Source organism: Podarcis cretensis (assembly GCF_951804945.1).
Source record: "Podarcis cretensis genome assembly, chromosome: 4".
Taxonomy (NCBI): Eukaryota; Metazoa; Chordata; class Lepidosauria; order Squamata; family Lacertidae; genus Podarcis; species Podarcis cretensis.
The window spans coordinates 48,389,453-48,903,378 of record NC_137173.1 but is presented as its reverse complement, the minus strand read 5'-3'; the positions used below and the strand labels follow the sequence as shown (position 1 = coordinate 48,903,378).

Sequence of the window (513,926 nt, the reverse complement as noted above, 5' to 3'; positions counted from 1 at the left end):
CAGCTCCTTTCGAGGTTTCCCTGCATCGTCGGCTGAAGATGGGGACAAGGTCACGTCTCCAGGTCTGGCTGGGGGTGGAGGGGGTCCTGGGGGGGAGGTGGATGTCAGGGAACTGACATCAAAGGGAGAAACGGAGGCAGGGCACCCGAGCGATGCCGGGGAGGGAACCAGCAGAGGGGAAGGATTTCAGCGTGACACCAATAGAGAGGAGAGGGAGATAGAATCATAGAATCATAGAGTTGGAAGAGACCACAAGGGCCATCGAGTCCAACCCCCTGCCAAGCAGGAAACACCATCAGAGCACTCCTGACATATGGTTGTCAAGCCTCTGCTTAAAGACCTCCAAAGAAGGAGACTCCACCACACTCCTTGGCAGCAAATTCCACTGTCGAACAGCTCTTACTGTCAGGAAGTTCTTCCTAATGTTTAGGTGGAATCTTTTTTCTTGTAGTTTGGATCCATTGCTCCGTGTCCGCTTCTCTGGAGCAGCAGAAAACAACCTTTCTCCCTCCTCTATGTGACATCCTTTTATATATTTGAACATGGCTATCATAACACCCCTTAACCTCCTCTTCTCCAGGCTAAACATGCCCAGCTCCCTTAGCCGTTCTTCATAAGGCATCGTTTCCAGGCCTTTGACCATTTTGGTTGCCCTCCTCTGGACATGTTCCAGTTTGTCAGTGTCCTTCTTGAACTGTGGTGCCCAGAACTGGACACAGTACTCCAGGTGAGGTCTGACCAGAGCAGAATACAGTGGCACTATTACTTCCCTTGATCTAGATGCAATACTCCTATTGATGCAGATGCAGATGGAGGAGGCGGTGTCAGGGCTCCAAGACCCTTCAAGCGAAACTAGCGGAGAGAGTGCTGGCACACCCCTGCCTTCCCCTTACTTGCGCAGACGCGTTCCATGCAGAGAACATAGGAGGAGACTTGGGGTCAAACAGCTTTTATGCTGAAAGAGATTCAAGAAACGCCCATTGACGGATTCTGCAACTGACTAACAGGTCACGGAGGGCGAGCTCTAACCCTGAACATGGTTGAGCAAACAAACTGACTAAACTGAAGGCAATTTACGCACAAGTAACCCCTTACAACCATCACAGGCAGCAAGCAACAAACATTGAACAATGCTTTTGTAAAACTACTCCAATTCTACCAACCTAAGCAAGAAGCTGTACTGTATAGTATGTCCTAAATTCCCACAACGTTTTTTGTACTTCTAATGTAAAAACCCATTCTCATAACCACACCAAAGGCATATCAGATGCTACAGGGTTGTTTGGAAAATCTACAAAATGATAATATATGTCGAAGGATATTTGCTCCAAGCCTTTCACATTTGCTTTGTCCCTGTGATGCTTCAATGAGAAAATGAAAAAAAGTGGCTCAGGGCTACTCAATTCCCACAATTCCAAGAAAAACACAGAAAGAATATGAATGCACATGATCGTGGGCCTTGAAGCTGAAATCAAAGCTCTTACAAATCTAAATAAGCATGACTAGTGGAAGAGTTTATTTGGAAAGAGTGTTCAAGACATTCATCGTCAGAAAGCTCTTTGTGAAGAAATAAATGAATGACTCTTCCAAACCAATTCAATTTGCACATTATTTTGAATATTGATTCATTACCAGGCACAATAAAAGCAATGTCTATTAAAATAACCATATATTTAAGAAATTCAGTCAGAATCCTTGGTTTTAAAATGTTCATCATGAGCAATAGGCCTCAATCAGAGTATACTGTTTTACTGTATTGGGGCTGAAATATATATATATATATATATATGTATATATATAAAATTGTCCGTAGCACCTTAGGGACAAACTAAGTTTGTTCTTGGTATAAGCTTCCGTGTGCATGCACACCTCTTCAGATACCCTTCTTTAGATACCCTTCTTCAGATTCAGATTCTTCTGTGTTGGGACTGTCATAGCATTGGTGGATTATGACAGCCAGCAAACATGCTAATTCCTGTGTGTAAGAATGCTATCTGTGGATGAGTTTCTAGGGTCAGAAGTCAGGCCCCACCTAGTTTCAAAACCATTTTCACAAAATAAAAATGTGAAATAGAACAGTTACAATGATTTGAAAAACACAATAAAAACCAATTACACCGAGTTCCGCAATTACTAATTAAAACACAAGGATTAGTGAATGTATAATAGCTGAATATAATGAGTTGAGAAAGCAAGCATACATCAACCCAGTATCCCCTAGGGAGGAACTAAATAAAAATCCAAAGTGCAATTGAATAAAACAAGCAGCTCTTTAACTCAAATAGCCTGCAGGGACTATTTGCATTCGAGTCAACATGGATGCCAGCTCAATTGTTTTAAGTAGTCACAGAGATGCTGAGCAATAAGGATTCCTTCTTAAATATTCAGATTGGTTTATTTAAGGAATGTCCTTCTTTGAAGGTCCCGTTTTCTTGCATTGAATCTAAAACGGGTTTTAAAGAGCACAACACAATTTGAAAGTTTACCAGGGGTGGCTAACCTTTTTTATGCCCATGGGCAGATTTGAATTTTTGAGCACCATCCTCTCTGGTCACTTCTGTCCTCCATCACTAGGTCAGCCCCCTATGCAAATGCACAATTACCGGTATACTGTACTTTGCTTTTCCAGGCAATCTTGATATAAGTCCACTCCAGAAGAACTACGGTAATCTGAGCCTTAGAAAGCAAAGAGGTGAAAAATGAAGTGGGAAAAGGTATCAGTCTTCCCATTTCCTGCTTCAGCTCTATGTGCTTCTCAAGGGAGAGGAAGATAATGACCTTCACCATCTTATGCTTAGGGGGCAGTGAGTGGGTGGGGGGCTCAGGAGCTTTGTAGGAACCAGGCAAAAACCTCAAGAGTAGACTCTCCAAGTGTCCCTATTTTCCAGGTAGGTCCCTGATTTAGAGAAGCCATCCTGGTTTCTGATTTGATCCTGGAATGTCCCACTTTTCCAAAGGATGTCCCTTTTTGCATTGGAGAAATGTTGGAGAGTATGGTAAGATGTCCCTATTTTCAAGGAGAAATGTTGGAGGGTATGGAGTTATTCAACCCCTCCAAGCCATCTGAAGGCAATCCTGTATAGGGAAGTTTTTTTTAAAAAAAGTTTAATGTTTTCTTATGTTTTTATATATGTTTGAAGCTGCTAAGAGTGGCTGGGGCAACCCAATAAGATGTGTGAGGTATAAATAGTAAAATTATCATTATGGAATGGGACTTCCTATTTGCTTTGCAGAAATGTTGGAGGGTATGAAAGAGCACCACATTAGGGAACTCTGGCTTATGCAAATATTTTGCTTTGGGAACAATGGAAGAGACCATTCTGCAAAGTAGAATAGGTGAAGAAGAATATACTTCCCTTAGCAGTTACTTCCAAAGATGTCCTGGTTCCCACATTGAGTATGTCTACTATAAAGAACTTATCAGTTTAACTGCAAGGGCTTCTTAAATGCCTCCTAGGAAATATAGAATGGTATGAGTACTAAGAGCACCCAGTTAAGGGTTCTCAGCCCCTATTACAGAATTGCCACCTTTAGACTCACCAAGCCCTGCCTTGTTGTAAGGAGTCATTGACCACCCCCTTCACCCACTCAGCCACACCCCCACTGGCCCTTTTGATGAGCCAGGAAGGACAAGGATCTAGCACACGTGGTAGCTCTCACATTACCAAGGATCTTATGCACATCTTCAGACTGTACAAATTGAAAAGTATCCATTAAACATGGACAAGCAGAGGCCAAAGTTACATCCACCAGATTTATATCAACTACAGTATCCAAATCAGAATGGAGCCAAGCAATTGTTTACCCTTTGCCTCTCACTAGAGCATGTATATGTTCCCTGTCAGGTCCAGCATCAAACCTCTTCAGAACTGACTTTGCCCTTTTCTTCCCTATTCTTCTAGTGCTGTCACCATGGACCCTTCCGTTTATAGTGCTATAGGTGCTATTTTCAATGATGTTTTTGTAAAATGAAAACCTATAATGAAATTATAGAGGACTATCCACATAACAAGTCACATGTTACTGTTTTTTAGAGAGTGTTTGCACTTTTTCCCATCATGCCAATGACATGAAGTGTTCAGATTGAGAAAAGTTATGTGCCTATAGTCCCACCCCTTCCATTCTGTTATTCCACCAACCAGTAAATATTGGATTTTTGAGTATGCACAAAGGTTACTTAGAGCCCTTGCACACATTAAAAAATAAAATAAAATACAGTACCTGGTACAGTGGTACCTCTGGTTACGAACTTAATTCGTTTCAGAGGTCCATTCTTAACATGAAACTGTTCTTAACCTGAAGCACCACTTTAGCTAATGGGGCCTCCCGCTGCCGCCACGCCGCCACCACGCAATTTCTGTTCTCATCCTGAGGTAACATTCTTAACTCAAGGTACTACTTCCAGGTTAGCGGAGTCTGTAACCTGAAGTGTTTGTAACCTGAGGTGTTTGTAACCTGAGGTGTTTGTAACCCACCACTGTATTCTGGAACTCTGACCCTGTTTTGTTCCATCTACAGCAGCCTTCTCCAACCCAGTCCAATACAGATGTTTTGGACTCCCAACTTCCATCACACTCAGCCAACACATCTTATGGGAGCCCAAAACATCTGGATGGTGCTAGGTAAAGGAAGGGAAATCTAGTGTTATGATCACACACACAACATACGTTCTTAAAATACATCATTTGTATCAAAGATGGGCATTGATGGATCTCATCACCACTACCATTTCCCGCAAAAAAATAATGAAATTAGTCTAGTCAATTAGCTAGCCAAACAATAGATGAAAAAGAACCCAGGAAGAATGAAAGCAAAGGGACAAAGGATTTATTACAGACTCTAAAAGGAAGGTGGAGGATTACTTCTGTGTAGCTGTACTTCTTATTCCACCAGGAAACCTAAATCCAAAGAAAACATACCATAAAAGAGAAACCTGATGCTGCCAAATGATTTGCAGTTTCACTTGTGTGTGTGGTTTGGTCAAAGGACAAACAATTAGTAAAATGAACTTTGTCCGTGACGTATTTGTCATACACATCTCACATACTAAATAACTGGAATTAGGCAAGTCATCAAGGCAGAATACTGGAGAGATTCTGAAGAGAGTCCCAACACTGTTGCTAGAACAAGGCATCAGTTGTGTGCCGCTTTTCAGTCATTTCCCAAACTGTTCTTGACGAGTATCGCCACACGCTTTCAGAAAGAACCTTCAGAGGAATTCCGGGAGAGCTCCATAAATGGCATGCGATAAAGCTGATCAAGCCAAAAAAAGAGAACAGACACCTACGCCATTGCCTTCCAAAATACTACTATCTAGCGAAACTCTGCCTCATACTGAAATTCAGAATGCTAAAGACGTGTTTGCATAATATGCTTATAGTGACACTGAAAATAGGATTTGATACGCACTCTGATTTATACTATAAATTCCCCCCAATCGTTACTAAAGTGTTCTGGAAACACTGGTAGTTATAATTGCTTAATTCTATTAACATAATCATTTACCTGGTTAATCAAGATAATCATTTGCCTGGGCTGTGTACACAGTCCTGTTTTTCTCTGCACCCACAGTGTTCCCAACACTGGTTTGGGAAGCAGTGTACACACGAGGTCGGCCACACAATCCATATCTATTCTGTGGGGTTCTTTATGAAATACTGTATTTTGACTCATTTCACTCCAAAGCAGGTTCGATCTGAACTGAGAAAAAGAATGACCTAGCTGCATTTTATGTTGCTCATGTGTATGCAGCCCCAGTTAATCATAGAGTGGGAAGGAGTCCAAAGTTAACTAAATCCAGTAGCATTAATGCAACATCCACAGACAACCTGGCATAACCATCAAGTAGAAAGAGTATACACTGGATTCAGCTATCAGGACAACAAATGCCATGGTTTTCTCACATTTTAATTTTTTTTTTTTTTTTTTTTGACATTTTGTGTGTGTGATGTAAGCAGAGGCGGAGCTAGCTGCTCCAGCACCTGGAGCGGCGCACATGCTGTGCATCCGGGGGCAGGGCTAGCCACCCACAGGGGCAGGGCGAACGTCACGGGGGGGGCGGGCGGGGGGGCGATGTCACCCCCCTCAGGGATGACACTGGGGCCGGCGCACCTACCGCACCCCCCTTCCTCCACCAATGGATGTAAGCCATTTTGAACTCTTGGAAAGGCAGATGAGGGAAGAGTGGAATCACAGCAGCAGGCCAACCCCAGTCTATGCGCATTCAGTCGATCCTAATTTGAACATGTGAAAAGGGAAACATCATTGGAGGGACTCCAAAATTATAAAAATCCATAAAGAATGCAAATGAATAGGATAAATGAATACATTTGTGGGGGTTGCTACTGTAAGAAACTAAAACACTGAAACTAAAACACTGAAACTCGAAAGTGCTAAAAGAACTGCTGCTTGACAGGCGGTTTGTGGTTAAAGGATAAACCCTTATCAAAATGAACTTTGACATGCTCAATTCACACACTGTTCAGAAGCAGAACTGTACCATGAACTCTGTTACAAGTTGCAGGAACAGGGAGCTGCAGAGAGTAATTACACAACTGTAATCGACAGAGGGGTTTTTTAAAAAAAAAGTACTGAAAAAAAGGAATCACTACTGTCTCTGATACTGACTATTGTTCACAGCTTCTGTTTTTGGAGTGGGGACGCCAAAGGTGATTTTATTTATTCCTTCATCTCCTTCCTTACCTATACTGGAGAATTTGAGGCTGCTGCCTGGGGAGAGGGAGAGAGGTTTTGTTTGTTGGTAGTCAAGTACCGCCCCCTCCGGGGGGGCATATCTACTATGAAACTAATGAAGCTTGAGATTAAAAATTGGGTCTAGTAGACCCAATTTGAGTTGCACGATTGAAATTGATCAATTTTTTGTTGTATAGATTTCAACAATACCATAGTTTGAGACTCAGTGGCACAGATGTTGTAAAGGTGTGGTGATCTGTCATGGAACAATTCCATTGAAGAAGATAACAGTGGTTACCCAGAACTCATTGCTGGTTGCGAAAGGGGCCCCATAACAGTTCAATCTTCAGGCCCCCAAAAATGTAGGTCCGCCAGTAGTTCCCCCTATGAATAATTCGACCTTGTTTGGATGATTTCGTTACTAGCCCCCGCCCCTACAAAATATGAATGACATTTTATTTGGCCACTTTTGGACATAAATTAAAAATATTTCTGTTCTGCCAGATGATATGTTTTCCAGTTATATGTTTTCTTGTACCTGCTGGTGTAATGTTTCTGGGACAGCTTTTGGTATTTGCTACTACATCACTCTTTTCCATTAAAATATTCAAAGTATCTAACAAATAATAAATACTAAAATTGCAAAACAAAAATATTTTTAAATGATTAAAAGAAACAAAATGCAGGCAAGTAGTAGTGCTAGAAGCACATTGCAGAAGTTACATAGTATTGCCTGCTGAATTAGACGTTCTATAGCTTGGAAATGCTGACCGCATCCCATTTCTGCTTATCCATTCAATTACAGGAAGCCCCCACTGACTACGGTACTTCTGTCCTTGTACCATTCAGCTTTTTTTGGCAGACAACAGGATTGTTAAAAGATGAAAAACTGATAACTTTTTGTTTACAGCCAATAGTTGATGTGGATTTTTGGTCAAAGCTCTATCTAAAATAATTGAGTATATTCATTACACCCCACAATACTTATTGTCTTTTTGACATTTTTTTCACATTCAAACATTTGCTACTTTTGATTAGCTGGCCTAAAAACATTGACTTAAATAGAGAGATGGATACGATCAAAACAAGTGAAAGCACAAAAGCTAGATCTCTTTTCCCAAAATTACATTACTAAACTTAACTCATTTTGCTGCCATGAACTATCTGTGTAATACTGAGCATATTAAGAAGTCTCAAGTCATTTCCTAAATTGATGCTTAAAACTAATAACAGCTTTCGGGGGTGTTGCCAGGATGTGTGTCTTTAAACAGAGATTTGCATAAGTTCTAGCAGGTATGTAAACATCAAAGAGATTGAAAGGTAAGAAAAGGTGTTGCTTGTTTGTGACAGCTTAAAGCATACTTTTAACATACCTTGGGAGATGCATTACAATTACAGTATAGCAAGTTTCCCAATTACCAATTTTGCTCAGACAATTACAGTGAGTATAATTTAACATGAGGTAGTTATCTTCGGAAGAATCTAAATTAATGATGAGAGGCATGGCCCCACTGCAATTTGGAACTGAGTGAGATTTATGAATGAAAATTTGGGACCAAATAGGTCTCCTATATTCCAAGCTTTCAAATCATTGCCATTTTTTTTAACACATACATGCTTCTGAAGTGCACCTGGGGAACTTTCATTTATTTATTTTTTGGTGCAACATTCCTTTTCTGTCCATGTGCCCACAGGATCATTTATCACAATGCATCATTCTCTGACTGACCATTTTTTAATCTGTTTTGCTTACAAACTGATTAGATAGGCTTGGGATAACCAAAGGATGAAAGTTAGCAACCTCTGAGTATGCACAAATATAGTGTATACTGCCCAGGATTGGATGCTTAGTCATGCCAACCATGCAGGTGCAAAAATAGGTTTGTATACTTATCATACACAAATTACAGAGACAGAACATCACATTCTTTTTTATAATTTTTATCATTTGATTTTTTAAAAATATAAACATACATTTAAAAAAAAACACAATTCAAAATCCAAATTTCGATATTACCGTATTTTTCGCTCCATAAGACACAGGGGGAGGCAGGCAGGAAAAGCCCCCAAGAGCCACACACAAGCTCCGCGCGGCTTTTCCCCAGGAGGGAGAAGGGACTGACGCGGCCAGTCAGTCCCTTCTCCCTCCTTGTAGAAAAGCCTGCAGGAGCCGCACGCTCCTTAAAGGGTGTGCGGCTCCTGTGGGCTTTAGCGGGAGGTAGGGGTATTGCCATAGCCGCGTGCAGCTTCTTTAGCCATGCGAAACCTTTCCAGTCGGGAGAGGCTGCACACAGCTATAGCAGAAGCCAAGACAGCAAGCGGGATGGATCCCGCTCACTGTCTTGGCTTCTTTGCTCTTTGGGGCTGGGGGGGGGGATAAGATTTTTTTTTCTTGATTTCCCCCTCTAAAAACTAGGTGTGCCTTATGGTCCGATGCGCCTTATGGAGCGAAAAATACTACTCTGAATTTCCTGACTTCCCCCCATCCCTTCCATGGGTCCAAATAATAATATTTGCAACTGTATATCAATACTTGTCCAAATTTTTGTCCTTCCAACTTATCCAAACTTTCCATTACCTTACAAGTGTGGTTAAAATCCTGCCAATGTTTTAACCTGCTTACCATGGTCTCTTAAATTAATCATAAACTTTCCCCATTCTTTTTAAAAGTTCTTGTCTTCTTGATTTCTGAGCTTCCCAATTACAGTGGTGCCCCGCAAGACGAACGCCTCGCAAGACGAAAAACCCGCTAGACGAAAGGGTTTTCCGTTTTTGGAGGCACTTCGCTAAACGAATTTCTCTATGGGGTTGCTTCGCAAGACGAAAAAATTTTGCGAGTTCCCGCTTTCCCCCCGCTTTTTTCCGCCCTTTCCCTAAGCGCTAAGCCGCTTATCAGCTGTTCCGCTGATAAGCCGCTTCTCAGCTGATCGCTAAAAGCCGCTAGACCGCTAATAGCGCTAATCCGCTAAGCTGTCAATGGGCTTGCTTCACAAGACGAAAAAACCGCTAGACGAAGAAAATCGTGGAACGGATTAATTTCGTCTTGCGAGGCACCACTGTAGTTTTGCCATTTCAGCATAGTCCATCAACTTGGTTTGCCATTCTTCTCTAGTCAGGGTTGTTTCTTCCTTCCATCTCTGGGCTAATAGCATCTGTGCGGCTGTTGTCGCGTACATAAATAGTCTTTTCTGTAATTCCTAGTAAAAAGGATTCTGGTGTTTTTTTTTTAACAAAAGTTACTTTAAACATTTCCCCCCCCCCAATTCATTATATATCATCTCCCAGAATATTTTTAATACTTTACACATTCACCACATATGATAAAAGGTACCTTCTTTTTTTCTTTACATTTCCAGCAGGTATTTAAACTCGTTGTGTACATTTTTGCTAACTGAACTGGAGTCAAATACCGCCGGTACATTATTTTCATATAATTTTCTTTCAGTGTACAACATGCCGTAAATTTCAGATGTTTTCCATAACTTCTCCCAGTCTATCATTTGTATATGACAGCACATCACATTCAGGGCATGTGGGAATTATAAAATTCATATGGTTCTAGCAGCACCACTGGTGTAAACATACATACAAACAGGAGCCAGTCATCTCTGGAAAGTTCATTCACTGTGTTATTGTCACACATACAATCTTCTCTTGAATACTGAATGCCAGGGGATCGTGTGGCACCATGTTTTTATATAAATACATAGAGTTGTAGTCAATGCTGCGCATGCGCCAAGTTCCACTCATGTAACAGAACTTTCCCTTCCTCTCCTCTCCCTGGATGCCCTCCAAATCTGCTCTGGAGTCTGCCAACCCTCTGGAGCAGATTTAAGGAGGAAAGGAGTGGGAAGTTCTGTTGCGCACTCACAAATCTATTCCACAAGCAGAATGGCAGAATTAGAAACAACCCTTAATTATACAGAAGATGTTTGTATAATCATATGAACATAAACAAACCGACAAGCAATTGGCACACAACTCACCAGAAGCATCGGAAGGCCCAAACCAATGAGATGATCAGCATGTGCTGCAGAGGTAGGCAGGGGCCAACCCAAGGCATTTTGTGGCCTGAAATGAAGGAGAAGATAGTCCTCCTTTCATATTCAGAAACTAACTGGACTGGCAGCTGAATCATACTTCAAAACTGGTGACAGGACAGTATCCTGCATTGCACCTAAGGTCAACAGTTTTAGGAGACAAATGGCAGTCCACATAGAGCACACTGCTCTGTCCTCCAACACTTTGCTGCTGCTCCTCAGCATCCACTGAGGCAGAGGCCTCACTGTAATAGGAAAGCCATCCCCTGAAGGTAGTTATAGGTGTCATTCAAAGAGCAACAGTGGAAGGAAGCCAGGTTCATTTTATGAAGATCAAAAGGATCATGTTGGCACCTTTTTTTAAAAAAGTATATCTCTATACACTTTAAATTACGGCTTCAAGAAGCAACACAGTTATACATGTTGCAGGCATCTTTCTCCAACATTTCCTCCAGGATATTGTCATTTGTAGAGTTAGGAAAACATGGACAAATGACAACAAAAGATCGCACGCATTATCACTGTAAACAAAAAGAAAGCCTGTTTTACACATCGTCAAGGCTCAGCACCGAGGAACACACTGGGATGCGTTAGTCCGAGTAAGAACTTGTTAGGAAAGGTCCCAGTCCATAAGGAAGCCATTTATTGCCCCTACATAGAAACGTAGAAAGCAACCTTATACTGTCAGACAATTTGCCTATCTAGTTCAGCACTGATTGGAAGTAGGCTGTGTCCAGGGTTTCTTTTAACTTTGCCTGGAAGCATGCGCTGTACCATTGAGCTACAACCCATCCCCTTCCTGTTCTTGAGGGGCCAGTGGTCTGCCTGGATGGGCAGGGCCAGTCCAGAGGCCAATAATCCTTCACTTCCAGAAAAATGTTCCATGTTCATCCCATGAGGCAGCCTTACATGAAACCAAAGGGAGTGTAATTCTAGTCATGGCAATTCATTTTGCTTATATCCTTTGTCTCTCCCTCTGATATTTCTCCCACTTAGGTTGTGAATCTGACTATACGAATCAGCTTTCATGTTCTTTATGTTACTCTGTAATAAACCCTGTGCACTGATGATTCTATGGTAATAAGGCGTTTTACCCCTCCCTTGCACTGGTTTTAAATATATCCTTGCTCAGGAATGTGAATGTTAAGCAACTCTTTATGGATTTGCATATGCTAACTTTAGGGATTTAAGGTGTGTTAAGACATGCCTCAGACATCAGTGTCAGCTAGCTGATGGAAGCCCTTACGTATGTTTTCATTTGTTTACTGACCTGGATGATGGAGATCTGACAGCTGGCTTATTGCTGACAACACAGTAATTCATTCTCTACTTTGAGAGGTTTCCAGCACTGCTGCTTGTCTATTCTGAATTAATCTCCCTTAATGAAGCTTATATTTTCTTTCTAATTTGCCCCTGGCAAATTAGTCTTTGTTTCATAAGCCTAGTAAAATGTGAAGTTCTTTGTGAGTATCATATATATTAATTCAGTTCTGTAGAACAGACAAACGGGTGATGATTAATGTTTTGTTTTTGGTTCAGGGTCATTGTGGCTTTTCATGAAATCCATTCTATTGCTACAAGTACTTCTTCTCCATATGGATCAAGATCAGATGTCAAATGGCTCCTTATTGAACCACATGGCTTATCACATAGAAGTGCTGACTATGACAGAAGTGTACCAGGGCGGAAAATATAGTATGATGGTTTATTTAAAATTATACCATGTTTTTCCTGAAAATAATTATTGTTTTCTGCCCCCACTGCAGAGAAAAAAGCCTTGGGGTTATTCTGAGTATTTATGTACAGCTCTGATGAGTCATAACCATAAGATTAGAAATTATTATGCAAAGTATTCTTGAATCAGCCACAACTCTTCAAAAATAATAATTATGACATTAAGAATCAAGCTAGCAGAAAATAGCAGAGAGTTATCTGAAATAATGTTAGATTAGTTCTAAAGAGGTACCTTTCTTTGTACAATTCCAAAGAAGTCATCTTATGGAACTTTAAAAACAGCTTTATTGTGAGAGAAGCTTTCATGGACAAGATGCATGAGGTGATAGACTCAGTTTGCAGATACATATATCTGCAAACACAGCTGTCTGGGTACAAATGAAAACATTGTGAACAGTGAGGTTAATAGCCCATGAACTGCAAACAATACTCTGATATTTTTTTATGAACAACTCAATGTCCTAAGAAAACCAAATTTGTGTGAGCTGAAAAAAGAAATAGTTTTGTCTTCTTCTAAATCCATGTACTGGGAATGATGCCAGATACTTTTCTTGGAACAAGGATTTTTCTCAGACAGAGCTTTGAAATCAGTTGGTGTGATGAGGCAGCACTGCTCACTTGACTGTCGTTGTGTTGCTGCTGCTTACCAGATGATGAAGAAGAAGGGGTGAGGTAGCACAAGTTTGGCATGGTGCCATTGCACTTGCAGTTGGGAGGACTGGATTGACTTACCAGTATATTTGCCCTGCTCCAGTCTCAGCACTGCTTCACCCATCCCCCTCTACCTCCTGATAAGCAGTAGTAACACGATCAGCTGGAGGTCCGGTGAGGAGCAGCACCCTACCATGCTGCCTGCTTCTGTTGGGAAGTGAGGTCTTCATCCTGTGCAATTTATTGACGTGGTTTCCACATAACAATAGACCATGCTTTAAAACAAATGATAGTTATGCTAGCTGACTTCATACTCTATATTGTTTGAAGTTGGTTTCTTTAGTAATAAAAAATAAATGCTTTGTTCTAAACCAGGTTACCTGGTTCATATGTAATACTAAGCCAATATTCATTAAAAGTGAAACTAAACTCAGCAGGAATCCTCCCAGCTGTGTGAAAGGAGAAGAGGGAAGGAGGGGACATGACAGACAGAGGCTTCTCTTGAGCTTCTGGAAGCTCACCATTATATCTCCAAACCATTGCTTAATGTTACATGTGAATGCAATCACTGGCTGTTGAAGTTGTAATGATGAATTGATATTAATTTGTCTCAAGTTGCACAAACCTGTGTACTTAACTCTGTCAGCCACAGATCCATTCTTTACCATCACTCACTTTATGTATTTATTTGTTTATTGTCCAGCTTTTTTTCTGATTGGGACTCAAGATGCCTTACAAATAAGGTATTCACCTGTCGAGGGAGGGACAACAAGGTGGGACCCAGTCTCGCTTCTCTAGGGAGCGAGTTTCGAAGTCTGGGAGCAGCCACTGAGAAGGCCCTCTCCCATGTCCCTACCAAGTGTGCCAGTGAGGCTGGCAGAACCTAGAGAAGGACCTTCCCCAAATATCTCAAAGTCTAAGCAGGTTCATATGAGGGAATACGGCCCTTCAGATAACTTGACCTGAGCCAAAATGAATGCAGATTGTTATAAGGTGTGTGATATTTGTTGTATATGTTGCTGTTTCTTCAGCTTGTTAATCACCTTGCATATAGTAATATAGAAAGGCGGTATACAAATTAAAAGTGAAATGAAAAATTGAACGGAAATTTATAGGTCATAACCAGCACTTTGAATTGCACTAGTAGCCATTCACATGGCTATCAATTGAATCCAAAAAGAAAATAAAGTGGTTTTTAAAGAGGGGGAGAAAAGCTTACTTAAAACCAATGCCAGAATTTTCAAACTCAGAAAGACACATCTTAATTTAAAGTGATGCAGTTTAAATGCCTAATTAATGTCTAATAATTGCTGCTGCTAAGGAAATGACAGTTGCCAAATTCAACAGTGATCACACTTACTAAGCAATTGGATTTTTTCTGAAATACGAATAATAATAATAATAATAATAATAATTTATAATTTGTACCCCTCCCATCTGGCTGGGTTTCCCCAGCCACTCTGGGCGGCTTCCAACAAAGATTAAAAATACATTAAAATGTCACACATTAAAAACTTCCCTAAACAGGGCTGCCTTTAGATGTCTTCTAAATGTCAGGTAGTTGTTTATCTCTTTGACATCTGATGGGAGAGCGTTCCACAGGGTGGGCACCACTACCGAGAAGGCCTTCTGCATGGTTCCCTGTAGCTTTGCTTCTCGCAGTGAGGGAACCGCCAGAAGGCTCTCGGCGCTGGACCTCAGTGTCCAGGCAGAACAATGGGGTGGAGACTGATATTGCATATTATGTATACTGTTAGGAAGGATGGATAATTCACGGTATTTCTGCATCAGAATAGTGAGAGAAGGAAACAGTGGTAGCAGAGCTGGGTGCATTGAGCTGAAGGGTCACCAAGCTGTTTATTGAGTGTACTGCTAGCAGTGAGACAGATGGAAAAAGCAGCAAGTTCACCACCCTGCAAAATTCTACGGTTTCTTTCATCTGCACAAACTAATTTCAATGAGGTCCAAAGTAATTACAGTGGTACCTCGGGTTAAGTACTTAATTCGTTCCGGAGTTCTGTTCTTAACCTGAAACTGTTCTTAACCTGAAGCACCACTTTAGCTAATGGGGCCTCCTGCTGCTGCTGCGCCGCTGGAGCACGATTTCTGTTCTCATCCTGAAGCAAAGTTCTTAACCTGAAGCACTATTTCTGGGTTAGTGGAGTGTATAACCTGAAGCGTATGTAACCTGAGGTACCACTGTAAAGCTAGAATGTTTCAGATAAGTGTAGAATTCTGTAACTTCAAAGCTCTATAGTTTCAGTCAACCTACTATTTCATATCTGTATCAAGACAACAAATGGGGTGGGATTTTCCATTCTCTGTGGAGAGACTGAAATGGTGTATAGTGTGTTGAATGGATTCTTTACATTTAATCATGCACCACAGCAGTGGAAAATCACTGCTTGCAGCTGGATAATGGTGAAGGGGGGCATTGAGAGCTGATTTGTGTTTTTCATTATTATTTCAAAGGGTTGGCTGTTATTATAAAGGGCTCTCTTGAAGACTAACAGATTTATTGTGCCCTTCCCCTTTTGGACTACAGTCCACCATTAGCTACATGAAGTGTAATTTTCCATTGGTTGATATTTAGATCTACATGGTTAGCGAGAACAGGATTTTACACAGTGGTGCAAAACAGCATGTGGTGAATTTCTGGATATAAAGGAAACTTCAGTGACAGGACCAATGTATACAATTAGCAGAATCAGGAACGAGCTTTTACGACATGGTATTACATTAGGCTCTAAATAGGGGAAAGGATTTTACAGATCTGAATTTCTGGTTGATACCTCCCAGAACAGGCAAGCCTTCTACAATTATTTCTGCACACCTGAGCTGTAGTTTGTTGGCTCCCATCCAGTCTATCTCTCATTCTTTGGACTTACATGGGTTCACCAGAATCTAATGAAAAAGAGAAGTGATCGGAATATACCTGGCCATGGGACAAATATGTAGCTATATCTTGGGAATGGGAAAGCAAGGCAATAGATGGGAACAGAAGTTTGAGATATATAGTGCCATCAGGGGAGACACACGTAAGCAAAATCATTTTTGCTATTGGAACAACTACTGACACTAGTCAGATGGTTCTAAACAGTATTGAATAACCTACTTTGTGCTTCCTGTTAGTGGGTATCAGGTTGGTGACCACAAACCAGGTTTTCTACTAACAAAACCTGGAGACAGTGTTTTATTTAATATAAAATCTTTCAGATGTACCATAGTTGCCTTGGTATTTCCTTTTTAATGCTCAGATACAGTGGGTTTTACAATCTAATACAACCAGGGAACAGATCATTGAAGCATATGCAAAAAGTAACATCCAGTCGAGGGGTATTAAGCATTAATCTCCAGCATAAGCAGTTTCTGAGCAATAGGGTCAAATCTGTCTCTCAGTAAATTTGGAGGAGGACTTCTGAAATCAATAATGTCAATTCAGTTTGTGTGCAGTATCTCTGATTGAAGGTGCGCAGCCATTATTTGTAAATGATTTGGAAGATTCCCTTAGGAAGCATATTGATTTAACAATAATTGAACCCATTTTCTACATGGGCACTGTTGGTGAAATATGGCAGCCAGGAAGTAAACCCCACTGTATTTAATGGAACTTGTTTGTGCAAAGGTCTGACTTGAAGAGATCGAGATTCTGACTGTTAATAACAGTGGTTTTGACATCTACAGTGGTACCTCGGGATGCAAACAGGATCCGTTCTGGAGCCCCATTCACATCCTGAACAGAATGTAAGATGCGACAGCGCATCTGTGTGTGGGCAGGTCATGTTTCGCTGCTTCCACGCATGCGTGTGACGTTATTTTGACCGTCTGCGCATGTGTGAGCAGCGAAACCAGGAAGTAACACGCTCCATTACTTCCAGGTCGTTGCGGAGCGCAACCCGAAAGCACTCAACCTGAAGCATATTTATCCCGATGTATGACTGTATAATGAAACCAGCTTACTAGCAGAGAGCTGAAAAAGGATACTGTAATGGAAGCTGGGAAATTATCCTTCTGGGAAGAGGTTGGAGACCATCTTGGCTATGAGTCCTGAGAGAACTCCTTCCTGTCTTGCACGCCTTTTTCCATCTGGCTGAAGGATGGGGCCCTGACTGACTCCAGCTTCAAAATATTAGGTTGAGGTATTGTTGGCGGGTTAACTGTTTTTCATTTGTGTGAATTGTTGTTGTTTTTACTGAGGAAGGAGAGATTTGTCTGGGAGGAGAGAAGCTGGGGATAATAGGGCATGCAATTGCAATAGTTCAAAGTAAGGAGAGGTATGGTGTGACAGGTGGGGCAGGCCAGGTAAGAGACATACAGCACAGGCAGGCAGTGACTGCTGTGTGCCAGCTCCTCCTCCAACCTGGGGAATTGTGGTTGTCCTATCAGGCAACCCTCAGGTCTGTGGTTGTTGCTGCTGAATGATAGATCAGCTCTGAATAAGACATTGCTCATCTGATTGTGTATGAGGAGGCCAATCTGGTCTGCTTCTCTGAGACCTGGGTGCATGAGCTGGGTGGAATTGGTCTCACCTAGCTGTGCCCACCTGGTACTTGGTGCAGATCAGGGCAGAAGGTTAGGGATTCTGCTGGTTCACCACTTGCCTTGCTACCTACGTGAGCTGACAGAGCTGGTCTTGGAGGCTATGTTGAGGACTCCCAGACTCCTGGTTTTGCGAGACATCAACATCCATGCTTTGAGGTGGACACAGGACTTCATGGCTGTCATTATGACATGGGGCTGTCCCAACATGTCAATGGTCCAACATATGTGGCAGGCCACATTCTGGACCATGTTTTCTTGACTGGGCAGGAAGAGGATCTGGAAGCAGAGGACGTTGACATCAATCCCTTGTTATGGTCAGATCACTTCTTGTTGAGATGTAGGCTTTCAGCACCTTTCAGCTTCCATCTGTGGCTCCTAGAAGCTATCAGCTTGTGACAGGAACCACACCTCAGGAATGGCTTCATCTGGCCAGCTAAACAAGGTGAGGGTAGCCCATGGGTCTCAAACCCTCAGTGAGTTAAGGACTTCCCATGCATGTGAAGATAGGCTCTGGCAGATTGAGCGGACGAGACCAATAGTGGGTCCAACAGTTAAGAATGTGGTTCCTTCACATGCTGTAGAGGGAGGTAAGGGGCTTGTCAACCTGGGAAGGTAGCCCATCTGGAAGGAAAACTCTGATCCTAAGCCTCTGCTGCCTTGTGGGACATCTTTGGGAGAAGAAAAGCCTAAGAAGTAAAACCAACAATAATCCAGACTGGAGTCCCTAAAACGGATGGATGGTGCTTCATTTGCCAGCAATTTCTGCAGTCAAGCTGGTGCCAAACGTATTGCTCTGCTTTCCTTTCAACCACATCAGTGAGACGGGGGTGGGGGGTGGAGGTCTTGTCTGGCAGCCCAGGATCTCCATACACATTGCTTTGATTTGCTCCCCAGGGAGGTCACTTCAATGCTGCTTACCCAGCAGTTTGACTTCACCCTCCACTCCATTGTCTCTCGAGACAGACAGATGCCAACAATCCAATGTGGCACAAATCACAATGTTTTTAATGTTTGGTATAATGCACAGTACACTGTTGACACCCAATAAATATTAATTATAACACATGTGTACTCTATTATTCTATGTGGACCAGCTGGAAAATATTTGCCTTCATTTTCATGGCTTAAAAGAAGCAATACAATAAAAGAGGGAGAGTGGAGGCATGTTATCTTTCTCTTAGAGCTTTGTAGAGGATTAAAATGCACGACTGCTGAAATTTTAGAACATACGGCCTGCATGGATTATCCTAGTAATCCAGCCTGCTTGGAAACTAATACACAGAATAAATCTAGAGAAGTAATCAGAAAAGGAACAATGGCCTTGCATGCTTCGTTATTTATCATTCATGATAAGCCAATCAGTGGAATTTGCTTTTATTTAAGTAACTGCATTCCTCAACATAATCTGTATTAATAAACCTTGGAAGCACAGTAGCTCAGTGGAAGAGTACTTGCATTCCGTGTGGAAGATCCCAAGTTCATTTGACTCCTGTCTGAATCCCTGAATATCTCCCACCAGTTAAGTGTAAATGACTGGATAGACCAGTGCTCTGACTAGGTATATGGCTGCCTCAGAATGAAGGGAACTTTTTAAAAGTATGGTAACGAAGATATTGCCTTGGGGACATCTTTAACTGTAGCCATAATAGAGCAAACAGTGGCTTCCTCTGAAACAGCTAGAAGAGTATTCTACATCTGGGAAATGACATGTAGTCATCCAGTAATTATCAGTTAGAGAATTGTGTGTTTTAATTTGGCTACTGATTTAGAATTTGGATCTTTTGATTCTCTGGTAATGGAGACTTTAGCATGCCATCAAGTCCTGCTCATAGGTTGATTTGCTCATGCCATGGGTTGCAAATAAAAATGCTCCCATAGTGATAAGTCTCTACATCACAATAGTAACATATTCATAGGTACAGTAACTGTGCAGGTTAACTGCTATGTTGCATCTCTGTCAGGAGTGCTGGCATGCAATGTGACTACTTTGTGCTTCTGTATGTTACCATTACAACCTGGAGTTTTCAAAATCATGTTTCAGTGTGGTGAAGGTACGAATCAGTGACACATTATTACATTTGGACATTTGAATATCATTAACATTTATTTCATGGAAATGGAGTGATATGTGTTTGAGTATCATTGGTCTCCTTATCTCAGGCCAGCCGGTGATAGGAATGATTGGAATTTTCATCCTGTGTTGTGCTCCTGTTTTATTATTTCATTTGTTTTGCAATATTTCCCTCTTTTTAATCTTTCTTAAGCCACTCTAAGAATGCTGATCGACCATTGAAGGGCAGGATTTTAATGTTAGAAATAAAGGAATAAGTGCAAAATGTCTGAATTCCGTCAATTTGCAAATTAGCTCATTTGCTTAAGGCATCCTTATTGTGTGACTTTTTAATAGCAGAGTCCCCCCCCCCCAACGGAAACATGAGATAATATGTCACATCAGCTATTATTGTCTAGTCTCGTTCACTCCCTGCACACAGTAGCAGCATTTAGGAATTACGGTAGGAGGTAGCTGCTTGCAGTCTCCATACCAGTCAGAGCATTTATGTGCAATAGAAAATGCCAAATGGTGTGGCAATAAGATGCCTAATGCCATTAGCTTTAGCGAGCCAGTGAAGCTGCAGTGTTATCTGCTGGCGTGTTCTCAATGCAGCCAACTATGTCTATCTGCCTGAATGCTTCTCCAATAATGCCCATGGGTACTGATGGAGATGAGCAATTAAGATTGACAGATGGTCCAAAGAGATGTCATCCGGTGCATCATTTTTCTGCCAGCAGACATCCTGGTTCATCTTTCATGAGATGTTTTTTAGATGGACTGGGAAATGACTTCTAGGGCAAGATCCTAATGTGTACTGAGTAGACCCCACTGATTCCATCAGCTAGAAAGAAAGCCTGGGACTTACATGTGCTGAATAATAACCTACATATGGCCCTTGCCTCTGTAATGATGGCAACCAACTTGGATGACTGGAGGACTGGACAAATTCATGGAGGATGTCAAAGGCTACTAGCCATGATGACTGTGCTCTGCCTCTATGGTCAGAGGCAGTAATGCTTCTGAGTACCAGTTGCTGGAAGCTACTGGAGAATAGAGGATCCTGTGCTCACGTCATGCTTGCCAGTTTCCACAAGCTTTCAGTTGGTCATTGAGAGAATAGCATGCTGGACTAGATGATTCATTGGCCTGATCAAGCAGGTTCTTCTTAAATAAATATGTAGGTAATTTTCTGCAGCTATTGCTATCTTGATATCAAAGAACAAGAGATTCAAAATATGTATGGTAACATCTTTAACCACATCAAAATTTGTTAGTGTAGGACAGAGCTTTCCAAACTTTTCATGTTGGTGACACATTTTTTAGACATGCATCATTTTGTGATACAGTAATTCAGTTTTACTAGTAAACCGGTGGTTAAACTAACCTCTTTCCAGCCCGGGTGGGAGCGTGGGGAGCATTCACACAACGCATCTACACACTGCAACCAACACACTAACTTGTCACAACACACAGTTTGGAAAGCTCTGGTGTAGGAGGTTAAACTTCATGCAGCATATCCATGATGGCTTCTTTTACTTCTTTTTGCTTTCTTTTTTTATTGAATGATTGAAATGCAGCAACAGGCATTTGCCTTTTTCATTTTCCTCAGATCAGTATCAGCAGGAAAGGGCTCCCAGCTAGACAATTTTCAGTTCCCAAATATCCCAGCTCAGTGGCTATATGCTTTGTGGGGGCAGGGGAAAGTTAGCTCTCAAGCATCTGCGGCTCATTTGCCTTTTGCAGATCAGTTCCCTATTAACTATGTGCCTAGCAAAATCCAAGTTCTTTCCTTGGCTGCAGCCTTGGATTGCCAGACCAGGCCATTTTTGCAAGTTGACGAGAAATGGGGTGGTGGTGAGGAATGGCTAGGCAACAAGTGCGGGGGAGAAGAGAAAGGAACTTATTGGTAGAAAGAAGTATCCTTATTATGTTTTGAAGTTAGATTCTTCTTCACTCTTAGGAACCACAGTGTATTGGACTTCTTGGCTTGCCATACCAGGAACTGGCCTAGTCAGCTGTCACACACCATGTTTTTAGTTTCAGTTTTGCATTGCAAGCAGCAACCTGCTGCATAGCTTTCCACTTCATAATTGGTTTAGCATTAAAGTTGTGTTTCATGGCGTATCCACTACACATTTAAAGCACATCTGCCCGTAAGGATCCTGGGAACTGTGGTTAACAAAACAACAACAACAACAACAACATTTATATGTCAACCATCTGACTCTTGGTGGCTGTAAACAAAATATGAAAACACAACAAACTTCAAACATTAAAAACCTTCCTGTACAGGGCTGCCTTTGGATGTCTTTAAAAAGTCAGATAGATGATTATTTCCTTGACATCCTGTAGCACCCTGCTTGTGGTTAACGCTTAGCTGGAATGAAATATTCAACGCAGCAATAGAGAAATTAAAATAATAATTTATTTGTCAGACAAATAAATATGAGGCACAGTGGTATATGGTTACCAAGCTCTGTCCTGGCCTCCTGCCATTCTGGCCAGCACTTATATTTCCTTAATCCAGCCCCCTTGCTCCTCCTGTGGCTGCCTCTGTCCAATCAGCCTGGTTGAAATTCCTATTGGCTGTTTGCTAGAACCAATCACAAAAGATACACCCATTTCCTCTTGTCCTTTTATGGGAAACAAAAAGATATATATTCTTCTATCTATAAATGACAAATAAGTAGTAATATATCTTACATGTGTCTCAACAAGGAACCTTAATTACCAGCTCACCTCGCCCTATTGCCCTCCAAAACAAATGGTTTAATCTCAAATTTTTATCTTAAACAGATGTCAAGGATCTTGAGTTCACATCATCATTGAAAGATCTCCTTCTCTTGAAGGTCTTTAAACAGATAACCATATTTGTGCTCTAATGGTGTTTCCTGCTTGGCAGGGGGGCTGGGCTGGTGGCTGATGGCCCCTGTGATCTCTTCCAACTATATGAAATAAGAATCTAGCATAAGGATTTAACATTTCTTAGCTTCTAATTCCTTTGCATAATTACATTTAAGCCAATATATTTAATACATAACATAGATAGCTTTTTAGAAGAATAAACCTTTTCAAAGTAAAAAAGGAAGGAACATTTTACAGCCTCAAAATAAGATAGAAAGAAAACCTCTCTTCTCCAGCCAAGCCAGTTGCCTTTTTCACTGCTCTTGACCTTTCAACCTTAGGAAAATATGGCTCAAGTTTAATGGGAGGCACATGGTTTTATTTTACTATTTATCAACTCTTAATTATGTTTATCTCTGCTTTTTTATCTTCTGTAATATGTAGGGTCAGTATAACCTTGGCTGTCAGCCTGTAATTCCCTTTGACTTTGAGAATTGTTTTCTGCTATAAATCAGGGGGGCCCCTTGTCCAGGAGAATAAACATTTTGCCAAGGTTCTTAGGCAGCTGGTCTTCTGCCTGGCATGAACATTTGAAAATCTTTAAGCTCATTTTAAAATACAGGCCCTGATCAAGCCTTAATAAAAATGCAGGCTATGATTAGATGCCTCAATCCGATGGAAGTGTGTTCTACAAGGCGGGTGTGACAACCAAGAAGGCTTTCTGCCTGGTTCCCTGGCAGCTGCAGTTCTCAGCACTCTTAACATGCTACAGTTCTCAGGATGCTTTGCATTCTCTCTCTCTCCCCACCCTCTCTTCCCACTCCCTTTCTCTCTCTCTCAGTACATGCACTTCAGATGTATTGGTTATACAGTACACCATGTCTGTAGCCTGTTTCCCACCACCTCAATCTCCAAGCAGTGCAAGATTCCAGGAGTTCAAGGTACTTACCCAGGCTCTGTGTTTTCTTTTGGAATGAGGCATAGCGGAGACTGTGCTGTCTTTATGATATATGGTTTATTTACACATATATACAACCTGAGCCTATGATGGAGGAGTCACAGCATTAACCTCCCAAGAAGGTCTTGCTTCTTCCGTAGCTGCAGCCTTGGATTCAAACAGAAATCAAGCATTGTTCTCTCTCCCTCTCTCCAGCTTGCTGCTTTGCTTCTACAGTCATACCTCGTGTTGCGTCCACTTCAGGTTACATCTTTTCAAGTTGCGTCCAGTGGCAACTAGGAAGTACCGGAATGGTTACTTCCAGGTTTTGATGCTCGCGCATGCGCAGAAGCACTAAATTGTGTCACGTGTGTATGCAGACGCAGCGCTTCTGGATGTGAATGCTTCGAGTTGCGGGCGTACCTCCAGGATGGATTACGTCCGCAACTCAAGGTTCCACTGTAGTTCACATCACTGTCCTCTCTGCTCTCAACTCTGGTTTTGACTTTCTAACTTCCCATGAGTTGGGGAAAGGGGTCTCGCCCATTTGCCATCTCGCACAGAGCTCCTTCTTTGGTCCCCTGAATTACCCATCACCTTACCAGGAAGCAATTTTGGCTATTCCTGGAATTAGAAGTGAGGTGTAGGCCTCGGCATATAGCCTATTCCCCGCCAAACTCATAACGCTACTTTTCAGGAACAACAAACGTGAGTCGTTGGCTTCCAACTCCATTGCAAAACACCTTTGCCAGCTTATACACTTTACAAAGTACACTAGACTTTCAGGTAGCTTTCACATACAAAGGGGCAAAGTGTTTCTTTCTACAGCTGATTGTTAAGGGACCAGCTACTATCTCCACTGTGCATGACACCATGCTCAACAAAGAAGAGATTTTTGTCCACCATTACGGCCATGACAAGTTTATGAGTGGATAAACATATATGTACATTCACACAGCAGAGAACAAATCGTTATGATGGAGCAGCGTTGCCCTTGAATGCTAACAATGAGACATGACCAGTGCAGTGATTGGCTCTTGCATCCATCCTTGGTGCATTTAAGAGGACACATCTGTAGACCAGCACTGTTGATGTAGCTATTTTTATATGTTTGTATGTTGTTATGCAGCTGTTATCATACCCTTAAATAGAAATAGCCAGATAAAAAGCTGAGTGCTAGAGGCATTTAATGTGAAACAAAGGCACAAGGACGTATTAATGCTGATTGCTGTAGCAAATTACCATCAATTGTATTTATTCTCATGCCTTTATTTCGATTTTCATTTGTGAACACATTCTAACAATAATGTTTAGGATAGTATTGCCACCTACTGGCTATATTTTATAAGGCAAAGATATCAATAGCATGTTGCCTGTGATCAAATTATTCAGAATTATTGGCTGAAAATTGTGCAAGGGATTTCAAAGCATACCTAAGACACACGATTGCAGATGGCAAAGGACGACAAATAGAGTGGTTGTGTGCTTGGGGTGGTTTCTGCCAAATCTCTCGTTTTCCAGAGATTGATCCCAAAGATTGGTTTTCCAAAGCTTGGTCCCCAAAAGAGCAAAAAGTCGTGGCACGTACTCTGCAAATGAAGCACGCACAAACTGGCCTGGTTCACACATCACATTATTAAATCATAGATAAGATAAACTCCTCTATTGTCATGCTACTAAGAAAAAAAACTATGGTCTGATTTGTCATGTTGTACAGACCCAGTTTCATAGTATGTTTCTCTACAAGCAACCAGGGTTTGTTGTTCACTTTGTATTCATGGTTTGTTTGGAGTTCAGATGACGTGACTACAGCTTTGTTTCCCAGCAATCTGGCAGGAGTGAATGAGGGGCAACACCCCCCCCCCAAATTATTTAAGCAGCAGTGAATTTTACTATGGAATAATAAGATATTAAAAACCAGGTCAGTAAACATAGTGTTTATAGGTAACATCTTCAGGAGGGACAAATTGCTGTATTTTCTGCATTGTATATAGGGTGATCCTAGAAGACTATTCAGAAACTGCAGCAGGAACAGGTTGGAGTAGGTTACTAGGTGATGACTGAATGAGGGACCTGAAGGCATCTCAAAAGGGATATCTGTTTTTCCAGTGCTTTTGAAGAGCTGATGTAGAGAGGTGCTTCTTTTTCATTCTTAAAATCTTATCCATTTTGCATGCCAAGCTATCTGCTGCAACACAACTGACAGGGAGCTAAAAATTGAAGGAAGGCAAGCATTGGGACGAGAGCTCCCCACTTTCAGAAGCCAAGCCAGTCAGGTTTGGAAGCACGCACGCTGTGTAGTAACTATCCAGGATTTTGATCTCTGTGCTTTTCCCACTCTGTTCATTTTTTCGCTGACATCTACCTTTACACCCATAGTTTCAGGGAGATGAATCACCTGACACCAGGATGACTGAAACCTCAAATGACAAGCTGAAGTGGGGGTCAGGAGGGGGAAAATGCTGCTTGTCTGAAGTGTCTGTGAGGCATTTCTGAGAAGTGGGAGCTGATCTGCATAGTGATTCCTCCCCTACAGCCACTACACGCCATGGGAAGACACTTCATGGACAGTCACATTTAAGCAGAGGCTTCTATTCAGCAAGCAGAACAAAGGAAGAGAGAAGGGCCCCTGCCACAAAGCCTGTAGCGTCACTGATAAAGCGCTTCATGAATGCTGTATTCAAGTATCTTACATTCACGCAGCTCAGGACATCTCTATCAGCCTCCTGGCATCAGCTGCCTACCAAAAATATATTCGTAAGCAGCACAAAATGTATCATTTGTTTTACAAGAACTGTCAGTTTTTGCACCTGCAAAGAACAAGGTGTTCAGAGGCCTAAAAATAAATATTTCAGAGCCCTTTCTACCCTAGAAAAATGAGTATGCCTCTACAGCAATTGTCAGTTTCTGGCACCTGTAAAGAATACTATTTTAGATAATAAATAAATAAATCACACTTTAAGTCAGACCCTTTCCTATCCTAGAAAAACAAGCATGCCGATTCTAACAACAGGCGTGAGATAACAGCAATTTGAAACACACCTTTTTATATCTCTCCTTCCTTTTCACCTATGTATATTGATAATGGTGAACCCATGACCCTCTGGATATTGTTGGACTGTAGCTCTCATCATTCCTGAATACCTGTCATACTAGTTGGGTCCAATGACAGTTGGTGTCCAACACTTTTTGGAGGGCCATTACTGTCAGGAGGTTCTACACATGAGTAGGCGTCCAGCAGAGACACATGCCTGACTGGCATGTTCTCTCCCTCCTAGTCGGTCATTCGGGAGCTTTAAAGGCTTTCTCCAGCCTGAACTTCACAGCGACTGATACCAAGAGGCACCAGCACACTTCAGGATCAGCAGAGTAGAGGCAGTCAGCGTAACAGACTCAATAATAATAATAATAATAATAATAATAATAATAATAATTATTTATTATTTATACCCCGCCCATCTGGCTGGGCCTCCCCTGCCACTCTGGGCGGCTTCCATAGAAACCAAAAATACAGTAAAATATCACACGTTAAAAACTTCCCTGAACAGGGCTGCCTTAAGATGTCTTCTGAATGTCAGGTAGTTATTTATCGCTTTGACATCTGATGGAAGGGCGTTCCATAGGGCGGGCGCCACTACCGAGAAGGCCCTCTGCCTGGTTCCCTGTAGCTTTGCTTCTCGCAATGAGGGAACCGCCGGGCAGAACGATGGGGGTGGAGACGCTCCTTCAGGTATACTGGACCGAGGCCATTTAGGGCTTCAAAGGTCAGCACCAACATTTTGAATTGTGCTTGGAAACATACTGGGAGCCAATGTAGGTCTTTCAAGACCGGTGTTATATGGTCTCGGCGGCCGCCCCCAGTCACCAGTCTAGCTGCCGCATTCTGGATTAGTTGTAGTTTCCGAGTCACCTTCAAAGGTAGCCCCACGTAGAGTGCATTGCAGTAGTCCAAGTGGGAGATAACCAGAGCATGCACCACTCTGGCGAGACAGTCCGCAGGCAGATAGGGTCTCAGCCTACGTACCAGATGGAGCTGGTAAACAGCTGCCCTGGACACAGATTTGACCTGTGCCTCCATGGACAGCTGTGAGTCCAAAATGAGGACTCCTGCGCACCTGGTCCTTCAGGGGCACAGTTACCCCATTCAGGACCAGGGAATCCTCCACACCTGCCTGCCTCCTGTCCCCCCAAAACAGTACTTCTGTCTTGTCAGGATTCAACCTCAATCTGTTAGCCGCCATCCATCCTCCAACCGCCTCCAGACACTCACACAGGACCTTCACCGCCTTCACTGGTTCTGATTTAAAAGAAAGGTAGAGCTGGGTATCATCCGCATACTGATGAACACCCAGCCCAAACCTCCTGATGATCTCTCCCAGCGGCTGCATGTAAACGTTGAAAAGCATGGGGGAGAGGACAGAACCCTGAGGCACCCCACAAGTGAGAGCCCAGGGGTCTGAACACTCATCCCCCACCACCACTTTCTGAACACGGCCCAGGAGGAAGGAGCGGAACCACTGTAGGACAGTGCCCCCAGCTCCCAGCCCCTCAAGACGGTCCAGAAGGATGTTATGGTCGATGGTATCAAACGCCGCTGAGAGATCCAGCAGAACTAGGAAACAGCTCTCACCTTTGTCCCTAGGCCGCCAGAGATCATCAACCAGTGCGACCAAGGCAGTTTCAGTCCCATGATGAGGCCTGAATCCAGACTGGAAGGGATCCAAATGGTCCGCTTCTTCCAGGCGTGCCTGGAGTTGTTCGGCAACCGCTTGCTCTATCACCTTGCCCAAGAATGGAAGATTTGAGACTGGGCGATAGTTGGCCATTGTGGCCGCATCTAAAGATGTTTTTTTAAGAAGCGGTTTAATAACCGCCTCTTTCAGTGGGTCTGGGAAGGCTCCCTCACGGAGGGAAGCATTTACCACCCCACGAAGCCCATCGCCCAGTCCTTCCCGGCTAGCTTTTATAAGCAAGGATGGGCAAGGATCCAGGAGACAGGTGGTTGGTTTCACTCGTCCAAGCAGCCTGTCCACATCCTCGGAGGTAACAGATTGGAATTGATCCCACTCAACTTGACTAGACAGAACTCTAGCACTCTCCCGCCCCGGCCCTGCTCCTACGGTGGAGTCTACTTCTTCCCGAATCTGAGCGATTTTATCTGCAAAAAATTTTGCAAAATCATTGCAGGAGAACATGTGGCCCGTACTGGGCCCCGATGTTGCAGGTGGTTCCGCTAAATTGTGAACCACCTGAAAAAGTCTCCTGCTGCTGTTTTCTGCAGATGCAATAGAGGCGGTGAAGAAATTCTTCTTCGCCGTCGCTATCGCCACTTGGTAGGCTCGACGTTGAGCTCTAACCTGTGTCCAGTCAGATTCGGAATGGGTTATCCGCCACCGGCGCTCTAGCCGTCTCAATGATTGTTTCATTGCCCTCAGATCCGTGGAAAACCACGGGGCTGTCCGGGCTCCATGCAATCGGAGAGGGCGCTTCGGAGCCAAACAGTCAATAGCCCTGGTTAACTCCATATTCCAATAGCGCAGCATTTTGGCTAAACTACTTTATTTACATATAATACACTGGGAGCATTCTAACTCAGCTCCTTCCTCATCAGCATCAAACAGGAAAGAGAAATGACAAAGGACAAAATTCCTACATTATGGAAACACAGTGATACAAACATCCTGTATCCGTCACTTCCCACAATGTGGAATGAAAACATACACCGTCATGTGATATAAACAATCCCATGACTGCAGCACGGGGAATGAAACCTAATAATTTCTCTCTCTCTCTCTCTCTCTCTCTCTCTCTCTCCCTCTCCTCCCCACGCACCCATCCTGTTAAAGTGGAGTGCCTCCCACTTTACGCAATTTCACTTATGCCTATGGGGCCCCCAGCACGCAATCCCCATCTAAGTGCAGGGATGCCCGTACACCAGCCACTTCTAGGAACTCTTTAAAAAGAGGCCATTTCTTCTGGAAACAGAATTGTACACATGAATATACCTGGAAAATGCATCAATGAGAACGATGAAGTACTTATTTCCACCCAAAGAGGGCGCTAGTGGTCCAACCAAATCAGCATGAATAATTTGGTATGGTTCTGTAGCTTGCCTACTAGACACCTTACCTTTCGCAGCCATTTTCACCTTGTTTGCTGCGCACGCCTTGCACTTCATGTGGTACCTGCAGGGTTTAATAGTCATACCTTCAACCAAGGCAGGCATTTTAGATACTGCCTCAAAACCCAAATGACCAAATTTTCGATGAAAATCATGAATACATTCTGCATGCAAACTTTCGTTAGAACCTGCAATGCAACAAGTGTCATCCTGCACAACATCATCATAATACAAAACATACAAACGATCAACATATTCAGCATACAATACATAATCATTTTTCTTTGTGATGATGCACCTTTTGTTCTTAAAGGAAACGTCAATGTTCCGCTCATTCAGCTGTCCGACGCTGAGCAAATTATGTTTGGCATCTGGCACATAAAGTACATTCTGTATCGATAAGTCCAAACTGTGAAGAACAACAGTTCCGTAGCCTTCACTGGGAACTGTGTGGTCATCCGCCTGGTGAATCGCACCTTCCTGCGGTGTAAAAGACACGAACAGTCGCTTATCGTTGCACATGTGATGGGTTGCCGCTGAATCAACAACGAAGAAAGATCTAGACGTCTTCTGGACCTCTGCAACTTTTGGAGTGAAGCGTGAGACCATTGCTTTGTGCTGCGTTGTCCTGAACACCGGACCTTTGCCTTTGCTCTGGCCTTTTCCACGCGATGAGCTTTCGCTGCGCTGCTCTGTCTTGGCCCTGGGATATTTGCATTCCCTCTTCATATGGCCTAGACGTCCACACGAGTAGCATTTCACTGCCTTCAAAGCTTTGGCGCCATCTGGTGGTTCCACTGCACTATGGGATGACGTCTGTGAAGACTCCCCCTTACCCATGCAGCCAGCACCCCGGCGATCTGCTTCATTTTGAATCACGGCAGTAACATAATCCACTGTCAGCTGAGCGGTAGGCTGTACAGCAATCTGAGTCGCAACAGACTCCCAACCTGAACCCAAAGATTGTAGTATCATGAAGGAATACACAGCCTCTGGAAAGTTGAGTCCTCTCTGTTGCAGCTCATGTCTCAGATTCTGCATCTCCATCAGATGTGTACGCACATCTCCACCTTCAGCAAGAGCCATATTATGCAGCTTGTTAAAATAAAACATAGTAGATCCAGCTTCTGTCCTCAAGTGTGCCTCCCTCAAAGCGTCCCAAATTTCTCTGGCTGAGGTCTTATCACGCAATAGACAGAGCTCTTCTGGGGATACTATCAATGTAAGAGTTCCCCTTGCTTTGGAATCCTTAGCTTTCCATGCATCTGTAACTGGAGCTGGGGGGGTGTCTGTAATAACTTCAAACAGACCCTCTTTCCGCAGAATAGCCTCTGCATAGATAACCCAGTCCGTATAATTTTTCTTATTGAGCTTGGGAACCCCACAAGCATCCTGAAGGGCCATCATGACTCTGGCATTAGCCTTCTGCGTCATCTCTGCTGCTTTAAACAAGCTGCTTTATACAAGCTGCGTCTCTGCTGCTTCAAGCCTCATTCCAAAGGCAAGTTCAAAACAGCTTTCTCTCTGCTGCCTTTTAATAGTGCTGCGTCACTATTCTCTGCAGCTGCTTTAGCCCAAAAGCACATTCTAAAAGTTACTTTCGATTTCCCCAGCATAGGCATAGCCGCTGCCTGTTCCCGGCAAACGGACATAAAAGTTCAAAGTCCAGCCATAAAGCCATTAATTAGAAGCTGGCAGGCTGCCCGGAGCAGTAGCACATACCTCATCAATCATCTTGACGCGCAGATACCGTCCGATCCGACCCTTTGCATTCCGATCCTTTTGCCGGCATCAGATGACCGCGTCTTCTGGGCCATAACCTAAATGTTGATTTGTAGCATCCAAGTGCACAGCGGAATGATGAGGAATACGTGCCAACATGCTCTATATTGCTTTATTTACATTTCAAAGCTGGTAGATTACAGAAAACCATCTTGTCTCTGCCGGAGCAGAAAAAAAAGCATCCTCTCTCCTCTGAAGCACAGAGAGAATCACACTGAACTGCAAAGAACAGTGAAAAACAGGAAACCAGTGTACGTCACATCCAGTCTCCTTTTCCCGTGGGAAACACAACAGTAATGCTGTCTGTGGAATGTAAACATTGTCTTGTGACAAGCCTTTCGCTGCACAGTGAAGAGAGCAGAAACCAACAGTTAGATCCCCAAACTAAGAATTTGTCAAGAATGCATAACTTGCTGTTGAAATGGAACACTCAGGATGAAATGGTTAAATCTGTTATGATCAAATGGGCACAAGATCTGGGACATAACATTATGATGGCTGACTGGGAACAGTTATGGACCACAGGTATGAAGTTTACGGCATGTAATGCCTTAAGAGAGAATATTATGAAAATGATATACAGGTGGTACATGACACCAGTCAAGCTTGCAAAAAATTATCATTTGCCCGATAATAAATGTTGGAAATGTAAAGAGGTTGAAGGTACATTCTTTCACCTTTGGTGGACATGCCCAAAGATTAAGACCTTCTGGGAGATGATCTAAAATGAAATGAAAAAGGTATTTAAATATACCTTCCAGAAGAAACCAGAGGCCTTTCTCTTGGGCATGGTCGGCCAATTGGTGCGAAAGGAGGATAGAACTTTTTTTATGTACGCCACAACAGCAGCAAGAATACTCATCGCAAAGTATTGGAAGACACAAGATCTACCCACCCGGGAAGAATGGCAGATGAAGGTGATGGAGTACATGGAACTGGCTGAGATGACTGGCAGAATCTGGGACCAAGGAGAAGAGTTGGTGGAAGAAGATTGGAAAAAATTCAAAGTTTATCTTCAAAAATATTGTAAAATTAAGGATTGCTAGAAAGATGTTGGGAAAAGAAAATTATGTGGTTTTAGTAGAAATGACATAAAGGATTAAGTTAAAATGAGTTGGTGAAAGAGAGAATGTAAAATTATAGTATATTAAGACAAATTATTAAGATAAAAATAAGGTTGGAAGGATTTGCTGAAATAACAAATTGAATTAGAATACAAAAATGGGAGGCGTGAGGAGGTCAAGGAAATAAGTGAATGTAAGTAAATGATGTACAGATTTGACTTGTTTTTTATCTTTTTTCTTCTGTTTTCTGGTTTTTGATGATGTTTTTTCTTTTTATATATGTATTGTTTTTTCGTTTTTTCTTTGATTGTTATTATTTTCTCTTTTTTTCTGTAATCTTTAAAATCTTAATAAAAAAAATTATTTTTTTTTTAAAAAAGAGGCCATTTCTAGACAACCTCTTCATGAATTTGCTTGCAGGAAGGTTATATGACATCATTTAAAGTGATTATATTTTTGTTTTGTGATTTTAATTGACATGAAACACCAAGTGCATTAGAAAAGCAGAGTATAAATTATTTTAAAAAATTTGAACATGTGTCTGTGTTGTTGTATGTACAACAATCTGATATTGTGTTTCATTTCTGTTGTGCATCTTACATCTTTACAAAAAAAAAAAAAAACACCATTCCCTTTCAGTAGAAAATGAAACTTCTGTGTTTGATAAGCTAGACAAGATCCCTCTAGTGGCAGAAAATGAAATATCAAGAGAAAAGTTCACCAAATGTTGGTCCATTTCACAAATACTATGAATCTATTAATTTTAAACCAGATAATTCTACTACAATGCAAATGTTACAGGAGAAATTTGGATTAAGAATGTAATATAACTGCAAACCCACAAGGAACAACTTACACCCATGCATTTCAATGCTTTCATATTCCTATAGAAAAGAGAATAAAACAGTATTTTAAGACACTGCCCTTCAGCCCTGGCAAAGTGTGACTCAAACTTCTTTTACAGGTGCTTCCTATGGAAAGATGGACACAGTATGTATGTGTGTACAAAGTACAGGGCTCTATGGATATCTATACAAAAAGTGTCCTATTAGATAATGGTTTGTGTATACTGGGGATTATGTAATATTTTGATGCACAGTATCAAAATAAGTATAGCTTTATGATTACAAACCACATAATTGCTAGGAATGGTTTAGAAAGTTTCCAGATATAGTTCTTCATATATGTAAAACTTAGGATGCACATTAAGTAATCATTTTAGATATAGCTATATAATCTGCTAATCAGATAGTTTCTCTCAGAGTTTTCTTTGTTCTGTGGGTTTGTGATTCAAAGTCTGCCAAACAAATGGAATCAATTAACAACTTGGTTATTTGGCAACTTGGTCCTTTTGTTAAAATCAGAGACTCTGTCAGTATAATACATCTGTTTACATCCCACACAGAGCAGGCTTAGAAGTAAGTCCCAGTGAGGCTTGTTTCAGGAAAATGTGTATAGGATTGCAGCCTCAAAGTCTCTTCCATGTTCATTAGCTTTATGATATCAACCACATTGACGACATTATAAATAACAACATGAAACCCACAGTACAAAGCATTTACATATGTTGAGCTACAATACAGATATTCACTAATGCTGCCATGGTACCGAAGGTTCAAAATGTGCTTATATGACTGCTAGCCTGGGCTTTGATATCATTTTCAGAAGTCCTCTCATAGGCCACCTTCAAAATGAATCAGAGAGACAACCATTAGAAATGCGTTTTTTTATGGTGCCTTTGTATCTGTGGAATAGATGTGTAGCTACATCTGAATCGGCTTTTCACTGAGTGTCAAAAACCTACATTTTTAGCTTCTTTTAGTTAAGGAGTTAACTAAATTTATTTAAATTCAGCCAAGCTGAATTTCTGGGTTTTAATACTTTCCATTTGTCTTAAATGGTTTGAACTAGTTTTATTCAAGTGTGGCTGGATCATGAAATGATTTGTTGCTGCTACTTTCAGTGACTTTATTTTAATAAAGTAGGAGATTATAATGTCATATTTTATCTTGTATATAAAAGCTGGGGTTTTTGGGGGGCGGGGGAGAGATTACCTTAAAAGGTGGCAAATAAATATTTTAAATGAATAAGTTTGTGTTTTTAAGAACACTGCCTTATGTATCCAGCTGGCATTAAGACTGGCCAGGACAATGGGCGAGGTCAACAACAGAGCAGTGGGGTAACTCTTAAATCAGGAAGATTTCCGCACTGATTTCCATCAGGGCTTTGAGGTCCCAGTGTTAATAACAGAAAGCTGATTAACTTTAATGAGGTGGATGTGTACATCCCTTCCCATGCAACCACTGCATGTCTTTCTCAAGAAAAGATACCCTACTGGGATGAATGGCGTTATCCCTTTCACAAGCTGCAGGTGTAAGGCTTGGGCTGCATTGCCTGAGATTGTTTTAACTCCTCCTGGTCTACAGTAAATCTTACAATACAAGGGCCTAAATATTTCATAGGGTGAGAGAGAGGACTGTCTTCTGTCCAGGAAAAGAAAGGAATAAAATATACTGTACACAGAGCTGCTTTACATGAGTATAGAAACTTGGATTCTCAAAGAAAAAAGGCTCAGAAGAGATTTCTGTCCCCTCCCAGCTAGAGCTTTTGTGACACATTGTCCCTAACAAATAAAAGAATTTTGCTGAAATGATCTACCTTGCTGTTTCCCTTTCCTTTGAAGAATCCTAGGCTACAATAGACAACCCATCAGGAATAATTAGATTATACGGCAGCATCCATGGAAACAATATAGCTTTTTTTGGGGGGGGGAGGAACCCAACAGGCCCTAGATCCACCTAAGGTTGCTAAATCTTTAATATACGTTAACCAAAGATTTTATGGTGAGTAAGTAGAATTCAAAATTCCTGGCCAATGCTTTGAAAAAGATACAGGATTTAGAGATTTTTTTAAAAATAAAAAATAAAACTGGATCAATAAACATAGGATCAAAAAGAGGTTACAAAAGCTTTCTTTGCCTATTACTTCAGGGCTTCTGGCCTGGATGGGTTTGGTTGCTCATTCTGCAATAAATAAAATAAAAAAAAGACTTACCCCAGGCCATACTACATACTACAACTACATACTACAACATATTACAACAAGGAGGCAGAATCTTCCAAACATGGTGCATCTCTCGTATCATTGACCCACTTGCCTAGTGGTTTTCATGATGATTTACCAAAACCCAAGATAAAATACAAGTGAATGGTCTACTTGTTCTGCCTGCAGAATAAGGCAGACTAAGGCATGGAACAATCAGACTTTTGAACTGTGCAACTTGTAGCTTGATCTAAGTTTAGGCCATGTGTTGATTTTTGGAATAAAACCTTTAGGAATAACCACACAAAGAGTCCAAGAGGTATGTCCATGAGCGGAAGCCATGGCAGGGGATCTGCTGGAATGGAAGTCAGGCGATGGGATGGGGAGATTGCTTAGGTTTATTTTTTCTCTTTTATAGGTTTCTTTTCTGATCCTAACAACAATAATAGTTGTAGCATTTAGGAATTATGGTAGGAGATAGCTGCTTGCAGTCTCCATACCAGTCAGAGCATTTATGTGCAATAGAAAATGCCAAATGGTGTGGCAATAACATGCCTAATGTTGTTAGCTTTAGCGAGCCAGTGAAGCTACAGTTTTATCTACTGGCAAGTTCTGAATTCAGCCAACTATATCTGCCTGAATGCTCATCCAATAACGCCCATGGGTACTGATGAAGATAAGCATTTAAGATTGGCAGATGGTCCAAAGAGATGCTCAGCGCATTGTTTTTCTGCCAGCAGACCTCCTAGTTCATTCTTCATTTCTGATGCACATGAAATATTTTACACAGGCTGGGAAATGACTTCTAAGATGAAATCCTAATGGGTACTAAGTAGACCCTACTGATTTCATGAACTAGAAAGAGAAAGTGGGAATTACAGATGCTGGGTATTAATCTGCATTTGTCCCGTCTCCAAACCTGGCCTATCGCACACTCTCCAACATTTCTCCAATGAAAATAGGGACATCCCACTCCATAATGATAATTTTACTATTTATACACCACACATCTTACTGGGTTGCCCCAGCCACTCTGGGCAGCTTCCAACATATATAAAAACATAATCGAACATTTAAAAGACTTCCCTCTACAGGATTGCTTTCAGATGGCTCGGGGGTCGGATAACTCCATACCGTCCAACATTTCACCAGGAAAAGTGGGACATTCCAGGGTCAAATCAGAAACCAGGACGGCTTCTCCAAATCAGGGACGTTCCTTGAAAATAGGGATACTTGGAGGGTCTGCTATGCTCTTCAGTATATTCCTAGTCTATTTACACATAGGTTGAATAGGCCATGAGAATATGCAAGTGGCAGAGAGCTAAAAAGACAAGCATTGGGACTAGAGTTCCCCATTCTTAAGAGCTGAGCCTGTCAAATATCCCTTTCCCTTTGAAGCACACAGGCTGTGCAGTAGCTTTCCAGGATTTTTATCTCTGTGCTTTTCTCCCTCTATTTTTTCCACAGACATCCACCTACATACATCACTCTGTTTCAGGGACATGAATCACCTGACACCAGGCTGAATGAAACCTCAAATGAGAAGCTGAAGTGGGAGGCCAGGAAGGAAAAAAATGCTGCTTGTCTGAAGTGTCTGTGAGGCATTTCTGAGAAGTGGGAGCTGATCTGCATAGTGATTCCTCCCCTGCAGCCACTACACGCCATGAGAAGACACTTCATGGATAGTCACATTTAAGCAAAGGCTTCTATTCAGCAAGCAGAACAAAGGGAGAGAGAAGGGCCCCTGCCATAAAGCTCAGGACGCCTCTGTCAGCCTCCTGGAGTCGGCAATCAACCAATATGTATTTGTAAGCAGCACCAAGTCTACTGTTTGCTTTAAAAAACAACCCCTCACCCTCTTACGCGCGATTTCAGAGGCCTAAAAATAAATGTTTCATAGCTCATTATATCCTAGAAAAATGAGCATGCCTTTCCTAAAACCAGGTAAAGGTAAAGGTAAAGGGACCCCTGACTGTTAAGTCCAGTCGCAGACGACTCTGTGGTTGCGGTGCTCATCTTGTTTTACTGGCCGAGGGAGCCAACGTTTGTCCACAGACAGCTTCCGGGTCATGTGGCCAGCATGACTAAGTCACTTCTGGCGAACCAGAGCAGCACACGGAAATGCCGTTTACCTTCCCGCTGGAGCGGTACCTATTTATCTACTTGCACTTCGTGCTTTCGAACTGCTAGGTTGGCAGGAGCAGGAACCGAGCAACGGGAGCTCACCCCGTTGCAGGGTTTTGAACCGCCACCCTTCTGATTGGCAAGCCCTAGGCTCTGTGGTTTAGACCACAGCGCCAAGTAATAAATGTAAATAAACGGAATATTATTTTTTATCTCTTTGTCTCAACACACACTCCTATGTAGATTAACAATGAGGAGCCTGTGGCCTTCCAGATACTGTTGGACTGCAGCTTTCATCCTTCCTGACCGCTTGTCATGCTAGTTGAGGACCAATGGCAGCCTGAGTCCAACAACATCAGGAGTGGCATCATTTCCCCATTCCCAATGTAGATGAATTGGTAGGTGGACAAGTATGGATTTTTTAAGGGCAGTGCTTTTTTCCTGGAGGTACCCCAGACAATGCAGTACCCACATCCCCCCCCCCACAAAAAATGTTAAAAGTGTGGCACTTACTATAATAACTTCATGGTGAGTACCAGCACATTTTTTTCTATAAAAATAGCACTGTTTAAGGGAATATATATCCTGTTTTTTTATATTGGGAAATCTCTCAGGTTCAGCTGTAGTAGCATTGGAATGTCTCCCTGGTAATATTCTCTAAATAAGCAGCAGTGGCCAGGGGTGAGTGTCAGTGGGAATGGAAGCCAAAACAGGGAATGGAATGCTTGAGTTTGAAAAAGTACATACATGGGTGTGTTTTTTTAAAAAAAACAAAACAAAAAACAGCCTAATGAGGACAGTGTGAGTCAGTTGAAAAATAAGAATGGAAAATTGAGGAAAGGGGAAATGGAATTACCTGCTCCAGTTTCCTGCAGCTTAGTATCTTTTAGGAAGAAGGGATAGCTAAACCTGAAAAGGAGACACTCCTTGTTAAATGGTGGTGAACTATAAAAGTAAAAATTTTACCAACAATGGTTTTGTAGAAATAGAAGCAAAGGTTGTGATTCCCAGACCTATTTTTACCATTCAGTTTGGTTTCCGTAGAAATCTGGTTACCATGTGTATACATACTGAGAAATTCAGACTTCTACGAGCTACCTTTTCCTTTCTCGTATCTAGTTTCTGAAATTGGCATTGGCTAGGAATCGGTGTTAGCCATTGCAGCGTTATCAAGAATGCAACAGGAATTTTGCTCCTAGCCAGGGGTGATAAGGCAGCCATCAAGCACACTATGCTGATTGACACATATCATGCTGATGGACAAATTTGCCCCCAGATGCCAGGTTAAAGTATTTTGTTCTGTATTTTGGTGTTTGTATTGTTTGATAGTGTTTTATTAAATCTTATTGCTGCCCACCCTGAGAGCATCAGATTAAGAGCAGGACATAAATAGCCGAAAGAAATAAATTTTGATCGCTGTAGTGTTAGTTTTATATTGCTGATATTCTTATAGTTTTATATCATGGTTTGAATTTATAGGATGCACTATGTGCATTAGAAAGACAGGGTATACAGTGGTACTTGGGTTCTCGAACTTAATCCATTCCAGGAGGCTGTTCGACTCCCGAAACCATTTGAAAACCAAGGCGTGACTTCCGATTGGCTGCAGGAGCTTCCTGCACTCAAGTGGAAGCTGCAGAAGCTGCAGAAGCCACGTCAGAAGTTTGGCTTCCAAAAAACGTTTGCAAACCGGAACACTTACTTCCGGATTTACTGCGTTTGGGAGCCAATTTGTTTAGGAGCCAAGCCATTCGAGTACCAAGGTACCACTGTATATTATATAAAACATAAATAATTTAACAGTTGCATGCATCCTTGTATGGAAACGGTTCAATGCTGTGTTTCATTTTTGTTGTGCATGTTATCTCCATTTTTTAAAAAAAGCAAAACCAAAACCCTCATTAGAAAATATAGGTACTTCCACGCTGTAGGTTCTGGTTTTGATAAGCCAGAGGCTAGACAAAGATCCCTCTAGTGGTAGCTACTGAAATATTGAGAAAAAAGTTCACCAAACACTGACCCATTTCACAAATGTATCAAGTCATTAATTTTCTGCTAGATACTATGTGAGTGAAATTGGAATTAATAATTTAATAAAACTGCTGACCCACCTCATAGGGTCTCATATGTGTCAATCACTACTATTTTGAAGAATCTGCTAAAGGTGGGCCATCTCATTTTATAGGTCCTGCCTAGGGGGAGATGGGTGCAGTATCTGTATTGCTTTCCCCTCCATCAACAATCAGAATAATGAGTATGTAACTAGTACAGTGGTACCTCGGGTTACAAACACCTCAGGTTACAAACACTTCGAGTTACAGACTCTGCTAACCCGGAAGTTGTACCTCAGGTTAAGAACTTTACTTCAGAATGAGAACAGAAATTGTGTGGCAGTGGCACGACGGCAGCAGGAGGCCCCATTAGCTAAAGTGGTACCTCAGGTTAAGAACGGTTTCAGGTTAAGAATGGACCTCCGGAAGTAATTAAGTTCATAACCAAAGGTACCACTGTAGTATAACATAACAGCACCTGAAATGATATTATTTTAACAATGTTGGATGGACAGAAGACAGTAGTAATCACCTGCTTAAACACTTTTATACAGATAACACAACAAAGGTGATTTATTGTAAAATTTCTGATGTCTAGAAACAAGTCATTCAAAACCTGTGGGGCATTGCATTAGAAATCATGTTTTATACTATCAGGATGATAACCTTTTACAAGTGAGGAAGAGGGTAAAGGGCTTGATCATTGGACTATAACACACATGCAGATTGGAACAGAGAGATGTGGTTCCTCAGGATTGCAGATCCCATGCAGTGAGGAGTTTTGTGGGTCAACAGCAGCACTGAATTGAGCCTGAAGGCACATTTGGTAGCCAGTGCAATTGATGCACTACTTGCATACATCACAAAATAGGCAGTTGTGTTTTGTACCTCCTGAGGCTTTTGAATCACCACTACATAGAAAGCCTTAAATAACATTCCTTGCAGTAGTGAAGACCAGAGGTTACGTGCATTGGCATGACAAGTATTTCTTGAGCCAGAAATGGATGACTTCTATGAAGCAGGAAATAGGAAATACTTGTAGTTATTTCAGCAGCCAGCTTCTAAAATATCCAAGCTGAGATCAGGCTGAGGAATACCCTGAGGCTCCTAACTTGTTGAGATGGAGATCTCGCCAGTTCATCTCTCACACTGGTAAATTAATTTCTCGCAGGGTCTGAAAAAATATATGATTTGGGCTGGATTCAGCTTTCATCCACACTAATCACAACTTCCAAACAGAGTGTATAATTCATTGCACTTTGCTTCATGAGTTATTTTTTCTTTCCATCCTGTGGGCAGATTATCTAAGTGGCTGAATTCTTCAGTGGCTGTTGCTATCCGGTGCAATTGTAATGAAGGTGAACATTAGATAGTCTTCTACAATCTAGTGTCACAAAAATATATCAAAATACTACCCACGCTAACACTGCAATCCTAAATATGTGTTCTTCTTTGGCGATCACTCGTAGCCAAGTAAGATTGCCTTCCATAAACATGGTTATAACAATGAGTCCATAAGTGATTGTGGAGGCCAAGTATGAACCCACACGTCCTTCCACACTGGGGACATTGGTTCCTACTGTGTCTCATGGTATTTACTCCTGAATAGATGTGTTTAGGATTGCACTGTAAGAAAGCTTCCAGTTATACTGAACCAGACAATCATCTGCCACTTGAGAGTTAAGAGATCCTCTTTGGAAATGCACAGTTTCTGATTCCACCACTCACATCTATTTGGATACATTCCCAGCAGCAGACTTAAAGGAAGTGTTGACTGCAGCAAAATCCAGCAGCAGTAGTTTTGGAGGACCTGATTGTCAGCCCCATCCAGGACTGGTTTTCCTTGTTTTACACTAGGTGCTAGTGTATAGAGTGAAAACCAGATCTGATGCCTGTCCAAAGTCACCACCACTTTAATAAAGGAAGGCAAGAGTTGCCATATAGGAACCTTGCAGAAACTGAAACAAGCGGTCTAATGGGGTCGAGGGGGTGGGTAATGTAAAACTCTCCTATCTGGGTCTCAAAACACATTGGGACTTCCTACTGATCAAAGCAAATCATGGATACAAGCAGCCACTACCCAATTTACCCCATAATAGGAAAGTACTGTATCATGACAGATTCCAGGACAGCCTTCTGGTGTGTGTTTTTAAAAAATGAGAAAACATTGCATGCAACTGTGTATAATATATTGTTTGCCCCATAAAATATAATAGATGGAGTTATTTATCTAGAAAAGAGATAAGTTAGGAGAGATACATTTGCAAATAAGAATGAGCAAGCATACAACAAGCAACATCAAACATCTGATGAGTAGTTTGGCACAAAAGGTGCATTATTAGCTAATGATTTGTATATACTGGGTATTGTCTAAAGGATTACATAATATTTTGATGCATATGACTCAGTAGCAAAATTCCACAGTGTCCAATAACACTTATGCATACACCCTGGTAAGCATATTTAGGATGGCAGCCTTAGGCTTTAATCCTATGTGCCCTTACCCAGGAATAAGGCCCATTGAACTCAGTGGGATTTACTATACTTTTGCAGAGTCATGCACAGGCTTGCACTCTTACGACTCAGCTCTGTATTCGGCCTCAGACTACGGTACTTAAAGTTGTGCATGATTGGCAAGGACTAAAGAGTGTGTATTCCCAAGCATACTGTAGTGCTGCCCACTTCTTATGATGGGATAGCCAATGTGGTTTCCTTCAGAGATTGTGGACTACAACACCCATCATCCCTGACCATTGGGTTTGAGCTGATGGGAATTGTAGGGAGGACACCACTTGGGCCATGTTTGTCCTATGATATCCTGCCTGTTGGCTGCAATAGGGTGTAGGCCAAGCCTAGGATGACTATAAACCAGACCTAGTAATCAGGCCAGATACAAAACAAGAGTTGTGTAGAAGAGTAGATCAGAATGTGTAAAACGTTGTCTTAAAGGTGTGGGACCACCCAGGCCAGTAAGTCTGTTCTTAAAATAAAGTTTGTTGTTGCTGCTACTGTAGTTGTTATAGCTTCTTCCATGGAAGAGGGACAGTACATTTGGCTAATAATGTTTTGGACTTTGTTTGATTTTGTACCTCTTTTGTCAGGGAACTGCCATCGGAGAGTCAGGTGGTGGAAGGGCTCAAGGAGGCTAGGAGACCCTCGGATGCTGAGGAAGGAACCAGCAGGGGGAGAGGGAGAGTTCCTGCAGAAACTCAGTCGGAGGAATGGCTCCAAGATACTTCCAGTGAGAACAGCGGGGAGGTCTCAGGACCTCCGCTGGGGACGCCTACTCCGCGCAGGAAACTGTCACGCAGAGAATCCAGAAGGAGAGTTTCCGTTAAGAAACTCTTATGTTGGCGTAAATTCCAGAAGCGCCCACTGACGGATTCTGCCAGCGATTGAGATAGCCATGCACCCATGGCTCCGCGGACTGGGAGAGTTTAGAAACTGATTGCAAAGCCTTGAGGGCTTAAACGCTTACGCACGAGTAGCCCCTTTATCCCATTACATCTTTCTTTTGAAAAAGCCATTTTATTTACCTGAAATTGATATAGGTTAGTTACCAAGCCCCTTAAGATTGCATTATTCATCATACTGACATATAAGCAAGACTAAATCACAGTTCAGTTAGGGAGAGGATCAAATGAGAAGAATGTACACTTCGTTTTTTATTCAACTGACTGAATAGCATACTTTGGCTGAAATATGTGTGCGTTTCAAAATCTGTGTCAGTTGCACAAAGGAAACTTGTTTCAGATACTGGCACTGTCAGCAAAAGAAAATGATTAGACATAGAACAAGCAATTTCAAACATGCAATGAGTGGTTTGGCACAAAAAGTGTATTATTAGTTAATGGCTCACATATATTTGGCATTGCCTAAAGAATTGCATAATACTTTGATAAAGGTAAAAGGTAAAGGTACCCCTGCCCGTACAGGCCAGTCTTGACAGACTCTGGGGTTGTACGCCCATCTCACTCAAGATGCCAGGGGCCAGCGCTGTCCGGAGACACTTCCGGGTCACGTGGCCAGCATGACAAAGCTGCATCTGGCGAGCCAGAGCCGCACACGGAAACGCCGTTTACCTTCCCGCTGGTAAGCGGTCCCTATTTATCTATTTGCACCCGGAGGTGCTTTCGAACTGCTAGGTTGGCAGGCGCTGGGACCGAGCAGCGGGAGCACACCCCGCCGCAGGGATTCGAACCGCCGACCTTTCGATCGGCAAGTCCTAGGCACTGAGGCTTTAACCCACAGCGCCACCTGCGTCCCTATAATACTTTGATACACATTATCAAAGTAACTATAGCTTTAGCAATAGTTAAAAGAACATGTCACTGCTAGTAACAGTTTGGAAAGTTTCCAGATACTGTTCTTCATATAAAGCTAGGGATGCACATGCAGTAATTATTTTAGCAGTGTCTATGTAATCTGCTAATCAGATAGTTACACATGGAACAAAGTGGTTTCAGAAATCTCTTTGTTTTGTGGGCTGGTGATTCAAAATCTGCCAAACTATTGGAATCAATTAACAACTTAGTTATTTGGCAATTTGGTCCTTTTGTTAAAATCATAGGCTCTTTCAGTGTAATATATCTGTTTAGCTCTACATACTCTGTAATTAGGTTGACTTTATTCAGTGCTTAGACACCACAGATAAATATGGTAAAGTGTAAGCTAATTATCCCGCACACCACAGGCTTATTCTCAGAAGTTCCCTTGAGTTAAGAGGAGCCTGCTCGCAGGAGAACATGTATAGGATTGCAGCCTAAATGTCTCTTATTTAATATGTGTTCATTATCTTTAGGATCTCAACCACATTGACAGCCTCATACATTACATGTGAAAGCCACAATACAAAGCAATACAAAGCATTTACATATAGCCAGCTACAATGCAGATGTTCTCTAATGCTGTCATGGTACCTAAAGTTGTAAAGTGCATGGTACCTAAAGTGCAAGACATATAACCTAGGACTCAAATAGCTAATTTAGACACGTCAGAGGCTTTTGAATGTACCCAGTGTTTTGTTTTGTTTTATTGTTTTGTTTTAGCAAAGTCTCCTACCACATACCACAAAGTGCTTTTGAGGCCTTTCTCAATTTGGAAAGAGGTTTGTCAAATGTCATAGCAGCCAATTGGCCAAGTAACATATGGCCAACATTCTCATGTATCCATGAAACTAGTTGCCCGGCTCCTTGAATCCATTAATAAACAAATGTGTGACAGTGAGGGAGCAAGCCCCCATTTAGTTAGTTAGTGTTCCTAACATTTCATGTATTCATAGAAGGATCTCATAGCTGGAAGGATCACAAAGCATTTGTTTGTTTGCTGCATTCCTCCAAGGATCTCATGGTTTTCTCCCTCCTCATTCAATTTCCACACCAACCCTGTGAGGTAGGTTAAGCTGAGAGGCAGTGACCAGCCTCAGGTTACTCAGTGAGTTTCATGGCTGAGTGGGGATCTGAACCTCTTTCTTACAGGTCCTAGTCCAACACTCTAAGCAGTGTACCAAACTGGCTCTCCAACCTTCTGCCAGTGCTGTAGTGTCCCTGAAAGGAGGCCTTGCAGCCTCTTTCTTATAAATCTCAAACAAAGGAGAGCCCAGCACCTTCGGAAGCATTCTGATCCACTCTGGAACAGCTCATACCTTTCTTCATTTGTTTCCATAGCTAATGCAGCCTGAGGCATATTGGAACTGCTGTAGCATCCTGAGCTGTGCTGTTAACAATGATGGTGGTGGAAGGTGAGAGGGAAGGATGGGCCTGGCCAGCTTCAGGATGGCACACTTAAGAGGCCAGGATTGGACCCAATGCAAGCTAGAAACAGCTGTGAAGCTAGCTCAGGATGCAGCTCAGTCCCTCTCCCTTCCTCCGAACATCTTGCCTAGTAACTTCATAGTAGCTTTGAAGCAGGGATTTCCCAGTTGACAGCTCAGCCACTTAGCTCCTGCATGATACTAGTGGCAGTAAACAGAAAGTTTTGGGTAGCTGGGAGCGGTGAAGCCAATGATATTCAGCAGGATATTAGTTTCCTTCCTACAGCTGTTATTCGCCTATATCAGGCATAGGCAAACTCGGCCCTCCAGATGTTAACAGGCTAATAGGACCAGTGGTCAGGGATGATTGGAATTGTAGTCCCAAAACATCTGGAGGGCCACGTTTGCCTATGCCTGGTCTATATTTACCATGGTTCTACTGTTACCTCAAACGTGTGTTCTCTTGTCGAATCATACATGAACAGAACGCCCTTGACCATTTCTACCCAGCCTGGCATTTTGGGAGACAAAATGCCATTTGTCATACATTCCAGAACAGTTGGAAACATGATGCTGCTGAAAAGTTAGGAAATCCAGATGGCTGATATTAGAAAAGAGCATGGATTCATTGTTGTCCTGCATCACACTCCTTGCAATGTGCGAAAATGTGTGACGATTCCATAATACCCTTAACAACCAGAGTTGCATGTTGCCAGATGTCATTGTTGGCTACACGAAGCATACTGGACACACATGAAGCAGGGAAGAAGAGATATGTATATTTTGTTGTTGCCAGGGGCTGCCTTATGTATCCAGCTGGCATTAAGACTGGCCAGGACAATGGGCGAGGTCAACAACAGAGCAGTGGGGTAACTCTTAGATCAGGAAGATTTCCGCACTGATTTTCATCAGGACTTTGAGGTCCCAGTGTTAATAACAGAAAGCTGATTAACTTTAATGAGGTGGATGTGTACATCCCTTCCCATGCAACCACTGCATGTCTTTCTCAAGAAAAGATACCCTACTGGGATGAATGGCGTTATCCCTTTCACAAGCTGCAGGTGTAAGGCTTGGGCTGCATTGCCCGAGATTGTTTTAACTCCTCCTGGTCTACAGTAAATCTTACAATACAAGGGAATAATTTTTCATAGGGCTCACGCAGAGAGGACTGTCTTCTGTCATCCAGGAAAAGAAAAGAATAAAATATACTGTACACAGAGCTGCTTTACATGAGTATAAAAACTTGGATTCCCAAAGAAAAAAGGCTCAGAAGAGATTTCTGTCCCAGCTAGAGCTTTTGTGACACATTGTCCCTAACAAATAAAAGAATTTTGCTGAAATGATCTACCTTGCTGTTTTCCTTTCCTTTGAAGAATCCTACGCCACAATAGACAACCCATCAGGAATAATTAGATTATACGGCAGCATCCATGGAAACAATATAGCTTTTTTTTGGGGGGGGGAGAACTCATAGAGAAGATCTTAGAAATGACATCTATTATGGATATCTTTGATTATTTCAGAACAGCACAGATCCAAATTATAGGAATAGCAGCAGGCGAAAGTCTGATTGTTCTGTGCTTTGTCCTGCCTTAAAAAGATATAGCAGGCAGGAAGACAAGATCATTCACTCATCTTTTATCTTGAGCTTTGGTAAACCACTGTGAAAACCAAACATGTCCGTGTGTGTGTGTGTGTGTGTGTGTTTAACATACAATCTATAATATGACTACAGCTTTTGCTGTCTTAATATGTGCAAGTCACAAGGAAGACCAGACAACTTCCTTGTGACTTGCACAACTAACTTCCAAAATAATTATGCAGAGGGTGTGACTTCATTTCTACAAGGAAAGCCCCTGGCCAACAACACGAAGACTCCACCTGTCGGTTCTAGTAATATCCAGATTTGGGTCAGAATGGCACCACCTGTTAAATTGTTTGCAGCTATCAGGTCATTTGGTAATACAGTGGTACCTCGGGTTACATACGCTTCAGGTTACAAACTCCACCAACCCAGAAATAGTACCTCGGGTTAAGAACTTTGCTTCAGGATGAGAACAGAAATAGTGCGGTGGAAGTGCAGCAGCAGCAGCAGGCCCCATTAGCTAAAGTGGTACCTCAGGTTAAGAACAGTTTCAGGTTAAGAACGGACCTCCAGAACGAATTAAGTTCTTAACCAGAGGCACCACTGTACTAATACATTCTTTATTTCAGTCCAAAGACCCACAAAAGCATTTTCAAAAGCAAAATAATACAGATATACAGGGACAGGATTCGAATTTTCCAGCTAAGTTTACCAATAGGGGTTTCATTAATTGATCCCTAGCTTGTTTGAACTGCTCACAGAGTAGTAGGATATGCTTCATAGAGTCGACACCCTGAGAGCATAAGCAGAGCCTCTTCTGATAGGGTATGCCAGACAGTCTGCCATTGAGTACTTCTGATGGAAATACATTTAGTCTGGTTTTGTGAATAATGGGTGATAGTTAGGTACAGACCTAGCTGAAAATCATGGCCATAGTGGATTCCAGGTACAAACGGTCCACAGGTTACATAAGATCTAGAGCAAAGATCACTGTATGAAATATCCAATAACCTCTGCCCAAGATGGCACCGAGGGAGCTCCACCCTGACCTCCAGTCTTTTTAGTTTGTTTTATGTTATGTCATTTTTATCTTTTCTAAACTTTTAAAGCTGAAATAATTATCTGGCCTGACACAATCTTTATCGGCTACATATCAGCTATAGTAGCTGTTTTAATCTCCTGCCAACAAACGTTTGGAAGGGCGCTGAGATCTTCCAGCCTCAATGTTCAGCAGCAATTAGTGGCCTCCGCTCCTAATACAAATTAATAATAGATTAATAATAATAATTATTATCCAAGACTATGTTATTGTATATTTAAGATGGGACTAAGGTTTTATGTATATTTAAAATGGGATTATATAGAGCAGGCAGGGAGGCCCTCTGGCCTGCTGGTCTAATTAGGCCCATGAGGCCATTTTGGACAAACCATTCCTACCTGCTCTGTTGCGGGGGGTGGGGCATAAGGGTACCTGCAAAGGCCTATGCATTAATTTTGCAAGCACCAAGGATCAGGTGTGGTTTCAGAGAGCGGTGCATGATGCTTTGCAGACCTGACTATCAGCAGATTGTTGGGACTTCCAAGTGTTGCACATATCACAGGGTCCACAAAATGGTGGACAGCCCCACCCATCTGTCAAACTTGGCCCATGTCGGGTGCATTCAGTTCCCCACCTTTGCTGTAGAAGAAGATGCTTAAGTGATCAAACAACTTATCCAGATTTTGTAGTGCAGTTCTCCAGCCAAGTATCAGCTACTATAGCTGATATGTAGCCGATAAAGATTGTGTCAGCCCAAATAATTATTTTAGCTTTCAAAGCTTTTTCAAAGCTTTAAAAGTTTAGAAAGGCATGCAGAAATTCATATCCTGTGGTAAAGTGTGCACAAATGCACATATTTTTGAAAGCAACATACAAATATGCATTAAATTACTTGAAATGGATTTGCAAAAATATGCATTTTGTGCAAAACTGCATATAAAACTGTATAGTAGGACAAATTTGCACAGAAATGCTGATAAATTTTCATGATGACTTTTTTAAAATAAAAAACACACAAGATGAGGTAGAATGTAGAGAAATGAATTTAAGACTGGAAAAACAAGAAAATGAGAGATACCAAAATTGACACATTCACCCATCCCAGAAGCAATCCTTGCCATCATTTGTTTATTTGTTCATTTTTTAAAAACCCTTTATACTCAGTACAAAAAGAAGTATCTAGAAGGGTTTATATAAAATACAAATGGGTTGGGGGAATCCTATAAATTCATCTAAAAATACAACACCAATAATGCAACTTTCAAAAACCCATCTAAAAACAGAACAAAACTATAAACCATGGATAAAATTGGGCAGTGCACAGTTTTTCAAAATTTGGTCTATAGCTGCTGTTGAATAATGTAACTCTGCCTCATCAACACTTATATCTAGTAATGATCTTCCTTTCTTGAACATATAAAATGCATTATTGGGCAAAGATACTTTCCTGAGGTGCCAATTTGTGCCCTGGTTATACCGATGATACTCAAGCAAATGCCATGTCAAAATCCTGCCTTTTCTAAAATGACAGAAGAGTAGCGCAGCTCTGTCCAATCACCACCCTTCAGTGGCTGCGGCATTGTGCCTAATGGTAGAGCCGGCCCTAGCTCCTGGTTACAAGATGACCTAAGTGTGTTGGAGTCTACAGGAAAATGCCCGGCACAGCCATGCCAACTCCTCTTCACCCTTCACTTCAGCTCATGATGATGCAGACATCTAAATACTGCTGCCATACCCAGCTTTTGTCACATCACTTATTTTTAATGTTTAGGACACAGTGCCAAATGATTATTCTGGTTGAATTTAATATGAGGGCAGCGGCAGCAGCAACATCACACACAACACTATGTGATTTGAGCTGATGAAGCTGGAAGTAAAAATGAGCTGGCCTTTTGCCTGTAGCATGTGCTGGCTTTGTTCTGAGAACAGGTCCATGGTAAGATTTTTGTAGATACTGATGTGGTGGAGCTGCTAATGGTTTCAGTGTGTTAAGAAAGCAATGAAACTGTAAGGATTCCCTGTTAATAGTGTACAGTGGTACCTCTGGTTAAGTACTTAATTCGTTCCGGAGGTCTGTTCTTAACCTGAAACTGTTCTTAACCTGAAGCACCACTTTAGCTAATGGGGCCTCCCACTGCCACCGCGCCACCGGAGCACAATTTCTGTTTTTATCCTGAATCAAAATTCTTAACCTGAAGCATTATTTCTGGATTAGCAGAGTGTGTAACCTGAAAGAAATCATGTGGATTTCAGTTGCGTTCATGTAAAAAGAAATAAAACTAATTCAAATTATTAACAACTGTACAACTATCTAGAAATTCTAAGACAATGGTAGTTGCCTTTGTTTGGATTGCTTTTTCTTTTTAAAAAAGGAAAAATGCACAGCAATACTAGCTGTGTCCACTAAGGTGTGCTAAACCTCCAAATATCACATTCTCTGTCTCTCTCACGCCTCCGCCCTCTCCTTGTTACTAAATGGAGTGGCACTACTTCAGCTTTGCCCACCACTGTGCTTTTGACAGCTAAACATTTTACACAACCGGTTTATACACAACACATTGGTAACGCAAGAATAAAAACATACGGCAAACAGAATATGCTGAAACAAAAATAGATTGGTTTGCTTTGAGATGTGCAGGGGGATTGCTTGAATGGACTTTGTGCCAAGGTGATCAGAAGCTTAAGTTTTGGTTTTACAGATATGATTTAGGTTACAATCCTGTACACACCTAGCTGGGAGCATGTACTGCTGAATTTAACAGAACTTGCTTATGAATAGACGCTGTATAGCTCGCATCATAAACATGTTTTATGCCTATGCAGAGGAGAAGAGCTAATATACTTTGAGAGCGATCACAGAGGAGCAACCGTTTTCATCTGCTGAAGCAAATATGTCAGCATATGAATTTACAGCCACTCATTGTGGCTTTTGTGAGCATGCATCCGATAAAGTTCTTAGGCATAAGATATTACAATACTTATTCGCTTTTTTACTGTGAGAGACCGGAAACAGTGCAACATACTAAAATACTAGAATCCAACAATGGTAATTCGTTGTTTGAAATAGCGGCTTCTGGAAGAAGGGCAGTGCTGCTCTCCATCTTCCAAACACAGCATGTCACTGGCACTTACTGGAAGAAGAGGAGAAGGGCGAAGCAACAGGAGCTTGGCATTGTGCAGTCAAGTTAACTGCAACACCAGTGGATCGGCTCCATTGCGCTGCACAGCACTGAGCTCCCCTGGCATCACCCTGACCCCCCCTCCATTAAGTGCCAGCAGCATGCTGTGTTTGGAAGGCAGGAGGGCAGTGGTGCCCCCCCCCCCCGCCGCCCCACTGGCCACTAATGATTGCTTGTAGTCACATTTCAAAGGCATACTTTCATTTAACAATGTGTACCAATAACTGGGGTGGGTGCTCAGATGCAGGGGCCCCCTAATTCTGCATAACTACACATACCTATAAATCTGTCACTGTCTAACTGCTTTTAGGATCCGCTATATGGCCGTGTGCAATTATTTACTGTTGCCATCGATGTAAGCTCCTTTCCATTCAACATCACTTATAGCTTCCTTGGTTGTCATGATCATTGTAAAGTAAATGTGAGGTTTCAAAGAGAATTCTTCTTTTTTTTAAAAAAAAGGAAAAAAGAAGATGAAAGGGATCTAAATGTTTAACAAGGAAGAGTGGGGCAAACAGCATACTTGAATAGGTTGACTTTCCGCTGAAGTCTAAAAACAGAGAGCCGTTCAGTTTAGGAAGATTTATTTCTGCTGAAAGTGGGGAGCAAAGGCTCTCATTTTCAATTTGTGAATCCAAGCAAAAATTGAAATTTCTGCCACTAGCACAAAGCTTACTTTCCCCTCAGGCTTGTATATCAATTCTACCTCTGAACAGCTTCCAGCCAGATTCAGTGTAGCAAAAGACAAAGGCATCTGTGAAAATGTGGACTGAATTTTAATATGGTAGAATTCCTCCATCCTGTCTATCTGGAACACCAAGGGATGTGCAAAACTGTAGGCAGTGGAAAGCATACAAAACATGATGGTGTATACAGTTTATTATGATGGGCAATCTGAAAGACTCCATTTTGGATTACCAAACTCCAAATAATTATTAGGTATTAACAGAAATGTTACAAAGACATACCAATTATACAAGATTTATTCATATAGAATATTTATTCCAACCAATTCCTAAGGCTCCAGTTGTTCTCTCTTCACATGGGACCAGGCCATGCATGTGAAGCCCACCCCCAACTATTACATCCCCCTGACGTCCTTTATTCTTCATGCATTCCTACACAAGTAGGCTCCCTGCATCAAGACCAGCCCAATACATTTTGCTGCTTGAGGCAACATAGAAAATGCTTCTTCGCCACTGCCTTTTCCTCCTCTGCCACCTGAGGTGACTGGAGGCTGCCCAGGGAACCCCAGCATGCTGAAGGCAGTGAAGGAGAAAAGAGTAGGCCGGAGAGGAGCAGGGGGTGGCATCAGTGGCTCCATTCGTCCTGCAGGCAACAAGTGCAGGAGGCAGCAACAGTGTGTTCCTCAGGGGCCTGGATCTGCCACCTCTTCCAACATAGGATGGTCAGCGTGGAGTGTGCAGGGTTATTGTAAATGGGTGCATCAATTGGGATTGCCCTGAGGACTTGACAAAAGCCTGCTGTTGATAACTCATGATGTTCTGCTGATGTGTCTTCATGGGAGCTCAGAAGGCTAGGTGATGGTCAGAAGAGCTGATCTATCTGAAGTCCCAAGTGGGGAAGAGCGAGGCTTTCTCTGTATTAAAAAACAACAACTGCAGTTTGAGTGAGGCTGATAATGGAATAGCCAGTGACCTGGTTTGCACCTAACATTAAACCAAACCATTACTTAAAATGAGCACGCTGGTTTCTGTAGTCTGTCCACTTTGCTCCTCCTCTGATCTTGCTGCTGCTGTGCTAAGCCATGGTTTGGCTTAGCATGTTGTCTACAAATGTGGGCTTATAGTTTGTCTTACTCCAGAAAAACAATGAACTGTAGCTCATATTTGTTATTGGTTGACATCTTGTGGCTTGTCTGTCTGGAGGAGACAAACCACAACTCATAATTTAGATGGCATACCAAACCATGGCTTAGCACCTGGTAGTGCAGTAACAGTGGGAACAGAGGAGATGCAAAGTGTCTACAATCTTCTCTCTGAGAGCCTGCGTTTGCACTAAGCCCTGTAAACGGCATCCACTATGGCATGCAAACTGTTCCATACAGCTGAGTTTGGTTTCTGTAAGCATCTTGGGATTCTGACTGTCCCTCTGATGAACTGATGTGGGAGCAGCGGACTTTGGCTCTTTGTTAGAGTGTTTAAGTGGTGCCTTCACACATGCTATACCTGTATACTTACAAATGTTACAAAACACCAATAGACCTCCAGTGATTTCCTTCCAAAGGAAACCAAACTCAACTTCATGTTGCACTCTTGGAGCATCTAACTGCTCAGACAAGTGTGTGTGTGTGTAATAGCAACTATCATTCTGCGCACACCCCATCTCTTTTATTCTCTGCTAGGACAACAAGTGTGGTGTAGTGGTTAAGAGCGGTAGTCTCGTAATCTGGGGAACCGGGTTCACGTCTCCGCTCCTCCACATGTAGCTGCTGGGTGACCTTGGGCCAGTCACACTTCTCTGAAGTCTCTCAGCCCCACTCACCTCACAGAGTGTTTGTTGTGGGGGAGGAAGGGAAAGGAGAATGTTAGCCGCTTTGAGACTCCTTAAAGGGAGTGAAAGGTGGGATATCAAATCCAAACTACTACTACTACTCCTCCTCCTCCTCCTCCTCCTCTTCTTCTTCTTCTTCTTCTTCTTCTTCTTCTTCTTCTTCTAAGTCAAGAAAGTTAGTCCTTTAAATATGAGTCAGGGAGAATTTGAAACTATTACCAAATACAATTGTTGGTGGTGTTCAAAAGATGATTACCTAGATAATTAATTTCTGGCTCCCCACCCATCTTCTAGAGCAACAATGTTGTGCCCAAATAATGGTGTAAATGAGTTGACACCAGTGAAGCTGCCCCAGGTTCAAATGTTGACCAGAAACTTTCTGTTTGAGAATTGCATTTTGTAACTGCAGTGCCCTCATTTGTCTTAATAAAAAACATTCCCTCCTAGCTTCCATTTTTAAATGTGTTTCCCCCTTTATGTCACCTTTGATCAATCTAATACTGCCTTAATGTGAATTAATTTGTTTTTCTTGGAGTCACTGCATATTGGGGCTTTACGTTGTCTCCAATTACATTGTGCAATATTGTAGTTGCAATATTTCCTGAGATACTAGCCTTGCTCATAAAGACAATGTTGTTTTGGAAGGTAAAATGTAAAACATGAAGGGAATTAATTTCCCACACTGGCATCCCTAAGTCTACCAGCAGCAACCTAATCCTTTGAAAAGTGCTATGGTAGAGCACTTAATGGCATTTGTTTCAGTGTGGCCTCTGGCCATATACATACTGTGCCAGAAAAGGGAAAAACAAAGGGGAAGAGAAGAGAAGGGCCACAGCTCAGAAGCAGAGCATCTGCTTTACATGCAGAAGGTCAGAGGGTTAGTCCTTGGCCTCTCCGCATAGGGTTGGGAATGTCCCTTGTCTCAAATCCTGAAGAGTGCCTGTGCCAGTGCCAGTCAGGGTGAACAATGCTGAACTAGATGGACCAATCATCTGACTTGGTATATGACAGTGTCATGGACTGGTTGGACACAGAGGAATGGTGGAAGGAACCAGCTGGGGAACGATCAAGAGAAGAACAGACCACAGCCTTGGTGGTAGGGCAGGGAGAAGACTGGGAACAGGAGGTGTCAGAAGCTGAAGGGGTAACAGGGCTCAGTGAGTTGTGAGAGCCTGTGGTGAAGAGATGTCCAGAATCAGAGGGAGAAGATGAATCAGGCGAGTGGGAGGAGGGAGGTCTTGATGCAGACATGCATCAGGCTAGTGAAGAGCCATGGGTGCTTCACCCTCCTGCTATGACAAGCTTCCCTCCCTCTTGACTCCCAGCACCAGGAGAGGCATGAAGTGGGAGGAACAAAGACAGGGAGCACACAGGATAAATCTATGATTGTTTGGAAGAAGCCCGGGACAGGAGGAGACACAGACAGCTGTGGGGAGGCAACTGATTTCATGGAGTAGGACCTACAGGGCAGAGCTGCTGTGTTCATTAGGCCTGAAACTATGCCAAGACTGTGAAAATCATGTTTTGCTAATAAAGAGTTAACTCCAGCTTGAACTGTGTAATTTATTGACTGGCTTGCTCTGTGACAGCAAGCTTCTTACCTTCCTATGAGAAGATGGAGCTATCAATGCATTGGATATTCCAATAATTTTTTTGTTCAAAGATCAGTCCAAGGGGCCTGTTATAATGGCAGATTGGAGTCCATTATTGCATTAACCTTGGTGCTTTAGCCAAGTAGTCTGTTAATTAATGTGTTTTCAGAACCCCCAGATCATTTTTTATGGCAGATCTCCAGACTGTGGTGGGGAAACCTGCTTCTTAGTCACATTACTTCTTTTCTGTGGGACATTATTATTATTATTATTATTATTATTATTATTATTATTATTATCATTATTAATTAAGCTTTTGAAACACTAGCAAGCATGGTCAAAAAGTGGAATAGACAAATCCTTGCCAGAATGGCTGCCAGTTTCATAGGCAAGGCACTAAAGGAATTGGAAGGCAAAGGAAAACAAGCTACTATTCTATAATGAAGCTACTATTCTATAATGAAGCTGCACAATGAACGGAATTCTGGGAGGGAAGGAAGCTAATAGCAATTATTTCCAGATAGATGGCATTCAGCCCCACCTCTGATGCAGCCACAGAAACAGCAACACAGAAACAGCAAGGGCAGGGAACAGGTGACCCTCCAGAGGTTGCTGGACTTCAACTTCCATCATCCCTGACCTTTGGACCAATGGGGACCAGGGCTGGTGGGAGATGAAGTCTGAGAACATTAAAGGGTCCCATGTTGCCCCATCCCTGCTTTACTCACTCTCCTCTTGATGGCTACTTCAAATGTATGATTGGCAATTTCAGCCCTATGAGCAGTGCTCATGTGAACAGACTGATGCCACATCAGGATATGTCTTTATAGTCAAATAAGCCGAGGGTGACTTAGACTGCAAATGCAACGTCTATAGTATCAGAAAACTGGAACCTGGATGAAAACAAGGCTGTGTACATGTTACCAGCACAAAACACAGTTATGTCATTCTTTCTTGCAATTGAGACCAAAGCTGGTGGGGGGGGGTGCATCATAATGCAATATTTCATAAGAAACAACCAAATAATTACAGAATAAGTATAGATTGTGATTAATGCTGTGCACACCCACCCACCCAGAAGTGGAGGGAATACACTGGGTGATGAGTAAACAGGAGTGGGTGCACAGCCAGAATTACATCTGAAACCTTCCCATTATCTGATCTGATTTGTGCAAAGAGGTGAAATCCCCCCAAGGGTTAGTGTGCTAATCATTCTGATATTACTCTTCCTTTCCTTTTTTAGTAGCAATGCAGAAGTGTGAGTAATTCTTCCATGTAAAAGACCTTATAAAACACAACATCAGAGTCTTTTAACGCTCTTGATGAAGTAATTGCTCAGTCTTTATCAGTTCATGTTCCCAGGTTTGGATCAGCAGGATGTAATGTAACCTTCAAAGGAGCCATTTTAATACTGGAATGATGGTGAGGTCTTGCACATATTTCCATAGTTAATACAGAGTTCTGTGCATGCTAATGACCTGACGGACATACTTTGAAATGAAGGGAAGGACATACAATATGTTACCCTGAAATTCACTTCAAATTTTAATTAATCTCATCTAGCAGAAGTAACATGTCAAGATGCACCGTATATTCTTGCATAGACAATACACTGAAATATCACCTGAATTCAATATTTAAAAAATTATAATCTCGGAGGATGGAAAAGCATCTTTCAAGTTGTGGTCCCATCCTGCAAACAAAGAAATGGGGGTTGACTATTGGCTAAATGCACAAAAAAGGCCTTCCTATACCTGTTTTGTCAAAGGACACACAGTAAGCCTGCAACTTACATGGAGGTTATGTTCTGAGGATGAAGCCTAAAGCCAGAGTTGCATATAGTCAAAACCCATTGAGTTCAATGGTGGGTGGAACTGTCAAAGTCATATTTCCAAGAACCCTGCCCCTTTCCCCTCCCATTTGATTTTTAAAAAAATTTTGGCCACCCACATAAAGCTGAATGTGCATAGGTTGCAGGCCTACTGTACTTTCTTGCTGACAGCACAATCCTAACCATGTCTACTGAGATGTAAATGCTATTGAATTCAATGCAGTTTACTCCCAGGCAAGTGGAGTTAGGATTGCAACTTAAAACACTGAACCAAAAACTCAACAAAAGGAAGAAATAAAAATATACAGTCAAGCTTGGAAGACTGCCCTGTAATGAAAAGTGATATCACTGGATACTGGCATAATCATTCATTTCTAAGTGGATAAACCAACTAACCACAATATATTTTGAATAGAATAGATGGTCTAGGCTCTAAGATGAATGATTTTTCAGTACGCCACTTGAAACCAAAGTAGCTTTGTTTTTCCTCTCATTAATCTAGAATAAATAATGGCTATAATAATATTGTGCCTCTTCTGGTCTTAATCTCTGCCAGTTTCTTTATGCAGCATGCATCAGAATGTGTACAACTAAATTTCACACACATACTTAATGATATATAGTAATACTTTGCAAAATGTGCAAAGTGAAATTACTTTCGCTAAAAGGGTAACAGTCAGTGATCAATATCCATGCTGCCTACCTGTTTATTACTCAATTAACCTGCAGCACTATGTGTGGAACTCCACTGAAGCTTTCTTAGTCAGCAGCATTTTGATGCTTTCTTAGTCAGCACTACTTTACTAGGGATTTTTTTTTAATTTTTTTTTTACAAATCACAGATGCTATCTCATGCATTCTTACTAGGGAGTAAAGCTCACCAAAGGAGCAGGACTTAGTTCTAAAGAAACATGCCTAGGAGTGCTGTGTAAGTCTAGTAACACCATACATTGTTGTCAAAATATTTCATTAACAATAAATCCTACGGTTGCTTACTTCAGAATAAGCTCCCATTGAGCAGTGGAACTTATTTCTAAGTCAGCATCAGATTGTGTAAGATCAGGCAACACTTCTACCGCCGTAGGCACGCACAGTCACATAAAAAGTAAATTCCATCTTACTGAAAATAATGGTTAGGAACACAGTTTTGATTTTAGCTCATTTATGTGCATAAGGATGTAAGGTCATGATATTGTTCTCCCCATAAAAACCGAAGCTTTCAATTTAGAACAGCAGATGGTTCTAAAAGCTAGAGCTGGATGTTATACGAGTTCTTCATATATAATAGCACCACCAGTGCTTCTTCCAGAGGCTTCCCTGTTCCCATTGCTGCTGGGGGGTAATAGGGATGGGAGCGATGGAACAGAGCTCGTGCACTCATGCCTACTCCCCGCTTGCATGATAATGAATATCTGAACAGTCTGAGTTATTGTCAAAGATAGGAAGCAATTGTCCTTCCTCATATAGTATGATCCGAGATGTGTCAACTCAAAGAGAGGCCTCATAGTTTTCAATGGCATTCACTGCCTGGTAAGTGGATATAGGATTACAACCCTACTCTTCATTAGTCCCAGTAAAATTATATTGGAGTTAATAAGACTACTCAGGAGTGAATGAAATTTGAAGATAAAGGCATCAGAAGATGAATCATGTTTGCCTATGTCTGATGAAATAGCTTTTAAATGAAGGGCTCCTTTTAATCATTTCCACAGCAATTTCAAATATATTTTCTCAAGTCAATGGTGTAGGAAAGATATGTGCTTTTCTTTTTCTTTTTTGGTAACTGATGGCTTAGAATTGCCCATGTCCTATTTGAAAGCTACAAAGTCGACCAATAATAGGATTGTCATTTGTTTCAGATGTTTAGAGGTTTCATTTGTCTACAGTGGTACCTCAAGTTAAGAACTTAATTCGTTCTGGAGGTCCATTCTTAACCTGAAACTGTTCTTAACCTGAGACACCACTTTAGCTAATGGGGCCTCCCATTGCTGCTGCCACGCAATTTCTGTTCTCATCCTGAAACAAAGTTCTTAACCTGAGGTACTATTTCTGGGTTAACGGAGTCTGTAACCTGAAGCGTCTGTAACCCAAGGTACCACTGTATTTGTTTAGGAGCTGCAGGTGCTCCAGAGACTGAGGAACAGCAGCGCTATTTTTCAGTGTCAGACAAGATCCAGTAATTATAGGCCATCAATACCCAATAGTTTGATAGCCCAACTCATTCTCCCAGTGCAAGAAAAGGACCCACCTCATTGTGATACATAAAGGTGCTAGTTACAGTGATCAGGGGAAGAATTCAGTCTTATAGGAAAAATGAAACTATTTTGTTTACTACCTGTATGGGTTAAAAGGACTTGGAAATCTGACTATATTTTAGATTACTTTAGCCCACTTCCTAGAACACAGATATTTTTTACAAGATCCCCTGTGACTTGTAAGGTAGTTTGAAACATTTTAAATTGTAATGTTCTAGCAATAATTTCCATGTGTACTCTTTATGCTGCCACTGTTCCAGCAGTACCATGGGATGGCTAATCTATGGCATTTATGTTGAATTTCTTTTAACAATACATTGTGTGTTTTTTAAAACAAATGAAATGTCTAGTTTATTAAAACTCACAAATCACACATTCAGTTCATATACATACAAAGTTTTCCAGCTTTGGCTTATAGATGCTACTCAGGGAACTGTGGTTTGTTTACTGTATGGTTTGAGAACAAGCCAGATTCTGAAACCATTGTTTGATGCCGGCTTATTCTCATTAACCATAGTGCAAGCAAACCATGGCTCTCTAAGATTAGACATAATAGGGAGCCATGGTTAATTTGTATTGAAAGTAGATGCTTTCAACGATACTTTCCTGTGGTGTACAAAGGAGGAGTGTATACCTGAGGCTCATGCAGAACTGATCATGTCTCAGGAAAATATGGTTTCCTATTATTTCTGAATTGAATCACCCTTGTAAGAGACTATCCTCATGAAGTCTGATCATGATAAGACCCTAGATTTCATAATGATACAACATAGAAACCTATTATTTCCATTTGCATATTTGATTCTTCAGGTATCACACAAAACTCTCCAGCTTACTTTTCTTTGCAGACTATGTACATGTTCTAAAACGTGCAGCTATTTTTTGCAGCCCTGTTACAAAGGTCAGCTTTCCAATTACTCTTAACTTGCATGAGAAACTTTATAAGAACTTTACCCTCTACAGATTTCTTGACAAGCAACCTGATCCCTCCAAGTGCTTGTATTTGCAGACGTTTAAGTGAGCTGAAATTGTGACCTTTCCCCAACAATCATTCTTGTCACTCTGTTTCATTCAGAGCATTAACCAGATAAAATACATTAACCATTTAAAATATAACATATACATTTTACACTCACTGTACATATACTCCCATACATATCTATTCATAAATAAGTCCTAATGAGTTCAGTACTCCCAGATACAGATTGTAGTTCTTACTTCTGAGTAGATATTTGTTGTATTGCATTAAAGGTAAAGGGACCCCTGACCATTAGGTCCAGTCGCAGACGACTCTGGGGTTGCAGCGCTCATCTCGCTTTATTGGCCGAGGGAGCCAGCGTACAGCTTCCGGGTCATGTGGCCAGCATGACAAAGCCGCTTCTGGCAAACCAGAGCAGCGCACGGAAACGCCGTTTACCTTCCCGCCGGAGCGGTACCTATTTATCTACTTGCATTTGACGTGCTTTTGAACTGCTAGGTTGGCAGGAGCAGGGACCGAGCAATGGGAGCTCACCCTGTCACAGGGATTCGAACCGCCGATCGTTTGATCGGCAAGTCCTAGGCTCTGTGGTTTAACCCACAGTGCCACCCGCGTCCCTTGTATTGCATTAGTAGTGAGTTATTGATTTTAGTGAAAAAGAAATATTTGATCATATGATGACATCCAATTAGCCACATGGCTAATGCAATAAAATGTTTGTAAGTAAGTGAAGACATCCAATGAACATCTTTAATACATTTGGGTTATTTGTTTAAATGAGAATACAGCACATGAAAAGTTAGGAGAATCTGAATTTTGACAAGTATTTAATGCTACTAAAGGACTCTTTAATTAGCATTCTGTGTTACAATATGTATTGTGTTGCTCATCTGCTCATCTTATATAGTGGGTGTGTTGCTTTGTTGTTGTTGTTTAGTCGTGTTCGACTCTTTGTGACTCTATGGACCAGAGCAAACCAGGCACTTCTGTCTTCCACTGCCTCCCACAGGTTGGTCAAACTCATGCTGCTAGCTTCGAGAACACTGTCCAACCATCTCACCCTCTGTCGTCACCTTCTCCTTGTGCCCTCAATCTTTCCCAACATCAATGATAAGATCTCCTGCCAACATTTTCAAATTTTAAGAATAGATACCACAAAGGGATTTGATTGAGACCATAATATTGAGGGAATAGATCATTCCCAGGCTAGAAGCCCCCCTATGCTGCTATTATCCCATTAACACAATCTTTCCCTTGCTCAATGCTTTACTCAAATTGACCTGCTCTAACATTTTTGTTTAAGTACTACATTAAGCATTCATCAAGGTATTAATCCTTTTAAAAGGAACAAAATTGGTATCAGGGTATAGAAGAATTCCTAGGTCCTGTCAAAGGCAGCCAGCCAATTAGGACCAAACAATGATGGCTTTCAGTATGGGTATTTCTCGAATAATCCTCTATTCTCTAAAAATATTTTGAATGTCTTCTACCCTACAGCTCCTGTTGGGTGCAAAATTCTGCCAGCACATAATTCCAGTGCTTAAAAGCTTCTACTGGCTGCCCATATGCTGCTGGTCCAAGGTCAAGTTTCTTGTATTAATTGACAAGGTTTTTACCAACTTGAGTCTAGGATATCGCAAGGACCACCTGATATATTACATCCCTGCCTGACCACTGAGGTCTTTGTGGAAGTCACTGTTCGTAATCACCCTGGCTCAAACAAAAGGCTCATAACCACTAGGATCTGCATGTTCAGCATTGCAAGCCCAATTCTGTAGAACTTCTGGATGAGATCAGACAGGCTGAACTTCAGGCACTTGATTTCAACAGGCATTTAAAGAAAGTTTTTACAGTTAATGTTAAACTAATTCTATCTCTGTTGCTTTTCTTGTACACCTTTTATGGACTACAGTATTAAGCAGCATATAAATTGTTGAAATAATCTGAAGAAGTGTGCATGCACACAAAAGCTTATACCCAGAACAAACTTAGTTGGTCTCTACGGTGCTATTTGACAATTTTTTATTATTATTATTTCGACTGCATCAGACCAACACGGCTACCTACCTGAATTCAAAAAGATAAGTTATGGTATTGTGCTTTGGTTACATTTTCATATGGACAGCAATCAGAGGTGCCATGAGAAAAGGATTCAGGTGCTTCCAAAGGTTTAAGGCACTCACAAAATGCCTTCCATGACCTTCAGTGTCCCAAGGAGAGAGGCAGCCTTTTACAAGCACAGACTGTGCATTCACAAAAGCACAACCCTTTTTAGGTCAGACTTCAGGATGCCCATGCAATGGAATTTACTGTAAACAAGCAAAATGAGGACCACATACTTTAGACCAACGGTATAACCATGCCTAGTGAGTTTTTTGACTCACTGAAAAGGAAACTCCTTTTGAAATAGAAAGCACTTTCAAAGAGTTTGCATGTGATATGGCACAGAGCCTAAAGAAGAAGACTGGATAGTGGTGGAAACTGGGTTTTTAGGGACTAAGAACAAGGAAGAGTTCTCACCTTCCCTGTCGATTGTGCCTGTTTTCACTGGGAGGTCTCCTTTGCAGAACAGCAGATTTAACCCAATGGTTTAATTTAATCCAATCATCAGTTCATTGAAAAAGAAGGTTGTTACCCTATGTTTGGAAGTCTAACTGGGCAAAAGAGAGAACCTTTGATGCTTTAAGATTTTTATTTTTATTTTATTTTTTAAAAAATCTTAGTACCAGATGGAAACAGTTTAAAACAAAAGAACAAAATCTGGTAGGATATTCTTGAATTTTGTTAATTTTAACAGAAGATCACTGTTGCTTTAGTCAACTTTCCAGAAGACTGATTTAAATTACAGGAAGAAAAGGAAGAAAGTAGGGTGGGTGGGGAGAACAAAGTCATGCACTAACTTAATCCATATGAAGTGCAGAACTTGTAGTGACATGAGAATTTTACAATCCTCAGTAGTTGCTGAACCGTTATATCATTTTACAATTATTAATATATGTCTGTGGATTCAATACACACATACAGAAAAAGCAGAGAAAAGCAGTGTTACTTCTTCAGGTCTTTTAAAATGTTAGGCAAATAACATTGGCCATCCTAATTCTAAGCATCTTTGGTATCTTGAAAGTTTCACACATCTCACCAAAATGGTGAGATGTACCGGTACATGCCTGTACAAAAAGTCAGTTATCCCATGAGCCCATGTATCTTTCAAAATAGGAGGAAAAAATGCCAATCACAAACATATATATTGGAAATTCAACAGCAAAGATGTAATGCATTACCACATGATAGCAAAATGGGATAAATCCTTCCCGCTCTAGAAGGTTTTGAAATAACAGTGTCTGAGTCAAATTAATATAGAAACATCAAACCAAATCCCATCCTAGGGTAGCCGTATTATGAAACAGTTCGGCAGTTACATTTTTTTTTTGTTTATTTTGTTTGTTATGTTTAAATCCTGTGCTTCCTATGAAGAGCTCAAAGCAGCTTACTTAGAATTCCCATCTAGTCCCTTCTCAGGGTCAGACCACCTTAGCTTCAACAGCTGAACTAAGTTTGTGCCTTCACATCATTCTCTCTGGACAGTAATTTTAAGGAATTTTGGAAGGGTTGATTCTCAGACCCATTGAACCTCATACATCTCATTTATATTGTAATAATATAACACCAAGAAGATGATCTTCTGGGCTGGAAAGCCAAATCATCTCTCTTAGTTTGCATTGTTTTCAGTTTTTAAAATTCAGATAATTTTGAAAGGAAGTCCTGTTTAATCTATTTTTGCACACAAAAGATAACAAGACACTTTGGTTTGCATTTCTTACATCTGGCCTGGTCAACATGTTTCCAAACAGGCTAGGAGATCCCATTTAATTTAGAACTGGAGATCTCATTACAAATGAACAATGTTCAGATGTAGGTAGACTTTGGCTCAGGCCTGAAACTTTTGACAGGGTAGTGCCAAGGATTATGGCATTTCCAAGACACCAATCTGCCAAGTTGCCCCTCCTAGGTGGCTGCTGGAAGTCCATCTGCCCCACACTTGGCTTCTAGACAGAGATTTCCACCAGTTAGCTTTTATGTGTTGTTGACAGACAGCAGGCCCCTGATTGGCCTGCTTGCATTGGGTATTTGAGCAGGCAGTTCCTGTTCTACAGGCCAGCCTGCCAGGGAGATTCATAATGGCCAGCCAAGTGCTGCCAGGGAGGAGGGACCACCACAACAACTCACCCAGGAAAGCAGGAAAGCTGCCATTGCTGCCTCTACAGCCATGCTGCCCACTGCAGCCAGGGTAGAAGGCAGGAGCAGTGGAACAAAACCCTCCCCTGTGCTCCATCTGCTTGGAGTTGTTGTAGTAATAGGACCTAGAATCTGATGCCTTCAAATGAGCAGCAGTACTGTCTCGGCCCCATCCCAGCCAAGAAGAGGCTGAGAGTAATGAACAAAAACAAAAATGTTGGAAGCACATATGCGAAGATGGGAAAATTACGTGTGAACTATGTAAGAACTGGGCAGTCATTTCTGAAGATCAAAGGTATTTTTCCCATGTAAAATGAATGCTGAAATGTGCAACCAAAACTTAGTTACTTTAGCTCAACCAGGATTTAGAGCAGGCTATGTTTTTGTAATATGGAATATGAAGAGGAAATATCACTCACTCAGAATATTTAGAAGAAGATGGGCTCTGGGTGGCCAGTGGCCACCATATCTGCTAACCTTCCACAACAAATCTCAAAACTCATATGCTCCTATTTTGACTGAAAAGATCAGGCTTTGATAAACTTTTAAAGCAGCTGAGATCCAAGATTAATTACATAAGTTTATTGTCGTTCCCGAATGGAAAAGTAGGAGCATTCAGGAAAGTTTGCCCATGGAATGCATTTATAATCCCACTTCATTTGAATTCATTGTTCAAGAATGAATTCATTTGGGATTCTGGTATGGAACAATGCCTTGGGCCTTCTTTTTCAGTAAATGGAAGAAATACAAGACATTGTGGTGAACAAGAGGTTGTGTTTGATACATAGCCTAGAGGAGTGAAGTATTTTGAAAGTAAACACCAACAGAAGCAGAAACTTCATATACTTTGCTGTCAATATAACTGACTAGATTTAGAATAGAGAGACTAAAAAGAAGCAGCATTAAAAAGAACATATTGTGAATCTTAAAAGGACCCACCTACATTAGGAATGCAAAAATAGTAGTACTATATGAAGCCAGTACTAACGATTTCAGCCAAATGTTCATCTTATTGGTTCCCCCACAGACAAGACATCCTGAGAAACTGTTCAACTATTTTTAATAGGTAATAAATCTAATAAAGAAAATAATAAATAGTCACAATAACAATGGGTTTATGAAAACATACCCCTTCTTTAAATTAACCTATATAATTTAGATTGCAGTGACCCACAAAAGTAAGAATAAAAACACAGGATGCCACTCCCAAAACATACTTAGTTTTTTTGTAAAATTATGCAGATGACTTAAACAAGTGAGCAAGCAACACAAAGCTACAAAACAGATTATTAACAGAGGAGAGAATCATGCCAGAAAGTTCTCAAATTCAAGATGATGATCCTCTATATCATGGCTGGTGAGGGGTGTGGCTAGGGAGGATGTGTGTCCTGGAGAGAGACTTGATTGTTGGAAAGAGAGGCCTGCCCTTGACCCCCAGGCCTGAGGTTCCCCATCCCAGCTCTATATTAAGCTCTGAACTACTGCTGGACAACGTCCAGTTTCTGATCCTTGCTTTACGCATCGGTTGATTTGAGCCAGAAGAAATCCAACCCTCCCTCAGACAAATCACATATTTCCCAATTAGACTCTTCCTTGCGTCAACTCTCCATGCTGATGTCCTTTGGCTTCTTCCAGTTAGAATTTTCAAGCTTGCCATTCACATTTCACCTTGATTTACATATGCAAGAGACTTTACTGGGACTAGGATGAATTTCTCGGCTGTCTTATTCTCAATGCCACCCTCCTGTTTTCATACCAGCTGCTTATAAATGTGACAGGCATTTGCATATCACCATTATTTCTGCTAATTGTCTGATTGCATGTTTCAAATTATCCTTGCTCCAGCCTCCAACTGGGTGATGCATAATGACATTTATTTTGCATCTTATGGAGCATTTTATGAATAAATATTTCAAACTGGGATGCAATTTATAGCTCTGACAAGAGGTCATGAACTCAGAATATTGGTTGGGTGCTTTACAACACTGTCCTATGGATCCCCCCCCTTTTTTTGGATGGGGGGAGTGTTTTTATGATAAACACATTTCTGCCATTAAAAATAAAACAAAAGCAGATTTACAGTGGCATGAAGTTTTATTGAAAAAATGTGGGAACAACAGGTTTTACAACGTGCTTGGTTTGTGGGATAGCACATTCCTGACAGTTATTACAACCTAGCAAAACATTCCAGATCCATAGAGCAGGGTTGTTGCTGTTTTACAATAATGGTTTGGAGCACACTTTGCCATGGCTCCAGTTGCACTCTTTCACCAGTGAGTGCTAGAGGTTGCCACCGTTCTCTTTTTACATATTCACCTCCCAGAAATTCAATGAATGCCAAAGAAGCTGCAGAAGATCTCAATAAAAAGACCAACACTGTTTCAGCAGCTGGTCTGCTAGGCAAGCCAAACACAGAGTCATCAAGCTGTGCTGAGCCATCAGAGCCCTGCCCTAGGAATGCAGGGTTTGAACAGACCACTGGCAGCTTTTGTGGTGCAATGGATCTTTCTTTCTTTCTTTTCGTGTAAACTGCTTAAAATTTTTGTTTTGTTTTTCGAACAAGTGGTTTGTTAAATAAACAAATTAGTCAGAAGGACTTTGCATGCACCTAATTCAATCTTGCAAAAGACGAAAGCAGTTTTCAAAATCAAGTTCGATTTGGTTTTAGGGGTCTAAGCTGAACCGAATTCAATCTTGCAAAAGACAAGTGAAATTAAACCGTTTGCAAAATCAAGTTTGATATGGTTTTAGAAGTTTAAGTTGAAATGTAGCTGATGGTCAAGACTGGATCTTAGGCAGAAATGAGTCAGGAACTAGGAGCCAGGGAGTCATTGCTGGGTGATGAAGCTCAGGAGTCCAAACCAAGGAAGAACTGGCAAGGAAAAACTTGTTGTCTTTCATAGCCCTTCCTCTTCAGAGGAATATTGCATTGCCACAAAGATCTCTAAAGGGCAGCTCTAATACTTAGCTCCACAATCTAGCTTCACACAGAATCGAAGGTTCCCTTTTCTACTTCCAGAAACTCCTGATATTTTTTCAGGCCTGAGTTAGCATAGAAAGGTGGGAATCCCTGTCCAACCGGCTAGCTAACCTTTTGAGCTGTTGCGTGTGTAGGTCCCCAGGCCACCCCTCAAATAATTTCACACATCACACGTAAATTTAGTTTTGGTTTTTGGGCACTATTTTGGCCACAACTTTATTAAAATACAAAATCAGTGAGTGGTTGTTTAGACATTGGTTATGACTATCTGTCCCCCCGCCTGGGACAGAACTGACATACCGAGGTCCGATCGGAAGCCAGTAGAAGGAAAGTCAAAGTCAGGGATCATTTGAGCTAAGCGTCGGACCCACGCCACTCACCCCAGCAGCTCCCCAAAGCTCGCCGGCATCGGTCCCATGACAGGGATTGGACGAAATCGTGGCAAGCCCCAGGATTCCTTTAACGGAATTCCCTTCAGCGCAATAGGAGGGGCAGGGACAGCCTATTCTGACCCCTCCACCACCAGCTTTTTATAACCAATGCCTAACCGCAACCTTACAAGTTGTGACGGATTGCTAAGTAGTAGGCAAAAACCAAATGGCACAGCCAATCAGCCAAATGGCAAAATTCCTACTAGGCCCCTGCACCAAGGCAGACGACCCCATGACAGGCAAAGCAAGGTCAACCGGAAAAGAGGGCGGGCGGGCGGGTGATCCGATGCACTCTGCAAAAGAGAAAGGAAAACCAGAGTGCCCCAATATTTAAAGACTATAGTCCCACCCACCCAATTTGCAACATACAATTTCCCCCAGCAACCCGGTTATCCAATCAAAGCACCAGGCAACAATCATTAACCTGCCTGGCAACATAGGGCTGGCCCGGCAGCCCACACCGCAACACGCACTCTCATGTAATTGGAGAACGCGCTTTGTTGATTATATGAACAACATGCACAGAGTATCTGTGTGTGTGGACAGGACTGCATTAGCAAAGTTCCACTCACACAACAGGACTTCTGGTTCCACTTCTGCCAGGCACATCTCCCAAATCTGTTCCAGAGGATCTCCCAACCACCTGGAGCTTATTTTAAGGGGGCATGGAGGAGGGGGCTAGAGGGGACAGAAGAGGAAGCTCTTTTGCATGCACAGAGGTCTCTCCCACCAGTGGAGCTATAGCATTGGATACAGCCCACAGTTCCTTATCCAACATGGGATATGCACTCAGAAGCCTACTACATAGATGCTCCTAGGTCAATGGGGCAATCAATAGTCTTTTGAAAGTAAGAGAAGCCCTGAGAGGATAGGATCCACCCATTGCAGCATCCCATTTCTCTAAGGGGCCCAACAGATTCCTCCGCCTTGAAGGCATATTAAGATAATATAAGAATTTTTTACTTTACAACATGGTAAGATGAGTAGCCAATGGCAAAGTCAGATATGACAACAGAATCCCGCTGGCTGACCCTATGGAGCAGAAATCTGCAGGCGAAGAAATCTCTGCAGGAAAGACCACAAAGTGATTTAACAGGGAGTTGCCAACAGATCTCTCAGCAGCCTCTTTAGGTTTCCAAACTGGTCTCAGCTGTACACCATTCCAAGTGCTACGGATGCCCATGGGTGAACGAATCCTGGCAAACCCATTCAATAAATTACTTTAAATTAGTCAGTGATTTTTGCTAATGATGGCTTACAGTCCATATGTGATCCTCAAAACCAGAGGAGATAATGTGGTTGAGCAAAAGGACAGTTCCAATCAACTTTGAAAAACTGCAGTATCTCCCCAGCTTTGAGGCCTTTATCTGATCCAAATCATTAATAAAAATAACACAGAAGAAACCAGCCCTTGGCAAATTGTATTGCGTGGCCAGGCAGAGACCCCCTGACCCCAGGCGACCCTCGGGAGGAATAATGACTCATGACAACGTGTTACGGGATTAAAATTGGCCACAATTTATTAAACTTTCAGATGTATGGATACCTTGGCTTAGGCATTGGGTGTTTATCCCTCCCAGCCCCCATCTGGGGATTTGGGGAACACAAGGTTATCCAAACTGCATGGGGATTGGGCTGGCTCTGGAGAACATCTGTTCAAGCAGAGAGCCTGCCCCCCATTTTGCCGCAACGCAGGGGTGAGCACTGACAACCTAACGGTGTATGGCCAGTGACTTCCTTCCAAACAACCCTTTTAATGGGGAACACTGGGGCTGCCTCAGCAGGGGGGCATGGGTCACCGCTTCATGCCCCCCCCCCATTTAGGGAAGGTAGACTAAAGGATTCCGCCCAAGGCCTGAAACTGCCAAAGTTGTGACGTTTTTGCTACATGGAAGACAAAACCTGCCGATGCAGGGAAATTCCTTCCCTGTCCTTCAACAGCAACCATCACTGTCCGTAGCAGCGCCCACATACCTGTAAAGAAGAGGTTAACCTGCAAAAGAAAGGCGTAAACTGAGGGAGGGCAGGGTAGGAGAAGCTCTGGAGCCAACTGAGGACTCCCAGGTAAGTTCCACCCTCTATTGTGTGTGCAGGGCGGTCCTAACCCTAACTGGTCAACTCTCCTGGCAGCACTTCCTCGGCTGGGATTGGCTAACTGCCTGAGGTTAGGCGGGAACCTCCAGGTATCCAGCTTGGGGAGGCAAAGTCAGGCTGAACTGCCAGGGATTGTGTAGGATCAGGTGGTTGTGCACGACTCCGCAAAAAGCACCCCCCATTTGTGGTGGGGAGCGGTCATTAATTGGTAGCAACATCCTTGGTACAAAGACTATGGTCTAGATAAGTTTTATGCTCACAACCTGTGGCCTGTTAAAGCTGCCATACTCCTGTGCACACTTATTCCAGAGTCAACTGACAGGATATCAGGCTCCAAGCTGAACACAATCCACCAACCCCATTTGGTTGCCTCTGAGAAGTTTGATAAGCTTTCCAATTCTGGAATGCAGAATGAGGAAGTGCCATCAAGTATGCAGGAGAGCACATTGCTTTCCAGTGCTCTAATACTAAATATTTAATATATTTTTTTTGCTGAACTACCATTGTGATGTCCTAGGTTTGCTATGCAACAGCAGTTTGATCTGCATCTGTAAGCGAGCAATAATGTTTAACTCCATATTGTAGAGCTGCTTAGGCACAGTGGCACTGGCCAGGTCAGTGTGCTGGTTTTTTCATGGTCGTTATCTGTTTAAACTTCAAGAAGCTCACAATCCTAAATATCCCTACCACAAAATGCAATGTCCTGACATATCATCAGTGCATTCCCCATCAGTATACAAGTGCAGCACATCTCAAGGATCCATAATTGCTACAGTAGGTTTCAGGATGGAGCCATAATCTGCAACAGCAGGTTTTTAGCAATGAGCCATAGCTGTATCTGAACCACACCAAGCCCTATAACCTGTGTTCTGTGTTTCTTTCTAAGTGCTTTCCCCTTATCCCTGCCAAACTCACCCACCCCCAATAGCCATGTATAAATCTGTGTTTCCAAGTAGGTTTGAACCTCAACAATCATCTTGTAGGAAATTAACCATCCATCACACTGCTCAGGTCCTTCTATAATAGCTGCAGCACAAAATAAAAACAGTAAACCCAATTAAATGTGACATCCCATGGTTTAAAGAACCCACAAAACAATTTCCTAGCATTAATAAATCTTGGAACTGTTACAAAGGTCCGTCTTTTTACTAGATTTACAAGACCCACATTACACTCCGTTAAATCTCTTGAAGTCACTTGTATATTTCAGATCATTATAACTTCTATGCAGTACTGCAGTTCTTAAAAACTTCCCTCTTCTAGAAGATTCCACAATAGAGCAGCAACTTGCAACTTCTCTCTCTCTCTCTCTCTCTCTCTCTCTCTTAAAGAACATTCCATAAAAAGTTTAGATAGGCAATGCTTCAAAATATCAAATCAAATCCGTTTATTGTGAGGACCATGCCTGTGCACAAAAATCAACACTAAAATCAGTAGTTAAAAATATTAAAATTCATTACATACTATGCCAACAAAACCTTCTTCCCACAAAGTAGAAAAGGAGGGAAAACAAACAGCGAGTTAAGCAGACGATAAAGGGGTCTTTACATTGTCGTTCATAAATCTTTCCCTGGCTTTCATGGCCTTCATCACAAAGATCGCTACCACATGGGTAATGCGTGGGTTTGCATCAACTAACAAAAATTTTACTCTATCTTCAGGACTGGTTATAGAGATGGGTATAATTTGCAGCAATGCATCTCTAAAGCCCGAGTAAATGGGACAATAGAGAAAATAATGTGTAAGATCCTCTTTAATTTTCATAAAGCAAGGACATAAACGATGTTCAACTGGGGGTTTTGTGTATCTACCGGTCAGATAAGCAGTTGGCAATGTTTGAAACCGTGCCATGGTGAAAGCTCTCCGAAGGGTGGGATCAGTGATCCCCACCAAGTAGTTGGCACAGATTTTGACTGCTTTTACTCGTGGGAACCAGTAGGAAAACCCAGAGTTTTTTATCTTGGTGGGGTCCAAAGAGGCGTCTTTTTCAAAGATCCATTCCCGAACTTTATCAGGGCTCCACAATTTGAGAGTATTAAACTCTGGTAAGTTGTATCTGGATAAAATGTCTAATAGACTTTTATGCCAAGTGGTATTATGTTGTAATGATACAAAGGCTTGTTTAGCCAATAGGGTGTTCAGGGCATCTATAAGGTTGATGAAAAAACGCAAGAATCTTAAATGGGCCCTAGCAGACACAGAAGGTAGTCCTACTTCCACTCTTAGGAGAGCTGCCGGAGTACTCTGAGGGAGGCCTAGAATTCTTCTGAGATAAAAATTTTGGAAGGTTTCAAGCCATTCTAACAGCTTCTGATTCCATCCCCAGAGTTCTACTCCGTATAACATCTGTGGAATCACTTTTCCAATAAAAGTTTTTAGTGCCGGGGTCACCAGTTGCCCACCCCTCGAATAAAAAAAGCTGAGCAGAGCACCAGTTGTTCTACAATAAAACAGCCCACCACTGGGCATTTAGTTTAAGCACCTCAGGAGGAATCACATCTTCACCGGGAGCTTTGCCATTCTTGAGTGTTTTAATTAGCTGTAAACATTCTGATTCGGTAACAGGATCCCAGCCCATTAATAGGTCGTTTTTAATAGAAGGAAACTGGCTTGAAATATTAACTGCTTCAAAATATTAATTCTAAAATGAGCTTTCTTGGGGACTCGGCTACACAGCGGCAAATAAAACGTTTTAAATGTGTTGTAAAGTGCAGTGTACAAATGTGACACTAGATGGTGACCGTGAGCTATGGCAAATTCAATGTATTTTTCAAAATGTTCTTTTAAAAAAGTATTTTCACTGCGGGTTTTTTTTATATGTGTGTAGATTCCACCTGGAACTCCCCAGATGGCACTTCAGTATGCAAAGTTGTGATGTTATAACAGCAGCTTGTCTACCGCTGGATCCTCTTAAGTCTTATAGGATAGGGTGGAGAACCTCAGGCTCAGGCCACACCCCTTGCTCGCCTAGCTACACATCCTGAGTGTTTTTGTCTTGAGCTGTGAATCGTACCTCTTGCTCACCTGGATGGAGTGTGGCATGTAGCAGACCACATCCACTTTTCCCACAACCCCCTACTGGTATGCCCATAGAATTGGGGCAGTGGCAGTTGGGGGAGGGGGCATGGCACAGTAGAGGAGGTGGCCGACGGAGAATCCTGAGGGCCAGATCCAGAGGCCTGGAAGATTGCATTTGGCCCCCAATGCTGAGGTTCTCCCTCCTCCCTGCTGCTGTTGAAGATCTTCTAGGTGACTGCACTAGATATTTTTCTGGGCTTTTTCAGCTCTGTGAAATCCTATTTTCTGTTAGAATGGTTACATTATCACATTTTCATCAGAAACATCTGTGGAAGTCAAATTAAATGTAATATTGTAATGCTACCTGTATTTACAGCGACAAAAGATCCATTCAGCTGCCGGCATCCACAGTTCATGCACAATAGGCTTGTTATTCTGTACAGTACCAAGTCATTTATGGTTTGGTGAAGTTCATCCAAGGGTGACTGTGTCCAAGTAATGTGAGGACATGCAGGAGGAGGCAGATTGTCTTAAATTTTCTAGCTGTGGTAAACAAAGACATCTTTGAAATTTTAAACTTTGTTTATTACAGGTACAGCAAATTTAAAATGAAATTGCATGCTGCATTATGGTGACATAAACCTGATTGAATTCCTCCAGGCACTGAAGCCTTAGCTACCTAATTCTAAGTCACTTATCTTTCATATAACTCAGCTAATCAACGAACATATGTGGCTTCCTTTTGAAATGGTTATTGAGGGCAGAGGGATGAAAAGCTACTGCTGAAGTCACATAAACCACACATGGGGAAATGAAGCCTCTTAGTGAACAGCATTAAAAAAAATATATGAAGGAGCTGGTGCTGTGACTTAAAGATTTGATTTTGTTAAAACTTCAGAAATTAATGAAATATGCCTGCTACCTCTGGAAACGGAGTTCAGTCAACAGTAATGGATTTGTGCAATTAAAAGTAATTCGAGGTTTATGTTGAAATGATGGCAGAAAGGAGTGTTGTCTGCTTATTTTAGCAAGATATATTTGTCATTTCATTGGGCTTTTGGTATAGAGGCAAACTGAAATTTTGTTGTTGATTTCTAAAGTCATATCAAATGAACTAGGGGAACTTTAAACATTTGTGCCCTCTCCTCCACTCCCTTCGCTGTGACTACAGTTCATATCTGGCCTGGGAACAACATACGTGCAATTTAAATGGAAGAAAAAAAGCTTCCATTGTAACAGATGTGAGCTTTCCCCCCAATGAATAGAGCAGACCAGAACTGTAGGGGGAAGTAAACAGTTAAAGTCCCCTTTCCCCACATAATGATACTGATGCTGATCAGGTCTTTAGCACCTGCAATTTACTTTCAAAAAAAAACCCTATTTACTCAGTTACTAATTGCATGAATCATATCATGTCCATTCTGGCTCTTGAGCCTCTCTTCAATAAAACATTAGAAGAGTGCAAGAAACCACCCAGTCAAGCAGTTTCCCAATTTTGTGTACCTCAGTATAGATACAAAGCATATGAAGCACACACAGCCCACAGCCCACTGGTGGTTAGCTCAATAAAACCAAAACCAAAATGTAATTTGGGAAGCAAACAGTGGCACTTGTAAAACAGGCAGCTGAAGCAGGGGCTTTAAAAGAAGCACACAGTGAGAGGTCATTACGTAATACCAGCCTACAGAATTTTGTTCACCCTTGTAGTAAATTGAGTGTTATCGGTTTTGCCCTAATTTCTGCTCCTACTTTGTAGGTGCATAGGCAGATAACACATATGTTGTCAGTAGAGGGTGTGCAGTGACCATCAGACAAAGAAAATGGGCTCATTATGAGCTATAAAATGCCGCTGGCGCTGCGTTTATGTCAACCTTTTTACAAGGCTCCCCTCTAATTAGCCGGTTAGCTCTTCAAGTGAAAAGTAGCATCATCTTCCTTTGTGTTTCTCTAGTGCGGTTGTTCACAAAAAGAGCCAGTACACTTGCAGGCACTGAAGTACTCACAAATGGGTCCTTGAAAGGAATCCTGTACAAGAAAGCTGTTTGTCCCTCTCCCTGCTGAAGGGATGGGCAATCCCACTCCCAGAAGCCAAATATGGAGCTTCAGGCCTCTGTATCTGCCCTCAGAACTTTTCTCAGGTCCTTTTCCAACTCTGCTTCACGCCCTCAGCCAAAAATTGTGGGACAAAAAAAGTCATCACAAAACACAGAACACACCCTCTTTTTTGTGACTGTGTTTTTTGTAATGGCAAGGTTTTTAAAATCATTTTATGCTGTATTTTAAATGGTTGTAACCTAGCCAGGGATCTTAGGGCGAAGGATGGTTAATAAATTAAATTTAAAATATCCTCACCCTTTCTTCCTACCTAGCCCACAACAGGGGTTGCTCCTAAGTTGCTCACTGAGGGAGCACAGTGCCAAGGCAGAAGCACCAGTACCATCTCATACGCCACCAGTTTCGATAGATTGCCATCTGTTTAGGTGAATGAATAGGGCTCTCAAAAAGAGCTGTGCACCCATCCCTGCAGATCATACATTTGCCATTGCTGGTGGTGATAATATCTCACCAATTTTACAGCATGTTTTTATCTTCTCAATGAACCTGGGAGCTCATGACTGGGTACGCATTCAATAAGCTAAGAATTACATTTTTTTTTTTAAATTTTAAAAAGTTTTTATTATCAAAATAATTCAGCATTAATACACACATGTTACAAATATACAAACAAACATACATTTCATACAATCCTTAAAAATATTCATACATACCCACACTCAATCCCAATTAATTACAAAATTAATTTTAATAAATGGAATAAGGGGGAATTTGTACATTCATTTCTGGCCTGATTGTGCCTCCTCTTCATACTGACAAATGAAATAGCTTTTACCTAACAAATGTCCTGCTTGCAAGCTTCCCAAGGGCATTTGGTTGGCCATTGTGTGAAAAGGATGCTGAACTAGATGGGGCTTTTGATGAGATCTAAGCAGGACAATTCTCACATTAAGAACTTATTTCCATATAGCAACTCAAGCCTGGACGTGCTATAAAAGATTTAAACCAGACGTTGGAAACTTGTCCAGATGTTGTTGGGCTCCAGCTACCATACAGCCCAGCCGCACTGGCGGAGGAAGAGGAGTGCGGGGGGAGCACACTGCCCCCGGCAGCACGATCCCCAGGGTGCCATCACGGCTGGGCACCCAGCCCCCACAGGCGCCACGCCCCTGCAAGCAGCATGCCACACCCCTGGGACATGCGCCCACACTTTCGGGATGTACGCCACCCCCACCTCCTTCTGCTCTCTGCCTCCGGTGCCAGAGCATGAAGCTCCGCCGCTGCCGAGCCGGCATGATCAACGGACAGCAGCAACTTCTGAAGGACCTCAGGTCTCCTGCTTTGAGAACAATCTCTCTCGTCTCTCTAAATAAATGTGCCAAGGAAAATGATTCTAGATTTTGAGGGCACAAATATAACCTTTAAAATGTCTGGACGTTAACTGGCAGTATCTTAGAATTTAAAGGGACAACTCAACTCATATGTTGTTTCCAAATCCCATCAATTTCAACAGGAGAGTAGCTCTTTTGCCTATCTATCCAGAAACAGTTCCACTGAGTTCAGCGGGTCTTACTTCCAGGCAAGTGGGTATTACCGGCATGTTACTGCTTTATGAATGAACATTGTGTTTTATGAATGGACTCTGTATTTTGTGAATTACCTAAGAGCCACCAATAGGGAGCTCTAGAATCTGACAGCTAACCAATTGGGTACTACCAAACAGTGACCCCTATTGCTGAAAGCAGGTAACCAGCAGGGAATGCTTCAGCTCAGCCTTTGCCCTGTGGACGGAACACCCCCCTGCTGTGCAGACAGGGGCGCCAACTTATAAAAAATATTGGGGGGGGCGGGGGCCCATACCGACTTATAAAAAATATTGGGGGGGCCCAAGACCTCCAAACCGCTGCTGCTGGGGGAACGAAAGGGGCGAGCCCCGGGCTGCCCCGACCTTAAGTGAACCTGTGAGGGCCCGCCCTTTGCGGCAGCCGATTGGCTGCCGCCGTGGGCGGTGAATATTAATGAGCTAGGGGGAATCCCCGCTTCTCGCGGGGCTGACGCCAGCCCCGCAAGATTGTTGATGTGTCGAGAGCCCGCAACCCCACCCCCTCTCTAGATCGGGAGTGGCTTTGTTTTAACTCATTACTGAATGTATTTTAAAAGGTAACTATCGTCAAACAAGGAAAATAAAAAAAACCAACATAATTTTGTGATTTTACAAAGCATAATATAACTAATAATTTTCTTAAATTATTGGGGGGGCAGAGCCCCCCCAAACGAATTTTTGAGGGGGCTCGGGCCCCCTCAGGCCCCATGGAGTCGGCGCCTATGTGTGCAGATAATGAAGAAAGCTTATAAATTGTATCCCTTCTGGCATCCTGGCCAACTCTATTACGCTGGTGTAAACCCTGTGCACCAGAAGTACAGAATAGCAGCAAATAAAATCCACTCATACAACAGCAGCTGATAAGACTTATCAATCAGCTCTTCCAAAGTCTTCCTAATTTATAAAGCTCCAAAATACAGGCCAAAAGAGAGCAGGTTTGGGAAGAGCAAGGCATATAATGAGCACCACCAGTGAAAAGGCCCAGCTCTGTGTAACTCCTGCCCTGTTATTTGATAGAGTGCCCACTTGCCCTCCTTCTTGACATGGAATGCTCTCTATTGGAGTCTCCAGGTCCAATGCAAAGACCATAAGAAGGGAGAGCAGGGACCTTGAAGATCACAACAGCTGTTAATCAAGCAGGCAAGCACACACACAGGTCACCTTTGTCACAGTCAGGACACCTATGTCCTGGCCAGGCCTGCACCCAATCTTGTTTTTGTGCAGTCTTGTTTGTCCTCAGTAACCAAAATTATGTTATCAACATATACAAGCAGAAAAGTTGTTTTCCTTCATTTGCAAGGAATTGTACAAAACAAAGTGGCACTAATAAAGAAAAGGTCCAGGGTGGCAACAGAAAGCAAACTAAAAATGCATTTGCAGTTCATCAAAACTATCTGGCAATCGGATAAGCAGATAAGCGGCTTAGCGGCTTAGAAAAGGGGGGGGGAGGGAAAAAACCCCGCAGGAACTCGCAAGACATTTTCATCTTGCGAAGCAAGCCCATAGGAGCACCTCCAAAACGGAAAACCTTTTCGTCTAGCGGGTTTTCCGTCTTGCGAGGCATTCGTCTTGCGGGGCACCACTGTACATGTTTATTTAGAACTAAATCTTAACAGTTTTCAGTAGGGCTGACTTTCAGTTTGGTGTGCCTAGTCTGAAACCTTAAAGATGCTTAATTTTTACTGGAATGTGTCCTCAGAAGGAAGGGAAAGGAAGTCTTCCATTGGAAGCAATGATTCCTCCATGATAAGTACCAGAGGCAGAACAAATGCATGCAAACCTATACTGAAAATGAAATGATCTTCATAATTTGTTCATCTCACATCATTTCTGAGTCCATTCATTGGATTACTTTTCAAGAATGAGAGGGCTTTTAAAATTTACTTTGAGTATGCGTCTGACAAGGGTCGCTTCTGATCAGCAATGCAATTTTCACAGTAAGATGATGTCAGCACTGTGACTTCATCGCAGAAGACCATAAAGATGCATAAAGGGAAATGCAATTTTGTAAGTTAAAATCTTTTAAAAAACAAACAAAACAAAACAACCCCCCTGCAAAAAGCGTGGAAACCTATATATCTATATAGGTTTGGTTATGGCTTTTAAATATGGCGAGGCTTCCATGGAAATGGATATGTAACAGACAAGTGTAGAAATGCTTTAAGAAAAAAAATGAGGCAAATAAAGAGTTCCTATGCCTGACAAAAAGAATGAAGTTAAGATGATTCTGACAAATTCATACAAGCCTTAACTTGCCTACATGGCAGGCGGAGACGGACTAACTAATCAGAACAGCATTTCGAATGACCCTCATGTAATAGCTTGCTTAAGGTCTGACCAATAGTGAATTAATATGTAACAAGGGTGACTAAATAGATTATTTAAATGCTTATGTTACTGAAAGAAATTAAGTATTCTGTTCATTTGCGGAACAATTTAATCATACATTTTGAATCTTGTGCTCATTATTTTTGACAGTCTACCTGTAAGACATTTTGGGGTTTCTGGTGTAATTAATTTTCTGGACTCTGCAACATGCATTTTTCTATATGACTGCTAATTAATGTTTTTAGAGTTTAGGGTATTGTAGTGCCCGTTTACTTGGATGTAAGTCCCTCTATGGTGTGGGGCTTATCCCAGGGCAGTGTGCAAAGATAAGAAGCTCAGCACTGTCAGGATTGATCTGATCTGACTAATGTTTGGCTCTGATGCTCTAACATTTTGACTTGGTCAGCAGCATTTTCCATAGGAACTTGGTCAAAGGGAGCTCATAGATCATTTGCTCACGACACAAATGGCCTACGTAGGTTTCTCATACCAAGCCTTTTCCTATAGTAAAATCCTTGAAGTTTCTCCTGAAAGTCCCGCCAATATCAGAAGCCCACTCTGCATGGGGCAGGGCTTTCAATGTGGCTGCCCTGTTCTGTGAAAGAGCATTCCTGTGATATATGAGAGGTGCCCCCATCTGCACTTTCCAAAAACAGCTGAAGTAGCTCTAGCTTTGACAAGCTTTTCCAGCTGGATGAAAAGGTACCTGCCTTAGGTATCCATTCTGTATTAACTTCAGTTGTTGATTTTAAAACCATATTAGCTGTTTTTAGGATATGTCTGTAAATCGCAATGAGACAAATATGCAAAAGGGAATTATTCACCATCACCATCATAATAACGTTGATGGCAAGAAGTAGTGTCCATTCATTTTGGGCAAAATCAGGGTCATGGGAAGCATTTTTGTGTAAGAACCATTTCCCCTTCTACGTTGTTTTCCTGCCAGGAATCAGCTCACTCTGCCCCATTGCTTTTTGTACACAAAGAGGCTATGCTCAGCAATGCTCTCAGGATAATTTTTAAAGCAATAAAAAATAAAATTCAGTAAACTGGATAACAATTAAAATAAAACATAGGCCCGAAAAAGACCCAATATGGAGGCCAAATGGTCAAAATATTGGGAAATACTAGAAAAAGATGGAGACAATTGGAAATTGCAGAGTTTGGAGAAAATGAAGGATAAAGTGCGAGACTGGTTACACTACGCTCAGATTAAAGAAGTCTTTAAAAATGACAAAAAGTTAGGGTTCCAGGTGGAGAAATCGAAGTTGGAAACAGAACTGTTAGAGCCTAAGACTAAGGTACTTTCAAGAATGTATAGCTTGCTGTTAAAATGGAATACACAAGATGAAATGGTTAAATCGGCTATGATAAAGTGGGCACAAGACATTGGGCACAACATTATGTTTGAGGACTGGGAAAGGTTGTGGACCATTGGGTTGAACTTCACTGCATGTAATGCTTTGAAGGAAAATGTAATGAAAATGATATATAGATGGTACATGACCCCAGTTAAACTTGCCAAAATATACCATTTGTCTGATAATAAATGTTGGAAATGTAAAGAAAATGAAGGAACATTCTTCCCCCCCTGGTGGACTTGCCCTAGAGTGAAGGCTTTCTGGGAAATGATATATAATGAGCTGAAAAAGGTATTTAAGTATACCTTCACTAAGAAACCAGAGGCCTTCCTTTTGGGTATTGTCGGCCAGAAGGTGTTAAGGAAGGACCGAACATTTTTTATGTATGCAACAACAGCAGCAAGGATACTTATCGCTAAGCACTGGAAAATCCAAGATCTACCCACACTGGAAGAGTGGCAGATGCAGCTGATAGACTATATGGAACTAGCCGAGATGACCGGCAGAATCTGAGACCTGGGAGAAGAGAAAGTTGAAGAAGACTGGAAGAAATTTAAGATTTATTTAAAAAAGCATTGTAATTTGGTTGAATGTCAAGAAGGATGCTAGATCATAAATAATTGAGCACCACTAAACTAGATGTAATCTGGATGACAAGTGAGATTGAGGAAAAAATATAAACCTTTGGGAGAATTATTAGATTATATTTTAAATGAATGGGATACAAGAATGTAAACAAGATGATAAATTGCGGGTAAGAATTGACAATGATGCAAGTGGGAGCGGGAGACGTGAGGGAGTCCAATGAAGCTAAGAAAATATGTTATGATATATGTTTCATTGTTTTTTATTTCTGCAATTATGTTTAAAAATTTTAATATATATATATATATATATAAAACAATTAAAATAAAACATAAAGCTAAAATTATAATAGAGATCATCTAACATCCATTCCAAGTAGCCTAGAGTAGGAGAAAAGCCTTCTATGTGTAACTGCTAGATCTGCTCTGGTGGGTTCCCCAACCCCACAGAGAACATTTTAGGGGGCATACAAGTGGGTGCAATGGGGAAAAGAGGAAGGAGAAGCCTCGTTGCCTGAGCAGATATGAATCACGCTGAACCACACACACACATTTAGGGCTTCTTAACGCTGAACAGAAATAGTGGGCACAACATAGAATCTCACGACCACAGAACATGCCCACCCTTTGTGCAACCCTTTGTGAAAGGGTGCTGCCATGTTCAAAAGGCTCTAGGTGCGAGGAAATAGAAGAAGAAAAAACACATCCTGGCATCTGAGTCAACAGAGCTAGTGCTCCTCTGCTTGGAGCAAGTTGTGGACAGTTGATAAGTTCAGACAGAGCAGGAATGGGAGGACACACATTCACCATACACCACCAGGGCAGCAGGGCAAGACTAAGAGCAAAATTGCCACACATTCAGAATGAGACAGCTCTATTTGCCTTCAGTTACAATGTCACTGCAGAGTCCTTCCACGGCCCTCACTCTGAATGGCTTGGGAAAGTGTGCAGTACGCAGAAGAAACAACAGCAAACTGAGTAAACAACAGTTAGCAGGAATTTTTCAGATCCATTCCACCAGCACCTCCATGTCCATTTTTGTATTTCACAAAAGAATCAACAAGTCTCTCCTCAACTACTTCTCCAGTCTGAACTCCCTTCCAAAGCTGTAACAGCAAGTGTGCAGTTTGGCATTAATGACATTCATGGAGCATCAAGCATAGGAAGCTGCCTTATATGAGGTCAGACTATATTGAATGGGCAACAGCTCTCCTGGGTCTCTGGCAGAGGTGTTCTTTTTGTCCAAACTGTGGACCAGGAATTTATTCTCACTAATTTTCCATTCTCTGCTACCTTTTCCCAAAGCACTTAGAGAAGCTTGCTTTTGGTTGACAAGATGACTCGACAAGTAGCTCTTTTATAGCCTGAAAGCTGAGGGCAAATTAGATGGATTATATTTGAATCTGGCAAATTATGTGCTATTTGCCTAATAGAGGCCAATTGTGAAAATAAATAAATAAATCATATACATAATTTTGCTGTGCAGAAATTCAACAAGGTTATAATTCTCTGGGGTGTGAGAGAAAATCTGCTCAGCGCATTGGCGTACAAGAGAGTTATTGCAAATGATTCACAGTTTAACATGCCCTCACAAAGTCTCAAGTGTATACTACATATCAAAGATTAAATTACAGCTGGTGAGATTAAAAAAAAAAGATGGGAGATTGTTAAATAATTTGAGGTTATTAATCTGTCAAATCCTTAGCATCAAAGGGAGCAAATTTTAAAACCACAAAGGAAATTAAATATACAAACGCCAACAAATAGTTATGGGGAATAAGAAAACACTGGAAGTAGGTTATTTCCCTCTTTTACATGTGTTTTCTTATTATGGAGTAAAGGCTGAGAGGATTTAGAGTGCAACATTACTGTCTATCACAATGAAAGAAATTGAACTTCAAGTGAAAAATGACAATTTATTTCATTGTCGGGATGAAGAATTATTAATACAGTCACAACTAAAATAAATGGTGTGTGCAATATTTGGACCATTTAATATTTAATGTGTTTTTTCCCCAAGCACTGGTTGCCTTCCTTCAGATCTTTGAGACAGGGTTGACTGAACATTGAAATGCTGAAGTTCAACAAAACCTCTATCTTTATCTAACAAATAAAGGCCATTTTGCTGCTGAACACTTTGGTTGAGCATCAAAAACCACCTTTCAGTTCAGAAGAGGGGGAAAACCTGAAGAACCAGCAAAATAATACCTCAGATAAGGCTGTATCTTCAGAATCTCTTTAGTGCAGGTTTAACTATCTATATGATTTCATTTCATTGCTTTTCATTCTCTTGTGCCTTAAATCTAGGAGAGTTTATTTAGGGCAGAAGACAGGCAGTTAGAATGCATTAGTCTTTGAGCCACCATCTCACTGTTCGTGAAGAAATGCACTATCCGGAGAAGAATTAAGAATCTTGAATTTCTGAATGTGCTTGAAGAGGAAATCTTTTCCCCTCGTGAATTGAATCGCAAAAGCCTCACATGCCAAAGCTAGTTTGGTCATGAAAGAAGCTGTGTAATCAAACACTCCTTCCTATTCCCTAGCAGTGTGAATAGAATAATGAATTATTTCCCATTTTGCTCCCTCCCTTTTCTTGGAAGCTTGGTCAGTTACTTTTCTCTGAATAATTGGTGCCTAAGCCCTAGGCATATCTGTAACTCAAGTGAAACTAGAAACCTTGAGCTTTATTATGGGCATGAAACGTGGGTTCATGGGTGAAACATTTGTACCTCCTATTTTTCAAAATGTTTTTTGACAAGGAAACTCTCTCCAGCTTTTGGGCAGCTTCCCTTGAGAGTAAAGTAGGTTTAGAATATCCAGGAATCAGTGGAGAAGCATGTGGACTAAAGGCCTATAGCTGGAATGGCTGGTAACATTTTGACTTGGCTGCAATTATTAACTTTGGTATTTTCATCACAATAGGACTTGTACGGTACTTATTTAGGAAAGTGTGTCATTACACATGCACAGAGTCTCTTCCACTCTAATAATAATAATAATAATAATAATAATACTTCAATTATGATCAGGGAAAGAGCTGCCATATTAAGAGGTCCCGAGTATCATTTTCAGACAAGCAATTTAGAAATTAAGCCACACCAAATAACATACGTTTTTGAACTCATGTATTGTTAACACCTACACATTTGTTGCCAAAATCTAAACACACAAAAATGTTAAAATGTGAGGATAACTTGCTTCCAGTTGCATGTAGTTTTCCTCATTACAAAAATAAATTTAACTATTATCAATGAATAGTTGATTCTTCCTCTAAATTAAAAGTATTCCAACAATAGAGAAAAATAAAAATTAACGTTTCAACCCATATTTGAAATACATAGCTAAGTTCTGAAAATGTGAAGCTATAATCTCTGTTCATGTGTAAATTTCATCATGACAGACTAATCATTATAAATTTCTGTTATGTCTGAAATTTGGGAGAATATCTTTCAGGTTTGGGGAAGGATGTAGAGTTATGTCCAGATAAGCACAGAGCCTAAACTTTTCATTTTACAAATTCACAAACTCACAGAAGATCAATACAGTGATACCTCAAGTTACAAACACCTCGGGTTACAAACACTTTGGGTTACTGACTCCGCTAACCCGGAAGTAGTACCTCGGGTTAAGAACTTTACCTCAGGATGAGAACAGAAATTGCGCGGCAGCGGCAGCAGGAGGCCCCATTAGCTAAATTGGTACCTCAGGTTAAGAACGGTTTCACGTTAAGAATGGACCTCCGGAATGAATTAAGTTTGTAACCAGAGGTACCACTGTAATAGCAAGAGCATTCTCCGCCATTCTTGGCTTGTTGAAAGCAGTTCTACTCACACTTTCTAGAAATGTTCTGGAAAATACTCTGGAATTGTACATGGTTCAGATCTACCTTAGTTGTCCTGCCTATAGCTCCAACAAAGTTCATGATGCAGAGGACAGAGCGAGGTTGTGAATTTTATTCCCGGGGAAGATTATCTGGAAAACCTCGGGAGAACTTCAGAGATCTAGTGCAGCCTGAGGTTATCCTTGGCCAGTGAGCCTTCTAGTCATTCAGACTTCCATCTTCTATGGCAAGGAAAGACCCTGTTGGTTCTTCTTGACTTCTTGACCTTTGAAAGTGGGGAGTGCTCTTACTTCAGGCCAGTTCCACAGAGTTGTCTAGGATGACATCCTTAATCCCTTAGCATTTGTACTATTGATCCCACAAGATTCCATCTTATTCTCTCATTTAAATATGTAAATGAAGCTGCTGGGTGTGGTCAATCCAAGGCTTTCCAGTGAGATGGCATCAGGACTCTGACAACACTGAGCTTTATTTTTCCATGTCATTTGAGTCTGGAGTGGACGTTCACCTTTTCCAGGTGGGCAGCAGTTGTGGCCCCTCGCATTCCACCGGCATCCCAGCAGACAGCTCTCAAATGCTTGTGGGCTGTTTAGGAATTCCCATGGCTGTGTGATCTCAAGGCAGGACTTCCCACCTGAATGCCACCTTCAAATGGGCCAGTCAGAGGCCTCACCTGGTGGGCAGTACCTTGAGTCTGTAATCGGAGATCAGCAGGATGAGGATAAAAAAACCTGAATTTCAGTCCAGATAATGTGGAGGCACTGTGGACAGATAGTAGAGCGAAGGCATTCAACCTCTACAGAATGGAGTTGTAATTCCCCTGATAGATCAGGTTGGAGGATCTAGCTTTGTCACTAAAGTGCTTTTTATCAGCTTTGGCTGGCTTGCCAGCTGCTGCCTCTGCTGAACAGGGATCATTTGGCCACAGTCATTTATGGGGAAACAGAGGGAAGGCACGTTGATCACCACAAACACAAGAAAGAAAGCAGCTTGCTTTTTCTCAAAAAGTGCCAAATTTTATTGATGTCTGGTGTATTTTGGAAAGGATTCCCCTTCTCTGGGGCTAATAACATTGACATTCGCTCAGGGGCTTATGGAGTTCTCTCTCTTGGTTCTGTGACAGTCATCTATTCCCTGATGATCTCCTGATTGGACTTGCATACAGTGTTATATGTGGGCTTGCTTTTGAAGATGGTTTGGAAGCTTCAGCTAGTACAGAATACATATGCCAGGACTTTTCCTGGAACAGCCCATTTGGGATTATATTGCACCAGCGTTAAAATAGCTTCACTAGCTGCCTGCTTGCTTCTAATCCCAGTCAAAAGTGCTTGCATTGACTTTGAATGCATTAATCAGTGTGGGAGGTAGGTACCTACTGTACCTATACTCTCAGATTATTATCTGAGGAACGTCTCTCTGTTCCTCCTTTGTTAGAAGCGAAGTGAGTGAAAAGGCTGGGGGGGGCCCTTCAAAAGAATATATTCCTCAGGCAGTCTTACCTAGCACTAACATTGCTATCCATTAGGCACCAAGTAATTAATATATATATTCTTATTTTGCTTTATCTTCCCCAATGTTGGGTCTCAAATGTTCTTAGACAATATCCCCAACATCCCCAGCCAGCATAGTGCATGGTCAAGACTGATTGAGGTTGAGTCTCAAGGACAGGGAAGGTTCTTCCTGACTTTTTAAATTTAGGCATTTTTAAATCTGACAGATTGTCTGCTTACCCTGCTGATTTGTTTGTGATCACATAGCTTTGATGTTTTATAAGTGCAACCCCCCCCCCAGAACCAATTCCAGTGGAAGATGGTATATACTAATAGTTTAAGTAAATCAAAACTGTAAATAATATACACGAAACAAAGAACGGCCTCTCAATCATTTTCAGGGATTATGAGACCTCTTCCTGAAGACAGAAGCGAGAACTGATATGCTCAGTGCGTCTGAGGAGGAAATGTAAGCGGACTGATTTAAATTTCAAAGAGCAGGCAATTCTGAGAAAGAGAAAACTCTCCTAGGTACATTGACAGGTGCAGTCTGATTCTCAATGCACCTGTACCACTCAAAATCTCATGTCAGTCTTGCATCCTAATGCAGATGTCCTTCTAGCTTGCCAGTACTGAAAGAGGACTTCCCTGCATTTCCTGTCTGAATAAAAGGTTTTGCACTCATGTGAATACATGTAGGTGCTGGGATGGGGTTACATGACTCTGTCCTTCACTCAACAAATAAAAGGCATGTTGATTTTACAATTTATAATAGTTTTCTTCTTACAATAATGATGCTTTTCTCTCATTTGTTTCTAATGCAGCAAATACATTTGCATGGGAACATCCTGAGACAAATTGCTTTCATTTCTTATGCCCAACCAACAAATTCCTCACATCCATATGACAAGCGTGTTAATAATGGAATTTCAAAGCCTGGTTGTGATGTAAAGGTGTATTGCAGTGAATTAATTGTTGTGAAGAAACTGTCTTCAACTGCCTGAGGCCATATGAAAACACAAGTTCTCTCTGGAAATGTACGAGGACCGGCCCTATCATTAGGCCAAGTGAGACAGGTGGCAGGTGCTATAGAGGAGGAAGAGCAGCAGACCCCTTGTTCTTTCTAAGCCAACTGGCCATTCCCTTCTGGATGACAAAGTTGTAAATATGCTACATGACATGTTTCCCTCCCAAAACTAACCTCCTTCCTCAGTCACAATCCTATCACCATTGTTGAGTTCATATTCAGCTGTCAGTCCAGTTGGCTTCTTGTGTGGAATGAGAAGAGGCGCCATTTTGCCCTTCGCTCCAGGCAGCAAAGTGTCTTGGGCCAGCCTCACCAACTGCTTAGGCATAATAACAAAAGCTACAAACTTACCGGGGACCAACTCCCACTGAACTCAGTGGGTCTTGCTTCTGAGTAGACATGAATAAGCTTGAACTGTGAGCCTAACAGTGTTTGATTTGAATATCATGTCTTCCATAAACTCACTGTGATGCATTAAGCAAGCCGTAAGTTTCAGCAATATGGGTATGATAATACTGGCCTACCTTGCTGGACTGCTGTAAACTCTGATAATAAATACATAATAAATAAAAGAAATATAATAATAACAAGGACCCCAAGCATTTTGAACTGAATTTGAATATATATAAACACTAACAGTTTGTTCCTTTGCAACAACAACAACAATTTTATTGTTTATACCCTGCCCATCTGGCTGGGTTTACCCAGCCACTCTGAGCTGCTTCCAGCAAAATATAAAAAATAATAAAATGTCAAACATTAAAAACTTCCCTGAACAGGCTGCTTTCAGATGTTTTCTAAAAGTTGTGTAATTCTTTACCTCCCTGACATCTGATGGAAGGGCGTTCCACAGGGAGGGTGCTACTGCCGAAAAGGCCCCCTGCATGGTTTCCTGTTACTTTACTTCTCTCAGTGAGGGAACCGCCAGAAAACCCTCAGAAATGGACCTCAGGGCTGAATGATGGAGGTGGAGATGCTCCTTCAGGTATACTGTTTCCTTGGAAGATAGTTCCACTGTGTTTAATGGGGCTTTCACCCCTGGAAGTATGTTAGTATTGCAGCCTAAATGTTGCTATAAGGTGGCGTCACTCATAAAACAAGACCATATTTTAAAAATAGTTACGCTTATGTTGCATCTGTATTCCTCAGCTTATGTATCACACTGAAAAGGGGAAAACATTTCTTTGTGCATCAGAATCAAATTCAGAGATATCCCTCGGGCAAGATAACAAATTACACTTCTTCCTGTGAGGAAAATAACTCCTTTTATTTTTTTTGAAAGCTGTCAAACTAGGACAAGGCTAAAACGGTGAGCACCTCCCCCCGCCCCCATTTATAAACATAAGTGTAGCAATATCAAATAAATAGCATATGGTTATACAGATAACATCTCCAAGCATTTTAATGGTTCATAGCATACATACTATTGATTTGGCAAGTATGCCAGGGTTATTATCTCCAAATCTCAGTAGTTTAGTGCAGAAAAGCTGCAAGCCTAAGTATGCTTGCTTAAAAGTATGCTCTTTTCACTTTCGCAAGACTTATTTCCAATAAAATATGTTTGAACTGCAGTGCACATGCTTAGAGAGAATGGATTTAAATGTAGGGAGAAGAGGCATTGATGCCTCTTTAGACAAGACCAATTCAAACATCTCAGATGGCGTAGACAACACTGGTGTGTTGGAACCTGCCAGGAATCCTTCCCTGTAAAGTACAATGGTGCAGACTAGAGGAGAAGCACTTTCTCATCAGTTCCTGCCCAGAAGCAGAGCAAGGAGATGCCCAAGAACTGCTGTCACTATCCCTGCCTCCTCTCAGAGGGATCCTCAATCACACAAGTGGTCAGGCGGTGAGAGGAGACCCTGTTCTTATTCCAGTTTTCCCATGGGTGCTGTAGTTGTGGATGGGGATGAAGCTGTGGTTGCTACCATGGCTGTAGCTAAGGAGGAAACAGATGGTAGGCCCGAGATGCAGAAAGCCCCAGCAGAAACAGGTGAATAGCAGACACCACCACCGCCATTGCAATGGTGCCAACAACTGTGACTTGTTTCAGTGGCGGTAACAATGTCACTAATGTATTTATTACAGCTGGAGCTTCCCTATGTTGAGCCTACCACCTTTTCTTTCTTCAGGGGTGGTCCTGAAATGTTCTTGTAGCTTATGTTGAAATCCACAATATGTTACAATAATAATAATAATAATAATAATAATAATAAATTTTATTTATATCCCGCCCTCCCCAGCCGAAGCCGGGCTCAGGGCGGCTAACAACATTAAAACAGTGTGACATTATAAAACATTATAAAAATGAATTAAAATCAAAATTGATGGCAACCATAAACTAAAGCTTTGTAAAGATTGCCAGAGGAGGGGGTCAGGCTGCGCCCTGACCAAATGCCAGGTGGAACAGCTCTGTCTTGCAGGCCCTGCGGAAAGATGTCAAGTCCTGCAGGGCCCTTGTCTCTTGTGACAGAGCGTTCCACCAGGTTGGAGCCGCAGCCGAAAAAGCCCTGGCTCTAGTTGAGGCCAGCCTAACCTCTCTGAGGCCTGGGACCCTCAAGGTGTTTTTATTTGAAGATCGTAAGTTCCTCTGTGGGGCATACCAGGAGAGGCGGTCCCGTAGGTACGAGGGCCCTAGGCCGTATAGGGCTTTGAAGGTTAAAACCAGCACCTTAAACCTGATCCTGTACTCCACCGGGAGCCAGTGCAGCTGGTATAGCACCGGATGAATGTGATCTCTAAGCGAGGACCCCGTAAGGAGTCTCGCTGCGGCATTCTGCACCCGCTGGAGTTTCTGGGTCAGTCTCAAGGGCAGCCCCACGTAGAGCGAGTTACAATAATCCAGTCTGGAGGTGACCGTCGCGTGGATCACAGTGGCTAGGTCAGGGCGAGAGAGGTAAGGAGCCAACTGCTTAGCTTGGCGGAGATGAAAAAATGCCGCCTTTGTTGTAGCTGCAATCTGCGCCTCCATGGAGAGGGAGGTATCGAAGATTACACCCAAACTCTTAACGGACGGTGCTGGCACTACTTGCACCCCCGCAAGAGATGGGAGTTGCCCCCTCAGTCCCACGTCGTCCCGTCCCAGCCAGAGGACCTCTGTCTTCGAAGGATTTAACTTCAGCCGGCTCCCACGTAACCATCCAGCCACCGCCTCCAAGCATCTGATCAGTGTGTCTGGGGCCGAGTCCGGGTGGCCGTCCATCAACAAATAGAGTTGGGTGTCATCAGCATACTGATGGCAGCCCAGCCCAAAACTCCGGACAAGCTGGGCGAGGGGGCGCATAAAGATGTTAAAAAGCATCGGGGAGAGTATTGCACCCTGAGGCACACCACACACCAAGGAGTGGCGGGATGACAATTCCCCCCCAAGCGCCACCCTCTGTCCCCGACCAGAGAGAAACGAGCGCAGCCATTGAAGGACTGTGCCCTGGATCCCCACGTCGGCAAGGCGGTGGTCCAGGAGTTCGTGATCGACCATGTCAAAGGCTGCTGACAGGTCTAGAAGAATCAGCAGCCCCGACCCGCCTCGATCCAGCTGCCTGCGGAGATCATCTGTTAGGGCGACCAGAGCCGTCTCGGTCCCATGACCAGCGCGGAAGCCGGACTGGAATGGATCCAGAGCTGATGTTTCATCCAGAAACCTACCAAGCTGTTCAGCAACCGCTCTCTCAATCACCTTACCCAGGAATGGAAGATTCGAAACCGGGCGGTAATTGGATAGATCTAAGGGATCTAATGATGTTTTCTTTAAGAGCGGGCGCACCACTGCCTCCTTCAGTTCCCCTGGGAATGTCCCGGTGCCAAGGGACAGGAGGGCCCGCACCTCTTCTGGACACGCTCTAATCAGCCAGGACGGGCACGGGTCGAGAGGACAGGTGGTGGGCTTTCCAGCTCGGAGGAATCTGTCTACATCAGCTGGGGATATCCAGTCAAAGTGGTCCAATACTGAACCCGAGGACAGTCGAGGGGCCTCCAGTTCCTTTATTGTATCCAAATTGGCAGGGAGGTCATGGCGGAGCAACAAGACCTTCTCCGCAAAAAAGCTCGCAAATGCCTCACAGCTGTGTGTCAAATTGTTATTTAAATTTGGCTGTCCTTCGAGGGACGTTAAAGACCGAATTATACTAAATAATTGTGCCGGGCGAGAGCTAGCGGATGCAATGGAGGCCGAGAAGTAGGACTTTTTAGCGGCCTTCACTGCCATCTCATAGGTTTTCATAAAAACCCTATAAGATGTTCTTGAGGCTCCGTCACGGGCACCCCGCCATACTCGCTCTAGCCGTCTGAGGTCCCGCTTCATTTTCCGGAGCTCCTCGGTAAACCAGGGAGCCCGGTTTCTGCGGGGTCGCAGAGGGCGCTTAGGTGCGATCTCATTGATGGCTGCCAGGAGCTGGGTATTCCAGCCCTCAACAAGCTCAGTCAATGAGTCGCCAGGGGGAGAAAGGTCCCGCAAGGCTTGACGGAATCTATCAGGGTCCATCAGCCTCTGCGGGCGAGCCCAAATTGGCTCGCCACCCAAGCAGGGTGGGGGTGGAACGTCAATCCTGGCTTTCAGAGCATAGTGATCAGACCATGGCACCTTCATCGAAGGAAACATGATCACATCTATACCGACGCCAAAGATCAAATCCAGCGTGTGGCCTGCTTGATGTGTGGGGCCCGAAACAAACTGGGAGAGCCCTAGTGTCGCCATGGAAGACACCAGGTCCAGAGCCTGTGAGGAGGGAGTGGCATCAGCATGGATGTTGAAGTCCCCCAATACCAATAGGTTAGGGAACTCCAAGGCCCAGCCGGCCACCGCCTCCAGCAGGCCTGACAGGGTGGCTGCTGGTGCGCTAGGTGGCCGGTACACCAGCCAGACAGCCAAGCTCACCTCGGAGCCCCACACTAGGCCAACACATTCAATGCCGGGGATCGATGGCGATGGTAGAGCCCTGAAAGAACAATCTTCCCGGATTAATAACGCCACCCCTCCCCCCCAGCCCACAGTCCGCGACTGGTGAAGGACGGAGAAACCCGGGGGCGCCATCTCTCGTAGGGTAACAGTATCCCCTTCGCGCACCCAGGTCTCAGTCACACATGCCAGGTCAACCCCCTGCGAGGTGAAGAAATCTCGCAGGGTGGCGGTTTTGTTGCCTATAGACCTGGCATTGCACAACACCAGTGACGGAGGTGAGTAATCCTTGCTCACCCTACCCTCGTCTCTCGGGATGGGGCGCAGATTGGAAGGGGTACGAGCATATCCGTATCTCGATCCCCTTCGCCTATGACATCTGCCCCCACCGCCATACCTCCCTCGCCCCTCCACAGTAGGAATCCCAAGCCTCATACTTGCCTCCATTTACAGAATATAAAAGCAAACAAAGAAAAACAATTACATAAAAACAAAACCAATCCCCACCCCACTCCCCAACCACCCCACCCCAACCCACAATAAATCAAAACAAAATAAAAGTACATGGATAAAAACCACCGCTTATGGTGGTACAACAAAGCAAGAAAAAATAAAAACAGTTTAAAACATATAAAAACACTTCCAACAACCACTGCAGCAGCACCAGTGTCCCCGAGGCTGCGTCAGTGGTGAGCGTGGGCCCCGCCCCCTGGCCTGGTGGAGAGTGGGCCTGCAGGGAGGAGAGCCCTCCCCACAAACACACGGCAGAGTGGCAGCAGCGATGTTTCGAGGCCTCCGTTCCATGGAGCCTGATATGCTGAGGTGGAGTCTGGGGCCCGCCCCCAGGCCCAAGGTGGAGAATGGGCTTGCAGGGGGAGCGGTCCTCCCCAAGACTCACCGGCAAAGCGGCAGCAGCAGTGTCCCGGGCCTCCTTGGAGTCCTTCACGCTGAGGTGGAGTATGGGCCCGTCCCCAAGCCCAAGATGGAGAATGGGCTAGCAGGGGGAAGAGCCCTCCCCACCAACGCACGGCAAAGCGGCAGCAGCGATGTTCCGAGGCCTCCGTGGAGCCTGATATGCTGAGGTGGAGTCTGGGGCCCGCCCCCAGGCCCAAGGTGGAGAATGGGCTTGCAGGGGGAGCGGTCCTCCCCAAGACTCACCGGCAACGCGGCAGCAGCAGTGTCCCGGGCCTCCTTGGAGTCCTTCACGCTGAGGTGGAGTATGGGCCCGTCCCCAAGCCCAAGATGGAGAATGGGCTAGCAGGGGGAAGAGCCCTCCCCACCAACGCACGGTGAAACAGGAAAGGACTGCTTTTCTCTAGAAGTAAGGTAAAGGTAAAGGTAAAGGTACCCCTGCCCGTACGGGCCAGTCTTGACAGACTCTGGGGTTGTGCGCCCATCTCACTTAAGAGGCCAAGGGCCAGCGCTGTCCGGAGACACTTCCGGGTCACGTGGCCAGCGTGACATCGCTGCTCTGGCGAGCCAGAGCCGCACACGGAAACGCCGTTTACCTTCCCGCTGGTAAGCGGTCCCTATTTATCTACTTGCACCCGGAGGTGCTTTCGAACTGCTAGGTTGGCAGGCGCTGGGACCGAGTAGCGGGAGCGCACCCCGCCGCAGGGATTCGAACCGCCGACCTTTCGATCGGCAAGTCCTAGGCGCTGAGGCTTTAACCCACAGCGCCACCTGCGTCCCATGCTTCTCTAGAAGTACAAAAGTACAAAAGTTTAAAAGTTTATTGGTGCCTGATGCTTTCATTCTTCAAGGGCTGATCTCAGTAACAACTTTGGGACATCTCTGAGTCATCTCTGAAATATATCAAGCATCAGTTAAACCTGCTTTTCTTGCTTGTGATCTTACATCATGCCTGTTTCTGACAACATTAGAACATTAGCAGTGTTGGAGCAATCACACTAGACTTATCACTGTCCCATATATATATATATATATATATATATATATATATATAAAAACAAATCAAATTATAAATCAAATATAACAAAAAATAAGAACACAAGGTGGCTTCACACAACCATGTCACTCATATGAACTGACCCACAGGGGGAAAGCTCGTTACAAATCACTTGGAGCTCTAAATCAAGGATTTCCTTTAGAGGGCCTTTCCAAGTACTAAGTAATATCAATTGACAGCCAATTGCCCTATTTCCCAGCATCTCTTCACTAACAGCTGGAAGCAGGAAGGGTGTGCGTGCCTTCTTCTCAACTGTAAGTCAAGCAAGGAATAATACTCGTCTTCCAGTGTCTAGCTGCCATTATCCTTCACGCATTCAGGCTCAGACCAAGACTTGGTTCTCAGTCATATGATTTGTGTTTTTCATGGCAGGAATAAGACAGAAGCTCATAAGCATTATTTTTTCCCCTCAAGGGAACATTTCCCTTCAGAAAGAACCCATTTGGTTCAAAGTCATGATGTCTTCATCAACCAGTTCAGAGGGAAGATGCTAGTATGGACAAGTTGCTTAAATATCTCCCCTTTCGTCTGTTAAGATGTAACCCGGTATTTTAGAAATGCTTTAAATCTATAGAATAGAAACTTGATTTTTAAAGGGCATGGATTCAAAAGAACACTAACATTTGATGAATTATTTGGTACCGCCCATGCAGAAACACAAAACCAGCTACTTACCTGCTAAAAGAAGTAGGCAAAAGCAAAGGATGAAGAAGATTTTCCCTCCATGGGAAGCCCAGAACTTTCCATAGCTCTTTCCAGGTCCAAACACTGTACAAACCTGTCTATTCAAACCTGCCAGCTGCACTGTAAGTGGTATTCATTTCTTGATGGAGATCCGCCAAGGCAGATGGAGTTAGAAAAGTTTCTTTTATGTAATACATGTTTGGCAAACAACGTTTCTGAACATGTCAGGGCAATTAAAAAGAAGGAAAGTGCAACTGGCAGTACTGATTCGTTACCTAAAATTGGCCAGGATTTTTGGGGGTGGATTGTAGATCCCACGATTAAAGATCATGCTATTGGGGCAGTGTGTCTCTTACTTACAGATGGTGATGACAGCCAGGATAATGGAAAAAGGATGGAGAGTGAAATCATGTGCTTGAGAGTGCTTGAAAATGCAGACTACGGTACTTTGAGATGTGTTTCTCTTACGTTGACTTGCAACTGTTGTGTTCTCAATAACGGGGTGGCGGGCTTATCGCATATAAATCAGAAGCACTCTCTCCAACACTTTTGAAACTATCACAAAATAAAATTCACCCTGGAAGAAAAGAAAGTTATGAGTTGATACTATAAGTGTGCTTTAAATGATGTGGATGTGGTCAAAGGTCCTGCCCATGCCATACATTTAAAACACTCTTTACCACTTTAAAGGGATGTGGATGGCACTGTGGGTTAAACCACAGAGCCTAGGACTTGCCGATCAGAAGGTCGGCGGTTCGAATCCCCGCGACGGGGTGAGCTCCCGTTGCTCCGTCCCTGCTCCTGCCAACCTAGAAGTTTGAAAGCACGTCAAAGTGCAAGTAGATAAATAGGTACCGCTCTGGTGAGATGATAAATGGTATTTCCGTGCGCTGCTCTGGTTCGCCAGAAGCTGCTTAGTCATGCTGGCCACATGACCCGGAAGCTGTACGCTGCCTCCCTCAGCCAATAAAGCGAGATGAGCGCCGCAATACCAGAGTCGGCCACGACTAGACCTAATGGTCAGGGCTCCCTTTACCTTTACCTTACCACTTTAAACAGTCAGGGCTTCCCTCAAATAATCTTGGCACATGTAGTTTGTTAAAGGTGCTGATAGTTATTAAGAGATGCCCTGTTATGCTCACACAGCTACAATTCCCACTCTGGTTCTAAAGGCAGAGAAGGCTCAGGTAATATACTTCATTGCTCATAAGACTTTAAAAGCTTTAAAACAAAAAGTCCAGCAAATTTAAAGTAAGCTTTAAAACAAAAAGTCCAGCAAATTTCCAAAACCTGGTATCTCACACTACCTATTTATTTCATCCTCCTCCTTCTCCTCCTCCTCCTCCTTTGGAGCCATATTTTGCTTCTACAGTGAAAAAGCTCCAAGGTATCAGATCTTTCTCTTGGGTCACTTTGTTCTTGGATTTAATTCTTCATAATCACAGGATCTTTCTGCGGAACTACATTTTTTTTTAAAGAAAAGGAAATAAAATCCCACAAGCTTGTTCTGCTCCAACAGGGTCTTGCAAAGATATTAACTGCTAACTACAGCATTATGAAAGGAAAGATTTAAAAAGAAAAGAAAACAGCAGAAGAGAAAATATGACTTAGACAATTCTTTGGTCTTTAACATACAATTTCTCTCAAAGCTCTCCACCGCAGACACTGACCGTTAAAGAAATAACCTATTGCTACAGAAGCAGAATATTACTGAGCAAGACTTGTGTCTATCACATTAGAAATCTAGGTTGTGGTCTGGTTAGAGAAATGTCAGATCACGGCATGCTGATCCAAGAAATTATATTTTTATTTTACATGGGATAGGCCAGAGCCAAGAAAGGTGAGTGTACATATTTGTGTGTACATTTGCAAATCCGGAGTTGAAGAGGAAGGCAGCAAAGTCTGCTGGTGCCACATATTCACACTGACTTGCAGCGTTGTAATCCCAGCCATAAAATTCTTTCATTTTGACTATTTAATTTTTAAACTGAGGTATCATTTTCCTTCTCAACAGCCTTTGAAGCCTACAGCCTGTGAAAAAACACAACATGGGAATGAGGATCCCTTTCAGCCAAAGACCCACATTCCATTCTGGACTGTAAAAGGCCCCAGAAAAGGTCTGCCAGATGGCACTGTGTCTGCTAGGTTCATTTCCCTATCATTTGCTGTGAGATACATTTTTCTCCACCACCACCCCCCCTGCCCAAAAAGAACCAGCCTAAGATAGACACACCACAAACATTCACACACAGAGCTATGGTTCAGGAGCAGGTCTCCCTAGGGAAAGCCTCCTACTATTATTTAAATCCAGAGGAAAGGAACACCCTGCAATGGGAAAGATATCCAGTCTCAGCCTATTGTTCTGAAAAAGCATCTCGAAAGGTGATTAGACTGACACAAGACAGGTGTAAAAACAAACACCGACCTTCATGACTCTTCTGGAAACCGAAGCTTTTGTTTTAACATAGTTTCCATTCCACCTTTATGATCAGGATATGTCTCCCTTGAGGTAATATGCCACAAATTTTATATATCACTATAAATATAATCCTGGTGTGTCTGTAACCTGAAAAGAGCATCTAATTGATATGGATATGCTGGACTCTGCTCCTAAAAGAGCTAAATATAAAACAAAGGGCAGCCAAGGTCTTATGCCCTCAGTGAAATTAATGGTGGCATCTGAACTAATGCATCAGTGTTAAAATGCAAAGAGAATGCAGCTCCCCTCAGCATGAGAACAAATTAGAGCACCCACTTGTTCACCATAGACATTGCTAAACCAGAGCAAATGGAGCTGATACTTTGATACTTTGATAAATTAAAAGCCATGTCTTTTCATTTTTGCTCTTGCAATATGCTAACTAGATAAAGCAAGCAGAGCCCCTTGCAAACACAGTTACAAGATTTACTGTTTAATATCCAACCAAGCAATGAAAATGACTCTGTTTATGTTAGAGGAGAGAAGCCAAAGAAGCGAGGTCATTACATTGTGTCTGCAGCTTTCACTCCTAATATGTTAGGTGCATTTCTCAGTAACGAGAAAATCAATATTCTTTTTGAGTTGCCGTGGATTCCGGGCTGAGAAGGCTTTTATCCGTTGCATGGAGGTGACTTAGAATGATCATGAGAAATTATGCAATGTTGTTTTTACAAAGCTCATATGTTCCCTTCAATAGTTTCTAATTGCACTGTGGAGTCTTGTCTAGGTTGGTAAAGGAGAAAACATTTCAAAGGGGTTGAGACTTGGAAAGCCGTTTAACTCTTTCCTTTAGGACATGTCTCATGGTCAAACAAGATGAGACACAGGAGACACATGTTAACACTCACCTTTTAAAAAACAAAAAACCCTGAAATTAAGCCATGGGGTGGGGTAGACTACAAATTTGACCAGAGTGGTTTATAACCCTTCCTCTGTAGGCAGTTTTTGCCACAACTACTCTGTGGCAAACTATTCTAAATGTAGTTTCCCTTTGAGAGCCAGTGTGATCTAGTGGTTAAGAGCAGTAGACTCGTAATCTGGTGTACTGGGTTCACATCCCTGCTCCTCCACATGCAGCTGCTGGGTGACCTTGGGCTAGTCACACTTCTTTGAAGTCTCTTAGCCCCACTCACCTCACAGAGTGTTTGTTGTGGGGGAGGAAGGGAAAGGAGAATGTTAGCCGCTTTGAGACTCCTGAAGGGGAGTGATAAAGTGGGATATCAAATCCAAACTCCTCTTCCTCCTCCTCCTCCTCCTCCTCCTCCTCCTCCTCCTTTGGAGGGCAATAATGTCAGTTGTCCATACACTGATGATGCTGTTCATCTATGTTCAGGGAGTGAGCCAGTGGTGAGAAGAGCAACTCGGTTTTATCTCCTTCTGCTTACTCTTCCTTCCCTCCCTCTTTTCTCTAGGCCTCCCCATTTTTCTTTCTTTTTCTCCCCCTTCCATCTCCATCTCTCTCTGAGGTCATGAACCAGATCCAAAGGTGCCATGGACCAGATCTAAGTCCATGGACCAGCAATTCCCCATCACTGCTATGTAGAAGTAAGTCTCATTGAACTCAGTGGGATACAGCTCTGAGTAAACATGCATAGAATTGCACTATAGATAGAATTCGATTTTATTGCATTAGCCATGTGGCCATAGCATAATATACATAGAAATAACAACATGGAATAGGGGTGGGGAGATAAAAGTGGATGTTGTCCTGGGCAAATACTTTAAAAAAAATGGGGATAACAAAAGTAACGGGGGATTTAAAACATCGAGTGACTGAGAATACAAAAACAGATTCGATTGTGCGGCGTATCAATTACATCTGTGGTATTAAAGAAGAAGTTGGTGCCGCTTTCCTCTTCATCACACTAAGCAGGAAATTAGCTGTCATCTCGGTAATCCAACAGTCAGAATCCTGCAGAAGAAGGGACACTATCCAAGGCTGGATTGGGAGATGAAGCTTGTTCACGAGAGGAGTTAAAAACCGAGATCTTTCTTCTGTCCAGTTGGGACAGAAGAGCATTACATGTTCCATAGTCTCCAGAGCCGTGTCATTGCAGGTGCATGTTCTATTTGCGATGGAAACTCTGGAGTAACGACCCGACAGAACCGCTGTAGGAAAACAGTTGAGACGGGCACAGGTAAAGGCCCTTCGCTTAGCCTCCGAAGGAATTGTGAAGCAGTATAGAGGGATCCCTTCAGGGGGTGGAATAGCTAGGGCTAAGCCTGAACACGGCCCTCTTGCATGGGAAGCTGTGTTAGAGAAGTCAAGTTGCTGTAGCTTCTTTTTGATTAGAGGTAGGGCCGCCGGGCTAATATACTCTAAGTTAAAAACAGTTTTGCGGTTCAAATTGAGAAGAGAGCAGAATTTGAGATTAATTGTAGTTTTCCAAGGAGAATTATGAATATCTCTTAAGATCAGATTGGAGAAACCACCTCTCATTCGAGAATCCGATGCTAGTAGGTTGGAGCTATAGGAAATGGCACGACTCCATGCTCGTTTTACAATTGAGGGCTGGGCGAACTCAAGTCGTAGGGCTGCACCTGAGACACATCTCGGGACACTGGAAAGAGATCTCAGAAACATGTGAAGTGGGCGATCCAAGTTACCTGATATTGCTGTAGTCCATACTTCGCAGCCATATAATAATTTAGGGACAACTTTGGCATTAAATATTTGAATTGCTGCTGGAAGGTGTTTGCCGCCCTTCTGATGATAAAATCGGACAATGGCATTAGAGGTCGTGGTTGCAGCAAGAGAGGCAGATTGTAGATGGGTGGTCCAGGAGAGATTATAAGTAAATATTAAGCCTAGATATTTAAAGGCTTTTACCTTTTCTAAGTAGCCACCTGTGATCTTAAGCGGCTCCAGCTTGAGTTTACGGGAACGAGTGAAGTGGAGGACTTTCGATTTTTTATAATTAATATTAAGTGCTTCCGCCTTACAATAGGCGATAAATGCATTAACTGCATTTGCTAGGTCCGCAGCTGTTCTGGATAAGATGACGGCATCATCTGCATAGAAAAGGGAAGCAACGGGGTGGCCTGCTAGGTGAGGAGGATACTTAGTTGCTAGCTTCAAAGGGGAAAGAGCATCATGAAGATAAAGATTAAACAATAAAGGGGCCAAGAGACAACCTTGTCGGACGCCCCTGGCCGTTGGAAATGGAGTGGTAAGGGAGCCATTGGGATCAATTCGAACACGAGCTGTGGTGTTTGAATAAAGGGAAATAATTAGGGAGAGGAGGTGCGGATCAATTCCCAGATGGGCAAGTTTGGACCATAATCTTTGCCTAGGAATGGAATCAAAGGCGGCCTCCAGGTCCATGAAAGCGGCAAACAGGTGGCCTTGCCTTGGTGCAGTGTATTTACTGGCAAGGTGATAAAGAGTTAGACAGTGGTCCATGGTTGATGCTGACTTCCGGAAGCCAATCTGTTCTAGTGGTAGAATGTTTCTCTCATGTACCCATGAAAGGAGTTCTTCCAGTAAAACAGCGGCAAATATTTTCCCCGGAATAGATAGTAAACTGATGGGGCGATAGTTCCTAGGGGTGTTTGGCTGGCCGCCTTTGAAAATTGGAACTATTGTAGCTTCTCTCCAGGAGTCGGGGATGTCTAGGGCGGAAGAGATAGCGGTGAATACAGGAGTCAGCTGTTCACTCCACCAAAGAGGATCAGTCAGGAAAAGGTCCAACGGGACCATGTCTGGGCCGGGGGCCTTATTCCTTCGCATGGACATTATGATGTTGAAAATGCGGGTTGAAGTAAAATTTACTGAGGATGTGGTACTAAGAGAACAGGAACAGAGGTCCAACGGGGATTGAAGGAGATCTGTAAGATGATTTGGAGAAGCGAAACTGGCTGAATAATAGGCGATCCATTCGTCAGCGGAAATCAGGGTAGCGGAATTGAATGGTGCCGAAGGCCTAACTAAGCGCCAGAAGGAGCGGGAGTCATGCCTCTCTACAGCCGAACGAAGAGTGGACCAAGCCTCAAGGATGTGTTGCTGTTTCTTGCAATGAATCATGTTTCTGTATGTCCTTTTAATATCTAGAAGCTCTGCACAGGTTTGGGGGTCGTTGGAAAATTTGATGATTCTGACCATTTTCCTAATTCGCCTTCTTAGGACTTTACATTCCTTGTCAAACCAAGGTGATTCAGAGAAGAGGCGTTGGTGGGTAGGCGAGGTGGTGGTTATGTAAGTTGTTGAAAAAGCATCAATTAATTTCCAGTATTGGTCAGCGGGCAGAATTGAGTCAGAAGGAACTGCAAGCATATGAAATGATTTTTGTATGTCCAGGGCAAGAGAGGAGCTGAGGCTTGTCCATTTCTTTGTTTTGTATACAGGGTAGCTTTGTGCTGTGGAACTATAGTTTGAGGGGACTGAGAATGGCTCTATTAGGTTTAACAATAGAGTCAATGGAAGGTGGTCACCACCAAAATATTCAGCCACTTCCATTTTTGTAGAGATTGAGAATAGCTCCGGCGTCAATAGAATGTAGTCGACAACACTGGTTCCCCGGGAAGAGATGCACGTTAACTGCTGCGAGGACAAGGGAGTAACGTTGCCATTTGCGATGCAAAGATCATTTTCGATGGCCAATTGGGCCATCAGCCTCCCTGACGCATTTGTTATGGGATCAAGAGAGCATCTGTTTCCCCAGGGAGGCTGCAGGGGATTGTCCAGGAGTGCTGCGGAAGATAATATAGCGTCGTCGTTGGGACCTATTCTTGCGTTAAAGTCGCCTAAGAGGATTTGGGGAAGTCCTGGGTTAGTTGTTTGAAGATCATGGAGCCAAGACGAAAGTTCAGACCACCTTTCATTACGGTCGGAATCATTAATTGCTGGAGGCAGATATACTGTAGTTATCAACCATGGGCTTTTGGTCTTTGGAAGGTGGATCTTTATAGTGAGAAAGTAAGGGGAAGATTTAAGTTCCTCGCAGATAGTGAGGGATAAGCTGGTTGAAATAAGACAGGCGAGGCCAACTTGAGGGCGACCCCTTTTAGCTAGTTTGCGAGCACAGGAGCTAAAGGAACAATAATTTGGGAGAGCGATACTTTGTTGGGACCAGGTTTCTTGGAGGCACACAATGTCAAAAGAAGAGATGAAGTTTATTGCCTCAGGATCCCTTTGTTTTGTCGCCCAGCCGTTGACATTCCAGGAGACAATTTTAAGGCTCTGGGGTGGATTGAATGCGTCTTTCAGGGAAATTGCACTATAAATGTTGTTTCTGAGCTTGCTGGAGGCGGGGGCTTCTCCAGATGGCCTGTTTATTGAGCATTCACACTAATTTGCTTGCACAAAACTTATGCAGAAGTTAGCCTTTGTTGAGTCTCTATTGAGCATTCATTCTGGTTTGTTTGTATGGAGTTATGAAACACCAAGCATCCATCTTGATTTGTTTGTGTGGTGTTTATACATCATGCCATAAGCCCATTCATTCATCCCACACTTTTCAGTGCATTTCCTCATCGCTTTCCTAACCACAAAATAATTCGTTCATTTATTTTTAAAAGTGGATTTGTTGTGCTCAGGCAGGTGTAGAGAACAACTGGCCCTCCAGATGTTTAATTGTGCAAACCTAAATTTCTGGTATGTGCTTGAATCCCACAAAATCGTGAGTCTGAAGATGTCTTTGCCGCTCCTAACTGCAGATTATGAGAAGATGAATATGCATAAGCAACAATGTTGGGAAATGCCTCATGACATCATTGCAGGCACATTGCCACCAATTAATGCTTTCACAATGTACCAAATACTTTATACACACATACAAGAAAAAGTCTATCTAGGTAAGGATATGCAGAAAGCTGCTGCATTGTGTGTTGACTTGAACAAAGATAAAAATTTTACACACATACTCTTGGAGATAAGCGAGACTTACTCCTGAGTAAATGTGCACTGAATTAGTCAAAAGCTGAGAAGGTTTTTTCAAATAATAAATTATTTTCATGTAAGATTGCATATCAGCTGGAGACTTTTATATGTTTTGTATTCACCTCATGTCACTTTCAAGACTGTTCAGTGCCAAAAGAAATATTATTAATGCAACTCAGGAAGAGTTCTGCATAGCCAGAGGACACAATGGATACATCTAGCAGCTGATGCATAATCTTGGGAAGGAAAAAAACCAATGATAAAGAAATGAAAGAACCAAAGACTACAGTTAGTGCAGCAAAATTAAATTTATGTACAGTATATTAACGTTGTATTAAATCGGCAAATTAATCTAGAATTATAAACCCTTATAAAGTATTTATAGATTGCATTCATATAGTTAGTTCCCCATTGCTGAAATAGTTAAAACAAAATAAAAAAATTCCTTCCAGTAGCACCTTAAAGACCGACTAAGTTAGTTCTTGGTATGAGCTTTCGTGTGCATGCACACTTCTTCAGATACCTGTGCATGCACACGAAAGCTCATACCAAGAACTAACTTAGTCGGTCTTTAAGGTGCTACTGGAAGGAATTTTTTTATTTTGTTTTGACTATGGCAGACCAACACGGCTACCTATCTGTAACTGAAATAGTTAACTTCACTTTTACATCTACCAGTAAAAAAACCCCTGTAATCTAAAATTTATTTCTGCCATACTTGTAAATAGTTAAGGTGCATTCTTATATACATTCATTAGTGTCAGAAAATTCAATAGGATTTTGTGTAGGATTGTGATGTCAGGCTATAATCCAATAGACCCTTACTACAAAAAAGTTCAATTGAACCGAGTGTAATTTACTAAGGAATGTTAAGGCTGGATTTGCTGGCCCAATGCATTTTGGCACTGAGGTGAACCATAAAATGGCATCCCCTCCCTGTCAAGGAAGAAGGGGTGAGTGAAGAGCTACATCAGGAACAAGAGGGAATAAAGATCTACATTGGGATCTGCTGCCCCTATGGCTTTTGCCACCTGAGGCAGTCACCTAACGTTACCTCATGGATGGGCCAGCCCTGACTAGAGTGGAATTAGGATGGCCAGCAGATGGGAGGCTTTGATGCCCAAGTGGGTTTGGATCCAATGGATGAGTGTTAGTCTTGGACCTTTCAGGTATACCAACCTGGAGCTTGCATAGCAAAAATAGAAAACAAAGGAAAACTGTGGCGGACCTTGGCATCTCAAATTTCAGTGGCACCCTGTCCGACGCAAAAATCCGGAGGCCCCCCCTCACCTCTTGCCTTCCATTTCACATCATTGTTGCAGTACCTACTGGTGCACCAGCAGCTCCATGCCCAGTGCAACTGCATCGGTCATGCTTCCATAGATCCATCTTTTCCCCTTCACCTCCTTCCACCCTGACTAGTGTGAGGCAGCAGAGCTCTGAGTGCATCAATGAATCCTCTGTCAATCCTCCCAGGCCTCATTGAATTCATTGGGATTTTCTTGCAAGTAAATATGTATCAGATAAGGCTACTATACCACTGGTGCTAGAGAAATTCTAAAGTGTTGTGAGATCCTCTTTTGCAGGCGATCTTCTTCTTCTTTCTTCTTTTTCTTCTTCTTCTTCTTCTTTTTCTTCTTCTTCTTCTTCTTCTTCTTCTTCTTCTTCTTCTTCTTCCAGTAGTACCTCGGGTTAAGAACTTAATTCATTCTGGAGGTCCGTTCTTAATCTGAAACTGTTCTTAACTTGAGGTACCACTTTAGCTAATGGGGCCTCCCGCTGCCGCTGCACTATTTCTGTTTTCATCCTGAAGCAAAGTTCTTAACCTGAGGTACTATTTCTGGGTTAGCAGAGTCTGTAACCTGAAGCATCTGTAACCTGAAGTGTCTGTAACCAGAGGTACCACTGTAGAAGACATATTTTGGCACAGCAGCACTATTCCACCTCCCTCCACCTTAGCTGTTCTTTGACAAGGCGTAGGTGCTTCTTAAATCCTACGTGCAGGTTTTGCAGCCAAACTAACTGCAATTATAATAAATAATATATATGCATATTGTTATTGCTTTCACAAGGTTTTACAGCCAACTTGATTGTAAATATAATATACAATGCATGCATAGTCTTCACAAGGGTGTGTGCAGAGAAGGGCTTTCAGTTTGAATATAAAAATGACACATTTAACGTTGAAAGTAGTTCTATGTGGAAAAGCTTCCTGACAATAATTATGCTGCAATGATTGCTTAAAACTACATAAAAGAATTTATTCCTTTTGCCATATGGTTAGCTTCACAAAGGCTTTTTGATGCTTGATGTTAAATGGTATACTTTTTTGTGTATTCATTAACATTTGTACACAGAACACATTTGATTGATTAGTTTAAAATGCAACATCAATCCCTTATTGTGGCTCAGGAAAAAGACTTGTTGGAAGATTAAAGCTTTTTTTGTGTTCACTTCTTTCCTCATCAAGCAACCTCATGCTGCCGGTCAGCTTGTTTTTCCGGCTCTTGAATGAATGAACTAATTTAAGATGTAATTGAACAATCATTTAGGCTGTATCCCAGGCATCCAATTTTAACACTAGGCTGTGTGCTCCATAAACAAAGAAGAACCATATTAAAACACTATTTGCAGTCTGGCTCTCTGGAATTTTTCTGAAATCAACTTAATTTTTTTCAGGGGGGGGAATCACCCAACCATCAATTTTTGTTTATGCATTTTACACCTTACTGCATTTTTTGTAAAGATACCAAATCATCCCTTTCTTCTTTTATAGACTCAACAATATTAAGAACATTTAAATATAAGTCAGTCGAGCATCTTGTCCATTCTCCCATTAACTGGCTAAAAGGAAAAAGTACTTTAAAATGCTTACATTGGGCAGGGGGCCCAAAGAACCTTCCAGTTCTTATCATTCTGTTTAGATGCTATTGGTTGCCAGCTAGGTACTTTTAATGTAGAATTGTAGGTTCAGCTGCATAGACTCCATGTGTGAATTTCCAATTTTCCCATCCAAAAAAACTTCTTTGACTCTCAACCGCCCTTACTCACTGTACAGGGAGTTGCTGAAAGGCTACATCTTCTTTCAGAGATCTTAACATGTACCACACAACTCCTCAACTAGAAATATACTTTGCTCCTTCTTTGCCTCCCAATATTGTTTTTTTTTTCTGATGCCACCACTCCATGGGCTTCTGAGATATTTGTAACTTGAAAGAGAAGCTGCAGTGGCCTATCGGATATATAATGGATGAGGCAGTATCTAATGTAATATAGCATGTTTTGTTGTCGTATATCTGTGTGTGAAAGGGTGGGGGGGGAGAGAATATCAGGAAATGAAAAAAGCATCTCAGTTTTTGGTAAAATTTAAGCACCATCTTGAACATTTTTTCTAAAACAGATTCACTCCCATGTTATCCAAAGGCAATAGTGATTTTCTCAAAATGTTAATAATTCGGAAAACAGTATTTAATGTCAGCGGGCAGAAACTGAACAAAGAAACACCCCCATCTCTTGAATACAATTCTAAAGCACCATATTTGTTAGCCGCTAACATGGATTATAGTGGGACGCAGGTGGCGCTGTGGGTTAAAGCCTCAGCGCCTAGGATTTGCCGATCGAAAGGTCGGCGGTTCGAATCCCTGCGGCGGGGTGTGCTCCCGCTGCTCGGTCCCAGCGCCTGCCAACCTAGCAGTTCGAAAGCACCTCCGGGTGCAAGTAGATAAATAGGGACCGCTTACCAGCGGGAAGGTAAACGGCGTTTCCGTGTGCGGCTCTGGCTCGCCAGAGCAGCGATGTCACGCTGGCCACGTGACCCGGAAGTGTCTCCGGACAGCGCTGGCCCCCGGCCTCTTAAGTGAGATGGGCGCACAACCCCAGAGTCTGTCAAGACTGGCCCGTACGGGCAGGGGTACCTTTACCTTTACCTTTTTAACATGGATTATAAAGGCAATTGAAAAACATTCCTATCCTGCTAATGTTTTTGTACTTGACCTACTTATATTTCACAAGCTCTGGAAAGGGTTTTATTAATGGCTACAAAGTAATACTGAAACTCTTTGTTAAATTTTCCATTCTAGGGGGTTCTGCTTTGTTTTTTATTAATATCTCTTTTTTTGTCTACAAAATACGTTTTATGGCTTTTTGCATCTGTGGAAAACTGACAGAAATTTTTCTTCTGAAAAGTTTTTTTTTAAAAAAAAATGTTAAACATCACGGCAGACCATTAGGAGTGGGGGGAAACCCCAAATAAATTGCAGTTAAGGGAGAAAATTGACACTAACAAATTGTCTGTTTGTGGGTTGCATTTTTGCTGCAGTGCCCTGGTCATGAATCTCAGTTAAGTGAATCCATCTCCAAGGACTAATTATAAGCATCTCCTTAGGGAGAAGTGCAAAAGGCTAAGGAAGAAAAACTGTCTGCAGTAGACATTCAAGGCTGTAATAGTATTCATGGATACAAATAGTTCCCCCATTTTTAAGGAGAATAAAATGGATGTCTCAGCATCTGTGGAGAGCTTCAATAAAATAAAATAGATGATACAAACTTTGCATTTCATCCTCATATTTCCTTTTGGAAATCTGATTATTAACATACAACCAGAATCATGTTGGACCTGTGTACCCCCACCAAAAAAATATTTTGTTGAGCTCCAATTGCCACAAGCCCCAACCAGCATAGTCAATGGTTTGGGATAATGGTACTTGCAGTTCAATAACATCTCGTGGTCCACAGATTCCCCATGGCTCTGTAGGCATGTTAATGATCAGATTTGCAAAAGGAAATGTGAGGGTAAAAATGCAAAATTTGAAACATCTATTCTGATTTCCACTTTGTCCGATATTATTTACATTTCGTTATTAGCAGCTGTGCCTGACCTAAAGAAAAGAATTTACTATTTAAGTTTCATCATGGAGGTGCACTGATGTCATTGCTTTTGGTCCTTGATAGTGATTTTCGTAGCCTTTTCTTTCAAACGTGCCGCAGTTGTTGTGGGAGCTGACTTTGATTAATGTTATACCTGATATCCTTCTGTGTATTATGTTTTCCTTGGCAGGTTTTAGGTTTGAAAACTGGGAGGGGATGGAACTGAAAGGAAATACAGAAAGGGAGGGGGGCATTTTGAAACCCACAAGTCATTTTAGAGATGTAGATATATTTTGCACTTTTCTTATTTAGAAATACACACTCATCCTGAAAAATGAAGGAATATTTTTTTATGTGAGGCCTGTAAAAAACCTCACAATTTTTTATTTAGCTTACCACATTTTTGCACATGGCACCTTTTACAGCTCAACTAGAGCTTTTTTGATGCAAATATGAGGGTGTGGGGGAGAGAGTTTGACTATATACTCTAGTTGATGTCCCTCCCACAAATTAGAATAATTGTTATTTAACATTTTGTTTTATTTTTATTATTTCATTTAAAATTAATTCATCCCAAAGGCTCAGTATACTGTTTCACACCACCCCAGGGGTTGCAGGCATGCTTTAACCCATTGTCTGTGTTTCTTTTCGGACAAATGAGACACAGCGTAGACTGTGGTGTCTTTAGGATATATGGTTTATTTATACACATATATTTACACGCTGAACCTGGATGGAGGGGCTCACAGCATTGCACCCCAAAAGGCCCCTGCTTCTTCCATAGCTTCTTCCTTGCACTCAAATGGACAGCATAGCTCATACCCTGCCTCTGCTCCAGATTACATCCATGCTAACTCCAACCAAACTCCAAACCCTCAGCTTTTATTCGCATAAAGCGCTTTTCGCATAAACCAGGCATAGGCAAACTCTGGCCCTCCAGATGTTTGGGACTACAATTCCCACCATCCCTAGCTAACAGGACCAGTGGTCAGGATTGATGGGATCTGTAGTCCCAAACATCTGGAGGGCCGGAGTTTGCCTATGCCTGATACAGACTGTTGGGAACTGTCATCTAGTGGTGCTATTAATATGCTGCTGACAGGCAGCTCTATCTCTCCATTCCATCTGCATCCGGAGAGGTTGTGAAAGTGTTGGATCACATAAGATGCACTCACTTTGGGCAGGTGTCTCCCGTGTCCAGGGATTAGGTGGACAACCTGTCCTGGCAGGGGTTGCACTCCTGCTGAAGGAACAGGTTTGTAGTCTGGCAGTACTCCTGGATTCCAACTTGCTTCTTCAACTGGCTTCTGTGGCTAGGAATGCTTTTGCCAGCTATGGTCATTCCTGATTGGGATTGGTCTCAGCTGTCCGTTCTCTGATGGCCTCCCATCTGGACTCCTGTAATGTGCTGTATGTGGTCTGGAGGCTGCAGCTAGTGCAAAATGCAGCTATTAGGTTGGAAAGTGGGACAGCCCAATGACACCACTAGTCACTAGTCCTGATATTTCTGCATTTGCTGCCAGTGAGCTACTGGACCAGATTCAGGGTCTTAGTACCGTACTTAAGCTCTAAATGGCTTGGGAACCAAGTACGTAAAAGAGTACCTTCCTCAAGGTCAGCCATCTTGGACCCTGTGTTTGGCAGGTGAGGCCTTGGTGGTAGCTCTACTGCACACTGACTGCTTGGTGTTGACCAATTTGTGGAATTGCCTATTTGTGGAATGCCTTCCATAGTGAGCTGTGTCTGTCTCCCTCATTATTAACTTTCAGGAGAAAGTTAAAAACATTCCTGTTTACCCAAGCATCTGACGGCTAAGAGATGCCATTTTTGAGATAACATGTTTATTTTTTAAATAATGTGTTTAATTTTTTAATAGATTATCTTTAATGTTATTTCATTGCTTTGTCTGCCTTCCTGGGCTCCTTCAGGAGGAAGGGTAGGCTATAAATCAAGCAACAACAACAAATATCACACTCATTAATAATACTTAAATAGCAAACTAAATCGGTCTTGTCCATCATTTTAAAACTGGATGAGGCTGCTGCCCTGGTATGTATCTCCGAGGCCTGGCTAGATGAGAGTAAAGCACCAATTCTGGCCAAACTTGTTCCAGCTGGATTCCGTGTTTTTCTTTCCTAGGATTACTTTAAGCTTCAAAGCATTTTACTGCAGTACATGCTAGATTTTTTTTTTCTCTGCTTAGAAAAAAAAATATTTTGCTACAAGCGCTTTTAAGTAACACCTTGGACTTCTGGAAGGAATGAGGGAAGAGCAGAGAAGTTTGCAAAATTTAGCAACAAAATGACTTTAAATCTAAATGTGTGCCTCTCCCAAATCCACGTGGACAGTCAGAGTAAGACAAAGGTTAGTAATGAGAGGATAATATGCTTCCTCTACTTTTAAAATTAAAAGATGTGAAAAGGGATGAAAATGTTTTTCTTAGGCTCTGTTGGGAGCATTCCATATGCAAACAAAGATTTCCCCTTTTTTTCAAATTCCCTGTTTGTCTGTGGGAAGACATGGGAAGGGCACTAAGCATTGGAACATAAAACCCATCAAAGCTCTACATGTACCTAAATCTTGTGGAAGGGCTCAGTGGAACTCAGTGGAAGAACAGAGGGTCTCAGGTTCAAATCCTGGCATCTCCAGGTAGGGCTGAAAGAGACACTACTGAGGTAGATAGGTCTGATTTGATATATGGCAGATTCCTATTTCCCTAGTATTATTTGAATTATTCAGGTTTCTGGAAACCAAACTGTTGGAGGTAAAGCCAATTACCTCTGAACAGTGGCATTTGGATCCTGTTCCTTGTAATCAGAGACTATCCCTTCTTCTTAAGTATGAGCGATTGTTCCACACGGTCTAATCGCACAAATTATTTCACACAGACACACACACACACACACACACACACAGAGAGAGAGAGAGAGAGAGAGAGAGAGAGAGAGAGAAATGTTTGAGAGAATTGAGCAGCTCTCTGCTTGTCCAGAGGTCCAGATGTCAATACAATAAATTATACAATAAATTCATGTCTTTTTCATGTACAGTGGTACCTTGGTTCTCAAACTTAATCCATTCCGGAAGTCCATTCCAAAGCGTTCCAAAACCAAGGCACGCTTTCCCATAGAAAGTAATGCAAAATGGATTAATCTGTTCCAGACTTTTAAAAGCAATCCCTAAAACAGCAAATTAACATGAATTTTACTATCTAATGAGACCATGGATCCATAAAATGAAAGTAATAAACAATGTACATCAGTCACACAATCAATTAATCAGTAGCTGAACTGGGTTCCACACAGTCACAAAAACAAAACAAAAAAGAGCCACAAAAACAAAAAACTGCAAAATAAATAGCAAAAACAGACAGACCTCAGTATAACACTCGAAATGGAAGTGTGGCACTCAAATCGGAAGTGTGGCACTCAAAACATTCAGCTTCTGAAAAGAAGTTCACAAACCAGAACACTTACTACCGAGTTTGCAGTGTTTGGGTTCCAAGTTGTTTGAGTTCCAAGGCATTTGAGAACCAAGGTACCACTGTAAATAAATAAAAAAGCATGCTTCTGCTTCTCTTGAGACAGGGATAGTACAGACATGAGGATAGATGTACTTTGTTTCTTAAGGCTGTACTCCAGCCCACAGTTTAATGTATCCCATCCCCATTTTAACAAGATTTGCCCAAGTGCCACTGTGGGCAGAAATGCTGCCTAGAAAAATCCAGCAACTAAAAGTAACAATAGAGACTCCATAGGTAGCCAAGGGATAAAATATTTGGGACCGTTTACCATTATTGTGGTTTCCAACTTTGTTCCAAACTATTTCCTGCTGTTTCTGATTTGTTGCACTGCCAGAAATATTTGACCTTAACTGAAGATTAACTGAAGATCAAGTTTATCCAAACCCAAAATTATTTTGTTGCCTGGAGTGAAGAATATGTCTGATTGGTTTAGTATTCTAGGAAATTAATTGAAATATGTAATGCTGTCTGATCCATTTTCAGCATAACCACTCAGATTTAAAGCGCATCACATTTTAACTCACTCTTTTGTGTGTGCAGTTTCAAAACTGGGGTTAACGTCAGTCATTTGTAATAGTGGGAACTTGAATGTGGAAAGTCACCTTGCAGAACATTAAGGAATCACAAGAAAGCAGCCCAAGGCATCCTTTTTGAATCGCTAACCAAGGGCACATGAAGTATCATATTTGAAGCAGCTTTGGCTAAAAAAAATACAACTTTAAATGAAACAATAATCTAGTTATAGATTCTTGGCACATGTACATAGATAATATGCTATGCCTTCTATCTTCTAGAGCAGAGCATTTTTAAGTTGCAACTGCTATTGACTATTCATAATGAATAGAGCAAGGTCAGTGCCTGAGAACAATATTAATAAAAGATTTCCTTGCCACCATACTCTGTTAATTATTGAAGGAAGAAAAGACATTCACAGGGCATTCTTAAAAGAGGTAGTAAAATGTAATGAGAATTGTAGTACATCTCCTCTTTGTCAGGGATCAGAAGTTGGATTCCTCTTCATCAGGTGATGGAGTTGAGGACTCTGAATATGAAGGAGAAGGGCATACAGGACAAACCCCAGAGGCATGACTACCAGAAGTACCAGTGGGGCTAGTCCCCACCCACCAGCCCAATGATGTAGCACTCTGACCTCATTGTAAAAGACCCTCAAAAACCTGAGTCTCCTCTGCTTGGTCAGGTAGGAGACTGCTGGAGAAGGCTGCGCCCCTTGCAGCACAGGTGTACATACCAACAGATTTCATAATTTATATACAACATGGTATAAAATTGGCTTGTACAAAGGGATGTGTCTGTTTCTTCTTTTTTGCAGTAAATGATGGTAAACGAAATAAAGAAATATGGGAAAAAATGGTTATGCACAGAAATCAGCCTAGACCAGTAACATGGTCCAGTAATACATACAAAATGTATAATAAACACTACATAAAGGTTTCAACACACACAGAGAGAGCCATTCCCCCTACAAGTATCACAGGTGTTAATGAATAACAAAATCACTCCTTCAGGTAGATGAAGTATGCAAAGCAAGATATTTTTCAGTGTATCGCATGATACTGATATTGAAGACAGTTCCTTTTTCACAATGTACATTTTAGTCACAGCAAATATGGCAAAGACCCATAACAAATTCTCATGTGAGGGATTAACACATCAAAGTGTCAGTTGTCTAATAGAAGTGGTATTCGGCTAAAAAAAGAGCTTTTCAGGCAATTTTGGAATATTTTATGTGGGGTCACCAGTGTCAATCATTGGCAGGGTTGACCAAGATACAGTCACTGTTGAGAGAGTCATCATGAATCTCTCAGTGCTCCTATCTTCTCTCTCAAGCAAGCTATTATCTTCACACACACACACATTACATTAGCAACAGGAATCTTGATATGATCTACAGACCTGATGATAGCATGCTTGGTTTTTGTCCTATTTTGTTTGTACAGGTGGGTTTTGAGCCTATGTTGTGTTGCCTATATCTGAAAGGTGCCAGGCTTCCTATCTGAATGAAACTTTGCTCTGTAAGACTCTATGCCTAGATTTTAGATGTTTGGCTTCTGACATCAGTTATGCAGTAATAGAGTGTACATCTTGAAGGGTACTCTTTCTTCAGTAATATGTTCTAGTGGAAAATTGAGCTAAAAGTAGATCATTGACCGCCTTTTGCCTAAGGGAAGTAGGAGCAAAATGCAACAGGATAGACATGATTCCAAAGCATTTTGGATCTTGCTGGTCTTTTTTCAGGAAAAAAATACATAAAATAAAGTTTTGACATTTAGATGTGCTGTCTAATTTAAATGTTAAATGTTCCCTGCTCACACACAAAAACAATTCTCACTACAGCCAACCAAAGAAAACCAACCACACCCTAAGCCACACCCAACCTCTCTCACCACCAAGGAAATACAACAAGTGAATAGCAAGAGAACACATATAAGTAACACTGACACAACCCGCCCACCACTAAGTAGAAGAATAGAAGCATAACCACCCAACTCCACCCCACTCACCATTCCCCCCTTTTCCTTTCTTCTTCTTCTTCTTCTTCCTCCTCCTCCTAATTGTTTAAACCAATTCATAAACCAAGAACTCATACGCTGACTACTAATAATGAAACATATGTTGTAGATATTTTTCCACATTTACTATGCCATTTTTGTGATATACAAATGACATGAGAAAACCTGGTATACTTCTTTGTATAACATCATTCTTGTTTATAAAACCCAATAAATAAATAAACAAACAAAAAGAAGGTAGATTGAAAGATAAATAAATAAATAAATGTTAAATGTTTGCATTTCCTTGAAGGACCAGCAAGGCCTGAAATGCATTGGAATGATACATCTTTTGTCTACCGTACTTCATTGCTTTTTGCTCCTATTTCCAGTTCTTCGGAGGTGCCCAATTTTCTTGCATATTGCCCGAGGGCCCATAAAAATCTACAGCTCACTCTGCAAATCCAGATTATAGCTGCACAAGATAGATTTTACTAGGAAACATGCCAAAGAAAGTAGAGCTGACAGATGTTCTGTATGCAGTATGCTGTGATAGGCAGAATGCCTGAGCAGGAATGGGAAGAACATGATACAATCTATATTCATCTATGAAATGAAGTGGGACACAGGGTACTGCAGTTACTGTATTTTTCGCTCTATGAGACGCACCAGACCATAAGACGCACCTAGTTTTTGGAGGAGGAAAACAAGAAAAAAAAACATTCTGAATAAATAAATAAAATCCCTCTTGCTGTTCTGGCTTCTGGGATAGCTCTGCAGCCTGCATTCGCTCCATAAGACGCACACACATTTCCCCTTACTTTTTAGGAGGGAAAAAGTGAGTCTTATAGAGCAAAAAATACGGTACTTTGTGATCTTATGCCAGTCATTATATCTCAGCCTGGCCTACCTCATAAGGTGGTTCTATAGCTAAAATAGAATGGGGAAGCCATGTATGTCCCCTTGAAGTCCTTGGAGGAAGGGCAGGATATCAGTAAGATAAATAAACAAATAGCCCTCTTTTATAATTTAACAAGCCCAATGGAAATTACACTGGTTTTCACACTTGCTGATTTACAATATTCTTAAGCTGTTTTTAAACTAATAAAAAGCATTTCTCCTTGACAAGCATATTGCAAGCCACATTTCCTCACAGAATGATTATTTATATCCAGATTCTAGCCTACTGAAAATAGTGATTTATATTTATAATGGGAAGTAGTCTCACTCTTTTTTGAAGTGACATTAGCAGCCAGGGCTATAACAAAAAGAGGTGCTATCTTAACAAGTGCACATATGAAGCAATAAATAATTTAGCTAGGAAAGAACTAATTTTATGAGGTAGGTGGACAGCTTAACATAAAATACTCAAGACCCCCAAAACAAACAGGAGACCACAGGATACCTTGTAAAAGATCCCTTATGAAGTCATTTATGGATCCTGCTTCCCACACCACCAAAGAGAATGAAACCCCTCATTCATCACTTCAGATCTTTTGATGATCTTGTATATGTCTACTAATAAATACCGTACTTTTCCATGTATAAGACGAGGTTTTTTTTACTGAAAAATAAAAAAATGTTCAAAATCTGGGCTCGTCTTATACACTGATAGTGCAGCTGAGGGAATTTTCTTTAACTGGAATGCACCAAAACAGGTGGCGTCTTATATATGGGGGGGCATGCTATACACGTAAAAAAAATATGGTAAATTGAATTAAGTTCAACAGGACTTACTTCCCTCTTCCCAAGATAAGTTGTTATAGGATTGCAGCCTTAATTATGTAACAGCCAAATGTGCATAATTTGCCTCTAATTTGCTTTATCTTCCTGTCATAACTTGGGATTCAAGGCAGCCTGGAAATTAATCTAGATATCAGGTAAGCATCCAGGTCACATGGCTGTCTGACTTGAAGTGTGTTCTTGGGACTTGAAGGAACCATCCTGCTGAGTGTGGGCAGCAATCTTCAGAGTGAGTTGGCAGTGAGAACCCTACCTAGGTTGAAACAAGTGATAGGGTTCGAGGTGGGTGGTGTTTTCTAAGACCAGAAATAAGGGCATTTGTACGCCCAATACTCTCTATGCAAATGTCATCCCTACTGTTAGCTATTATAACTTGCTGCTGATGTTTAAACATCTTTAGTAAAGTTGTCGTATTTACACCAAATCTGGCAAAACAGATCATAGTCGGACATAGTAAACCTGATGTTTACAAGACATGTGACTACATGTTAGCTGAAACTGGGCACTATAGAAGGACAGGCACTTTGATTCTCACAAATGTAGTGAATGTAAAAAGCGGTATTCTGAACAAGGTGTTACCAACACTGAATAGTTTTGTGCTATAACCTGGAAACCATGTTCCTATTGACAGAACATAAAACAATATTGACCTTTGGAGCTGGTTTGGGGTCAGTTTATTATCCACAATAACTTTTTGATCTTTCTCTTAGCTAGTTATCTCCACTCTATACATTTGATCCTTATGTATGTCATATTAATTTGTTTAATTCTATCCCTTGCTACATGCCAAGGATCTTCCAATGTACTGAGATCATTTTGAATTTCAAGCATATCTTTGACAATCCTCCACAAATTTCTATCACCTAATTTGATCATTGATGACGATACTGAATAGTTCTGGATGCATTACTGGCCACTGCGAAACACCACCAGAACAATATTTTTATTTTTCTGATCGATATTTTCATATTGGACAAAACTGGCCATATCTTAATTTTGAATTATGCTTCCTTGTCAAATAATTCCCCCATTCCCCCTGCCCCCCCCCCCAGATCTTTCCTTACCTTCACTCATGTTGTCATATTTTATTACCATTATGACACCCATGTCTGGGCCATGTACACACTATACCTTTAAAGCACATTCAAAACACATTCTTTTCCTCAAGGGATTCTGGGCACTGTAGTTTATACCACACAGAGTTGGAATTCCCACGAACTGTTATCAGACTGCCATGCCCAGAATTATCTGAGGGAAAGAACTTGCTTTGAATGTGCTTTATAGGTTTGTTTGTTGCATTTCTCTCTCTTTTTCTCCAAGGAGCTCAAGGTGGGGTACATGGTTCCCTCCCTCCTCATTTAATGCCCACAAGAAACCCATGAGGTAGGTTAGGCTGAGAGACAGTGACTGGCTCAAAGTTACCTAGTGAGCTTCATGGCCAAATAGTGTCTCCCAGACACTCTAACCATCTCGCCATGCAACTATTGTCTCCGTCTTCTTGGGGTGAAAAAAAGCTCTGCTAAGTACAGTCTACTTGCTGGGTCATTTTTGGTTGCTTTAAGAGCTTTAGGATAAGAACACCACTGAGAATCAGTACAGAGCTACAGCAAATTTATTTCTACTTCAAACTTTTCACTGAAATTTAATAGAATAATTCCCAAGTCTTGATTAACAGTTTCTCTATTACATATTTTTCCTCATAGTAAAGCCAACAAATAAGTTTTTTGTTGCTGTAAAAATAATATCTGGTGCCCTTGGCCCATCACCCAGTGTAAATAAATAGTCTTAAAAGGATATAGTTCTACACACCATAATTTGTAATTGTCAGATTAGGACCATTTGAGTAGACCATATTTGACAGCCAGGTGCAGCTTGATTTATACGAACAAGTTAAAGAAAGAATGACATTATATATATTACAGGATATCTCCTTTTAATTTGACATTTTTGCCAGCTAAGGTAGTCTGGGGAGGCAGGAACTTCATTGTACTTGTGGTATGATGATATGGGTCTGATAGAACTGAAAAGACAGTGGAAATAATTATTATTATGCTTAAAGCTTTATGTTACAAAGCCCAGGCACACTTATGGGCATGATAAATAGCAATCAACACCTGGTCCAGAAACTGTATGTCTGACACCTTTGGTTTAAAGTTCATCTAACAGTCCTGCATGGGGTGGGGGGGGGTGAATTGTACTTTTTGGAACATAGCTCAATCAAGTTTAAATAAAGTGAAAGTGACAGAAGAAGTAACAGAATGTTTCCCCCCTGATTCTAAGGCTACTAAGTCTATATGCTAGGTTGCATTGCTTTGTTCCATATACACCCAGAGTGGGTAAATATTTTACAGTATTGTTACATTCCCAATGGTTACAATTTGAAATCGGTTACTTTTCAGAATATGTTTGTGATTTAGTTAATAAAAATAAGTTTGGAAAACTCACCATCATTAGTGCTCATAAAAATGTGATTCAGTTGCTCTACCAAGAAATAAGTGGAATATTCATAGCTGTCTCCAAATGGGACATAACAGATCTCACTGTGTGCAGTGTTGCATTTTTTAAAAATAGGGGAAATAATAATAATATATAATAATAATTTATTATCTGTACCCCATCCATCTGACTGGGCTGCCCCAGCCAGAAGAGATAATAGAAGATAATAAGAAGGCTTTATTGGCCTGAATTGCCTTTGGCTTATATAAAAGCTAAGCAGAAATGCTTACAGTTCAGTCTCCAAGCCTGTGCACATCTCTAAAGCTTAACAGAGTGGACTTAGTTTTAAGAAACTGAACTAACACAACCTTAGAACTAAAACTACCAGTGCTCTGGCAGAACCAATCTGTAGAGCAGACAGGGTAACTTCTGTTCCACAGGCCAAATTTGGCCCAGAAGACTGTTTTGCCAAAACCACACCCATCTGCATCACACCTGATGTCACCTGCATCCTTCCAGATGTTGCTTGACTCCAACTCCTGTCACCACCAAACACCATGGCAGTCAGTGGTCAAGGGTGGCAGGAATTGTAGTGCAACAATTTCAGAAAGGCCACAGGTTCACCCTCCCATCCCATGTACAGAAGTAGAAGACCACTGTGGCTAACTATTCCCCGAGCTTCCTGACTACCCCATTACCAAACAAATCACCCAAAGTAAAAACAAAATGATTTATTGACATCTCCAGACCAGAAAAAAATATCGTTTTAGAGCTCTGTAATGGATGGAATAGCATTCACCTTTTTATGACATGCCCATTATCATTTCCTCTGCATCCCTTCTTGAGATAATCTTTCTACTTACTTACTTGAACAGCACACACTGTTCCTTGACCTTGGATTGAGTTACATTTTATGTCGGTAGCTGGGAAATAAAATCACGGGTTAAAGGAGATGAATCAGGTGAACACTTAACTGTCGTGCTGAAACAACTCACAAGATTCTATTCTGAACATTGTTCTGGAGAAGTAACAGCAGAATGTCATGGTACTTTTGTATACAGGCAACTCCCCATTTACTCATGTTAAAGGTATGCATGACAGCACATTGAAACAATGCCACAAACACAAAAGCAAAGGGGCAAAATGGCACCAAAAGAGCACAAAACAGCAAAAATAGTGTCTAGCAATCCCACAAGCCTTTGCACGTGCAATCCCATGAGCCCTTGCACCAACCTTTGTGGCCTGTGGAGAGTTGGAGTTTGTGGTGTTTGCAGACTTTTTCAATGGTGTTCCAAATATATGCAATTTTATTAGAACACATGATGCCTCAGAATGTAACCCCCACATAAATGAGGAGTTGCCTATACTTTTAAGCTTTCCTTTGAAGTGTCACAAACTGTATGGTTTGCATTATGGTGTCCATATGGCCCCACTGTTTACCATCCCTCCCCCCTATATATACTGTGATACTGGAATATAAAATTTTCTTGAACAGTCACAATTTCACAATAAGAAGCAACCTATGAGAAGGCAATATATAAGTGAGAACAGGAGACTTGAATATGTTTATTTTCATATCAGTTCAGATTTATAGGAGATATATGAGAAGAGAAAACAATCAAATACACTGGCGTTCACAATTCCACTTTCAGAAGTAATTTTATTATATAAATTTAAAAAGGAATTGAGATATTTGGGAAGCTGAAGAGAGAATATTATGGCTGTACTGAGTAGTACAGTTTTAAAAATGTGTTTTCAATACTGACTTTGTTTGTTGGAAGTTTCCCTACTCATTGTTTTAGTACAGGGCAATGTTTAGTCAACTGTCTAGTTCAATTGTTTCAGGGCAAGTCCTACCGAAAGTGAAGCAGGCAAAGTGAAGCTGGTTGCTTTAAGAAGAGGAATAGATGGAAATAAATGAAGGCAGTCCTTGAAGAGTCAATGAGAATTTTAAAGTATTGATCCTAGCATTTGTGCACATGTGTGGTGCTGCTTGGTTCAAATGTCTTGGGCCAGCACTGATAAAATTAATAGCTAAGTGATATGCTTATGTAAAAAATAACCATAAAGATTCATGATTATAAATGACCCTTTGTGAAATATTAAATAAAGAGAATTTTGAAATGATACCCTTTATAATGAGGGAAAATAATCAGGGGGTGGGATCTCAATGCCCGAGATCTTTTGGAGGGTATGAGGAACACTCTCCTCTAAAACATTTTGCAGTTGAGCTTTCCACTGGAAAAAAATCTAGAACACTAATCAAGAACCCAACTGGGTTTCATCCCATTAAGTTCTAATTGGAAACTATTTAGAAAGTAGAAATCTGTAAGATTGTCAAGCAGGGATAGAAGTGGTGAAGAAAGTGAAATATTTGGGAATATGGCTAACTCCCAAAAATATTGATTTGTTTCAAAATAATTATATACCGGTGTGGAATGGAATAAAAAAAGACCTGGAGGTGTGGGGAAGGATGAAGTTATCTTTCTGGGGTAGAATTGTTACGATCAAGATGAGTGTGCTTCCAAAGTTGTTATTTTTATTTCAGACTATCCCAATTATTAAGGGGGTAGCGATTTTCAAAGAGTGGCAAAGAATAATTTCAAGATATATCTGGCAGGGCAAGAAGCCGATAATTCAATTTAAGTTATTAACAGATGCGAAAGAAAGAGGAGGCTTCACTCTGCCAGATTTGAAATTATATTATGAAGCATCATGTCTTTGTTGGTTGAAAGAGTGGATAAAATTAGAAAACACAGAACTGTTAGATTTGGAAGGATTTGATAACAGATTTGGATGGCACGCGTATTTATGGTGTGAGAAGAAGAAAAATCATAAAGGTTTTGAGAACCACATCTTCCGGAGATCTTTAATTGAAATATGGGATAGGTACAAAAACCTACTAGAACCAAGAGTTCCACACAGGTTATCCCCGTTAGAGGTTATGAGTGTAAAGAAAATCAATATGAGAGGGAATTTGATTACATATGGTGAGTTGATAGTGAAAGAAGGAGGAAAATGGAAAATGAAACCTTATGAACAAGTAAAAAAGTATGTATATGATTGGTTGCATTACTTTCAAGTAAATGAAATGTTTAAAAAGGATCTTAGAGAAAATGGATATGTTGAAAAAGATTCAAAATTTCAAATAGAAATAATAAATAATGATTGTAAAATTTTATCAAAAATGTATAAAATGTTGTTGGAATGGCATACGAAGGACGAGGAAGTCAAGTCGGTTATGATACATTGGGCTAGAGATTTTGGATATAATATACAACTAGATGATTGGGTAAAAGTATGGAAGGAAAATATAAAATTTACAGCATGTACTGCGTTAAAGGAAAATGTTATGAAGATGATATATAGATGGTATATTACACCGGTCAAACTAGCGAAAATGTATAAAACCTGTAATAAGTGTCGGAAATGTAAACAAAAAGAAGGGACATTTTACCATATGTGGTGGGAATGTAAGAAGGTGAAGGGTTTCTGGGAGATGATATATAATGAACTGAAAACGATGTTGAAATATACATTTGTAAAGAAACCAGAAGCTCTTCTGTTAGGAATAGTAGGAAATGAAATAAATAGAAAGGACTGTAAACTTTTCCAATATGCAGTTACAGCGGCGAGAATATTAATGGCCCAAAGATGGAAACAGGAGGAATTACCGACCCTGGAAGAATGGAGAATGAAAATGATGGATTATGCAGAACTGGACAAATTAACTGGGAAGATTAGATATCAACAAGACCATAAGTTCATCGAGGACTGGGGAAAATTTGTAGAATATCTGAAAAATATATGTGATGAACAAACAATGTTCGTGGGATTTCAAGAAGCTCTGTGAAAGGTTGAGGAGTATTGTAAAAAAGAAAATAAGATTAGGAAGGCATATAAAAAGGCAGTATTAAATTTAGGAAATGCGTAACTAAAATTTAATTACGGATGATTGGCAGATAAGCTGAAGGAACTCCATAATATATAATTTGTGATAAACATTTGAGATGGTATTATATGTATATTGTATTGAAAATTAATAAAAACTTTTATAAAAAAAGAAAGAAAGAAAACTGTAAGATTGGGCAGAAAGCTTCACTGATAAATTATATGGGTGTTCATCAAATGCTTGCTTATAAATTATCCTGAACCTAGCAAATAGAGGAAACACTTCACTTTGCCATCAGATTTATTCCCACAATTTTTAGATTAGAGTGTAGATTCAGTATACCAATCCTAAAATCTTTTGAAATATCCTAAGAAGTATACTTTTGCAAATGGACAAAAGAGGGGAACCCAGGGTTACATGCACCACTGGGGGAGACAGCTGGGGGCAAATATGGACCAGTGTGTGTAGCCTGATGTTATGAATTAGATCAGCCTTCCAGAACCTGGTGCTCTCTCAACACCAACACCAACACCAACAACCCCTGACCATCGTCCATGCTTGCTGAGGCTGATGGAAGCTCTGGGAAAGACTGAATAATATATATGTCTGCCTCCTTCAAAACCACCATATGGATGCAGCGCAAGTTTCATTAAACCTGTTGGCACAAAATATTGGTTGTAACTGAACATAAATGAATAAATATGGCTTGAATCCAAACTTGTACAAAGAGAAGTCTGCTCAGGCGATATGGCTTCCCCACCCACATCTTACTGCAGGCCCACCCACATACATCCCATTCAGTACTGGTCAAGAATATCCCCAAACTTCAAAGGTTGGGAGTTGCTTTTGGATGAGCAGATATTTCAATGGTCTAAAAGGGCAGGAAAGACCCATTGCACAACCAGCCCCATTTTGGAGCCATGAATTTGGAGCCCAAGCATGTAAGTAAAATATATGTGTTATCAATGTAATGAAACACTATGATCACCAGTTATTTTAGATCATCACAACTGAGAGAAAGCTTCTTTAATTAATTTTGGATTAGGTAGGGAAATTTGACCTCACACCCACACTGAACTTGGTTATAGAACAAAAAATAGGGCTTTCCCTCCCCTTTTGGATGTTACATGTGTGAATGTCTGCTTTAAATTAGCCTAGTTTGCAAATTTATCTATGGAATGGCCCATGCAACTTTCAGTTCCTTTTCCAACTACAGTTTTATTCTTTCTAATAAAAAATATGGAATACATAAAACACCAGGGAGCTGGCCACAGCTAAAGTCCTTGTAATTCATTGTCAACCTTTGCTGAATTTGCAAGTTGGCAGCTCAATTGACAGAGGGATGCCAGGTTCTTTGAGCTACTTTTTCCAAATAATGTCTATATTTGCTGTGCTTTCTCCCTCAATTATTGAGGACACAGTGACTTCATACAGTATTTTTATTTCTCTTTGTCTTTCATGTTCATTCTAGCTGTCATGGTTTTAGAAATAATCATTTTGTATGTTAGCTGTCAGTTTTGGAAATAATAATTTTTGTGTATTAAGGACTTGAATTGAAATGAAAATTAGAAACCTCTGACTAAAGAATAATTGTTACACAATGAGCTTCAGTAACCAAGAAGTAATGTCAAGCCTTCAACTATTCCAAAGCTGGTGTTTCTATTTTATTCGTATTATTATTCATTCAAGTATCACTTTCCCCAAAGGGGTGTATAGGGTGTTAGGGGAGGGGTAGTATCTCTGGTGGGGGTTGTGTTGTGCTACTTCTGGGATAGTTTGTCCATCTTTGGTCCCCACCCTACACTCAGCTCTCACCATTGGCTCCTAGAAGCTGTCAGCATGCGACAGCGGCCATACACCAGGAATAGCTTCAACTGGCTAGCTAAACAAGGTGAGGGTAGCCAATGGGTCTCAGACCCTTGATGAGTCAGGGACTTCCCCTGCATGCAAAGACAGGTTCCAGTGGATTGAGCTGATGAGACGAACAGTAGGTCTAATGGTCAAAAAAGAGTTTTCTGCATGTGCTGTAGAGGGGAGTGAGAGGAAGATGGGGCTCATCAACCGAGGAAGGTAGCCCATCTAGGAGAAGAAAAACTCTGGTCCTAACCCCCGCTGCCTTGAGAGAGATATTCAGGAGAAGAAAAGGCTAAGTAGTAAACCCTGCACAAATTCAGAGTGGAGACTTTAAGACAGTTGGATGGCACCTTGTATGCCTCCTTCTGGCAACTCCTGCTGCCAAGCTGTTGCCAAACACATTGCTCTGCTTTCCTTTGGACCACATCAGTGAAGCCGAGAGGGGGATCTTATCATCTGGGGAACCCAAGACCTCCATACACACTGCTCAGAATTGCACTATGGGGTGGTCGCTTCAGTGCTGCTAACAGAACAGTTAGACTTTGCCCCTGGATGCGCACTCCATTGTTTCTCGAGACAGACAGATGCCAACATACTTTCTTGAAAGGATTAAAATATGTTTGCTGTGCAAAAGAAAATGCAGCTTTGAAAAAGCTCTTCTTAAAAACTATACTGACACTACATATGAACAGCCAGAGGAATTATATTCTCAGTTAAATGCCCAACCCAACAGGTTTCTTGCACTTCCTCCAAAACACCTTCAAAGAGGTCTTCTAACGTCTTCAGGCAGCAGGTTCCACAACCGTGGGGCAATTATAGAAGAAGTTTAACTCCCAGCTGTCACGGCCTGTCCTACCATTAGAAAGAGTAAGGTGGCTGATGAGTACAGGGAGATGGAGAAGAATTATGATAGCAACTTCCTCTCCTCACTCATTCTTCCTGAGCCTCCAGGCTGTTCTGTCTTCCTGAGATGGCAGCCCTAGTGGTGGCAATGCTTGCTTATTGATGGTCTGGGGTGGCTGGCTGACTGGTGTATTTACATTGGAAAGTCAGGACATAAATACTCAAATAAAAAATACATACACCACTTCATCACTGTACACAGCTGTTACAAAAACAGAATAAACAGTAATGGCTGCTGATGGGCCTATCGTTTCTGAGTGAGATCATATGGAAAAGACAAACTATAATATCTACATTTCCATTTGTCAGAATCATGTTGTTTTACAAAGGGAAATGTATAAAGAATTGAATGGAAACGTTTTGTCTCAATGAACTGTAATAATAAATATTTGGGCTACATTGTATAAACTTTAGATTCAGATTTCAGTTTAAAACTAGCAATTTCTGTTCTCCTGAAAGAGAAAAAATAAAATACCGTATTGGCACGAATATAAGCCACACCTGAATATAAGGTGCACCTTTAAAATTGGAGGGGGAGAGAGAAAAAATACTCGAATATAAGCCGCTCCATTCCTCGCTGCTCCTGGCTGCATACTGGGCTGGAGCGGTGGAGCCGCACTGCGTTGCCAGCAGCCTTTACTCTTCCTCGCTTCCTGACCTTGGGGGAGAGGACAGGGGACTATGCATGGGGCAGGCTCTGCTTTACTATGCTCCATGCTGTTTGCCCCACGCTCCTGGCTGCATACCATAAGGTCACGAATATAAGCCACAAAGTTAGGCTTATATTCAGGCCACTACGGTAATATCCCTAGCTCACTGCATTTCCACACACCTATATGGTAATCTGACCTAATCAGGGATCACATACTGAATGGGATGCTTTCACAATGCTACACATAGAATTGTAGAGATTGGGGGGGGGGGCACAAGGGTAGTCCAATCCCCTGCAATCTTTTGCCCAATGTGGGGCACAAATCTACAACCTTGAGGGTAAAAGTCTCATGCCGTACTGACTGAGCTATCCCAGCACATCTCATAGCCAATTAGATGTGCTTGCATGATGATGTCAGGAACTGCCCATGAGAGTAATTTAGACAAATCTGTAAATTTGATTTTTTTTTTTTTATGAAGAATGCCAACAAATTGGGGAAGGCATTTTTTAACATTGCTGAAAACATTCACATAAGAATTCTGCTCAGCCTTTATAAACCTTTTGATAGAGTAGAGTATTAGATTGGCTTCTGCTACAGTGACATAGTCAGTGATATGTTCTAGAGTTTAACCATATGGCTAGCCAGCAAAGCAGAACACCCTAGCAATGACCCATTTAATAGGAACCTTTTGAAGCAAAATATTTTCTGGTGCATGAGAGATGAACCTCTATAGGACACCCAAATGTGCAAATCAAAATTTATCCTAATAGTCTGTGATAAATAACTCACAGTAAATTACTATTTATTAAGAAAAATAAATATCAAAGAGTTACATATGACTTCAATATGTAGTTACATAAGTACATATTACAGAGCGGATTTCCCTGAATTTACACAAATACATGCTTACAAAACTGATGTTTCAGAAGATCTCGTCAAACTAGGGCTCAGAAACGGAAGTCTAACATATTCATAGCTGCATTTGAGAGTGGAAACAGCTCACAAACGTTGAGTACACTACCATTTTCAGTTGACTGATGGCCAAATTGATGTTGATCTTTCTTTTTCAGGTTAAACTCATTCATGATTATCCACAGCAGGTGAAAAATGAGTGCTCTTGTAAAGCAGCATGAAGTAGAATCTCAACAGCATACTGAATCAGCTAAAGTCCTTTCAATTACTTGTTGATGAGTTCACTCCTTTGAAAATAAGGCATGTTTCAGAAAGTCTGGTGTGACTTTAGACTCCACAAACAATGAATATGTTCCCTAAAATAAGAAAAACAACATTGCCTCAGCCATCAAGCTAATAGTACTGAAACTAACATTTCATTGCAGGTCAACAAAGATCTCGGACCTATATTGGAAACATTTGAGAACTGAGACCTACTGAGACCTAAGAACATGTGCTCAGAAATGTCCCACTGAGTTCAATGAGACCAATCCCTCCTTTACATCTACCTAATTGCTTGCTGGTGCCTCTGTGGTTGCTTCCATATCACTTCAAGATTATTTAAAAAACAACCCAACCCTTTGGCTATGTGGCTCACTCATTCACAGTGGCGTAGCGTGGGGGTGCAGGGGGGGCTGGCCGCAACATCTGGGGGTTAGGGTTAGGGGGCGCAAATCCATGGGTTAGGGGGGCGCAAATCCACGGGTTATGGGGTGCAAATTACTTGCCTTGCCCCGGGTGCTGACAACCCACGCTACGCCACTGCTCATTCATTTAAAAAATAACTTTCTTTATTTTCTTTTTCTTTTAGAATTCCTAATTAAGACCCAGACATGGGCATAGCCAGGCAGGCAGGGGGGCAGCTACCCGCCTAAATCATGCAAATAAATAAAAACACTTGACAAAAAGTAGACATAATCAGAATATTTTAAATTGAAACGTTCGCTGAGATCATTTGGATGATGTTGTGGTGCATTCTAGAGACACAATTGGCAACACAAGTGAGCAATAGGCATGGCTTCTGTGAACTGACCAATTGCATCATGGGTAGCTCGGTTCTGGAACACCCAGATTCAGCTTATATCCGTATATCATGGATAACATAGTGTCCTTCAGATTTTTCTGGACTCCAGCCACAGCCAGCATAACCAATGGTCTGGGATGGTAGTATTTTAGTCCAGCAATATTTGGAGAACACCATGTTGGCTACCCTTGCTCCAAGTAATCAAAACAAGGCTGTGAACCACAAACTCCAAGAAGGGCTGCCTTTCTCCTGCTGGTGCAACTGTTTTCTTCCTGGTTCAGGCTGAACTGGTAGAATATTCTGAAATGCCTTCTTAGAAAAGCTACAAAGAAAGTTTTAATTTAGTAGGTTTATTTTCAGTGTGTTTAGTAAACCAGGCTAAAGATTTTTGAAACTGCCAAACTTACCTAATACTTACCATATTTGCAATTGACATGCAGTCCTTGGGCCAATTACATTCTCACAACACACTTCCACATGTGCAACAGAACCTCCTCTTCCCCTTCCCCACAGTCCTCATGCACCCTCAAATTTTTTTCAAGATAGTCGAGGAACAAAAATATATAACTTGTCCTTCAGATACATGAAAAGATCAGCAATGCCATATTCAGATACTTTAATAACTCTTAGATGAATACTATTTTTAATTTGACAATACAGCCTAGGACTTGGTCTCTTGTCACTATTATTTGCCCTAATTCCTCAGGTGCTCATCCTGAGGACACTGGACTAGGGCAGACATAGGATTATACCCTACATCTTCTGCTGTCCATACAGATGCAAAGAAGTCATCTAGCTTTTCTGCATTCTCCTTTTCCTCCTTTAACATACCTTTGGCTCCCTTATCCTCCAATCAGCGTCCTAACTGGTTTCCTGCTTCTAAGGTATTTAGATCATTTGTTATTGTTGGTCTTAATGTTTGCAGTGATGCACTCGCTGAATTCTCTCCTGCCCCAATCCTCATTGTTTGCTTGCATTTCTTTTGCCTAAGGTTGTATTCCTTTCTGTTGTTCTCATTTGAAATGCTTCAGTAAGAAATGTGGGAGTGGAAAGAGGGGAAAGGTCTGCGGGAGGAGCTGGGAACAGGAGTCATGGGAGAAGCAAAGTAGCTCCGTAAACCTATGTAAAACAATCCACCACCCACAGGCATTTAAGCTCAATTAAGTTTGTTGATGCTTAATAGAAACTAGCCATCAGTTTTCAACCCTTGCATCCATAAGGTTACAATATTTTCAGAAAGAAGAAAAGAAAAGGCTGAGACTCTGGGCAGCAAAGTCCATGAAAGATATCAGATTTTGTGCATGGCAATCTTGTAGATACAAGAAGATGCATTTGGCTCCAGCTGTAATTAGCGTACAGCACAGTTTGGAGTCAAGCTGTTTTCCCCTAATAGTTGAATCGTGAGTTTACACAGATTGTGAAGCTGCCATTCCTTCTAATAGAGATTTATTTACTGGCATTTAATTCATAAAGAAAATTAATGGTATTCATCAGAGTACTGATATTTTTTAATAAGAAGCATTAGTATGGTTAGCTCTTTCTGGTTCTCATTCCTCTTATGAAAAAAAGGAAAAAGCCCAGAGGGAAAGAGATTTAAGACCTGGGGCAATGGTAGGATTTATCTTTTATCAGAATTTCAGCTCAGGAAGTGTCACCAGCAAAAGGGATTAATATTTAGTTTTTCTGACAGTTTAAAAAAAGAGTGGGGGGGGAGGGAAGATTTGGATAAACTGCAAAGCTGCCGGCAGAGTAGAACATTTGCTCTTGATTTAAGATGGAAAATTCTGTAGACAGGGCTTGTTGTTTTTTGCCAAGCTTCAGCCCTCAAAGCTTTCACCAGTCAAATAACCCTGGAGGGTTAATAGCTGGTAGACGTCCACAGGCAAAAGTAAGAAAAATGAGTTCGTCAAGGAACTGTATCATGCTTCCAACATGTGGCAAAGTAAGTGCCTCTTCACCATCTGTTACTTGTGTGACTATTTTATTATGTAAATGTTCGTACACATTGCCATCTAAACAAAGAGAAATTGCTTCTCCAGCAGTGTGTTGATGCTGCCAGGCATCTTTGTGTGCCATTATATTTCCTCCCCTCCCCCCCCCCCCAAATGTGGCAGACAGAAAATCTTGGCTTCCGTTCATCCAGATTCTTCACACCACAATTAGTGAAAAAGAAACAGAACAAATACTATAAAATTAGAACAAATCTGTTTTTCATTAATATTTCTCAAAAAAAATATTAGTCAGTGAAAAAGGATGTAACACGTGGACCATAGGCACATAGGAAGGTGCCTTTATTCTGAGTCAGAGCATTGGTCCATCTAGTCTAACAATGTACTGTTTATACCAACTGGTAGCAGCTCTCTATATGCTGAAGCTGGGTTTGGGGCAAGTGACTTGGGATGATCCACATGCAGGAGTAGCCCAATTTGTTTCATGTTAGTGTTTGCAGGCACAGCTGGGCAGAGAAACGTTACGTGTGGCAGGAGGGCAGTACACAGAGACAACACTGGCCATTGCTATGGTCATAGCAACTGAAACTAAAATTGCAGCAATGGTCATAAGTGTCACGTACTCCCTCCCTGCTCATAATTTCTGGGAGTAAAGCAACAATGCTTTCAATAAGTTACCCTGAACCAGTGTGTTTGTGTGTGTGTGTGTGTGTGTGTGTGTGTGTGTGTGTGTGTTAGGAAGGCAACCTATTCTTCCCTCGCTGATTCCTTCTTCAGTAACTGTTGACATGTAGATTTTTTCTCAGGTTTCAATTTCTTCCTGCTTTTCGTCCAAGTCAGTTAGTCTTAGACCTTTCATTTGACTCCATGATTCCATGATAGTCACATCTAAGCTTATACTTAGAATGCCTTTGTTTGCCAGGAGCATACACTTTCTCTATTCTTTCAACCAGCAGTCTTACCAGACTATTTTTTTCAGCACACTACAGCCATATATACCCACATTCAACCTTGTTAACATTGTCGTGTGCAGTTGTATACCTGATGATTGCGTGGATAAACAAAGAAAACCACTGATGTTTTACAATTTAGTCATAGGATAGATAGGACAATATGTCTTTATCGGATGAGCTGCTTCTTTTTGAGGCTCAAATAACATGAGGTGTGATTGACTGAGATGTTGTACATAGATGCGTGGTTGCAAGGAAATCCAATTGGTCTTGTTGCACTCCACCCCAACCTCTGAGCAGTGCAAGATTCCACAGTGTCACTTGGGGTCTGTGTTTCCTTTGGAAATGAGGCACAGTGGAGATTGTGGTGCCTTTATGATAGATGGTTTATTTACACATATATACAACCCAAGCCTACAATGGAGGAGCTCACAGTTAACACTCCAAGAGGGTGCTGCTTCTCCCATAACTGTAACCTTGGATTCAAAGTGACCTTAGCCATGGCTCTGACCCTCTCTCCAGCTTGCTGCATTTTACAGACTTTTGCCTTTACAAGGCTGCAACCTCCCCCCCTAGCTCACACCATGCAAAACTCCAATCCCAAACTCAACTCTAAAACTTTACTTCAAAACTCTTCCAAATCAACTCTGGGTTGAGGGAGGGGCACCTCCCATTTGACTTTCTTAATGACCCCTTGCCTTCTCTTTTCTTTCTTAATGGCTCATCTCCCAGGTGATTACCAGGCTGGCCTGACTATTCCAGCAACTGTGCTGGATCCAGGAATTAGAAGGCGGGTCCAAGTATTCAGCCTAACCTCTCAAACTCATAACAGCATGATTCTTTTTTTATTAAAAAAATGGGTTGGGATAGATGACATAAACAGAGAGTCCATGTGAATTGACCAAATCTGAGCATTTTATTGGAACAGATATATAGAGAGTATGTGTTCACCTCCATACTTACAAGAAGGTGTTAGGGTTTCAGCAGACCCATTCCCCTTCCTCTCCTCTCAGTTTTCCATTGTTTACCTCCACTGACCCTTGATTAAGAAACTTGCATGACCTACATATGTAATGCCCAGTCCCTGAGAATCTTATTTTCACTTCCTCACATTGGCGTTCAATGTGAACTTGAAAGTTCCATCTCCAGATAAGGAGGTGAATTGCCCAATAAGGAGGTGTGTGTTTTTTGTTGTTTTTTAAAAAAGAATTTCGCAGAAACGTCCATCAGTGGAACAGAGAATAAGGCAACTTTCACCAATTTCCCCTCCCCTTTGCAGTCCACAGTGTCACCTGCACTGTTCTGAAGGCTCTCTAGAGCAGATTTTGAGGGTGTGCAGAAGGAAGAGGAAAACAGCAAACATGTCGTCCTTCTCCATTCCACTGACAGAAGCCTCTGCTGAACCAAATAACATTCCATCAGCGTGAGGGACACTATTGTCTAATAATCCACCATTGTGTTTAGAGTAAACTCAGCCTTAGAGAGGGAGATTCAGTGTTGGAAGGACTAGAATCATGAAGAATAACAAACTGAAGCAAACAGATATTTCTTTATTTCTGTTTCCTTTTGCTTTTGCCTTGTGACAGAAATTATTAGCGTTTTGGGGGGTGGGGAGGAAGTAAAAGCTCATGTTATATTCAATATTTATTTTTACTCTTGGGCCTTCATGCTGTCCACGATGTCCAAGCTTTGATGGAACTTCAGTGTATGTAATACAAGAGGGTAGACTGCACTCTGTGGAACTGGACTTTTATGTTAGCACACAAGGACTACTGTTTGGAAAGCAAAATATGAGCTGCTTTGTAGTCTAGCGTTCTGATTGTATATTAGCATAAAATTACCAATTTAAATTAAAATGTAATTATCCTAACTGCCAGTAGCGATTAAAATAAATATGAGCTAGACTGTACCCTCTGAAAGCCCACTGGACATACAGCATTGGCCCTTAATCAAAACTTGCCAAGGACACAAAAGCTTTCAGTAATCTATGCCAAGCTATCTTGGTTTTGCCTGAAGCACCCTTCTGGTGGCATTTAAAACACCTGGTGCCCTAAGGAGGAAAAAAAATCCATTATACACTATAATCCCACCCCCTCATTCTCTTTTTCAGCCATCTATGTACCAAGACTGGTGTCTGCATTGCTGACGGCAGAATAATATTATTTTATGCAAAAAGCAACTTGAAAAGTAAATTAATAGTTTTAGCAATTTGTTCAATCCCTGGCACCCAAGTGGTTATCTGCATGAACAGACTTCCTCATTGTGTGTTTTATGTGGCTTAATATAATTAAACTATCATTGCATGCATTGATTTAGCTTAAATCTTAATTTGATAAGTGGGGAACGTGTACATTCTAAGTGTGGGAGATTAATTGATACTTCAAGTGCACTTGGACAGAAGTAATTGAAGTCACTGCCAGACTCAGCCAATTTGCTGATTTAAATGTGGCTACTGATTTCATTCTGTTTGTATGATTCCTTATACTTGGAGATATCAGTTTACCCTGACATAATCATGGCAAAGAATTTAACTTTAAGATAACCAACTACTGCTGCAGCTGCATTGATTAACTTGGTTTCCTATTAATGTGCTAAATTTTGTAGTAGTAGTTGGAACATATTTTGCAGCAAAGCAAGTAATGACTAAATAAACTTTGGCATTAAGACATGCCCTAGCCACTCTTTAATGGGCTCTCCTTTTTATCACTCCATAATTTGCTTTCTCATTGTGTGTGTGTGTGTGTGTGTGTGTGAGAGAGAGAGAGAGAGAGAGAGAGATGCATGTGCAGCAAAGGATGTACTTTTATTCCTGTCTAGCTGTGAAATGAATATGAAAGTAGTATTGTTTGTAAACCACAGTATATAGATGGTGTCAGATTTAAAAAATACAGTTAAATATTTGGATTATGTACATAAAATCACATTCTAGATTAATCCAAAAGTATTCTCTTTCATAGGCTCTATAATCACATTCACTACATTGATTGGAATTGTGTTAAGCCACTGGAAAAGTGTGAGAAAATATTGTCCCCCACCCCTGTCATCACTATTATGTCTGTGAATACATATCAGTAGTTAACTTTGTTAAGAGTAGCTGCCACAGTTTATAAATACATTCCCGGGATGATGAGAAGGCACAAGTATCTGTGTCTTAAGGGTACTTTTGCACATTCTTAGGGCTCATTCACCACTTTCCTCTGTGAAACCTGTGGTTTAGCACTGAATTGGAGAAAAGGGAAATGGGGTTTTCCATGAATGCTTTCTATGCACAGGACAAGCAGAAGTGTGGACCAGCTCTTTGTTGCATAATAATAATAATAATAATAATAATAATAATAATAATAATAAACCTTTATTGTCACTACACCACCTGTGTGCAGTGAAATTAAATGAGCCCCCCTCCCCCTCCCCCACACACATACACTCAATCTTGTTTGCACCCTGTGTGCTTGTCAGAAGCTTCACCTACTTGATCAAAGTTCTGCAGAGCATTGGAGCCCCTGTCTGCCAGAATGGACTCTGAGAGTCCATAGCATTCCTAGTACAATGGGAAATCTGGCTATATTTCATGATCACACCAACTGTTTTAGGCTTGCTTGTTGAAAACCTCACCATCTAAATATTTGATTATGATGACTGATCATTTGCTCTGCAGCTCTATGTCAACTTCAATTAAATAATATATTTCCATTGGATGTGCCCCCCACGCCCGGTACATGTCATATACCACAGATCCTAATAAAAAAAATATATTATTTTGACATTTCATGTATTCATTCGTTTCCTTTTTTTGGATGCTTTAATAAGCATATGGATACAGGATATAAGATGGAGATGGAGAACCTTTTTTGAGCTGAGGGTTATCTCACCCCAGTAGAAAGCTGTTTAGCTATTCACCTCAACACCTGCATAAGCTCTGTCTACAGCCAAGAATTTCAAACTGATAATCTAGTGACAATTCTCTGATTCCCTCCCTACCTTTACTTCTATACTGACTCTTGCCATTCAGTTTGCCTCACTTTGTATAGTTGGTTAACATTGGAGACTGCCACTGGGACTTATAGATATGGGAGGAAATTGTTCCTTAAGCAGTTCTGTCATGAGTTCCTGGGACGAATTTCTGAAAGTGACACAAATGTTTGTTCTACTGAATATCTGGCCCTCCATTTTGAACATGTGACACATAATAACCTCCACAGCTGTGAAACCAGTAGGAATGTTCCTGAAGAAATGTAATCACAAGCAATAAGCAAGCCTGAAAGACAAGAAGCTCGGTATTTTTGACATGTGTTCAAAAGACTTGATGCTTAGCCTAACTTATTTGGTTTGACAATGAGGCTGAATACTTTCTCTATTAGTGGTCTTGTAAAATTTCCAAAGCTTCTGAGTTTATGTGCTCAAAACACTGCACATGTAGACTTCCTCCCCTCACTGATCTGTTGAGGTATTTATTTCTGGCTCCAAGCCCAACCACAGCTACAAAGGGAATATTTGTTTTAAAATAAGGCCTAACATTAAAAAACAGAGTAAAAAATATGATTCAAACTTCTTATTGTTTACCAAAATCACTTGTGTTGCTTCTTTACATCTCTCCCCCCCCCTCTGTATTTTCTCTAGCTTGTATTGTTTCCATTTAACTATACTCTCTTTCATTTTCTTCTCTAATCTGTCTTGATGACAAAAAGGGACACTTCTGAAATTCTGAAATGGTGCAAAACAAGCTTTATCCAGGGATTGCAACTCTTTTCAAGTCTCAGCTGCTCATCACAGGATTAATTCTTCTACAAAAGCAGACCTGCTCACTGGGCATATAATCTCAGAAAAGAAGACATGAATGTATACACCATCCAGGTCTGCTGGTTATTGGATAAGATGACTTGCCTGGGACCAGAGCTGGGTCAGGGCATATTGCTTCAACTTAAGCTGAAAAGTATTCCAGATTCAACATTTGGGGCATGATCATTCCCTGCCTTAAAACATAGGAAGCTGGTGCCTATTGGAACTGTTGGAGCTGATAGAAGGACAGCTAATGGCAGGCTGGGCTAGAGTCACACATTCATAATAAGGCAATTTGCCTGACATGTACATACAAAAGGAAGTTCCTCAGAGTTCAATGAGACTTATGAGATGAGTCAATGAGATTTTGAAAAGGGATACATAAAGTTACGCTACCTCCTGAACTCCATTCACTGTTCCAACCACAGAGTTTGGTCTAAGACAATGGTATAAGAAAAAGAAGAAGAGTTTGGATTTGATATCCCACTTTATCACTACCCTAAGGAGTCTCAAAGTGGCTAACATTCTCCTTTCCCTTCCTCCCCCACAACAAACACTCTGTGAGGTGAATGAGGCTGAGAGACTTCAGAGAAGTGTGACTAGCCCAAGGTCACCCAGCAGCTGCATGTGGAGGAGTGCAGACGTGAACCCGGTCACCAGATTACGAGTCTTAACCACTACACCACACTATAAGATAGTGTAGCCTTTGGAAAAACCTATTTGCTCTTTTCATCCGAGTAAGTAATTTAAGTAAAAGGTGCTTAGTCTAGGTTTTCCCTATCACTGACAGTAGACTTATCGGTCTGAACCACCGATGATCCCATGATCACTGAATCACCTGGATCACCAATTTTTGAAGACTGAAATAATTATTGATCTACGCCATATTTCATTTCCTTTTGGAAATTTTCCCTGGATGTCAATTCTGCCTTTGAAATCCTGGTAATGTCCAAAAAAACCAGGACGTTTGGCAGCCCTATGCTACTGTTCATATTGCCAGAGAATAGGGCATCCTATTGCCAAAATGGCACTGATAACATTAAACAGAAACTTTGTCACAACAGGTTGTTTCACCCTATAGAACTGGGATTTACCCACTTCTGACTGCCATTATTCTATTGTATGAACCTAATTTGATCACATGTAGCTAGGGATTAGGGGACGCGGGTGGCGCTGTGGGTTAAACCACAGAGCCTAGGGCTTGCCGATCAGAAGGTCAGCGGTTCGAATCCCCGCGATGGGGTGAGCTCCCATTGCTCAGTCCCTGCTCCTGCCAACCTAGCAGTTCAAAAGCACATTAAAGTGCAAGTAGATAAATAGGTACCTCTACAGCGGGAAGGTAAACATCATTTCCGTGTGCTGCTCTGGTTCACCAGAAGCAGCTTAGTCATGCTGGCCACATGACCCGGAAGCTGTACGCCAGCTCCCTCAGCCAATAAAGTGAAATGAGTGCCGCAACCCCAGAGTCAGCCACGACTGGACCTAATGGTCAGTGATCCCTTTACTTTATCTAGGGATTAATCTAGTCCCTGTCCATTACACACAAGTAGTCTGCCAAGTCTGTTTGATCCAAAGTCTGCACAATTTTTTAAAAAGAAAAACCATTTTAAAAATCCACAAACTTTTAACAGATCAGCATTGTTTTGGAAGTATTGATGAGGTGGTTTGAGGACTTATTTCTAGCTGCTGGCAGCAGCCTTTTGAAATTTTTTGTACCTCTTGTAAGAAAGGATTAGCTTTCTCCTCAACCCATTCCAGATCCATTTTGAATTAACAATTGTATGTTACAGGGAATGTAGGATATTAATATTGAAAAAACACATTTATAGCACCATGATAAAAATTTGTAAAATGTCATTAAAAACTGTTATACTTCTTTGTTCTCTGGATTGAGTAATAAAATAAACAAACATGAGACATGATTTGGCCAGAATTAAACACTTTTAAGTAACATTGATTTAACTAGGCACTTACTTACTATTTCAGAGAAATCAATAGAACTGAAAAACACTTTGCTTGATTGGATCATGCCCCTTAAAATATTTAAAAGACAGCATTTTAAATAGACATGAAAAGACTGTCAAGGGATTACACTGATTTTAGTTCAGGGGTCAAGAGTCTTTGGCCTTCCAGGTTTTGCTTGACTACCACTCCCATCATCCCTGAGCACTGGCGATGCTGGCTGGGGTTCCATAGCAACATCTGAAGGACCACAGCTTCTGCTTTAGTCAATTTGTTTGTGTGTTCATTAAAAGTTAAATGCATTTACACCTTACGTTGCAGGGGTCATTGAAGAAACTGAAGGAAGGCAGTATCTTTTAATTAATCACATTGTTAACAAGAAAAAGAATGTCAATAGTTGCTTTTTTATCAGTTTAGGCACCTGAAATATGGACAATTTAGTTTTTGAAAGGTGGGTCCAAATAAAAACTGCTGCTTTTCTGATGTTGTTTGTCCTGTGTTGGTTTGCGTTTGCAGAGCAATGTGGCAGCAGTTGGGCTCTAAAGCTGAGCAAGTCCATTTTAGAGCCCAAGACCCCACCTTCCATTGGGAGCCAAGATTCTTTCTTTGGAAAAGGCAGGTGGAGGGACAATTCTGGCTAACAGCTGGCTACAATCTCAAGGAAACATTTTCAGCCAGTCTACACATGAATGCAAGAATGGCTTGAACTGTGCTGTTTCAACCTGTATTCATCCTGGAATTGATAATCAGCTGTGTCAGCCCTAGGAATTGGAACTGAATTCAAGAATCATTGTCCCCTTTGGTCAAAAGAGTTGACAATACTTATTATTTCTATGTATAGGAGAAGGAGGAAGATTGCAGTGTATATACAGGTTTTTTGGCTGCTCTTTTAATTTGCAACAGTAGCTTTCTGACATTTTATAGTTTATCAACCAAATATAAGGACTTGAACTTTCAGAAGGTCAAATCACCGCGGATTTTATCAGAGGTGTTAGGGAATTGGAACAGAGATTAAAAGATTAATAGATTTTATCTTTGCTAAGGAGTCAATTCAAGGACTTCAAATAACACTTCTAGATGGGAAAACTGTGATTTATTTTTCATATTAGGATGTGTCTGAAAGGAAGACATGAAGGATTTTTTTGAACAAGGCATTCATAATTGATCAGACTCAGTTTTAGAAAGATCTTCAAAATAGTTTTCTAAATAACTGAAGATCCAAGTTATATACACATTTGCAAAATGAGCTAAAGCACTTACTCAAACTCAGATATACTCAAAATGTATAATATTATTGATATAGAATATTCCAAAAACTCAAGTTTCCCAATAGAATATTGGGTTTGTGTGAGAGATAGTTTAAGTCTGAAATTTTGGCATGAAACAGCTGACTTTTATTTATTAATTTTATTTTGGTAAGTAGGTATAGTTTTAGGAGATCTACACAGCAGTTCCCATCTTGTTTATCTGGCAGCATCTACAGGGATATATGTCACGTGCTCTTTCAAGCTACAATTCCTTATATTTATTACACCTACACTTACCCAAAAGACTTTTGGGAAACATCTAGCAAAACTGTACTGTATCCCAAAAGCTCAGAGCTGCAAGCTTAATGATAAAACCTGCATAGGGTACATTGTTTGGAAAGTCAGTAAACTATTAAGGACAGCTCAGAGAGTATTAGCTCAGAGAGTAGCAACCAATGGTAAAAACAAACAAACAAACTGAGAATGTTGGAACATGATCAGTGCTGATCAATACGTGAAATGTTTTATGGGTTTGGCTTCATATTATTTGAGATTTAAAGAGAGCTTTGCTGCCATTGCTCTCAGTATTTTGACTGTCAAAAAATAGAGAACTAAATTCAGTTGCTCCTAATCCTGCCAGGTAACCTTTCTGGAATATACGAGTCAATTTATGACTGCCTTTGTATTTATTTCTATATTTCCATGTATTTATTAAATTTATATCTCATCCTTCCTCACAAAGGAGGCCAGGCAACAAACACAACAGAGATAAAACAATTGAAACATATAAAACCATCTAAAATGAAGTACTGTCTTACTGTGACGTCAACGTGCCATTTATTCTTTCATCTTTCCAAGATATTTTAAATTTTGTATTATGTATGCTTCTATAATTGCAAGTCACTTTGAGACATTTTATGTAATAAGTGATGGATAATTGTTGTTGTTGTTGATGACAATGATGATAATAATGATGATAACTTTTGTCTGTGAGGTGTGGATTTGCTCTGTTCTATCCCAAATGGTAGGTGGTTATGAGAGACTCATTGTTTATGCCAGCTAAGACCTATATAAAGCAGAGCAGAGATACTTCAGTTACCTCCTGTTCACAAGACATTGCCAGAAATTCTTAGGGGAGGATAGGTTGCTCAGTACCCATCTCCTATGGATACCCCAATCATAGTGTTCTACCTGGACCTTCAGACAAACTTGTAGCAAAAGGGACATTCTCCTGTTTTCCTGTTTATGACACAATTTCCCTCTTGCACATGCCTGCCGGTATGCCTAGCTGTCCCAAGAGTCATTTCCTCAAGTGTTCATCTTCTTTCTCCTCTAGGTAAATCACAGCCCATGGCTGTTCCTGTTCAGCTGCTTTTAGCTTATTTACATCTTTCTGCAACTGTTGAATGGCTGTAGGAATATTCTTTGTAGTAGAGCTTTCATCAGACTGGTAAGATCGATCCTTCTCCTCTGAAGTGTGTAATTGCACTTGAGTCATAGATTTGTGCCTACTTAGAGAGGCCATATCCTTCACTAATTCCACCTTGCTTGCTTGTGCCATGACTTTATCCAGCGTTTTATGCTTCAACAGTCTCTGCTGCATTTACTGATCACCCTGCAATTGATCCCCCCACAATTGATTGATCACCCTGGGTTGCAAACTGATATATTCCAACATGTCTGGTATATAGGGGGGCATGGTGGTATATGCTCTTAGCCAAGACATTGCAGGCTTTGTGTCAAGGATGTTTCACCTTTCTAGACTGTGATTTGAAAGCTTAGTGAGATACCATTCAGAGGAAGCTGTTAGCTCTAGCACTCTTTGCAAGTCGGTAGCCAATTGGTTGTAATTTTTACTGATTCCGGAACTCAGTCCCTTCTTGGGTTCACAAGCTTTCCCTTGCAACATCCCTTAAAAAGTCACCTTTGCATTAAACTGTGCAGCAATTTGAGATTGTTCGATCCTGTTTTGTCCCTCACCACTGCAGCCTAGTTGGAGATGCTACATGTGAGCAGAAGCTCAACCACCGAGCATTTTTAGATCCTGTTTGCTGCCACCAAATTGTAACAGAAGTATTCTTAATAGGGCTTGGCTAGAATCTTCCACATGAACTCACAGCAAAACAGGACTATTTTATTATTACCATATTTTTCGCTCTATAAGACGCACCAGACCATAAGACGCACCTAGTTTTTGGAGGAGGAAAACAAGAAAAAAAATATTCTGAATCCCAGAAGGCAGAACAGCAAGAGGGATCGCTGCGCAGCGAAAGCAGCGATCCCTCTTGCTGTTCTGGCTTCTGGGATAGCTGTGCAGCCTGCATTCGCTCCATAAGACGCACACACATCTTCCCTTACTTTTTAGGAGGGAAAAAATGAGTCTTATAGAGCAAAAAATACGGTATTTTACAAGCAACATGTGTATCTCACATGCTCAAGACTAAGCTATTCGGAAGAGACCATCTAAGAAACTGATTTAAAAATACCAGTAAAAGTAAAATGTTAAAAGCAAGTGACATAAAATAAAATCAGTAATTTTAAAACAATTTTACTTTTTAAAATCACATGCTAAAATTTCATGGCTGGTTAGACTTTCTGGAAAAGAATTTTAGCAGGCACTGAAAACAATGCAGCAAAGGCACATTAGAAGACCAATTTCTTACAAGTGCAGAATGAAACATTATGTGACACTTGTAAAACTGGTAACTCCACAGATCTAGGTGGTTGATTGGGCAAAGGCAGATCTAGGGGAGCACGTCCGGTTCAGTTGCACCAGGCATGGAGCTCCTAGGATACCGCAACAGGTGTTGCAACTATGTTGTCCAATGGAAGGTGAAAGGGGTGGGGGCATGGAATTTCCACATCACACAGGGTGCGACTGAAATTTGAGGTGCCAAGGTCCACCACTGGATTGGGCACATATGGGGTGTAAACTGGTCCCAAACTATTGAGGACATTATAACAGTAGCAATTGGAATTTGGCCTGGTAAGAAAGCAGCAGATCTCAGAACAGGGGTATTATATGCTGCATTAACTTCAGCTTCCATTCCAAAAGCAAGGGAAGCCCCACACATAACATGTTGCAGTAATCCAATCATAAAATCAGCGATACCCAAACCACCATAGTGAAGCTATCCCAATCCAGGAATAGCTATAGCTGTCATACCAGCCAAAGCTGATAGAAGGTGCTTCTAGCCATTGAGGTCACCTGGCTAAAAGTTGGTCACCAAATCAACAAACTGAGGTCTACTGAAGGGGTAGGTAGACAAATAAATGATGAGGCTTACCAAGGTAACATAAAAACATATTTATTCCTACTCCATCTCTATTTAGCCTTCATTCCTACACACGCCAAGAGTTGGTCCTCTTCTGTTAGAGGTGTGTGGTAGAAGATAATTTCAGATAGGAGTGATTAACAATGATTGATTGGCCCATGCCATTATTGCTTCTTTGATGGGTGCTCTGGGAAGTAATCATGTCATCGGTACTTTCCACATAATATCAACATTTTATATTGCCAGAGTTTCACAGAACACAGAGAAGCATCAAACATGCCAGTCATGTAACTTAAGAAGGCTTTCATGACCAGAAGGGTCAACTGTCTAAAGTTAAAAGGGTTAAACATTATTTTGGACCAACTGTGTACTTAGGACGTGGAAGGGGATACAGCAGGAGGCCGAATGACCTGAATTCTCCTCCAGGGTGTAGGGCTCTACAATTTTACCACAGCAGAACTTCTAGGAGAAAGTAGGTTCAATGGATGAGCCAATCAACACCATTCATGAAACTGGTCTACATATAAGTCCTCCTTTCTCCATTGGGGAAATTTGAGGCCCACAACAACTTTCTGTCTCTCATTTTATGGGACCAACACAGCAGCAACTTTCTGATAAGGTTATCATGCATTCACTCTCTACACTACTGAGAGAAAGCTATAAACACGTGCCCTAGCATGACTGCATAAATGTAGTTACAGATAGGTAGCCGTGTTGGTCTGCCATAGTCAAAACAAAAAAAATTCCTTCCAGTAGCACCTTAAAGACCAACTAAGTCAGCTCTTGGTATGAGCTTTCGTGTGCATGCACACTTCTTCAGATACACTGAAACAGAAGTTTCCAGACCCTTCTATATAGTGAGAAGGTGGGGAGGGGTATTACTCAGAAGGGTGGTGGGAATGGGTGATTGGCAGATAGCTGTGATGAGCCTGTTGACGACTCTTAACGGCTGCATTAGGTCTTACAGGAAAAAGCAAGGGGTGAAAAGGTGAAAAATGGCTTTGTCATGTATAATGAGATAAGAATCCAAGGTCTTTGTTCAGACCAGGTTTCTCCATGGTTTTAAGTTTGGTGATAAGTTGTAATTCAGCAGCTTCTCTTTCCAGTCTATTGCATAAATGTAATTTGTCCAAATTTCTTCCAATATATTTCCTACAACTGTAATCTTCAAAAACAGAAACAACAGATATGTAAGGTTTTCTTACAGGCATACTTTTAAAACTGCCTCAGTAATAATCCCCACATCAACTCAATATAATTATGGTACTATTCATTCATATAAATCATTTGGAGAATTTATTTTTGGTGTGAGATGCATTTATAACCAAATGCCCTATGGAAGACACTGTTTACAAGTGAAATGAATTGCAGATATGTCTGTCATTCAGAAAAAGCATAACAGCAATGTATGGGAATATAAGAAAACATGGTTTTAAATCATGCTTTTATAGACCCACTTTGCCATAATGATCCAAAATTCCATAAGATGACATGAAGACAACAAATTCCGTGAGATGATATGAAGACAACAATCTTGGCAGGAAAATAAGATGTTTCAAAATCATCTTTTTATCTGTCACATTTATTTTCCATTAGCTTCCCTGCCACTTTCAACAAGTCACTATCAATCATTTGTTTGCTAAATGTTTCTGAAAGCTCAGAGAACCATATGAACTGCTACTGCTGTTTGACCTCTCACACTCAAGGTTAATGGAAGTTCCTTGCAGAGTCAGAAAAAAAAGCATGGCTTTAAGCTAAACTAACCTGTCAGGGACAGCCAACCACGAATGGACCCAAAAATATCAGTGCTAGTTAAGGTAATACAAAGCAAACAAATCCACCATTTTAAAGTCCCTACACCTGGATTTTATTCTGCTGGCTTCAGAAGGCTGATCCCCTTTGTTACTAAATCTCACATTTTTGCATGTACTTTCAAGTATCTTTGAAATGACTTATTTTAAGAGGGAATGTAAAATTCTTGCATCAAATGGTTATGGTTTTTGTAATCTAGGCCTGATCTGGGACCTGGAAATCTGAATTTACTTGTTGAAAAAGGAAGCAGTATTGACATATAACACCTAGATCAACAGAATAAGGTTGAATTTTTATTTACTTCCAAATGGAAAGGCATTTTTTTGGGACCAGGCTTGATATTTCACTTCAACTGTGTGGCACATAGACTTTATTAATTAGCACATCACCTTTATTTGCTGCTAACGTATTAGTATGGCAGCACGCAGTACTGGGGGGGGGGATTTTTAATTTATTTTAGCACATTTGTATCCTGCTCATCTTCTATATGGCTTACAAATATGTAAGAACCATATTTATTTTACATCCTGAACAGGGTCTGTATTATCTGCCAGCATGGAAAAAATAATAAATTATTTATTCAGCTCAGAATGATCCCTAAAACATTTGCAACATTGCATTAGAATCTAATCCCACTGCAGTTAGTAGGACAACTAGTTTGCTACCAACCATCTTTTTAATAACATGAAAGTCCACAGAAAGCTGCCTTATATTGTACTGAATCAGACCATTGGTCCGTCTAGCTCAGCTCACGCTAGCTGGCTGCATCTTTCCAGTGCTTCAGATAGGACTTTCCAAACCCTGTCTGGAGGTCTTCTCTATCATTAACATATTATTCAAAACCAGGGGTGGTCTGAGAGACATATCTGCTGCCAGCCATCCCTCCAAAGCCTACATGCCAACAATGAGCATGGCCTATGTCTGTGCACACACCAACACCTACACCCACTTATAGCACCCCTATACAGTGTGCATGCACAAACCACAACACTCACCACACATGCAGGAACATCACTCTCTATCTCCCACTCACTTGTCTCAAGCACCCTTCTTCCTGTGGAAAATTTATATAATTTAGCAGAGTTTAAACGATCCCCTGTTTGAATTTATGCAGCGACAAGCGGGTTGCTAACTCGTTTGAGTCCTGTCAATTACAGTATACCTTCCTGGTTAATAATCCCTTTCTGTCCCTCTTAAAGAAAACACATATGAATCTGAATCATATTAACATAAACTACTTTACTTTCAGATTCATTCAGGTTTACACAGTTGTTCCTGAAGGCAGACTCAGGTTACATAACAGATAAACCATATACTAGATAGTAGTGAATCATGGGAAGACTTCATCTGAGCAGTTACCAGTTAACATTCCTTGCAGCAACCGACCAACCAACCAACTGACTAAACTGCCTGCCACTTAGAGGCAGTTAGTCCTCTCGGAATGTTGGACTTGACTGACAGCTTTATATCCCACACTTCCTTCCTTCCTTCCTTCCTTCCTTCCTTCCTTCCTTCCTTCCTTCCTTCCTTCCTTCTCTCTCTCTCTCTCTCTCTCTCTCTCTCTCTCTCTCACACACACACACACACACACACAAACTCCTGCTCTTGGCTGTTCTTTAACTTTAACCAGATAAGGTTTTGCTAACTGTATTGTATATTCCAACTAGAAGATACCTGTTCCCTTTTCAGTGGGAACTGCTGTTTGCTGCAGTGTTTTGCTCGCCAGCTTTCCCTTTTTCACTTTTGTTGTGGCTGCTTCGTGGAAGAAAGAACAGATTGATCATGGTGCCAAGTGGCAACTGTTTGGCTCCACTTGGGAAGAGCAATGTACATTGGCGCCAAGTTTTGCAATGCATTTGGGAATCTCTTAGCCTGAAAGGCAAAATATAAAATTAAGCCATTCTTAATAGCCATCATTTATCTCGACTGTGTCATAGATCTTTGCCTTCTACTCGAGACAAAGCTCAGACACTGTAGCGGCTGATTATCTTATTGCAGAGTCATAACCACAGACAATATTGATTAAACACTGACTTCAGAAAGAGAAAGCTGGTGTACATTTGGGTGAGAATGGCTGCTTACCGTACCTCCTTGGTGTGCGGTGGTTGCAGCCCGACACGGCACCTCCCTCGCTGCTCGGAAGCAACGCACCATTTTGAGCGCAGCATGTCCCCCTTGGCAGTCGTGGAGGCTCACAGGTTCCCCACTGATTCAAATGAGCCAATCCACAGAGACTTTAGGGGGTCATGGTTTGACGAACTGACCTGAGGGAGGCAGGCTTCATTCAGGTCTGCTTGGCAACTCTAATTTCCAGCCAATCATGTGCAACAGCAGTATCCACCACTATGTCACTTGAGAATAAATGACCCCTCTTCCATCCTTCTTCCATCCATGCAATGCACCCCATCCCTCACTCTGACACTCACGTCACTTATTTAAGATGGGATTCTTTGATTTTTCAGAGTGTTAAGTATAATTGTTTAATCGTGCATTGAAATGGAAAATATCTGTATTGCTAAGGGTTTAACATTGGAAAACTCCATTGGGTTTCACTAAAGCAAAGAAGGGCTCTCTAAGCACCTAAATGGGTTAATAATTAACTGTTGGTGTTCTCTGATTTTTGACGTGGTAAGTAAGGTATTCAGTTGCAAATCACCATTTTGAATGGAGTTGCCTTTGATTTTTTTGTTCCAAGCCATAGTGGTAGATGTGCAAATGAGTATCTCCTGGATAGAAAACAACTTCGGGTTAATGCAGGCTAGGGAGAGAAACAGATCTCCAATTTTAGGTCTGTTTTGAGTCATTTAATATTACTAAGAAGATGAACCCATGCTTTGACAAGCACATGTCTTTTGCAACTATTTGGATGTATCATTACTTGTTTTTGTACCTGTTTTTAAGAAGGTTCTGGTAGTAAAGCTTTGGAATCATATTTATGGGTCTGGACAATTTTTATTCCAACAGAAGTTGGTTTTATATGCATCCTATTGCTTCAAACTGTGTAATATTAATAACTGCAATAGATACATCTTGGATCTCACATTATATTATTTATTTATAGTGCACCATCAGGTTGCATGACACTTTTATGGAGGCAAGAAGGCAAGTCTCAGTCCTGAACAGTTCTCAGTTTGACATTTTCATAATGCAAACAATAGCCACTCACATTAAGTTCAGTCAGTGTGGAAGTCCCAGTCTATATAATTATTTCTATTCAAGTATTCCATGTTAGCAGCTGTGCTGGTGTCTGCTGTTTCAGTTTCTCTTCCCCAACCCTAGCCCAAATATATTTAGCTGGATAGTAGCAGATAAATGTGATGATGAACAAGACTGCATCTCTGCCTATTTTGGTATTCTGTGACATTCTCATCTTAGCAGCCTGTGACTGGCTGTCTCACAATAAGGCGTTGGATGTGTCAGGGAGATGGATTATATCTGCAGTGTCTGAATTTTCACTCTACATGCTTTTGCTTACTTCAGACTGCTAGATTTTGTGTCATCAAATTAGACCCACCGCATTAAAAAAAACACAATATTGATGATGCTAGGTTCCTAATGTTTAATAATACATAAAATAACATTCTAGTACAAGGTGCACACACATTTTCTGACAGGTAGCATATAATAACGTTGATGCTTAAACCTAAAGATCTAATTAAGATGAATTTCTGCTGCTAGTTGTTTGCTATTTTTTTGCAACCATTTAAAGTTGACACCCCCAGACCAGCCAAATACAAAAGAACAAAATATATGGATTAGGGGAGCACTCTGACTAACATCTGCAAGTAAAGATTATTTTGTAAGATCTTTAGTGAAATAGATTCCATAAAGCCTTGAAGAGATTGTTGCTATACTGAATCCAGTTTCTTGTAAATCCCAAGAAAACAATGGGCATGGCTTTCTACAGTTAAAGTACTGCCCACAGTGAAGTGAAGGCAAGCGCCTTTGATTTCAGTAAGACTAACTCTAGACAGGATTATATGCTGCATAGCTATAGGCTACACATAACTGTTTCTCTTTCATTTATTTCAATGCTACTTGAGCCTTGGTTTTTGTTCCATTTATTTCAGTGGTACTTGTCAAAAAGTGTGCAGACATCTACATGCTAAATATGCACTGCCTGATCTGCCTTCAGCATGAGAGTAAAATGCTGCAGGACTGGGAAACATAATGGGAAGCAGACCAAGACTGTGGATCAGCTTAAGTGGCAGCAGAAGAAAATATGTTACAGATGCATCTAAAGCACAGTCCTAAGCCTCAGCTATAAGGCAGTCGTACATGCCTATCCATTTCCGGACTGGACTTGATATTGCTGGCGTACATTGGCTACACATTCAGATATGTATCCAAAAGATGGTGCACTCAGTCGACACAACAGCACTTTCAATGAGGTGGGCAAGTTGGTGAGCATTTGCATTTCTCAATTCAGCATTTCTCAAATGATGGGCTGGAGGCCACCAGTGTCACAGCCCACCTAGTGCCTTCTTCTTTGCCTACCCCACTCCTTGGAGAGCCAGTGTGGTGTAGTGGTTAAGAGCGGTGGACTCATAATCTGGTGAACCGGGTTCGCGTCTCCGCTCCTCCACATGCAGCTGCTGGGTGACCTTGGGCCAGTCACACTTCTTTGAAGTCTCTCAGCCTCACTCACCTCACAGAGTGTTTGTTGTGGGGGAGGAAGGGAAAGGAGAATGTTAGCTGCTTTGAGACTCCTTTGGGTAGTGATAAAGTGGGATATCAAATCCAAACTCTTCTTCTTCTTCTATGGCCTTTGGACTGGACTGAGGCCAGCACTAGGTATTCCCCACATACTAAAGAAAGGTTGGTGGGAGACCAAGAAGTCTGAGAGAGAAAAGAATGAAAGGAGGCACTGGAGGAAATTAGGAAAGGATAATAATAATAATAATAATAATAATAATAATAATAATAATAATAATAGAAGAATATATTGGAATGGCAATAAGAGAGGAAATGTGTTATAGGAGAAAGAAGCAAATCTAACAGGAGCAACAAGGATAAATGAAAGAAACTAAACATTTGGGGCAAATAAGGTTCAGGTTCAGTGTGAAAGGGGAAGAAATTGTGAGCAATGAGTAAAAATACTTCAGAAGGCATAACGAGGGGAAAATATAAGGTAAACTGCCTTCTCCACTTAGAGCCCTTGGATCAGCAAATTCTTCCTTAAAAGCGTAGGCTGTAGCATCTGAGCATATACCTGAGAAGAGACAGAATGACTTGTGAAGCTAAATCAACCCCACATGTTTTGCTAAAGCATGAAAAGAATAGATCTACAGAGATTTATGTCTAAGAAGTTGGTAAATCTGGTACAAAACTTGGCATCATAGGTATTTAACTTCTATTTCAGGAATAAATTCCTTATTCAATGTATATTCATGAGTAAATCCCTTCAAAAATGTGAGTCTTTTTAATCCTGAGTTTAACATCTTGACAGCACCTGATGTTTAGAAAGGGCTGGAACTCCAACCTATGGAAACTATCTCTCAGACAGGACAGCCAATGCACGTTTTCTCAGATTTGTTTAACTCAGTGACAAGGTTCAATAAATATCAAACAGAGCTAAGTCACTTATACTAATTGTTGAAAAAAGCATGGATTCCTGTGTACTTGTATGTATGCAGTGCTTTTTCCCCTTTAAAATGTTTAGGGATACTCTCATTTTGACTCAAGAAAAATCACCCTTTTATAGTTCAGATCAGGGAAAATAAATACAGTAAATGGACAAAAGTACAAAGAACATGCATTACTCATATTGAAATACTGCCTCTCAATGACACCAAACTTTCATCAGTAAAACACCACACATCCACATTCCACACTGCTTTACACATTAAGTGCTTGCTTCCGTCTGAGACTCAGGAAACACCGGAAAAGGAAATGAAGCCACCATCGGAGGCGTTAACAACGAAACTACCCAATCATTGTGCTAGATTCCAACTCCTACTTCACACATTAAACACTTGCTTCCATCTGAAACTCAGGGAACACCATGACAGGGAATGAGGCCGCCATCAGATGTAGCAACAGAACTGACGATTCACCATGTTTCTCCCGTTGGATTATCAAAATGTTTAGGGGGTATGCGTACCCCTGCGTACCCCCAGGAAAAAAGCACTGCATGTATCATTATTACTGCAAATAGAAGTAGAAAACCAATTAATTCCATTGTTCTCAAATTTTCTGATGGTATACTTTTTATACCATAGGCTGGGGCAGGTGGGGCAGCTGCTACCTTAACTCATCCTGGTCCTTCAAAGTGTGCCAGATGGGCCAAAAAGGAAGCAGTGGAAAGCTAAAGATTCCTCCACTGCTTAGCAGCCACCCATGGATGGAAGGAGCCTTTCTGTTCTCAGAAGGCAGAGTCTGGATCCAAACTCCTACCTGATAGTTTTAGCTGGGATCCCAAGGATGAACCTGTGATCTAACACTGAGCTGTGGTGCCTTGTTGCCCTTAATGGTCTGATCTTATAAGGCAGCTTCCATTGCTCATATATCTCCACTGCTCAGTATTAAAGACCATGACTGGGATACAAAAGGTCCCAGGTTTGGTTTATGGCACCTCTTTGTAAAAGGATCAGAAGTATCAGGGCTAGGAAATACTAGAGAGTCACTGCAGGTTGGAGAAGAGAAAACTGAGCAAAGTACACCAGTGATTTGACTCAGCTTCATGTGTTCACATGAAATAAAATCTCCACTCCTACATTTCTAACGTTGATTCCCTGGCAAAGGAGATGCAGGCAGAGAGAAATCCTCTTAAGCTCTGCATTGTCAGAATGGTGATTATAGATATTTCTTCTTGAACATATTCCGAATGTCCTAACAAAACGCATATTGACTTCACATTTCAGAGGACGTCAAAATGTATTGACCCTTGAGGTAAATATTAATCTCCGCTTTGGCACAAATCAATATTTACTACTTGGGTCACTGCATCTGGATGCTCTGCTCAACAGAATTCAATATCTGCTTAATTTGCAACAAAGTTAATTATGCTGTTACAAGGTTTTACATGATGCCAGTACCTGAAAAAGATTTTGAACTTTTATTTCTAAATATGCTTAAGCCGAGAAACCTTGTTTACCAAGGACGCAAATCCCAAGACCATTCATGCTACATTCACATGTACACAGAGGCATGCTGTGTTCCATTCATGCCATTATTGGCCCTCTGCCACTTTTGAACGGCTCCCCCCCCCCAACCTTAAAGCAATTTGTATGTGTATGACAGGGTCTATAATGTATGCATAATATCTTTTGGCCATGCATATGTGACTATTTTGGACTCTAGATCTAGCCTACATATGAGTAATAATAATAATAATGAACCCAATCCAGGGCAAATCAGTAGAAAATTAAGGCTGCATTCTGTGTCTACTTGGGAGTAATTCAATTGAATGCAGTAGGAGTAAACACTTCTGAGTAAACACTCATGGGAAAAGGCTGCATGTCTGTGAAATGAGAGCCAGTCTTACTTACTTTTGTTCCCTGGAATAATTGTCTAGGTCTCATAGTCCAGCCTGCTTCTCCAAATGACCACTCAGAGAAAAGCACATTATGGGCACTGGGGAGAAGCAAACAGGCTCACATCAGTCCCTGGGCTGGCATGGACAGGCTGGAGCACATCAGGGCTGATGCTGGTCTCTGCTTTCTTTTACTTCTGATTATTTCCAATAAATATATATATACGTAGTCAGTGGGATGGCTGGTTGAGCATGCAAATGGTGATGGATGCATGGTTTATTCCTAAGTAAATGAGTTTAGTAGCAGAAGCAAGCTCCATTTTATTCATGTGGTATAGATGTTGTTGTGATTTGAGTTTAAAATAGGTAGATGTACATGCTCAGAATATTGTTATAGTTAAATCAGAATTTAGGGTTGCCATATGTCCTGTTTTTCAAGGACACGTCCTCTTTTTCATGGGTATGTAAAATGAGAACTGTCACAGAGATCCATAGTTAAAAGTACAAGTCGGCAACTGTGCCCTCTTTTTTGCTCTTCAAAATATGGAAACCCCACTTTTTGTGTATGTGTGTGTGGTTTTGCTCTAATAGATCAGGAATGTAGAAACTATGTAAAGCATGGAATGGTGGTGAAACTGTATGCTTCATAACTGATGGGATATACATCGCCATCTAAAGGGAGCCCCATATAGAACCACAAAATCCAGAGCCTAAAATTACCTACCATGCTCTGAAAGAAGTGTGTGCATATCATCTTCCCTTCTATGCTATTGGTAGGGAGGAATCCCACAGCCAGCGCTTTGGTACAGCATTTTCTTGCAGTGTGTATGAGCCACCACACAGAAATCAGAACTGTCAGTTCTGACAACTTTGATCACTTGCTTGGGGGACAGGGGGTTGATTCCAGATACCTATTTGCTACTGTATTCCCTTCCCCCACCATCTCAAACTGACAACAGGGGAAATCCTTGTATGTGTTAAGAGTGTGACCAGTCTACTGTCATCTGGGTGCTGTTTCAAAAATGCAGGCATTCTTTCTTTGAATTGAACATTGTTCCGTATGAGAGAAATTACTTCTGTTGATTATGACTATTTACCATGAATGCAATCAGTGTTTGTAACAGAAACAATTCAATAGTATTAAAACTGCATCTGTAATGACGTTTTCAAGCATTGCCCACGTAATTCTCGACTATGACAAGTTGTCACTCACCTTTTGGATGCTGCAGAACATATTTCCCTTGTTCAACCAGGGAATGAAGTACTCTTATATTTACCATGGTGTTAAACCATGAAATACAAAGAAGCTTGAATCAGTTATCCCCACCCCATTTTTAAATCCATGGTTTATTAGCATTTTCAAATTATTACAATAAAACAATACAATCTCTCAGTATTCCTTGTCCCTAGCTTACCTCTCTCCCCCTGACCTCATGCCCAGAAAAATAGATAGATGATAGATAGATAGATAGATAGATAGATGATAGATGATAGATGATAGATGATAGCTAGATGATAGATAGATAGATAGATGATAGATAGATGATAGATAGTATTTTCATCTCCAATATTTAGTTATTTAGCATGGTAACCAGTGTTCAGATCTGCATCCTCAGATAAGAGTTAGGATAAATGAGTGTCAAAGCTCTGCTGCAGTCCTAGATTAAGTTGGGCAAGTTTCCATCCATGCATTGTGCCTCCTCCTGATTCTAATTGTGGATATTTCTTGCTGAAGAGCTCTTAAAATTCAGCACTCCAAATCTCTTAGAAGCTTTGACTTTTTATGTAGTTTTATAGAGTTGAATATTTTCATGGGCTACTAGTTGCAGCAGGTCTTGAATACAGTTTCTTGTGTTTGGTGTGGCCAATCCAGCGTTGAAGGATTATTCATTTTAAAATCAGAGTTGCATAGGAAACTGTTTATTGCCAAGTTAGATCACTGGTCCATCCAGCTCAGTGCTGTCTTCACCGACTGACAGAGGGTTTCCAGGGTTTTAACCAGAAGGAGGACATTCCCAGTGTTCCCTTGAGATGTTGGGGTTGGGAACTGGAACCTTCTGCATACAAAGCAAGTTCTCTACCACTGAGCTACAGAATGAGCCTATCCCCCAGAACTGGTCATAAAATGGCATACATCTGCTCCTCAGAGCTATAACATGACCAAGGCTCATTCTATTACACAAATTCAAATTCCTGCTGTTCACCAGTCTCTCTCTAGGTCTTTCCATTGTGTATAACCGCAAGTGATCAGAGCTCCCACCATTCTATGATATTTAAATGTGTTGCCTACTAACAATGGAAATCATTTCTATGTGTAAAAGCCAGATAAGTGTAGCTTGAATTAAATCACAGAATATGCTTCTGGTTGAAATTTGGTCTTGCCTTTGGACTTTACGTAGCCAGACCAAACTGCTTAGTGGGAGTATTTGTTTGGGAAAGAGACTCGTAAAGTTGTAGCTCCCTTATTAGTCATAGAAATCGGCACTAAATCTGAAGTTGAGCAAGAGGATCTCCCAAGCAGACAAATTCTGCCTTTGTGTAAATACATGAGTCGAGGGCAAAGACGTCATAAGAGACTTTAGAAAAACATTAAGAAAAATAATCCAAGAGAGCCCTCTTTAAAGTAGGCACCAGCAATTTGGTGATTAAGATAATCCTTAAAAGGGTGCTTTTTATAACTGATAAGTATGAAAAGGAGTTACTGGGAAAGATGCTGGAAAAGGAAGTGTCAGCGTCACTTCTGCATAGCATAGACCAGACCCCAATAAATAGGTTCACCTTTTAAATATATATCTGTATGTGTGTTTATCTAGGTAGCTTTTCTGTATGGGATCATGAAAATAAATGTAAATAGTCATTGGTTTGAAAGCTGATTGCTGAACGGATTATCTGCATGTCAAAGAGGTTTAACAGAGATGTGTGAACTTGAAGTTTTATGAATCTTCCCATAAGACTTTAAAAAATAACTGAGATACTAGAAGTTAAATCTTCCACCATTCCCCCCACCCCAGAAAGAGGCTCTGCACGGACAGCTCTAATACATATGCACTAAGGTGGCCTAATTCCAATAGTGTTAAAATCAGGGATAACAAATGAAAATTGCTGGATCTATTGCTCACCCAGTGATGGTACTGAAATTCCCTCTTTTTAAAATATGCTTTAAAGACCATAGACTTGGAAGGATTTAACAATGCTTTTGGTTGGCATGCATATCTGTGGTATGACAAGGTTAAGATTCACAAGAATTTCAAGAACCATATTGTAAGGAAAGCAGTGTTTAATGTCTGGACAAAATATAAAGACTTATTAGAAAACAAGACCCCAAGGTGGCTTTCACCTATGGAAGCTAAAGCTGTGAAAAGACCCAATATGGAGGTCAAATGGCCGAAATACTGGGAAATATTAGAAAGAGATGGAGACAATTGGAGTTTGCAGAGTTTGGAGAAACTAAAAGACAAAGTGCGAGATTGGTTACATTATGCTCAGATTAAAGAGGCTTTTAAATTGGATAAAAAGTTAGGATTCCAGGTGGAAAAATCGAAACTGGAAACAGAACTGTTAGAACCTAAGACTAAGGTACTTTCAAGAATGTATAACTTGTTGCTGAGGTGGAATACACAGGATGAAACGGTTAAATCAGCTATGATAAAGTGGGCACAGGACATTGGGTATAACATCATGTTTGCTGACTGGGAAAAGTTATGGACCACCGGTATGAAGTTTACGGCATGGAATGCCTTGAAAGAAAACATTATGAAAATGATATACAGGTGGTACATGACCCCAGTCAAGCTAGCAAAAATATATCACCTGTCAGACAATAAGTGTTGGAAATGTAAGGAAACTGAAGGAACGTTCTTTCACCTCTGGTGGACTTGCCCTAGGGTTAAGGCCTTCTGGGAAATGATATATAACGAGTTGAAAAAGGTATTTAAGTATACTTTCCCTAAGAAACCAGAGGCCTTCCTTTTGGGCATTGTTGGCCAGAGGGTGTTAAAGAATGATCGAACATTTTTTATGTATGCAACAACAGCAGCAAGGATACTTGTAGCTAAATATTGGAAAACTCAAGATTTGCCCACGCTGGAAGAATGGCAGATGCAACTGATGGACTACATGGAGCTGGCAGAAATGACTGGCAGAATCCGAGACCTGGGAGAAGAAGCGGTGGAGGAGGATTGGAAGAAATTCAAGGACTATTTACAAAAATACTGTAAACTATATGAGTGTTAAGAAGGATGAGAGATTTGAAAACAACAGGGCACCATAAAGCTAGTTGAAAAGATTATGAGAATGAGTGAATTGTATGAGAATAATAAATTTTGAATAAATATTATGTTAAAATTAGGTATTTAAGATCTAGATAAAATATTCAAAGTTAGGGACAAAATATTGAAAATGTGTATAATAAGAATGGAAATAAGGTGATAAATTGCTGGCTAAAGTTTTATTAATGTGGAATGCAGGAGCGGGAGATGTGAGGAAGTCCAAAAATGAAGAAAAGTTGGTTATTACACGATGCCAAATTTTATGTTTGTTTTTCTTTTCTGTTTGTTTTTTGCTTATGCTGTTTTTTCTTTCTATTGTATTTTTTTTAAAAAAAACTCTTAATAAAAATTTATATATATATATAAAAAAATAAAGACCAGTGAATGTGCAGCATTATTTTACTGTTGTTAAATAAACCTTTGTCACAGATCAGTAAATTTGTAATTGTGTGTACTGGGATCAGACTGGTTTGAGATAGCATAAAACTGATCTCAGCTATCTGAAATACATTTCTGAAGTGTCTCAACCAGTCTAGGAAGAAAATTAAAGGTTTTTTCCCCCCAAAAAAGGTCTAGTATATTTGAGGCTCTGAAGTACTGATGAGTTCAGATGTGAGTGTTTCATCCTGCTTCCAAAGAAAATAATTTAGGGATTCCAAAGCAATAGCCATGCACATATAAGAAGACACAGCACACACCTACTGCAGAACAATAGATTTAGTGACTTGGAGGCTCAGATGTGACACTTGGGGACAGGTAACCGATTCCACAACTATTTAATATATATATAGCAAAATACAGTTTCAGGATGCTGCAAATTGCATGTGGGATGTTTAATCTTTTCCCTGTGGGCCATATTTGCATTCTCACCTACAGAAAAAGAAAAGAGGATTTGTGGAAACAGGAGGAGCACTCTGGAGAAATGTTGAGGTATCAAGACAGTTGTTTCTGGAAATGTATATTATTTAATGTTTGCACGGTTCATTTTCTCCCTCTTTCTTCCTTTTCAAATTTAATGTTAGGGAGAAGAGTACAATGTGAGTTGCACCTAGGGATGAGGAGAAAATTCATTTCTGTCCATATTTAAAGGGAAACCTAGCTAATTTGTACTTTCAAAACAATACATGAAACACAGTCATCCTTCAGAATGCAGTTTTCTGAATTTTGCAATGAAGTTCTCCAGCCAAGTAACGTGTACAAATATGCATGTGCTGTGGTAAAATGTGCCTTAAAATATATTAGTGAAATGAACATACACAAATGTATTATATTAGGCAAAATTGTATACAAACACGGGTAGGAGAAATTTGCACTAAAATGCTTTTTTTTTTTCATTTTTTAAAAATTTCAAACTTATGTGGCAATGTGGAGAACAGCTAGGGGTGGGGAGAGAAATAGAGAGAAACTGAAACTGAGAGATTTGCTCATACCTAGCAAGTTGTATCTGTTAAGTTGGATCTCTTTGAAGAAACCATCAAACATTATGGGAGAAGACATTGTGTTGAGCCTGGATATCTAATGCTATAGCACAGTGGTGGCCAAACTTGGCCCTCCAGCTGTTTTGGGACTACAACTCCCATCATCCCTAGCTAACAGGACCAGTGGTCAGGGATGATGGGAACTGTAGTCCCAAAACAGCTGGAGGGCCACGTTTGGCCACCACTGTGCTATAGCATCTTGTACAGAAGCTTTTCTTTGGCTGTCCTATTCCTCAATCAATTCATAATGAAGATTGATAAGAAGTATAAATAGTTTCTCTCCCTGCCCCTCAAATAATTCCTTACCTCATAAGGAAATCTGAAGAGAAGAAGTAGAAGTCTTGGAACTGTGATTATTAAATTTCTTTTAACAATGCATAGTGTATGAGAGGACTGTCTTTGCTTTCCAACTTTTATTAACATTATAGTGCTGTTATTCCATAGTGTACCAGGCATCAATACAGGCATTTTCAATATATGCCCACCATCCCTGCCTCCTGGGGGAGAGTTCCAGAGTTTGACTATGCACTGTGTGAAGTACTTTCTTTAATCATGCCTCAATCTTCCAACATTCAGTAATCGGATTGCTGCCTTTTGGACCAACTGAAGTTTCAGAGTCATCCCTTAGAGCATTCATGAACCCATCATATTCTATAAGTCTCCAGGGGTAGACTGTTTCAATCCTTGTAGAGTGTAGCTGCTGCATTCAGCCCATACCTCATCAGGGAATGGTCCATACATTCACAACGAGTCCCTCAATCAACAGAGTATTACCAATCTGCTCTGTGGCAATGACCAAGTAGAGGATATGCCTGCCCACATGTGTGTGACTTTGTACTGAGACAGCTCAGTAGTTGTCATGGAGTCCACTGAGTCCGAAACTGGCCTCTCTGAGGCATCCTCAGCATGGATGCTCAAGTTCCTCAACACTGCTGTGAAAGGGTTCTCCAACACCACATGCAAAATTACCTCTGCCAGCTCGGTTAGGAAGCTTGTAGCACAGCAGGGTGGATGGTACACTAGCAACATCCTAGCTGACCTTATATTACTAATGAGTTTATTTTGGAGAGGAGGAAAACCATTTTGAAATAGATTCCACATGTTTTGCAAATGCAAATGCACTGAAGACTGAAAGGCCCCCTTTTAAACTGAGTTGCAAGTTGCCATTTCTGGTTCAATTTATTCGTAAAGAAATTTACCATTTTGAAGGAACCATTTCATATCTGACATACTGACATGAAATAGTAATGTGTAAACTGGGACAGCCTTGATTCAAACCTCACACCCATTAATTCATTGGTTTGTGTTTGACAAAAATCACCATTCCACCAGCCTCAGTGTGTCTTGCTTCCTTAGTCTGCAAAATGAAACCTGAGGATAATAATACTGACTAAACTTACAAGGCTGTGGTAAGGATCATTGAGATAATGTCCTTGAAATATTTTGAATTTTGCTGCAGTGTAGGTGACAACTCTTTATCCAGGTTTATTGTTTGCCAAAACACCACACTAAAACCTTTCACCACTTACCACATGAATCAATCTTCATCCAGTATAAGACGCCATCACCAAATAAATCTATTTCTATCAGGTGTTAATCAGGTGTTTAGGTAAACATTGTGCTAATTGTAAAGACTAGAAACTATAGTGCACTTTCACATTAGTGAAATCAGAAGTAGTGGCATCCTCTACTTCCTTATCTACAGATTTTATTTTCTGGCATTTAATAGGTTGGTTGGTTCTCTTGTCCAAAATCTATTAGTGTAGCAGTGTAGGAAATGAGACAGATATTGGTGCAATGCATTCACCCTTTGGGGAGCAAGGCAACTGGTGGGAAATATTACCATTCAATTTACCACCACTACCATCCAGTGTCAATTGTCAAGTTTTAATTCCACTGTGATCTTTGGCCTTTACTTGTTTCACAGAGCAATGGGTGCCTTATTCACAAATTTCCTTCAATTTGTGAGTCTAAATGCAGGACTTCATCTCCGGTTCCTCCCCCACAACATCCATGGGTTAAGCATTGATATCTGAAGGAAGAAGCAGCTGTACACACCTAGCTGTTCCTCTTGAACTCTACAACTCTATGCATGCATGTGGACTCATCAGATGCCTGCATTTAACACACCAATGTTGGTAAAAGTTGCATGATGTCTGGCATGCTAGTAGAATCATGGTCCACATGTGTCACTCTATATGTGGAGATGAAGAGAGCTGCTGTTTTCTGGAGAATTGGGTTTTAAATATCAATGTGGCTTAATGCAAGAAGTAGCCTTGCTAGGGAGTTGAAGCATTACAATTGTCAGTTTCTTTTCTTTGTAATCAGCCATTACTGTCAGTCAGTACTGTACAAGGTGGGTGAAATCAGAAATACAGAGGAAGGGAAAGGTATTTCCCAGGTGGACCTGAAGTGGAAAACTTGTTCTCAAGCCTCATTAGACACCTGTACTGTGCCTATGTTCCACCCGCCCTGATGCCTTTTTGTTTTGTTGTGAGTTTCATTGCTTCACAGCACAATGAAAGGAAGCAATTGGGAGAACATAACGTAAAAATAAATCCCATTTCCAAGTAAAAGTCATTGAGCTAACTGTGGTCTAAGACTGATAAAATAACTGAAATAAAATGGCTGAACAGTTTTGCTGCTGGGGATGAGATCAGTGGATCCAAGTTCAGCATAGCCCTTGGAAATAACATTTAGGAGTAACAAAGGCAGACTAGAGTAATGTTCCATAAGACTTGGGTGGGTGGGTTTCTAGGTTTCATTACCTGAGATCAGTTGCCAAAAATTAGGAATTATTTAACACAGAACTCTATGGGAAATTTCTTCCCAAGGCAAATCCTGGCATCTTTGGAGCAGAGATTTTCCTTAGGACTTTAGCAGAAGATTAAAGGGTTATCCCACCATGCCTGCTCTGATCCAATTAAATATCAGCTCCCCAACTGATGTAAATACAAGGATGCATTTTTAACATCATAGGTAGTACCTAAGAATCAAATTGGGTTTTTTAAAAAGACCTATCAAACTTACATTACCAGTATATTGTTTTCTGGTTTCTTACTTATCCTTCATAACCATCTTTCCCTCATCCATATTGCAGTACACTTCTAGTGTGAAGAGAGAGATGGAAGTGATGAATGAGACTGTAGTCTTCAAGTAACCCTATGCTCTTATACTGCTGAGAACAATATATTGTGGTAGATGGGTCAGTGACATGAACCAATAAGGATGTTATTGAGTATGGCGGGAAAAGACCACAAAGATTGCACTTACAACAAGAGTTATAAAAAGGCCAGGTGTACAATGGAATTTATCCCTTGTATGTAAAGACCCAGTGGTCAGATGCTTGACTTGACCATTTGTTACATTCAAATTATCTACTAAGTTCAAAGATAAGAAGGTCATTGTGGAACCTTAATTCTCTATGAATATTTCATGGTTATAGCTGCTGCTTCAACTTCAAATCAAAATTATTACCATTATTAAATTAAAAATTATCAGAGTATTAGTGATTTAATACAATCCATATTTCCATTCATAACTTCCAAAGCCTATCCAACTTTTAAAAAAAGAAATCTTCAGAATTACATAGCCATCATAAAGTCTCAAGACAATGGTCACTCAGTTCTCTCACAGCTGTGTTTACATAGGGCTTTGGTGTTCTCTAGTTATTTTATACCGCAACTCTCATCAGCCCGAGCCAGTGGCAAAGGCTGAACCTATCTGTTCTTTTTGGTTGCAAATTCATTCGTAGATGAAGCTCACTTTACTTCAAATGTTCCCAGAATCTACTTAAAGTTGTAAACATTTACTTTTTAAAACATACATTCCAAATTTAATTTTGAATTATCAGCCCTCTGCTTCAGAAACTGGGATCTGACAGGATGGGAGTTTGTTCCCTTTCGTTACTTTGAAATTATCTGTATCTCATTGCCTTTCATGCTGTACTGAGGAGTATCACCATGGCCAGGAATGGTGTTGTGTGCAAAGATGTCCACCAATAGGTGCTTTTATGCTCCATAAAGGAAAACACAAAGTCATAATTGCCTCACACAAATGGAGCCCTCAGAAGGTGTCAAAGCAGATTACAACAGGAGAGGGAGCTCTCACTGCACCTCACAATGACAAAAGTGTAGTAAAACCCTATGGGACTCATGCAAAAGAGGAGCTTTTAGTCAGAAAATGGGGAACACTCATACTCCTGTTTGCTATATTTTGCACTGAGCAAAAACTAGTTAGCTAATTTTGTATTTGTTTTCATGAGTGTTTAAAGGCAAATTTTCACCAATTTTTCAACAGTTGTAAGCTAATATGTTGTTTCAATGCTGTTTGTACCCCTGGCAGCTTATTCTCATTGCTTTCCTTCTATTACCATCAGTATTTGTACTCCTTACCACCCTCACTGCCACTTTATCTGATTGACTGTGTTGGCCTGTATGATTTTGGTGATAATATCATGGACTTCCATAACATAAGATGGGACACCGTCAAAATAATGCAGATGGGGAGATGAGGGGTTTGTAATTGATTAGTCATTAAATTAGTAAAAGTGATTTATGATTTAAACCCAAACCAGGGAGACTTGGGACTAGTCTCTGCTATCAATCAATTTAGTTTACCTAGTTCTGAGGGGCTGACAACCATTTTGGGTGGCCATTTCATCCATCTCATTGTGTAAGGAAAGAGCCTTCAGTAGGATCCAAGCCATCTGCCACATTTCTGCTGCATGCCATTCCCATATAAAGTAGTGGAAAGGTTAAGCTACAACACCAAAGACAGTTATAGTTCCTCTCCCTCAGACATAGATGTGTGGTATTCAACCTTCCATCGTTTAACCAAAGAACACTATAAACATGGGAAGGGCTCATGAGAAAACTCCCACGCCACACAAAATGGCAACATATGACACATATCAACTTATGTAATTTAATTACATTTATATTCTGCCCTCCCTCCAAGGAGATCAAAACAGGACCCATAATTCCACCCCACTTTTATTATCGTAACAACCATGTAAGGTAGGTAGCCTGAGAGACAGAGACTGGCCCAAGATGACCCATTTAACTTCATGGATAATTTTTGATTTAATCTCTTCCCTGTCCTAGTGTGACATACTAATAGCTACATCACACACTGACTTTTTACCTCTAAAGGGAAAATGTGGCATGAACTTATTTGAAGAAATGATATGTACAAGTTTCTAGCTAGGAATATCTAATAATCATCCTTATTTGAACTGTGCAGCTGAAAAGGAATATACTATATGCCTTTAAATGCCTCTGCACTTCACCAATTTGTGTCTCTGTGACCCTCAAGAACTCATGGCAAACATGTTCATGAAGTCACATGTTCATGGATCAGAAATGTGTGCCGTGGACTTTTCTTTCCCTTAAGCCTTTTGTCTCTTTCTAAAATAGTCTGAAATGAAGACATGCTTCCTTCACTGGTTGATGCAGATGCTTCTCATGTCCATTATGATCTCATTTTAGTCACACTTCATCTTTAACTATGAAGAGAGTTTGGATCCTGTCACCACACTGGGAATTTGCTGAAAGAGCCACGCTGCTTCAGAGGCAATACTGGTGAGATGTGTTACTGTCTTTTAGAAATGGCTACTGAAACCAGCATGAAGGGATCTAATTTTTGAAAAAAAAATACTGTAGGAGAAGGATGGTGATTACCATATTGGCCCAAATATAAGCCATACCTGAATATAAGCCGCACATTTAAAATTCAAGGGAAGAGAAGAAGAAAAGGCAATACCTGAATATAAGCCGCTCCGTTAAAATTGGAGAGAAAAAGAAAAGTTGTTTAGGTATTTAGGATTGCAGGTTTCCTTTGTATGTGCTTGGCACGTGTGCAAGACGCCCTGCACAGAAAGCTAGGGGTTTCTCCCGCTCTCTTTCCCTTCCCACGCCCCCCCCCCAGCATAGGCCTAGAAAACCAGGAGCATTCATACCGGCCCAGAGCAAAAGCCACCACCAACCATAGTCCAGGATCTTGGGGGGCAAAGCTCTTGTGCTTCCCTGGAGCGCCACCTGCTACCCATCTTTCAGCCTCTAACCACATTTTCTCACACACTGTGATGCCCACTCCCACCTCACAGTCATTGTTGCGGACCAAGTGGGGCAGAATGCTGGAAAAAAACGCGGCCAAGTCCAGGGAAGCTGTCAGGGCAAAGCAGACTTCAGTGAAGGGCTTCAAAATGTTCCCAGGCTACAGCAGGAGCGTTAACAAGAGTACTTTTGAAAAGTGCCTTGTCGTAGCTGCAACCTGATGCACATTTAGGTTGTGAATATAAGCCACACTTTAACTTTTCAAGGTTGGAATTGGGGGGGGGGAGTGTGGCTTATATTCGGGCTAATACAGTAGTTGTGTACACTTTTAAAACTGTATCTTGCGTAGTCCCTGTAGATGGGAAGCCTCGATGGTGTTTGTACTATTTTAAGTCCTATGCCATATGAGCACTTGCCTGTTACAGGGCTGTGTTAGGGCCAGCTAGCCCTAGTGGGCTCACAACATCAGAGAGCAAATGAAGAATCACAAAAACCTAATTCATTTGCCAGAAAAGATCTCTGTCAGGATGTAGACTTTGTAGCACTTAGAAATTTCCTTGAGCCCCTCATTCTCCAAGTTTTGCCCACAAATTCCTGATGACATCGTAAGCCTAACCACCTGCCTCCAGGATGACTTCCTGTCCCTCTGATAGGCCTTTGCAGTGCAACATGGATGCTTGAGCTGAGATTCCTGCATTGCAGGGGGTTGGGCTAGATGACTCTTGTGGCCCCTAATGTAGTTTTGGTGGAAGATAAACTGCAGCAGAACAGAAATAATGCAGCATGCGATGATAATAGGGCAGAATGGGAAATTATTCCCACTTACATCTCACTGTACTGCCTCCATCACACTATCCTGCAGCAACTCAGCCCCAACATGCCATCTGATGCTACTTAGACCCCACATTTCTAGTAAGGCCGTCAAGATGGTTTACAAGTTGGAGCATTAAAAGATAACAATAAGGTACAAGCTAATAAGCATCCAAAATATGTACAGTCATACCTCGGGTTACAGCCGCTTCAGGTTGCGTTTTCTCGGGTTGCAGACTGCCGAAACCTGGAAGTACCAGAATGAGTTACTTCCACGTTTCGGTAGCTGCGCATATGCAGAAGTGCTAAATCGTGTTTTGCGCATGCGCAGAAGCGCTGAATCACAACCCGCCAGACGAGGGGTTGCGAACGCTGTGGGTTGCGAAGGTGCATCCCACACAGATCACGTTCGCAACCTGAGTGTCCACTGTATCAGAGAAAGCAGATAAAACCCGACTCCAGGAACCAGAGCAGCGAAAGAGAGAGAGATGTCGATATTTACTTACATACAGAAATAGAAGGTATGTTTGTGTGTGTTTATATTTATATGGAACTATATATCAGCGCCTAGGGCTTGCCGATCGAAAGGTCGGCGGTTCGAATCCCTGCGGCGGGGTGTGCTCCCGCTGCTCGGTCCCAGCACCTGCCAACCTAGCAGTTCGAAAGCACCTCCGGGTGCAAGTAGATAAATAGGGACCGCTTACCAGCGGGAAGGTAAACGGCGTTTCCGTGTGCGTCTCTGGCTCGCCAGAGCAGCGATGTCACGCTGGCCACGTGACCCGGAAGTGTCTCCGGACAGCGCTGGCCCCTGGCCTCTTAAGTGAGATGGGCGCACAACCCCAGAGTCTGTCAAGACTGGCCCATACGGGCAGGGGTACCTTTACCTTTTATAAGCTATATACATTTCCCCCAAATTTGTCATAAATTTAATGACTAATATCCTAATATGCATGCTTCCTTTTTAAACAAACTGGGCTTTAAGAGATCATATAGCAGGGGATATTGCTATGCATCTGTGGTGTTTTTAATGCAGAACATTACCTCACCTCCCTCCATTTCCTCTGAAGTCTCGGTAAAAGAGGAAATTAAGGGAGACAAGCTGAACTGTGGTGCTTAGGGAGTCCCTTGATTCGGTCTGTCACAGTTTTAAGCCTGCTTGGGGCCTCAGGGGAGTCTGGCTGCTCCTGCTCCTCCTTTGCCAACCAGACAGTAACGGCCCACTGCTTTTATTCATTACCCTCAATGTAATGCACTAAATTTAACAAGTAACACACTCAGTGGGAATTTATTGGCCTTTTGCAGCATGACTGCAAGGTACGATGTGGATGTGGATTCCAATTACTGCAGATCTCAGCAACAAAGTCCATATAGGATTTTCATTAATCACTGGTGATATTTTGCATGAATCCAGGGAGACAGGGGGTAGGGAACCTCCACAGCAGTCTAAATTTGCTTATTTTAAAACAACAACAAAATAATTCCTGGAAAATTATCACTTTGCACCAAAAGCTGAATGTTCACTAAAAAATATCTATGCTGATTGTAGAAATATTAATAGAAATGTAGCCATAGCAAAGCTATGAACAGGGCAGTGGGAAGCTAATACTGGATTATATGCAAGAGACAGATTGGGTACAATCCGAAACCATGAAAAGCATGAGAATTTCCCATTCACTTCAGCTGTTTGTGAATTGACTTCTAAGACAATGATTGCATCTTATCTTCCTAATAGAAATGTTCTCACTATATGTTTTGTTTTGTTTTGTTTTGTATTGTTTTGGGGTTTACTCTTTATCACCTTGTCATATGGCAGTTTATAACAGGCCAAAAGACATAGAACAAAATATGGCTAAAGTACAGTGGTACCTCTGGTTGCAAACGGGATCCGTTCCGGAGGTCTGTTTGCAACATGAAAAGCCCGCAACCTGAAGCGCCACATCTGTGCAGGTGTGTGGTGCGATTTGGCGTTTGTGCGCATGCGCGAGCGGCAAAACCAGGAAGTAACCCTTTCCGGTACTTCCAGGTTGCCTCAGGATACAACCTGAAAAAACGTATCATGAAGCAAATGTAACATGAGGTATGACTGTATATCCATTAGTAAAACTCACTTGAAAAGATTCGTCATTACCTACCGTATTTAATATATACATTCTGAGTCTGAGTCCAGTACATTCCCTGCTGCTGCTTAAAGGCAAAATGAAACAAAAACCATTTTAACTTGCTTCCAGAACCCACTTAATTTGGGAGCCTGGCTAATCTCAAATGGGAAGGTAATTCAGAGTCTTGGTGCCCCTGCCCAAAAGGCCATCTTCTGTGTTCCAACCAAGCAGACTTTCATTAATGATGGCACAACCAAGAGGGCAATTCACATGAAGGACTATATGGAGAGAGGCCCTCTTTCAGATAGTTGCTACTTGATTTCAGCATCATTTAATTAGGGTTGCCATACACCCAGGATTTCCCAGATATATCCGGAATACTGCAGTCGGCAGCAGTATTCCAGGCAGAAATTGGCAAAATTGGCTAATAATCGCTAATTTCATAAAATTTATATACTACTTGAGCATGAAAAACCCTTCACAGAAATTTACAAAAGACAAAACAGTGAAATCAAGAAAACAAATATATTTTAAAACATACAAATGTTAAAATACTAAAACAGATTAAAATTACCTCAGCTTTTTCAGCATCTGGATAGGCTTGTCTAAACAAGAATGTTTTTAGCAGGCACTGAAAAGAGTGCAATGAAAGCGTCTGCTTGAACCCAATAAGCAGAAAGTTCCAAAGTAGGCACAGCCACCCTAAACAATTGAGTTCTTACAAATGAGAAACCAGGATTATGTGGCACCTATAGTAGTGCCAATTCCACCATTCAAAGTGGTGGAATGGGCACATGTGGAGTAAGACAACCTTGTAGGTAAAGTGGTCTCAAGTTGTTAAGGGCTTTATATTGTATTATTTTAAAAATCAGGTACAGGACACCAAAAATACCTTCCCTTTTTAATAACAACTATTGTTGTGACTAATTCATTTTCCCTTGACGTAGCTCGGACTTGTCCCCCTCAAACAGCTACCTCACATAAGGCGATTACATAGCTCTTCTAGGCTCCCTTTGAAAGTCACACTTCTCAGATGATACATGAGCACTGGTTGGAGAAGGAATTCTCCGTAGGTCCCCCTCAACCTGAAATAAAGAGTATCTGGCCTTGTTGAAAGTGCTTTAGTCCTAAAACACTTTCCTGTGGGAAAATATGGTTTAGCGCTCTCCCTGAACGGGTCGAAGAATATGTTGCCTCAGAGCTGATTTCTCCTGAGTGCTTTACCAAGTGGTTAAGCTAACTAATTGATGGCCTCAGAGCGGAAGCCTCTTTGGGATGTCACAGTTTCATACTATATCTAGCGCTATGTCAAAAGTCTTAGTATTCCCACTCCCACCCTTCCTTCCTTATTTTTTCCTCAGGAGGTACAACAGCATGGCTACCACCATCACTGCTGGCTTTTATAATCAACCTTTTTCTTTTTGAAAATGGAAGACGCATTCAATTTTCTGCTAGATATCTGCAGCCTTCCACATTACACACACACACACACACACACACAGAGAGAGAGAGAGAGAGAGAGAGGGGTCATCTGAACTCTACCACCATCACCCTGTTACTGGTGCTTGAATGTGTCAGCAAACTCCAGTCAAAACTCTTGTGTTTTTAAGTTGCTGAGAAGCAAAATAAAAGTTATTTCAATGGCTCTGAGGGACCTGGACAAATAGTATTCTTCAAGCAGATTATTGTTTTCCCTTTGAATTTATTTGTTCTATCTTCTTATTTATCTACTTCATTTCCAACAACATTGGTTTTGTTTGGGAATATAATATTCCATTGGCAAAATGGAATCTTGAGTATCTCATTACTATATTACAACATGTTAACCACAAATGAAGCAACTCGCAAACAAAAGAGATTATGACTAATCCTTAATTGAAAATGAATGAACAGCACTGGTGCTGGAAAGTAAACCTGTAAATATCCTTTAATATATAATTAGCTTTTAATATATTTTTAAAATTGTAATAAAAAGGAGTAAATTCTTCTTAGTCAAATTTACTGGAGATTATTGTATTCTGAACTGTGCATTAAGATTATTGCAGTTTACAATATTGGGAATAGAAAATACAGTACTGATTTTTCTGTAGTGAACTTTCCAATTCTTTGTTAAGATGCCTTACAACACTTTGTTCTACTGGGGGGCAGGGATGGGTGGGGTTGCATTGTTCTCGCTTTGTTTTTCTATGAATGTAACAGCATCATCTCACACTTAAACCTGTAATCTTGCTTGAAACTCAATAAAAACTACTCTTTCTTTTTAAAAAGAGATGCCTTACAACACGTCCTGTACTGGGACATGAGAGCCTCAAGTTACTATGATAGCTGATGGGCTGTCACACAGAGAATGGAGCAGACTTGTCATTTGTTGCTCCAGAGCTGAGAAAATTGGTATAAATTGTAGAGAAACATATTTCTGCTAAACATTAGGAGAAATGTCCTAATGCTAAGAACAAGTCTTTGATGTGTCAGGGATTGATTGGGGGCGGGGTGAGAGGAGTGAGCAGGGCTCCTGATTCAAGGAGGCACCAAAATCATGATTAATGTATTGTGTTAATTACTAATGACATTAATATTACTAACGATAATAATACACAATTACTTGTGCATGTACGTTATCATTTTGTTCCAGTTGCTGTTAGATTTTTGCATAGTCAAATATGGAGTTGACTTACGGGGCGTGTTTGATGCCATTGGCTCCTGGTGCCAGCAGTCTTAGTTCCTGCTCTGCACTTGGGTACTTGCACTTACCACTAAACTGTGTACACACTTCCGCTGAATGCAAGAGTCAGCAGCGCTGCCAGTGTGCCATTTTAGGTGGGGGGCGGAGAAGGCAATAGTATTTATTTATAGATCTCATGAAGCCTGTGGAGCACCGATATTTCTGGACAATTCACTGGATCCAAACAGTGAGCGACGACTGCTAATAAAAAATCATACAAATCACTGCACTAAAGCAGATAAAGCTAATGGTTTTATTGGGAAAATAGAATTAGAAATAAAGCACAAGAAAGGGTCTAAAATGCACTTCTATTTGAAGTGTGCATGAGAGAGAGAGAGAGAGAGAGAGAGAGAGAGAGAGCAAGCATAGACATATATTGTTTGAACTCTGCAATGATCCGCTGTCTGCTGCCCAGGATATCTGAATGTTTTTCTCCCTTTGCAGTGCTCTTTTGTGAGCATGATGCTGGGCGCTGAGGGGTGATCCTTAGAGATAAGTATGTTTCAAAGGATAGATGGCCTTCACTAGATTGGGATACATATCTTTCAGCTAACTTAATCCACAATATCGCTGTGTGAGGAAAATGATAAGTTGCTATAGATTGCTATAATTGCCAAAGAATGAACGCTACAGAAATTCTTTATTTCTCCCGTACCCAAAACTACACAAATAAAAACTGTTGTTTTGATTTATACAACTATATGTACCAACATTTGCTTTTCTTCTGGAGGCTTGAAAAAAACACAACCAAAAAAGTGGCAGAAAGATTTGCAAATGGAGAACTGGAACAAGAAATCCCACAATTATCTTTCCAGCTTCTCAGTGAAACATGTGCCAAAGCCCTTTAGTACTAGCTGCATAATACAAATCTTTCTCATTTGAAACACTTTCAAGGTTCTTCCAGATGAAGGAATGGCTTGTGTGTCAGGAGTAGTGACACCTACAAGCCACATGAGGGACTTTGCTGAACCCTGGGTTAGTCACTGCTAGCCCAGATGACTCACTGGGGTGGCTTAGCTCAAATGAGTGTGACTATGAAATATTACGCACAAAATCATCCTCAGGGTTCATTTTCCTTCACTCTCACTTCACTAAAAGCTGCTATCTTGGATGTGTCCTTGTTGTTGCTACTTTCAGTTTGTTTGTTTTAGGGCTGAAGGCCAGATGAGCTCCACTCCACCTTCACAGATATTTCTTTCAACCATGGCACTCTCTTGAGCTCTCCCTCTCGCAGGAGGGGGAACTAGCTAACTCTTGCCAGAGGTTACTAAAATTGAACAACATCTATTCTCATGATAGCAAGTGAAGGAAGATCAGTTTGCAAACATGGCTGAAGAAAATAGGGTTGATGATGAGAGTTGCCCTCAGTTCCTGAGGGAAAGCAGAAAGGAAGAAAAATAAAATTAATATTGTCAACTATGGCTGGTTACTCAGCTGCTGTCTATTGGCAGAGTTCCATCATAATCTTGATTCAAGGACAGATGTCTGTTTTGCTCTTCTCATTTTTACCTTATTGACAGGTCTGCAATCATGGAGCTACTGTCTGGTGCCAAAACAGCCTCTCTTTATGTACTCTGCCCTGGGAATACTGCCTTGATTTGTCTCCCTGCAAGATTGGGATTAGTCTAACAAATGAACTGGGAAATGCTCCTGTATGATTAACTAAAATGTGCTGCGCCAGAGAAAGCGGGCTGGTTACGGCCACCACCAGCTGCCAGCAGGCTTAGAGCGGTGCTGAGCCATGGAAGGGTTAAAAGTTTTGTCTGTGACACTGAAATTGAGGCCAGCTGTAGGTCATATTCATGTCCCAGCCACAGGAAAATGAACCTGTGAGACAGAACCTAATTATCTGCTAAACCAAAAGCCAGTCTCAGTTCAATAACTTACGACAGAGCTGGCAGCCAGATATAGGGTTGCCATGACAACGCCAAAGACGAAGGGGGGGCGGAGAACCCTACCGCTGCGGAGAAGGAGGAGGAAAAGGAGACTGTAACCCTAAATGTGCTGTAGCCATTTGATCTCGGGCAAGTGGAAATGTCTAAAGACCCAGATTGTGGAGAGGGTCCATCTGCTTTAATATCCTCTGCTGTGACTGAAATGAAAGAAATTGTAATTGTAATGATCTCAAGGCTAAAATCCAGAAATACGCAGCTAGCTGGGATTTTATTTTATTTTTAAAGTGAACAACATCAGTGACTTTGCCTTCCAACAGATCCTGTAAGATGTATGTGCAAAGGAAGGGTTCAGTTGCATACTAGTCTAAAATGACTTCAGGCCGATTAAGACTTTGGCTCTCCAAAACAGAAGAGCTGCTTGTGAGAAATGAAACTGGAAATCTTCCAGCAGGTATGAAACAGAACCATGAATTAAATGTCTTTAGAGCTACCAGGAATGGTTGCTTACAGAGAGGGCATATATCACAGGACACATAAAGGAAAGGCATATATAAGAAAGTTTTATAAAATAACATTGAATGCATTGAGCATAATAAACTCAGGGACGACGATGATCGACATTTCCATGTTCATTGTTATTTATTAAGCAACTAAAGGAACTCTGGGTGCTGTACAATGTAAAATATAGAAAATCCTGCCTTAGTCTTACATTCTTAAAAAAGTCCAGAAGGGACAGGGAGATTATGCACATCACATGAATGCCACTGGAAATAGCCTCCATTTGTGGACTTGAGGTGTAGGAGCAGCCTTTGTGTTGTTCAAACACCTGGCAAAGGAGTTCCAACAACAGCATCATTGTTAACAGTGCCTTGGAAACTTTATATGCCAGGTATCTGAATGCCTTAGAGTATATGCATTGAAAATGCACCCAATACACATTGGAAGCACACGACTGCCCACAAGAATGATGGGAACTGTAGTTTCTCCCTCACAGGGCTACAAACCCCCAGCACCCTAGTTCCTATGATTCTTTGGGGGAAGCCATGTGCTTTAAATGTGCTTGGGATATATGGTGTGGATCTGCCCTTGGTGACGAACACAGCAGGCATGACACGTACTGTTGTGCTTTGAAGGTTGTCCGAGCAAAGAAGCCATCCCCACCCCTTTCTGTAGCCTCACACGTTATTATACAGGTGCACGGATATGTAGAGAGAAAGCTTATATCATGTCCCTGAGGTCCCACATGCCACCTAGACACATCCCCTGGTGTGTTCACACACATACAGCAAGAACTATGTAGGGAGGGAGTTTCAGATATGAGCCTTGGTCATGGTAACAGGGGTGTTGTTAAAAGATATGGGCACAAATTTGCATAAAAATTACATGGGACCATTTATTTGTATGGGTACAATTTGGGCTTACCTTCAGAGTGAGAAATAGCTCTGGTTTTCAGTGATTGAGCTACATGGCACCAATGGTTTTTTGGGGTCCCTACTCATTACCCACAATCAAGTGAAATGAATGGCTGCTTATCTACCTATCAAAATGAAAGCAATTGCTTCAGTGCAAATCAAGATGGTGAGTGATTAGAGCCTTGCCCTGTCACAACATCCCTAAATGGCAGTAAACTTATAACATGAGAAATTGGTGTGAAGGCCTATATATGAGACACTGGGGTATGGGAGTGGTGTGGGATGTTTGGCCACTTTAGGCAAAATGCATCTGCCCCCTCTCTACAGATCTGGACCCACTCCCTGCCCCCACCATTGCACCCGCCCCTGGCCTCGCCAGCCACCGCAACTGTACCCTCACTCACGGCTGCACCTGCGCTGCCACCACAAGGCAGTGGTGAGGGCGACCATGAGCGGCAAGGGCACTATACTGGCAGGGGAGGTGGTGAAGCCATGGCAGGGTTGGCAGCGGTGCAATGATGGGGGAGTGGAAGGGGAGGTGGTCAAATCGGCCACCCGAGGCAAATTGCGTCCCCTCACTTCATGGAAGCACCAGTCTTGCTGGAGTGAAGTGTTTCATAATATCCAGACATTTCAACCCAAATTCTGAACTTAACATATGGCCCCATGGCATTTAAAAAAGGCAGCTATAGGTACATCACAGTGAAAGTCAGTAATGGCTGAGGCCGGTGGTGGAGCTGGTTGCATGGGTGCCCGGAGCGGCAGCCATACCATGCACCCGTGGGGGGGGATCTGTCATGCGGGGCAATCCTCCATGCGGCCACAATCCTCCGTGTGCGGTTGTGGTGGCGCGAGCCTCCACGCGGCGGTGGCTCACGTCACCGTGCCCGGGGGTGGTGGGGCAAGTCCCCCGTGGTGTGCCTTTTTATCACCCCCCTCAGAGATGGCACCCAGGGTTGCCTGCACCCCCCCCCCCCCGAACCCCCTTCCTATGCCCCGGCTGAGGCCTAGTTGTCATGAGGCATCTAATCATAAGCCTGCATTTTTATTAAAGCTTATATGTTTAATCAGGGCTTGTATTTTAAGAATGAGCTTAAAGATTTTCAAATGTTCATGCCAGGCAGAAGAGCAGCTGCCTAAGAACCTTGGCAAAATGTTTTTCTCCTAGACAAGGGGGCCCCCTGATTTATAGCAGAAAACAATTCTCAAAGTCGTAAAAAGGGAATTACAGGCTGAGAGCCAAGGTTACACTGACCCTACAAATTAAGGGTGGATAAATAGTAAAATGAGCCATATCTTCTTCCTAAGGTTAAAAAGGTCAAGAGCAGTGAAAAGCAACTGGTCTGGCTGGCAGAAAGAGAGCATTTTTGGGAAGTCTTTTCTAAAGCTGTTTCTTTCTTAAACTAAGATCCTTTTAAGATTTCTTTTCCTTTTAAAAGGTTATTTATGTATTAAATATATTAGTTTAAATATAATTATGCAAAGGATTTAAGAAATGCTAGATTCTTATTTCATATAGTTGTAAGAGTTGTAACTATCCTGAAATTAAGTCAGCCACCAGCCCAACCTCCTGCCAGACAGGAGACGCCATCGAGCACTCCTGATATATGGTTGTCAGGCCTTTTGTTTAGAAACCTTCAAACGAAGGAGATCTCTCAATGTTGATGTGAACTCAAAATCCTTGACATATGTTTAAGATAAAAATTCAAGATTAACCATCTGTTTTGGAAGGCAATAGGGCAAGGAGGGCAAGAGGTGAGCTGGTAATTAAGATTCCTTGTTGAGACACATGTAAGATATATTACTACTTATTTGTCATTTATAGATAGAAGAATATATAGCTTTTTGATTCCCATAAAAGGGCAAGAGGAAATGGGTGTATCTTTTGTGATTGGTTCTAGCAAATAGCCAATAGGAATTTCAACCAGGCTGATTGGACAGAGGCAGCCACAGGAGGAGCAAGGGGGCTGGATTAAGGAAATATAAGTGCTGGCCAGAATGGCAAGAGGCCAGGCCAGAGCTTGGTAACCATATACCACTGTGCCTCATATATATTTGTCTGACAAATAAATTATTATTTTAATTTCTCTATTGCTGCGTTGAATATTTCATTCCAGCTAAGCGTTAACCACAAGCAGGGTGCTACAGTCATAAACAGGTGAGGTGATAAACATGTTTCTGAATCATATCACTTCTTGCAGCGGGATGGGATGACATGATTGAACAGCATTACACGTGTGTGCACATGAACACCAAACCAGACACCTCCTTATCATAAACAAGCATATAGGAAGAAGATTGTCTAAGATCATTTCCCCTGATAGCTAAACTATAAGCAGAGCTATTTTTCTGCATTTCCTTGTATAGAGGAGAAGAGAATGAGGCCTTTATGATGATTCCCAGTTGCGGAAAAGGTTTGTTTGCTACTGTTTGGTCAACTTATGTAAAAAGTAGTGGAGATTAAGGAAATGTTTCGGTACAGGGTAAACTTCAGGCTCCTTGTTATTGAAAAGCCTAAGCAGTCATTCGAGTTATCAATCTACCATACAAAGTTGATTTCCTCACACCCAGCCAGCCATGAGTCCAAAGCCTTCTCTTGCCTCAACTCCTTCTGCAACAACACACCCACACACCCCTGCGGTTGATACCAGGAGGGAGTGTGTGCAAGGTTTTCAAAATGCATAATATTCCCCAAATGGTATGTACAATTTCATCATTTTGCTTTCTCTGTTCGTCTCTAGTCTAGTCCAACAGGTGAATGTAAGAAAGGAACATCCTCTGGTGGGCTCATTAGAGGCTCACTGGATTGAGCTCTGTGTCTATTTACTTGATAAAATGAAGTCAGGCCTATAGATGTAAGCACCAAAAAAACCACCTTTGTTTGTGCCTTGACAATGGGAATTCTAGTCATTAATTTCTATAAGAAAAAGAAAATTATTATTTTTCTATGCATCATGTTCTATAAAACTGCAACTGTGATAGAGAAATGGACACCCCTTTATGATGTTGGAATGTATAAAAAAATGTCACGTTTTAGGATATAATTTTGTTTTGGCAAGCCTCTTTTTAAAAAGTAAAAATTATTTTTAAAAGATGACTTTAACTCTGAAATTGCAAAGCTAAAACACAGTAGCAAACCTTTTGGGCATGGTGGTGATGAAGGTGCATGTTGCAGATTCCACACCTATTGTAAAGAATCAAACCTAAGGCTGTATTCAAACTCCTGTTTACTGTGCATTTCCAGTGCTGAGGTTTTACTCTGTATTCACACAGACATATATATCCCTGATCTTTGTTATAAGATAATACTGCTTGATGCAGTTGTTTCTGAAACCAGCTTCACACTGACTGGAATGCTTAATTTGTCTCTGGCCAAGGTGTGAACGCAGGTGGCGCTGTGGGTTAAAGCCTCAGCGCCTAGGGCTTGCCGATCGAAAGGTCGGCGGTTCGAATCCCTGCGGCGGGGTGCGCTCCCGCTGCTCGGTCCCAGCGCCTGCCAACCTAGCAGTTCGAAAGCACCTCCGGGTGCAAGTAGATAAATAGGGACCGCTTAACAGCGGGAAGGTAAACGGCGTTTCCGTGTGCGGCTCTGGCTCTGGCTCTGGCCAGAGCAGTGATGTCACGCTGGCCACGTGACCCGGAAGTGTCTCCGGACAGCGCTGGCCCCTGGCCTCTTAAGTGAGATGGGCGCACAACCCCAGAGTCTGTCAAGACTGGCCTGTACGGGCAGGGGTACCTTTACCTTTACCTTTAAGGTGTGAACACTTTTGCATGGGGTAAAGGCATCTCTGCCTTGTCAGTGTCCCTTGTCATCTACTGCAACTAAGCCTTCAAGGAGAGGCTAAATTACTAAGGATGGAAGGAAGAAGATCCTGGGTCTAGCTTGCAGAAACCAGGCTGTAAGACTTGATAATGGTCAGGTTAGACGCAACAAAATAATAATAATAAAAAATCCTTCCAGTAGCACCTTAGAGACCAACTAAGTTTGGTATTGGTATGAGCTTTCGTGTGCATGCACACTTCTTCAGATAGGTTAGACGCAGTAAGCCTGCCTATTGAAAATCCCATTTCTGTCAATCAAGGTAGGCAGGGTCTGGGAAGACTTTCAGGACAGAATTGTTTATCTTGACACTGATTGGCTGCTGGGTTTGCACCTTCTCTTGTTCTTTTATTCACTCCATCTTCACCACCCATCCTTGGAGTGCTTCTTCTCCCATGTCAGATTTACTTATTCAATGTCAATACAGTTGAATCTGCTATTGACTAATATATTGGGATTTTGTCAGTAAGGTAGCAGAAGGACCTGTGGAGAAATACAAGCACTGGGGAAGGAATGACATGGGATGGCATAGGACTGTAGATGTCACCTAAGGTGGACCTGACTGGCCCAGCACGTGGAACAAATTACATTCCCTCAGGTGTATATCTGGTGAGGGCTAAGTTCTGTCAGGGGAAAATCTCAGTTGGCTGCCCATGCCAGTCTTCCTGGGCACCTCAGTAAGAGGGGCTAGAACTATGCTTCCATGTTGAAATTAAGAGAATTATGCTTTGTCCCTTTGCATTTATTCTACAACAAGGTATGTCATTTCCATATCCACTTGGAATGGATGCATCTCATGTTCCCCTCACACAAACGTACATGCTAGTGGTTATCAAAGGATATGGCACTGTTGGGATTCGCAGGATACTGAATAAGTCTGCAGGCTTCAACAGGATGATGCAATACTCTGTGAAGTGCTGGGTCAGAGTGACTCAGCAGGAGTGTGTGATTAATGTGATTGGCAATCACCTGTTTTAAAAAGGAAAGCCTGTTTAACAGTGGGTGTGGTTGCTGTGGTGGTTGTGCTGTGGTGTGGTGATGCTGTGTGGAGAGTATTCGTTTGCCTTAAGGAGCAGGTACTCTGTTTGGACTGTTTTTGTAAATACCTGTATATAGCTCACATTAAAAAGACTGCACTGGGAAAAACCTGGGACTCTGAGCGTTTCTGCTGAAAGCGCCGCGAGGAATTTCGCGACAGGCACGTCATACTGGTGTGACTGGAGAGGATGGAAAGCTTTGTAGGAAAGTTCAAGGTCAATCAAAGAAACATTTAAGCATGTCACTATAGTATAGTATAATATAGTACAGTATCAACATATATGTGTGTGTGTGTGTATATATATATATATATATATATATATATATATATATATATATATATTTGGGGGGGGGGGGAGGAAAACACAACCAGAAACCATTTGTGTGTGATATACTTACATTTCTTCTTTGCACATGAATGAAATCAGCATCTCAAAAGCATACCCACTTTATCTCCTTTTTGCCACTTCTCAGAATAGGCTGCACAACTTTCATTGAGGTCACACCTTGATATTAAATCCCTAGAGTCAGAGAAAAGCATAATCTTGCCATTCATGAAGGCAGACCACCACTAAAGAGTCCTGTGACGTTTTGGATGCTAATACATTTATTCTGCCAAAATATCCTTGGCTGGTTGTGGTTATAATAAGAACTCATTGTACAGTTTAGTGGGGTAAAGCCCACTGTCAGATGCATGAAATAGAGAGGTAATGGGCACACAAACACACATGTGGAACTGAGGAAGGTGGGGGCTGTTTAATTTTTAAAGAACAGACTGCCAGCCATTGGAATATGATCTGCAATAACTATATAACATTTCTGGCAACTGAGACCTGCCACTTTGTCTTCACCCACGACTATTTCAGATTTGGGGGTAGCTTATATCTACACCCATCTTTTAGCCAGCTTAACTAGGATGTAAACCAAGCTGTTAATTGAGTTCTGACAATTCCTTCATCAATCCTATTACCTCAAGAAAGGTGTCCAATTTTGATTTACAGGTTTGAAATGGCTTGAGTACCGATTACTTAACATTCTCTATTGGGCTGCAATCCTGAACACATTTACCTAAGACTAAATCACCATTAAACACAGTGGGCCCTACATTTAAGTTAATAATTGGATGATTGAGCTGCCAAAGGGTGACCAATCCTACTGAGAGGACCAAAATGCATGACACACACACACACACGGTCATAAAATCATAGAATTATAGAGCTGGAAAATACCTCAAGGGTCAGCTAGTCCAACCCCCTGAAATGCAAGAATCTCACTTAGCAACCAAACCAGACACTGCTTAGCTTTGCAAATGTGCTAGCCATTTCATTGCTGCACTACCAGGAGGGTCAAATTCTTTTAAAAACTCAACATGAACTGTGTCCCTGGTAAACCAGTTGTCTGACCCATTTGTCACAAATATAGAGCACTCTGTGTCACACTATTGTTCAGCCCACTACTCTAGAAATGTCTGCTGTGGCAGTCTGCTATACTGTGGTTTTTGTCCCTGAATGACAAATACATTTTATTCTGGGATAAAAACAATTCTCGTTGGCCACATGAATCACAAAATTAGACCTTACTGGAGGTTTTTGTGGTTTTTTTCAGTCAATGATTTTATCTTCACAGTACAGATTCTTTTAACATTTGCCCCATTAAGTTACTTGTGCTCTGAATGGATATTGTTATGTTCCGTATCCACTGAGTCTTAATACATTTCTCATTATAGAAGTGTTATTATTCTTGATGTCTTTCCTGATCCTCACAGTTTCCTGTCATATTAAATTCAATGTTGCATAGTTGATAAACTGGGATTCAGGAGCCAGGGTTCAATCCCCACTCCTGCCATGAAACTCTCTAGGTGACCTTGGAACAGTTACTGTCTCTTAGCCCAACAACCTACCTTACAAGGTTGCTGTGGAGATGAAATTAGTAAGGGGAACAGAACCTTGTGTGCTGCTTTAAGCTCTTTGGAGGAAATGCAAGCCAAAAGAGTAATACATACATACATACATACATACATACATACATACATACATAGTATCACTAGCAACTGCCATGTTAGAACTGGGACAGATTTACGCTGATGGGATTTCTGCTTTGAAATGCTATCACATTTCATTTATTTATACTGAATCTTGTTAAGGAGAATTCCTCACATGCTTTTTAAGTGGCTGCTGTCCGCCTGGGGCTTGTAACACCAGCTTTAGTCTCCCATCCTGAGGTGCAAAGCTAGAAACGGTAGCCAGAGGCTTGAAAATTCACTTCCTGACTGAGTATCAGTTCTGTTTGTGTAAGAAATTCTGACTCAGACGGCTCTGTAAAGGGCCAAACAAATGGAGGACTCTTTCTGTCTCAGCCCAAACAAAACAAAAGGAACCAATGTCTGTTAATAGGAAGCACAGATTTAGCTAACAGCCATTATTTTAATTCTCCTTTGATAAATATATGCAACAAAGTGTAAAGCAGAAACTATAACTTGTGGCACCTGAAATGTTAACTATCCTGGCAGTGACCCTTCAAAATAGCAGAGATATGTGATCTTATTATAGCACAACCTCTGCAGTTAAACATTTCCTAAAGTAAATATATGAAAGGCCCCTATAAGTTATTTATTTTTATGCTATAGTGACCCATATAACAAGAGACCTGTTATATTTAACATATTCTTTTCTTAGCTCGAAACTCAATGTATGTGCCTGACAGCTTACCCAATCTCACTGCTGATGAATCTCCTCCCTCAACTATAACAAGACTGATAAGTGGCTGCCAGGAAAAGGACCTTCTTATGTGATACCTACCTAGTTGGGTAATCTGTCAGTCAAGTGGATGGGCTCTTGGTAGCTGTGAAGCAGTCACTGAAGATGCCGCTCTACATGCCCTTGCTGTCCAAATGTGGTGGAATAATCAATCATTGTAATAGATCTTGTGATGGGACATTGCAAAGAAGGAGTTTCTAGGGTATGCTGAGTCCAAGCTATTAATAGGTTGAAAATAGCAGGTTAAATTCTGCCCAGGAGGCAACGCAGATGCTACATCTCCAACTTTATGTTCTCCTAGCAATCCGCTAAGAGGTGAGTCATTGCACTTGGCATCATCTGAAGCTTCTTTTTATTTATCTATTTGCTAAGGAGTGAGTCACCATGTTTGGCATCAGTTGAATGGATGAATCTATCAATTTCAGTTTCTCATTTTCCTATCAGGCTCAGTTCACATTCCCACAACAGTTTGCAATTTTAAAAAAAAAGCCTCCACAAAAATTATCAGCATTTTAAAGCACATTCTTCCTAATATAAGCAATTTGCATGCACACCTTCCCTTATTATACACATTTTAGCAAGCAATTTCTCCTAATATAATGCATTTTTGTACACACTTCCTCCTAATACACAATCTTGTGTACATTTTGGGCTGGGTAACTGCATCACAAAATTTGGATACATGAAAATTTCAAAATGTATTTGTGTATTGTTTTATGAAGTTCCTATTACATCGATTCACAGTAAAATGCAAGCCAAACAGAATTTCTTCCCTATCCCTAGCTGAAGCAGCTGTTTGTTTATTTGTAATATCTACTTTCATTTCAATACAGTCATATCTCGGCTCCCGAACGCTTTTGGAGTCAAACGTTTCAGCTCCCGAACGATCAAAAACATGTTCTGGTTTTCAAACATTCAGAAGCCGCATTTTGGAAGTCAAACGTTTTGGAAGTCAAACGGACTTCCGGAACGGATTCTGTTCGACCTCCGAGGTACGACTGTATAGTACAAAGTATATGTCTAGATCTGATTTCATTTTCATCTTGAGTTGAGGGAAGCTACCATGACAATCCTTACAACCTAAACAATGAAGAAGGAAGGCTGTATCTCAAAATTAGGAGTCTACAATCTCCTGCTTCCTACAGGACAACAGCATTATTATTGCCAACTGGTCTTGGACATCTCTGAATAACACCTCTCAGGGCTGACCCAAGACATTTTGCTTTCCCAGTTCCATATAGCTGACAAGATTGGCATCTGAATCTTCCTTCAATACTGGTGATGGGACAGGGCCCTCCACGGCCCTGAGAGAAGCACACTGTCTTAGCAGGTAGAGAGGAGGCTGCTTGGCAAGCACTGCTATTTCCCCCAGCACATTATTGCTGCTCCTTGCTCCCTTCATCCTCCACCTGAGGCAATTTCCTCACTCTGGCTAATGGTAGGGTCAGCCCAGGATTACCTTTAAGGACAAAAGAAGGAAGTGAAGGAAGGAAGGATTTGTTAAAAGCTGTCAATTCTTGAGCTTCAGTAAGGTTTCAAAGGAAAGCATGCTTGGGATAGCCTTCTTCACATGTCTGTGCATTTAGGCTCTGGATGGTGTATAGCTTTCTGGCAGTGTAATATGTATTTAAATAAGTGAAATGCTCCAGAGTGCAACCAATCTTTTCCCGAAATCACAAGATCCTGAAAGAAACAGAAAAAGAACGAGAAAGGGTCTGAAGTAGCATCAGAAGATTTGTGAAATGAAATTGATTTCCATTCCAATCAGGTCTTTTACTCTTCTTGAAAATGTCAAGGTGTCGGCCTTGGCCATTACCAGACTGTGATTTATAGTTGAGACAAAGCAATAATACTCAGGTGACTGTCTGGAGCTGCGCTGCAGTGTCTGGAAAGTCTGCAGATGGCAGCCATCTCTTTTCTTAACCAACTTCAATTGCTTATCTCAGATTTGGGGTGGAGGGCACTTTGTTTTCATCCTTGATAAGAAGATGATGACATGCAGGCCTTGATATTTACTTAGCAACAGAGAAACAAGCACTGGGAGAAAAAGGGTTCGGCACTTCTGAGGGAGATATTTTTTATATGTTGAAAAAACACCCTTACACCAGACTAAGCAGAAAAGCAGTAGCCTTTAAGAATCCTTTTTCACTTGTATTATGCCAGAAATTAGGTTTCAAACATTCTTAGCCTACTGCATAACTGTAACCGAATTAGGCAGAAAAATAAGGATCTAAGTGCATTTGTATCCATTGACTTCAACAAGACTGAATCTGGTTGTATCCACATACTTTTAACTTATATGGCTTATGGGTCCACATTGAATTAAAGATGTTAACATTTATAACTAGTTCAAATAACATGTAACCAAAATCTGAAAGACCTTTTGAGGAAGAATGCAATTCCTGAACAGTCATCAAGTCAGTTGAATAATCTTCAACAAGTCTATCTTGCAGCCTAACCATACAGGGCTGTTGTGAAGATAATATGGGTCAACAATTTAAAATACAATTATAAAAGGACATGGCATGCCCAGGAAACAATTTTGTGATGAGGTAGCAGAGCACTAGAGATATGCTCTCCCCTTCCCACACTGCCCCTTCCTCACAGCAGCTGTTTTGAATTCCCAGTGGAGATCTGGAAGCAGAGTGTGGTATTCAGCTAAGCATTACTCAGAGTACACCCACTAAAATGAACTAAATTCAGATCATTGATTTAAATGGCTCTAACTCTGAGTAAAGCTTAGTTAAATACTACCTAAAAATTAGCTTCTCTTCATGGCTCACTCTCACTGAAGAGAGGTACAATGTAGTTTCTCTCATAATATGGTTGACTTTGGTGAGTTGACTCAGCTTTTGGACACTCTGCTTATGAGTTCTTGTAAATAATAATAATAATAATAATAATCCTGTCCGTGCTGAGCTGTGAAGACTGAGCAAAATAATTTTTCTTCTTCTCTGTATGTTTTAGTCTAGTTTTGTGTTAATATTTTACATCCTTTCATTGTGAATTAGTTGAATTAAGAGTTATTATACGAGAGAAGACAATATGCTTTAACATACTCTGTATTCGTAACTCCAGTACATTATGATTTTAGAGTTTTCCCAGGGATGTTCTCTATAAATCATCGTTCTGTTAATTTGGATTTTTAAAAGAACCAAAAAAAGAATGAAAATTATTAGCTCTTCCACTATATGTTTACATCTATTTAATATGTTCAGAATGGTAACTGATTACTGTTAAATAACTGAAAATGAATCAAAGTATTGTAAAAAGTAACTGAAAGTTTAGGATTTCATTAGTTATAGCAACTGCACAAAATACATTACAATGAATTGATTTGTAGATTTATTTATTTCAGTGGGTTTATATCTCATCTTTACTCTCAAAGGGAACCCAAGGTGGATAGCAAATCTATAATTTAACAATACAAAATACAATAATTACCAAAGGCACCTCTAAAATACCAATAAAAAAGTTGACTGTGAATGACTCTTGAAAGCCAAAGCAAAAATACAATCATCTATGCACGTTTACTAAAGAACAAATCTCAGTGAACTCAATGGGACTTACTTGGTGCACAGGAAACATGCACAGGATTGGGCTGCTAATAAAAAGTTAGCACTGTTTCCGGAGAAAGTTTTAGTTTATGGAGAAGACATATTTTTGTTTTGTTTTGTTTTTACGTGTTTCTTTTTTGTTTCAGGTCTCTTGATTAAAAAAAAAGAAAACACCAGCTAATGTTAATTATGTTGAAATATATGTATTCAGTTGATGCACTACAAATTTTGACATAAGTGCAAACAGAAAGAAAAACGGATAAAAATTACAGCACATATAAGTAAACTGGATATCTTATTCAGTTGAAAAACTGCAGCTGGTGCAGATTTTGGTGGTCAGATTGTTGACTGGGGCAGAACCGTTCAAGCATGGAACACCAATTAAGGAATGATTGCACTGGCTACCGATTCATTTCCAGGCTCAATTAAAAATGCTGGTTTTGTCCTATCAAGCTTTATGCAGCTGAGGACCCCCATACCTCAAAGCCTGCCTCGTCTCACATGAGCCAACCTGGACTCTATGCTTGTAATCTGAGGACCTTCTCTGTGTGTCTGATTCACAGTTCAGAAGGTGGCAGTGGAAGAATGGCATACCCTCAAACTATCTTGATTTTTCTGGGGCCACCATGAAAACCTAGAATCCATCAGTGTTTCTTGTTTTGTCCCATAAAATCACGATTTGAAATCTTTGGCCCCTTTTTCATTCATTGCAATGAAGGCTTCCCACAAACAGGAGGTGCAAGACCTGCCACCACCAATGGGAAAATCCATTGTGGTGTGGACGAGTCATTGTTTTGAGTAGAGAACAAAAGAGGAGAAGCCAGATACAAATAGTTTACTAGTGTAATAAGCTGGTGTTAATATATTGTAGGATTCTATTCTGACTATGCTGGGGGAAATGATCAATTCTCCATTTATATAATATTGTATTAATAAATAATTGCCATCCATTAAGAAACTTTCAAAAGGCAAAAGAGAAAAAAACTAACCAGGAAGGAAGGAACGAAGGAAGGATGGACAAATAATACCATAAAACTGCACCTATGTGCACCTCTCACTAGGATTTCAAATATGAGACACATCTTGCCACAAACTAGTTCCAGAAGTATACAAGCTAGTTACACAAGTGATATGAACATTAACCCAGCTAGTTATGATTCAAATATCTACCATCTAGTTTCTTGAAAAATGCGTTCAGGTAGGTGATATTGTCGATATTTGAAATCCAACCCCTGAACTGACCTTTTAAAGGAAATGCTTCCCTTAAATGAAGTATATTTTCCTTTTATGTCCCTGTTTAAATCCTACTTTAAACTTTCCTCTCATTGTATACTCTAAGCTCCACCAGTGAATTTAAATAGGGTTTCACTATATGTTTTAGTGCATTCAGGATTTCTTTGTTACAGTTCCCACCCTGCTGCATTATGTGAGTGCTGGCACGGAAGTCCAGCAGTCGGTTTGTTTTCTGCCATTAATAAAAGAATCCACTTTCTTCCAGTTCTTTGAAGAAGTTGAAAAGGCTACAAGTGAGGGAGGAGGGGATGGGGAACAGATTGCAGTGTAATCCCCCAACAAAATGCTTGTCTAGATCAGAAACCTCCCTGAAGAAAATTTACGAATGCTAAGCCTACTTTTTCTGTGAGGAAGACTACAGTCAATGTACTTAGACACATACTGGGTTTTGACTAACAGTAGGGATCCCACTAGGCAAATTGAATTAAATAATAATAATAGAACCTCTTTTCCTGTCCACTCTTTGAACCAACACTATCCAATTCTTTCAGCGCCCAGTGTTTGATTAAAGGCACTATTTTGTTATATACTTTGTCAAAGCAATGTATTATGATGGGGAATCTATTAAAGTTACTAAACAAATGAGATTTGCACATTGTTAGTGCTTTTTCATAGTCCAAGCTTATTTTAAAGCAGTTGAACTCTTTCTGAAGAACAGAAGTTTTGTCTCCTGGGCCCATCACTCAGAATACAACAGATGTGAAAGTATAGCACCCAAGAAAACTAGCCCTGAGTCAACAACTTGTACCAAGACACTTGTTCATCGTATTTTAAAGCCAAAACTTGCGGCTTGATGCTGCACTATCATTCTGTGAAAAAACAACAGCAGCATTGTGACAATATTATATTGACACTGTAGGCAGATACAATGATATATTGAATAAGGATGCAAGTTCTGGGGAAGTCAATGCAATTTACTCTCACTTATGTCAATGGGACTAATTTTGATTCAACCAAATTAATTTGTTTTTTAAATTATCTTTAGACTGAGCTGCAAACCTGTTGCTTTCAAATAAATTGTTATAAAACATCACATTTATTACAAGGGGAAGAGGAAAACAAAAGTGATTTATTTCATACACAATAGGATGGATACGCTGTTGAAGCCTGCATTGTGTCCTTATTGACTATTATTAGACTGCAATATTTAATTCCCAACAAGCAGCAACAAAAGCAAGGAAGCCAATTCTTTTTTAAAACAAACAAACAAGCAAGCAAACATTCATTCAAAAGTTCCAATACAGCTTTGTCCAGTTTTAAAGGCTCATGAGATAAGATTCAAAACAAAATCCGCAAGATCGATTCCATAAGTTTTAAACAGGGTATGAGGGTTGAAAGAGAAAGGTGAAATCATCATCTTAATATTTATTTAATTTCACTTCTTTCTATATTCAACCTATTAAGATAAGCAAAAAGTGTCATGCTAATGATGCTGAATGTTAAGCCATGCACTGATTCAGAGCAAGGGAATCATGGCCAATGAAGAAGGCACATCAAGAAAACTGTTATTGAAGAAATGTCTTGATGTACATAGATGATAAATTTAGAATGTTTCAGCAGAGTCTGTCCTAAAAATATACAATGAAAGAAGAAAAAGAATGTTGATAAGACATTGCTTTTGGATCCTCACCTTTACTTATAATTTGCTTCTGGCATTTGGCACATTGAAAGTTGCTTGCCTCTCTTGTCCCAGTGCACTTACTGACTGCAATCATCTGTAAGGGGTTGCAATATGGCAGGGTTAATGTTACAAGCCGTCACGGCACGTTTGTGTTCTCAAATAGGGAATGATGATCTTTGGATGGAGGACACATATGTTACTCTGTTGTCATGGACTGATCATTACTTGGTTAAGGTTGACATTATGGCTGTCTGGGCACAAATGTTGATGGTCTGTCCTCAATGGCTAATGCAACCTGAGGATGTTAAGGGAATTTCTAACAGCTTGGGCCAGTAATCCTCTTGGACCTCACTGCCCACAAAAAGGGGATGAGCTCAAGGCAACCACTCCCAAGTGCCCCAGCTGAGCTGCAGAGATGTCTCAGAGGAACTGAGGGTGATGAAGCAACAGGATGAACCTCTGGTGTACAGGGATCACAAGACTCACAATGAATGTGACCTAACACAGGTAGAAAACACATCTGCAGTCATACTCTGTGCTTGTGATGTTGTTGAAGGAAACTTACTACACCACCACATCTACACAATGTCATTCAGCATAGCTGTTTCATGTGGTGAGAGGTTTCCTGGATGTGAACTCAAGGAAACAGAACCTGGAATCCATGAAGGTTTGTTCTGAAGTGCTGTATCCATTTGCATATAAAAGCACATCCAACCAGGATGCCATAATTAACAAAGTGGCATAAGAGCATAGGAAGAGCCCCACTGTATCAGCCCGAAAGCCCATCTAGTCTAGCATGCTGTTCTCACAGTGGCCAATGAGATGCCTATTACAAGCAGGACATGAGCACATCAGCGCTCTACCCACTTGTGGTCCCCAGTAACTGGTATTCAGAGGCATACTGGAGCTAGTATACAGCTACCATGGCTAGTAACCACATAGTTGTTGAAATAGTTATGGGTAGTTTTAAGACAGGTTTGGCAATCACTGCACCTTATGAAAGTAAACTCCATAATTTAATTCCATAATTTAATTATATGAAGTACTTTAATTGCGTGTTCCAGATCTTCCAACAATCAGTTTCATTGGATGCACCCAGCTTCTGGTATTATGAGACAGGAAGAAAAACTTATTTCTATCCATTTGCTTCATCCCATGCATGATTGTATACACCTCTTTCTTGTACCCCTTAATCACCTTTTTTTTCTAAATGAAAAACCCTCAAGTGTTTTAAGTTTCCACACTAGGAAGCTGTTCCAGTTCCCATGTACGGTAGTTTACTGGCCCTTTTCCAAATGTTTTCCAGCTCTACGATGCCCTTTCTGTAGTACAGCAACCAGAAGCTGAACAGCATTCCAAATGCAGTTGCACTATATATTTGCATAACAGCAATATTATATTGACTGTTTTATTTGTGCTAATGATCCCTAACACGAAATTCAGCTTTTCCACAGCTGATGTACACTGGGTTGACATTTTTATTGAGCTATCCACCATGGCCCCAATATCTTTTTTCTGGTCAGTTATCATTTCTGACCTCATAAGCATATATGCAAAGTCAAGATTTTTTTCTCCCCAATGCATCACTTCACACTTGCTTACACAGAATCATATTTGCCATTTTAATGCCCTTTTTGGAGCTCTTCACAATCCACCTTGAACAATTTGGTTGATCAGCAAATTTGCCCATTTTAGTGTTCACCCCTATTTCTAAACCCCTTATGCGGAAATTTAAATGTTCTTGTTTTTCATTGCTATGTGTTTTAAAAGGCTTCATGGAATGTATATGTTGTTTATATGTTGTGGAGGGTTTTGTTTAAAAGCACAGTACAGAGCCTGTAAATAAATAAATAAAAATTAAACATATACTTAAAACTGTCATACTAAAATAACTAGGACTTAAGAGGTGCTTAATTCTGGTTGGATTATATTTAATACTTGCTTATTCTTACAGTATTTGGCTTTTGCAGTGTCATAATAAGGAACTTTATATGATCCTTTTGTTTTCTAAGTAAAAAGGGAATCAAATAATGACATGCTATTACACTAACAGTGGAATCCTAACCATGTCTACTGAGAAGTGACTCTTAGGGACTTCAGTGGGTCTTACTCAATTGCAGCCTCCAATCCCAACCCCTCTGATTTCAGAGTAAGTCCTACAGAATGCAATAAAACTTACTTCTGAGTGAACATGGTTAGGATTGAGCTGCAAAGTGTTAATGCCTTTGAGTTTAATTAAAAACCTTCAATAAGCTTATCCTAAGCAAGTGCTGTAAATGTATTTTATATTGTAAAATATATGAAACTTGTTATGACTTAAAATGACATTTGGGGAAATGGGTGCATCCATATGACAATTCAAACTTAAACATGATTGTCATGATAATGATAATCCAACTGAACATGACAGACACAAGATCACTTGCTATTCCCCTCATTTTTATTTTTATCGTTTGGACTGATGTTTGTTGGGAAATTGCTAAATAGCATTCAAAACTGACAGTTGATTAGAACACAATCTAGGAGGGAAGAGAAAGTCATGGAAGGGTTAAGAGATGTATGTAAAACAATGGTTTTCCTTTTTAAAATTAAAATGTACAAATAAGCTGGTATCAGGAAGACTAGGTGATCTTTCATTTCCACAGCGCTGAGCACAGCTCACACCAGCAGAAGACAGCCATTAATGTATGCGTCTGGCTCAATCTGGTCTCCCAACTAGGAATTCATCAAATTGTTAATATCACTCCTTTTTTGTATGCATCACACATCATTGTGTCTCTTGATGCTGCAAGAGGTTGCTTTTTTTATAGAGTCACTAGCTGTAGCAGGAGCTGATTATACCATATTGTACTGTACAATATTACACAGATAGAAAAAAGCATTGAAAAAGACACATATACACATAGCTATTCATGTTTACCTATAATTCATTAACAGATTTGCTGCTGATCAGCCAAATCTTTGAATTATCAAAACAAAAACAAAAAAACCTTCATGCTGAACCATATGATGGATTCAGTAAATACATGACAATGTCACATGTTCTTATAGTCTTGAGTTGTATTTTGGTGTGATGGGAAAAGAAGATGTAGGTATCTTTCCATTTTTGACCATGCTGAATGCTGCTGTGTGTTGTATAACCAGTGCTCACCTGAGAGGTTCTGGCAAGCTCTGGCTGAAAAAAAGCTCCTGCTCCTAACAATATCATTCCTGTGGAGATCTAGAAAGATCCTTAGGGGTGGTTTGTATGTTACCTTCCTAATGTAGGATCATGTGTTAGAGTCAACAACCACAAATGTGGAAGGCCCTTCCCCTTAGTCTGGACCCATCTTCCCAATGAGACAAGTGCCACTCACTCATCCTCAGAGCATTTTGTCACATTCCCTTGCCAGAGTTTGTGGGATCACCACACTACCATATCCACACACATGCAAATATATATGGACCTGCTTCTCTATTGGAAAAGAAAGAAAGAAAGAAAGAAAGAAAGAAAGAAAGGGCAACTCCTGTGGGCAATTCCATGTGTGGCCACTGAATACTGTATCCACAGAAAGCAAGTTATTATAAAGTTCTTGTTTTTTTAAATCTGTTGTGAGATGCAGTATCTACTAAGTATCTACTTTGGCTGTTAGAGTTCCAGAGTTCCATCAGCCAGAGTTCCATCCATTTATTACTCAGTGATATAACACATGCTTTGAGTGCAAAAGCTCCAAGATTCATTCCTGGCATCTGCAGCTGAAAGAATCAGTGAGTAAACAATGCTAAAAACCCCCACAAAAAACCCCCACTGCCTGCAATACTGGAGAACTATCCTGGAAGGACAAATATCCTGACACATGCGCCCCCAAATAGCAGCAGTACATAGCACTATATCCAGTTTATTAGGGAATCTCACACATTCATTGACTAGGAGTATGACTACAACCCAGGACACAGGTACTTGGAAGTAGACTCCACTGAACTCAGCAGTGCTTACTTATGACTGCCTAGGTGAGCTTAAACTGCCCAGTGAGCTTAAACAAAGGATTGTCTGAAATGGAAATGTTAGCCTTTAATTAGAAGTGCAAACTTGCAAACATGTGCAAGTGTTTAAACAGCCAGTGTGAACTAGGAACCCTGTCAAAGAAAATATCATAGAATAGAATAGAATAGAATAGAATAGAATAGAATAGAATAGAATAGAATAGAATAGAATAGAATCATAGAGTTGGAAGAGACCACAAGGGCCATCGAGTCCAACCCCCTGCCAAGCAGGAAACAAAAGAAATCAAGAAATCAGAAGTACCCAAACTCTGTTTGATTTATTCCTTCATTCTCCAGGAGCATATGAACATAGGAAATATAGTGTCAGAAAATTGGTCCATCTAGCTTAGTATCATCTACATTGACCAGTAGCAGCTTTGCAGCATTTCAGCCTGGAGTGGATTCTAGCCCTACCTAGAGACTTTAGGAATTGGAACCTGGAGGTTTCTGCATGCAAAGCATATGTTCTATCACTGAACTATAGCCCTTCCCCATGTCTTAACCTCCTCTCTGCTAATCTGTCACAAGAAAACTTGGAAGCCTCATTATCACCTCCTTCACATGCTAGAGGAAGGGAGGTCCTTAAAAGACTCAATAACTTTAGTAAATAATTATAGCTCTTTCTTTGAAAAAAATGTCTGGGATGTCCATTCCTACCACCCACCCACCTCCAATTTCCCCTCTTTTACACCACTGGACATCATATGCTGCGACTTATTTATTCTTATGTAGGAACATAGAAAATTGCCTTACGCCAAGTCAGAACACTGGTTAGCACTGCAATGACTGGCAGCTCTCCACTCTTTTCCAAATCTACCTAGATGCCAGGGGTTGAACCCAAGACCTTTTGCACATACATTTGCTCTCCACAGAACCCCTTCTTAATGAACTTCACTCTTTGGGTCACACTGGAGGACAATTCAGCTATAATTTATTTTGGCCTGAAACAATGGTTATTCTCAATCAACCTATGAGCACCATATTGAATTTATGCTCCTGTATTCCTTCAAAGGTGGGTAGAGCAACTGTTTGTGCAAATGTAACATCAACTGGATTCATGTAGTATTATTATGAATTTTACTGGGCCAAAATCAAACCAGGAGTGGTTGCATGGGAGCAATGATAGATTATAAAGATTTCTGCCCTTCTATTTATCTTATTGTAACTGGAAAATCTTCATTCAAGAGAAAGATATACATTATTTCAGCTTTAATTAGTGTGTGTCAAAATGAGCACCACACATTTATTATGATGAACTGGTTTTGCCTGCAATACTATTTATTTGAAGACATCTTTCTGATTACATACATAGTCCTTTAGTTTAATACTGCTAGATCACAGCTGGATCAAGTATATAAACATGTGATTAAAAAAGAATTTGCGAAAACTTATTGTTGCCAAAAAATGAATGTGCCACGCCTTTGCCAAAAATGTGTTTCCTTGGGGGGGAGTGAACAAGACCCTATTTATTTATAACATTTGGGGCAGTGACTTTTTAAAAAAATGACTATACAATTATTCTGCAGTATAAGAACAATGTATTGTAATAACAGTGTTGATGCTGACAGTACAACAGTTCCTCCCACACACTGGGGGCAGGGGGGTGGGAAATCAGCTGTAGCTGGAATATAATCCAAAATGGGGAATTGTTTGAATGCTTGTGATGTGCAATGCCTTTGTTTCAGACTGCAAAGTTTGAATTTTTCACAGTAGAGGATGGGAAAGATAATACAGGAAATTGAAAAAGCCTCAAGGACTAAATGGAAATGAAAGCTGTATGTGAAGAAATCAATCCCAGTATATTTTAGCTCTTTTCAGTGCTATGCTAACAACTTGTGAAGCACCTATGTCTTTGCAGAACAAAATTGTGTTAACTGGTTTTGAGTAAAATAATCACAAGGGAAAACAATACATTTGATATTAGCTTTATGTTATAGTAAAACTATGGAAGTGCTATGGAATGCTGTGATGCTGGTTACAATTAGGGAAACAGAGAGGAAAGCATTTAAAACATTGGAACAAAATGACAGGACAGGCAAATACCTATCTATACACTTGCATCAAAACTTTATAGGTGGGAGGGGGAAGATACTGGTTTGCTAGGCCTCAGTGTGGAAATGGCAAACGAGTCAAGCACAGTTTCATTATCTAATCACAGGGATGCTTTATTCTCCAGCACTTGAATGAAGGCCCAACATTAATTCAAAACATTAAAGAGTACAGTACAGCTGTTTGAATATAAGAACCTGTAACACAGCACGTTACCATCTCTATTCTGCACAATGCATTTCTCTGTGGGCCAAAACATCACATGCCTCCCCCATCGACAAATATATCTTTTTATGCTGCTATTATCGTGGAAAGTTAATCATTAAAGTCCAAAGTTGCTGGTTCCCCTCCGCCTAGGTCCCAAGAGCCTGACTTGTGATTGTTACTAAAAAACCTCACAAGTTAGGGTCTCAGGGACTAGGAAAAGTCCGATAAGATCCAGTCGAATTCTTCTTCAATTAATCAGATTGGGCTTTGTTGTTGTTTTAGAAAGTATCTCTTTCAGCAAGTGCGGAAGATATAACAAAAAGAGGCACCACTAACACTGACAAAATAGACCTTCAGTTGCATGAGCAAGATATTATTGAGATTTATTTATTTATTTAATAAACCCTCCCATTTATAAAGGCTATCAAAGTTATGCATGCAAAAGAAGTAAGAACAGGAAGCTAAAAACAGGTTACATCTGTTTCAAACAGACTTTTAAACACTCTCCTTCTATTTTCACCAGTGGCTTAGACAAAGATTAAACAGTTCAGCATTATATCTTCACTACCATATTTACAGTGGGCCCTAAAACATTCTGCACCTTAAAGCCATTTTAGACCAAGAATGCCCTTTGTGTATCATTTATGTTTACCCCTTTCTTTCTTTTATTGAATATGTATCTCTCTACTAATATGAAAAAGCACCTGACTTTTGAATGCAGATTTACTTTCCACATCCTAAACTGCAGAACACAATGACTTTGAGCTAACTTGTCATTCTTGGTCCCGAGTCGGTTGAACCACATTTGAACTTTCAAAAAATATTCTTCATACAGTTAGCAGGCGGGAAAGAAGGTATTTTCCCCAATCACTTTTTGCTTTTAAAGTCCAAGACTTTTAATGGCACAACAATGCAGAAAAGATTCACTCTCTCTCCTTCGGCATCTGAGTCTCAATTGTAGAATGGAAAAGAAAATGTCTACTTTTAGGAACAGATCCATGATGTTCGGCAGATGAACCCAGAGCCAAAGAATCAGCAGCCATAAAGATCCTGGCCACTGAGGCAGAGACTGGTGTATATAACTCATTCCTGTCTTTCTTCATGATGCAGCTCAGCTTTAAAGGGAAAAAGAAAGTGGAGAGAGAAAACAACAGTAATCAAAATAATTAGTATCTCAAGTTGCAGAACAAGATGATAAACTACACACAAAAAAATAACTGTAAGAAAATATTTATTAATTGACACCCCCTCCTTCCTAGGTAGTTTCATTATCCCTTGCCCCTCACCCCATTTAACGGAATGTCACTTCTAGATTCAGTACATGTTGGAGTACTTTAAATATTTTGATCGAGGAAAGAATATCATGTCACAATCAAACCCTTTCTTTGTCATTTGCTCTGCAGTAGACTTCGAACTGTTATGCCTCAGGCACGAAAGAGTTAAACAAATCACCAGAAGCCCCGTAATTTTTAGACATTTGGGCAAAAAATTAATTATCATGCTTTTTGTTAGAACTGTAAGATGATTTTCCAAAGCAATTTTTGACCATAGCTTCCAAACCAAGAAATTAGGAAGAAAAATCTAGCCCCTCTGTAAATATGGCATTAACATAATTACACCGCCGCCCCCCCATCACATAGACCCATCCTCCTTAGGGAATACATCTGATGCTCAGTAGATGGAAATCAGTCAGATTTCAGCTGCTCTCCAACGTACCTTTGCTTCTCACTGACTGACTGGGTTTTACCTCCCATGAATATGCGCGTGCGCGGGAGCGCGCACACACACAGACGGACATGCTCACTTACATACACTCAGACAGACATGCACACGCAGCTGCACAGACAAAACACGCGCACACACGCGCGCACACGAAGGCAAGGCGAAACGTCGGGTGCTGACTCAGAGCGGCTGCATGTGGAGGGGGTGGCAGCGGCTGGATTTTTCCCTGCACTCGTCATTTACATTAACTCTCTCTCCAGCATCCGCCCTCTGCCAGACCTGCTGGGCTGCAACATTTGCATGACGCTGTGACTCCAGCCTTGCGGGTCAGATGTTGCAAGAGGAATGAAGGAAGGAGGAGAAGGGGGAAAAAGAAGCAGCAGCAGCAGCAGCCCCAGTACACTCATAAGAAATGCCTTCATTTCTTCTAAACAGGTCCCTCTTCTTATTTTTCCCACCTTTCTACTTCCTCTGTAGCTGTATCTCAGTTGTTTGACATCTTTCCGGAAGAAAATGTCTTGAGCTGCAATAAGCCAGGAGCCTGACGGTCCTCCCCTCCCCTCCCCGTCCTATTCCCACCCCTTTCTCTCCCCCTAATCAATAAGACAGATCTCCAAATGCAGTTGTGGAAACAGACTGTGCACAGACGTTCATCCTCTGTCTTCTGCCTCAGGAAGAGCAGACAAGCTCGGCTCACACACACACACACGTGATGTAAGGAGAAATAATGCCAGAAATTCTTTAACAGACTTAGAATTTATTCTACGCCTTCATTCTCCCCCCGACCCCACCCCCCCGCCTTTCCCCTGTGCTGCATTCATGAGTGGAAACGATTCTTCCAGTGTGCACCTCACCTCTCTCCCAAGCTACAAGGTTGCAACGTTTCATCTCGGTATTTAAAACAAAACGAATGAAAATTAATAATTTTCATCCTAATGAGAATCTCTGCATTAAAAAAAAAATAGAAAAAACGAGTCAGGCTGTCACCTAATAGGAATGGTGATTTATTCCCCGCCCCTCCAAATTACTGCCTGATCCGAGTCACTAATATGATGATAAAGCAGAAAGCTTCTGGGTTTAAAATCTGTAATAGGAAGGGGCAGTTCTAGACTTCAAAAAACAAAGTGACTGAGTGTCTGCCTCTGTGTGTGTATGTGTGAGAGAGGGAGGGAGGGAGAAAGAGAACAAAAGAATAACAGCTATACTGTATTGCACAAAAGCACTACAATGGTGCAGGCTTTTTTTATTCGAGCATTATTTATCATTGTATATCTATCAACATACATATGGAGCTATTTGACCACAGATATTCTGTAAATCTCAGCAAAAGGTTTACTAGCTGAGATGCAGAAAATGTGTGCCATGCTAGTTTCATAATGCAGTTATTTAATGTGCTTTGACTTGCTCTGTCTTAACACTTGGTAAATTTTAAATATGTGTTGTGCACTTAGTTCTGTGAAAAAGGAACACTATGTCAATATGATTTAAAGTACAGAATTCATGTAAGAAACAGAGTACAGTACTCTGTCCCCAAGAGGAAAAAGTCTCTCAGCTTTCAGCAAACAGGCAGATCCCAGCATGCAGTGCCAACTAAAGTAGGGACTGGGCAAGCTAAGTGGACAGGCAGCATGAAGGGCCTCAATCTGCACAACATTCATATTAAAATACGAAAAACTACAACAGAGAAAAGAAGCAAGCGTTAGTATATGACCCCTAAAGAAGATTGTGCATCAGTTAATACCATCAACACTTTTAACCCCCACCCCAAGAAAGATAGTTAAGAAGCAGTTCCCCAGAGTGGCTGCGAAACCCCAGCCAGATGGGTGGGGTAAAACAACAACAACAACAACAACAAAACAACAGACAAAAAGGCAGGCAAGACCACAAAAATTTGCAAGGCATGAAACCACACCAGACATAGCCCAACAAATGAAGGATTGAAATCAGATTTGGAAAACTGATAAAAATGACAGGATTATGGCATTCAATTAACTGGTTTACTTTTTTATTTTTTAAAAACCGACAACACCTACAGTGTGACTATGTACTGCTATCAACTGTCTGCGACCTATACTGACTTCCTAGAGCTGCGCATATATTAGATTGGCCATTGCAAACCTATAGATGTTTACTCAGAATTAAGCCTTAATGTGACAGTGGGGCTTATTCCTAGGCACATTGGTAGGAATAAACCTCACGGAACACAGTGAAACTTCCTTGGAGTAATATGCATCAAATTGAGCTTGTGGGTCTACTTTTGCTAGAATTCATCATCATTCTTTTTTATTTTACTTTTATTACTACTTTCTTTTTTGGTTGCTCCTTCCAGCATCTTTGGTCTGCCCCTTTTCTTACCCTAGTAAACTGCTGTATTGCTGTCAAGGGGTGGCAGGTTACTATGTTTACAAGTGAGTGGTGCGTCCTGCAAACTACAAGATATCTCAACTCATCAGTGGTTTAAAATATTCATCTACAGAGTATTTAGAAGCGCTTGAATAAAAAGCATGAAGCAAACAAGGAAGAAAATGGCTAAACATTTTGTAATTTTATACCTGGGCTGTGACTTGGGAGAATATCCAGGTTCAAGTGCTCAGGACTTCATCTGGGGGCACCTTTAGAGCCAGTGGGGAATGCAGACTAGATTAAATCAATAGCTGGGATGTCGTAATCAATCAGCTCAATTACAGCTGTCACAGACCCAGGTTTAAGGTTTTCCCCGATTCCAGTTTTCTAATAATTAACCCTTGGTCATCCCTAAGTGCTCAGTCACCTTACTTTATAAAGGGGAGCACAAGCAGGCTTTTTTCTTTTTTAAGTTTTGTTAATAATGCTGCCATGAAAGTGTGGTGAACTAGTAATGTTGAGTTAACACACCTTCTTTCCCATACGCCTCTTCATTTATGACTGTGATTAAGCCTGTGGAAAAGCCAGGGTGGATCAAAGAATGTTGCTAACATTAAACAGCAATTTCTTTGAAGATTACAAATGTGAAGGGACTTGCAGAATTAGACTGGAGCCAGTCACTGCTCTCCATTGAACATGTATAAAATAATATTTCCCTCTAACTTTCATCCACTTTGTGCAGGACTTTGACACAAGGACATCCACATGTTCTACCCAAAACTGTTTTACTGAGCAACTTATTTGAAAAATATATTTCCAACCATTGACTATTTGGGGATCTGTTCAGTTCATAAGTCACAGCATCTCTGCTTAAAGACTTTAGTAAATAACAGCAGCATTTGTTTTTCACTGAATATTCCTTTCAGAAGAAAATAAATAAATAAACAAACCCTACAGTTCCCTTTGTACATACATGGCAAGTATATTTTATGTTATGAACCCCTAGGGGGAAAGATGAACATTTAGATATTACAGAAGATTCAGCACATGATGGCCATATTTCGTGATCACATTTAATGTTGTGGGAAGTAATTGTGGGTATTATTATTGGACAGAAACAAAAATAAATTCCTCGCATGCATTTCTACCTTTGCTATATAAATGCTGTCATATTCTTAGTGAGGAAAACAAATCTCAGATGGGATCGTGGTGCATATGCAGTACATTGAACAAATTATTTCTATTAACTCAACTTCCTCCATCATTATGTCTTGTCCTTCACAAGCCTCTTAATTAAACTCCCCTTATACATCCACAAAGCAATGGAACTGATTTTAAGACCATACCTGCACTAGGATGCTGGTACAATGGGTTGGATCCAGACTATATAAGACAATGGGTTAGCTCCAGACTAAGACATGTTTAGTGTGGACACGCTGGAATCAATAGTCAGCCATGACTGACCATATCTAAGCCTGGATTCGGGCCTTTCACATCTAAGCATTGGGCCTATGGGGTAGCAATGGCCAGTGGACACTGAAATGAATAGAAAAATAGCACTGGAAGCCTTCCATTGTATGGTTGTCTCATTGGGTTTCAATGAACTTACCTTCCCCTTGATTGTGGCTAATATCATGAAGGGCTAAGGCCCAGGAAAGTATGGATAGGATTGCAGCCTAACTGAAATAAATTGCACCAAAGTGATAGGATTTAAAGATATACACACACTCTCTCTCTGTCTCTCTGTGTGTATCTATACATACATACATACATACATACATATTCTTAGACATGATGTTCTTGAGCTGTGGCTTATATACAGACAATACTGCCTGAAATAAGCTGCAAACCTATGTACAGTTATTGGGATTAAATTCATGATTTCAATGGCACTTATTTACAAATAAACATGGTTAGGAACATGGCTGGAAAACTGTTTTATTGCTTTATTGACAGCAAATAGGATTACATAAGTGCAAATGTCTGTGGTAATTATTCTATGCCGGGTGTGTGTGTGTGTGGAGTTCATGTAAGGTAATAAGAAAACTGTGTGTTTAGAAAATATTCATTTACCAAGTAGCACATTCAGTTTCGCAGTTACAAATTAGTCTAGATTGACAACATGACTGCTAGCATATGACCACTAGCAAATGAGTTCAATTTCATATCCTTGCTCGCAAGAGATCTACTGAGAGTGGTAGGAGACAGAATGAATCTATGGTCCTGTCCTTTAGAGGTTAAGGGGGGGGGATAGCATTTCAATGAGATGAGTATGAATTTCATAAAGATGATGAAAAACTTAACAGGCACACCATTCAGCTTGTCGAACAGCATGACATATGCAAGCCTCAAAATTGTTCTCATCATCCACAAGGGGACAGCACTGGCTGCCAGACTAGAAACACACAGTTTCCACATGAAGAGGCAAAATGAGAGCAGCCATTGCTGCAGCTACCAAAACAGAGGTGATATTCCATCTCTTCTTTGAAATGGGGGGTCTAGAAAGAAGGAGTGACAAAGACCTCGAGATAGAAGGCTGTCAGGTGCCAGAATACATGAAACGGTGGGATAGGCTTTAAATTTGAAGGTTATGTGCAATTATCTTTTTTCTTTCTTTCCCGGTTTTGAAGAAATAAATACCATAGCAAAGAAAGTAAAGCATGAGAAAGATGCATTATCTTGGAGCTGAAGAGTGGGGGGTTTTTTTAGAAAGGAAATTATAAATGTGAGATCTTTGGCTTTTGAAAATATGTATGCTTTGAAAGACTTTTATAGTAGAAATTATGCAGGGCCAGTACAAATAAACTGATGGCAAGAGACACTGAGTACATATAGTATTTTACTTTTGTAGTCTGCTTTTAAGAAGCTATGTAGAAACAAATATTAATTTAAAAAGACGACTAAGTATCTTACCTTTATGAGGATCAAAAAGAGATTTATAATTTAGAAAGAGTGAGTCACTGAATGTGTATGCATGCTAATTCGTTGCCTAACTGTTCTTAAAATGCATCATTATTCTGCGGAACAAGGTAATACATGCTTTGAAAGAATCACGGCTTGAGATGACTGAGGGGGGAAATTTGTTCAGTTTGACCATGTTGACACTTTTGTCCTACTCCTATTCTTCTCTTGTGTTCTCTGATTTTTCTATCTTTACCGTTGCAGGTTAAACATGCACACAACACACTCAAGTCATATGAAATTGTGGAGATGAAACATAACAGAAAACAATTGTTCAAACAGGTATATCAGTGATCTAACAACTCTGTACATGTGTGGAAGAAAATTCTTCACACAAGAGGAAGCTGTTTTACTACATTTTTCCTTTTGTTTTCTTTCAATTAGCACAGCTCAAATAAATGTAGTCTAAATTACTTTAAACATCACTGTGTTAATTCTTGTTTAATACCAACATATGCAAATTAAAGGATGCATCATTATTTGTGACAATCTTAATCTCCCAACCAACCAAAAGACAACCTTGAATGCTTTTGTTAAACAACATTCTATTGAGGTGAAATGGTGTGCTAGCTTTGAATGTTTTTATGTATTCTCTTTTCACTGTTCAGTACATATATATATTCTTCTTTGATTATTTTAAATCTCATCTGAAAAAATGGCATGATACAGAAACATGATACAATATATCAATAATAAAGAAATTGATTGTTTAATGAGGATGGAAAACACCAGTGTTTACTTTGTACTTGAAATGAATTATTGCTGATCATAATGCTATTGCATAAATTTCAGCAGTAGAATATATTTATAAAATGCCTTATTATTCCTTTGTCTCTTAAACAGCTCTAACTTTCATATACTAAAAATGTCTGCTACAGTATTTTCTGAGAATGTAGTACAGCAAGTTGTCATGCAAAGACGCTTCCTTCTTTTACATGTTTTGTACAAAGGTTTCTCTAACCTTTGTATATTTCTTATTTATTTGTTTTCACTTCCTTACAAAATTCAAAAGCATGAGGTTGTATAGGGACTATTTGGTATTGCTGGTGCTGCAGTGAAGACAGGTATGCTCACAAGAAGCTTACAAAGGAAGGGTGAAAGATTATGGTGTTTCTGTATTCAGAAACATCTGCATGATCCGTCTCCAAAAGCAGCAAAATGCCATCTTATTTGTAAGGGTAGTAGCACAAATATTTTACAAACAATGCTCTGTAAGGGCGGAAATACTCAAGATTGTAATCACAATCTATGGCTTTGTTAGAAGGCTAGTTCCTTTACTAAGACCAAGGGAATGCTTTAAACAGTCATACATAATGTTTTAGATATTAAGTACATGCATAAAATTAATATTTCAAACCTTTCTACACAGTGAAGGTTAAAGCCCATCCTGCATTCTCATGGTTTACTCTCTTTTCCCTTTCAATCAATTCCATTGATTTTAAGGGTCAGAGGCTATACCTTCATTGATCAAAGAAACAGCCTGACACAGCGAAAGAGTCTGCCAATTCCAGACAGATCAATCACACCTTTGTCTGCTTTTGATACATTATGGTTATTTATTCTGCATCTCCATGGTTTTCTGTCACACGGTTCTTAATGCAATAATGCTACTGAGGAAAATAAAAGGGGAAATATTCCATTAACAATATTGTAAGCGCTTTTCTGGTCTTTCTTAGGGTGGTTTACAATGGAACTTGGCCAGCACGCTGGATTTCATTTTTGACTTGGAACAGAGCTCTTGTGCTGGTATTTAACTCTCCTTAACATCAGCATTTTGCAGGAGTCAGTGAAGGATAAAAGATAGCCTTTGGAAAAGAGCTGTGTAAAATGTATTTTGAAAAGTAATTAGGTTCGATAGAATAACAGTTGCAACATACAATTACAATCATTGTTTTCAATATTTATTTGGGCACTTATTTTTGAAATATGACTTATTGGTTAAAATGTAAATCCAATCAACCCCCAGCATCTGACAGTTTTATCGCTGTGAAATGATACTAATTGTCTCCGTGTAATAATTGTTATAAAACAGCACCAAACAGATTATTAGAGGAAACAAAATCTGCTGTATTCCACATCTGTTGCAGTAAGAACTACAAGGCTTCAAATTATGCACACCCTTTTCAGTGCATTTTTTCCACACTCATAATTAAGTTAAATGCATATTTATAGCATTATGAAATGTTTTAATTTGTGAGACAGTACACGTTTAAAGGTAACTGTTTTGGAGGTAGGAAGGGTGTTCCAGGAGGGTAAATAAAGTGGTACCTCGGGTTAAGTACTTAATTCATTCCGGAGGTCCGTTCTTAACCTGAAACTGTTCTTAACCTGAAGCACCACTTTAGCTAATGCCGCCTCCTGCTGCCACCGGAGCACAATTTCTGTTCTTATCCTGAAGCAAAGTTCTTAACCTGAAGCACTATTTCTGGGTTAACGGAGTCTGTAACCTGAAGCGTATGTAACCTGAAGCGTATGTAACCCGAGGTAGCACTGTATACTGGTTTCTCAATATGCTGCTTGGGTAATTAGTTTTCAAAAGAATATAAGCAGTTAGTATAACTGTATATATAATAATGGATGAGATTCTAGTTCAGTAAATGGCATGATGACCCCAAGTTAATCAGAGCCAAGATTTCATAGCCAAATTACAAAGCCGCACCCTATAAAGTTGCCACTGGCTTCAGCCTTCCATTGTAGGCTTTTTTCAGTTAATGGCCTTTACATAGCCATTAACTTGTAATATAACTTGTAATATAAAACATTAACTTGTAATATAAAAACATGACGCTCAACATTATTTCCTGGCACAAGGTGCACATTAGTGAACACACTGGAATGTATCAGGTCTACAGCTGCCACAATACTTGTATATAAAAAAGAACAAATGGAACACAAATCTTGAACATAAAGCCATTAGAAGGGTATCAGTTTGACATAGCTTCTGCCTATAACTCTAGGTATGTCAAAGATGCATTTGGCACACTTAAGAGTTAAACTGGCAGAAATGGTCTCCCACTGATAAACTACAAAGTCCAAAAAGACAGAAAGTCGGCTGACACTCTCAAAGGCAGAAGACCTTTTAAACATTTGCAGGCTGACAACAGTATTCTAAAGCATGCAGTTTCTTGTGAAGAAATAAAACTGAATGTACAACATTTTAGGGAAGTTTTGAATAAGCTTATTTGTCCAGCTTACTTTGCAACGGCTGTGTATAAAACAGCACTATAAACACTTTCATTCCCTACACAAGGGCTAAACAAAGAGTCCTCTTTTAGCCATTTAATCTGGTAATTTATTTTTTCAACCATCACATAAATCGAAACACAGCTGTAACCAATGACTTGCAGATTCACTTCCCTGCCAGCTGGATTTTGTTCTGCTGAAGCAGCAAGATTTTTACATTGTTCACTTCTGTGCATCTGGAGAAATCACTAAGGATCAAAGGTGACTAGAAAAGCTCTTTAAATAAACTCAACCAACAGTGAAGATCAGCTTCAATGCCTGCAGAATCTACATATAATGGCACGAATCATCCCTTGTTTTGTCAAAATCAGAATCTCTCCCTCTGGAAACTGAAATAATGTGAAATATATAGTTATACTTTTAAGAGGGTGAAAATGCAGCTGTCACTTCTAGTTCAAGCTGCTGTTTCCTGAGAGTTTTAGTTTCCTTCACATTCAAGTTTTGCAAATTACGTACTCACAGTTGAGTATTTTCTAAAATATTTTTATCTTGGTAGCAAATCCTTAAAATGAATTCTGGCTACCAATATCAGCATTTCTGGGTTAGAGATAAATTTTATTTTCCCAACTCTTTCATACAGCGGCAGACTAGAGGTGGCCACTTTACTAGGGACTGGGACCCCCAAGCCAAGCCACTATTTGGTGGTGAATTGTGTGAAAGAGGGAGGCACCAATCCATTAACTGCCACAAATGAGGGGCAGCTCAGGGTCAGAGAAGAGGAGAAAATAATTTGGGTATAAACTGAGCTGAAGCCAAATTTGCAAAATACCACAATTTGGCTGTTTCATGTCCTAATTTGAACAAATTGTTTAACTGATCTTTTAGAGTCAACCTGGGAGACCTTTTTTGACTGAAGAGCGGGGTAAAAATCCTTCAGATAAATAATTTGCTTTTTGAAATCAAAATTTGACTACTTGGAGATGAGGCAATGAATGTAATAAAAAAATATTATGGACAGCATTCAGCTAAGTTGTTGTGTGTCAGACATTTTCTTTTCTCCTCTCCCCATGCCCCTACAATCTGCTCTGGAAGGGTGGGGAAACAATAATGTGTTTAGGGGGCACAGAGGAGACGGAGGAAAACAGAGGCATAATGGCCACCTTAAATGTAACCATGTTGCAAGCTGCTTTACATGATTGGCTTGCCCTATGAAATCACTTTCCACATAGTTACCGTATTTTTCGCTCCATAAGATGCACCTGACCATATGACGCACCTAGTTTTTAGAGGAGGAAAACAAGAAAAAAAAATATTTTGAATGAAACAGTGGATGTATGATTTTCGTGGTTCATGCTGTGGCCACAGACATGTGATTTGACGGTGAGTTTGGGGTTGTCCAATGCAAAAATCCTGAGAATCCATGTGGATCCGTGCTTTGTAACAAAAGCGGCCCCACGCAATAGTGTGTGTGTGTGTGTGATTTTTTTGGTGCAGGCTGGTTAGAATGCGCCTTGTAACATAAAATGTGTTAAACCCAATACATAACAGAATGAAAACAACTTTTCTGCTTGTATATGTTGATAATGATGATCTGGCCTGGGCAGGCCGGGTCGTCCTCTTATATACCTGCTGGGATTGACAAGGCATCTGACCCTCACCTGAATCTCATAGTTCTCCTGCAGCTGCCTCTGATTAGTTATCATTAACTCTTGGGGGGGGGGAATTACCATCACACATCATGTGCATGGAAGTTGCTGAACCAATTAACCAACTAGAAGGATTACTGTTAATAGCACCAGTTTTCCTATAACTTGATATTGATGGATAGTTTTGATGAACTGCAAAAGCATTTTTAGTCTGCTTTCTGTTGCCGCCCTGGAAGTTTTCTTTATTAGTGCCACTTTGTTTTGTACGATTCCTTGCAAATGAAGGTGTTAAATGTTTGGAAAAAGTCAGAAGCCCAAGGCAGTGACTGGACAACACAATAATCAACCCGAGCATGAACTGACTGTTGACAGTTGAAAGTGCATGTGCTTACTTGCCATTAGAATGTTAGTCTACCAACGCTTATACGATTGGTTAGAATGCGCCTTGTAACATAAAATGTGTTAAACCCAATACATAACACTCCTCCCCCCAATTTCCTAGGAAAAGGAACAAACATAGTCATCAAGGTGTGCCGGCCTTTTCCGCTCCCACTGGGACCGTCGTGGTTCCTGTGCCCAAGTGGGTGACCCAGGAGGTTCTTCCGGTACCCGGGGACTGAGTGGGGCGGTCAGCGAGGCCGGCTCTGAAAGGGTCACTGGCGATGGAGCCACTGAAGATTCCGGCCTGAAGTTGCCCTGCTGGGCTAACTCAGTCATCAGCAACCCATCTGGTCCCACCCTGCCTGGGCACAGAATCTCCCAAAGTACCCATTTCTCTGTCCTCTGGTTCTGCTTCATGTTCTGTGTCCTGGCTCTGATTTGGTTGAGAAGTCTCTTCCAAACCAGTCCCCCCCTCCAACCCTACCTCATAGGAAACCAGACCTGTACAGCAGGCAATGATACCAGGGACCCAACCCTGTCCAGGCTCATAGTTTCAGACGTAAACAGTGTTCCCCGAGGAGAACCCTCTTGGAGCGCCCCGTTACCACAGTGGATGGCTGTTGCTCAAGAGCCCGGTTGGGGTGCATACGATCAAGGAGGGTAGTGAGCCTCCTCCCCATAAGCAACTCTGCCAGGCTCTGGCTGGTCACTGTGCTTGGGGTGATGTGTTGGGCCAATAAGAACTCTGCTAACTGGATAGTCCTGTCTCCATGCACTATGCACCTAAGCGCATCTTTGGTAGTATGGACCATGCGTTCAGCTTGGCCATTACTGGCCAGGTGAAAAGGAGCAGAACGAATGTGGTGGATTCCATTCTTGGTTACAAATTCTTTGAATTCCACCGAAGTAAAAGCGGTCCCATTATCACTCACCAGTGTGTCTGGCAAGCCGTGTGTCGCAAATAGTTTCCTGAGCGCGTTTATAGTCACTCTAGCAGACACGGTTAAGGTCAGCACCACCTCGAGCCACTTGGACTCAGAATCGACCACTATAAGGAAGTGTTGGCCCTGAAAAGGCCCCACAAAATCCACATGCACCTGGGACCATGGGGACTGTGTGGACTCCCAGGACTGTACTGGTGCCTTGGGTGGATCCATCCGGGAAACCTGGCAGGGCTCACAACATTTCACCCAGCCCTCTATCTCCGCATCTATGACTGACCACCACACATAGCTACGGGCCAATGCCTTCATCCGGACGATCCCTGGGTGAGACACGTGCAGCCCTTCTAAGACTTTTATCCTTAACGGGGGGGGGGGGGGGGTTATGACACGGCTACCGCATAACACGCACCCTCGGGGAGTAGACAGCTCGTCTTTGCGGGCTGTGTAGCATGAAAATTTTGGACCCGGCTTCCCAGTCCGAGACATGGGACAACAGCCTATCCTTCGTGGTTGTGGCGGCAATGTCCTTCACATGCAAGGGCTGGTCCGGTAAGTCTTCCAGCCACAGGATCTGGTGGGAAGGAGCAAGGTCAGGGCCGCTCTCCGACAACAGCAAGCGGCTGAGTGCATCTGCGTGACCCATGGCTTTCCCGGGTCAGTGCTGTAGAGAGTATTGGTAACCGGCCAGGAAAATGGACCAGCACAATACTCGTGGCGAAAGCATCTGGGGTGTCTGGCGGTCTGGTGCAAAGAGTCCCAGGAGTGGCTTGTGGTCAGTAACGATAGTGAAAGGCTGACCATAAAGGAAGGCATGAAACTTTTTGACTTCCTTAACTATTGCCAAACCCTCCTTGTCAATCTGGGAGTAGTTGCACTCCGCCGACGTGAGAGTTTGGGAGAAGTAAGCCACTGGGACTTCCCTCCCATCCAGAAGCTGGTGGTCCAGTACTGCGCCCACTCCATAAGGGGAAGTGTCGCAAGCCAGCACCACTGGGAGCTTTTTATCGAAGTGTATCAACACTGAGTTGGACACAAGCAAGTCTTTGACCCCTCGGAACCATAGTAGGCCTAGAAGGCTAGTGAAGGGCCTTCAGTTATGATGGGGTTCAAATTCTTGGTGTACTTCTTAAACTGGACCTTGAAGGTGCCCATCCCCTTTAGTTGGGTTCTTTTTCTCTGGAAGTCCCGCAGCACTATAGGGGCCCGGTGGAGAGGAGGACCGCCATTAGGGCAAAGCTCTTTCAGAGTCTTAGCAGATATTATGGAGTAGGATGAGCCAGTATCCAACTCCATAGTGCATGGGGTTCCCTCTATCTTGAGTTGTACCCTAAGCTTATTGGACCCCGGGGATGGAAGTTGAAGTACCCTGGCTGGAGAGGTGGACTGTGACTTCTCCTCTATGTAGACCTCGTGACATGTTGCTTGGGTCGTGCTCCGAAGGTCTTGGAGCAGCAGACTCGACCAGCGTGCCCAGTCTTCCCACAGTGGCAACATGTGGTGTCCCTAAACCTGCATGTTCTGCATGTAGAGCATGAGACTCTTAATCTCAGGTCATGGGTTTGAGCCCCACGCTGGGTAAAGATCGCTGCATTGCAGAGAATAGACTAGATAACCCCTGCGGCCCCACCCAACTCTACAATTCTTTGATTCTATCTTAAATTTCACATGATAAATTTATTACAATGCACCATATTTATTTTTACAAAGGAAACCACAAAAAGAAATTAGCAGCTTCTTTGGGATGTAAATAAAAACAAATGGTGAAGGCACACAACCTGTAGTTTAATCCCCTCACCCCACCCCAAATAACGGAATGCTTGATTCCCTCAGAGTGATTTCATGCATACAGTGGTACCTCGAGTTACAAAAGCCTCCGGTTACAAACTCTACTAACCTGGAAGAGTTACCTCGAGTTGAGAACTTTGCCCCAGGATAAGAACGGAAATCGTGTGCCAGCGGCGAGCAGCAACAAGAGGCCCCATTAGTGAAAGCACGCCTCTAGTTAAGAACAGTTTCAGGTTAAGAACGGACCTCCGGAACGAATTAAGTTCCTAACTAGAGGTACCAGTGTATATTGGACTCACTCTAAAAATATAAATGACTAAAATTGGCCAGACAAAACATGCTACAATGTAGTTAAATTGATATATCTGGGTGTGTGTTCGGGCATGTTTATGTGCAGCCACATAAATCCAATTAGCTCTACTGATTTCAACAGAATTAATGCAACTTAAAGCTGATAATAGTAAGTGAACTGCTAAATTCTTAAGATATGGATGGGGAAAATACAGCTTTTAAATGCAATAGAAAATATTTTATGAATAAATGTATGAATGCAATTTATAATGTTTTGTGTTTATACACACACACACACACATAATGTTATGTATATATATATATATATATATATATATATATATATAGCATTCTCGTATATTTGTTTTAGGAAATGACATATACAATAAATTAAACTGTGTGTGTGAAATAGAAGAATATGAAGATTTATTCTAACAATAGGCATTATGCAACAGAGGAATAGTGTTCCTAAACAATTCTTCTGATTATTTTTATTCAGGAGATGGTTGTATTCATTGTTGGAGTTTTCCTCCGAATACTAGTTACAGTATATTTAAAATTGACACACAAAGTTAAATTCAAAGGAAGCAAAATAGGGTAGCTGTGTACCCAATTTTACAGGGGACACCCCTCTGTCTAAAGCAGGGTGGCAAAAGTGTGGCCACCCAGATATTGTTGGACTCCAGTTCCCATCAACATTAAGTCTGACCAATCCAGGGCCTGCATGGTCCCTGATAATCAAACTACTGTCAGCATATAACACATTGTTTGTGTGATTTGCACTGGCTGCCAGTTTGCTAGCAGGACAAGTTCAGTTAGGCCCTACACATCTCATGATCAGGTTACTTGAGAGACCGCCTTATCTCTTATACAACCAGCAGATCGCTGCAATTCCCAAAGATCTCAGAAGCCCACTCTGCAGTCCCGCAGAACAGAGCTTTTAGTGTGGCTGCCACTATTCTGTGGAATAGCATTCCTGTTGAAATACAACAGGCGCCCACTATCTGCAATTTCTAGAAGCGATAAAAGACATTTTTGTTTCTGCAGACTTTCCCAGCTGGATAAATGTGTCTCTACAATGAGTGTCTACTTATTAGGATTTTAGTCTTGTTTAAAATGTTTTTTTGGTTTTTAACTGTTTTTAACTATCTTATGTGTAAATCATCTAGAGATGGCAGTTTAAAAGGCAATTAATAAATTACTTAGTAATAATAATAAAAAGGGGTGATGCCTCCACCTCATCACCCAGTCAGTACCCACCAGCTAACTCTAAGTAACCAAGATGGGCAAGGGCCAAAGAGGCAGGTGGTTAGACACACTTCTCATAGCAGCTTATCCACAACCTCAGGCTGCAATAATTGAAACTGATCCAGTGATAGAACAGACAGTGCTCTGTCAGACCGCTATTTGCAGACACAAGAGTGGTAGAAAAGTCATTTTTCTTCACCACCGTCATTGACAAGTTGTAGGCAAAGTAATGCACCCTCACCTGCGTTGGATCATGTTCAGTACCACAATTTACACTACCTGTGCTCTAGCCATTCACCCCATTTGAAAACATACAGGTCACCAGAGTACCAAGGTGAGCTTTGTCTTCCACAGCAGTGGCGAGGGCACTCAGGAGGGATCATATCAATGACTCTATGCACCTCACAATTCCACAGTGTGATGAAAGCCTTGACAGGAGCTCCAGTCTTATCAGTCAGAGAAGCCCTCAGCAGTCAGTTATCCATCAGATTAAAAAAGTTGCTGTGGGTGGACCATCTACATGGATCCTCCACCGCTGCAGAGTGGAGTACCATATTCAGCCCAAACCTCACCAGGAAACGATTCACAAACTAAATATAATGAGCACTTGTATTAGAGCGCTCTGTAGAGTGATAGCTATAGTCTTGTATATGCTAATCCTTTACGCTTTTTCACTCTTGTCTAATGTTCTTAACCCTTTCTTTAGACTCTCTTAGCTTCTTTTGGATTCTTATAGACTTTTATATATACTTTTTGTTTTAACGCCTTTTAGTTTTTTAAAAAAGTTTTTCGATTTTAAATTATTGTACCCCTCCCCAGCGGCGGAGCAAGTCAATTGGGCGCCTGGGACAGGGTGTGTGCCCTGTGCCCAGGGGTGGAGCCAGCTGCCCACGGGGGGGAGGTGAGCCAGGGCGGGACGCTCCATGGGACCTCTGAGGAGTCTGCCTGTCTCCTCCCACTCAGCTGTCCTACAGCTGATTGGGAGACAGCGGGTGGACAGTTTGGGGCAGCGCGTAGCCTGCGGACACTCAAGCCACCACGTCACATCACTCCCAGGAGAGATGTGTGGCTCGGGCGCGCTGCAGGCCCCATGGCGAGTGCCGCCCGGCATTTTGTCACCCCCTCAGTGGTGAAACCCAGGGTGACCCGCCCCCACCGCCCCCTTCCTCTGCCCCTGCACCTCCCTTCTTATGCTGGTCTACAACCGTAATGAATATTTGTTGTTGTTGACCCACTCATGACAACAGACTCACAGTGGAGAGTATTACCAACCCAAACTAAGGCAAAGACCAGATCGAGCTTATTGATCTGTTGGATCGATAAACTAAGACAGAACCATGGGGATCATGAAGTCCCAAGCCAGCCTTTTTGATGTAGTCCCAGAATGAGTACTGAAGTCCACCAACACCACTGTGAAAAGGTTATCTAGCACCACAACTAGACTACCCTCACCTGCTCATTTAGGAAGACTGTAGTGCAGCCTGGTGGATATGGTATACTAACAACATCCCTATTCTGTCTAAGTGCTGCACCACGCTCTTCCCCCAAAATCCCTTAAAATCAGACATAGTGCTGATTGTGAATGACACATGTTTAATTCTAGGCAGAGCTGGCATTTAACAACAGCCTCCAATCTTTTTTGGATTCCAGAGTGGTGTGCAACAAAATTTTGTATCTTAATAGAAACTGACAATAAAAAAACAGGTAAAAAATTTAAATACAGAACTAGCATTTTCAACAACCTAAAATGCTTCTCTGTGGTGGACCTTATATTCTGAACAGGTCACCACCATATTCTTTCCAGCTGAATACCACTCTTTTATTTTTACCCCAAAGACATGAGAGTGAGGGCAGAAAGAATCACCCTCACTCTGATTTAGCTTCAGACATAATCTCATTGGCTATCTGGTATTACACAGCAAGGGGAGCTTCTGTCCCTTCATGAAAGCTTCAGCTCCCTTTTGAAGCCCATTATGTTCCATTCATAGCATTCAGCTCTGCTTCAAGTTTCACACAATGGCCACTCTATGCTCACCATAAAGAACCTAAATGAATTAAAACTGGAATAAGGTTATACATTTTTTGTAGAACACATCCTGCTATCCAGCTTTACAGGATCCTGATAACATATAAAACTGTACTTGGGAGAGCTAACCACAAGGCACAAGTGATAGTTACCGTATTTTTCGCTCTATAGGACGCACTTTTTCCCCTCCAAAAATGAAGGGGAAATGTGTGTGCGTCCTATGGGGTGAATGCAGGCTTTCGCTGAAGCCTGGAGAGCGAGAGGGGTTGGTGCGCACCGACCCCTCTTGCTCTCCAGGCTTCAGCAAGCTATCTGCAAGCCGTGGGAGCCCGGCGGGAGTTCCCGCCGGGCTCCCAAGGCTTGCGGATAGCAGCCTCCAAACCCGACCTGGTTTGGAGGCTGGCTGTGGGGGAAAGAAGCGCTTCTCCCCACCGCCAGCCCCACAAGCTTGGTGGACAGCGGGGAGGCGGAGTGCCACCTTCCAGCTGTTCCCCGACCTGGATTGGAGGCTGGCGGTGGGGGAAAGCAGCGCTTCTCCCCACCACCAGCCCCACAAGCCCAAGGGACAGTGGGGAGGCGGAGCGCCGCCTTCCCGCTGTTCCCCAACCTGGTCTTTGGGGCTGGCGGTGGGGGAAAGCAGCGCTCTCCGCCCCGCCAGCCCCAAAGAGCAGGTCGAAAGGAACCCAAAGCCTCCAGAGCCCAGCGGGATCTCCCGCTGGGCTCTGGAGGCTTCGGGTGAACGCACCTTGAACACACAGAACGCACCTTGACTTAGAGGGGGAGAACAAGAAAAAAATTTTTTTTCCCTGTTCTCCCCCTCCTATGGTCCGGTGCAAACAATAGAGCGAAAAATACGGTACATCACACTTGGACTTCTGTAGCACACTCTGTATGAGGCTGCTTTCGAAAAGTGCTTAGAAAGTTTAGCTGCTTCAGGAAACTGCAGCCAGATTAATGACCAGGAATATGTGATTCCTCTCTTACAAGAGCTTCAATGGCTACTAGCCTATTTCTGAGAACAGGTCAAAGTTTTCACTATGACTTGGAACAAAGTATATATACATCCCTTCTGTAAGTTTTCTCAAGTTCAGTTATCTCAGGTTTGAAGCTTACTCTGTAAAACTTTCAAACACTTTTTCTAGATATTGGCTTCCAAATGTATCACCCTGCCCCCCCCCCCCCCCCGCCCACCACCAAAAGAAACTTAGCTAAATAATATTTCCCTCCTCCAGGGCCTTAAGATCACCTGTGTTTTTAATGCCAAATCAAATCCCAAGAGTTTTTCTTCAAGAAGGACACATTTATTTATGAATTAGTTGAGAACAGTCTTTCAACATCACTTTTCCAATTCAAGCTTCTAGCTGTATACACTTATATTGTGAGGTTCCTTTGAAATGTCATCATGACTGCCGTTCAGTCCAGCATCACAATATTTTACTATCTATTAGAACCTCTTTCACTTGTAGCTCTACATTTCTTTCACACAGAGATTACAGTGTTTTATCAATGTGTGCTCACTGACAGAACTATATGAAACCTGACAAACTTCTCTGACAATCAAGCTCAAACCACTTAGTCAATATAGTAAAGTTCACAAAGAATATTATGCAAGGAAAAACTTACTCAGATGGACAGCATATAAAAACATCATCATCATCATCATCACCATCATGGGTTTCCATATTACAGAATGGACAATTTGAACACTACATCTTTCCCCTCATTTATGTCCAACTGCATAGTATAGTTTCAGATGAACCCTAAATATTTGTATTCTTCAAATCTCTTTTCAAAATGGCAAAATATTATTGGTTGCATAAAAGGAAAGGATTGACATACTTTTGGGCCAGTGGGCAGAAAGGCATGGATAAGACAGAAGTTAAGTCTGTGTTTTGATACATGGAACCAAAACAGCTCCTCAAGTGACCTTCCAAGATCCCCAGCAAGCTTTAAGTGGTCCATGAATACAGTGTGGGAACTGCTGCAATAGAGAGTTATACAAGAAAGCGAAAGTAAATCTGAAATAATATTGAAGTCATGCAATGGAGAAGCAAGAACTTTCAGAGAGTCCACATGTTACAGCACTGCATGAACACTTCCACAAGATTTAATGGAAGTATCTGTGGGGAATAATGCTACTGGCTGCTTTCCATCCACTCAAAGATATCTGGATCTAATTCGTAGTTTTAGAAGGTTCAGAGGAAATACTAGGACAATTGCAGGAATTAGCAAGCATCACCTTTTATCCTAGTCATCATTGATTTATGGCTGTTCTAAGGTCCAAAAGTGCCACAATGCAAGATTTTTAACTTTAAAGCAATCACTGGGGGCTTTTCCTTGCAGCAGCAGTATCGGGGGTGGGGGCATGTTGGCCTTTTTGGCCTGAACCAAACACTTCTATATGTTTCTTTAGGCCCCCTGCCATTTTAAGCTAATAGCAGCTCTGAGTGGTGGATTAAATCAGGGACACATGTATTGAGCCCAAAGACCTCCTTCTTTGGAGGTCTTTAAGCAGAGGCTTGACAACCATATGTCAGGAGTGCTCTGATGGTGTTTCCTGCTTGGCAGGGGGTTGGACTCGATGGCCCTTGTGGTCTCTTCCAACTCTATGATTCTATGATTCTATGATTCATATAGCTTTTATCTACCAGCTAGGTAAAGGTAAAGGGACCCCTGACCATTAGGTCCAGTCATGACCGACTCTGGGGTTGTGGCGCTCATCTCGCTTTATTGGCCGAGGGAGCCAGCGTACAGCTTCCGGGTCATGTGGCCAGCATGACTAAGCCACTTCTGGCGAACCAGAGCAGCGCACAGAAACGCCGTTTACCTTCCCGCCATACCTATTTCTCTACTTGCACTTTGCTTGCGAACTGCTAGGTTGGCAGGAGCTGGGACCAAGCAATGAGAGCTCACTCCATCGTGGGGATTCAAACCGCCAACCTTCTGATCAGCAAGTCCTAGGTTCTGTGGTGTAACCCACAGCACCATCTGCGTCCCTTATCTACCAGCTAGTTAACAGTAATTAATGCCATTATTCTTCTTGAAAACAAAATCTAGTCCTTTAACTCACTGTCCTACCCTCTAGCTTGTGTTTGCATCTTTCATTTTACTCAGTATTAACACAGCTATATTTATTTCCTTATATGAAAAGACCATTTTTAAAAAAACAAAGACCAGTGGCACTGGTCTGCAAGGAGATTGCAGCTAGCCCTGAGAATCTCCTGGCCCTGCTGGTGGCTCCTTGTTGCTGCTCATTCGCCTGGCTTCTTTGAGCAAGCAGGGACAAGAGAAGAACAAAGTGTCCTCTTGCCTTGTGATTTCCTCTGAGTGACTGTGCACAATGGGTATGAGAATGGGCATCAGAAATAGTGGTAGACATCCCCAAAGTCAGGGAACTCTATACAAGACAACCTGAGGAATTGCAGAAGAGAAAGTCTGAAGAGAAACTCATGGAATCGTGAGCACATGCGTATGAGTGCTTAAGCCTTCCCCAACCTGGTGCCCTCCAGATGTTTTGGACCACAACTGCCATCATCCATGACTTTTGGCCATGCTGACTGGAGCTGGAGTCCAACAACATCTGGAAAGGGCAGGAAGGGACAGACATCTGGAATCTGACCCTGGTTAAGCCAGCTGCACCATAACACTCTTCCTTATCTCTTTTATATTTCAAAATCAATGAACATTACTAGTGATTGTATTGGTTTTTAAAAAGTAAGAATTAAATGATTTTTTTGTTCATGACATTTTTTTAAGTAAGTACTTGATTGCATCCATGTAGAATGGTTTGGGCATAATGAGCTTTTATATATCATACACATAATATGTCAACAACTGCAGGTTACTTTGCCTACCATGTTCTTGCTGTACTTCTTTACAGAAATAGAATCATAGAGTTGGAAGAGACCAGAAGGATCATCTAGTCCAACCCCCTACAATGCAGACATCTTTTTGTCCAACATGGGGCTTCAGCCCACTACCCTGAGATTAAGAGTCTCATGCTCTACTAACTGAGCTATCCGTACAGCAAGTACCTCATTGATAAGTGCTTGTTTTTCCATGTGTTCAATTATTCTTTATTATCAAGAGACAAAGGGTTAGTGAGAAAAGGAGGGTAGAGTGAGATTGCTAGGGCCTGGAGACAGAAGGTCTCTATGGATTACTGAGCAGAAAGGGAGTGGACAGTTCAGGGGTTGGGGACATGAAGACGATGGTTCAAAGAGCCAAAGAATTAGAATTGTGCTGACTGTTTGGGAATAATTACTTGGGAATGATAATGTTGTTGCAGCAATATTGCATGTAACCATGCACTGTCCGAGTCAAAGGATTTAAAGTAGAATTTGTTAATATCAGGGTAAATCTGGACAATGGGTGATTGATGTAAATGGAAAGAGAACAATATGGGAAAGAGAAGGAGGAAGAAAAGTTAATGGAACTTTTGTTTATGAAAAAAACCTGAAATGATTTAGAATTAATTCTATGAAATATAAGCCATATACTGGTAATTTTTTTATTTCACTGAGTTAATGAACATAAATAAAACATACAAAATGCTAAGTTCTAGATTTATTGATGCAGGTAATTCGATGAAAATACACAGGTAGAAGGGAAAAATTATGGTCAAGCCAATTCTGTAAGTAGAATTTATCAATCATGCAGCTGAAAACGGCACATTCCTCACCATAATATACAATCTCTAATGACAGTGTTTGAAAAATGAAATAGCTCTAAACAATGCATATTTCCTTCTAAAAACACACCACACTCAGCTCACAAACTGCCATCACACCAAGTTTGTGCATGGAATCAGGCCGCAAACGCATTGTACATTTAAAGCCTATAATGTCCTTCTAAAGAATTCCGGTAACTGTTGTTTGTTAAAGGTGCTGGGAATTGTAATTCTGTGAGGGGTAAACTATAGTTCCAAAGATTCATTGTCGTGTGCTTTAAGAGTAAGTATGCCATGTCTCAGAATACACAGATCAAGATATCCATTGGTGGGAGCTTTCCCACAATGCTCTGAACTACATGCAGGCATCCTGCACAGTGCTTTGAATGAAGAACCAAGATCTCTGCTCAGGTCTGCTATCTCCTTGTTGATTACTCTCAAATCCAGTTATCTATATGTGAAGTCTCTCTTTCTAGTCAATCCTGTACAGCCAATCCTGGTACCTTGGGTTACATATGCTTCAGGTTACATACGCTTCAGGTTACAGACTCCGCTAACCCAGAAATAGCGCTTCAGGTTAAGAACTTTGCTTCAGGATGAGAACAGAAATCGTGCAGCGGCGCAGTGGCAGCAGGAGGCCCCATTAGCTAAAGTGGTCCTTCAGGTTAAGAACAGTTGAATGATGGAACATTCTGCCATCAACTAAAGTTAAGCATTATGAAGACCTAAGCTCCTTATATTTGTACACAAACTCTCCCTCCCTCCCTCCCTCCTTCCCTTCATTCCTCCTTTCGCTGAAGGTCTTAGGCTAGTTTTTCTTTAGCAAAATGCCCCCCATGAACCACTCACATCCAAACCATGCATTTAAAGTACACTGCTTCTCCAGGGATTCCAGGGAATTGCAGTTTACCCCATAGAGCTACAATTCCCAGTACTGTACCATTAATAAACTAGTTTCCAGTATTTTTTGGAGGGGGGGAGCCATGTGCTTCAGATGTGCAATGTGGATGTGTAAAACTGAAGGAAGTTTTTTTTTTTTTTTAAAAAAAAAAGGTAATAAAATGTACAATGTTGAAATTGGAGATAATTTTAAAAGTAATTGGGATCTGAAATGCGGATTTGCTGTTAAAAATTCCACCAGGCTAGCACAAGCTGCTTGCATGAGCCCAAGAGCTGTTGTCATCCCCCAAGGCCAAATATTAGAAATGTGTAGCCTTGGCATTAATTTGTTTACCTTTCTATTTGCTTCCCACATCATACTGGAGGACAAATACTGCAGTTTTTGCCTTTCTCGCAAGGAAAACATCAAGCCTCTTTTCTGTCTTTGTGGAGTGGTCACCTCTAGTCTCTATTACAAACACCTTTCTTCATTGTATTCCTTACAATGGTTCTCTGAGGCATTCCACTTCAAACTCTTTGTTTTGAAAGTTTTTCACATCTCTGCTCCATCTGTACCACATCTCCCCTTTCAGCCTTTCATACTTTCCCTATTCTACTCCAAAACGATTGCGTTTGGCCGGCTTTTTTGTGAACAGTTCCAGCCCCACCATATACGATTCTCTACTGCTGTCAAAAAGAGAACAGTGCACCTACAGGCTTTAAATAGTAGCAGCAACAACAAAACAACATGTATATTTCGATCACTCTTTGGTGATCCTTTGGATGGCTGCCACGTCGTCTTGTAATTGGCACACAAGCCAAAGACAATCAAAAAGCTGACTGCAGTCAAATATGGCACTTAACCAAATCACTTTCTTGTATAATCAAAGGCAACTGCAAATTGATAATTTTGACCACCCAGGTTGAGCAGGACATAGGCTTTTCTATACTTTAGTTTATAAGAAGGGCTACAGTTGTATTCCCCCCACCAGGCATTCTTTATTTTCTATATTATTCTATAAAATATTTGTTTCTTTTAAAAAAATTGTTGCCTCATTTTCTTCAGAAACCTAATTTGTATTTTAGTTGTAGCTATGGTGACAGAAACAGTAGAAAATATAATAAAAGAAAACATATGCTTCCTCATAAATGAAAATTAAATAATTTGTTATAATATGTAGCTGAAATACAAAGCCGCCCACTACTATAAAACTCCCTGCTAAAAGGAGACTTCTTGGATATAAATATTAAGGAAAGACAGGACTTAATTAAGTTAATTGTATGGGAAAATATAGTATAAAATCATTATATTTTTAGAAAGTGCAACTTATTTATATCACCCCCCCCAAAAAAAACCCCCATAAATTTATAAATCATACTCTCTAACCAAAGGCACCTCAGGCAATACAGTGGTACCTCGGGTTACATACGCTTCAGGTTACATATGCTTCAGGTTACAGACTCTGCTAACCCAGAAATAGTACCTCTGGTTAAGAACTTTGCTTCAGGATGAGAACAGAAATCGTGCGGCGGCGCAGTGGCAGCAGGAGGCCCCATTAGCTAAAGTGGTGCTTCAGGTTAAGAACAGTTTCAGGTTAAGAACGGACCTCTAGAACAAATTAAGTTCTTAACCTGAGGTACCACTGTATAAAGGTTTTGGCAACACTGTACAGTATTATCAATAGAGGATGGATGGGGGAATAACCCTCTCAAATTTTTCTCTGCCACGATGAATGGCTCAAATTTGACAATAAGATGACCACTATCTTACACTGATGGCCTGTTTCATCAATGCTTTGGTCCAAGTCCCAATAAGGTTTATAGGTGTGGGGACAGTGCCTGTGCCTGAGTAATTCTCATTGGTTCAACAAAGTCTCTATGCCCCCAGGTGCACATGCGGGCAATATAACAGGCCATGATGGATAATGGAAGGTTTGTGTGGCCCTCCCAAATCCCAACCCAGACCTTCTCTGTTTGGGGCAAACATGAGTAGCTTGCATTGCACAGAAAGGGAGAGTGGCCTGGACAGACATATGGGAAGCATACACAAACCCCCCACTCCCATCATTGCCTATCATTCCTAGCGCTGGGTAAGGAAGGAGAAACTGTGCTCTGTTGAGTGGGGATGCTTGAGGAATTTGATTTATGTGAACTCCAGTGGGAACTGACTTGAACTGCATCTCTTGGACTAATGTTTGGATCCGAACATAATTATCCATCAGATTTCACACTATTTTACAATACAGTTTTCAGGTCAACATTTAAGAAAGAATATTTTAGGATAAATTACGTTTAGAAATACAGTGGTACCTCTGGTTATGTATTTAATTCGTTCCGGAGGTCCGTTCTTAACCTGAAACTGTTCTTAACCTGAAGCACCACTTTAGCTAATGGGGCCTCCCGCTGCTGCTGTGCTGCCGCCGTGCTGCCGCCGCACAATTTCTATTCTCATCCTGAAGCAAAGTTCTTAACCCGAGGTATATTTCTGGGTTAATGGAGTCAGTAACCTGAAGCGTATGTAACCTGAAGCATATGTAACCCGAGGTACCACTGTATGTACATTGAGATAAAATGTCATTTAGGTATGTATATTGTGATAAAATATGCATGTTTTCAAAATACAGTGAACTATGTGGAACTTACTACAGTTGTCACTCAGCCATAACATGACACCTGTTGACTGAACTTTATTTTTACATGAAGTTTTGTGCTCTTAAAAAAAAAAAGCCAAAGCAGCTTATGATTGAACACATTCACTGTTCAGATATATTTCCTGTCAAACTATATAAAATGAATACTGGCATCCAAAACATCTTAAAATAATCCACTTGGCATTACAATTCTGAGGCAGAATGAGGTGACAAAATATGGATACCACTTTGAATATTCCCACACATCCAAAACTCCCTGTAAACAGAAGAGTGGAGATAATGCGAGTAAGTTAGAGAGAAAGACTGAAGTCTGGCCCTTAGCCTATTCTGCTTGTTTTCTACTACAGGGGCTTTATCACATAAGGGGAAATTGAAAAATGGCATCCCATCGCTGGTGGTTAATACTGGTACAGCCCACTCTACTGTTTCAGCATTCTAACACCTGATACCTCTATGCCACTTACCTTTCCTTTTGCAGAATGTTCTTTGGTGTCATAAAACAAGTCTTGCCTTGCCTTATACTGCAGCAGTTAGAGCTGTTCCATAGATTCTGGCAGTCCTGGGATTGTTTGGCCACAGATAAAAGTATCATCAGATAATAACCTGCCCTTGAAAATACCTTAAATCAGAGATGGGGAATCATTGACCCCCTGGGTGTTATTGGATTTCAACTCTCATCAGCCCCAACCTGCATGATCAAGAGTAATGGATGATGGGAGTTGTAGTCCAGCAACATCTGGAGGACCACATATTCCTTATGCCTGCCCTGCCTTAAACATAAAACTGAAACAGACAATATATCCCCTAGCTTTTAAAGAGGGTGAATTGTGGATATGTGCTAGACTGGACTGCACTCCTTTAAAGATGATACATCATTCTATTGATATAACAAAAGGGGCTGTAAACACACTTACACTGAAACAACAGAGAACCATGCTCAACCGCTGCTTTGCCCCAGCTGCTTTGCACCGTTCCAGTGATTCTATAAAAATGTTTTATGTAGCTATTCCAAAAGTGTTTATGACTAATCTGTGTCACTAGAGCAAGCAGCAAATGGTAACTAAGCCACACTAGCAAAATTGACCCAAGACTTTTAACCAAATAGCAGCATTTATGAATGCAAGGAAAGAGGGAAATTCAAATCAACCTGCATAGACTTGAGTTTTAATGGGAACTAACTCTTGATCAAATAACTCAGTTCACAAGACTGCAGGTATATTGAAAGAAGTGAAGTTTGAACTGGTGAACTAGATGGATCACTTCATTCTATGCTCCTGAATACTTTTAGAAATGCATTTTGGGTTTCTTATTCAAATGCATTTGTAAGTGAGCTTCCAACATAAGATTAGAATATCAGAATTGGGAGATACCTGAAATGTCATCTACTTCAATCTCTTGCTAATGCCAAAACACACTACTATAGCAACCCTGATATGTGACCATCCAAGCACTTATCTAATGAATGAGAACCCCACACCTTCTGGGTAGTCTGTTGCACAGTTGAGCAGCTTATACCATCAGGAAATTCTTTCTAATGTTAGAACAACAGAAAACAGATTTCTTCAAACTTCTAAAATATCTAAATACCATATTGCCGTGTAATCAACATTTCTCCAGGCTAAACATATCCCAACTTCTTCCATTTCCCCTCAATGGCCTTTGTTTCCCAGCTGCTCACGATATTTGTTGCCCTCTTCTGGAGACATTTCAATTTATCAGTATCCTTCTTAAACTGCATCGCCCAGAACATGGTACTTAATTCTTCTATGGTATTAGCTAGCCCATGCTATTTGCTATTATCTTTGAATTTTAGGAACACCCACTCTACCCTTTCATCTAACTCCTTTGTACAGATGTTGAACAATCCTAAGCCGAGGGCAGAACCCCGCAGCACTCCACTTGTCACTTTTCTCCAGGCTATCAATGAGCATGCTGTGTACCGTCTATCAGGCAGCTATAACCCTACCTAACAGTAGCATTGTCTAGCCTACATTTTGCAGCTTGGCAAGAAGAATATCATAGGGGCATGTAAACAGCTTTGCTGAAGCCTTCTTCAAATGAGAACATTGGTCCATGGATTCTAGATTAGCCTATGGGTAAGTGAATGCTGATTTGTATAAATTCACATTGCTTAGTGCTATCACTGTTCACTAGCAAACATGTTTGAGCATGTACAATACAGACAATATTGAGAATATCAAGTTTACAGCAATCCAGGCAGCATCAAAGAGCAACTTCAAACTTTCAAGAAAACACAACAGAGCAGGCTTCCTCAACCTCGGCCCTCCAGATGTTTTGAGACTACAATTCCCATCATCCCTGACCTGCTAGCTAGGCATCATGGGAGTTGTAGGCCAAAACACCTGGAGGGGCGAGGCTGAGGAAGCCTGCAATAGAGTCTTCCTAGGAATGTATGATTTGGGGATGCAGGCAGGGGATCTCATGTCTAATAATTTTTTCTGACCGTTCTGCTTACCTTCCATGGTAGCAAGGCATGGTGGCCCCCTGCTTCCCCAGCTGTTGCTACAGCTGGGTTTGGCAGCAGCAGCCTTTCCTGGTCGCTGGAAATTTTTGAATTTAAATAAAAAAAAATTGTCATGAGTGGTTGTTGATTCACATGGCAGGCTCATGGAGCTTGGGCACGCAAAACATATATTAAAAATAATCTCACACCTGCTTATAGACTTATGTGGCATGTGTCATTGTTGCTAATGTGGAAGAGAATGCACATTCTAGGGACTCATACATATTATAGGGCAATTTAGAAGAAGCCACAGTTAGGTGTTTCCAGACTTGAGTGGTTCATTGCTTTTCTGCTTCAAGCTGCTTCCACACCTATAGCTGAATTGTCAGACCTTCTTTCCCAGCCATGAAAGTGGGATGATTTTTAATCAGGACAATCCTGTAGATCAAATCCTGACCACCCCTCCCCCATGACTGTCTTAAAAAGATGTAAAGAAAGACAATCATACTCAATTGGGAACAGTTTAAGAAAAGGAATCAATTCCTAAAAGAGAAACAGTACAACAGTGTCTGGAAATGGCTAGAACATCATCTATAAGCCATACAGCTATTGCTATTCAGCACAACCTCCACACAAAAAGCTATGGGGCAGCTAAGCTGTAGTATACTGTAAGTGGTATCTTCATCTGTGTAATTGTTCCATGCTTTGTTTTTGTTTTAAGTTGGCTCTTTAAACTCTAAAAAAGAAAGGAAAGGAAAGGGAAAAGATATGGGGAAAAGACCTTTTGCTAATGATGTAATGTAGATGTGAGCAAATCAAAAGTGGCAATTTCACAATAAATTCCATTGTGGAAGCACACCCCTCAGTTCTGAAAAGAACTCAAAACCCATGCATGTGAAAAGCAGGCATGTCAGGAACGAAAATCACTGGCCACTTTTCTCCCTCATGTGCTAGTTTTCCATATGCAGGGAAGTTTTGAGGCACAGAAGCATTCAAGCATCAACACACACACACACCGCCCCCCACACACCTACATTCATGGGAAAACTCTCACCATATAATTCTCTAAATATTTGAAATGGAACTTAGGAAGCATGTGGGGAAAAATGAGAAGAGAATGAGAACGTATTGGGTTGGTGGTTAAATTATGGTTACCAGACGTCCCTATTTCCCGGGGACAGTCCCCAGATTTACAAATCTGTCCCCGGACAAAATCTGTCCCCGGAATGTCCCCGGATTTCATTTAATGTCCCTGGATTTATATTTCAAATGTTGTAGATTTGTTAGTAGGGAATGAATGTTGCATGATTGGTTCAACGGCACAAGACACATAATATGGGAACTTCCGGCGAGGCAAAATGGTGGGCCCCACAGCAGCAAGCAGCTCCTGAAGCCAGCCAGAGTCAACTGCGCTACTAGGCTGGCTTCGGGCTGCTGAGACTGCCACTGCCATTGTCGCGGGGGAACCGGGGATGCCCGATGTGTCAACTGGGGGAACCTCTCTCTCTCACACACACACACCCCACAACCGGGAGTGAATGCACCCAGCCACCCACCCAGCAGTGCTCTGGGGCCAGAAAAAGCCCCGGAGCTGACGCAGGGAGAAGGAGAAGTGGAGAAGGAAAAGGAAGAGAGAGAAAGAGGAAGGAGAAAAAAGAGGGGAGCCCTGACCTTGCTGCGCTGCTGTGGAGAGGTAGGAGAGCACCAGGAGGACAAGGACAAGTGCCTGAGCCCAGGCCCGACCCAAGCCTACTCCATGGCAGCTAGCTCTCCAAGAAGAGCAGGCTGGGGCCCAGAGGAAGGCCACGTGACAGAGGAGACCAGAGAAGGGAAGATATTACTTCTTAATTTTTTTAAAAAAAATAACTTTTTTTCTCTTTTCAAAAAAAAAGTGTCCCCAGATTCTTTGGGGGAAAAATCTGGTAACCTTAGGTTAAATTGAACACAGATTCCACATCCTCTCAGCTGTATGCCAGGCAATGTTGTAAAAAGTAGTGAAAAACTGAGCAGGGAAACGATTAGCAAAGTCTTGAGTCTCTGAAAAAGAAGAGCTTCCCCTACTCTTTAAATGACAGCCAAGTAATCGACAAGGGAACTTTAGTTTAGAAGACACCAGAGCCCTGTGCAGACATTCTAAGTGTGTAGGTAGGTCAGGATTGTGCCCAATGGTCCTGATCCCATGCCATGCCCTACATCCATGCTGATACCCTGCCTGACATATGTGTGTACACTCAAACATGTGGTCCATGCCCAGGGTGTAGATCATGCATTTGGAGCTCATGTATGTACATGCTTAGGCCCCTTTGCAGACAGGTCCTTAAGCATATGATGGTTTGGTGCAGGAAAGAAGTATGGCCAGTGAGCATGATCACACCCACCACCATTTATGCAGCCTGCGCATTTAGAACATCTGCACAGGGACCACATTGTGAAGTGAAGGAACTCAGGAGTATGGACTATTCTTAGCTGATACAATGGGAATGTTGACATTTGTTATCGCATTAGTTGAAGAGACTAGAAAAGGTAAAACAGAAAAGCAACATATTATAGGTTGGATTGGTGAGCCATCTTCTGTTTAATTTTGCCAAAATTCAGCAAGAGAAGAGGTCAAATTAAGTCCAAGATGTCACCTTTTCTATTTTTATATATTTTATATTTGTGCAATATCTTTTTATATTTAGCCCAAACAGGGACTAGCATGAAAAAGCAGCAATATGAAAATATTTTTGAAAATCAGGTAATACATGCTCACTTAAACCAGTGAGGACAAAGGATTACAACATTCAGCATTCAGATCCTCATTCACTCAGTTATTCTGTTCTCCAAGTCCCCAGCAGCTACTTCCACAAAAAGAAGAAGTCTCATATGATGTCATCCATAGCTGGGCTCTGCCAGCTGAGACTCCAGGTGAGGGATTGAATACTTCAGGTTCCCTCAAGAAAACCTGCAATGTCTTGCAAATTCTAAACATTTTAGCCATGCCCCCCTACAGAAGTAGAAAGGATTTAAACTGCAGTTGGAAGTGGTACAATCTAACAACAGATACATCATGTGAGTGATCTTAGCTTGGCTCCAAGACTGTTGACTAGCTAAAGAATAATTTGCAGTGTTCAGGTGTTCTTCCAGCCATGTGGGATCCCCTTGAGCAATACCCAAGTGGTTCAGAGACAATTTAAATTATGCAACTATGTGGGCTGAGGTGCTGAGATCACGTGGCTTCCTCAATGCCAATTTTGTAGGAAAGACAAAGAATAATCACTCCAGCCCATATGCCATAGAACTGGCATTGGGGAACCCATGTGACTGTTACTATAGATCACATAGTTGAGTCATTTAAATAATCTCCCAGCTAGGGGTGGGGAAAAATTTCATTCGGTCCACATTTTTCAGGAACTGACCTAGTTTGCAATTTCAGGGTGAATACATGGATTGGAACTTAATTATCCCTTAGATTTCACGCTTCTCAGAATTTTCTGCCACAGTTCTTGACTTTTAAAATTGTATCAATATGTATAAGAAGATGTGTTTGGAAATGCATACACTGAGATAAACTGCACACCCACACCCAGACACATATACACCTATAGATAAAATACACATTTAATTAATTCCTTGCACTGTTGCTTTTTTTAACACACACACCCATATTAATATAAATAAACATATACAAAATAAATGTAGAGCAGCAATGGCTGATCTGTCCATTCCTACTCCCATCCATGTGGAAAAAAGGTTATGACACATCTGTGAGAATATCTAAAGGGCGCCTGTAACACTAATTCATCAGAGAAGCTGTAACTTGTATAAGCAGACATACACATGATCTAGTCTCATATTAAATCATTATTTTTTGTTAAGTATTGCTCTAGAGTTAGTTACATCAAATTTAAACTATTTCAGATAAGTCTTAAGAGGAATAAATGGCAGAGATAAATATTTGTCGGTTTCTGTATGTAGCGATTAAGTCAGCTTTTCCAGCTTTGCTGCTGATATAATTAAAGTAGCCATCATTCTTTCTCAAATATCTGTGATGTGCAGTCACAGTCCATTAGGAGAACATGTTAGCATAGTTCCTAATACGCTGTAAATGAAATAACCATGTAATAAGGAGTATGTGAGCATCAATAAAGCTTCAGAGTGATTACTCCATATACATTTACTACACAGAGTTCACTTTATTAGATTAAAAAGATGATGAATTCCTCGATGGTTCAAGTGTGCTCCAAGGAAAGCTAGAAGGTTGTACAGTTAACTCCCAGGGTGTAACTCTAAACCATACAACCTACTACCTCAACCCGGATGCACACAGCTTCCAATGCCTTCTTCTGATCTTCTGCATCTCTTTCAAATATGGCAGACACTTACCATTAATCAGTTTCCATCATGTTTAATATGAACATGGAAGGATCACTGAGGAGTTTGCTTCTGTCCTGTTGATATTGTGTGTGCTTCCACAGAATAAGCAACCCTCTTTCAAATCATGAGATCATACTGAACATCCATGTGAGTTTCCCCTAGTACACACATATCAAGCAAATGCATTTAAACTGTTTCACCCTGTAAGTAATGTTTTTGATGCCATTCACGTTACAGAGAAAAGTGGTGCTTGCCACAAGTATCCCATGGTGAACACCATTATAGTGAGGGTACATAATAGCTAAACCATACCACACCGTTAGAGCATGTTTGGCATGCAGAAGATTCCAGATGCTATTCCTGGTATTTCCTTGTGCTTTTTTTAAAAGGAATAAGTAGCATGTCTATTAGCCAATTACTTCCATCAGTATTTGTTTACGTGTGAGCAAACAATTCAAACTTTGTGGTTCTCACACTTTACTGGGAACACACACAGAGATATGCTGTGAACATCTCTTTACTATATTGTGCAAAACGACCATTATTTTCTGAGTTTATAAATCCTACTGGGGTTTAAGCACTTGGAAGTATTTGCAGGATTGAGGCCAACTGCCACAACCTGGAGCCCTGTACACACATGGTTTCTTGTTACCAGCTATGGCAGGGATGCCCAAATTTTTTTCAAAGAGGGCCAGATTTGATAAAATGAACATGTGTGAGGGCCGACCAAAGTTGTTGAGCTTTTTTACAATTTTACCCCAAAGTTGCTGAGCTGTTTTTAGGATTTTATCCCAGGACATATACTGCCATGGGGGCTGGATTAAACGGACTTTGGACATGCCTGAGCTATGGAATAGTCAATCCAATATTCCTGGGCAACTTCAACTTCCGTAGGTGACAGTCAGAAAGCCAAATGGTCTTTTGAGTTCTCCATTGGCAGATCACAGCCACTGCTTTTAATCATTGCCCATTTTCCATACTCTTTTCTGGAAATGTATTGTGAATTTAAATGTATTCTGCTTTGAAGAGATAAAAACACAAAACAGAAAAATAGTAAGATAGAACATTTCTCCCTCATATGTTCAATGATGACAGTGCTAAAACCAAAATATAAATTTGAAAAAAGGAACATCCATTCTCTTTGACAACAGTTGCTCAAAAATCAGTCTTTTTTTACCCAAGTTGTGACTTGCTATATATATATTTGGGTCAGATCACCAGACTGACACAGACCCATAGAAGCGAGCTTGTGCAGTACACTTCACCACAAGATCGGATCTACGGGTTTATGCCAACTGGCATCATCTTTCAGATTAAGCAGTGTGGGAGCAAGTTAGAACAAATCATTGCTAAGCATTTATGTTGACAAACAACAACTTCCAAATGCACATTAAGGGAAAGATAAGAAACAGTTTGAATGTTCAAAAACTACGCAAAACAGATACAAAGTTATATGGTAGCAAATTCAAGTGGGTTTTGAGCTATCAAAATAACAGCACCTCAAATTTCGTAAACCAAATAGGGGGAGGGAAACTATGCAGATTTAATATGATTCCTGATGAACGAACGATATGTTACAAACAATGAAAATCCAGCTACTGAATCTGAAAAGACATCATGTCCAAGAATCAAAACATATCTGCTCCAAGTGAAAGTACCAGCATACTGCAAACTTTGTATTATTTGTGTTACGGTAGAGTATATTTACTCAAAATTTCATAAATGTTTACCCGAACAAAAATGACAAATGTAAAAAATTCTCCTCTTGTGGCTGTTAATAAATTATCCTAGTTTTTATTGAATCAAGTTATGAGGCCTTCTGCCGCATCTGGAAGCAGCCTTTCTGAAGTATCAACAGGTTCTCTGACAATCGAATCCTATCCATGTCTACTTTGAAGTAAGTTTCACTGAATTAATGGGGTTCAATCCTTGGTAAATAGATTACATCCTGAAGGAATTATCCTCCAAGTGTCTTTCATAAACATACACACCATTATTGTAACTAAAAAAACCCTACATAGCATAGATATATTTTAGGACAGAGGTGCTATATCATTTTTTTAAAAAAATAAATAACACCATCTACACTAACCACATAGCTTTAAGTCAATGTCTTTCATTGATTAATCCAAATACTAGTTGTATGTGTATTAATCAATCAAAAAGTTGTTCTCTTTAGCATTAATGCTTACGAATCAGGTTCAAAATGTTTTTATTCATTGGTAATTTAATAAGAAAAGTGTTCTAGCACTAAATGTTTAGAATGACCCAAATGTCAGTGGTTGGATATATTGTCATTTGGGGGCAAGTAACTTGCATCTAAGTTTCGGACATTGCAGGCCAGTAACTGAAGTTATTTGGCATTTTAGTCATTATTCAACAGAAATTCTATTTATATTTCCCACTTCAGAAATAAGCATCTAGCAACAATGCTGCTTTTAAAATATTTGTAACTTAATCCAAATAATTAAATCATCTTCCCAGAAATGTTTATCCTTAAATTCTTAAAATCATATTTTAAACAGCATAATTATGAATATGGAGATCAGCTTTGCAGTTATACATTTATTTTAGGGGAGTGCCATGGAAAGGTTTGACCAGACATTTAACATACCATACAGATGAGTGTGGAATATATGCTGGATCCCCCAAAGTCCATTCTACATCACACCTGTTGTTAGTTTAGTTACATTAATTCTGCAATTCTAACTTGTTTCCCTTCACTGATAATACTCTCTCTGTGGTAAATGAAACCAAGATATTTGAAAGGAAAACAACAAGGAACAGAAAAGCCAGTTGAACTTCACTTTTTTCAGTAATCATATCAATATCCAAGAGGTATTATTCAATTAAAATGAAATGCTAATTGTTAAAAATGCTTTAAGAACATGATTCAAATATGAAAATAGTCACATATGTGTTTAACATTGTATTACCTTCATTCAGTTCTTACATGATCCAGTTCTTCGGTTTTCTTTTCCATTTTAATTTTTCACAGCACTATAACAAAATGAAGAAACACAACATTAAAATGTTCTACAATATGATCCATTTTAGAAGGTCTCTTGATCATGATACTATGCACAAAGAAATGTGTGCTCCTGCTGAGACCATATAAAGTTAATTTATTAGACAAAAGTAAGAAAAAAAAACACTTATTTAAAATATGTAAATATATAGAAGCTTGTCTGATACAGACAAGCAAAGAGGGACAAAATAGATTTGCATGTTTAATAAAATGAAAAAGTACGACTTGAGTAGGAAGATAAAAGTGCAATCCTAAGCATGTTTACTCTTACTTTCATGAAAGTTGCATAGGATTGCAGCCTAAAACTATAAAACTTTTAAATACAGTGATTTATCTGTTCACATAAGCAATAACTTCTTAGTCTACACAATAATTACTTTTCCATTACAGCACGGAGATCTATTGGCATATTTATTTTAATTCCAATATGCAATTCTTTTACTATAACGGCTGGGGGGGGGAATATATACTCAAGCTAATTAATGCTTCAGTGTAAATTCTAGTTAAGGACTTATATTTGTCAAATGTGAATTATCCTCCCTTGGCAGTTTCTCACTGTTCTTTGTTTTTTCTCTACTCCTTGCAAAGTTCAAAACAGCATGTTAGAATCCACATTTGACATCATGCCACAAACTGTTAGAAATATTTACCCTTCATGTCCCTAGCATGTGTAACCTGCACAACAGACAACAATCACTTTTACACAAATCATTTCAAAATATTTAATCTAAGTTATAATTCATAGTTGGAGCTGCTTTTTTAAAGACACAAAACAAAACTTAGAAGTATGGAAAGGGTTACAAACATTGCCCATTGATGTGCACAATTATTTTCCAGTGTTTCAACTTAAATTATTTCTAATTAGAAATATGAAAGCTGTACAGCAACGGAACAGTTTAAAGGAAACTGATTTGCTGAGGCGGCATTATCCTTTAATGCCATGAGTAACTGTGCATAGCTTCTTTGTAAACAAATACTGAATGTGTGGCCTCGCATTTTTGTCTGCCTAACTATTTCTGGACAAGTGCTCCATTACCAAACATCCAAAAATAGACATTGTTACTAACTGAAAACCAGACTTGCAATATGAAAGTTATATTAACACGCTTTTCATTTCTGTCCTTATGCCACTGAATTCTTCATAATGCAGTTAGACAGAAATAGTGATAAACTTTCATAGGCATTAGAAGAATTACATGATTGTTTCAAAGCACTGACGATAGGGCTGACCCATTGTACCAGTTTTGTGAAGCAGGAATAAAAAAATTAGCCTGCGTTCTTTGTAGCAGCAGTCTATATACCTGAAGGCATATAGAGATTATAGTCAACATTTATCCTGAATAGCCATAAGACAAGATGACTTTGCACTACTTCAGCACTTAGCTAAGATTAAACGTGGCCCAAAGTTAATCATAACATTCTCGAGCCTCTGTTTACTATTGTATTTTTAGCAGTACTCAGACATGACTGAAACAAAAAGATATTTTCAGCAGTGTGATTGGTCAAGAACATTAGCGTGAATAAGACAAGGATTTCAGCTTCAAAACGAAAGGAAAACAAATTAACAGTATCTGCTATACCTGTTTCGAAAGGTGCTTTATCACTCATTGCAACCTACTGATGCAACAAAAACACATTTTTAAATGAATCGAACATCTCAGCTGATTTAGTTATGTCCTAAGAAGCCCTAAGACATCTTGAAGCTCCTGTAGTTAAACATGCCAGTGTTTATTATTTTTTGTGAACAAGTCAGTTGACTTTCTTTCCAAACTCAGACTTTGTAGCTTCCTAGGCACCGTCTAGATCCAGGAGTGAGGAACGGGGTGTCTGTCGTCTTTTTCGTTCTTCTCAGAATTCCAGGCACATGGCACTGCGCAAAAACTGCACCAATCCTTGCGACGGCCGCCTGTGCAGGACCAGAAGCAGGGCAAGCCGGGGGGGAGAGGAGGAAAAAAATCCACTGAACTCTTGTGCTGATTTCATAAATGATGCTTGCATAAATCTGCCGAAGCCAAGGGACAGAGAGGCAGAGTGCCAGTTGCTTACACTGTGCTTGCAATGATCTCATGTTCAATGCTGTTGTCGGGTCTGCCCAGCTCCAACGCCAGCACATCCAAACACTTGAAACTTTTATTCTCCAGACGCCCAAAAGGCTTGTCGTAAACTACCTCCAAAATGCTGCCATGCCACCTTTCAAACAAAACGACGACTCTCTCTTGAATTTCTCCTTTTCAAATGCAGCTCTCTTTCTCTTTTTAACCCTAGATACTCTGTTTAGGATTTCCTCCTCTTTCCCTCACATCTATCAGGAGACAGATAAGCAACAGACTGTATCAGGCGTGAAAGGGGCAGCCTCTTGGTGGCCTGCCAAAAAAGGGAAAAGAAGAAGAAAGGCAAAGTTGTGCTTCAAGGCTCTATTGCTTGCTGAGTCTGGTTAAAGTCAAGTATTAAGATCCACCATTTTCTGAGCCACATAAGGAACGAGGTAAAAGAAGCCAGGGGTTGCATCTTTCCAAGTCTCCGTTGGCACCATTGCAAAATCTCAGCCGTAAGGTCACATGATTTTTTTCAGCCAAATGTGGAGTGCATTCCCATAAACCATTCTGCTGATACTGCAAAGGCAGCTATTGTCTAGTTTATACCCAAAGTTCAGCCCACTCTTCATTGAATTAGCTGAAAAATGCATCACCTTTGGGGGTTGGGAGTCATGGTAACGTCTACCTGGCAAGCTGCCCACTTTCTCTGCCCATCAACCAGAGGCGGAATTGTGCTGCCTAAATGTAATGATGACTGGGAATGTGAAGAGTCGTCCAAAGAGAATCTGATTCTTGTGAAGCCTGTTCATTTGCGCAGCTAACTCTGGCTTCTTGTTGGGTTGAGGGGGGTGGGGCGGGTAGAGAAGAGAGGACATTCTTCTAAGTGTAGCAATTAAAGCCCTGATAGACGTGCTTACTCTGAAAATGTATTCTGTAGCACACCCAAATACATCCAGAACTGAATTTTTTTTTTCTAATGCACATTTCCTAATTTAAAGCAGTGCTTGCTTGTTTTGTTTTCCTGAATGCAACATTCCCTAAATATTTTCCTCCCTGATATACTGTATATTTATTCTAGCTACACCCTCCTCCCCACTTTCTTTATTAGCTGCTGATTAGATCTAGGCAGAAATTATAGATGTGCCCAACCATGCCACAATCAACACTGAGATTGCAATATCACTGTAATCGTCTTCAAAGCAGTCTGCCAAGAAAGCCACTTGTGTTTCCACAGTATGAATGGCTTCATCTTAGCCCTGTTTTCCAATTCCTAAGCCGCACTCAAACTACGTGTCAACCGGGTTTGATACATTGAAAACCGGGTACTTATTCTTACTCTGAAACCACACAACTTGTTGCTATTTACAAACAGGCATTTTGAAAATATATATATTTAGACTCATGTTCAGGGGTACACTTCCAGAAGTTGTTGGCCTTCCATCAGCCACAGCAAGCATGACCAATGGTCTCAGTAATGATGAAACTTGCAATTCAGCAACATGTGGAGAGTCATACGTTCCCCACTCCTGCACCATGCAGAATAATGGTTTAAGTATTAACATCCATTTACCTACTGTTTTTAAAGTGCTTTTCCTCACCACACCAGCAACCTACCACTGAAATGCAGAATTTCTTCCCACCCAAATTAAGGTGCATTATGCTTTCTGGATTACATTTAACCTAAATACCTGCAGATTACTATTTTTTAGTCTCCCTAGTCTGTGGGCAACTACCCATATTTTAAACAGTAGTATCCAGTCCAGCATGTAAAAACTGGTATTGTAGAAAATCCCCACCATTCCCTTCTAGACTCTGTACAGTCCACCAGAAGGCGCTCTGCCTTTTTCCTATCAAAAAATTGGACACCATGGGAGGAATTCAGTGTCGCACTGTTACAAATGTTCAATCTGCTTGCCCAGCAGAACCATCTCCCCTCTTCTCCCTCTGTGAACTGTCCTGGGAGGTTCTTCCGACCCGACCCTCAGCCAATTTGGGGTGTGGAGAGCATACAAGGAGATGACAGCCCCACTGTGCTAGAAAAAGTCCTTCTTAACTCTTCCACTTGCAAGGCCAATTAGTTGAATCTGGTGTAAGCACTGGGGGCCAATCAATAACTTTTGGTTTTGAGTTCAAAATTTGAAGAATTCAGAAGAGATGATTACTTAAGGTACACTTCGTTTTACGCCCTCAAACTACCCTTAATGCTAATCATGTATCTCACCCTTATGTGGATAATTTATCTTTCAGAGGTGGCCAGCACAGGGTCCCAAGGATGACTGGGAGTGTTTGTGTGTTTATGTGGGGCAGAGCGGCTTTCACCCCCCCACCACTGAAATCCCACAAACCTGTTTCTTAACGTTTATCCTGTACTCTAGTACATTTAAATATGGTTTCGAATTCTGGTCTGCAGGCTACCTATGTAAAAACTACAGATCACCCAACTGGATAATAATCACAAACTATGATTTGCTGCAAGTTAAGAAGCCAGGGTGGTAAGCAAAGCATGCAATAGTAGAATGAAGAGGAGATGGGAAGAAGAGAAGGGAGTGGATGAACGTGAGTCTCATTCATACAACACCAAACATGTGAACCAGCTCAGTGAGTACACTGAAGCCTGTTTGGAGTTTATAATAGTTCCAGTTTCATAAACCACCATGGAAACTTTGATGTTCTAAAATGGTCAGGTCTTTATTGGGCTGGAGGCATAGGTTTCCTTTCTCTGACAGAAGGAGTTTCCTCTCACGAAAGAAGTCTTATTTCATAAGAAGCTCCTTCCATTGGAAGAAGGGAACCTTTAGATCTAACCTATTGTAAAACGCTTGTGACAATAACACTGTGATATCTGCTCCACTTCATAGAAAAGAAGCGTGAGTGTAGGCATTTGTCTAAATGTGTGCAAGTGTACAGGCCCCGAAAAAGTGTGAAATAAGCACATAATGATAGCTTAATGATAAGCTTAAATTATGGGAAAAGTAAAATTGTAAAGTAAAGTTGTAATATTAAAAATACCATTTGGAAGCAAATACTACTGAAATCAATTGATCTTGGTTCCAAGTAAAACAAATTTAGGGATAGGATTTTAAATAAGTTTATAGCCTTAGGCACAATCTCATCACATTCTTTCTCTTTATTTCCCTCTCATATAATCAGTGCATGGTCTTAATGTGAAATATGTTTTGATATGATAAACAATTTGCATTACTGAGGAACTGTACAAGTGCCACTGAGAAATTACTAGGTAATTCTTTTGTGCTTGAGATGATTTCACTCAATATTTGACACCAATATCTGGACAAAGTATGACATATAATGTAATGCTGTAATTAGTATGTGTGATTCAAAACTATGGAGGACCATGAGAGGTATGTAGGATGCTCAACAACGGTTCTTGATGCTTTTCTTCATGCTATCGAACCAGCTGACCAGGAATAAATGATCAGGGTGGGGGCCTGGTGATGGAAGGAACGGAGGTCCTTTTATACCAATATTTTCATTGTTTCCATACTGGTAAATGTGGCCATGGTTGCACTGCCACATATAGCTAAACAGCTACAATATTTTCTATGCATTTTATCCATTGCACGCAAGTAATAATAAAAGTTCTATTCAGCAGTATATGTAACTTATATTCAACTCACCTAAAATCAATAAAAATGTTACACTGTATTTCTTTATTATGGAAAACTTATTCTCTCAAAGCAATGGTTTTAGCAAAAACTGCATTTGCTTCAATTGGTTTCTATTTCATTTTAAGGAACCAACTTATTCAAGTAAATGGGATAACTTGCATGTGCATGGATTTCTGTTTACTTCCATGTGCAAGTCCATTGGTACCCATAGAGCTTTTTCTTGAACATGCCTTTCCCTAAGACTTTGAGTGAGCTGCCCTGTGAAGGTTTGTGTGGTTGCAGAAAATATTCAGCAAATTTCAACTATAATGACTGTATATCGCTTCCCCAACCAGTCCATTTTAGGCAGGCAGACATGCATATAGGTCCACCTCACCCCACCCCACTTTACTGAATGTTCACGCACTTTACTAAGTTCTAAATGTGCTTTGAAGTACATGCTGTCAAAGACCGGAGTATGCACCTATAAAACAAAACCAAAAACACAAAGTATGCAGTTGGGCCCTACAACGAAATGTTACACGGGGGTGTGGGAGGGGCTTCCTTTTCTCAGGTGGGAAGGCTTCCCGGAAGAAGAAAGCCTTATCACATGAAAACACACATTTTCAAGGCATGGATTCAGTGTGTGGCCTGATCCTCACTTTCAAGGACTGTATGGTGTCTCAGCTGAAAGCTTTGAAGGGAATACTGGGGCACTTGGGGGGAAGAGGGAGCCATGCTGGCTGGGGGGCAGCTTAATGCCCTTGGCATGCTCCTTCTCCCTTTCCCAATCTGCATGCGAGAAAGCATGCATGCGCAGCCTGAATTCACCTGTTCTCTGCTCTTCTGAGGTCCCTTTCCTTTCTTTTTAAAATAACATATGCATGTCTACAAACCTTGAGATTTTTCTGAATCTGCTGACCCCTCTGTTTTGTGTGTGCATGGTGCCATTTAGTTACGAAAGCGATGGCACTCCACCCCCACCCTGCCAGGAAACTGTAAACAGAGGAAATGATGTTGGTATGATTTGGCAGCTGAATGTTCATAAATCGTAGTAAATGTGCACAGGCTGACAGGTCATTATTGTAAATGTGAACTGATGAGAGTTGTGTTGGCTATTGGTCACATACATACATTAAAAATATAAACTATCCACTTGAATTTCATATACTGGCCAGGCAACAGGCAAAGTTTCTAGACAACTGTACATTTCATGGGAAATATATACAGAACTTTGTGCATATTTTGAAGTTGTGCATATTTGCTACTTGGAAACTATGGACTGGCCAATGTACATGATTCACTGTTTATATGCAGGTTCTCCATGCCTTTATCTGACTGTGTCCTGTGAACAAGGTTTATACACATTTTCCAAAAAGCTCACATTGACTATAAATCCTGCAAAGGATGTGACTGAATTATGTCTTTATGGAACATGAGACGAGCCAGTTTCAGACTCCATCTTAGCTATGAAGCCACAATTACTTCCTCTGTAAGTTTGTACATACACAAGAGGCATTCTCAGGTTCTCTCTTTTTCTGTTTGCGTTTTCAATAGCAATATTCCCAGTTGTCCTCAGATGTTTAAAACTGTCATGATATTAAGTTATTCTTTCCTGTTCCAAATTAGTAATACTGTAAATCCTAAAACTAGCAGAAGAACGTTTTTATTCTTTGTTAAAACGGCCTCTTCAGTATGCTCTTAAGAAAGAAAAACATACTTATCTATCCAATTTGTGTCTGATTATTTTTAGTGGCCTCTCAGTCGGCAGATTGTTTATATTTCAAAGCTATCAGCTTATTGCTTATACAAAATGAAGCTTTTCACCATCAGTACTTGAAGTGGCTTAATTCTGAAAAGTAGTTTATTGAGTATCTCTCAGCAGTAAAATATATGGTTGTTTTTGATTTGCCAGCAGTTGCAAAGATTCAGGGGCTAAAGAAAAAAGGAAGTAGGGGGTGAGGGATAACAGGCATTCTCATGTAATGCTTCCAAATATCCAGAGATGGAAAAGCTTTTTCAGCCCAAGGGCATATTTTGTCATGGAAAACCTTCCAGGGGCCACATGATAATGGAGGCCAAAGACTAAAGTGGCCAGAGCAATGGATGTGGCTCTTAACTTTGTGCATTGGTACATTCCAGCAATACAAAAGGCAGATGTTTCAACACTGTCTTCTCCTACATCTCTCAATAAAGTGTTGTGTGGCAGTTGCAGAAAGTCCTGTAGGGCCTCACTTGGTAATTAACTAATTACAAAAAATGAAGCCCAACAAGGCTATACCACTTGGAAAAGGCATGGCTTCCTCCAAATGCCGTATCTTTTGCTCTATAAGACGCACTAGACCATAAGACGCACCTAGTTTTTGGAGGAGGAAAACAAGAAAAAAAATATTCTGAATTCCAGAAGCCAGAACAGCAAGAAGGATCGCTGCGCAGTGATCCCTCACGCTGTTCTGGCTTCTGGGATAGCCGCCCGAAGCCTCTTCAGGGCAGCGGGATGATGGCTCCCCCTGCCCTGAAGAGGCTTTGCGTGGCTAAGCCAGAAGCTAAACCGCGAGAGAGAGCACTGCGCAGCAATCTGTCTCGCTGTTCTGGCTTCTGGGATAGCTGTGCAGCCTGCATTCGCTCCATAAGACGCACACCCTGCTTACTTTTTAGGAGGGGGAAAGTGTGTCTTATAGAGCAAAAAATACGGTAATTCTGGGAGCTGTAGTTTCTTAAGTGTGCTGAGAGTTGTTGAGAGAACCCTATTACCCTCACAGAACTACAATTCTCAAGGAGGATTGGTTGTCACAGCACTCTCAGACCTTTAGCTCTGTGAGGGGAATGTGGGTATATAGTTTAGGGCACAGGTACCTGAAAGAAAGCCTGCCATCAGACTAACCCACCAAAGCTGAGGATGGGAGCAGTGCAGCATGGTCTAGCACTATGACATGGGAAGCCAAAATGGTGCCCAAGAGATGTTGTTGAACTCCAATTCCCATAAGCTCCAGCCAGCATGGTTAATGGTCAGGGATAAAGGCAGCTGTAGTTCAACAACATAAACAGCACCACACTGGCACCCCCTGCTCTATGTCTTAGCCTGTGTCTGGCTCCTGTCCTTCTCTCTAGAGTGCATCTAATATCTGCTGCTTGTGACATGTTTGCCAAAGCATCAGCAACTTTGGCTTAAATTTGTTTTATTTTTCCATGAAAAAATGCATCTCAAAAATGCTATTGAACAGTATTTATCCTACTTAAAGCATTTTCTTTCTCTCTCTCTTTCTTTTTTTCAATATTGGCTTTGATATGGTGGAAGCTTCCATGAGCAAAGGGCAAGTTTCAATGACTCCCCCCTTTTCCTGCAGTGGTCCACTGCATCTCACACTGTTCCACAGCCCACCACCAATTATAGAGCACAAGGCGCAGGGTGGAAGGGTTCCCCAGAAATTGTCTCATTTCTCTTCCAATTCTGACCAAAATGAAAATGGAACCAGAAATTGCCATTGTTTGCTTATTATTCCCAGGTCTGGAACAGAAATCAATCCCATGACTGGTATATGTTGCTGTTGTTGTTTTCGGTCTGCAAACAATACATAATTGATGTCTCCCCCACTCACTGTGGATAGTGTTTTATTTGCGTTGAAACAATGTAATGATAATAGAATCAGTTTCATAGAATTCCACCACAGTTGACAGAGAGACAAATAACATTGCTCTTGTTGGATACAGAATTGCAGCAGAATGGAAACAGCGATGCATGATCCAAACACAGGTTGGAACAGAAACCACTGCCTTTAAATCCCTAAGGAATAGTGTCCCATTGGGTTAGCTGGAAAGCCAAGAACGTGAGATCAACCTGTTGGCTCAGGCCAATGGCCCATCTGGTTCAGCATCCAATTTCCCCAGTGGTCAACCAGATACCTGTGGAAAACCAGGGACTAGAACATGGGTACAAGAGCATTCTCCCCTCCGCGGTTTCCAGCAACTGGCACTCAGAAGCACTGCTGGCTCTAACTGTGGAGGCAGAGCATAGGCATAGAAGCTATTGATAGTTTCTCCTGGGGGAGCAAGTTCCATAGTTTGACTAAGCACTGCATGAGGAAGTACTGCTCTATATCTCCGAGCATTTACTGAGCTACATCAAAAGTTCTGAGGTGCAGAATATTAATTCTTTCAACATATGAATTTCATGTCTATTCCACAAACAGGGCACCCTGTAAATCTGTTAAGTATTTAAAGTCCATATTTGCTTTAATAACCCTTTTTGTGATAAGAAGTATTTCTTTGAAAATTACTGAGCCAATATTTTTAGAAGTAAAGCATTAGAACATTTTGGTAAGATTCCAATGGCTGGATTAAAAACAAGAAGAAAAATCATTGTTCAAAATGTAATTAACTCTAAATATTAAGTAGATGCAGAATAATTACCACATTCTGAAAGGCTATGAAAACTTGCTCTCTATTTGCCAAGGTGAATGACTCACAGCTACCATAAACACAGGTTTGAAAAAGATGTGTGCAGAGGCTTTGTTTCTGTATATACACAATAACTAATTGCATATTTAACACAGGAGTTTATTTTTATTGAAGAGGCAGATTACAGCAAAGAGCCTGAATAGTATAAGGGAATTAAACAAATGCAAAGCAATCTCTCTGCCAAAGAAAGAAGCATAATTTTCCAATATGGGAAGTTTTTATTTGGACTGTTATATTTGTCATTTGATAGCCTTAATATAAGACAGATGTTTCTAAATTTTCTTAAAACTTTATGCAAAACATTACATCATACAGAAATATCTAAGTTTAATTTCCAATAAAAGACGAAGCAATCCTTAAGTTTATGACTTCGGTGGGGGGATGGGCTAAAAGTCTGCACATGGCAGCTCATATACCCTTGAAATCAATGAGAATTAAACTGTGTGCAGGACTACAGTCTTCATCATTTCATCCTATGGACTGAGCAACTAATACATTTCTGTTTCAGCCTCACTAGCAGTCATACACATGAAAAGTTCACATTTAAACTGTATGAATTTTGTTCATACTGCCTATGTAAATACAGAGTTTAAAAACATAAAATATGCACTTTTCAAAGCTTTCAGTGCATTCATCCATTAAAAATATACATTTTGTACACATCTTACACGGAATAAGTATTCCATCTTGTATGAGGAACAAAGGTGAATCTATAAATATCAGCTGGTGATGGTCTTTCCTTTGCATGCTGCTTAAGCTACTAATACTTCTGTTGGTCTACAGTTTGCTAGATATTGCTACTCACAAACACACACATGTGTGCACAAACCCACATCAAAACTGGTTGTGTTCAGGAGGTGGTAAGTGAAAGACAAAAAAAATGGTAGTAAAATTTATGGCAACCACATGAATATTCAGCAATAGGGTATTTGAAACAGTAGCTCTATAGTTTCTTGCCTGTACCCTGGAATGCTATTGGTGCTACGTTATGCATACTACTTGAGTCAAAATTTGATGTTAGTTCATGAATGTTCACTATATGTTCATTAAATAAACAGCAAGGCATTTGGAGCAAGCAGTATTAGTGTGTCAGTCTAATCTACTTCATATGGGTATCATGCAGCCTGCAACCCTGAACTCTTTGGTGGAAAGTGAGAATTATTTCAAACAAATAAATGTAATATTTCCCCATGTATTTTTCTGAAAGCTGGGTGGTCATGAGGTCCAACCTTGGCTTCTCTTGCTTTTGAATTAATGGCTGCTGCCCTTCATGATGAGGATTCTTGCAGATTATATCAATAGGCAAACCCCAAAGAAATGCATAATCACATAGGTGGGCATCTAAGAAATTATCTCTCAGGCACCTGAAGATAATATGTGCTTCAAAATGATGGAACTATGTAGAGTAGTAGAATGGTCTGCTATCCAGTTTTACCCGGCTTTTCTGCTTTAAGAAATATCTAAGGAGATTAGTGATGAAAAATTCAAAACAGTGAAACAAACTTTAAAAAAACAGACAAACCATAATTAAGGGCTTATCCACATTTGCTTTTTGCCCCACTCTTTCCAGACACAGGTGTGCACTTAAAAGCTCTGTGTCCAAGTGGGTTCCCCTCCCCCAAAGCTTTCCTCGTGAAAACCAACTCTTTAGCATCCAATCGGAGCAAACGTCAATTCCAGTTTTCAGTTGTAATGAGCAAGTTTTCACGAGGAAAACTCTGGAGCAACTGAATTTGGAAGGTAAGTTCGTATCAGAATTCTCAAAGAATGAATTTCTCAGACATATTTTGTTACATAAATATGGTTCAGTTGCTGATATGTGGCATCTGAAGAACTTAAGTGGTCTGGAACAAAACCAAACATTCCATAGGCTCCCATCACACATACATAGTAGCACTGACAGCCACACCACTCTCTATGTGTGTGACACACATATACACACACTTTGAAGGGAGCACTGGAGCAGTGACAAATACTTCAGTTGTGCTTCTGCTTTTCCTGCTTCAGCAGTGATGTGCAAAATGGGGCTGAAGGATTAGTCCCAGACAATCAGCTCCTCTTGCTAGATCTGCAAGTCCTACTTCACACATTCCCATAGAGAGGAAAGAAGCAGAAGCTCACTTTCCCCTCTTCTACATAACAACTGAAGGAGCTCTCAGGATAAAAGCTATTAGAGATTCTTTGTGGATAAATCTTTTGGCTGAATACACACATTTATAATGTTTTAGTCTCTTAACAGAGAGGCTTGGCACACAATGCTATGTAATTTAGTTTCTTAAACGTATTATAGCTGTGGGTGATTTCAAATAACAAGTTTTACAAACAGATGGAAAATATTTTAACCACCTTGCCCTTAACAGAGGTATGCTTTATATCCCTCCCAAGTGATTTGCTTAAGCAGCTATAATACAACTGATCAGACGAAAGCGTTTCCCCCCCAATGTCCATAAAGTTTTAAAAATCTTAGTACTACAATGGGAAACATAAATTGTTGAAAGAGGTCCTAAGCCAATTAAGGAATGCATTTCTTCATGATTTACATTTCAGTTTTGATTTGGCGGTTGTGATATTTATTAGTCAAGTGAACAATTTTTTGGCTAGAATATTATTTTGAGCTTGGTTTGAATTTCTAGCCCAGGTTTTATTCTATGGGTGGTCTGGGGTAAAAATCATTCTTGGTATATTATGTAGCAAGGTATATGAAACTATGGAAAAAAGTTCTCAGTACTTTCTTATTCTGAAACTATGGAATACTTGTCCTCATGGTACTGTTGTCATGTATTATGTGAATGCCTCTGCAACAAAAGAGATTTAGCACAAGTCTAAACACTTATGTCTGTTTAGCTGGGCCCTTCTTTATGTAGGCAGCACAGAAGCAATTGCAGCACACCGCCAAAGAAAGGTAAGACAGTGGAAGTGGCAAGGGAGGTGTCTGCAATGCTGCTCCCCAAACCAGCTTTCTGGGAAAGACGGATCTGGGATAAGGAAGAGCTGCAGTATGGGCTCTTCACATCTAGCCCAGAACTTATCTTGCCAAAGCTGTACGGAAAGGAGTTATGCCAAGCAGATTGCAGAATTGAGCACATTTTGTATTCTGTGGAGCCACAAATCGCATAGCAGGGAGACATGGCTGTGGCTGACAGTTGTCGGCTGCTAAATCACTTTGTACATAGAAATGAATAACTGCCATGTGTGATAAAAGTGTCTCATCCTGCAGTCAATATGTATTTTCTTTCCATATCTCAGCTGAACTTAATGGGTCTCTGTGTAGAAACAGACAAAGCTGAGGATTAAATGTACAGACATTTAAAACTTTGAGCACACATACATCACTTGAGGATCTCATCAAAGTAGAAATGCAATCCGTTTGCAATGTCATGTTTTAGAGACAATGTATTCAGTCAGATCTTACACAGTTAATCCATTTTTAATTTGACAGTAACACTGCATTTAAAATGTCCAAAATGAATAAGCAAGGAGAACAGGCAGCATGCTGACTACAAGCTGACTACATGCTGACTACAACTACAAGTTGACAAGTTCTACATAAAAGACACAGGTCGAGGCTTGCAAGACTGGTAGCACTCATGAACATACAATTAATTATATTTAGGGAATCACAGGCTAGATTCAGCATAGTTCAGAATACATTAATCTGGGCAGCAGAATTGTTGCCTCTGTGTGCTGCCTTTGCATCTGGTATAAAGTTCACATTGCTACACTATGGGCAATTTCACTCTTTGTTCACTGTTCACTGAACATGTTCACTGAAGTATGTACAACCCAAGGCATTTACTGCACACCCTGGCTCCCTTGATAGGTACACATCTATATCAGAAACACTATGGAAAATATGCATCTACCATGGCTCCATGTAATGCTTTTCATTTAAACCTGAAACAATGGAACTGATCTAGAGATGCACGGCAACAAGAAATTCTGGCAGTAGCCCTGTTCCACACATTATTGGACAAGTGCTAGTTGAAGACTTCATGCAACACAGGCCACTTGCAGAAAGGTGTACCGGGATCCAACCCAAAGTATAAGGTTGCTTTAAAAGGTCTAATTTAAGACAAAAGAAGAGGAACCTCCAAGAAAATGTTGCAATGTAGTCTCAGTCTTAGCTCCAAATAGGATTAGTCCTCTTCAGGATTCAAGTCAGCCTGCTATACCCTCCTCCATAGAATCACAGAATCATAGAGTTGGAAGAGACCACAAGGGCCATCGAGTCCAACCCCCTGCCAAGCAGGAAACACCATCAGAGCACTCCTGACATATGGTTGTCAAGCCTCTGCTTAAAGACCTCCAAAGAAGGACCTCCTAATGTTTAGGTGGAATCTTCTTTCTTGTAGTTTGGATCCATTGCTCCGTGTCCGCTTCTCTGGAGCAGCAGAAAACAACCTTTCTCCCTCCTCTATGTGATATCCTTTTATATATTTGAACATGGCTATCATATCACCCCTTAACCTCCTCTTCTCCAGGCTAAACATGCCCAGCTCCCTTAGCCGTTCCTCATAAGGCATCGTTTCCAGGCCTTTGACCATTTTGGTTGCCCTCCTCTGGACACGTTCCAGTTTGTCAGTGTCCTTCTTGAACTGTGGTGCCCAGAACTGGACACAGTATTCCAGGTGAGGTCTGACCAGAGCAGAATTCAGTGGCACTATTACTTCCCTTGATCTAGATGCTATACTCCTATTGATGCAGCCCAGAATTGCATTGGCTTTTTTAGCTGCCGCGTCACACTGTTGGCTCATGTCAAGTTTGTGGTCAACCAAGACTCCTAGATCCTTTTCACATGTACTGCTCTCAAGCCAGGTGTCACCCATCTTGTATTTGTGCCTCTCATTTTTTTTGCCCAAGTGCAATACTTTACATTTCTCCCTGTTAAAATTCATCTTGTTTGTTTTTGGCCCAGTTCTCTAATCTGTCAAGGTTGTTTTGAAGTGTGATCCTGTCCTCTGGGGTGTTAGCCACCCCTCCCAGTTTGGTGTCATCTGCAAATTTGATCAGGATGCCCTTGAGTCCATCATCCAAGTCGCTGATAAAGATGTTGAATAAGACCGGGCCCAAGACAGAACCCTGTGGCACCCCACTAGTCACTCTTCTCCAGGATGAAGAGGAACCATTGATGAGCACCCTTTGGGTTCAGTCAGTCAGCCAGTTACAAATCCACTGAGTGGTAGCATAGTCAAGACCACATTTTACCAGCTTCTTTACAAGAATATCATGGGGCACCTTGTCAAATGCCTTGCTGAAATCAAGGTAGGCTACATCCACTGCGTTCCCTTCATCTACCAGGCTTGTAATTCTGTCAAAAAACGAGATCAGGTTAGTCTGACATGACTTATTTTTCAGAAATCCATGCTGACTATTGGTGATCACAGCATTCCTTTCTAGGTGCTCACAGACTGTTTGCTTAATGATCTGCTCCAGAATCTTCCCTGGTATTGATGTCAGACTGACTGGGCGGTAATTATTTGGGTCCTCTCTTTCCCCTTTTTGAAAATAGGGACAACATTTGCCCTCCTCCAGTCTGCCGGGACTTCGCCTGTTCTCCAGGAATTCTCAAAGATGACTGCCAGTGGTTCTGAGATCACATCTGCCAGTTCTTTTAATACTCTTGGATGCAGTTCATCTGGCCCTGGAGACTTGAATACATCTAAACTAGCCAAGTATTCTTGTACTATCTCCTTAGTTATTCTGGGCTGGGTTTCCTCTGCTGAATCATTTGCTCCAAATTCTTCAGGTCGGGCATTGTTTTCTTTATCGGAGAAGACTGAGGCAAAGAACGCATTGAGGAGTTCAGCCCTTTCTGTGTTCCCTGTTTGCATTTCACCATCTTCTCCTCTGAGTGACCCCACTGTTTCTTTGTTCTTCCTTTTGCTACAAACATACCCATAAAAGCCTTTTTTGTTGCTTTTAACCTCTCTAGCAAGCCTGAGTTCATTCTGTGCTTTAGCTTTTCTGACTTTGTGTCTACACGTGCTGGCTATTTGTTTGAATTCCTCTTTGGTGGTTTCCCCCCTTTTCCATTTTTTTGTACACATCCTTTTTTAATCTTAACTCAGTTAAAAGTTCTTTAGATAGCCACCCTGGCTTCTTTAGGCACCCTCCATGTTTTCGTCTCATTGGTATTGCCTGAAGTTGTGCTTTTACTATATCCCTCTTAACAAACTCCCAGCCATCATGAACTCCCTTTCCTTTTAGTATTACTGTCCATGGGATCTCACCCAGCACTTCCCTAAGTTTTATGAAGTCGGCTTTCTTAAAGTCAAGAAATTGAGTCCTAGTATGCTTGGCTGCTCCTTTCCACTGTATAGTAAACTTCAGAAGAGCATGATCACCCGCGCCTAATGATCCTTCCACTTCTACCCCACTGTCATCAACATTGGTTAGGACCAGATCTAAAATGGCTGTTCCTCTTGTTGCTTCTCCCACTTTCTGGACAATGAAGTTGTCTGCAAGGCCAGTGAGGAATCTGTTTGACCTTATGCTCTTGTCTGAGTTTGACATCTAACAAATATCCGGGTAATTGAAGTCCCCCATTACTACTATCTCCCTTCCTTTTGCATGCTTGGCCATCTGTTCCAGGAAGGCATCATCTATGTCCTCTGTTTGGCTTGGGGATCTATAGTAAACTCCCACAATGAGGTCACTGTTATTCTTCTCTCCCTTAATTTTGACCCAAATGCTCTCACTTTGGCTTTGAGGTTCTAAATCTTGGATCTCTTCACAGGTATACACATCCCTGACATATAACGCCACTCCTCCTCCTTTCTTGTCTGGTCTGTTTCTCTGAAATAGATTGTATCCCTCCATTATTACATTCCAATCGTGGGACTTATCCCACCAGGTTTCAGTGATGCCTATTATGTCATATTTAGTTTGCTCTACCAAGAGCTCAAGCTCATCTTGTTTATTTCCCATGCTTTGTGCATTAGTGTACAGACATTGAAGTCCACTAATCATTCCCCCATGTCTCTTATTTAAGGATTTTTTCCTCCCACCACTAGGTCTGCGTGCTGTTTGCTCCATTTGGTCTATGACATTTGGATGATCATCTTCATCAATTGATAGACTCCTACCTTCAGGAGCACTGTCTCCCTCCCCCACATTAGTCAGTTTAAATCCCTGCTGATGAGGTTTCTGAGATTTTTGGCAAAAACATTCCTCCCAACCGTTATGAGGTGCAGCCCATCACTTGCCAGAAGTCCATCTTCAAGAAACTGCAGTCTGTGATCTAAGAATCCAAACCGTTCCTGTTTGCACCATTTGCGAAGCCAGCTGTTCACTTCCACTATTTTTCCCTCTCTCCCTGGGCCACGTCGTTCAACTGGGAGGACAGATGAGATGACAATTTGTGCATTTAATTGCTTCAATTTCCTGGCCAGAGCCTCGTAGTCCAGCAGGACCTTTCATTTTCTCTTCCCCATCTTTTGTCTTTCTTTTCCAAATTAGAGTCAACATTTTGCATCTTGTTTTGTACTTTTGAAAAACTCAGGCCTCTCCCACAAGCATGCCAATACCTCCCTCCTGGTTCTTAGTGGGTCCATTATGGCTACAAATCTGTTGGCACCCACTTGGTGAGTTCACTATGACAAGGAGTATATGTAGATCTAGAGGCATTTAGATTAAATTTAAAGAAAAAGAGAATGTGAATATTGAACAATACACTGTCATTTTCTGGAACTGAAATAAGTACAAGGATAAAGAACAAAAAATAATAATTACCAAAAAAAATCTGGAGTCCATGATAGCTTTTAACTATCATGAGGTGGGGTAAGGGATGTGGAATATTTTCTGAGGATACAAGATAAACAACTTTCCCCAAAGCAATCCAGTGATTCCAAAATTTATCTTAAAAGGAATTATCCTGATATGATCTGTAGCTTTGTCTGCCAAATTTATCATCACATAATTCTTTCTTTAGGAAAAGATTTACAATTATTTTTGCTTGCTTTACATTCATTTCCAAGGGATGACAACTCCAAAACTGAAAAGATATTTAACATAGGCACAAATATCTTGGAGGAGTAAACCTGGAGAAAATGAGGGGGTTAACAAGCTTATTATCTACATAATGTACACTTGGACAGGTGCCAGCAGACAATGCAGGTCGGTTCACAAGGCTGATGATAACCTTCCATACTCTATGAGTTGATCACGTATGAATGCCAGGCTTAATAAAAATATGTCAGAAAATAAATGAAGCAGAGTTCTAGACAAGGCTATAAAACCAATGGTTGGAATCCAATACTACACAATTGGAAACTGGCATGTGCAGTGGGGTTTCCCCACTCTACTCCCTACTGAAGCCTTGTGTCCCATGAAAAGTATCTCTGTGCAGTGAGATGTTGGACCATATTCCAAAAAAACAACAACCCCTAATGTAAAGTGAGAAGTGAGATGGAATCCAGAGGAATATGGTCTGCTTTTGAACAACATCAAGATCCAGGCTGTAACATGAGAATGGACATGTTTCCCTCTTCTTGTGGCCTATATTTTGAAGCTCAGTCCTGTAGGATTTGGTATGTGTTAGTTCACAGGGTTCATTGTTATTATCAGTGGTTTTTAGCATCCATATTAAACTGTTGGGCATGATCACTGTCCTATGCAGAACTGGGCTGATGTGACATTAGTATGCTGGCAATGACACCCCAGCTCTTATGTGGAGGCAGTGCTCAGATGGATGAAGGCAACAGATGAAAGCTAAATAGAAGCAAATTAGACATGATAATTGGTAGAAAATATCAAGACTTGCACAAAGTTGATTGTTCTGTGAATAATAAAACTGGTATTTCCCTACCTGACCAGAAACTGAACATAGCGTGCACTCCTGCTTTTTCAGAAGGTGTCAGTGGTAGCCAGCAACATATTTAAACAATTGAGTTTATTCCCTAGACTTTGACCCTAGCATAGTGGAGTTTCTGTAATGTCCAAATGCTTAATCTGGTATTAATTATTATTATCATTACTATGATGATGATGATTATGTTATTTATTTAATTTGTCAATTGCTTTAATCTTGCACAGGACAACCCAAAGCAACTTTGTTGTTGTTTAGTCATGTTTGACTCTTCGTGACCCCATGGACCAGAGCACGCCAGGCACTCCTGTCTTCCACTGCCTCCCGCAGTTTGGTCAAACTCATGTTGCTAGCTTCAAGAACACTGTCCAAGCATCTCATCCTCTGTTGTCCCCTTCTCCTTGTGCCATCAGTCTTTCCTAACATCAGGGTCTTTTCCAGGGAGTCTTCTCTTGTCATGAGGTGGCCAAAGTATTGGATCCTCAGGTTTAGGATCTCAAAGTGACTTACAACCAACCAAACAGAAAATAACCCCCAGGCGTACAATAAAACCAAGAGGGAGAAAATAAGTTAAAAATATCCCACTCACTTCCAAAAGGCCTGGTTATATATTCTACAAATGGAGAGCTGCTGCAGAAAAGGCCCACTCTTGTGTTGCCACCCTCCAGACCTCTTGCGGAGGGGACAAACAAAGAAGAGCCTCAGATGATGAACTCAGGGTCTGGGTTGGTTCATATGCTGTGGCATGCCTCCTAACAACATTCTGGAGGCACCACCCTGTTCAGTTTGTTTTGTGCTAGTTGCACTGGTTACCTAAAACGACAACAACAACAACAAACAACAACAAACAACAACAAGGAGTACAAATTAATGTGCTGACATTAATCGTTAAACCCTTTTCTGTCTTTGAGACCAGTCCTTGCCAAAAGAGGCCATGACATTTCTGAACAATCTTGCTGCTTAGCTAACTGCAGCCAGGCCTACAAGTCTTCTGAAAATTCCAGTGATCTTATGGTCTTTCTGTCTGGTGATTATGTTATATTTTTAGCTGACACCAGTTTTCTTTCTTTAAAAAAAAATCTGACTTTGTTTTGTTTGAAATTTATCATTTTATGTGCTAGACTTTTTTTATTCTTTGTAAGTCACTTAGAGCACACAGAGAAGCACCCTATCGATGTTTTAAATAAGTAAATAAATATAATTCTTTACCTGGGTATATGGGAACACAGACCAGTTGAAAAACACAATTAGGAAAAACCAGGAAGGTTAGTAAAGCTGAATTTCAACTGCTTCACATGACACATTATAATTAGTCTTGAACAAAATAGATATATTTCTATTTATTGTAGCAATCACGTATAAAAGTGACCCAACAGTGAAATGTATTTCACATCTTTTGCAGTAGACATTATCAGAAATCAAAACAAAAAAAATCCTGCTTCAGAAAACAAACCCTTGCATTCATCTGAAAGACTCTGTCAAAATTTGATTGCTCTTTAAAAACACTAAAGATGATGAGGATCTAATCTGAATTAGCAAATGAAATGAATGGCTACAATTTTGTTTTTAAGTTTCTTATTAGAAGTGGTCTTTATGCTATGCAATACATGGTTAAAGTGCTAGCCAGACAAATTGCTGCTGTTCCTTTGACCTGAACATAAGATGGCATAGTTCCAACCAATCTGAAGGAAGGTTTCTAGGCAGAGCATCAAATCTAGACCCCCTGGGTCTCGGAATGATGGATTGAATTTTGAAAGTTGCAGCAGACCTCCACATGAGATTTCAGTACTGTACTTTGTTATTTGTGTACAGATTAAACATGTTCATGTGGGTTACAGCTTTCAAAACACATCTTTAACCATCTACTTAGACTCACTGCTCTCCCCTTTGGAACTGTTATTACAGGGGTAGAAGAAAAACCTGTGGGAAAAGGGCAGCAGTAACAAAGGCTGCAGTGGCAACAACCATTGTGAAGAACAAAGTCAGTGAGCAGGATCTCCTATCCCACATTACTTTCTGGAACGTTTCTTTCATGTCCATATGACATGGATTTATATATGCTCATCAATCATACATGATTTTAATGATTAGAGATATCTTCCATTTTAAAACTCTCTACCTTTCCTCTTTTAGTATTATGGCTGTGCTTTCAACTAGTTCAACTAGGGTTGCCACAAGTCCAGATTTTCCTAGACATATATGGAATACTGTGGCCGGCCGCAGTGTCTGGGCGGAAATCAGGAGAAATGTTCTGGAAAATCCGTGTGTATGGCAGCCTGTGACTTTTCCCTAAAAATAATGCAAAAACGATTTTGCCCAAAAAGTTTAATAACTTTGGCAAAAAAAAAGCCCAACAACTGTTCTGTTCAGATTTTCATTGTTTGAAATATTATTAACCAGTGTTGCACCCTCATAACTGATACAATAAGAAGTCCAGAAGTAGCCCCCTCCCCAGCTCAACATGTCCTGTGCCATTTTGTCTGTAAAAAGTGCAACTCTGCTAGTGTTCATGTAGTCTGTCACTGTTCTTCACAATGCCCTTGGAAGATGCTTGTCTTATTCTCTGCACTCTTTATTTGGGCTTGGGCAATGAGGTGGTACTTTGTTTCATTATATTTTTTTAAATGCTCTGGGTTTGCAGTTGCATCTTTCATGGCACTTTTAGCAATAAGACACCTTACTCCCCCTTTTTTATCTGCACTTGCCACTTTCATATTCAGACCAATAGGAACTGCAAAGCCACAGATAAACAGCAATGGTCAGTCTACAGTTATAAAGCAGCAGGTCTCTGGTGGACCCTGACAACTAGTAGGGTGAAGCCATAGAGATGTCAACTTTCAACTGGTTTTGATGGGTCAGCTGGAAAAGTACTATCCCCATTCACAATTAAACTAATCTATTTGTCATCACTTGTAATTGGTAACATGATGTCATTTTTTCTCTACCTGTTTTCCCTGTTTAAATTTACAACCCTTTGAACTGAAATGCTTCTTTAATGTGTCTAGATCCAGCCATTTTCTTCTTTCTCTAACCCCCCCCCCTTATTGATAGACATTTGTTCTTTTCTATGGTTTTGTATGCTTGTCTTACTGTATAGAAAGTTAAAATCCAATGAACACATACAATACAAACCTGAATACAAGTAGGGTTGGAGAGCTTTTCTCTAGAAAACCTACTTTTCACCCTAACTATTATCGTGGCCAAATATTTGACACAGCGATGAGGAAAAAAATCTCTAGGGATGTGTTTTGATATTGCAAGGTGTTAATTAGCCAAGGATATCTTGCTGAGATGACTATACCATTGGTTGATGTCATTGCTCTCTCCCCCATTGCTGAATCTTGGTTGTGAGAAAATAACTGTTCAGCCTCCAGAATATTACTAACCTCCAAAAGTTGGTAATAGTCTGAATAAATATCACTTGCTTTAAAGTCTCATGGCTTCCCTCAAATCGTAGCTTGTTAATTGTACTGAGGATTGTTAGGACAGTCCTATTCCCCACACAGAGCTACAATCCCAGAGTTCCCAAGGAAGAGGGCTTGCTTGTTAAACCATATTTGGCTGGCTGGCTGGCATTCAACACTGCAACATTTTGTTGCAAGTTCCACATGTTAGTTTAAAAAAGAAGACACCTCCCCCGACACCCTCTTTCCACTATACTATACTATATATGGTACATAAATTGTGAGATCTGTGTATTTTGCAAAATAGAAAATTATGAGGAATAACTTTCTAATAATCTCTTATTGTTTTCCTCTCTAGCAGAAAAGCTGTCTATAAGAGGTGATAGAAAGAGTCTGGTTCTGAGAGGAAAGGTTTATTATTCCTTATCTATTTCTCCATCCTGCAGACTTCTTTCCTCTTGGCAATGCAGTGCACACACTGAATGGAGGACACATACAATCTCAGCTACTTGTGCTTGGACACAACAGGCAAGAGGCCCTTGCATTCTGTCCCTCTCCTTGCATCACCCCAACTTCCATTCTTAAATACGTTGAATTCTCCAAACTCTCAAAAATACAACATGATGTATGCATTCTTCAAAATTTCCTTGGCACAAAATAAGGGCTACCATGCCTGCCTGCAGGGGAGGAAAAGAACACCTTGTGTGAATTTGAAGCACTAAACAGTTCCTTCAGTTTTGCTCCTCCCAAACATTAAAATACTGTTAACGCAGCTGACCTGGACTCAGCCAAGCCATATTGCAGCTTCAGTCTTCTTTGGCAGGATCAAACTAAGGAAATGATAGTGCCTGAAGTACTTTTACGTTGTCATAAAATAACCAGCAATATCTTCTGCCACTTGGGAGAATAAGGAGGTGACACATCGCCAGCATATTTGGGAGGAGAGGATCTTCTAGTGGTACTTTTTTCTTGCTCCTCTATTTGCCAAGGCTCTGCTCCTCATAGTCTCTTCTTTTCCTATGGCTTAGTTTTGGAAGAGTACATTCACATGCGGCGTTTACTGCATCTTTCTAATACTATAACACCATGTTTTGCTAAATTTAAAATGGCAGAGAAGGATTGTCACATGTTTCTCTTTGCCAGACTTAGTCCCAGTGCTGAACAGGGCATGGATTAAGTATAACTTTATGCCAACTTAACTTAGTTTGCTTTATGCTAGGATCTTGTGCATAGGATTGCTCCCTATATCTGCGCATAATGATTGTATTCCTCATAATTAGTACCTATCAAACAACAGGAATAGGCTTGTTAAATGCCTGCTCAAACCATGATCTTAAAAATATATGTATAATGAGAAGCACGTATAAATTAGGACTGCTGAGCAAATAAGAATTTTAGTTGATTAACTATGTGCCTTTTAACCAATTGATTAGATTTAAATAAATGTGCATAATATAAAAAACCTATTACAAACCAATTTGAGGATACTGGGGGCCAGCCAAGACAGTTTTCTTTAGTGTGAGACATATTTCCGCAGACTTTCAGTATGCCATCAGTTTGGGAATTGAAAGTTGAATATAACAAAATTCAATAAAATCCCAGGTTTAATAAACACAGGGCATATTCCACACAAACCTTCAGTGCCATCCTACACATGAATTCTCAGAAGTAAGCCCCATTGAGCTCAATTGCACATTTCCAGGTTAGACAGTATAGGGTTGAAGCCTTACGCACTTTTAATTCCCATTGATTTCCCTCTCCCCTTTTCAGTTGGAGAGATTTAAACAAGCTGGATTGTGTCTGTCTTGAGATTGATTTTAACTAAGCATTGCCAGCTTTAGTTGCCTGTGGCGCTTGTTGGAAGAAAATCAACAGAGGTTTCATCTAGAAATTCAAAATTCTTATCCTTTCTATCTCCCATTTTTAACCTTTCTTATTACAATGTAGATTTCTAAATTAGATAGTGTACTCCAGCTGAGACTTGAAACAGTGTTGATTAGTGTCAAACAATTATTCATTGGACATAGCTATGTTGTTTCAGTTAATTCAACACTTATCAGAGCCTGCCTGTTTTTGTAGCATTGTTTCATTTTCTTCATTTTTTTCCTATAACATGTGAGCATTTGTCATTTCTTTCTGTGTGTTTGTGTTGTCTGTGTTTGGAACTAACTTATATCTTCATTGTTTTGTACTGTTTGATCTATAAAGCTATATAGTCTTACATTTCTCACTGTTGAAATGAAATTATTTCCTTTTATTTGAAAGGTAAATCTGGGCACACAGTTCTTCTTTTCAAGTGGTTATGTTCATATTGCTGTCCAGAACATCTCTAGGACATACCTCTAAACTAATATGGTCTATTTTTTGTTTTGATCCAATTCTCCTTTATTACTGAAAAATTATTGTTGTTATTGCCGTGCTAGTTTTCTGATTTCCTATCTGACCCATATAGCAAAAGTCAGGGAAAACATTCTTTTTCATGTATCTTGTTCCCCTTCAAGGGATTACTACAAAGAACAAAGTAAGATAACTTGATGTAAATCTATGCACCAAATTGTAAGGGATATGTATACCTAAATATTAAAGCTTTAGTCTTTCCCTACCTCACCAGCTTGCACCAATCAAAAGCTCAAGGCTCTCAAAGTACACAGAACTTCCTCATTCAGTGCAATGGCACATATCTTCAGGATAGTGCATGTAGGAACATATAAAACTGCTTTGAATTGAGTTACGCCAGTGGTCTATCTAACCCAGTACTGTATATCCAGACTGGAAGGGGCTCTCCAGGGTTTCAGACAGTATTCCTTCCTAGTCATTCCTGCAGTCTTCTCCATGCAAAGTATTACTTGCTATGACTCTTTAGGGTAGTGGGCTTTGGGTGCACATGGTAACTGGCTATTTTATCAATCAACAAGTTGTTAGGTAACTATTATGGGGATCCAAAAGCAAGCAGGCAGGCAGTATCTGATTCCAGAACATCATGCCAGTGCTTCCAAAGTCCTCCAGTCATCCCTGCTCTCTTTGGAACACTCAACAGCTCTGCCAGCCAATTTCAAGCAGGTTCCTTTTCAAATGGTTACATGTGGCTAAATAAATTTTGAGTCCCCAAATAGGCAGGTGTGACGTACATTCCAATCTCACTTTAGACAAGAAGAGCCAAATGTCCCATTAAACAAGAACTATCAAATATATCATCGAAAACTTGGGTGATGCTGTCATCTCTTCATTTTGCACAACAGAATAGCATGGTAATAACAATATGGATGTGAATTTGGCAGTTGTCCCGGACTTAACAACTAAAGGAACAATAATGTTTCTTGGTAAATGAGGGCGTTGTTTTTCCCCCGCACTGATTTTGAAAAACGAATTCCTATCAGAAAATTTTGGAAGGTAATGCCTTTCAGCTATGGGAAGGTGGAGCAGAGAAACAGTTTGCAGCCAGCTTTGAGAAGAAATTCTACTCAACCTGATGGTGGGTGGCAGTTGGGGCTGCACTACCAACGGAAGATGTTCTCCTTTCCTTTTGGCTGTTGGGAATTCAAATTTCTCAGCTGTGATATTAATCCATCATGGGCGGGTGCCTGGAGACATCAGCAGGGGGGACGGACCCAGGTGGAAGCCTAGCATGGTCTCCACTTGGGTGACTGTCAGGATAAAAGAGGCCTGCCTCCATGTCCATCACCACAGTCAGCTTGGGGTCTCCCACCCTCAATTTCCTGGTTTTATTGTTTGATTCATGACCATGCTGATTTTTTTTATTGTTGCTGCCATATTTGGGGCCAGTCTTGGGTTTTTCTGCCTCCCTCACAGCAATCACCACAACTTTGGTGGTCAGGCATTGCGTAGAATTCATGGTAATTAATTGGAAGTGGGGGGTTGTATGGTTTTGCCTTCCTCTTCCAGGTATTGGGGCATCCCGATAAAGGGATCCGAGGGGAAGTATTTTGTCCATAAGCCCAGATAGAGGTTGAGAGCCAAAGCACACCCCAAAGTGGTGATTCCAGCAGGCTGCTCCTATTTGATGTAAGTCATAGGACAATCCTTTCCTGGAATCGAGCCCCTGGGAAGCAGTCAGCAGGTGGATGGGCTGAGTGGATAATCACCCAGTGCCTGAGCCAAATCACTTACATCTGTAATCAATAAAGTTGTGGCCTGTTTTGATACAAGAATGCAGTCCTATGTATCTATAATAATACTGTGTGGCACTGGACAGTGGGCTCACTGTGCTTGAGCAGGCAAGTGGAAAAAGTGGGGAGTGGGGAGTTAGCTAAAACTGGGTGTGGCTTTGAACTGGTGAAACAATTGCTCTCTGGGAGCCAGGGGCAAAATCAGTGACTTTGCCACCTGCTTATATGAGTCTTGTTTCCTTTCTCTCTGCTTTGTTGTGCATTTGCCAGTAAAACAGATTTTGCTGGTGTAGCAAGAGTGGCTACAAAACTGAACTACAAACCAACAACTCCACATTTTCAATCTCATCTCTGCCATGAACTCATCAGGTACCTTAGTGATGCCACTCTCAGCCTCAGTCACGCCACTGCAATATGGGAGATAATGATATTGACTTACTTTACAGGGTTGTGTTGAGTATTGCAACTAGATGATGCTTGGTAAAAACACTCTCCCATCCAAAGGAAATGAAATCTTGCTACCCAGCCCTGGACTTCTTGTCACTCAGGAATGTATGTATGGCATAACAATCTACATCCACAAACTAGTACTGCTCTGGATAAATATGAAATAAAATCAATATATGTGTTTTGTATAGTTTTAAAATGTTCTTCAACTATTTTTAAGGCAAAAAGATCCATTAATAAATATAATATTTTGCTTTTGTTATTTAAAGGCTTGTGCAGCAGCTGATGTAAAAGACCTCTGATTGAAGCCCTGGAGAGCTGCTGTGAGTTGCAATAGGCAGCACTGTGCTATATGAAGCTTCCTATGTTCCTAAACTTATGTAATTATTACATTATTAACTATTTTCAACAACCTGTTTGAACACTTGTTGCTTGGTTATAATGCTGTTAAATATTGCAAACAGATTATTTACTGCACTGGACTAGATAACTGTTACATGGCAATATATTTGAGTTTTTAATCAAGTTAAATTGAGAAAATCAGTAATTTTAAAGACTTTGGAGAAAACTTTCAATTATCTGAAAAAAGCAAGAGCACAGCAGATTTTAAAGCAAATGTGTTATTTACTCTATCCATCTTCAGGCTTTACCAAGAGGGGAAAGTAAACAAATGGGGGGCAGGGAGTTGAGTGTGTTAGATCTCCCCCTATTTGATGCCAAATCATGGAAGGCAGTTATCTGAAGCAGAGAACTTTTTGTATCCACAGAAGACTTCCCAGGCATTCTAGAACCCTGAGGATTCTAAAATGGGGGCAGGGCTTCTTCTCCAATTCAAAAGAATCTCCACTTCAGACAGTTGCCTTCTGTTAGTTGGAAGGCCAGTAAAGCAACACTGGAGGAGGTACAGACGGCATATGCCCCTAATATCTTCCCTCATGTCATGTATTTATTTTTCTAATTTGAGATGTCTGAAGAGGACTTCCATCTCCCTCCTATCTGCCGTCTTGGTATTTTTTTACTACATATTTTATTTCCTTGGGTTTTTTTGCATTTCCACAAAAGCACTAAATATGAAAATTACAGTGTAAATATTTATTTCAACTCATAGTTTAGAAATATTTACATTGCAAAGGAGTTATGATCTCCACACTCTCTTTGAACATCTATGCAAAAGTTATCGCATAAGAGATTAATTACATACACGGCTGACTGTTTAGTCATTATTGTTCAACATGTCATAAACAGCAGCACATGCTGAGTAGGGGATGGACACATCATTTTTCTCTATAGGAATTGTTAGGCGATGGATTAGCTGTTTTGGAAAGACCTAAATATTTCTACATGTGTTGTGTTAAATTTCATATCCCTGTGAACTATGATTGAAATCAAGGGAGAAATTCAATGTCACACTCTTCTGACCATGTCATCAACGTGTGCATTTATGCCAATGAGGACAAAAACTGCTTACTGCCACCTTCAGGAGGAGCAGAGGTTAGACTCTACCTTAGCTTGTACAGGGCTCATCGTGAAACCAGTTCGTCCCTTCCATGCTGTGTGTCATGATGTCATCGTGAATTGTGCTTTCCCCAACCCTCATGAGCAGTCAGTCATACACACATACTGTTCACTTTATTTCTCCCTCTCTCCCCCAGACCACACATATGTGTATTCACTCTCCCCTCTCTCTAACACACAGACCACACATGCATCTCTCCCTCTACTGTCATACATAGGCATCTGAATTTTTCAGGATGTGCTCTGGGAAGTAGGGCAGAGTAAAATACTAAAATGGTGGAGCAAGCTGGTTTCTCACAAAATTTGAGAAGAATCGTGTCTGTACGTTTCGCCTCATATCTCAGGTTCTAAAATGCTAGAAACCGACCGTTTCAAAAATGAAAGCTGAGAATCTGGGGTTTTTTTTGATCCTGGAAGCATCAAAGAAGGCCTTTGAGGGAGCCATGGTTCTCATAGGTGCCAGGCTGATGACCCCTTCCCTAATACATGTTCATTAGGGGATTTTTGGCTGTGTGTGATAAAAACAACAGATAACCTGGATTCCATTATATAAAAATTACTTTCTGTTTCCCTCTTGCTTATAGACTGGGCTTTTTAACCAGCTTTGAGACCAGATTTCATAGAGGTGATTTAGCAATTGGAAACAATCTTCTGTGGAATGTAAATTCCAATGATTTCAGTTGACCTTATTTCCAAGCATTTCCTCGCATTGACAGATAAAGCACTAATGTGCTTTGTGCAACAACTCACAGTATTGAAAAGCTATTCTAGCACACAAGAACAGCAGATGTCTGTCATGACCACCAAATTCAGCCATGATGAGCTTTCCAGCGAGATAAAAACTTTCCTTACTATTTTGCCAATGAATTCCAGCTTCCAACTCAGCATGTATGAAAAGCTATTTTGGCTAATTTGTTGGTGCTTAATAAAATATATGTGGTAGTCAGATGGATGTGTAGCCCTCAGGATGCCGAAACAAGGTCCCAGGGAAGATGATGGGTGGCACAATAGACAGAGTGAACTGCAGAAGGAATAGCAGCCCTGCTATGAGGGCAGCAGTTGGTGATGTCTTTGTGGCAGCTGGCCCATTAGTTCCCCAGTCAGTGGTGGACCCTGCAGCTTTCTCCAAAACAAAGGCCTGCTTGAAACTGAAAATGAAAGCAGGTGTGGAAAAGGAAATCTATGTGACTTAGAGAGGTGCATATAAGAGGGGGGGGAGAGAGAGAAGAGGCCAAGGAATAAGCATCTTCTGAACTTCTCACAGACCCAGAAGAAGCACAGAAGAACAGCTTCATTCTTTCCAGTATGGGCAACCAGATGAGTCAACCAGGAAATATTTTTTGGAATCCCTCTAAAAAGGACACAAGATTCACACATGCACACCACCTACCATTATTATAGTGCTCCTATACCTTAATTTTGGATTTTGCTGTCACAATTCTAGCCCATGATCATGCTAGTGAGAAACAAGAGTTATTCAGGGAATGAGGAACAAAGCTTGATACCTTAACAGAAACAGCTCAAGTCAATTACTTCTAGTAGGCATGCTACATAATATTCTGCTTTATATCGCTGTTGTATATTACCAGACAGTCCAAATCTCTCCAGCCAGTACAGCTGGCTTTCATGGACTACATAAGGGTGCTTGCTCATGGTATTATGAACAAGCTGTCATTTCCCAAAATCTCTTTGAGCTCTTATGTGTGGACAAAATGTGACATGGACCACTTGAGAAAAAGACTCTAATGCACATAGAGAATTTAAATCAACACTACGCGTCTTATTTTTTCTTGTTAGTGTTATTTAATGACAAATACAACATAGCTTAGTTTGAATTGGCAAAAGTTACCTCAGAAATGTAGTTGTGTGCCAGCATATCTGGAGACCACTTTTGACTGTACTTTCCATAACAGAGAAAAGACTGAGGGTGTTTCCTTAATAATTACAGAATCCAATAATTTATGAGAAATGAAAATACTTTTAAAGCTCCCTTTTCTATACTGTTGATGTTGCCTAGCTATTTATTGAGAATGTACATTATTAGCACTTGTAGTCATTATATAGAAGGACAGAACTTCCAGAAAAGGCCCTGTATACCTGAACTGGATGAGAGGGAATTTGGCCAGTTACTCAACAATTACTCAGCAATGAATAGCCAAAATCTATCATCACTGGATCACTTAAGGCATCCATGTTTCACCTATTCCCATTAAAACACAAGTTGAGTGGCGGGAAACTTGCTTAAATTCAATCTGAGATTTTAACAAAATATTAATCCATGAAGCAGCAATGCAGATTGCTAGGAAGAAGTTACTATGTCTCATGTGTTTTGGATGGTCCACATGTATATTTTCTTTCTTTCCTTCTTTATTTTATATTTATATCTATTCTGCCTCCCAGAGCAGCAACTCCTGAGGCAGTTTACAAACAAAACAATATAAAACAAAGTACTATACTAAAAACAACAGAGGTTTGAATGACCAGCACAACAGCTGTAATGCTAACATTTGTTCAGTTCTTCCCATGCAGAATTGCTGGCAAAATTCTCAATTTTATTATGTTCCATTTGGAAAAAATGAGATAAGGAATAACTGATCTTAGATAAAGCATTGGATGACAGCTAATATTAGTTGTACTCCAAATCAATCTATTAAAACAAATGGATTTAGGTCCATTAATTTCAATAGGCCTGCTCTAAATATGATAGACTGATTATTTCAATAAACAGTTATGAGATTCTTATTTTTAAAATGCTAACATTGCTAAGCTAGTACTTGACCATATAGTGGGCTCAGTGTCCCCAGAGATACAAAACTGAACCATTCTGAATTAGATATCTGATCTATTCATAGTCTCTGTGCAACAAGTACAACTTTTAAGTTGTCTTTGTAGGAAAACTTTAGTAATATGAAAAGTTACATCCCAAGCAGCAGCATTACACATTAAATAAATGTTCATTTCTCATCAGAATTCAGCTAGTTATCATGTTTAAAGTAAGCAAAGAAGGAAATCAGACATACAGGCTGATTCTAAACATGTTTCCTCAGATGTGTGTCCCACTGAGTTCAATTAGACTTGTCTCTGAGGCAAGTGTGCTTAGGATTGCAGCCAAAGTCATGATCATATTTCAGCATAGCCGTATCACTAAAATGATAACACATTACCATGGGCAGCATGCAATAAAAACAGGGCTTTATTTTATCACAGTATTTGCTCTCTCTCCTCTTCCTCCAACTCAAAGGACAAAACTGTTACATGTTTCTTTTATCTAACTCTTGTTACCTCAGAATCTGAGGTAACTGCGTACATTAATCTTGCATGACAGAGATCACTGAAATTATGTCCAAGTTAAATAATTATGTTCCATTCAATGTAGCAATGTATTTATCTGTTTACTGGAGTTCGGATCATATTCAATCAAGTGCTTTGTTTTTTTTAAAAAAATCTCAACTAAAAAAATTATCATCCCAGCACTGTGAAGAATTTGACAGAGTTGTAAACTTTTGCCAGTCTGCAGAACTTCAAGAGTTCTAAATATTTTTATTACACAGTTTTTTTAAAAGGGCTTTGCAATATGTGAAATCTCTGAAAAATGTAGCCAGCAAATTTTCAGAGTTGTCTGTACTATCAAATGTCTCAAAACTATGTTAAAACTATGAGAGACACACTATTTTGAACAGAAGAAGAAACAGACTGCTGTTTTATGACTGAAAACCTACCATCACAATCTATGGGAAAACGTTCCACTGGCATTTTGTTTTATTTTGGATTGTTTTATTTGATGTTTTAATGTACATTGTAAACCACTTTGATATTTTTTATTAAAAATATAAAGTAGTGTAGAAATGATGATGGTGATGGTGATAGTTTCCATATTTGAATTAGGATATCTGAGGATGCTCATTAGTATAATTCAACTTCAGGAAACTCAGCCAAGAAGGTCATTCAGTAAGCCTTGGGCTAGTCACTCTCTTTTCACCTAACCTGCCTCACAGGGTTGTTAGGAGGATAAAATTAGGAGGGGAAGAAACATGTACGCCACCTTGGAGGAAAGATTGGCTATAAATTAAACAAATAAATCTAGATGTGCATTAAATAAACCAGTAAGGGTGCAGAATTAAAACATCTCATAGTTCAAAATTATGCATGTCTACTTAGAGGTAAGCACCATAAAATTGAGTAGATTTTAGTATTAGGAAAGTCTGAATAGGGCTGCAGCCTTAGAGTGCTTCTTTGGAGAGGCATTTTAAAAGAACTGTCTGATTCGGGTTTTATTTTTAATTATTAGTAAAAAAAACAACCCAATGCTGAAATTCTGTTTTGAGTTACATGCATGTGTATATAAAGGTGCAGGAGGACAATTAAGGGCTGGAAGCTGAAGCTTTTACCTTTGAAATGCTTTCACTGAAACCATTTTAAATACTATACTATACTGATTTTAAAACTATGACCACTTTGAAGGTGAACTTATTCCCAGTTTGGACAAAAGCTACAAAGTGAACAATATTGTTTTATAATCCCATTTTGAAATTATTAAAACTTCCTGTGATATGATGTTTTGCTTTGCATTAACTGAATCAGTATTTCTCAAAGATGCTCACTAATTTGATGAGCTATTCAACTACATGAAAATCTGTCCCCTTCTTATATTTTTGACCCTTGCATGCAGGAGAGCCTTTACTTATCTTTCAGCCAAACAGTACACCTACCTCAGGTTTTACTGTATGCAAATTTTTCAGTTCAAGCCTGAAGTCTATGATTGACCATAATAGATCTCTCACTGAATGACATTTTTAAAAGCTGAACTTTATATACATACCATACACATAAAGAAAAATAATTTTCATTAAATACTCATTTTTATAAACATTTATAAATTCCTACTATTTTATTTTATACCTTCCATTGGTTGTTTAGGGTACAAGTTTCTGGGGGGAAAAAGTTCAACAGTAACCTCCCCCACCCCTCCTGCCATTTAGCAACTTTTAAAAATTCCCCAGTGAGATATACTAAAGCTTATATATTTTATGTGCTTTATTAACACCATGAATCCATTACTTCAACATATTTTAATACTGGGTGTTTTCATCGCTGTAAAATCCATATACTACACTTTAAATATTGCACTTAGGAAACAGTTTACAGTATCATAATTCGGACCACAGCTATATAATACCAAACAACCACCACTCGTGGTGAACTGACAGGAATTTGCAGACCCTCGAGGTTTTATAAAACATCTCAAGCTGTTCCAGGTGCTTAGTTTTCAACCACTATATTGCATTATTAGAAGCAGATGAGCATGCACACCAACAAATACATGTGTACAATGCATTCATATACACTATCAACACTGATTATAAAAGTAAGCAAAGCAGATGTCTCAACTTTTCAATTCTTTACTAATACTTATGCTGAATTTCACAAACCACTTATTGTAGACTAGCACAACAGGAATTAATCTGAAGTAATGTGAAGATGACAATCTTACAGTATTTGCCATTTTCTATTAATAAACAATGCATGGATTTAGCAAAGAGCCTGCTAGTTCCAAAATTAGAGGCACAGTCAAAAATTCCCAAAGCTCTCCCTCCCCAAGATACAAAGACTTCTAAACTTTATTTTCTTCAAAAATACATTATATTCATATCTTTTAAAAAGCTTTTCTCAAACATCATCTTAAACTTTGAAGAGAAACTTCTTAAAAAGTTACTTACTCTTCATATACCTTTAATGAATTGAAGAGTTTAAAGAATCCCTCTGCTCTTTATCCTGACGTGTTTTAAAGCATAGGTTATCACTGTAAACTAAAATGAGACAGTTCAGCTTGTATTGATTTTCTGGTAAGCATACCGTAAGCATACGATTGAACTCAGTGAAACCCTATTCTGAATGGTGAGCAAGCTAAAAGAAACGTTAAAATGATAATTCCAACATCTTTGCATACTAGGAAAAAAGAAACCAGACTGAAAAGGAATGTTTCACGTCCACTGTATAAAGTCATTTTGACATGCCTACACAACTGGTTATGGCAGCTTTCAGAGTGATTCCTCGTCACAAAAAAAGAAAGAAAAATGCTCCAGGTTCTTTTAGAGAAAGCTCTCCATTGGGAAGTTGATTTTGGCCATGTGCCAAAATCATGTGCAAAAGGGGCCCTCATTACCAATTCATGGCAGCCTTCAGCGCTAACAAAAAATGTGACCCAACAGGCTAAAGCAACAACAAAAATTAAAATCTAGGAGACAAAGACAACTTACTTAATATTCTCCCCAGAGCTACATTAAACTTTTTAGTAATTCAAACCCTATTAGTCCAAAGCCATACTGAACAGCTTTTAAATTATCGTCGAGATATTCTGTAAAAGTTGAAAAACACTCTTTGTAACTCTTCCCAAACTGTAGGACTTCTTGAAAGTATTTTTTATGGGATAGCTGAACTTTCTCTTTCCACATTCATGGCTATGAAATCGTGTTCTAAACAGGTACAGCTTTGCACACACAGATTTTATAAACTTGGAAACTAAACAGAGTAGTGCAGCATTTTGCCAGCTTTTCAGACAGAGCAAAACAGTTACGGTGCAAGAATCTCTCTTATTTAGAAAAAAACGTACATGCAAGCAAGGCAGTTTTAAGCAATTGCAATTAACTGAGAACTCACTGCACCGTTTCTCATAAAAGCAGATTTGATATTCAGCCTTACCTAGATGTCGTCTGGCTTTTCTGTGGATCAAAAAGTTTCCTGCCTAAGCACACAGATATTCTTTCACAACCCATAAAGGCCCCTTTTATTAATCCAGCACGGTAACAAACTTCTTTCTGCACCACACGTTGAGAGCAGGATGCATCAGCTTTCAAGACAGAACACATTCTTAATACACAAATGTTGGCAGATTGCATAATGCTGGATTTATCTTAAAGAGGGAAAGGCCTTTTTTTTCAAAAAAGCACCAAAAACAAAAAGAGTAAAGAGGGTGCGGTTAGATGTTAGGCTATCCCTGAGAAAAGGGCCTAGGCTGCTGCACAGGCACCTAAATGCTAGCAGAAGCTTACTGGGAAAGGAGCCAATGGAATGACTTTGTTTGACCCAGCTGCCAATCTCTCCTGAAGCAGTGCGCCAGACTAAACACTGACACTATTTTAACTCAAATCAGGCTACAGCAGCTGTTTGCTTTCCGGCTTTGAGCTATGCACCATGGCTGTGATGACTCTGCACGGCACTCTATCATGTTAAAATATGTTCCTTGTTTGGTTTTGTCATATAGCAGTCATTATGTTTAACCACTTCCTCTCCCCCAGTGCAATAAAATAGATGAGCTTATGTGTTTGTTGAAACTTCCAGTGAAGAAGAAGAGTTGCCAATGAACACTGGTGATCTTTAGGACAAGAAGGGAAGTTCCAGAACCTGGCATACCAGGGATGCAACACAAATGAATTCTGATGTTGAGTGGTGCGCATTCTCAAAACCAAACATATGTGTTATGACATGGTTGAACTTCAATAGTAATATATCTCATCTCCAATTGAACCTAGATCTTTGCCACTCCTGAGGTTCACTGGGAATTTATTAAGGGTTCCTAGAAGAAAAGTCCAATAACTGCAGACAGGTTTGGAAGATATCTGCTTGACTGGTGGCCCAGCTATGCTTTTTGGACAAGGATGGCCCAACTGGTCAGAAGCTGTAGAAGGTACTGAAGTCAACAGCCAGGGTGCTCACTGGGGCAAGACAGTGTGAGCACATAAAACCACCCCTAGCCTGACTACACTGGCTAATAATTCATTTCCAGCTCAATTCAGAATGATTGTTTTGACCTATGAAGCCTTATAGGACCCTTATACCTCAAGGCTTCAGGACCCCTATACCTCAAGGACCACCTCTGACAATATGAGCCAATTTCAGACCCTGGAATTGTTATTCTGAGGTCCAGGCAAAAACTTTCCTTTTCACCCAGGCCTTTGGTCCTTAGTTTGGAAGTTTTTAAAATCTTTGTGGCATCTTCTGGTGGAGCAGGATCTACTAGACCTATCTTATATTTGTATAGATGCATTGTTGTTTTTAGGTTTTTATTGACTGTGTGTTATAAGTTACTTTGAGTCATTTTATGAGTAATGAGACTAATAAATAAAATGATACTGATACTTTTGTTGATTACCATCAAACCACATAAATTACAAAGCCAGTGGGTTTTTTAAAGTTTTACACTTGCTAAACTTTTGCTGTGGACTACTTGATCAGGTCAAGCAGCCTGCTGGGGAACACAAAACCAAACCTGAAAACAGCCCATGATGAGTATCAGAGGTGAATGCTGCAATCCGGAATGAGTACAAATCAGTTTTCAGAAATAACAGGCCAGGTGGTCACAGGAAGACAGTATAAGGCAGGCAAGGAAACAGATCACAAGGACAACAACCCTATGTTTGAAGGGCCAGAAGCATGATATGCACTTCTGTACAGGTTCCCAGACGGCAGTAGCCCAAGTGATGCAAGACAAGACAAAGATACCTCTAGGGCACCTACTTTTTATGATGTTGATATATGGTTAACCAGGCTCCTTTTGGCTTCTTAGTTCTTGGCCTGGCTGGCCAGATTAACTACTGTACTTCTTTCTAAACACTATTTGGATGGTTCTGCAGTACAACAAAGATCAGACCAATAGCTCCTCTGTCTGATAACTGCTGGACTGTCACAGAGAAAAAGGCATCTGCCAGAATCCCAGTGCTTATACATCTCTCTCTTTGGTCAATATATTCTCTCTGTGCTGTACATGAGACTGGCCTTTGAAAATAGTTCAGAAGCTTCAATTAGAGCAGTTGACTAACTGTTGACAGGTTTGAGACGGACACATCATGTAATACCAAATTTGTAACACCTACCTTGGCTGACTGTACACTTTTTTTTATTATTTGTTTTAGAAAAATAGGTGCCGGTACTCACCATGAAGTTGTTACGGTGCCACACTTTTTAACAACAGCAAAATAGGTGCCAGTACTGCATGCCCTTGAGTACCCCCTAATAATAATAAACTAACACTGCTTCTAAGCCCAATTCAGAGTGCTGGTTTTGATATAAATCTCTTTATATCTCAGGGCCCCAATATCTTCTGGAACACCTTGCCCCGCCCTGCCCTAATATGACCTTAATAACACAGGAAACTGCAATTTCATGTTATGTCCAAACTCTAAACTGTGGTCAGTGGTCTGGGTTCGCATGCATTGTGAAACAACAGTTAGTTAAAAATAAAAACAAAAGCTTCCAGGATTTGGGTAGCTGACAATGGAGAGGGAGTTGATGAGCTGAAGACTCATTCACATCAAGAAATGTAGTGCTCCAGACTACTTTTCAGCAAAGCTCTTGATGCTTTTTGACACTGGCTATTGCGCATATACATAAGGATAGTAGACAATAAAGGTAATGTGCTTCAGAAATAGCTTGAGAGTAAATTTACATTACATAGTTTGTTGAGATAACTGCAATTTTCACCTCACAGATTGCTTATATGAAGCTATCATCACCAACAAGATATACGGTAATATTGCCAAAACTTTCTTTTCATGGTGTCAACATTGCACAATTTAAGAACTAATGTTATTATATATACTTTTGAAAAAACATGAAAGACAGACAGCACACTCCTAAGCATGTTTATTCAGAGAGAAGGCCCACTGAGCTCAATGGAAATTACTCACTGGTAAAGGATGTTTAGGATTGCAGCCTAACAGGCATTTCAATATTTGCTTTACATAATGAGGCTTGTGAAACTAAAACCGAGAATTTAAAACTAAATGCTTTCCTTGCAAAGTTTAAATAACCCATCAGTCTTCTAACATATGTCCCTTTGACTTGTGCTATGTTGATTTTTTAAATAGTTTTAGTCTAGAAAGTCAACATATATATATAGAGAGAGAAGAAAACTTCACCATCAAAACTGAAAGAAACTGAAGAAGTTTCATTTTTCTCCCTAGACTCATCTTTTGAACTTGATAAAATGATGCATAAACTGGAAGTGGTGACTTGTTTATTTTGACATCTTTGGGATTGCAACAACATAGGACACTGCCTTATAATGAGGCAGACCATTGGTCCATCTACCTTAGTATCGTCCACCCTAATGGGCAATGGCTCTCCAAGTTTTCAGAAGGAAGACATTCCCAGGCTTACCTGGAGATGTCAGGGATAGAGCCTACCACTCAGTTATGGCCATTTCCTTTAATTGTCAGTAATACTGCCCGAAAGCTCACAAATGAAAAATAAAAATAACTGTAGCTGTTAAGACTGAGCTAAAGCAACTCCTGAGTTTGCATTTAGGCCATACTTTGTGGAGAGCTGCTAAGCATTCACCCCTTGTGCAAGGAGCACATCATTCATGGCAAGAGAAGGAGAAACACCTAGGAAAAACAAGGGCACATCCCCTCATTTCCCAGACTGCAGTGGTTTCATTGGTCAGTACTTTGGTGGCTTCATAGGCACAGCACTAGAAGTGAGGGAGCACATTCCTAAATTGCCTAGGCAACAAAATGATACTCCCCTTGTAAGACCATTACATAAACTAGTAGCAATAGGATTGGTTATTTGATAGACATGTTGTGGAAGCTACCTAACCTTGCCATTGTTGTTTTTTAAATTTGTCTTTATTAAAGATTTTCTTGGTTTACAAAAGTACATACCTTCTCTATTTTTTTCAGGTTGCACAGTCTTTTTTACAAATCAGTTACATTTGTTGTAGACATTAGTGTTGAGTATAGTATAAGGTTGGAGGGGAGAGGGGTGATGAGGCTTATATTCTTTTGTATAGTGTATGTGTGGGGTTTTGTGTCAGCTGAGTAGTCCATGATGTCCTTTCAGTAAGATGTGATGCTGATCTAATAAAAAGTATCACCCACTGAATCCTAGTTACTGCCTCTGCATCTGCCTTTAGTCTCTACGGCCAAAGGGGAAGGGAAGCCAATAAAATGATTCAAATATAGATTAGCCGCAGTCAAGCAGTAGACAAACAAAATTTTCTTGGCAGCTAGCTACTATTATAATGGAAGGACAGGAAGTATATTTTAAATATCTCCCCTTTTGTATGTCTCCTCTTCCTCCTTTTGAACCTGCAACACAACATGTAACAAGACATACCTGAGCATCCCACTTTAACATGCCATGGGAATGTGGAGAACTGATAGGAAGGAAAGGGGTGGAGGTGGAGGTGGCCTTTATGCACATCAAATCTGATGCCGTGATAAATATATGTGACAAGGATTGTGTTGCATTGACCACAGATACTTAATATGGGGTACATCAAGGACAATTTTGAAGAGGTTGCTATAAAAATACAGTAGGAACTAGGAACTTGGAAATCCAGTTGAATCATCTTTCAAAATTATAGAAAACAGTCTCAACATTCATGAGAACTTAGAGAATGTTGTACTAATGTGCAAACAGACTTGCTAAATGCTTCCCAGAAATTTAAATATGGTCTGCAGTAAATCTGGAAGTACAATTATTATATAAGCAAATACAATAACCTAAATGGTATTTTTTTAAAAAAAAACCAACAGATTTTTAAAACTTGTAGTTATGAACACAACAGTAAGACAGCCTTTTAAGCAGAGCTAATCAATGTGGTGCCCTCCAGATGTTGCTAGATTACATTTCCCAACATCCCCAGCCAGCGGCTATGCTAATTGGGACTGATGGGAGTTTTTGAGTGCAACAAAAATCTGGAGAGCACCTTGTTAGCCACTCCTGCTCTAAAGTAAGAAACAAGTTCTGCTTTAAATGGGCGCACGACATAGGCCATAACATTATGTTGGAAGATTGGGAAAGGTTATGGAAAATAGACTTAAAATTTATAGACTGTTCTTTATTGAAAGAAAATTACATGAAAATGATGTACAGATGGTATATAACACCAGTACAATTAGGGAAAATGTATAAAACTGGCTCAAATTTGTGTTGGAAATGCAAGGAAAAAGAAGGAACTTTTTACCATATGTGGTGGGATTGTAGTAAAATTAAAATGTTCTGGGAAAGCATGTTCTCCTTCATGGAGAGCACGTGTTGCGGTGGGGGCCGCCAGGACACTCCAAAGTTGGGGGCGGGCTAATTGTTTGTTGGCCACTGATGCGATTGGGGCTTCCCTTGTTGTTGGGAAGAAGTTAATGTTGCCATTTGTTGACTGACAGCCAGAAATGCTAAAACTCCTTACACAAGGCTAGGGCTTCCTCTTTTCGACTGTGCATCGGATTGCCCGTCCCCCCCTCCCTAGAATTAGGGTGGTTCGCTTTGACCTTGCTATGCCTGTCATGGGGTCGTCTGCTCTTGGGGCAGGGGCCTGGTAGGAATTTTGTCCATCTGGCTGATTGGCTGGGGCCATTTGGTTTTTGCCTACTGCGTAGCAAATCGTCACAACTTGTTAGGCATTGGTTTATGGTTTGGTTGGTTGAGGGGCAGTGGTTGAGTGCCTGCCCTTGGTAGGTTGAGTGCCTGCCCCTCTAATGCTGCTGCTGCTAGGGATTCCGTTAAAGGAATTGGGTGCTAACTATTGCTTGTCCACTCTGTCAAGGGGGCTCGGGCCATAGCAATGAGCTCCTGGTTGCATTTGGGGTGATGGCAGGTTCCCTGCTCCGCGTTACCCCCAAGGGTATTCCCCTATTCTGACTTTCGCATCGTGCAGAATGTCAGTCTGTCCCCCATGGTGGGGGCAGATAGTCGCAACCAATGACTAAGCAACCACTCACAAATTTGTATTTCAATAAAGTTGTGGCCAAAATTATGCCAAAAAATTTAAACAAAAAATTCTGTGTGATGTGTGAGTTATTGGGGTGGCCCTGGGGACCTCAACACGCAAATGATATATAATGAGTTAAAGAAAATGTTTCATTTAACATTTGTGAAAAAGCCCGAAGCTTTCTTATTAGAGATTGTGGGAAAAGACCTGCCAAAGAAATTTAAAAAATATTTTTATGTACACGACAATGGCGGCAAAAGTCTTAATAGCACAAGGATGGAAGAATGAGGAAATCCTGATGAAAGAACTGTGGCAAGAAAAACTGATGGACTATGAGGAATTGGCAAAACTGACACACAAACTACGTGACAAGGATAACTGTGATTTTAAAGATGAATGGGAACCTTTCACGAAATACTTAAAGAAGCAACAAAATGAATTGGACTCTTTGGCAGGTTTTGAATAAACATTCACAAACTCTTTATTCAAAACAAAATAAAAAAATTCCTTCCAGTAGCACCTTAAAGACCAACTAAGTTAGTTCTTGGTATGAGCTTTCGTGTGCATGCACACTTCTTCAGATACCTGAAGAAGTGTGCATGCACACGAAAGCTCATACCAAGAACTAACTTAGTTGGTCTTTAAGGTGCTACTGGAAGGAATTTTTTTATTTTGTTTTGACTATGGCAGACCAACACGGCTACCTATCTGTAACTGAAACTCTTTATTGTAATATATAGATAGATAATCTGAGGATCTTTACAATTTCACAATATGCAGACAGAAAGATGTGTTGAGAAACCAGAGAAAGGAGCTGAGGGAAGTCCTGGGGGGGGGGGTTCTGTTTAGGGGGGAGGGGGAAAGGAGGGGGAAAACAATGTGGATGATGTATTTTTGTTTAAATTACTGTGTTGAATATCTAATAAAAATTTAATAAAGAAAGAAAGAAACATGTTCTGCTGATGGGATTCTTCTTGGGGCGGGGGCAAATGACAAGATAAAACAGACATAATAGAAAGAAATGTGACATAATAAAAATCTCATTGCTAGAACCCTGCTTAGGCATTCTAATTAATTCCTTGCCCTTCACCAGGTTGGTGGTATAATGTCCATTTATGGAGACCTCCAATACAATTTAGAATACTGATGTTCCAGGTTTCTAAATCGCGCAGGGAGCCTACCTGAGTAGAAAAGGTTTTCCACTCTAGATATTTGCCTCTGACCTGCAGACAATTATGAGGATGGAAACATGGGGGCTAGCACCACTTTCACCCCCACTTCCCCCCCACATGATTCTCATTGTTTGTGCAAACAAAAAGCCTGAACAGGCATTGGATTTTGACCACAGCTGGCAATGGAAGATATAGTAATAGCCTGCATGTATCAGAACTACAGTGGTACCTCGGGTTAAGTACTTAATTTGTTCCGGAGGTCCATACTTAACCTGAAACTGTTCTTAACCTGAAGCACCACTTTAGCTAATAGGGCCTCCTGCTGCTGCCGCACCACCGGAGCACAATTTCTGTTCTCATCCTAAAGCAAAGTTCTTAACCTGAAGCTCTATTTCTGGGTTAGCGGAGTCTGTAACCTGAAGTGTATGTAACCTGAAGCATATGTAACCCGAGGTACCATTGTACTGTGTATTTTCATAGAGGAATGGATTGCTGTATTACTCAGAGCGACAATATAGGAAAGGTCTATGATAAAAAAGTAGGATGAAATTCTGCTGAAATAAAAATGCACTTTATAGTTATAAGCATATTTCAGTTAGGACTGGAAAGTTCTTTCTATTTGTTGCCTGTTCCGTCCCAAAGGATTGGGATGGGTAAAAACATAAAAACGAATAAAACAGACAAGTCATTTGAGGAGAGGAAATGTTCCTGTTCTTTTCCAACTTCCAATATCTTGTTTAAAATTTGTAATGAGTATCAGCTAGGCAGAACCAAATTATAGTGATTCCTTTTTGGGAGACAACCCAAGGATTATTCAGCATGATATGATATTTCTTGTTGTACTTCTCTATGTTCCTAAACTCTGGGTAACATCCCAATAATTCTGCTTGATTTTTCAACTAGTTTTTAAATGAAAGCACAGTATTTTTCAACAGATGTGTTCAGTTAAAAAAGTAATTTAAAACCACATGGAAAAAAATCTGAAAGCTATCATGACCATAATAACTAAAAATCTGGTTTCTTACATTGTGGAGATATTAACTTAACAGAACTAAAAACTTGTTCAATGCTTCTTCTTCTTTTTATAATTTATTTGTTTTTTTAAAAAGGATGAGGGAGTTCATTTCATGCTATTTTATTGCATATCCTGAACTAATATTTCACTTATACAGTATTCCCGAATAAAAATGTAATTCATTCCACATATTAATTGCTTCTCTTTTCTCTTTTTTATAGCTATAAATAATGTTGCATTTTAATTCAGATGATGCTGTGATGATTTGGAGATTGTGGGACAGATGTATGAAGAAACAAATGATTGTTAAAAGCTATGACCTGGTGACCAGATATGACTTCTAATGTACAATCATAAAACTACACAATCCTAGATGTCTTGTGAAATAAGCAAGCATGAGATTGGAGCCTAGTAACACTTACTAATCAAGCTTAGTGAGGCTTCCTAGTGCATAGAATTTTACTTCACAGTAAACGGCGTTTCTGTGCACTGCTCTGGTTCACCAGAAGCGGCTTAGTCATGCTGGCCACAGGACCTGGAAGCTGTACGCTGGCTCCCTCGGCCAATAAAGCGAGATGAGCGCCGCAACCCCAGAGTCAGTCACGACTGGACCTAATGGTCAGGGGTCCCTTTACCTTTAAACAATGTCAGGATGTGCCAAATCAACAACTTTCCCCCTTGAGGAATGCCCTGCCATTCTTCTTTGCTGTGGGACATCCAGAGATCTTTTAGAAGTATCTTTCCTGCTAGAATATCACATTTTCCCAGCAATTCAAACCTAGGTGTGCTTCTTCAGGTGTTGCAGGAGTAGTCAGTCTTAGCTATGAATGAGGTATAAAATTGACACACATATTTGCATTTTTGCCAGAAAAAATAATCCTGGAGTTACTAAAAGGTTCAGTATGCTTAAAATGTAAACTTTATATCCATATGGCTTTTCTATCCAAACAAATCCCCAGTAAAGCTATTCATTTCATAGCCTTTAACTACTTTCAAGTCAATGTAGTTCGATGACAAATTGCGCCATTTAAAGGTATTTGGATAAAAGTATGACATTCATTTTCAAATGGATGAGATGTTGTCTTACATTATGAAGCTGACGGAATTTGGGAATGTAGTTTTTGCTTCTGCTGAAAACTACTTGGATGGAGAACAGATAAGTGATTCTCTTCCATTTATTTTGCTTAACTTCTTCTTGGAAAAAATAATATTCGTCTTTCACACTTCATTTGAAAGGATCTCATAAAATAGATCACTAGGTCTTATTGTCCAAGAGGAGTGGCTGCCTGACCGACTCAGTTAGCCAATTTATAAAGTAGACTGTTGAATCACCTGACACAGGTTCTCTCTAGAAATCAGTCTGTTGCAGACACAGGGCATGAACCTGTACTCTCTAGATAATGTACTTAATTAAGCATTCCCCAAAATATAATCTAATACATTTTCAGAAGAGGGAAAGGACTTTAATACAATTGTGAAACTGCAGAATCTGAAGGAAACTTTCCAAACTAACATCACTGCAGATTTACTACAACATTAAGGAACTTATCACAAGAAACCTGGTACAACATGCCATCAATAATTTGCTGTAACTAATATTTCAATCTTGTTCCCAAACAGAAGTCATCTTATACCGAGTCACATCGTAAGTCCTTCTATGTCAATATTACCTACACCAAGATTGGGTTAAACATCTGTGGCCTTCCAGGTGTTGTTTATCTCTGATTCCGACAAGTCACAGCAAACATGGTCAATAACATAGGCCTCTTACAAAGACCAAGTTTCAGATTTCAGTTCAGTATTAAATCGGTTAAAAGTGAGTTTCAATTTTAAAAGAAAATCTTCACAGGAAGTTAATCCCCACTTCATCTCCATCCACTGTCTGACCCCCCTCCCCCCAAAAAGAAACATTTCTAAGGGAGCTAAACTTTTTAAAGTCCCTCCCTCTTTCAAATCCCTACTTACTATTATTTACTACCTGTGTTTTTCAGATGAGCTCCTTCTGCTCTAACTGGCTGCAACAGAACCTGGAAAAACTAGCCAGTGCTAGAAATGTGGAACAAAATATGTGGGAGCCCACTCAGAAAGTCCTAGTGACAAAGCATCAATGTATCATGTGAGTAAAGCAACTAAGCAAGTTCAGAAACAGGATAAGGAGGTCAGGGCAAACAATTATGCCCCTTCCCTTTGTGACTTAACAAAACTCAAGTTTCCAAGTGAACCAAATAGGTCAATAGGATGATGGGATTTATAAGTCCAGTATCATCTGGAGGGCTATGACTTAGTCATCCTTGATCTATGCTTACTGGTAGCAGCTGCCCATGTCTTTCGCAGTGCTGACTGGAGATGCCAGGGATTGAGCCTAGGACTTCTTGGATGCAAAGCAATTGCTCTCCCACTGCGCTGCGCAACCCAGAATTATTGATGCAGCCTAAGGCTTTCAATGGCTACTAGCCATGATGGCTACCTAGCATGTCAGCTATCAAGGTAATATGCCTCTGAATAGCAGTTGCTGGGAATCACAAGTGGGGAGAGTACAGTCCTGCTTGCAGGCTTCCCTTGGGCATTTGGCTGACCCCCGTGAGAACAGAATGCTGGTCTAGATGGGCAGAAGGGATCATCTTATGTTCTTCACTATCCATCTGGCTTCTGGTATTGATGTGTGTGTTCTAAGGCTATGATACAATATTCACGTGCCTGGGAGTAAGTCCCATTGAACTCAATTAGACATACAGCTGAGTAGATATTATAGGTATCCTTATATGATTCTTTAACAGCATCCATTATCCATGGATAATATCAACTCCTAAATCGAACTTTAGCAGAAGAGCAGTGTTTCTTTTGGCTTTGCATCTTGGGTTACTTCCTTGACATAAACTATAAATAAGAGTTCCATTTATTATGCCCTGCAGGCCGGACACTCTATATAACTGTAACCACACTAGCTGCTTTTTGTAGTCTGAATCTAACACACCAGGCTATATTAAAAACAAACTTCATTTTCTTAATTTCTTCCATAAGCCCTTGCCTTTCACCTTCTCATCTCTTCTTGCAGTTGCTGTTTTTTAAATGAAGCTTCCTTATGCTTTCATGGGAATTTCTCTCATAACACATCAATACTCCAAATCCCTTTCCTAGCAGAAATATATTCCAGAAATATATTTTGTGATGAAGGTGTGTGTGTGTTTACACACAGATTTTTACAGGATTGTAGCCCATTCTGGAGCCACTAAGTAGAGGAAAAGGAAATATATTTTGGAATAATGAAAGCTAGATTGCTGTTAGTTGTCTCCTGAGAAATTTCACTCTTTTGAAGACAATTTCACATTATTCCAAAAAGATCTCTTTATGCCAAAGGAACATCTTGGGAAGTGTAGTCATCATAGTCACTGCAGAAGATCCTAAAGAATAAGCATGTAAGCAACAAGTCTATGGCTGTAAAACACAACATGCATTGTATAGTAAGGAAATAACCTGCATCAACGCTATTCTTCCAAGATCAGCCAGATGATACACAGTATCTCTCACATTCTGTATGTGAGGCCTGTGAGGTCTTACTGCTGTTTTCAGTTGCAGTGAATGAAATTTCTTTGGACCACTAGATGGCAGTCACTTCAACTTAATATAAACGCAAATGGTTGCCACATGTGAAGAAAACAATGGTATTCTTTGTGTTTGAAACTGTAGCAAGACAAAATTGATTTTAACCTTCAGAACTGTTTCTGGAGCATGACTAGCTAATGTAGTTCAAGCTATGCACTCATAGCTAACCTTAAATCAAGCATGTGGTACATTTATAGTATTTTATTTTATTTTATTGAATATTAATGAGTTACAGTTTCAACTACATATGGAAATATTTCATCACCATAATGGGTCTGTGAACCTTGAATGTGACACATCCCAGCCTACAGACATCAATTCAAGACTTTTGTGATGATGCCAAAATTTAAAACATATGAGAATTGACAATTTTAGATGTATATTGCATACTCATCATGGTTATGAAACTAATATCAGCATATCCAAAATAACAGCTATAAATATCAGCAAGCCAAAAGATAGCAAGGAAGTTCTTCAGTCTAGCTCTTGAAAATTAATACAATAAAATAGTATGGTATGCATATAGCACTTGTATGTGCCTTTATGAATACTGTGGTACCTCTGGATGCGAACGGGATCCGTTCCGGAGCCCTGTTCGCATCCTGAAGCGAACGCAACCCGCGTCTGTGCATCTACGCGTGCGCGGGTTGCGATTCGCTGCTTCCGTGCATGCCCGTGACATCATTTTGAGCGTCTGCACATACACGAGCTGTGAAACCCGGAAGTAGCGCGCTCTGTTACTTCCGGGTCTCCGCGGAGCGCAACCCGAAAATGCTCAACCGGAAGCTACTTCAACCCGAGGTGTGACTGTACTACCATAACTACATGTAAACTAGCCCATGATAGGGTCACTACCAGAGCTGTGTAGGGCTTCACAGACCAAAACTAACACCTAAAAATTGGCTTGGTAGTTAACCAGCAGCCAAATCTGGCTCAGACTTGTTTTTATATGTTGTATTCTGCCTTGTTATATTCTGTATGCCATGGCTTATAAATTCCTAAATAATTACCGTATTTTTCGCCCTATAGGACACACTTTTTCCCCTCCAAAAATGAAGGGGAAATCTGGGTGCGTCCTATGGGGCGAATGCAGGTTTTCGCTGAAGCTTGGAGAGCGAGAGGGGTCGGTGCGCTCTGCTTCAGGGCGCCCCGCCTGCCGGGCAGACATCCGCAGCGTGGGGAGCCCTGCAGGAGTTCCCCGCATGGCTCCCCACGCTGCGGATAGCAGCCTGCCGCCTGAGGCAGACATCGGCCAGCCCCACAAACTCGGGGGACAGCAGGGAGGCGCAGCGCCGTTCCTCGACCTCGTTCGGTTTCCCCGACCTGCTTTTGGGGGGGAAATAAAGGGAAAAAAATTTTCCTTTATTTCCCCCCAAAAAAACTAGGTGCGTCCTATGGGACGGAGCGTCCTATGGGACGAAAAATACGGTAAGTAAATACCAGACCCTCCAACTGTCCCTATTTTCCAGGGATGTCCCTGTTTTAGAGAAGCCATCCTGATTTCTGATTTGATCTCAGAATGTCTCACTTTTTCTTAGGATGTCCCTATTTTCACTGGATAAATGTTGGAGGGTATGGAGTTATCCGACCCCTGAGCCATCTGAAGGCAATCCTGTATAGGGAAGTTTTTTAATGTTTAATGTTTTTATAGATGTTGGAAGCTGCCCAGAGTGGCTGAGGCAATCCAGTAAGATGTATGGGGTGTAAATAGTAAAATTATTATCATGAAATGGGACATCCCTATTTTCATTGGATAAATGTTGGAAGGTATGAAATGCTATTAGGCCCGATTCCTAGAACACCAAAACCACTGGGCTCTGTTTGCTGCTGCCACATCACAGATATGGTCTGAAGGCACAGGAGGCCACCATCTCGTTGAAGCTAAGCAGGTTTGCGTGTGGTCAATGCCAGCATGCACAACTGTCTGGGAAACATCTGTACACCAGCTTGGGTACAAGATAAGCGAAAGGTGGGATTGCAAAATGCAAACAAACAAACAAACAAAAGTTCTGGGTCTGCTCTTAGCTCCTTTCTCTTGCACAGCAGGCTTCACTTCCAGACTCCACTCTGATACCAGAACAGCTGATCTCAATAACTAGCTAGCTTAGCAAGAAGGCCAGAGATCATGAGAGGCTTCCCCATTAGCATGCCCTTCACTGTGCAGTCTAAAAAGCCCACTGAATGTGACTTGCCTGAGGACAACATAGTGTGAAGTTGCCACCGCTCCACATATACTTTTATTGTATTTATACTTTAAAATAAAGATATTATGAGCTTACCTCCAGTTTCTGAAATGGCAGAAATCTAGCTCTTTTAAAAAATGTCTTCAAGACACCCAGGCATCTAAAGAAGTGAAATGAATTCAGGTAAGCAGAGTCACCAAATAACTCATTCAGCAAACTTCTGTGAATATAATCCAGCGCTTTATTGTAAAACAACGTATTTAAAGTGCTTTGATATTTTAATAGGAAATCAAGACTTTGTTATGATTTAAGTCTATGTGGTAGCTAGTAGCACACCTGAAGGCAAGTTAGGACCAGTCCTCCTTTGGGACATGAGTCGTTGGCTTATGGATTGTTCTGCTTAAAATCATTGTGTGCTTCTGCAAACTTTGTATATACTCCAAATCTGCTGCATGTAGATGCTGCTGTTTGGGTTACATAAGAGTGGAAACATGAGTGAAGGTCAAAAAGATAATATAAGGTTGGGGAATGGCCTGTGGGGACATGGAAGCAGGCTTTTTACTGGTGGCACCAGTGTTGTGGAAAGTACCTCCTGCTGACATGAGAGGACCCATCTGAACTGGCAACCCCCTCGCTTTCCCTTGACCTCTTGACCCAAGTCTCCTTTTAAAATTTCTGTGCTGTTTCTAAGGGAATTGTTTCATTGCATATTTTTTGATGGATGCTTACATTTTAATGTTTTAATTGGACTATTTTAATGTATTTTAGTTAAATTCTCATTTTAACTATTCTGTATTGTTACCAATGTCATACAATTGGCATTCATGTTTTGGAAACTTCTTAGAAGTCATCCTGGCATTAAGCAGTATTTTAAATTAATTCATTAACAAACACTTATGCATCTGGCTCCTCATCCAATTAGGTATGTGTGGCATGAAAGACTGCTTCTGTGTGTGTTGTGATTCCTACTCAGATCGGCGTGAACATGCAGATAATGTGTGGAAGGAGGGCTAGACACAGATGTATACAGTTTGTGATATACAAGCCAAAAAGTTACACCTGAAGTTCTTTAAGTATACAGCTTTGAACTTCCTTAAGATAAAATATTACTTGAAAGCAGTGGCGTAGCGTTGGTTGTCAGCACCCGGGGCAAGGCAAGTAATTTGCGCCCCCTAACCCGTGGATTTGCGCCCCCTAACCCTAACCCCCAGATGTTGCGCCCGGTGCGGCCGGCCCCCCCTGCACCCCCTACGCTACGCCACTGCTTGAAAGTAATACCGATGGAAAACAAATGCTTTTTGCAATTTAGAATTTCAAATTTTAACCTAAGAAGGATGTGAACTGATAACGAGTAAGCCCTGTAGTGAATTAACACTAAATTTAAGTCTGATTTCATCCATCATTTTACATGGGGTGAGGAGGAGCTGAAAAGTAAGTCCTTAACAGGAAAAGGAGCCGTGGAGATGCTGACAGGCTGGAGTGTACTGGCCATGCCATAGCAACACCTCTGTCATGGATTGGCTAAGCTTCAATATTGTACTGTGCTTGAGTCAGGGAACCTTCCAGTTCCATCTGGCTGAGCTACAATGCTGGCATGAAATGCTTATGAAGTTTATAACTACATTTGGCATTACATGTATTTTTGCAATTCACCTTAACAACAACAGCAACAAACCAGTAGGTGTGGCCATGCCTGATTGGGACTGTTGCAGGAAAGGTTGGTTTCCCTGCTTGCCACAGGCTCAACAAAACTCCCCTCTCCTGCCATTTGCTCCCATTGGGATTTTCAGTGGGGTCATGGTGAGGAAGGAAAGGGTTAAACCACTTGCCATTCCAAAGTCGCTACACCTATTTTGTTTGTTTTCTATCAAACAATCATGTTAAATGCAAAAAATAAAAGCACTGAAAAGAACTTTGACCCAAAGTTATTATAATGTTTGAAGTTCAGGGACTCAGCTATACAGCCACAAATAAAATGTTTTAAGTGCAATATACAATTTGAAACTAGATGGCGATGGTGAGCCTTATGGAAAATTCAGTGTATTTTTAAAAACGCTTAAAAAAATTTTTTCCAGAACGGTTTTTATATGTGTGTAGTTTCCACCCAGCTCAGCTCAGCTTCAGTGAAGGAAAATAAAGTCATCAGTTTTACTACTACAGGGATGGGGAAGCAGTGACCTTTCAGTGGTTGTTGGGCTTATACTTGTTCCAGCAAGTATGACCAAGGTCAGGCATTATAGGATTTCACCTTGCCCTAAAGAAATGACAGGAGTGGGCTGTACTTTAGAAAGAAAGCCCAGGATGGAGCATGGGAGCAAGTGATACATGGGCTGAGAAACAAGAACCTGAAGAGAGAATAACCGAAAGAGAAGGAAGGGAGACACAAAATGGATAAAAATGAGATCTGTAGAAGCCTTGTAGCACTTAAGGTCAGAGAGGTGGTATGAGAACAGCTAAAAGAGTGATCAGGGGCTAGCTGAGAGGCTGACTAAACAAAATGTGGAAAGGTAAAGACTTGAGGAAGGGACAAATGTGGTAGGGATCAGTGGCGTAGCATGGGTTGTCAGCACCCGGGGCGAAATCTGTGACAGTACTGAGAGAGAGTGAGTGAGCCAGGTAGGGGCAGAGAGCTGCGAGTGCGAGCGCCCCCCCCAGATGTTGTGCCTGGTGCGGCCAGCCCCCCCTGCACCCCCCACGCTACGCCACTGGTAGGGATAAAGAAATAAGGGAACTGATGAGAAAGTAAAGGTAAAGGGACCCCTGACTGTTAGGTCCAGTTGTGGCCGACTCTGGGGTTGGCATACAGCTTCCAGGTCATGTGGCCAGCATGACTAAGCTGCTTCTGGCGAACCAGAGCAGCGCACGGAAACGGCGTTTACCTTCCCGCCCGAGCGGTACCTATTTATCTACTTGCACTTTGACGTGCTTTCAAAGTGCTAGGTTGACAGGAGCAGGGACCGAGCAACGAGAGCTCACCCCGTCGAGGGGATTCAAACTGCCGACCTTCTGATCGGCAAGTCCTAGGCTCTGTGGTTTAACCCACAGCGCCACGCGTGTCCCTCTGATGAGAAAGTAGGACTGGCCTAAAACCTCAGATTGTTGGTATGGACATGAAGGAAGAGGAAAGATAAATGAATAGTGTACTCTTATGTATGTTGACTCACAAGTAAATTCCATCGAGTAATGAGGCTTCCTCCTAGGTAAGTGGAGATAGGATTGCACCCTAAGGGAGGTTTGAAGGACTTAGGGACAAAAGGCAAAGGAGCCTAGGATTAGTAGATCTAGAAAGAGACATGGCTGCTGTATAAAAGGGGAATCCAGCCAACTGAAAGACTTCTGTTGCCTCTGCAACCCTGTGATCTGACAACCCTAAGAGGGAAACAAAAACTAAGACTGGAGGAAGGGGTAGATTATACATATTTGATTTTCAACATTTGATTTCAACAGCTAATTGTCAGACTTGTAGTTATAAAAAATATTCTTGAATCTTCAAACAAAATCCTCCTGTCATTATTTTTCTCGCTATGCATATTTTTTCCTAGGCTTCCTCCATTTTCTTTTCTCCTATTTTCAACAGTCAAAATGTAATCCTCTGTGTGCCTTCTTAGGAGGAAGCCCAATTGAGTTCAGTGGGACTCTGAAGCAAGCGAGTATAGGAATGCAGCCTCTTGCTCTTGAACTTTCTCAGCCACTGTCTGTTCCACTTGGGGGGCTCAGAGAACAACGGGCCAAGGAATTAATATGATGCAATGAAAATTAATGATTAGAGCTCATAGACAATACAGAAAATCAATGGTCAAGATTAATAACAAAAATATAAAATTAATATCTACTGAAAAATGTGGGGGTGGATCAAACTAGAAGAATCCCAAGCAAATTTACATACAATTGATTGAAACAATGATCACATGATGATAATTAGAAATGGCCCTGTCAGTCTATTTTTTGCCTGTATCATTTTCACATATGTTCATTCATTAAGTTTTCCATCCCATTTCTGTACTGATGTTTTCTGCATGAAATTAGTATGTAAATACACATATATATTTTTTTTATTAAAAGTACATATTGAAACACATATTGTTTTGACTTTACACAATACAAAACATATTTTCTCCTAAAATATTTTTAATGCAAGAATTCACAGAATTTGGAGATCTGTGAAATCTGAAGAATAACTACATTCCAATCCCCATGTTGTTCCAGGTGGACATTATCTGGGAGATCCAGGAGGAGGTGGTAAGGATCAGAAATTCAGTTCCTCAAGCATCCAATTTATTTATTCCTCCTTATTGTACTACTAAGTAAAATGCTACTTAGTCCATCAGTTGTGATTATGGGCAAACCAAGTCATTCTTTTGGAGTATGCTCTACACTTTGTTGTGTGCCAAGACTGGGGAGTAATAGACTAGTTGCCTCGACAACAGGGGTACATTCCCTTTTTATTGTGAAAATTGACATTAGATTTTTACTGAGCCCTAATTCAAATTATAGTAGGAATTTAAATGTACACCAGTAAGTAGTAATAAATGTATGTAAGGCATTAATGGAAAAATCAGCCAAAGTCATTGTCAAGATGTTAAAGGACTCAGAATTCTGATCAGACTCCAACTAGTCCTTGCTTTCAGGGGGGAAAGACAAATGAGCCAAAAAGATTATTATATTACTTTTTGACCTGATTAAGTGCCCAAGAGGTATTCTGACATGACATTCTTTAACATGATATTTTGCTTTATGGGCCCTACAGTTATCATTTCAGAATGAACTTTAGCTTGAAATAGACTGCGCTGACATAAGCATCAGCTTCTGCTATACGACATCATGTTCAAAATAAGTATAAGCATCACTAAACTGACATAATGATGTCACATAAATATGATTTTCCCACATCAAAATAACACAAATTCCCATTTGACAGTTTAAGAGAACTTGTAATTTTTTAAAAAAAATAAGTCACTTAATCTGAGAAAGCCAGTGTGGGCAGGTTAAGGATGGCAGACACAACTTTGAACAGCATTCAGGAAGTATAAAAAGGTAAAGGTAAAGGGACCCCTGTCCATTAGGTCCAGTTGTGACCGACTCTGGGGTTGCGCGCTCATCTCGCTCTATAAGCCTAGGGAGCCGGCGTATGTCCGCAGACAGCTTCCGGGTCATGTGGCCAGCATGACTAAGCCGCTTCTGGCGAACCAGAGCAGTGCACGGAAACGGCGTTTACCTTCTCACCGGAGCGGTACCTATTTATCTACTTGACTTTGACGTGCTTTCAAACTGCTAGGTTGGCAGGAGCAGGGACCGAACAACGAGAGCTCAACCCATCGTGGGGATTCGAACTGCCGACCTTCTGATCAGCAAGTCCTAGGCTCTGTGGTTTAACCCACAGCACCACCCGTGTCCCTATTCAGGAAGTATAGAATACAATAAACTGCTTCATGACAGTCAGGGCTGGCAGGAACAAAGCCGATAGGTCTTAGTCACTCTGCATGGTTAGCAGGACTATGCAAATAAGCTAAATCAATGGGTTCCACAGATCTGGAAAGGGACTGTCAATAAGCCTCCCTAAAGTCAGAATCACAATGTTAATGGGTGTAGGATTCCAAGCAGGTTCCAAATCATTCTTACTTCATAATAATGAGTTCAGGAAAGACAACAAGTTGAAGGAGGGGGGATATACTTTTTTACATGTAGTTCTGATGAGATGGCAGCGTTATCTGAAAAGTGTTGTTCTGGCTCAATAAGGCAGGGAAGGCACTTTCAACATTTCCAGCTTTTGCTTGTTTGTTTAAATAATTATAATTAAAATTATACCCTGCCCACTCTGGGTGGCTCCCAACCAAATATTAAAAACACAAAAACTTCCTTAAACGTTGCCTTCAGATGTCTTTTAAAAATAAGATAATTGCTTATTGCCTTCACATCTGATGGGAGGGTGTTCCACAGGGCAGGCGCCACTACCAAGAAGGCCCTCTGAACAGTGAGAACTTTTGCCCAACAACACAAATATTCTAAAAAGGGTTTGTTTAATTTAAAATATTGTCATTCAAATAGGAAATCATTGCTTCCAAATCATTAGTGCAGGAAAATTGCTGATGGCTGTGTTTTTGGTTTGTTTGTTTTCAGAATTCTCTTGCATTAATAACAGCTCCCTTAGGTTTGGCAAAAAGAAGTGTGTTATACGTATTTTTTTAAAAAAATTAAAATGATAATTTTCAGCAAAGAGTACAGTGTCCAGGTTCCACAAGATGGGGCACCAAACTACTGTGAAATCTCTCACTAAGAGACATAGGGGAAGGGAATCTTGGTTAAGACATGTAGCCACTGAAAGCCTTACCCTCCATCAATTTGTCTAACCAGTTTTTAAAGCCAGCCAAGTTGGTGGCCATAATTACATCTTGTGGGAACAAATTTCATGGTTTGTACTGTATGAAGGACCTCCTTTGTGTGCCCCAAATCTTCCAACGTTCAACAGTCCTGGGTTCCAATATTATGAGGGAGGAAAACTTTCCTCAATTCACTTCTCTACATTATGCATTATCATTCCTTCCCCCAAGCTCACCCTTTTAAAAAAATTAAAAATCCTCATTAAAAGAGTTGCTCCAGTCATTTTGGTTGCCCTTTTCTGAAGCTTTTCCAGTTCCACACTGTCCTTTTTGAGATGAACTGACTGGAACTGTACTTAGTAGTCCAAGTGTGGCCATACCACGGATTTATAAAACATTATTATATTGGCATATGATGGAGGCCTTCTGATCTCCCTAATTTGTATTCTATTGCTCCCAGTCTACTACCAATGACAAAGGATAGTTGATTAGTTTACTGTCCAATCATACATCATCATAAGGATAGAGTGTTACCAGCTGTCATACACAAAGGCAAGTAACAGAAACCCCATCCGCATGTAATTGCAGAATCTGTCTATTATCTTTGAGAATTCTTGGAGAACAGGTAAGGTCCCTACAGACTGGAGGTGGGCAAATATTGTCCCCATCTTCAAAAGGGGGGGGGGGAATACCCAGGCAACTACCAACTTATGAGCTTGACAACGATACTAAGAAATGTCCTAGAGCAGATAATGAAAGGGTCAGTCCTTGAGCACTTAGAAAAAGATGCTGTGATTACTAAGACCCAGCATGGCTTTCTCAAAAAGAAGTCATGCCAGATGAATCTCATTTCTTTTTTCTTTTTCTTTTTGATAGTTACTATTTTTGTGGATCAGGAGAAAGCAGTGAGCATAGTATATCTTGAGTTCAGCAAGACTGTTGACAAAGTTCCCCATGATTGCCTTGCAGAGAAGCTTAAAGGATATAGGATAGTCATCTTCCAATAGCTAAAGAGCTGTCGTATGAAGGATGGAGCAAGCTTGTTTCCTCCTGCTCCACAGGCTAGGATCTTCAAGTTACAAGAAAGGAGATTCCGACTAAACATCAGGAAGAACTTTCTGACAGTAAGAACTGTTCAGCAGTAGAACAGACTTCCACAAGAGGTGGTGAATTCACCTTCCTTGGAGGTTTTTAAGCAAAGCTTGGATGACAATCTGTCATGTATAATCTAGTTGAGATTCCTGCATTGTCAAGGGTTGAACTAGATGACCCTGGGGGTATCAACTCTACAAATTTATGATTCTGTGATGCTAAGTACAATTTAATAAATAAACACTTTGTACCATTAATGTGCCTACTTGTTGTTTTTGACTTGGTTCTAACAAGGTCTGTATTTTGCTAAGCATGCTTAACAAAAAAAGAGTAAATAATACAGTGATAGAAACTAGGTCAAGTGGGTTCTCTAGAAAGAAATGTGGTGCTGCGGGATACTCAGCCATGAAAACTGCTTCACGGGCTTGAGGGCAGACAGCTCTGTTGTCAGGGAAGAACTCATAGGACTTTTAAGACCTAAGCATTTTTCCAAACAATGTGGCCAAACTAGAAAGGTGCTGCTACTGTTTTTACATTACAAAAATAAGCGCAAAACCTGAAAGATTAAGGCTGAAATCTTAGGCATACTTGCCAGGAACTTCTCTGTCTTTGGCTACTATAGACTTTCACTGAAGACTAGTTTTCATCACTTGTTTCTCTCTACAACTACTCTGCAGTTCATGGAATGTTAGTTCATATTCAACTCTTAAAAGTAGAAGTCCTTTCGGACTCTTCTTGATGTGGTAATCTTCTAGGGTACCTCTCCTACCTTTTCCTCATTGCTGGCTGGAAATAATAATAGTTTCCATTTTTGAGAGGAGCTGAAAACTAGAGAAAGCATGGTTGCTAGGGATCCCCTAACACTTCCAAATTGTTTGCAGAAACTGAGAGCCCAGGTACATCCCTCTTCTAACAGCAAACTTAAGGGGTGAGTGCCAGAAGGATTGAATCCAAATTAGGGTGTCAAAGAAACAAGAGGGAAGTATCAGCAGGTTTCCACCCCAAGGTTTCCAGAACTACAAAAATATTTTAATAAGAAAAAGTTCTAGGAACAAATCCCCATAAAATGTTGAGAAAATCGGGGGGGGGGGGGGGGGAGAGACCAAGCTAGGAGAGTAAAATGCCCTGCTTGAGCCCCTTGCATTTTAGTAGTCTAAAGGTGGGCATAGCTAGCTGGAACCTTGAACAAGAGCATTCAGGTTAGGGAGGTGATGATGTGCTACAACACAGAGCCCCCTTATAATACACTAGCAGTGTGAGACGTAGCCAGGTTCTGATAGCTGAGACTTCTGGTCCAATCTGCACTACACATTTAAAGTAGTATCATACCACTTTAAACTGTCATACCTCCCCTCACAAAATCCCAGGAAGTGTAGTTTGTTAAGGATGCTGAGAGTCGTAAGGAGGCCTCTATTCCCCCCACAGAGCTACAATTCACAGAGTTCCCTGGGAAGATTTATTGAGTGTAAAACCTCTAAGGGAATTATAGACCAGTGAGGGGAATATGGGTCTCCTGGCATTGCTCAGCACAAACAAACCACAGTTCCAAGGATTCCTTAGAGTAAGCTATAACTGCTTAAAGTGGTATGACACTGCTTTAACTGTTTAGTGCAAACAGGTCCTCTGAATGAAATTTACCCTTTGTCACCTTGTTCATCAAATTCCACCTAAAATCAAACCATGAAAGTGTAATATGTAGCTAGGCTATGTGCTATGATTACATATTTTGAGACAAAATTTTAAATCTGTACATTGCAATATACCTCATTCTTCACCTACCCTAGGGCACATTAATTGGCCAATTACAATTCATTACTATGAAGCTTGGAGATCACCGCGCCCACACTAGTGATCATTCTATGACACTGTTGATCTAACTTCCCTCATAACACATTGATATAAGCAATGAAGCTACTCCATGGATCAAAGATATCAGTATCCGGAGGATATAGTATGGCAGAAGAGTGTAGATGGATTGAAAGAGTATACACAGCACAAGAAGTCCCATACACATAAATATCCTCATGTCCTCCAATGACTCAAAAGTTTTAAGAATGTATATCAATTTTGGGGCGGGGTCATGTTTATGGTTTGAGTCTTGCTAAAAGTTATATATGTATATGCACTACAATACTAAATCACTGCTCAACATTATAGCATCACCAGGTTCTGTCTTTTTTTAAAAAAGGAAAATGAAGCCCTGTTCTTAAAGCAAACACAACACAAATCATATAAACCTTGCATTTGGCTGCATACAAATTAGTTTTAAAAAAATATCTACAGGCAATATACTTCACGTGCAGTCTTTTGTCTAAAGATTCTTTATTTGGAACTAATAAATACAACCGTATAAGGCTTCAGCTGAACAGTAAGCATGGTACATGCATCACTGACAGTAAGCATATTTTTATGTTTGCAAATATATAGTTATTTGGTGCTGTATTGTGGGGATGAAAAATTAGAAGTATCTCGTAACAGTCAGTATAAAATCTAAGTTTATTGTTTCTTGGTTACATAAGGAATAGCGCATTGTCCCATAATTAGTATAATACAGTATATCAGTATCATTAAGTCTCATTAAATATAAAAACCTCGCTCAAACTAATTAAGTTAAGTTGAATCTGCAGAACGTGAAATCATAAGGAGAACTTAATAATTAATATGTATACCATAAATTATCTGATGAACACCAATGGTTCCTTTTTTAAAGACAACATGAAAATTGTTAACATTTATGTTACACTTAGATTTCTCCTAAGTGTTTGGATATATTTGTTTTGTCAAGTCCTCTTACTTCCTCCTGTTCCAAATGATATACTAAAAGACTCCCCCTCTCCTTGAAAAGCATGGCATTATCACTATTCAACTAACTGTATTGCCATCCAAGCATTCTTACTTTCAAACACACACCATGGAGCTCCCAGTTATAATACTTTATAATGTATCTTGAGAAATGATAGTGTTTTACTAAATATTAATCACCTTAATTTAAATTCTATAATTATGCATTCAATGAAACACTGTCATGAACAAAAAACAACATATTTGTACAAACTTTACAGACACTCAATACAATCTATATTATCCAATATATTATATATTATCCAACACAAATATTTCCGTATTATAAACATGAGCTTACAGGTTTTGGTAACCAAGTCATTTTCCCAGTTGTGTGAGTCCACAGAAATAATTAGATGCTTAATTAAAATAATATTTTGCTAACGCTGTTCTAGTACTGCTTCAGATACCACAAGGGTAAAAAATAGTTAATATTTTAAATGAACATACTGTTATCACTCACACATGGCTGTCCAAAAATATATACCTTATTCTGGAGGAAAAAAACATTTACATTTTCTTTATAAAAAGAAAAACCATTAACTGTAGATTTAAAGCAATTAAAACAATGCTGTATCCATTCTTCAAACCGTTTTAGGAACATCAAGGTTGACAAAATAAGTAAATAAAGTGAAGATGTTTTGGTCAAGTAAACATTACGAAACTACCCCCATTCTGAATAATAATAAAAAATCTTTTTTAAAAAATCCATTCAGAGTGGTAGAGATTAAGTATTTTCATGCTCATCAAACTTATAATAATAGTTTCGATTGAAAGAAAAGCAAAATCTTATTAGGCATTCACTAAAGCTTTCTTAACAAAAGGGCTTGTGGCCCTTTCACACACAAAAAACCCTTAACCCTTGACCTTTTCTCAGTTAACAGAATAAGAACACTGAAAATATTACATATCATATGAATGTTTGTTTTGTACAAACACTCTTCTCCATCTACTCTTGGGTAAGGAAAAAAGAAGTCCTCTATTTGAAACAGCACAAGCCTGCTTCTTAAGTCATGTGACTTTTTTTTTTTTTTTTTTTGCTAAGAGCCATGTGCTCGCGTATCATTTTACTCTGAAATATCTATGCGGATTTCAGCTCAACCTGCCTTTGCTTATAATGCATGACATGGGCTGTGAGGGAGCATGAGAACCATCTCTCTTAAAAGCAAGGTTCTCATAGTTGGCCTGTAACCATGGAAGCAGATGCTTCTTCCTTCTTTCTTTTTCTTTCTTTCTTTCATTTTTTTTTTTTTGCCTTACCCCTCCTTACCTCCTTGCAGCCACGAGCTGCTCCCTATTGTTAAAAGAGGTACGCCTTGATTTTTCTCCGTCGTGACCGAACTTGTCTCTTCTTCAAAGGGCATGATGCTGCAGGTCATCGGTCTAGACTGTTTGCACGGTCCAGAGAACAGCCTTGATGTAACCCTTGCTCCGTCTGTGCCACACCACCAGCCGTGCAACTGCAGACTGTGGGGGGACATTGGAGATCTGTATTTGAAAAGAAGTCCGTCTGATTTTGCCATTGTGCCTTTTCACTCATCGATCGAATGAATATCGAACCTTCTGTCGTTGCATGTGTGAAATAGATAGCTTAGCAAGCAGTTTTGAGCCCAAACCTGTGCAAAGGGCCAAACTGTTTCCTTTACTCCCAAGTAGTTTTCTTCATTAGATATCTGTTTCTCATTTATTTTATCCAGTTACATATTGATGTTATGCTTCTTCTGTACAACCACAATCGTTATTCTCAGGCTACGTCAACCATCACCTTTCTTCTCCTCAGCTTTTAAAGTCATTTTCTTCCACATAGTCATAGTTAAGGTTCACTCCTCAGCACAGTACTTGGATATCGATGATTTAAGGCTGTAAAAACTGAGTGATCGTGAGCAGTCCAAAGTGTGTTAAAATCACACTGTTGGTGCTTTGATTACTACTACAAGTAATAAAGCTAATTCAATGAAGAAATAAATGAAGCACATCTCACATTCAGAGAGACAAAGTAAGAAAAAGTGTTGCCTTTTTTAAAATGGAAGAAAAAAAATCATTTTTCACAAATGTGTAAAAAAAGAGAACTATAGCTTAATCTCTCTCAACACAAAGTCAATGAAACTTTGATCTGAAAATAATGGAAATGTTCCCTCTTCAGTAAAATGCCTACCAAACATATTTTTTATTTGAAAGAATATATTTCATAAGAGGTGGGGGGGAGAGAGAAAGACAAACCCTGTGAAAGTTATGTATAAATGTTTCAAAATCAAACCAAGCATTCAAATATATTTAATTTAAAAAGGAAAACAAACCAACAATCTTCAGTCCCCAAAGCACATAAAGTGACGTATTCTGAAATCTGTTGATAATCATGTTTTGCTCATCCTCAAATACTGTGACCAAATCTCTATGACCACTGGCTGTCAAAAAAAGGACAGGAAAGTTAACCCCCTGACAACTATCAGAATCTGTTCATTGTAAAGTATGCTTGCCTCTACTCTGGTCTAATAAAATTCGGAATCAAAAAGGGCTTATATATTCTTCAGACTGCTGCTTAGCAAGAACTGTCTATATATGACATCAGTATCTGTGTATGTTTTGAGATATCAGTTTCTCTGTACTTGGAAGACATACCTATTTTCTCTAATTGCCAAAGGCAAAGGGGAGGTGCACTAAAGAATAAAGAAGGTTATTGTGACAGATGAAACATAATTCACAATGAATACTCTTTTCATCCAGACTTAAATAGAAGAGGATTACTCCAAGGAGAATTTTAGAAGAGACAGTATACTTTGATTCCAATAATATAAGGACAGGCCACAAACTGGAAAGGCACTATAAACCTAAATAGGATTTTGCTGAAGATTTTGGATTTCTCTGTACTGGAAGAAGTGCTAACTTGAAGAAAGTCTGAAGAGAAACAGTCAATGCAAAGCAATATGAGCTGGGATTTTCTGGAGTGGATAATGATGAATGTTTGTCTTATATTTCTTCTTCATTTGACAGAACCTTAATGAAATGAGATCACGCTATTTCTTCGGTAAATTTGTTCTGTGAAAGTAGGTACCTTATTTTAATACACTTACTAAACTTATCTGGCTTCATAGAACTTCATTTGTTAATCTTCCTGCTATACTTTGCTTTATCAGATGCTGGAGAAGTTAAAATTAGAAAATACTTACTATAATAATTGTTTTACCAGATACAGGCAAATGTATTAGAACCAAAACACATTATATACCTATAACTACATATTTATTTTACTTGCATTTTTGAAATTTTCAGGGGGAAATGGTTTAAACTGTAAATTGTTTAACTAATTCATTTTAATATTCTCTTTTGCTTATTTCACTTCCCTCTTTTTTAAAGTACATTTTGAGGAAATTAATTACTTATTATGATCATAGTTATTTAACAAGTAAACATAATAAACCATTGCTTTTTCTACATTTTCATTTTCTTTGATGCAAATATGTCTTGATTAACAAATAGGTGCATTTTATATGTTTGTCGTTGTTACTTCAAGCTGCAGTTTTGCCACAAAACAATGTAGCAAGATATTATTTAAGCTAAAACAGAATACAGAGAATCTTGAATGGTAATACCCCAAAACAGTTTAGGGCGAAAGCACACATTAGATTATTGTTATAGGTTTTCTTCATTATTGTATACATTATAAAATACTTCTAAATGACTGTAAGGATGAAAAATGGTTTCTTAATCGAAATAAGAAATGTTTTAAATAAGAAATGTTTTATAGTATAGTTCTATCTTTACTTGTTTCATACTTAATGACATGCCACGCTGTTTCAGTTCTGAACAGCATGCTACACATTTTAGCAACTTGTTTGTCCACATATAAGATTATTGAAGATTAAATTAACATTTGAATTAATATTAGTCCAGACATCTGAAGGAAGATGCTGTCCATTGAGTTACATCCCCTAATTTTATTACCAAGAAAAAATTTCATTCTATAATCTGTCACTACAAAAAACTATTCAGAACAATATATACGATAATATTCAAGCACTACTTTCAAATATCTATAATATCAAACTGCCTATATCCCTTTTAATAACAGCCATGGCATAATTCAACATTTCTGCAGCCCTTTCTCATAGAATAAGCAAGGATGAAAAGAAATAGTGAAATGCAAGCTATTTTATCATGGTGAGTACAGAGCAAGAGGCGTCAACTCAAAAGACAAATAAGCTGAAAACAATTGTTTCATACAAAATGTCCATCTGTGTCAATTTCAGAGGTACGTGTTAAAGAAAAAGAACAGAGTACAGCCATTTTTATTTCATTTTGAATTTTAGTCATTATATGCTTCACTGAACGCTTATTAGAATATTTACTTTAAATATTTAGCTGCCATGAAGATTCTAAAATAGAAGGTTCCAATTTAAATCTTAAGATAGTATCTTTTAGAAAACTGTGACTATACTATTCATTTTTATCAAGTTATGTTTAATGAAACAAAACATTAAAAGCTGCAATCTTAGTAGCAAATCATTGCATCTGAATAAAGTGTTTCACAAAACAGAATGTTATACTAACCATACAAATTCATATTACATAGTAAAATTTGATGCCACTATATCTTAGCTAGGTTGCATAACAGTATTGTAGATCAACATCTCATTAAAAAAAAATACTGTAGTCTAAAAAACAATATTATTTTAAATACTACATTATTGTATAGTAGCCCTGCATGCTAATAACAATTCAGAATGCATATTTTCTGCAATTAATTGGCTATGTTAGTAAATATGAAACGTGTGTTTAGTTCATTGTTTGAAGTGTGAACATTTTTGTTTAAAGACTGTTTGCATTATTTCCCTTGACCCTTTGTTGCTGTATGGTTATTACAAATTCAGCAGAGCAATTTAAACATCTTTAATTAAAACTATTTTGATTCGATGAGGCTAGGAGCCGCACTCTCCATCTTTTTTTAAAGAAGACTTTGATTTTATAAGACAAGCTGGAGAGGAGTCAAATCTGCCACATGCTGTGTGAAAAAATGCCACCCTGGTGTGAACAAAGGGTTTAGAATGGAGTCAAGAAGCGTGCAAGCTCAATGTGTAAGCTTTTCCTGTGAATTGTTCTGCCACAACCTGCAGGATATCAAGTGGGCCGGGAAGAATAGGCAGCTCTTAGAAGCTACAACAGAGAAACACTGGCAATCCAAAGTGTGTGAGAGCCTCTTTTGTTTTGCTTCATTACGGCAAACTGTTTTACCCAAACAGAAACTAAATTCAAGACCAAAAAAAGAAAAGGAAAAAGTCTGAGACTGGCTGCAGAACCAGTGGTATGTGCCTTTTTATCTTCTCACAGTCCGGAACAAGGTGATGGAATTTACAAATCAGATAATTCATGGCATGGGCCTCTCAACTCTCCTTCCAAAATATAAGAATAACTTGTGCTGCCCACCAAAAGAAAGAAAGCTCTGTGACCTCTTCCTAAGCTAACTGCTGTGAGATGGAGAAAAACATTAAACCTTTCTAGCTTTATGCATTTCCTTCATGATGGGTGATGTTGAATTGAAAATAAAATTCAGTTTTTTCTTAACTCCAGTGGGTCAATTTATTTTCACTTTTGACTAATATTTGTAATTTTTTTCCTCATTACTTGGCAACAATTAATCTTCATAACATGCTCAAAAAACAATCCTCATAAAGTTTTTGACAATTATATACTGTTTTTTAACAAGTGATATTCATAATCACCTTCAGTGATGTCTCTTAGTTCAAAGACACAATTTCATGTAAGCATTAATTTGTGTGGGATACTATTCACTGTAATTTAGAAAGTAATATAAATGTTCTAATCAAAATTACGAATGTTTTAGGAATTCTATATCACAGTCATTATCAATTTCCACGTAAACAACAGAATATATTATCTTTTTATCCTGCATAAAGAATTCTGTAAGAATCACATTTTGGAAGTTTCTCTCTTCCCAACTAACAAATACAGATCAATCTGCTAAAGTAACATTACCATCACAGTCCATTCTATTTAAAGTATAATGCAACACAACACCCAAGGACAATACATATCTTTTAAAAAAACCAACTTATTTCTACAATTACTTTGTTGTGCATTATAAAATTATTCCTAATTAGTTCACAGCTAGCTTAAAAACTAATATAATTGGATTTTAGCTAATTCTAGCTGAATATCAACAAGAGAAACTATTGAAAAAGGAATTTTAAAGCTCACTTTAACATTAATAACTCTTTCATACTGTATATAACAGAGTCTGTCCAAAGCAAACACTCAGTATATCCCATAATATTTCATAGTTTTCCATTGTTTTAGATGTAGACATGAGTGCGTTCACATGGAAATATGATTTCCACCAAAAACTGGGAAGGGGGACTGAATAAGTCTGAAAACAGCAATCTGGCCATTATGTATTGCTAATAAGTGTGATTGAGCTGGTCAGTGTCAGCACTGCAAAGAAGCACATTGTGTTCATCCAGGAGGAATGTGGGTTCAGGCACACAGTAACAGCATAATACTTTGCATGTCTATTCAGAATAAGCCCCACTAAGATCAACGAACCTTACTCCCAAGTAAGTGTTAATAGGATTGCGGCCCAAGTAACAGATTTAGCAAAGAGGACTGCAGCCTGGCTTCCTGTAGTAGAGCAAATGATACTGTAATTCTTTACTGGACCTGGCTATTTGGACCTGACCATCGTCCGATTTGCAGTTTTGAATTCCAGTGGTCAGTCCTGAGCAGAACACAACTCAAATTGCTCATGTTACGAACATTTTTATTGAGTATTTTTGCTAAACATGATTTTAGTTCTTTTTGAACCATTATCCATTAACTCTCGTTGCACCATAACACTGTCTAATGTCCCTGCACATCTGAAACTCACACACTTCACCCCCTCCCCCACATCCTTCTTTCTTTATACACCGTGGCACAAGCACTGTTTTTCGGGGGAGGGGGTGCCACCACACGTTTGCACTCTCTTTTATCAGTTACCCCCCTTCCCCACCCCAGGTCTCTCTGGACCCCCATCTCTGAATCTTGTAGCCCTGCTATTTTTGTCTGAACTTCCACAGGCTGCTTGTGCCCTCTGTGTCTCCCTCATGTGCTGCTTCTCTGTTCATCTTTTCTCTTTTCTTTGGCCCTTTGCACCATCATAGTTTTCTCTGTGACTCTTCAATATTAGCTATATTCTCTCCTTCCCCATCATGCACATCTCTTTGTACTCCACCATCTTCCTTTCCCCACTTTTTATTTCTTCAGTCATCATTCCTCTCCTCTTTCACTAGTGTCAGATTACCAAACAGGCGGAGTAGGCCATGGGCCCCACACCTTTTAGGGGGCCCATGATAACGGATCAAAATAATATTGATTTAAACTTGAAATAAAATTGTTTATTAAAAATGTTGGTTGGCAAAATCATAAACATATTAGATTATCTGTGAGGTCCCCCCACAAGATTTCAACTGCCTAGGGGCCTCCACAGGGTTCAATCCGGCACTGTCCTTCACCCCTTATCTCTCAACTCCTCGCTCACTCTGATAAAAACACACAACTATTTGACTGTCATGTCACACAACTACTTAACACAACAGGTACGAAAAGGTGGTGGTGGGGTTAATGCCGAAAAGAAGAAAAACTGGTGCCAACTGCATCACAAGCCTTTGGATTCTAAACGAGGAGCGGCAATGATCACCTAATGATTGTTGGCATATGTTGCCAACCAAGCACCCACTTTTAAGGGCTATGGTGAGAGGAAGGCAATCAGGTCTGGTTTGAGCTGTGTGTGTAGAAAATACTTCGTGTGTCTGTTGCATATTGACTTCATTAAAATGTTCTAACATTCTAGTGTTATATAAATATGATTCCCAGTTCAGTTTTGTACATCACTGTAACATCCTCAGTCTTTCTAATATGAATCCTTATACAGTACTTTCCCCATCTTCTATGTGGAAGACATTCCAGACCTACAGTATAATTGTTGCAAGATTTTGTAGTTGTCTTGTTTCCTTCTTAAGGCAGAATGTTGAGAATCATGTAGTTAGTCCGCCTCAAGGTCTGGTTGCAACACTGAGTTACATACTGTAATTATGAAGGTTTCTATGTTATAGTTTAGACAGTTCCTAATAATCGATAGAAATTCTGTTCACATCAATGCATTTAGGAAGCCATCTACACAATAATGCTAAGATTTCTTTCCTGAGTTGAGGGTACAAAAGCAGTTGTTACTTCTGCCCTTATGTTATTGCAAGTACTTAATGCATTTATATGGATGCACGCTAGATTAAATATTCAAGAAATAAAAAATATTCAAAAATAAGGAATTTTCAATCCTATAATGAAAAGTCACAATAGGGGCTGAAACACAGGTGAGATCAGCAGTATGTGATTGAATATTATGCCATCTTTAAAACAGGTTGAAAAGTCTCTGCATTTGATTGGAGGTAAAGATCCTGAATCCCTCTGCCCTCAGACTGGGGAGGATATTCATTTGGGGTAATTGTTCCTATTGAGTAATTGTTCCTATTAACTGATTACCACACATTAGTCAAGACACAGCCAATTAGTATTGTCCTGTTGAGTGGCTAGACCAAACACTTGGCCTCCAACAGTATCACTGGTATACATTTTGTCTACCACTGTCTTAGTCTACTTTGTGAATCTAATGCTACCTATGAAAGCTCTCACCACAGTGAATAACTTCACATCTATGATGCTACAGAGGTATTGTCAATTTTATTAAAGCTGAAACTTGAATTTGGACCTGTGGATGTGGCTGCTAAATAAAATCCATCAGGAAAGAGACACTGTCTTTGAATACAGTCAGAAACCTTTATCTGTGGCATGAGTTCATAATTGCCTACAGAATTTTCAAGAGCTAAGCTCTCCTGGGTTTTATTTTTAAATATTTATTTCATCGTAAAATCTTAAACTCATCTGCTCACTACCAATACTGTTTCTTGTTGGGTTCAAATATACAGAATTTCCCCTACAACATCAAAATGAGAGGGAGATAGTAGGTTGTCTTATACTGTGTCAAACCCTTGGTCAATCTAGCTCCTTACAATCTGTCCTGACTGGCACCAGGTATCTTGGATATCAGAAAGGAATCCTTCCTATCTTTACCTGCAGATGCTAGACTGAAATTGTGACCTTCTGCATGCAAAACATTTGCTATGCCACTGAGCTCCAGCCCTCAAAATGATTCATCATATGGTCTATTCCAGTTCCTTGTACAGTATCATATCCCTTCACTTTCACAGAATACTAAGTAGAGGTTTAATATTATGTTTTATGAGGAAAACATTTCAGCAAACAAGGAGGGAAAATTGCACAAGAAATGTTATAAATGCTTCTCCCACTTGAGTAGCCTACTACAAAATAGTAAACTGGATCCTATATATTTCAGGTTGTGGGGGGAAATAATTACATATTCTTACATTGTATGGCTAGAGTTATCTTCTAAACTGTGAACTGAAGGATAGTAGTAGTAGCAGCAGCAATTTTATTCATTTAATTATGAGCCATAACAAAGATAAAAGACATTTAGCTCTTAATTTCCTAGCAGCCAATGTAAATAGAGGGACGCAAAATAACATAATTTCCCTTGTCTAACAGCAAAAAGCTCACAAATTCCCATGGTGTAACAATTTAAAGGAAGGTAAAAATATTCATAAAAGGTGAAAATGGTTAGACCAGGAAGATAAGAGTTTGCTCAAAAACTTTGACACACATTCTCTTCAGACATTTAGTTGAATGTAATGTAAGAACCTTAAAGGTTTGGAGAGATCTTTCCTTAATTCATAAATCCCTTTTATGAGGTTTACTATTGTTGTCTTGGCCTTATTTGAATAAAGATTATGAAAGTTTAATTTCAGAGGTTATTAGAGAATGGTAAGGGAAAACAAATCTCTTAACACTTTTGATATATATAAATAGCTAGAATAGCTTGCCATGCCTTCAAGTAATGCAGGATTTTTAAGTACATTCCATTGATGGGATGATAGGTTGTTACAGAAAGTCCAGACTTCTTATAACATCTTTTAAAGGTTATGGTTTCTTAATATGCATTCACAAGCAGTCACAGTTTAGTTGCATTTAATTAATTTATTTCAATATGCATAGTATGACATGGGGGATAGGCACCTCTGACTCTACTGAAAGAGTATAGGGACTTTTTCTCACAAACATTTTTGCATAATATACACACATTTCTTCCCTATTATCAAAAACATCCCATATAAGGTGCTTTCATTACATAGTTGCGATACTTTCCAAGCACTCCAAAAAGCAAAATTGTGTACCTAAAAGAGTGTGCCTTGATCAACCTAATCAAAAACTAAATAATGTTGTCTTCTCCTCACTGGTCTTCTGCTGTTTCACCTTGGTCCTTCTCTCTTGCATTCTTCTACCAAAATTATTCATTCTCTCATTGCTATGGTATCTACAGGAATGCTGTCTGTCATGTCGCTTTCAAACATTTTCAATTTATTCAATGAGAAATACAGTGGTACCTCGGGTTAAGAACTTAATTGGCTCTGGAGGTCCGTTCTTAACCTGAAACTGTTCTTAACCTGAAGCACCACTTTAGCCAATGGGGCCTCCCGCTGCTGCCGCGCCGCCGGAGCACGATTTCTGTTCTCATCCTGAAGCAAAGTTCTTAACCCAAGATAATATTTCTGGGTTAGCGGAGTCTGTAACCTGAAGCGTATGTAACCCGAGGTACCACTGTATTTGATACACATCTGAACCCAGTAGTCTAGAAAAGTATCTACAAGCTTACCTTAAAAACTAATTAGGCAGTTAGTAATGGTAGTGACACAACTGATGCAATATACTTTGTTTCATTCCTGATGCTTTGGTCCAAACAAAATATGATGTTTCATGGAAACATTAACTGGGCATGTTTTATTTCTAACATAAACTGTTGCAGCAGCGGCTGCACAACCAAATAAGCTAAACAGTTAAAGGTCTCCCTCAAGCCTCAGATGTTTCAGCAGCCCACATTAAAAATAGGCTAAACAGTTTTCCTTTTGGAGTTTATAGTTGCTGGGGGGGGGGGGTTTCATCATGATTGTGATGGTCCCATCCTGACTGGGTTCCCCACAATACTTCTTCACATTAGAAAAAGCATGCAATTAAATCAGAAGAACAGCTGTGTGCACTGATTATTGCAGTATGATTGCCCCTGCCAGATTTTATAGCTTCTGGACTAGGAGAGAGCAGAACAGTTGAAAACCCTGACAGTAAGTAAATAAATGTGGCTGTTCATCGCTGTATCACTGCAATACTCCATAAGAGTCAACTTGGAACTTCCGCTGTCATTTGCACCTTTGAGAATATTTATTTTGCGTATCTATATCCCACTTGCTTACCAGAGTTCTCAAGACAGCTTACAATATATTGTAACAATATTTCTGTTACTATGGCGGGAAAAGTTGTATGCAATTTCCTACCTGTCCTTCTTGGCCTGGAAATAGCTGTCCAAGCCACCAGATGTTGGTCCCTCATAGCCCTTAGCTTTCCTACTGGGCTGACACTGTCTCCCACAGCTTCTGGATCTGAAAGCAGGTGCAAGAAGCACTGGGGGAGCAAAGGTCTCCCTCAAGCCTCAGATGTTTCAGCAGCCCACATTAAAAATAAAAACCTTGCATCTGAAACAGTTGCAAAATAGTTCTATTGAAATGAAAACTCTGTTCTTAAGAGCTACATAGAACTATGGTATGCAGACTAACCTCCAGAGTATGTATACCTGAGGAAAGCCCATAGTACTGTAGTACCAATTCCTATGGTCTGAATACGAAAGCATGCTTTCTCAGAGGCAGATAGGAAGCTGCCTTACACAGAGTCAGACCATTGGTCTGTCTTGCTCAGTATTATACCACGTAGAAACAGCTCTCAGGGTTTCAGACTGGAGAATTCCTCGTGCTAGGGACTGAATGTAGGAAATTTTCCATGAAAAACAGGTGCTTTACTCCTAAACTACAGCCTTTCCATATTTCTGTATTTCTGATTCAGTTTTCCCTCTACCTCCTTAAGAAAGCCATATTATCTAGCTCAAGAAGTACACAAGGGTGTGGCTACTTATTAGGTTTGCCTTCCTTCAGTCTCTTCATGTTCTCTACCACCCGCCCCACACCCAACTTTTTTGCACTGTATTGGACTGCAAGGGAATAGTACCAATGTAACATCTACTGGATGGGACGCAGGTGGCGCTGTGGGTTAAAGCCTCAGCGCCTAGGGCTTGCCGATCGAAAGGTCGGCGGTTCGAATCCCTGCGGCGGGGTGCGCTCCCACTGCTCGGTCCCAGCGCCTGCCAACCTAGCAGTTCGAAAGCACCTCCGGGTGCAAGTAGATAAATAGGGACCGCTTACCAGCGGGAAGGTAAACGGCGTTTCCGTGTGCGGCTCTGGCTCGCCAGAGCAGCAATGTCACGCTGGCCACGTGACCCGGAAGTGTCTCCGGACAGCGCTGGCCCCTGGCCTCTTAAGTGAGATGGGCGCACAACCCCAGAGTCTGTCAAGACTGGCCCGTACGGGCAGGGGTACCTTTACCTTTACCTTAACATCTACTGGAAGTACCCAGTCCCATCCATTCTGGGTCCCTACTTGCATACTCATAAGGCAGATCATTACTTATTTTTCACATTCATAGCAAATACTCTCACTGACTTCCTATTTCATGATAAACACATCACCAAAAACCATGGATGGGAAACCTGTGGCTCTTCAGAAGTTGTTGGACTTCAAACCCATCATCCCCAGCAAGCATGGTCAATGGTTAAGTATGATGGATGTTGGAGTCCAACAACATCTGGAAGGTCACAAGATCCCCATCCTTGCTGAAAAACACTCAAGCAAAGACGGTTTTTACATATCCTCTGACCATAATAAGAATCTTTGTAGTATACAGAGTTCTTGCTTTCTATATTGTAATTTTTAATGACCCATTTGCACATATCTTTCCCAATGGATGAAATAAACTGAAAAGGAAAACATGGTAGAAAAAGCAGCTTAATCTGTTTTACCTGCCAATGGGAAAATTTGGTGTAAACAAGAATTTCTCTGGCAAGTGACAGCATGAACACATGGAAGTCAAAGATTGCTAACTTTGATTAAGATGCAGGTTGAAGCAGGCCTTCCATTAAAATTGCAGGAGAGGGTTAGAAGCTGAACCTGGAGAGCATTCAGCCTATAAAAAGAAGTAAGAGCTTAGGAGTTTATTAATAATGACAAGAAGAAATCTAAGTATGGAAGGAAGGCTCTACCACGATGAGATATTCTGATTCATACGGGTTAAAGATAAAGTGCAATTGGGAATAATTTGTCAAAAACAATAATAAGAATATGAATCCTAAGTATACATATTGAAAATAAAACTGATTATGAAATTTACTGGTAAGCAAATTTAGCAAACTTAAGCTCCAATCAGGAGTCAAGTTGGGCTACTTGTCCTGCAACTAACTCTGGCTTAGAAATCCTGGCTGCCATGAATTGTTTTCAGAGGTGAGTTGTGAGAATTGCAAGATGGACGCTAAAAGTAAAATAAACTCTGCTTAACCCCAGCTAACTACTTTCCCCTTGCAACTCTCCATATCCACCATTCCCATTCATGGTTCCAGATGCAAGTTTGCTGTTCCTTACAAGCCCAATGAAAGAGAGCTATCAGGCCTCTTGATTGACCAGCATGACCACTGATAGTTGAAAGGGATATGACTATGATATAGTTATCTCAAACTGCAAGATACTGATGAATATCTACCAAAAGAAAAACCCTAGTTCTCTTCCCATATTTTCCATCTGCAAAAAGGAAAGCAGGGCCATTTGCACATCAGTGATACATGAAAACATCTGTAAAGGAACATCCAAGCTGAAGCAGTTGAATACACATAGATGTTCCATGTCATAAGGGCCAGTTGTAAGGAGCACCTATGTACATTTAGCTGCGAAAATGTAGTAGTAGTAGTAGTAATAATAATAATAATAATAATAATAATAATAATAATAATAATGTATTTGTATCCCGCCTTCCAAGACTGGGCTCAGAGTGGCTAACATCATAAAAACAACACAATATGCATAAAAACATACATCAATTAATTAAAATACATCTTAAAATTAATTCAGACAAGTTAAAATCTGGGCAGGTGGCAATTATCAGGTTGGAATTAAGAGTGGTTAATACTTGCCAGGACCAACTGTTTCCACTAATCATACAAGGACCTGTGAGCGGGTTGGGGGCCTCCTACGGGCTTGTTTTATACAAAGGAAAGTAAGGCAAACTTCATCCTGCCCAAAGGCCTGGCAGAACAGCTCCATCTTGCAGGCCCTGCGGAAAGATGTCAAATCCCACAGGGCCCTTGTCTCTTGTGAGAGAGCGTTCCACCAGGCCGGCGCCACGGCCGAAAAGGCCCTGGCTCTGGTCAAGGCCAGTCTGATTTCTCTGGGGCCCGGAATCTTTAGGATGTTGTTATTTGCAGACGGTAAGGTCCTCCGTGGGGCATACCAGGAGAGGCAGTCCCGTAGGTACGAGGGTCCTAGGCCATATAGGGCTTTAAAGGTTAAAACCAGCACCTTAAACCTGATCCTGTACTCCACCGGGAGCCAGTGCAGCTGGTATAGCACTGGGTGAATGTGATCCCGCTGGAGTTTCTGGGTCAGTTTCAAGAGCAGCCCCACATAGAGTGAGCTACAATAATCAAGCCTGGAGGTGACCATCGCATGGATCACACTGGCGAGGTCAGGGTGAGAGAGGTAAGGGACCAACTGCTGAGCTCAGTGGAGATGAAATAATGTCGCCTTTGTTGTAGCTGTAACCTGTGCCTCCATAGAAAGGGAGGCGTCAAATATTACACCTAAACTCTTGACAGAAGGCGCTGGCACTAACTGTTCCCCCACAAGGGATGGGAGTTGGCCCTCTAACCCCATATTGTCCCGACCCAGCCAAAGGACCTCTGTCTTCGAAGGATTTAACTTCAACCGGCTCCCACGTCATTCAGCCAAGGCTTCCAAACATCTGATCAGTGTGTCTGGGGCCGAGCCGGGATGGCCATCCATCAACAGAAAGAGTTGGGTGTCATCAGCATACTGATGGCAATCCAAACCAAAATTCCGGACAAGCTGGGCAAGGGGGCGCATAAAGATGTTGAAAAGCATCAGGGAGAGAATTGCACCATGTGGTACTCCACACACCAAGGAGTGGCGTGACGACAGCTCCCCCCCCCCCCCGCGCCACCATGTAGGTGATAGGAATGTCTTTCAGTATGAAACGGGGATAAAATGAACCCATGAAAGTAACAAAATGATTCTTCAATCTCTAATAGGTATCCCTTTACAAATGTTTGGGTTGAGCTTGAAGAAGTTGACAGGTGGGGCAGGTGGCAGAAATGGGACCTGCGGTGAATTCACATTCATCCTTATCCACATGTACATTCTACTCGTGTCTGAAAAGAGTTACTATCTCTAGGTAGTCAAGCTGTCAGTAGACTTGAATAGCTTCATTATTGTGAAGAAATGAAATATGATGAACCTTGAAGTAATCCATTAATAGAAAAACAGTTTTTAAAAGTCTATAGATAGCTATTGATGAGTATCTCTGCAAACTATATTAGCCAACTTAACAAAAAAGAACAGCTTCACTGAAATTACAGATGTTTCAATTAGTTAGCTTTCTATTTATAACACCTTTAAAACTGCTGACAATATCTGAATGGATATCATTGGACAAATGATATCTTCAGATGCATTATTCTCCCTCTCTCTCTCCCCTTCTCCCTCCCTCCATATTTCCCCTTTCTTATTTTTAAAATAATCTTATATCTTCTAGCCAAAGGCGCTTGTCTATATGGCTGGACAGGTAGCCCGTTTAATTAAACTTGCATTGAACATGCTGTGTTTGCTGTTGATAGGCATGGGTAAGACAAAGACAAATGCCAACTCAGCAGATATTGCTATTCAGAATTGTTTTTAAACATCTTTAATCTCTCATTCAGATCACATAGTATCTTTGATTTGTCTTCCTCCTTCATCCCCTCCCAACACTCATCAGTTCAAAACTGCTTTATCTGGAGTGGTTGGTGAGCAAAGTGGGAATCTATGCAGCCTATCCATCACTTTTTCTCTTAATTGAATGACACCAGAATTAGATCGATAAAATGAAACATGAGACAACTTTGCATTTCCACACTCACTTATTCTCCCTTCTCTATTACTCCCAGCCATCATCGTGACCAGAAACACTAAGCATGGCATTTGAACACTGTTGCCAAGCACGCAAGCTGTTAGTATATGAATAAAATTGCCAGGAAAACAATAACACTTTTACATTAGAAGAGGCCAAGAAGTCAATGCAAACAACATTAGCCATGCCCATTCTGAAGGGTTATGTTACTGACAAAAGAGAGAACCCACAAATTCTGTTGCTTCCAGAGTAACTCCACCCATTCCCACCTCCCTTTCCCAATTCCTTTCCAGCTGTGTCTGATTGTGTGACAAGTCGCTGATATGACCTCTCTGCTCAATTTTGCAAGTTTCACAATAAACCCAGACCAGCTGTGATTTCCTTGTATACAAGGTTCCTAAGCTCTCCAATGCATTATTGATAACCTCATCAATGTGCAAAATGCAAAGGCTGACACAGTTATAATCCAGCCTTTTCTTGAAAAGCTTTAGCATTACCAAGCGAATCAACAACAACAAAAAGGAGAGAAGACAACTAAAAGTGGACATTTTGGTCAATTGCACTCGTAGTTTTTTTTCATCTGGTCAATATGATATGCTGGTTCCCCCTCTCCTATCCTTTTCAACATTATTTTGCATTTTTCCACTGTAGCCATATTTTTATTAATCTCACTGTGTACGCAGGAATTATTCACTCCTAAACTACCGGTATATATTTATATAAATATAATAATATTATGCTGCCTTTAACTATTACCCCAATTATATATTTCAGATTTTCAGATAAGTGTACATAAATCGATGGCTAGCCAACCAGCTCAAACATACTTAAGAAAAAATGTTTAGTATGTGAACAGCAAGTAAGATTTCTTCTGACATGCAAATATTTTGCTACCGAAGTAACATGGAGATGGTTCTTAGCACAAGTGATCAAGTAGGAGTTAAACTGCACACTATATTAAGTGTGCTTACACCTCACCACTGCCCTTTTCCAGCAAAAGCAATCAAAGTGGGCACTAGTCGAGACTGGGCACAGCACAGGGAAGGTTGGGGTGAAGGAGGTTTAACCCTTTCCACTTCACACTGCTTTCAAACTGAGTCTTGTTCTGACAGCTGCAAACAGCACCTGCAGGGGGAAACAGATCAAAAAGTGATCTGTTTCTAGCACCTTTGTTCAACACTCATTTGGGATACCATTGCCAGGAATGCCAGTTGGGTTACTATGACATTTCTCTCTTCCATCACTTTGCATTTATAAAGGTAAGGATGCACTTTGATAGGCAGAGTTCCACAAATATGGAGATTAGGTGTTGATTAGTGGGAGCTAGTTATTTCCCAGGGGCAATATGAAGTTGAAGGTGTAAATGACCTTTTACTAGCTCAATCAGATCCTTTCTTCTTAACAAAGTACAGAAAAATGAATTAGCTATCAACTTTTCCAGTTTTCTAATTTATTAACAGCTAGAAGAATTGTCACAGTTGCATGCACGATAAATACTTTTCTCTGTTAAGTTTTTTTCCCCAGTACCAGAATAATATGTTGACAACAATGAGAAAGTAAGATGACTTAAGTTGTCTTCTCATCTGCATCACAGAGTATTGTCACTTAAATAAATCAGTTTTTGACAATAGATGTTTTCATGTTGGAAAATATTATTAATAATACAGAACTTTTGCTTTAAGCCTAGCAATAATAAAATACAGACTTTAACAAAACAGATATATTCAAGTTTAACTTTTTAAGAAGTTGGAAAACAGTATTAGGTTGGATCAAATCAAACACGTATCTAATATGGCAGATTTCGACCCCCACCCCACCCCAAACCAGGACCAGCCAGCTCCATTTGGGAGATCCATCCACAAGGGGCAGCATGACAATGGTGGGAGGCGTAGGCTACCTCTGAACATAGTACTTTTGTTCAGCTATAATGGTCAATATTCATATCAATGTGCACTTGAGTCACATGAGTTGTGTGTCATTGATGCAGTGTTGGTGATGGGTGTATGTTTATATGCACCAGTTCTCCTGTTATAGTCCTCAGGAACTTTTAAAATGGGCAGACAATGCATAATGTCACCTGTGCAGTTCTGAAGTGCCATGCCTGAATTAGAGTCAAATTCCCCCCACCCAGTGTCAGGAGGAAAAGAAGCAAGAACAGCAGAGGAGCTGTGGCTCATGCAGAGCATCAACTTTACGTGCAAAACACCCCATGTTCAATTCCTGACTTCTCCTGGTAGAGCTAGGAAAAGACTTCACTCTGAAGCCCTGGAGAGCTGCTGCCAGTCAGTGTCAAAAAAACTGAGCTGTTTTGACCTGATGTGGCATAAGACTGCTTCCTGTGTTCCTATAAAACAAATAAAAGGCTGTATAAGAACTATAAATTCTAAAAGAAAATAGGGATTGCCATCTATAATAAAGTTGGAGTGGAAAATCCACCCTACAAACTTATATGCAAAATTAGTAAGTCTGAACGGGGAAAATATAGAAGGGCAGGAGGCAGCTGGTAAAGACCAAGCAAATATTAGATAATGATTTTTTGCTATTGAAGTCTCCTCAGGGTAAACAACTGGTAGTGTCAAAGAAATTCAGTGATATGATGTGTAAAAGTAGATAATCTGTACCATAGGTTGGTCACCTGATTCAGAATAAGATTGCATGGTATTTGTCAGTAATCTGCACCAAGAAGTAAAAACAAAATAAACTTTCACTAGGGTACAAAGAAAAAAAATCATTGCAAATCTATTCTTCTTTGTCTGTTAAGTAGTGTTACTTAGTTTAAAATTCCCAAATGAATAATGCCATCATTTTGATTACTTGTTTTCAAGTATACTATTTTAAAAGGGACATACTTAAAAGGTTTCCATTTATTAGTATCAGTATTTATTTTGTTACTATTTTATGACAATAAAGCAATGAGGCAGTCATTTCACCAATTATTGCTAATGACACAAATACTGCAATTAATTTTGGGGAAGTTGCTTCTATTTTCATTTTTAGAAGCAACTACTTTCAAATTAATTGTGGGAACTGATTAATTAACACCCTTTGCCATTTCTTACTTTCCAGATTCAACCAGTTTGTGAAATGTTAAAGCCATATTTCCTCAAAGACAACTGGAAAATTCTGCTGATTGGATTTGCATGAAACAAATGTATATCACATTTTGAGTCAAATTGTGTTTTTTTAAGAAGCAAAATGTTACATGAAAAAGAAATGAATATGGGGAAAACTGTACCTACTGCAGAAGGATCAAAGCTATACCATTCATTACATAACCTAGGGGGAAATTTTGGATGATGAAATTATTGTGGGAAAAGATCTATGCACAATTTGTTCAAAATTTGCTGAACATCAAAGCCATGAATCCCGATTAGGGATATAAAACGTACACCCATCCCATTCTCTTTTTTTTACTTATTTACTTGGTCATTTGGGAAGGGGATGAATACTTCTTCATCCTATTCTTGTTCTGATCCCGGACAGTTTTCTTCACACTGATTAAATGTAATATCACTAACTGTCAGGGGTGGAAAGCAACGTCAGCTCAGATGTCTCCACAACGGCATTGCCTCATGCACTCTTTCTGCCCCAGCTTTGCCTGTTTCTGGTTTAGTAGCACAAGGTCATTCAAGCTTACTCAACATTTTAATTGGCACAGCTACTCAGCAGCAAACCCTCGCACAAGTGCCAGCCTCCTCCTCATCCCCAAACCCACAGGAGTAAGGCACACAATCGGCAGAGCGCTTCCACAAGCCTGCCACACACGTCCACCTTTGTACCAGGGTCAGCATCATTGCCTTCAGCCAGACATTTGTCTCATTATGCAGATTCAATCACATTTTGATTTAAACAAAAACATATTATAGCAATCCATATCGGCTATTTGCATGGCTTGTGTTTTCATAATGGCACGAAGGCCTATTAATAAAACCTACTTGACTGAGAAAATATTTGAAGAGCTCTGCCAAAGCCTACCACGGCAGCAACTTTGAAATTTCCATATCAAATTATAAACTTTGAATGCCTGAAGCACAAATAAACATTCTAAAGGCTTTTAGCCACAAGGAGATAAGATCTCTCTCTGGGGAGAGTGCCTCGAAACTGCTCCATTGCCTTTGTGCAGACTACTGGAATGTGCTTGCTTTTCATTTCTTTCTTTGTGTCTGGCTCTCAGGCCTCACAGGCAGTGTCTTAAGCCAGGCAGGGTCAGTGCAAACAGAGAGCAGCATTCATGGACAGATCAAGTTTATGTGAGAATCTGCTCCTCCTGTGCCCTCAATTTCCATTTGAATTGTTAATAAAATCTCAGCCTGAAAAGCACATGATCCCATCAGTGGAGAAGTCATGCAGAGAATCCTCCAGCTCAGAAAAACAAAATTTCTTTATCTTTCTCTCTCTCTCTTTTTAGGCATCCCTCTCCCGCATTCATGGAAATTATGCCATCTAACCTTTCCTACTCCTTAGCATACCCAACCCCATCATCATACCACCTGATAGCCGGTGAGGAGTTCGCCTTTAAAAACAACAACTAGACGAAGAAAACAGCAAACACAAAATAAAGCATTTAGGAAGCAACAAAGAAACTAGAATAGCAAACACTTCACCTTTCTCAGACGTTACTGCTGTGGACATCATTCGGCAAACAGAAAACACTTTTCACATTTTTACATGAATTCTGAACAGCTGATAAAACTGCATGGAAGAAATTCCCATTGCTTTCTGACACTAGGTGTCAGAAACTATGGATCCACAAAGATAATGCAAGGTCACGTATAAAGCAAAGAAAAGGGCCATCGCACAATTAACTTGGTTGTCTGGTGAAAATACTGTTCAGGAACAAGAGCCATTCTTTGCTTTACGTAGCGGACATGCTTCTTCCTAACCTTGCCACGAACTAACTGGGCCTCTTGTTTCTTCTGGCTTTGCTCCTTGCAAACTGTTTGAATATATTGAACGCTTTTCAGAGGGATGGGCTGATGAACGAAAACATGAATTCCCTCTTACCCCTTAATAAGGGTTAAAGGGGGTGCCAGTGATCAATTGCAGAACAAAAGGAGAGTGACTGAAGATTCTAAACAATATACTTTGAGCCTGGCTCTCTAAATTGCATTCTCCATCTCCATCTTAAAATAGCTCTCAGTTTAAGGAGAAAATGTAACTCAAGTAACTAGTGCATAAAATATGCATGACAGCCACTAGGTTTCCTTCGAATTATGAAATAGTCTTCATGGAACATTCCAGCCGTGAATGAAGTATACACATGATAGGTTATGTTTTCATATATGTTTCCATATTAAATGTACAAATCTGGTTGCATTAGGCACTCATATGAAAATTATTTCAGATCTACTCTTAGTACCTTATCTGCAAGTAATTCCTAACCATGAAGATTGCCTTACTTCCAAAACCGTCTTAGATCTTGAACTGCTTTATGAAACATTAAGGGGCCTATAAAGTAGGACAAAGAATATTGGGAAAGGTTTCAGGAAGCCTGGCTAACATTTATTATTTTAATTATTTAGTCTCTTATATTTATATACCATCTACCATGTAACTCAAGGTGATGGACATGTGATTCTCAAGCAGCCACACACATCTATGCAATGACCAGATCCAATTCTGCTTAGCTTTCGCAATGTGGTGGCCTAATATGCCTTTAGAACATGCCCTGGGACAAGTTATGTCCTAATAGACAGTGGAAATTAGACCAGAAGGGTTTCTGTAAACAATGTAAGCTGCAGAAAGATGGGACTGGGATAATTCTTCAGCATGTATAGGGCGGTATACAAATTCTAATAATAATAATAATAGCTTAAACCACCAAGCCAAAAGTAACTCATCAGTGATGTATGGTGGTCTAACAAGAGCTCAATAAAGGGGTTTTGCCTGTAATTGCAAAGAAAGATGGGTTGTCAAACATCTAGCAGGCCACCATACCTGACTCATAGGCTGCATTTGGTCTAATGGATCATAACTTGGGGAGCTGGTGGCCTGCTAATAAATACGCTGGGAAATTATTATTTGTAGAATTGCAGTTGCTTTGAATAACTTTCTAACTGGACGTCTATAACTTTTGGCTGACTCTGGACCCACTCCAAAAAACTGTAGGCACTTTGGCCCTGTCTGTTCCCTTGCTAAGTTGGGTGTGTCAGCCAAGTAGGAGGAAACACATCCCCCACTTCTTTTGACTATCTGGTTCCTACTTGGTCCAGGCACCTGGGAAACTCAGTGGGGCCAGAATCAAGAAAGTCCCCTGTCTCCTCTAAGGAATGGTTTTACTCCCTGCATTGCTGAACGCCTCATCTACCACTCTTTGCTGCTCTGGGACAGGAAAAAGAGGTAAGGGGGCTTCTTTGGCCCTTCATCTGCTTAGGAGCCCAGAACGCTTCTTCCAATGGCAGTCATATGGGCAGCCTTCATGCATCAATTTTTAATGGAAAGAAAGGGGGTCTTTGGCTGCTTACCCCTGGAGCTCCTTGGCCATATGACAGTTAAACCAATAAACAGACCACTCCAAATCTCAGGCATCCGTCCAGCTTTGCATCTGAGAAGGGTTAATACAGCACCCGACGCTGCAGTTCCAAGGCTAGAAGAAAGTCTCAGATAACTGGATTTGTCCGATGGAAGCAGTTTGCTTACCACGGTAAGTAAAGATGTGGTAGCCTGTTCAAAAGATCTCACTACGTTTAAAATCTCTATACTATTTCAAAATAAAAAGGGGGTAAAGAGAAGCAAAAGGTCATATGTTATTTGTTCCTTATAAATAGATATTATTTTTTGTCCTACTGGCAGCTCTGAAATTCCTGCACTTTCACTTATTTCACTTTCCAACCGATTTCTAGAAATCAAGAAGTGATTCAGAGGAAAACTGAAAGACAGTACAGATCAAGGATAGTTAGGGACACTTTTGACTTCCTTCTCTTTCATTTCAGGAAAATGGTAAAGAACAGTGTGAATGACAAAAATCAGGGCATTGTTCACACATTTGGTTACCTTGACATTGCAACTCCTTAACTCACTTAGACCTTTGGTTTATTTATAGAAATTAAGAGGGAGAGTTGAAAGGGAAGAAAGAGCCTATAAATAATTAAGGGATCTTGATTCACTTTCCTTTTATCTAAGAATGATCTAAGAATGATCCAAGATAATATGAATCAGATATATGATTAAAATATCTGTAAACAAGAGTGCCTAGTTTTCATTACTTAGAACCAACAACTTTTAAAACTACCCTGGATATCCTTGATTGTGTGAATATGATTTTGTTATTAGGGAATAATAAGTCATAATGCAGCTGTTGCTGCTAAAAACTTGGAAATATTTCTTTAATGTGAAATGACTTGGGTGTCTGCTAGTTTAAAAAGTAATTAAAAACGAATGTATCCTAAATGGACAAAATAGTGAGTGGGAGAAAGCAAAGCACCCCTTGTCTTGCTAAGACTGAAATAAGGCTCCAGACACACAACCCTGTTTTTTCCTTTTATCGCTGAAACTAATGAGTAATAACTTAGCTCTAAAAACTGCTATTACAGGCCAGTTATTATGGATAACGTTTTCTTATTACATGAGCACAGTACGTATCAGTGAGAGGCAATCAATTGTGAACAGGCCTTAAGAAAAGCCTGAAATTATACGTGAAGCAATGCCTGATACAGCAAACAAAGCAGACAAAAGACCTGGGCCTACACAACTGGGCTTACACAATACTACTTTCCACTTTAATATCACAGAACATACACAAGACAACACATTCAAAGCCGGTGGTCCAGGACTGCACCACTTGAGCTGGCCTAGGATGCTTCTACCTAATATATTATGTGCAGAGGGTGTTCGTTTTTAACATGAAGAAAGAAACATTTAAGTAGCTGATCCCACCCCACTTCCAGCCCACTGGCAATCTGATGTGGAACGTTCCAGCAGCTTGTGATATTGCTGTTGCTGTCATAGGAGCCAATCCTGGGAAGCTGTGGGTACTTGGGCACCCACAATAATACACCGTATTTTTCACTCTATAGGATGCACTTTTTCCCCTCCAAAAATTAAGGGGAAATGTTTGTGCGTCCTATGGAGCGAATGCAGGCTCCTTGGCTTCAGCAAAAGCAACGCAAAGCCTCCAAAGCGCAGAGGGAGCGCTCCCTCCGTGCTCCGGAGGCTACGCATTGCTTTCGCTGAAGCCGGGAGAGCAAGACTCTCCTGGCTTCAGCGAAAGGAACCCGAAGCCTTTGGAGCGCAGTGCAAGGTCCCGCTGCGCTCCAAAGGCTTCGGGTGGCTATCCCTGAAGCCTTTGGAGCACAGCGGGACCTCGCGCTGCGCTCCAAAGGCTTTGGGGTTAACTGCGCAAAGCCTCCGCAGGGCAGCGGGGTGCCTTCACCCCGCTACCCCGCAGAGGCTTCAAAGGCTGTCCCCAAAGCCAGAACAGCGAGATGGAGCACTGCCCAGCGCTCCGTCTCGCTGTTCTAGCTTGGGGATGGCTGCGCAAAGCCTCCGTAGGACAGCAAGGTGAAGGCACCCCGCTGCCCTGCGGAGGCTTCAAAGGCTGTCCCTGAAGCCAGAACAGTGAGACGGAGCACTGTGCAGCGCTCTGTCTCACTATTCTAGCTTCAGGGTTAGCTGCGCAAAGCCTCTGCAGAGCAGCGGGGTGCCTTCATCCCGCTGCCCTCCGGAGGCTTCGCGGGCTGTCCCAGAAGCCTCCGCAGGGCACGGGAATGAAGGCTCCCCATGCCCTGCGGAGGCTTTGCACAAAGCTAGACCAGCTAGAGGGAGCGCTGCACAGTGCTCCCTCTAGCTATTCTGGCTTTTGGATGGCCTCGTGAAGGCACGCCGCTGCGCAGTGCTCAGTCTCGCTATTCTAGCTTCGGGGTTAGCTGCGCAAAGCCTCCCCAGGGCTATCCCAGAAGCCAGAACAGCAAGAGGCTATCCCAGAAGCCAGATCCCTCTTGCTGTTCTGGCTTCTGGGATTCAGAATTTTTTTTTCTTGTTTCCTTCCCCCAAAAACTAGGTGCGTCCTATCATCTGGTGCGTCCTATAGAGCGAAAAATACGGTAATCATGGGGGCTGGCACTCACAAAGTCAACGAGAAAAGGCAGTAGGTGGCAATGGTGCCGCCTCTGAGAGAGAAGCAGTTCATCTCCACCCTCTGCAGCCAGCAAGCAAGGCACCCCTTTTTTTTGGGGGGGGGCCTCAGATGCAGAGGCAGAATCTCTCTGCCTCTGCGTCTGAGCCCCTCCCCGCAGAAAAGGGTGCCTTGCTCACTGTCTGCAGAGAGGAGGGAGAGGAGCCACCCTGCCACAACACAGATGTGCAATGTCACACACTCCATGCACAGTGTTGCTTTGCATTTTTTGAGGAGCCCCCCTTCCCAAATGCAATGCAACATTACATGTCATATATGTGACATCACACATACTGCATGCAGGCGTGTGCGTGTGACGTTGCAAATCTGTTTTGTAGCAGCAGGCACACACAATACTGAAGGTGAGGTGGCACCCCCAGGTTGGTGTAGTTTGGCTCCTGGTAATAAAGCTAATTTTCTTTGATCAGCATTGCTAAGCACCATTTAAAAAATAGATTTGAATGATCTAAGGAAGAGTGAAAGAGGAAAAATATCAAAGGGGGGAATTAAAATAATGTTAAAGGTAAAGGACCCCTGAGAGTTAAGTCCAGTCACGAACGACTCTGGGGTTGCGGCACTCATCTTGCTTCTGAAATATACTCGGAGTCCTGTAGTGATTTCATGCTCTTTATTGCAGCTTATAAAACAGTGATTTAATTGCCCCCCCCAAACCTCAGGCTTTTATATACATTATTTAAACAATGAGTCCCATCTGATTGGCTGATTCTGCTTCCCTCCTGGAGCCTGACTGGTCTTTTCCTGCAGGCCAATCAGTTGTTGCATTCTATGATCCTACTTGCCTATTGTTCTAGGATCCAAGCTTAGTACATAACACCTTACTGGCCGAGGGAGCCGGCGTACATCTTCCAGGTCATGTGGCCAGCATGACAAAGCCACTTCTGGCAAACCAGAGCAGTGCACAGAAAGGCTGTTTACCTTCCCACAAGAGTGATACCTATGTATCTACTTGCACTTTGATGTGCTTTCGAATTGCTAGGTTGGCAGGAACTGGGACCAAGCAACGGGAGCTCACCCCATCGTGGGGATTTGAACCGCGACCTTCTGATCAGCAAGCCCAAGAAGCTCAGTGGTTTAGACCACAGCACCACCCGCGTCCCAAAATAATGTTAAGCTTAGTGAATTCTGAAATACTTCTATACAGACACAGAGATTAACATAAATGCTTGCATTCTGAGTTAAGAGGTTATTAAGCAGACAAGGCAGCTAATAACAGCCTAAAAAGAGTATTCAAGTGTATTCTTTTCATGTGATCATCCAAATTATTCTCATATATAATTCAACACAATTGTCTGACATCCCTGAATGTCCTGAGAATATCCCAGAATTTCCTTTCCACTTGTTCATCCAAATTATTCATATTCATCATTTAACCTAATTGTAACCACATTAATCAAGCTCTTGCCACCCTATCAGCCATTCCACCATACATATTGAGCTAATGTTAGGCAGGATTTTATGACATCTCAAGGTACAACAACTGAACGGAAACCAAATATATTGGAATGAAACGACACATGGTTTTAAAATTAAATTAGAAAATCTTGTTCTTAATTCTGAAGGGACCTGCATATTGAGCTATATATTCTTTACTGATGTCTGGGTCAAGATCTTATCAGCTTTATTATGAAGAATGTCAATAATAGACTACATGAAGATAAAATGTTTAATTAAAAATGAACACTGTATCCTAGTTATCAATCAGAAAATGGGGCCTATCACATACTGTCCTCGTTTTCCTATTAAACATTATTATTACACGTGGAATTTGTAAAAAAGGGGGGGTTAACTTGTATATATCCCTTAGACAAAATAGTTTAAAATTAGTTGCATCCTGGGCAAGTTATATACTTCACTGATCTGTGCCAATTATGAAATGAATGAGTGTGGTCTCCTTTTCAGCAGCCCTCAACCTGAATTTCTGGCTAATAAATATTGTTATTCAGAACAGGCCGAGTCTTGGAGAGAGATCAGCTTGGTTACCAGACACTTCAGAAGCTGCTTTGACTCCACCTACCCTTCAAAGCATAGATCAGAAGGTTATTCAGATGAAATTGGCAAAGGTAGGATTTCAGCTTCTCAAGGCACTCAAATACCAGCAAATGAAGCTGAGAGGAGAGTTCTTGAACAGAATTTATTTAGTGCTTTTATATCCCAACTTTCTTCAAGGAAGGCAAGACAAAGTGAATGGGATGCCCAGGTGATCTCTCATCCAGGCTCCAACCAGACCCAGATTTGTTTAGATTCAGAAAAGCAACTAAATAATCTGACCTCAGAAATCACTAGGACTGAACACCATTAGAAATACAGTATAAAGGCTGTCAAAGTATAATTTTTCAATCGAACTACTTCATTTGCACAATAATGATATAAAATACTATACAGTAGCATGCTTTAGATAATATCCTACTTTTTTCTTTCCTTTCCATTTCCTGTTTTACAACTAATGCATCAAAGGTAATCATGCACAGGCATCACCTTCAAAATTTGTGGCCAAGCACCAAAATGTGGCCTCAGCAAGCATTGCATGTGAAAAGTTTTTTTGCCTGGTGCACACCACTAAACAAAAAGTCACCATTGCCATTTTTTATAAAACATATCTGTTGGTAGTCGTGGGGCCTCTGGCTACAAACACATCCTTCACATCTTTCTATGCCCACTGCTAAACTCAAGGGGCTGTGTGGTTTTTTTCCTTTAAAAGTAGTGTATAGCAATGGGAATAGCAGTGCCTTCTAATAAACACAGAAACAAAGCAAAATAATAATAATTCACTATTAAAGTAAATTTAAAATTTTGACCTAACATCAAATAAGCCAAATGATGAATTAATTAGAAACTGGAAGGAAGAGTTATAAAAGCAAATACTCCCAATTAATAGTGCATTCGCTTATCAGATTTTGGTTGAAAAGAGCAAGAAAGAATAGCCAGTACTGTAGAACTTAGGAGAATTGGCCTGACCCAGTCATGGCCCTTTACAAGAAAGGAATAAGAGCAAATTCAAGTTGATGCAGAAGCTGTAGTGAAAGCATAAAGGGCTATTAATGAATTACGCTAACTGATCAGTTCAAAAGATAGTGATCAGGTAAGAAGTTTCTCTCCTCTTGACAGCTCCTCTATTTACAGGAAAGGAAGTCCTCTTTCCATGACAGAAAGCTTTCTAACTACTGTGATTGTTGCATGATAAGTACAATTATTGTGCACGAAATGCAATGCTAATGCTCAACTAAGTTTGGTTCAGAATTAATTCGCAATTGCGACAATTGAAAAGTTCTCAAATTAACGAAACAAATATTTTAAAACGTTGACCTGTTCAGCTGATGCTCCATGAGGACGAATGACCCTCCCAAGATACAGTACTGATATTCAAAGACAGCAGTAGCAGTGTAGATCATGTGTGGAGTTATGCAATTAGACCTTGCCCTTAAACCTGAAAATCAATGTAATTGATCAACAAATAGACTACTGGCAGAAATGCTAGATGAGACCGTAATTCAGGATAGCATGAATGCGGTCTGCAGCCAGAACTAGGGAATGTAAGTGATGAGAAAGGGCAGCAAGAAAGGACATGGAGTGGGTGGAGGGGAGTCAGATACTATTCAATAGTAACTTTTAGTCTACGGCATAAGATGTCGACAACATGTAATAATAATAAATGAGATCATTTTTACAATAAATAAATAGGTGATTCTCATGTTTACACCATAGGCTTATAGATAAGCTTAAGCTTTATCAGAAACAAAGGGCAATAGTGCTCTAGTTGAAGCATTATCACATACAGTGGTACCTTGGGTTAAGTACTTAATTCGTTCCGGAGGTCCATTCTTAACCTGAAACTATTCTTAACCTGAAGGACCACTTTAGCTAATGGGGCCTCCCGCTGCTGCCGCGCTGCCGGAGCACGATTTCTGTTCTCATCCTGAAGCAATGTTCTTAACCCAAGGTGCTATTTCTGGGTTAGCAGAGTTTGTAACCTGAAACGTCTGTAACCTGAACCGTATGTAACCCAAGGTACCACTGTACTTAGGAATTCTGAGTTGGCAAAATAAATTGCAAGTGAGGGTGTGCTCAAGAAGAGGCCACCATGGGGAACACAGGGTTCAAAACCCCTTGCTCCCATGGTAGCCTCTCAATCTGGATCTCATGCACACTGACTGCAAAAATTACCTGCGTTTAAGGGTGGGGTTGTGTGAGTATTTTTTTTCTCACAGAAGAAACTGGTTAATTTTTCTGAGCAGGAAACTCATTGTACCTACTAGAACAGGCATGTCCAACTCCCAAGAGACTGTGATCTATTCCCACTATAAAAAACTGTCAGTGATCTAACCATTGGATTGACCAGAGTTGTTGAGCTTTTGACATTCAGGGGCATACACCCTGTAACACTAAATGGGGCACAAACATCTTCACCCAGAGCTTCTAACAGTACCTCCATCTTGATATGATTCAGTTTCAACTTCTTCACCTCCACTTAGTCCTGAAATGACACCAGACTAATAAAATCTCTAAACCTGGATGCCTCATTGTCTACCAACCCAAAATATCTCCTTCTCTTGTGCACTGTGACATCATGTGTTGCTTTGTCAAACTTAGAGAGTACAAGGTCATCTGGAAAAGATCTCTAGTGAGACATTCAAGTTACAACACCCCCGGCCAGCAATTTTCATTTCAAAAAGCCACACAAACTATTATTTATAATTTCATTTTATTCCCTTTTATATCCCACTTTATGGATTTTCAAAGTTCTTAAGTTTATATATATTCTTCCTCTTCCTCTTTCTCATCAAAGGTTTCTAATTTAGCTTGTGACATCAACAAAAATCTGGAAAGGAAAAATCAGGCCAAATCTCCCCAACAGCTTGGGATTCATAAAAGTATTGCAAATGAGCCTTTTCCTTTTATAATTTATACTGATGTTTACCACAATTGTTGAAACACAAAATGGTTCAATGGCCATCAAATAAAAACACTTAGAATTTATATAGCCTATTTACAACTCACTTCAAGTGTTTAAAGAGCTTCACATGCATTGCAGCAGCAACATTTGCAATGACCATGCCAGGTAGGAGAGTATTATCATAACCAAATTCTGGGCTAAGGAGAAGGGATAAAATATTGAATATTTATTAGTATACAACATCCTAGTAAATTTGTTGCCAGTGTGACTTTTGAGCAAGGGAATTTTCTACGGCACAATCACAGCCACTCCATTCACCAGATGTGCAAATACAGTAGGCTATGCTACCAAAACAAAAAAAACCCACATCCGAATTATATAGGGTACTTTTGTAGGGATGTGGTTGGCACTGTGGTCTCAACCACAGTGATCAGAAAGTCGGCGATTCAAATCTCCACGACAGGGTGAACTCCCGTTGTTTGATCGCAGCTCCTGCCCACCTAGCAGTTTGAAAGCATGTCAAAGTGCAAGTAGATAAATAGGTACTGCTCCAGCGGGAAGGTAAACGGCGTTTCCATGCGTTGCTCTGGTTTTGGTGTTCTGTTGCACCGGAAGCGGTTTAGTTATGCTGGCCACATGACCCGGAAGCTGTCTGCGGACAAATGCCGGCTCCCTAGGCCTATAGAGCAAGATGAGTGTGCAACCCCAGAGTCGTTTGCGACTGGACCTAACGGTCAGGGGTACCTTTACCTAGGATGCTTTGTAAAGACAACCACTGATAATTAAAAAAAAAAAAGATACTGAGAAATATAATAAATGTATCTCAAAAAATATACTAAGCAAATAGATTTTGATTATATATTCAAGTATTTGCTACATGCAGCCCATCATTTATAGCCACCATTTATTTTTTATACAGAACGTATTCACTAGAAAGTAACAGATCACCAAGTTCTTACATATAAATGTTGCATAATTTATTTATTGCTCCCCCCCCTTACTGGTCTAACAACTTATACTTTATTTTTGCTTCTTAGCGTTTCACTTACTCATGTCCTACATCCTTTTGTTTCATGTTTTTTTGTGTCTGTGTTTTTAATGCTTCTCTGGGATTGTTCCCAATAGCTGACCCTGTGCCCCTTTGGTCAAGGAATCAGGTCAAGTGCATGACATCCAATGCTTCTCCCTCCTGATGGTTGTGTACTGCTGCTAGGTTCCCTCCACAGCATGTTAAACATCTGTGCAAGTGAAAGCTTAAATATGGGTGACTTCAGCATAAAAGCTGTTTGTAGAAACTAAAGCCAGTAGCAAAACCAGCCTAGAATTCTCGAAAACAGTAATAATAATAATAATAATTTTTTATTTATACCCCGCCCTCCCCAGCCAAGGCCGGGCTCAGAGCGGCTTACAAGCAATAATAAAAACAAGATGAATGATTACAAACTTAAAAACAAAAATAAAATACAACATTAAAATAATGGAACATTAAAATATTAAAATGTAGCCTCATCGCAGGAGGAGAAGGAAAAGAAAAGAAGAAAAAAGAGAGAGAGGGAGGGAGGGAATCAAATTGGCTCCAAGCCAAAGGCCAGGCGGAACAACTCTGTCTTACAGGCCCTGCGGAAAGAAATCAGATCCTGCAGGGCCCTGGTCTCATGAGGCAGAGCGTTCCACCAGGCTGGAGCCAGAGTTGAAAAGGCCCTGGCTCTGGTCGAAGCCAATCTAACTTCCTTAGGGCCCGGGACCACTAGGGTGTTGTTATTTATGGACCTTGAGGCTCTCCGTGGGGCATACCAGGAGAGGCGGTCCCGTAGGTACGAGGGTCCTAGGCCGTGACCTAGTACACAAATTTTAAGCACAATAATCCATGACAAAATATGGAGCCTGCATCTAAATGGTTATTTCCTAACACAACATAAATCCTGATCTTGCTTCATTTCCTTTTTGTCAAGAGCCAATAATCTGTATACTCAGGCTTTAAAAGAGGTTTTCCTTTGCTTAAAAGCAATGGCTGCCACAGTGACCTGGGAACGAAACTTCAATAGAGTTATTGTTAACACACACTAGGAGTTGTTCGAGGATATTTTAGTAGGTGCCACAAAACCCACAACTGTTAAAACAAAGGAAGATGGAGCTACAGTCTTCACAAGCCTTTTGAATAGAAGACAACCGTTGGAAGTTAGTATAAAAATAAGCCTACAAATGGTAAACAATGGGAATTTAATATTAAGAAATATGAACGAATACCTAAGTAATTTAGTCAAGCAACAAAATATGAAGAGACCCTAGAAATATATGTTTATTATAACCAAATTTTCTGCACCAGTTTTTAAAAAGTGTGCTAACTCATCCACTGTTCTGGAGCAACACAGCAGCACAAGAAACCCTCTAACTCCAGTTTCTGGATTATTTTATGTACCTAGATTTTTAAAAACTTTTTTTGGACTGACCACTCAAAAATTGCTGGGGTTTTAAAACACATAAACGTCTTTCTTTGGTGCCTGCACTACCATTAAAATTAAGAAAATCCTAAGGCAGTGTCTTAGATCCATCCCTTGTGTTGAAATAGCATTATTAGAAAAAAATAAATCAAGTTCTTGACTGCTCTGCACCTTTTCCACAGACTGCCTGAAGGGAGCTTGTGGACCACCAGATGAAAGTTTGAGCTATCTACTACAAACCAAGGTTAGGGCTGGGTGATATCTGATTTTGAATATCGTGATATATCACCAGCTAAACATTGCGATGAGGGACGCAGGTGGCGCTGTGGGTTAAAGCCTCAGCGCCTAGGGCTTGCCGATTGAAAGGTCGGCAGTTCGAATCCCTGCGGCGGGGTGCGCTCCCGCTGCTCGGTCCCAGCGCCTGCCAACCTAGCCGTTCGAAAGCACCTCTGGGTGCAAGTAGATAAATAGGGACCGCTTACCAGCGGGAAGGTAAACGGCGTTTCCGTGTGCGGCTCTGGCTCGCCAGATGCAGCTTTGTCACGCTGGCCACGTGACCCGGAAGTGTCTCCGGACAGCGCTGGCCCCCGGCCTCTTGAGTGAGATGGGCGCACAACCCCAGAGTCTGTCAAGACTGGCCCATACGGGCAGGGGTACCTTTACCTTTACCTTTAAACATTGCGATATACCAATATATTACAATGTCTGAAATAAGGATGGAGCTATGTAGAGGCATTGGCTGGCTTCACGGCTTTCCGTGAATCGTGATTTTTGCATAGCACACAATCACGTTCATGATACATTGCCAGGTCAAAAATATGAAACTGATATCACCATATCTTGGGGGTACCTCAAGGACTGCCTCTGCCCATATGAACTGACCCAGACCCTGAAATCATAATCTGAGGCCCTTCTTTGTGTACTCCCTTCCACGAGAGGTCTGATGGGTGACAACATGAGAGCGGGCCTTTTCTAAAGTGACTTCCCATTTGTGGAATGCAGGCACGCCACCTTGCCCCCGCGACAGTGGGTGCCCGAGGCATGCAAGCATGTGTGTGTGACCATGTGACACACACATGTCCCATGGTGTGTGCATACCACCAAGTGGAATCTTGGGGGGGGCACCCCTTCCTTTATAATTTGTGGGAACCCAGGGCACCACATAGTCTGGTGTCTATGGTGGAATGCTCTCCCCAGTGAAGCCCGCCTGGTGCCTTTGTTACATATAGTTTGGTGAAAACATTTCTTTACAACCAGGCCTTTGGCTGATTAAACAACCTATGGCCTTTTTATTGTGTTGGTGAACGTGGGATCATTGGTTTTTGGTTATGTATTCTGTGTATGTTTATGTTGTGACCCACCCTGTGCTCTTCGAATAAAGGGTGATATACAAATTTAATAAATAAATGATAAATGATAGGTTTGTGAGACAGGGTTTGCCTGTGCAGAAGTCATACTGGCTCAGTAATTTCTAGGCTCTCCCCACAATTGTTTTTAAAAATTGTACTAAATTGGCTATTTTCCCATCCTCAGGTATGGAGGCTATCTGAAGAACAAGTTACACATTTTTGTTAGAAGATTAAGGATTTCACATTTGAGTTCTTTGCAAATTCTCAGGTGGATGCGATCTGGATCCAGTCTTTCCCAGCCCTGCCGGAAGATGCCACGGACTGGAACTGGAATCTTTTGGGTGCAAAGCATGTGCTTTACCACTGTGTTATTGCTCTTCTCCCAATGCCATTTCATCTGTAATGCTACTGCGCTGAGCATATTGCATAAAACACTGAACATATGGCATACTGTAGTGTCTTTGAGTGACAAATTTCTTGTTGACAAGGTGCAAACACAAACCTGTATTGCACCAAGTACTTACTACTAACAAAATTCTCCTTTCCCTGTACTCTTCTATTGGTTGTACTGTAGTTTCTGGCAACCCTCCATCTACACAGTAACCATATTACTAGAAAATGTGCTGGACCACAAAAGTGAAGGAAGATTGATGTATGTCAAACCACACCTTTAAGTTTAAAGATAAATAAGCAGACAGGGGTATAAAAATACAAAAGAAAAGATGTGGAGATTAAAGGCAAGAGTTTCAAAACATTCATATTGTGTTCTAAGATCATTCCAACATATATTTTATAGTACTTGCCACAACTATCAAAAGGCATGTTGTGCTGCAGATATCTTTGCCAAATAAACATTATGACATAAACATTACATGCTGTTAAATATGGGAAGAGTGTCAAAACAGTCGTGTTCATCAGAATGTTTCCATTACTTCATTTTTTAAAAAAAACCCTCAAAATCTAATTGCATCATGAAGCAAACACTGAAAATTCTAATTTAGTATAAAATGTTCCACCCCTCTTTATTACTGAATCACTTTTATTTTGGTTGAGTTATTCACTTGGTGCATCATAGATCTGGTTATTACTTGACTGAATGCATGAAATTGGTCTTCCAGATGATTTATTATCTTCACAGGCTTCTGGCTTCCAGCAGAAAGTGTGTGGAAAGTGAAATATCACATATTGGCTATTGTGTGTGGACTGGTTGTTCTTCCCAACCATTGTACATCAACCCACTTTCATATCTGGTTATACAGTAGTTGCATAGTCCCAGTAGCAAACCTTTTACTCTTTGGTGGTAGTAGTAGTAGTAGTAGTAGTAGTAGTGTGTACATATTTGCATTCTTACAAACTTACATTTAATATCACCAATACCAGTTTCATGTTAGTTTTTAGCCATTGCACTGATTACTACAGAGCGTTAAGACGTGAGCACTATAACTTTTAAATAGCATACAATCATGATGCTTCTTTCCAAGGCAGCTTAGTAAACTATAATTGTGTCTATGTGTTTTCTTTAAAGGTCAAAGGCGAACAGCAGTTTAAACCCACATTTTAGTAAAACAAACTTGAACTTTCTAAACAATAACTCTCCTTTTTGTACAGTGATGGGGGATGGCTGCTTCCTGTCACAAGGCCTCAACAGAAGATAGCAGTTTGAACTAAGATAGCCTGGATAAGCTTTCAGCTCTGTTGAAAAACAGATGCAAAAAAACAGCATTGCACACAATCCTTATCTCCATTATGGCTAAACGTCCTAACTAAAATGATCTGTTAGACAACATACACAGAACACTGATACGCCATGCCACAAACATATGCATGGTGTCATGTTAACTTAGGATGTAGCTGAAACAGAAGAGAGTATATATAATTCTTCAATTATAAATAAGGGCATAGATTAATTTTGGAATCAAATGCAATGTTGAAAGAATTGTTGAAAAAATGAATGGCTAAAAGTATATTTATGCTGATTGTCAGAACCAAAGTGAATGTTTTACTGGCAATTTTATCATGCCTACTGACAATTATAAGCAAATCTCAAGAACTGTCAAGTACCCTTCTCAATTCCCAAATTTAATCTAATTTCCAAGTGAATACTGACATTAATAAATCTTCAGAAGAAAATGTTTGACACAATATTAACCAATATTTTCAGTAAATGTCAAGAATGTCCAGGTTACTTCAAAAAAACACCCAATTTATTCTCATTTGCAACATTTAATAGAAAACGCCAAAGCAAAATGGTCTAATTATGCCTCCTTTTCATAGAGTTGGTGCATCAAACTGTAGCAGGTGACTTGTTGGAGTGAAATCTTTATGAAAAATCATCCCTGCACATCGATGGCAAGCACGTCATAAAAATACTAAGCTAAAACCCTTTTTTTCTTCTTGCCATCTAATTTTCCATGTACAGTGTTTTGTTTGTTTGTTTGTTTGTTTGTCTGCATGCATTTGCAATCCATCCTATGAATTCAGTCTGCATTCTAAAGTGGTACAGTCCTGACATAGATTTTATTACGGTACTCTATGAGAACTAGACCCATTCACTGAATACAACTTTTCTTGTTTGCATTGTCTGAAGATGTTAAACATGTAGATAACACAGTATCATGTTTTCTGTCCTAACCTAAAAACACACCTGCATCCTTATAAACTACATCGTTATAGAGAGATATTGAATGAAATGGTTCCACTAGTAGCACTTTTGTTTATGCAACTGAATTTCTTCTCTCTATGTGCCCACCACACACTCCTCTAAATGTTTTCCAGTTGATCGGGGCAATTCCCAGAACTTAGGGGGCAGGCAGCAAGAAGAAAGGAGGGAGAGGAAGTTTTGCTTCACAGCCAGAAGTGGAACAGTTTAGATGAATACTATCCATGGAGTTTTAAACTTTTTAATACAGCAAAATTAAGACAAATCCTAACAACATACTTTGAACTTTCCACAGCAATATATTTCACTCTGTTGCAACAGGCACACATAAGTATGCCACCTAACGGAGCTGTCTAATCACAGCAATGCATTCTGATGCTTAGCAGTAACAATTTGAAAAGTAGTTACAATTATAAATGATACAATGTTAAGTGCTTTTCACATTAATGTCATAATCAAAAAATATGTTTCATTAAATGTTTTGTCAAACTACTTTTGTTCATTAAGAAAGCATGCATATTGTAAGAGTATTTGCTACTTATAGCATATACAAATGAACTGATGGTTCAGTGCAGAAAACATCTTTATATACATGTATTTTATATGCCTCAAAAGCAATTTTTAAGAGGAGAAACTGCTACCACTCTCTTGTATTATTTTCTTTACAGAGCTGTTTGTATTACAATCTGTCTCAAGTCCATGCACATATTAAAAGAATAGAATAGTAAAATCACAATGCAACAAATAAGATGCAGCTAATAGCCCAACTGACACCATAAGTTAGGCTCCCCAGCACTATTTATTAATAGATAAATAGATATTAGATATGCCTGTGTGAAGAAATGTTGATGCTCATGGAACGTGGATTGCTTAGACCACCCCAATTTTGGGATCACCATCCATAGTTCATACTGTGCTGGAGTATGCTATAAATGTGATTTTTATTGTAAACATGATCAGACATCTTTTAAAAAACTTAATCCACCTATTCAGTATAGATTTTAACTATTTGCTTTTTTAAAAGAAGGTAGGCAGTTAATAATAAAACATTGTGGGATGATCTAGCCTTGTTGCATACTCCAAATCAGTATTAAATCCATCTGAAGGCAAATAAATAATAATAATAATAATAATAATACCTTTATTGTCATTGTACAACCTGTGCACAATGAAATTAAACGAGCCTCCCTCCCTCCCCCGCAAACACTCAGTCTCGTTACACTCTGTGTGCTTATCGAACAACACACAACCTCGCAAGCAGCAGTTTCACTACTTCTCCAGTACATCTTCTCCAAATACAAAGTGACCAAATATCAACAACCAGGGTATGATTTTTATTTCTTTTAAAAGCAATATATGCCATTCTACCCGTCACACAAAATTGGCATATTGGTAGATAATATGGCCAATCAGAATCTCAACCAGGCCCTGATAAACATCTCCCCTAAGGGCAGGGAGGGGGAAGGTAATCAAACAAGATGTAAGCAGCCAGACTCTTTTGTTCCTTGATAAATATTTGCCTTTGTCTTTTGTGATAAGGTCTGCTGCCTGCATTTCAACCTCAGAAAGGCCCTGTTGTTTCTGCAGAGAAAACATTTAATTAAGATCATTGCTGATTTTGCAGCCCCCCTGTGTGCTAAAGGAAAGCCAAGAAAGCAGGTAGGAGGGGTTTGGGGGGGTGGAAGATCAAGCCAACCTCCTTGAGTTGTAAACAGGGAAGAACAAATGTTATGCAGGTTCCACAACAAGGAAACACATGCCCTCCTGCTGAAAGGGCTGGGGGGGAGTTATCTCCTGGAGATCCAAAACTGCAAGGCTGTGGGAAGAGGGCAGGCAAGCAGCCTACAGAATCAGGGCTGTGGGGGAAACCAGGAATGAAAGTCATGCATTTAAAAGGCTTCTGTGAGATACTAAGGACAAGGGGGTGGGGAATAGAAGTGCACAGATATTCTAATAAAGGTACTGGCAATCAGTGACAAAACCATTTTTGCTCATATCTAGACATGATAGTGATTCTCTCATGCTATTAAAAAAGTAAGAAGCATAATGTTGAAAACAGATTTGGTGGTTTCCCCAAATTCTTAAAAGGTCAGTTCTATTTCTTTCTTTTTTACAATATCTTTAAAATTATGCCACCATGTGTAATGTATTGAATGAGAAGTATATAGGTAATTAAAATCAGTGCACATATGCCAGCCAGGGTCACTATACATCCTGATTTTCCTGGACATACAAGGAATACCACAGTCAGCAGCAGTACAGTGGTACCTTGGGTTAAGAACTTAATTCGTTCTGAAGGTCTGTTCTTAACCTGAAACTGTTCTTAACCTGAGGTACTACTTTAGCTAATGGGGCCTCCTGCTGCTGCTGCGCCGCCACCACACGATTTCTGTTCTCATCCTGAAGCAAAGTTCTTAACCCGAGGTACTATTTCTGGGTTAGTGGAATCTGTAACCTGAAGTGTCTGTAACCCGAAGCATCTGTAACCCGAGGTACCACTGTATCTGGAAATCAGTCAAATGTCTGGTAAAACCCAGACGTATGTCAGCCCATTTCGGCAGTGCGGGTTTTTTCCATAAAAATTGCTCAAAAACTGCAATTTTTGGGGCCAACAACACAAAACCCGACCAACTTTGCCCAAAAAAGCTTAACAATTTTTCTGGCCAGATTTTCACTGTTTGATGTATGGTAATCCTATGCTAGCCTTTCAGAAATAGACTGCATATGCGATAGAAATAGAGACTCCAACATCACTGAGCTCCTTATGGAATTTAGTCACAAAAGTTAGTTATTTGAATTGCTATAAATAGATTTTCAAGATGCTGTCCTCAAGATTCAGTCTTAAGATTCAGAGGCCCTTTTTGTTGCATGTATTTCGGAAACAATAACCACACTGCCTTATGTCTTTCTTGCAATTTGTGTAAATTTCACAACAAAGGAAGCAATAAACAAAACCAGAGTGCAATGGGATTAAGCCAAGATTATCTCAATTGATCTTCTCCACAAGTGTAGGGAAACCAGACTCCCTTAAGAGCACTCATGATGATAATGAATAGCAAAAAATTACTCGACTAAAATTACATCAGCCTAAAGTTGACAGTAAGAAATTATTATGTTGAGTGTTGGGCACACAAATGTACAAGAATGAAAGCTGAGGACTTTTGACACTGGAGAGGTACTTCCTGCAGTCTTATCTTTGCCGCAACAGCAGGGCTGCTATAAACAAAGATGATTGTGAAGCTCAGGCTTAGATATCCATAAGAATTCCCTGAGATAGTCAGCGGAAACTTAAAAGATCTTTTAAAATGTAATGTATTTTCAGAACTCTCAGAAAGCAGAAGAGGAAACAAAAACAGGAGAGCAAAATAAGCTTACAGTTAAATGTAGATGTAGAGTTTGAAGCATATTTTATCACTCTGAATGCATAAGAATGCTGCACTGATATGAAATTAGTTTTTAAAGAAAAAATAAATCATTGCTTAGAATTAGAGAGCCTGAAGATTGTCAAAATGTTCAAAACCAATTAATAGAAAATATCAGCATCATAGGTTGGAACAGACAGTCTCAGAGTGAGTAGCATTTTCAGAAGTTTATAGAGAATGTAAAGTGAGGCAATAATTTAAAAAGAGGAATATTTCTAAAAGAAGAGCAAGAAAAGCAATGTTCAAGTGAACACAGGAAGGTATTTTCCAGGTGTAAGACCACTGGGATACAGACAAAAGCATTTCCAACAATACCCATGTGCCTGGATGCTCCTCTCCAGACCTTGTATGTTTTGCATGGCGGTCTGAAGAACGTTTCCAAGTATGGTCCGTTGAAACCTGATTAAGATGTGGGGATATTTCTAAGCAAGTTCAAAAGGACACTTTTGACACTCTTTTCAGGCCTTCGTGCTACACATACAAAGAGCCAAAGAGGAGCCTGTACACCCTGGGATGTGGGGGGCAGAGACTACATGTGTATTCCTACCCTCATTTATGGATAAAACCTTCCCATGTTCAGGTGAACATGGCTTTGCAGAGTCTGAAACAAAGATACTAATGAAGCGTAGAAGATTGGGGATAGTTTATATGTTCAAGTAGTATACATGAATCTAGTAATAAAACAGTTCCTCCTAGACTGTGCCAATTCAAGTGGGAGAAGTAACATGCCTCAATGTTCATCCATTTATAAATATTTCCTACATATCCAAAGTTAGCATGCCAGGAGGAAGCGTTCAGCCTTGCCATCTCCCTTATATTCTCATTTTCTATGAGCTGGGTTTCCCCCTTCCTACATCAGTAAACATTCAAGCGTGTAACACAGGACCTGAAGAAGAGCCTTTCCCACTTGATTGTAAAGTTTCAAGTGGAAATGTTGGACATCAACCAAGCCATTTCATGACAATGTGAAAACATCTGGGAAACCCAGACAAGCTGTAAAATCAGAAGTGTGTGTATACACTATGAACATTAAGGGTTTGGGGGAAGAAACTAGTCTATAAGATTTAAGACTGGTTGCATCACGCATCTTTTATGTTACTCCTCATATACTTCTAATGTCAAGCCCTCATGTTCAACCTATCTGGCATTCCATCAGGAAGATAGTCAAACTAAAAGAATCTCTGATTATTCATTAGTTTTGGTTTGCAATGATTAGGTGATTTTCTTCATAGGTTAACAACTGGCTTGTGATGTAGTGATTTTAAATTGCCCAGCCAGTGATGGTCTCAGTTAATGAGGTTCGGACTGGTATGGGGGGCACAACAAGTATGTTTTCAACAGATGGGGGAAGCCTGGCAGTTTTGAATAGGGCAAGGCCAGCATGCTAATGGGTCAGGGTGCATGATCAATACAGAAAAAAAGAATCAAGTCAACATACCTGGGAGTGAACCAGCATATAAAAGCCTAAGTGAGTGCCTAAAATACCCAAGGCCTAGAAATTCTGCTCCAAATAAGGTTTTTCATCACAAAATAAACCTCAACAGCAATGATAGCCTGGAAAGAGGGAGGGTTTCACAGTGGTTAGAATGCTGGATTTGGAACAGAGAGGCATGGGCTTAAACCTCAATTCTCAGGGATGCTCACTGTGTGACCTTGGGCAAGTCATATATTTTCTGCTTGAGGCAGGACAGCAATTGACATACAAACAAATCCCAGTCAAAATGCACAGAACCCAAGGCTGGCCAAGTTATTTTGGAGCCTGAGCCAAAAAACACTTTCCAGAATACCTCGCTGGGAACAAATATGCCACAATAATAAATAATAATTGATTTTCTTCCATCTCATGATATCCAAAAGCCACTGCCTAAGAGGGAAACCTCACTTTGCCTAAATGTAGGGCCAACCCCACACACCAATCTAACTTACTTCACATGACTGCTGTGAGGATAAAATGGGATAATTCAAGTGCATGTCACTAGGAGCTCCTTAAAGGGCTGGTACACACACACACAAATATATAATAGGTAAGTAAATAATTCAAATAATGAACTTTGTAATTTTCTACATATTTGTCAGGAAAACATTGGGCAACGAATGCAAGTACTGCAAATATTCATTGAGTTACACAGTAATAAACGTGCTGTGCCAAAACAACTTACCATTTGTGCAGTACGCCTGATGGTTAAATAAAAACTCTGTGTTGCCAGCTACATGGTGAAAATCCCCGAAGACCTAGAAAATGAAGGTAATAAAAACCAGTTAAAAATCCACACACGTTTCTAAGCTTGATTCAAAGGTTGCTAATTTTATTGGATTTTTGTTTGGATATCTATTTTCAAGACTTCAATAAAAGGCTGGCTTTAAAGCTCAAGCGATTACTTCCATTAAAAATATCAGTGATACCACGCCTGTAAAAGCCAACATACTTAGGGCCATGAAACATTAAGTCCTTTATTTGTTCATATGCCAAGTTTTGCATTCACAACCACCCTCCAACCTCTCTGCCCTCTACCCTGACCTGATCATGCTGTGTAGAAAGAAAGAGTAATTCATTCCTCACGTTAGCCTATTCTTGGGCCTCTCTTCTGAGCAAAGATTATTCACAGTAAACAGCTATTATTTCTATGCTCAAACAACATAGGATCAGAGATAATTCTAAAGTCACTACATCAATTTTCTCATTTGGCCATTATAAAAAAATATCCTGATCTGATACACAAAAACAAAATGTAGATAACGCGTGCCCCACCCCCTGCAATTTACAGTAATAAAAACTAAGCATTCAAATTATCTCATGGAAACTAACAATCATGATATGCATAATTCTGAATTTGGAATCTGACTCCAAACTGATGGGATATTATTTGCAATATGTTCTTATATTCATAGCTGCAAGCATTCAAATGGTCTTATGCAAACAATAATTATATCCATATTGCCGCAAGTGGAATTCGATGACAGAATATAACATGTTTTTATATTCATTACCACAAGATGCTGTGGTAACCACCAACCTACTTAAGGGTTAGACAAATATGGCTCCTACTGGCACCAACAGGAGCATGTATCCTGAGACTTAATGCCGCCAAGGTAGTAACTGTGAGTGGGCTGGGAAACGGCTAGCTCTGCCCTTCCTGCATGCCATTAACCCAATCCTGATGGCTTTCCCCACGCCTGCTAATCTACCGATTTTTGCGTCTTCAGACCCAGAAAGCTCTCCCCTAAATAAATTCACACTTGACTCAAATTTTGGTTTTGGTTCTTGGCAGAATTTACGCCACAAGTTTATTGATTACAGAAAGTGAATGGGTGCATAGGCTCTGATTCGACTAGCTCCCTGCCATGCAAGTAGTGCTGACCCCGGGTTCCAGCATAGGTCAGCCGAGGGTGAACACCTGGATAAGCGGAAAACTGGAACAGGCTATCTCCGCCACCCAAATGTCCCCGTGGACTCAGGCACTGGCACAACCCCCTCTCATGGGTTAACCAAACCATCGAATCCTTGGATTCCTTTAATGGAATACCCTTCACATAGGGATGGCGAGAGCATTCTCCCATCCCTATCACCTGAACCAGAGCCTATCTGCAACCTTACAAGTTGTGACGATTTGCTACTCGGCAGGCAAAACCCAAATGGCACCAGCCAATCAGCCAAGTGGGAAAAATTCCTGCCGTGCCCCTGCCTCAATGACAGACAACACACGACGGCATAGCAAGGTCAAGTGCAAAGCCCTAAAAATAGGGAGAATTGGGCAGGTGTTCCAAATGCACGCGCTGAAAGAGGAAGCTCTGGGTCACATGCATAGGTATATATAGGTCCCTCAAACCATTTGGACTGCGTCCCATTGGCCAGATTGCACCCAGCTATGAGGGACCTACCAATCGGGTGTTGTGGCTGACCAATCGTACCTACCCACAACACAGGGTGTCAGTTTCCAGGTCTCACCGCAATATGTGCCCTCTTTAAGGGACGTTCACTGTTACATGTAGTTTGGCCCAGAGTGGAATTTCCGCATTAAGAAACTATGGTCCACTGAACACATAACTGTGGTGGCAAATAACTGTGGGTTCCTTTGAGGTTTGCGGGTGCAGTTTCTGGAGGCATCTGTTTGGACGCTGCTTAGAATTCTGGACTGGATGAACCATTGGTTTCATCCAGGAGTGTTGTTCTTACGATGGTTAAACTGATCTCTACTATGAAGCACCTTGCTGTTCTCTGAGTATTGCCACACTGTGTGACATATTCAGGATAGGGGTCAGCCATGTTAGATTCATGGGTCTCCTAATGTCTACCAGATTTGATTTGCCAAAGAGAGGTCGTGTGAGGTATGAAGAAATGGCTGGCAGGCTAGACATGCTCTACAGACATTAAACTGTCTGCTCTTGATTTACTGAATCTCTCAAATTACAGCTATTCATGAGATAAAAACATACCTAACAATGTCTTTCCCTAAAAATTAAAATAAAAGAAAGCCTTGAAAAGACATGCAGAAATCAAAATAAGCAATGTAATTCATGATCATTTGTTTTTAAGGGGACTTTGAAAACAAAATACTTGGCTTGTTTGTTTTGGTTCACACTCAATGGGAAATTTGGCAGAGGGGGCATACAAAAATCCAAAGAGGAAGAAAAATCAAAGGTGGGAAAACATTTCTGCTTGCAATGGAAATTTTTATTCAGAACCAACACCTCTGCTTGCATTGTGCAGGGCCAACCGGGTTTTTTTTATGACCCATGCAGGATGTTAGCAACAACACATAGCATTAATGATTTATATCCACAAAAGGTCATTAAGGGTGCCTCTTTGATTCTTCATTTTACTTATCCTGTCAATAAAGTGCTTTGTTAAACTCTTACGCTGGCCTCTTCAGGATAAAAGGGGCGGGAAATAACAGCAACAAAATGGGGTTGGGGGAAGGTGAGATTATACAGTATCCTAAAATAAACATACTGCGGTATCTCTAACTCACAGTCTCCCTGTAACTGATACACAGCTTTTAATGAAAGTCCAGAGATATGCTTTTGTCTTCAATTAAACCACAGCATGATTTTGACTGGGAGGCCCTTTCACAGGATCCCACCACAATGGAAACAGGCACAGATCCTTCATTGTAAATCTTATTCTCATTCTTGAGCAAACAAAGATAATTAAAGTGGCCCATAGAAGGAAAATGGCAAGGCCATAAACACAGCAGACAAGGCAAGTAATAGTCTAGCAGACAAGGCAGGTAATTAAAGTAGTTAATTTCCAAAACAAAAAAGCAAGTCCATAAACTTGTTGGCAATTCAAAACTGTTCTTAAGAACCGTTCTTTTCTTAAAGCAAACATCAGTAGGCAGGGGAAGGGGGAAGGGAGCCATCAGAATGCCATTAGATGCTACATGACACATCCATGAATCAGTCACCTACTTGCTCCTAAAGAGAAGCATGTAATGCCACAGAAGGACTAGAAGCCATCCCTGTATTTACAAAATTAATGTTTAAATACAATAAAATAAAATAAAAAAATAAAGAAGCAATGTATCATCAGCCTAAGTTCATTTACATTGCATTTTTGAAATTTATGCTAGTCATTTACAATCCTAAAAGAATAGGATACAGACCATCCAAGTGTCCCCATTTTCCAGGGACAGTCCCGGATTTACAGATGCAGTCCTGGTTTCTGATTTGATCCCAGAATGTCCCGCTTTTCCTTAAGATGCTCCTAATTTCATCATTAAAATGTTGGAGGGTATGGAATAACCAAGATAACATGATATTTATTAAATCAAGGATGGGGAACTCAGAGCCCTTCAGATAGACTGCTACTCCCATAAGCTCTCTTGCTGTTCTGGCTGGGGCTGACGGGAGTTGGAGTCCAACAGAGCCGGGTGAGCTAAAAGTTCTCCCATCTCTGTCTTCTCATATATAGAGGAAAATGCAAGGTTGTTATAGCACAGCTCCCAGTGGAGGATTTGTAGTGCCTCATCACAATCTTGAATTTCCATGAAGTCGGGAAGGGGTAGGGGAAAAGAGCAAAAGAAAAGGACAGCTACATATCCGCTGTGGTCATGGCATAGGAGCAAGAAAGGGGAGACATGGACAGGTGAAAAGCAGTGGTTTAGGAAAACAGAAATTTGTGTAAAGCGGGGAAGGAGGAAACTGAAAAGAAAATGGTGGTATTAAACAGCAGATGTGAGTAAAGCTATGCAATTGTTTTCACCACTTGATGTAGAAGGCTGAACACATTAAGTGCGGATCAAATCCAGCATTTTCTTTCATAATATACACCTTCTCTACTCCCTCCCCCCTCACCCAATGTTCTTAACTAATATGGGGAATATCTATTTTCTTTTTGTATGTGTGCCATGACATTCTGGCCTTGAGCTTATTGACCTTTTTGAATTCCCACCGATACTAAAAGGCATAGTCAGACTTTTCTGAAGTGATTGATACACTTCTCTTCCAATGACTGGTTCTGTTTGCACATGTTGAGAGGCTTGATACCTCGAGGGAATTTGCAGGCATATCAACTAAGGCTTGCTTCACGGGTCTGTTGGAAATTGTATCTACAAGGCGATTGTCCTGCGGGGCAACCCATTAGTGTGCACAGCATTTCACATGGATACTACCAGCCACTTTCCTCCACGCTGCTACAAATCTCCAGAATATATGGTTGTGAGATTACCAAAATATATATTTAAAAATGGTAGGAGTCAGCCTGATGTTATTTTATCATGCGATTTCACTAATACGGGAAAATGCTTAACTTTTGAAAACTTCATATTAATACAAGGGGAATCTGCAGCAAAATGTTGCAGCGTGGAGTCTCAGGATCATCTGTTAAATTTGTTCACCCACCAGGCTTCCTGGTTCCCTCTCCCCAACAATTATTCAGCATCCCATGGTCATTTATCATGCTTTGTCTTCACTGGGCTGTATTGGGTTTTCAGACACCTAGCGTTAGGTCCATCTTCTTTCTTTTTCTTTTCTTTTCTTTCTTCCTTCCTTCCTTTCTTTCTTTGTTGCTGCTTCTCATAGAATCATCGAGGATCATCTAGTCCAACCCCCTGCAATACTGTACAGGAATATGCAGCTGTCCCTTATGGGGATCAAACCTGCAACCTTGGCATTTTCAACACCACACTCTTACCGACTGAGCTATCCACCACTACAAACCTTGAGGTTCTACCTCGGCCTGCCAATACTTTCCTTTGGTGTATGGATGGTGCCACTGTGGCCACATAAAGATAGGCACCCAGAGAACAGAGAATGCTGTTAGTATGATTAGTAACAGCTATAATTCTGTGCATAATTACAGCCATGCATTTCTTTACACAAGCTATGGGATGAGGTACAACAGGTATATAGAGAAACCAGTTCTCTCCAACAGAAAGACCATACACCAAGGATGGAATTCCCAGCATTAAGGAGGCCCTGTCCTCCGGCTGTAGTGCAGAAGTCAACCAGTAAGCCTTGAGAAGTAATATAGACAAGAGTTTTAAATTTATAAAATATTTTTCATATGCTGTCACTGCTTAAAACATACACATACAGTGGTACCTTGGTACTTTAACAGCTTGGCTCCCCAACAAGTCAGCTCCCGAATGCAGCAAACCTGGAAGTAAGTGTTCTTGAGTGCAGGAAGCTCCTACAGCCAATAGGAAGCCATGCCTTGGTTTTTGAATGGTTTCAGGAGTCAAACAGACTCCTGGAACAGATTCAGTTCGAGAATCAAGATAGTGCAAATATTATAATATAGACTGTACTGCATTTATACATGGCACTGAATTAAGAAAAAAATACACCTTTTAATTTATTGCATTGTCAATAGCTTTTACAACACTTTGGCTAAATTTGAAGACCAGATTCTCTTTAAAGAAAACAACTTGAAAAACAGTTCAGTTGTATAACTTCCAAATAAGCCAAGAGGCAGAAAAATGGATCCAAGATGGTAAAAAGATTCTGTTAATGATTTTGATTAAAAAGAAGAATTTCTTGAAAGGGCTAAATGAACAAATCACTAGGTTGAGGGGGAGAAGAATGAATGGTGTGGTATCGCTGGTGATAAATTACTTTCAACTATACTGAGGTCAGATGTGGAGAGAGGAGAACTGATTAACTAAGCCTGATATTAAATTGATTGAAAAGCAATAACTGATCATCATAATTCATACAACTGGAAGATACTTGAAAGGTCATATACTTCAAGGATTTGTGGTTAGTGCTGGTGACATAAACTACCAGTCCATTCATATGGTCTTTTGTTATTTTTTCTGGAAGAATTAGCATCATGTACCTGGGTATAAACCCAGCAGACCCAAATGGCACATCACACTGATGGGATACAAAAGTTCCAGCATTGAAGAATGAGCCCTACTATTCAATTCATTCCAAGCTAGACTCTTTGAGGCACTAACAGGAAGGATGTGAACAATAGCCTTGTGTTTTAGATCTACCCACAAAAAGGTGCTTCTGAACCAGTTCTGTTCACCGAGGTTAATATCCAATCTCCTTATTAGTACAAAAATATGTCTGGGGTTCCTAGATGCTAGTTTGGTGTTGTAAACCACTGTTTATCATCATTCCACCTGATCTGGTTTTCAGATCTGAATATTGATATTGGCTGCAACATCTTCTAAGTTCTGCTACCTGCTCAATGCAGATTTCTGTCCAGGCTCAGTTTGAAGACCTCCAGCAAACGAGAACTCACCACTTCCTAAGGCAGTCTCTTCCACTGATGCCAGTGTAAGGTTTAACCCAATGCTAATTGCCACATCGGGGGTAGGGGGTTAACCAATTTCATGACAATGGAGGGAAAACTTAAACTTCTCCCCCCAAAGAACAGCAAACCACCCCCCACCCCCAGCATATTCAAGGACAACCTTTCCCCGCCAAGGCCTGGTGTGGGTGTGTGGGTGTATCACAATGTGATTGTTGATCACAAAATTAAGATGATGTGTACTTAGGTCCTGACAACACAGAAAAAGAAAAAAAATGATAAATGCCAATAATGAACTGACAAATAGCCCTTAATACCAAAAGTTAAGCTTAGTTTCTCACAGAAATGTGAAAAATAATTCCACAGCACAAACAGTATACCTAAAATAGGGTTGCCATACGTCTGGAATTTCCCTGACGTATCCAGAATACTGCAGGTGGAAGCAGCATCTGGGCAGAAATTGGCCAAAAAAAAAATGTCCGGGAAAATCCAGACACATGGCAAGCAAGGTCAGTAGTGTTGGTTTTGCTGATTTCCCTCAAATTGCTCAAGGTAAGTAAAAAAACAGATTTCCACTTTTTGAAATATGGCAACCCTAGGAGATACATACAAGCCCCATCATGCAGGATTTAAGCACATACAAACAAATGCAGGCAAAAATCCAAGGTCCTAGTTTTCTAAAGCTTAATATTCTGTGAAATCAGGACCAAATTCTTGCTTGTACTGTTTCTAAAGGAGTCGAAATTCCCAGCCAACTTTCTCTTACTGTCATCCAGCTGTTTCACCCATTCAAAAATAGGTCACAGATTTTTTTAAAAATCAAATGAGAAAAACCACATAAATATTCTCTTCTCGTTACACTTCTACCAAACATTAAAAACTTTACCTTTCATGAAAGGCACAAATGGAAAAGTTTAAAGCATTATATTGTAAATACTTGAAGGAAATTAAAATTTAAGTTATAATGCTGGTTCCCAAGTCAAAATAACTTTGGTTATTGTATCCTGGGCATAGGGTGAGAGCTAAATAGTAACATTAAGGTCTTCTTACATCTGGTACACACCCAGTGTAACATTTGGGCTTGTTTGTTCTGATTCCAATGCCATTATCACAAACCCTTCTTAAAATGCTCTTTGTTTTCAAAAGTGATTTCCCACGTACTGGGTTTGGGTGTGTGGTTCAAAAAACAAAAGTCTCACAATTCTTAGATATGAAGAACAGATTTCACTGTTACCTAAATTATGGGCAAAGTAATTATTATTTCTTCACATCCCTGCCCCAGTCATTCTTACATCTTTTTATTTGTTATATTTACTACTCATTCAATTCTCTTTTTGTTATATCCCCCTTTCTCCACTCTTATATTCCATTTATTTTAATAACTTTTAACAATGTTTCTCGAACTCGGTACCAAAGGTGAAAGACCACTTCTCCATATTCAAGCCTTTAAACAGGATGTGAAAACCTTTTTGTTCACTTTTGATTTTTTATGATTTTAACTGGTCTGCTGAAATCTATGACGCTGTTTCTGTTTTGTTTACTGTAATTCTATTGTACTTTTAAATTTCTATGGGATCTGATGTCCATTTTACTGTATTCACTGCCTATTTACTATATTTATTAGATTTATTAATTTTAGTGCTTTTGTTTTCTTTTCACGTTACGTATTTTAAGTATTATTGTTACAGATTTGACCTATGTACACACACAGGGACTAGAAACTGAAACAAAGAGAAATGCTATTTTTTTGGGGGGGGGGGTCTGTATGCCTGAGTCTCTTCCAATTCCTGGATTCAACAGGACTCAATTGCTGCAAGAGGCAGACAGGTTTCTTGATAATGGCTCCCAAAGTATGGATCATTAAGGTAACAAAGGAACTAAAGTGGACTCTGTGTCAGAGGACAAGTGCATGGCCCCCCTCCCTCACCTGCAGGGGAGCCAACTTGGGCCCCTGTTCATGGGTGCCCAGTGTGTGTGATGTCATGACATCACATGCAGCATGATGTCATGACGTCACGCATGCCCCCGGCTTCAGAAACTGACTTCCGGTGGCACCGGAAGTCAGGTTCCGAGATCTCATGGGAACCTGGAGGTCTTGCAAGTGCTCGGAGATGCTTTCTGAGGCCTCGCGAGGTTTCAGAACCCAACTTACGGTGGCAATTCTTTTGTGGGTGCTCAGGCTCCCAGATCTCCCTACAGTTTGTGCCCCTGCTGACCTTGTTGGTGGTTAGAAAGACAAAGGTCAGAGTTGAGATGCGTGAGCTAGAAGCAGGCTGCAGAAGCCTGAAAGGAAGAGAGACATGCTTGATTTCTGCTTGAACCCAAGACTGTGGCTATGGGAGAAGGAAGGCCCTCTTGGGGTCTTGCTATGTGTAAATAAACCATATATCCTAAGGACACCACAGTCTTCGCTGTTTCACATTCTGAGGAAACTGAACCCTGGGTGAGTGCCTGGAAACCCTGGAATCTCGCACTGCTTGGAGATTGGGCTGGTGTGCAACAATACAGAAAAGCAAGCAAGCAGACTAACCCAAACCCAAACAAGAAGAATTATGGGTACTCACACTACCACCCCTATTTTAACTATTCAGGGGAAACAAGTAACAAAATATTCCTATATATCATGTTTGTGATCACTTTTAAGATCTTTAGGGACAAAATACTTTATGTGCATTTTTTTAAAAAAGAGATGCAGTAACTTTTCTAACGTGAAATTAAATTAAAAATTAGGATAAATATAATTTAAGAAATTCTACTGCTTAATTCTACTTCTTAAGTTTTCTCTTAATTAGATTTGATTGACTTACTTAAAAACAGTTCCTTGCAATTTAAGAGTGATTTCTTTCTATTTATCCAAGCTAGGTAATAAAATGCTCTTGCTGTTTTATATGGGTTCAGCACTTGGTATGAAGATAATCCCAGCAAGGACACATTACATTAAGGAGTAAATCTGTTTCTTATCTGAGTCATGTTCTGCATGTTTTTACCTGTAATTCTATTCTAATCAGACATAAATGTGTATTTTTTTAAAAAATACTCTCAATACTGTCAATATTTTCTTTCCCAATGCACTTAAATCTGAAATTTGAAATGGAATCATAGAACTGTAGAGCTGAAAGGGACCCTGAGGGCCATCCAGTCCAATCTCCTGCACTGGAGGAAGAAATATGTTAACACTGCCAAGATGAGTGCTATAATGATGAGGATGATCCTACCCATCTGGCTATGTAACCCCAGTAATTGAAGAGGAGCAAAATCCAATAAACAGCTAAACGTTGATCCAAACATTAATCAAAGAATTTTAGGATCAGGTCATTTCATTTAGGAATTCAAAAGAATCTAAGTCCTCAAGCAGACAAAAACATTTTCAAGTTTAAGAATACAGTGTCAATAACCCAAAAGGAAAGTACTTTCTATAGCAGCTTTTTGAAAAAGCAACCCTAATATCCACCCATAGCAAAATCATCTCAGTTTCCTACTTTTAACACAGAGCCACAAGGAGGGCTGGAAAGTGGGCAACCAAGCAATTTGTTTGATCAGTTTTCTCAGGAGGAAGCGGATTCAGGAAGTTGAAGGAGCTAACTAGACTAGCCCTTTAGACCCCTTTCCCTTTCCCCTAGTTTTGAAACTTATTGTAAACTTTCTTTGTTGGTCCAGACCACAGCCAAAACATTAGGATAACAAGATAAACACAATACTATTCTAATGCTCAGTCAAAAGCAACCAGAACAAAGAGTAAATTTGTATAATAAGGAATATTGGATAACACAATGACGCACCCTATTCCAGGACTGTTTTACTTTTTAACTGAGCTCATCTTTCTAATATTTAAGTACCTTTAAATATGTTGTTGGTATTTAAAAATACACACACATAAAAGAAAGTAACCTCTTGCACAGACAACTCCCTGTCGATGAAAATGACTGCAGGGAATCTGGAATTTGAAAAACTAATATTTTCAGGCATTCTTGCCCAGATATTAGAAGCAGAACACAAGTTCATAAAAGGTCGAATAAACTTGCAGAACAGTGAAATGGCCTATCTAGTTGGAAGCAGCATCTCCGTAAAGCCAAAGTTTTATTTGTCTCATTGGCACTATCTGCTGTTACCTGGTATGCTGCTAACTTTTCTACAAGGTAACCAGCATGCTTAGAGCATCATGTTTACTGAGAAATATACGGTACTTTGAATTTGAAAACTAAAAAGCCACTGCTTCTGGGAGTCCCTTTCATACAGATTTCTCGATGCACTTAATTCTCTTCTAGAGAAGAAACTGCTTGATGGATTGGATAACAAGTTCACAGTATGCTGAGAGGAGCATCTGATCACCCCAAGTAAAGCACAAGAGATGACAAAGTGCCTTGCATGTGACTATAAGGCACTGACCCATCTGATAGGGTTGTTATGAGGACAAAATGAGGAAGTACCATGTTTGCTACCCGGAGTTCCTTGTAGGAAAGGGGGAGGGGCTTTAAATTTAAAAATAAAAATAAAATCCACTGACAAATGTGGTATGTGCTGCTAATGATTCACACTGGAATCCTGAATAATCATTTTCCATGTATACCTTTGTTCACTCTGGAACACGCACACTATACCACTAAGTGAAAAACTTAAGAAACTGATGCACTGCTGTTTCCAAAGTCACCTAGGGGCTTTTGACTTTGAGTACTAAAAATAATAATAATTATAGCATAATATTAATAAGGTAAAGGTAAGGTAAAGGACCCCTGGACAGTTAAGTCCCGTCAAAGGTGACTATGGGGTTGCAGCGCTCATCTCGCTTTCAGGCTGAGGGAGCCAGCGTTTGTCCTCAGACAATAATATTAATAATATTAATAATGTTCACAGCTACAGAATTATGCATCTTATTGCCCAACCTAATTTTGAGACTCTGAATTCTAAAAGAATTTAGGAAACCCTAAATTAGATTTGCAGTGAAAATTTGAGTATGTCAAAATATAATGTAATAAACTAGGTGCTAAATGAAAGACAAAATCTTTAATTATTTATTGAGATTAGTCAGCAGCTTGACCATCCACTATTTACTCTCTATACAGATTTGTAAGCTACAAGCCTGTATACCCTTTATACATAAGATATCATAGCCCTTTTCAGATGACAATCAAACTAAATCAGATGACAACCAGACAGAACACAAGTGTCAGGCTTGCACTCACTAGCCCCCAACCTTCAGAAGTTCAACCAAACTTATGCATTTAGACTGTCTATGCAATCAACGGGAGGCAGTGGAAGACAGGAATGCCTGGCGTGCTCTGGTCCATGGGGTCACAAAGAGTCGGACACGACTAAATGACTAAACAACAACAACAAGAATGCAATCTACACTCTACAATTTTCAAAGACATTGAATTATGCAGACAGATATCACGCACATACAATTTTCCCTGTGCACGGACTCTGTGCACTGGTAAGAACAATCATGGCACTTCCGGGTTAGCGCCATCGGCATTGGCGGAATTCCTCTGATCCAGAGGAACCCGCTCCGCGAAAATCGGGTCTTCCCGCCGCGGCGAAGGCGGGGACCCCTTAAAAATCCCAGGCGGAGGAAGCCTGGGAACGTGGGATTCGGCTGACACCAGGAGCGCCCCCCTACATGCAAGGAAACCCCTTTTTGGGGGGTCCGAAGCGACGTGGGGGTGAGTGGCGCAGGAGGCCCCCCCTACATGCAAGGAAACCCCTTTTTGGGGGGTCCGAAGCGACGTGGGGGTGAGTGGCGCAGTGTCTTGCATCGACCGCTATTTTTACGGAGTGAAGCCGCACAGCCGTTGCCGGAGAGCGCTGACTTTTTCCTGTGGACAATTGGACTCTAAAACAAGTACCTGTGAGTAGAACGGAAAATTGGGCTAAGAAACATTTTAATTTGGCACTCAAGCGGGAAGGCTCTAAACAGGAAGTCCGCCTTCCCTTTTTGTAAATAATCCGAAGCAAAAATTGTGCAAGCTAAAGTCTGAAAAGCTGTTCATAAGGATCTAAAATTCCTCCTGTTTTAACCATCCAAACCCCTCTTTGAAGCAGGAGTAAAGAGGGGAAATTTGACTGTTTATACCTGCAGGAGAGTAAAGAAAGATAAATTTCCACTGTCTCAAACCTGGGAACGGGGTGTCAGAGACAGAGACTTTTGGTGAGTTCATTGACCATGAAAGAAACATCTTTTGACAGACAGCTAAAGAAGAGATACAAATTATCTTCAATGTTGCCCTTTGCATTTAAAAGGAATTAAAAATTCAAAAAGTGAAAGTAACTTCCTTTTGTTAGACTTGCTTTTAAGATGGATACAAATAGAAACTGCCTCCTCTAGAGGGAGTTTGTTAAATTGTTACTGGAGTCGATCTGGGGTTTTTCCAGCTGTGGTGATTAGGATCCTGGGAACAGACTGTGACCTTGAACAAAAATGTATTTGGAAGAAACTTTGGTGCTTGCTCTTTGCAAGACGAGCACCCTGTTAGAACAGTTGCATGAGAAGATGGATTGGATGACTGTTGCAGTTAAAAATCTTGGACAAACAGTGAATATTTATACAGGAATTACTCAAGAGCCAACTCAAGAACCTGATTTGATGGAGCAAGTGCAAATGCAGAAGACAGGGGAGGAAATTGTTGAATTTCAAGCAATACAAATGGAGAAGCCTGAGGCCCCACAGGAGCATAAGCCGTTGTTGTTGAAGGTTGATCCTGGAGCGGGCCAGGGAAGATCTGGAATGGTGGGGGCCCTTAAGTTTGGAGGGTCCTTGAAGCATGTCTTTAAATACCCTCTGGACTACGCTGTTGACTGTGGGGAATGGAACTATGAGGAATGGGCTGATCTCTTGAGGAAAGATAGAGACATTTTTGAGTTGGAACATCCCCGAGATCTACTCTTCAATGAGAAAGGAAAGAAACTAAGAAAGAGATCAACAAAAGAGAAGGTAAAGTGCAAGTATAAACAAGAAGATCTGCAGAAGGGACATGGAAGAGACTTAAGAGCCTCGGGCATAAGATTACCAGGTTGATGAATCAGAAGAAAAGGACAATAAGGACTGACATAACCCGAGACCAGGAAAAAGAGACGCTGGATGAAGATTGGAAGGAAATTTTTAAAGTTTGATTTTGGAAATTATTGTAAAATTAATGAATATTAGGAAAAATGTTGGAAGGAAACTATTTGGCTTTAGTAGAAATAATATGGAGTTATGTATAAATAAGTACTAAGTCTTAAGTTTTAAGGTATTTTATGGTAAGATAAGGTTAAAATAAATTAAGGCAAATTGAATGATAGAATATAGTAGTGAAAGATGGAAGGATTTGCTGACTTAATTGACAGGTTAGGTTTTTTAAGATAAATTTTTAATTGAAAATTGAGTGTTACTAGGTGAAAATGCAAAGTTACAATATATTTAGATGAATTATCAAGATAAAAGAAAAAATGGAAAGGATTTGCTGAAATTATTCATTGAACTAGAATACAAAAAAGGGAGGTGTGAGGAGGTCAGGGAAACAAGTAAAGGAAAGTTAAGATATGGAAAGTATGACGTGTGTTTTTTTAAATTGTTTTTATATTATTTTTATTTCTTTTTGTGTGTATTTTTTTCTGTTCTTTTTTTCTCTTTCTCTTTTACATTTTTGTAACCTTTTCGAAACTTCAATAAATATTATTCAAAAAAGAACACAACAACAATCATTGAGAGGCCAGTTCCAGACCGTCTAAGTATCCCTTTTTCCAGATTTATAGAAGCTGTCCCAGCTTCTGATTTGATCCTGGAATGTCCCGCCTTTTCTTAGGATGTCTCCATTTTCATCAGAGAAATGTGGCAGGGTATGGAGATAAGTAACTATACAACCTTTAGAAGACATCTGAAGGCAGCCCTGTATGGGGAAGTTTTGTAATGTTAAATGTTTTATTATGTTTTTATACATGTTGGAAGCTGTCTAGAGTGGCTGGGGCAACCCAGTCAGATGGGCAGGGTATAAATAGTAAAATTATTGTTGTTGTTGTTATTATTATTATAGAATAGGACAGCCCTAGGGTATGCAATTACCCTTCTCCAGGCATTTATTCAACACTTGGTTTTCATTTCTTAAGAATATTCCTTTGCGCCTCAAGGTTCCCGAAAACCACTCCCCAGAATAAAGACAAGATGACACAGTAATAAGATGTTATGTTAATGGGCGTAATTTAGGCCACAACTTTATTGATTACAGAATGTATTGGCTTACGCATTGGCAAACAAGACTATATCCGACTTCCGCTTTACTGGAAGTCTGCTAAGGGTAAACGCCAAAGGGGGAGCCCCGCCGGCGTGAACCGACTCGAGCATCCCCTAGGTTCACTAGGGTTGTGGCATGGCCCTAGCCCCTCCGTGGGCTTCAGACAAGATCCAGACCCCCAGATTCCTATAACAGAATACCTTAGAGGATGGAGGGGCAGGTGATGGCCGCACCTCACCTCCCCCCACATCCCTATTCCAATGCCTAACTGCCAATTGAACCCTAAGCTCGCTGCCATTACCCTTGCACCTGCAACCAACACTTTATGCCCTTAGTGATATCAGCCAACCAAATGTCAATCATGCCATTGGTAAGATGAACGCCATCCATTTGATATAAGGCCTCATTGCTGTGCACAATTTCTGGGTGGCAAATCGCCTGGCCACTCTAGGCCAACACTTTCCGTGTCACAGCCTGATCCATTTTTTTCCTAGCCTTATTTGTGGCAGCTGGGCAATGACTGTCCTGCCATATATGCCTTTCAAGAAGCTGTGACCATAAAATGGTAGTTTTTGGGAAGGTAATAGATAGGTTGGCAAAAGGGAACAAAATGGTGTTGCACTGGGGTTTAAATCATCCCGGCCACACCCTCAAGCCTCCTGATTGGGTGCTCGGTGCTATGACGTGGCTAGGACACTTCGCCGTGATGTGGGATGTTGTCCCGCCCATGCCGAGGTTGGAGAAAGTGTGCCCAGGAGGCCAGAGTGCAACACGCCCCTGCTGTGAGGTGGAAGCGACTTGTGGAAAGGTTTAATTATTCAAGAGGCATGTTCCTAAACCATTAAATACTACAAGGCATTAAATACCTACCCAGCCCACAATTGTTCTGAAAATTTAGTCCTGAATTTTAGCTGCCAGGATGGACCTACTGAAAGAGGAAAAGCCATGCTTTAGTACCCCAGAAGTTGGAAGGTAGGGTAGGTCCTGGAGAAAACAGCACCTATTAGTATCTAGTATTCATCAACTATGTTATCTGATGCTGTACAGTATATGAGACAAGACATGATCTCCCCTGAATGGCTTACAGTCTGTAAACACAATTTCAAGGAAAGATATTCTGTTCCACAATAAAATAATGGAACTGCCTGGAGAGGTAGATACAGAGAACTGAAATAGAAGATAACTGAAGTTGGCTTCCTAAAACAAATGAATTTTAAAGCACAGTATTTGTAATTGGATACAGAAGAAAGGGCAAGTATTTTCTTGAACATGCAGTGCCTTTCAGCCATAAGCAGCAAGTTCTGTCTCTGCACTGATTTTGTAACAACTAAAAAATCTGAATTTTTACAGTGCACTGCTCTGGCTTGAAAATACCTCTAGTGTCTTCTGACTTGATAGTGCCATCACACTGAACTGCTAAATGATTTCTTTACTTGTGCTGAGAATTAAAGTAAACTTAATAGCCAGTAATACTGTTTAGTATTTGTAATATTTCTAAGCACCCAAAGGCCTTCACAATCATTATCTTGTGATCCCTAAAACAACCTTGTGACTTAAGTATTGTTATCTCCACACCATAGCTAAGACTGAGAGGGCCACTTGTCTAAGACAAACTAGTGGTTTTATGGCAGAGGGGAGAATCAAACATGACACTTTCTGATTTCTTGTTCAGCCTGACAAATTGTTTTTATTTATTAAATTTATATACCACCCTTCATCTGAAGCCCACAAGGTGGTTTACAATATAAAACAAATGGTTTCTGAAGACCAAACTTAACAATATATGAAATGTGTGAATGTATTTTTCACATTATATTGCACAATGGGTGTGTGATCAAGACTGGATGTGGATCAAGACCGAGGATGTGGACAGGCTGCTTGGATGAGTGAAACCAACGACCTGTTTCCTTGATCCTTGCCCATTCTGGCTAATAAAAGCGAGCCAGGAAGGGCTGGGTGATGGGCTCTGCGGGGTGGTGAATGCTTCCCCCTGCGAGGGAGCCTTCCCAGACCCACTGAAAAAGGGGGTCATTAAACCGCTTCTTAAAAAAAATATTTAGACCTGGCCAATATGGTCAACTATCACCCAGTCTCAAATCTTCCATTCTTGGGCAAGGTGATTGAGCAGGTGGTTGCTGAACAACTCCAAGCACGCCTGGAGGATGCAGAACATTTGGATCCCTTCCAATCGGGATTCAGGCCTCACCATGGAACTAAAATTGCCTTGGTCGCGCTGGTTGATGATCTCCGGCGGGCTAGGGACAAAGGTGAAAGCTGTTTGCTAGTTCTGCTGGATCTCTCAGCGGCCTTTGATACAATTGACCATAACATCCTTCTGGACCGGCTAGAGGGGCTGGGAGCGGGGGGCACTGTTATACAGTGGTTCCGCTCCTTCCTCCTGGGCCGTGTCCAGAAAGTGGTGTTAGGGGATGAGTGTTCAGACCCCAGAGATCCACTGGGTTCCTACTGTGCACTCTTCCAGTTGTCTTGAAGTAGTGATGGCCACCAACCCTGATGGCTTTAAAAGAGGATTAGAAAAAATCACGGATGATAACGTTATCAATGATTTGTAGCCATGATGGCTATGTTCTACCTTCACTATTGGAGGCAGTTTGCCAGAAGAGTGTCGTACCATGCAAGTCCTCCTTTCAGGTTTCCCATGGGCATCTGGTTGGTTGCAGTGAGAACATAATGCTGGACTAGATGGGTCACTGGCCTGATCTAGCAGGCTACCCTTGTGTTCTTCATTTCAATGAGCTTCCGAAAACAGTCTGTTCTGCTTTTAACTGATATACCATTGAAAGTGCTGCAGTTTTGTTACTTTTTAGTTTAGTTTTCTCCCCCTTTAACTTTTACTTGGGGTTTTCCCCCTTAAGTCTTCCCCCTACTTTTTCTGGTTGCTTTCAAAAGAAAAGTGGAGTACATATAAAAATAATAATGATGAGAACAACAAATCAAGTTTAAATGCTACCCAACACAAGCAACAAAACAAATAATGTATTGGGGAAAATACCTCCCAAATCTTTATTATTCATTCTCAAGCGGATGGATCCAATAATGTGGATAAATATAATAATGTGGATAAATACAGGAAATGGAAGCACGTGCAGTTTGCTTGAGAGCAAAAAATAAATAAATATGTAGTCCATACACATGAAACAAATTATATGTTGGTGCTTCTGCCTAAATTTTAGAGACCTGCCGTTCAAAGTTATTAGCTGATGATATCTAACATCATTTAGACAAATATAAACTCCAAATGGACTTAAACAGGTGGTGCTAGAAAGGGTGCAATCAGAAAAGTACTTATTTCCATTTATGGTGTGTACCTGTGAAAAAGTACAATACTTCTGGCATTTAGTTTTGAAATTGTGGGTTATCTTATCCCAGAGGACTTAATGGTACTTTTGTGAAATAATTTTGAAAATGTTTACCTGCCTGTAGGTATTTATTTGTGACATTAAATAAGTGCTGTTCTGGCTGTTTAATTGAATGCTAATGGCATCTCTTCTGAAGTGCAAGTGAAGTCAAGTTAGGCACCTTTTTTAAACAGAAAAATTAGCATCTCAAATTTTAGTGAGTTTAGGAGACAAGTGTAACACAGTCACATTTATCAGCATTTAGCGTGTTCTGTAACACACACATATGAAAGATTTAGAAATATCTGTAACTGTATATCCTACGGGTTACATTAATTATCTGTATTTGTTATACATTTTAATGTGTTAAAACATAACGTGGGACCTGTTTACGTGATTTAGTACACACAGATGCTTTTAAACACCTCTTTTGTTTTATAGTGTTTAATAACTTTTCCTGTCTTTGTGTGCTGGTGAATACAGATTCCTCATGGCTACAGCTGGACACATGTGTTTGAGGAAGCTCTATTCCTTCAATATCCCTCAAATGAGTTAGCATTCAAAACAAGGAAAGTGTGCCTTGTCCTCACTCAGTGTGTGTATCTTACTTCCCCCTATATTTGTAGACATTCGATAAATAGTAGAAGACCTGTTTCAAGAGATAATAGTGACAGAAAAGAGAATCACAACAAAACTGGACAAAAAGTCACCTAAACAGCTGGGCACGACTTACTGACACATTCCATTTATGAGAATCAGAAATTAAAGGGCAATCGGTAACCTGGTATGGACAAAATTATGTTAAAATCTTTATGTCTTTGCTGCAGTTAGGAAAGGGTGTGTTATGCCAGGCTTCCTCAAACTCGGCCCTCCAGATGTTTTGATACTACAATTCCCATCATCCCTGACCACTGGTCCTGCCAGCTAGGGATGATGGGAGTTGTAGACCAAAAACATCTGGAGGGCCAAGTTTGAGGAAGCCTGCGTTATGCTGTGCTAGCACAACACACTATTCACTGTTACAGTAACAAAGTTGGGTGGCTGTTAAAGTTGCTAATTCTTACTGATCTGGCTTCCCAGGGCCCAAAGCCTGGTTGCTATGCCTCTCTAACTCTTATGAGGCCTGTAAAACTGATAGATTATAAATATGTTTTTGATTAAAGGAATATACATTTTTATGTATTTTAAAATATTTCAAATGCTCTTCATCAAAAGATTCCTGGGCAATGTAAATAAAAATAAATCACTGTCCCAATATTATACATACTACAATAATCTACAAAATTGTGGGGCAAATAGGAAGGTCTTCAGCTGGTGTCAAAAAAACAGACATACCTTCTTAGGGAAGACATTCCAAAGTTGAGTTGCCACCTCAGAAAACTCTTGCTGTCACTTAGAGGAGAGGTGTTTCGGCCATCTTTTCTCTTTAGCATAATTTTTGCTCAATGAGTTACATTCAACAATGTTATGGAATTCCATTTCCTAATCATCCAACCTCTAATCTCTCAACATGAGGTTCCTCCAGAAGGAGATGCAGTAGCTATACCCTCAAAAACTGTTAGTTGGGTAAAAAGTTGGGTTTTCCCCAACAGCATAATGCCACACAAGTCTACCCAGAAGCCCCCTCCCCTGAGTGCAGATGTGCTTACTTTTAGTTAAGACTGCCACCCAAGCACCTATATTGGGTGTGGGAAACCTTTGGCCCTTCTGATGTTGCTGAACTACAACTTCCATCATCACTGGCCTTTGTTATAGTTCAGTAACATCAGGAGGGCCAAAGTTTTCCCTTTGCCTGGCCTAGTCTTTAGGACGTAAGTGCTTACTTGAGGACTGATAGCTAACAAAAAGGTACCATTATTAATGTTTAACAAGGGCACTTTATGCTAATATTTCATTTTCCTATCTGAATCAAAGTATTAGTTTTGGCATTGTTCCTCATGTTTCTGAATAGGGGGGTAGTTACCCATCCAAATGACTTAATTTAGATATAGATTATCTTGGAGGAAGTTTGAGCCAGTATGTGTTGGGGAAACAGTAACCTCTATATATTGAAACCTATAGTCTTTTTGGCTACCTGCCATTCTGACTTAAGGGTTTCCTTACAAGTTCAGAAATCCATCTCAGTCCTTTGTAATACATATTATCTAGAAATCACACATTTAAACGAATGTGGTAAAGACAGTCACATTCCATGACTTTCATAACAAAATTGTACTGTGCATATGTGAGAGAGTACCTTGTCTGCTATAGCTTATCAAGATCTTTATGCTTTCCTGAGAGCAGCTAAAGGGGTCCGAGTAAAAAAAATGAGTAACAGCGATACGTAGCAAAGCATTACAGAAACACAGTGCCATAGCCCTGAAGAGCAAAACATAATTCCTTTCATGACACCATCAGGTTACAGTACAGATATTAAGAGTCTGTGAGGTATTGATGAATTTAGGAACTTCCAGGTGGCTGATGGTGTGATAGACCCTTTCATGGCATACATTTTGCACAGTCATTTAATCAAATGATAAATGCAGTTACCACATGATTGCAGCAAGGTTCATCATAAATCTGGAGAAAATTTAGACAGTTTTTGTACCAATCAGAGCTGCATTTACCCAGGAACAAGCTGAATGACTCCAGGGAGGTGCCCTTTGGACAAGGCAAATGCTTGAGCAGTGACAGTATGACATGCAAAAGTGGTGGTTTGCAAATTCTGTATTTTGGTTGTACATTAGCACACAGAAGAAGAAGAGTTTGGATTTGATATCCCGCCTTTCACCCCCTTTAAGGAGTCTCAAAGCGGCTAACATTCTCCTTTCCCTTCCTCCCCCACAACAAACACTCTGTGAGGTGAGTGGGGCTGAGAGACTTCAAAGAAGTGTGACTGGCCCAAGGTCACCCAGCAGCTGCATGTGGAGGAGCGGAGACGCGAACCCGGTTCCCCAGATTACGAGACTACCGCTCTTAACCACTACACCACACTGGCTCTCTGTTGGCATTAAAAGTACAGTTGGCATTAAAAGTACCTTCAGATTTGCACCAGTTTTAGGTACCCCTTCCATGCTGCCCCACCATTCTGGGAACTTCTTGCACGTGGTGCAATCATTTATTTATTTTTAAAAAACACCTTAATAAAAAAAACAAAGAGGTATGCTACTGCCACTGCTAATAGCCCCTTCCACAATAAACTGTTCAAGAATTTCTACTCCGACTAGTGAAAATTCCATGAAATGTCCTCCCAGTTTCTCTCCCAAATATAATAGGCATCCAGATTCCCAAGTAAGCAGATAATTCCAGCAGAAAGATCCATGTGATGCCCACATTGTCACCTTGTTCACACACGTATTCACTGTGGGATTGCATCTCGTGGAAGCAGCTTTGAGGTTGCTGGGAGAATGTGGGGCCAAAGGCAATGATACTCAAATTTATTCAGGAAATTTGAAAAATGAATCTCTTGGCCCCAATATGAGGAGTATAATTAGCATTCATAGGTTCTCAGCTGCTCTTCATTCTCAGTCCTAAACTACTTTAACTACAGATCACTCTTCTTTATACTGGGTCCCAAGAAGTTTTGGTGGCTATTTTTATTTATTTTTTTACACTCCCTACCAGGCTCTTTAAATGAGACTTTTGAGGTTGGAGAAGCACTTCAGAAATTGTTTTTTCCCCACTTTGTCACAATGAAGTGGGAGGAAACTTATGTTCAGCATAAGTACCTGAAATGGCTGCTGGTATTCTTTGCTTCACATTTCCCCTCTCAATCTCTGATTCAAAATGTGCTCTGAAAACACTAAAAGGAAAATAACCCATAAAGGACATTGTGCTGGAATTCAAGCTATGCTTTCCCTCTGTCTAGCAGAAGAGTCTGCTTAAGTCTCAGCCCACAAAGGAAGACGATAATCCCGCTAATGATGGGAACATAAGGCATAAAGCTTGGTCAGAAATTTGCTATAGTTTCCAACAACTCCTTGGAGTCTTTCCCCAGACTGGAATCATTTAAAGCAATCAGTGCCCCTCCCCCACCCTATATACTATCTGGACTGGTGGACATATTGGAAACCTTTAAGTTTAAACAAGAAGATTGAGAATAGCTTCAGCAGGTGAACAACAAGAGACCTGTACGTTTAGAGGGCTTCTGCTAATGGCTGTTTTGCAAAACAACAATGACCAGCATAAACACTTTTATCTCTGGTATATAGGTATATTCTGAAACAAAAAGAATATTCTTCACAATATATTGCAAACCTATAATATTTTCCTTTAGTAATAAGGCATCCAGCCAACTGCCTTAATTCTATGGCAATATTGCAGAACTTATTTGTTTCCCTTTAACAAAGCTGGAAATATTTTATAGCTTTAATATTTCTTTAGCACTTTTTTACATTCTCCATCACAGAGGAGTAAAAGCCTATAAATTTAAATTAAAGGGAGTTGCAGTTAAGTTGGTTAAGCACTTTGAGTTTGTTTGCTTTTAAAATAGAAAGGATTTTAAATTAATATTACACACACAGTAATTTTGGCATGCACGGATGATTTATTACTCTATATTTTACCACTCAGCAGTTTTTGCATACATATTTCTTAGCTCCCTGTCATCTCGTAACATTTAATGCAGTTGTCTTTTTAATAAACCTGCTTTTTTCAGATCCTCTCTCATGCTAATATTAGATTGTATTTATTACCAATGTATTAAGTGGCAACATTAGCAAATATTTAGGGCAGGACCTCTTCCACATCTGTCAAATAGATTTATACTGAAAGCTTTAAGACCTTTTCCTCCCCACACCACCCCCAAAAAAGTTGCTTGAGTGATATCATAAACAAAATACAGCAAGATATGCAGAATCACATGTGCTAAGTATTCTCTCTAAGCAGAATCTTAGCAAAAAATGAAGTGGTTTTGATTGTGCATCTTGGAACAAAGGAACTCAAAAAGTTGTGATTACACTTGAGTTCTTAAAGGCAAGAAGGACAAAAGAAAACTAAAAACCAACTGTCAATGGTACAAGCCACATGGGTAACAAAAAGTGTAGAACTTGGATTCAGAGACAGTTTGGAACAGGAGGGAGAGGAAGGGTGCTCCCTCCTCCTTGTTTCTTCTTGAAAAATAAAGGACTCAGAATGAGCCTTACTGGCAGGCAGATAACTTGCAGGCCCTGACCCTTTGACTCACCAGGAATTCAAACACAAAGCTCTTTTCATAGTGACTGTCCTATACATTCTCAAGATAAGGCGGCAAAATAAGTCCTAGCAGAGGACTGCACAAAGCAGAGACTATGAAAACTGCTGCTCAGTCTAGATTGTTGTTTCTTTTCTCAGCAGATGTTGATGTACACCTGGGAGTGTTTATGCATCTACTCCCACCCCCCACCCTGCAACACACACAAACACACACACACACACACACACACACCCCTCATTTGTTTCTGAACAAGAAACTGCATGCTGATAATTTAGGAATCATATTCTCTCTCTCTCTCTCTCTCTCTCTCTCTGTGTGTGTGTGTGTGTGTGTTCAGTAATGTGCAAGAATGAAGGCAGACATTGTACAGTTCAGAAACAAATCTTTCAGCAAGATCAACTCTTCATCCTCACCCACCCTTCAAAAAAAAATCATGCACACTCAGAAAATTGGGTACATTTAAAAACCAAGTTTTCAAATATTGACTCACCGTCAGAAAGCAACAGTTGCCTGGAGTTACTGGGTACTTTCTGCCCTGCTCCATTGCACATTTCCCCAAAGGCTGTCCGGAGCTTAATAGCTCAAAGCTGCCACATAGAGGCCCCTTCAGTGAGATGGCTTATTTGCCTGTCAGCCTGAATCCCAGTTTCTGCACTGTGCAGCAGTGCACTTTGCTGAAATCTTAGTATCCTTTCCACAAACTTCTGCAGTTTTCCGGAGCACGGAGCTGTCTCTCGGCAAGCTCCTTAAATACTTAATTCGCTTTTCCATTGCAGGAATAAAAGCTTAAAGATGTTAGCATGCTAGTTTAAAAGTTCTTTAGCAAGTAGTGGGTGGAGAGAACGCAGTTCAGAACAAGGAAACTGCGCATAATCAGAACTTGGAGAACTTCCTCCCTTCTTCCCTCCTCCCCCAACCCCAGCTCAGCTAAGCTGCCACTGCTCCTTCATAGAAGTTAGGAATGTAAAGGGAGGACTCCAAGAGGCCCAGTCAGACAAACCTTTCTCAATCAATTAGCTTGCAACCATTACTTGTGACCCAGGGTCACACAGCATAAGTGTGTGGGGTGTGCCTTGAGGAGGACCAAAGCTGCTTATTAAAACTTACATAACCCAAAGTGTTCTAAAAAAGAAAATCAAATACAACTTGCAAGCTGGAGGGGGGAGGTGATTTCCCAATACTGCAATTCCACAGGAAGCACACACAATTTGGCTTGGAGAAAAGCGAAATACTTTCTGCTATCCCAAATCCAAGCGATGCTGTAAAAATATTATTTGAGTATGTTTTCTTTATTTTACAAGTGAGCCCAATTCCGTGTTTACTTGGCAATCAAGCAACTGTCGCAATTAGAAGAGGAAAACTATGCACATCTTTAAATTGTTTTTAATTTGTACCTGTTTTTGCAGAGACTATATTAATTAATACTACTATTTTATTCACCAGCTTACATTGTTTAGGCTAAAATTCCACCATCCCAAGAATCCAACAGTTCATTCCAGAACGCCACCGAAATCACTACGACAAGAAATGCAAACTCTCCACCAACACTTGAGCTAAGGTGGGGCATTTTATCTGCTAAAATATATGGGATGAGTGGATGTTGCTTACAGAAGTTCCCACACTTCAAATATACACCCCTTGGTGTGAAAAGATGACTTCAAAAAGAGATTCAACTTCATATCCTGCCAGTCCAGTGACAAGGATACGTTGCACTGGAAAAAGCATGAGAGCTCCCTGATTTCAAAAGCAGATCCATGACTCTTGCAGGGGCAGACAAGATCAATGCACCATGGGGGTTATGTGCTTTTATCTTAGTCCCCAGCTGAACTTCCAGTTCAACTAATCAAGACTCGTTCCAAATTAAGATAAAAATTCAGAAAAAAACCCTTTCCAGTGTAAAAGATACACAGATGCAAGAGGCTGGCAACATGAACGTAGAAAACACCCCCTACTTTCGAATCCGGGGGTGAATTATGGACACAGCTGGCAAGGCAGTCCCCCCAATTCCCTTGGGGGGGTAAGGGAGGCTGCATACTCCCATATCAGCCTCTTAATTACCTTGTGTGGGTCGGAGAGATGTTATTGTCGGCCATCTTCCAATGCGCCCCCTGGTGGCCCCAAGACTTTCCCACTATTTGGTGCAGATCCTCCATCTGCCTAATTATCTGAGATTTGTAGGTCCTGTATTGCCTATAGTACATATAGTTATACCTCATCACTCTTGTTGATCTAACAGAGCCTTCACACACTTGCTCCTCTCCAGATATTTTGGGATGTAACTTCCATTAGCCCATCCAAAGCATCAGGATGGCGCTAGGTTGGCAAAGGCTGGTGTATCTAGGGATGGGAGAGAAATTTGATTCAGACAAACCTACCTAATTTGATCTTTCCAAAACAACACACAAACCAAAACAGAGCCATTCATTGAAATTCACACTTCTCTGAATTTTGCAATGCAGTTCTCCAGTCAAGTGGAACGTACAAAAAGTGCATATTGTAAAGTGTGTGTAAAAATAAATATAATCACAAAAAGAACATACAAAAGTACATTATATCAGGGAAGATTGCTTTGCAAAAGTGTGTGTATCAGGCAAAATTGCATGCAAATGTATTAGGAGACATTCACACCAAAATATTTCTGAGTTTCCATGAAGGCTTAAAAATACCCTGACGTGTACATGTAAAGAACTGAATTTAGGATTGGAAAAATGAGAACGTGAGAGAAACCCAAACTTACAGATCCACCCATCCTTAGGTCTAACTGATACCATATGTTTATTTAGTTCTTAAAGTTGAACAAGTCTAAAATGGTCTTCATATCTATAAAACACAATCAGATACGTGCTGAAAGTGTAAAGAAGTGGAGAGAAAAAGGTGAAAGTATATTGGAAAATGATTTATAAAGAGTTGAAAAAAATGTTTAAAATTACTTCCCCCAAAAACCCCAGAGTCCTTTTTATTGGGAATAACCCAAACAGAAATTCATAAGTGTCAGAAAAGGTTATTTATGTATGCAACAAATGCGGCCCATGTTTTCTTAGCCCCAAAATAGAAAGTGAGTGAGGTCCCAACCAAAGAGGATTGGCAACTTAAGTTGACAGAATATGCAGAACTTGCATATTTAACACAAAGAATAAGAGAGCAAGAAGAACATATATTTAAACAAGAGTGGAAAACATTTATTGAATATATGGAAAATAATGGTACACAGCTGAAAATGCTGGCAGCATTAAGATAAATTCAACAGTAAAGAATTTTTGATTGATGTAAAAGTGAAAAACTGCCGAATTGCTGCGATAAAGATGAATGTATTGCCAAGGATGTTGTTTTTGTTTCAAACATTGCAAATTTTGGATAAAATGGAGTGTTTCAAGAAGTGGCAGAGAGATATTTCTAGATTTGTCTGGCAGGGCAAGAAGCCTCGAATAAAATTTAAGATATTAACTGATGCTAAAGAAAGAGGTGGATTTGCCCTCCCGGACTTAAAACTTTATTATGAATCAGCCGCATTTTGCTGGCTGAGAGAATGGATGCTTCTTGAGAACACTGACGTGTTGGATTTAGAAGGTTTCAACAATGTTTTTGGGTGGCATGCATATTTGTGGTATGATAAGGTCAAAGCACATAAAGCGTTTAAAAACCATATTGTCAGAAAAGCACTGTTTAATGTTTGGATAAGATATAAGGACATGCTTGAAAATAAAACCCCAAGGTGGCTGTCACCAATGGAAGCGAAAGCTCATAAAAAGCTCAATATGGAGGCCAAATGGCCGAAATATTGGGAAATTTTGGAACAAGAGGGAGACAGACTAAAATTGCAGAGTTTTGAAACATTAAAAAATAGAGTGCAAGATTGGCTTCATTATTACCAGATAATGGAGGCATATAATTTGGACAAAAAAATTGGCTTCCAGGTGGAAAAATCAAAATTGGAAACAGAACTGCTAGATCCTAAAATTAAGAACTTATCAAAAATGTACAACTTGCTGTTGAAATGGAATACTCAGGATGAAATGGTGAAATCTGTTATGATTAAATGGGCACAAGACGTTGGACATAATATTATGATGGCTGACTGGGAACATTTTGGACCACAGGTATGAAATTCACGGCATGTAATGCCTTAAGAGAGAATATAATGAAAATGATATACAGGTGGTACATGACACCAGTCAAGCTTGCAAAAATCTATCATCTGCCCGATAATAAATGTTGGAAATGTAAAGAGACCGAAGGTACATTCTTTCACCTTTGGTGGACGTGCCCAAGGATTAAGACCTTCTGGGAGATGATCTATAATGAAATGAAAAAGGTATTTAAATATACCTTTCTGAAGAAACCAGAGGCCTTTCTCCTGGGCATGGTCGGCCAGTTGGTGCCAAAGAAGGACAGAACTTTATGTATGCTACAACAGCAGCAAGAATACTTATTGCAAAGTATTGGAAGACACAAGATTTACCCACCCGGGAAGAATGGCAGATGAAGGTGATGGACTATATGGAACTGGCAGAAATGACTGGCAGAATCTGAGACCAGGGAGAAGAGTCGGTGGAGGAAGATTGGAGGAAATTTAAAGACTATTTACAGAAACACTGTAAAATTAATATCTGTTAGAAGGATGTTGGAACAATATTATATGATTTTAGCAGGAAGGATATAAAGGATTTGAGAATAACTGACTGTTAATTGGTGAAAGGAGGAAAAGTAAAGCTACATTATATTAAGACAATTTACAGGACAAAAATTTTAAAAGAGGGAAAGGATTTGCTGAAATAGATAATAGACCTAGAATACAAAAAAGGGAGGTGTGAGGTGGTCAAGGAAATAAGCTAATGAAAGAATGGTAATGAGGAGATCTGATTCATTTTCTTTTTTGCATTTTTGTTTTTGTTTAATGGGTTTTATTTTTCTGTTTTTTTCCTCCTCTTTTTTATATTGTGGTGTGTTGTTTTGTTTTTGTTTAATGTGGTATGTTTATTTTTTCTTTCTGTAATTGTTGAAACTTTAATAAATATTATATTTAATAAATAAATAAATAAATAAAAGTGAAAAACTGATCTGAATGGTTACAGTAAAATATGCAGGAATGTGTGATATGTATAATGAACCATGGAAGAGGTTTTCCCATGGAAAAGGATGCCATTGGATATTTTACAGTTTGTAAAATGTTTATTCAGAAATGTAAAATTGAAAACTTAATAAAAATTATTATATATTAAAAAACTGGTCTTCATATGTGCCTGTTACAGGACCTGTCAATGGGGCACCCACAGAGTTAGCTACAAGGCTGCTTTTCCCAACTAAAAGTAGGCTTAAAAGCATTCTTTGTAGCCAATGGATGGCATATGTTGCAATGTGTGCTTGGTTCCACTGTCTGTGCATTTATGGTGCCTGTTATGGTTTCTCCCGTTTGCCTAGGTGCCCTGCCCACAGCCCCCAAAAGTTGGGCAAGCCTTGGCTATTGGATAACCCCATGCTGACTAATATGTTCCTTCATTATCAGTGCAATTTTCATTTTATTTTAACAATAAGTATGAAAACATTGGTGGTTATACATCAATTTGCAGAGGGGAAGGGCAGGGAGTGAGACTTGAACACACTTACTAGAGAATAAGCACAATTAAGGACAACTGAGATTTCCTTCTAATCCATAGAATTATGTTGCAACTCCACTCTCAGCAATGCCCTATCACGGAGCATATTTTCCAAGTTGTCCTCAGGTTTGAAACAAGGTCAAGGCTAGTAGGCGGCGGCAGTGGGGGGGGGTCAATTATCATGAAAAGTGAAATGGAGGCTTCCCAATAGCGTAGAAGCATTTGCACATTCAGAAAGCACTCAATACACTGTCACATTATGATATCTGAATTGTTATGTTATGTCATTATTCCATCATGCTAAACACATGATCCCTGGTTGTCAGGCGTCAATGTTAACAAGGAGAAGCTGCAGTTCTTAGCAAAAGAGAAAAAGGTACAAAAGTAGTTGCTGACCTTAGAACAACCTGCCAACAAACAGCTTGTGGGAAAAGGTTAATGTCCTTTAGGGGGAAATTTCTGCTACTAAAACCACTAGCTTTGTATTCAAAATCAAAACGAGTGAATGCAGTCTTATTGGAAACTGACTGGACCTGAACTTGCCATCTGATAGAGTTGACTTCACTACTCCATTGACATGAATGGGACTCAGGCAAGCAGGTACAATTAGGAATTGAAATAGGACAATTAAATAAACAGGCTTCCCATCTTCCCAGGAGCCCAGCCAAGAATGTTTGTATGATTATCAAAGCTTCCAATGTTGGAACACAGCTCCTGCTGTGGTAGCAGCAGGAAGAAGTCAGTCTGGTGCCTTCACAAAAATAAATCAATAATATACCACCTCAGAACATTTATTCTAGAGTCATCTCTAGCCCACCCCGAATTGATTTCACAAAAAGTGAAAGCTTCAATCAATGTATTAATTATATATCCATTAATTCAGAAATGGTTCACCTCATGGCAAAACAATTTAGCAACTGCATGTGTCATCATTACCATTCCAAGTCATCATGTGGTGGTTAACCTACCCCAGGTCTTCTGAACAATGCAATCAGCTTCCATATATGAGGTGGGATGAAGGGGGATTCAGGGCCCCAAAATGTAGTTCTTGGTGCCTATAGACTATTAGCTTCTATGGCTTACATCCTCCTAAATGTTAAGGAAGTTCTGGGACAGGAAAGTTTCTCATTACAGAGCCCATATCCCTTTCTACCCTGAATCTCTGTTTTCACAGCCAGTGACATATAATGACATTGGAGCTAAACTGCTCTCAGAAAACCAAAATATTTTAATTTTACCTTCTGAAAACGTAAGGGAATGCTAAACAACAACAACAAAATATAACTGCATGTACATAATCATTTTAATTATTTTCATGCAATTTTACACACATTTTACTTAATTAGTTTAAACATAATATCTTTGGAATTCCCAAGTCATGTTACAACTTTTTAGCACTCCTCATTTTTGGAATTTGAAAGTTGGAAAATTCAGTACACCCTACCACTATAGTTTTGAATGTCAGATGCCACAATCCAAGATTGGGGAAATTATTGTTCCTTCCAGCTCTTAGAAGCTGCAGCCATTACTGGCTTTCTCTTCACATCCTGTGCAGGCCTCCCACTATCTATACTAGAGAAGATTGCAAGGCCAGATGCTAAGCTCAGTGCATAGGCAGGAACTATGCCACTGTAGGTTTCTCCCTGAATGGCTTACAGCCCTGTTTCCTAATCAGAAACCATGTTCATGTAGAAAAATGTTGGAAATCATTGCCCCAATCCAGCTAGGCATACTGTACAAGAAGCATGGAAGAAAAACAACACACTGTAATCAAATGGCTCAGGCACACAGAGCCCTTGCAAAAGGGTTAAAGGTCTGTAGCTGATCTGCTCTGGTGAGGAAAGCAGAAGGTTTCATTAAGCCCTCCCCCTTTTCCTTTCCCACCAAAGAGACGATTAGCAGGATTTAAAACTTTTTTTTGAAAGAGTTCTCAGTCCACAGGCCCAGCTGTTCATGTGCATTCCTTTTGATTGGGCATGGGTAAAATGCCATTCGTGGTGATCAGCAAACATATCACTCACTGAATCTACCTATGATGTACTGTATGTGTGCATGTTTTGAAGTCACAGTGAAACAGATGTGTCTATCTTTGTTTACTTATTATACTAGGCTTTCCTACACCCAAGTGCTAGTTTTAACTAATAAAGCTAGGGAAAGTATTGTTATGAGTTGTGGGGGTGCCTAAATCCCCTTCTAATTATTGGATCCTACTTGGGATTCAATTCCTGGAATAGTCAGGCTAGCTTCCCGGTGAGGTAATGGTTCTCTGAGTATGGGCCATTAAGGTAGCAAAGGAAGTGGTTCTGTGCCAGACAGCAAATGGGTGGGAACCCCTGCCTCAACTCTCTAGTAGTCAGAAAGACAAAGGCCAGAGTTGGGAGTTGTGTGCAAGGCTGCAGACTGGGCAGGTGGTGACAGAGCCATGCCTGATTTATGCTGGAATCCAAAGCTGTGGCTATGGGAGAAGCAAGACCCTCTTGGGGTGTTGATGCAGTGAGTCTCTCCATCGTAGGCTCAGGTTGTATATATGTGTAACTAAACCATATATCCTAAAGACACCATTCTGAAGGAAGCCAAACCCTGAGTAAGTGCTTGGAATCCCTGGAATCTCGTACTGCTCAGAGATTGGGGTGACATGTAACAGTATGCTTTTTAATTTCCATCTCTTATGGAAATATCCTGTTTTAATAATAGCAATACATATTTTGACCGTCAGGGGTGATGAGCTGGTGTTATTTCATGGGTGGTGCTTTTTTTAAACACACACACAGAAACTATTAATTCCGAATTCATAGAATGAGATGGACAAGAAACAAATGCCATTCATGAGTAAACAAATTAGTTGGTACTTAACCGGCAAGAGGCAGAAACCAATGACAATTTTTTCTCTCCCTTCTTTACAAGTGTTTGCTTCAAAAAACACTTTTCCCCATTGCTGTTTTCTGGGCAACCTAATTTTGATGAACTGTCTTTGATCTTGCATTTTCCAACACTACACAGAATGAATAGCAAGTTGCACACTGAAGTCTTCCAACTGGTGGAAACAATATTGTGGAAAATATACTATGCAGCCAGCTATAGATTTAGAGAATGCTTTTAATATAAAATAAAGCTCATATGCTGGAAATAATTATAGATCTGTCAGTGTCTGCTCCAGCTAATAGGTGTTCCAGACAAAATACATCTCATTCTTTTTTCTTTCTCCCTCCCTCTTTCACACACATACAAATAAATACATATTCTCCCACGCACGTTTTCCATCTGTTCAGTTGACCCAATCCCTTCCACCATTGTGCTTCCCCTACACTTTAAAGAAAACCTAGAGAATTGTGTGGGTATGTATTTAAGAGGAGACCACAGAGCCCATACTCCTGTCTACCCTGAATCTCTGTTTTCCCATCCAGTGACACATAACGGAGCAAATATATTGGAGCAAATCTGTTCTATCAGTAGCTGCACAGAGGAAAGCAATTGTGCAGAATACTAAACTACAAGTCCCAATATCCTGACTCTTTACCCCGTGCTTCTCTTCTCCCTCACAACTCATTTCGTCTCAGTTGCTGTCTTCCCCAGCAACAATTCAACTGTCATTCTCAGCAGACATTTGCCACCCAGCATTCCATCATGCTTCCTTGCTGTCTACTCACTCTTTTACTCACACCCACACCCGTCCCAGTTTCAAACAGTCATCCAAATCTGATGTTCCACGAGAACAGAGAACGTTTTTGCCAGAACATGAGAATTGCAGTTGTGACAACCCCAAACAAATATACTCAACTAATGGAGCAATATAAGAAAAACAACAATGATGAATAGCAATGAGTCCCACAGGTTCATATTCTGTTAGCAGCACTTATTTTGAACAATTCTTCTCCTCTTCCTAGATCTAAGGCAATCTTCAGATTCACTTCATTTCATTTTCATTATTAGACTTATTAGTCACTTGTCACCTGAAGGTCTCCAAGCAACTTACAACAACAACAACATCAAAATATATACAATACAATTTAGGCTGCATTCACATGACTTTTCCCTAACTGTGAAGTTCCATGTTATACCTGAGCTTTCACATGGCATGAAAGCCACTTCTGGAACTAGCGTGGAATCTAGTGCAAATGGGCTCATTTCTGTGTTATTCCACTATAGTTCTGAAAATGGCTTTTACATCGTGTGAAAGCTCAAGTATAATTTGGAAATCCAACAAAAAGTTACATGAATGCAGCCAGGGATATTACAAAAAATGCTGAACTGAATTACTGTCACTGTACAAAGTTCATAATTTCTTTTAAGGAATCTGAGGCAATCATATTTTCCCCTACTTGCAGGACCACCACTGACAATTTCTTCCCAAGGCCTTCTGAGTAGGTGTTTCTTCTGAAACAGGAATAAGGTCTACATTTAATCCCAAGGTTAACTGTCTCATGCCCAACAGAAATGGTGACTGAATATTCGCCTGCATCTCCAGGTGTAATTACAAGTGTCCATTTGCATCCACATTCAGTTGAATGGATTCTATGTTCCCTTCATCCTAGCAGGTTGCAGACTTTAAAGTAATACAGAGCACTTTGTCACAAATAGAAACAAGAGTTTCACAATCTTTCACCTTGGCTGGATTGGCAATTATTCAGACTTACAACAGGGTTTGGGTTTACCTTCACAGCTGTTTCTCCAGGGATTAACTATGTTAGATGTAGAGCTTTCAGTGGCAAAGGCCTTTCTCTGCTTCACAAGAACAAGGTCACTATTCACAGTCTCTGAATTAAATATGTCTGCAAACGCCTGTAAGAAATGAAATAAACACAGCTTTCCCTTGTGGAAAGATAGCCCCTTTACACTTGGTGGCCCAAACCAAATCATTTGTAGTATCCAACTCTTCCCAGCTTCCTAATCTTTTCCTTCAATTCATTTTCCACAGCATCCTTTGATTGTTTCATCTCAGCTATATGATCCTTTGTTTCTTTGTTAGCTTCACTTGCCTCTTTCAGAACTTTATGTAGCCCCTCTACAGCTTGCGTTAAAACTCCTTGCTTTGTGTCTCCAATTCATTAGCAGTGCTCTTTTGGAAATTTGATAACTTGATATGGGCATTTAGGTCATTGTGAAATCTCTCTTCCATACTAGCTTGCTGCCATTTGGTGTGTGTGTGTGGGGGGGTGCATCTTCACTCCCACTAAATGATCTGCCACATTTCTGCAGAATTTAATTAGATTGTGTTTGCTCCAAGATTTTACTTTCTTTCCCAGAGCGAGAAACAGAAGTTCACCTTATTGTGCCTTCAGTTCTGAATTCAACCAAATTTTCTGATTCTCTAACAATTCTTTTCTTGATTCCACTTTGGCCCATGATACTTTACTGATCTCTGAAGCTTATCCTTCTTTAACTGTATCTCCTTTAAGTCCTTCAGTTCATTTTGGTGCTCCAGTTGTTCAGCTCTTCTTTCACTTGTCAGGCCAAAGGGACCTCGAGACAAGCTGTTTATTTGGCATTGATCCTTATTTACTTACAAAAAGCTTACATGGAGGTTAGTGTTATGTATTCAGTGGTCTGTGTTTGTCCGAGCTTGAGTCTGGACTATGGATTCTGAGCTCCTGTATTCTGATTCGATATACGTTGTCCAATCACAGAACATTTCAGGATTTTGACCTCTGCCATTGGCCCTTGAATTCTGAGTTGTGATTCGCAGTTTGGAAGTGTAGATAGCCAATCACGTTGGGAGTGGGAGTGACCCAGGCTTTCAGTAATGTATATAAGTATTTGCTTTGCCTTGGTTTCCCAGTTATGTAGTTCAATAAAGGTTCTTGCTTTTATCATTCTGTCTTGCCTCGTGGGAACCCACATACACTTCAGTTAGACTGTATCCGGACTTTATTTAGCATTATTTCTGATTTGTTTGTAGGGTGGTTATACAACCATGAGCATTCATCCTGATTTCCTTCAGGACTTTTATACATCTTCCTCTTTGTCATTTGTACATCATTTTCCTATCTCTTTCCAAACTGCAAAATGTCAGATATTTTTAAAATGGATTTGTTGTGTGAGGACAGCAGAGCCCTTTAATCCACAAACATAAAGTTCCACTAAATAATAATAATAATAATAATAATAATAATAATAATAATAATAAATTTTATATCCCGCTCTCCCCAGCCGAAGCCGGGCTCAGAGCGGCTAACAAAACAATAAAAATGATACAACTATGCAAGCGAATCCCTCAAACTATCCAGCGGTACCCCAAATCTCCTTTCTCTGCTTCCAATTCTTCCTTTTCTCTAGGGAGCTGAGTTTGGATGGTTGCTTTCTGATCCTGACCAGCTTCCAGCTCTCAGTTAGCAACTTCAACTGATCATTACAGTGGTACCTCAGGTTAAGAATTTAATTTGTTCTGGAAGTTCATTCTTAACTTGAAACTGTTCTTCACCTGAGGTACCACTTCAGCTAATGGGGCCTCCCGCTGCCACATGATTTCTGTTATCATCCTGAAGCAAAGTTCGTAACCTGAGGTACTATTTCTGGGTTAGCGGAGTCTGTAACCTGAAGTGTCTGTAACCTGAAGCGTCTGTAACCTGAGGTACCACTGTACATTTGTTGAGCAGACATTCTGATATTCCTATGCATCCTTTAAGAGTCTCTTAGAATCATAGAATCATAGAGTTGGAAGAGACCACAAGGGCCATCGAGTCCAACCCCCTGCCAAGCAGGAAACACCATCAGAGCACTCCTGACATATGGTTGTCAAGCCTCTGCTTAAAGACCTCCAAAGAAGGAGACTCCACCACACTCCTTGGCAGCAAATTCCACTGTCGAATAGCTCTTACTGTCAGGAAGTTCTTCCTAATGTTTAGGTGGAATCTTCTTTCTTGTAGTTTGGAGCCATTGCTCCGTGTCCGCTTCTCTGGAGCAGCAGAAAACAACCTTTCTCCTTCCTCTATGTGACATCCTTTTATATATTTGAACATGGCTATCATATCACCCCTTAACCTCCTCTTCTCCAGGCTAAACATGCCCAGCTCCCTTAGCCGTTCCTCATAAGGCATCGTTTCCAGGCCTTTGACCATTTTGGCTGCCCTCCTCTGGACACGTTCCAGTTTGTCAGTGTCCTTCTTGAACTGTGGTGCCCAAAACTGGACACAGTACTCCAGGTGAGGTCTGACCAGAGCAGAATACAGTGGCACTATTACTTCCCTTGATCTAGATGCTATACTCCTATTGATGCAGCCCAGAATTGCATTGGCTTTTTTAGCTGCCGCGTCACACTGTTGGCTCTTGATTTTAAGCAAAATGGCTGGTTACTGCAAAGTATTACTATCCACCATGTAGTACTCATGGCTAGTCAATTATTCTCACTCTGCAGATCAACCACTCTGGCTTCTGCTGAACAGCTTCAGGCAAATTAGCCACATCAGCCTGTTCCAGGACTTGTTCATCTGCTCTGCCAAGGGGCAAAATGCAGGCCTCAACTGGACTCTTCAGCTTCCATTTACAAGTCATTTCCAATAAATAGCTGGGCATGCAATTCACCATGGATCCTCACCTCCCATGTACTATCCCATCCTTTGTACTTTGTCTGGACCCTAGCCCCAGGCTTAGGAGAAGGTGTCACAGAAAACTTTTAACGAAATTCTTGGGGCGAATCTGTGTTCTTAGGGAGAATCCCCTACTGATCTGAGCTCATAGATATATCATATGTCCATTAAAGGTAAAGGTAAAGGGGACCCCTGACCATTAGGTCCAGTCGTGACCAACTCTGGGGTTGCGGCGCTCATCTCGCTTTATTGGCCAAGGGAGCCGGCGTACAGCTTCTGGGTCATGTGGCCAGCATGACTAAGCAACTTAGAACCAGAGCAGTGCATGGAAACGCCGTTTACCTTCCCGCCGGACCGGTATCTATTTAACTACTTGCACTTTGACGTGCTTTCGAACTGCTAGGTTGGCAGGAGCAGGGACCGAGCAACGGGAGCTCACCCCGTCGCAGGGATTCAAACCGCCGACCTTCTGATCGGCAAGCCCTGCCGCTCTGTGGTTTAACCCACAGCGCCACCCGCGTCCCATCATATGTCCATTAGGTATCAATAAGTCATCAGCTGCTCTCTCAAAGATGATGAAGAAAGTTTCTACATGTTTGATATGGGAGTAAACACCTCATGTCAATGTGAGAGAAGTGGTTTAACTATCTGCGAACATCTCCAGATTGATTTTTTTTACCAGTGTATTCTGCAGTATGGACCTTAGTTATTTTCCGTTTTTTTCAATTATTTCAACGTACTCTGAATTAAACTTAGTTTAATACCACTCAATCTCACTATGCTCTGCTATTCTATGCAGGTGGGGAAGGAGGGGACTGTGGCTTGCCTCACCACTACATGTTCATAGAAGCATAGAGTTGGAAAGGACCCTGTGGATCATACAGGGTGAATTAGTTTGAGTTTAGGCTACAGTGCACAGATTCTAGCTGGCTATTCAGTCAGTGTCCCATCGTCAACTGGAGTTGCATGGAGAGTGCATCCTGTAGCCTGTAGGGAGTTAGAAGTACCCTTAACTGATTAGGGCTGTTCACAGGCTGAAGCACTATTGATTTCCTGTTCAGCTGCTAGTGATGGACAAGTGAGTATATATCTAGTCAGTTTCCATGTCAGTTTCACATGCCTTCATTCACAAATCAGTTCCATTCTGCTTTCTAATTAATCAGTGAGGTGTGTTTTTTTAAAGAATCCACACTAAAAATTGTATTTAAGTACATATTTTTGAACAAATTTTATCACAGAACATGCACTTCTAAACATATTTACTCTTAAGGTATGCATTTCTAAATGGATTTGGTTGCAAAAATATGCATTTCCTGAGACCTTTTGGTATTTGTTTAACCTGAAAACTGCATTACAAAATTCAAAGACTACTAAAATGCAAGTGATAACTGTATTCCGATCTGCATCTTAGACCAGGGAAGGTGAATCAGATCAGTTTGTTTTGGAATTCATGAATAACCAATTCCTCAGGGGCTGCTTTCAGTTGCCAAGCTGATTTCTCTTGGGCCTGCCCTGGCAAAGACACCTAAAAAGCAGCACATACAGAGTGATAGAATCATAGAGTTGGAAGAGACCCAAAGGTCATCTAGTCCAACCCCCTGCAATACTAGAATCTCAGCTAAAGCTTCCATGACAGATGGCCATCTAACCTCTGTTTAAAAACCTCTAAGGAAGGAGAGTCTACCACCTCTTGTGGGAGTCTGTTCCACTGCTGAACAGCTCTTACTGTCAGAAAGTTTTTCCGAATGATTAGTTGGAATCTCCTTTCTTGCAACTTGAAGCCACTGGTTTGAGTCCTACTCTCCGGAACAGGAAAAAACAAGCATGCTCCCTCCTCTATGTGATTGCCACTAGTGCAACAAGGCTCCAAATCCACTCTGGAGGGTTAGCAGATCTACCAGAACAGCATGTGGGGGAGGAAAAGGGAGATCTCTCTGTAAGGCAAGCGGAAGCGTTTGCACAAACTCCTTAGCGCTATAGCTCCATAGCGTCCTTAGCGCTATGTTGAATTCGCCCCTCTGAGAGGGGAAACTGCCAAGCCCAGAATTCTTTGAGAGAAAGAAAGTGCTTCAAATGTGCTTTAAAGGCATAGTGTGTACACAGCCTAAGACAACCCAGCACTTTTGAGCTGCAGTTTTTTGTAACGTGAACATTCCTAACCACCTTGTATGCAACTTGTCATCGCTGAATTGAGGCTATGAAAGAGAATGTGTGAACAATTGTATTTTTAGCCAGATGCTGTGATAAAAGTTAGATTGTTTTATTTAAATCAAGACAGGAAAAAGGAGTATTATCATCTACCATAAGTGACAATTATCATATAAAAGAAATTAAGAAAAGACTATTGGCAAAGACATTATGACTGAACAACATCTGTTGCCTCTATCTAATGTTCTGTTTCTTGTTACTCCAGCCGCTTTTATGCCTTTCACTTTATGCTTTTTATTTGTGTTAGAGGCAGTCCCTCTCTTCAGAAGGTTTTGCTCCCCTTGTTTAACTTCTGTTGCTATCTGAGAATCAGGAGTACTGTCCTCCTGAATGCTAAGTGCCACTCTCATATCTGAATGATTCTGTGGCTCATACCTAAAGTCTTTGCTCATTTGTCACATATATTAGCCAAAACAATGTGACTATCAAAGGGGATACAACTAAGTACTAGCTTGGTGAACAAAGGAACAGTGTAGAGAGTCTTGCTTGGTCAAATTTGTCTTTGCGAGTCCAAGGGATTTTCATATCCATTTACAAGCCAGCTGAAGTCAGAAGTCACCAACACACAGTCAAAGTTTGAGGAAAATTTAATGCTGCAAGCTAATGACTGGGACCAAGGAACCCACATTAATCAAGAGCCTGAAATAACTTGGTAACCACCAACTAACAAAGTAAATCTTGACAGGCTGAGCACCTGCCTCCAGCCTGCATTGGATTATGCTCTCTACTCCTTCTCATTCATCCTGACCTTTTGCTTGCTGCTTTTGGAACTTCAACTTCCTTGCCTAACACATCTTTAGTCCCATGAGATGGAGGTGACTCTCCTACTCTTGGAAGTGTAAACATTTAGGGCCTGAGCCTGGCAACCGAAGAATGGCCTGAGTTCTTCAACAAATAAGTAATGTGCAAGTAATGTACCTCGAGTTAAGTACGTAATTCGTTTTGGAGGTCCGTACTTAACCTGAAACTGTTCTTAACCTGATGCACCACTTTAGCTAATGGGGCCTCCTGCTGCTGCCACGCCGCTGGAGCACAATTTCTGTTCTCATCCTGAAGCAAAGTTCTTAACCCGAGGTACTATTTCTGGGTTAGCAGAGTCTGTAACCTGAAGCGTATGTAACCTGAAGTATATGTAACCCGAGGTACCACTGTATAGTTGTTAAAGCCCTCCAGTCAGAGAAGTTGACTGAAAAGCCTTGGTGATAGCGAAACTTCATTTCCAGAAAAGATGTGGATATGAAAGAATTTATTTTGTGCCCTACCTGCCTTCTATCATGAGGCCCAAGGTGGCATATGGATGATTCCCAGGAGGCTTTCCCTCCAGGCACGTCAAACCAGACCCAGATCTGCTTAGGTGTCAGCAAGGTGGTGGCTTTGTGTGCCTTCAGACTATACCATGAGAAACTAGATGTCTAAACAGCCAAAAAGGAGTGAGATCCAGTCGTGCTAAACAGATAATTGGAAAATAAATAAATAGGGACACGTTTCCATTTAGTGTGACATCAACTACCTTGGCGTTAGAGGAGCGACCATAGGCTTTCATAGAGTATTCTGTCCAGAACGTCTATTTCATTCTGTGATCTAAATGTGATTGTAGCTGTCTGTCTGTTCAGAAATGCAAATACAACCTTCGCTTTGAAATATTAAAAGAAGCCTGAGTTTGTCTATTCTGCCCCCTTGTGGCCATGTATTAAAACAATGTGTTTAATTGCATGGGCTCACCTTATTTCTCAATTCGCCAACACTCCTATTTCTTAATGTAAAACTCCTTCCAACATCACTGTGCTATAAGAAAGCAAACTGTATCTGTAAAAAAAATTTTCTCCAGTATCTAACAAAGTAAAATTGTTTTCTTATAGCACAGTGACAGTCCCTTACTTTACAAATAGGCAGAGAGGCCATGGGCTTCTGGAAGTCTGATGAATATAGCTATGTCAGATTTCAGTTGGCAAAGATATCTTCATAAAATCAATCAGTCTAATCAGTGATGTCATTATACTAACATGCCAAATATTTAAGATATTAAAACATCCTCCCAAAGGGCTGCCTTTTTATTTACAGGATATAATTTGTGAATCGTACATTTCACTTTGTAATTTTACCAACTAGGATAATTGACAACTATTGGTTACTGTATAATTGACAATGTAGAAATATAACTGCACAAATGGTTTCCAAGCTATATAACACCTATACTGCACATTTATATATTTAGAATGAAATGTACACTAATACTGAATCTGAGGAATGTGAGGTTAAAGAAACAGTTAAATGAAGGCTGTGTGTGTATTTCGGCAGGCTTTTCCACTAGGCAACTTCAATACATAGTGTTTGCTTCCTCATCATGTAACAGAGGTCATGTTTCTTGTGGTCATGTTTACATATTTATTTGCTTATTTAAGGCATTTTTAGCCTTTACCTGAAAAAGATCCCAGAGTAGTAAGACAGTCCCTGACTTCAGGCTTTCAATCTAAAAGGCACAGCATGCAAGGAAAAATGGAGGGGGAAGGAGAAATAAATCAATCTCAGAAAACCAAGTTACTGTTTTTATAACAACCCACTGGAATGGAAGCGGTTCAGGTAGCCTGATGGAGTGGCTGCCACTAGGTGATAGTTGAGGGAGGGCCAAAGGCAAAACTGGTCTTTCAGCAGAAGAATAGCTTCTGTTTTTCTCTGCAGACTAAGCATAAAATACAATTGAAAAGACCTATGTAAAATGTAGGAGTCATTAGTGTGCTAACGTGAACAAAGGTGTTTTTATGTTTTTTTAAAAAACCTTTTCAGACCTTCAGTCTGAAGGTGTGGCTCCAGAAGAAAGGTTAAACCTTTGTGTGTTCATTAGAAAGTCTAAAATGAGTTCTATATGCATTGTGATGTGTGCACACTCAAGCACAACCACACATTCCAACCCTGGAGTACTTCAGATCCAGAAGCCAGTGATGATGTAATAGCTCCCATGTTGACAACAGCAATGTTGCTGTGGAGCAGGGATGTTTAACCCAGAGGTGGGCAGTGTATGGCCCTTCAGGTGTTGTTACACTCCACTTTCCAACAGCCAGTTGACAAGTAATCATGGATAAAGTAGTCCAGAAACATCTTAGGGGCCATTGGTTAGGCCCCCATGGTTTAAACTTTCTGTTCCACATCATATTGCCACTCTAAATCACTTCCCCAACACTACATAGCCTATTAGAGAAATCAAATAGCAACAGATCTGAAACAAGTAACCAGATTCCTCCATTCCCCACATTAGCTTTGGAGAGAATATTTAGATAGAGAAAAGGGTTTAAAAAGTCCCCCAGTGCTGATAAAATTTAGGCACCTCTGCCATTGTTTTAAATGTTAGAAACAACAGTAATAATCAGGACGTCTGATAACAGATATCCCAGGTGATCTTGATTTTGCTCATTAGATAGCATGTATTCTATATGTCATATAGAACACAAATGGGTTTGTCGTGGGCAACTCCAGTAGTAAATAAATGGGATGTTCTAATGCATTCATCTGGCTGGATGCTCAGCTTTTTGTTTTCAAGACTGGATCCAAGGTTCTTAATGGTCAAGATTTGAGATGTGACCTGATTAAAAAAAATTCAAAAGTTGATTAGAATGGAAATCATAATAGAAATTTGTGAGAAACCAGGGTTCATTTATTTCTCCTACCAAGTGAGAAGAGGATTGATTTTTGAAATTACATGAAGCACTCCCATTTATCTCTGCAGATTATGTAGAATTCTAATTCAGCAATGTTTCTGGAAGGAAAATGTCATTTTCCAATAATGCAGGTCAGGAAGCAGAGGTTCAAGCAGGAAAGTAAACGTGCGGTTCATAGGCTAGCAAGCAAGAGAGCTGGAAGCGGCAGTTACGCATTGTCTCTGTGATTTCCTGCTGATTAAAAATGTCACTGATATCTTTTGCAACACAGAGTGAGTCTCCATATTTCATTATGACAGAAATGGTTGATCACAAGTCTAATGAAAAATATATTCTCTTCTCACAGCAATGCAATACTCTGGACACTCACACAATTGGAAATATTTGTAAACTTAGTGACAGCTAAGCAAAAGCGACCTCAAGATACATCTTGGCACGCAAAAATCAGTAGCTTGGGAAGATAGCGCTAAAGACTGTAATCATGTGATCATTCTATTATCAAAATATTTTGACACACCACAAGGAGTCATACTGTTTAATATGTGATACTGCTTTGAAAGGGGATGCTGTAAAAAAAAAAAAAGTATTACAAAATGCCTTCTAATGTGATTTACAATTACAGGGACTGCTTTTAAAAGCAATGCTATTGGCTGCAACGTATACACTGTGCTTTTTTTAATTACCTATAGGGAAACCAAGGGACTATAAAAGTTGGCTGTCCAGGAAATATTCACAATACTATTTTAACAGCATAAAGTTAAGAGAATAGGTATATATTGTTTTCTTGTTAGAGGCTGGTCCCAGACTCCCTCCCTAGAGCAGCTAGACTGACTCCCTCCTTTCTGTCCTTCCTTCCATCGGCAGGTGAAGACTTTCTTGTTCCAACAGGCTTTGGGGAATTGATTACTTTTTAGTCACAGAACTGGTGCTGTGCTGCTTTTATTATAATTACTGGTGTGTTCACACACACTCACACACACACACACAGAGAGAGAGAGAGAGAGAGAGAGAGAGAGAGCTTTAATTCAATCAATGTTTAATTGTTTTTTAATGATTGAATTTTCTATGTTTTAATCTGTAAGCTGCCTTGAATCCCTTCAAGGGAAATGGTGGGGTATAAATAAATCTATACTAGTAACAATAATTTTAGCTGCTAGTATGTACATGCCAGCACACAGACACTTTTTGTGTCACTGCCCCCATGAAGACATCAGTTCCCATTTTACATGGATAGCACACTTGGTTAGAGCATGGTGCTGATAATGCCAAGGTTGCAGGTTCAATCCCTGAAAAACAAAGCTGCATTTTCCTGCATCACAGGGGGTTGGACTAGATGATCCTCAGGGTCCCTTTCCAACTCTATGATTCTGTGTTTATGTCTACACTAGAGGCAGTCTGCAAACCTGATTGACAAGAGGAGCTCAACCATTATAACAATACTTTCAGATATTACTTCAGTTTTACATGAACTAGCTTACTTCATTCTAGTTCCTCGTGATTGCTGGGCAGTGAGCACTAAGGAAACACTGAGACTACAGGATCTGAACTAGATGAAAGGATAAATTTAGCTCATTATCAGTCATCATATTAATGATACCTCATTCGAAATATTCACAAACATTCCCCCTGTACCCTCACAGAGGAAAATAAACAAGATGGTGTAGTACCGTAAGGATCCTTTGACAATCTAATGCTTGAAATAAATAGAATTATTCCCAATTGGCACCAGAGGCCCACCTTTCAGTCCATAGCTATGATAGAAATACAGTTAAATAGTTAAAAAAACTGCAAAAATTTAGATATATAATGAAGTGACAACCACCCTGGACTTTATCAAATGTTCACTTTCTTACGTTTCCCCTGCCTTCCTCTCACCATCCTGCTCCTTTTTCAATGGCCCAAGAGGGTATATGAAATGAATGACACTAGTCATCACGACCTATGATATTCACAGCAGGTAATGACGGGCATCTAGGGCCCATATTCTAAAGTATTCATTGCTGTTTCACAAACCTGAGGGATAGGCTATGATTTAAATGTGAATACATTCATTAATTACCAATATCTGCAAAATCACAATATGGAACTGCACAGATTTCTGTGAACCATTTCCCAAAGATTTCTTCTTCAAAATAAATGCTGGGAAGGTGCTGCGCAAAGGTTGCCTCAGCTAGCGTACAATTGTTTTATACACTTTCCCCTTACTTCATTCTTTTGTGAACATCGCTGGAATAAGTAATTACTGTGGGAACACTTCTTTACAGCTCTTCTCAAACAGTGAAATTGGCAGAGGTTGGTTTTATAAAGTTCACAAACTGAATAGTGCCTTATTGCCATAAACAAAGGGATTTTAACTACAAGCATTAAAATACACTAAGAATATGAGATAAGCAAATCTGTGAATAAAGATAAGTCTTTAATTGACAAGAAAATGAAGGATTAAGCTAATGCAGCATTATAAGCAATATGCCAAGGATTCAAACTCTGGCCTACATCACTGTTTCGGACTAAGTGATTATAAAAGCTTTTTAAATGATAGAAAGCAGGACTCCCAAGAGACATTCTCAGCCTAAAATTCACAAGATCGTGCACAGTTGCTCCAAAGCCTCCTGTCAGCCTTCTGCATGTGCATATATATGTATAACTACTTAAGATAACTGAAGTATTTACACATTAATTAAAAATAACCTGAATACCTAAGAAAGAAACACAAACACTACAATTCATAGAGCTTCTCATAAACAAGAAAGAGATAAAAATTGTTGTTTTTTAAAAAATGAATGCTGTATTAAGAAAAGTTCACTCTTTATAATGGGTCATAAAAATATGATGCAAAATAATATTCTCTCTGTCTGATCCACAACATGGATATAACAACACTATCCTACCTTATAGATCTGCTAAAAGGACCACAAGTATACTGTAACTAAAGCTCTGGAAATTTGATATATAGATGACCAGCAGCCACATACCTGGTGTTGCTTGGGAATTCTAAAAAGCCAAAAAAGCCATGCAGTTTTGAAATTAGTGGATAAAATCAGTGCAGTTTTAAAAGGTTCATCTTTAAAAGTTACAGGTAGGTAGCCGTGTTGGTCTGCCATAGTCAAAACAAAATAAAAGAAAAAAAAATTCCTTCCAGTAGCACCTAGTTGGTCTTTAAGGTGCTACTGGAAGGAATTTTTTTTCTTTTATTTTGTTTCATCTTTAAAAGGTCTGCCATCTTTACTCAAAATGGCATCTAATCCTACCCAAACATAAACAAAAACGTGTTCAGGAACCAACATGCAAAATTGGTTCAAATCAGTGGAGTTTTGAAAGGTTTAGTCTTTTTTATTTCCCCCCCCCCCCCAGCTGAAACCAATCAGCCTAGAGTGTCACTCCTAACTATTAAAGAAAACTTCTTTAAAGCTACAAGCACCTTTTCTGTTTCTTTACAGAATGACTTCCTAACATCCCCTCTCATTGAAACAGAAACAATACAAAGCCATAAATATATACAAAACATATTTATACATCATGCAACACAACTCCTAATTTTGTCACCAGTTGTGCATGTTTCTCAAATGTAAGGGCTTCCGTAAATATATGTGACACATTTTGCTTGCTCTCACGGTAGTTCAACAATATGAGGTTTTGTTTAATATTTTCTCTTACATTTTGATATTTAATCTATATATGTTTTGATTTACCTTTAAAGTGCTCAGAATCTACCAAATAAATTACTGCTTGATTATCCTCCCATATTTGTACTGGATAATCACATTCCTAACAGAAAACCTTCTCCTTGATATCAGAAACTATCATGCAAAATTTGGTTACAGTATCTCAGAAGATGTCCTAATGCATAACAAACAAGTAAACAACTTTCCAAAAATATACGATGATGAGTCTAATTAGAATTATGATGATGCTTAGGCCCATAACATGCTTGTATTAGCTAAATAAAATGTTTGACACTTCTCTTTGAACAGCTGTTTCATTCCATATCACAAACTTTTTAAAACAATGTTCACTACTTGGACTCATGGAAGGGTGGCATGTCCCATTTTGCTGCCTGAAATGGAAAGTGCTGCCCCATTCTGCTCACCCCTGGTGCCTCCGCTGCCACTGCAGAACCCACCTCTTTGGTGCCACCATTGCATCCACTTTTCTGGCAGAGAAGCGGCACTGCCATTGTCACCAATTTCTGGCAAAATTTCTTGTGATCCATGAAACCTTGTGAGATTCAGCAAGATCTTGCAGAAAATGAGCACCAATGACAATGATGCTTCTCAACCAGAAGCAGGGTCAGTGCGGTACTCACAAGGATGCTGCCTTGGGGCTTCCACCGCCTGAGGAAACTGCTTCACCCAGCTTAATGGATGGGCTGGCCCTGGGCTCCTGAAACTTGTTTCAAACAGTCAGTTGATCTAAGCTTAATGGGTGAGTTCAGAAATGTTCATTTTGCCTGAGCGCACTGCACACCTATAAATGTTAGACTCCATCAGCTATCTGTAATTATAAGACATCAGCCCAGTATCAAATCCCATGTAAGATACTAAGGCAATCATCAATATAACTAATTTGTTCAGTGTCAGTTCCAGCCCTCACCCCCAGACAAATTTTTGCTTTGCAAATTTCAGAGTTCTCAAAAGTCGTATCTTTAAAAACTCAAAGCAAAAAGCAGAAACCTTGTGCTAAATCCTGTCAAAAAAAATTAGTACAGTGGTACCTCGGGTTACATACGCTTCAGGTTACATACGCTTCAGGTTACAGACTCCGCTAACCCAGAAATAGTACCTCGGGTTAAGAACTTTGCTTCAGGATGAGAACAGAAATCATGCTCTGGCGGCACGGCGGCAGCGGGAGGCCCCATTAGCTAAAGTGGTACCTCAGGTGAAGAACAGTTTCAGGTTAAGAACTGACCTCCAGAACGAATTAAGTACTTAACCCAAGGTACCACTGTACTGTATTCTCAACCGACACTCAGTTACAATTTAACTATTTACTTTCTATATTTAGCATACATTTTGCTAAACAAAGTTCCCAATTTGTTTGTCTTGCAAACAGCGTAAAGAACATGCTTATGCTTGTACTGCCAACAATGCCCTCCAATTCTAATTATAGATATTGTGGCATATTTCAAATGCCTGAATTGCTATATAAATACCAACACTTTCTAAGAAAATAATATTCATGCAAAAAACCCCCCTGAAAATTATAGAGTTGGCATTTCTTTAGGTTTTGAATATGGACATGGGTATGAGAAAAAAGTTTCATAGCCTTTTTGGTCACTTTGTATATAAGTTTAAATATTGCCCTGCTCCACCCATCACTTTTTTGTTTCATTTCTTAAGACAGAAAAAATAGGCTTGCTGCATTAAGACCAATCTTTCTAGTTCAAGTAATAATATCTTAGACAGGACCAGATGCTGCAAAAGATGAGTTAATTAAAGCAGGGTTGGAAAAGTCTATCAAAGCCACTATGTGCTTCATTACCCAAACTCAAATAGAAGTTGTTTACATCACCCTCAAATCTGAACAACAAGCTCTTTCAATATTCTTTCCACTACAGTCGCAATTCATAATGGCACTGCAGTGAGAATGGCAGCATTGCCTTTTCCAAATATTTAAATCTTTAATAAGTAAGAAAAAAGGAAAAAAGGTACTAAGGAGAACTAAGCCAACTATGAAAAGGGGGATTCAATTAAAGTGTCTTTTAAAAGAAACTAAAGAGCACTGAAAAGAACTGGCAGAATTTGAAAAAAGCTAAGCTGCATACTGAAACACAAGGAAGCACCAGAGAATCTCAACTTGCCTTGAGTGCAAGTGGAAGTGTACCTGTCCAGCTCTGATTACCAGTCCATCAAGTTTCTAAATAGCCACTGTTAGCAATAAAAGCTTTCAGGCACTCAGTTACGGTCTAAATGGATTCCACAGGCATGAGGCTCTTCTACTAAATGAAAAGACATGTCTGCCTTCAGGCATGAAAAAAAAAATCTGGACAAAGAAATTTGTAGAAAGTAGCCAATGAATACAGTGTGTGTGAGTGCGCCTGGTGGAAGAAGTTTCTCCATAATAAATTCAAATGCATTTCCAAACTTTCCACCCCACCTCTTTCCAAACTCAACTTCAAATCTAACATGTCAAAAATATCAAGATTCACTTTTCTCTTTTGAAAAATACAGTCTAAGTTGCTTAAAAATCAACCTTAGAATCAGCAGAAAAGCCTGCTTAAATAAGCAAGCAAGCAAGCACTAACTCTTAAAACTGATAAGGTAGAGCCTCTCTGAGGGAAGGGGGATTTATAAGTGGTGCCCAGTTCTAGAGGGCCCCACGCTTTAACTTGATTTTATTTCATGACATCAAAATCAGAATTTCACTACATTATTTCACAACAAGTTAGTTGATTTGGGAGCAATGGCTCCTCTCACTACACTAGCCCAAGGTCATACAGGTAATAGTGACCAGCATCTGAAATTGTGTTCAGAAACAAGGAGGAAGGCAATGTCGTGGATACAAAACAGGACAACTTATCAACTAATAAAAGATAGGCTGCTCTTCAATGGCAACAGTGTATAAGATGTATTATGGAAGCCCATCAATGATCATACAAAAACATATGCAATTATCCTTTCCTAGCAGCTTCCAATAAATCAGGGCTCCATTATTTTGGCACATCATGACGATAAGCCACATAACAGTGGTCCAGTAGCCAGGCCACAACACCTGGCTATTTTACTTACTCATTGCCTTACACCAGTTCTCTCAAGGAAACCTATACAATAAAACTTACACAATACACTCCAATAAAAGTGGATTACATATAAAAATTATAAAATATTAGATAGTCAACTGGATCACTACAAGCAATCACACAATTATTAAAACCTTCTCCAACAACCTATGCATGATAAGGAACCAGATTTTAATAGTAGGAGTAGTAGTAGGAGTAGTAATTAGAACATTGGACCCACATATTCATAAAATCATAGAATCGTAGAGTTGGAAGGGATCCAAGAGTCATCTAGACCAACACCCTGCAATGCAGGAATCTCAGCTAAGGCATCCATGGCAGATGGCCATCCAGCCTCTGCTTAAAAAATCTCCAGGGAAGGAGTCCACAACCTCCCGAAGGAGATTGTTCCACTGTTGAACAGCTCTTACTGTCGGAAAGTTTTTCCGTTTTTGAAACATCTCCGGTTTTCTCTACCTACTACAATGGCTTCTACTGTATCTGATGTTACTCTAAGAAATCTGCAGCATTCCAGCTTTTGAGGCAGCAGTTCTGAGGCTATAGAAGTCCTAGCATGTGGGAATGAAGGAGGCTCATATGGTCATTTGTTGGCTGGCCCCTGAAACAAAACTTTGCTGGCACTGATTTATGGTTCAATTCAGGATCCATGCAGGTACTGATAGTGTTAACAGGATTTTTATGATGCTCATATGTTGTTCCATGGCAGGGCTCAAAAGAACAGAACCCAGCATCAGTTTCTCCTAATCCAAGCAGAGGGGCTAATCTGAAGGGTTTGTGACCAATAAAATAGGTTGTGGTGTGTGCTTGGTTGCAAGGCTGTTTGTGTGTGGTGCCCACAGCATTTTGTCTGGTTTACAAATCTGCCCACAGGCTACCAAAGATTGGTGACCTCTGTTATGTATATTATAATCTTTCTCTAGAAGGAGCCCATTAATGATACATATTGATAAATGCTGCATTGTGTGTACATGCTTCCCAGATCCTGATGATTGATCTGTTCATTAAAGTACAGAAGACAATAGCATTAGATGAAATTAGGAGTATACACAAAGCAGAAGCAGCTTTGACTGCAATGCTTTCAAATCCAACTGCAACTTTTTCATGATGTTTTAATATTTTCCATTTCCAGCTGGAGAAAATCCTAGAGAATTTCAGGAAGCGAAATTCTGACTAGACCCCTTTACAATTTGCTGTTCATTGTCAAGTTCATGAAAGTCACTCCACCTCAATTGTTTTTCTGTGTTTTTATCCTTCAATAAGTAACATTTTGTGATTTCAAAAGGCACAGGCATAAATGTCATGCGAAGTAAAAGACTTGGCACAATATTTCATGAATGCATTTCTGCTGGCAATCACCTCCTTTTGCTTCAGCACCCATCCAACGTGAAAAGCACTTGCTTGCATCTTGAGCAACGAGCATATCAACAACACTTGTCACATGAAGCTGAATTTGCCTTCTGACCTTCAGTTGTTCTCTTCACTGCACAGAACACAATTTGTTTTCACTACCCAGAAAGCTGCTTTTGTGGTTATGGCAAGTTCTGTGAAGGGTCGTCAATGCAAGATGACAATGCCTTCTTTTTTCAGACCATTCCAGCAGAAAGCCTATCTTGTTCCTTATGAGTGAAAGTTATTCTGAAACTACAAGACAAGCCCCTTTGCTACACACAACAATGGCATTGCTTGCTTGTATAGCAAATGCTTATGTCAACCTGTAGGCGCCCTACTTCCCAGAAAGTAAGTTGGTATTTAAATATAGACACATGCTATTACTTAAAGTTTCAGAGGTATGATTTCTTAAAGGGGTGGGGAAATTAAATGGAAGTATTAAATCTTCCTTGAAATTCTGTATTTAGAATACTGTGTATTTCTACCGTTTAGATGTCTATGACTACTTCAGGTTCCAACAATGGTTACCGAAAACCTAGAGTTGTATCCAATCCTGTGCAAGGGCAATACTGCTTACTGAAGGGCAATTCCCTATCCTGTCACACCACTTGGTGCCCTCACCCGCATCCCAGGCCTTTCCTGAAGGCCCTGAAGAGAGGCTTATTGTGGGAAAGGGGCACAGGGGACTGGAGTGATGAGGAGTCTGGAATGCTCCTTCTGCAAGCTACCTTGTCATCATGGAGAATTGAATACCACCCATAATGTCTCCAAAATGCTGCAGTCCCATACGAAAATAGTCATTTTCCCACAACAGGTAATATGTAGCCTGGTTAGAAACCAGATTGTTCTAGTGCGTAAGAGTCTGAAGGCATCTCATCATGCCTAATACTATACAGTGGAACCTCAGTTGTCGAATGCTTCGGAAGCCAAACAATTCAGAACCTGAACACCGAAAACCCGGAAGTGAATGCTTCCGTTTTTGAACGCGCCTCAGAAGTTGAACGGCTTCCAAGGCGCATTTCTCCATTTTTTAAAAGGAATTTGCCGACCGATAATTGCGCCTCGGTTGTCAAACATTTCAGAAGTCAAACTGTCTTCTGGAACGGATTACGTTCGATAACCAAGGTTCCACTGTATAAGCTTCAGGCCAAGACTTTGAGAAGTGGGACTTCCGGGTTAGCGCGATCGGCTAATGGCGGATTCCCTCCGAGCTCCGGAGGGAATCGGCTCTGCTGCAGACGGGTCTTACCGCGACGGTGACGTGGGGACCCTCAGAAACCGCAGGCGCGGAAGCCTGTGGACTTGGTGACTCGGCGGGCACCTCAAGCGCCCCCCAACCCACGAAGAGCCTTTTTAAAGGCTGCGGAGAGGGTACGGGGAGCGGCGTGGTGCTGTGAGTGGACCGCTACAGCAGTGGAGCGAAGCCGCGAGCCACGGCCGGAGAGCGCTGACTTTTTTCCCTGAAATTTGGACTTGAAACAACCCGTGAGTAGAATGGAATTTGGACTTTAAAACTTTTACCTTTGAATTCGGTACGACCGGGGGATGTGTTAAAGGGAAGTCTGCACCCCCTCAATCTACAAAAGATTTAAAGCAAGGATCGGAGAACTAAGGTGGAGAGATCTCTCTTTTTTTTCCGAGTTAAAAGATATTAATTCCACGAATTTTGACAGAAGAAGATTTGTGCTGGAGAGTAAGAGTTGAACTTTAGAGGCTTTTGTCTAACCCCCCCCCCCCGACCCGGGAGTGCCCTGTGTGTGAGCTGGAGGAAAAGGAATAAGGAGTTTGACAGCTGTCAAAGGAGCTGTCAAACGGGCAGTTAAACTTAAAAATCTTATTGTTTAACATCTCTCTGGACTGAATTTGCTATATTTGAATTAAAGTGCACGGGAACAAAGCAGTTATTAATAACAAAGTAATAGACTGTTGGGAAAGGACTATTAAGTAACCAGAATCCCCCTAGGGGAATCTTTGAAACATTACAATGGCTACAGATGGAAAATTACAGGCAGAGATAGAAAGAATGTTTTTTCTCGTGGGAGTACTGCAGGAGCAGAGCATGGCTATGAACAAACAACTTATAACCTTGAACTCTAAAACAAGCAACTCTGCTGAATGCATAAAGGATTTAACTGAAATAAAATTTGCAGCTGAGCCAGAGGAGACATTTTTGGAACTGGAGGAGAGGGAAGAAGGAGTTAAGAAAGTACAGGAGAGTACCAATCTGAAGCCTACATTGTCAGAACATAAAGAAGATGATCTTGGGATTACCAATCTGCGAAAGATGCGAAAGAGGAAAGAGGAAACCCCTGGAACACTTGGAATACTGGAACTTAAAAGAAATAAGAAATATGATTGGGGCTTCCTCTTTGAGCATGGGAGATTACTTGACCTTTTGCAGCAGCTGTTACCAAGTATCTCGGATGGAAGAAAATTTGATGAGACTGTGCCAGAGCTCCTTCGGGACCCGAGGACCAACAAAGAGGGCTACCAACAAAACCGGCAGAGAGAGACTGACAGAGATTTAAAGGCCTCTGATGTGAGGAATCCAGGCTAAGAACTGTTTTTGTGGACATTTATTTGGGAAGGGACAGAAACCGGGGTAGGGAGGGAGGGGAGAACAGAATTTCAAAATTTTTATGACTTTTGTGTTTGGCTATTATCTTTTACATTTAATATAAAAAGGGGAAAATTCGTGGAAGGGAATTTGGGTCGACCTTAGAAAAGGATTTATATTTATAAGAAAATTGGATAATTAAAATTTGGCCAAGTAATAAGAATTAATTTTAAAAATAATAATAATAATAATAATAATAATAATAATAATAATAATAATAATAATAATAATATGTTAAAGATGGGAGATAAGAACCTGCTGAGCTAATTATTGGAATTGGGATGTATGAAGGGGGGGTGGGGGGAAGTCAGGGAGTGGGGTTAAGAAAATAAGGTTATGAAATTATACATGTTTTGTTTTTATTTTCTTCTGTGTGTGTGTTGTTAAAATGTGAAAACCCAATAAAAATTATTTAAAAAAAAAAAAGACTTTGAGAAGTGACTCAGGAAGATCCCAGTCCTTTATCTAATATTGGGCCAAGTTCAAGGGGTTACTATTAGTATATAAAATTTAAACAGCTTAGAGCTCTTCTTATAATCAAGTGGTATATAAATGTTGTTAAATATATAAAAAACACATTTGCCCTGATAAAATTGTTATAGCTACCATATGCTGAATGGTATTGCACCATACATACTTCCTTCTCCCAATAATATAGAATGATGGTGGAGGAATGAGAAAAAGGTGCAGTGACACTACTCAGTTCCTGGATGAAGGGTTAGGGTGTTGTCATTTTAAAAACAAGAAGCACTGCACAATTTCCAATCACCCTCTTTTCCAGTGCTGTAGAACAAAGAGAGGAAACTAGCACAGGGAAATTCAACAAGCACACGGAAAGATTTGGAGATTCATGAATCTATATCTTGTTTCAGGCCCCAAACCTTCCATATCCACTGCATTTCTCGTGTCTCTCATTCTCTTGAATAAACTGATGACAACAGTTGTTGTTTTTTGGGGGGGCGGACTTGAAGTAATGGCATCTTTACTCTTATACACCACCATCCATATTCCAACAATGGTATGGCTATTCAATATCAAGGTGAATATACAAGACTCAGGCCCACTAATTATAATACTGTTAAAAAGCCCATATTCCCTAAGGCTTCCAACATTTTTTTTTAAAAAACGATGACACAGTTGTTATCATGAGTAAGTAAGAATAAATTATTATCTTGTTCTATGAAAATGAACTCATTATATAATAGTGTATTTTCCCAAGGTTCAGGCAACATTTAATTGCAAAAGTAGCCATTTTGGCTCCCTCTCCTCCTCCTTTAGCTCCTCAACACAATTCAGCTCCAAATGTCTCCCACCCTCCAGCATATATTGAGGGGCATGTGGAGAGGGGTGTTTCACAAGCAAAGGCCTATCACGCAAGTGGTACACCATCTTTAATGTTTTCATTCCCATTTACTTTGTAACTCTCATATATTCTGTATACAGTGGTACCTCGGGTTAAGTACTTAATTCGTTCTGGAGGTCCGTTCTTAACCTGAAACTGTTCTTAACCTGAAGCACCACTTTAGCTAATGGGGCCTCCTGCTGCTGCCGTGCCGCCGGAGCACGATTTCTGTTCTCATCCTGAAGCAAAGCAAATAGTACCCGAGGTACTATTTCTGGGTTAGCGGAGTCTGTAACCTGAAGAGTATGTAACCCGAGGTACCACTGTATATATGGAGTCTTATTATGAACTCTTATGTAGTCAAACAACTAAATGATTTACATGGGTGATTTAACATATAACCTATAAACAGTGGCGTAGCATGGGGGTGCAGGGGGGGCTGGCCGCACCGGGCGCAACATCTGGGGGCGCGCGCTCGCACTTGCAGCTCTCTGCCCCTACCTGGGTTAGGGGGCGCAAATTACTTGCCTTGCCCCGGGTGCTGACAACCCACAATACGCCACTGCCTATAAACAAATTGGATTTGTATGTTTTTTAAAACCATTCCTCATATACACTGATGGCTGTGACCTCCAGCCATTAATATGGCATAAGCCACTTTAAAATAGAAAGTTAATGTAATGCATGACCTGGGACTTTATTCCTTTCACCAGGCTTAGCCCTTTAAGAGGGAGACTGCAAAATAATTGACATACTATTCCAGAGTGCCAAGAAGTGTTGCCTCCACTTGCCCTTTGATTTAGGAAAGAGACAGCAGTACGCTTGACCAGCAAGAAGGATATAAAACCATACTCAGTGTGTGTGTGCGCGCGTGCGCGCGTGTGCATGCATGTCCGTGTGTGTTTATTTGCATGCCCACAGGTAAGAGGCAGGTCAGAATGCTTCCACAGGCATAAAAGAAAATCACATATAATTTAAGAAACCCACTTTGTGACAGATAAAAGGAGAGGATTGCTTTGCCAGCTCAACTATAATGAACGCCAGCATGGCTGCCACACTTATAATTATTAATTTATTGGAAGCTGTCAGCTACGCCTTTGCAAAACATCTCAGAAATAAAACTAGTGCACCTTCAGCATTCTAGCTGTTCACAGCAGAAAAGATATTAGCTTCCTCACAATGATATACGCAAAGAGAGAAAACTAGCAAAATGAAGAAACAGGATTGCAGCTGGTCATTGTTATGCCTTGGGCTTGCTTAACTACCTTTGACGTCTCCACAGCCCCACCCTTCTTTTTTTGAGAAAAAATAAAAATGTCAATTGCAATTCTACAATTCTAGCACACTGCATTTTTGTTCTGACCTTCGTATGAACTTTTAAGACAGAAAGCAGGCAGTGTCTAATCCCTGCCAAGCAGTAAATAGCATGACCATTTTGCCTCACACTCAGTCAAAAGCACAAACAACTTTTCTTCCTCAGCCTCTACAATGCCAACCATTCCCACCAAGAATTACACCCTAGATGGCTGCACCTGTCACCTTGCCCTACAGAAAAAGCTACAGAGTTATTTCTGAGGGGATACCATCTTTTAGTCACAAGGCAACATGATGTTATCATGAAAGTATTTCAGAATAACAGCTCTTTTCCAGTCTATATATACATGCTGGAATTTAAGCAAGTTAATAGGGATATTTAAAAAATAATAATTAAAACTGGTAAAATGTTTACTAGTTTTATAACTGTTTTATAATTTTAGTTGTATTTTATGGTTGTGTTTTTGTATACTGTATTGTTTTGTATATTGTTTAATTTTATATGATTTGGAAACTGCTCCGTAATTCTTCTGAGATGAAGGGTGGCCTTAAAAATTGTTAAGTAGCAATGGATAGCTCAGTCAGTAGAGCATGAGACTCGTAATCTCATAGTTGTGGGTTCGAGCCCCACACTGGGCACAAAGGTTTCTGCATTGCAGGGGGTTGGACTAGATAATCCTCATGGTCCCGTCCAACTCTACAATTCTATAGGAGTAGTGGTAGTAGTAACAACAACAACAATAGTGTGATATTTCACAGAACAAGATGTACAGAGTGAGGAAAAACTAACCAGATTCAGGCCTTGAAATATTATGTAAATTAATGTTCATGCAAAAGCTGTTTGTTTATTTAAAATTCTCTATATCCCCTTTCATTTTAATCACAACATAAATGTAATAACAAAGCAAGTAATTAAGACAGGGACTCAAATTCAAACTCAAAGCCAAATCTCTGTGAAACTAGCAAAGATACAGACTGTGGAAGATTCCAAAGTCCAGTGTGTTTAGTATGCAGTATTTCCTATCCTGAAGTAGGGTTGCTGTTGCTAGGCCATAAGCTATCTGTATCTTTAACTCCTGTGATGTACCAGCAAGACTACGCTTCTCCCACCTGCTCCTCCTATGGTCATCATTATTCACCTCTTTTGTGCCTGCTATAACAAGGAAAACTCCAGCTTATAGAGCAAATGTAGGGGTGTGCATGGGTCCCAAGATTCATTTTATATCTGTTCCCTGTGCATTAAAAAATGTTTCTGTGCTGCTTTGTGGTCTCTGTTTTTATCTGTGTTTTGGGTTACAAGCAATTTTATAAAACAAAGGTCTGTGTTCTCCCAGTTACTGTAATGGGGAATCTAAAAGCAGCTGTAATATCTTCCCCCTTTTGGCCAAAATGGGTGACATTTACAGGCATAGGAGCCTCTCCAGAGTGGATTAAGCCTGCAAAATTTGAGACAAATAGTTCCAGGAATTGTTTGCAGGGGAAGTAAAAGGGATTCATTTTCCTTTCATATTGGATGTATGTGCGTGTCTTCCTTACTTTCAAATAATTAAGAAGTGGCTGAGACGTACGTATTCTTGCTTTTAATTTTAAAACTTTGCAGCTTCGCACCAGCCTTTCTTTCTAATGGTTGTCTGCGTCCTCCCATAAGCCTTTACAGGTCTCTCAATAGGTCTTAGAACAGGAGGCTATCTAGAATGCTGCCTGAGAAGTTCTGGTTTTGTTTGTTGGGGTTTTTAAAATCATAGCAATGTAGGATTTTAAAGAAACTTACTTCATTTTTTAAAATCCTCTGCTATCTGCTATTGTGCTTAAAATAAATAAATTCAGAACTCTGCAGACAACATTTTGGACAGTCTCACTTGTTGCACATTTCACAGACCTAGAGAAACAGAGATATCTAGGCACAGACCTGAGCTATATGACACAGAAAAGCATAGAAATAGAGCAACAGGGTGACATGAGGCTTTGTGTGGGACCTGGTCTGACTTGGATGGTCTTCCGTGCTCCAGTAGCGGTTTGGTCATGTTGGCCACATGCCCCAGAAAGCTGTCTGTGGACAAACACCGGCTCCCTGACCTGAAAAGCAAGATGAGCGCTGCACCCCATAGTTGCCTTTGATTGGACTTAACCGTCCAGGGATCCTTTACCTTACATATTATTATTATACCACCTTTATCTTCCAAGGATATCAAGGTGGTGTACATGGTTCTTCTCCTCCCTATTTCATTCTCACAACGACCCTGTGAGGTAGGCTAAGTGATGGTGACTGGCCCAAGGTCACCCAGTGAGCTTCATGGCTGAGTGGGTACTGGAACCCTGCACTCCCAGGTCCTAGTCCAACACTCTAATTATGACGCCACACTGCCTGGTTTTTGTTTTTTACACAGAATCCCATCAGCTGCACCCTACTCCTTCTGTCACTATGCTTTTGTGGTGAAAAGTTAACTCCTTAGCAGTTCTAGCTCTTGATGGCCCAGTGCCCTCACTGGATCCATAACCACCAAGGGGACATCTGGCAAGCTCAGCTTACCTCCACTCTTGTAGCTTTGGGGAAGATGTAAAGAAAAATGGCAGTGGTGGGCAGCATGAACAGGTGTTGCCACCACACCATGGCTTTCTATGCTGCTGCTGCTGCAGCAGCCTCTCTGGAGTTCCGTGGGAGCCTCCCAGACTGCAAACTTAGGCACCATAATCCAGCCCTAATGGTACCAATGTATATTAATGATATCATTTATAAATGTTATCACTCCAACTCTATTCATTATTTTCACTGCCATGATATTACACTTTGTTGAAGGGAAACTCCCCACCGGAGTAGAAATCATATACCAAACAGATGGAAAGCTCTTTAATCTGAGTAGGCTGAAAGCAAAGAGTAAGGCTACCATAACTTCCGTCATAGAGCTTCAGTATTCTGATGACAACATAGTGTGTGCACGCTCAGAGGATGACCTCCAAACGGATGTGAGGGCGATCTGGCTGCGACATCTGTCACCCCACTGATCGCCAGGGTTGATTCGGCTGATCTGGCTGGCTAGGCGGGTGTCCCCTTCCTCCCTCACCGCTCCATGTGCGTCCCTCCCGAAGCTGCGCGCTCGGTGGAAGAGGACGACCATCCCAGATAGAAGGAGTGTACCGTTCTTCGGTCAAGGGTATACGATAGCTGCGCTCCCCTGCTAGAACCTCCATCCTAAATAAATATCTTCGCAGAAGCTTATGAAAACCTTGGCCTATTGCTCAACATCCCAAAAACCAAAGTGCTGCACCAACAAGCCCAAAACAACCCCTATGCAACACCACAAATCCAACTCAATTGTGTAACATTGGAAGGTGTTGTTCATTTCTCCAACCTGGGCAGTTATCTTTCCACAAGGGCCGACATTGATGTTGAAATCCAGCATCACCTGAGCTTTGTGAGTGCAGCTTTCTCCTGATTGAAGTGCAGAGTGTTTGAGGACCGGGACATTCGCAGGGAAACCAAAATGCTTGTTTACAAAGCTATTGTACTACCAACCTTACTGTATGATTGTGAAGCATGGACCACTTATAAACACCATCTCCAACTTCTCGAAAGATTCCATCAATGGTGTCTCTGAAAAATTTTACACATCGATTGGGAAGACAAGCAAACTAATGCCAGTGTACTGGAAGAAGCAAAGATCACCAGTGTTAAAGCAATGATTCTTCAACATCAACTTTGTTGGACTGGTCATGTTGTTTGGATGCCTGATTATCATCTTCCAAAGCAACTATTCCAAACTTAAAAATGGAAAGTGTGATGCTGGTGGTCAACAAAAGAGGTTTAAAGACTCTCTCGGATCAAATCTTTAAAAATGTAGTATAGACACTGACAATTGGGAAACACTGGCCTGTGAGTACTCCAACTGGATATCAGCTTTTACCAAAGGTGTCATAGACTTTGAAGAAGCTCAAACTCAGGACGAAAGGGAGAAATATGCTAAGAAGGCACGCTTGGCAAACCCTCACCAGGATCAACTCCCGCCTGGAAACCTATGTCTCCACTGTGGAAGGATGTGTGGATCCAGAATTGGCCTCCACAGTCACTTACAGACTCACTCTTAAAACCATGTTCATGAAAGACAATCTTACCCAGCTACAAGCAGTCACCAAAGAAGAAGAAGATATAATCCAGCCCTAATGGTACCAATGTATATACAGTGGTGCCTCGCAAGACGAAAAGAATCTGTTCTGCGAGTCTCTTCGTCTAGTGGTTTTTTCGTCTTGCGAAGCAAGCCCATTGACGGCTTAGCGAATTAGCGCTATTAGCGGTTTAGGGGCTTTTAGCGGCTTATCGGCTTAGCGGATAAGCGGATAAGTGGCTTAGCGGCTTAGAAAAAGGGGGGGAAGGGAAAAAAACCCACAGGAACTCGCAAGACATTTTCGTCTTGCGAAGCAAGCCCATAGAAAATTCGTTTTGCGAAGCACCTCCAAAACGGAAAACTCTTTCGTCTAGCGAGTTTTCCGTCTTGCGAGGCATTCGTCTTGTGGGGCACCACTGTAAATGATATTTGGCTATCAAATTTCATTTTACACATCAGACTAGGCAAACTGGATGTAGATTGGGTTACTAATCTGTTCACAACAGATTGTCCTGATTTTAAAATGAGATCCACTTTTAATATTACTCATAAATAAGATTTTTTTTCAGAACAACAATCTGATAATAACTGACAGCATCACAAATAAATAGAGAGTGTTTTATGGGGAAGCATAGAACTGATTGATAGGCCATGGAAATAAATTCTATTACTAAACAGCAACAGATTGCCAAAGTCATGAAATTTTATTTCTAACATTAACACGGACTTAGATGCCATTGTCAATATAAATGTTAAATGTAAAGCTTAACACACTGTCATTAGGATATTTATCAGTTAAACAGAACATTCCAAACTAGTCAAAATAATGTTCAATAGTGTTCAAATTGTTATGAAAATGCTTTAAATTATTTTTAAATTCACTTGCATAAAATTACTTTATAAGACAGAAACTGCAATATATTGTACACTTACAGGGAGTGTCAGACGCGGGTTGCGCTGTGGTCTAAACCACAGAGCCTAGGGCTTGCCGATCAGAAGGTTGGCAGTTCGAAACCCCATGACGGGGTGAGCTCCCGTTGTTCGGTCCCAGCTCCTGCCCACCTAACAGTTTGAAAGCGCGTCAAGTGCAAGTAGATAAATAGGCACCGCTCCAGTGAGAAGGTAAATGGCGTTTCCGTGCACTGCTCTGGTTCGCCAGAAGCGGCTTAGTCATGCTGGCCGCATGACCCAGAAGCTGTCTGCGGACAAACACCGGCTCCCTCAGCCTATAAAGCGAGATGAGCACGCAACCCCAGAGTCATCCACGACTGGACCTAACAGTCAGGGGTACCTTTACCTTTTTATACGGAGTGTCACTAAACAGTGCAATACTCATTTAAGTATATATTCATAATAGAGTGTTAAAAGGATGCAATTTTAAACATGTTTTCAAGTTCCAATGAAGCCAATGGGATTTGCAAGCCTGAAAAGAAAATGATTTCATTGCCTGCCCTGCCCCTAAGCCTGTGGGCTTTTGCATGTAATCACAAACCATGATTTAGTGCTATGGTAGTGATCCTTTTGGTTGTCTGCTCCCTCCTCCTTTCTATTATCTTTACAATTGCAACTCCAGTTAGTTACTTTCTGGTTTGATAAAACCATAGTTTGCAATCAATTGTTCACATTCTGGTGACCTCCTGCATGGACTCAGTATTGCGCTGCATGCTCGACTGCTCATGAAGACGGTCTGGAAATGCTGCTAGTGTAGAATGCAGCTGCCATGCTGGTAGATGGAGCAGCGCAATGGGTACCTTAAAGAGGGCCTTCTCAAATTATCAACCATCTCAGCCCCCAAGATTAGTGCGTGATGGCCATTCACAAGTGGCAAAATGGGGACAGCTCCATTTTGATCGTTATGATTCTACCTCCAAAGCGGTTTCAGGATGAGGTAGAGAAGGCTTAAGATTCCAGCAGAGGACAACTTCTTACCTTTTGCTTCTTTCCCTCCTGTTAGAAAAAAAACAAAACCAGCTGCTGATACTGGCTTCAGTGGCACAGTAACAGAGAAGTTCTGACTGCTGCCGCCACCATTCTTCCTTCTCAAAGGCCTTTGGAAAGAATACTGTGGCCAATGAAGAAGACGCAACATGTTTGGCAGCCCCATGCATGTTAAACTTTAGTTGCTTTATCTTATTAATAAACTGATCAGTCTTTGCAGCCTCAATACTTTATTTCAAAAAACCATTTAAACCCCACCTTTCAGCCTTCAATAGGGCTCTAAGGGAGCTGTGGCCTATAAGGTGGCATTTGAATACCCACTAGCTGTTAGTTATACTTTCAAAAACAAAACACTCCCCTCCAAAACTGAGCAACTTAAGCAGGACCGTCTTAAGCATATGTGATGCAAAGATCCACCCAGCGCCCCCCCCCAGTTGCCCAGAATTGTCAACCTTTTTTAAAGGGGGGAACCCCAAAGTTGTTATCCTTTTTTTAGGATGGGCTGGCGAGGCGCGCATGGCAGAGGAGCCTGAGGCGGAGGCAGAGGTGGTGGCAACTGAGCGAAACCAGGCGCCCTGTGTGAGCAGTGTGCACTGGGCAGGCCTCTTGACAGCCCGCCAATCTCAGGCATGCAGGAGGATGGAGCCAGCCAGCTGCCTCAGTGCCTCGCTTGCCCGCAGCCGAAGAGCTGTGGTGCTCCGAAGGGCTCTGCTCTGCTCGGCAGAGGCTGTCAGCTCTTCCCAATCCCCGGACTCCAAATTTCGGCCACGGACTCTCGGCCTGGCCCTGAACTTAAGATGCCTTTTGTAAACTACTGTTATTTCTACTTCACTTAACTTTGAAGCACAGTTCACCAACCTGAAATGCCAGCTTTTTTCTGTCTTTTTCTCAAGAGTCATTATGTTTTGGAACCGTTTTTCTATGGAAGCTAAAAAAAAAATGGGGCTAGCAGCTTTATAGATCTGTTTAGTACAACAATGAAATAAAGCTAGGGTCTCAGGTTCTGATTAACAAAGGGGGCCTGACTCCACATTAATAGCAATGGGTTACACCTAATACAGTTATGGAAACAAAGAGTATAAAAGAAAAGTAGATCAAATCGTACCCAAAGCGTAAAAATGCAGAGCTGGAAACGGGTATTATTTTAAAAGCATCAGGACAGATCCAGGATCATGACTTCCTTGGGCAATGGAATGGAAAGTAAAAACCAAGTGGAAAGGCTCAGAGTCATGTATTCTTCATATCGGGCAGGTTGGCAAGTCAAAAGCAATAAGGAATATCATCTGAACATGAACAACTATGGCACCATTGATGACCTCATATTGTCCTCCGCTAACAGTAACTTACCAGCAGGCAGTGTGATGAGAGTATTGAGTTTATCTTCAGATTGCAACTATTGAGATTTGGGCTCTAACCACATGAGTCTCACATCAATGAACAGAGTGGATGAAAGTTCACGACTTGTCCCAAGGGAAAATGACACACACACAATATTTTAGAGATGCCATCTCTCTTTATACTGCCTGAATCAATAAAAATGCATATTGCCAAATGCATTGTTTGATTATTTAATATATTTCGCGCTGCTGCACAGGGCACACCTTCACAAGGCAGCTTACAAGAGAAACAAATCAAGTGACAAAATTTATAATATAATAAAATAGCCTCAGATGAAATCATATACCAGAGGCAAGCAAAAAAATGAAAAACCAGTAAAAAGCTTGGTGGAACAGAGAAGTATTTAATCTTTAGGGCTACTTAAAACCTGTGAGATAAAGGGCCAAAGAGATTTCTCAGGAGCAGGAACCTCACAAGAGTGTGGGCACCAATAAAAACTCCCTGTCCCTGGCAGCAGTCAACCTGATCAACTTTAGCGGGTGGCCCAAGTTCGGGATTCCTGAGGCAGAACTCAAGGACTGGACAGGCTCATATGGGTATAGGTAGCCCTCCATCCAAACCATTAAGCACTTCAAAAGTTTAACAACAGCACTTCAAACGGAGCCTGGAAACAAATGGATAACCAATGTAACTAATGGAAAAGTGTTATGATATGATCAATCCACCAAGTTCCTACAAGCCTTCTGGTAGAAGTTTGGATCAGTTGAACCTTCCACACTTTCTCTTCAGAGACAGTTCTATACAGAGAACATTGCAGTACAGTATGGCCATGTCTTATGCACATTTAACTATATGCAGTTGAAGGTCAGCTGGTTGAAATCCTGCAGGTTAAATGAAGAGCCACTTGCACAGAAAGTGTCTTCCTGCCACGGAAAGAGTTTTGAGTTCTGTGCCTTGCTTACCAGGCTCTGGGAAGGCTTCACACTAGCTCTGGGATCTCACAGGACCCTCCCAGAGCTAGTGTGAGAGCTCCCAGAACCCAGTAAGCAAGCTGGATAGCTTAAGAGCTCTCTGCTTTGTCATTGGGAAGGGGGAGAACACCCCCAGTAAGAGAGGGATAGCTGTGTCAAGCTGCAACCTGGGGTTATTCTGGCTGCATGCAATTTTAGCCTTAGGCACAATCCCCAGACCCTAACCACAGGAAAAGTCACAAGTTGACTGTACCTACTTATTTTCCCACTCCTCTGGGTGAACTTGTAATCACTGAGTTTATTGCAATATTTAAATATTTTACTAGTCTTTTAGCTTTGTTGGATTTTGATACATATCATGTATTGTGATTTTAACCAGCCTTGAAATTCTTTTTTAAATGGAAAGGAACTAGAAATATTTTAAATAAATAAATGATAAACTATGCCAATCCTCATCCATTTGGTGATGAAATATGCTTCCAATGGATTGTAACAGAAATCTACATTTCCTTAATAGTTAAGGATCCCAGTTAAATGCAATTTGTCTTCTTCAAGTTGAGTTTTCTAATATATTCTGTCTTTTGTTCCTTGGTTTTCCTTCCTACTTCATTGTGCTAGGTATCATACTGAATACCTCGAGTTAGCCATTGGAGCTTACAAACTTCTGAAATTTACCCCCAAGATCCCAACGGACAACACAGTCATATTATCTGGAAAATCTCTCTGTCAGCAGAAAAAAAATTTCACTTTAAAATATATAAATATTTGGCATACGCACAGCTTAAGGATGAAATGTTAAGAGGAACCCTCAGTTTTTGTTTTCAATCCCTCCACCACCATTATCCATTCTGTTTCCTGGCTTTCATCACGTGGCACACCCAATCCACTTTTGACGAATTCCTTATCCTTTTCATATTTGCAAGTATTCAAGGTTCCAAGAAAGCCTAATTTATAACATGGAGGAGGTTGCAGATTTCTGGCACATGTAGTTGTGCAGATGTTATTCCTTAAGGAAGTCTATCTTGATTGCCTGTGTGAATAATGGCTCAGAGCTGGCATAGTGCCAAGAGTTCTCTCATAGCTGAATGTATAAAACTACTCTCCTACTGAAAGAAGGCCCCCAGTAGGATAATATATTATTACGCATGATTCAAATTACAGGATCTGCAGCAGGGGAGCTAGTGGCTGAATAAGGACAAGCACACACGGAATACTGATGATGGCATGATGGAATCCATCATGCATTGAAAGAAGCATCGTTTTAGCATTTAAATCCTCTGTATTCTTTTCAAAGTGACTATACTGATGATTACACAGATGAATGTAATAAACTAATCATGCCTATTTGTGATTTAAAAAAAAAATACATCAAAGACGAGTTCCTGCAGTATTTTTATTTTTAAATAAAGCTGTGCTTCTTACTGAGTACTTGAAGCCCACGAGCTATAATTCAATAAGACAATATTAAATTCGTCTCCTATCTGATCCTGTTCCAGCGATTAGGATACTGTAGAACAAAACTTGTTTCATTCGGTTATGTGGTCTGAAATCTCTGCGTTCCATAGTATTCTGGGCTGTTTTTAAGTCACTTGCACAACAAATTACTTTACCCACAAAGAACTAAACCCACATGTTTGACACATTATTGGCTTGCCAAGCGTTTTCCTTTTATAAAGAAGCACTGTTCGTGAAACAATGCATAAAAAAGGAAGGGAGGAGAAAGAAGGGAGGTATTTAGCACCATTGTTTGCTTGCAGAAAAAGTCTCATCCAGGGAAAGAGCTATTATTTGGGGGATTAATATGCAAGTGTTAAACACAAAAAAACTATAACCAGTGACGGAGTCTATATATTGCTTTGCTCAAAATAGCCTCAAGCCAGCTCTCATCTTAACTTCTTTTCACACACTCTTGTATTCAGTTATTCTGGCAAAAGGGATGCTAATCAGGTGCTTTGTGCAGGGGGCAAGAGGAGTGGGAATGAAATTTGTTCAGAAATGACCTCAATCCTTTTCATTAATAAAATCACATCTAGGCAGAAAAGTGACAGAAAATTAAATGCAGCACGAACGTGGTTCAGATGTGACATATACTTGCAAGAAAAGAGAATAGAATGTGAAGAGATTTTGCAGCATAATAAGTCTGGAAGCATTCAGAGAAATGCTTAAGTGCAGAGCGATCTTATGCTGCAGCAACCTCTTTACCCCATGTTACCTTCCCAAGTCTTGAAAGAATGTTGTAATGGAGGAAAGGTTTTTGATGCACACAATATGAAGCAATATATCCCTATTATTAGAGAAGTAAAGCTGTTTTAAAAGGCCAAAAACAAACAAACCCAACACAAGTGAAATAGTGCCCATGGTTATCAACACCTCCCTCCTCCTGAGACAACAGAGAGTTAAAGCACACACACACACACACACACACACCTCACGGCATCTGGGAAAATGCAGCCACCATTTTGCATAGTGATTCAAATTATGCTGGCAGAATAATTAATTGAGCGACCTAATCTCAGGGAGGGGGGGAGAAAAAGGATACATTAAATAAAGTTCATTACTGCATGATGTAAATGAGTTTCTCACCAATGATGTCACTGATTGGCTGAGATGTGGAGCTGGTTTCGAACAGTGCAGCTTGGCCGGATTGGCTGCTAGCTCTTCTGGTTACTGCCTGCTTGGGCAGCGCTTGAACCAGACACTTTTCTGCCTCTCTTGTTGTCGTATGAAGCAAATCATGTTCAGCCCAGCTGTGTCTCCATAGTAGTGGCACCCTAAGAGATTCTCCCTCTTGCTTCCCACAGCTCATCTGTAAGGCGGTCGCTGCTGTGAAATACCAGCCTTTGGCACGGAGCCCAGACTACGTTGTTAGATCCGTCTATAATACAGAAAAGACATTTTTTTAAAAAGCAGTTCTTTCACCAAATTGCATCCTAAGAAGGATTAATAACCCTCGATTGCAGCTGGTTTGTATAGTTTGAAATTATGTCGCTCAGAAACTTTCTAAAATACAGGAGGTGACCTATAGCAAATGAGAGTAACGTTGGCTCTCTGAGAAATAAAGGCAGGAAGAAAAAGCAAGCAAGACGCTTCTTTGTTTACCTTGATTACAAAATTCTTCATTTCACTCTAAGGACTGTGACCGATTTCTTGGCACAGACCCAACCCTTTTGATTTTTTAAAAAAAGAAAAAAAGAGCTAAAGCGCTGGGGTTTTTTTCCTATTTGCATCCGTGTAATTTTTCTATTTAAGACAAGGGATCTTAATTAGTATTCTGTTTAAGTATGCAAACTGAAGCGGGGCCATGATACCGAACAAAAAAAAAAAATCTGTATTGTAAGAGAAAGGAGGGGGAAAAAATCTGTACAGCTTTTACAGTTCAGCTGTCTGACTCTCTGGGAAGGAGAAGGGGGGGAAATGCAGTGATATCAACTTTGCCAGACAATGGAGTACCTACAGGCTTTCCCCCCCAGACATGTCTTTTATAACCAGTCAGTATTATGTGCTGCAGACAGTGGCCAATCAGTAAGCTCCTTTCTACAGCAGTGACACAATAGGTGCAACTGGCCACACTGTCCTCCTAGCCCCTGACAGCAGTTCAGGTTCATTTACCGTGTGCTGGAAAATGTGTCCGCCTTTAATATTTCAATTTTTTAAAAAAGCCATCAGCAGCAGCATCCTCCTTTGTTTTAACTATAATTACATCAGCCTAATTACTGTGTATGAGCTGCAGTACCACCGTTCCAAAAAAAAAAAAAAAGGTCGCATTGACGTCACCCGATATAAATGTCCATGAACACGGCTGGTGATTTAAATAATAAAATGCATCAATTGCTTATGGTTCTCACCCCCACCCACACCACCCATCGGTGCTTCCATCCTTTAACTAAATGAATTGAGAGCACATGGGGAAAATGCAGGATCTGCTTTCAAACCTTCTTTCCTTTTCCTCCATTTATTTATTTATTTATTTATTTATTTATTTATTTATTTATTTAACCTTCCCTTCCCCATTTTTCACTGTAGCCTTCCGCTAAGAAACCGAAAAGACAAATATGCTTCAAGTCGGCAAATGCGCAGATAGATAGGGCAACGCCAAAGTACTACCCCTAACTAGATCCTGGGAAATATATCTGCATCTGCACCATCACAGACCCACAGAAGTGTGATGATCGTTAGATGCATAGGGTGCCTATATATGTACGTCTCCAACGGTTTGATAATTAATAGACTCCCTTGTAGCCGTCCCGGAAACTATTCATCTGGCCAAAAGATTAAATCATCACTTTTCATGTATTAGTTCAATATAATTGGTCACGTTCAGGGCGGGTGGGGTGGGGTGGGCGAAGAGCTGTCATGCTAATTTTTGTGGTTTTATGCATGGGATTTACATATTCATGAAGAGAATAGCTGTGATGACCACCGACAGAGCAGAATGAAAAGAAAGAGCACAATTCTTCAGAATACAGATTGCTTGTACACACACACACACACACACACACACACACACACACACACCAAGAAGGTAAATGATGTAGCATATGGCAACAAGAAGAGGAAGCTGTCTGGCTTTTATTCAAACCTCAAGATTTCTATGGTTTACGAACCTCTGAATATACGCATAAGGTGCATTTATATTATTAATTACCTTTGTCTGATAGCAGGAGGAAAAGAATACTGCTTAGACCCGTTTGCTCCACATGTTCATTGTTATAAATTACACACGCATACAAATATGGATTGTTAGATGGCATTTTATTAGAGATGCATAAAATGCTTACAACAGAGGAACGCTTCTCCGTGTCCCGTCCCACCCCACCCTTGGTTAAATTAACCATTTTTAGATCTGGTTTGTACAGGGAATTGTATATTGCAATTAAGATTTATTTATTCATACATACATACATGAATTCGTGCCATAGCATGGATTGTCATAAACTCAACTAAGCACTCAGGGGGAGGGGGTGTCAGTTTGGTACTCATTTTCAAGCGAAAGTTCAAAATTCGCACTTCCCGAAATAATATGCAAACAGAAACACATCTATCCTTCAAAATTTGCATGTCTTCAATTTTTGTGGTGCAGTTCTTCAACAAAGAGTGTGTACAAAATGCATATATCTGGGGAAAGTGTGCAAAATGTGCATAAAAACACATTAGTGAAAATGCATCATAAGGGAAATTACAAAAATATGCACATTTGGAGATATACACAATATAAAACGGATGAATTCCCTTGAATGTGACAAACTTAACCCAAGTCTGGAAAAATAGGAAACTAATCAATATCAGAATGACAGTTTCCTGCATTGCTACTAAGAATCCACATTTCCTCTCTCTGCAAATGCAGGTGTTAAATCAGGGGTCAGCAACCTTTTTCAGCCGTGGGCCGATCTACCGTCCCTCAGACCATGTGGTGGGCCAGGCTGCATTTTGAGGGGGGAAATGAACGAATTCCTATGCCCCCCAAATAACTCATGTAAAAACACCAGGCAGGCCCCACAAATAACCCAGAAATGCATTTTAAATAAAAGGACACATTCTAATCATGTAAAAACATGCTGATTCCTGGACCGTGTGTGGGCCGGATTTAGAAGGTGATTGGACCAGATCTGGCCCATGGGCCTTAGGTTGCCTACCCTTGTGTTAAATGAATAACCTGAAGTACATTTTCTCTGTATTTTAAGATGCACAATTCAGTTCATATAAATATTGTTTCTTTGTTCTAAAGGCAACATATCTGGTTTTTGTATAGTTTGTAAATGAGACATGTTCCAAGGCAGCCAGTGACAAATAGTATAAGGTTTTAAAGAAGTTTTTCTGAAGGTCACCCACTTTTTTTAAATCTTTCCATTTTTATATTCTTGCCATAGCATGACTGCCAACTAATTACTGATCACTGCTCCATTAGCAGTCTTACTTTAAACAAATTACAATCAAATATGAAAATAAATAATATAGATGAAATCTGGAGGAAAAGCTAACTAAGCAGTGAACAAATTTTTATTCCTTTAAAAATCAGCCTGACATACAACATGGATAGAAAAGCATGTGCAGATAACTTCCTGGGAAAGCAACTTGATATATTTAGCCCTAAATAGAATCATGTAACCAGTTGGCACTGCAGGTCTCTAGATCAACCAATGACCAAAAGCGGATACTCTTCGCCCTATATGCCCCTATATATTAAGCCACATTTTCCGGATTATAGTGTGTCACAAACACAGAACAGCAGGGAAGTGTGTTATGGACCTGCTGGTAGCCAATGATTTAATCAGACATCTATAGTAGGGCAAGATCCAGCCCAGGTGTGGAGTGATCACTTGAAATCAGTGGGGCTTATAGAATGCCTAACTCTATGTAGCTCATGCCCGTTAGATTCTATATGGTAGATAACATTGGGGGGGAAATTGAATTATCTCATACATTATGTAGCATAATAAAGACTAGCAGTTATGGTTATAATTCAGTTTCCACAAGTCAGATGAGTTTTCAGGTCTTCTAATTTATACAATTAAGAGTGCTCAAATTAAAAAGGTTCATGCATCACATTAAATCATGGTTAAAAATAAACAATAGGTAAAAATAAGCCGTGGCTTAATGTGAATGAGCAGAGTGCAGGGTCATGCTGCTCAAAGGTCCTCATTTTGCTCCTTCCCCACTCCTGCTGCTGCCATGCCAGAGAAATGCAAACAAACCAGAGGCTAGCCTCATCTTATAGGTGAATTCACACACTGGGGTTTGTTCTTCTCCAAACGCAAACAAGCAGAACATGAGCAGAACAATACTCTCCTCACCACTCTTCCCACCTGTGATTCCCAGCCACTGGTATACTGCCTACAACACTGGAAGGAGAATATAATATTATCCTCCATGAATTTGTCTAATCTGAGAAGCAGAACTTTCTTTTGTCAGCCCTGCACCTTCCGATATTCAGGTTTGTTGGATGTCCCCAGTTCTAGTGCTATGAGAGGGAGAGAATTTCCTCTCTGTATCCACGTTCTCCAACCATGCAGAATTTTATACACCTGTCATTTCCCCTCTTGCTCACTCTTCTGTCCTCTAAAAAGCCCCAAATGTTGCAACTTTAACTCATAGAGGAAATGGAAAGAGGCAAGTCATCTCGAGCCTGCTAATGTATTTCCTCAATGGGTTATTAAAACTTCCTACTGCATGCTTAGACAACATTTGCCTCCTGCTCACATCTTCATTCACAGTGCAAGTTACACTATCTGTAGCTTCTGTTCGTTTGATGTATGATTAGAACACTCATTGGCACTCCAACTGATCCAATTTTCCTGGAGCAGCCACAGTTCAGAATCCTGACCTGACTACAGTGGAACCTCTGGTTGTGAACTGGATCTGTTCCGGAACCCCGTACACAACCTAAAAGGAACGCAACCCGCACCTGTGCATGCACGGGTCGCGATTTGCCGCTTCTGCGCATGCACGTGACATCATTTTGCGTGTCTGCGCATGCATGAGCGGCGAAACCCGGAAGTAACCCTTTCCGGTACTTCCGGGTCGCCACGGGACGCAACCTGAAAAGACATAACCTGAAGCAAACGTAACGAGGTATGACTGTATATCATTTTTCTCAGCCTTTTTGTGTGCACCTATACAGGCACACACCTGTATATCAAGGTTATGTTAGGAGAGAAGAGAAAATCCTACCTGCTGCACAGGAAAACAATCTGAATACAGAAGTCTCATCTCTAGTTTATCCGTTCCATACTCAGATAAGGGCACCCCTCCCTACAGCACACTGTAGTAGAAACTTGATTCAGAGCTTGCCCCTAGCTCCCAGTTCTTTAGAGTACAGGGGCTTGTGTCTTCCAAACCACACTAGCACCCCAGCCAGGCTTACCCATGCACCATCTGCTACCATTTCCACCAGGCTGAGAGTGCTGGCTTCAAACCTAGCAGTGGTAAGACTACAAAACTTTCTTACCTTCACATCTGCAATAGCCCAAGGATTAATTTCCTGCCCTGCATTATACAAGACAAGCTATTGTGAGTGGAGGTGTTCATTATTAGATCTGTCACCAGAAGCATGTGTCTCACTTATGCTCTGAACCACCCTTGAAAGCTAGGCCCATCCTACAATAAGAAGTTTCCGTTGCTTAGAATCATAGAATCATAGAGTTGGAAGAGACCACAAGGGCCATCGAGTCCAACCCCCTGCCAAGCAGGAAACACCATCAGAGCACTCCTGACATATGGTTGTCAAGCCTCTGGCTAAAGACCTCCAAAGAAGGAGACTCCACCACACTCCTTGGCAGCAAATTCCACTGTCGAACAGCTCTTACTGTCAGGACGTTCTTCCTAATGTTTAGGTGGAATCTTCTTTCTTGTAGTTTGGATCCATTGCTCCGTGTCCGCTTCTCTGGAGCAGCAGAAAACAACCTTTCTCCCTCCTCTATGTGACATCCTTTTATATATTTGAACATGGCTATCATATCACCCCTTAACCTCCTCTTCTCCAGGCTAAACATGCCCAGCTCCCTTAGCCGTTCCTCATAAGGCATCGTTTCCAGGCCTTTGACCATTTTGGTCACAGCTATATAGAATATTAAGTCACAGCTATATAGAATGGGAACACTATGTGGAGAACTCAGTCAAAATCCTGCAGCAGTTGCTGGTGCGTTGGCACAGTATAGGCCACGGGGTAGGCCTCTTAGCAGACTAGGAGCCCTGCAAATAAATCAGCTGTTGGATCTTTAGCACTATTTGTCCTACCTACTCTGGAGGGCTTCTTTAAGTCTTGAGACCCAGGAGCACCAGTGCAGCTTGACAATGCTAGATTTTGAGGAATGCTATGTTTGTGGGTCCAACTGCTCATTCTGTTGAGGGGAGTTTTGGACTTCTGCCCCAAAATTCTGTCTTGGTCAGTATCACTGCCCAGGAGGAATGAGGAAGGGAAAGGCTTCAACTGAAGAGAGGCCCAACTTTCTTTCCTGCTTGCTTGTACAGTGTAGCAATTATCCAGTCAGCGCTAGCCTCTCAACCTGCCTAGTGGCCAACTAGTGAGTATATTCTTCCTATAGAGAAACAAGGGATTCCACCTGATGTCAAGCACAGAGAACAGGTTTAGCTCTTATTCAAGTCACTTATGTCGGAGAGGATGTCAGCAGTTAGGTTCATATAGCCATATGTGGTGGGAATGCAGGCCTGTATAACTATTTTGGAAATTCATGTTTGAAGAAATTTCTTGTATTACAGGACAGGTTGATCCAAGGCTAGCTTTATTAAATCTGTTTATGGATGACCATAATAATTTATTTTTAGGGACCTACTAATCTTTTTCATGTCTGCAGCTAGAAATATACGTAATTACACAATCCAGAAAACAGCTACTCTTAACTCTGCTAGAGGCATGGTGGGATAGAATATGAAATATAGTCGTTATGGTCATAAGAGCACTCAGGAAGACAAAGGCCAAAGATGATTTTGAAATGGTACGGTACATGTTTATTCAGTATGCTGAAAAGCCCAATGTTGTCCCCTCACCAGCAGCTATCCATAGCTCACTCTGGGACAATCTGTTAAGGAAGAGAGCAGAAGACCCTTATTGTTTGACTGTATCATTTACTTTGTATATGCATTGAATGTTTCTTGCTGGGTATCAATATAAGGGATTGTTTGTTATTTGTATTTTTTCAAACTGAAAAATAAAGAAGTTAAAAAAGCACAGAGAACAGAATAATTGAGCTGTATACCAAAGCATGTTTTGGGGAAGTAGATGCTGTGACTTTAAAGAAATGTGTGTTGATAAATTGCCCTTGGCCTGCACATGTGGAATTGTTGAACAGAAGGGCCCTGAAAATGTTTATAGTACAACACTGTTTAAAGGAAAACTAGGGATTGTAAATAAAGACCCCAAAAAGAAAGAAAGGAAACAGAAACTTTTGCAAAGAAAAAAGAAACTCAACCTAAACGACCACAAGATTGAACAATATTTAAATATAAACAGAAGACAGCTAGATTTAATAAATATAATTGAGGCAAGTAAAGCATTTACTGACAAAAGCAAGAAAACCAATAAACTCTTGGCTCACTGTCTAGAGAGAAAGTAATACAGTGGTGCCTCGCAAGACGAAAATAATCCGTTCCGTGAGTCTCTTCGTCTAGCGGTTTATTCGTCTTGCGAAGCATCCCTATTAGCGGCTTAGCGGATTAGCGCTATTAGCGACTTAGCGGATTAGCAGCTAAGCGGCTATTAGCGGCTTAGCGGCTTAGAAAAAGGGGGGGAAGGGAAAAAACTCGCAAGACTCGCAAGACGTTTTCGTCTTGCGAAGCAAGCCCATAGGGAAATTCGTCTTGCGAAGCGCCTCAAAAAACGGAAAACCCTTTCGTCTAGCGGGTTTTTCATCTTGCGAGGCATTCGTCTTGCGGGGCACCACTGTAAATGATTCCTCTGATGATGTCCAAGGAAGACCTACAGAAACTTACTAACTTTAATAAACAACTTATTACCACATTAGTAACTTTTATTAAGCTATCAGTCTAATAATCCAGTGCATCCAACATTAAGCAAATTATTTTAAAAAACCAGCAAATAGTAAACATTATTGGAGGACAGGCAACTTCCCAGTTACAGAAAAACACACACTTAAATTCCCTATCCAAATAAATTATCTGTGAAGTTTTATAGCCTGAATTTAGATTCACTAATCCCTCCACTAATTAGTCTCCTTCATAAACTTCAAATTCTGGACACATTGACTAAAGCCATAATTATGCTTCTACAAAAGTTCAGTAAGGACCAGCCCTCCAAGTATGCAGACCAATTGGGTGCTGGACTGTGTCACAGGACTAGGGAATGACTGACCCACATTAGCTAAGAATCCAAAATCCCAGTACATGACTTGCCCTTAAAATGCTGCCAGCCTGTGAAAATGCATTAGATAAGTGAGAGTGACATAACGTAAAAGTGAACATCCAGCTAAAGTTTGCTCAGTGGAAAAAAAGATATTATTGACTCTTCTAAGGCAACCTTAGCATGTCTGCTTCTCCTTACAGAACAGCCACACTTAATGTATGATATCACTGTCTTATCCGCTAAATTAGTAGCATTATATATTGCAACACCACCTCATTAACTGGAAACTATAGCCACTTAGGGGCAACCCTGGTTGTATAATTACAAGTTTCGTGCTTGGATTCCTCTTACTCGTTTCCCAGCTCACCTCTCATGCTGGAAGAAGGCAGGAGAGGGGCAATCCTAATGAATGCACATTGAAAATCACACACAAGGATTTAGCTGCGTGATGCCCCTAAGAACCAGCAGGGGATGCTAAAAGATTTAGCTGCTTAGCAATGTACACCTTACTGTTGATGGTAAGACACAATACATTTGATATTCTACCTACGCTTTCACCCAGGGCACATGTAAGGTTAATAAAAAGTTGAAAGAAAAGCATGCTGGTCTAGGTCTACAGGATAAAGGCACAAGCAGCCTGTCACAGCCAGTCCTCATCCTTTTTGACTGACTCAAGTTATTGCCATGCACCTGATAGCAAATGATGCTCTGATGTTAGCTATTCAAAAACAGACTATTGCAAGAGTCTCTGTGGTTTGGTTTAAACAAGTTAAGGAGTATTATAAGAGAGCTCCTCAGTTGCTCCAAGTAAATAATTTTCTGTGCAGCTCTTGGTGCATGTCTGAACATGAGCAGCAGAAACCTTTGCATTCAAATCCTCCATAGCTTTTTAAAAAAAAAAAACTATGCAGGATGCTCTTCACAACGAATGGTCCTTCAGAAATCTCATGACTAAAACAGAGCCTTCCCCGTGCATAAATTAAATTCCAAGGATGAAACAAAAACATATTTGGTCACCCACATCTGAGTTACCTTCAGTGTATGCTGTTCCCTTGGTTGCTGTTGCCAAAAAAGAAAAAAGAAACTGAAGGAAAACCTTGGAGGTACAGAAATGCATGGGATGAGGAAACAGAGACAACAGAGAAAGTGGAGAGAGAGAAAACAGATGATCAGAGATATAAATGCAGAGAGATGGGGGGGGGGCGAAAAGCACTGATAATTTTTCAGTTAACGATGTGGCAATGCTGACCTTCTAACCTGAAGTGGTGCAAAAAGAGAGATCACTAGGAAGTGCGGAGTGAAAAGGGATGGTGATCAGATGGCAATACAGAAAGTAGTGGTGGAAAAGGGTTAACAGATGGAATTCAGAGGAAAACCCAGGTGCTATAAAGAGGAGATGAGGAGGGTCTAGAGAAGAAGGAATAATATGAACTGTTGTGTTTGCAGGGAAACCTTAACAACACTAGAGAGACAAGCAGGTATGGCACTCCTATTCAATGCCATTGCCAGGTCCTAAGCCTTCCTGTTCAACCTGTGGCATCCATTCTGTAGATTATTCACCTATGCTCTAGTCTATTTGAAAGTTAGATGCAATTACTTTACATCTATTCTATCATACCTTGACCAGCCTTAATCAACTGCATTTGTTTAAATGAAATAACAGCATATCGCAGCATTTCTGAGCAAACAAGCAATTGTTTTGATGGTTCTTAAATGTATTTGCACTGAAGGCCAGCATTTTAGTTTGCTTGTTTCTGGAAAATGAGCACAACGTTTGGCCTTATAGTCATTATGCAAGAGGGTGCTTGAAAGGCTTCTGAATAAAACTTAACTGTAGCATTTATATTTGTTAGAATAAATGTCAAATAATGAACATTAGTAGTTTGCATGAATGCAAAGAAAATCCTAAAAATATTATTGCATGATAGACTCATTATGCTCTCCAAATGCTACCATATTAGTAACAAGCAACAATTATGAAACATTCCTATATAAATACAACATATTCAGAGGCCAACGTTTCTGCAGCAGAGAAGATCTACCTTACACTGCAGTTATAAGTGGCAGCTGGAACATCAGGCAAAAAACTTTTTTTTAAAAAAATCCGCCATCATTGGTCAAAGGCTTCCTCCAAGTGAATCTGATATGGTGGCGGGGTGATTTTCTAAGGTCATATAAATAGCAAACTCATAGCAAAATGTATTATTTTAAAAGAGAATTGGGGATGAGTTAGCAGCCAGCAGCAGTTCTACTTAGATGATTGCAGCTTATGGGAGCTCGTGTACTGGACTCGTAAGCAGGGGCATTTGCAAGAGCACTTAGCGGACAGTTTGAGGGGGATGTCTGGAGCGCTGTCTCATGGTGCATGTAGGACCTGAACCAATGGATTCAAGTTACAAGAAAGGAGATTCTGACTAAACACCAGCTGTTCAACAGTGGAATGAGGTGCTGGGCTCTCTTTCACTGGATGTTTTAAAACAGAGGTTGGATGGCCATCTGTCATAGATGCTTTAGTTGAGATTCCTGCATTGCAGGAAGTTGGACTAGATGAACCTTGGGATACCTTCCAACTCTTACAATTCTATGATTCTGAAACAAAGGGGGTGAGGTTTCACTTGACCTACTTTAATGGGAGAGCAGTTGATTGAAGGAAGACATGAACAAGACTAGAGAAATGGCACATTTTTTCAAATCACTTCTTCAGTACTTTCTGCCAAAATTTATGTTGCCAGAAGAAATACTGGACATCCCATGAGGGTGCTTTCTGGGATCCTCTCAAGTGTGGAATACATTGCAAGTGCCCACGTTTTCCACCTCTCCTTAATATGCATTAGCACTAAACAGAGAATGTGCATCGTGAAGAAAGATGCATTAAAGCCAGCATTGGCTTCAGAACTGAAACAGAAAATCCCGCATTGCTTGAAATACAATCAGATGTTATTTTGTGGCAGTATTAAGATTATATTTCTAATAAACACCACAAACAGTTTTAATAGCTGGAATGGTTTTTCTCTTACATAAGCAGAAGTAACTTAAACCAGCTGAGCCTGAGAACATAATGGAAGCCTGCAGTGTCTGAATTTGGCTTTAAACTATTCACTGCATATTGTTGGCCACTGATGACACCATATGGAACCTGATTCAGCCTTACGCTAAGTTACAGTGCACTCCTAACTATGTGTACTTAGAAGTTAGCCCTACTGGATTCAATGGGGCTTATTCCTGGGTAAATGGGCTTAGAATTGCAGCCTAAGAGTCTGAATACCTTCACTGTATCAGTAGCTAGAGCCAGCTGGGAGAGCTTCTTTCTAATAAGCTTTTAAAAATAATATTGGCTGGCTTGCAGTTAATATATATTTAGCAGAGTAAAAATAACTTGGAAGCTGGAGTTTAACCTACCACCCATCATCTGTCTCATACAGATATCCCTAGCATTGCTTTAAAAAAAGAGTAACGTTAAATACACAGGAGTCCCACTGGTAAAGAGAGAGAAAATGTTCCTTTACTTACAGTTACTTCAAATTCATAAGTATGGCTTTGGATTCTCAGTTAACATAATGAGAGGAGGTTTTCATGGCTGCCTGACACAGCAGAAGAGGGAAGACAGAAGAGCAAGCAGGAGGAAGGGGCAGAGCTTAGGTGCTTACTGGAAAACCCCAATGTGTATTTCTCCTCACTGTATCTGCAAGTTTCAACCCAGCCTTCTACTGACTGAAGCCACACAAGGTTTGTATACCAACACTTTCTACCATCGTGCTAAACTGTGTATAGAACAGGATAAGAAGTCATAACCCTGTCAATGCAAACACTGCGAAAAGCTACAGATTTAGTGTGCAGTGTTGCCGTTATGCTTGATTATATATCCACTGTGTTGCCCACAATAGCCAGTCAATAACTGAACAGTTCAAAGGGTCTTATTTAAACATACCCTGTTTTCCACCTATAGTAGATCCACAATGCAGTGAATAATCATGACATTTATTTAAAAATACAACATTGATTTTTATATTTGCCTGCTATTATTTAAATGCTTAGTTGATAGATCAAGCCAGGAATTAAAATGTATCTTGGGTAACCAAGTACTGAAATGCTAAGCTCTGTCCCACTGCCCACTGTACAATTCCCACACAGAGAGACACATGTACGCAAATAAATTCTGGGAGTGGGAATGTGCCACTGGCAGGCAATGGACACTCATGCACCAAGCTCTAGCTGGAGCTGGGAAGGGAGGAAGCAGCAAATACAATATTTGTACTCATCGTTGACTGGTGTTGGGAAGAAGAAAGAAAAAAATGGTGGAAAACAGCATAAAAACTATGGCAGAGAGTAAAAACAGCTGAAAGCTAAAACAGATTAAAACAATTGGAAAAACCTGAAGGCTGGTGAAATGACATGCCTAGTGAGCCTATCTGGGGCTGATATTCCACAGCTGGGGTGCTACCAATGAAAAGGTCCTTTCTCCCTTGTTGTTGTTGTTTAGTCGTTTAGTCGTGTCCGACTCTTCGTGACCCCATGGACCAGAGCACGCTAGGCACTTCTGTCTTCCACTGCCTCCCGCAGTTTGGTCAAACTCATCCTTTCTCCCTTAGCCACCCACAACACTTCACTTGGTGGGGACACTCTTAGAATGACTTCCCAAGATATCAAAGACTACATAGTTGGTTTTGGAAAGAAGTGGTCCTAAAGGTACCCTGGTCCCAAGGCATGAAGAACCTTTAAGGCCAAAACCAGCACCTTGAATTGGACCCGGACTCTTACTGGGAGTCAGTTGAAGCTGGTGACACACTGGTGTGATGTCCTTGCATCACCCAGTCCCACAGTCATATTTTGAGCTAGCTGAAGTTTTCAGACACTTTTCAAAGGCAGCATCATGTAGGACATTTTGTCGTAGCTCAAACAGAAGGCTACCAGGGCATGAGTAACTGAAGCAGGACTATGCCTGTCCAGGGGAAATGACATCCCAGAAAAAACTTGCAAAAGGCGTTCAAGGTCATGGAGACCACTTGTGTCTCTAGTGACAAAAGTGGGTCAATGAGCACCCTCCTGACTACAAGCATGAACTTTCAGGGGAGCAATCTCCTTTAGAAGAGGCTGAACAAACAACTTAGCTAGGCAGAAAACCCACCAGCTAACAATCCATCTATCTTGTCTGGACTGAGCTTCAGTTTATTGGCTATAATCCAGTCATTACTTCATCCAACCTATTGCATAATTTAAAACATAATTATGTAAAGCTACATGTGAAAACTGCAGACAGCCTTGAATGTATTTCCTAAACATATGCCAAAGCATCTTAAACTCTCTTTTTTAAAAAATACCCTCCTCCATCCCAGCCAGGGGATAGCCGCAAAGCTTCCAAAGTTCCATTTCCTTTTTATTCCAGCTATCATTTGTTACATATTCAAATGAAACCAAATCAAAGTTAGTCTCACCAGAATTCCCACTGGTGCTTCAATTTTACTGCATCTTTAATAGCATGATGGAATCAAAATGCATGATATCGGTTCAGTATATAAATTTGTCCAACTCATAATGCTTGGCTGTATTACTAAACTGACCTTTTCTCTCGACAATTATTCCTCAGATTGAAATTATCAACTCATCTTACATTGTCAGCATTTAGTTACCCTAGATGAAAGCAGTCAAGAGTGAAGAACGTCTGAGTGTGTGCCTAGAAAACAGCTGTCTGTGCGCAGGCCAAGCCCTCAGAACCAGCTGCTTCATAGAGATGTCCTCAGAAGTTCTTTAACATTAACCTGTTAACTGTTGTTGAAACTCCCACCAATTGCTCAGAAAGTACAGCTCTCTTTGGATGTTCCCTCCACACATATAGCTAATATGCAGGGTGGCACAACAGCACTGCCTGGCTCTGTTCTCCACATCACTTACCCTTACCATGTATTGAATGCAACACTAGCACAGAGTTCCCAACAGTGCGCATATTTTGACCTTACAGAGCTGCACTCAAAATGTGGATATCTAGAGGTGGGGGAGAAGGTATGAGCAGTGTCATGGGTAGGGTCAAAAAAACATGACCCTGCTCCTTGTCAACTTGATAAGCCTTAAGTGTGGGTGGCAATATTTAAAGACAGGTTAGGTTAACATTTTAAATGTGTATGGGGACTGGCCTGACTGTAACACAACCTACTGATATTCAGCTAGTCAGGCTTCAAAGGGTGACCTTTGCCACCGTTACCAGAATTTATGGAAAGGTTGGGGGGGTTGCCCCTCCAGCAGACACCATACACCCCTCCCAATTACCAAAACCAACACAATCACTCCTGCAAATGTCCCCACAAAACACTCCATCACACAGTTTTTTCCTATCTCTTTTCAAAGGACCTCCGTTGCACATTACCAAATGCATCTATGTACTGGCTCAATCGGAAAACTTTAGAAAGTCGTATGAAATCACCCCAGTATCAGATTTGCGCCATTCCAACTTTGTTCTGATCAGGAAGGAAATGGTTACCAAGGAGGGAGCCTGGGACGTGGACAGGGGCAGCCATAATTCCTGACGCCTGAGACCACGTACTCAGCAGCCTCTTGCATGGGAGATAATCGCTGGCATCCTGGCCCTGAGTGCCAGACATGTAGCCATTCCAGAGACAATAGTAAACCCAACCTCAGTTGTTTAGGATCTTGGTCAAGACAAAGGGGTGTGATTAACTTGACCAGGAGAACAGGAACATGTACGGTACATACGGTACTCACTTGAATAAAGATCATAACCACCCTACAACCAAATCAGAAAGAATGCTAAATAAAGAGTGGACATTGCATAACCTCCACACAAGCTTTGTGCAAGCAAATCAGACCCAATTTCTCAATAGCCAGGTCATTCTGGATTTCCTGCAAGTGGTAATAATGGGAGCACACAGCAACATCAGTATGTATTTACTAGTATTTCACGGAGAGGTTATCTATGACCAATTAGGGCTGATCTGTTCACAAAGCAGAAGCCTTTATGTGTGTGATTAATTTAAAACTTTTACAGTAAAATAGTCAATATGTTTTGTATGGGATGCAATGTAACCCCATCATCTCCAATATTTTACGGCCAGAACTGAAATGCAGACTTTTTTTAAAAAAAATGGCCTCCTTAAGCTACTTTCCAAAGTAGCCAAAAGAAGATAGTAAGGAATGCCTTTGGCCATTCTTCCCACTGAAATTAGTTTTTCTGATGGCACTTCTTAGGTCATATTATTAAACCATTTAGTAAGCAGAGCAGTAATATCTAACAGGTTGTTAAAGTAGCCTCTGAAAAGATGACAGCTGAAAATGCATAATAGATTTCTCATAGTCTAATCACTTGCAGTATTTATTTTGCAACTTTTACAAGCTGATATTTTGTTATAAATTGTTAGCTAATTAATATAGCAGAACATAAAACTGTTGCAGGGTCAAGCTACTCACATTACACTGTTTGATTGCAGCCCTACGCATTTACTGGCCAAACAACAAAAGCAAATATTTTCAGTGACGTTTGAATATTAGCTTATGTATTTATTGACTGACAAATCTATAGCCACACAAAATTCCTCACACATTAGTTACAATGAAGAGTACCCATCCACTTATTAAAGCGCAAAACTAAAATATTTAACTTTTGTGTTAGATATTGAGCAAGTTAATTGTATTTCTCATGAATATAAAATGTGTAATTACTGCTAATCTGCCTCATTTAAACTAAATTTTAATTATATAATTGCTGGAAAAAAATTCTAATTTATGTAATGTATTAATGATACACAGTGGAAATAAACTGGCATTAGCAGAAACTTAGCATAGTCAATAATGAACAAAATTTAAAATGAATAAATTAGCTGTGCAACAAGCTAACAAAGTCATTCACACTGAAACTTGTGCAAACAAATGCAAAAAGAAGAAGGTGTCTCTCTAAGTACTGAGACCTGGTTCACAATGAATACTTAACCAGCACATAGGAATCAGTGCTGGGCTACACCATTGCACCCTCTCTTTCTCTGCATCTCAATCTTATGCATGAATTTCCTATCTCCTCTACTCAGGTTTTACTGTTACATGAAAGTCACTTGTCCATGTTAAAATTAAGTCAGGGCCTCACCTGCAGCACACATTGAAAGCAGTATCATACCCCTTTCAATGTCCATGCTCCCCACCCCCAAGAAATTCAAACTAGAAATAGTTGCAGGTCCAATCTAGACTATATCAGGAGTGCCACTTTTTTAAAATGGCAAATGCAGCTATGGGTAGGATAGAAAGAGCACTAAGGATGAATGCTGTGCCTCATGGGGGAAATGACACCTCTGTGGTCCTGATCCAACCCCCTCCACACCATGCGGCTTTAAATATTATAAAATGACACACAAAAGAGACCCAGTCACAAATTTCTTGATATCTCCTCTAGTTGTCCCTTGCACTTGACCCTTTAACATAAAAATTACTGTAATATAAACTTCAGGCATTTGGAGGCAGATTAGATTATGAATCAATGTAGTATTTCCATTGTTCTTTGCAGCAGTGTTCCCATACATTTAACACTTTTGCCCCTTTCATTCTGTGTAAAAGGTAAAGGTAAAGGTACCCCTGCCCGTACGGGCCAGTCTTGACAGACTCTGGGGTTGTGCGCCCATCTCACTTAAGAGGCCAGGGGCCAGCGCTGTCTGGAGACACTTCCGGGTCACGTGGCCAGCGTGACATCGCTGCTCTGGCGAGCCAGAGCCGCACACGGAAACGCCGTTTACCTTCCCACTGGTAAGCGGTCCCTATTTATCTACTTGCACCCGGAGGTGCTTTCGAACTGCTAGGTTGGCAGGCGCTGGGACCGAGCAGCGGGAGCGCACCCTGCCGCAGGGATTCGAACCGCCGACCTTTCGATCGGCAAGCCCTAGGCGCTGAGGCTTTAACCCACAGCGCCACCTGCGTCCCAATCCTGTAAATCCAAACTGAGGGGCCTGGAGTCTGACAACTTCTGGAGGGCCACCAGTTCCCCACCCCTGCCACAAACCAAGAGTGAACTCATTTTCTTAGCATGGATTCTTCTGTTGCCAAACCAGCACCACCTACAGTACCCACTAGGAAGGACCATCAGGAGGCTTGGAGGAACACCAAGGTTTGCAGAAGTACATTAACAAAAGCCTATGGGAATTATTTGAAAACAGCAACACCAAACTGAGACTGAGCATGCTCAGTGGGCAGAGAATGCTGAGAAGTTTTGTTGTTGTTGGGTTTTTTGCGGGGGGGGGGGAGAGGACAAAATATAATGGGGAGAGGGGAGGCATAATATGGAATTTCCTGGACAAGGGCATGACCTGGACCTAGAACAGGGGCATTCCATACTGCAACATTTTGTTGCAGGTGCCACCTGTGAAATCCTGGTAAGGACTGTCCTTGTAACCATCAACAGAGGTGTCATGTGATTATATTTTCAGTTCCATTAACAGAGTAGCCCAGAGTTAGAGCTGAAATCCTAACCACTCTTGCTAAGGAACAGGCCCTACTGAACTCAGTAGGGCCAATTCTGAGAAAACATGTATTGATTAAAATATTTCTGCACTGCCTTTCATATGTGATATACAAATTAATGTACAAAAACCAGAAAGTACAGCAGAATTACAGTTTGGAATAGCATGGCCATGGCTAGGTCAATGGCAAATGACATGGACTGGGCTATAAATTACATTTTTAAAAAGCAGGAGAGAGGCATTTAAGGAACTCTTGATATTGAAATCCATGGCTCTGAAAGGTGTTTAGCTTTACCGTGCCTGCCTTTTCAAGTGCAAGGGGCCACCAATATATACACCACGTCCATAGCTCTCCAACATTTCTCTCACCTCTGTAACATCAGTAATTCCTCTGCAAGTGAAAATGTAAGTGTTCAAAAACCAAATAGCTTTGTGAGCCCCTTGAAATGTAGAGATGCAAGTATGCAGCTGTGACATATTGAACTATACAAGAGACATACCAATCCAGGACACTGCTATTTTCTTCAGGGTCACCCTTTCCCCTTATTTGCAGACATCACACAAATTCTCAAGTAAGAAACCTGACAGCTCTGTCATCGGACTTTACAAAGCAGCTGATAAAACCTGACAGGGACAAGAATTATACAATGGTTTGGCTGTGTTTTTAAGAAAAGGCTCAGATGTTTTGCATGCAGCTCTAATGGAAAACGCTGAAGGTTTTCCCATCTACTTGCCCTAATTTTGTTCATGCTCCGATACTGCTGTGCCCTCTGCTGGCCACTATGTGGACTTGCAAAAAAAGTAAAGAATCTGCAAAAAGCAGTGAATTTATTGATATCGAGGAGCAGTCTTAAAAATTAGTATCCAAAATGACTAGCTGGAAAATGGTAGACCTTAAACAGTACTATAAGACCTGGTTTTAAAACTATGTTAAAATTCTTACAGGTCAAATAAAGCTTAAGTGTATATGTTTATAGATCATCTTTATATGTACAAAAAGACCACAATCTACATGGATTTTATATACATGATTGCAGCTTTAGGCGAATTTTACATAGGTGAGTGTAGCTTTATGTGGACTGCCAACCAAATAGAAATGGGGTAGGAAACCCTTGCTTACTGGGCTCTACTTTTAACCAAGCCATGCTGCAGAAACATTTACACTACTTCACTGGTCATGGAGCTCAAGACCTGCTCATTATTGTGTTGTATGCCCTTGCCTTTCATTATTTAAACTTGCCCTGACTTTGGGTCTTAGCTCTGCGCACAGTGGAAGTTTCTGCCGCTGAATTTGAAGTGCCAGTAATACAACTGAATGCTACTGTCTACTTTCTCCAAGCTAGCAATGTGTGATGCTAAATTAAAGGTATTGGACTGCATGAGACAATGCTGTCACTGGAGACATTTCATTTCAGGCACTCTCCCCCACCTCTTGCTCTGTCTGTAAACAGCATGACAACTCGGTGCCATATCAGCTGTAATTAAAAATCATGTTCATTTCCTCAAAAGGGCCCCAGATGTTAGGAAATGATGAGAAGGAATTAAATTATTCAAAAAGCTATAATCTATACTGTATAGCAGGGGCCAGCAATTGTTTTCAGCAGGGGGCTGGTCCACTGTCCCTCAGACCTTGTGGGGGGCCGGACTATATTTTGAAGGGGAAAAAATGAACGAATTCCTATTCCCCACAAATAACCCAGAAGTGCATTTTAAATAAAAGCACACATTCTACTCATGTAAAAAGAGGCTGATTCCCTGGACCATCTGCGGGCCGGATTTAAAAGGTGATTGGGCCAGATCCGGCCCCCGGGCCTTAGTTTGCCTACTGTATGCCGTATAGGAAGAAAAATAAGCTTCGTAGCAAAACAAACAGAAATGACAACTTCAGAATATGCCACTTCTGCTCCTTGCTCTTGACCAACAAAAAATCAGCAGTGATCTAACCAAATGACCAGAGATGCAACTTCTTATTTCAAGACTGATAATTTACTGCCCCCAGTCTTAAGAACATAGAAAGCTGTGTTACACCAGGTTGGACCATTCATCCACCTAGCCTGGTCAGCAGTATAGCCTAAGCTGACTGGTAGTGGCTCTCCAGGTTTTCAAGACAATCTTACCTGGAGATGCCAAGGTTTGAACCTGGGGCCTTCTACATGCAGAGAGTGATGGGCAATGCCACCAAGCCACAGCCTCTTCTTTTGCTTGTGTGTATATTCCTTCTGCTACCTTTCCCCAGAAAGCAGGGCTGAAAAGAAGTAAAAGCCATGTGTGGTTGAAAGAAGCTTAGAAGCTCTCCTTCACAAGTCATTCTAAGCAGGTGCTCTTACAAGTGGCACAGGAGAAAAGATCATGGATGCTATTTCTCTTGACACTGTAGGAGTTACAAGGAATATCTGAAAACCACCTTACAGTGGTGCATTCAGGGCAGGACTTTGCAACAGGCATCCACTCAGCAGAATGAGCGGGACACCCCACTTTGAAATACCAGAGGACTGACTTAGACTCTCCCTCCCCCCCTTTTTTTTTTACTTTAGAGCTTTCCCCATGATAACCCGCACTTTAAAGCTGAATTGGAGCAAACAACAATCTGTGGAAAATCCAAATTGCACAGCAATTTAAAGTGCAGACCTGTGCATGGAAAAAGCGGGGCAAACTGTAAGTGTGGATAAACCTGGAGTGAAGTCATATTGAGCACTAAGAAGTTCCAAAAGTGACCCTTTCTGTTCTCCTTGCATCTCTGCCAATATATGGATGACGAGATCATTTTGAATGATTAAATAAGAATGCACTTGGATTTCGTGATGCAGCCCACAATACAGTTGAGAAGTACAGGGGAATCTGAGAAGCATTACCATTGCCTGGAAAGCATGACACCACACATGATGTTGAGCTGAGAAGGGGAAAGAGTGGGTGGATCACGGGAGGCAATGTTTCTACACTGTTTGCAAGGAAGGCACCTGTCCATTCTTCTGAGTGATGACTGACTATATTGATATGAATCTTTTTGAACCTAAGTGAAGTGTGCCTCCTGAAAATCTATCTAGAAAGAAAAACACCACCTTGTGCCTCAGATATTAAAACTCTAGGAAATGCTGCACTATTATGTTCCCTTATTAGACTGGCTCTTGTACATTATTGTCATGTATGCCTCAGCCAGAGTTCATGTTTTAAATAGTGCCATTCCACAAGCAGCCTATGACAATGTGCTTGGATGTGTTGAAAGAACAGAAGATTTCCATACAACATTACTGAGCACACATCCATCCACATTTATGTCACACCTGGTTTCCGTCATAGCCTAGGTGACAAGCATAGCAATGAAAGGTTTGATACAACTGGGAGTTTCATAGCCTATAGAATGACCAATATTTCACACCTAGGTTGCAGGAAAACTATTATAAAATGGATATTGACAGAGACGGATTGTCGACGCTGTAATATAATCTCATGGCTTTGATGATCTCAAACCTCTTGAGCATCATTTCACAGTTTATGGTACAGTATCATCACAATCCCTCAGAAGAATTACAGCTTTCTAACTAATCTCTCCCTATCGGTTACATGATATGGAAGCCATGAAGCTCAAATACAAAGAGGCTATAGTATGAATGATTGCACTCAGGTCTCTTCCCCCCACCCAACAATATTTGTAAGTCTGGGAGTGATAAATGGCACATGAGTTATAAACGAGCAACAAGGTCAGAGCAACTGAAAGCAGGGAGTTCAAAGAAGTGCCACCATTTTAGAGAGTTCAAGAAGAGGCCACAGACTGACATTGTTCAATTATTCTTGAGGGGGAGGCACAAAATAATAAAAGACAGCAAGCTGATGAACAATAATGGCTTGTCACTGATAAACACTGCACAAGTTAGGACCACTTCACTCATGATGATATTTTTCCTGCAAAGGTAAAATAAAGGAAAACACCCCCACATTTGCACATCATCATTAGTGATTATTGCACAGATCAGCTTTACCCCACATAAACTGGTTTGGGACCTCCTCCAGCTCAGAGTATACACACAATCAACACATGTGCAGAATTTTCACACATGAGGGTGCACATGAGACTTTTCCTCCCTACCCCACTGTCTACTTACAAAGGAAAGCATATATGTGAAGAGGCCTTTAGAATTACTTTGATAAACAGAACCATGATAACTGTCATGTTTAATGACTTGGGGGCAGAAAAATGAATGTTTTTCTTAACAAACATGCTATTTGTTATTCTCTGTTTTCAGTGGCTTGATTTGCACGCCACACCAAGCCAAAATATGAGTTAGCACAACTGTGAAAGCTCCAGGAAAGGAGATAACAACAATTTTGCTCTCCCTCCAGTTCTGTGTGTTGCTTACCATGCCATCCAAACCTGGGATCCAGGTTTAACTCTCATGGACAAACTGTGAGCCATAAACCATAGGAAAACTCATATTACATAAACCATAGTTACAGCCGTTAGGATGGATCAAAAAGCCTCCCTAAACAGTTGACACTATTGAAACACAAAGTAATTTATTGTAATACAATTCACACTGTAGAGTAGTAGTAGTAGTAGTAGTAGTAGTAGTAGTAGTAATAATAATAATTTCATTTTCTAGACCCCATCCATCTGGCTGGATTTCCCCATCCACTCTGGGTGGCTTACAGAATATATAAAACATAATATAATCTAAAACTCAATATAATCCACACCTGCTAAAATTCCAGAGCTAATGTTAATATCAATAATTATCAATGCCTAAATCTAACACAGAGTGAGCCATGCTTAAGCACATCAAAATTGATTCAGGCTAATGAGTAGAAAGGTGAGCGCAAAAGCCCTATACACATATTATGCATACATTAAATGAGTTCTTTTGTAGCAGAGTTTTCTTGATCAAGTGTTGCATTAATGTATTTTTTAATATAAGCCCTTGATAAAGGCAAGCATGCCAAAATGCATTGGGCATATTTACACACACACAAAAAAAAAAGGTAATGGGGTTGGCATAGAGGCGGCAGGCACCACTCTCTGCCTGTGTGTTTTCTTCAGAACATTTGTAAAGAGTTCTCTGATGGACAACTGAGCACATGCTGGGATGGAGCCTGTTGATATCATGTTGTACCACCAGTCTGTGCACATTCCTCAAATATATAAGAAACTGTATACATAGAGCTAAATCTCACTGAATTTTAAACTATTCAGTTCTCATAAATTTAACATAAACTTTTAGGACAATCTACACTTTTAGCAGCATATGCAAATTTTGAAAGCTTCTGCTCCTCCACTGAAAGATGGGTGAAGGGACAATTAGCACAGGGCAAGATACAGGCATGGGCACCCACAGGATTTTTTCCTGGGAGACAGAGAGCCAAAGTAATATTTGAATTATGTCAACAAATATACGTAACTAGCATGAGAGCTGGACCATAAAGAAGGCTGATCGCCGAAGAATTGATGCTTTTGAATTATGGTGCTGGAGGAGTCTCTTGAGAGTCCCATGGACTGCAAGAAGATCAAACCTATCCATTCTTAAGGAAATCAGCCCTGAGTGCTCACTGGAAGGACAGATCGTGAAGCTGAGGCTCCAATACTTTGGCCACCTCATGAGAAGAGAAGACTCCCTGGAAAAGACCCTGATGTTGGGAAAGATGGAGGGCACAAGGAGAAGGGAACGACAGAGGACGAGATGGTTGGATAGTGTTCTCGAAGCTACCAGCATGAGTTTGACTAAACTGCGGGAGGCAGTGGAAGACAGGAGTGCCTGGCATGCTCTGGTCCATGGGGTCACGAAGAGTCGGACACGACTAAACGACTAAACAACAACAGCAGAGAACTGCTGTACCATTTGGTGTTGATCTGGTATTTGTGACAGATTGGCAATGAGGCCTGGGTAGATCAGGCCTCAGAATAGCTAGTATTATACGTTTCCACCTCCCTTATTTTTCAATGGATAGTCTGGTTCTTCAACCACAGATAGACCTGCTGTCCTAATTATGCCCTTCAGTTCTTTCCCTGGCTTCCTCCATCATGTAGTACTACTACATGACAATACTGGGTTATTTTGCAGGACTGGTGTGACCCATGCACAGCCCTCCTCCCTATGATGCAGATATAATAGAGGCATACTCATTTTTTGTGCTTCAGTTTATTGTGCTTCACAGATATTGCTCCTTAGGAGGACATGAGTACAGCTGCAGGCAACCCAGCCGCTTCCAGGAGAAGGAAGCCACACAGAGAGAGGGGGGGGGGAGTGGAGCTAACTAGAGCTGCAACTTGGTTTTTCCCTTCCTGCCTCTGCAGCCAGGGGCACTATCTTTATAGGCTACAGTATGGTGTTTACATAACTTTTATATGCACTGGAAAACCAAAAAGATTGTGTGACTCGCTTTATTGCGATATTTGCTTCATTGTCGGTGGTCTGGAACCGAACCCACAATATCTCCTAGGTATGCCTGATTATGGAATTTATCTGTATTGGCAATAGCAGGGAAACTTTTACAAACTCAGGGCAGAGGAATCACTCTCTTTTTGTGCTATGAAACAAGACTCCAGTTAAAAAAGATCACAAACTCCCATTTTTTGCTGCTAATTTTCATTTTAGTGTACCTTTTGGCCAATCACAGCTACAATAAAACCCTGGATAGATGAATTGTTTTTTCTGAAGCAGCAATCACTCTTCTACCACAGAAGATCAGTATAAAAGCCTTAAAAATGAACCAAGACATTTTATAGGCAATGGATGTTTCGCTTTGGCCTGCTCTGTCTCTGATGGACTAGATCTGCTTTCCTAAGTGTCAGTCATTGCTATGACTTCATACATTGAGTGAAAAAAACACTGAAAGTTGGGAACAGGCTAGTCTGTAGCAAAACAAATGAGCTGAATAGTGCCTGCCCATTTTGCCTCATATCTCAGGTCTGACTAGAAAAAAATCAAGGGAATCCATGTGCAGGTGGAGATATGTGATTAACCCTTTCCCCACCTATTTTTCCTCTTGTCACCTGCAGATGCTTTTCACGGAGACAAGATCCTCAGGTTTGTGCATGCTGCATGCGGTTGCAAAAGGTGACTGGGAGGTTATTGCAGAGAGGGAAGGAAGGAAGAGTAAAGCAGCAATTATCAAGCCAGATATTGTCTAACTATTCTGACAGGTAGTAGCTCCCTGAAATATCAAACAGAGGTCTTCATATCAGCCGCTACCTGATCATTTTAACAGGAGATGCTAGGGAGTGAACCCGGGATATTTGGCATACAAAGCTTGTGGTCTACCATTAGGCTACAGTTCCTCCTCTCTTCGAGTTAAAGGTTTGGCTAGAGTTAACCGGGAATTCTTCTCATTACTGTTCACTGTCTTCCTAAGAAGCTGAGAGCATGCTGAATTTCTCAAATGAAAGACTTTGAACTTTACATAACACTGAAAGATCATTTTAAAACTATTTCTCATTTCAAAAGAATAAATCTCACTTATTCCTGCCTGAGATGACTGCCGCTTGCAAACCTTGTACCACTAACATTTGTCCTCCTAATAGTAACATTATAAAATAAGATGTATATTAGCAGCTGGCTCAGTTCTGGAGCACAGAAGCAGCTATTCCACTGAACCGTAACTCACATTATGATGAGTCCTTCTAACATTTTGAAGGGCCTGTTTCATGATTTCAGGTGTATTTTTAAAATGCCCAAATTTTAAAATTACATTTCCAGAATAGTCCATCCAGTTAAAGGAATACAGCTTGCAGGTCACAAGACAGGGTGGACTTATTTTGCTCTACCAAAATTCCCATTCTGCTGCAGCACAGCACTCCAAATTATGCTGCAAAGATCCAGGAAAGCTTGGAGCTTCAGTAAAGCTCCCCACATGCCAATTTCACACAAAAAACAAAGGGGTGGTGTTCCTGGCCTATTAAACTGCATATGGGCCCCCTTGATTCAATGCACTCAGGCTCTCTGTTAGGGATGGAGTAGAATTTTGTCTGGTTCACATTTTTAGCAAACTGACCTAGGGTGATATCCAGTTAAGTCATACTTGCACTTCTTGAATTGCGTGGCACAATTTTTTAATTTAATTTTTATTTTTAGGGGAGACATTTGTATCATTTTGTACCAAAACTGCAGAAGCTGACATAAACCACACCTGATTTGAACACATCTGAAACTGTCACTAGAAATACACTGATTCACCCATCCTATAGTGTATGTATGTACATGTGTATTTATAGGTGTGTATACTTACACATACACACATGAACTCTCTTAGCACATAGAAACTAGGGATCAAGGAGAAGGGTCTACATTTCCCCCTAATATATTGCACATAAACACATGCATGTGCCTAAAGATTGGCCTCCTGTTTTCCTTCAAAGGTGTCACCAACAATTCAGATCACATCCTGTCCCATAACATAAATAACTTTAAAACTGCCAATGGTGAGATTAAAGCAAAACAACATTGAAATATTTACTCAGTGAAGTAGACACTCTCTGAAGATCTATGTTTTACACACAACCATTAAAAGTTGTACACATATTTGTGTCTCGTATTTACCTCTCTCTCTCTACAGTTTATACCGAAGCTACTAATGCATATTGTTGCACTCATGTTTATATGAAAGTCTACTTATCAGGACAGAGTTGTAGGAAAGGCACCAGATTCCATAATAAAAATGGGCACTATCAACTAAGTACAACTTCTGCAAAACATCTACGCATTTAAATGGTGTTCACAATGAGGTTACAAATGAAAAGTAGTTTGGTTTCAAACTACTTAAGAATTTATTCAGTGTAATTCAGATAATAAACTGAACAGCTCCTGGACAGAAACCGAAACTATCCCACCTTTCCACTTCTCCAGTTTGTTAGGCAATATGTTCCATATAAAGCATAAGCATCAATATTATCTGCTCAAACAGAAATTGGAAAATAGGCAACAAGCACAAGACAAGAATAGTTAAATGCTTAATAAAGGACAGATATACATATAATTTGAAAAACAAACCTTATGCTCTCCTATTTAATAGTATATTGTCATCTTCCCCAATTGCTTATTGCCACTTAAACAAAAAGAAAGTGCAATACTTTCACTGAAGAGATAATTTAAATTATCTCAACAATTACACATATTCACAAGATACGATACATGCAGTGACCAAGCTATATTTTAAGGTACCTCAGATTAGAAAGTTTGTTGCATAGCCAGCTGAATTCTCTTTATAAAACCTTTTAAACTGCACTTAAAGAGCACATATTACAATTCCACTTGAAAATTCCCTCAGAGAACTCTTACCTGTGAGCAGCAGCTGATTTAAACAACAATGTGAGAGCCTCTTCCCACTTCCCTTTTTAGGACAAATTTATTCCCCTTTCAGTTCAGTACCTCTATGTTCTCTGCTGACCTAATTTTGTCTGTGATAAATGCCAGAGTTCGACTGGAGTCACTTGAGCTGCTGCAAGAGAAGAATGGAAGTCAAAAATGAATGCACTCAACATTCCTCCTTGACAGATTGCTTGTCAAGAGGCTAAAAGCCTTGGAAAGCTATAGGTGAGGTAAAGCATTATAATAGCCATCCTTTAGATTAAATTGAATTCCAGTTTTCAACTAATTACTCCAGACTCCAATAATGAAGTTAAAGCTCATTGAAACTGAAAGGTTCAGCATTTTAGTCAGGTCCCATGCATCCGGTATCAGACAGTAGCCTTTTAAGTCACTAGGAAAAGATCCATGGAAGCAACAAAACCAATCAAGCATTCAGACTCGGTCTTGGGTCAGACCCTACTTAAGTGGCCCTGGTCAACAACCTGTGTCTAGAAGATGTGGAATAGGAGCATGACCTTGATAATTCTTCTGAATCTCTCAGTAGCCTTTGATACAACTGACCATCTGATTTTTACAGGACGGTTGGTAGTGGAGGACATTATTTTGTGACTGGATTCAGGTGGTATGGATACTACTCAGCCACACAGGAATCAACTTATAGAATATAACAAGAACTCAGTCTTTTCCCCAGAAGAAGACTGCATGACCATGTATTTATTATTTTCATTTATTTATTCCATCTTTCACCTATCTTAGAAATCAAGAAGGCATCAGATGATTTCCCATCCAGCCATTGACAAGACCCAGCACTTCTTAGCTTCAGCAAAGATACTGCGCCATGTTCCCTCAGATAATGTCCTAGTACACAAAGATGATGTCATCAGTATGCTGGTGGCATCCAGCTTTGTTTTGCTTTGTAATGTGACTGTGGTTTGGCTCCAATCCCTGAGTGTCAGTAGTCAGAGGAGCTCAGCCTACACTCGAGTAGGACCCTGGTAGAGACACATGCCCAAATGACATGTTCTCTCCCTCCTGGTCGATTGTTCAGGAGCTTCAAAAGCCTTCTTCAGCCTGAACATCACAGCGACCGATGCCAACAGACATCGACATGCTTAGGGATCCGCAGAGTTTGTGCATCATGCGTAACAGACCTCAGCAACTCAGCATTTCGCCTAATCTACTTTATTTACATATAAACAGACATGAAGCACTGCAACATGGCTCCCTCTCTCTCTAGCATCAGACAGCAAAGAGAAAAAGAACAAAGTACAACAGTACAGTTACACAGTAACACAAACATCCTGTCTTCGTCACTTCCCACTCTGTGGAGTCAAAACTTATACCATCATGTGAAAGACAATAATCCCATGACTGCAATCACGGAGCAGGAATTCTAACAAGTATCTACACACAGTTAGGGGCGCAGTATGAAGAATACATCGAAGCTGAATCCTGACATGGCAAACTGTTGGCAAAAATATATTACTTGGTGTGAAGAGATATCAGTTTGTTACAGGGTCACAATCACTTTCATCAAAGGATGAAAAGAAACTTACTTAGCATAAAAGACCCTTTACATAGGGAAGAATGCAAATGCAGAATAATGAAATAAGTCCAATCAAGAGCAGTCCCATCCACTAACTGTGTGCAGCCCTCGGAAATGGGGCTTTCATGGTTACAAAGGTCCCCCACTCGTTCCCTAGAGTGCAAGTGCACAGGTTGGTAGAAAACGGCTTGGTTCTATATCTATGTTTCAGGCGGCAATGAATGCAACATTTCTCAAAATAATAAAAATCACCAAATTATAAACTGACAAAGAAAAGACTGCATATGCAGCAAAATATTTCCATATCAAACTTGATAAAATCCCACACACTCTTAAAGGCAAATTTGTGGAGACTTTAAAATGTCAATATTTAACAAGACATATGAAACTTCACCTCCACTTTCATAAGTGCTCATTTCTAAAGAAAATCAATATTTAAATGTATTACAGAGCAATAAAACATTGGCAGTGAGACTGCAAACAGTTATTAAAATGGGCATATCCATTAAAATGTGGGTAGAGTCATGTAATAAAGATATTTTTGAATTAAAGTATGTTGCAGTAAATCATTTCCTTATTTAAAGTTGTAGAAGCTAGATTAATGCTTATCTGTTTAATGCTTACCTAGCTCTTACAGTGCTTTGGAGTTTCAAAAGCTCCAAACATACCAGTGAAATTAGAAAATCTTTGAGCAATGGGTAAAATTTACCTAAGTTTTTTACACTCTAAGAATAAAGACTCTAGGAATTTGTTAACATGATTGCATACCACACACTGCACCAGAACCCCCAATGCAGTGACATGATTCTGTAATTTTCATGCTAAAAGCCAATTTATATTAAAAGAAAACAGAACTGAAATAATTTCCTACATTTTTCTGGCAACAAAAATCTTCCTAATACATGGGAAATATGGGAAAGATATTTTACAATGCTAATTGTAGGAATATAAAACCAGAATTTTTTTTTAAAGACTTAAAAAGGATTTTAAAGGAGTAAGGTAAAGGTAAAAGGAACCCCTGACCATTAGGTCCAGTTGTGACTAACTCTGGGGTTGCGGCGCTTATCTTGCTTTATTGGCCGAGGGAGCCAGCGTACAGCTTCCAGGTCATGTGGCCAGCATGACTAAGCCGCTTCTGGCGAACCAGAGCAGCACACGGACAGACCGTTTAACTTCCTACCGGAGCGGTACCTATTTATCTACTTGCACTTTGGCATGCTTTCGAACTGCTAGGTGGGCAGGATCCCCGTCGCGGGGATTCAAACCGCCAACCGTCTGATCGGCAAGCCCTAGGCTCTGTGGTTTAACCCACAATGCCACCTGCGTCCCTTTTAAAGGAGTAGTGAACTTAATTTGAGCACCACTGCAATAAGACTCCCTCCCCCCACCTCTTCTTGGAGGTAGGGGGAACCATGAATCTCAACTTGCTATCTTTGTGGCCAGGCAGCATCCAGCACCCTTGAGTAAGTGTTGTGGGCTCCTGGGTACTAATACCTGTGTCAGATTGTGTCCACCTATCTGCCTGCCTCCTGACCTAGCCCCACCCATTTTCTACCTTGAGCAGTGCAATGACCAATAGTGATGTTAAACACCACTGGATAGCTCAGCTGGTTAGAGCATGATGCTGATAATACCAAGATCGCAGGTTCAATCCCCATGAGACCACTGCATATTCCCGCATTGCAGGGTGCTGGACTAGATGGTCGTAAGGGCCCCTTCCAACTCTGAAATGATACCTGTTTTACAGCCAGCCATTGAAGATTACAAGACTGCTGCTGTCCAGCAAAGGCAAATTGGGATGCAGACACTGGTGGACCTGAAAGATGGCATTTGGGGAGAGGGGGTCCTCAGTTCTGGAGCTAGCCATGTCTTTGATACCTCTCATGAAGTAGGTGTGAGGCAGTGCTCTGATGGCTTTGTGCTGTGAAGCGGTCTATAATTTAACAATTATGACAACTTCGTCTACTATTGCAGGAACTGGCATCCTGAGGTGGTTCTCATTCCAAGATACAGGAAAATAAAACTTTAGTGAGAAAGTCTAAGTTTTGTTTTCTAAGTAAACTGGGTCAGTTTACACATTAAAATATCCATAAGTAAGTCAAATGATCAAGGAGGAAAGACCACATAAATTGACCCCTGCCACATGTTTAGGTTATTTAAATACTTCCCCAGCTGTAGAAGGGTGACACAGAAGAGGGGCAACTCCTAACTTACTTAGAAATGTGTAAGAAGCCAATAACAAGAGCCAATAACATTTAATAGCAACTTCATAATTAATAGGCTTAAATAATTTACATCCTGAAGCCTGATTTTTTGATGATTTAGGATTGTTGTACTAGATATCATAATATATATTTTTTACAAACTGGCATAAGAAACCCTGTAAGTCAACCCATGCTTTGACTCCTCACTTCTGTAACCCTGCACCTGATCCTTTATATACTCTTGCCAACAGTAGTCACAATTATAGCTTGTTTTTTACACAAATATGCACATCACTTAAATTTGGGGATTTGCCCATATGCAGACTGGGCATTGGTTGCAGCCAATGTAAATAATTACTAAAACAAACACACCCAGAACATTTTGAACAAATGACATAATTGGTAGCTGAATAAAAACAGCTGAATTTTGGCACAATTTCTTTCATATAAAAAGACCCTCGAAAACTAATTTAACTAATATTACTATTTTCAGCTATACATACAATACCGTATGTATTACAGGATTTTATCAACATACTGACTAAGCATTTAACCTATCTTATAATTAAAATTAAAATTTATGGTTCCAATTAGAACTTTAAGCATAGTAATGATAAAGAATAAAAGAACAAACAAACCTGATGTCTGAGAGAGCTCTTTGGGGAAAACCACATGCACACACATCGAAGGACATGGAGCAATATTCTATTAAGCCTTCGCAGTCTGAGACAGCACCTCAAAGTAATACACTGCAAACCACTGCCATGTGGTAATGCTTAAAACATATTGACAGTCTTCTAAAGCTTTTTGCCTTCTCCTGTATATATCACACCATTGATTTCCCTCCCTCTTTTACTGAACAGGCATCGCTTTATAAATGATGGGCATGAGATACCGTGGGAGTCAGAGTGAACATATTTCTGCTGAAGTTCAGGTGTCAATGGCCCATAGGAATAGTGGGTCAGGTGTTGGTTGTGTATTGTTTTCTGCTGTTTTACAAGTTAGCCCCTTCTCCTGTTTTTTTTTTTTTTTGGGGGGGGGGATAGAATTAAGTTTATGATGGTGGGTAGATGGATCTCACAGGTGCAGCACTTTGCAAACTGCTCATTTCACCCTGTAAGCAAAGTCAAAAGAAGGAAATGCCTTCCTACGTGTGCTTCATAAGTTAGAGGGGGGCAGCGAACACAATTAAGCTTATTGGATGCTCATACAGCTTACTGGCCAGTCACTCCTGGGTAGCCTAGCTGTGGATGAGGATGAAATGGTCCCTTTGGCATCTTGCACAGCCTCTCTTCATTGTAACATACTAAGTGCTCCCAATGCATCCAGCTTAGTTAAGCAGCAAAATGTGGCCTAGAGGAACACTGATCTAGATTTCACAAGAACAACAATATATCACCTTTATGTGTACTGTGGAGAGTAGGCTGGTGACTAGGAGCGGCTGCCGGGACCATATAACACCGGTCCTAAAGGATTTTCAGTGGGTCCCAGTACCTTTCCAAGCACAATTCAAAGTGTTGGTGCTGACCTTTAAAGCCCTAAATGGCCTCAGCCCAGTATACCTGAAGGAGCGTCTCCACCCCCATCGTACTGCACGGACACAAATACATCTGAAGGCAGCTCTGTATCGGGAAGTTTTAAATGTTTGATATTTTACTTTTTTATATATGTTGTAAGCTGAGTGTCTGGGGAAACCCAGCCAGATGGGTGGGGTATTATTATTATTAACAACAACTGTGGAGAACTCCTAATTTTTGAAGTTGTCTTAGCTTTTCCCACTTTACTTTCTCTGCCTCTTCTTTTGGTGCATTTTTCCATTGTTTCATACAAGTCTGTTTCATGAGCTCATTTTCCATCCTAAATTTCCATTCTAAATTTTGCACAGCGAGCTCTAGGGCTTTTACAGGTTTTATATCTGCTGCCATTATTTTTCTCTTTCTTGTCAGACTAGGCCTGTAACGCTATTGTTGTGGAGGGTGGGGGTAGTATTAATAAAATCAATCCTCCTGACTGGGAATATCCCCTCACTCACCCAGTTTAGGATATTCCAACATTCTTCAGCAAAGTTTATTTTCTTTCAGCAAAGTAAGCGGCTCCTGTTATGTCAAATAAAATTGTAACACAATAACATAGTGTCTGAGAGAAACTACAACAACATGAGACAAGAATGACAGTTCTCTAACTGAACTTAACTGAACACCTGAAGGGAGGGGCCAATTCCAGAGCACAACATAAAATCCCCGCCCACCAGATGACAGACATTCTACTAATCAAATTAGGCCCCAGTGTTTTCCTTACAGATAAATCCTAATTTTTGAAGTTGTCTTAGTGGCCACTGGATGTCACTCTTGTTCCACAGTCCAATTTTTTTTTTTTTTTTTTTTTTTTGAAGCTTTCTCCCCCACCATAGTGAGGTAAATAGACACAGTCACTTCCCAATATTAGCAGTTCCAAATTCATAAGCTGACATACTTGGTAGATAGCAACCATTAAGATAAATGAGATGAGATCCAAATGAATGTATGAGGATAGTCTATCCACAGTTAACATGGTTTGATTAAAGTTCATTCAAATGTGCATCTCAACCCATGACATCACATGGGTTAACTTATTTGTGAACTCATAGAATCATAGAATTGTAGAGTTTGAATGGACCCCAAGGGTCATCCAATCCCCTACAATGCAGGAATCTCAGCTAAAGCATCCAGTGGTGGTGGATTGTCCTCAACACAGCACAACCCCCAGGTTTTAAATGACTGACTCTCCTTGTAAAGCAGGATCTAAACAGATCCCAAAAATGGTCTAAACTGGGGAAGAGCGAGAATTTTTTCATGCCTTATTATATTTTACAGTTATTTAGAATAACTGTCCTCTTGGTGGTTTTATTTTAAAACCGACTGTTCTAAAACACTTGGAATGGTTTAAAAAACACTTATAAAAGAGAAACCATCTTGGCTGTGAGTTCTGGAAGATCTTCTCCCTGCCTTGCAGGCCTTTGTCCACCTGGCCTAGGAAGGCTGGGCCCTGACTATAAAAGCTGAGGCTGCTAAACAGACACTTGACCTGGGATATTGCTGGGAGGATGTTGTTGTTGAGGGGTGAGTGGCTTTTTGCTGTTTTTGGTATTTTTGTGTGCTTATTTTGTATGTTTATTATCATTTATGTGGAAATTGTTCAGTTTGGTTTGTGTGCTTTATTTTTAATTTTTATTTTATACAAATAAAATGATGTATGTATGTATAGGGACGCAGGTGGCGCTGTGGGTTAAAGCCTCAGCGCCTAGGGTTTGCCGATCGAAAGGTCGGCGGTTCAAATCCCTGCGGCGGGGTGCGCTCCCGCTGCTCAGTCCCAGCGCCTGCCAACCTAGCAGTTCGAAAGCACCTCCGGGTGCAAGTAGATAAATAGGGACCGCTTACCAGCGGGAAGGTAAACGGCGTTTCCGTGTGCGGCTCTGGCTCTGGCTCTGGCTCTGGCCAGAGCAGCGATGTCACGCTGGCCACGTGACCCGGAAGTGTCTCCGGACAGCGCTGGCCCCTGGCCTCTTAAGTGAGATGGGCGCACAACCCCAGAGTCTGTCAAGACTGGTCCGTACGGGCAGGGGTACCTTTACCTTTACCTTATGTATGTATAAAGGCTTCAGCCTATAACTTTGAAGTGATAATCCAGTCCAGGCTTAATTTTCAAATGCCTTGAAGAAAAAATAGATTTTACTTTTGTTTTCCTTTGATGGCAAGGAAAACAATAAAAGTTGAACATCATCCAAGAGAGTCATCAAACTTTTCAAATGTAGGACTCACCTTTAGCTGCATCCTGCAACTTGGGATCCACTTTTCCTTTTTTATAACTGTACGTCGATCCTTCTTCCATTTCACCTCTTTCCCCCTTATCTTCCACTTCCTTCTTTCGAAATGCTTAAAAGGTGGAGATATTGCTGGTGCAATCCGACTTCAACTGGGTTCCAGCTCACTGGTCGGGAGACCAGCCCAAGACACTGATCAGCCCAGAATTTAAAGACTAATTGTAAATGCTCTGCTTCTCGCTACATGTTTTAGCCTCCTATTAAAAAGAGATATAGAGTGGTGTCCTACCAGGTCATTTTTAGCTGGTGAGGCTCATAATTTGATTATCCAGACTTCTAAGTGTATTTGATCATTTTGGGGAGTAAATTGTTTCTTAGGATATGACTTCTGAAAATGTCTCCTCAGTTTTTGAAGCAGGGGCTCTCTTTTAGATTGGAGAGTAACATCTCAAAAATCAATACTGCCACACAAAGGGCTAATTCAATTTTATTATCAACTCTAATGTTTTGGTCTCTGGGGGGCATCACAGTATAGGAAGAAATTAGCTGTGCTTAATTCAGAGAAGAGAGTAAAATAAAACTATATATATATTTGTGTTGCTTGTATGTATGTTTAGGGTAAACGTTTCTGGAAAATGTTTTAATTGTTGCCAGCTGAGAATTAGAACCAGCTGATAGCAATAAAGTGGTGCTGCAGTCTTGTCTTCTTTTCTCCAACTGCTGCCACATGATGTCTCACCATCAAATGCCAGATGAAACTTCAGAGAAATGTTGAGGTTTTAGTTTAGGTGTGGGTTTCTTTAAGCTTCAGTTTCTCGGCAGCAATGGGCTTGCTTTGCAGGAGAGCGGGGAATAACCTTGCTGAGAGAAGATGGCTCCCTCCATTTCCATTTTGTTCTTATATCTTGAGAACTAGCCCTTTTGCCCTTCAACCTTGTACCTCATAAGGAAAAAAAGGGGAGAGGCTACTGCCATTTCTCTTCATGTAACACAGCAATGAAATTTTAGAGGGTCTCTAGATGCTACCAAAGAGAGACACCAGCTTTTCAGGAAGGTAGCTAGTTGTTGGAACTATTCTGGCTGTTGAACTATTGTGGCCCAAATGTATTCTTACGCTTAATCCCAGAATTCTGGGACCTTTCCCCATACTTCACTAGTACGTAGAGGGTCCCTCCCTGAAATATTAACTCTGATCAGCTCTATTGCTTGCTTATTCTTCTCAAAAAACAATAGTCCTCATTAATGCTATTCAGTGCTATTTTTCTAGAAAAAGAGGTGCCAGAAATCACTTGTTCTCTTATAACAGCAATGGCGCCCACCTGAGAGGTGCTAGAACTGAGTTCCAGCAAGTTCCAGCTGGGGGGGAAAGGCCTGGTGCTATTCAACTCGTCTCATGCACATAGATGGAATTGGGACCTTCTTGCTTCAGGAAGAGCAAGGCCTAGATGAACTATCCTTCCCCTGTGTGCCTGCTCTGCCTCTGTGAGGCACTGACAGGAAAAGGCAGGCCTGAGCAAGCACACTGCTGCTAATATTCCTGAGGTAAAAAAGTGTGGAAAAACAGGAGAGGTCTCAGAGAACACTTTTCAGTGTCCAGCACCATTACAGTCTTGGCATTTGTGGGCTCTAGTTGTTGCTGCAGGATGATGTTTTATGACTGCTGCAAGACAATGGACCAGGGACAGAGTGTAAACTCTTCTCCCTGTGCCACATGGAAACTTTGAACACACTTGTGAGTTTAGGCAGCTGAGAGGTGCTGAACCTTGGCTGGACCCCATTTCTCTTCTGATCCCTCCCAAGCCCAAAAGCAAAGAACTCATCCTGTGAAGAAACAACTGTAGTGAGGGAATACATGTATCCAAATAATGGTGCTAACTAGCTTCTTTTGCTTTGATACACAGGCTGTGTTACGATTCTGTCAAGCCCCATGAAGCTCCATCAAGAGTGGAAAGCAGCCTCTCCTCAGAAACATCCTTTCCTTCAGGCTTTAGCGGCTGGACACACCAAGCCCCATCCTGAAAGCGTGTTGCTCCGTCTTGCAAGTGAAATAGGCTGTTGAAATTGAATTCAAACAGTGTGGCAACAGATCAGAAACAAGCCGTGCTAGAAGCCTGTTAACCATATAGGCTGCTAAGGAGTAATTCTTCCAGGAAAACTTTCCAGGATTTCATATGTAAAGACTTCCAAACTGGAACCACTGGATAATGTTGCATTTCAGCTTTCTGAAGATTGTTTGTTAAAGCTCAATGTGTTTTAAAAGCTAAACCTATGCAGTCATGAGTACACAACACTGAATTTTATGGAGCTTACTCCTATAACTGCAGTCATGCCACATGATTGATCAAGGATGTGAACCCTGCCTACTCCCGCCAAATTCCACCATGCTATCTGTATAACCACCCTTTGCCAGAACCGAGTTCTCGCCAGCCTCCTGACATCACTCGCAAAAGGCAAGGCAAAAGATGGTGTTTCCTGTTTGGCAGGGGGTTGGACTCGATGGCCCTTGTGGTCTCTTCCAACTCTGATTCTAAGAGGTGAAGAGGGAGAAATGGCAACATTTTAACATGAGGCATACCCAGAATAAATTCCTGTGGCAAAGCACTGCTAACTATTTTACTTACCCAACATAAATACTTCTTAAAGGGACCAGCTGCAGGAGCATCAGAAATCTAGGCTGTCAGGACATTGGCTGTGGGGCCTTCTTCCTTGCTGGGAGCACACATTTGTAGAGGGGAGAGTCTAAGTCCTATACAAAGAATGTGGTCCCATCATATCAGAGAAAGTGCAAAAAGAGCAGATACAAGCAGGTACTCTCTGGCTAGTAAGGGAGATGGTTTTGTGGAGCTCTTATTATTATTAGTGTCAAGCATTTTTCTAAATACATATTTAGCATTTGCTGGGGAAGCCACGTGATTTCATTGTGTAATTTCTGACCAAGTGCAGCAAACTGTAGGCCATCAAGCACAATTCCTAAAACAAAGTAAGGTTTGAAGATCTAGTACTGTGTGTAATACTGTTTCCACATGATTACCTACCCACGTTAGGACATCATAAGTTTATTGTCTAATACGATTAGCAGGTTTTGGTCAATTTGATATTGCTGGGACTGAAAACAGTCAATGGAAATTAGTTTCTTACTAATCTTGCTGTTTCTAAGTGGCACTGAAATTGTCCTCATCAATTCGTCATTTAGCTGCAGCTTCATTTATGCAGTGAGCTGCTTCCTAGTGTTTAAGTAGAATTGCCACTCTGAAACCAGTAGCTTATCTAGCACAGCATCTTGTGTCTAGGCAGCACACAATCCAGCAACATTACAAAATGGAGTAATTGGAAATGTCACCTTAAATGTCTGACTTGTATCAGACACTGCTTTCCATAATAAAATACATGAAAGTAAGCAAATGTCCCCCATTGTCCCAAGAGAAAGAAACCTATTATTATATTCCTCCAGCCACATTCACTAGCGTTCACTTCTCCCTAGGACCTGCCTGTGCTTTGCCCTAAAGTGCCAACTGAGGGCCAGGATGCAAAAGATATCTGTCAAAAACTGAGCAAAGAAGCATAAACTTCAGAAATATCTATAGATCAGAGCACTCTTCCCGGTCAATTAGCATTATCCTAGTCTATTAGTCTGCATAGTTGCTGTATTGTCTATATGGGTCATATATGTAGTCTCAAAATAAACACCAGGTGCTTCATTCTACAGCAATAATTGCCAAATGGCATGTATGATGTCAGAAAATTGCAGGAGCCAATAAACACTATAAGTAACAGATGAAGAAGCACAAGAGCCCAGGGAAGCTTTCAGCATGCTGACATATTCCAAGTCCCCAAACTATACTTAAAAACATGCCAATACCTACTCTCCTCCCTCCACAGTAGTTCACTAAGCCTCACTGTTCATGTAAAATAGACCTCTATGATTCACAAACATACAGTTCATTTGCAACCAAAGTAGCCATAAATAAAACTTTTTTATTCTTTGATGTAATTTACAAGCTACCAGGTACCATGTATTTTACAATGGTCACTTTAAAATTGATGCAGTCACAGAATGGCCCAGACTGAACAGAAAGCTGTTGTTAATGAAGTGAAGGATCGTAAGACATAAGCAAAGTAATACTGTAACAGGTAGGTGGCAAAAAGCAGATTTGCCGTAATAAATCAGACTTGTAATGTTGCATGAGTTCTGGCTGATAACAAAAACTGAGTGTCATGCGATTCTCAGCTTTATTACCTGCAGTCTGGCTAATGTCTGTACAGTCCTCTTTCTTTCCTTGCGATTTATTAAAATGGAAAAGTTAAAAACTATAGCAGCAACAAGCAAACCCTGTGACAGGAAGGCAAGGGTTAAATAACTAAAAACAGTTTATACAGTGTGCTTAAGGAAGGTCTTCAGAGTTTATCTTCCGTCAGCTGGAGTTCGACTGAGTGATGACATGATTCGGGCAAATCGTTCGCACAGTTCATGGGTGGAATATGAAGGTAACTTTGGTGGGTCGTTGAAACCTTTAATTTCTGTAGAACAATCTAGCAATTTTGGCAGGAAGTCTGTCAGCTTTTCTTGCAAGTTGGCTGTAAAGAAGATGCATATATTTATATTTATCTGTTTGTAACTGGCCAATAATTTAAACTGTGAGTTATCTTTGCATGCAAATTTTTATTATTTAAAGGTTTCCTTTCCTTCTCATGGTCCCACTTGAGAAAAGGAAGCCTGCACTCTCTTAGCCATTAGCTGTTCTCTTAACCACATTTACTCTTAAACAGCAGCAACAGAAACAGCTCACTGGAACTTTAGGATTAAAATCTATGAAGAATGTGCATTGCTTTTATAGTAAATAAGGCGCTATCTTGCAGATTTCTGAATTATGCATCTCAAAATGTTCTTAAAGATTAATAAACTGATCACAATCTAACAGCTGAACAACTCTCTCCTTTCGTCCAACTTTTTAATTTTGTTTACTCTTCCAATATCATTCTTCCAACTTTAACAATACAGGCATACCATACCAATCTAAAGTTGAGATGCACCTTACTTAGACTATAACTGATATGCGGAAACAAACTTACTCAGAGTTCCTAGGAACACATCTTATTACTGTATACATATAAAAGTACAATTGTAAATAACATACGCTCCATTTCTTGTCCAAGGTATGAACACCATCGGTTTCTCATATCTTCTACAGCAACAATATCCTTTTCCTCTGTTTCATCCACCAGTAACAATGGCAAACATGGAACAATAAGATCATTCATAATTTCCAGTCCTTTATTCACTTCTCGATCATCTCCAGATTCAAATTGTGCTGCAGCACACTCATTTAATTTCTATGTATACCATGAAGAGAAAAATCAAACTGTTAGTGTTCATATTGTGTAATAGGTTCAAGTTACTAGTCCAAGCATTTGAGAACCAGGGGCAACCTATATAATCAAATACTTTTGCACGGTGCAATCTCTAAAATGTCATGTAACTGCTGATTTATGCAGTGGTATTTTTCTGTTAGTCTACTTACGCCAAGTGAGGTTACCTATGTGTTAGAAAATGTGAAACAATGTTTTTATATAAGCTAACAATAATGTTTGTGCAGTTTCATTCCATCAAATATTCATGGGAACCATATGCAATTCCTATCACGTATCATTTACTGGAACAGCTCCTAGAACCAAGTTCTTTTAAATCCTTGGTACTTCAATTTGCATTCTGGCAGTCTTTTTCCAGAATCACAAAATAACCCATTTACATCCGTTCCATGATACAACTGGTTTTGCTAAGCCATATGGCACCAAGGTTGCTCACCACTGCAAATGTCACCCACTTGTCCTATGAAATAAGCTGCACAGGACACACATTAACGTATGCTAAAGTATGATGCATAAGAATAACTAAAAGCAGAGAACAGTCCTTAGCCACAGACCTGAAACTAATTATAAGTTTGATACTGATTAGGACTACTGTTTAAAAAAGAAATCTGCAGTTTTTCCTCAAAAAATAAAATAAAACATTGTACATTTGGATTCCACTTACTAGTAAACATTCTCTTCTATAATGGGATATCAGTTCTTCATCATGACCTCTGTTTGAGCCTTTTGCTAAAAGTTCTTTGTTCTTATGGTAAGCACAGAGAAGGTACAGCAAGGCATTCTTAAAACTACAATAAAAATGAATTATTATTTTTTTAAAAAAGTACTAGAAAGGCATTTTAATGAGATTCTTGAAATGGTCTCTTAATGGCATACAATATTGTATCTAAATTCAAAAACATATTGTATCAAATCCTGTCTCAAACACCAAATATTTAGATTGCCTACAATGCAAGAAAATATTTAGTGGGGCTAGCCCAATCCTGTTAAGGCAGTAGCAGCTACGCCACAGATAAACCAACTTAATATAGAAACAATTTATTCCTGTTATGGAAATGCCTCCATGAAGACAATTCTGCTAATTGTGGAATGCATATGCATTTATAATATTTATATCTTGCTTTATGTGAGAGCCAAGAGGCTCTCAAAGCAGCTTAAAAGTCTCAAATAAAAATAAAAATTCAAATCTATTGCAGACCTGGTTGCTCACTGGAGCAAGATGGTTCAAGTATATATAACACCAATCCTGGCCTGGCTGCGCTTCTGGGCCCAATTCAAAATGCTGGTTTTGACCTATAAAGCCTTAAAGGCTCAGGACCACAATACCTTAAGGACCTTAAGGGTTACAGATAGATACTTTAATGTCAGTAACAATATTTTGGGGAGGGGGGCAGATTGTACAGATTGCACAACCCACAAAGGAATTTCCATGCCCAGTCATCCTTACACATTTGTATCATTTATCGCATATGGTGCCTATATAACCATTTGATTGCAAATGCACTGCAGTACTTTGTAGATTTTAAGAGGTAGATTCCCTTACTTCTTGTTCTGGAAACATTCCAGTCCCACCATGAGGTACACAGTTGTATCTCTGAAGTTTCTGTACTCTTGGTGCCACCACTGCATGTAAAAATAAATAAATGTGTACGTAAGTTTTTTTATGATGAAATACTAAACATCCAATTTCAGTCCTGTCAAACTATGAGTTCAAAATACTTTTTTGCCTCCTTTAGATGGCCATGCCAATGAGAAAATCTTGAGTAACTGTGGAAATGGAGATTCAACATGTCATTAAGAACAATGCACTCTGTCCGCTGACTAATTTTCTGATTCCCCACCCCCCACCATTTCTGCGAGTCACTGCATATTACATGCAAACTGCTTGCAAGTCCATTTAAAATCCAAATGTGAAGGCCACACTTCCCTGAAAATTCTCAAGCTTTTGAGCTCAATACTTATCACCTGCTGTTTTTCAGGACTTACATTAACTAACACACACACACATTCATTTTACCTTAGGATGAGTAAGAGGAAATGTTTCTGACAATACTAACCTCATAATCTTCCATTTTTACTTCATCTGGCTTTATCATTTCAATTTTGGCTCTGGCCACTTTCATTATGTTACGGCACCTTTAAAAAAGAAAAGGTTGTTACTCACTTTCTAAATCCTGCTTTGCAGCCATTTCAGAGCAGGAATGTGACCTTTTGTTCTAGACAAAAAGAGGAAACTGCCGCTCTCCAGACACCTACTTCATGAGGGCCTGCCCTCTCAGGGTTGGGGTGCATGTGAGTATGTGTTGCAAAACATCCCCTTGTATCAGTTGCAAAGTGAATTGGGACTGTTCCTGTGTTCGTGCAGATTGGGCAGAAAGATGGGAGGTTCAGTAAGACTGCCATTTTTAAAAAAATTAAAAAGGCATAGCACTTCTCTTCCTTCTTCAGAGCTGGCTTCCTTGGAAGAGAGTATCTTAACCTGGATCTTGCATGTCTTCTCAGGTTTGAGACCTACTGAATGACTAGATATTATTTCTGTGACTTCAATTAGGACTGGCTGATTTATTTTAGATGGCTTGGCTTTATGAACTACAGTGGTACCTCGGGTTAAGTACTTAATTCGTTCCGGAGGTCCGTTCTTAACCTGGAACTGTTCTTAACCTGAAGCACCACTTTAGCTAATGGGACCTCCTGCTGCCGCTGCGCCGCCGAAGCACGATTTCTGTTTTCATCCTGAAGCAAAGTTCTTAACCTGAGGTACTATTTCTGGGTTAGCGGAGTCTGCAACCTGAAGCGAATGTAACCTGAAGTGTATGTAACCCAAAGTACCACTGTAGTCTAATGCATTGCCTGAAAGTACTGCTACAATAATGGCAGGGTCACAGGGGGACTTATCTTTGATTTCATTTTTTTGGGCACTTTTTTAATTCTTCAGTTTATTATTAATCTCTCATTTTAGGAGCCTTCATGTTGCAGTGTTACTTGCTGTACTAGACAAAGCCAGCCTTAGAATGCGTTTAAATTATCATATATACAGCATGTACTTTTCTCTGGTTTCTTCTGTTGATCACGGTGCAGACATGTTTTGCTCAAGTGTATGCCAGCAACTATCTTTAAGTGTCACAAGGTGGAGCTGTAACACTTTTGTTACATATCTAGTGTTTTCTCATAGAACCGGGAGGTTTCTTTTTGAAAAACACTCATTCTGCTTAATTGCATTTGCAGAAGGAAAGCTAAATAATTTATACCTTATTTCCTTTTAAAAACAACAAACAAACAAACAAACATTCTACAGAAGCTTTGCTTGAAGTATGTTGGACCAGACACACATGCATACATTACCTTTCATCAAAACTCAAATTGTGATCTGCAAACTGTTCCAGCAACGTTCTCTCAATTATTTTGTTTGGAGCCTGGTTTTGGATGAAGTATACAATTGCATGATGCAAACGGTAATCACATTCAGGTGACGTTTCTTGTTGGGCAAGTTTGAGTAATCGTGCATATTCCAATTTTATTGCCTAAACATTAAAAAAAAAAAATGACAGCCATTTTTAACAGGACAGGATTTTTTTAATGAAAAATGTAAACTACGTTAAAAGCTCTATACAATTTAAATATCAGCATCACTAATAAGAAACAGGAATATTTAATTCCAAAGCCATAATTCTCTTTTCCAATGACACTTTAAACTATCCTGGATGAAGACAGAAATAAAACCTTAAAACATCATTTCAGCAATATGGTAAAAGTGCTGCAGTAGTAAGTATAAAGCAAACATTCAGCTTCTAAAGGAAAACAGAAAATATTTTAAGCAGCAAGACATCAAATGAAAGGGCTCTATCAAACTTAATGCTACTTGGAGTATACCCATTCAAAATTAATAGGCCTGGCTTAGGATACATGCTATTTCCCCACCCTCCTTGTATTAACCATCAACAACAAAACTCACTCTCTAGTTATACATTAGCACAAGGCTCCATTTTAATGGTATTCAACAAATCCCAACTCTCAGTGTGAGAATGGGCAATGACAGCATTAACTCTGGGCAGAAAGTATTCAAGAGCACTTTGATAATAATGTCATAAAGGTAAAGGGTAAAGGGACCCCTGACCATTAGGTCGTCGTGACCGACTCTGGGGTTGCGGTGCTCATCTTGCTTTACAGGCCAGGGGAGTCGGCTTTTGTCCAAAGACAGCTTCCAGGTCATGTGGCCAGCATGACTAAGCCACTTCTGGCGAACCAGAGCAGCGCACGGAAACGCCATTTACCTTCCTGCTGGAGCGGTACCTATTTCTCTAATTGCACTTTGTGCTGTCAAACTGCTAGGTTGGCAGGAACTGGGACCGAACAACGGGAGCTCACCCCATCCCAGGGATTCAAACCGCTGATCTTCTGATTGGCAAGTCCTAGGCTCTGTGGTTTAACCCACAGCGCCCCCTGCGTCCCATAATAATGCCATACATTTGCAATATTTTAAAATATATTAAATCCTTCAAAATAATTCTTTTGAAGAAGACTACTGCTTATAAACAGGGCATATCACAATTTCTATATTTTCTTAGACATGTGATCCATAGAACTCAGAATGCTACTGCAATAACAGAGTATGCAGTTTATCTGACTGACGCTGTTTACTCATCACACTGCTCCATCTAAAACTATCTCTTTCACAAGCTACCACATGGGAGAACCAAACAGATACAACAGCAAGCAAAAGTCCTTATTAATGAAATAAAGTAACTTCTGAAATCCACATGCAATTTATTTCTTGTACTAAAAGCACACTGTCAAAACAAGTATTAGCTCTCGCCTTTAAAAGATTTCAAAAGTGGGTGTAACGTTATAGGTAGCTTTGAGATACCTATATATAACATGATTTTTGAAAGTATAAACACAAAATACATACACACATCTATTAGGCCTGCAGATAATCAGAGACTTGGAATCCAAGCAAGGTTGGCAACATCTTATTGAAAACAGCAGGGAAAAGGCAATATGGAAAAATACTGTCCTCCTCTAAGCTATATTTCCATCTTACAGTTGTATTTCAACAGCAAGTGTGCAATGTTTAGTGCATCTCCTTTAATATACTTTAGGTCAAATGTGAGCCAGAACTTAGTAAAAAATATAGGATACATACAAAGGAGAAAGCGATTTAAATTGAGGCTGTTCACTAACTTCTTAGCCTTCTCCAATGCAGTGCCCCCAAATAGTTTTGTACCACAACTACCACAGCTGATCAGACTTGTAGCCCAAAACATATGGTGAGCACAAGGTTCGGGAAGTCTGCTCTACTTTGTAGCTTCTATGGTAAAGGTAAAGGGACCCCTGACAGTTTAGCCGCAGAGGAATCTGGGGTTGCAGCGATCATCTCAGTTTACTGGCCAAGGGAGTTGGCATTTGCTGCAGAGAGCTTCCAGGTCATGTGGCCAGCATGACTAAGTCACTTCTGGCGAACCAGAGCAACGCACGGAAACGTCGTTTACCTTCCCACTGGAGCGGTACCTATTTATCTACTTGCACTTTGACGTGCTTTCGAACTGCTAGGTGGGCAGGAGCAGGGACTGAGCAACGGGAGCTCACCCCGTTGTGGGGATTCGAACCGCCGACCTTCTGATCGGCAAGCCCTAGGGCTCAGTAGTTTAGACCACAGTGCCACCCACGTCCCTAGCTTCTATGGTAGAGCATCTCTAAAACAAAGTGCATAGATTGGATTCTAGGGTGTTAAATTTTGCAAGGTTGTGGAAGAAAAGTTTCTCCTCTCTTCTAGCAGCTCTCCATGTCTGATTTCACACTGTTCCAGAGTCCTACTCAAACCTTACAAAGAAGCTTTTTGAGTTCACAGGCATCAGTCAGGAAGCTTTCCATTTATGAACAATTTCCTTAAGTTAGCTTATCTTGGAATGTACTTAAGATCATTCCTGGGATCTTGGTTCCTTAAAAAAACAAATGCAATTTAAATTCTGACAAGTTATAAAGTTAAAGGACAAAAAAACTGATTTTGCAATGATATGGCCAACTTCTATTAGTTAGTTGTCCTTCCCCTTTAATTATTGCATGTCTTAAGTAACAAAATACAGATCATTACTTTCCCCTGATATCAGGAAAGGTGGCAATCTACCAATACATGGCAAGAAAATCATGACCTGCCTCCAAGCAATAAAGTTTAGATCCTTGACCCATTTGTCAGTAAAGCATGGTGTTGTCTAGAAAGAAAATATGAGGGTCAGGGAACAATATTTATATCAGTATGTCTTCTTCAAAAGGGAGGAGGAAGCAGCTAGGTGGGGAGCATGACATATGGCCATGCTGACACCCTGTTAGGAACAGTATAACTTAGTTGCTGTAATTGTTTCACATGGTTAAGGTAGCATTGATGTGCTAACTATGCATTATTCCTTGAAAAGAGGTTACTAGACTAATATGGCAACCACCAAGCCTACTTTTACTTTTAAAATACCAACTGAAATAAACAGCACTTAAGTAATAAATCTTAATATGTGCACAAAACTGGAGCAAAGTCTACTGAAGGTATTCCTCAAGTAGGTGTTGCTAACTGTAGCACTGGTATGTTACACTTTTATGAGCTATATTGATTAAATTTATTATTAAGAATTCCTTCAAAAATATTGGATGGTGCTGTGTTAATTCTTAGCTTTTTCTTTCGAGAGAACACAGTTAAATGTAAAAATAAATGAAAACTCCAGGAAAAGCACAACTTTTAATTAGAATTCAAGTACAAAGACAGTAAGAAAAAAGGAAAGTTGAAAGTGTTAGGTGTACCTTAAAGAACCCTGCTTCTGGCCCACACCTGTCATAAACATTCGTGGCTTTACCTATAGCCATGATAATACCTTGCATGTTCGGGGTCAGCATGACCTGTTATAGGAGATTTAACATTTATATTTTGAATGAAGAGAAGTGTCAACAACGCAACTCAGTATGTGCCTTTACATACTCATGCAACTGCATGCACCCATTGCAATGGCAAGCATTTCAGCGTTGTATTTGTGGCATTCACAACATTCTTGTCCATTTCCAAGGTAGTAAATACATAACTAGTAATGCTAGATTAATAAGAAATACTTAAGGCATTTAAGAGGAAAAAAGAGTTCAAAGCTTCATGTACATGCAGACTGAAGTCTCTTGAAGATGAGCTTTAGCAGACTGAGTTAATGTAAGAGATTATAGCTTCTCCAGTAAGATACAAAGCAGTTGATTTTCAGTTTAACATAATGACATAATTCTTATATATGGTACTGGAAGGGACACAAAGTTAAGGGAGCTTTCCTAAAGTGGGAATGCAACAAAGTCTCTGTATTTTGGCATTCCATCTTTGCAGAGATCTGTGAAATTAGCATCCAATGCCTAAAAAAGACAAATGAGCCAGCCCTGAATTTGAACTTATTTCAAGGTGAAAACCATCAATTGGGTATTTACTGGTAGTGGCCAGGTTGGGAATTGCAAGATTTTGGAAGTGGCAATTCTGACAGCATGATACCAAAAGGTGTGGCAGATTGCTTTAAATGAAAAACTTACAGACAAGCTAAAATGGCAAGGGGTAAAAAAGAAAAGAAAAATGCCACAGATGAATTTATGGCGGAACTGTACTGTTTTATCACACATATGAACAGCAGACTTCCTACAGAACATAAAATCTTTTGGATGGTTTGATTTATGATATTGTGCTATTTTTCTTTTATTGTATATGATAATCTAGAGTCTAATTTTTGGTGCATTATAGCACATGGCTGTAGTCTGTTTTGCATCGTAGTTGCTGAGGGAGGGTTTCTTTTGCTGTAAAATTAATATAAAATTAATTCTTATTTGTGCAGATAGATTTTTTTAATATGCATGCCTTCCATTATAGAACTAAAGGCAAAGTCAGAACTTGGCTATTAGAAGCATCGGATAGAAACAAAATGGGAAATCCCTCTAAAATCATTCACATTTTCAAATTGGGAATACATAATGCCAACAGCAGGGTTTCTTTCCGTTCATGAAAGGGACTGCAAAAGCAGAGGCTTGCAGTCAAAAAGGGAAGGGGGAAGAAGACGTTATTTTTGCAAATCCACATTTTCACACATGAATGGAAAGAAAACACTGTCCTTTGTTACAGATTTATCAAGTGACCCACCTATTCGTGCTTCCAAGGCATGAGCACACGTATTTCATGCAAAGATCACTGTATGTCACAAGTTATTTTTTTCAAGTCAAACCAGTATTGCAATCATTTCAGTCAGGCATGTGGATTTGGAAGGGGCCTGTAAGATCTGCATGGCTGCCTTAGTGGGGCCAATGTGCTGTATACCCTGGAGGGGGATGGCACTTGGAGGTCTTTTCTAAAGAGACTTCAGGCCCTATGCTAAAGCAGTAGACTAAAAGCACAGGGTGCTATATAAGTTTAATACTGCTCTCTTCCCCACTGTTATTTCTATGTCAAGGACTATTGATATTTCACATATTAATTTTTATTATTGGCAATTATACAGTAGAAATCACATACAACTTTGCCCAAATATATATTCACAATAATATCATGCTTCAGCTCCATGTTCTCAGGTTGCAATATTTGAACATTAAATGATGTTGCAACCTGCTGTAACACATGCTATCTTAAAAATAACGGGTGCTTTTTCCATTTGTTTATTCATTTTCCAATTTATGATTGATGAATTAAAATCCATGTGACTCATCAACTAAGTTTTTTTAACTGGGTGAAAGTATATCATAAAAACACAGTAAAAATCCCCTGGATCAGAGCTACCTAGTTCAGAATCTAGTCTCCAACACAAGAAAGCCAGTTATTTCCAGGAAGTCCACAAGTCCACTATTAAGACATAAAGGCGCTCATCTACACCATTGTTTCTCCCTGTGTGTATGTATGTATAATATATACATATACATTGCTCCCATTGAGACTTTATTTAAGAATGCTGATCACTCAAACATAGGCAAGTGTAGGCTTGCCAATTTTTTAGACAGGGATGTGGATCCAAATGTGGATTTGAGACTACATAGTTTTTAATGGAACATGCATTTAGATATTCTTCTGCAAGTAATACAGTTCACATAGTCAATGTGTATAGGGATCCACATTTGAATCCACATACTCTACCTGGGCCCAGTTACATTAAAGGGAAGACTGAACTCTGAAAACACATACCTATGTGGGCACATCAGAGAACTTCTGCTATAATCTTTGGATCTAAAAGGACTACTTGCCACCCTGTTGACTAGAATCATAGAATCATAGAGTTGGAAGAGACCACAAGGGCCATCGAGTCCACCCCCCTGCCAAGCAAAAAACACCATCAGAGCACTCCTGACTTATGGTTGTCAAGCCTCTGCTTAAAGACCTCCAAAGAAGGAGACTCCACCACACTCCTTGGCAGCAAATTCCACTGTCGAACAGCTCTTACTGTCAGAAGTTCTTCCTAATGTTTAGGTGGAATCTTCTTTCTTGTAGTTTGGATCCATTGCTCCATGTCCGCTTCTCTGGAGCAGCAGAAAACAACCTTTCTCCCTCCTCTATGTGACATCCTTTTATATATTTGAACATGGCTTTCATATCACCCCTTAACCTCCTCTTCTCCAGGCTAAACATGCCCAGCTCCCTTAGCTGTTCCTCATAAGGCATCGTTTCCAGGCCTTTGACCATTTTGGTTGCCCTCCTTTGGACATGTTCCAGTTTGTCAGTGTCCTTCTTGAACTGCGGTGCCCAGAACTGGACACAGTACTCCAGGTGAGGTCTGACCAGAGCAGAATACAGTGGCACTATTACTTCCCTTGATCTAGATGCTATACTCCTATTGATGCAGCCCAGAATTGCATTGGTTTTTTTTAGCTGCCGTGTCACACTGTTGGCTCATGTCAAGTTTGTGGTCAACCAAGACTCCTAGATCCTTTTCACATGTACTGCTCTCAAGCAAGGTGTCACCCATCTTGTATTTGTGCCTCTCATTTTTTTTGCCCAAGTGCAATACTTTACATTTCTCCCTGTTAAAATTCATCTTGTTTGTTTTGTCTCAGTTCTCTGATCTGTCAAGGTTGTTTTGAAGTGTGATCCTGTCCTCTGGGGTGTTAGCCACCCCTCCCAGTTTGGTGTCATCTGCAAATTTGATCAGGATGCCCTTGAGTCCATCATCCAAGTCGTTGATAAAGATGTTGAATAAGACCGGGCCCAAGACAGAACCCTGTGGCACCCCAGTAGTCACTCTTCTCCAGGATGAAGAGGAACCATTGATGAGCACCCTTTGGGTTCGGTCAGTCAGCCAGTTACAAATCCACTGAGTGGTAGCATAGCCAAGACCACATTTTACTAGCTTCTTTACAAGAATATCATGGGGCACCTTGTCAGATGCCTTGCTGAAATCAAGGTAGGCTACATCCACTGCGTTCCCTTCATCTACCAGGCTTGTAATTCTGTCAAAAAACGAGATCAGGTTAGTCTGACATGACTTATTTTTCAGAAATCCATGCTGACTATTGGTGATCACAGCATTCCTTTCTAGGTGCTCACAGACTGTTTGCTTAATGATCTGCTCCAGAATCTTCCCTGGTATTGATGTCAGACTGACTGGGTGGTAATTATTTGGGTCCTCTCTTTTCCCCTTTTTGAAAATAGGGACATTTGCCCTCCTCCAGTCTGCCGGGACTTCGCCTGTTCTCCAGGAATTCTCACAGATGACTGCCAATGGTTCTGAGATCACATCTGCCAGTTCTTTTAATACTCTTGGATGCAGTTCATCTGGCCCTGGAGACTTGAATACATCTAAACTAGCCAAGTATTCTTGTACTATCTCCTTAGTTATTCTGGGCTGGGTTTCCTCTGCTGAATCATTTGCTCCAAATTCTTCAGGTCGGGCATCGTTTTCTTTATCGGAGAAGACTGAGGCAAAGAAGGCATTGAGGAGATCAGCCCTTTCTGTGTCCCCTGTTTGCATTTCACCATCTTCTCCTCTGAGTGACCCCACTGTTTCTTTGTTCTTCCTTTTGCTACGAACATACCCATAAAAGCCTTTTTTGTTGCCTTTAACCTCTCTAGCAAGCCTGAGTTCATTCTGTGCTTTAACTTTTCCGACTTTGTGTCTACACGTGCTGGCTATTTGTTTGAATTCCTCTTTGGTAGTTTCCCCCCTTTTCCATTTTTTGTACACATCCTTTTTAAATCTTACCTCAGTAAAAAGTTCTTTAGATAGCCACCCTGGCTTCTTTAGGCACCTTCCATGTTTCCGTCTTGTTGGTATTGCCTGAAGTTGTGCTTTTACTATCTCCCTCTTAACAAACTCCCAGCCATCATGAACTCCCTTTCCTTTTAGTATTACTGTCCATGGGATCTCACCCAGCACTTCCCTAAGTTTTATGAAGTTGGCTTTCTTAAAGTAAAGAAATTGAGTCCTAGTATGCTTGGCTGCTCCTTTCCGCTGTATAGTAAACTTCAGAAGAGCATGATCACTCGCGCCTAATGATCCTTCCACTTCTACCCCACTAACCAGGTCATCAAGATTGGTTAGGACCAGATCTAAAATGGCTGTTCCTCTTGTTGCTTCTCCCACTTTCTGGACAATGAAGTTGTCTGCAAGGCCAGTGAGGAATCTGTTTGACCTTATGCTCTTGGCTGAGTTTGACATCCAACAAATATTCCTTTTGCATGCTTGGCTATCTGTTCCAGGAAGGCATCATCTATGTCCTCCGTTTGGCTTGGGGATCTATAGTAAACTCCCACAGTGAGGTCACTGTTATTCTTCTCTCCCTTAATTTTGACCCAAATGCTCTCACTTTGGCTTTGAGGTTCTAAATCTTGGATCTCTTCACATCCCTGACATATAACGCCACTCCTCCTCCTTTCTTATCTGGTCTGTTTCTCTGAAATAGATTGTATCCCTCCATTATTACATTCCAATCGTGGGACTTATCCCACCAGGTTTCAGTGATGCCTATTATGTCATATTTAGTTTGCTGGACTAGTAGCCCTATGGATCCAAAAGGCAAAAATAATAATAATAATCAAATCACCCACCCACACACACACAGGTGGCGGTGGCCCAGAATGTGGCTGCCTCCTGCCAGGGCCTGTTCTTGCCTGGTGCTTCTGTGGATGCACTGGGGTCATGTTAGTTGAAGCTGTCACTAAATATCCCCATCATTTAAACTGTGGCATATAAAACAGTGAGTACTGGTTTCTAGGCCTTTCAATGGGAACTGCAGGGCTACTCCATCAGCTCTGCCGAGACCAGCTTCCAGTTTAGTTTCTCTCCCTGAACTCTTTCCATTTAATCTGCTCATTAAAAATACTGCATAACATTTAAGAACTGGGACCTGAATGCACTTGCTTTCCTCCCCATCTACCTTTCCTTTGTGCCATGTCTTTTAGACTGTAGGCCCGCAAGCAGCAACTGTACTGTTTTTAACATGTGCACAGCGCTAAGTAAATTCCCAATAGATTATTCATAGTAAGAGCAGCTCAAACTCATAGGGCACTTCCAATCAGGGCATCCCTTTTATAAAAATCAAAACAGTGATGCCTAACCTGTGGCCCACTGGATGTGGCTGTACTCTAAGTCCCATCATCCCCAGCCAGCATGATCCATGATCGGGGATGAGAGATGTAGTCTTGTGACATCTGGAGGGCCACAGGTCTGCCACCAAAATTACTTGCTTAGTCTTCAGTTACTATGGAGAATCTAAACATGATGCTTAAAAACGCTCAGAACAAATGATCTTCGTCAAATTTATCTATTTCACACCGTGCAAAAACAAGAGAGAAGCAGCATCTATCAATTCTTGATGATTTGACAAATTGCAGAAAAATCAGCTGAGACTTGGGTAAGTGTTTAGGTAAGTGCAACCATGTGCAAGCATGCCAAAGACCACTCATCAGGCAGCTGTCTGCAGCACATGAAAGGTGCAGAAACATGTGATTACGGTGAAGGTGGTACCTCATCGTCATAACCTCCCTCCTCTGACTCAATGACATAAGTCCCTACATCAGGAATCGCCACCTCTACAACTTTCTGTTTAGAAGCTGTTGGATCTGGGGCACTATCAGAATTCTGTGAGGGGGGAAATGAAAACATGACAGGCTTTAGATTGTTCTGAAAATACTAGCAAAATCTTATTTTCCTTTTTAAATATTTTTTAGAATCTCTGCTCTTATAATTGCAAGTAAACAGTTTAAAACCAAAAGTTAAGGCCAACACAGTTGGTTACATATACTTTATACTCATTTACATGGACAGCCTTATTATGCTTACTCTCTTCTTAGCCTGGAAACGATCAGGTGAGGTAATTTATAAATATATATTTTTTCATTTATATACTGCTTTTCATAAAATCCCTAGTGTGTTTTAGACAGCAAAACATACAGTAAAAGCAATTTAACAACTGTAATTAAAACCCACATAATACACAACTGTCAGCAGAATACAAAATATAGCCGAGGAGAAAACAAGTCAAACACCATGTAAGCGTAAAAAATAGAAATTATTGGGTGAAAGGGTTTCAGGATGTCTTAAAGGATCTGGGAAACAGGTGTCTTTTAAGAGGGCACTGAAACTGATCAACTGTTGACACTTATATCTCCAGAGGTAAGGGGTTCCATAAATGGGGTACTGTACTGGATTCACAGTATCTCCCCACTTACCAGACATGGGAACTGCCCCTTAACAGTGCCTTCATTTTGTAGGGATTCAATCACTGTTTAATGGCTCTCATCCAGCCCATTACTGTCTCCAAGCGCTGGATTAGCACCCGCACAGCCACACCCATTTCAAACAGAATGGTGAGAAAGACCCAATTCAAGCTGTAAGCTGGCAACAAAAGATGCATGAAGATTTGGGCCCGATTTCCTCATGTGGACATACTGCATCTTATTCCCCATAACCTTTGGACAATTAAATTCCCACTGAGTTCATGGAACAAAATCTAAAATCTAAACTGAATTATACCCCAGGGATTAATACCCAATCCATGTAGGAAGTTTAAACAGTTTGATTATACACTGTTTTTCTTATTACAAGGGTAGCCTTCAAATGAGGGGCAAGGGCATAAAAAGTATACACAACTGTCACTTGTGAAGTGCAACAAGTGTGTTTATTTCTGGCTGCCTATTTGTAGCAAAATGAATGCAGGCTGCTGTTTACAAACAGCTACACACATTTTCTCCAAACGCAAAATTCATGTCTGCATAAAAACATTTACGTTTCAAGACACTCACGGTCTGTAGCAGGACAAGCATATACTTATTAAAAACAAGTTGCCTTGGTGTATAACGTAGCAAGCAGCGAGGCTGCAGGAGCTGTCAAGAGTGACCTTAGATTGCTGTACCGTAAGTTAAAACGGCCGCCTCTTAAGTTCTGAAACATCAAAATGTCATTCCTTTTGGACTGAAGATATCATTTTAAATGGATGTTCAGAGGTGGATGCTTGACTGGGAAAATGTCAGAAATTTGTCAGTCAAAACAACAGTATTTTTCACTGTCTCAGAAGCTTCTTAATCAGGGGTCAGCAAACTTTTTAAGCAGGGGGGCAGTCCACTGTTCCTCAGACCTTGTGGGGGGCCGGACTATATTTTGAAAAATAAAAATAAAAATGAACAAATTCCTATGCCCCACAAATAACCCAGAGATGCATTTTAAATAAAAGGACACATTCTACTCATGTAAAAACATGCCAATTCCCGGACCGTCCGCGGGCTGGATTTAGAAGTCAACTGGGCCGGATCCAGTCCCCGGGCCTTAGTTTGCCTACCAATGTTCTTGATCATAAGAAAATGTAAATTGCTATGGCCCCAGCAAATTGTAAATACACTTAAAGTATGAGAGCATGAAAAGTGTAACAGTTAAATAATTGGTTTACTGCTAAGCAAGAAAGTGTTGTTAAAAAGTAATGAATTATACCGCAAGTCAAATAAAATCAGGGTGAAACTTGGAGATATAAGGCAATTTCTTGTTTTTTCCAGAAACTGGAAGAAATTTTTTGATGACACTTAAAAGTTATTAATGCGTAACAGTTTCCCCTGATATCACCACGTTTCCTTCTGGAAAAGTAGTTTGAATAGGCTTCTGCAGATAAAGCACTCATCTCCTGAAATGGAACACTCTTTCAACGCAGAACATATAAGAGATGGACTTCATTGTGTAATATGCACAAGTATCGCAACACTGAAACTTTTCAGACAGAAAAGTGAACACAAAGACCTTTAGCAAATCCTAATTGTTAGACAAATGGGTACAGGAGTACAATCTTATTTAACAAAGTTTCTCTACAACTTGATTATAAATAAAACCGCTAAGCAGTTTACCAAAGTCAGGTATAACTCTTATTAATCTTTTGCATATAAAGAAGGCAGATATTTTGCCTTTCTTACCGAATGCATAATAGCTTCAGGATTCTTATCCTCTTGTTCAGTGAATGCTTTTGTGATTGCTCGTACAGAATCTTCTTTCAATTGCTTTGAAACATCAGTCCTTGAGGGTTGTTCCAAATATTCAGGTTCTTCTCCTTGAAGCAGGAAGTGGGTGGGGAAGGTAAATATTTTGTGTTATAAATACATGCACAATATATCACAACGTTACAATGTTCCAATTAGGTACAATGTTACTTAAGTCCACTCTTTTCTGATTAGGTTAAGTTTACTGCTTTCAATGGGTCAATACTAACTGTATGATTAACTGTATTGCAAACTTGACAAAACGAAAAGGAATGATATCCTACATTAATGTTATCAGTATGATGTTTACCTCTCACAACAGAAGCTTAAGCAGCTACTGAAAAGAGACGATAAACAGCAGCAATACATCGTGATAACTGGGGACACTTCTAGAACTGTTTAGGACTCGTGCACTGGACATTCTTTGTTTAACAGGTTTATGTATGCTCTCATTCTCTGATTCTACTTGCTGGGAGGAGAAAGGGAAGTAAACATTTAAATTAGCTTTTAAATTTACCAACCTTGTGAGAGGTTTTTAAGCTCTTTAAGGTGTGTGAGAAGGGTGTTTGTTAATTTTTCTTGCTAAATAATTAAATGCCTTTATCTACATTTGTCTGTTTGCTCGTGGTCCAACTGATGTGTCTGCTTTCCTTCCATCTACAGGTTTGGGGAGTTGCTGGTTGCTTATGAGCTGTAGTGCCTTTGCAGGTCTTGAATAATCAATAATTTAACCCCCTAAGCGAAGAGAAAGCCTTACAGAAGCTGCTTTCTTTACTGACCTGGGGTATTGGAAGGCATAGGCACCCCGGGTGTTGGGGATGTTAATGTTTTGTCTTGTTGTGCTTTCACAGCAATCTGTGCATCCCAATCTTCCAGCTCTTTTTCAAAACGCTTATTGTCTTCTTTGACATAATCTCTTAGATCAGGAGGTAACGTTTCCATTCCAACAACCATAAGCCCTGTTTCCTTGTTGAATTCCTCTGTAACAGCATATGATGTGTTTCATGTGTTAAATAAAACCACGAAAGCATGCACAAATTCTTTTACAAAACATTTAAAACCAAGTATTTCAATCAGTTTCACAAAGGAGTTAGCTCAGGATCTTTAGTAAAATAAGTTTCACCTCCTTGTTTAAAAAATGGGGGGAGGGCACTAAAAAGTTGCATCATTGTACCTTTTACAGCAATGCAACTGTGCTATCATTTATTATCACGCCATTAGTTAGATGACAGATCCAACCCTGTATTTACTGGCATGTAAAACAGCAAGAGGAAAAAAAACATCTGGCAGGAAATGGGGTACTTAAGCTTCCTACTGCAGTCCCCTGTTCCCTGTGCCTCCCTTCACCTTCTCCTCTGCAACCGGATTTTCTCCAGCTACTTTTATCCCAGCTGATAGTTCTTAGGTTTATTTGCCGGTCAGGTGGATAAAAGTGGTGGGAAAGGGGAAGAGAATTGCAGATGGACATGGGAAGTTTCCAACACCCCTCCTCATCCACCACTAAAAATCCCTTGCCACTTCCTTTGGTATTTACTTTATAGTAAGCCTGTTAAAACTCAAGAACGAAATTCCAACCCAGCCACCTAATTACATGTATGTGTCCAATTTGCAAAGCAGAGTGCCTTGTGGGAGACATTAAATATAATCAACAAAACTCAAATTCTGCATTTCATATCCCCGTAATATTACCTTGTATCAAAAATGGTTCTTTATCATTGATATACATTAAGCAGTAAGCACTTGCGTTCCGGTATCCGCCAAATGAGTCACGTTCAAGCTCTTCCCAAGTAGACTTTGTAACAGAAATATCATTGTACTTCATCCACCTCCTTTGGTAACTGTCATAGATATATGCCCAGTAGTGTCCTGCATTAGCCTGTCCTTCATGAACTAGTACTGCATGTAACCGATACGGAACCTAAGTAAAATAAAATCAACAGGAAATAGGGAAGTTAGGTCACAATAATTAGCAAAAAGGACGAAGAATAAAAAGCAGACAGGAATAAGGATTTAATCAGAGGCTTATCAAACAGAAAAACAAAGCTCGTGTAAAAATGGTTTCTTCTCATCAATTCCAAAAAGTACTTGGCATTTACCTGCTCACTTCTACCTGCTCTGGATTAAAGGAAATATGAGTGACTAGTTTCTTCCACTGTCATTCTGAACTTTGTCACAATTTAGCAGAATCGTTTCCACATTCACAGCTACTCAGGTAGTTCTCTTAAGTATGCATAGGATTTGAGTACACAAATGATAAAGTATGTATGTTACAGGAAAGCAAGTTGTTCAAGTTTGAGCTGCAGATATGCTCAAGTGAAAAGAAGTTTAACATGGGTCAACTAAAATGTGTGAATGTATTAACTTGCTCCCCACGCCCACAAATTGCAAGCTTTATAGGTCTCAAGTTCTCCCTGTTATGCTTTCTGTATCTAAAATAGCCAATTTCAAGGGGAAAGTAAAGAAAAAGAATGGGCATGACAGTGATTCAAAGGAACTGAAACAGATTGCTGATCTTCCGCTTCAAGACAACTGTTGTGATCTACCTAAAACAAGGGTGAAGAAGCAATTTAGACTACAAAGCAAAAGGGCTGTGTGAAATACAGTTCCTGTTCAATGCATCTTCACTGGCTAGACCAATTTACACATAGCTCCAGCATGGAGGCTGTATGCTCAGCAGAGAAAAGTTTCAAGTCTCAGGCTTATGTATACAACTTTTCATGTTAGCCAATCATAAGAGAGTAGCTCCTGTCTAACGTTGAAAAAGCTCTAGGCATTTTCATATCTGGGATTGCAGAAGTTGGTAAAAACCTTAGAAAAAACTTTGAAGAGTAATAATAAATTTTATTTATATCCCACCCTCCCTGGCCACAACTGGGCTCAGGGCAGCTAACATGAAAATAGATATAATACATTAAGACATAAAATTCAGCAATTGATTGAAATACAGCTTAAAATTGGATTAAAATCAAAATAAGATCAGATGGCTACCTGCAAATTGTAACTATAACTATAGGGGTTGGGAACCTTAAGTACTCATCAGGCTCAGCTATTTGTATGAGCTGGTGAGAAGAGTTAGAGAGGCCACTTATATGCAGGGTCTTGTAAAAGGAGAGGGCCCAGACTGAGCCCTGACCAAAGGCCTGGCAGACCAGCTCCATCTTGCAGGCCCCGCGGAAAGATGTGAAGTCCCACAGGGCCCTGGTCTCCTGCAATAGAGCGTTCCACCAGAATGGGGGGTCGAAGCCAGTCTAACCTCCTTGAGGCCCGGGACCTCCAAGATGTTATACAGTGAAAGGGTGGCTGAGAACCTGATGTAAACTCTTATAAAATAAGCAGCTGGTCAGTATTATTGATATATTACGGTAATAAATTATTTCATATGGAAATGATACTTACCTGCACCATTGATTTGTCAGTGTACATTAACTCAATTGTCCGCTGTATTCTAGCTATGCTTTCTTGCAAATCTAAGACGAAAGGAAAATGAAGTCATTCCCTCCAATATGAAAATTCACATTTCTACAGATAAACACAATTATTCCACTACTGGCTACTACTACTAATAAAATTAATATTCCATCCTTTCTTCCATAGGAGGCCCAGAGAAGCATTTACATGCCAAATAATTATGACTCATCACTTGCTCCTGCATTTTAGAAGAAATTTTAATTCATTCAGGTACTGACCATGAAATATATTCTCTCCCTCGAGAGCTTTGCCCAAATCTCCCAACAATGTCAAACATCATAGAATCATAGAGTTGGAAGAGACCACAAGGGCCATCGAGTCCAACCCCCTGCCAAGCAGGAAACACCATCAGAGCACTCCTGACATATGGTTGTCAAGCCTCTGCTCAAAGACCTCCAAAGAAGGAGACTCCACCACACTCCTTGGCAGCAAATTCCACTGTCGAACAGCTCTTACTGTCAGGAAGTTCTTCCTAATGTTTAGGTGGAATCTTCTTTCCATATATAAAAATGAGATCTACTGGTTAGAGCTTTACAGATCACCCATAAGACTTAGATGGACAGTGGCTTACCTGGCAACCATTTACTGACTGCTTGCCTTCCCCAATTGTGCAGGACAGACTGCATAGCTTAAACATAAAAACTGCTTCCATGTAATCAAAACTACCTATACTTTGCCAAGTACCAAGTCAGAAGAGAAAAAAAAGAAAATTGCTGGATGTTACAGCCACTGCCAGCAAATTTTGCCTGCCTTGGCAAGCAACCCAAATGACACTTGCCAACTCCATCCCTTTTCAGAGACGGGAGGAGCAGAGTGTCACATTCAATATAATACTGAGCATCAACTAGACTATGGGGCTTAAGATCAAGCCCCTGTCATGCTCTAAGCTAGACCGGGGAGAGCAATGGCTCCGGCCTGCCAACCTGAGCTTCTCTAAAACAAGTGCTTTGGATAAGGCATCGTCTAAGCTCCAGAAAAGAGTGAAGACCATGGTAATCCCTTGGCCTTCGCCAAACTTCCCAACCAGTACCTCTAGTGTCATTTTCTACTTCCGTCCTCCAACGATGTAAACATCCCTCAAGGACTGAAAGCTCCTCTTCAGTTATGTGTCTTGGTGCTGGGTGCATTGGCAGGTCTGGTGGAATCCGAGATTGTGTGAATGGCTTGTGTATTACCGACCGCTGTGCAGGCGATGTGCTTTGTGTATCTGTAGAAGGCCCCTGTTGTTCTGTTGTGCTACATTTGTTGGAAAGATGAAACGTTCAATCTAAGCAACTGAATCAATATATTATCTCAAAAGATACTACACGCTGACAAAAAGGCCTCTGGATTCTGAAATTAATGCAGTTCCAAGCCATCTTTAAAAGACGGCCTTCACAGAACACAATGTCTGAAATCTGACAGAAAACCTGGGGGTATGAACACAAGAACTTATACATTTTGTTCTCCCGTACCCCCAATTATGCCTATAAATCAGACTACCACCTCTCACATCAACTCCTCTAGAGTAAGTAGTATGTGGGACTTGGGCCCTCTCCTAGTCTTAAGAGCTTTTGATATCAAACCTCATGTCTCATCGATTGTGCCAATGTCTTTTATTTTTCACTAATGAATTATTTTCTGGAATACATGTTAATAAATACATTTTTCTTAAATAGCATTTAAGAAAAGATATAAGGCAAATAACAAAACCAGTGTAAAACCACCTCATTTGTACACAATTAAGTTGCTTAAAGTGAGATTCTAGGTATCTCACATGGCTTTGTGATACAAAGCTGTGCAAACCATGGAGTATTTTCCCAAATGGCTCCATACAAGGTCTAAAGGTACATGCAGTCAACATCACCTGGAGAAACTAAGCAGGTTTGGATCTGGTCAGTGCCTGGATAGGTGACTGCATGGGAACTACATGGGTTTCATGACCGATGAGAGGTAAAATTTAAATGCAGGAGCATAAATAAATAATTTCAAGTATTTAAAAAAAAAATAGTTATTTGGTCATTAATTGATTAATTAACTTCAGCTAAGCAAATCATAATTAGAAAGACTGAACACATGTGATGCATTTTTTACCTTGGTATTGCCTGTGTCGACAAAGTACCACTAGGGAGAGCACTAGTATTAAGATCCTCAATAGGAGACGTACAAACTGGCTTACTTGATGCAAACTCCAGAGCATACTGTAGGACATCTACCAGGGGAAATCTCTTAGGACCGGAACCGTAGCTTAAATATCTGCCAAAACATATTAATGCCCTCATTACATGCTCAAATATCTCCAAAACACATGCTTCATATTCTACATTTACAGTGTAACTGTAAGAAAGAGTTTAAGTTATTTCATCTGCTATGGATGACTTGCAGCTTGCACAGGGTTAGGCTCTGCACACTGTGCGTAAAGCTGAACTTGCATATAGCTAGAATGACCCCAGAATCGCCCCTTTGTGACTATTACTACCTTTCTGGAGCAGGTGGGCCAAGTGGACCTTGCGCCACACATAGGATGGAGAGGTTCAAAGCTCTTTCTGTGAGGGAAAACCCTGGTGCGAAAAGAGCTTTCAGGCTCTCTGCCTTGCAAGAGTCTAATTTGGGTGATTGTGTGCTGGCCGGCCACCAAGTGTATATAGTGTTTTGAGAGTAATTCTGGCTGATTTTTATGCCAGCAAACTCTTCTGTCTACCATGGTTGCAATAGGCCTGGACCACTTGGAAGTCAGTGCACACAAATACCTATGCATCCTATAGAATGTTGAGACAAACTGGACAGTGATCTGACTTGGTATAACACAGTTTCCTGTGGTTTCACTACTATGGGGAAAAACCACTTTCAATAAAAGACCACTTTACCTATTTCTTATGACTCTAGAAAAAAGTAGAATAAAATAAAGGCAAAATGAAAGAAATTCTGGGGAAATAATAATATAAGGGCAAAAGAGGTTCCAATTTGTATATCTGAAATTTATCATGACTATTAATATCAGAATTTTAAAAAACATATTACCGTTCTAGTCTCTGCTGCAATATTGTGAGGTATTCTTTGAGTCTTTTTATTTCTTCCCGCTTTATTCGTGTAATTTCTCTGTTTTTGTGCATATATCTGTCAACAGAGAACAAATTTCTCAGTGTTACATTTCAGTAACAGGAGCACATAGCATCTGAACACTTTCTTGTAATAATTTAACAATATTAACAATATTTTGATATTACAGACTTTCATAGAAAGATATTCAAGACTGTTTTCTTGTTGCCTGAATAACTGGCTACTGATCATGAAAAAAAGTTATGTACATATAAACTTTTATAAATTTTAGGAAGCTCCCTCCTTCCCCTGGCATTAGGAATGTTACCACAAGCTGCAATCCTATTCACACTGACCTGGGAGTAAACCTTATCGTACTCATTGTGGCTTATTTCCAAGCACCTATTGCAGAGAACTGTGCTATGACCTACCGTTCTATTTTATCCTGTTCAGGGAAGTTTTTAATCTGTGATATTTTAGTGTATTTTTGGTTTTTATGGAAGCCGCCCAGAGTGGCTGGGGAGGCCCAGCCAGATGGGCGGGGTACAAATAATAAATTATTATTATTATTATTATTACCTGTCTAGGTATAGAACTTGAGGGAATTCTAATTTGTTGTGTATCTTCTCTGGTCTTCCCAAAGCCTGGTTGAATTCAAATCTTGAAAGCTCAAAGGTTAAGACAGGAGGGAGTTCAGTAAACCAGTGCTGAGGAAAAAACAAAACACAAAAAAGAGTGAATTGTTAAGGAATATGCCTTTCGACTCTAATTATTCAAGTGGGGGGGGGGGAAGGTATTTTAGGGAATAAATCAAAGTAAACTTTCCATGGTGCATCTTTTACAGTTGTATATCTAAAAAATAAATAAAATATTTACTTTAGGTCAAACAAGGAATATATATTATCAGGTTCTAGTATAATGCCAAGAGGTCTGTTCAGCATATGCTGAAAACAATGCTGCTCTGGGGGATCATAAAGATCTATAGAAACTGAAACCACACAAGTTGAGTTACATTAAGGCTTGTGTACCCACTACATCAAGCACTGAGACAAACTTGCTGCTGTTAGGCTTTCTTCTAAAATAGTCTCTTTCTTTCTCGCCTTCTTCAAGCTAAGCATTTTTTTAGGGCTCACTTTATAAGCACTGTAATAGTGCAATCTCTACATTCACATTTAATTAAATGTTTTCCTTTGATTTAAAATCTGATGGCATCTTGGAATTGCTGGTAATTAGTAACTGTACAGCAATGTATTCCAACATCATAATTACTTTTTAAAGTTTATTTACTACCACTGATAATTCTGTGAACTGAGATGTAGTGCAAAAAATAAAGTTGATTAAAATCCAAAAATAGCTTATTTTCCTATATGAAAATTTGGAAAAGCATTGCACACTATCTTTGCTTTATTCATGTATTTAATCCAAACTACTGACCTTGGCATATAATAATCAAAATGTGTCAGATGCATATAATTTTGTAGTGTCTGCTTTTCTAGAAAATGAACAGATCTGTTCTCTTTATTCCAACTCACTAGGCTGAACTTTGCATTGAGAAACTCTTTGGGAAAGATGTTATCCTAGAACCTTAGAGAAGATCAGGACAAAAAATAAAAAAAAAATGAAAAACACAAAATGATGTTATCTACAAAGAAAGCCCAATAGTTCTGGAAAGATTTCTAGACATACCTGAGAAATAACCTCCTATTCACAAGGAAAACTCGTTTTATAAAACTGATTCTCACATCTTCTCCAAGTAGGAAAGCTTTATAAGTACAAGGTTGAGTGAGAAGATACAATTATTATTATTTTAGCTTCCTTCATTAAAAGTGGAAGTGTTCTCCACTCCATTTTAAAATGCCAGAATTTGGTTTTGTAGCAAAGAATTGTATCTTCTAAAACTTAAAAGTCAAGTGCAAGAGATGTTTCTTCATCTGAATACATGCAAAGTAGTGAAATCTTTACCCAAACTCTGCCTTGCTGTCAATTCTAAAATTTTAGAATGTTTAGGCCCATATATTAACAGGACATAAATCCACCATCTGCAAGGCATAAATGTATGAACACCCCTAGATAGCCAACGATCCAGTCCTATTTTCTCATACTGTTGACAAGTGGAAGATCCTGTTATTTACTCTCATAACGTATTTCTACCAGGGCAATATGGAATTTTTGTGGTGTAAGAACCACTACCTGAAGATGACACTCTAAGTCCATAGTAAAGAATAAGCTGTATTTCCTTCCTCCTGGATAGGAGATGTATTGCATAATTTAATTGACATAGCTTGATGCAATGAATCACTCAAGCATAAAGTTTACTGGGTTGCCAAGAGCAAGCTTAATCTAAATCCAGATCACCTTTCCAGTTCTGTGGCAAAAGATAAACCATAGAACCAGTTGGAATGTACTAATTTAGATCAACTCATTTATTGAAATAATTCAAATGTTTCCAGCTAAACATTTCCTCTCTTGAGCTACCATGTTTAAGTATTTTCCAAACTGGTGGTTATCCAAAAAATATCTGAGAATGAAAGTGGGCAAGTCTTATCAGCGTAAATAAATGACCTGCCAAAATGACTTGCATTTGTGCCATCTATATTTTCAACTAGGTCAGCTTCATGGAAACGGTTACCAATGTCTCTAGAAGTCTAAGCATATCACTCACCTCCTGGCCGGACTTCCCAGAATTTTCTGAGTGCAAGGATTCAATTTCCCCTTCTATCATGGCAGCTTCTAGGCACTCATGTAGATCTTTGAAGCCATTAACCTGAAGTGGGTACTGGCCAAACATCTCTGTATTTTCAAATTTCTTCCCTTATCAGAAGAGGGAGGAGTTAAGATTTCAACAATGAACATTTATCATCATATACACGATGAAGATGCATTTAATTTCATAGCAGCTCTTAGATAAAGCTGATTATAAAACTAACTCACTTTTCTGCATGCTATGTGAAATGTCTGCTGTGAGCTCTGCAGCAGGAGGTTGTGCTCTGGAGAGTGGAAAAGCAAGTAGATGTCCTTTCTCCTTTTCATCCCCCTAAAACACTCTGATACTGTGCAGAGAGGAGCAGCACATTTAAGCCTTGCAGCACACATCCCCTCAACCCTAATCACTCCCCACCTTTTCCAGGTTACTTACTCCAAGTGGTTAGGGGCTGAGCAGGCCAATTTCCTCTTCCTCTTCTCCCCGACTCCAGTCCCCCGCCCGCAGCAACCCACTATTGTTACATCATGAAGCCCCATATATGGGAGGACTTCCCCACTGATCTCAAGTGGCAAGGGTAGCTCTGGAGGTATGGGAGTATGTTGGCAAAAACTACCCAGCACTGATACTAAGCTCGATGCCTTGTAAACAGATGCACCACCTTTTAGCTTTCAGTTTCAACTAGATACTGCCAAACAAAATTCTGCTGCACTTAGACACTATTATCTGGAGTATTTAGAATGTTTTCCCAAGATTTTCACTTCACTGCTTCTACACACAGAGAGACTTGTATGCACTATTTTTGTTCATCATTAACATTTTGATTAGAAAGAAGATAACTTAAGACTGTTCCCACTCAAGAGCAGTACCTTCAAGAACTCCAACTGCTAGAAACCGCCCATAAAACAGCTCTACCATCGGGTTCTTTGGCTTTTCTCCATCCCTAAAAATACAATGATTAAAAAAACACACACACACACTGGAATTACAAGAGTAATCTGCTTCAAGTAAATGTAAAAAATCTGCCATCAACAGAGCCAACACTTATTTTATTGACCCTATTTTATTGACCCAAATGTTTTTAAAAGAACCAGGAGAATCTGAGGTGTGTGTTTTTTACAAAATTGATTGTTATTAATTTATTTGATGTGCACCCTGATTTTTCAAGCAGAGTCCACAAAGTGGCTGATATTAATAAATTACAACAGCTTCACTGTAGATATTGCACTTAAAGCAAGCAAAAAGCCAAAATGTACACATGGAGGATGCACAGTTCCTCTAAACACAGGGAGGCAGAACAAGGGACAATGCCAAGTTGACCCAGGGGCTGGTGGGTGATGGTTCTTTCCCCATCTCCTTCCTCTACCCCCAGCTCTGTCACAGGGCAGTTCTTCACATGGCTGACTTGTGGGGAGGGGGCAAAAAGAAAATAGGTGATGTCATCTTTGCTTGCCCTCTTCTCTCTCTGATTTGATATTACATGGCTGCTGTAATCACATTCAATCAGTACTGCCACTATTGGAAATGATTTTTTTTTATTTTTCTAAGAATAAATGAGAAGCACATTAAGATTCCCGAGGGTGAAATTTTGAGCAAAGTCCTTCTACTCCAAGTAACAAAACTTGTCCTACAGGAAATCAGAAGACACTGCTGGATTCTTAAAATGACTACTTACTGTTCCTCTTCAGCTTTTATTTGGAAGGCATCCTCTAACCAGTCTAATAACTTGTGTGTGAATTCACTGACATCTTGCTGTTGAGAGAGTAAACGAATGCACATTCAAATCTAGTAGTCAAGAAAATATTCTATCCATCAGCTATGATACTTGTAGATATTAATTCTCCTATGGCTAATATAATGAGAAGCTCACTGTATTGTGTGAACTGCTGTGCAAACACAGAAAAGGGGTTGGTCCAAATACCTTACAAAGGGCTTTTGGCTACTAAGCAGTATTAAAGTAGTTGGCATTTTCCCATACTAACTTACTTTTCAACAGCTTATTGATATTTTTTATTTTTATTTTTGGTAAACTGCTGCGATTTACAATCAAGTGGTATGTAATATTTTATTAAATAAATAAATGAACTGTAAAGGATAGCAATCAGCATTGAGATTATTTTTACAAATCAAGCTATACATACATTTTCTGAAATAAATGAATATATAAATAGAACAGTCCTACTCAGAGTATGCCCATTTAGGTTAATGGAAATGGCAAACTTGGGTTCATTCATTTCAATGGGTCTACTCTGAGTAGGTTTGGTTTAATATAGCCTGAAAAATCAGATTCAATTCCACTACTATATTGCAAACTGATATTTTGCTTTACAAATTTAGCTCTGTAGGCAGAAATAATAGCCTGCTACAACCGTTATTGACTTCTCAATCTTCTGTAGGGCTGTGTCTATTAAGAGTGAAACCATAGCAGCTTCAGTGAATAGCAAACACAGTGCCAGTCCTTCAGATGCACTTATAGCATGGCAAGATGGTTTCTGTTACCTATTTCCTAGAGATTCCATTATTCTAACATAAGCCAAGATAAATACCATTTTATATAAATGAGGGACTTCAGCAGTTGAATAACTGAACTTCTATCCTTGGTACAGATGTGCATCAAGTAAGAAAATGTTACTTGGTTTTAAAATGTTATGCTTACTATTTGAAAACCCAGAACATAAAACTGAAATAAAATTAAAAAGTGTATATGGAGTCCGGGATTTATCAATAGGTGCAAAGACCGTGCAATTATCAGAATAGTGCATAATATTTGATCACATCAGGTAAGTGTGGTTTGTCTAATGGTGAAGTAGCAGAAATTGCAACGCCATGTTTGTATGCTTGGTTCAACTATAATTTATATGGTTATTTCTATTCAAAATAAGATAGAGTATTATCATTACCTGCTGAGAGTCATTAGATTTGAATGCATCTTTCAGGATTTCCACAGCTCTTGATGGATCAACATATTTTCTTTTTGAGCCAAAAAGAAGTGCAAATAAGTATCTTAGCTCACGCATAAAAGGCAAATTTCTATTTTCCTGTGTACAAAATAAACAAACAGTTATGAGGTTGGTTTTTTTATACTTCATATTGCCACATTATAATTTCTAAATTACTGCTGCATAAATAAACTACCAAGAATGCTTTTCTGCAATAGCAATCATAACCTTGTCTCTCAAAAAATGACTAAACATACTGTCTGGGGGGAAAACAGCTCAATGAATGACTACTACTACCAAAAATCCAATGACAGTTGTACCGTTTTAAGAAAGGAAAAATACTGTATTTTTCGCCCTATAGGATGCACTTTTCCCCCTCCAAAAATGAAGGGGAAATGTGTGTGCGTCCTATGGGGCGAATGCAGGCTTTCGCTGAAGCCTGGAGAGCGAGAGGGGTTGGTGCGCACCGACCCCTCTCACTCTCCAGGCTTCAGGAAGCTATCCGCAAGCCTTGGGAGCCCGCGGGAGTTCCCACCGGGCTCCCAAGGCTTGCGGACAGCAGCCTGCAGCCCAAAACCCGGGGAGCGCAGCGGAGCGCACCCCGGGCTTCGGACAGATATCCGCAAGCCTGGGGAGACTGCCGGGCTCCCAAGGCTTGTGTATAGCAGCCTGTTCTGGGGGCTGGGGTTGGGGGAAGCTCGGGCCTGGGGGGGGGAATATATTTTTTTCTTTATCCCCCCCCCAAAAAAAACCCCCTAGGTGCGCCCTATGGGCCGGTGCACCCTATAGGGCGAAAAATATGGTACTTCTCATTTCCCTGCCTCAATTGCATTCCACAGAAAGGGGACTGATGGCCTAGATAAACCAAGGCATCAGTTATACTAGTGTCAAATGATAAATTCTAGTCCTCTGCTATGAGGCAAATCCCTATCTTCCCTTTAACTATCCCACGATTCCCATGGATTAAATAGGTAATTGTTACACAGATATGGATATCTTAAAGCCCTGGAAATGTCCACAGTGATCTGCACAGCAAGGCAGCACAAGACAACAAAAGAGATGGAAATCAAAATGAAGACTTCTCTCAACCCCTGAAGCTCAATTCTATTATCTGCAGCTGGTGTCCAAAGCTAGTTTTACTTGCTTGCCTTTAAATGCAAAGTAAAATGCGCTTTGCTGAAAGTCTGAAGCATTATCAAGAACTTAGATTCCTCTCTGCAGACCTTAGAATGTACTAAAAAACAAACAAAAAAACACCCCTGCCTCCTTCCCTACAGACCTCTTGGGCATTAAGATTGGCAGGGTGTAGTTCTAAGAAGATCAGGAGGTGGCAAGCTGGGAGAGGGCATTCTCTATGGCAGTCCCTCCCCACAGATGTGCATCAGGCATCTTTATTATGCTGTCTTTGTTGTATGCTGAAGATGTACTCCTTTATGCAGGCCTTTGACAACCAAGATAATTATAGATTAGGTCCCACCATATTCTCATGGCTGTAATTTGTTTTAACTGATTTCAGTAATGCATTTTTGAATTGTTGTAAACCACACTGAGGTCTCATAGTTAAGGGCAGGTAAGAAAACTAATAAATAATAGTTTCCATTGCCTGCAGCAGAACCTTACTGCTCATGTTGTACACTGCTGAATATATGACCCTTTCCACACAATTCTTTCAATACCACACCTGAATTTTCCCAAACTGGGGCAAAACACAGTGGGGTATTCTGCATTAGGAAAAGCATTATGTTAGTCTATTGGTAATGCATATTTCTACTTATACCTTTTTGTTTCGGGGCAGATCTTGAGCGCCGGCAGGAGGACTATAATTCAAGACTAGCCTTCGGAATTCCAGCAGATTAAATAACGACTGAAAAAGAAAAGGCATTTTATATAACCTTTTAAAATTGCAGATCATTTAATGTGTTTGGTATTTACACTTTAACATACTTAAAAATACAGCAGAAGTACGGAACTGGTTTGTGGGTTGTAGCCCATATGGAGTGCCTTGTATGCTTTTTGCTTTATTCTGAAAAGACTTGTGGAGAAATCACTTTTCTCCAACTGTATTTTCTGAGGGGGTTTTTTCTCTTAAAAGGAATGGATGAAGGTATTCAAAATGTGGAAGGTAAATGGTTCATTGTACTGTATAAACAATACATGCTTTCTCCGGGAAGTGTAAGATAGCCAGTATCAGAATGTGCAGGTTGCTGACAAGAGTTAACCAAGTAGATTTTGACTTGTCCAGTTAAGAGATCCTGTCTCATCCTGTTGGAGTACTGCTGTGGACATGAGGAGGGGGAATCCTACCCATATTTTAAAAGACAGTTGGAGGGCACTCCAAATGCAGCTTCAACATACCCTCTGGTCATGTACTATGCTTAACAATTCCCATATGACCAAGCTCTTCAGAATATTTAACATATCAAACCTTAAGTATTGTTCCTTTTTTTCTGAACACATTTATACAAGCCCCCAGCTTTCCAAAACTAATTTCAAATTGTCTCCCTGTTCTAGTTTGAGATTGCTGCTTTCTGCCAAGTCTACACTGACATCAAGTGCCATGGTAACAAGCTATACATAAAAACCTTAATGAATAGCAGCTTCCTAGCAACACACCAGTTCTAGCTCAGAGCTGGGGGGGGGGAAGGTCCATTATTTTTGGGGGGGCAGGAAAGTCATTTAAAGAAGTTAGACATACAACTCAAACGCCTGCAAGTTTACCAAGAACCAAATCACACTATGCCCACGTGTACACAGTCTTGGGTAATAGTGCAAAGGAAAGCAGCCTTAAAGGCATCTGAATTAAGTGGCAGCAGTACTCAGAGCCACTTCAAACATTACAAACTCTTGCAGTTCTCCCTCTTGCACCTTCTACCATTGCACAGAGCGCTGGACTGACTTGCTGAGACCCAAATGGTTTCTGAATCTCGATTTGGGTGAATCCTACAAACAGTATTTTAGATACTACTGAAGAAGCAAGGTGAAAAAAGGCTTAAGCTGCTCATGCTTCTTCCTGGTTTGGGGGTTATAATGGATTCAGAGATGCAACACACAAAAGAGTCAATGGCAATGTAACATTTGGCATCAATACTACTGCTGCTGGCTGAATCATACTTAGCTTTCACAAAAACTATGGCATTAAAGGGAAGAGCACACACCACACAAAAAGCACACTCTACAATATGTTACAGCTGAGACAGTGGGAGAGCTTCATGGGAGCCTATGCACTGCTTAAAAGGGTGGCAAATGATTAGAAAAGAACCAAGGAGATTCATGCCAGATATTTTTATCTTCTGATTAATGAAGACATTTATGCTGTTAACTGAATATATGTTACTGTTATTGATTTTAGAACTATGCAGGACAAAAAAAGGATGAAAGGTAAGTACTAGAAAAAGTAAAGGGCTAAATAAATCTCGGGATATAGATGTTATATTCTACAAACTTTAAGAAGCAGATTTTATTATGGCTTTGAGTGGGGGTCTTGGGGTCTTCATATTTAGTATTGCTCACTTATAGATGCACTGCTGAAATATATTTTAAAAATCACCTTCAGTGCTGAAGCTAGCATGCATGGAAGTTGTATGTAAGTTTCCAGAAAATATTGTATCCACACAGAGATTTGTGTTACCACATGCTCTAACAGAATGTTCAAAACAACTTTGCTTTTTTGGCAGATGATACTGACTGAACAAAAACAAACTTTTGGCTTAAGATGCAAGTGGTAGAAACCAAAGAAATGATCCATAAAAAGACACCCTCAATATAGCTAAACTTTCATTAGGACTAGTTTTGAAAGGGAAATTTGCAACAGCAGCGTAAGATTTGTTTTCGTTTCACCCTAGTACTATACCACACAGCACGTCATTGATTAATGAAAGCAACATTGCACATTGTTGACCTCTTATGAAAATGTGTCAGATTTCAAAAGACCCCTAGGGAAAGCATGAAATATTGTCCCACAGTGGATGCAATCTAAGGAGCCTATCAATCCTGTGGTTAAATAAATACTGTAGTAGGTAATGTCCAAATTTATCCCACATGAAGTCAACGAGGATGGTAACTTGAAACATAATCTGTTCTGGTTGTCAAACAAAACAGATAAACTTAAGAATCTGTATTTCTGTCACTACAAAATTGTAATGTATCAAACCTAGCATTTTGATAGCAATTTTAAGGCAATCGTTTTATTTCAAATTTGTACCATGTATGTGCTAGATAGCAGCCAATATAATATGACTAAGAGGTATAAAGTTGCATATGGATGGTGTTAATATGAGATCACAAGACTAAGGTCAGTTTTCAAGCCTCTTGACGAGATTAAATTTCCACTACTTGGACATGCACAACTACTGGAAATGTGGTCTATTGTAAGCATGAGGGAAAACTAGGATTTGAAAAGTTCATTAGTCCTTCTCTATTTGACTGGCGTAACACCATCACAGAGGAGAAGAAAAGAAGGACTACATAAAGGCAAAAAGGATCACCCAGATGTCTACAAGGACATACTCCAGCACACACTGTGGTTTTATCACATTGTTTCATGGAATTGTAGAATTGGAAAGGACCCTGAGAATCATCTAGTTCAACCCCCTGCAATGCAGGAAAATGCAGCTGTCCCTTACAGGGATTGAACCTGCAGCTTTGGCTCCATGCTGTGTGTCATAAAACTTGTATTGTTCCAGGGGCCTTCCTAGTGTCTATACAGGAGGGCCACATGCAATTCACAAAGCAACTAAGTCAAGCCACAGTTTGGATGAAGCCAAACTAATTCATTGACTTACTCATTTTAATGCTCAATGTTTTATTATGGTTTTATATACGCTGTAAGCCATCCAGAGAGGCTAAGGAAACCCAGCCAGATAGGCGGGGTATTATTATTAATCATCATCATCATCATTGCATAATTATCTTCTTAATAGCCAAGATTTCTTTAGCATAAATCCCATACTCTAGTGGCAATTCTAATGACAAATTGATTTTGTTAAGTGTAGATAATAGTGAACATTTTCTGCCACTTCGTCTTATGTTTCTGCACAGCGTGTTCTTTGTGTGTTAAATCAATTACTTGTATCTCCAGTATACACAGGTGCTTAATACATACCATGGTTCAATTTTTTACTTAAGGGTATAAATCCTCTACCTGTATAACTGCACTGAACCAGCATGTATTGCCAACGTTTTTCAATCCCACCGGGCAATTATCTTGACGTTTTCTATCATACGGATTCGGAGAGTCACTCCACACTTCCGGATGTGTCCTTTTCAAACTTGCTTTGTTTTCTGCTATGCTGGCTTCTAAAACTCTTAGAAATCAATGGAAATAATGAGAAAATGGAAAGTAAGCAACAATATATCAAGATCATGTCATTACGGGAAACACAACAGCTCAGAAACTTAGGATACATCAGTACAGATTTTTCCAACGAATAATGATTATGCAACTGGGCTTATATTGAGCAATTTTATTTATTTATTTATTTATTATTAATTAAATTTCTATACATCATCTGATCTGCATGCATGTGTTCTGTGTGCAAGAATGTGGGCTGGCCACACCCACTGCTATCAAGTGGCCCCTGGAAGGTTAGCCAAGGGTGAATGAGGCCCTTATGAAATAATAAATTTGTTGGCCTTTAAGCTGCAATAAGACTTTCTTGTTAAAGTTGCTATCTAGTGGCATGTAGGCTTAATACAACTACCACCTCTCTTTTTTGAAAAATGAAAGTATTCAAGTATATTTAAAAAAACATTTTTGATTTTAACCAAAACATTTTAACCAACAGGCTCATCACAGCTATCTGCCAATCACCCAACCCCACCACCCTTCTGAGTAATACCCCTCCCCACCTTCTCACTATATAGAAGGGTCTGGTGACTTCTGTTTCAGTGTATCTGAAGAAGTGTGCATGCACACAAAAGCTCATACCAAGAACTAACTTAGTTGGTCTTTAAGGTGCTACTGGAAGGAATTTTTTTATTTTGTTTTAACCAAAACATTGTATTTCTACAATATTTAGACCAATCTCCATGTTATAAAGCTTGAATTAAACCTTCTCTAATAAAGAATCATGAAGGAAAATTGTGTTAACATGTTATAAGGAGATACCACCACTGCTTTGTAAACTGCTGTGAGGATTTTTTCATTTTTACATACAGGTTGCATATATATTTTATAAAATAAATAAAACTATAAAATATGATGGTGACAAACTGGTTTACTTTGACTTTAAAACTAGCACATAGCTCCCTACCATAGGATTACCATAACATATAGTTGCAAGATGAATTTTCCAAACCCTACGTTCCTTTTCATAGAACTTACTTCTTCTCTAGAACACCATCTAGTATCCATTAAGAAAATAGAGAATGGAATTCCCAAGAGGTCCACATGAGCACTCAGGAAGCATACTTTAAAATCCCAAGACAAGGCAAGTCCTAGCTGAAGGACTCACTTGGAACGAAGATATAAAGGACATCCAGAAATAACAAACATAAGCAGACAACATGCACATCATGGCAAAAGTAATGTCAGGAACTTTGTGCATATGATATTCAAAGACATGAAAATTGCACACACGTTGCTTTGTTGTTCAATATAGCAACAATGATACTCTGCAAATTTGTAGGACTGGCATTTGGCTACTAGAAATGTTTTATTATAAGTTTTAATGTTATTAATGTCACCATTTCAATGTTTATATATTTGTTTTAGCTATTTATTCTTTATAGGCACCAAAGGCTAATTGATGTTGACATGTAGACCAGATGTTCATCTAATCCAGCATCCTGTTTCCCATGATAGTAAAACAGATGCTTCAAGAAGGTCTGCCAGCAGGGAATTAAGGCAGCAGCCCCTACATGCTTTTGTCTCAAGCAACTAGTCCACAGTGGCATACTGCCTCTGAAGACGGGAGATGTTATTTAGGTATTGGTCATTGATAGCGCTGGAATTTGTCCAATTCCAATTTTAATTGCAATATGAAACCATGCAAAATATGGAGCATTTTTAGGTCTAGGTGACTGAATGGGTCTGTCTTTTAAGGGCACAGAAGTGTATGGAGGAAGGGGAAGAAAACAGAACCAAGCATGAGGCTAACATGCAGTTCTCCAGATGTTGCTTAACTATAACTCTTATCAGCCAGCATGGTGCAATAGCTGGAAGGTTAAAAGTTAGGCATCCTTTGTTGAAAGATACATTGCTTGTGCCCCTCAATATATTACAAGCATTATAAATAATTCCACTTTTCAGTGGGCCTCAGAGCCTATGGTATACTAATTCTGAAGACAGTAATTCTACTTTAAGTGGAAGCTTGCAGCAGCAACCCTTATCCCCTCTGTTATTTATTTCAGTCCTAGAGGTGCTTTTGAACATGATTAGGGAGGACCGGTTGGTGCAAGGAATACAGGTCGGAGTGAAACAGTATAAATTGAAAGCTTTTGCAGATGACTTGGTAACAACATTACAGGAGCCAGAATCTAGTACGAAAAGAGTTTTGGAACTGATATATGAGTTTGGTCGGGTGGCGGGATTCAAATTGAATAAGCAAAAAACTAAGGTTTTGGTAAAAAATCTGACATCTTTGGAAGCAGAAAGGTTTCAGAATGAGACAGAGTTAAATGTGGTTAAAAAAGTGAAGTACCTAGGGGTTAATTTGACTGCTAAAAATTTGAATTTATTTAAAGATAATTATGAAAAATGTTGGTCAGAAATTAAAAAGGATTTAGAAATTTGGTCAAGATTGAAACTTTCCTTGCTGGGTCGAATTGCAGCTATAAAGATGAATGTATTGCCAAAGATGTTGTATTTGTTTCAAACTCTACAGATTGTGGACAGAGTGGAATGTTTTGGAAAATGGCAGAAAGATATTTCTAAGTTTATCTGGCAGGGCAAAAAGCCCCGAATAAAATTTAAAATATTAACTGATGCAAAAGAAAGAGGGGGGTTTGCCCTGCCAGATTTAAAGTTATATTATGAAGCTGCAGCTTTCTGCTGGATGAAAGATTGGTTACTTCTTGAGAACACTGATGTCATAGATCTGGAAGGGTTTAACAATGCTTTTGGTTGGCATGCATACTTGTGGTACGACAAGGTAAAGATTCATAAAATGTTCAAAAACCATATTGTCAGAAAAGCAATATTTATTGTCTGGACAAAATATAAAGACTTACTAGAAAGTAAGACCCCGAGATGGCTATCACCAATGGAGGCTAAGGCCCGGAAAAGACTCAATATGGAGGCCTGCTGGCCGAAATATTGGGAAATAATAGAAAAAATTGGAGACAAATGGAGGTTGCAGAGCATGGAGAAATTAAAGAATAAGGTGCAAGATTGGTTACATTACGCTCAAATTCAAGAGGTTTTTATATTGGATAAAAAGATAGGATTCCAGGTGGAGAAGTCGAAATTAGAGACAGAACTGTTGGAACCAAAGACTAAGGTACTTTCAAGAATGTATAACTTGCTGCTTAAATGGAACACACAGGATGAGACTGTTAAATCAGCCATGATAAAATGGGCTCAGGATATTGGGTATAACATTATGTTTGAGGACTGGGAAAGGTTATGGACCACCGGAATAAAATTCACGGCATGTAATGCCTTGAAGGAGAATATTATGAAAATGATATATAGGTGGTACATGACCCCAGTCAAGCTTGCAAAAATATATCACCTGTCTGATAATAAATGTTGGAAATGTAGAGAGACTGAGGGGACATTCTTTCACCTCTGGTGGACATGCCCAAAAGTGAGAGTCTTCTGGGAAATGATCTATAATGAACTAAAAAAGGTATTTAAATATACCTTTGTTAAGAAACCGGAGGCCTTCCTCTTGGGCATTGTCGGCCAGAAAGTGTCAAAGAAGGACAGAAGTTTCTTTATGTATGCGACAACAGCAGCAAGAATACTTATTGCAAAGTATTGGAAGACACAAGACTTGCCCACACTGGAAGAGTGGCAGACGCAATTGATGGATTATATGGAATTGGCTGAAATGACTGGCAGAATCCGAGACTTGGGAGAAGAAACAACGGAAGAGGACTGGAAGAAGTTTAAGGACTATTTACAAAAACAATGTAAGTTGTATGAATGTTAAGTATCTGCACGATTTAGAAAATCTCAGTTCCAGCAAATAGATTTTGTAAAATAGAAAATTAAGTTATAAGTAAGAAAAGGTCGAAATTTAAGGCAACAATATGTTTAAATTTAAGGTATGAGTAAATGATAAAAATTATCTTAAATTTAGAAGTATAATATTTGGAAAGTACAAAATAAGGTATGAAACAAGGTAATAATTTGCTGATATTTTTAATATAAATAATGCAGGGTAAAGGAGATGTGAGGAAGTCCAGTTAGTTATATATAAAAAAATTGTATTGAATGGTTGTTTTTTTTTCTTTTTCTTTTTTATTTTTTATTTCCTTTTTTCTATATGGTTTTTTGGTGTATTTGTTCTGGGTTTTTTGTGTACTTTTTTTTTGGTGAAGGGATCTTGTATGTATATTGTGTACTATGAAAATTTAATAAAATATTTTAAAAAAAAAAAAGTTAGGCATCCCTTGTTGAAAGATACATTGCTTGTGCCCCTCAATATATTACAAGCATTATAAATAATTCCACGTTTCAGTGGGCCTCAGAGCCTATGGTATACTAATTCTGAAGACAGTAATTCTACTTTAAGTGGAAGCTTGCAGCAGCAACCAGTTTCTAGACAGCCAATTGCTGGATGTGGCTGTCACACACAGAGCCATAATAAATTTTAATACTGAAATATCTCAGATAAAGTTTAATGTCAAATTCACCTTCACAAACGCTCCTCTGAAGAATTATTAAAATAGGTAGCTCTAACAAATTCACACATATGGAGAGTGATTTTTAATATCTAGAGCATACTGCAACAAAGAAACTATCATTCATAAAGAAAACCAATATTTGATTCTTATTTGCTTACCTGCTAATGGCCTGTTCCTCGTCTGTTATGCCAGTCTCCCTGAATGCCCTGTTTGATTCCTCCAAACTGAGAGCAATTGCTCTCTGAAGATCATCTTTATCATCTCCTGTGAGATCAATCACATCTGAAATGCAAAACTTCATTTCTCAAAATTAAAAATGCAACAGAATGAAAAGCATCAACTTATCTTGTGCTAGTTTCAGAACAATGGTACAGGCTTGGGGGAATTTGGGTTTAATGTCCCTGACAATCCAAGCCAGGATCTCCACAAGGAAAACCAGTACACAATGGAAGAAAGGAAAAGGGGGGGGGGACCAGAGGAGGAGCATGTGGTGACAATTTCATAAACTATGGCTTGTGAAACTTCAGATGATTATCCAATACAACCAATACTACCAGTGAAATATTTCTGACATGTACCACATTTTTCACTCTATAAGACGCACCCGACCATAAGACACACCTAGTTTTAGAGGAGAACAAGAAAAAAAATATTCTCTCCCTCTCTGCGCAGTGCCCCTTCAGTGAAGTGGCAGGAGAAGCGGAGCCCCTTCCATTTCTCCTCCCGCTTCGCTGAAGGGGCACTGCAAAGAGAGGGAGGGAAAGCTGCACAGCGCCTCTCCAGCGAAGTGAAGCCAGGAGAGCAAGAGGGATAGGTGCGCACCGATCCCTCTTGCTCTCCTAGCTTAAGCGAAAGCAACGCGAAGCCTCCAGAGCGTAGCGGGAGCTCCCACTGCGTTCCGGAGGCTTCGGGTGGCTATCCCTGAAGCACTGGAGCCTGCATTAGATCCATAAGACGCACACACATTTCCCCTTCCTTTTTAGGAGGGGAAAAGTGCGTCTTATAGAGCGAAAAATACGGTATATAAAAAAATCTAATCAATCCAATTTGGGCTGCAGCTCATTTCAAACTACCAGGTTTGTTCAGAACCTGGTAACTATAGATTTGTGGTTTGGAAATAATGGGAAACTTTAGCTTATTAGCCTATAAACTCTTTAGCTGCAGTACTCAAGGAAGGTAGGGGACAGTACCAGGATGTAATGTGCAGGTGCAAAGCTCATGCATATCTTGGTCTAATAAGTTGGGATATGCATATATGACTAGGTCATATTATACAGTGGTCAGTAAAGGTTAAGGTGGTTAACATAGGAAAGCCAGTCATCTGCAGGTTCTGGTGATCTGAACAGTATCATGCCCCAAAACTGCTCAAAAAGTATGTGCTATTGGTTAGGTTGCTAAAAAAAACTAGATGCTGCAGATCATAAGCTTTCCACACAGAATGCTTCATGTATTTAGAGATGGAAAACAAGGTAGCTTTAAGCAGCTGCCATCACACTGTTTGGAGCTTGTCTGATTCTCTCCTAGGTGTGTTCCAAGGAAATAAGTCTTTCATTTCCTTTATTTTAACAAGAACGCTATCATTACAAATCAGACAACACTATCCATTGTTAAATATGGAGAAACTTCAAAATGTGCCAAGGACAAACACTATTGGCTTTCCCAAAGCTTATACACTTTTCCCTTTCCTTGTTCCTGAACAGCAAGTTTTTCTGCCAACTAGTAGGGGAAAAAATATCCGGAGTTCTCACACCTGTCACAATCATGACAGAACACAAAAATAAAATGCAAGTCTAGATTAACAAAAGGGTTGGGTGTAATGCTTAGAAATCTATAGTGTGAGGTGCTTCAAGTTCACTTAGCATTAAATATGAATGTTACAGGTCAGGCTTATTTACTGTTACGCTAGTCTTACTCAACACTACATACTTTTGTTAATCATAGAATATGTTAACTTTTAATTTCAAATCTATGCACTGTTATTTGGCCAAATTGTGAGTTTTCTGGGATTCTGTAACACTTCTCAAGTTAAATGTGCTTGCACTGGGACATATGGATTCCAAACACAAATAGTTATCACATGGCTTTTTTAATATGGATTGATATTTTACTGTTAAGCTTCACTAATCAGAGTAATATTTTCTTGCTTCATATTTTGAAGTAATTACCCATTTGGAGGCATTTCTAAAAGTACACAGATGGAGGTATAAAGATACTAGGTCAGCAATTTTCCAGGGCAGCGAAATCGCAATTACCAGATATTAATGTTGTTTTTCAGACACAAATGGTGAAAGCTAAGTGCACTACATGGACCCTCGTGGTTTCCCTTTCATTTTCTGTTATATTACTATATTATTGTGTTTTCAATAAAGACAAACTTCTTGAAAAATAAATCACTTTAACCAAAACCTCCAAGATCTATAGGCATAAAGGAATCACTTTATATAAAATATCAGACTGGAGTGACAACAAGGTCTTCTGACCAAGCATTTAGTTTGGTTGGTACTTCAGTAACACAGAAAAAAACCACTTACTTGTATCTGCTTGGCTGCCTACGCTGATGTATCTGTCATTGCCAGAAAGTGCTGTTTGATAGTACGTTGTCTCTTCCTGCTGAGGAATCTTAGCATTCTTTGCAGTAAGGAAAGCAACAGCTAACTCCAAATTCCCATTGCTATCCTTTAAATGTAACAGAATAAACATATTGGTATGCCATCTTATAACCAACCAATTAGGGCAGAGCTAGCTTCCAAGACTAACCCGAATTACTTTACACCTGCACACAATGCATACAATTTCATGATTAGAAACTTACCAGAAAATTATTTACATGTAAATTAAGTCGCACTAAAGAAGGTGATAGATCTGTGTACAATCCCACTAGTTTCAGCAAAAGAACTCTCTACGACTAGAAAACCAACAGAAATTAAAAGTGCTTGACTTCTTGTTGGATGATACTCAGAGTGTTTAGTTCCTTGGCTAAGCTGATTCCAAGGAGAATTTAAAATAAAAAAATAGTTGAAATAAGCAATCAGTTAAGCAGAGTAGAGAAATTCTAGCCATCCAATGATGTCTGATGCAGGTGCCTAAGAATGTTGACACATACCCATGTCTTCCAATAAACCAGTTGCTTAAAATTTATTCTGATGACTTGGAGTTAAAAATATTTTGCCAGCTCCGAGGATAATAATTTAATAACACTAAGGCAAAAGCTCAAAGCCTACATGCCATACTACAAGAATTTGGTGAACTAGCAGAACAAAAAGTCCTACAAGATTGCTATTTCTGAAAGAAGCCCATACTTTCTTTTACATATTTGGCTTAAAATATTTTGAGATGAATCCACTTTTCTGTTATATACATTCTCAAGTAGCAAATCTAAGAGTAAAACAGCTTACAATTGATAAAAGCTGAACAGAACAGAGAAAACTGGTAAGATTTTGTGTCCATCTATGTGGTTCTGAGACACACCTTTTCCCTGCTCTAAAGTTCAGTAGAGACTGTAATAAAAGATACTTTCCCCAACTGAACAGCAAGAGACGGCAGGGTCTTGTGCAGGTTGAACCTTAACCAAAGAGATCTTTTCTCGCTTGCATTGGTGAACTGGCAACATGGAGTCAAAGGTCAGCATCTCAGACAGATGTCAGAAAGGTTTTCCGCATGGTATGCTCCACATACACAGTATTTCTTAGTTAGATAAAGTATTTTACAGGCATGTTTTCATCAGCAGCATTATTTACATAAACCATTTCGGAAGGCCCTTATATTTCCTAGTCCCCAGGGTATGGTCAGATGGCACAAAAGGCCACCACCTTGCTGAAACTAAGGCAGTCTATATCTGGTGAATGCCTATATGTCTAGTACATATAGGCATTCACTAGATGAAAAAACAAAAACAAAGGTAAGATACAAAAGGAAGGTGTTTTTTAAACCAGCCTTTGCCATACTTTACGTTATCTGAATTCCTCACTTAAATAATTTTAAAGTAATCCTATTAAAAACTTTCTGTCCATCAGAAGGAACCTTATTTAGATGCAGACAGATATAAACACAGAATCATCTTTGAAAACCACCATACCTTCAAGGCTTGCTGCAGTACTTGGGTGTCATTGATGCCAGTGATCTCTCTTAGCTGATTCAGAAACGTCTGCTGGTGCTGAAAAATAAAAAAGCTGGTCAAACACGAAAGACAAATTATGGCAACAAAACCCTTTCAGCTTGTGGAAAGAGAAGATTTGTAGTGATATTTTTATTTGTCTTTGAAACCATGTATTACGGGAGAGCCTGGAGAACATGTATTTGCTTAAGATGAAAGAAAATACTTCTGTGAGAGCTAAAGAATTTGAGGACAGAAAAGGGTTCAATTTAATCTTCCCATGTCATTATACCATATTAGAAAGTGAGCCTTCAAAGCATAAAATAGTGTCCTAGATACAAAAATACCACACAGTGTACTACTGTGAAAGCATGGGCTAAGCCCATAAAAACAATCATTGTTATCTCGGGATCTCAATATTTTAAATACTGCAATACACAATGCTCTTATTTAAGTATCACTGCCCATAAATATATATTGTATAGAGTCTAGCTGAGAAATAGCTAATATGGTGCTTTCCAAGTGCTGTTCAACTGCAGCTCCCAACATTCTTGGACCCTGGCTATTTGTCATGCTGGCTGATGGGAATTAGAAGTTAAACAGCACTGGGGGTGGTTGGTACCCTCAGTCTAACTACATACGTCAAGTATGTCATGTATTTTAATATCATAGGCAACCATCTAAAAATGAACTGATGTTGTCAAGTAACTAGGAAGTCTCATGAAACAGCCCTGGAAACTGATTGTAAAAACAAGCAAGCAAGCAAGCAAGCAAAGAGGACCTTTAATTTTGCTTCATATATTTCAAATTCAAACATGACATAAGACAGTAAATAAAATAATATCAAATCGTATTGGCATATTCCTTGCAAGAAAAAGAAAAACTATCCATAGAAGGTTAAAGGTAAAGGGACCCCTGACAGTGAACGACTCTGGGGTTGCGGCGGTTATTCAAGACTATATACCACCTTTCCACCATAAGAGCAATGTTCAGGATGGCTCACAACATTAAAAAGAACCCCACACCTAAAAGTTGTGAAGCACAGTGCCCTTTAGCTTCACAGAATGCATAAACAGTGGCACTGAGCATGCTGAACTGATCAGATGGCAATACACAGGTACTGATAAAAAAATACCTTAGAAAAATGTTGCATTAATAAAATACAAGCTGCAAGTTGTAAAACAGTGACGTGGACAGTATAGAAGTACCAACACACACAATGGTTTTGGACACTGTTATATGCAATACAAGATTTCCACTATCCATGTGCCTAAAACAGTCACTGCATAATACGTCAGCACAAAAGGAAGGCTGATATGGAAACACTGAAAACTTAGTTTTTAAAAAATCTCTCTTACTGGCTTTAGTGCCTGCAATTTTATACTGTATTTTAAAACCTCATGTGCTGAACCTGTCAAAAATCACTGTGTCACCAGATAACAAAGCATGAATATGTGTGCAAAATTTATTATAGTTCTTCAGGGAGAGGGCAGTCCCTTACACAAGTACACTTAAGGAATTATATGAAGTACTCAGTGTTAGGCTCTTACCCAAAGCTTATCTGGCCAGAGCATAACCAGCAAAGAAGAAGTTCACTAACATAATAGCAGGGCTTAGCTACAATCTAAGTCCAGATCCCAAGAGTTGCTTCAGGTCACACAACGGATTGCAGACAAGCAAGTGGGATTTTTAGGTTTTTTTCATTTAGTAGAAATCCCATCAATCTCAAAAGCAGTTTTCCTCTGCAGGAAAGGGGGCTGCTGTTAAAAATAAAAGTAAAATAAAAAGCTTACTGCCTCCTTGGGCTCAGAGAACCAGTTGCATGACTCTGTGGAACCTGGCTTAAGTGTTGAGATAAGGTAATGCTTAAAACCTACTGTCGTGCTACTAGCATGGCTGCTGACCATACAAACTTAGAATCTGACAGCTACCTTCTCCAATTCATACCTTTTGCAGTGGGAGAGGTTTGTGAATTATGGTAGCAATGTGTGCATGTATTATAAACAAACAAGCCTTTTATCTTTTACGAAGAATTGTCCTTTTCCCTGACCTTATTTTGTACTAATGTTTGGGAAATGAGCAGTGTTTTCTGTTTAAGGCTACTCAATCATTATGGAATCAGAAACAAAGGCATACATTAAAAGCCCTCAAAGTGTCGTTGTGATGTCTTGTTTATGCGCTTCATGTCACAGTTACTTCTGTTTGCTGTGTACGTAACTGCTTCCTGTGCCTTGTTTTAATTATTAGTTCCTCAGGAACTAATTGTTAGTAAAGAATTTCCCAGCATCCAGGCTTGCATAAACAAAGTTATGAAGTACCTGGCATGAACTCTACAGCTTCCCCACTTTTACAGCTTTACATCTAGCTTACAGATTTACATTTCCCTCCATCAAGCCTTAGCATACAACGGAAATCCAATTTCTCCCTTTTTAACATAATATATTAAAGGGTGCACTTTATGCAAAGGCGATACTAATCAGCATCTGAACTGATAAATAAAAATAGCCAGGTAAAGTGCCAACACAGCATGAGGGTGCCCTATGGCGTTTACTTTTCCAAGCTAATTCCCATTCTGCACTTTCGGCTGCCAAAACCCCAGACTGTGGATGTCAACTGTGTTAAGTGGACATTTATCCCTTCAGAACTGGAGAATCACCAATGTTCCCACATAGGCTGCCAAAAGAGAATCATTAGATGCTAACTATTTTCATTTGGACGCAGCATGAAGCAGGGTCAGAGAAGTGACAGAAAACATTACAATATGTTCAGGCTCTGAAAACGGAGAGAACACCAGCTTCTGGGGAATAGCAGAAGACTGCAACTGTGCTCATGTCCTGCTGTAGGCTCCTGGCTGAGCTCTGTGAGAAACAGGATGTTGCACTCTATAGGCTTTTAGTTTGTTGCAGCATGGCTCTTAATATGCTTATTTATTTAAATGTATATACATTTTATTGGATTAAACAAACATCATTATTTATTATTAATGACAATATAAGCTTTCACGGGTACATAAATTTCATTATTGCAACTATTCCGCCATGATTTAAAGTATATTAGCACAAACCTTTTCAGCTACTTTTTAAGTATCTGGTTAGCAATTTGCTATTTTCTTCTTGTTGTGATTATAGGATTTATAACAATTTCTACAGTAATGCCTATACAACATGCCAATCTAAATACAATTCCTGCCCCAACATGCAAACATGCAGAAATACTATGTGGAACACAAAGCTCCCAAGATATGGGGCTTTACATGAGTTGCTTAAGCACCTGTGGGCACTTAGAAAAGAATGCTGTGATTACTAAGATCCAGCATGGGTTTCTCAAAAACAAGTCATGCCAGACAAATCTTATTTCTTTTTTCATACAGTTACAAACTTGGTGGATCAGACAAATTCACTATGGCTGCTAGTCAGTATACCATTACAGGCAATGACGTGCCAAAAGAACGGGTCCAAAATGGATAGCAGAATGGGGTCAGGGCAGGGCCATAATGGGGTGGCATGGGCTTTCATGCACCCCACCGACGCATGCGGGGGTCTGGAACTGTTGCCTGCTCTGTTAAATTTGAACCAAATTATAAACTTTATCTATAAAAACCAATTTCCCATGCACTCTGAACATGTGTACTTAGTTTGTGAATTAGTAAACATGTTTTTATATGTAGCTTTTAATATATATATAATTTAAACTGTATTGGCATGTAAAATGTGAAGAATTGTTGGTATTCTTTGTTATATAAGAAGCCCTTTTGAACCTTAGTATATAGAATATTCTCAGCTCACTGACAAACACCTTTTGTTTATCTCTTGTTAACCAAAACAGAGCTTAACTGCTTCAATCACCTCATTAAACTAATCTTGGTGAATCCAATTTTCAATGTCTGTACACCTCCAAAAGCCACCTTAAGAGTCAAATGGAATACAGCTATCAGCAGTTTTTTGCATGGGCAAAATGACCCCAAGCTACAGTTATCTTACTATAATGGAAAAGTGTGCAGTGTAGTGGCAAAAACACGTATCCAACGCACAATGATTTGAAAGGAGCCATCCACATATCCCTCCACTTGCCAATGAAAGGGAGTTGCAGTTCCTTATTATTCAAGACCCGAAACAGTAATGAAATAGAGTAATGAAATATGTGGCTGCTAGGACAGCCTCTAAATCTATGGACCTGTTTTTTCAATTATTTGTTACATTTATATTCCACTTTTCCTCCAAAGAGCTCATGGTGGTATACATGATTCTCCCCTCTGAAATTTTATCCTCGCAAGAGCCCTGTGAGGCAGGTTAGGCCGAGAGGCAGAGCTTGGCCCAAAGTCACCCAGGAAGCTTCATGTCTGACTGTTGTCTCCCAGGTCCTTGTCCAACACTCTAACCATGCTGGCTCTCTACCTGTAGATATGTCTCTAGTGGCTCACCATGCTGGAAGGCAAGACTATCATTTACATGTTGTGCATTTGTAATTCCATGCTTCTGGTCAGTTCCACATGTGTAAACAAATACCAAAAAAAAGGAAGCACTTTGTCATTTGTTCTCCTTTTCTTGTTCTTTACACATGTAAACAGGCAAGGGTAACCTCACGACTTGATCACGTCAAAGTACACACCAAAATGCAGGAAGTGTGCAGATGGGGAGGCAATCCCTTCTCAGCATATAACGACCCAACACAAGTGATACAGAATACTGACCCTACATTAATCAAAATTAACTTCTTGAAAGCAAGAGACCAGTTCAGGGTGGGCTGCAGATTTTAAACTGCTTACAAATGGAATATTTCTATCAACATACCTAATGTTTTAATATTCAAAGCAGGGTGATTTAATTCAAGACCTGTGCTCAACAGATCTTTTGATTCCCCAGATTCCAAAATATTTGCACATTTAGAGATGGATTTATTTTTTTAAACACTTTTAGTAAGAATGTTTTTCTGGAGTTGTGTGACTAATAACCCTTTACAACAACAAGGAAATGCACAACAACTGTGAGATAAAGAGCAAGCCGTGTGTGTGTGTGTGTGAGAGAGAGAGAGAGAGAGAGAGAGAGAGAGAGAGACCCACCAACATTTTATTTCACTTTGCTCACCAACACTGAAGGGCTATTTTAGACTATGCAGAATAGATAATGAAATATATCTTGAAAATCTACAATATGTACTACACCAAGGCTGTGTGGGATGCTGACACAACTTTTCCATTACAGTAAAATAACTATGGTTTATTTATTATGGAGAGTGGAAGAACAAATAGTAGGTATCTGCTAACAAAATTAAATTAAACATGATTTTTTAAACCATATATTCACCAAATCGATTTAAAATGTCACCCCACCACCAGCGCCACTTACCCTGCTAGGTTTGGACAATGGAACAAGCCAGACTCGGCTTGTTTTACTTGTGGTACGACAGCGGTAGAAGTGGAAGAACAGCACAGGAACATTTGAGCTGCAGGCACCAGCACACTGCTTATTCACATTAAACCATAGTTTGTTTTAAAAGATGGCTTATTAGCATGACATTGTGAATTAGGCCTAAATCATTCTCATTGTTATCAACACTTTAAAATAATGTTCGGAGTATATCATAATCTTTAGGGTTTAAATAGTATTTTTCCTGGCTTAAAGTGCTTCAGACACATTCTCTGCACACTCGGCCAAACAGTGGGGCTGAGACTGAGTGCTGGTAGCCTACCTAAATTCATTCAGCAAATTTACTGTTGAACCCCTCTCCATGATTAGAATCTACTGGTCATCATGACACTCGTACCATCAGAATAGAGCCTTTCTGTGAAGACTGTGCAGTGATCTACAAGCATAAAACCAACAGGCATCTTCCAAAAACCCATCCTAAACCCAACCCCAAAAAAGTCCCATGACAATTGACAAATGGTAATGGGGGCAGTTCCATGAAATCTAGAATCCCCTAGTCATGGACCGGCACATGGGTGGTGGATACAGATTCAGTCATTCTGACTCAAGGAATAAGGCAGCTGAGTAGCACAGCAGCTGTATCCATGACTGAGCAGTCATATTTAGGATCCAAACCGCTTATCCTGAAAAGCTGGATGCCATCCTATCAGAGACACATGATGAAGGTAAAATTAATTTCCTGGGTGATTTTAATCTGTGGCCTGGGAGTATTGGGAAAGAAGGAATTGGCAACAGCAACCAGAACGGACTCTTACTTCTGACTATATGTGCAGTGCACAACCTTGTTATTACCAACACATTCTTTCAACAAAAATATTAATTTAAAACATCATGGAGGCACCCTCAGTCTGTGCATCAGAACCACTGTCATCTCTTAGATTATGTAATTGTCCAAGCAGAAGATCGCCATGATGTGCTCTTTACCAGAGCTATGACAAGTGCCAAAGACTGCTGGACAGATCACTGATCTGTCACAGATCACGTTCCACAAAGGTTTTCAAGAGTATACCTCAATGCAGGCTTCAGGGAAGGAAACCAAGGCACAAAATGAACACTCAAGCCCTTCAAGTACCTATTAAGCGGGATTTTTCATTTTGTGCCTGCTTTCGATTCCCTGCTTTTGAATCCCAGATAACATCAAGGAACATGGGATTTGAAGACGCTCGGACTCAGAACAAAAGGGAGAAATGTACCAAGAGGGAGGTACGTTTGGCAAACCCTCACCATGATCAACTCCTGCCCAGAAACCTATGTCTCCACTGTGGAAGGACATGTGGATCCTGAGCTGTCCTCCACAGTCACTTACGACTCACTGTTAAGACAGTGTTAATGGAAGACAATCTTACTCGGCTATGAGTGATCACCAAAGAAGGTGATCAGGGATTTTCAACTCATAGCTAATCCAAAAGACTACACAATTTTTGTGACAGTAAGAAAATTAGTAAGCCACTTCTCCGGGATCTGGTGACATACCATTCATTTATACAGTGGTACCTCGGGTTACATACGCTTCAGGTTACAGATTCCACTAACCCAGAAATAGTACCTCAGGTTAAGAACTTTGCTTCAGGATGAAGTACCTCAGGTTAAGAACTTTGCTTCAGGATGAGAACGGAACTCGTGCTCCGGCGGCACGGCAGCAGCGGGAGGCCCCATTAGCCAAAGTGGTGCTTCAGATTAAGAATAGTTTCAGCTTAAGAACAGACCTCTGGAACGAATTAAGTTCTTAACCCGAGCTACCACTGTATAAGGTACAGTTTTCTAAATCTTAGAAAGCATTTTTTTAAAATTTAAGAAGGCAAAGAACATTTTATTCTTGCTATGAGTACACTTAAATATTCTGTGTTTCATAATTCAGCACGTGTTTGCAAGGCAGGAAAATCTAAGCCAGCATTCTGCCAGTAAAATACATTTCCAACACTAGGAAGAACTTTCTAACAGTAAGAACTGTGGAACAGACTACCTTGGAAGTTGGTAGACTCTCCTTCAATGGACATTTCTAAACAGAGGTTGGATGGTCATCTGGGATTCTTCAGTTGGGATTCCTGCACTGCAGGGGTTGGACAGATTACCTTTGGTCCCTTCCAACTCTACAATTCTATGTTTCTATGAAAAATAAATTCAACTGAAAGGTAAGGGCACAGTTATAAAGTCAATATATATCACAACTTGTACAAAAAAAATGTACAGCTGATGGTACGTATCTTTGGCAGGAACAAAAATAACTAGAAGACTCCTTTGGATGCTGTGGTAGGAATTCTGGACAGGGTACTAGCAGGGTACTAATCCATTTAATGGCTCTTCACGACACAAAATGAGAGCTGCAAAATTTTACAGATACTAAGAGCACAATCCTATAGACGTCTGCTCAAAAGAAAGCCCCACTGATTTTTCCACAAGTTGTTTATAGGACTGTAGCCTAAAACTATGGACTTGTGGAAAATCCCACCATTTGAAGGATTCTGAAAAAGCAGAAACTAGAAACACTCTTATTTTCATAAGACTACAATAGCTGAAAAATAAACTGACATGAAATTTAATCAACTTTCCCCAGAAAACTAGCAGCATAAAAACCAGTAACCCCGGGAACACAAACAGATAGGAAAATGTATAAATAAGAAAGAGAAAGAAAAAAACTATTAAATATTAACTATTGTTGCTCTTTTTTGTTGTAATATGAAAACACAATAAAAAGTAGGTATTGAAAAAAACCATCCCAAGTACTATAAATCATTTGTAACCTTGCAACCACTTCACTTTAAAATACTATCTCAATAGTCCCCTCTGCATCCCATTGTGTTTACAGACATAAGCAAGTCACAATATGAGGCCTCCAATTCTCCTGCCACCCTACCAGTTCGAAAGCACGTCAAAGTGCAAGTAGATAAATAGGTACCGCTCCAACGGGAAGGTAAACGGCATTTCCGTGCGCTGCTCTGGTTCGCCAGAAGCGGCTTAGTCATGCTGGCCACATGACCCGGAAGCTGTACGCTGGCTCCCTCGGCCAGTAAAGCGAAATGAGTGCCGCAACCCCAGAGTCGTCCGCAACTGGACCTAATGGTCAGGGGTCCTTTTACCTTTATTCTCCAGCAAAAGTAGCAATAATGTAGAAAACAGCAAATAAACTTTTTCAAGTTTATAAATACTGTCATGTACAAATAAAAGACCTCTATAAAAAAAGACACATTCATGCAGATACTGTGAAATTAGATGGTGATCAAAGATAGTTCCCTATTACAGATCTGTCTACAAAGATCACAATCACAATTAGTAACAGTTTCACATCAGGAAGGTTTAAGAGAAACAGTGAACACTATCAAATGGCTGCCACACTACCTCCTCCTCCATACAACTAGTGAAAACTGTCCATTTTACAAAGAGAAGACTCCTATGAATCTTTCCTAAGCACAAATGTGACTAATGCGAGACAAATTACAGTGGTGCCCCGCAAGACGAACGCCTCGCAAGACGGAAAACCCGCTAGACGAACGGGTTTTCCGTTTTGGAGGCGCTTCGCTAAACGAATTTCTCTATGGGGTTGCTTCACAAGACGAAAAAATCTTGCGAGTTCCCGCGGGTTTTTTTCCGCTTTCCCCCCCCCTTTCCTAAGCTGCTAAGCCGCTTATCAGCTGTTCCGCTGATAAGCCGCCTCTCAGCTGATTGCTAAAAGCCGCTAGACCGCTAATAGCGCTAATCCGCTAAGCCGTCAATGGGCTTGCTTCGCAAGACGAAAAAACCGCTAGACGAAGAGAATCGCGGAACGGATTAATTTCGTCTTGCGAGGCACCACTGTATAAGCATACTTTGCAGGGGGAGCCTGATGATCCCCTAGTACAATTAGGTAAAAGAAAGTATGTCAAGGCCCAACAGTGAAAAAGGATTCCTAATCAAACATCAAACTACTTTTAAGAGAAAGCTGGGAAGACATCAGTTGAGAAAGAGAAAAATTACTGCTGCCAAAGATTTTGTAAAAAGGAGGGCAAGTGTCTTTGCTTTTGTCTGCATTCAGTCAGCAAATTAACAAAATTTGGGTACAGGTTATAAGTAGGCAACAAAATGTCAGCGTATCGGCACAGGGTGGGAGATGGGGGGGAAGGGGTCTTCACCACTCAATCTCACTATTAGAAGGAATAAGTGGAAACTGCAAATGTTGTTATATATCTTCCTCACTTCCAAACAGGAGTAGGTTCCAGCCAGCCAGCCCTGCTCCCCCTTCCAGAACGCTATTAAACTGTAATGGATGGAAGCAGTGTACCTTACTCCCTACCCCACATTTCTTTTCCACCTGACAATAGTGCATGACTCTTTGAGGCCACTAAACTCATGTTCAATACCCACTGGCCTGTTCTGTGCCGCCTCCTTTTTAAATGTGTGTACAACTGCAAATCTTACGGTTCCCCTGAGCATATAATTATTTCCCTGTTGTTTCTCAGTGTCACAGTTTTGGCTCAGCACTCACCACTTTGGTTTGTTACCAGAGGAAGTGACCATGATGATGATGATGACATCCTAGTGAATCATATTTTGTTGTACAGGCAAGACAGAAGAGCTGTGGTTCTACCTCTGTGACCTCTCTAAAAGCATAGAAACAAGCTGGCAGAATATGGCTTGTGTAGCTCCAGAGGTTCCACAGGTTTAGAGGGGGAAAGAGCAGAACTAAATGACTTTCAAGTTCAGAAATGCCAAACATTTATTTTATCCCAAGTTAGTTTATTTAAACATTAAAGAGAGACTGAGCCATAAATAATTTGCTTACAGAACTATGTGGTTAAAGAAATGATGGAAAGCTGCAACATTCAAGGCAAAAGCTTTTGCCCTGGCTGTCCTGGGCTTCTTCCACTAATATAACACAACCATGTGTAGAATGCTGGCAGGGACCGTGAGACTACAAAAGAGATGCTGAAAGAAGAGAAACCAAACCCCAGTATACTGGGGTTCCCAGTACAGTGGTACCTCGGGTTAAGAACCTAATTTATCCTGGAGGTTTGTTCTTAACCTGAACTGTTCTTAACCTGAATCACCACTTTAGCTAATGGGGCTTCCTGCTGCTGCCGCGCCGCCAGAACATGATTTCTGTTCTCATCCTGAAGCAAAGTTCTTAACTGGAGGTAATATTTCTGGGTTAGCAGAGTCTGTAACCTGAAGCATATGTAACCCGAGGTACCACTGTATACTGTCAAAGGGGAAATAATTTTGAAATTCATACTTGAATGAAGCCAAAACATTTCATTTCTGACTATTGCACTCTGCTCTGTTGGACTCCAGAATAAATATATTTTATAGTTAGTACCGTATTTTTCGTCCCATAGGACGCTCCGTCCCATAGGACGCACCTAGTTTTTTTGGGGGGAAATAAAGGAATTTTTTTTCCCTTTATTTCCCCCCCAAAAGCAGGTCGGGGAAACCGAAGCAGGTCGGAGAACGGCGCAGCGCCTCCCTGAGCTTGTGGGGCTGGCCGATGTCTGCCTCAGGCGGCAGGCTGCTATCCGCAGCGTGGGGAGCCCTGCGGGGAACCCCTGCAGGGCTCCCCACGCTGCGGATGTCAGCCCGGCGCGCGGGGCGCTCTGCTTCAGGGCGCCCCACCCGCCGGGTGGCAGGCTGCTATCCGCAGCGTGGGGAGCCCTCGGGGAACCCCTGCAGGGCTCCCCACGCTGCGGATGTCTGCCCGGTGCACGGGGTGCTCTGCTTCAGGGCGTCCCGCCCGCCGGGCGGCAGGCTGCTATCCGCAGCCTAGACATCCCTGCCGGACCTCCTGCAGGGCTGCCCAGGCTGCGGATGTCTTCCTGAAGCCTGGAGAGCGAGAGGGGTCGGTGCGCACCGACCCCTCTCGCTCTCCAAGCTTCAGCGAAAGCCTGCATTCGCCCCATAGGACGCACCCAGATTTCCTCTTCATTTTTGGAGGGGGAAAAGTGCGTCTTATGGGGCAAAAAATACGGTACATTAAACTTTCATTGTAAGTTCAATGTTTTCTCCACTGAGATTGAAGAACCAGCAGATATTTTAAAACTCCACTTCTGGAGCAAGAAGCATTGCATCTCCACACTTCTCTTGCCCCTCAGGATAAGTTTCCAAAAATTGCCATTATTCATGAGCATCTCTTCTCCAAGCAAACAGAAAAATTCATTGAAAAACAAACATCTCACGGGTTTGTAATGCCTCTTGCTCAGTGATACCAGAATCTAAAATGCAATCTCTGCTAGAGAACAATTAAATTATATGCATGAGTGTATTTAGCTTTCATGAATTGTGTGTACTAGATTTAGACTGTGGTAGTTTCCCTGTTTCACAGTAACACAAAAACAAATGCACTACTGGCACCAAGAAGGGCCCTTGTTCACAGCCGTCCTAGTTCACAAACCTGCTAAAATGCACTATACACACACAGCTTGAAAAGGGTGGAAAAACTGGAATGCCCTTTGAGACTCAAGGCTTAGTAAAATGCTGAAGATGTGAAGGAAGCTGGAGTTAAGGCAGGATATTGTAGGGAAGGGCTCCCATTAGGCATGCCCTCTTCTCTGCGATCAATGAGCTACCAGAATAAAAAAAAGCTTAAAGGAGCCAAAGCAACAGATTTTACAAGCAGAGCAAAGTCCCTTCAGTTCTTTCAACTACTGTTCAAAGAAACATAGAATGTATGCTCACCTCTCTTTGGAGAATTTCAATAATTTATCCCTAATTCTGAATGAATTTAGTATAAAGATGGTTAGTACATAATTACAGCAGCCTACTTCCATTATACAAATATACTAGTTCACTATAGATTTTACCAAATTATCACTTTATGCAGGACTTAGAATCATAGGATTGTAGAGTCAAAAGAACCAGGAGGGTCATCCAGTCCAAACCTCTATAATGCATGAATCTTTTTGCCTAACGTGGGGCTCAAACCCACAGCCCCGAGGTTAAGAGTCTCATGCTCTACCAACTGAGCTATTAGAAAATATATTTAGCACATTTTAATCATGCTTCTTCTGACTGCTGCTTGTATGTTCTTAACTGGCCACAGATTGTGTTTTATTCACCTCTTGGTACTTGCAATCAAAAAGAAGAGATGGCAGCTATAAGGAAAATCATTGTGTTATGATACAAAATCAATTCAGATATAACAAAAAATGAAGTTTCAAAAATGACAATTGTTTGGTACTTAATACAATTTTAAAATCCTTCATATGTCAAAACATTTTACTTGTTCAACAATATTCTACCAGCTGTGTATAGCAGGACATGTACTTAAAAAGACCAGTAATTATAGCAATAATTAAAGCCACTAAGTATACATTAAGGAAGTGTGTCATAGTTCTTAAGTACCAATTAGGTGTAAATATCTCTATGAATGAAAAAAAGAAACATACACAAAATAGATGCACCTAACATATAGATCTGTTGAAAATGTGTTTTCAGTGACAACTGCCTTTGCTGTAGCAAGGAAAGAGACTGGAAGTCTGGAAAAGAGAGGACTTCTCTACCTCCAGCACCTGAAGCCAGCTGCTACCATGGAACTCAAGTGCAGCCAATGGAATTTCTTGTGTACAAAAGCCAAACCTAGCAATCCATACATTCCTCAACAGGGCATCCTGCATGTATGATTTCTGGTAAGAATGAAGTACAAACTGTCCTTAAGTGACCTATGGAGCAAAAACCAGGGAGATAACATTTCATACATTTTTCTAATACCCTTGACCATAGTTGAGTGCAGAAAGTGACATTTTAAAAACCTAAACATATAAAATAACAAGCTATTTTATACCAATATCATACCACTAATGTAGTATTTCGCTCCAGCTGTTTATGCTACTTAGTTCTACTTCCACCAGTGTTACACACAATAAGAGTCTCCATACATTTTAACGGGCCAAAGTACCAGCAAGAAGATACTCCTCAGTATGTTTCTAGGTGCTACCACAAAACACATGTATAGGGAAAGAAAAAACATAAGCCTAATGTTCAAAGTTGGAACAAAAACAGCTCATCCCCAGGGGATTTGCAGTTTTCCTATGGGAAAACTTTATATGGAATGTTTTGCATGCTAAGTTCAGTACGCACACAGCATTTTTCTATGTTTTGCCCCAATTATAGAATTAGAAGATCACTTGGTCTGCAGTTCTATTGCGTTCTGGCTTCAATAGGACATACTTCTGACTAGAAATGGCTAGGATTGCATATTATCAAGTCCTGAAGAATTTCTGTGCTACAGACTTAGAGAACAAAGCTGCTTCTTCAAAACGTGTGATATTTTACTGTATTTTTGGTTTCTATGGAAGCCGCCCAGAGTGGCTGGGGAGGCCCAGCCAGATGGGCGGGGTATAAATAATAAATTATTATTATTATTATTATTATTATTATTATTATTATTATTATCTGTAGTACAGAAACTCTTCAGGAACTAGTGATATGCTAAGGGGTCTTCTGCTTGAATAGCTGGGACAAAACTTACTATTTGCATCAAGCATTCCATACAAAATTATTGCATAGGAACTGCAAATCCCATGGGGACAACTATATTAGTGAGATGCTTTTGTTTATGCTTGTGTTATAGACATAGGAAAGGCCTATCCTTTTAAATTGTCACTGTCATGGTAACAACACCCATCATCTAATAATCTACTATTTAATGTAAACTGCAGGCAACAAGTATTTTTTTTTAGGAAAAGATATACTGACAGCTACTAGTAGTAATACATATCTGACAACATTCTTTTGTGGGAGTTCACTATGGGAAAGAATTAGTCAAGCCGGAAGGGCATGGTTCCCAAGCAGTATATGTTTATATTCTCACACTAAAGGCAGACACTTAAAAACAGGCAAAACTAACATGAGAAACTATAATTGGAAATTGCAGAGCTCTGCTTTGTTCTAGTAATAGGAACTTTTACTCTCAGAATAAACACAAGAATACTGAACATATCCTGCTTACCCAATATTAATTTAGATCATTTCACTTTATCTTTCTTATTTCAACACACACAGGTTATTTATCCATCTATCCCAAGAGCCATATTTGAAGGTTCATTCAGCAACACAAGCACAAATATTATTTTCACATAGGAAACCGAGTTATATTGAGCTGGATTATTGGTCTATCTAGCTCAAAATTGTCTACACTGATGGAGTTCTCTCTTGAACCTGCCCTACCTGGATATGCTGGGGTTTCAACCTGGGACCTTCTGCACACAAAGTAGATGCTCCTCCACTGAGCTACAGCCCTTCCCAAAATTACAGACTCTTTAGAGAACTCATTGGAACTGTTTGGAACCAAAGAGAAACACCACTATGGGGTACCAAGCAGTTGTTTGCTGTTAAATGAACCCAGCTGTTTCAAACATCCCTGTAAAAATGGTTATAAACCAACAGCTTCTGGTCCTTTGGACTTTAAACTGGGCAGTGACAGGGGTTCGGCCAAATTTTTGAATTGATTTGCATCCACAAGCACATTAATTTGCATAGCGTACTTTGCACTGGAAAATTCAGTTTGCATCAGGAAAAATTCTAATGTCCCAGATCAGCCTTTGTCAAACAAGCGCCTTCCAGACATTTTGGATTGCAGCTTTCATTAATCCCATTTCTACCAGCCCACTTTGTTTCCATGCCTCCTGAATTAACGAGAAAAGTCTCTTCCTTCACAATCAACACTGAAATGCTCTATTCCTCCTCCACCAATCTACTTCACAGGTGGCATTTTTTCTTCTAGCAAAGGAGGGCACTTTGCCTCTTAAGTGGTCAATACCAGGGGTCAGCAAACTTTTCCAGCAGGGGGCCAGTCCACTGTCCCTCAGACCTTGTGGGGGCCTGGACTATATTTTGGAGGAAAAAATTTAAATAATTCCTATGCTCCACAAATAACCCAGAGATGCGTTTTAAATAAAAGGACACATTCTACTCATGTAAAAACACCAGGCAGGCCCCACAAATAACCCAGAGATGCATTTTAAATAAAAGGACACATTCTACTCATGTAAAAACACGCTGATTCCCGGACCGTCCACAGGCCAGATTTAGAAGGCGACTGGGCCTTAGTTTGCCTACCCATGGTCAATACAGAAATGCAGATTACTAGTCTCTTAGAAAGCTAGTAAGACTAGTAACTTTTGGGGGCTTATTTACAAAGCTGGGTAGGATGTATGTTTAAACAGAAACACCCGTCACACTTTCTATTCAGTGCATCTGGGATACAACTACTCATGGCTTTGGTTTTAGCATGAATGCAAACAGCACAAAGATGAAAAGCAGTTGTCAAATCCTCACTGAAGTACAGAGTATCAACGACACAGAAGTACTCTGTTGAAGGTACTCAAGGAGTAGATTTCTACTGTTATGAAAGCATGTTAAGAACACACAGGTACTGCTTACTTTAAATCTTGTATTTTATGAGACATTTTTGAAGGAGTTAGAAGCAGATATAAAAGGATGCAAAATGCAAAAGAAATGAGCAGGCAAGTAGAAAGAGGTAAATGTGGAAACAGAAGTGAGTAGTTATTTTTTTAACACATACTTGTTCAATGGAACTGTATAAGAATGTATAGCATCTTTGCAAGCCTTTATGGCTATGCATTTGGAATGTCCCTCTTCATTTCACATGAGTCAAAAACAAAAAGTACAAATTTTTAGTGGCCACACACCTCTCAAATTGATAAGTTATAAACATACTCTATCAAAAGATGACCATATTTAACTTATAGGGACGTGGGTGGCACTTTGGTCTAAACCACTGAACCTCTTTGGCTTGCTGATCGGAAGGTCGGCAGTTCGAATCCGTGCAACGGGGTGAACCCCCATTGCTCTGTCCCAACTTCTGCCAACCTAGCAATTTGAAAGCATACCAGTGCAAGATACCGCTGCGGCAGGAACATAAATGTTGTTTCCGTGCGCTCTGGCTTCTTGCACCAGAAGCAGTCTAGTCATGCTGGCCACATGACCTGGAAAGCTGTCTGTGGACAAACGTTGGCTCCCTCGGCTTTAAAATTGAGATGAGCACAGCAACCCCATAGTTGCCTTTGATGGGACAACTGTCCAGGGGTCATTTATCTATTTTTTACCTATTTAACTTATAGGCATCTGTGCTTGAAACAAGTCTATAAAAAAGACTTGTTCAAAAATGTGAACGAATGGTTTCAAATTATCTGAGAGAATATTAGGCTTAGACCAGGGTTTCAAATATTTGCTAAGCCTTGAAGCTCATTGGATAACCTTGGATCAGGCAGTATCTCTCAGTTAACCTACCACATAAGGATTTTGGAAAGACAAAACGGAAGTAAATAAGATCAGATGAAGGCCATGTATAACAGCCTTCTTTGGAGTAGGATTATTTACACATTCCAACAGATTATGTACTTCACATAAATTCAAGGATACCAGTCTTACTCTTTATTTATATCGAAAGGTTCAAAGTGTTATAGAAAGGACAACTTTCCTTGCGACAAAGTACCATGAACTTTCTCCAGAATTAGATCATTTGAATCCTATATCCCATGAAATAGCAAGCCAAATCTCCAAAGGAAATACATAACCTCAAAAGAAACATATATACAACTCAGAAGCTACTAACATAGGCCACTGTTATTAATAGTTAACAAAACACCTTCGATATAATCTACAAAGTTCAAGTAAAGCATTCACACTACCAACCACACTATACTTGGAGCTAACAACCAGATTTCCTGACTCAGGGCAAAAACAGAAGCAGTAGCATTCTTCACCACCCCTCACGGGATACACATTTACAGACTCATTTCAAAGCTTTGCATTAAGTGCATGAAACATAGTTGAAGCAGGAAACCCGCCTGCTTCCTACACCTCTGAGTACTGTATTACAGAACCGGTTGGAAGAGCTGGCATGATCAGAACCGAGATGCGTCTCAGGGCGCCAGAATCGGGGGAGGATGAAAACGTCAATCCCTCTATTTAAAAATAAAGTGGCACTTTTGTGAGAGGAGGGGGGGCAGGGAAGGAAGGGCGAGTTGCGGATCGAAACATCGGGCTCCTCCTCCGTCCCCCTAATATACCAACCCCCGTGGGCACTTCTCTGGCAAGGTAAGGAGGGAAAAGCAGGGCAAATGCGAGAGGAGGAACACGCTTCCAGGAACTCAAAGCGCGGACGGGGTGGAGAAGTAATACTGACAGAAAGGCAGAGCCGCTTCCAGGAGCTCAGCGGACCCCCCCCCCACGACCCCCTTCCCCAGGCCGGGAGGAGCCGCCCAACCGGCTCTAGCCTCCCCCTCGCTAGACGCAAAGGTCACGGAGGGAACCCGGGAGGGAAGGCGCCGACCCGCCTCGGCTCCCCAAAGCCAGGCCCTCGCGTAGCCCAGCAGCCTGCCCAAGGGCTTCCTGCCTGGGCCTGAGCACAGGGTAGCTCTCCCCCACCCCGCGGGCCAGGTCGCCCCTCACCTTCTGCGCGTTGCTCTGCTGCAGCACATTCTGCTCCACGGTCATGGCCCCGGCCCGACTCCGGCTTCCCTCCCCGCCGGCCTGAGGAGGTGCAGCAGCAGCAGCAGCAGCAGGAGACGGCGCTAGCCGAGGGTGGGGAGGGAGCAACGGCAAGGCCGGGCCGGAGTGGACGGGCCGTGGGAGGAGGAGGAGGAGCGCGGCGTGGGGAGGCCGCGGCTCGGGATCCACGCAGCCGTGACGCGACGCGCCTGCCCAGGCAAGTGGCAGCCCTGGAAAGGAGCGGGGCGCGCTCAGGCCCGGCGGTGCGCCTGCCGCTTGCTAGGAGTGTACGCGCCGCCGCCGCCGCCGCCTCAACCAAACATGCCCAGCCCAGGAATGTGCTTGGGCTCCTCCCCTTCCCCGCCGCGCCTCCCTCCTCGGCGGCGCAGCCCTGCGCGCTCCCTACTCGGAAGTAAGTCTGGCCGAGTTAGTCCCGGCTAAGCGCGGGCGCGCCGGGCTGCAGCCCGAGCTGCGAGAGGGCAAGTGAGGAAGGGGAGACGCCGCCCAGCTGCCGCCGCTACCGGGGAAAGGCGACTGAACGGGAAGCAGGAACTTCTCCTCTTCCCGCCCTTATCCTGCGGCGGCCGTCCAGCTTGCAAAGCCTCTGGGGATCCCTTTTAGCTCCACGGCGGCCTTCCTTTCGGAACAAGGGTCGGGGAAGAGCACATAGCGGCGGCTGGCGGGGCGAGCGGCTAAAGCAGGCCGAGTCATCCCTGCAAGTTTTACCTTGGTGGGGCCGGTTGGCTGCTGCGGACTCCCGCGCCCCTTTCTGTCCTTCAGGCTAGCAAGAAACAATGCGGGAATAATGCAAGGATTCTTCTAGCCAGGTGAAGACACTCCAGGAAGTTGTGGAGGTGCAGTAGCCCCTGGGACTGGGAAAGGTTTGGAAACTTTGCTCATACCAGAAAGCTCTAAACGGTCTGGGTACTAGAAGGATTACTTGCTTCCATATGATTCCACCTTCTTCCTGAGATGGCTTCTGCTTCATATCCTGTTTCTGAGATTAATCTCATGAATAGGTGGGGCAGGGCCTTCTCCACATTGGCACCCAGGCTCTTGAATTCATCTCCATGGGAGGTACATTTGTGTCACTTCCTGTTTTCTTTTTGACAGTCAGTCAAAGCTATGGTTTTCTGTAGTGTCTCTTGTGACACTGAGGCTGTTATTTTTGCCTCCTCGCACTGTGGTTTTTGCTGCTATTACACTGCTGATTTTTGACCAGTGGTTTGGCTTTATGGTTTGATGGGTTTAATCATTTTAAATACATTGTATTGTGCATCACTTTGGACCAAAAAGCAGGATAAAAAGAAACTATGCATGATATTCAGTGAAGTTCTGCTCAGGGCACACCTAATGAAATCAATAAACATGTATTATTCACGTCAACTGATTTGTTTTTTTAATTAATATTTCTGTGCTGCCCCATAACCAAAGGTTATCTTGTCATCTTCCAAAAATATTTAAAATATTATAAACAATTTAAACCATAAAAATACAACATAAAGAGCATCGGACAACTGAGAACTCAATCCCAACAGTGATTATGCTCACAGAGCACAGACAGACCTCGCACAGCACAGACAGATCTTAATTACCAGATTTCTGAGATCCTATAAAACCTTTGGAAAACCTTTAAAAAGTGGAGAGAATTAATGTCTTCTCCTACTGCCAGAAAGAATACAAAGTATTCATAGCATGTGAGCCTTTTCAGGAAGGATGTTCTACCATCAGGATACTGTCCTTTGTCACACTTATCCCGGCTAAGGCACCCAGGGAAAGCCTCTGACAATGGCATTGGGGAATGGGATGGTGTTTGTGAGTGAAGTGTAGGCTTTAAAGATTAAAAGCAGCATTTTGAATCTGGATTGGAATCCAGCTCACCTGAAACAAAGCTAATGTAATATACTGTATTGCAGTTAGCTCTGTCTTGGACTAATGGGAGTTCCCTGACTGTTTTCAATGGTAGTTCCATATACAATCCTATGTGTATTTACTCAGAAGCAGTCCTGCCTGAGTTCAGCAAGACTTACTCCTAGATAAGTGTGCATGTGGTTATAGCCTTTGTCTATCCTCTCTCTCAGTCAGTGAATTTGGCATAGAGAAAGAGTATGTTGCAGATTAAGTGAACTACAGTGAGAATCACATGAAAGGTATTAATGGCCCCCTCAAAAGGAGTTTTTCACACTCAGATATCATTAACACATTAATACATTTTAATTTTATTATTATTATTTGCATTTCTATACCACTCTTCCTTCAAGGATCACAGGGCAGTTTACAAGAACACAAAAATACATACCATAGTAACAAACAAAAACAGTAACCCAATATGCAGTTTAAAAGGCCTTGAATTCTTTAATTAGCCAAAGGCCTGGGAAAAGAGGAATGTTTTTGCCTGGAGCCTAAAGATACGTGATGAAGGTGCCAGAAAGAGTGTAACTCCATCAAGAGCAGGCAACCTCCTATCCATCCGGTTTAGGGAGCTGCCCACTAACAGTGACTCAGTCTTATCTGGATTTGAGCTTTAGTTTGTTGGCTCTCAGCCAGTCCATTACTGAGACAAGCATTGGTCCAGCACATCCACTGCCACACCTGCAGATATAGAGGAGAAGTAGAGCTGTGTGTTATCAGCAAATTGCTGGGAACCAAACTCCCAAACTCCAGATGACTCCACTTAGCAGTTTCATGTAGATGTTAAATGTTAACAGCATGGGGATAAAATCACACTCCAAGGAACCCCACAATGAAGGCTCCACTGTGCCAAAGTGCACTCCCTAAGCATCACCCTCTATAAATGACCATCCAAGTAGGACCAGAATCACCGCAAATCAGTACTGCCCAACTCAGGACAGTCACTCCATAAGGATACCCTGGTTGATGGTATCGAAAGCCACTGAGAAGTTGAGGAGAATTAACGGGGACACATTTCCCCTGTCTGTCTTCCAACAGAGGTCATCATACAGGGCCACCAAAGCAGTTTCTGTGCTGAAACTGGGCCTAAAGGCTGATTGAAATGAATCTAGAAAATCAGTTTTCTCCAAGAGTGCCTGGTTCTGGTCACTCACTCAAGAAACTTGCCCAAAAAGGAGAGCTTGGCAACTGGCTTGTAATTATTTACTGAATCCAGGGAGGGCTTCTTGAAGAGCGGTTTTACCATTCCCTCCTTCAAACACCCAGGGACCAGTCCCTTTCGCAAGGAGGTATTCATCACCTCCCTGACCCAGCAAGCTGTACCTTCCCTGCTTGTTTTTATCAGCTAAGACGAGCAAGGGTCCAGGTCACAAGTGATGGCCCTTACTGATCCAAGCACCTTATTCACCTCTTTGAAACTTTCTAACTAAAACTCTCAAGATTCACCTGGTGCAACAGTGGAGTCAAGGTTCCAGTGGATGCAATTAATTTTATCCTCAATATGTTCTGCAAACAAATGACAGCGAGCTACTGTTGGTTTTATCATATCCATTGGATCAAACTATAGAAGCCAGCACACTATTTGGAAAAGCTCTGCTGGATGGCACAATGACGATGCAATGGAGGCAGCGAAGTATGACTTTTGCTGCCTTCACTGCCACTAGGTAGGCTTGATGATGAGCCCTCACCAGTGTTTGATTGCATTTGAATTGAGTTCTTCTCCACTCGCATCCAAGCTGTCTCCCACCTTGTTTTGTCATCCTAAACTCTGGAATATACCAGGGATCCAAGCAGGCTGTATTAAGCGGGCCAGGGCTTCAAAGGGAGTGTCAGTCATATGAGCCGGAAAATCCCCCAGAGCCATCTGGAAACCCGTTTGATGCATCAGCCTCTGAAGGAGGACCATCTTAACAGGTCCCCGACATCTACAGAGGGAAAAAAGGGGTTAAACCTAAAGCTCAACAAGAAATGTTGTGACCATGACAGCGGACTGATATCAATATCCCCTACATTCAGATCACTCTGTTCCTACTGAGTTAAGAAAACAAGGTCCAGAGTGTGGCCTGCCACATGCGTTGGGTTGATGACATGTTAGGACAGCTCACGGTCATCATGGCAGCCATGAAGTCCTGAACTACCCCAGATCCTCTTTCATGGATGTTGAAGTCCCCCAAAATCATCAGTCTGGGAATCTTCAACATCGCCTCTGAGTCCAGCTCTGTCAGCTCAGGCAGGGAGACTGCTGGGCAGTGAGGTGAGTGGTAAACTCCATAGAATCCATAATCTGTCCTGATTGTCAAGTGCCAGGAACACACACCCTAGATCACCCCCCAACTGGACAGAGAGCCTGGAGAGAGAAATAATTTCTGTAGACCACAACAGCCCCTCCTGCCTGAGCCTCAAGTATGTCCCAATGCTGCACTGAGTACCCAGATGGGCATAGCTGGGTGAAACCAACCCCAACCTACTCACCCACCCAAGTCTCAGAGATGCAGGCCAGATTGGCCTCCTCATTCACAATCAGATCATGAGTGAAGTCTTACTTTGATCTGACCTGGCATTCAGCCACAGATCAGAAAGCAATGAAGCCAATAATAATCATCATGCATGTCATCATGGCCCAAATCATAGAATTCAGCGTTAAAACAGTGAGGGAATTTGAAGGAGTCCTTAAAGTTTTACGGTATCAGGGTTGTGTCAGAAGCCAGGAACTGTCTGCCAGTACTGAAAGGTAATCAGATTGGAAGCGCAAACTAGAAAGCAGGGCAGAATAACAAGCCAAGTGTCAGGACAAGAGATCAGGATTATAAACCAAGACACACCAGAGCTGAACTAGACCTTGTAAATTCCTCTGGGTAACAGCTTTTGGTTAAGGTGTCTAATAAACATTTAAATAGGGAAGCAACTGCATCTTAGCTGTCTGTAAAATGAGAAATTTTGCCTGATGAATTGGTTATGTATGGTACTGCCCCAAACAGTTTGCCACAGGGACAAATCTGATGATCAGGTGTATGAATTTTTCTCCTGCAGCTGATTGTGAGATGGATAAATCACACAGGGATAATTAATGTAATCAGCTTATCGTGCAAAAGTCCACTCAAGTCAGGAAAAGTATACTGTTTGTCACACATGGCAATCTTGGTATTTATGCAATTTTCTATGTAGAAATTACTGAAAAATATGTATCCTGTTGTAGCCTACAAGTGCAGAAGACTGTTTACGTCAGAATTAAAAGTTGTCTTTTGTGTATAAGGGGAGTTCTGAGTCAGGGTGTCAAATGCAGGACCACATCGCTTTCTTAATCTTCTCCTGTTTCATGCTTCACCGAGTATACAGCTAGGAAATATATTGGCTGACAGCCCTCTTGAAATGCCAAGTCAGGAACTTCTTCATTACAGCATTAATTTCAACTGTTTTATTAAACAGCAATTGAATGACTACACTGCTAAGCATGCTTGCACAAAAATAAGACCCGGAATTTCATCCAATGGAACCAACAGGGCAAAATAACAGCTTTGGTGAAACTGATCTTCAGTGGTAAAACAACATGAGTGAAAAAATCAGCACCCGTTTTCCCATGTTCCACATTCCCATTCTCGAGGAGCCTGTGGCTATTTCTTTACAAAAATAAAATAAAATAATATTCCTGCGTTAGATGATCACGTGGCAATGGTATAATCTATTTCTCATCTACCGGTAAGTCTCATTAAACTCATTGAGACTTGCTTACATTCAGACTTGCTTAGGCTCTGGCTAGGAGTGTTTTATTTTGAGTGCAGGCAGGGGAAACACAGTCATCATCTGCATCTGACCATATAATGCAGAAATAAAATACTGCATAAGCTCAGTATTAAATGGCATACCAACTATGCTATTTGTTTACCCGTTGTGTTTAGTAGTTGTTTTGAATGAAAATAATGTTTCACCAATTATTACATCTGAAAGTGTTAATTTCCCAGGAGAACAGTAGTGAGTAGGTGTGTAGGGCAATGAAGCTATTTGTGCCCATCTTTTAATTGACAGTAAATCAGTGATCGCAAATCAGAGTTCAGTTATGCATTTCGGTAAAGGATTTTTTACCACCTGTGCAGGGAGAAGAAATGTTGTGTTCATTTAAAATGGAATAAACTTGAATTCTACAGTTTTAAGAAGTATGTCTATAATTGAATGTAGGAGGGATTGTGCTGGGGAAGGGCACAGGCAACTAATATCATTAGTTGTTTTTGTGTCAGCAGCTTTCTTTTGTACAATCTGTATCTGATTTGATGCTTCAGCCTGATTCTCTATATACATCTTTATTTAGAAGTAAATTCTGTGGAGCACCGAAAAAAGAAATGCCATGGTGCGTCTGTAACAGGGAAGCTGGACACCTTGATCTGCCCCAGCTGTGGCAAAACATGTCTCTCCCCCATCAGCCTCTAAAGCCATAGCAGGCACTGTAACTCTCCAATGGACTGACTTTACCCCCAATGGCGCACTCTTACATAGTCTCTCAAGACAGACAGATACCAGCAAAAATCCCATGGAAATAAATAGGGGTTACCCACAAGTAAGTCAGCATAAGCACTGGTGGACTTTGGGCTCTCAAATTCCAGCAGTGCCCTGTGTGGCGCTAAAATTCAGCATCCCCACCTCTCATGCTCCATTCTACAACATTGTTGTGGCGCCCCCTGCAGCAGGGCACCCAGTGTGGCTGTACCAGTCATGCTACTCTGTCATAGGATTACAGCCTTGAGCTGGACTACACATGATTTTATCCACAAGGTTTGTCAGAGGGATACTGTACTCTGAGGTCCAAGCACCAAGTGAGCAGTGGGAGGGCATGACAAAGTGATGTAGCAACTGCCATATCTGTAGTTATGTTGCTTACAATGGCCATTCTGGAGGGCAGGAAGTAAGCGAGAGCCTGCTCCTAGCCTGGAGCTAGTATAGCGAGCAGCCCAGCAGATCCGGCAGTGGCTCAGCCCCTCCCCTGGAGCACCCCATTCAAAGGTGGTCCTTCTGCTTGCTGCACTTCAGGTAGGTGGAAAGGGGAGCTCTACATGCTGGAGTGAGGCTTGCTGCATTCTGTAAACGGAGGTTGGCGGAGTCGTCCTGGGCTGGACTGATGAAAACCTCCACCCCATCCACACAGACACACACACACACACACACACACACACACACCAGTATGGTGGACTGGGGAGGGTTAGATTGCACTCATTCTTAGTAAGTCCCAGAACAATGTTGTTACGCCCCCAAACATCAGCAAACCACTATACAGTGATACCTCAGGTTACATATGCTTCAGTTTAAAGACTCCGCTAACCCAGAAATATTACCTCGCGTTAAGAACTTTGCTTCAGGATGAGAACAGAAATCGTGCTCCGGCGGCGCGGCAGCAGCAGGAAGCCCCATTAGCTAAAGTGGTGCTTCAGGTTAAGAACAGTTTCAGGTTAAGTACGGACCTCCAGAACAAATTAAGTACTTAACCCGAGGTACCACTGTAGTAGTCAAATCCCCCACAGTAATAATCATGTGAGAAGGGGGTCATGCTTATTGGCTCCAGCTCTCCTGTCTTCTCCTTGCCACCTTTCATCCACGTTTTGGGGAAAAGGTCTGATGTGGGGAGTCTGTTGTACACGCTTCCACGTGTGGATCGTTGGGTGAAGGGTAGAAGAGTCAGTGGTGGAAACAGGGCTGGCAAATGCAGGCCTGCTCTTCTCCCCGTACAGTGACCATCATGTGAGATCTGAATGCCTGAATGAGGCTTATCTCAGCTTGAAAGCTTCCCCTGTCAAGTGGTAATAATAAAGATCTACTTCACAATGAGAAAGTAATTGACCTAAGCATTGTAAAATGCTTGAAATACATAATATAACAATATGAGCTACACTAATGATGTTTGGCCTTCAGCATACAGAAGGAAGGAGAAAGGGAAGCCTCGCAGCTGTAATGGTGTGTAAAGTAGCAATCGGGCGTGCGAATTCGTACTTTGTAGTCCCACACATACCCCCACTGTACCATCCTACATATTAAAGCAGATTTTTTCCTGTTGTTTTTACAACAAATTATATGTTGTTTTGTGCTGTTTACCACACTTACATTTAGACAACAAAGGTCCGTATAGTAAAAGCTATGGTTTTCCCAGTAGTGATGTATGGAAATGAGAGCTGGACCATAAAGAAGGCTGATCGCCGAAGAATTGATGCTTTTGAATTCTGGTGCTGGAGGAGACTCTTGAGAGTCCCATGGACTGCAAGAAGATCAAACCTATCCATTCTTAAGGAAATCAGCCCTGAGTGCTCACTGGAAGGACAGATCCTGAAGCTGAGGCTCCAATACTTTGGCCACCTCATGAGAAGAGAAGACTCCCTAGAAAAGACCCTGGTGTTGGGAAAGATGGAGGGCACAAGGAGAAGGGGACGACAGAGGACAAGATGGTTGGATAGTGTTCTCGAAGCTATCAGCATGAGTTTGACCAAACTGCGAGAGGCAGTGGAAGACAGGAGTGCCTGGCATGCTCTGGTCCATGGGGTCACGAAGAGTTGGAAACGACTAAACAGCAACAAATTATGCTTTCGTTATGTATTGAATCACATTCAACACCAGTTTCTGTTGTTAAGTAGCTAGTCTGCCACACTCTCTGTATTTGTGCAAATACAGGTGGTTAGTTGCAACAGTAACTAATTGCCAGATATGTCATTTTAAACAGTGATGTCAGCACAAGTAACACTTTTTTTAAAAAAACACCCAACCATTTATTAATTTTTTTGGCAGAGCCAAGTCCGTTATTAATTTGTCACGAAAACTCAACAGGCAGAAGAGTTCATTCCAGAGCAGACTTCAGTATATGAGAATGAACCCTGCATAAATATTAATTTGGAGGATTTATCTGACATCTCTGTTAGGAAGGGACTGACTGAAATCTCAAGTATTTCTTAAATGAGTCAAGTATTCCTTAAAAGCATTAAGCAACAGTCAAGCTAGATATGATGGATGTTGGTGGTAGTCTACTTTTTTATACAAAAAAGCTAGCATAATGCTAAAAGTGAGCTGAATAGACAAAAATGAACCTGAAACAATGGAGTAAAGCAAGTCAGGGTGGTGCTACATCTCTTCATGAAAGACATACATATATATATATATATATATATATATATATATATATATATATATATATGAGACCAGCTCATGTATGTAAATAAACAAACATGGTTGTCTCTGTCACACGTTCTTTGGATTTTATTTCATGACCTCAGCCCTCAATCTGCCATTTGGAGTAGTAATACTGATCTAATCACATAATTATTATAAAGGTTGTTGAGTTAAAGTATGCAAACCACACTGAAACACTATATACATATTTAGTATTGTTAGGATTATTTTGAAACTGTATATACATCAACATAGCTTTTCATTAAACTTAAAAGCATTAATAGGCACACTGAGTCTTTATGTCAGCTGTAGTCACAAACTGTAATCTATCTAAGAGTAAACTCTGCTTACTGACCTTCACTAGTATGGCATCCTAGATTTGTGGGAGCAAAGTATTTAAATGTTAAATCATGAACAGCTGGGATGAAATAGTAGACTTAAAACAGAGACACATTGCATAAACCTCAGCTCCAATGGCATGGGATGAGATCAAATTGTAATGCTTGTCAAAACTGTGTGATAAATGTCTCAGCAATGATTGCTATTTGCACATCCCAGTCACTGACAACAGTCAAAAATTGAAGTGCTATCTCTGAAATAGTTCATAATGGATGCTTAATCTGAGAGAAGGGCCAATATATGAGTATAGCTGTTAGTTCAGAAACCAATTATAATTGTACCACACTGATTCATGCCTGATGGTAATTGTGAAGTTAAAATTGGAAGGGCTGAACAGCATTTATGGGGCCTGAATTCCAAACTCAGCAGTGTTTTAGCAGCTCTATAATGTTTGCTCTGCACTTAGATGATCTGCTTAATGTTTTCATGTTTTATTAATGGAATAACACAAGAGATAGTGACAGAGGGGACAAACAAGCTGAAATTAAGCACATTTAACTGTTTATTGAGCAATGAAGGCCTAACAGTAGGGTGGCTCCTTAAACATTGCCAAAAAATGAGAAGCACATTACCATAGATGCTATTTATATGTACATATGTAAATTCGGAAATAATTATTATGATTTAAATAGAAATACAACACATTTCATTATAGTGGGTTCAGATGTGCCTGTTCCGTCTGCTGCCCAGGTGCTAGCTATTGATGGCTCTTTATTTTTGGACACCCTATCAAATAAGAAACTCTGTTGAACAAGAAGACTGTCCTCTGTAAACTCCAAACGTGGCCATGCTATATACAGTATCACCCACTAATCATTAGTAGGCAATGTATACATTAAAAAGAAACACATAGAGAAGGATGAAATAAAAAAAAAGCATTGTAAACCTGGTATTGGTGTAAACCCATTGATACCGATGTCTTGCAAGAAAGGCATACAACTCATGGACCCTGAAAATGGCACTGGTAATGTCTATTTCTAACCACAATGGTTGAAAGGTCACTAAAAAAAGAGCAGTGGTTTACATTTTCTGTGTGTCCGTGGAAGATGGGGTTTTCCCCCTTCTGACAGCAGCTCCTCCTGCCTAATGTGCTGATCCCAAATTTCAGGAACTATGATCTGTCACAGGGTGGAGTTCTCCTATCTGTTCTGGTACACTGGATACTAAGATTTATTTATATACAAAATCAAAACATGTAAAATTTCTGCTCGGTATGGCATTTATGATCATTAATTGTAAAACTAAATAGAGCTAGTTAATTCCTCAATGTGAAGATGTTTACGAGTTTTTCCAGTGTAAGTAGACATAACGTATGTATTCCATTTATATCACTGCTGCTCTGACTCATCCTCATCTACAAAGGTTATTTTTTCCTGATGCAGGAAGATGTCAGTTGTCAGATATACAACTGACCCTCTTGAGCACTGCTGAGCTACAGCCTGTTTCTAAGCAGGAGCCTATTATTCTCTGGAGAGAGAGAAAAGTACGCTTACCCACTTGGACCAGCATTTCTCCTTTGAGCAGCACTGCGTTCCCTTACCTTTGTTAAAACTTATTTTTAAAAAGTTGCTCAATTTCTACAGCACGACAATAGGCATAGGAGCAAAGCAATTAACCAGAGACAGTTGCAATCCTGCCTCCAAAGTCCACACAGATGCTCTGCAGCAGATGGGCTAGGCTCTTGGTAACAAATATATGCAATCCATAATAGAAATTCAAAAATGTAGCTTCTCAGAGACAGTTCCTGAAACTGTATAGAAGAGCTGGCATAGAGATGGGAGCCTGCCAGCATTATTTGTGAGTGTTTCTGCAGCATTTAGTCTGCCAATAAAATCTTTCACTCAAAAAGCTAAAAATTCAGACTTTGCTGAAGCTAAGCAGATCTGCAGAAAGACGAGTGGTAGAGAACATGTTTTGCATGTGAAAGGTCCAAGGTTCATTCCAAGCTTCTCCAAGTAGGACTTGGAGAGATCCCTGGAGTGCAGCTGCCAGTTAGTTTAGGGCAGTCCTGAACTAGCTGAACCAAAGGTGCCCTAAGGAACGATCAGAAGTGGTTTGCTGGGTGGAGCAGAGTTGCTATGCTAGCTTCCTAGCAGGTGAGTCGCTGTGGCGTACCAGAAGGGAGAGCTGTAAGACAGCTGGAAAGTCAGTGTGGTGCAAATGCACTAGCAGGAGCATCTGAATTGCTCAGCTGGTGCATTTGCACTGTGCCGACACCCCTACACTTTGCCCTCCCCTTCTCGGTACACAACATTGACTTATGTGGAATGGGGTGGGTGGGCGGGGGGCACCCTAAGCTACAATATGTATTTTGTTGACTTCGTATAACATGGCGATATCTTCTAGGAAGGGAAAAAGATGGAACAAATCAATATGCAACAAAGATTCCTGTTCACTCTGTCTTTTCCTCCTTCCTACCCAGGTTGATTTTCCCTCCAATCTCTTACCCTTTCTTGGCTACTGCTAACATTGACTTTTCATTATTTAGACTGTTTTGTTATATTAGGGATGGCATGAAAAAAATCACAGTCTTTTGGTAGTAAGAATGCAACAAAAAAGTGTCCAGCAGCTTATTGTTCAGCATCCATCCCTTGCAGGGACCTCCCCTGGGGACTGGACATTCCTTTTTAAAATCCATTTTTATCACTTCCTTGAGCCTCACAGAATCATAACTGGTTTAAGTTTCATAACATTGAAGTTCTAAATACCTAAGTGCTGACAAAAATACACTGTCATGTTATGCACTACGTAGATTTCATTTCCTCCAAATTCCTTGAAGAGTCTGTTCTAGCAAGCTCTACATTGAAAGTTTGCATGTATGTTCTAAGCAGCAAATATCAAATCAGAGTCTCCCCTCCCCCTTCAAGCCTTTTTCCACTATGGCACATAAATAATCTATGAATCTAAAACAAATGTAAAGTGTTTTGCATTTGAGTGTAAAAATAGTAGGGCCAAAGACTGACCAAAGAAGAGTTGATAGAAGTCCCATTGGGACTAGCGTTTCTGGGAAAGGCTGAACTATTCCTAACCTTCTTCTATCAGGAATGCTGTAATTCACTTCTCACTTCTCTGTTTTTATAAACCTTGGCCTTCTCAGAACTATCTGAAATCTAAACTCAATGCTCTGTCAGGTTTGGTAACTTTCGGCCCAGTTTAGACCGCAAGATTGGTAAGTAGACACCAGCACAGCTGGCAGGTCTTTCTTACCGAGAGAGTGAAATGTGCCGTCAAAGATAAAGTCCTGCACCCAGCATCTGGAGGTATTTATACAATGTTTGTTGTTTATTATTTATTTTTAAATTTCAAATTTGTCCACTCAACCTAGCTCCAGTCCTCAAATAATAAAAATAAAACATCAAAACCTCATAAACAGAGGAACATACTAAGCTACACCACTAGTCTATCTAGCTCAGTATTGTCTACACTGAGTGTCAATGGCTTCCCAGGTTTTCAGACAAGGAATATTCCCAACCATACCTGGAAATGCTACCTGGATTGAGCCTGGCATATTTTGCACGCAAAGCAGATGCTCTATCATTGGCCCTTCGCCATAAAAGAAGTTATAAACACTGCAGATACAAACAAACAATGGAACATGAAGTTAGAACTGTAAAGGACCTAAAACCAGTAAGCAAAGCTCTGGTAAAATAAAAGAGGCATTTTTATTTGCTCCTTAAATGCTAAGAGAAAGCTGGCTCCAGTTAAGAGAAAGTTCCACAGAGGCAACTATCAGTACAAAAGCTCTGCTTTTTGTGACCATCAGTTTGGCTTTAGATGGCAGTGGGGTTCAGAACAGGAATTCCACTTGACATGACCACGGGAGGAATTCACATGAAGCAAGGGTTCACTGTGTGCACTCTACCAAGTCATGTGGCTTCTCTCTAACTTGCTTATTAGTTAATAATCTATCTAGAGTTAGGAGTGAGCAGTGAGGTGACCAGATTTGCTGATGACACTAAATTGTTCACGGCTGTTAAAACAAAAAGTTTGTGAAGAGCTCCAAAAGGACTTCTCCAAACTGAGTGAACAGGCCGTAAAATGGCAAGTGCAATTCAGTGTAAAGAGATGCATGCTGGAACAAAAAAATATTTATCTTAATTTCACATATGTGTTCATTGGGTCTGAACTGGAGGTGACAGATCAGGAGCAAGATCTTGGGGTCATAGTAGACGGATTGATGAAGATGTTGACTCAACCCAGTGTGGCATGTGGCCTTGACCTATTATTCCTGAGGTACTGTGACCTTCAACAGAAAATAGTTGCCTATCTCTGCTCTAAGAGGTAGGAAATGCTGCCCCAAGATATTTCCACCAGCTTTCAGTCACAGTATATTAAGGTTTTATATAGCATGGATTGAAACCTTGCTCCGCTAATAATGGATCTTGCTATCCCTTAACTGATTTTTCTGAAGTCACTTATTCGTCCTTCAGATTCTACCCCAATCTGATTTGGCACATCTGTACTTTACAATAGCATAAGATGGCATATGACCAACTCTTACTAATTTGTTCTTTCCTGGGTTGGCTGGTCTCATGGTAAGTTTCTTTTTGTTCAGAGCTAGGAGATGGTACAAAGTGTGACTGTCCACTTGATAGAGTCCAATGGGTCTTTAGCCCTGATAGAATGAGCCAAGGAGATCTCTGAATGCAGCTGTTATTAAAGAAATATTAAACATTAAAGTATCTGGGGTTTCTCTAAAACTTCACGGAAGAATTTCAGGAACTGTTTCTGATATGACACAGCGGCCACTGTTTAAAAATGGAGATTTTAAAAATGGCTAAATGTGTTGGATGGCAATTGACTATGTCAGAGTAGTAATCTAAATTTCCTTTGTTTCAGCCAATCTACTCTAACTATGATCTAGTTGGCTAATGTCTGGTATATCTTCAGTTCCACACTACCATACAAAAGGTAAAAGGTCTATTCTACAGACAAACACTGACATCTTCTGGACATTCAGCAGTGGTGTGGTTCTGCCCGGCCTAATGGTTGCATAATGGGCTTCAAATATCTTATTGCCAGATCGTCATTGTAAAGAACACTGCAAAACTACAGATTATATAGCATAAAGGATATCAATATATTTAATTGTTACTAAATGAAAATTGCAAACAGTTTGAAAGGAGCTCTTAAAATTAAACACGTTTTGTGGAAAGCAAAGTTCCTGAACTCTGGGTGCAGCTGTATTTGGCAAGCCTACAGGCATGTAACAAAATTAATAAAAACCATCAGCTGTATAACAGTGAGGCAGAGAAAGGGAAGAGATCTTTTGCATGTAAAGCTATTACACCATTCTGAAAGATTCTACCAGTCCCAGTTAATTTCATTTAACATTTCACACATCAGGAAGGCATTATGCACCACTAGAGGGCTCCCTCATATTTTAAAAGAAAAGCTAGAAAGATTTTTAAACAAGAAACGTGTACGTCATGAATTTATTACTTCTAAATTGTTCAGATATAAAAAAGATAGACACCTGATAAGCCACACGCGCACTCAAAGGTTGACTGAACTGAAATAATGAATTTCCAAATGAATTTTGATTGAAGAAGTTTCTGGTTCAATTAACCAATCTGTGTAAGCAAATTTTTCTGCACTGATAATCTCACTGTGTTCCAGGGCAAATTTGATAGGACTGAATTATACATGATACCATGAGAAATTAATTTTTGACTGTTTTTAGCTGTTCTGCACAAACATTTCAATAGGGACAAATGTCAGATTCTACACTTAGGCAGGAAGAACCAGCTGCACAAATAAAAGATAGAGGACGCCTGGCTTGCCAGTAGTAGTATATGTTAAAAGGATCTAGGGGTTTTAGTAGACCAGAAGCTTAACATGAGTCAACAGTGTGACGCAGCAGCAAAAAAGCTAATGCTATTCTAGTCTGCATCAACAGAAGTCTAGTGTCCAGATCTACAACATCTGCCACTTCATGCATCTGATGAAGTGGACTGTAGTCCACAAAAGCTTTTGTCAATAAATGTTGTTGGTCTTTAAGATGCCACAAAGACTCTTTGCTGTTTTTGCTGGAATACTGCAGCACTGCTCCTACCATTTTACAATATGTTACATAGGGTGGCGCAAGGACTTTTGGCTGCGCAGTGGAACCTCCCCGCTGTCTCCTCTCCTTGCATGTTCCCCAAATCTGGAAGCTTCGAATGGACAGAGCATTCTATTTCACAACAATGCCTAAACATCTTTCCTTTACGAAAGAAGACAATCTAAGGGTCACATGGGGATAGGGAAAGGCAGAGAAGTTCCATTGCACAGCTAAAAGTCCTTGTTCTAGTGCAATTGTTCAGCTGGATAGTGTCCCTAGAGATTTATTTACATAGCCTCCTAGGAGGACAATGGACACACATGATGGGGATATTTCTGACCTTCAGATGATCAACCAAGCCCAGAAAACAAGGGCTTTACTGCTTTTCTAAGTGTGCAGTAAATTAATTGTACTTTTAAAACTATACTATCAGGTTATGTTGGCTGATGCATTTGTAAGTGTGTTATTGTGTGTTAAGTGGGGTTGACTTGGCAGGGGGTGGGAGTGGGAAGGAGTGTGGATGTGCTGTCTTTGTAACTTTGCAAAAAGAAAGAAAGAAAAAGAGAATCCAATAACATGTGACTGAAAGGCATGCTTGCTTTCTACCAATTGATTAGACCCTAGACACGAATCTTTTATTCACATTTTAACACCCCTGAGCACAAAAAGGCTTCTTATTCAGATGAACATTCTGTTAAATCATACCTTTCACGAGGTATCACAGGAAAGGCTGGCTGGAAGAACAGAACAATCCATCCCTGCTTTGAGAGCAGGGAACAGGAACTACTAGCAAGAGGACACCACTGTATTCTCTTGTTTGAATGAATTGAGAGTACATGTGTCCGTGCCATATGTTTTAGGGTTGTCAATTTCATGTTGAGGTACAGCTAACTAAAGGCTAAAGTGTTACATCAGGCTTGCCCAAGGGAAGAAGTATTCATTTCAGAATCTAGTGTGAAGGCTCGGCAGAGCTCAGAACGGGCAACGTGAGTATAAGCAGAGCTGTGCATTTGCTTTGCCTTCACTTGCTGTGTTTAATGTATTCATGCCCAGCATGAGAGGGTTTGAGCAAAAAGAAGAATAAAGAGTCCAGCAAAAAGGAAAGATCGTGCTCTTTTGTTTTGTTTTTTTAAAAAATCTAAATACATATACTAAGTAATGTGCTAGAAAAAGAAAACACTGATAGCTTATTTGTGAGGGCAAACGACAAAACTCTGCATAGGAATTGAACGAGGAAAGCTTTCCGTTAATATTTGAACAGAGGGAAAATGCACCACCACTTTTCTGCTCCTGTGAGAAAAATAGCTGCTGCAACTCCTCTCCCCCAAATCAGTTGTTGAAATTAATCAGTGCAGATTGAGATTAGTAAGAACCATATCACTAAACATCTGACAGGAGTGGGGTGCATTTAACAAATTCTGCTTTTCCACTTGGGTAAATTATGAATGCACATTTGGTTCATAAATGTTAGTTGTTTATGAGTGTGCAGAACAAGTAGGATGTAGAATGTGGGGATTTATCATGCATGGCTTTTTGTTATGAGAGCCAGCATGGTGTAGTGGTTAAGAGCAGTGGACTGGTAATCTGGTGAACTGGGTCCGCGTCCCTCCTCCTCCACATGCAGCTGCTGGGTGACCTTGGGCTAGTCACACTTCTTGAAGTCTCTCAGCCTCACTCACCTCACAGAGTGTTTGTTGTGGGGGAGGAAGGGAAAGGAGAATGTTAGCCGCTTTGAGACTCCTCAAGGGGGGATGAAAGGTGGGATATCAAGTCCAAACTCCTCCTCTTCTTCTTCTACAGTATCTGCTGTGGGGAAGCCTGAGTACCTTTGGGAACATGAAAATGGAAAAGGGAAGTTTCACGCTTGCCACAGTGTTCCCAAAGGTAGCATTTGCATTTCAGGGGAAGCCTCCTCTTGGCACCAATGGTAGCACCCCCCGATAATGCAAACAGTGTTTTCACTTGTATGGTTTTTGTCAGGTGCGTTGCAGGGAGAGAGAGTTAGACTCCCCTCCCCACCTCTGTTCAGACTTCGCCATGTGGAACACATATAATTGTTGTGAAACCCAAAGAGACACTAGCACATAATAAGCATGACTATGACCTCAGATTTATGCCATCAAGATCATATCTTCTGTGCATTTTTGAAGTTATGCAACACAATTAAAGATGGCACAGGGCAGGACAGCCCTGGGGGGATCTGAGATACCATTATACTTTATACCAGCCCTGTCCTAAGGTTTTAGAATTTCTGGAAGGTCCAAATCAATTACA

General features: G+C 40.6%; 1 protein-coding gene and 4 long non-coding RNA genes across 20 annotated transcripts; 2 read left to right on the top strand and 3 right to left on the bottom strand.

The window, feature by feature from the left end:
* Positions 1-10,679: 10,679 nt before the first annotated feature.
* On the bottom strand, positions 10,680-17,794 carry LOC307213870. 2 transcript variants are annotated; one of them, XR_013837761.1, is made up of 4 exons: positions 17,662-17,794; positions 15,952-16,022; positions 12,700-12,835; positions 10,680-10,764 (listed from the first exon to the last, which is right to left on the bottom strand). It is a non-coding gene; the product is annotated as an uncharacterized lncRNA (long non-coding RNA). The 2 variants fall into 2 exon arrangements; XR_013837762.1 differs by having other exon boundaries at positions 12,700-12,831.
* A 174,116-nt stretch (positions 17,795-191,910) lies between these two features.
* Positions 191,911-433,019, bottom strand: LOC307213857. Of its 13 annotated transcripts, XR_013837735.1 has the most exons (8): positions 431,501-431,796; positions 429,736-429,799; positions 423,924-424,080; positions 396,982-397,273; positions 330,395-330,467; positions 278,014-278,077; positions 228,743-228,806; positions 191,911-193,372 (listed from the first exon to the last, which is right to left on the bottom strand). It is a non-coding gene; the product is annotated as an uncharacterized lncRNA (long non-coding RNA). The 13 variants fall into 13 exon arrangements; XR_013837736.1 differs by lacking the exon at positions 423,924-424,080 and having other exon boundaries at positions 431,501-431,792; XR_013837739.1 differs by lacking the exons at positions 429,736-429,799; positions 431,501-431,796 and adding an exon at positions 430,002-430,016 and having other exon boundaries at positions 423,924-424,083.
* On the top strand, positions 197,047-199,703 carry LOC307213862. Its single transcript, XR_013837752.1, has 2 exons — positions 197,047-198,909; positions 199,488-199,703. It is a non-coding gene; the product is annotated as an uncharacterized lncRNA (long non-coding RNA).
* Positions 290,544-293,726, top strand: LOC307215390. Its single transcript, XR_013838497.1, has 2 exons — positions 290,544-291,211; positions 292,264-293,726. It is a non-coding gene; the product is annotated as an uncharacterized lncRNA (long non-coding RNA).
* Positions 433,020-435,457: 2,438 nt separating the features above from the next.
* Positions 435,458-496,454, bottom strand: USP25 (ubiquitin specific peptidase 25). 3 transcript variants are annotated; one of them, XM_079972018.1, is made up of 26 exons: positions 496,124-496,453; positions 478,299-478,376; positions 476,755-476,899; positions 474,382-474,505; positions 469,572-469,734; positions 466,209-466,295; positions 464,393-464,530; positions 463,168-463,244; positions 462,362-462,435; positions 461,454-461,602; positions 459,371-459,498; positions 458,774-458,869; positions 457,847-458,008; positions 456,804-457,009; positions 455,702-455,772; positions 453,995-454,223; positions 453,085-453,285; positions 452,243-452,376; positions 449,814-449,927; positions 443,656-443,751; positions 440,212-440,390; positions 438,927-439,005; positions 438,413-438,492; positions 437,534-437,657; positions 436,638-436,833; positions 435,458-436,077 (listed from the first exon to the last, which is right to left on the bottom strand). In XM_079972018.1, exons 1-26 carry the CDS (start codon positions 496,166-496,168, stop codon positions 435,905-435,907), a joined length of 3,348 nt encoding a protein of 1,115 aa, XP_079828144.1. In that variant the 5' UTR covers positions 496,169-496,453; the 3' UTR covers positions 435,458-435,904. The 3 variants fall into 3 exon arrangements, with proteins under 3 accessions (XP_079828144.1, XP_079828145.1, XP_079828146.1); XM_079972019.1 differs by lacking the exon at positions 443,656-443,751 and having other exon boundaries at positions 496,124-496,454; XM_079972020.1 differs by lacking the exons at positions 443,656-443,751; positions 449,814-449,927.
* Positions 496,455-513,926: the final 17,472 nt, after the last annotated feature.

What these genes read in the sequence shown, in the direction of transcription:
- USP25 (XM_079972018.1), bottom strand. Translation starts at nt 496,168, where the DNA reads ATGACCGTGGAGCAGAATGTGCTGCAGCAGAGCAACGCGCAGAAG. An exon ending in GGTTCAGTGCAGTTATACAG is followed by an intron (nt 466,296 to 469,571) that starts GTAGAGGATTTA and finishes TTTCTTTTTCAG; the next exon opens with TCGTTATTTAATCTGCTGGA. An exon ending in CTGGGAAGTCCGGCCAGGAG is followed by an intron (nt 459,499 to 461,453) that starts GTGAGTGATATG and finishes TTTTTTCCTCAG; the next exon opens with CACTGGTTTACTGAACTCCC.